General features: G+C 42.2%; 4 protein-coding genes across 4 annotated transcripts; all 4 read left to right on the forward strand.

Moving 5' to 3' along the window:
• The first annotated feature begins 4160 nt into the window (after positions 1-4160).
• Positions 4161-349477, forward strand: DLGAP2 (DLG associated protein 2). The gene is made up of 13 exons (XM_056856455.1): positions 4161-4240; positions 79344-79376; positions 230889-230954; positions 257351-258420; positions 272858-273069; positions 285181-285328; positions 290376-290595; positions 313070-313419; positions 330634-330719; positions 331249-331664; positions 338679-338770; positions 346968-347120; positions 349244-349477. Exons 4-13 carry the CDS (start codon positions 257419-257421, stop codon positions 349460-349462), a joined length of 2898 nt encoding a protein of 965 aa, XP_056712433.1. The 5' UTR covers positions 4161-4240; positions 79344-79376; positions 230889-230954; positions 257351-257418; the 3' UTR covers positions 349463-349477.
• Positions 349478-388789: 39312 nt separating this feature from the next.
• On the forward strand, positions 388790-392885 carry CLN8 (CLN8 transmembrane ER and ERGIC protein). The gene is made up of 2 exons (XM_056856665.1): positions 388790-389391; positions 392562-392885. The coding sequence occupies exons 1-2, from the start codon at positions 388849-388851 to the stop codon at positions 392883-392885; spliced, it is 867 nt and encodes a 288-aa protein (XP_056712643.1). The 5' UTR covers positions 388790-388848.
• A 26943-nt stretch (positions 392886-419828) lies between these two features.
• ARHGEF10 (Rho guanine nucleotide exchange factor 10) lies at positions 419829-517219 on the forward strand. Its single transcript, XM_056856664.1, has 28 exons — positions 419829-419880; positions 428414-428581; positions 429798-430091; positions 431005-431071; positions 435192-435271; positions 436506-436562; positions 437930-438093; positions 440187-440303; positions 441693-441807; positions 445198-445304; positions 448037-448114; positions 448317-448496; positions 448818-448934; positions 450675-450767; positions 451382-451552; positions 453240-453385; positions 458609-458781; positions 476494-476609; positions 478337-478464; positions 479263-479363; positions 480624-480745; positions 482543-482629; positions 483147-483370; positions 486075-486232; positions 489131-489273; positions 502268-502442; positions 515759-515881; positions 516690-517219. The coding sequence occupies exons 1-28, from the start codon at positions 419841-419843 to the stop codon at positions 517202-517204; spliced, it is 4059 nt and encodes a 1352-aa protein (XP_056712642.1). The 5' UTR covers positions 419829-419840; the 3' UTR covers positions 517205-517219.
• A 25502-nt stretch (positions 517220-542721) lies between these two features.
• Positions 542722-548171, forward strand: KBTBD11 (kelch repeat and BTB domain containing 11). Its single transcript, XM_056856765.1, has 2 exons — positions 542722-542924; positions 546187-548171. The coding sequence occupies exons 1-2, from the start codon at positions 542900-542902 to the stop codon at positions 548154-548156; spliced, it is 1995 nt and encodes a 664-aa protein (XP_056712743.1). The 5' UTR covers positions 542722-542899; the 3' UTR covers positions 548157-548171.
• Positions 548172-576716: the final 28545 nt, after the last annotated feature.

The following is a 576716-nucleotide window of genomic DNA, read 5'->3' on the forward strand; positions in this document are numbered from 1 at the left end:
AAATTAGCTAAAAGGATTGCAGAAAGGGGTGTCTCAATGGAGGAGAGGACAGGAGCCTTACAAAAGCAGAGGAGGAACCGGCACTCTTACTGGAGGGACCCAGGAGGCGGCAGGGGGGCTGCCAGCGCCATGGCTGTAGCACTGTGCCAGCACGCAGCTACTTGCTGAGTATCAGAACCCTGCGTGAGAGTGGAAGGAGGGTGTCGACTGCTAGTTGCTGCTTCACTTCGTCCCTCTCCAACAAAAATCGACACAAATATGCCGTTCCCTTCCCACTCAGAAAAACCACACCACACTAACAAAGGGCAGCACCCCCTCTCTCTGCATACATATGAGCACACACAAAATACCTCTCCTTCCACCCCCCAATGAACCCCTGCTTCTTTCCCCAAGTTTTTGTTTCCACTTTAATTTTGGGATGAGACTAGAGCTGCCAACCGCCAGGTAGTACCTGGAGATCTCCTGCTATTACAACTGATCTCCAGCCGGTAGAGATCAGTTCACCTGGAGAAAATGGCCGCTTTGGCAATTGGACTCTATGGCATTGAAGCCCCTCCCCTCCCCAACCCCCCTCCTCTGGCTCCGCCCCAAAAACCTCCCGCTGGTGGCGAAGAGGGACCTGGCAACTCTAGATGAGACTGCCTTAGAAAGTTTAATCTGCCAAGCAAATGCAGCACTTGCTCCTGCCTATAAAAACCCAGGAAGCCCCTGGGAAAGAACAACTTTCAAGTGTTTGGATTTTCACTTATTCAAATGAGCATGTTGAATCCGTTCACTTTAGAAATACCCATTGCAGGCAGATGGGCAGAGATTAACAGCAGCTGACATCATTAGCTAGAGTAATAAAAGGGCCAGATTTATTTATTGTATAGCTTTACAAGGTTGCACAGTGGCCAAAAGGGCAACACTCATGACTTGGCAGGGTGGATTTTGTGGATAACAAAAACACTCTTTGAAAACATCACCCTAATTGCATAGAGAACAAAGAAGTATTCATACACCTAAGCCATTGGGACTTGATATTCCATTAGTCCTGTGTTCCATGTGGTACTGGAAAATTACAAACATTTACTGCGTCTACACTGATTTTTCCAAAATCTTTGGCACTGAGACTGGGGTGGATCCAACCATCCTCCGAGGAGCCTTCCTCCCGCCTAAGGAGCCTTCCTGCAACTTAAGGGGCTTTTCTTCCATCACAAGAACCACTTAAGGTGGAGGAATGTGTTGGCAGAGTATGCTAAGTATGCAGAGAAGAGTCAGACTCACTGATTAAAGATAAAGTTGCCTTTATTGGGGGAGCTACATTTTAGGACAGGAAAGCTGAGAGACACAGAACCTCTAGCTGTCTATCTAGCTAAGGAAGGGGAGAGAGAGTAGAATGACTTCCGAGAAGAAGGAGGAGATTGTCCCCTAAGAATATCAGTCTAAGGACAGACAAGAGGTGTGAAAAAAGGGTAGCAAGGTCTCTAACTTCACAGCCGTAACTAGCTAACCCCCTGCCCGCCCCCTGCTGGGTCTTCTTCTCAGTTCCTTTGCGTGCTAGACGCTGCAACTCTTCCAACAGAATGTTCAGATTGGAAGAAGGCTTCAAACTTTCCTCGGGTGGTGCAGTCAGTGCAGTCCTATGCAAAGTTACTCCAATGCCCACAGAAATCTATGGACTTACACTGGTGTAACTGCACAGGATTGCGCTGTATACTGGTTAGCGGTGAGCATATATAATTTCTGACTGCCCAATGTGCCTTGGTGAAAAGAGAAGACAAGACAGATCCCCTTTGCATGGATAAGTAGATGCACAGAAGTAGAGGCTGCTCTCTCCCAAACTCCACGGTGCTGCATGCTAATTTGTAATTCTGTATCGTACTGGCGAGGCGAGAGAACTGACTGAGAACTGAGTGCTCCTGCCCTTGTATATGTTAACTGTGACTGAAAGATCCAATTTCCAAGAGCTGCCATCTCAGCATCTATTGGTAGTAGCCACCGCCCCTGCAGTTAAGAGGAATGGTAGTGTGGAAGTCTGAACAAGCTTGTGAGTCACTCTCTCAGCTGGGGGTGTGAACGGCCAGGTAGTGTCGTTATCAATGGATCCAGTGAACAGGAATATAATACACTGATATAAGGAGATAGATGTGAAGTGCTTCAAACCCTGAAAGAACTATGTAAATGCCAACGATTAGCCTTCACTTCATTCTTTTTTCTAGGACAGCTCTGCAACAGATAAAGGGATTGTCTAGAGGCTGGGGTTGTCGTTTTAGTTTTTTTGTAAATGGACACAACTCATAGAAAAACCTTCCCACGAGAGCTCATTAGTGGAGTGATTCTCCCCATATACATACATGCTCTTTTGCTGCATTTGTGAAAAGTACTTTACGTGTGTGTGTGCGTATGCGTGTGGACACACATGTGTGCACAAAGGATTGATTCTTGCTGGTTCTCCCTGCTTCTTACAACCCCCAAAGCAGCATCTCAGTTCCAGAGGGTCCTCTGACCGTTAGGAGTTGCTTTTCATGAATGCAAGGGTCTGCACTAGAAGAGGAAAGACAGCACAATTCTTTTTTTGTAAAGTTACTCATTTTGTGAAATGGTTGGATCCAACCCATTATTTACTTTTCACAGCAACCTTGGCAGATTAACTGTTCCATCCTAAGCGGAATTACACCCTTCTTCATCAGCTGAAGCCAATGGGCCTGGAGTGGTATCATTCTCCTTAAGACTGCACTGTTAATTACTCGTATTCTCTTTTTATGGGTATGAAATAGGGACTTAAAATGAGTGGCCCCTACATATTCTTTTGCTGTGTAGGTTGGCCCATCCATGACTGAGTTAAGACTGAACCTAAGGTTGTGCCAAAAGTATGCATGAACAGTGTGTGAACGGTTGTCCCGCACACCATTCACTGGACTATACTGCTTTAAAATATAGAAGGCACATGCAAGCAGATATATCAATACCAGAATTGACCCCTTTTAATGGCATGTACTATTCAGTCATGTTTGCAATACTATGAGAAGACCAGAAACGTCCATTTCTCCCAGCCTTCGCCATTAACTCAGCCCCCAGTGAAGGGAACGTTTGGCCTAGCTGAAACTGCAATCCATCCAAGCATAAATAGGCACCAAATAGGTTTTAGCATTTTAAAAGATTTGCATAAATGCCCACACAGCTAATAGTTCCACGGGTGGAAGTGGCAATGGGCTGCCAAGATCTTTTCATGACAAGACATAAGAAATGCAGCATTGATTCTTTGCCGAGAAGATCCTGACAGCTGCACATCCCATTTGTGGATGGATCTTATTTAATATACCTAATGGCCAGAGCTTTCCAAAATATTTCATGATGGGAGGGTTCTTCCGTTTTAGGGTAGTTACCTTGAAGGTGCCTTCCTATCCTTTTGAGCAGGACTATGACCGCTCCTCCCTCTCCATTCTTCTTTTGTTAAAAGTTGCTCTTCAGGGCAGTTTTCTGCCTGAGGTCTCCATTTACTGCTCGAGTCAGGTTCCTGGTATCCCAGCAGTAGTAAAACAAGCTGCTCTGGAGGGATGGGACCCCATCCACTACTCGGCCCACTCACATATTATTTAAAAAAATGTGTGTCGTCAGGGACTGTGACGTTTGGCTAGGAAGTTGCCCATTTAAGGAGACTAGAGCAAATGATATCATCACAATAGGTGGCTCCTCTCTACACAGGGATCATTTGTGAAATGAGATTACAGGCATTTATCTGGAAAACAGGAGGCAGAGGCACCTGCTTTATGTAACTGATATCCTGGGGGAAAGCACTGTACAGTAATCAAGATAGAGCATCTTCTTCTTCCCCCCGCCCTCCGGTCTGATTTGATTAGAGGGGGAAAATAGCTCTCCTTTTCCTGCCTGAGCAATAAAGCCCCTCATCCACATGGAAGAAGCTCCAGACCGTGTTTTCTGTTATGCTTGAATATATGGGACATGCATTGCAATCCTATGCTTGCCACACTGCTGCAGTGTAGTTGTTTTGCAGAGCCCGGCAGAGCAGGTTGGTCGAAGCTGTAACTAATCAGTTCCTTCCTTGAATACCTACTTCAGTCCCTGGCCTTCGTTCTTTTCTTTTTTTTCCCTCCCTCCCTCTCTCTCCCTTTTTAAAAATGACGTTTTTAACAATGAGTTTGAATTGCTCATTGACGGCATCTTTCCCCTGATCCGTGTGAGGCTTCATGCTCTGAGTCTGGATGCTGCCTGCAGTACAGCGAGAGCCTTGAATACGGTAAGTCGAAGATGACTCAATTCTTACTCTTTCACCTTCCATGTAGACTTTTCATTCCATACCGTGCGGTGGTGCAAGGAAGAGTATGACGCCGGAGCCATTCTGTCTTAATTAGCCCTCCAGCTCATTAATTTTCAACAGAGGCTTTTCCCTCTCTCTCCCCCTACTCTCCCCCTCCCCCGGTACTTTGCACCATGTTTTTTCTCCCCCTTCTTTAGTGCCAAGCGACGAGCTGTACTGTCTTCAAGTAAAATGCTCTAGTTTCCTGCTTTTTCAAATTCCACTCTTGCTGCATTGCCTGGTATGTTCCTAACTGCAGGAAACAGGTTTGTGTGTGTGTATGAATGTGTGTTGGGGGGGGATGCATATTAAGGAGAAGTATTGAACTTAACAGGTGACGGGGGGGGGGGGGGAAACAAAAAACGATAAGTTCAGCCAACACTTAACCTTTGTTACATGTAATTTGCGACTCCTTTTTGGATTTCTGTTTCTGGGGTAGAAAGCATGTGCCTTTCCTATCGTTACTTTCAGTATTGCATTGGTAAACTGAAGGACCTTTAGCTGCTCCAGCTTCCATTTCGAGTGAAGGTAGTATGAAAAGCTGTACAAAAGGCTGCTGTCTTTGTAATGCAGGGTGCTGAAGATGATTCAGGAGTGCCTCTTAACTGCATTAAATGTGATAAATGGAGGAGGGGATATCGGATGTGAATTGCTGTTATTGTACTGACATGATGCTGTTCCTGAAAATATTGTTTCATATTACCACTAGGCTTTTTTAAAAAAAAGAAAGAAATTCCAGTAATAGCAAGGTTTGCTAGGGGGGGAAATGACTTTATGGATTGTGCAGGGGTATCTTAATTCCATGTAATGGAATTACAGGATTGCTTTGGAAGAAATGCATGGAAAGGGTCCGTTGTATGAGTAGGTTACTAGGTCTCCTTTACCAAGGTTCACCTATGATGGTTTTATTGGAATGGGTAACTTTGTCACTGGTCTGTAATGCTGTCGGAAGGCTAGAAATGCATGCATTTAGGCATGCTTAGATGCCTGCCTTTTCCGCGCTATGTGGTTTTCAAGGGTAAGCGATTCTCAGCAATGACACACAAATGTATATAAGCAAGTGATGTGTGTCAAACGCGGCTCATGCTCTCTTCGAGAACTATTAATTATCTGTGTAAATAAGAAAAGCCATTCCAGGTTTTCACCTCTTTTCAAATGGTACCTTCATTGAATATACATTATTTGCACTTTTATTTTATTTTTAAAAGCACTGTTTTTGGTGTCTGTATATTAAGCTCTCAGGACAGTCAAGGATCTGCATTATCGGCATGATTATTTTGTAAACATGAATGAATCAACACATCATTTGTTCACAAGTAGCTCATTGGGTCCAGAGCAAGCATGTTTCCTGGCCATATGGTGCAGCCTCTACATTTTCCCCCCATTAGCAACAAGTGATCAGATCACATTCCCTAGGAGACATCTCAAATGGGCTAATCTGTGTATGCCTGATCGAAAAGTAGCTTCCCGGAATGCTTGCCTGGGCAAAGTTCGTTGCTTTCAGGACCCAATTTTGCATTGCGTTATGCTGCTTCTTGGAAGGCTGGAAGGCAAAAGGCATCCCTTTCGTTCATCAGTACATTAAACAGACATGTGTGCTATGAGGCATTAAGTCTTTCCAAGTAAAACCAATGGGATTTTTTTTTTTAAACAACCACCCTTGCTGTATGCGGCCTTTTTATTACTCGGAGAAGTGATTTTAATCTAGTGGAAGCAAAAGTTGTTATCTGTAGGATGAGTATCTATCTTTCATAGGTAAGATCCCATTGAACTTCCGAGGACCTTATATGTTATTACATTTTAATTGTGGAGATCCAATTTTTATATAGCTGGTTGATTGAATTTTAAGTATAATTTGATTTGCGTAAATTAACTTTTCAAGGAAATGTTCAGGTTTTAATCCCCCCCCCCCACTCAGACAATGGGCAACAATGCTTAAATTATTCCTACCAATGAAAATCGAACAGTTTAAAGGCTGGTGCTGTTGATTTGATATTATGGGAAGAAAATAACATAGTCCGTACATATTAGAATACAGGAAAGCTAACTCTACTCTTAGAAATCATGTAAAACGTTGACTATTCTGTTACCGGGCTATTTAATTTAAGATATAAAGTTAAACATTTCCTGAAACCTGGGTCTATTTTAAGACTGAAAAGTAAAGATGCTTGGATGTTTGATCTTCTCGTAGTAGTTTGGGCCCAATGCCATTTTCAATTGAAACATCATTTGTTTCTGAATTGGGATTTTTTTCCATCTTGCAAAATCAGGTTTGACTTTAAGTCCATGCAGCTGGAGCTAAATTAGGATAGTGTCAGTTCTGGTCATAGCATTCTGCCTTGGCATTTTATGCAAAAAGTCGACATGTAATCCCTGTTGCAGGTAAGATCTTGTGCAATAATCAGAACTATGTACAACATGATCCTAGATTCACTTAAAGGCATTTATTTCAATAGGATCAAATGCACCAATTTTGCATAGGATGTTATTTTTCTATGATAAGATTAAACAAAGTTACAATTTAAAAGGAGAGTAAATTTATATTTTATCTCTCAATGGCAACTACAATGCTATAGTGCAGAATTGGAAATAAAACACTTTCCCTTGAGGTGGACAGTGGTGAGACAAATGCTGGCTTATAGTAAAAGTTTATATTTTACCTGATTTACAACACAAACCGAAGCATGTCTACTCAGAAGTAAGTCCCACTATATTCAGTGGGGCTTACTCCCAAGTAAGTGTGCCCAGAATTGCACCCTAGAGAGGAAAGTAGAACCTACTCAAACTGTTTATTCAATATTGAAAAAGTTATTGTGGGAAGTCTGCATTTCATAGGATAAGTAATATTTTAAAAAGAAACAGACTATTTTTGGGAGTATCATGCATTTTTATTTTGATTATTAATAATGTTTATTGCTTGGTTTTTGAAATCTATAGGTAATTTTTATTTTGTCTTTCTTATTTAGTAAAAATTATGACAAAGGTAACAATGCAATATAATCACCAGTCTCCTGGAAATGATTAGTGAAATATAGGCAATAGGCTTGCATGCAATATCCATCTATTGTACAAAATGGTTGAAATTTCTATTTTATTATGCTAGAGAGCTCCAAGCAAAAATGAAGTCATAGAGAGATTTATATCCTTGTGAGGAACATAGTTCTGAAGAAGTGAGCTGTGGCTCACGAAAGCTCATACCCTACCAGAAAATATTTTTGTTAGTCTTTAAGGTGCTACTGGACTCTTGCCCTTTTCTACTACTGCAGACAGACTAACACGGCTACCCACTGTGAATAGTTCCACAATGCACAGGCAATGCATGCCCACTCAGAATTATGTCCCATGGGATTCATCACCTTCAATTCATGCCCAACTTTGAATAGGACTATAGACTTAAGGAAATAGTCTTACTTCATCACTTGTGTACCATGAAACTTGCAAAAAGAGGATAGTTGTATATCTTTAACAGTGACTCGTAAATACAATATACTACTAATTCTGTACAGCAGGCCTTGACGATTTTTTTCCTGGCTCTGGGAGCAAGCCCCAAAATTTGAAAGCATAATTCATTTTTTCCAGCCTTTGGGTTTCTGTATTTTAATGAAGGAATTTTCTTTAGTAAAAGCTGAAAGATTATGGCTACCACAAGACCTAATTCTAATCTTCAAACTTTCTCATAATCTTAGGTGTTGTAGTATATCATCATATCTAACTGTGAATGATGCCCTAGATATGGATCAAAAAATCCACACCATCAGGCCAGGGCCAGTCATGGAGGGTTTTCCACCTGCCTGGGGAAAGCCCCAGGCCTGCAGAAAAATACAAAATGTTTTTTAAAAAATTATTGGGGGGTTATTCTTCCCAAAATCATACAAGCAATGTCTACTTCTTCATGAAATATATGCCACTGAAGATCTCACAAGACTGTTGTGAGATCTCAGCAGCCATTTGGGGGGATGCTAGGCAAACACCAGTTAACATTGCTGAGGATTCCAATGTTGGCTAATATCAGTGTAACACAGGGAGAGAAATATGTGGACTGAAGCATTAAAAAAATAAGAACTGGGAAAGTAAAGCAGGATGAGGGGAGGAACATAAAGGGTAATTAGAGAAAGACAAGAAGAGAGCAAGCATGGTGTAGTGGTTAAGAACGGTGGAATTTAATCTGGAGATCCAGGTGCATTTCCCCACTCCTCCCCATGAAGCCTGCTGGGTGACTTTGGGCCAGTCACAGATCTGTCAGAACTTTCTCAACCCACATGTAGCCAGGCAGTGTCAAACCATCTCCAAACCTCTCTTGCCTTGAAAACACTACAAGATCACCTTAAGTCAGCTGTAACTTGACAGCATTTTCCATCACCAAGAAGGAACAGGGGAAAAAGTGTGTAAGAGGGATCAGAGGCTGCCAGGGAGAGAAACAGAAAAATATAGGTGGCTGGGTCAGAGGGAAGGAAAATGAAGTGGGTCTGCAGGCCCTGCCAGGCAAACAAAGACAAGAACTTCAAGCACATTTATTTTTATGCCATAAAGAAATATTCTAATGCAAAATGATAAAGAAAATTTAAGTTGGGATCCAGCTAGCTTTTTCACTTGGCTGATTCTCCTCCTTGTTACAGCCCCCATTCCACATTCCTTTTATCCACGTAGGTTCCGTGATTCCCAGCATAACCTTTTTGGTGATCCTTCCTTTTTTGGTGATCCTTCCTTTTTCACTAGTGGAAAGGCTGACTGGATCCAACCCTTTTTTTACTAATGCTAAAAATTTCTGACAGACACTAAATAAATTAAGTCATTTCTGAAAATAATAGGCACCACAAAAATATTTCTGGGCATCTTGACAACCTGGCAACCTGGGATTTGTTGAGCCTGAGATACAAAACCTTAATACAGACTCCTGTAAGGCTGGACAGTTGTTGTAAATTGATGGGTGGTCTGATCCTAAACCTGTGTACTGAGAAGTAACACGGAGTTCAATGAAACTTACTCCTACACAAGTTTGCACAGGATTGCTTAGCATATCAGTATACTTACTGTTTGTGTTAAGTGCCATCACATCAGTTCTGACTTAGGCGACCCTATGAATTAATGTACTCCAAAATGTCCTGTCAACTTTCTTCCTGTCAGTGAGGTGTGGTGGTTGAGAGCAGTGGTTTGGAGCGGTGGACTCTGATCTGGAGAACCAGGTTTGATTCCCCACTCCTCCACATGAGTGGCGGAGGCTAATCTGGCGAACTGGATTTGTTTCCCCACTCCTACACACGAAGCCAGCTGGGTGACCTTGGGCTAGTCACACTCTTTCAGCCTCACCTACCTCACAGGGTGTCTGTTGTGGGGAGGGGTTGGGAAGGTGATTGTAAGCCGGTTTGAGTCTCCCTTAAATGGTAGAGAAAGTCGGCATATAAAAACCAACTCTTCTTCTTTCTTCATTGTCCAACTTTCACACCAGGGATATGCAGCTCAAAAAAAAAATATTTTTCAGATCTGGATATCAGGGAGCCAAAAATATTGGTATTCCCAGTTTCCAAATACTGGTTCAGTATTTGGATCTGGGTTGTTTTCAGGATTCAAATATTTTTTGGCTTTTTTTGCCTATGGGAAATTTTTACAGGGGGCTAGAGGGATTGTTTTAAAGCTACTGGAACCAAAATGGCAGTGGAGCTTCTGGTGCCTATCCTTTAAATAGCCCCTAAATTTCAAATGAATTTAATTAAGAGGTCCAATTGAATGGGCCTTTGAACAAGGAGCCCTCTGCCACTATTGATTCCTATAGGAAAAAATGTTTTTAAAAATTGCATCCTGAGAATCCATGCCAATATATAGCCCGAGAATTGCCCAATCCAAACAAAATAGGAATGCTGTTGCAACTTGCAAGCCTAGCAAATGTAAAATCAGAGAATCCAACCAATGTACAACCAGTCATTCCATTGCAATGTCAAACCCAAGAATCCACAACAAAAAGCAAACCTGACATTAAGCAAGTTGAGAACAGAACACAACTTTGCAAAGACATCAAAAACAATTTAAAAGGGCATAATCTAAGACAGATCAACCACGAAAGCCAATAGCAAGCCTGGGAATACACAGATGAAGGAAGGAAGGAAGGAAGGAAGGAAGGAAGGAAGGAAGGAAGGAAGGAAGGAAGGAAGGAAGGAAGGAAGGAAGGAAGGAAGGAAGGAAATCCTGGGAGCCTTCAAATGCTGGTTCCTAATACTCCCAATTAATCTTGAATATTTCCCAGATTTTTCATTTACTGGTATCTTGGAAAATCCCAGATGCCATTCAGAGACCCAAATATATCTGAAAAATACCAATAAGTTATTATCCGGATATATATTCGATTTGGATATATCCGAACACACATCCCTATTTCACACCCATACATAGTAATGGGGAATACTATTATATGAATTATTTTGATCTTGGTCAACAGTGACACATCCTTACATATAAGAATTTTATACTTCTTAAGGATATGCTAATACAATTTGAATGAAAACCTGCAGAGTAGTCTGGTAATGAGTCTCATCTATATTGAGTGGTCCCAATATGAACCAGAGGTTGTTTGAGGTTGTTTTTGGTAAGCAAATAATGCTACTTTCATGTTCTAGGAACCCCAGGATACTGATTTTAGTTCATAGTAAATTTTTTCATAAATAGCCCAGTAAAAGGTCATATTTTTAATGTATTCACAAATTACTAGGTAACTTTTTTTCATGAATGAAACAGCCAGTAACAATTAGCAATGCTGCTTATTGTTTCTCTGGCTTGCTGACTTTAATGTTTATGAATCCTCGTCTTTGTGTGTTTTATAAAACACATAGGTTATAAGAATCCCCATGATGATTCCTAACCAGAAAAAAAAGCCCCTCCCCATTTTTTAACCTCTGGTTTCTTTTCTTTTGTGTATATGTGTGTTTGCAAAACCCAGATTTTGGGGTGGTGGTGGCAGCGGATTGTGATTCTTTATTTTAAATGAAGTGGATTTTTAAAAGTTAAAAGTCAGCACAATCATTATCCCATTACTGTTCACGCTTGGTCTGTAATCCATACTGCCTCTCAACAAGGTTGCAGAGGGAGAGAACAGATAAACACATCTCAAAACAATACCTTCTTTCAATCCCACCCATGCAACATTAAACTTAGAACCTCAATGTAAAACAGAAGACTAAAACTAGTTGAAAATCAGCATAGGCTGAAGAGCAGCGCAAGCACCACAGACCAATTTTAATATCAGAGAGATTGCCAAGTTTGGCCTCAGCAATGTTAGGAGGCAGGGGAGACTCTGTGTGTGCTCTCTCTATAAGAAGATTTTTTTTTTCATTTTCTGTACCTTTTAAGAAGAATCAAACTGGCTTACAATCACCTTCCCTTCCTCTCCCCACAACAGATGCCTTGTGAGGTAGGTGGGGTGAGAGAGTTTGGAGAGAACTGTGACTAGCCCAAGGTCACCCAGCTGGCTTCATGTGTAGGAGTGGGGAAACCAACCTGGTTCAGCAGATTAGAGTCCGTCACTCATGTGGAGGAGTGGGGAATCAAACCCGGTTGTCCAGATTACAGGCCACCACCCCTAACCACTACAGCACACTGGCTCTAGTTGTCCCCCATACGCTCTACTGAGCAACAGACCGGGTGAGTGGTGGCACGGTCAGCTGCGAGGATTGTTCTCACATCTTCCTGTCTTTGCAGCTCCTTTATTCCTCTCTAGAGCAAGCATGGGTTGTGCGCCAACCCATGGAAGCAACCAAAAAGCTTTTGATATTAGCTTCACCAGACCACTCCCTGACCTCACCCAGGTACCCAACTTTTCCAGTGTATTTTATTTCAGTATTCTTCTGCCATGGAACTCCAGGTGACATACATAAGGTTCCCAGGAGATTTACCCGGCAAACACTGACCTGACCCTGAGGTTCCCACCAATCATACGCTAGTGCCAAATCAAACAACAACTGGCAACCCTATTTCCTGATAGCAATAATAGCCATAGTTGTGTTAATTGAATAGGAACAGGCCCTGAGCAAGATATTTCTAGCACACTTGGCTTGTGAAAGCACAACACCCTATAAATTCATGAGGACTCAATATGCACAATATTAGAAATGATCATTCACAATATTAGATACGGCCACCATCAGTGAAGCATTCTTGTACGTTTTTTAAAAAAACATATCCTCTCCTCTCCTTTTCTGGAGAAACAAAACTTTCAAGATGGTGTCTCATTATATTCTTTTTGTTTTTTTACAGTGCCACAGAATAGCTTGCCTGTCCAAAATGAACTGTCTCTAGCATGAATAGGCAGTATGATGGATGTTCATGTGAGGGAAAACAAAGGGCTGGATCATACTCTTCCACTGTGGCAGTGCAGTGATAATATCCAGCAGATCTCAGTGTCATCGATAACAGAGAAATGCAGATGTTTAGGATCATTACCCATTTTATTTTTTTAAGGCTGGCTGTGGCTTAGTACGTTTAGGATTCTAGTATATTGTGGGATGATGGATCAGGGGAAGAGTTATCTTCTCATATTAGCCCTTTTGCTGATTCAGTGCGTTTGGTAGCGTCAACCAAATCAGATGCTAATGCTGCATGAAACAGCATCATGTCCCACTGAGTCTCCAGTGTAGATGCTGTTGTACAACTGCAGGGGAGCTGAAGCAAAACCTTTGGTTCTAAAAGGAACTATACTGCATGTAGGGAATTAATGCAACCTAGCAGAGAGTTGCCTTTAAGGAAGTATATTAAGATACCTTGAGAAAGGAGGCATAGTTGTGTGGCAGAGCACAGTAGTTGCTTCCATAAGATGCCTTGTACAAACTGTAGCACATCTAGTTAGAGGAATTTAATTGCCAGGACTGGAACAGATCTCTTCCCACAGTCCTGGTGAGTTGCTTCCAGTCAGAAGCCGACTAGTTGATTCAAGGATCTGATTCAGCTTCATATGCTGAGTCCCTTTGCGATGGGGGAATTCAGACCACTTGCCCATTCGTGCTTGTAGTTTTTTGTTTTAACACTGAAGTTACTTGCTTGGAAATTTTGGAGGATTGGTCATCTTTGCAAATGTGACAGATTCGCTCTTTATATTTCCATGGGATTATCCACAGGAGCAAAGATAAGCAAATGTAGTAGAAAAGCACTAAAGCTGGTCATGTACGGCCACTTACAAAGAACAGGATTGAATAGAGCGACATTCCTTTGAGCACTTTTGAGTACATTCCATTTTTTAAAAAATGCATCTTTCAGGAGGCTCTGTGACATTAAGCACATTTCTGCCTGATTTATTTTGCTCACTGATGACAGAAATGGCACCTAAGACGATAATGAGAATATTAAGGAATTTATTTTCCTCTATCATCCCCCATTTATTTTGTGCCTTTGACAGCTGTTTATATCCTTTACGGTCAATTTTGCCTTTTCCTCTTAAGTTCTTTCCCATTTATGCAGAACTTCCCCTCAGCAGCTCAAACTGAACATAGTGAGGCAGAAATGCTGTTAAAATATGACTGAGCGAATTCAAATAGTTGCAAAACACTTTTAAAGATGGCTTTCAAATAGTCTGGGTTAATTGGACAATACCCCCACTGAATTACTGCAACTCAGGTATTTTACAAGGTTATCCCATGCAAAAGGTCATCCATCTACACATCTTGCTTTGAACAGATAGTTTTTAACATTGATGGTTACAGTCTCAGGCATTGACATTGTCTCACCTTCTACCGGAAAAAGATGTATTGGAGTCCAAGAGCTGTAAAAGGAGATTTGCTGAAGGATTTGCGGATTCCAGTGGAATGTTTGGCTTTCTTTTTCCGGGAGCAACAAGCCACCAGTCCATATTACAAAGAGGTTTTGAAACCTCTCTCATAAGAACATAAGAAAGGCCATGCTGAATCAGAGCAAGGTCCATCAAGTCCAGCAGTGTGTTCACACAGTGGCCAACCAGGTGCCTCTAGGAAGCCCACAAATAAGACAACTTCATCAGCATTGTCCTGCCTGTGTTCCAAAGCACCGTATATAATAGGCATGGTCCTCTGATCCTGGAGAGAATAGGTATGACTAGTATCCATTTTTACTAATAGCCATGAATAGCCTTCTCCTCCATGAACATGTGCACTCCCCTCTTGAAGCCTTCCAAGTTGGCAGCTATCACCACATCCTGGGGCAGGGAGTTCCACAATTTGCCACAATAGCAAGAAGAGGGGAATGATGTTTAAGGAACACAAACCCAGTATGTATATGTGTGTGTGTGTGTGTGTGTGGGGGGGGAATGACAAGTTGCAACCAACTTATGGTGACCCCAGCAAGGGGCTTTCAAGGCAAGTGAGAAGTGGAGGTGATTTGCCATTGCCTTCCTTTTCAGAGCCTTCCTTGGTAGTATCCCATCCAAGTACTGACCCCGCTTAGTTTCCGAGATCTGCTGAGATCTGGCTGTACCAGTACCCTCATGCAAAAGTAGTTGTCGGGATCCCGGCCATTGCCAGGCATTGCAAAGCAAATACCTGCTGTTGGTTGAATCCTGACATAGTTCAGTAATTCAGTTTTAACTATTTGCTTCTGCTGTGTGTAGTAATGAGATGAAATGTAAGAGGAGGAATGCATCTATTTTAAAGAGGAAGAATGTGTTCACTAATCAGGAATTCAGAAACAGATGTTATGAGCAGCTATATATGCAGAGATTGCCAGGTTGGTTGAACATCTAGCGTGCGGTTCTGTGCAAATGGGAAGTGCGTCGGCTGTGTGTGAACATAGGAATGAAGGCACCAGACACAAAGTCATGAATGAAACAACGGCCACAACTTTATTAATTGCTAAAGGATTGATTGCTAGCAGCCCTGAGCAGGTTCCAAAGGGTTTCATTCTGGTCACAGTTCCCACAAACTGAGTAGCCGGAGAGATAGATTGAGAAAAAGCCCCATTCACTATCCACACAATGCCTTTTATTTCATATTTGTACACTGAGAGTTGGGATTTACATGTTTCTAAGCACAAAATAAAACATCTGCTGTTGTGCTGGTGAGCATTTTTGCTGGGCTATGCCCAGACAGGAACTTCCTACACTTTGAACTGGGCCAGGGAAGTTTGGGGCTCTATAACATCCTGGTCAGCAGTGTAAATGCCCTTGTCCAAGAGAGAGGTGATTTCAACACCTTTCCTCCTCACCACAACCCTGAGGCTGACATGGCTATTTGTCTACATGGGTCCTATGATCCCTGAAGTCATTTTACCAGCGATCAGAAGGAACTGCTGTGGAGGAGGGGTCAGCCTTAAAGATCAGCTTCCCTTAGGACTTTCCCTGACAATCAGGGACATCTAAGAAGGTTGACAGGAGCAGTACATTTTAGGAAGAACCTGCAGTAGGGTTGCCAACCTCCAGGTGGTGGCAGAAGATCTTCCGCTATTACAGCTGATCTCCAGCCGATAGAGATCAGTTCCCCTGGAGAAAATGGCCACTTTGGCAATTGGACTCTATGGCTTTGAAGTCCCTCCCCAAACCCTGCCCTCCTCAGGCTCCGCCCACAAAATCTCCAGGTATTTCCCAACCCAGAGCTGGCAACCCTAACCTGCAGGTTTCTCAAACACGATCTACATACAAGACAGCTAATCACATTGTCCACTCTAGTGGCCTCACTTGGCACATTGTGAAATCAACCTGAAAGTTACGCTTAATGGATTTGTGAGGCCTGGGTGTGCAGGCTAATTAAAATTGTGCAGAGTGCTTTCCTCCCCCCTCCCCCATTTCATTGTAATGATTTTAGCTCTATGGTAGAGAGTAGTAATCACTGACCCAGAAGGAACACAGAAAAGAGCAATCCGCTTTGATCTTTGTGAGAATGCTTCTGCAAATAGGACCCATCTGTCTAACAGGTACAAAACAAGGCCTTATAAATGGGATGCTGGTGCACCCAAATGGAAGCAATGCATTGGGAAACCTATTCAAAAACATTAAAAGGGGGCAGGACACCAGATTCTATCAGTTTTGCTCTTACTGCCACACATTAGTACATAATCACTTTTAGCTGGCATCGTAGTCTATCAAAACATTATCAGCTGCTTCTCCAGTGAAGGATATTCTTCTTTATTGTTCCTCATCTGGTGCAGAAGTGTAGCAGAAGTTCTCAGCATGCCCGCAAAGCAGAAAGGGACCCTGGAAAGCATCTCAGGGCATTAAAATGATCACAGGGGGCTTTATTACAAATAATAAATTATTACGATTACCAATCAATAAGAAAACTTTCCAGATTTGTGAGATCGTTATTTATGTTTTGTGTGTGTGTGTGTTCCCAGTATTTATATTTCACTGTTTCAATATTTATTTATTTATTTATTAACATTGATATCTCGCCTTTTTGCCCAGTCAGGGCCACCAACGCGCTAACGATTTAAACCAGCAAATTAAAACATAAGGCGGGAAGAGGGGTCACTGAGGGAATGACAGGCAAAACACAAAAAGCCTTCACCTGCTGGCTTGGTGCCATCCATATACAGAGTGAGGTGTCATCAGCATATTGTTCCAGAACCACCATTGATTTACGCTAAGGGTTTTACATTGAGATTGAATAGCATGGAGTATGAGTCAGCCCCATTGGGTCCACCAGACCATTGCCCTGGCCTTCCTGCACAGAGTAAAGCATGATATACCAGGTTGGTGCAACCACCATTTCACTGTGCAAGGTTAGTCTCAGTAAGATTTCTTTTGAGTTTCTGCAATTTTGATTGCTTTTTGGTTTAATATGACAATTCTGCCAAGAGTTCTCTCCTCCTCCTTCTTCTTCTCATCCTCCTCCTCCTCCGCCTTATGTTGAAGCAATCCCAGTCCTCAAGCTGTTCACAACAGGAAGGCCCTTCCTGTAAATTCGACATACCTTCATTTTGTATTCATACCAGTTGGCAGAGTGATAGAATTAACAAAACTTGCATGTATCGGTGCATGGTGCTTGCTGCACAAGCAACTCCATGTTGTGCCAACGAAACCCTCATCTGTGGATCAGCCTGAACTGGTTATAGATGACAACTTATCATACGGTAACTTTACATGTAACCACTTGGTAACAAATTTTCTGCTCCAGTTGGCACATTTCTCCAGCAGTGTGGAAATAGTGGGGCACAGAGCAAAATCCTAGAGCACTGCAAGAAGGATGTCAATGGGGGAAGTGTGAGCCACCTTTATCCCATAGATTCTTCCACAGTAATTGCTCTTCATTTTTTCTAGGCAAGGGTAGCGGAGACGGACGGACCTAAGTGACTGACCCTAAACATGCATAGTCATTCTGTATACACTCAGAGGGCACTTTCACACAACCCAAATAATGCACTTTCAATCCACTTACAGTGCACCTAAACGATGGTTTGCAAGTGGATTTTGCCAGTTCACACAGTAAAATCCACATTCAAAGTGCATTGAAAGTGCATTATTTGGGCTGTGTGAAAGTGCCCTTAATGATAAGGAGAAGGCGATTCTACCTTGCACAGACCTCTGCGTCTGTCAAGGTGAGTAGTATTGGCTCTTATCTTGCCATGCATGTTGTGGGGGTTTTGAAGGGTCTGCATATAACTCCCTGTTCTCTGCCTCAGCCAGTGAATAATGTGTTCAGATTTGGCACTGCTGATCTTCTTCACTTATGGCTAGGTCCATGCAGCCACACCCATAGCCGATTGAGATTATTACATGGCGGCCTTTCATTTCAATAGACTTTGTCTGCAAGGGTTTAGGATGACAGTTTAGAATCTATGTTAGCATGAGCAGGTGAATCATTCTTGCACTTGGTTTTATATTTTATTTTAGGCCAATTCCATACAGTTAATAGTAGGTTTGTTGTGACATATATTCCATCCAAGCATTGTTAATATTCCTTTTATGGGAAAACTCTTAAAGAAATGTATGGCTTTGGTAGAAAAACTTCTTTAGTGGCAGAACAATGTCACTCCTGTTTGTGAAGAGGGCAACTTTAGTATAAAATCATAGAGATGCTATTGTGATGGATTGTTGTTAAGGCTAGGAAACATGTAGTACAACATAATTCAGAAGGATGAATTTTGTGTATCTGAGGAAACAGACTAATGAGTATTATCATGAAAAACTGTTTTACATATAGACTATGTGCCTGCCCTTAAACTGAGCAGAAAATACAAACATGTATTGTGAAATTATACATACCCCAGTAATAGGCATATGAGGCAACTAGTCCTTTGGCTACATAGAAGATACATCATCCAGTTGCAGTTGTCTTGTGTTCAAATGTGGGAGTACAAATGGGAAGCATGAAGTGTACAGTGGGAGGTATTTCTATAATTTGAGCTTGTTTACTCATAGGAAGAAAAGACCCATCAAGACAATTAAGCACCTGGTTGCCATTAACTCTGTATGAGTTCTGCTTAGAGAAATGTGAAAAAGATATAATACTTCTTCACATTCTAGAATTCAATGACTGCAATCCTTAGAACATTTCTGGGAGCAGGCCCCACAGAATAAAATGGGATTTACTTCTGACTAGAGCTGCTCAGTATTGCTCCCTGTGTGTTTTAGTCCAGGTAGCCCCACTACATTTTCTCCAATATTCGCCCTAGTTGTCGTTCTGCGCTGCGCCTGTTTCATAGCTCTGGACATTGAACTTGTTTGGGAATGGGTCAGAAGAAATGTTCCTTCTTTCTTACGGCTGTACTTGGGGGATGTGGTGACTGCCATGGAATGGAGAATGCATGAGAAAAATGTGAATTATGGAAAACTGATCCCAGCAGGACCATTGAGGCAGAAGGCCTGGGCCTCAAGCTCAAAGGGAACTTCTAATTTAGACACCTGTTAATTGGTTGGCATTTGATAATGTTGCAGATTGTTTTTATTTGCATCCCTTTAGGAGCAAAATCTCTAACTTTTTTTTTTTAATGGCTAGAGTCCTCAAAAGCTGAAAATGGCCCAGGCCTTCCTGTACCTCTGAAAGGGCCTGGGTACCAGCAGTTCAGCTGGTATATAAAATGTGAAATAACAACCAAAGTAATATTCTTGTAGGGGGCCAAATCCTGGAAACAACAGCTAATGAAGCGGCGACAGCTAGCTACATTCTGGGAAGTTTCTCTAGAAGGAGATTTTGGTCAGAGAAACAGAGAACGTATCTGTTGTCGAAAGAACTGCAACACCACATTAGGTAGCAGACTGCGATCAAAGAACAGTGGCATCCCTATTGATGGGGGGGAACATAACATTTTTTGCCAGCTAGTTTATTTCTTGTGATTGTGATTGCCTTTTGGAATGTGTATACGTGAGGGCCATCCCTGATCACTTTCTAGAAACGAAACACAACACCTCCCACACATCTATTACATGGGAAGGGGGGTTATATAAGTGGAACAGCTGAAGTATTGTACTATTGACAGCACATTGGGTGATAGTGCAAGTATAGCATTAGGTATAAAATGTTACAATTTTCAAAATCATCTGCAAAAGTCTTCCATTCTTGACCTGCCTTTTCTCAGCTACAAATGCCTCCCATCCCCTCTGCTGCTATTGGCCCAAATATTGGGCTACTGGGGGGGCACCACATTGCCTGTCTTTTTTCTCCTTGTTGAGGTCAACAGCAATTTAGGGGAACCGATTAAGGATCTCCAAGTGTAATCCTATACAGAGTTCCTCTAGCACAAGGCCGTTAAAATCAGCGTGTTTAGACTAGAGAAACTTGCCTGTGGCAAGCTACTAAATTTCATGTGTCTGGTATGTGACAACAGGAAACAACATTAAATTCAATTAGATTACCATGGAGGAGAGGGTCTTATTTTTTTGGCTGGTTGTAGGTATTGGTTTCATGAAGACATGCCATGCTAGACAACCAACAATACAGTACAAAGGCCAATCTCAAAGGTGGGCTGATAGGAAGCATACAGACCATTATGTTTAAGAGGGAACATATGGCCGTGGTTTGTACTGGCAAGATTTGACTAGCAAGAATTACCAGAATGTGGACGCAATGGTGATACCAAGCTGTGTCAATCTGTTCCTATCTCCCGGCTGACTGGCTCTCTGATTCATGTAGACTAATCCTATTGTTTTAAAAAATCAAGCACTTTTCTATTGTTTCTATTATCTAGTATAAAATTATTTTCAGTGACCAATGACACCAACATTCACATTTCATCCTTAATCCTTGCTGTACCAAACTGACCATCTTGATGCATTTATTTCTTGTTTATAACTGGAATTGAGAAGCCTTAATTGGTGTCAAAACGTTTGTTTCCAGAAAGATTTTGGTGCCCCAGAAGGCTGGGGGAAAGCACTAATCAGTATTTGAGCTAATCCAAATTTATTGGGTATAGATTGTTTCTGAAGAGCAATGGGACTGTTTTTTCCTCTTCCTGCTGCTGTTGGTATCTTGATAACTGTACAAATCTAATCGGTAAGCCTGGCTGCACAGGTAGGGGTAGCCTGTTAATGGCTATATGAATTGCTCATTGCAACTGCTTCCCCAGTCAATGGCGTGAGTAAATTCACTAGACCACATTGCAAGATGCTTAAGGTCTAGTCAATTTCACTGCTATGGAGAACTTAAAAAAAACATGAAGGAAAAGAAATGTACTTGAATGGCAGGCCATCTCTGAGAAGAAAAGTTAGTCTTTGCTATCATGTCATACATCCTTCCATGGGCCTGATCTGCATTGAACAATGCTTAGATTTGGAATGGCAGCATGTAAATAGCCAAAACAAATAAATAAAAAAATTACTAAACCTGTTCAGTAAGAATAGACTGAAAAATGGATGATGGGTAAGAAAGAATCAGCTCTTGCTCAAGCAAGCCAGAGCTTCAGCAACTTTCAAGCGACCCCTCACTGCTTCTTAAACATCTGGCTGCAGCATGAATGTAGGTTCCACAAGGACATATGTTCCTTACAGTGAGTTCCCCTTGTATCTTTGCCAGTCAGGGTCTGATGATGCATGTTGCTGATCCTTGGGATGATTGTAAAATATGATTGGACTGAGTTTTGTTATTGAACCAGCATCCCTGCTCCCTTAGACTGCTCACTGGATTGAATCTCATTCCAAGGGATTTGTGATGAGCATTCGGACTAAGTTGGACTTTTAGGGAGCTTTCACATATGCTTCATAATGCACTGTCAATCCACTTTCTATGCACTTTAGTGATTGTGCGTGGATTTTGTCATTTCACAAAGTAAAATCCAATTGCAAAGTGGATTGAAAGTGCATTATTTAGCATGTTTAATAGTGTTGTTAGACTGGATTCTGAAATTCAGGGATGTTTCTGTAAGCACGTTGGTTGTTGTTCCATGATCAGAACTACACACTTCTGGCTTTAGGGGAGAGACCTCGGCATTCTCCAAGACCGAAAGAGCACACTGCTGAGCTCTGAGATCATCCAGGCACTTAGGAATTATTGTCTAAATGCCTAGATTATTTCTTTGAGCCCAAAAGTGAACAATTCTGGGCTCAGAGAAATGATCCAGGCACTAACATTACTAAATGGCTGGACTGGAATATTTTTTCCTCAGTCTTCAAAGTCTCCACAATCACCTGGAGGGGGGGGGGATGATGGGAGGGGAAGGGGGGCAAGAGATGGAACATTCTCTCTCCAGTCCTACAGTTCTGCATCTGTGGAATTCCCAAGAGTGGAGTGGGATCAAATCCTAAATGGAATGGAGCTGCAGGAATCTGCTCATCCCATATATAGATCTAAGCTGTGGCCTAGATAGGAGTTATAGCAATTCTGTCTAACTGTTCTGACCTTTCAAAAGAGGTAACAAATAAGGTATAATATGCATTTCTTTGAAAAACATGCACACAACATAAGGACAAGTGCATTTCTCCATTCTGTTCCCATATTGTTCCAGAAGTTCACACCATTACTTAATTTTGTTTTAAACAGAAACATCTCTACAATCTGTTCTGGAATGGGATTATGAGGAATAGAGTTCAGCTTTCCATTTATTGCATTTCCCCCTTTCTTTGACACAGATACACAAGTATACATTGATAAGAAATAACAAACACACATGTGTACATAGGAAATTTAAATATGTGGATCAACTGCAGATTACTGAAAGCAAATTGCATATGGGCATTCTGTACAAAATTCAGTAATAATTCATTGCTAATCATCTGGTGCATGCTGAAAACAAGGCAGGGTGATTTGGAATTCCCAAAACCCAGAGCTGCATTTTGTAGGATAATTTTGCAAATATCCCATTTTATAAATCTGAGGGAGGGTATGTGTGTTGAGGTAGAGGTATGTAGACAAGTGTGACTCATTATTTCCCTTGGTATCCCCATTTGTGACTCTCATTATTTCATTTAAGTTCAGTACAGCTTGTCTAATGCAAGTATTGGTCTTTCTCCCCTCTCAGTACCAAATTACACATTACATGGAAAAATCTGTCATTGCGTCTGCCAGCATTTCATTTTTTAACAAAACACAGTCATAGGAGGGCTGCCAATTTGATTAGATTTGTGGTGTTGATGAGAAAGGGCTTAACTCTTTTCTTCATGCTATTTCCCAAATCAAAATTGCCTCATTAGGCTGCCATTATTTTTACCCCAGAGCAGGCTTTGGAATGATTTTAGCTGGGAACTCAGCACAGGAAAAAAGAGTTAAACACACCTTTTCCCAGTACCACAACTCCAGTCAAACAGGCATCCCTCCAATTATTGCATTCAATTAAAAATGAAATTTTAGGTGATCCATTCATGGCTATCCTGTGTGATGTGTCATTTGGCCCTTAAGCAATTTATTACATAAACTAACATAAAAATGGCAACAATTCAGAATTCTTCACTTTCCCTCAAGTTGAGTAGAGATGGGGAGAATAAAGAACATTTCCCACCACAACCTTTGAAATTATTTGGAATTTATAATGTTATTTAGATTTTTATGGCTCTGTATCACAATACTAGAAAAATGAGCAAATGCTTAAAGAATATGTCTATTATATTAAGGACTGATTGAAATCCCAAAATTATGGAGTTGTAAAACAGTGCTGAACATTTGTTCCATCCCTGCCTTTCCTCAGTCTGTATGCCTCAGTAGTCAATATCGCAGCCAGATATATATCCCTTACCATGCAGAAGAGCGACAGAAGTCCCAGCAAGGTAGAATTGCCAACTCCCTCCCTACAAGTTAATATGCTACTTGATCAGGAAAACTGAATTCTGTCATCTTACTTCTACAGCGAGAGCCCCATGGCACAGAATGGTAAGCTGCAGTACTGCAGCACGAGCTCTGCTCACGACCTGAGTTCGATCCCAATGGAAGTTGGTTTCAGGTAGCCGGCTCAAGGTTAACTCAGCCTTCCATCTTTCCGAGGTCGGTAAAATGAGGACCCAGCTTGCTGGGGGTAAAGGGAAGATGACTGGGGAAGGCACTGGCAAACCACCCCCTAAACAAAGTCTACCTAGTAAATGTCGGGATGTGACGTCTCCCCATGGGTCAGGAATGACCCGGTGCTTGCACAGGGGACCTTTACCTTTTTATTTTTATTTTTTTACTTCTACAGCAGTATATTCAATCTTACATATGCACAGGAATCCCAGTACTTGATATGGAACTCTGCAGGGGGTGTGCTTCCATAGCCAACAGTGGGAAAGCCTCAGTTCTGTATACATGGCTGACTTGCTAAATTGTGCCAGAAGTTACAATGTGCCCATTCAAGTGCTCACCACACTAACAATGCCATTGATCCTATTGACCTGTGAGTCAGCAACTTTCAATGTCAATGAACAGTCTAATAGCCCTGCTTTCATTTAATCTGCTAAGAGAGAATCATGAGTTGCATCCTGTCCCTGTGGGAATGCGCACACTTGCAAATGTTTAGCGTTACATGCTGCCCCATCAGACTTCCTTTGATTTTGGAAAAGAACTGTTTATTATTATTATTATTATTATTTTTGTAACATCCACCAAGTTTGACATTGTGAGATGCCCTTAGGGTGGTCAGCATTGCGTTCAGCTTTTATGAAGAAAACTGGAATCTAATACGTGTGTCCTGCAGTCATAACACAACTTCTTCGCGTTTGGAAGCAAAATAAGTAGAGCTGCTTAGGGTCGCTCTCAGAGTCTCGCAACTCTCTGCACAGTGCTTTCTGTCTCTAAAACATTAGAGAGAAGGGAAGCACAAAAGTAACTGAATGTTTTTCAGTGTCATTGCCTCTCACTGAAAACTGAAAATATATTATATCCTCCTCTTGTTCTGAGAAGCTCAGAGCCACTAACCTGCTAGGTCCTGGCAGTTTCTCATCCAGGAACTAATGCAGTTCAGCTATGTATAACAGCTGTGTGAGCTGCACGTCGAAGAAGGCAAAGCACATCCAGTCATCCCTTTAGTAATATGAAGACACTTGTTTAGGGCCTTTTCATTTTGTGTAGATGACTAAGAACTCCAGTATTTGTTCTGCTGATAGAAAACCATCTAGCAATCATATTGCTTTATTTAGAATTGCAGCTCTGAAGCAGTATGTATGTCAAAATATAAATACAATACTACAGATAGCAGAGATTGTTCTGGTGAAATAATACTATCATGGCCACATGGTCAGTGAATGGAATATCCTATTGAGATATTGTCATGCCATAATATCAAACATGTGGCTTTATTCATACGATAGCATGGTTCTAGGGATATAAATGACACCCCGTTGGAATAAAAGGCTATTCACATGTACTTTAAAAAGCTATTTTAGTTTGTACCTTGTATTTTAAGTGTAATAACTGGAGTCATGCACAAATTGCTCTGTAATTTTGTGCTTCAGTTGACGCATGCTAAGGAGTAATCAATTTCTTTTCAGTGTCCTACATTTGTGTGTGGGGTGGTGGGCAGGTATTATTTGAGGAAAAAAGAGAAGGGGAATGAGACCCAACCTGAAAAACAGAAGCTGGTTACCCAAGGTTGGGTGGGATAAATAAAATAAATAAAGAAAATATAATTTATTTAATGTGCTATGTCAGGATAAACATTATTTAAAAATATTGTTAAAACAGCACAATGGCATATCCTAGGTTGATATACTGCAACCACATGCCAGATGCATTTCAGCCTGTTTGGTCTTCCTAAGTGGTCAATTGATACCCATGTAAAACATACACACTTATTTATTTATTTATTTATTTACATTTCTACTCTGCTCTCCCCAACCCGAAGGTCGGGCTCAGAGCGGCTTACACAATCTAAAACATAATAAAACAATAACACATTTAAAAATATAATTTAAAATACAATTTAAAATAGCCCAATAATGCCCCTCAATGGCGCTAAAACCCCAAAAATAGCAATCTGCAGGCGGCAGATGAATCTAACCACCCCCTAAGGTGGTATAGAAGGGGTGGTGCTCAGCAGCAGGGAAGGGGAAGATATACAAACATATACAGACAATTATATATCAGACCAGGCATGTATGTAGGTTGTATAGTATATTTCCCATTATATAAACATCTGGTTAGATTGTCTACAAGTTGTTATACTGTGCTGTATATGTCTCCCCAATAAAATGTATGTGCAATTATCAACTAGGTAAAACAGTGTTTTAATGATATTTCCTAACACTAAAGTCTATGGGGATTGTACATCATGATGAAGAAAGAAAAGGAAAAAATGGCAATTAAAAAAAATCAAGAGAGTTTTTAAATGTGGAAAGTAGCAATTGTTTAAAGTTATAAAGAAAAAATGTAGAAGAAAACATGAAGAGAAAAATGCACAGGGCACAATAGAAAGTCTGCAAACACACACTATTTACAGCAGTGCTACACTGAAGAAAAAATAGGTGGCAATTTATAAAGTTAATAGAATAAATTCAGAGAAAAAGAAACCATACAAAACCACAACCCTACTGTCAATAAGAGAGCAAAGGCAGTGAGAAGTGGCAAAAAAAAAAAAAAACCAGTGATCAAGTTCTATTATTGGGCGCAAGAAATAATCCAATAAAGACCGACAAAGGGTGTAGGTGGATGAGAAGTGTATGGGGGAAACCTAGGGTTGCCAAGTGCCAGGTGGTGGTGGGTAAACTACTGCCAATCCACTGGGCTGCCTGCCGACCAGCTGAGGGCCGGCGAGCACCCCGTGCACACGCGCATGTGTGACGCGCCTATGTCAATTCAGGGTCAATATGAATCACATATATGTGATTGGGTGTATTACCCATGGTTAGGTAAGGAAATGATTCCAACAGGCAAGTGTTGGGGGAAAACAAAGTACACAGTTTTATTAAACAAAAAATGCACCCCTTTACCCAGGCTAAGTAATCTTTTAACAAAAAATACCCTTTATCCAGGCTGAATCCGAAATAAGGATGGGAAGTTGTCTCCTGGGAGGCAAGCAAGCCGCTTCTTCTCTGGCAGCCATCCAGACGCCCTCCTCCTGGCTGGCTGGCTTATCTGAAGCCCTCCCCTTCTTTTAACAGAGAGTGAAAACTAACCTTTCCCCCCATCACCAGGTGCTCATCATTTACAGTGCTGTGTGAAAGTTAACTCCCTAATGACCTGAGATTGCTCTCACATGGGGAAGGGCTGCATTGACCACCATCTACCTCCTCGTAGTACAATGGTCTTCCGCAGTTTCCACTACAATTGGGGGATTAGAGATGGGCACAAATGGAATATTTCTAGGGTTGCCAACTCTGAGTCAAGAAAACTATAGTTCCCTGGAACAAAAAAATGGCTGGAGAAGATGGAAACTGTGCAGCTGCAAAAACCACACTCCACAGAGGCATATACTGCGTTAAACAAACCTCTTTTTTCTCTCCCACCCCCAAAAGTCAAACTTCTATTCAGAACTGATGAAGGAGGGGCATGCATTTGTTTGAATTTCTGAGTTAAGCGCTTCAGAATTTTTCAAGCACTCAATTGGATCACTTGGGTGTGTGTGTGTGCAATGTTCCACCAGTCAAGTTCAGGAGAGTTCGTCTATCCATAAACTGAGTAGAAAAAGGTAAACCCTGTAAAATAAATCAGATTTATTCTAACAGAGTACAACAAAGAGAAATATGTGTTCCTTGAGCAGAAACAAGACACTAAATATGTAGAAAAGTGTGACAGAATATTTAGAATGTTGCTGGAGTAAACAATATGCCTTTACATATTAAATAATCCAGAGCTATTTAGATTCCCAAATGCATCAGCAGTTTGAAATAGTATTGTTTACATGTCAGTTTAGCTCAGCCAAACACTTCAGGTGTGGGAAAAGTAGAGATCCTTACATAACACACTGTCATTTTGGAAAGGTCACTGTCCCTTTGGCAGAGTTTTCCACAGAATCTCTTGTCTGCTAAGAATCCTTTTGCACAGCATTTCCCAGATAGTTTTTACCAGGCCACTTCTTTTCAATTGTGTAGGAGTCAACTTAAATGTTTACCTGGCTATGGAATTTACTAGCTCTCTACATATGGCAAAAGTGTATACACAGAAAACATGGCTGGCAAAACAGTGGAAGACTTTGGGAGGGTGAGGAATGATTGGGGCTTGATGTCGTGACATCACTTCTGGTTAGCACTTTACATCATGATGCTCTAGGAATTCGCTCTTCTCTGTGGTTCTTATCACAGTCATTGTATGATGTTGCTCCCCATCCCTGGCCCTTGGTCCCACTGGAGTGAAGAGGTCTGGCATGCCCTGTAGCCTGGTAGCAGGAGCTTGCCCGCTGCCCCTAGGACAGGGGTCTCAAAACTGCAGCTCTAGAGCCGCATGCGGCTCTTTGGCCCATTGAGTGCGGCTCTTCGAACTTAGTTCAGAGCCTCTGCTCTTGCGACCGCTCACGCCGGCAGCCGGGCTGCGGAGCCGGCGAGCCTGAGAGAGAGAGAGAGCGGGTGCGCTGTCTCCCCGCCCCTGCCGTGGAGAATGGCCAGGTCCCCCTTTCCCTTGCCCTCAATGGTTGGGAGGCTAAAGCCTCCCCTCCCCTCTAGCCACGTGATGGCTGGGTGGGCGGCTCGGCGGTTCCTGGCCCCCCCCACCTATCAGCTGTTGGGCAGGGCGGGCTTCCTTTGGTAGACCTGGCCTCCGGCTGAGTCCCATTGGGAGGCCATGTCTACCCACTGGCTTTCTTGGCGGTAGACCTGGACTCCGAGGAGGGGGGGAAAGTCCCCCTTCAGAGGCCAGGTCTACCAATTGGCTTCTATGGGCCTCCGGAGACAAGGTCTACTGTCAAGAAAGCCAATGGGTAGACCTGGCCTCCCAATGGGACTCAGCCGGAGGCCGGGTCCACCAATAAGCTTTTATGGCGGTAGATCACGCCTCTAGATGAGGACTCCGGACGGGGAGGGGGAAATGGCAGGGACTTACAATTTAATTTTTATCAATAAATAAGATCACTATTAAGTATGATGCCCTGACCTGGATGGCCCAGGCTAGCCTGATCTCGTCAGATCTCAGAAGCTAAGCAGGGTCAGCCCTGGTTAGTATTTGGATGGGAGACCACCAAGGAATACCAGGGTTGCTGTGCAGAGGAAGGCACTGGCAAACCACCTGTTAGTCTGTTGCCATGAAAACCCCAAAAAGGGGTCGCCATAAGTCGGCTGCGACTTGACGGCACTTTACACACACACACACACACACACACACATTAAGTATGATATCAAGTTTTATTCAGTGTACCTATAGTTTAATTAAGACTTAAAACTTTAATTAAAGTTTATTAAGTTAATAAACAGTGTACCTACCTATATAGTTTAAGATATTTGGCTCTCAAAAGAAATCTCAATCGTTGTACTGTTGATATTTGGCTCTTTTGACTAATGAGTTTGCTGACCCCTGCCCTAGGAGAAGGGTAGCCTTAAGAGAGAGGGAGCTGGCTGGCATAGTTTGGCCTTGTTCTCTATCTATTGTGTGTTCAGCCTTATATAAGCACAGTATTTACACACATATAAACAAGCTGGATCAAACCAGGTTTTCCACTAGTGAAAGCGGGAGGAAAAGGGTGCATTGTGATAACAAAAAAGATGGTGCTGGGGGATTATGGGACCTGTACGAGTAAAAGCCACATAGGATGGGTACTGTAATAGCAATGGAGATAGTGTAAGATGGAGCAAAACTGCTGGCTGGATCCAACTCTAGATGCATGTAGAATCCATCCTTATAACCAGGAAACCTGCTGTTCTACAGTTTCCCATTACGGGGTCAAAGCCTATGCACATTCACACTGAATCTGCTTGGCTCAGTGCTGTGGCAAGCATACATAGGTGTGTGTGTGTGTGGGGGGTTGTTCCTCTATTTTCTTTAGACATGTTGCCTGTACCCACTTTGTGGTGTGTACATTTATGTATATAGAACTAAATCTTGCCTCAGTGATCTCCTTAAACTAGTTGCGCTCTACATATACTTAACTCACAGCAGTGATCCCTAAAGCCTATACTCGCGTTACGTTTAGAACACCTGGCGACTAAGGGGTGGATTTCTAGGTTAAAACAACCCTAGATCCCATAAAATCTTAGGAGGCTGTGTGTGTTCTTTCAGCAGGAAAGATAGGCTTGTCACAATCTCCCCTTGTAATGTTATATAAATATGGGTACAGCTTGTCCCCCCACCCCCTGCCCTCGGCAGGGTGAAATATCTATATTCTGGATTGCTGGAGTGTTCACTTGAAACACATTGAGGAGGCAACATGGCTGATAGCCTTGCTCACACACTTCTGATTAACCTCCCCAGCACATGGAATCAGGATTTTTGTGGCTGATCCAAACCACAGACAGCTTTCCAGTTCATTGATGCTAAGATGAGAAGAATAGCATGGGTATATTCCCATTGATCTAGCATCTTTAGCTCTTCCTTTCTATCATTCTTAGAAGATTGTTATTGACCGAATTTGCTTGATAGGACTTCCTTTCCCTAGAGAGAGTACCAGTATTGTGAGAAATAACAGCAGCACGGTTAAAGCAGTAGTGGGAAACTTTCATATCAGAAAACAATATTTGCTGGTGACTTACCCTTGAAGCTTTCCCAGCATATCTATTAATATGGATACTTTGTTGATATCAGATAAGGAAATTTGAAATATTGCAAAGCAGGATCCTTTATGGAACCCTAACAAGGGTGATTTAAGTTTGAATGTGGTAATTCATTGGATCTGTGTACTGCTTGTTTGGTGTTTTGACAGGGAAGAAAAGGTACTGGTAAAGGCTGAGGAAGTTTATTGGTTAGAAATATTTTATTTGCTTTATAGGTTTTATTTGCTTAGTAAAGTTTTTTTAATTTTTTTTTTAGAAATAATAAGAATATGCATGTGTTTTAGGAGATGCCATAAAGTATTTTTAGGGACTGTTTGGACGAGAAGAGGATCAGAGAGTGAATCCAAATAGATAATCAGAACAGCATTTTTTTTTTGGTCCTAATTGTTTGTCCTTGTCTGATTCAAATAGGAAGGAAGTGACATTCCTATGAAACTGACATTTATTGATTTTTACTATATTGCAAGTGAGTTTTAATTGCATTTTACAGGACTTTATTGATTTTTTTGTGTTATAAACCACCTTAGGGATTTTTTTTTAATTTGAATGGTTGTCTATAAATAAACTACACTAAACTAATATTTTCAGGTAAATTTTTGAGAGTGAATTTCAGAGAATAAGGGCTGGATTCTGAAAGCTGAATTTAGATTGTTTTGTTAATCACTCAGACATGGTTCTAAGGCATATTAAAGGATGTGGCAATGATTTACAGTCCTGATTCCAGTGCTTTAACCATAATTTTGGCCTGTATTTATATACATTCTGCACTGACCATAATTAAAATAATGTTTGTTTTAGTAGAAACCTAGACATTAGAACTTTTAACGGGAAAAATTACAAGAATGTTTTAAACAAATCTCATATTAAAAGCCAAATGCAAACAGTGGGCGAAAACGCATGGTTGCTTTATCCTCCTTTAATCCCTGTTTCAGCCAGGATTCAGCCAGGATCGAACACATGCGTTTTCCCTAATGTGCGTTCGATCCTGGCTAAAACAAGGATTAAAGGAGGATAAAGCAACCATGCGTTTTCGCCCAGTGTGAGCCTTTTTAAAGTCAATTATTCTAATAAATTTGATAATAGCTTTGCAAACAAAACCTCAATCAATACTGCAATAGTGTGGTTGAAGTAAGTGATCTTTATATATATATATATATATATATATATATATATATATATATATATATATATATATATATATATATATATATATATATATATCATGATTTATTTGGCTTTTACAAGGAAACATGAGAGTCAATTTCCACATACTTTGAGGGTTCCATAAAATCAATAATTTATGAAAAATGAATATTGTTCATTTTCAAAATTAATTATCAATGTCCTGGCTACAAATTTTATAGTGCAGCCTTGACCACTAAATTGAAAGTTTATGTGCAAAAGGTGATGATTAAATGTCAACTGCCAAGTGAACATTGACAGTGATGGGTTATAGCTTCATCATCAATTAATAATCTCATCAGGGAAATTACTGAAAGAAGACTTAGGAAGACATTTAATTAAGCTTTTGGATGTTATAATTGACTGACAGATAGATATGTTTATTATTCAAGCCCAGTGGTAATAACAATATTTGTTACTTTATTTATGTCTTATTTTTATACCCACCAAGGCTATAAAAGCAGCTCACCTCTGTATTTAGTCACAGATTGTAAACCAAAATCATAGCAATACATTTCAATTGCATACACCAACATTATTAATTTTAATAGAAAAACAAGAAAAGAATCACCTATAAATGCATCTGCCAGTCTGGTTATTATGCCAATAAAGGTTCATGTATGTGTGTGTGTGTGTGAAAAGAATCACCACATCCATATAATCTGGGATGAACTAAATCTAAAAAATGGAACCAGGATTATGTGAACAGGATATTGTTTTGGTATCTCTGGTGCCAAGGGCATTAAATTAGATTGTCCTTAATGTGCATATATAGGATTGAGTAAAGCTGTCAGTAGACACAGTGGCAGTCTACAGTCTAGGAGATTTACTCCAGCTGAGAGAAAGCCCTGAGAGGTTCTTAAACACACACACACACACACACACACACACACACACACACACACACACATTTAAATTAAGAAAGTTCAAAGATCAATGCAGTCTTAAAATGACAGTGCTTTGCAGGGATTAATACCCTCTCTCCTCCATTTTATTCTCACAATAGCCCTGTGAGGTAGGCTAGGCTGAGAGTGTGTGATTGGCCCAGGGTCACCCAGCAAGCTTCCATGGGAGAGTGGGGATTCAAATCTGGTTATCCCAGATCCTAGTCCAACAGTTCAATCACTATACCATACCGGCTTTCAACATACTTCTGTCAGCTGTAATTGTTGTTTTCCTTTTGTCTTTTATTTTCTACAACATATACCGGTGCATGTAGTGCATTATTTCCAGAATCGTTGGTAGGGGCAAACTGAGGGTTGATATGAGGATAAAACAGAGGAAGGGTGAACTATGTATGCTCTCCCAAGCAAGGGAGAACAGGATCAAAATGTGACTGGGGCAAATCTTGTCATAACAAGTCAATGTGAGAATCCACCTTCAATTTTCAGGAGTTCTCTGGTAAGTCATAGCAGAAATACAAAGCATTAAAGCAGATATTGCAAAGATGCAGGCTGTGTGTTTGTGTGTGTGAAAAATGCCATCAAGTCGCAGCCCAGTTACAGCAAGGGGTTTTCGAGGTAAATGAGGTTGTTTGCCGTCCTCTGCAGAGTCTTCCTTGGTGGCCTCCCTTCCTGATCCTGCTTAGCTTCCAAGACCTGATGAAATCAGGGTATATCATGATGTCTTCCCTCCAAGATGCAGGCTATGCATCTTAAAATAACTGCAGGCCAATACACCAACAATTTTTTTTATCCCTAGGCAGAATCTGCTGCTTGTCCCTGCTTTTCAGCTGCATTGAAAGATAAAATGCAGGAAAATATCTTCCCTGTTCAGCTTGCACAGTTCCTCTCTTCCTTTCCACTTGTGGCGTAATTGAAGAATCATAGTATAAAGTCACTTAGCCTTTTCCTGACTACAGTGACAAAACAGGCTGCTGTTAAGGGATTTTGAGGACTCCAGAACTGACATAGTAAGCATACATTCAACCATGAAAAAAGCACTGCATCAAACACCTATTGAAATGCCCGTTAAGCAGGGCTGCAATCTTCTCACCAGGGACAGGGGATGCCAGGGGCAGGGGATGCCTGCCCCTGGCTCTCATAAAAAAAAAAATTAAAATGCCATTGGGCCAACACAGTATGTCACTTCTTGGAAAAACCTAGACGTGACATCACACCTCTCTAAGAATGTCAGAAACTCTGACGGCACTCCCCCTATGTTCCTGCCTCTCCTGACTCCTGCCAGCTTCCAGGCCGTGCCTGGCAACCCTTTCCTTAGGCCTGGTATAGATGTGCAGCAGCAGAATAAGGTGGTAGAATTCAGAGGGGATAGAATGGCCTGTAGCACTTCAGACTATAGCTGAATTACATTTTAATACTCTCCGGTATAACAACTCCTTGCCAATAAACAATTAGAACATCTGAATGAAAGTTTCTGTCCTAGGTTATTGCATGCTGTTTTCCACAACTATAGAATTATTAATCAAATGGAACTTTGATGAATGTGATCCTTGAAGTCTAAAGGTGGTATGGGCCGTTCTACTACTTCAGCCCTCTGCCACCTCCTCACTGCTTCATTCTGCTGCATCGTCTTGGCCGGCTCTTAGTGCAATGGATTTCCCATCATCTTTAAGATCTGTGAAGTTCTGAGCCAGCTTTGACATTTAGTTTCCAAGCCTACCTCTTGAACTTTTTATTGATTTATTTAAAATATTTATATACCAGCCTTTCTCATGAACAACTCAAGATCCAAGGCAAGTAACAATAGTCACATAAAAGTACAAGAAAACTGAATAAAATTACATAATTAAAATAATTAAAACCATAAATTAAAACATTCAGTGTTACATTTAATGAGCCAAAAGGAAAGGTGGGGTGTAATTGTTATATTAAACAAAATAAATAATAAAATAAATACCTTAAAACCACCTCTCTAAAAACCACTCCCTGTGCCCAGCTGGAAAATATTCCCTTTGGTCAAATCTCAGACTGCCCCCAAAGCTCTGCAGAATAGTTCTGGTTTGCAGCCTTGCTGAAAGGCCAGGGATGTAAAAGCCCCCTGACTTTTTTGTGGGAGGCTGTTCCACGGGCATGGGGCAGTCACCTAAAAGGCCAAACCCAGGCATTTGCTCAACTCTCTCTATTTTTTTTTCTGTGCTGAACTTCAATCACATATTGGTTTCCCCACTGTGAAGGCCCATTTGGATTCATTCTGCATTATCACAAAGTGGTAGAGTTGACTTGAATATCACCAAGCTGAAATAAACACTGAAGTAGGACTCCCGTCTTACACCCAATCAATATCTTTTGAATAGGTCAGCCCCCATCAACCAGACTATAATGTGTGCAATGAGCAGTGACTTGACACTACTAACGGCAGAATTACTTTGGAGAATTCCGTGGCTAAGGCAATGATATGCTACGTGATACATAAATGAAAAACGTCAATCAAGTACTGTTCTTTGCAAAATATGTGTTTTAGGGGTGACATGGTTTTCTAAACCTTTAGCATCTATTTCACCTCTAGTTGAACTAGTCTGAGATACAATACCAAGTCTGAAATCCTTCGCACATTCCCCTTGGCTTTTCCCTTTGAAGTCAATTAGATCCCAGCATCCTAACCGTACATGGGATTGGAGCCAAAGGTTTTAATTATGTTGTCAGTATCTTTTAAGTTAAATATTTGTGGTCTGCTCTCTCCACAGAAGTGGATGCGAAGGTCAGGATGGCAATTTTCGGTTAAGATTGTGAGGCAATCCAGATAAGCTATATGCCTGGATGAGAATAATGGTAAAGCATAATAGAGATGATTTTGTATTCAAAGTAATTTACCTTGGGGATTCAGATGTCCCAAAGCCCATTCCTGAAGATTGGGCTGAAAGGGTAGTGGAGGCGGCATGACCCAGCTGCCAGCATAAATGCCCTGTTATCACTGAATAAAAGGCATTTCTGCTGGTGGCGGGGGCAGTTTCCATTGGCACCTGGGCATTGCAGAGCTGCATGGTGCTCTTTCAATGCCACAGACTCTCTGGGACCTAAATCCCAGAAACGAAATGTGGAGCCAGTGTGTGTGTGTGTGTGTGTGTGTGTGTGTGTTCCCTGGGGCGGAGCTGACTGTAGTCAGCTTCCAAAACCGCTCCAGCCCGGGAACGCCCCCTCTAGCAACAGTGTTGCTGCACCAGGTTTTTCTTGGTGCAGTATCGCTGTTTTCAATTGGACTCCCCTCTCCATTTTTGTTCTTGTTAAGAGCTTCTTTAAGCCTTGCAGCAGCTGGGAAACCTCTTTGGAGCACCCCGTCCACGGCTGCTGCAAGGCTCAGGAATGGGCTGTCAGGCAATTTTTGGTGTCGCTAAGAGAGGTCCTTGGTATGCTCTGCCATAGGTTAGTTATAGGTAACTCTAACAACAGAACTACCTAACCAGATGTGAAATTGCATCAGAGCCAAGCATAATTTCTCTAGGCTCATTGCACACTTATAACATGAACACCCATATATCTTCCTATATACTAGTGTGGCCATTTGCCCTGTTTTAAACAGGACATTCCTCTTTTGAGTATTTTTCTCCTGCCAAGTACAAAATGACACCAGACACTATAAATCTGACCATATGGTGAGTCAATGAACACAGGCATAAACCTGTCTAACAGATTGAGTTTTCTTTCTTGTTAGAGTTGCCAATTCTGGTTTGGGAAATTCCTGGAGAGTGCTTGGTAAGGACAGAGTTTGGGGAGGGGAGAGAGCTCAGTGGGAAATGAGGGCACACCCTATGATGGTCACATCCAGGTTGGCCTTAGGGTCAACTCTTCCCCTTTCTGTAAGGTTTCTTCCTTCCATCAAAATTCCAGTTTTAAATTTCCCACCTCATATAATTTCTTCTGTTTTCTCCTGTATTACTTCACTCATAGGCTTCTTTATGAATGTTACATATGTAATATTATCCTTTACATAGCTGTATTAACATAGAAGCCATTCCCCCCACAGCTTCATCTCACACTGCTGCAGGCTATGGACAACCACAATTGTTTGGGCCTTTCCATGCAATTCAAATGGTCCTATCAGACTGAGTGATAATCAAGTGGGAACGACCAACACATTTGGCCAAACACATGTTGCAGAATCATTCATACACAGACCATGGTTGCATGGAATCACTTCACTTAGAAGCAGAGCCCACAAGTTAAAGAGACCTTAGTTCCAAGGGAAAATGTGCTTCATGAAGTTTCTGCATACTTAATAAATAATCATGTGGTCCACCAGGGCCTTTGATGAAAGATGTTTCTCAGGATGTTGAAAGTAGGGTTTCTGACTTCATTACTTGCCCTGTGCCTATGTTCGACACCGGCTCCATGTCCACAGGTTAAGCAGATGAAGTTATTCTTGAAATGTGAAAGGTTTCATCTAGTTAATAACTTCAATAATAGTCTGTTGATACAGACATAAACAGGGCCAATTTGAAAACAAACAAGGAAACAACAACCTGTTAACATGGGCAGCCCAATCCTGAAGGGGGGCAGAGACAATCAAAAATAAAAGAGACAATCAAACATTTTTAAAAAAAAAAATTAAAAGGGGGGAATCTTCCATTGCCTACCACGGGGCTGTTCCCATGGCAAAAGGGCTGTGGAAGCTGCCTAAAGGCAGCTCCACCCCCAGGAACACCCCCCATGCCGGTGTCGGCTTTCCCTTCCAAGAAAGCCCTGCCACCATGGCTGCACTGGTGGTGGGGGCCAGCGGCATCCAGACACCAGCATGTTTGCCCCTGTGCCGGTGTAGGTGCTACCTTATTCCATGATAAGGTGGCACCTACACCAGCATGGGGTCATGCCAGCTCCAAAAGACCTTTGCCCCCCTTCAGGAATGGGGTCTTAGTGTCAAAGTGTAGCATAGTAGTTCCTGTTGGGGTGGTAGTGAATAATGTGTCCTTGTAGTATAAATTTTGGGGACTGTTGTTTGTTAATACCTTATAATGAGGGGGTATTTGGTATCCACCATGATTACAAACTGTGGGATGTCACAGTGAGCTTTAGAAGAGATGTAGGACAATGTAATAATTCTCTAAGCTATTTATAAAAAAATACTGAAGATAAAACACATTGAAGATAAAATAAAAGCAATTCTCATCAGTTGGTGAATTTTACCTTACTCTTGTTAATTGTATTGCACATGAAAGTTGTTCACTTTGGGACACTGAAAGCACTTAGCAACATATATATGCCCCACAAAAATCACTTCTGGAAGTGATGATCAGGGGTATAAGACATTCTATGATAATTAAACGGTAAATGAAGAGAACAGCAACATAAAAGCTGGTTTTCACCCCCAGTTTATATCTAAGTAAATTACTGTAAATCCAGCAGAATTGTGTTAAATATTGTAATTTTCAACATGACGGTTTTGGTGGGCTAAGCACAATCAGATTATGAAGTAGTTCATATTAAAGGTACATAAAATATGAATTAAGCAGTAATAGTCACTGTTTCCCATTTTGATTGCAACCTTTGTAGATGGTGGCTTTGGCCACACACAGCCTTTTATTTATTCATTTAAAATTATTTCTGGTTTTTCTCTTGTGGCCAGTGGTGGACCTACATTTTTGGGGCCCTGAAGCTTGAACTGTTATGGGGACCCCTTCACAACCAGCAACAATAGGGCAACATCCAGCAAGGCTTAAAGGCCTAAATGCTGGAGAACAGGGGAGTGGGGTGGAGTTCTTGAAAATGGGCCATACAGTGACGAAATAAAACTACAGAACTATTAAGCCGTGCACCAACGAAGGATTTGAGGATCCAGATGCCAAATTGTAGGCTGTGAATAGATTCTGGTTGAGCTCAATGAGACCTTACAGCTGGGGGTTCAAGCACTGCAAGCCCCCAATAAATTTTTAAAATTTGACCAATTACAGGGACGTTTTCAGGCCATGTGAAATGGGTATTAGAGCATATTCTAAAGTCAATTTTAAGTACTTCAACCCATTGGCTTATGATTCTATCACTAAAAAACTTGATCGATTTTGTTGAGAAATTCACTCATTAAAAAAAGTTGCTTCAGGGGGCCCCTCTGGGATTAGGGGCCCTGAAGCTTAAGCTTCATTAGTTTCACAGTAGATCCACCTCTGCTTGTGGCACATAGATCTGGACATGATTATAGTTTTTAACGCCTCTGCATCACAGATTCCCCATGTATTTTTTTGTTTGCTTGGCTAATAAAAAAAGAATACATAACGTCTCTATAGTGCTTCTACAAAATGCTCCATGTATACTGGGTTTGAGGCTACAGACCATAAACACAAGGAGCTTGTGGAGGTGGATCTTCCCCACGTCCCCTAGAATCCTCCCGTACCCCCCAAACAGCCTCTGCTGAGGGCCAAATGTCTCTCGTGAACAAAATATCATGTGATATGGAACAGCCCGCTTTCGTCAGATCCCAGAAGTTAAGCAGGGTCGGTGCTTGGATGGGAGACCACCAAGAAAGGCCGTGTAGAGGACGACAATGGCAAACCACCTCTGCTTCTCACTTGCCTTGAAAGCCCCTTGCTGAGGTCACCATGAGTCAGCTGAGACTTGACAGCACTTATGTATGTACACATTAACGAGCAGGGGGGATTCATCTGCCCTTTTGCTAGCAGATGAAAGCAAGCTATCTGCCCGTGCAAATGAATTACGGCAGTTCATAGTATTCAACCCATTATTTCCTTTAAATAACTCTATATGTTAGGACAGTATTATTGTTTCCATATTACAGCTTGGGTAGCTGAGTCATATTGAATTACCTGAGGTTATATAATGGCTTGAGTAAGATTCGAACCCAGACTTTCTAGATCAGAGTTTATACTCTTCACCGCCATACTATATCTGCATTCAGAATCTATTTGTGTTCTTTAGATCATAGACAAGCTTATTCATTTATATTTATCGATGTTATTTGTAGTCTGTCTTTCTCATTGAGACTCAAAGCAGATGACATCCTTTAAATCAATGCAATCAATAGGATGAGACATCTAACAAGCACTGTCACAGGACTAGGAATTGTAGAAATTTGAAACAGAGCTTTCTTCTGAGCAAAGCATAAATATTAAACAAGACATATTAAAGACTCCAGAATATGGTATTATGTCCAGTAGAAACAGAGTGCATTTTCCTGGACCAAACTGCTGTGATGTAGTCCTACTGTATTTCCTTTCCCAAAAAAAATTGCCCTCCTGAACAATTATTTTACATAGTTTGTGAAATGTCAGGAGTGTGGGAGCCTTCCTGATCTCATCAGGCAGGACATTCCATAGAGTGGGGGCCACTACAGAGAAGGCATGTGTATGGGCAGTTGTTGGTCTTGCCCATCTGTAGGGTGGTCCTGGCAGAAAGCCCCGCTCAGATGAGACAAGGACCTTAAAGTTGTATGTGTTAGAATTGGTAAATAATTATGCTTGATTCAATGACAAACACAGAGGCCTCTGGGTGGGCACTGCTTTTCTGTGGAGAGCTGTCATATGGTTAAGCGACCTATGTGGGCTGTAATCATACCAGCTCCATTTGAAGGATCAACATTTTGCAAGAAAGACTCACACAACTGCCCCCAGCCCATGTTGTCTGGCCATTTAAATGTTCATCTTCCACTGCATCACAGCTGTTCATAAGAAAGTGCCTTCTCTGTCTCAGGTAATATGTAAAATGTTTTATCTGCTTAATAATAATGGCCAGTTCTATTTCCCTCTCTGCTCAAGTTCTTGAGATTTGTGTCCTCTAGAAATAAAAACATACATTATTTAAATGGAGTGTGAACTATATGACATTTAGAGACGAGTGAAATGCTTGACTGTGTACTTCCACACTCTGGGTTGGATCCAGCTAGCTTTTCTGCTGGTGAAAAAGGGAGGAAGGTTCCCCTTTGACCACTTAGAAAGTCTATGGGGATCTTGAGACCTGCATGTACAAAAGCTATATTGGACGAGGGCTGTTCTACAGAGGAAAATTGGATTGAATGAAAAAGCTGGCTGGATCTAACCCACTCTCACCTAGGTGCAATGGAACCACAAAATACGATTAAATGAAAGAATGAGACTTTGAAACACCAAAAGCTGCTGAAGTAAATAACTTTTTCACGAAGTAAAAAAAATACCCTGAAAGAGCCCAGTGGAAAATCTTTTTGAAACAATAATCTAGCCTTTTTCTTTCCCCTGAGCCCTCAGAAAAGTATGAAGGGATATTGTTCATTTTTATTGGTATCTGTATAGAGGTGAGAGGCAAAGTGAGCAGGGAAAGCAAAGGAGTAAGATCAGTTTTCTGAGCCATTTTGGACCTTTTAATAGATACTGCAGAGTTGTCAGAAAGCTAATTGAATTATATAATGAAGTGAACACACACACACTATTTCTCCTTCATGAGGAAATAGGGGAAGTTTTAGGCATGCAAATAGCAAGGGTATTCATAGCAAATGAAGAAAGCTGTTTATGTACCCTTGATTAGATTGGAGGGAAGGAACAGCTGCACCAGAAAAACCTTTCAGGTATGTAGATTTTGAGGAAGGAGTTTCACAAGTAAATCAGCCTCCAGAAGTTTCTTTACATGCTGAAAAAGCACTTCTAGTTACCGCTAAAATGTAAATATCTGCCAGGACATACTAAGAATAGGCAATAGCTTGTCATAGTTAATCTATGGCACAAATATCAGATGCATTGGTTTGAACTGTTGAAAAAACAGTCGTCATGAGAGAAATCAGACAATGTTTTCTGACTAGCAAAATAGTTGTATTTCTTTATGTGCTATATTGTTGATTACGCATCTTAATTAATCTGATTTTGGTGTGTTACTTAAAATGTTGTGTTTGAGAACAATGAATCATAAAAGATTTCCCATTCGGTATCCCTTACTCATTTGACAGTGCAAGCCCAAGCAGAGATACACTCTTCTAAGCCCATGGATTTAAAATAGTAACTTTGCTTAGGATTGCACTATTAAGGGCCTTCTTCTTAACAGAGGAAGAAAAGGGAGTGATTCCACCCTGCAGCCCCTGATGCCAAGTATAGTTTTGTCAGCAGGGGTCTTCTATCCTCAGCAGTACCTTTCAGGGCATTGCTGACAGCTGATGTCGGAAAGGGAAGGCAGGGAAATTCCACTTCCACCAGTGGAAACCCCAATTTATATTTCTTGATTTTTAGATACTGAGAAGTGATTTTATGATCGTGTAAAATTAGTATGCATTACTTTGACATGGGGTGCTGTTAAAGAAAGGGTGTTAGATCACAGTAAAGATCCAATATAATGGAAAGCAGTTTCTGCGTCCTGAGGAGATGATATACCTCAAACTAGCATTTCTTGGGATAGGAGTACGTTGAGGAAATGGAAAATTAAATCAGTTGTTTAGGTGTTGTTAAGGAATCACAGCCCATTCCTGAGAAATGGGCTGAAAGTCCATAGGAGGTGGCGTGATCTCGCCGCCAGCGTAAGTGCGTGTAATCACACGATTACACTCACACTGGGGTGAGGCCAGGCCTGCTGGCGGCAGAGTGCCACAGGAACGCGCCTCCCCCCTCCACTGGCGCGGCCTCTCCATGGCACCAGCCACGGCATAGAGAGGCTGCGCTGGCGCAGGGTGGCGTTCCGGGGGCGGCTTCCTATCCCGTCTCGGCCGGATAGCCCGGCGCCGGGAACAGCAGTGCTGTGCCTGCTTTTGAGCAAGTACAGCCTCGCTATTTTCAATGGGGCTTTTAGCCCCGGTAAAACAAAAAAAGCCGCTAAATGGCTTTTTGTTTTGTTTTACGGCGTGTTCGAATCGGCTTAGGAGCAGGCGCCGCTGCGCCTCTTGCCTGCCGACTCCGCACACCGTTGTTTCAGGAATGGGCTATCAGTCTTCTAATGTAAATCTTAGAGATATAAATCTTACTGTATTTTATCTGGGTGTCAGCTGGTTGAAGGCTTAGAGAATATATTCTGCATTCTGTTTACCCTAGTTATTGTGGGAGGAAAAGAACCAGCACTTAATAAGAATATAATAGATAATACATTGGGGAAATGATTATGATTTTGAACAATCACAACTGCTATTGCTTCTGCCTAGTGTTGTGTCAAATTTTTGTGGGGTGTGATTTCTGATGGAAAAGTTGCCATTTGGGGAATGGTGAGGATGGTTTATTAAATAAAACTCTGCTTTCTATTTATTAACTTGTTTCTTCCCATCTGATTGCATCCATTGTTCCCTTGATTGGTTGCTTTTTTTTTTTTTGCACCAGTTCTTAATCTGAAAAAGGTTCATTATGGAATGATTCCACCTTATCAGGGATCAGACTCCGGACATAATGATATCATAGTACTACACAGGCACTGAGAGCTGGCTATGTGATGACAGTGCAGAGAGCCAAATGAAGCTTTTCCATTGCCCTCACTTGGAATCATGAGGCAAGAGGGAATTATTTCCCTTTATCCATGCAACTCTCTGTGTTGCCAAAATGCACTGGCACCTTCACTATCTGCCAGTGTTTCAGGGCAAGACTTTCACTTTGGTACAGATTGAGTCTTGCACAATTAAGCATGGCTCGCCAGGGTAGGTGGTAGATGGAGGTGGGCACATCCAGAAGCAGATTACTCTTGACATTGTACTCCAACTAATCAACCATACATAATTGTCTCACAAAGTCGGAACAGCCTGGTTTCCTTGGTAGCTGGGATGCGTTCCTTTTCACTCGTGACCCCTGCACCTTGCAGACAGATCTGCCTTCTTGCATCAAAAAGTACCAAAAAGGATTAGGTGAATTTTGTATTGGCCAGTTTTGCGGCACAGTCTATTTCCATTCAGTACTAGTTTGATCCAACAAATGGTTTCTTTCTTTGTAAGATAAACAGAATCTTAGAATCTTAGGGTTGGAAGGATGCCTTATAGCCTGTCTAGTCCAACCCCCTGCCCAACGCAGTGTGAGAGCTAGTGTGGTGTAGTGGTTAAGAGTGTTGGGACTAGTATTTGGGAGATCCAGGTTCAAATCCCCACTTGTACCATGGAAGCGTGCTGTGTGACCTTGGGCTAGTCATACTTTCTCAGCCCAACCTACCTCACAGGGTTGTTTTGAGGATAAATGGAGGAGATGAGAACAATGTAAGCTTCTTTGGGTCCCCATTGAGGAAAAAGGCAGGGTACAAATGAATTAAATAAATAAATAAAATGCAAGAAATTACAAAGATAGTGTGTTCCCAATAAATCGCTTGTTTGCTTTCTTCTCAAAAACTTCCCGAGAGCCCCACATGGGTTATTGGTTCTGTTTTCAAACTTCTCTTATCATTAGGAAGTCCCTCCTAATGTTTAACCAGCTCATTAACTCTAGTCTTGCTCTCTGAAGCAACAGAGAAGTCTTTGTCTTCCACTAAGTAACACCTCTTCAAGTATTCGGAGAGTGTAGTCATGACTCCCATTGGTCTTCTCTTTTTCAGGGTGAATGTGCCCAGTTCCTTCAATCTTTCCTTGTAGGACATGTCTTCCAGATCCTGCTAATCTTTGCTGCCCCAGATGAAGTCTGACTAGCATCTGACTAGATTCAATACCCTATTATAAATGGCTATTTTGCATGGTTGACAGCAGAGGCTAATAACTTCAGATGTTGTCAATTAACACTGATGAAGGCAGCTTGAAAAAGTCACACCTTGTAAGGAATCATTATTTCTTAGTCTATATAAAAGTAGACAATTTAAATAATCTGAACTTCTGAAAACATCAACCCCAGAAAGGTTAGAAAACTAATTGTTTTATAATGAAAAACCTCTATTCTATCCTGTCCTGAAGTTATGCCTCAGGCAAAAAACCCTTTGCTGTAGAATTCATCAAATGTTAATGGTAGTGGGGAAGGTAAGTAATTCTGCTTTGAGATCCTGCAACTCAACATAGTTGATTTGCATGAGGCCATGCTCAGGAAAAGTCTTAAGCACATGGTTAGCACTTGAGCTAAATTATTTGCAATTTGCAAAATTACGCATATATGCTTGAACGCTATAAGTAATCCCTAATGTGTTTAAAATAATATGTAGAGGTTTCCTCCCAATACTTTACTATTTCATGTCCATGTAAATCTCTAAAGTAAGATTTCTCTGTGGTGTATCAGCTTCTCTCAACTCTTTTTTTATAGTGAGATTATCAATAAAAGAGTACTGGCATAGGGTTGCCAATCTCCAGGTACTAGCTGGAGTTCTCCTGCTATTACAACTGATCTCCAGCAGATAGAGATCAGTTCACCCGGAGAAAAATGGCTGCTTTGGCAATTGGACTCTATGGCATTGAAGTCCCTCCCCTCCCCAAACCCTGCCCTCCTCAGGCTCCGCCCCAAAAATCTCCAGGAATTTCCCAACCTGGAGCTGGCAACCCTAATAATAACACTGACTTAAGGCTTTAAAATTTACCGAGAAATGTTTGTGAAACACTTTGAACACTTAAGAGAAGCGCCTCATAAATGCTAATAGTGGTTTATTATTTACACTGCTCTGGGCCAGCAGCTGCGTTTCCCCTGTGAAATTGGCAACTGAGGACAAATTGACTTTTAAAAAGAAATTAGGAAAAGGATCGACTCCCAGCATTGAGCAGTAAATTTAGTTTAATTAGTTGAAAATAAACAGAGGAAAAGATTAGTATGCAGCAAAGATATCCTCTTCAAGACAAATGCACATATAGCGTAATTTGTCACGAACATTAGTTGTAGCACCAGGATCAAAATTTGAACTTTTGATATTGCCATTTGTATGTTTATTGAAATGGAGTTGTTCTTATTTCATACCATGTTTTTTTTTTTTAAAAAAAAATTCTATCTAAGGGAGATAAGGCTGCCAATTCCATCTTGGGAAATTCCTGGAGATTTTTCGGGGAGGGGGGGTAGTCCACTGGTAGAGCCAGCATGGTGTAGTGGATAAGAGTGGTAGACTCTAATCTGGAGAATCAGGTTTGATTCCCCACTCCTCCACATGAGCAGCAGACGCTAATCTGGTGAACCGGTGGTTTTCCCTCTTCTACACATGAAGCCAGCTGGGTGACCTTGGGCTAGTCACAGCTCTCTTAGAGCTCTCTCAGTCCCACCTACCTCACAGGGTGTCTGTGTGGGGAGGGGAGGGGAGGGGAAGGTGATTGTAAGCCAGTTTGATTCTTCCTTAAGTGGTAGAGAAAGTCAGCATATAAAAACCAACTCTTTTTCTTCTTCTTCTTCAACAACAGCAACAACAACTACTTTCTCCAGGGGAACTGATCTTAGTAGTATGGAGATCAATTGTAATTCCAAGACAACTCCAGGTCCTACCTGGAGGTTGGCAACTCTAGTAGACTTAGTTTGAATGTAGTATATTGACTAAGAAAAGGCAGATGTTGAAGCAGAGTAAACTTAATGGTATGATCCTCAGGAGAAAACACATTAATAGAGATTCCAATAAGAGAAGAAAGCTGGCCAGCCATGAAGGCCATAAATAACAAAATATTTCTTTTCTGTCTTCCATGCAACCTTCTAGTAAATTACTTCAATATCTTCTGCACAAATCCAGAACATATTTTCCCTGTTGGTTGTTCATGATCAGCTAATGGAAGTTAACATTGTGAGAGAACATAAATATTCCAAGAATATCAAGGTTCAGTTGGAAGGGAAAGTGTTTTATGATTTCATGGAACGGATGAGACTGCATTTTTTTGCAAGCGTTGTCAATGCAAAGGAAACATTTATTTGCTTAATAGTTCTGCTGCTCTGGATTAAGCGCTTCTCTCCAATCTCTCCAACAGTTCTGTATTTATATTTTCTGCCCCCGAACAGAAGTTGTTTTGGAAAGGAAATTTAAAAGCCTCAGAACCAGCAAAATAGTTCAAACTGAAGACGCTGTGTGCCTGCCAGGGAAATGTCATTGTCCGGGCACTCATAACAGCTTTGTTCTAATAATTAACAAGAGGGAAAAGGTGGTTTCTGAAGGTGTGTGAAGTAATGTGTCTCTTGTGATGAGTTACTACAATAGAGTCACAGGGGGGGCATGTTCTGCATGCAAAGAGTGGTATTTTCACCTACTGAAATATTTAGCAATTAACATGCAGGTTAAAACGTATCTCTTCAATGCAGATATGGGGGGAGGGCTTAGATCTGAAGAACAGCTCTTAAACATATTTTTGTTTTTTAAAAAGGAACCACAGCAAACGATCTTTCTTCACACTGATGTGTAGACAAGCAAGAATTCCCAAAAGTGACTTTTGATGGGCAGTAGGGTCTCCTGTATGCTCAACCTGTGGGGGGGGGCAGGGGGACAAAATTTTGGGGGAGAGCAAGTCAGCTGGAAGTCCCCTGAAGCTAGCGCCATGCTCTATTCATGGAATGCGGTTTTTAAAAATTCTAATACAGTTCTGATTGCAGACACTAGGGGCGCAGGAAGGCAGAGCACAGTAAAAGAAACTCTATTGCCTAGACTCACCTTTCTGCAAGACCGAAGCAAACCCTGTCTAACAGATCATGCTAAGCCCATAACTAAGCCAGCACTGGAGCAAGAAGAGCCAGCATGGCTAATGTCTGCGACACTAATTTCTAGCCTACAGACTGCTAACAAGGTCTTTCTCAGCCAAGGTTGTGAAGAAAAAATGGAGGACAAGAGAACAATGCAGCTTCAGGTCCCCATTGGCAGAAAGACCGGGTTAATATTTTTTAAAAAAATACTAGTCAAACGTAAATCTTTTTTCTCTAGATAGATGTCCTTGCATTTTCCCAAATTGCACTGCAAGCAAACAGTGTCATCTTCTTAATTAAATTTATCTAAACAACTTTCTGCAGTTAGCGTCTGAGCTGGGACTAAACCAGCTAATTAAAAATATGGCTAAACCAAAATTGGAACTCAAACCAATTTTTTTTCTTTTGAGTCACTACTTCTAAATAATTGTTCTTAGGGGTACTCTCTTGTAGTTCCCATTTGAACAGAAAAGGAAAATTTCCCTCACTTCCTAAATATTATGACCAGCCCAGCTTTAAGATAAAATTTAAAATGGTTCCTCGTCACCTTTTTCAGTCACCTGAGACAAAGCCAAGCAGGAAGCCTGCGCATGCTTCAATTGAAAGCAACCAAATTACTTCTTGTGAATAATCCTGTCAGAACAGGGCTGGCAGAGTGTATCATTCATGTACTCACTTTCTCTTCCCCTCTCATCTTGTATGACTTCTATGCCAGAGGGTCCAGGAGAGACTGACTTGTAGTTCATATCCCTGGGAATCATCTGTCCATTTCAGATGGATTCAGGGTTACGCTACTGCACTTTCTCACATTTAGTAACACTATAATTCTGTCCATACTCAGCGCAAATTGGCTTTATTTTTTTTTAAAGGATTTTATTGTATAGATGAGGGGGTACAGGAAAAAAGGGAAGGATAAGTCATTATAAGTATAAAAACAATACAATATCAAAAAATAAGCTCAATTATATACAGCAATTTCTATACGGCAATAAAAGAGGGAAAAAAAGTTAATACAAAGTGTCATTCAATTATTCTACTTGTGTTGGTATTCTGTTGTATAAAGGTCTGAAATTTACTCAACAATTATTTAAAACTAATTAGATAATACACAACCAACGTATTTCATACAATTAACTAGAATTCATATAAGTATAGAATGACTCCCACTTGACATCAAATTGCTCTGTAAATTCACTAAATTTTAAGTTTAACTCGAAAGTCATCTTAGCCATACTGGCATACTCTGGTAGCTTTTCTTTCCAGTCTTCTATTTCAGGTATGTGAGTTTGTTTCCAAGTTCTAGCAAGGACCGTCCTAGCTGCAGTAGTAGCATATTTAAAAACATCGTGAAATTTCAAAGGCAAGTTTGGTGGCACTATACTGAGTAGATAGAATTTGGGATCAAATGTTATCTTGGTATCTAACATCAACTGAAGTTCTTGATGAATTCTTTTCCAATATGTTTGTAACTTTGGACATGTCCACCGGACATGAAAATAGGAACCATCCGTGTCTTGACATTTCCAACAGGCACCTCTTTTTCCGGGAGTGGTCATCTGGGAAAGCATATTGGGAGTCAAATACCATCTATAAAATGTTTTGTACCAATTTTCTTTGACTTCTTGGGAGACGGTATATTTCAATTCGGAAGTACAGAGTTTTTCCCATGAATCCATATTAATCATTTGTCCAAAGTTCTGCATCCATTTTATCATGTTGGTTTTCACTTGTTCTTCTTCTGTTTCGTATTTCAAAAGAAGCTTGTAGATTTTTCCTAATAAATGTGAGTCATTTTTAGATGTTATCTGCTCAAATTCTGTTAGTTCACAAAATGGCTGAGGGTAGGAACAGTCTTTTTGTAGGTTAGACCTCAGTTGTAAATAAGTCAGCCAGTTCAGTTTTTGAAATTTTTCTTGAAGATTGATCAAAGTTTTAATTTCTCCTGTAGACTCTATCATTTGATTATAAGTAAAATGGATGCCCGGTTTTAGTTTAACGTTGTCGTGATAAGCTTCAACTGGCGACATTATGGATGGTGGAGAAGGGCTTATTCTCTTTTTATATTTTTTCCATACTTTCAATAGCGCTATTTTAACGTCGCAATCTTCTGGTGGTTTATCTTTTTGAATTTTTGTTGTAGGGTCCCACAGAACTTTGTGAAAACCTTATCCAAGGTCCGCTCGTTCTAGAATAACATGTCTGGTTTTGGGGTATTTTATCCATTCTGTAATCTAAGTTAGACAAGCAGCATGATAATATAATTTAAGATTAGGTAATGCTAATCCTCCTCTTTTCCTTTCATCTTGTAACACTTTGAATCTGATTCTCGGTTTTTTTCCATTCCAAACAAATCGGTTGATTTGTTTTTGCCAACTTTCTATTATTCTGTCTGGAATATCAATCGGCAGAAATTGGAATAAGAAATTCAGTCTAGGAAGTACGTTCATCTTTATCACCGATATTCTTCCCAACCATGAAATGTTCATTTTTGACCATAAACTCAAGTCCCTTTCTATTTTTCCCCAGATTTTCAGATAATTTGACCTTAAAAGTGTCTTATTTTGTGAGGATATATTAACACCCTGATATTTAACTGGTTCCTTGGCAATGTGACAACCAGTAACTTCTTTAATGTACTTGTCTTCATCTGTTGTAGTATTAAAGGTCATGATTTTCGTCTTTGTTTTGTTCAATTTGTAGCCAGAATGCTTTGCATATTCCATAATATGATTATAAACCTGTGGAAGTGTTTGCCAGGGTTCTGACAGATTAAGACAACGTCATCTGCATAACTTTTAATTTTATGTTCTTCGTTTCCTACTGTGAGACCTTTAATCTTTGGATCTTTTCTTATGTAATTCGAGAGAACTTCCATTGATAAATCAAAAAGAAGAGGCAAAAGTGGACAGCCTTGCCTTTCGTAATGGCAAATTCTGTTGACAATGAACCATTAATCAAAAGACGTGCTCTCTGAACGGAATATATTGCGTTAAAAATCGTTAGAAAAGTATCTCCGCAGTCCATTTGTTGTAGAATCTTAGAGATGAAGTGCCAAGAAACGTTGTCAAAAGCTTTCTCTGCATCTAGAAAAATCATTGCAGTTTTTAGTGATTTAGATTTTGTATATTTAATTGCACTGAGGATCAATCGTACGTTATCTCTCATAAGTCTCTTTGGAATAAAACCAGTTTGATCTGGATGTACCAGCTTGCCAACATATTTTTGAAATCTTTTGGTGATTATAGAAACAAAGATTTTATAGTCGATATTCAGCAATGAAATTGGTCTATAAGCTTGAGGAAGATATTGATCTGTGCCTTCTTTTGGAATCAAGAAGATATGTGCTTCCTGCCAGGACGGAGGGATCTTGCCATGTTCAATTACCTCATTGTAGAGAGAGAGTAAAACCGGAGTCAGTTGCTGTTCGAACAACTTGTAAAATTGAGGTGTTATACCGTCCGGACCGGGTGCCTTATCTGATTTCAGATTATTTATGGCATCTACAATTTCCTGAGTCGTTATCTTCTGATTGAGACTCTCTTGGTCTTCTTTTAGTAGTTTAGGTAATTGTGCATCAGATAAGTAACTTCTTAATCCTTCTTCTTGCAGGTTATCTTTCGCATATAATTGCTTGTAATAATCAACAAATATTCTTTCGATTAAATTGGCTTTATTTTTAATGCATCCATTATATCCTAGGCTTGCCGTTATTAAGGTCGTGGGTTCTTAGGAGAAAGAGTAAAACCATTTTCAAAACAGGTCTTTAAACATATTATTTCACCCCATGTGAAACATTCTTTAAAAACTTGGAAAAACCCACAATCCTGCGTCTAGTCACTTGAAAGCTTTCTGACGTTTTCAAGTGTGATATGTAAATAATCTCAGAGGCTTTTTCTCACTGCTGATGTAATGAGACATGGACTGCAGGTGCTGGTCATTCAGTTGTGCTCTCTGAGCAATGTAGGCTTTAGCATACCATTATACAATGACTGGAACAAAAACTTGCTAATCAACCCAGTAACGGAGAGTTGTATGCAGGGTTGCGTGCTCTGGATTGGGAAATACCTGAATATTTTGGGGGGTGGAGCCTGGGGAGGGCAGGGTTTGGGGAGGGGTGTGACCTCAGTAGGGCATAATGCCACCCTCCAAAGCAGCCGTTTTCTCCAGGGGAACTGATCTTGGTTGTCTGGAAATCCGTTGTAATAGCGGGAGATCTCAAGGTGCCACTTGGAGGTTGGCAACCCTAGTGTTATCCTACCATGCCACTCAGCTAAATATGGAAGATACTCTTTTGCCAAAGAAAAGCTCTTTGCACTAGAGGAAGACCCCACATGTAGCTCAGTGGTAAGTTATGACCTATAAACACAGGGTTCAGAATTGCAGAATAGTTTTTTTTAAAAGCTGGATGTAGACCAGAAATTCCCAACAGTTTTGGAATACCATGAAATTGTAAATGCAGAGCCTACTTACTTCATGAGAGAGAAATATATATATTTAAGGACAGAAGCTTAGTTTGTGGGATACTGTTCCCAGGAGTCTGTAAACTGGTTTTCCATGGCTGCTTTCCGCACTGTACCAATATTTGGAACATTCCTAGGCGATGATGGGGAGATAAGATGTGTTGGCCTGAATGTGCTTGTAATCCATTAAATTGCCAGCTGGCAACATGTCGGATGCACTTGCTGCCAGCACAGCAGAATACCTCTTTGCTGGCTGGAAGTTGATAGAGGTCGGAAAGACCTGTCAGTCTCTCAGATGTGCTTCTGTAAAAGAGTTCTGTTCACTCCTAAGCTTTTATACGAGAATGGTTGGCTACTGCCAGACACATATGAAAGAGACAGAAGGGAAAACTGTCTTTCATTCTCCTAAAAAAAATACGTTTTCACCTTTAATGTTTTTCCTATGCAAAATGCAAGAACAAGGTTAAAGGGGCTTGTGTCTCAGTAATATTTTTAAGCTTAATTATTTAATGATTTTCAAAGTGCTTCAAAGTGCTTTTCTAGCTAAAGACTCCTTATATTGCAAGTATAAAAAGCCTTATTTATTATTCATATGTTATTGGCTGCCATAAGGTTGACACAGTTTTTTAATTCAAAAACAATAAATTGTAATGTTGCTGCCAAAATTAGGCTTTGGCTAGATTGCTCACTTGAATGCATACAACTTGAAATACTGATAACTCTAAAAGCTGTTGGTATAATGGGCAAAGGTGACTTCATACTTCAATGTATGCTTATGCAGTTTCAGAGCCAGTATGCTTCCTTTCTTTGAATACAAAAGAGTCAGACTGTGAGCTTATATGTGCTCACCTGAGAGCAAGCTCCATTGAAGTCAATGGGACATAACTTCTGAATAAGCATCTGTAGGATTGGGCAACATGTCTGAAATCCTTCCTTCCTTCTTCCTTCCGAACAGCTTTGTTTGATAGGTTAGGCTGAGAGAGAATGACTGGCCCAAGATCACCCAGAGACCTTTGTGGCATGGGATTTGATTCCTGGTCTCCTAGGTTGACACACTCACCACTATACCACACTGGGCTTACAACTGTTGTATTGTGAATAAACAGACAGCACACAAACTGATAGTACAAACTAACAATACTACTCCTACTACTATCTATGTATATATTTTTTCTATCATACCTTGCCTCCAAAAGGCTCAGGGTGGCCCTGAGCCTGGCATTTGGGTTGGCGAGGGCGGGCTAAAAAGTGGAATAAAATAAATACATAGCTTTCCTTTCCATCATTTTATCTTTTTCAACCACCTTGTTAGTCTGAGAGCTAGTGACTGACTCAAAGTTATCTGAATAGTTTCATGGCTCAGTAAGGATTTGAACTCAGGATTCTTTTACATTATTCTTATTATGCAATAACAACAATAGAAAAATAACTGTGTTGCACAATATACTGTGACCTCTTTGGAACCTTTGAGAGACAGTAGGTAAATAGAGACGATTATTTCAGGCAGCATATTTTAAAGTTTATTTTATACTTCCAGTTTATAGTTTTTGTACTTTAACGCTTTATTACTGAAAAGCTCATATCTACTAGCGTTGTTCACTATTCCTGATACTAAACAAACATATTCAGAAATACATGTCACTTAAATCAGTGGGTCTTGCATCCAAGTAAACTTAGGATCAAGGTGTTATGGTCATCCTATATTATATCTTCCCAGCTCTGGCGAGAGTCATCAATGTATGACTCATCTCATAAATTCCATACACTCCAGTTGTCCTTACCTTTTATGCCTGTTCCTAATAAATTATATCTGAATTGTATCGGTATTTTGTTGCTGCCCTTCTAACTTCTCACCCCATAACTGCCTAAGCAGATAGCAAACGTTTCTGTATGCGCTTCAGTGGAAGCCAGTTTGGCAGGCTTATTAACACAGCATGCAACATGATGGGTAGCCGTGTTAGTCTGTCACTAGCAGTAGAAGAGAGCAAGAGTCCAGCAGCACCTTAAAGAGTAACAAAATTTCTGGCAGGGTATGAGCTTTCGTCAGCCACAGCTTCAGATACAACTAAAATGTGATTCCATCTATCCTTAAGTGTGTGTGTTAAGTGGCGTCAAGTCGCTTCCGACTCATGGTGACACTATGAATGAAAGTCCTCCAAAATATCCTATCTTTGACAGCCTTGCTCAGATCTTGCAAACTGAAGGCTGTGGCTTCCTTTATTGAGTCAATCCATCTCTTGTTGGGTCTTCCTCTTTTCCTGCTGCCCTCAACTTTTCCTAGCATGACTGTCTTTTCCAGTGACTCTTGTCATCTCATGATGTGACCAAAATACAACAACCTCAGTTTAGTCATTTTAGCTTCTAGGGTCAGTTCAGGCTTGATTTGATCTATAAGCCACTGATTTGTTTTTTGGGCGGTCCACGGAATCTGTAACACTCTCCTCCAACACCCCATTTCAAAGGAATCTATTTTCTTCCTGTCAGCTTTCTTCACTGTCCAGCTTTCACACCCATACATAGTAATAGGGAATACGATAGCATGAATTAATCTAGTCTTGGTTGCCAGTGACACATCCTTACACTTCCATATCTTTTCTAGCTCCTTCATGGCTGCCCTTCCCAGTCTCAATCTCCTTCTGATTTCTTGGCTGCAGTCTCCCTTTTGGTTGATGGTGGAGCCAAGGAATAGAAAGTCTTGAACAATTTCAATTTCCTCATTGTCAACCTTAAAGTTGTGTAATTCTCCTGTTGTCATTACTTTTGTTTTCTTGATGGGCAAATTAATTTCTTGATGGGCAAATTAATTAAAGTTACCAAATTTCAATGTACATCTTTTTATCCTGTTCAGGAGATTGACATCCTTAAGTAGAGATGAGTGGATGGCAGCCCATTCCTGAACACCAAGGTCGAAAGTCCTCAGGAGGCCAGGAAGGGGCTGTGCCGGCATTGGGGGCCCCTGTGCCTGCGCCTGGGCTACTTACACTGCCATGAGTGGCCCCAATGCCAGTGGGGAGGCCCGGACGCTGGTCTCCTGGTGTTGTAGCAGCAGCACCTCTCAGGGATGCTGGCTGGGCCTTCCGTCGGTGTCCCACCAGCACATCACATCAGCGCATCACATCATATCACCCTCCCCCAAATTTGATCTTTACTAGGCAGATGAAGAAACCAAATATCGACCAAGAAGATATTAATTAGTGACTAATCAGCAAATGAGTAATAAACATAGTCATCCTTTCTCAAATCTAAAAGCTTACCTCTAGGTGGTTGAATAAGAGATGGGCAAATTAATTAAAGTTACCAAATTTCAGTGTACATCTTTTGGTCCTGATCAGGAGATTGACACTTTCTGAAGCCATGTTTTCTTCTAAAAGGTCCATGTATCCTCCCTCTTCTATTTTTTGAGAAGAAGAAAAAACACATCAAGTTCTGCTCCCTCAGAACCTGTAGGATTGTTCCCAGAAAAAAGAGTTACTCTTTTATGTTGTTCACTACCTTTTTTTCCCTGGTTCAGAAAGAGAACATGGCTTATGTGAATTTAGACTTTGCAAAGCTGTAATTCTACTCAGGTGAGATGTGGGAGTGTCAGATTAGAATTTGGGAGACCCAGGCTCGAATCCTTACTCTGCCATGGAAGTAGGGTTGCCAACCTCCAGATGCTAGCTGGAATTCTCCTGGTAGTACAACTGATCTCCAGTCAATAGAGATCAGTTCACCTGGAGAAAGTGGCCACTTTGGCAATTGGACTCTATGGCATTGAAGTCTCTCCCTTCCCCAAAACCCACCCTCCTCAGGCTCCGCCCCCAAAATCTCCAGGTATTTCCCAGCCCGGAGCTGACAACCCTACATGGAAGCTCACTGGGTGACCTTGGGTTGGCCACATGGTCTTGGCCTAACCTACCTCACAGGGTTGTTTTAAGGATAACATGGAAGAGAGGAGAATGAGGTAAGCTGCTTTGAGTCCCACTGGGTGGAAAAGCAGATTATAAATGAATAAATGTCACCGCAGTTTGTTCTTGTACAATGAATGAAATGAGGAAATAAAACCCTGAATGAACCATGTGACTTCAGGTTGAAGGGAGTGGCACATCAGAGGGAGAGATAGGATTACCAGGAGAGTGCCTGGCAATCCTGACAGCTTTGGGGAGCAGGGCATGGGGAGAGGGAGCATCACACAACATCATCGTGTCATGCAACACAACTCCTCCCACTGTTTTCCTGCTACTCCTTTGAGTGTGGAGACAAACAGTCAAGCTAGAGAGAGAGCTTCTAATCCTGTTACTTTTCTGCTCTGTTACTTTTCTATTTTCAGGAAGCTTATACACAGTCCGTTTAAAAGCTCTCCCAGATGCTGTGATGTGGCTCATTCTATTTTATTCTGCTGCATGTAAACTAGGTCCATGACTAATGGGTCTTTACAAAGGAGGATGAAAAACAATTTTTAATTGCAAAATCTAAATTGAACTGCAATACCATTTGATGAGAATTAATCAGATCAGTCTGTAAAAAGATTACTATGATGAATAATACCAGGGCATCACACATCCTTCTGTTCTAGCCATAGAGTCACTATCATTAGGAACCATCTTTGGGTATGCCTTTGCAGAAGTAGACATTTCCATGCATAATCCTAGCTGAAAAGGAACTGTGTACCAAAATGGGTGCAATATCTAGATTGTTCTAGGAGTATCTGGGGCTGTGCATCTTTAGCTTTTAGAAGATTGTGAGTCAGCAATTTGGAACAGAGGAAAACTGGAGTCTGGATTTAGGTGCTGGATTGGGGTGCTTATTTTTATAAAACAATGTGACAGACAGACAGACAGACAGACAGACAGACAGAAAGATAGATAGTTAGATAGATAGATAGATAGATAGATAGATAGATAGATAGATAGATAGATAGATAATTTATTTGCAGCACTTAGCCAGTCAAAACATGATAAAACGGAAAACATGGACTAATAGATTCTTACAATCAAAGAATTTCAGTCCATGTCTTAAAACATTTTTAAAACATTTAAAACACATCTGTCAATTGCGCTGTTCTAAGGCAACAAATTTTCATTGCTGCTAAACAAAATTTCGCAACCTGAAGAGTGGTTGAAGGATTACCCCCTTGTAGGAGCATCTCAAACCTTTCATCTGCCCTGTCAGATCTCAATCTCGATAAGAGGGGCTCAATAAACTTTGAAAGGGGTAATGTATAGAAATTGCAGTTCAGGAGGGCATGCTCAACAGTTTCTAAGTCCCCTGATTTGCAGGGGCAGAAACAATGTGACATATAATTATATAAAATGACCTTAGACCTGGCAAGCTGTGTTTCTAACATTAGTGTCAGGATGTATTCTTTGTTAGGGGTGTGCCGAATCGGAAAAAAACCCGACCCAGAAAACCCCAGAGAAAATACCTTATCAGTATTTTGTTTTTGTTTTTAATACTGGAGAAGAAATTGTAGCAATATAAGGGAGCCAAAAATCAGATCCTGAATAATGCCATTTTGGGGGGCATTATTCGGGACCACTTTGGGCTCACCACCATTTTTTAAAATCCACTCCCTCCCCCCCTCTCTCCCCCTCACTTACCTGCTGGCTGGGTCTCTGGCACCACTGCTGAGCACAGCGTTCAGCTGTGTCATGTATTTGTTGGGTTCGGATTTAATAAACTCCCAAATTTTCAAATATGTTTAGAAAAGCCAATATTGCAATTTGTCTTTAAAAAAAATAAAAAAAATTCCAGGTCTATTAAAACCGTACCCGAAAAATACCAGAAAAAGTGATGCAAAGCCCTATTCCATGTTACGTGTAATCTTGTAAAGGGTTTGCAGAAAGGTGTTTGCAGTTTATGAAGTTCACAACAGTGTGGCATAGTGGATAGAAAATTAGAATACGGGAAATGTCCCTTTAGAACAGCCTTTATAATCCTGTTTTAGCTGCTAGTAGTTAGCAGATTTTTTGTGTTATTTCAGACACAACTGATTTGGCTCCCAGCTGCAAACAGATTTTTTTTTTAGCCTTTTCATACAAAGCTGCTTGTGTCCCAGTTGCAAAGTGGGGCTGAGCCATTTTTTGTGAAAACTCCTTTGTCCACGGATGCGTAATAACGAGAGCTGACACCAGAGCTGGGATAATCAAAAGGGGCCAACTTTATTTTTATTGTTCAAGAGGGATCTGCAGCGCACACAACCAAAACATCCCCAATAACTGACTGCAGTGCGGGACATTGCGGGGATGCTGAAGAGTCAGGCCTCCTCTTGTTTTTTGCATCCCCGTTCTTAGGGCGAGACCCACCCTGGCTCTGAGCCGTCACGTGTGGTACGGCTCTTGCTCTTCCTTGCCAAGCCTTTTTAGTGCTCGAGGGAGGTGTGCCACGTCCAATCCACCCTAGCCGCAAAGTCTATAGGTAAAGGATAGCGGCACCCCTCAAGGAGTTCCTGTCCCAGGTCCCTGCCAGGCACCGAGGCCCCAGTCCTGGTCTGAGGGTTACTCCTTCATCTTCCAAACTGAGGCCTCAGGGTGCTCACCGGAGTTGTACCATAATCATGAAACTACCTTTTCCCGCACTGCTCCCACCATAGGGGGCGGATCAGCTTAATGCTTGGTCCGCCCCACGGCCCCACTTGCCCTTAAAGGCCGCCATAGGGCCACGCTGCAGATCCCCCAAGAAGATGTCATAGCCGACATCTGAAAGGTGGACACCATCAGGCCTGTACAGGTGTGGAAAGCAATGCTTGATTTCCGGATGAGCAATTTGCAAACCACCCATGCAAACTACCCCATACGCCTGGCTCCAGTGTCCTCAGGTGTTCAAAATCTGTCAGGGCTTGCCAAACAATGGACTTCCCAGCCCGTTTTCCCATGTCATTCTCGCCCAAGTGGACGACGATTACATGAGGTGGGGGAGACGCCGTCAGGTGGTCGTGGAGGGTTGGCAACTAGGGCTGTCAACAAAAAAAATTCGGTACAGTTCGGATTCGGCCGAATTTGGCCCTTGTGGGTTCGGTACATGCCGAAGTCCGAACTCCCCCACTTCGGATCCGTTCAATTCGGCCGGAATTCAAAGTTCGGAAAAAAATTCGGCCGAATAAAGCCATTAAAAACACAACCGCGCCTTTCCACGGCTCGGGGGGGGCATTTTTGGGGTTAGAGGTCCCAAACTTTTGGCAGAGCTTCAAAGGACGTTTATTGAAAGACTCCCCAAGTTTTGTAAAGATTGGGTCAGGGGGGGCTGAGATATGGGCCCTGAAAGGGGTCCCCCCACCCTTAATGTGCATCTCTCAGCAGAGCTTGCCGCCCACGCACAAAGCTCCCAGCCCCGACAACAACTGAGAAATTAGCAAAACAACTGCAAACACAACCTTGTTAAACAACACCTTTGCAACACACAACTGAAACCTCCCCCCTCAAACCAGGGAGTGAGAGACTCGAGGGGGAACACACACCCCAGGCAGAACCGACGAAAGCCCCCTTTGGCTTCCCCCCCACCCACAGAAACTGCTCCCTCCCCACACACACACAGACTCTGCTTTCCCCCCCACACACACACATACACAGGAGAAAAATTATAGATTAAAGCCCCCAAAGGGGTCTTACTGTGGCTGTCTTCTGTTCCATCAAGAGGGGCTGAAGAGAGGACTTGTAAATAATCCAAGATGATTCCAATTAGGCACGGAACGTTTTGCTCTGGAGAAGATGCACAGGATCGGATCCATTCATCCCAATAGGGAAAAGGGGAAAGGGGAAAGCCCATATCTCGGGACCCCCTGACCCAATGTTCACAAAACTTGGGGGGTATCTTAAGAACACTGGTCTGAAACTCCGCTCAAAGTTTGGGATCTGCACCCCCAAAAATGCGCCCCCTGCAGCCATGGAAAGAGAAAAGGGGGGAAGGTGATATTTCTGCCCCCACTGAACCCATCTTTACAAAACTTGGGTAGTATCTTAAGAATAATTCACTGAAGCTATGCTAAAAGTTTGGGGGCTATATCCCTAAAAAAGCGCCCCCTGCAGCCACATAAATGGAAAAAGAGGGGGAGGGAAAAGGGGGAGAGCCCCTATCTCGAGACCCTCTGACCCAATTTTCACCAAACTTGGGGGGTATCTTAAGAACACTGGTCTGAAACTCCGCTCAAAGTTTGGGATCTGTACCCCCAAAAATGCGCCCCCTGCAGCCATGGAAAGAAAAAGGGGGAGCCCATATCTCGGGACCCCCTGACCCAATGTTTACAAAACTTGGGGGGTACCTTAAGAAGCTTCATCTGAAGCTCCAGTGAAAATTTTGTGTCTGTACCCCAAAAAATACGCCCCCTGCAGCCACAGAAAGGAGCGAATGTGCACAAGCACCCCCCCCCCACACACACACGAGGATTTCGCTCTCTCTCTCTCTCTCCCTGGCCGGGCCGCACATCAGCTGATTCCTCCAGTACTCAATCCTGACTGATTGGCCAGAAGAAGACCCAGCTTTCCCACCGATTGGCCGGGGGAGGAGAATGCTGCTTACTGACGGTTATGCTGCTTACTGACGGCCGAATTTGCCGAATTTATTCGCGAACTCCCGAACACGCATAATTCGGCCCCCCGGGTTGCCCGTCAGTTTTGAGTTCGGTTCCTCCCGAACTAAAAACCACCGAATCAGGGGAAATTCGGCTGATTTTCAGTTCGGGCCGAACCGAATCAACAGCCCTACACAGGACATCATTTCCAGTTGCCATGTATGTGATACTCTAGGAATTCCCCCAATCTCTATGGTCTTTACAACAGAGATTGGGAGAATTCCTAGAGCATCATATGTTGTGGTGATGTCACTTCCGGGTCTTCACTTAGAAGTGACATCACCGTGTGGTGCATTGCTCCCCTTCCTTCTCATAGCCCCTGCAGTTTTTCCTCATCTTTATTTCCTTCCTTTACTTCCTCATGCCTTTCTCAGTTTCCTCTCTTCTCAGCCACTTTTTCTCCGCTCCTTCTTCCCTCCAGCACTTTCTTCCTCAATTTTTTGCTCCATTTTTCTTTTCTCCCTTCCTCTGCTCTGGCTTTGCTCCCCCTTCCCCATCTTCCTTTTCCACCAAGTCATCTGTGTAGCAGCAATTGTGGATTACCTTGGCAACCACAGAATGCTGTCTGCTATTGCTTAGGCAATCCAAAATGGTGACTGAGATCTCATGAAGCAGTCTGTGTCTGTCTGTCTATCTATTTATTTTAAGCAAGATTTTTCTGCATGGGGTTTCCTCCCAGATTTGTAGAAACATTGCTCCCTTCTGTACCTGGCCCATTGTGCAGATATGTATATATTTTGATCTACACTCTGGTGCCAGGTTTAGAATTACATGTATAGCTATTTACATAAACCTTTGAGGCTACTTTCCTTCAACTTGTGTATTAATGTGCTATTGCTGTTGAATTACCACTTCCTTTGTATACCTTTTTAAACTCTCGTAAAATTCGTTAGTTGTTTGCTTTATTTTGGGAACAGACTGCCATCAGTTTTACAGTGATCCATGGATGCTACATTTAAAACATTATGCCTATTCATGATAAAATTATCCATCTGGACTTCTGTTTCACAGAGTGAACATCCGGTGCTATGGACAGATATCAGCACAAGCCAACAAGATGTGGTGCAAAAACCTCATCACAAATGCTCTGGGTTTTTAAAAATTCCCTCATGTAAAACTTGGCTGCCTGTTTACAACATATCTTACCAGTATAGTTCTGAAAACTCCTAAGTGGGCTTTTCGTCTGTATGAGCAACATGGCTTGAAAATGTCAACATACTTGGAAATGGCATCAGAGATTGGATCTAAGTAGCTTTTGCCTGCTGTGAAACTCAAAATGTTTGGGGATCCCTAGTTTAGACCAATTTTACCATGTCACTAAGACCTTCACCGAAACAAATCCCCCCTCCACTGGTTAAAACTTCTTGTACCTCACGAGAATGGTTGAAATTTACCTTGGTAATACTTTTGGTTTCAAGGTTTGATTCTTCAGCTGTGGCATCATACATCCTATCCAATGACAGTGGCAAGGAATAGCAAAACTAGTTTCTTCCTTATGGAAATAAACACACATCCCCATGACAATAGTGAGCCAGCAAAGTGCAATGGTTAGAATCTCTGGCAAGGATCTGGGAGACCCAGGTTTCAAACCCCCAATTTGCCATGGGTTCTCTCTCAGCATCAGCTACCTTCACAGGGTTATTGTTGTATAAGGATAAAGTTGAAGAGTGGAGAATGATGTTGCAAGTCACTTTGGTTCCCCGTTAGAGAGAAAAGTGGGATATAAGTATCTAAAGCAACAAATAAAATAAATTTCCTACAGTTATAGTTTAATCCTAAACAGTGTTACAGCCTTCTAAGTCCATTGATGTCAATGGGCTTAGAAGTGTGTAACTCTGCTTAGGATATCACAGGTACTGTCCTTGAACAGCTGAGCAAGTTGGTGATTAATTTCATTTTATCCTACACACCAAACCTGGCTCCTTTGTTGGATGCATGGGATGCTTGTCCCTGGTGCCAGTCAGGCATGGGGTGTCCAACCTCCTGCAGCCTTTGCCCTGGTTTGATTTTTCAAATGGGAAGGAACTTGAAACACTCCATGCCTCTTTCTCCTCTAGCTTGTAATATCTAATTTAAGTTGTGGCCATCTAGGCTGTTTACGACCAATGATGTCAGGTGACAATGGGGCAACACACTGTGTGATAATACGTTGCACATAGTGTTAAATTAGATATTATACATTCACATGCTCTTCCTGTGGCCTGTGCACACTCATGGGAACAAATGGATAGAACCTGTGTATGTACAAGTCAAATTAGATATTATGAAGAAAGGGAAAGAAACATGAAGCAGTAGTAGATCTGTGTTGCTCTCAACATCTAGTTTTGATCTCAGACTAACCAAAATCACTACGTAGGATTTAACACAATTGCGGTAAATAAAAGTACATCACAACAATAGGAGAACAACAATAATAGCAGAGGAAGGTAGGAAACAAAGGCAGGGTCTCTCTAGGAAAGTATTGTTTACCTGAGGTAGGAATGATCTTCCTAGATAAATCTCAGGAAAGTGTGCAGCATGAGTAGAAATGGGGGTTCATAGGGTGAACACAAGGAAATCTGTGCAGTTCTGTAGGAGTCATGGGAACTGAGACAGTGGGGAAGTATTTTCTGTCAGTGCGTATTTTATCTTTGTTCTCGGAAGCTTCCAGATTTTGAAGTGAGAAACATAAATGCCTACAATTTGGAGCAATGTGGAAAACAACGGCATGCATCTAACCATGGAATGATATTTTAATTTGTGAAAGAGGCGGTAGCCATTTCCTCAGATTCCTCCTTCCTACTGCAGATGCCCACTTTGCCTCATATGCTGTTCCTGTCGGTTTTCTTAACCTCCGGGAACAAAAATTCAAGGGGCCTAGTGGGCTGCAGGAGGAGGAGGAATTGGCAATCACACACTTCAGTGGAGTCCATGAGTGGACGCCAATATAGTCATCTGCAGTTAATGCAACCACAATACAAGAGTATATTCTTTGTATAGCATTGTCTGGAAACTTGGTAATCTTTCTGAATAGGCTTGCCAGTTACCTTAGCTCCACCTGCAGGAGCTTTCTGGGGCCGTGGCTGTAGCCATAGAGTTTTCTCCGAGATTCCCAGAGCATCCACGTCACTTTCGGGTTTACCCAAAAGTGACACGTGCGTGCCCACCGGACATCAGCTAGTCGGCAGGCAGCCCGGTGGATTGGCGGGGTTTTACCTGCCACCACCGGGCACTTGGCAACCCTATTTCTGAATGAATAACAAAAACTCAGCCAGCCAAAGGACCTCTGTACAGATTTTACTTTACGCTAGTTGGTATTGGATTGGACCCCATGAACTGCAACTGGCAAAGCAGAACTCCCCCTTCCCAGAGCAGCTGATTGCAGTACCCAAAAAAGTATTGCTGGGCAAAAGCTACTGGGTATAAGTGCTGCAGTGAAGAGGAGGAACTAGGCTAAATCAACAGGTGATTCTCTTATACTGGTGGAAGTCCTGAAGGTAGAAGCAGGGCCATTTGGTCAAATTTCTCCTCCTCACTGCAGACCTCCTGTGCCCAGTGCCTTGTAGTCTGCAGGGGTCCTTTGAACTGCTGCAATGCCACAGGGCTTCTGTGGAAAGAGAGTTGGTTCCACGAAGAATGCCTTGCGCTTACTATTTGAAGAATCCAGGCTGTTATATTGTGACTCATTAGGGAACCCTCATCCTATTAACAATAAACTGAGAGCAGGTACTGTTTTTGTTGCTTTTATTTTGCTTTTCAAGAAGGGAAGTTAAGTACAGCTGGCATCTGAAATGACCTGTTAAACAGTTGTTTCTCAAGTCTCTTAAATGATTTCTCACTTAAGCTACAAGAACTGTGCGACTGACTTCATTATAGCTCCCAGGAAAAAAAACCAGGGTCAATAGTTTCCCCACCAAGTTAAATACAGGTCTGCTTCAGAGCAGTAATCTTGCCAGCAGAGGGGAAGATTCCTAAAATCAATCTGGTATCCTGGAAAGCTTGGTTCTAAGTGACCTTGTGTTTGGGTTTGTTTATAATGCAAGCTACCTAGGGTTGCCAAGTGCCCTAGGTAGCGGGCAAAACTCTGCCAATCCACCCAGCTGCCTGCTGACCAGTCTGAGTGGTAAAAGGCCCCATGCGATGTGGCACTTCCGGGTGTAAACCGGAAGTGATGCGATTGCGTTGGCGCAGCCACACGCACACAATTGATGCCTCAGCTCCACCCCAAAAACCTCCCGCCGGAGGAGAGGGGGGACCTGGCAACCCTAAAGCTACCTGTGTATTGTAGCTCCTTCCTAAAAGGGTGAAAGTCTGATCAAAGTGATGAGAGTGTCTAATGAAAAGTGTGAATCAAATCAAGAAATATTTATTTAGGTATAAACTATATTGCCATGCTATATACAACATAATGGTGAACTATAACACTCAGATGGCAAAGGTTAAGGTAGATAAGTCGTAAAAAGCTAATAACTAGCATGTAGTTAAATGCATAACTTCATCTAGGCTTTCTTGTATTCCTCTAATAAAATTCCTCCAAAAGTATTGTAGTGTGACAGGCCAAACTGAGCTGTGCCTCTAGGGCAAAATAGCACCTGAACGCTGACTCTGTTCAATGCCACTTTAAAGCTGCGTACAGTTTCTTTTGGCTTTCCAGCTCTTGTATCAAGTTGCTGTATGTCCATTTGGCCAGGCTGAGGTTTTTGCAAGAGGTCTCTGTGGCTTCATTGTTGATGTAGTGGCATAAAACTGGATGAGGTTGGCGGTGGTAGAAAGTGGATGAGGTTACTCCGCAATTTTTGTTCTGCTTGAAAAGCTAAATAAATGATTGAGAAGACGTTGGCCTTTTTCAGATATCTGAAGTCAACAGAATTAATGTAAGAGGAGGGGTGCAGGATCGTGAAAGCATGCTCTTCCTCTAGCCTGTGCACAGGAACATATGGATTGAACCTGTGTATGTACATGTGTATATCTGTAGGGCTGGCTCCATACATTCAAGGTTCCTGGTAAAAATAAGATTCCTGATTGCAAGGAAAGTGTTGGATATGCATAGATTCCATGCATAAGTTACACTGAAGGTAGATGGATTGGGAAGTTAAGATCACCAGCGTACTTCTGTTGCCTTTCCTTCATGCATTCATTCCGCCCACTGTCTGAAAAGGACATTTGTACTTGTCCATTCCCTATAAAGTGAAAATGAGACTTGAGTCCTACATGGCCAAGTAAGTGACAAATACTTTATATTACTTTGTGCACAACTACAAGGATATGAGGATGTCAGACTCTGACTCTGCAGTATCTATAAGGCTGCAATCCTGTCAGTCTCCCAGTAACACCTGGGGAATTCTCAGCGGTAGCTCCTTAGCTGTGGCACTCCCTTCCACAAATTTTTACTAGAGGTGATAAAATACTGACTTGATTGGGGAAGTATTTAATGGACAGGAATAAGCAAGAGGTTTTTTTTATGGCAGCTTATGTTTAAAAGTGTGTTTTATAGATGCAGATTATCTTTTACATCGGCTTGGCTCTTTTTGTTGTAATAATGGTATGATAATGCTTTATATGGTAATGTTATTGGTTCACAAAGGTTAATAACCAAACTGAGTCCTTGTAAACAGTATGTGTAATAAAACTAAGTTATCAGAAAGGCATACTCTTTCTGAACTAAAAAGTCTTTTTCTGCCCTTCCTCTGGAGCTCAGGAATGTGTACATGACACAATTTCATTTCAACCTTGTAGCTCTTCTACTAGCTGGGGAAGTAATGGCTTACCCAAGACCACCCAGTGGGCTTCATGGGTTAAATAAGTTGAGATTTCATGATAACTTGGCAACATCCAAACCCAATATGCCAGCCATTGCATCACAGTGGTTGTGGAAATCCTTGTGGGAACAACTGTACAACTTTGATCCATCTGTCAGCCCACCAAGTATGCATCATGGCTTGTTTGACTCTTCGTTTCTGTAGCTCCAGGTGAACTGCAGGGAAACCAACTTACCGAGCTCTCAGTAGACCAAGATACATAGCTGCTGGTTGGATTTGGCTTCATTGGTGGTTGGTCACAAGTGGTGCAGGCCTGTGACAATATTTGGCTGCATCTGAGTATATATTGCCACCTGTATTTCACTGATTTGCTTATTTTCAACAGAAGTTCATTTCATATTTTCTTTGATGGCACATTGTGGGCCAAGGTAGGAATAGTTAAAACACACTGGTAATTGAAGGTACTTCTGTACACACTAAAGTACCTTTAATTTTAATGTTCTGTTGCTGTTCATTTCCAAGGTAAAGGCCCTAATATTAAGAGTCTGCTAACAGATTGGAGCTCTGTAGAATGGATGCTGCACTGCTATGGATTTTTCAAGTTTGGAGAATAAAATTTATAAAAGAGTATTTGCCTGGGGAAATTAGTTGGAATTATTATGGCAGAACAATATTTTAAATTTCCCAGAATAGATTGTGCAGGGTAGGACTCATACGTTTCAGGAACTTGTTAATAGTTGCTTATCTCATCAGATTGTGTCTTGAATCTGTGCCATCATACATTGTTCTGATGGCATACTTGCTTGTGAATTAAGGAAATGCACTTCAGTAATCCGCTGATCACATCTGAAACAATTATTCTTTGTGAGGTAAAGTTGGAAGAGTCACCCACTTTGGATATTCTAGACATAATTTCAAAGACAGCCTACACTTTTAGTATAATTGATATTAAGCCAAGCGCGCGCTCTCTCTCTCTCTCTCTCTCTCTCTCTCTCTCTCTCTCTCTCTCTCACACACACACACACACACACACACACACACACACACACACACAAAGGCAGTTCCCAGAATAGCAAAGTGGGACTTATTTCTGAGTAAACGTGTGTAACTTGCACTGCAAAAATCATAACCTACAATGGTATTTGACTAAGATGCATTTTGTTCCTGAATTAAAATTGGGCATGCTTCCTTTTTATACCTGAAAAGTTTTGTTTTTATAGTGTGTTACAATAAAAATTGCCTAACCTCAGAGGAGCTCCTGTGTTGTGGCATGAGTCTCTGATTTGAATGAGCCTCCAGACAGAAGAGAAGGTTGAGCAAAGATAAAGCAAACCGCCTCCTTTACCTGAGAGAAATTCTGTTGTAACTTTGACTGACTGATCCAGTAATACTGATGATGCAAAGACCCATCAGGCTCCCATGAGCCCAAAGTATCGTTCCATAGTAGAAAAAAATTGGATGAGGAAAGGCCAGAGCAGTGAATCATGCAGCCATATATCTAAAAGACCATCTCCTCCCATATGTTCCAGTGTGCTAGTTGTGGCTCTAGGGTTGCCAGCCTCCAGGTACTAGCTGTCCTGCTATCACAACTGATCTCCTTTTCATGGTAACTTCTGCCTTGTGGAGGTGTGTGTGTGCATGGGGGGGGTGTCTCCAGACAATTTTAGGAGGTGCTACAAGGCCATTCTACTTGCCAGGCCTTTTACTGGGTTATAGTCTGCAAGTCTGGATTTTAGCTTTAAGGAAACTGAGACTTCGAGGGGAGGCCGGAGGAGGGGAAGGTGAAATGAGGGAGGGGGAGGTGAAATGGGTCTTGGGGGAAGGAGGGGGAGGTGAAATGGGGCTATCGAAGGAGGGAGTGAATTGGGGCCGGCAGGGGGACAGTGGGCGGTCTAGCTGGGGGGGGGGTTGGAGGTGACATTGACCACGTGGAGTTCATCCCCAAAGTATGTCTTTTCTTTATTATTTTAATTATCATTATTATTACTCTGTGTGTGTGTGTGTGTGTGTGTGTGTGTGTGTGGTTGGGTGGAGGGAGAACGCAGAAGCACCCTTTGTTTGTGAAGTGTGTAGAAATGGGGTGGGGGGTTGCCCTGCTGTTGGTTCTGTAGGGCAGGGCAATATGTTTTTTTTTAAAGGGAAGTCATCCCTTCCACAATAAGGGGAGGGGTCGTGGCTCAGTTTGTAGAGCATCTGTTTGGCACGCAGAAGGTCCCAGGTTCAATCCCTGGCATCTCCAGGACTAGGCAGGTAGGTGATGTGAAGGACCTCTGCCTGAGACCCTGGAGAGCCGCTGCCGGTCCGAGTAGACAATACTGACTTTGATGGATCTTGATGGTCTGATTCAGTATGAGGCGGCTTCATGTGTTCAAGTACCTTTTATGGGGAAGGGGATTTTTTGTGTTTTTTTAATTTATTATGTATGCTTTTTGTTAGTGAATTTGTCAGCTGCCATAAGAAAAGGCAGTATATAAATATTTTAACGCCAAAACCTGGAGATCTTCCTGAAGTCAAATAGGCAATTCCCAAAAAAAGCCAAATAATTATTCGGCTTTTTTGGGTTTGGCTATTCACCTTTGTTCACATGCATGGCTCTGTGCTTTCTCCCATTTTTCTACCTTTTTTACTGGTTTTGTTGAGGCCCCATAGTTGGGGCCCTTTTGAGGTCAGGGTCTTGTAATCAGAGCCAACTTGGTCTGACCAACTATCATCTTTCAGTGGGTTGATCTGGATAAAGCATAAGGGTTTTTTAAAAGACGGGGCTCACCAAGTCCTGTCCAGAGGGATATACCCTCCAACTAAAAAGAACCAGCTTCAACAGCTGCACACACCAACAGGCTTCTTAAGGACACTCCCTCACCCACGTGGATGAGCAATCTCCTTCAGACAGCCCCCATGGTCGAGACTTCGGCTAGCTCCGATATCACCCCCCAAAAAAAACCCGCTGTCAAACTGAAGGTTGCCCCGAGTAGAGGCTTTGTTTCCCTGCACCATCACCGTCCCTTGAAATCAGACTTTTGATGACCACAATAAAGGACTATTCACAGGATGTCATTTACCACCAAAAGAAAATGTTTTCCATGCTTTATTTTTCTTGCATTTAAGCCTTTTCCTTCAGTTTGGAAGCTAATGTGCTATGCACCCCAGATACAAAGGCAGCCCCCAGACTTTGAGGCACCAGCCTGTCAGTTGGCACTTTTCACCAGTCCTCAGCATCGCTGAACATCTGAATCTGGAAACCAATGGACCGCTCGGCTTGCAAATGCCTGGAGGATTGGGGAGACCCCTTTTCAGACCCATAAAATTCGACCCCCTGTCCTAAAGTTCACCAAACTTTGGTGACTGTCTAAGAGAGTCCCTTGCAGCCACTTTGCAAAATTTGGTGACTCTGCCTCCAAAAATGCCCCCACAGGAGCTTCGAAAATATCTCCATAGACTATAATGGGCCTGAATTTTTTGGTAAACCTGGAAATAAAGCCGAATACCGTTATTTACTGGTATGGGTATTTGGCTTGTTTTGGATTTACCAAAAAAAAAAAAAAAAATCGGGCCCAATAAACCCAAACCTGAAATTTACAGAATTTTTTTTTGCATGACCCTAGGGAGGATTAAGTACCTTCTTTCTCCCCTCTGCACCTACTAGAAAAAACCTATTTCTGAGACATTGAACAGGTCATTGTGCTAGCGTTGCTTGTGATTGCATTGTGATATGTCTCAGTTTTTACCTCAGAAGAAGTGCAAAAAGGGTCATTTGCAGCAGTGTGACTGAAGCTCATAGTTCCCTGGTTCGGAATACAAATTTACAGAGGTTGTATTTCTTGGATGTATTATGAATGGAATATGAGACAAGATTCCTATTCCAAAGATGTTTTGTAAGCATGTACAAAAAGTGTGTTGGCTGATGGAAAGCTTTCATTAGAAGAGTGAAAGAAATCACAGAAAACCTGAAAATATTGCTGCTTTTAGTTTAAATCTGTTTTTGTTCAAGCTAATCACTACTTCCAGTTCAGAGGGAATAGTGAAAATCCCATGAAAAGGTTGTTGTTGTTGTTATCATCATAATCATCATCTATCATTATTGTTATTGCCTCCAGGGAACTGTGGACAACAAGAGGGATACATTGGAAGGTTGGTCGTCGTCTTCTTTAAAGGTTAACTCATTTGACCTAAGGTCTAAAGTCTGGCCACATAAAATTATTATTATTAGTAGCAGTAGTCATTTATATTTCTATGTATTTTTAATTCTACTTTACTTCTAAATTTGGAATTCATCCCCTTGAAAACAATGTCACTTTTTGTGATCTCTTTGAACTTTTATTCTAAAAGAATCATTATTAAGGTTCACACTCTCAACAAAGTATAATCAACCTGCAAAGGTCCTTAGGATAATTAGAGGTGAGAAATACAATCTTCCATTATTGTAGATGGCAAAAGAAAATGTGTGTTAGGAGTTCCACTGTCTATGGTTTTATCTTCTATAACTGTTTCTTTAAATTTATTTTATCAGTGAAAAGTTACAGAAATGAATTCCACATGCCTCTGCAAAATGAGGACAGAGACAAACAATTTCTTATATATTTGAAAGGGAAAGATAACAACAAAACAAGAACTTGCTGAAGTGTTGCCAAAGGACAACTGCCAAAAAACAAAATAAAACCCTGATGCGAGAAGACATGCTGTAAGGTTTATCTAAATTAATAGTATTTTGAAGCTACTGTTTTCATTCTGGCATAGAATGACCCATAGAGTTACTGTCCAGGATTTAAAATTTCATCAATGTGTTTCTGGACAACAGCAACATATTCTTATTAAATACATATAGCTTTTAGATGCAGTTGGGGTCTATGTGTGTGTTGAATGTACAAAGCTCTTGAACAATAGAGAAAACATGATGCCTGAGACCTTCCTTGTGGCTAATCCATGGGTTAGAGCTCTGAGGGAGATGATGCAAAGCCTAGCCGAGATTGCTTGTTTTTTCATCACCCTTTATAAATAGTAGTATCATCTGTGCCGCCCAGGTTTTGTGGAGCTAGGGGGCCACTGATGGAAATCAAGAATACCAAACACCGCCAATTCATTCTCGCAGTGGCAACTCCTCTGTGTGTTCAGGCACCCCCTCTGCCTTCCTGTAGGTCTAATTCTGTGTTGAACAACCCAGTTTTAAGCCCAGTTTGACCTGTCCTGTCTGGGGCATTATTGTCTCCATTGTATAGTCTTCCTCTTCTGGTGAGGGGGAAGTAGCTCATCGTTAGAAATAGCACAAGTCAAACGTGCCTAATAGGGATTTTTGAACCCTAAAATGATTGCTGACTCTCACAAGAATTTGGTCCCCATTTTAGATACCCATACAACCACCATAATCAGCCAGTGCAATGATAACTGTGTTCACAAGTCTCCCAAGAGGACAGAATCATCAGAAGAGTTTGGGAAGTCCCAGAGAGCATGTGTGGTTTGCTGTGGTATAAAGAACATTAGCTGCTCCAGATCCTGCATGTAGGTGAGGTGATAAGTGACAGTGATGGGCAGAAGTGGCAGATGGGATGCTGGATGCCACCCTCCAAAAACAAAAAGCAAAAAAACACCACTGCCACCTGAGGCTATTGCCCCGATACAACCCATTCTGGCTCAGTTTGTGATATCTGGTGCTATATCGGTATCAGTGCACCTTAAAATAAGATTTTCCATGCATTCCTGAGATGCATGCATTCGGCGTACGGGAACGGCGGGGAGAAGGCGCAGGCGAGCCGCCTCCTAAAGCCATTCGCTGTATGCCAAAAAACACAAAAAAGCCTTTTTGCGGCTTTTTGTTTGTTTGTTAAACAGGGCCTTTCGCCCCATAGAGAACAGCGAGGCACAGCAACGCTGTTCCCGGCACCGGCGTAATGGGGCTAAAGGGGAGAGGAAGCTGTCTACCAGCGGCTCCTCCTCCTGGCCCACCCCAGGAACGCCCCGGGAATGCTCCCCCATGCCAGCTCCGCAAGTCTCCACCGTGGCCTGTGCCATGGGGACATTTCGCCGGCGGAGGGGCGAGTCACAGCTCTGTGGTTCTCGGGCGCCAACAGAACTGCCCTCGTCGCCAGCGTAAATGCATCTTGTTCTTGTAAATGCATCTTCTTCTGTGATTAGACGCACTTACGCTGGCGGCGAGGTGACGCCTCCTCCTAAGAGGACTCGCCCCCCCTCAGGAATGCGTGGTTTGTATGATACATGATGAATGGCTACTGTTTAAGGAGGATGGATTGGCAAAGCTTTTCCCCCACTATGCTTTTTTTAGACCATTGCCTGTTGTCTTCTGTTTCCTTGTCAGCTCCAGCCTGTGCATTTTTACTTGAAAGGTAATACCGTTGCTTGATAGATCTTACTCTCAGGATTGCACAAAGGGTTGCAGCCTTAGTCTTTCTGATTCTCAGCCAGCCTCTACAGCTGCCTGACTTTTCCCCTGTGCCCTTTCTGTCGACAGTATACCAGCCTCCCTTTTTCTGTGTGAGTGTTTACTGTTGTCTGTCCTTTTGTTGGCCTCTCCTTCCCTCAACACTCTGTCAATCTCTGTCCTTAGTTTCCTCCAGCCTCAATCTCTTCCACCTACCCTTCCTTCAAGGTCCAAGTTTCTCATTCCTCTCCTTGTTGAACTGGAAGCTTGTCAAACAGACTTGCTGTGTACTAAAACTGAATCAAAGATGATGGTTTGGTATGATGAACAGAGCCTTGAGGGATCCTAGTAAACCTTGCATTTTTCCAATAGATCTGCCACATTTATTTTTCGGATGAAGGTGCCATGTGTCAGATTTAACAAAAATATAGGCATTTAGAGCTGGGGAGGAGACAAGACATGAGAAAGAAAAAATGGAAATTAAGCATAATTCATAATGCAGTCAGGTTTTATGGCCATGAGATATAGTTGTATGTAGATACAAATATTTTCAGGCAAAATCCTGAAAATGATTAATAGCCTCTGAGCATTGCTCTAAATTATACCTTAGCTCCCAGCTGTATTCAATCCCATGATAATATATACATACTTTATTTCTCTTTAAATGGCACAAAATGGACTGTAAATTCCATTTCCCTGACATCGCTAAAGCATTATACAGACATACAATGACAGAGAAATATTCAGTAGTAACCTTTCATTGACATAAACGAAAGGAAAATGTGAAGCAGTAAATGCTTTATTTAGAATAGATTTTCAAAGTTCACTCCATCAGTGACTAGATTTGCTAATTTCATTGTCAGTTTTCATTTCTCTTTTGAATTCATAAAGGCTTATCCAGTGGTATGGCCCATTAATACCAAGATGGTCTTCTACATTATGAAATACAGAGGTGTTATGGGAGATGGAGAACAATAACCTTGCTGTGGGGGAAGAAGCCTTGCTTCAGAAAAATACTCAAAGCAGCATCGACCTCTCCCCATTCCTTATTAACAAAGAATTAGAACTCCAGGGCAGGAGAAAGGAAGCCACTGGAGAAAGCCAAAGAAATGTTACCACATAAAGCTGTCCCAGGAACAAGCATGGTAGCTGTGAAACCGAGGGGGGACTTATCTAGCCAAAGGATTTTTAAAGGAAGAGAAACTATTAAGGACACAAAATAGCACGGGCAGAGGGAATTTTGTCACTGGTTTTTATTAATGATGTTGGTACTACACATACAGTATTTTGTTACAACTACCTTCCTAGCAGTGGCAGTACATTCTAAAAGGGAAAAAATGTCGATGTAGTACCCATATATTGCAGAATGTTTGGAATCCTATAGCTAATTTGTTGATGGAAAAACCTTGTGAGTTTACCTGCCATCAGAAAGACAGTGGCAACTCACTTTTGTTATCAACAGTCTTTCTGCCTTTACATATTTTACACTTTGTACAACGGGCAACTTTCCCCCTGTGGAGTAAATTATAAGAAAAGAGTTGTATCCTACACATTCAACCAGTGGAGGAATTTTATTATATCATTGAAATATTTACATCCTTGCTTTCAATTTTGCTAGCCAGTGTGATGTAGGGGTTAGAGTGCTAGAGTAGGACCTGGACGAGCCAGGCACTTTCACAAACGCTGAATAATATGCTTTTAATGAACTTTCAGTGCAATTTAGTGATCGTTTGCAATTGGATTGTGCTGTTTCACACAGTAAAATCCAATTGCAAAGTGCATCAAAAGTGAACCGAAAGTGCATTGTTCAGTGTATGTGAAAACAGATGGAATCTGTTCTGCCATGGAAGCTTGCTGGGTGATCTTGAGCCAGTTATTCTCTTTTAGCCTAATCTACCTCACAGGGTTATCATGTGGATAAAAATGTAAAGGGGAGAATGATGGTGTAAGCTGCTTTGGGTCCTTGTGAGGAGAATAGTAAATTATAAATATCTACATAAATAAAATTTGTATAAAACCTCTAAGGCTAGTATACTTCCCTCATGAAAGTAGAACAGCACTGACTTGGGACTTACTCATTATAAGGAACAGAGTTGCCAGCTCTGGGTTGGGAAATACCTGGAGATTTTGGGGGTGGAGCCTGAGCAAGGCTGGGTTTGGAGAGGGGAGAGACTTCAATGCCATAGAGTCCAATTGCCATTTTCTCCAGGTAGACTGATCTCTGTCGCCTGGAGATCAATTGTAATAGTGGGAGATCTCCAGCTACCTCCTGGAGGTTGGCAACCCTAATAAGGAAGCTTATTACAATGAAACAAGTTTTCTGTAAGGCAGAGGGTTTTAGTACCATTAAAGACATTACGAAACAGCAATGTAATGTTTGACAGTAATACTCTAATAGTGGCTGTCAATTCACACAAGAAATCATTTTCAGAAAACATAATTGGAGTCACCAGAACTTTGAAGACAAAGAAAGTTTCAGGCATTTGAGCAGACAGTGGGTTGAAGACTAAATACCTTTTGAGTATGAATAGCATTAATTTAAAGCTGTTAGTGCAGCTGTTATTGACACAGACGACCATTTAGGTCAAAATGTATCTACATTGTCTCTATAACCGTTCAGTTAGGCTGTCATATTTTACCTCATGCAATGTATTTTCAGAGACAGGAAAGCAAAGCAACTTAATTAAAAGGTTAAATGGACTGGCTTATTAGAAGTGCTGAACTTCACTGCATAGATGACCAATTTAGCTAATCAACTATGGCAGCACTAGAAATCTGGGACCAAGAATTATATATGTGTGTGTGTGTGTGTGTATGTGTGTGTGTGTGTATATATATGGGATCCTACACTATTTGAAGTGTTTATGCAAATTTTATAGTTCTTGGTCAGGGAAATCCCACATTAAAATAATCTAAATTACCTTCTAATCCCAATGCCTGGTCCCTTCACTCCAGGTTAAATCTTGGAGTTTAGTAATGGCTGAAACAGTCCTGAGAATAGCAGTTGGCTTTTGGAAAAGTGCATCTGTAAATTAGGATTTTAGATGTCTTTCACTGTGCCTGAGACATGAATCCACTACAGGTGGAGCCTTGGGAGAGCAAGGTTTCAGGAGGGAAGCTACCTCAGCAGGTAGCCACACAGTCCACCTTTCAAAGCAGCCATTTTCTCCAGGGACATCTGGACAGCAGTTGCAATTCCAGGTGATCTCCAGTCCCCACCTAGAGGTTGGCAACCTTAGTTCACCTGAAGGAAATGGATACTTTGGAGAGTGAAGTCTATAGCATTATACCCTTCTGAGATCATAAGAACATAAGGAAGACCCTGCTGGATCAGACCAAGGTCCATCAAGTCCAGTTCACACAGTGGCCAGCCAGGTGCCTCTAGGAAGCCCACAAATGACTGCAGCTGCATTGTCCTGCCTGTGTTCCAAAGCACCTAAGATAATAGGCATGCTCCTTTGATCCTGGAGGGAATAGGTATGCATCATGACTAGTAACCACGAATAGCCCTCTCCTCCATGAACATGTCCACTCCCCTCTTCAAGCCTTCCAAATCCCTTCCCTCCTCAAACCCCACCCTCCCAATGCTCTGCCCCCCAAATCTCCAGGTATTTCCTAACCTCCAGTTGGTAACCCTGTCTCATTCCCACCCAACTGCCCCTCTGTCTTAAGCTTTTCATCTTCCCCTGCCCCCCAGAAGCCTCTACCTAGAAAAACTGTGGTTCCGTGTTGTGGTGCCAGCCACTAGGCCAGACCCACTTGCATGTTAGGGGACCCTCAAGGACTTGTGGGGTGGCACCTTACTTTGCCCTATATCCCCCTCCCCACACTATTTCCTCTTTCCCTCCCCTTGGTAACCTCCATATCCTCTACCCGTTCCCTGCCTCATTCTCTCCTTCTCAGTCATTCACCAACCTACCTTTTATTTGCCTCCCATCTTCAGCTATATTTATTATCTGCTTACTTACCCCACCTTTCTCCACAGTTGGGCCAAAGCAGCTTACACATCCACAGTAGGATGATTGGGGGTGTGTGTGTAATTTCTTTTCACCATGGCCGCTTAGCCTTCCTCTGGGCAAATTGGCAATCTCACTCACTCTAGCCTGAGCAGCTGTGCCTCATGCTAAGGAGAGCATAAGAAGGCCGAGAGGGAAGCCTTTTACCTCATTCCAGATGCACATGGGCTGGCTAACGTTCTGCCATTAAGCCATGGTGGAGAGAGACAACCCTACACGCACAGAGGTGTTCTGGTAATTAAAAAGGCTACAATTGCATATTTAATATTAATAATAGTATTGAAGAGCCCCATGGCGCAGAGTGGTAACGTGCAGTACTGTAGTCAAAATTTCTGCTCACGACTTGAGTTCGATCCCAACGGAAGTTGGTTTTAGGTAGCGTGCTCAAGGTTGACTCAGCCTTCCATCCCTCCGAGGTCCATCCTGCCGGGGCCACACAGAAGCCTCAGCTCTGTTCGAGAGACCTCAGCAGCATCTCCATGAGGCTTCCCCACCAGGACAACTGCCTTTCCTCCTGCATGCTCCGGCCCCACCGTTGCTTGCTCGCCCACTGGCTGCTCCAACTTCTTGACACTTCCTTCTTCTCTCGCCCTTTATGCGCAGAATGGCATAGTTACTTCATTGTAACTTCATTACTTCATTGGCCAGACAGGGAAAGGCGGGGGTAGGGTTGCCAACCTCCAGGTACTGCAAACAAAAATTAGCGTGCTGTAAGTTAAGCTAGTAAACAACAAACCAGCAGTATACTGCAAATAATGTAATTTATCCACAACAAAGAGAATATAAAATCCGTTGTACATATAGTGCAAAAAACGGTCCAAATAAAAAACATTCACAATCGCCATGAAAAGGAATCATTGTCAGTCCTAGGAAATTTCACTATGCATGGAATACCTATCAGCCTCACATCATATATACTGACATTGGCATTTGGTGCAGCATTTACCCGGTTGCCTGCAACCACCACGCGTGGTGCATATACTGAAAGCTAAGTTTCTCTGAGAACTAACAGGGGCTATACATGCCTTTTTGTAGGACCTAAACATTTGTAGTGCCTACAATTTATTTAAAAACTGCTGCTTACAAAATGAAATTTCATAATATCTTTTAATTACTGTGAAAGATGAGTGCTGCTGTTTTACTCTGCTGAAAGATGGCACTTTACAACAGCCTCTGACAGCATGCTGAGCCAGTGCTGACTCAAAAGAAACAATGCCACATTTTGAATTACCAATCTAGAGCCATTTTTCTTTTTTTAAAAATTCTCTCTTGCTCATGAGATTTATACGTTTATTCCCCAGTGATGTGATTAAGCTAAACTCTTCTTCCCCTTGTGATCTTCCTCTTCTTTACCACAGCTATGTCCTTTTCTCTTTGCAAAGTAACTCCATCCCATATCTCTATTTTGTGGCTTCTTAAAATGATGTGATACAAGCTACAAGCAACAGATGCAGAAATTTAAATCAAGTGTTAATTTCAGCCTTTTAAGATAAATTTAAAATAAGACTCCTTTCCGTTCTATGTATTTTAGTTATGATTGTACCCCTCTTCGGTTGTGTTTTACCACATGCCTGCACCACACATATATGCTCCTTTCAGCCAAAATTGTGATTGCTCATATTGGGAGGATTGTAGGTAGTATCCTGTCCCGATACCTGTGGTAAAAACACAATGACTGAAAAGCGATCTTAACTAGAGATGATCTGTAGTTTTTGCAATTAACTTCTTTAAACTTTTTTTTTTGCCATCAAGTTGCAGCAACCCCGTAGGGTTTTCAAAGCAAGAGACATTCAGAGGTAGTTTGCCATTGTCTTCTTCTGCATAGCTACCCTGGTATTCCCTGGTGGTCTCCCACCCAAATACTGACCAGGACTGACCCTGCATAGCTTCCATGATCTGATGAGATTGAACTAGCCTGGGCTATTGTCAGACTGCAGTACTTCATTGCGTTTCTTTCATAAGGAACTTCACTCCAGACGTAGTCGCGAGTTTTAAAGTTTTATTAAGAAAGCCAGCGAGTTCAGTAGGTCCATAGAAACATAAGGCTAGAATACAGACATGGGAAAACACCGGTACATTTATAGGGTACATACAATAGGGTATAACACAAAAGGACGAGGTGCGGCAGAGCTGTCTTGATAGTTCAGATACAAGGAAACAATACGGAAGTAACTGCCGGTAACTACTCATTGAAGACGCATACAAGAAATTAACGCGTGAAATATCTAAACGATTGCCAAGGCTCCCAGGCATTGTTTCGCGGGACCTGGTATCATACTAGCGATTACCCGGGCGGGTCTCCATTGAGGTGCAGATGCCGGGCAGGGGACAAAATGCAAACGGGGGAGAACGGAGCGTACTTAAACTCCATTTTGTTCAGGCGAGGAACCATCTTGTTTTATCCGGGGTCGACAGAAAGCCCTAGCTGACAGCTATCCAGGTCAGGGCAAATATTACCTGTATGTATGATACAAACCTTACAGTCCTGAAGAATCTTTTGTGGCTATTTAGCAAGCCCCATGGCGCAGAGTGGTAAGCTGCAGTACTGTAGTCCAAGCTCTGCTCACGACCTGAGTTTGATCCCAACGGAAGTTGGTTTCAGGTAGCCGGCTCAAGGTTGACTCAGCCTTCCATCCTTCCGAGGTCAGTCAAATGAGTACCCAGCTTGCTGGGGGTAAAGGGAAGAGGACTGGGGAAGGCACTGGCAAACCACCCCCAAACAAAGTCTGCCTAGTAAAGATCGGGATGTGATGTCACCCCATGGGTCAGGAATGACCTGGTGCTTTGCACAGGGGACCTTTACCTTACCTTAGTGGAGCAAAACGTCTTGGTTTAAGGATGTGCGAATACCCTTGGTGATTAGATGCCAATTGCTAAATAACTGGCTAAGCACCAGTGCTATGTATGAACAAACAGAAAGTTTAGTGTGGTTAGTAAAAATCATTTCAGCACCAGAAGTTACTTCACACAAGTGACTTGCTACATGGACCATGTTCCATGCAATTAACTATATGCACCTCCACACGGTTACACCAGAGTTAAATCATGGTATGGATGCTAGGGTTGCAAACTCCTGTCTGGGAAATTCCTAGAAATTTGATGGCAGAGCCTGGGGAGGACGGAGTTTGGGGAGGGGCAGGATGCAGGGATGTGATGCGACAGAGTCTATACTTCATGTCTAGACTCTATATTTCCATGTATAAAGTCTCCCCCACCCCTCTCTCTTTTTCTCACCTTCTTGGCCATTCACTGACGGGGACTCTGTCTAACTCGGTACTGTACACACACAGAAGAAAAAAGATCTGCCCCCTGGTGCTGATTATCTGGGACACAATACATCAAACAAACACAAGAGTGAGGCAAGCAAACCCCAAGGAAACAATGAGGCATTCCCGGCTTTAAAATGATGATCTCTGTATTGACTTCTTTCTCTTTTTTTGTTTTGTTTTGCAGAGTCACAGTGTACACTCTGTGGTGAGCCTGAAGGTGAGTTGTACATCAGTATCCCTGATAATTTTCTAAGCTGAGAGAGGTGACACTTGATTTGTATGACTTTTTAAATCTGTAACCCCCCCTTTTTTTTTTTTACTGGTGATAGTAAATTGACTGTGGTAATAGAAGAGATGCAAATAAAAGGGAGGGGAAAAACCCACTGCTATCTTAGCGGCCAAAAATGAATTGAATTAGGCTGAGTAAAGCACAGTACATGCTTCAGGCAGCAAGAGGCCGGTATTCTCTTGCAGTAAGAGAATGGAAATGTTTGCTCTTTTATTCAAGTCTTGTGTGTTGGTCAGTATAATTAGAAGTATGAAAGCTCATGAACATTCATTTGAGGTTGTATAAAACAGTAGCAAAATTAGGTTTTATCTTAAGCAGTTGACATTCTATGCCTGAGTTCGTTACACTTTAAGAAACAAGAACAGCTAAGCATTGCACCAAGAGAATGTTTTTTTTTTTTTTTTAAGATTTATGCCCAAGGGATATAATTTGTGCTTGACCAAGATCCTTCACCAAAACAAACATGTAGCCAGTGTCTGGACTTTGGGTGCAAAAGAAAATGCAGGAAGGGATCACCTTGATTCAAAGCACATGGTTTGCTTTCCTGTTGAAATCAGTTTGGAACTTTGAGTAGGTGATGTCCTCAGTGTTTAACATGTACAGTTTTTAAAATGCTCTGTCTTGGATCCTAAAACCAGGATCCTTTATTCACAAAGAGAGTTTCCTCCTGCAGGATTCCAAAATAAGGAGTGCATTGTAAGATTGTAAGAAAATATGGGTCAGGAGATTAACTGCATGGTATTAAAGTATCTTATCCTTGTAGTATAATAAATTTAAGTTGCTTTGGGAAGTGATGGGCATCTGTTCTTTGTTATGAGTATTTCTGAAATAAATCAGGAACAGTTCCTTAAACCAAAACTGTCTATAATGGGAGTTCAGCTTTTGTTCAGTTCATCTTGCAGAAATCCATGAGACTTAAAAGTTCTTAACGTATAAATCTGAAATTCTGATTTTAATGTTCAAAGTACGCCTATGATCGTCCTCGGTATATGACAGGAAACTTGATATTCAGCATAAAATTCAGTGGCTACAATCATGAGAATATTCAGTGCATGTGTAGGGTTGCCAGCTCCAGGTTAGGAAATACCTGGAGATTTTGGGGCGGAGCCTGAGGAGGGTGGGGTTTGGGGAAGGGAGGGACTTCAATGCCATAGAGTCCAATGGCCAAAGTGGCCATTTTCTCCAGGTGAACTGATCTCTATTGGCTGGAGATCAGTTGTAATAGCGGGAGATCTCCAGCTACTACCTGGAGGTGAGCAACCCTATGCATGTGTAGCCCTGCAGTGGGCAAACAGTGCCCTCCCTTTGAGGATGTTTCTGCTAGGGAAAATGGTGCAGAGGTTCCTCCTCCCTCGCTGCTGCAGTCCCAGTCTAAACTGAGCCATGCAGACTTGGAGAAGTTCAATTCCCTACTTTGGCCCTTAGGTCCCTGAAGATTTTTTTAAAGGTTTCACACAGCTAAAGAATAAAGTGCAACAACAACAATCACCAAAAAAAGAAAAGAAAAAAAAACTTTGATCAAAACAGGGTTTGGAAAACTGGAATTAAGACTTCATTAATGGCAGGAAGACAGTGTTGTAAACTTAAGGTTTGTGATACCTTAAAAAAAAAAAAACTATTTGCCTTCAGAAGCCAAAGTGCGTCAAAGAGCCCTACGGAAGGGACCTTAGAAACCTCCCTGCAGCAATTAAGAAGAGGTGAGAGGTGAAGCAGGCCCTGCCAAAATGAGGTGTGCATCCCATCTGCCCACTGAAGACTGTGATCCCTCTGCTGCCATTCCTGTGCTTGCATATGAAATACTAGACAAGGGAGAGTTGCAGTTTGCAAATGCGACCTGAAAATCTTCTATATTTTTTTTAATGAGGCAGCAGACCGTAGAGTAGAATCCCCAAACAATGCAAAATCAAAATCCCCACTCCCGGGTCCACATATACTTAGACACACAGCTGCAATCTGCTCATGAGGTGGATAGATGATATGAAATAGTTCCTGATGCCAATCTGCAATGTCTTCAAACTCTAATACTGAGACAGAGGGTTTCAGAACATTTTATAAAGGCTTGGTGAAGATGAAAATGTCCAATGGTTTGTAAAACGTTGTGTTGGTAATGTTGGCGAGCATAGGCTTACCAGATTGCCCACCATGGCAGTCTCCTTGTCCCAGCTCTTGCCCCCTGCTGCCACCCTGCACTCCAGCTGGAGCAAAAATAGGGGGCAAGAAGCATTGATGCATTGTCACTTCCACTTGTACCCAGAAGTGATGTCATGATGCTCTAGGAATTCCCCAGATCTCTCTGATTTTTACTGAAGCAAAGAGAGTAGCTGGCAACCCTACAAACACACTTCCATTGTCTTCTTTCATTATTGGTGTTTCTACTGGCACAAGACAGTCTGTTCACACAAGGGAGAGGTGTGGGTTCTTATGCCAACTTCTCCTCCTTATTGTACTCCCCAGGTCATGTGACTTCTTGTCCATACTCCCATGACTGTCAGCATAAGCTTTTGTAGGTCTCATGAGGCTGATGAGGGGTATGGAAAGTGGGAAAAGTCTCCATCTATGAATACGCATGGTTAAATTGTGGAACTCCCTGCCCCAGGATGGGGTGATGGCTGCCAACTTGGAAGGCTTTAAGAGGGGAGTGGAGACATTCATGGAGGAGCGGGCTATTCATGGCTACTAGTAAAAATTGATAATAGTCATGATGCATACCTATTCTCTCCAGGATCAGAGGAGTATGCCTATTATAATAGGTACTTTAGAACACAGGCAGGACAATGCTGCTGCAGTTGTCTTTTTTATGGGCTTCCTAGAGGCACCTGGTTGGCCACTGTGTGAACAGACTGCTGGACTTGATGGACCTTGGTCTGATCCAGCATGGCCTTTCATATGTTCTTACGTTCTTACCTTTCTGCTTGCACTTCATGGGATCTAGTACATATTGGAAAATCAGTCACAAAGCACAGATTCTAATAAAAACAACAACACAGAAGCCTAAAATGTTCATATTGTATTGTTATGCTAGTCTTAAAATGTTTGGATAGAAATAAGAACTTGCTCAGAGCTACATTATTTCAGGTAATATCAACTTTCAAGCCATCTGTGCCTAGTGTTAGACCGATGTTTATGATCTAGGTTTTTTTAAAAAAAAACTAGGAATCTGGGCAGTACTTCAGAAATAATATCTTAAACATGCAATAGATTGTTCTCAGTAGGTTTGAATTTCTGTCTCAGTAGTTCAGTGTTGGTTCCGTGGTGTTAACTCCAAGTCTAGAAGAAGTCAAGCAGAGATTTATAAGTGGCCCTAGAGTACCCTTAGAAACACTGCTGGAGCATGAATCAATGCTTCATAATCCTTTGCAACTTGTGAGCTTTCTCAGCAATTTATTAATAATTTGCTTCACTGCTGTAGTGGAATGTAGTTCTACTAACTTGATTTTTAAAAAACCTGCTTAATGCTTAATTTAAAAAAAAATGCCCAAACAGAATTCTGAAATAATTTACCCTGGCATTAAGAGAACAAGGTGGATTTTAAGGTAGAGCACAGACATTTTGCCCAGTTGAGTTCATTTTGTTTATTAAGAATTTTATACATGTTAATTATAGTAGCTAGAGTTTGGATTCTTTATTCTTGTCTTTATTACTTTCCATTAGTTTCAGTGGGAAATGCATATTGTTTTCTAGTCAATCTAGAGTAAATGTTCGGGTGTTGTACCCTTTATTCATAGACTCTCTGATGCTAAATCCAAGTACCGGTATACAAAAGAAAGGAACCTTGTTTTAGAGACAGTTAAAAGTTTTGTGTGTAAAATGCCGTCAAGTCGCAGCCGACTTATGGTGACCCCTTTTGGGGGTTTTCATGGCAAGAGACTAACAGAGGTGGTTTGCCAGTGCCTTCCTTTGCACAGCAACCCTAGTATTCCTTGGTGGTCTCCCATCCAAATACTAACCAGGGCTGACCCTGCTTAGCTACTGAGATCTGACGAGATTAGGCTAGCCTGGGCCATCCAGGTTTTACAGACAGTTAAAAGTACATCTTTCTTTCTCTAAACTGAAATCCACACTAGATTGGGTTCTGAGGTGCTCAGAAGACAGGCCGGTATGTAAACAAATAAGTAAAGATGAAAAAAGGCAGAGGTGCTATTGATTGGATGTTTAACTGATATGGATTACTGTTCATCCCAAATCTGCTGAACATCCAACCAGTCATTGCTTCACTGGATAATGTTGGCCAACTGAACCCAAGTTATTCAGTGTGTTTTGTGTAAGGCTTTTATTTGTGCTGAAGACACAGGTTCACAGTTCTTCTGGATCCAGTCTAGCTTGCAAATGATTAGGTGGTGACTGTAGCTAAGTATTCCTGTTATCAATTTGTTTGAATACCAATTACAACGCATCTTGCAGAAGTGGATCTGGCTACAGTTACATACACGTTCATAAATGCCAGATTGTTTTAACTTGGTGTATGTGGGGGCTGACTTTGAAACGTTCTTTGAAACAACTTTTCAAAATTCAGCAGCCTAGCTGTACCTGGGGTCAATCAATTGAATCATATAAGACTAATTTTTTCTACAGCTACATTGGTTTCCAGTTTGTTTCCATCAAAGTCCATCAAAGTTTTGATGGTCAAAGTCCTAAATGCCCTGAAGGACTGCTTTCTCCCTCATGAAACTGTTTAGACGCAGAGGTCACCGATGAGGCCCAGCGTTGTGTGCAACTGCCATCAGAGGTTCAGCACATGGACTCATTTAACAGGACACTCTTTTGGTCCAGGTGGCGAGACTCCGGAATTCCCTCCCCTAAGAGTCATATCTGGCTCTTTCTTTCAGGATTTTTAGGAGGATTTGTTCAAACTTTTATAGCAGAGCTTTGGTTTAGGTAGTTCATCTGTGTGACTTTTATATCTGGGGGATTGGCTTTATTTATATGGACTGCTCTGGCATTTCGTTTGTGGCTCTGATTCCCCCCCCCCCCAAGATTGCTGGGTATGGATGTTATTTTGGCTGTAGTGATGCATTATTTTATATTTTAAGTTATACATATTACTGATATTTTAAGCTGTGTTGAGGATACTTTTATACCAAAACATGGGTTATAAATATATTATTTAATTAATTAATAATGAAATGTCGGGATCCATTTCCATTCTAAATCTAGTCTGATTTTAACAATTAAATGGTCCTGGTGGTAGGGTTTCCAGCTGTGGCTCAGGAAATTCCTGGAGATTGGTGGGTGAAGCATGAGGAGGATGGGGTTTGGGGAGGGTAGGGCTCTCAGTGGGGTATAATCCCATCAAGCCCACCCTCTACAGCAGTCTTCCCCCTCCCCCGGGGAAAGCATTTCTGTAGTCTGCAGATCAGCTATAATTCCAGGAGATCTCCAGGGCTCACCTGGGAGAATAACCACGTTTATCCTCCTGTAATTTTAGTGGCTTTCAGTGCCATCAATGATGGTATATTTCTGAATCTTCTGGTGGAGCCCAGAAGCATGCTGTGGTTTGTGATAGTTCTGTTTCTGTCCAAATGAAACACAGCAGATGCTTGGCGTTAGTAGCAGAATGGAAGACTGCTAATATATTGAGACTCATTTCAGAAAAGAGAGTGATTTTGATTTGTAGAAGGGGAGTCAGACAGATGAGAGGATGGTGTTCATCTTAACGTTGTTTTGCTTTTAGTTCAGTGAATATGCATTCCATGCCACTTTTATTAAATTATGTGTGGAAGATGGAGCTGTTGTGCCTCCAAGATGTACCCAGCAGATCTGCCTGTCCATTTCTCAGCCCACAACAGAAATTAAAATACTGGCACACTCCATTCCCATATTTGTGTGCACATCAAAATACATGTGTTACTGTGTTATGGGGTCCAGCTACAATAAGACTGATGGGAGATCCCCAGCTCCTGTTTCCCGCTGCTTCTCTGAAGGACAGCAGGAGAAAAAAAAATGCCATTTGCCCAACTGAAAGACATCACTTCCAAGGAAAACCCAACAGAGACATCAGTTCACTCTAAGAATTGCCCGAAACTGTATGGTAAAACTATAGAGTTTCTGGCAACTCCTAGAGAGGACTGGTGTCACTTCCATGTTTCCCCCAGAAATGACATCACAATGGCATCCCCACCATGCCTCTCCCTGGTCTCCCACTGGTTGCCAAGTCATGCCTGACTGCCCTAAGTAAGACAAATATCTTGGCTTAGATGCATGCTTTCATTGTTTGTTATAGATTATTGATTATGATATGCAGTATATATATATATATGCTGCATATATATATGTTATAAAAATGTGTCATTCTTTATCCAGAATGACTTTGATTTCTCTTAGTGATGCAGCTTAAAAATTGTTTCTAATTTTTTCTTCTTCACCAAGTTCAATATACTTGTTAGGAAGTCAGGCTCAACAATACATAAACCCCCTCATTTATTGTTTTACCATTGACATAAAAGATGTCTTGCAGGGATTATGGTGTTTGGCAATTAATCATTCTCCACAGCCCCCTTTATTGTGCTTTGGGGAAACAACTCAGATCCACAGCGTCCAAATCACCATTTTATGACAAACTCTTAATTGGGTGTTCAATCCAGGCTTCAGAGTTGTCTTAATCCATCATTTCACCAGAATTCAAGTACTATGGCACTTTCTTTTCCTTTTTCCTTTTCAGAAATATTCAGTTCATCATATCTGTCACAAAAATGCTGAATAAAATTGTTTGTGACAACTGTGTATAAATTGCTCACCAAATATATATATATGCTAGGGCTGGGCTTGCCAGTGCACAATACTATTTTGTTCTTTTCCTGACTTCTCAGAGCAGCTGTGAGTGGACAAAACTGCTGCTATAAAGCAAGTTAGTGGTCACACTGTGTCACTGGAGAAGCACAGAGCAGCTGGAGGGCAATAGTCAGTAAAAGGCCAAAAGAGCTTGTTGCACCTGTACAAGGGTATTTGACATTTGTTGAGTAGAAAGAATCCTTCCAGTTAAACCCATTGCCATCTTTAAAAACAAACAAACCAGAATTGTGTTCTCACCAACATTCACTTTGTATTTATAAATGTGGGGAAAGAGCATGACCACCAAGAAATAGCTTTTGCTCATTTATCTTATCATGGTATGTTTACTAGGAGAGTCCAGCCAGGACATTTTCAGGTTGGTAAGAGTTTCAGCATCAAACCTAATTCTAAAAAGGTTAGGAGCAATGTTTGTGGTTGGTCACTGAGTATCATTTTTTTCCTAATATATACTTTGGTGACATTGGTTATGTCATTTGTGGGCAGGAGTTCAACCTCAAAAACCTGCTGTGATTTCACAAAAAATTCCCTCTTCAACTTGTCAAAGACATGCTGTACAACAGTGGTCGTTTATGCATAAGAATTTTACCTGATGTTTGTTGCTGGCTGGACCCACACTTTCCTGGTAGGAATCTCTGCATCAGCAGTCTCCAAGCTCAAATCAAGTCCTGCCCCTTTAAATGCTGTTTTGTAATTGGCTTACTTGTAGTGCTTACTGTGAGAAAAATTTCCCTCCCAAACCCAATTGCCACATAAAAAAGCATTTTAAGAACAACAACATAATAGAGGAGCAATCTGAATGGGGAGGGAGAAATCCAAGCCAAGGTTTTAAAAAGCCTTTCTTCTGCTCGGAATGAGGTCTGAGGAAGCAGGAAGTCTTTCAATCTCCGCCTCTGGACATGCTGCTTTGTAATTGGCTGTGAGCGAAACCAAGCGTGCACGCCCCGCACTTTGCCTAATGCATGGAGATTTCACCCAGGCTGAGATCAAGGGAGAGGGAGGAATCAGGTTAACAGAGGAATGGGAAGACTTGGACATTGCGAGGGCTGGCAGTGAGGTCATCTCTAATGGAGAGAAAACTCATGCAGAACTCCAAGGAACAACCAGGGGCGAACGAAAGTGAAAGTACCCATGCATAAACGACCAATGATGCTTCCTTTTCCAGAGAGGGAATAATTTCCAGCCACTATAGCAAAGCATTGTAAGCAGATATAATCTAAGAAGATACAAAGAGCTTGAGTATCTTTTATTTGGCTGACCTCTCTCTGTTGGACTTGCCAAAGGCACTGGAATAATAAAGCATCAGCTTCAGTGACCAAGATATATAGGATTTGCCATCAAAGCAAATGTTATTTAGTTGGGAAGACCAAGTGGCATTTTTCTTAGCCTTTAAAATTTCAAACTAACCTTCAGCAACTAATTGAAAGAGACATGCTTGTTCTATTGCTGCCAGTCAGTACTTAGTTCATATAGTGATGACAAACTGCAAGTCCTTATTCAATAGGGTTGCCAACCTCCAGGTAGTGTCTGGAGATCTCCTGCTATTATAACTGATCTCCAGGCGACAGAGATCAGTTCACTTGGAGACAATGTCTGCTTTGGAAGGTGGACTGTATGGCATTCTACCTTGCTGAGGTCCCTCCCCAAACTCCACCCTCTCCAGGCTCTACCCCCAAAATCTCCAGGTATTTTCCAACCCAGAGATAGCAACCCTCTTATTCAGTAATGGAGAATCTCAACCAAGATCTGCTTATATGAACTGTTCTTTTTAGAAAGCAACAGCAAAAACAAAAAGAAGCCTTGTAAGATCTTAAAGACAAACAGGCTTATTGAAAAAGACTTCCATGGCCTAGTGCCCACTTTATCAGATGTCCTTCAGTTACTGCTTTTCAATAACAGCAATGGAAATTGATGAGAACTAAAGATTCCTTGGTTGTTGTTATCTTGAGCTAGCATCATTATGAACTCTTCCTTAAAAGTCTCATAAATTTTCATTCTGGTACAAAGGATTTTTTTATAAGTACAGGCTCACCAAAGGGCCTGATTTGGTGGCCCAGGTGGCCCAGCCATGGCTGGCCCCTTTCCTTTCCCTGGCTGCCGCATAATGACAGCATGCACATGGGAATCAGGGAGCCGGGGAATCTGCAGCTCATGCACCTGCCGCCCGGCACTGCCCTCAGCCCGCCCTGAATTCAAAATGGCCAAAGGGGGCCTGGGCAGCTGAGGGGCGGTCTTGTCGGCACGCCAGACCTGTGGTTTTCACTCAGGTCCGGTAGCGCTGTATATAAGAAGGGCCTGGATGGCCCCAATGGCATTCAGCTTCTGGTTGTCCTGGCCACCCTCCCTTTGTTCAGTGTTTGGATTTATTGTTAGTCACAACTTTGTGTTGGTGATTTGGCATGGGGCCAGATCCAGTTTGAGGGAAAGCTGGCTGCGTGCCCCCCCCCCCCCGAGGATCCCAATAAGGGATTTTGGGGGAGGCCTATATATGTATCGGAGCAAGCCCAACTCTGGGGGCTGCCAGGTACAAGCCCAGCTAGGGGGCTGTCAAGGGGCTTGCCCAAAGGGGGCAAGCATGTTGGTTTCCTTCCTTCCAAGTTGCAGGGAACCACACAGCTTGCTTCCATCCATGTGGGTTCAGATACTGCCATCTCATTTGCTCCCAGCAACCGGGCTGGGAGGTCTGCCACATTGGCCTGCACCATGTGGGCCAATGTTAAGTATCACGCCCCAATGCCATGTCAATGCATGACCCTGGTGGTCCCTTCCAGCTCTATGATTCTATGAAAGCTGTGGCCATTTTCATCCAGCTAGTGTCTGTGTGCCTTTATGTAAACAGGGGTCCTGGGAGCGATGGGGTGAGGCTGGGACATGGGTGGGTGGCTGGTATGTGGAGACAGAGGCAGGCTTGGCCCTGCTGCTCATAAGCACTGGGTCAGCAAATATATTCCTTCCTTGGAGCAATTCCAAAAATGATCCCATGAACAAAATGGAGAAGAAATTTCTTAGATTACCTGAAATAGAGGTCTTGGGAAAAGCTAGATCAAGTAGTGTAAATATTACCATCAATATAAAATTATTGATTGGCATTGTATATAAAAATATATTATATCAGCATATGTCCAGCTAAGTTCCCCTTTGGGGTAAAAAAGAACTACTGCCTGCTGTTTTTGTTAATTTGTCTTTTGTAAGCTTCTTTGTAATGACTTAAAGATTTTCTGTATTCCCAGAACAAGCTTAGAAAAAATATTCTGAAGAAGATCAAGGGAAAGTTTGTTTGAAAACCAGTCTAAAAAGTGCAATAAGACATCTCACCAAATGGTATTAACTTACCTTGACTTGTCAAATATTGAAGAAAGCCATTAGGAGAGATTGCAGATAGTGCAAAGAAAACACATTCATAAAGCCATGAATAAAAACGGTGGATCTTAACAGTCATCTTCATCCACATTCCGAAACGATAATTGACTCAAACAAAAGGAACCAGTTACTTTCTAGGAAAGTTTCAGAAGGACAATAATAATATTTGCATGCTGGGCCCACAGAAATGAAGAAACAGAATCTTAGTGTTTTAACAGACTAACCAGTTTCAAACTATGAATTTTGCTTGGCTATGGAAGCTATTATATTTTCTTGTTTGAGTGTTAAGTGCCGTCAAGTCGCTTCTGACTCATGGCGACCCTTTGAATCAATGTCCTCCAAAACGTCCTATCCTTAACAGCCTTACTCAGATCTTGCAAACTGAGGGCCATGGTTTTCTTTATAGACTCAATCCATCTCTTGTTGGGTCTTCCTCTTTTCCTGCTGCCTTCAACTTTTCCTAGCATAATTGTCTTTTTCAGTGACTCTTGTCTTCTCATAATGTGACCAAAGTACGACAGCCTCAGTTTAGTCATTCTAGCTTCTAGGGTCAGTTCAGGCTTGAATTAATCTATAATCCACTGATTTTTGGCAGTCCACGGTATCCATAACACTCTCCTCCAACACCACATTTCAAAGGAATCTAATTTATTTTTATCAGCTTTCTTCATTGTCCTGCTTCCACACCCATACATAGTAATAGGGAATACTTTGGCATGAATTAACTTGATCTTGGTTGCCAGTGACACATCCTTACACTTAAGAATCTTTTCAAGCTCCTTCATGGCTGCCCTCAGTATTATATTTTCCTACCAAATGAGAATTTTAAAACAGCATGGTAAAGAAATGAAGGGGGTGGGGAGTCTAAGCCCTATGCTACCAAAAGAAATGATGTTACCCCTCTGTTCAAATCATATATGGGCTGTGAATTATGAGCTTCCTCCAAGAATGATTTTTAGAAAGACTGTTTTCTTCAAGAGTTCTAAATCGGCACATAAAGTTTTAGTGCACCAGTACACTCCCAGTGCTGCTTGGGTACTGCATGAAGATGGACAAGCAGCAGCACATTGCCTGTGCATGTGTAGGCTACTACACAATGCTTTGTGATCATGATTAGATTGCTAGAGTGCAGACAGAACCAGGCCCTTGTTCTGTAAATTACAGTGCCATTTAACAAAACTCGTGATGATTTCAGCTTTCAGAAAGGAAGGGCAGTTTCTCATCAAAACCCAGTAAATGATTCAAGTAATCAGATTCTGAAAATGCAGCTATAGCCACCAATGGCCTTCAGTTGCCTGGACTGATGAATGCAAATCACGCAGGTGCAACCAGGGGCTATCAGCTTAAAGTGTATTTATTTATTTGCAGTATCCATTCCCTGCCTCTCCAGGGTCAGGCAAAACCAGGAAAAGCCTATTCAAAGTACTGTGGGGTAGAAGACAGACAATATGATAAAACTATTTATCGGATGGTTTTCATCACTGTTTCATCAGCACTTGAGAAGGTGTGTGGGAGGGAACAAGAGCACCTCAGCCCAGGATCGGGCCCTTGCAGCATTTTTAAATCTCTTTTAAATGGCAGTAGCACCTCCATGGCAGACACAAGGACATAGGGATGCCAACCTCCAGGTACTAGCTGGAGATCTCCTGCTATTACAACTTGATCTCCAGCCGATAGAGATCAGTTCACCTGGAGAAAATGGCCGCTTTGGCAATTGGACTCTATGGCATTGAAGTCCCTCTCCTCCCCAAACCCCTCCCTCCTCAGGCTCCGCCCCAAAAGCCTCCCGCCGATGGCAAAGAGGGACCTGGCAACCCTAAAAGGACACCATCACATCTAATTTGGCCCCCAGGCTTGGGGGCCAAAAACTCTACCTCCACCCACCTAGCCTGTGAAACTGGAGCACACACACCGCAGGGCCTCCTCAAATAAAGCTCTTAATTGGTGCACAAACCCAGGTGGAATGAATTGCTCCTTCAGATACTCTGGTTCTAGACCCGTGAAGAGCTTTATTGATACTTACGTCAACTATGCTAGCAGTGAACCAGCAACCAGGGTTGGGCTTTTCAATTCAGTGAGGCTATCCTTCATTCCTATCTAGCCTAGCTACCTTACTCTGAACCCACTGAGCCTTTTGAGCAGTCAACCCCACAGAGCATGCATTGAAGTAGTCCAACCTGGATGTAATTAGAATGTGGATAACTATAGCCAAATTACACCCCCTAGGAAGGGCCACAGCTGATAAACCAGTCAAAGCTAGTTAAAGGTGCTATGTGTCACAGAGCTGCGTCTCAGTCTGCGGCTTTGGATGGAAAAGCACCAACAGTCTGCATATTTTACCTTATACATTAAACGGGAGGGGAAATGCAAGCCCATCCAGAACAGGCAGAATCCTCAGTCCTCAATTGTGTGTGTGTGTAAAGTGCCTTCAAGTTCCCCCACTTGTTTTGGGTCCTTCTGAAGTTATATTATCTCATATCTTCTCTTTTCTGTCTTGAGAACCAACAAGCGAAATTGCAGCTTCTGCCATTAGTACGGCAGGAACGTATTATTTGTTTTGATTTATTTGTTAGAATTATACATTCTAGTTATTCAAGAGCTTTCCCCCAAAAACCCTAAGGGTTATAAGAACATATTGCCCTTTTACTCTTTACTTTTACATTGACCTTTATGCTCATGCCAGTCCTGGGGATAGGAGAAATTCCCAGAAGAAATTTTGCTAGAAATCCATTTTTTTCTGGACCATTAGTTAAATTTCTGCAGAAAATCTGTCCACCTTTTGGACTTTCAAATGGTAAGTGCTGCCATTTGACAGCTGCATTCTTCAATTACAGGCACACTAGATAGATAGATAGATAGATAGATAGATAGATAGATAGATAGATAGATAGACAGACAGACAGACAGACAGACAGACAGACAGACAGACAGACAGACAGACAGATAGATAGATAGATAGATCTGGTTATATTTGCCACCTCTTCTGGAATAGGCTTTCATATTAGTGAAACTTCAAATGTTGCCCCCATTCTGTATTGGTCTCCACTTGGGCAGAAGACCTAATCTAAATAAACAATTAAGAAGGCCTTCAAAATATTGTCGAAGGCTTTCACGGTCAGAGTTCATTGGTTCTTGTAGGTTATCCGGGCTGTGTAACCGTGGTCTTGGAATTTTCTTTCCTGACGTTTCGCCAGCAGCTGTGGCAGGCATCTTCAGAGGAGTAACACTGAAGGACAGTGTCTCTCAGTGTCAAGGGTGTAGGAAGAGTAATATATAGTCAGAAAGGGGTTGGGTTTGAGCTGAGTATTGTCCTGCAAAAGTAATGTGCTAATCATTGTCCTGTAAGTATCAAGATAATGTGCTAATGATGGTATGGTATGTTAATATGGAACCATTCTACCAACTATTTTGTCAGATTGCACAGAGAAGCCATTGAAATTCATAAACATCAGCACAACTTTAACAGAAAAGAGGAGAGTTTAAGAATGAATAAGGCTTGGCTTCCTGTCCTAAAAACCTCCAGACTAAAAAGGACAACATTCAACAATAGCCATGCAGATTAGCTTTGGATTACACACATTAACAGATCACTTCAGGATACAATGGTTCCATATTAACATACCATACCATCATTAGCACATTATCTTGATACTTACAGGACAATGATTAGCACATTACTTTTGCAGGACAATACTTAGCTCAAACCCAACCCCTTTCTGACTATATATTACTCTTCCTACACCCTTGACACTGAGAGACACTGTCCTTCAGTGTTACTCCTCTGAAGATGCCTGCCACAGTTGCTGGCGAAACGTCAGGAAAGAAAATTCCAAGACCACGGTTACACAGCCCGGATAACCTACAAGAACCAATTAAGAAGGCCGTTGCTAACTTTGGATCCCGGTTGCATCATATATGGATGCTTATTGCTTAATCAGCAACTCCTAACATGGCGTAGGCTAGTTTTTAGATTTCAACAGATTACTGCAGTTGTTCATCTTGGACACACTTTAAATCATACGAATTAGTAATACTTAGGGGTTTTTTTCCCCTTGCAGCCTTTGCATCATATATGGATGCTTATTGCTTAATCAGCAACTCCTAACATAGCGTAGGCTAGTTTTTAGATTTCAACATAGATTACTGCAGTTGTTCATCTTGGACACACTTTAAATCATACGAATTAGTAATACTTAGGGGGTTTTTTCCCCTTGCAGCCTTCTTCAGCTAATCCAGCTGTAATCTTTCTATAGCATCAGGAATCCTTCTCCCAGCTCCTTCTTTTGTGGTATAACCAATGTCCCCTTCTGCTTCTTTGTGATAGTTTCCTCTTTTGCATCACTGAAATATCTATCGATACTTCCAGCATTCAGTGCAAACTGCAACTATCTTTGTCTAAGTCATCATCTTTGTCTTCGTCTTCTTCTTTTTCTTTTTCCATATTGTTGTGTATTGAAATAGAAAATTAATGTAATATTGCCCCTAAAATGTGTCAGAAAATGCTTCTAAGATTTTTCAGGGATTCTGGGCCCATCCCCTATCCCTCCCAATAGCTTGGAAGAAGAGTTAGAATGGATGATTCTAAATGGAATGGAAGAAGAGTTAGTTTTTATACCTCAATTTTCTCTACGTTTAACAAGTCTCAAACTGGCTTACAATCACCTTCTCTTCCTCTCCCCACCTTGTGAGGTAGGTGGGGTTGAGAGAATTTGGAGAGAACTGTGACTAGCCCAAGGTCACCCAGCAGGCTTCTTGTGTAGGAGTGGGGAAACCAACCCGGTTCATCAGATTAGAGTCCGCCATTCATGTGGAGGAGTGGGGATTCAAACCCAGTTCTCCATATTAGAGTCCACAGCTGTTAACCACTACACCACACTGGTGCAGAGATCAAGCTAGTGCAAGGAACATTAAGAAAGATGTTCTCCTCACCTCCTCATTCTCTGCTATCTGTTTCCAGTTTCTTGCCTCTGCCTACAAGAGCAGTTCCTAATTTCTTTATGATACCAGAGCAGGATCAATAATATCCTTTGCTTGCCAGTACCCTGTCTTTAAAGACCACTTTATTCCTTTCACTGTGCAGTTGGGATGAAACTCCCTTTGACTGCATCCTTCAACTAAGGGAATCATCCCTGCCAATTGTTAGAGAGATGAAGACAATTGAACTCAGCACAACATATATTAGAAAGGATCTGTATGGTTGATTTATTGAATGCTTCCTGTATATCAGTTTCCTATCTAATGGTCATTTCTGACTGACTCTCTCCTGCCCCTAAGAATAAGATACTTGTTTTACTTTATTGACTGATTCAGTGCTTGGTTGCTGATGAAGCAAATGTCTCTCTATAGTTAGAAGTAACTTATAAGTAACTTTCCAAATGCTACAGCATCTTTCTTTTTTTTTTAAAAAAAAACTTGCCTTTATTTAAATGGCCTATACAACTGGTATTCTTTGTCCCATGTCTCTAAAATTTGGAAACCACAATCCCTTGGAGGAGTACAGTTACTGGGAATGTCATACCAAAAGAAGTTACATGTAGAAATATGTTTCCCATTGAAACCAGTGGAACCAATTGTTTTGATTCTCATTGGTTTTCATTTTAAAACAAATGAAAACCAAACAAATTGGGTGCATTTTCATTCATTTTGAAATCAGCAAACATCCTTCCTACATTTGACTTGAAAATGCCTTTTTCTCAGTGCAGGCAATTGGTGAACCTGAAGTGTCCAGGTTCAGTTGGAAAACCACTGGAGCAAAGGAGGTTGAGTCAGAGGTTTACTTCTTTATTATCTCATCTTGTTCATCAGCACACATATTCACAGATGCACTACATATACACACATATCTGACTGATGTTTGAATAATGAGAATGTTCTTTGTAAGCTGATAATGCAATCAGAATTAATTCATTTATTTGGAAAATGTCTATGTCAGAGACCTGCTCAAGGCACTCACAAACCACACACAAAACCGTCATAAAAATACCCACCTTAAAAATATCAAAGGCAACAACACGCTGTCAAACAGCATTAAACAGCCTGAAATGTATATGCTTTATAAACTTCCCTCAGGCTAGAAGTGAACTATAAAAACAGCTTTGAAAAGATGGAACACTTAAATCAAAATCCTGGGTAAAAAGAAAAGTTTTGGCCTGGTGCCTAAAGAATAGTAAAGCAGGCATCGGGTGAGCCTTAAAGGGAAGAGCGTTCCAAAGGTGTGAAAAATCCCTGTCCCTGGTTGCCGCTGGAAAAGAAGTTGGCTGCTTCTACCTCTGTCATACCTAGTACATTGACAGCACCAACCTAAAAAGGTCTACCCTTAGAAAGGGATCAACTCTATTTTGGATAGCACTGGAACACAGCTTGAAAATAGTTTTTTTTTTAAATGGTGCCCTGAGTTAGGAGTAGGGTTGCCAGGCCCCTCTTCGCCACCAGTGGGAGATTTTGGGGGTGGAGCCTGAGGAGGGCAGGGTTTGGGGAGAGACTTCAATGCCATAGAGCCCAGTTACCCAAGCGGCCATTTTCTCCAGGTGAACTGATCTCTATCGGCTGGAGATCAGTTGTAATAGCAGAAAATCTCCAGCCAGGACCTGGAGGTTGGCAACCCTAGTTAGGAATCCTATGTATGTTGTATGAAAAGTGACCATTGATGGACCTGGAGGAACAGCTGTTCTTCCTGTGACTGATTAGCCCCTTGTTTAAAAGTGAAGATGTGAAGGATAATGAGCCGTGATTTAGAACTGATGTCTTTATAGAGAAGATAACTGATTTGGCAAACAGCTCTGTTTTGCTGTGACTGCTTAACCCCAGGTTGGTTATTTTCTTCATATTTGCTGCCTATGAATAATAAACCGAGATACATGTTTTGGTATAAATACCAGCGTTATGGCGCTATATACACAAATGTCACAGAATTTGGACAATGCACATTAAATGAAAAGTGCAAATGAGTCAATGTTAGTGGAATGTCACTGTTTGTTTGAAATGGATATTGAAAATATTGTTGTTCCGGCTGTCTGGTTTCTGGGCAAAAATTCTAGCATTCTTGCTTTTCTATAAATCCCTTTGATAGGTAGGGTTTATGTAGCTCTTAAATAGAGTCTTGCTTTAGAGAGCAGCAGTCATTGAGGTGTGTAAACAGCCTTATTGTGTGCGGCAATCAAAACAATACAGTCTTGTGACATTTTTAAGAATAACAAATTTATTGTGTCATAATTAGGGTTGTCAACCTCCAGGTAGTTGCTGGAGATCTGCTATTACAATTAATCTCCAGGCGATAGAGATCAGTTCACCTGGAGAAAATGGCCACTTTGGCAATTGGACTCTATGGCATTGAAGTCCCTCCCCTCCCCAAACTTCGCCCTCCACAGGCTCTGCCCCTAAAACCTCCCACCAGTGCCAAAGAGAGACCTGGCAACACTAGTCATAATAGATTCATGGGTGGACTGGGAAGAAAAAACAGTCTGGGAAAAGGGCTTGCCCCCAGCCTGCCCTGGTCCTATCCTTCACCAGCTCTGGGTCCACCTTCCCCAAGGGATACAAAAATGACTCCAAATCCAACAAGGATATTTATCTGGGGTTCCAACTCCTGTAGCTGCCATCTTGGCCCTGCTTTCACGTGAAGAAATGTCGGGTGAACTGGGCTATGCAGCCAGAGGATTCTTAGGGTTGCCAGCTCTGGGTTGGGAAATACTTGGAGATTTTGGTGGTGGAGGGCGGGGTTTGGGGAGGAGAGGGACCTCAATGCCATAGAGTCCGATTGCCAAAGTGGCCATTTTCTCCAAGTGAACTGATCTCTGTCGCTTGGGATGCAGTTGTAATAGCGGGAGATCTCCAGCCACCACGTGGAGGTTTGCAACCATAAGGATGCTGCTTGCAATTTCTGTCATTGCAGAAGACATTTTTCCAGTAACCATGATCATAGGAATTGCTGTGGGCTGCTGCTATACTTCCAGATAACATGCTGCTGCTATACTTCCAGATAACATACTTCTTGTAAGATTGCCCTCAAAGGGTGTGTGTGAGACCAAGCACCAAGTCTGAATAGTTTATGGAAGTTCTAATCTAAACTCTGCCAAAGATTTTCCCAGTTAGGCCTCTGGATAAAGTATCTGGAAAATGAGTGAAAACGTTAAAACCATTTAAGTAAAGCAGATAGCAAAGATATGTAGTCTTCAATCATTTAAAATTTACTGTGTAGTTATTTTTATGGGATTTAATTAATGAAATAAATATCCCCCCCCCCTGCCTGCAACAACTGCCTAGGTACTGAGCATCATGGTCAAAAACCTACTATAATTAATGTTTCGGAGAAATGCATACTCCTTTCTGTAGAGAATGTGTTCTAAGTACAATAACCTTCATCTACCTTCCAGCTAATCTACCTTGCATCTATAGCATTGTAGTCATGGCTACGCCACACATCTCCTGTTCCTTCAAGTATGACAGTTGACAGTGTTGCCCTTGAGCGCCTAATGGCTTGGGCATCGTGGTGATGAATGAAACCCGCAACACAGCTCTGGGGAAATCAGCAGTTGTTTGATCAACTGTGTCATCCCTATTAAGGAATGGGTGCTGCGCTCTGGGACTTGTCTGTCCTCAAAGTTCCATATTATCGTGGAGCCTGAATTTAAAAACAAAAACAGGGGTTGCCACCTACTTCTACGTGATGTTCAGTGTTGCATGCACTAAATGTGGAAAGAGCTATGGGTGTGATGCATCTACAGCTGACGACTCAGAGAGCCAGCATAGTGTAATAGTTAAAGTGTAGGACTAGAATTTGTGAGATCCAGGTTCAGATTCTTGCTCTGCCATGAATGCTTGCTGGGTGACCGTGGACCTGTCACATACTCTTAGCCTAACAGCCTAACAACGTTGTGAGGATAAAAGGGAAAAGGGGAGACTATTGTAAGCCGCTCTGTGTCCCCATTGTGGAAAACAGTGGGGTATAATGAAGTAAAATAAAAATAAATTTTAAAATGCCTCCCCAAATTGCACCCTCCTCAGGCACTGCCTCTAAGTCTTCAGGAATTTCCCAAGCTGGAACTGGAAACCCTACCCGCAGGTGTGGCTCTCACTGTTCATCTCACATTACCTGAGTGACAGAAGCTGAGCCAAGCTGAGCCAAGCCTGTTCCGTATCAATGTCACTCACTCACTTAGAGAGCCCTGATTCTTAGCTTCTGATCTCTGCTTGAGACAATGAGCAACCCAAAGCCTCATGGTGGTTTCTTCTCTTTCTAATAAGTCATAGCTTTTCTACACATTATGCAACATACTACATGTCTCAGTGGGAGGAATGGAGGGTGCCATTTTGTACCCTTGTACATTTATGTGCAAGGACCTTTTGCCATGTTTGCCAGCCATAGCCGGCACTCTGACAGGAAAATTTTGGGTGCAGGGATAATCTCTTCGATGTTGTGCTAATACACAACATCACTTCCGGTGCAAAACCAGAAGTGACATCAACACAGTCGAGGGATTCACTCAAAATTCTATGAGTTTGGGGTAAATCCTAGAGTGTTGCATTGCCTGATGACATCACTTTTGTGCTAGAAATGATGTTGTGCATCGGCATGCCGATACTGAGCCCCCCATTAACCCCCCGGCCTATCAAGCAGCAGCAAGGAATGGGGGTCCTAGGCTGGGAGGTGTTCCGCTAAAGTAGGAGACCTGGCACCCTGTATACAGAGAGCAGGACTTCCACTGAATGTTTTATTATGTCTCAATAGCCAATAATTTTTATATATAATATGGTTATGATGAAGTCTGCCTGACCATTCACCAGTGCTTTGTGTAGAAGTTTATTGGCTCAATGATAATTTCTTTTTAAAAGAAACATTTTTGAAGATACAGTTTTGGGGGGGGAAGAGGAGCAAAAATTATGTTTCATGGGAAGTAAGCAGTGTCATTGCAAAGAAAACATTCTGGATGCAATATTTTAAAGCAGGTTGGCCTGTGAGTTGCTCAGGGGATCGATATCATAAAACACTTTAACAGTATACTGCTGACTGACAGGTCCATGAGGAGAATGAAAGAGAAAATGAAAGGAATATTTCAACAAGACCTCAGGAGACATTCTGGAGTACCTGGCTGTCAGCATTTTGAATCAAAAGGGGTAGCTGCACTGTTAATAGTATATATATATATATATATATATATATATATATATATATATATATATATATATATATATATATATACATACTATGGCAAACTTAAATTGCTATTGTTTAAAGGAGATTAACAGATTTTTTAGCAACCCGGTCTAATGAACTTTAAGGGTTTTCCTGAATAGAGCTATTTTTAAGCAAGACTATACAATGGGCATTTACATGTGTTTTAGTCCCAGATTGAATTGCCAGTCCCATAGAGTGTCCAGAGCCCTCCTCTAGACATGTTCTGGATTGTCTGTGTCTTTTTTAAACTGCAGCACCCCAAACTGAACACATTACTCTAAGTGAGGTCTAACCAGAGCAGATTAAAGTTGATACTATCACTTCACATGATCTAGAACCACATCTGCCACTTCGTTGCCCTTTTACCCAGTGTGAAGAGACACTATACTTCTCTTGATACAGCCCAACATCACATTTGCCTTTTTAGCTACTGGATCACATTGCTGACTAATATTCAGTCTACTAACACTCCTAAATCCTTTTCACATATACTTCTGCCAAGAGAAGTCTCCTCCATCCTATAATTATGCATTTGATTTTTTTCTATCTAAATACAGAACTTTAAATTTATCTCTGTTGAAATTCATTTTGTTAGGTTTAACCCAGTTTTCCAGCCTGTCAAGATCATCCTGTAACTTGACTCTGTCTTCTACTATATTTGTTGTTCTTCCCAATTAAGTATCATCTGCAAATTTAATGAGCATCCCCTTTATTCCTTCATCCAAATAATTTATAAAGATGTTGAACAACGCAGGTCCCAGGTCAGCTCCCTGAGGGACACAATTTGTCACTCCTCTGCAACAGGATGAGGAATCATTCTTTGGGTGTGATCTGTCAACCAGTTACAAATCCACCTAACAGTAATCGGATCCAAACCACATTTTACCAACTTGTCAACAAGAATATCAGGTGGAACCTTATCAAAAGTCTTAGGGTAGTCAAGATAAATTATGTCCACACCATTCCCCTGATCCAACACAGTAGTAACTCTCTCTCAGAAAAGGAGATAACGTTAGTCTGACTTGACTTGTTCTGGAGGAACCTGTACATAATAAGACCCTAGTTACTTAAACTTAACACAATATAATACACTACTGTCCCTAATAATTTATCTAAGTAACTTTGTGAATCATTTAGTACAGCACAATTTGATTGCCTGTGTAGGAAAGCTCTTTTGAATAATTCAGTCTTGCATAGTTTGCAGAAAGCCAGGAGAGCCGGAGCCTTCCTGAACTCCTCAGGCAGACCTTCCATAAGGTGGGGCCACAACAGAGAAAGCACGTGCATGGGCAGTTGCTGATTTTGCCGATTTGCAGGTTGAAATTTTCAAGGAGCTGTCCATGTCAATGAAAGGATCTCCCCCCCCCACACACACACCCAGGGCTATCACAGCCAGTTGCAGTCTGTGTGTTTCTGTTACACACCTACACACACATAAAAATTGCATCATGTTGAACTTACTAGAACCACATCTGCCACTTCGTTGCCCTTTTACCCAGTGTGAAGAGATCTTCTGAAGCTCTTTACAGGCTTCTTTGAATGCCTCCATCCTAAAAAATATAGTGTCGTCCACACACTTACCTCACCGGTTCCCCCCCCCCACATTTATTAATGTTATAGCACTGATCCCAATACAGATCCAGAACTTGTTGCTATGCCTTCACCAATTTGTTCCTGACATTTTTTTTTCTTGTTTGCCTTATCAAGTTACATTTGTTTTGCCAGAGCAGTGGCTCATTTTTATTTTCTTCATTTAAGCAAATGTTTACCCTTTACAGAAAGTTGCCCTCTATGTCTTCCTTGACACAGTTACAGTGCAATCCTGTGGAGAACTACTCCAATCTAAGCCCATTAATGTAAGTGTGCTTAGAGTGGAGTAATTCTGCATAAGATCACACTGTCACAATAACACTCTGCTACATCCATTGAAGTTTGGGATTGCACTGCAGTACATGGGAATTCTCTTGGATTCGTTCATACCCATTCTAATCTGGAGCACATATTTAATCTAAATTCATGTTATAGCGGTTTTAAATAACCACCAAGCCTCCTGAAAAAGATTATACTTTCTTTTCTTTTTTTAATTTCAACTTGTTTTAAACTAAACCCTTAATTAAAATGCACACACACGTACACATTAAGCTAACTTGGCAACCCATTCCTGAAGGGGGGGTAGATAGTCGATGGCTGGAGATGGAACCGCCACGCCGCCTCCTGAGAAACGTCCTGGCCAGAAAAAAAATAATTTAAATGCTTTTGTACAACTCCCCGCCCCCCCCCCCACAAAACTCTCTCATTGAGTTTCATGGGCTACGCCAACTATTTTGCTGGCATAGCAACGCTGCAGCATGGAGGGGTGTTCCCAGGCCAAAAGGGATTTGGAAGCTGACTCATGTTGGCTCTGCCCCTGGGAACACCCTGGGGACGCCCCCGGACGCCAGTGCAGGCACTTGCTTCTGGGGTTTTGCTGCCCATGGGGCAGTGCCGGTGGCCGAGACCCATACCGCTGAGTCACTCCCCGGCGCCTGCATAAGTGCCCCCCTCACTGGCGCCCATGCCACTTATCATGGCACAAAGTGGCATAGATGCTGGTGTGGGGTTATTCCGACTCCTATGTCACTTTGGCCTCCCCCTTCAGGATTGTACAGTAAATGTTATTGTATAGGTCTTCTTGTCATTATTCACTCACATATATGATCAGTTTGATACCATATAGGCAATGGATGTTTGGTCTCCCAAGTTAATAAATAGGGAGTATAGGAATAAGCATTTGTCTTCCCTAGAACTTTACTATCATACAGGAGGAAAAACAATGTAGCCATTTAATTTCATAGGTGCTGTTTTCCATTTGAGATTGGTCATAGGGTGATGCAATAGGAGTCCTAGTCGATGAGGCACGGGGAACTTCTTAATGATATATGTAAGAAACATAGTCACATGAAGGAAACATTTTAAAGTATATATATTTATTTTATTCAGAAAATTTGTGTACTGTCTCGGCAGACCTGCTTGAGGTGACTTACAGCTAAAATACTAAAACCAAGCAAAGAAGACAATAAAACCAAGTTAATAAAAGAAATCATGCCAATAAAAACAAAGCAATAAAACAAGACAAGTGAATAAAATAATTCAAACCAAATCAATAAAAATGTGCCCCCCCCCCAAACAAGAGCCAATAAAAGCAAGCCAGGCATAAAAACATATAAAACAGGTAAAAAAGATGAAACCCCTTAGAGCCCATTCCTGAAGGGGGGGCGAAGCTCCTTAGGAGCTGGCATGACCCCGCACTGCACCTAAGTCGGTGCAGGGGAAACACACCATCATCTGGGTACCGCCAACCCCCACCTCTAGCGCAGCCACACCAGCAGGGCTTTCCTGGAAGGAGCTGCCGCCATTAGGCAGCTTCCTCACCCCTTTCACCCTGGGAACCCCCCCCCCTCATGCTGCTGTGCCACCTTTTTTGGTGGTGCAGCCCCATTGGAGGCAATGGGTACTTTCACTCACTTTCGCTACTGGTCTGTCTCGGTTGTTTCTTGGAGTTATGCATGAGTCTTCCATCCATTAGAGATGATATCGCTGCCAGCTCTTGCAGTGTCCAGGTCTTCCCATTCCTCTGTTAATCTGACTCTTCCATCTTTCCTGAGCAAAGCCTGGGTGAAATCCCCATGTTTAAGGCAAAGTGCAGGGACGCAAGCTTGGTTTCTCTCACAGCCAATTACAAAGCAGTATGTCTAGAGGCAGGGATTCAAATACTTCCTGCTTCCTGGGAGCTCTTTCTGAGCAGAAGAAAATCTTTTTAAAACGAGGCTTGGATTTCTCCCCCCTCCCTTTCGGGTTGCTCTGTTTTTTTATGTTGTTGTTCTTAAAATGCTTTTTTATGTGGCAATTGGGTTTGGGGGGGATTTTCTCTCATTGGTAAGCACTACAAGTAAGCCAATTACAAAGCAGCATTTAAAGGGGCGGGGTTTGATTTGAGCTTGGAGACTGCTGGTGCAGAGATTCCCAACAGGAAAGTGTGGGTCCAGCCAGCAACAAACCTCAGGTAAAACTTCCATACATAAATTACCCATGAAAGGACTCCATGAAAGGATGCACCTTAGGATTCAAGAAGAATTACTCTGAGTGTCTCTAGAATCCAAAATATCCAAGTATGAATGGCTCCACTGGTAGGGTTGCCAGCTCCAGGTTGGGAAATACTTGGAGATTTTGGAGGTGGAGCCTGAGGAGGGCAGGTAGGGTTGCCAAGTGCCAGGTAGTAGCAGGAGATCTCCTGCTAATTCAACTGATCTTCAGCCGATAGAGATCAGATCTCATGGAGAAAAATGGCCGCTTTGGCAATTGAACTCCATTGCATTGAAGTCCTTCCCCTCCCCAAACCCCGCCCTCTTCAGGCTCCGCCCCCAAAATCTCCCGCCGGTTGTGAAGAGGAACCTGGCAACCCAAAGGGCAGGGTTTGAAGAGGAGAGAGGCTTCAATACCATAGAGTCCAATTGCTGAAGCAGCCATTTTCTCCAGGGGAACTGATTTCTATTGCCTGGAGATCAGTTGTAATAGAGGTTTGCAACCCTAAGCAGGCTACATGTGTAAGAGTCGGGAGACCAACCCAGTTCACCAGATTAGAGTCTGCCGTTCATGTGGAGGAGTGGGAAATCTGCTGGAGAATGGTCCTCATCAGGCCATTTTTGAGGTGTTTTCTTTCTCCCCCCCCCCACTTCTGGTTAATTTAGAGTCATATTTTTTCTCTCCACATGAAGACAGAGCCCCCCAATTAGTCATAGAGGCCTACATAATTTGGGCCAGGCTGGCCAGGTCTCCTGCTTTGTCGGGAGAGCTCCTATCCCCTTGTCAGCCCTTTCTGCTGCTGCTAAAAGGGTGGTGGAGGGGAAATGGTCGGGAAAATTGGGGGAGGGGAGAATCAGTGTTGTCCTGAAACCATTACATCACTTTTGGTGTGAACCGGAAGTGATGTCATCGTGTTAGGCTGTGTTCTAGCTAGGGTTGCCAGGTCCCTCTTCGCCACTGGTGGGAGATTTTTGGGGCGGAGCCTGAGGAGGGCGGGGTTTGGGGAGGGGAGGGACTTCAATGCCATAGGGTTCAATGGGCAAAGCGGCCATTTTTCTCCAGGTGGTCTGATCTCTATCGCCTGGAGATCAGTTGAATTAGCAGGAGATCTCCTGCTACTACCTGGCAGTTGGCAACCCTAGCTCTAGCATTTGCCTAAAACTCTGTGGTTAACCCTCCTCCCAGAACACAAGTCTCCAACCTGCTGGCAAGCATAATCTGGGCACAGCCCACTTGTACATTTCTCAATTTCCACACAGGGATCGGCCACTTTAATGTATGAGATACCACAAAAATCACACTTTCTCAGCTATATCTTGCCAATTGCCTCAGAGATGGGAAGACATCTGCTGTAAACATAAGACCATTGTTTTAGTTATAACTAACTGATATGAGTTCAAATTGACATGCAGTTCTAAACTCTAAAGTTACTTGGCTTGTTCTCCTTTTCAACATATGCCACCTTGTAACTATCTCTTTCTTCTGTCTTCGCTGACAAAATCAAACGCCTAATTATCACCTTCTTGAGTGTAGTGGTACTTTTGCCTACACTTTGGCTCTCCTCTCCCACGTTGTCTTCTGAAGCTGTTTGTTGTCACTTGATTTTGCTACCCACAAGAGCTTGGGGGTACCATCTTCTTACTTTTCAGACTTGTATCTGCTGTATTTCCACAGTTTGCTTGACATCCAGCCTCGTGATTCTTCAGTTTAAACTTCTGTTCTTAGACTTACTCAAACTCTGCTCTTTATTAATCATATAATGCTTATTCAGGGAAATGTTAGAACAAAATATGCATCCATCTCCTTTCTACATTTTGTCTTCTTGTAGCATTCTCTCCTAGGGTTCTCAGGCATGGCCTGTGGGAGATGGGGGAGGTGGAAACTTACAGTTAGGCAGGGGGAGCAATGGGCATCCCCGGAGCAATAATGTCATTTCCTGTGCAACCCAAAGTGACATCATCATGCTGGGGACAATGCTCTAGCATTTGCCCCTAACTCTATGATTTGACCATAAAAATACAGAAACATAGAGCTGGAAGTGACACCAAAGGTCATCTAGACCAACCCCTGCATAATGCAGGAAATTCACAGCTTCCTTCCCCCCCCCACTTCCCCAGTGACCCCTGCTCTATGCCCAGGTAGCCAAAAAACCTCCAGGATCCCTGGCCTGGAGGAAAATTCCTTCCTGACCCCGAAGTGGCAATCGGCTTATAAGAAAGAGCTACAAGAACCGAGCACTGGCTCATCTCCCCCTTCACAATCTGCCTAAATTCATAGTGAGTTATATAATCAGCATTGCTGTTAGATGGCCATCTAGCCTCTGCTTAAAAATCTCCAAAGGAGGCAAGCCTACCACCTGCTGAGGGACCATTCTAATGGTCAGGAGGTTCTTCCTAATGTTTAGCCAAAAACTCTTTTGATTTAATTTCAGCCCGTTGGTTTTGGTCTGACCTTATGGGGCAACAGAGTACACCTCCGCTCCATCCTTTGTATGACTGCCCTTCAAATACTTGAAGGTACTTGATACTTGAAGATACTTGATACATGAAGATGGCAGTCATATCACCTCTCAATCGTCTCCTCTCCAGGCTAAACATACCCAGCTCCTTCAGCCTTTCCTCATAGGACTTGGTCTCTACACCCCTCCTCTGGACACGTTTCAGCTTGTCAACCTCCTTCTTAAACTGTGGTGCCCAAAACTGAACACAGTACTCCAAGTGAGGTCTAACCAGAGCAGATTAAAGTGATACCATCTCTTCACATGATCTAGACACTATACTTCTGTTGATGCAGCCCAAAATTGCATTTGCCTTTTTAGCTGCCACATCACACTGCTGACTCATGTTCAGTATATGATCTACTATGACCCATAGATCCTTTTCGCATGTACTACTGCCAAGACAGGCCTCAGTCCTGTAATTAAGCATTTGATTTTTCCTATCTAAATACAGAATTTTACATTTATCTCTGTTGAAATTCATTTTCTTAGCTTTAGCCTAGTTTCCCAGCCTTTCGGGATCATCCTGTATCTTGACTACCCCTGTCTTGTACTGTATTTGCAAATTTAATGAGCATCCTGTCTTTTCCTTCATCCAAGTCATTCATAAAAAAGTAGAGTTTTGGGGGAATACTAGACATCACTTTCGGATTGTGCCAGGCCTAGGTCCGGCTGTGGGGGGTACCTCACGTTCCCTGCTTCCTTATCTCTTTCCTACTCACCAACTAACTTACCTTTTATCTGCCCTCCATCTTCAGCTATATTTATTATTTTACTTCATTTATACCCCACCATTCTCCACGATGGGGTCCCAAAGGAGCTGACATAGTTCCCTCTTTCATTTTATCCTTCCAACAACCCTATGAGGTAGGTTAGGCAGAGAGTATGGCCCTGTGAGGTAGATTAGGCTGAGAATCACTTTTGTGGATCACATTTTTGTGCAGTGGCTGCTGTTGAACAGTAGTGAGCAGCCAGGGATGATATTTCAGCAGTAGCCACATAGATCCACACTTCATAATATCTGATTGCAGCATCAACTGCGCATTGTAAATTAAAGAAATTATTGGCTGTCCACTTTTCTGCCTGTTATTGCTTTGCTTAAATTTCTATAATTAGTTGACATTTCTGGATAATGTCAGTTTCTACCAACAATTTTCGTTCTCAAACCTTATCTCATTATGCTGAGACCTCTTGTCCGGAGAGGCATGATACAGCCCCGCTGTTGGTAGAAATCAGTGTTCAACTGTAGCCGCCCGTGAGTACTGGGATGAGATGGCGTTGAGGATTATATAGCTACATGAGGTTTGTAAATTAAAGTTGATTCCCTGGTTGACAAGTAGCACCAAGCAAAGGCATAGAAATCTGGTGGCATTCAAGCAATACCTCTGAAACAGTTTGGAAATCACAGGGCAGATCAGGGATTTAGGCTGAATGCTGAAATGCAACTAGCACGTAATCCTCAGTTCAGAATATTGTTATTTCACTTGAGGAGTAAAATACTTGAGTTGGTGGGTGGGTTGAGCTAAGAATTTGGCACCAGGAAAAAGTAGGATGCAGGTAATCTTTCTGTGGTAATCCAAAGCAGCTAACAGAGCCCTCTTTTCGGTACATTTTGGTACATGGGCAGGAAGGTGATGCTCTTTAAAGGAAGGGACCACTGTGGATTCTCATACTTGCAGAGACACAGTTCTCTCAGCTATCCTGTAGTGACATCACTCCCACCTCCAGATAATTCTGTCATGTTCTGTTGGTAGGTTTTCATTTTGCAGATCCCTTTTATCCTCTGAACGTGGGTGTGAAACGCTTTGTTTTGCTTGTATACTACATGGCAACATCAACTTCCGCTCTCTCTCTCTTTTTTTAGATTGTCATAATTATTTTTGGTACTCACGTAATACAGTTCTGCTCAAACAGTTCTAGACAAGGAAATGGATGGCAGAAGTGTTCTATTTTAGAAGCAGGCAGACTCCTATTAACACACTCTCCCCTGTGATTCACTCCTTGACTCAGAGAGCCCACTCACCATTGTGGAAAACCAACAGCTCAGAATTACACGGCACTCGCAGAGTTCAGCAGGAAAAGGTGCAGAGACAAATCTTAAATTCTGTTTAGAGCTGAAATTTATTTTTTATTTCAATTAATTGTTTTGGATGGCATTTGAACCCAGGTAGAATTTTTACCCAGTTTCCATGATGGATATGAACAAGATCCTGGGATCTCTAAAGGCCACTACTTGCACCCTGGATTCTTGCGCATCCTTGCTGATAAAATCATGTAAGGACTACATCAACAAACCCTTAGCATCTGTTATAAATCACTCACTAATTTAGGGCACCATTCCCTCGGCATTTCCCCGCGTTTTGCCCGCATTTTCGTGGACCTGTTTTATCTCGAATTTGAAAATGTAGGCAAAACGCAGGGGAATGCAGGGAGAGAGCCAGCGTGATGTACTGGTAGTGCGCTGGCCCAAGCAACATGTCTCTCGGGGATCTCCCCAAGGGAATCCAATAAACGTTCAAATTGGGGTGCAATAAGGCACTCCATCCCAGTCCTAAATAATGGACTGGGATGCAGGATCACCCCTGCATGCCGCGAAGAGCTGTTTGACTCCCATATTCTCTGAGAGAGTTTCAAGCCTCTCGGAGGAGTGGATGCTGTCCCGCCGGCAACCGGGGGGATTTCCATCTCCATGAACATCTCTTTGGCTTCAAGCTTCGGCCTCCTCTGTCTATCAACACTTAAATAATATTTTTTTTGGAATGGAAACCGCATCTTCCGAAATCTGAGTAAGTTACAAGAACTCTCTTGTTTTTTACCTTGAATTTGAAGTTTTGAAAGACCGGGAAAATCACCTATGCAACCCACACTTCTCCGCCCAAAAAATAAGTGACTTTGGAATTAAAAAGATACTAGATAAACTGGCAGGAGCCCTATTTGATCTGTACTCAGACACAACAAACTGGACTTTTGAAAGACATTACAACTACCAATCAGATTCCGAGACGTCGAAAGGGGTGGGAGTAAACAGGAAAAATACCTTTGGGTCTTTCTGGCTTGAGAAGGTCCTCCAGCCACGTTTTCACTAGAATGATCTATCTCGGAGCACACTGCAAGGAAATATATTCGCTGCTTTTCAAAGTACCCTATAACTAAGACCCAGCACCACCGAGATCGGAGAGGACAGACTAAATCGTTGGACCGGAAGTGCGTTTCCCTTGTCAACTACAAAATATCTCCTACAACCCAGGATCATAGAGAAGAGACGACGGAAGGTCCGCTAACCAACAACATCCTGTCTACTTCCTACTCCACTGCTGAACTAGAGCATCACTAAAACTTGATGGTTTGTTGAAACTTTAAGTTTCATTCTCATTATAAATGGAAAAATTTAAACTGATTAAAGTTGGCGGAAATACAAAGTAAACAGAACTAGGCCCTGCCATTTCATTCAAAAGACAAACGTTAAGGATATAAGTTTTGACTTTGTTAAAGATTGGATTTTTAAGCATCACTTCTCTTGTAACATCAAAATTTCTGGAACCCTTTTTAAAAATAAATATGGATGAGATGGGAAAAAATACAGGGAATGCTAGCAAAACAACAGGATCTGATAAGTAAACAACATGAAAAAATGTCACATCAGTTGACTCAATTAACTGGCATGCTAACCATGTTAACCAGCTCCAACCAATCTATTAACCAAAAACTAGATATTCTGACAAGTGACATGAAAAACATAAAATCACAAGTGACTATAATGAAAACGGATATGGGACAAATGAATTTATGAATAAAAAAGACAGTTTAAGAACAGAAAGAAATAAGGAAAAAACTGGAAACTCAAGATCAACAAATTAAAGCTATGCATTCCCAAGAAGAGATTATTGAAGACCAACTTGCTATGATGGAGATGAAAGTAAGAGAATCTAATATTCGCCTTCACAATTTGGTGGAAGAACTAGGTGATACCAGAGAATCAATTATAAAATTATTGGCTGATTTAACTCAGATAAGTGAACAAGATTTGAACTACGCAATAAATAGAATATACAGAATCCCTTTACCATCCAGATTGGAAAAATCGAAGACCAGAGATGTTAAGATCTCCTTCTATGACAATAGGATGAAAGACATGATCATGCAAATCTTTTACAACAATCCTTTGTCAATGAAGGGAAATCCATTGACAATACTCAAGGATATCCCTCAACATTTGATGATGAAGAGAAACATGTATAAAGAGTTCACTGTGATACTGAAGAGGAATGGAATAAGATTTTCCTGGATATTTCCACAGGGAGTTATTCTTACCTACAAAGGGGTCAGAATTACCATCATTTCACTGGAAGACACTGAAAAATTTCTGAAATATTATGAACAAGATCTAATCAGTATTCTTCCAGAGCAGAAGCAAGAACAAGAAGAAGGGAAGGAAGCTCCATCTTTGAAACTTGGACAAAAAGGAACAGATATAAGAAACTCTAGAAGTGGTGGAAAAACTAAAATCCATGGCAAGAACAAATCCAAAAGACATCGTACAACCTATGGGTGAAAGAGAGACTCGGAGAGCTTGCTATGGAATTTAATAATAACCAACAAATTTTAGTTAATATTGATCTAATCCTTTTACTTTAATTATAATTTTTGAAAATAACCTTTCTACTATTATTTTAAGTTAAAAGATAATATGTAACTATTATGTCTATTATAGTAATAGAAAAAAGAATTGATATTGCAGTTTGGAATATCCTAGTAGGATTAGAATTTTAAATACAAAAGAGTGTACAAATTTATAGCAAGACAGATGAAGGGGAAGTCTTTTTATTACATTTATTTTCTTAATGATGAAAGAGCTTTTCGACAGTATTGTTAAATTTCTCCTTATGCTACCTATTCATAAAATGTATATGTTGTTGAAAAGTAGTTCCTTACAGTATAATATTTTGAAAAATAAAAAAACATTATCTATTAAAAAAAAAGAGTGGTGGTTTGGAGCAGTGGATTCTGATCTGGAGAACCGGGCTTGATTCCCCACTCCTCCACATGAGCAGCGGAGGCTAATCTGGTGAACTGGATTTGTTTCTCCACTCCTACACACGAAGCCAGCTGGGTGACCTTGGGCAAACTACATTCTCTCAGCTCCACCCACCTCACAGGGTGTCTGTTGGGTAAGGTGATTGTAAGCCGGTTTAAGTCTCCTTTAAGTGGTAGAGAATGTCGGCATATAAAAGCCAACTCTTCTTCTTCTTCTGATGGTTGGAAAGGAATGCATAATCAAAACAAAGATCTGAAGACATTGGAGGAGTGACCGCAAGGGAAGCAGCCATGCATAAAAGGTCTATGACAGTAAATATATTGCAAAGAAGGCCAAGACTATCTTCCTATATAGTATAAAACAGCCCCTTAATGGTGGCTTGAATCTCTGACCTTTGTTACTGAAGAAGGTAGGAAAACTGACCTGTGAATCATATTTAATGCCATGGTGAACTCTGCAAAGCAAGCTGTTTTTTTATATGATAAAATTATGCAGTATTATTACAGTGTGTTGTCAAATTGCACATATACTGTGATCATTTTTTTTTTAGTACTTGAATTAGAGTTAGCAGATGGAGATTTGAGTTCTCTTTTGGATGCTCCAGTGATGGGGGTCACCTCCACTAGTACCAACTCCAGCAAAGTCTGAAAATCCATCTCTGTCCTGACTGTGTCAGCTAATATGTAGAGCTCCCCCACACCACAAGTCATTCTTTACACTTCATCCTCCATGTAGGATCTATTTTATGTCACCATCAACCTAATGAGCAATGAAATTAGAAACTATAAAGATACAAAATCCATTTTACATTGAGAAAATAACCACTTCATTTATGTCCAGCTCCATTCTTGTGCTTTTTATCTTTTTAAAGCAGCAACCTTCTTTTAAAAAGAACCTGAGATACTTAACAGTGAACCCTGGAAAATGTGAGCTTTGAAGGTGATTGGATGAATTATTTACCATTAAGTAAGACTTAATGTAAGACATTTAAGTAAGGCCTCTTAGTAAGACTTGTAAGACTAGAAAGTCATTTGTTTTAATGTAAGAAAAATGTGTTTATACATAATCATCAATCTAACTGGTTTTAATGACTGTAATATCTACTAAATCGCTGTGTCTGTTTTTTTAAATGTACAGATGATAAACCTACCATCTGGGTTATTTAAAAAGCTGTGTAAACTGGTAAAAGTATGCCAGATAATTCAACACGGCATTACATGTGAAGTTTTACACCATGTGTTTTCAAATGTATGCTGTGTTGACTCTTATTTATTTATTTATTTATTGGTTTTCTGTCCCACCCTCTATCCCAGCCAAGGCTGAGGTCAGGTGATCTCAGGCAAGGCTGGGCTTTTGCAATCAATACATATCATTTAAGCTTTCCTCTGTAAATTACAAGGACCCCCAATGTACCCCCCCGGGTACCATGATGCAATCCGGTACTTCCCTTCACTTTCTCTGAGCTTTTCATAAAGTGAGTGGGGTCATTGTAAGGCATGGCTTATTAGCTGCCCGCATTCAAAGGAAAGAGTTTTCTACTGCAGGATCAGGTGGACAGGTAAGCACCTGGGCTTTCCTTAGTCAATATGTGATGCCATTACCCCTTCAGGCTTCCTTTCATCCCAGTTAGGGTTGCCAACCTCCAGGTACTAGCTGGAGATCTCTTGCTATTACAACTGATCTCCAGCCGATAGAGATCAGTTCACCTGGTGAAAATGGCCACTTTGCCAATTGGACTGTATGGCACTGAAGTCCCTCCCCTCCCCAAACTCCGCCTTCCTCTGTCTCCAGCCCAATAACGTCCCATTGGTGGCAAAGAGGGACCGGGCAACCCTAATCCCAGGCGACGGGAGGAGGGAGGCGCTGCCTTTGGCTCTACCTTCTGTGACAACCATTTTACTAACCACTCCATGTCAAAATTCCAAAGGTGCCAGAAGTCTCAAAAAGGTTGGAGACCTCTGACCTATACAAATCAAAAGTGAAAGAATACAGATGTGCCTGACTGGAGTTACAGACTGATTTCTGCTGCATTTTTGGCCTGCCAATTTCCTCACTTAGCTTTTGCATAGCCTGCAAGCAGACCAAACTGCCATATCATATTAATCTCTCCCATGGATAACATTAATGTCTGTTGCTTTGTTCCACTATTTTGAAATACTTTACACATTCCCAGCTCTTTTAATATAACTGTTTTATAATGTTACCTTATTTGACCTAGGAGGTAAGATTAGTCATTCATTCATTAGGGAGAACAGAACAGATGAATAGTTCTTCCTAGGGTGTGTGTTTTTATGTTACCGTACCTGTTAATTTAATTAAACAGAGCTAGCATGTGTGGTTAAGAGAAATGCCCATTTGGCTGCTAGTAATGGTTTAACTGCTTTCTTTCCCTCAAGACTTCGGGGAGATTATATACTAGCAGTCACTGAAATATATATGTTTCTTTTTATTGCATTGATCTTATTTGGATGCATTGTCCACAGAAGCCGTATTTCAGTTGCCTAGGAGATAGAATCCGTTCTCTATGATGTTTTTGGGCTACTGTATCTTAAATATTTTTAGTCTCTTTCTTTAATAAAAAAGCAAACAAAACTAAAGCATCTGTTAATTAAACACTGTCTTTGACATAAAAAGCTAAATGCATATGATTGAACAACAGCCTATAAATCTCTGCTAAGGTGCTTATTTCTCTGGGGCAGTTACAGCAACACACAACAGTGTGTAGTCTTAAGAGTTTGTTTGGGGATTTATATTCTCTCTACTTCATGGTTTGTTAATCATCCTCTGCCAGTGTGGTGTAGCAAGAGCCAGCATGGTGTAGTGGTTAGGAGCGGTGGACTCTAATCTGGAGAACTGGGTTCAATTCCCCACTCCTACACATGAAGCCAGCTGGGTGACCTTGGGCTAATCACAATTCTCTGAACTTTCTCAGCCCCACCTACCTCAGAAGATGTCCTTTGTAGGGAGGGGAAGGGAAGGAGACTGTAAGCCAGTTTAATTCTCCTTAAAAGGTAGAGAAAGTCAGCATATAAAAACCAACTCTTCTTCTTTGAAGTCCAGGGTTAGAAGGTGGACATCCATCCTTTGGTTTTCTGAAAGATTAGGGGACTGACTTGCTGAACATAACCCCTCTCCTGGAGTGGAAGAGCAGTAGGAGTACCAGTGTACCAAATCATTCTACAGCTCTTCAGCAGACCTCCCCATTTGCCCTGCATGCTGGTCCTTTGGATTCTTTGTTCTCCCAGGAGCAGAATTTTGGGTCACAGTGGTAGAGGAAGGTGAAAAAGTTTCTTTTGGCTGACAGAAATTCTTTCCATCGGTGGAAACCACTACTGGATCTAACCCATTAGTATCAAAATCCCCCCCCCCCCAAAAAAATCCTATCTAGAACCCTGTCGTGCGGTCAGGGCATGTTGGGTTTCTTCAAAGTAGTACCAGGCCCCATGATGCTAGAGCACAAGGCTTGAGCCTAGTGAACCAGTTGATCCAGCAAGGCAGTTGTCCCAGGTTTCAACTTATGGATAGGATACAACAGTGTAATCTAAGTCCTCCATAAAGCAGATTTAAGATATAGCATCCTGCTGAGTTTGAAAACATCCTGAGCACATAGTGGTCCGTTCTCATTTATGCTACTCTGTAAAGCATCATATACCTTGGATGGTGCCAAATGAATAATGCATTCAAAATAATATTTTGTTTCATTTTGTTTGTCCTTCCAGTGTCCATTCAAGTGTTAAAACGAACTCAAGCAGATCTAGCAAGAGTGCCTCAATTTATGGCTCCTCCCCAATCTAAATTTATCCTCGCACCAGCAGCCTATCTCCGTTATTTAGATATAAACAGATATAGAAGGGTTTATACCCTGGTTCGGTGCACAGCCCTTCCCTCTGCTATGCTAGAGGGGAAATTTAAGAGGATACCTAGAGCGGAGAGATTCTGCCCCTGTAAATCTGGGGATTTAGAAACTATTGAGCATGTCCTTCTATACTGTAATTTTTATGCAATACCTCGCTCTAAGTTTATTGAGCCCCATATACTGAGAATGGGACCCGACTGGAAAAGAGAAAAGATCGAAAAGCTCCTACAAGGTGATAACCCTTTTATTACCTCTCAGATCGCAAAGTTTTGTACGGCAGCAATGAAAATACGTTGCCATAGAGTATTCTCTTAGCCCAAATGGTAGAGGTAATCTGGTTGATATTTTAAGTGAATTAAGACTTGGACTGTAAACTGTTGTCTGTATTTTTTATCTAGTAAAGGAGAAACAAACAGCACTAGCTCACAAACTAACAAAATGCAAGAGTATATTCACAACGAGATGTAGACAGCATACTACTGCGAAAATATATACATACACGCAGTACCGAGGGAATACAGACAAGCAATGAACGGCAACTAATTGTAACAAGATGGTAAAATAACCGCGTCTCAAGGAGTAATCCCAAAGTTGGTAAGCGCGGCGAGAAAAACTCGCAGTGGACATGCGCAGAGACGAATCAAAAGCCAGTTATGCGCAATGGCTCTTCTGAAGGCAGAACGAAGCTGGAAGAAAAATAAGCATGCGCAATGGTGGAATGCTGGAAAAAGGTAATGCGGTTCTTTTAAACAAATAAAGAATACTGAAAAAGACTTGATAGTTGTCTAGGAGTCTATAAATGTCCTCAATGCCAAAAAGAATATATATGGACATGTTTTCTAGATAAAATCACATTTCACTGTGAGGCTTTGTCAAACAATGGTAGCAATACTCATACAGACAATGCAGCATTGAAGAGACCAAAAGGTTCAAGTTTCAATTCATTCCTTGAGACGCGATTATTTTACCATCTTGTTACAATTAGTTGCCGTTCATTGCTTGTCTGTATTCCCTTGGTACCAAGTGTATGTATATATTTTCGCAGTAGTATGCTGTCTACATCTCGTTGTGAATATACTCTTGCATTTTGTTAATTTGTGAGCTAGTGCTGTTTGTTTCTCCTTTACTAGTCATCTTTACAGCACTGTTCGTTTATTGTAATTTTTATCTGGCTAAGGGCCATAAATAAACAATCTAATCTAATCTAATCTAAAAAGAACACAGTGACTTTATAATGTGTGTGTAGTATATTCAATAGTGGCTCTTTAAGAATGAACAGACTTTATTCCTGCATAAACCTTCATGAGTCAGAGTTCACTTCATCAGATGCATGAACTCTTAACTCATTAGGCAGCTTCCTTTATACTAAAAGCTGCAAATAACGAAATGGTAGGGTTAGGGTTTACAAAGACAGGTCAATTGTTATTAGTCTTTAAGGTGCCACTGCACTCCTGTTTAGTTTTCCTGCTACAGACTAACATGACTACCCATTTGGAATTATAATTTAACTATTGGGTTGGACCCAGGGTATAATTTCCTCCTGCTCTAGTACTCTAGCACCTAATAAGTGCTTGCACTAAGTCATCATATCTTCACTTATGTTTCTGTTTGTGCAAGATATTATGCAACACATTTCTAGGCACTATAATATAAAGGGATGGAAATGCTAGATGTTGCACAAGATCTTGCAAAAGAGGAATTGCACTAAGTGTGTTTATGTTGTTGCTTGTGCGCTGCTGTATCCAAACCACAGTACGTACATTGTGTTGTGTATGTTCAGGTCTTGTACTTGACCCAGGATTCAATTCCAGTTTATCCATGTATGCAATTCATTTGGCAGATTACTATTTTATTTATTATGTATTTAAAACATTTCTATCCCATCTTATCTCCTTGAAATCAAGGACTACCATTCATCCCTTTGATCTCTACTTGGGAAATAGCCTACTCTTGGCAAGCAAAAAAAAAGTGCATGTGAAATAATAATAATAATAAACATAAAGAGACATATTCATGAAGGTATCCATGCTGTGCAGCTCATGGTCATTCAAAACTGGTAGCCAAAGTCAGCATTTCAAAGATTGTGCAGTTATTTATATTCTAAAAGAAGTTAAAAGAGAGTTCTCATTTTTCAAATATGTACTTTCCTGTTTTTCCTTCCTATTCCTTCCTATTATAATTTTTCTCTCACACAGATGTGTGACCATACTGGCTTTACAATAGACAATTAAACAATTGGGCACAATCAATGAGCCCAGATGCTGAAAACAGTTGAATTGCATTTTTTATAGGGGTAGTTATTTTTCTAGTCCAAAGGATTCAAAACATTTGCCAATTTTCATACTAAAAACCAATAAGTGTTGGGAAATATTCACATATTATCTGTATTTTTGAAAAGAAATGTTCATTAATTATTCCACTGAGAAGGCTGCTTAAGGACAGAAATAGACTGTTGGGAGTTGGTTGGCAAATTGGATCAAGATTCTTGAGAAGAATTGGCCTGAAGTTTGGCCTTACTCCTTGTCCAGCTATGAAGTAATTGTCTTAATGGCTGTTATCTATTCTTGGACTGAATACTTCTACCATAAGCCAGAAGAAGCAGAAAGCATAGGAATTACATCAGACAAATCAGGCAGCAGAAGCTTCCAGAGCATCTAAATAGCTTTGTTGGTTGCTTGGAGCTATGGTGTAAAATTCCGGTGACTGGTGAGAAGTTAGAAGGGCTGAAGGCACAGTCTAATGGAATTGCTGGGATGGGCCTTTGTATTTTGAAGATCCTCTCCCTGCACACTTAAAATCAAGGCCTATAGTGTTATTATTATCATTATTAACCAGTGTGCTGTAGTGGCTAAGAAGGTCGGACTATTATCTGGGAGACCTAGGTTTGAATCCCCACTCATGCCATGGAGGTTTTCTGGGTGACCTTGGGCCAGTCACACACTCTCAACCTAACTTACCTCACAGGGTTGTTGTAAGGATCGAATGGAGGAAAGGAGAACAATGTAAACTGCTTTGGGTCTCCATTAGGCAGAATGACAGGGCCCAAATAAAATAAATAAATAAATGTTTATTTACAACATTTATATACTGCCTTTCTGGAAAAATCTCACCCAGTAGGACTAACAGCCCATTCCGGAGCTGGCGGTGGCTAGGGATGGTGGGGAGGAGGTGCGACCGTGCCTCCTCCTAAGACATTCCATGGCTGCCAAAAGACAAATAGGACAAATAGGGTCAAGTAGGGTCTTTTTGCCCCATTGAGAAAAGCAAGGCTGTGCAAGCAAAATGCTGGCACAGCCTCACGCCTCTCGCCACCAGCATACCTAGGGCAAACGTGGACAGGAGGCTCCTCCCCCTGGAATGCCCTGGGAAGACTTCCTGGGATGCTGGGACGCCCCCTGGGATGCCAGCATGGGCCTTTACCCCGGTTGGAGCCACTTACAGTGGCATAAGTAGCCCAGACGCTGGCGAGGCCCCAACGCCAGAGCAGCGCCTTCCTGGCCTCCTAAGGACTTTCGCCCTTAAAGGTCAGGAATGCGCTGTAAGTGCCCACTCTCTGCTTTTCCCACCACCAAAGTGTCTCACCGCTTGCTGTAAATCAGAGGTCATTTTTTCACGGAGGTTTGGCACGGTTTTGCCTTTGTTTTGCCCCACGGCAAATTTTTGATTTTTCATGAAGGCTTGGAGTTTTAGCAGACAAACCGCGTCAACTCAGCGTCTTCTCAAAACTGTGTTGGTCCGTTCTTTGTGGTTGCTACTCATTTTTTTTCACTTCATGAAAAACGTTCCTGGGTTCGGACCAATTGTCCCCGCCCATGTCGGCTAATTTCTCCTCCCCTGTGAACGGTGATAGGCTGGGAGAGTTTCAAGCCCGGGGTACAACCTCCCTCCAAGGCAGGACAGACCTTGTGAGCATGGCCACAGTAGTGTGTGTGTGTGGGGGGGGGGGTACTTTATTTTTCACTTTAATGGCCGCCTATGGGCTGTGCCACCATTTTCTTTGGCATAACTTTGCTCCTCTCTCAAGGGTTGTTCCTGTGGTGAAAGGGCTCAGGAAGCCAAGTAACTCTGGCCATGCCCCCTGAACTACCCACTACCATGCTGGTGCAGAGCCTTGTGCCTGAGTTGCACCTGTGCACAGCTGCCGTGGAGCTGTGCCAGCAGGCGATTTACCCCCTGGGGGTGGTATTTTTAGAGCAATCCACTTCCCACACTGAAAAGAATCAAGGGGGATTCAGGAGGGGCATATTAGCATGAGGTAACTGCATGCTGTTCCAGTCCACCCTTGCCTTCATGTGCCACAACTCTGATGCTGCTCAATGGATCAAGTCCCTTCAGAATGGCACAGAAGGGAGTTCCCTGAAGGCGCCTTCAATTGTTGGTGATTTGTCTCCATTGCGAAGCTGAACTTAAGCCAGTTTTGCAACACTCAGAGCACAATCCCCCCCCCCATCAAGTCACAGCTGACTTACGGCGACTCAGTTGGGTTTTCAAAACAAGAGACATTCAGAGGTGGTTTGCCATTGCCTGCCTCTATATCACACTCCTGGTATTCCTTGGAGGTCACTCGTCCAAATACTATCCAGGGTCAGGGCTGAGAGTATGTGACTGGCCCAAGGTCACCCAGTATTGAACCATGGCGCGAGAGGCGATTTGAACCTGGGTTTCCCAGGTCCTAGTCTTACATCTTAAGCACTACACCATGCTGGCTCTCTACAGAGCACAATAAGGAATCCTGAAAGAAAGAGGGCTTCTGAGCATGTACAGAGTGCCTTTGGCACACTTTGGTGCCTTTGACTCTCACCATGCCTCTGAATTCATTAAAATCTGTCTTTCTAACATATAATATACATGTCTGGCTATGAACTCCCTTGGCTCCCAACTACAAAAGGAATTCTAGGAGGAATTCACAGATAATAGATGGTAAAGATAATGTAAAACGTAATTATTTATTAATAATTCATAGAAGTCAACACAATTTATTCTATCTTTTAAAAGAGTTGTTGATTATATGTGTATATTATAAACGTTGATTATATACGTATATATAAAGAAAAAATGTATGCAGTATAAGGAGGGCATCATTTTGTCCTCTTGCCCCCCCCCCTTCAACAAAAATGTAGATCTGGCAATGCCTAGTTGCTTTCCTGTATGCCTTTAACCAATATGCATTCCCACAGAGCTATTGAGACTGCCTGTTAATGATAATAACTAATAAAAATGAGAAGCATTGTGCTAATTGAAATGTTTAGGATTGAAAGAAAAAAGATATGAGTTTCGATGTGTGTATAACACAAGCACCTACACATACAGACTTTCTATTGGAAGAAAACCTTACTTAAAGCATGAGGATAAATTCTGCAATGATCTTTATTCCAGTAATGAAAGAGCAGTGCCCAGTTTTCTAGAAATGTATCTGTGACTTGATGCCCAGAAATGGCTTGGATGCAGTTTGTAAATGTGTGATTTCTGCAACTTGCCAAATTCTAGAAAGACTGCCCTAGGCTTTTGGAATTTGCAGTACGGCTCCAGTTGGCTGCTACGTTTATCCTTGCAGCACATAACAAATTCATTACAAATTCCATGGCACAGAAGAACCATTGGGTCAGTTATACCAAATATTTCATCTTTTGAACCAGGACTAGGACGTTTGAGGATGGGAAAGAGATGGAAACAATATGGCAGGCTCTTCCTGGAGCTGGCATTAATATATCCAGTTGTGTGAATGTAGTAAAATGGTAAGAAATGGAAGAAGTTTAAGCTTATTCAGACCCAGGTGCTACCCAAACAGGTATACGTCAGATATACAAAATGGATAGACTGATGCTGGCATCTTCACCTATAGACAACCTTAATAATTGAATTATTGATTCCCCACTCCTTCACATGAGCAGCAGACTCTAATCTGGTGAACTGGATTTATTTCCCCGTTCTTACACATAAAGCCAGCTGGGTGACCTTGGGCTAGTCACAGCTCTCTTAGAGCTCTCTCAGCCCCACCTACCTCACAGGGTGTCTGTTGTGGGGAGGGGAAAGGAAGGTGATTGTAAGATGGTTTGAGTCTCCCTTAAGTGGTACAGAAAGTCAGCATATAAAAACCAACTCATCTTCTTCCCATATTAATACAAATTTTGCAATAGGGATACATTTCCCTCAAAACCTGAGCCTTGATATGCTTTCCCATAAACCCTCATTCTTACACTGCAGTCTTCTTCTCAAGAGATTTAATAAGAAGATAGTTTTTCCCAGCTTTTCCCAGTCATCACTAGTGCTATACTTGTGAGGGCAGTGGGAACTATTATGACAAGTAAAACTATAATTACAGCCTGCCAAGTTTTAGCCTGGCTATCTGCTGACAACCCATGAAATATATCTTTTGATGCTCAGATACTCAAGCTTTGTTAAAATTCCTAAGGATTCAGTGGCAGCTTCAGGCTTCTTCAAATATCTGTCAGTGCGAATCAGGTTCAGAAACCAGGGAGATTTTTCAAGCACAGAAACCAATGCCAGGTGGTATGGAAGCATCAGACAACAAAACTCAAGGCTACAAAACTCAAGTAGAGAGCAGGAAGGAGAGGCGTGGAATCAGGAAGTAAGTAGAATATTAGAGACAGAAAAAGAGGTTGGGCATAGGGATGTTTGCCAAAAAAAAATTCCCTCTCTGAATTTCTCACTTGGTCTGGGGGTCCAAATTACTGGATAGTCTCTCCAGAGTGGCACCAATCAATCAGCAACTTCTTCTTCTTCTTCTTCTTCTTCTTCTTCTTCTTCTTCTTCTTCTTCTTCTTCTTCTTCTTCTTATTATTATTATTATTATTATTATTATTATTATTATTATTTGTTTTTAAGCTGGACTTATGTCAGCCTGCTGCACATGTGCAGTTTTCCACATGTGCAGTTTACAATTTGCAAAAAAAAAAAAAAAAAACACCATAGGCTATGGAGGCACTTCGTTGTATCAGTTAAAGTGTGGTACAAAAGGGAATTTTGATGTGCTTGCCTCAGGTTTTTTGGGGAGCCAGCATGGTGTAGTGGTTAAGAGCAGTGGTTTGGAGCAGTGGAGTCTGATCTGGAGAAACAGGTTTGATTCCCCACTCCACATGAGTGGCAGAGGCTAATCTGGCGAACTGCATTTGTTTCCCCACTCCTACACATGAAGCCAGCTGGGTGACCTTGGGCAAGTTACAGCTCTGTTAGAGCTCTCTGAGCCTCACCTACCTCACAGGGTGTCTGTTGTGGGGAGGGGAAAGGAAGGTGATTTGAGTAAGCTGGTTTGAGTCTCCCTTAAGTGGTAGAGAAAGTCGGCATATAAAAACCAACTCTTCTTCTTCTTCTTCTTCTTCTTCTTCTTCTTCTTCTTCTTCTTCTTCTTCTTCTTCTTCTTTGTGTGTGGTGTGATTTCATCAGTGTACTTATGTGACATACGCATCAATTCAGTCCCAGTACAAAAGAGGGCCATATGTGAAGGTAGCAAGATTCCTTTTTTTTCTGATTTAATGGTGTGTGACACCCTGGGGGATCATGGACCACCCCACCGGGCTGTGGAGGAAACTACCCTGGATGAGGGGTTGGCACCGGGAGGCAAGGCAGGGAGCTGACCTGGGGAAGACTGACTAGATAGCTAGGTGTAGCCAGGCATACTGACAGGAGGAGGGGGATGGTTAGACAAAAGCTGTGCTGATAGAAGCCAAAGATTGGTGAGGAAGATTATCCTGCCATCACAGACCCACCAGCAAATCGCTGCAGGGCTTTTCTCGTAACCAGACGCCACAATGTAGGCCAGGATAGCACCCATCTCTTAGGGGCAGGAGCATTGGAAAGCACACACACTGAATCCCAAATTTGTGGAGACAAACTAAGACTGAGGATAATACTGCTGCAGTTGTCTTGTTTGTGGGCTTCCTAGAGGCACCTGGTTGGCCACTGTGTGAACAGGCTGCTGGATTTGATGGGCCTTTGTCAGATCCAGCAAGGGTTTTCTTATGTTCTTATCTGTCGGTGAATCTGTTAAACAGACGAACTGAAGTTAAAACAAGCCATGGTGGCTCCGCAGTACACCTGAACTCTTTCTTTCCTTACCATGCAGCATTGGTGGTATTAAGAATATATAATGGCTGGAAAATGTCACAGTGAGACGCAGGGAAGGGTGGGTTCTGAAGCAGTTGTTGAGCTGTATGTTTTCTAAGTCTAAACAAACATTTAGGCAACAAATCAGAGTTTAATACACAATGATGTTCTAAATGTTATTCCCAATCCCCTTGAAGTGTCACCTTAGCTATAAAGCCAAGATATTGTTAACTGGTGCTTACTATCTTACAGTTCTTCCTTGTCAGCTGTTATGGTTTGCTGTGTATTAGCAACTGTCAAGGGGGTATTATTGATCTGTTGAGACATCTGTTCTGCTTACATTCATTTGCCTAGTCTCTCCTGATGGATAGGTTGCTTATCCCATAGCCCAGTATTACTGACCAGCTCTTTGCAGATGGGAAATAAATGCTGTTACGAAAGGAAAGCCTAAATTTCATAGCTTTTATTTAGGCAGGAATAAGCTTCAGTTCAACGGATGATGGTACCTCTGTGTAAATGCTTTGGAAAATTAAAAGTCAAGTAATACATTAAAATAACTAAGGCACTACTTTACTTGAAGTAAAAAATCACTGTCACGGCTTGTGGCGTTAAGGGGTCTACACTCCTAGAATGTACCATTTACTAAGAAATGGAGTTATCTATTCAGCGAGACCTCACAGCCAGAAGTCAATGATAATTCCTACAAGGACTGTAGGCTTTCTATTGAGAAGTGCCAGAAAAATTATGAACAAGGGACTTCCTTTAAATAACATTTATTTCACATAAAATATATATGCATGTGAATACATATTCTCAAAACATGTCATAAAGTACAAACATTATGTTTCTTTAACATGTTCAGTTTATGTTAACATATGCAAGCAGTTTCATACAATCTTTATAAGCAATTTATCTATGTAAGGTTTCCTAACCTTAAACCTTTAATACATTTCTCTTTATGAGATTCTAACTAGTATCTCTAGATTCATTCAGAATACTACAGTTACAGAATCTTGTAAAAACCTGATTAGTTTCACAGAGAGACGATATGGTTAAATATAATGGGAAAAAGATCTGTTATAGCTAAAAGCTTCTTTATCCAAAGTACCTGAAATATAAACTATAAGTTATAGTAAATTGAGTACAACCTTATATTATTTCTAAAACCTCTCCAGCTCATATGCATAGCTGATATTTAGGATATTGCAAATCTTTTCTGTAAGGACATAGACTTTTCCCATGCTTCTATGTCTTTACCATATCTTTGATTCTCTGGTTCTTAGTTTATTTAAGAATTATAGTCCAAAGCTTATTGAGTATTTCATGCCAGTTTAGGTTCATTGAAATACTATTCTGAAGTCTATTTATCAGGGAAAGCTGAAATTAGAGCTATTTGAGCTATAGTCAATTATTACAGCTAAGTGTAGTATCTTTACCCAATGCAGTGTGCAGAGGATAAGATACTATGATCTTTTATATTTAAACCATTCTATGTTTATAGATGTCTGATCACTTTTAAGATCAGGAATGCTTCATACATGCTGATGGTATGTGTATCTCTTAACAGTCAGCAATGCAGAGCTTATATATTATTTATTATGTGCAAGCTTAAGGCTGTATTAGTGTTTGTATGGAAGACTCAGCTATTCTCTAGCTTTGTCAATTTCAGTGAATATGTTTCCTGAACTAAGAGTCTCCATGAATAGGCTTAATAGATTTTGTATATGTTTTATGTAAGCATTTTATATGTGCCTTAAGCTTTGTTACAGAGAAAAGAGATTCTCCTTTTTCCCCCAGGAACATCTCTTGCCTCTTATTCTGAGTACAGAAGCCTCCCCTATTATGTTGGGGGAGCCTCTGACTCCTTTCTTCCCTGTTTCTGGTTCTAAGAACTGTATGGACCAGTTCTGTAATTTGGGTTTCACAACTTCCATGTTTCTCAAGGAAAGTCAGACTATTTAGATCATTCAGTGAAAACTCATCAACTCCTTACTAGAATTAATGAGATGTCAGTGTTTCCAAATATGGAACTGATCCAATACTCTTAGACCCCACAGTAAGGTTTAGTAGGAATGCTAAGAACCTCCATTATATGGAATAGTCTATCAGCAATCATTTCAGATATCCAGCCTTAGCAGGTCATCTTGAAATGAATCCCTCTCAAAGAGAGTCTTTCCCATTCTCACAAAGAACTTGTGAAATGGTATAGTTTCATATCACGCAAGACATGAAATGATAGAATATAATGGAAATGAGTTATGGCCAGACAGACTTGCTGCCCTCTCTGTAACTCACTTCATGTGTCTCACGCAAGAGACAAGTATAGGGAGTGAGGTCAGTCAGCGTCAGCCAACTTCCATCAACTCTCTGCTTTCCAAGTTTTACATCTTTAGAGGATGTCAGGAGATCCAGCAGCCAGACAGCATTCAGCTGTCCTCTACCAGTCCTCCTGCCTTTTGGCCGTTTGAGGCTTCCTTATATCCTCTCAGATCAGTGGTTATCTGAGCTGAGTCAGGAAGCTTCAGGCTTCTGTCATGGATCCAAGTTAGGTCTTTCTGGAGAGTGACTGGCAGTGTCATTTTTACCTCATCTATGGAGAAAGTCACCAGGTTTACAAGTGCAAGATCACCAGTACAAGGTCTATTGTACTGCTGTACTGTCTTATCGGACAGTGGCATAATTCCGTCCTTTACACTGTATCTCAGAGCAGAGACCAAAAACCCCAAAACAGAGATGACCTTCCATTCTATGCCTGGAAAAGCACCTCAGATAAGCAAGTGCCGACTTTTCAGACCCAACTATCAAGCAGGCAGCATGAAGTGCCTTTAACCTTGTAGCCGTGTAGTTATTTCAAAACAGCTGTAAGTGGCATGACGTTTACCACATTACTGCATTAGGTCTTAAGGAATGCTTTTTATTTATTTAGATCCAGAGGAAAACCATATGCTCAAGCCAATTATTGCCACGGACTGTGACATCACTGTGTCCTTTCTGGGAGAAAAGCAGACTATAAATATTTTAAATAAATAAAAATGAAAATTCTTCTTTCCAAACTGAGAAAATTCTTTAATATATAATGATGAATGAAGATTGCTTGGGTAGGATGCTGGAATCTTTTATAGAAAAAGCAGAGTTAACAAAATGCCTATATACTTCTTAGAGACTTCTGTGCTGATATGATTATTATTTTACTTATGCCTATGTTTGTTCTTTACTTATTGTATTGTTATATTAGTGGTTGTGATTTTTTTTTAAAGAAAAAACTGAGCTAAATGAGGAAAATAATTTAGGCCATTGATGTGTGGCTGTTTCCTTGTGGTTACCCCACCGACTATTTCGGGGCTTTGGTTTGATTATGCTTGCATTTCCTGACCATCAGAGGTTGCCTTGCTCTCCCCGTGCATTTCCATGTGTCTTGTCCATGTTTTCTGGATTTATGTTTAGCCAGCATCCAGAAAACACAGGGGAAACATGCAGAAACATGCGGGGAAAGCGAGGCGACCTCTGACGTTCGGAAAATGCAAGCACAATCAAAGCAAAGTCCCAAAGTAGTTGGCGGGGTGACCACAAGGATAAATGCATAAATGGACATAAAAAGACCACAGTGCATAAATGGCCTTCAACTTCTTTCTGCACAAGTATGACCTTCACTAGATCATGGTAAATGACTAGTTAGTGACTGCCCTTGGTGGCACATGGGATGTTCCTGCCTGCTCTGCAACGTAGCAGAAGCTGGTTGAAAGACCTGCCAAGACTGTTGATGGAAAATGATAGGGAGGCTGTACCTTAAAAATGTTTAAGGTGAGGCTGTGGCTCAGTGGTAGGACATATGCTTTGCAAGCAGAAGGCTTCAGGTTCAGTCTCTGGCCTCTCCAGTTAAAAAGGATCAAGAAGTGGGTGATGCGTGAAACCTTGGAGAGCTCCTTGCCAGTCTGAGCAGACAGTACTGACTTTGATAGACCAATGGTCTGACTGCATATAACCCAGCTTCATTGCATTGCTTTAAATGATGTATGTTTGTTTTTCAAAGACTATTTTTTGCCTATTAATATGAAAGCATCTTATGGAAAGTAAAGAATAATTTTCAGGTTTTCCATTTGCACATTGATATGGATGGAATGAACCAGTTCAAAGGAAAATGTGTACAGAATTGGAAAGTATGTAAAATATGCACTGAGACAATTATATTACAAGACCTAAAAATGAGAGGGATCCTATCGTTCTTCCCACTCCATTGAGCAAAATAGGGAGACTTCTTTCAGCCTAATAAGCCTCCCTCCAACTTAAGCTGCTCTTCCACTAGAGAAGGAAGTTGGGAAAAGGCTCCTTATGTTGGAGGAAAGCTCCTTAGAGGATTGTTGGACCCACCCCATTATCAACTACACATCATCTTTGACTCATCCACTTGCATATCTTCCAGTGTGAAATATGCTGTCATAAACCAACAATGCTCATCTGTACTTTACATAGGACAAATGGGTCAGCCTTTGTATAAACAAATGAATGGACAAAAATCTTATGTTAAAGACGGCAGTATTCAGAAACAAGTTGGAGAACGTCTCATCTCTGAAGACATACTACTTGCACCTCAACAAGAGGAGGTTTACACTAGAATAAAAACGTGTTAGCCTTTAAGGTGCTACAACATTCCTGTTTGTTGTTGCTCCTCTGGAATTATTAAATGTAGCAGAAAAATTGCCTTGCTGGATCAAACAATAATCCATTAGTCCAGCTTTCTGTTTACAAATGAAGCCAGCAAAATGCCTCTGGAAGCTTCAGAGATGAAAACAATGGCCTTTGCATTGTGTTTTCTCCCAGCATATGCTAGTCAGAATTACCCTGCCTCTGAACAGTGGATTTTCCATTTAGCTGGCATGGGTATTAGATATTGATCAACAAATTCATGGAGAAGAGCTCTAAGAAGATTTCTCACATTAGCAAACAAAGTGTGTAAAAACACAGCTGATATTTGGGTCAGGTCATTCACAGGATCTACAAAGGCTTTTAAATCGGAATCTAAGAAATGTGTTTTTTTTAATACAGCTCTGTTTTGATTTCTGGGGGTAAACAGTTAAAGCCGAAATGGCCCCAGTAATTTTTCTGCCACAGCTTGGTGCTGTGACATTTTCACATTAATTAGTAATACATTCCGTTGGCCACGGTTGATATGGACTGAACAAATGTGATAAAAAATTGATGCAATAATAGTTGGCCATTTTTCAATCCTTCAGATCAAATGCTTGCAAGTAATGTAGTGCATAATATTCTCTGTTAGCAAATTGCCTCTTGATAGTAATAAACTAGCCTTGTATAACAATGAAGTGTTTTCAAAGGTTCTTTCCAATAATCTCCAAAACGGGTCTCATGGAAATGATGTTAGAATGCCATTTAACTCTCAGTGTAAATTTTGTGTATGATTTGGTGATGACTGGTATTACAGGAAGAACTGGTGAGACCATCAATACTTTTAAATGGAGAAGGGGAGACTGAGACTTTGCAAGGATGTTAGGGTGTGGGGGCAGCACTCTATAGATTTTCATAGCATTAGCTACTGTTTCCCATAGCAAATACTATAAGAATACAATGGACTTAGAAAAGTGTAACTTTGCCTAGGATTGCACTGCAATGGTGCAGTCCTAAGTAAGGTTGCCAGACCCCCGCTGGGGGTGGGAGATCCCCTGCTTTGGGGGCCCTCCCCCAGTGCTGTTCAGCCAGCCGGTGGGGGTCTTACCAGGTGCAAATTGAGGGCTAGGCCTGGATTTCCTGAAGTGACTTCATCACGTTGCCAATGACGTGGGAAATGTTCAGGCAAAAATCTATGATTAAAACAGCTTCTACCATAGAGTTTTTGCCCAAACACCAGAGCGTCTCACGTCGTCAGCAATGTGATGACATCATTTCCGGAAGTGACATCAACATGCTGACAGAATTGAGGCCTAGACTTCAATTTGTGCCTGGTAAGATCCACCCCTCAACTCCCCTCTCCTGCCAGTTGCTAGGGGATACCTGGCAACCCTACTCCTAAGCATGTTTACTTAGAAGCAAGTCTCATGAAACTTAACCAATGGGGCTTACTTTCTAAGAAGTGTACTCAGTTTTCAGCTTTAGTGAGTTTGAATTTGAGCCAGAATTTGCACTCAAAAAGCTACACTAACAGTCCGTTCCTAAATAGTTCTACTCTGGAAGCCACTAAGGTCTATTCAGTGGGTCTTACTCCCTGGAAAGTGTTCTGAGGATTGCATCGTAGAGCTGCTGCAGAGCTAACTGGCTATGATCCTTGCGATAGTAATGCCCGGAATCAAGGCAATGTGTTGTAACTAAAGCAACTTTACTACTACAGTATACAACTTTAGAGTGAATGCAGTTCCAGGACCAGAATGCAGACTGGGGGGAAAAGAAAGGTAGAAAGTATTGTCGAAGGCTTTCACGGTCGGAGTTCATCGGTTCTTGTAGGTTATCCGGGCTGTGTGACCGTGGTCTTGGTATTCTCTTTCCTGATGTTTCGCCAGCAGTGGTGGCAGGCATCTTCAGAGGAGTAACACTCTCAGTGTCAAGTGTGTTGGAAGAGTAATATATATAGTCAGAAGGGGGTTGGGTTTGAGCTGAGTCATTGTCCTGCAAAAGTATAAAAGGTAATGTGTTAATCATTGTCCTGTAAGCATCAAGATAATGTGCTAATGAGGGTGTGGTATGTTAATGTGGAACCATTATATCCTGAAGTGATCTGTTAACATGTGGAATCCAAAGCTAATCTGCATGGCTATTGTGGACTGTAGTCTTTGTTAGTCTGAAGTTTTTCAGGACAGGAAGCCAAGCCTTATTCATTCTTAAACTCTCTACTTTTCTGTTAAATTTGTGCTGATGTTTATGAATTTCAATGGCTTCTCTGTGCAATCTGACAAAATAGTTGGTAGAATTGTCCAGTATTTCAGTGTCTTGGAATAAGAACCTGTGTCCTGTTTGGGTCAGTCCATGTTCAGCCACTGCTGATTTCTCAGGCTGGCCAAGTCTGCAGTATCTTTCATGTTCTTTTATTCTTGTTTGTATGCTGCGTTGTGTGGTCCCGATGTAAACTTGTCCACAACTGTAAGATATACGATATACACCTGCAGAGGTGAGGGGGTCTCTTTTGTCTTTTGCTGATCGTAGCATCTGTTGTATTTTCTTGGTGGGTTTAAACACTGTTTGTAGGTTATGTTTTTTCAAAAGTTTCTCCATCCTATCAGTGACTCCTTTAATAAATGGCAAGAACACCTTTCCTATGGGAGACTGGGAGTCAAACAATGGTGAAATAAGGCTGTTATATCTTCTGGAAAAATCTGGTTAATCAATGAAATTGTGTCTTTTACTGGAACCTTGGTAAAGAGGGATACAACATCAAAACTGACTAATATATCCTGTGGATTGAGTCTCAACGGACTGATTTTGTTGATGAAATGAGTTGAATCTTTGATAAGAGGAGAAACAGCAAGAATTCTATGAAAAGCAAAGCCCCCTGCTAGCAGTACAACACGCAAGGAGAGAAATACCATCAAGACCCTCAATGCAGATCCAGAAATGATTATTCTACCAGTTGACAAAGGCAATGCCACGGTGATCATGAAAACAGAAGAATACAAAAAGAAGATTGAGGAAATTCTGGACCCTGCCACATACAAAAAACTAAAACGAGATCCAACCTGCAAAATTACCAGGAAAACTAACATACTGATCAAGAATTCCACTCTTCATCCGGACACACACAGAAAACTATGCAAGACAGAAGCACAACCACCACGATTATATGGACTACCTAAAATTCATAAGGATTCCATCCCACTCTGACCCATTGTGAGCGCCATTGGCTCCCCAACATATGAATTAGCTAGATATTTGACCACCTTCCTACAGTACCACATCGGAAAAACCACTTCTTACATCAAAGATTCAGCTCATTTCATCAACAAAAGAGTTGCAAATAGGTGTCTACACAGAGTGGATTCTGTCCTTCTGCATGGCATCACTCCCTGCCACACATAGTTCCACACATGGTCACACACACACAGAAGGGACAGCTCCTTTTGAGATCTCCCCCCACATGTGTCAAAAAGGGCTTTAACCAATCTGGGCCTTAGGTTCTGGAGACCAAAAGCCTGCCAGGCCCTGCTTGGTCAAATGAGGTTGTAACATATCAAAGAGATGCCGTGTTTTCACTCCTAAAGTAATGACTGTAAGTAATCACCGTGTAGTGAAGTGCATGGACCAACTGTCCTTTCCAATTATTATTACTATGAGTGTATCATGCATAACCAAGTTTATATCAAATTTCTAAATAACAGTAGCATTTTGTGTCAAATTTCAAAATAATTATAGCAAAATCCATATGCCATATGAATCTTCGCAAAACAAATCACTTAATACATGTTGTAAATAAATACAGTCTTGATTTTCACTCCTGGCTGTAAAATCAAGCCTGTCTGGCCAGGTAGGGTTTTTCCCAGCCTGGCTGACTGCTCAGAGATGGTCAATCACCACAACTGTCATGCTCCATCTGCCCCTCATCGACCACAATCCTGTTTGTCCTGGTTTGTGATTTGCCCTCTTCTTTTCTATGGCTGTCGTAGCCGGCACTGAGGAAAAGGCGTTTTCTGATGTGGCTCAGGTATGCCTGAGGAGTGTTTTCAAAACAGTTGATGTGGGTCAGAATGAAATAACTTGCCAAATAACCTTGTACGGCATCCTGAAAGCCACAGAAGAAGTCTCAGTTAATCCCAGCAGAAACTTGCCTCAGAGAATAAGTCAGGCTGTGATATTGGAGATATGAAGCTTGACTGTGTGATGATGGATGTCACATGCTAGCTAGAAACCTTGCTTCTCAATTTTTGAGGGTCAGTGGGTTAAATTGTATGGGAAAATTCCACTAACAGAAGGGAAGAGATGGTTTTCCCTGATTCCCACCCCTCACTGATTCCTGCCTCTTTCTTGGCAGGCAGTCTCCTGTCCCCCAAGTGTGCCAGTTCAGTGGGCATATTGGGTTGAAGCAGAAGGAGGAAGGGGTGAAGTCCTGCTCTGCTGATGAAAATCCCTTCTGTCAACAGAGATCTACTGTCCAACCCAATGCACGTAAATGTGTATTTCAGTGTATGGAAGTCCAGTAGAAGCTGTGGGGTATCTCATAATACTTGAATTAAATTTAAAGATCAGACTTTGGTAGGTGGGATGTGTTTTTAAAAAATAACTTTGCAAAACGATCACAGCCAAACCGTAGCTATTCTTTTCAGGTTCAAATGGTTTTTATGTATTGAATTTTGATGATGAGAAAGGAAATATGCTAGCTCTATTAGTGCGCCGTGTTTCAAACAATATTTTAATGACCTCATTGCATTGTAATTTGTATCACAACACCAATTTCTTCTGGAAAGATTGTGGGAGATGTAATTATTGTCTCATTAAGCTTGCTCTTCATGTTCTTTCAGGCAATAAAGTCACATTTTCAGAGAGAACAAAACGCAGAAATGAATTTCTGGGAATTCTACAAAGTCATTTCTCAACACAGATCACTAATGAATGGAATAAGTAGCAACTGTGTATCCAATTCTCTGGGCTTTAATCTGATGCTATAGCTTCAGTAATTTGTATCTTGACCCCTGATTGTGGCTGATTACCATGACCTTCAAGTGGCTATGTGACATTCATTTTGTGGGTTATTCTATCTGGATAAAATAAATTCTGACACCCATTAATAAGTGGCAAGGTGTTCCTCTTTCCCAGCACCTTATTTGGTATATAACATTTCCTAGCCCACCTGAATGACTTTTGGCATCCTTTTTATGGACCGTACAGTGAAGTGTATATAAGAACCCTTCCACAGAATTGCCAGAAAAACAAGTATTCACAACTAGTTTAACAAGGGTTAATTAGCATCCCATTCAGAAGGTTCTAATTGCTAGCAATTAAGTGTCAGTTACACCTCAGCAGCTGTTTTCACACTTCAGATGAAACCAAGTGATGGAATCAAGGATAAAACAGAAGCATAGATTATTGCTCTCCAGTTCTCATTTTATCTTTCCTTGCTCTTTCCTACTATCAGCCAGCCATTCTTGGCAAGGGGGAACAGTGAGGATGATCTTGGTGGAAGCAAGTTAGCAGTAGTGGAATTACTTATGGGCTAAATTTGTTCTCCCCTTGCAGGTATTAAAGCCAGGGCAAGACCAGAGTCATCAGCCCTTGGATGTAAGTTTTTTCTAGAAAGATAATGGGGCTATATACCAGAAGAGAATAGTTCAGGAAGGTGCTTTATATAAGGAAAGGGACTGAATCATAGAATCATAGAGTTGGAAGGGACCACCAGGGTAATCTAGTTCACCCCCTGTGTATAGGATGTATTGTCGTTTCATTGTTTTCTACTGATGTAATACAATTTTTCATTGTTATATCCACACTCTGTATCATGCCTAATATGCTACGCTTATTCAGATGTCAGTAATCCTAGTCCTAGTAGATTGTTCATTTGAAGTTTCCTCATTTTGATTGTATTGATTTACACAGTGATTATTAGATCTCTCTTTGTATTCACTGTAATCAATTTACACTGTGTAATCTGCTTTGATTCTCAGTGAAAAAGGAGGACTGTAAATACAGTAAATAAAGAAATAAAAGAAATTATCTGTTTAAATAATGTTTTTAAATACTTGTTTTTCACTGTTTTTTCTCTGAGCTGCTTTTGGTCCCTTCAGGGGAAAACAACATACAAATGTGATAAGTACATCTAGGCTGTGTGGTGTCCAATCTGTCCACCTGGAATCAGATTTTGAAAAGATTATATATTTAATAATGGTTGTAATCTATTAATACTTGGTGCATATTTTCTAGGAGCATTTGGCTATTTTCTATAAACTAGGGGCTGAATCACAATACTTTTTGCTTATTGGTTGCTTTCCCCCTTGTTAGTTTGGGTTAAAAAAGCTCAATTAAATAGATTCTCATGAATCATCTTAATAAGTCTCCAGGAGTGTGTGGTGCCATTTCACCTGCAATAACAAACTTTCCAAAAGGGAATTCAGATGATATTGAAAAGGGTGGGATGTGCTGATTTTAGACTTTATTAGGTGTCCTATATAATATGAGCAGGAAAAAGGAACTCTTGTTGATCACACACTAAATAGTTACATGAAACTGCTCTAAGTCTAATGGCTATGCTATTTTTTAACCTATAGATACAAAGGAGTACAAGTCTACCATTGATATTGATAGCAATACAAACAATATAAATGTAACTTCAGATTTACAGTTCAAAAGAAAACTCAGAACGGAAAAGAACAAATGAGCTATTTACTGTCGAAGGCTTTCACTGTCAGAGTTCATCGGTTCTTGCAGGTTATCCAGGCTGTGTGACTGTGGTCTTGGTATTTTCTTTCCTGACGTTTCCTGACATTTCCTGACGTTTCGCCAGCAGCTGTGGCAGTGAGAGACACTGTCCTTCAGTGTTACTCCTCTGAAGATGCCTGCCACAGTTGCTGGCGAAACGTCAGGAAAGAAAATACCAAGATCACCGTCACACAGCCTGGATAACCTACAAGAACCGATGAGCTATTTACTCTTCATTTAAAGTTTGCTTTCCATTCTCTCTGACTTCTAACCTAAGCCAACAGGTTTTAGAAGAACTAACTCATTATCTTACGATTCTGAAAGTAAATGGATCATAGAGATTTTTCTGACAATCTCCAAATCTCTTTAGATTTTGGCTGTGAAAAGTGGCATTTAACCAACCTGACATCCGTTGCTTATTCTCTGACTCCAGTGTGTTACTTTTGATCACTTGAACCTTCAGTGTTCTACTGTTGAAATTTACATATTCTTAGTGTTGTCTGTGATAGGGATAGAAGGCATAGTGTACGTTTTGATCATTAGAATTCTACTGCTTCTACCAGAATAGTCACAAACTCCTTGAGTTAAGACAGCTGGCTCTTGAACCATTCTAGTGGTCCTATATTTCCAACTTTCACTTGTGACAACGTGAAATATATCCTCCTAGTTAAAGTGTGTGTGTATTAAATCTGTTTCGAGTATGTCTTCTATATAGAATCTGGTAGTGTTCATAGGATTCTGATTTGGCTTGTGTATTTTTGTTTGTTTGTTTCAAAATCCCTAGCTCTTATAGTTCAGGAAAAATATTAGCAATATATATTGCAGTGTGGTTACTGTCTGAGGATGGATGGATGGATGGATGGTGATAGTGTATTCAAATAGTCAATCCCTGAAGTCCCATGGAGGGTTAATGATCACATATGGAAGATGGAAGTCATTGCATGATTAACCAGATACTATAGGCAGGGCTACCTTCTGAATGCACATCTTGTGCTTCTGGCTTCCTGTGGGCTCTTTGCTGGATGCCTTTGTTGGAAATAGGTTGGAATCTTTTCTTCCCTCTGTCTCCTGATTGGCTTTTGTGACCTTAGCGCTGTTTTCTTCTCATTTAACAATGTATTTTTGGCACTTGCTGAGTACATATGAAGCTGTGAGCAGGGAGTGCTGCAGCAAATTCAGTTTGTTGTCACTGCTGGGGAACAAAACTGAAGAGACAAGAGTGAACTAGTTGATGATGTAAACAGACTGAATCAGCAGAATGTGGCTTTTGTTTGGGGGCAAATGTAGAACACTTGTTCGCTGTGGGTTTATACCTGAACAGCCTAGAGATGATAGTCATCTGAAAGAGTCTTCTTATTGGGATGGGATAGAACCACTCATTCACAGAATCTCTGTGTGGTTGTGGGCAGTCTATGTGCATGACAGTAGGACAACCGGTAGATGGGAGTCGTTGGTGGAGGATCATACTGACCACCAGCTTTCAGCTTGAGATTTGATTGCAGTTTTATACATAACACCTTTCAGCTTTTTTTTTTTTTTTAACTGCCCTTGCTTAGACCATCTCTGCTCTTCTGTGTTCTCCTTCTGCAGCTTAACGGGCAAAGTATTTTGGAGAGCTTACTCTGTCAGTAGCTGGACTCACCATACTTCTTCTTAAAGTCCCCCAAGTTTAAAAAGCTCTTTGGGGCTTTGGTACAACTCCAAGAAAAAACCACACTACTACAGGTATCCTATGGTATTCACTTTTTAAACACAAGATATCCCCCAGTCCAGAGGAAGTAACATCCAGTTGAAAGTAGGGATGTTGCAAATTTTGCTGTGAACACACTTGATGGTCAAATTAACCATGTTTGTAGATAGCAATCAAATGTAAGCCAATGACTTGGTCTGTTGCATTTGTGCTGAGCAGCTGCAAATGCCTGCCAAATGGTTTTCATTTGGTATCCCCAAACCTGTGCATGTGCAAGGATGCTGCTGATGCAAACTGATCAGCAGCCATTAGTAACACTAAGGACAAAAATTCTTTGCATGGCTATCCAATCATTATGGCAAAACATGCAAGTCCCTCATGGATTTCCCCTAACCAAAGTCTCATCAGTGTTTGATCATGTCACTCATCAGTGTTTGATCATGTCACCCTGGCAGTTTAACTGATCTAAGGTTATCTCTGAATTTGATTCCGCTCCTGAATGGCCTGTTTGCTAACATGTTAAAAACTCTCTTCAGTGCAAATTATTTCTTTATGTATCCACAGTTTCCCCAAAGGTATCCCCCTTAGGGGTTCTTGACTACTAGCAAGGAGATTCACTAGATATGCACGTGTATAGATGGGTAGCACAGCATGACTGTATAGTAAAGGGATTTCAAATACATGAAGTCCCTCCCCTTTCCAAACTCTTCCTTCCTCAGGCTTAGGGTTGCCAGGTCCCTCTTCGCCACCAGTGGGAGATTTTTGGGGCAGAGCCTGAGTAGGGTTGGGTTTGGGGAGGGGAGGGACTTCAATGCTATAGAGTCCAATTGCCAAAGCGGCCATATTCTCCAGGTCTGATCTCAATCAGTTGGAGGTCAGTTGTAATAGCAGGAGATCTCCAACTAGTACCTGGAGGTTAGCAACCCTACGCTGACCCTACCTTCCACAGATTATCCAACTGTGACCTTTTGACATTATTTAATTGTTTTGCTTCATTTATAACCCACCTTTCTCCCCAGTGGGGACCCAAAGTAGCTTGTCCGTTGGCCTCCTTTCTTACATTTTACCCACACATGACCCTTTTAGGCTGAAAGCATGTGACTGGCCTAAGGTCACCCAGCAAGTTTCCATGGCAGACTGGGGAGTTGAACCAGGGTCTTCCAGATCCTAGTGTGACACCACTCCCACCACACCGGCATGCTAGTAATACAAACAGAATACCTATAAACATAGTAAATGTCCTTCTTGGGAAAAGGGGAATTTTTGTTTCTGTCACGGTGGGACCCAATTACTTTGATAGAGTGACTGATGTGATGTAAGATACAAAAGGCTGAGAAGCAGCGGATCCCCCATAGGGTTTACAGACCCGCGGGGGGGCGGGGGGGAGGATGCTGGGTTGCGTCTTACCGGTGGCCGCGGGGATCATCGGGCGGCAGCTCGGGCATTTTCAGGGCTTGGGCAGGGCCCCTGGGGGTTGGGGAGCAGAGGCCGGGGCCAGGGCGCTGCGTGGAGCGGCCCGGGCCCCAGGAATGGCGGCTGCCGGCTCCCGTCTGCCCCTGCGGCCGTTGACCCGCACCGGCCGAGTCATCCGGGCTCAGCTGACCCGTCACGTGGTTGGCCTGGGCCAATGGGGCCGGCACTGGCCTGCTGGCTGGGGGGGCTTTCGGCCACTCTCCACACAGTTTGTCCCACCCACCCTCCCTCTGTTTACGGGGTTGTGGGATTTAGTTAGATGTCACAACTGACGGTTGGCGGTTTGGGCATGAGGCCGGATCCAGTTTTTTGGGGAAAAGATGGCTTGTGTGCCCCTTTCCACTCTGGGGACCCCAATAAGGGGTTTTGGGGGGAGGCCATGATTGGTTAAGCCCATCTCCGGGGCTGCGGTGGGGCCTCCCTCCAAGTGGCAGTGGACCACACAGTTGGCTTCCGTCCAGGTGGGGCCTGGCATACTGCCATCTCAGGCTGCGCCCAGCAGGTGGGTTGGGCGCAGGGTGCTACCAGCTGGCAGACAGGCCAGCTGATTCCTGGATCCCCAACATCGCCCAACATGCTTGCCAATGCCTAATGCTGTAATAATAAAGTTGTGGCCTTTTCACTCCAGCTACGGTGTATTAGTCATTCTTGGATGGTTGGTGCAGGCATATGCCAGGGATGGGGGATTCCTTCAGTATACATGGCGGGCAGCCCCCCTGCCCCCCTTTAGGCTGGGGCTGCAACCACCGCTCTATTTTTTTTAATACTTTTTTTATTTTCTACTTAAATCCCATTCAGTTCCATCATTCAATTTAACATAATTGTACAACATAAACAATATTCATCTAAACAATATAAATTCTAACTTGTTGACTTCCCCTCTCCTTTCTTCTATCTATTTGATATCTCTGTTCTCCCCTTTGTATTTAAATTCTAATTCATTATAGCATTTCATTTATAAATTTAATTACATATCTTTTCGACTTAAAATCTGAATATTAACATTAATATTATTTCTAGTTTAATCAGTTGAATTAGATCAAAACATAACCTTTTATATTTCCCAAGTTAAATTCATTTACACAGTATGTTGTCCATGCCTCCCATTCTCCCACAAATTCCATATTCTCCTTTTGATTTACTAATGCGGTAAGTTTAGCCATTTCTGCGAGTTCCAACATTTTATTAATCCAGTCCATCTTATCCGGTGTCTCAGACATTTTCCATTTTGCTGCAAAAACCAATCTTGCAGCTGTAGTGGCATATATCAAAAAAGATCTCTGGGTCAGTATAGATTCCGATATGATACTTAACAACATCATTTCCAGAGTTTTAGGGATGTTTTGTTGTATTATCAGTCTTAATTCATCATAAATCATATTCCAAAAGTTCTTGGCTTTTTCACATAGCCACCATACATGATTAAAAGAACCAACCTCATCTTGACATTTCCAACAATTTGGTGACATTGTTCTATACATTTTAGCTAATTTTTTTGGTGTCAAATACCACCTGTAGATCATCTTGTAAATATTCTCTCAACGATTGTGAAAGTATATATTTCATATCTCTTGACCAAAGTCTTTCCCATCTATTCAAAGGAATGTTATAACCCAGTTATCATTGTAGGTTTGATTTGATCTTGTTCTGTATATATTATCAACAACATCTTATACATCTTCGAAATTAGATGATATTTGTTATCCAATAACATTTGTTGTAAAGTTGATTTATCTTTAGTAAAACCTATTTTCATATCCTGTATATATACAGATTTTATCTGATGATATTGAAACCAAGTCAGATGATCCTTTAGGGCACATTTATTGCCCTCCCATAACAATAGGTCCTGGTATGTTACAAATTGAGATGGTCTCAGTGGTCGTAATGTTAACATTTCTTGTGTAGAGATCCATAGAGGTGTTCTGGTTTCTAAAAGATGTTTATATCTTAACCAAGTTTTTATTAAGGAAGATTTTACAATATGATGTTGAAAAGCCGTATGGTTTTTAAGTTTATCATACCATAAGTAACCATGCCACCCAAATCTGTTGTCAAAACCTTCTAAATCCAATAACCGTGTATTTTTTTAATTGTATCCAGTCCTTTAGCCATACCAAAGCCGATGCTTCTGCATATAATTTTAAATTTGGAAGAGCAAATCCTCCTCTTTCTTTGGAGTCGACCAAGTATTTATAGGCAATTCTAGATTAACAAAATTCAGCAAGTCCTTCCTCCACACATCAAAGTATTTTGTTTGTGTAATTATTGGCAAATTGTGAAACAAAAAAACCAGTCTTGGTAAAATATTCATTTGTATTACTGAAATACGACCCAAAAAAGAAAAAATTTTTATTGGACCACGATATCATGTCTTTTTTAACTAATTCCTATAGTTTAACATAGTTGTTAACTATTAAGTCTTTACTTTTGTTTGTAATCCAAATGCCTAAATACTTTACTTTGTTTGTTTTCTTCCATCTTGAAGTATTTATAAAGTCTTTTTGTTCTTCTTTTGAGAGATTCTTAAACAATATCTGACTCTTATCTTGGTTGATCCTAAATCCAGAGACTTCACCATATTGCTTCAGTACATCAAACAAATTGTTTATAGATTGGTTCTTGTAGGTTATCCGGGCTGTGTAACCGTGGTCTTGGTATTTTCTTTCCTGACATTTTGCCAGCAGCTGTGGCAGGCATCTTCAGAGGAGTAACACTGAAGTACAGTATCTCTCAGTGTCAAGTGTGTAGGAAGAGTAATATATAGTCAGAAAGGGGTTGGGTTTGAGCTGAATCATTGTCCTGCAAAAAGTAACAAAGGTAATGTGCTAACCATTGTCCTGTAAGTATCAAGATAATGTGCTAATGAGGGTGTGGTATGTTAATATGGAACCATTGTATCCTGAAGCGATCTGTTAATGTGTCAGATTGCACAGAGAAGCCATTGAAATTTATAAACGTCAGCACAACTTTAACAGAAAAGAAGAGAGTTTAAGAATGAATAAGGCTTGGCTTCCTGTCTTGAAAACCTCCAGACTAACAAAGACTGCAGTCAACAATAGCCATGCAGATTATCTTTGGATTTCACACATTATCAGATCACTTCGTAGAAGGTTATCATAACATCTCTTGCCTTTGCTCTCTTCAATTTAGGGGGCAAAGGCATCCTGTAGATTTTATTTATTGCATGGTCTAATTCTTGTTCTTCTATGTGGAATAAGGCAGCCAATGTTTTCACCAGTGATTCTCTTGAAGCACCACAGTCTTCGGGTAGATTTCTCAGGCGTAGATTAGATTCTCTGACTTTCAAGTCCATCATAGCAAGTTGATCTTTCGTGGTTTCCTCTTGTGTTTGTAGTTTTTCCAGTTGTTTTTCATGGCCTTCCACTTTCTTCCTCACTTCTTTGTGTTCTTCAGTCATTTTCTTGACAGAGGCATCCATTGTCTTCATATCAGATTGCAGTGAAGTAACCTGAGTCTTCTTTTGTTACAGTGTCCAGTTTTTCAGCTAACATCTCAGTTAGCTGGCTCATTTGCTTTTCTTGCTGTTTGGACATTTGTTCCATTTGTTTGGTAAAAATATCAGTTTGTTTGGCTAAAAGGTCTTGCATCTTTTTATCTTGTTTCTCCATTGTTATATCTGTAGGAGGTTTAGCTATTGCAGGGCTATGCAGTGATCCAAAACGTTGCCGTGGAGCAGACATATAATCTAGCAGTAATCTCAATATAAAGGCAGGTCTCCAATCTTTTAGTCCTGAGGTATACTGATTTTAGTATAGCATCCCAGCTAATTCGTCGTAATTTGGCCTCCAAATCAAAGTAAAAATCAAATTTAAAATATCAAGGCACCATAGAGTATGAGGACACTCTAGGTTGGCTTCTTGGACAGGAAATAGGAAGTACCGCGGACCTTCTGTTGTTTCCTTTCTATGATCAGAGAGGTAGGATGAGTTTACCTGTTGCACACAGGAAACGCACTTCCGGTCCTATGATGTCGCTTTGCATCCAGTTTTCTCTGCCCGCACCGAATACAAGGTGCCTCTATCTTGCAACATGGCTGAGGATCTCTACCGTGGAGCCAGTAACTGGAGGAGGGACTTCTTAAACTTCCTCCTTCTCTCCCAGATATCCCAGCATTGTTACTGGAGTTTAGTATGTCATTTCAAAGTCTCGTTTGTTTAGTCTATCCCCAGATGGCGTTGATAAGCTTCCTGCCATTTTATTCCATTGTTTTAACAGAGTCCGATAGAATTATTTTTTAGGGTGGGAGGCTAGGATTCCATCACTATTTGTTGCTTCAGTTTCATTTATTTATTTTCAAAGAAAAACAAAGGGGTTCTTGGCACTCACTCAGATTTCGGAGGGTGAGGCTTTCATTCCTTAAAGTAGTTGCATAGATGGTATTGGATAGGGGAGAGCAAAGCCTTAATCCAAAGAGACGTCTGCAGTGATGTAAATCCCCTCAAGCCAGCGGGACAAGCATCTGAATCTCCGGGAGTCTTAAAAAAGCACTCTCGAAGAGTTCAGGAGTCAAACCGCTCTTCTTTGGCAGCAGGAGCATTCCTGTCACCCGTTCCACTGTTTAGGAATCGGTGGGGGTGCAGGGGTGCCCCGATTGTAGACGTTTCTTGGTTCTCCGCCGGGAGCTCCCAGGAAGACACAGTGCTTCGGTCAGCAACCCTACCGGAAGTCTGCAACCACCGTTCTAGATCACTTCCCATGTCATGCATTTATTCTGCACTCCATTCTTTACATCAGGGTGTTTGGCTGTTTTTTGTTTGTTTAAGCTCAGCAGCCAGCATGACAAATCAGGTTCTGTAGCTTCAGAAGTGACAGGCAGAAGGAATGCTTGCTTTAGAGGAGGCAGCAGCTGTAACCTTAAGGCAAAATGGATGCTGTATGATGGGTGAGCAGGCTACTTCACTGCACCATGTCAAACAACTGAAGAAGAGGACAGATGTCTCTGATTTCTGAACAGGCACGGTAGCAAATTCCTACAACCTAAAATATGGTCGCTTTGCATATTATTAAAATATCAGCAGTATTTATATTTCAGCCTTGCATTAGGGAGTGACTCTTAGAGGCTTTGGGTGGGGGGAGGAATAGCATGTTCTGTGTTCAGCAGTAGAATTTAAGATATAAATAGATGTGTATTACTGTCCCATTCTTTAAAAACAAACATATAGTTATGTTTCTGGGAGGGAAAAAAATCCCATCCTTTATGGTAATCTTGTCTGCTGCAGAGAATGATTCACATGCAAGCTCTGCTTTTTGTGTGGGTGGTTTGATCTGACAGTCTGCATACATAACATCTCTGAGCCATAAAACACATCTGTAAGAGTGTACAAAAGGCAACTGCTGTGGCCTTTTGAATCTTACCTTTCACTGCAGGAAAGGGAAGGGGGAAAAAACACATAAAGGGGAATGTACTTAAAATAGCACGTCAATTTTACAAATACAGTTTTTAGACTTTAATTGCAATAGGGGCCAAAGATCACACACATTTGTAATTTAGTTCAGTTATGCAATAATTTATAGGACACAATGTTGCCATTTTTTGCATTCAGAGCAAGTCTTTAAATCTCTTTAAGTAGTTGAGGAATATCAGTGGCAGAGTAGGGTTGGATCCTTTCAGCTTTTCCACAGGTGCAAGCAAGAGAAGGAGCAATCTCAGCCTATTCCCCTCTTTACTCCAGAATTTATCCTGCAAAGTTTTTGTCCACATGGCTCCAAAGAATCCCAGCTTAGCTTTTGCAGGAGGTCAGAGGAGTTCATCTTCCTGTTGGTGTCAGCAGAACAATCAGATCCAGGCTGGGAAACTTCTGAAGACGTGAGGATGGTGCCTGAGGATGACAGGGACCTCCGTGGGGTACAACGCCGTACTGTCCACTCTCCAAAGCATCCATTTTCTCCAGGGCAACTGATCTCTGTAGCCTGAGGATGAGCTGTAATTCTGGGGGATCATCGGGTGTCACCTGGAGGCTGGCATCCCTAACCCACGATGTCAAGGGTCAGGGGTCAGGGGAGGCCCATGAATAAAATGTCAAATGGCATGGGGAAATAAAATAAGGAGTGGAGTCAGGTAAAATCACCCCTACCTTTCTTATGTTGGCAGAAGACGTGCCACAGAACAAGATTTCCATTTGCACAAGAGTAAAGAGGGGAGGTTTAGCACAATTCTTCCTCTTTACAGTATCCTCTCCCCATGCCTCATGGCCCTTTGTCCACAAAGCTCTACTGATCCCCAGCATCAGCACTTCAGGGGACCGCTGGGGCAACATGCAGGCAGGAAATATTTGTCACCTTTATGTCTTAGGATCCATACCACATTCATTCACACATAGGCTCTCATTCTTGAATTCAATTTTTTGTAAGAAGAATAAGAATTGGTTTTTATATGCTGACTTTCTCTACCACTTAAGGAAGAATCCAACCAGCTTACAACCACCTTCCCTTCTTCTCCTCACAACAGACATCCTGTGAGGTAGGTGAGGCTGAGAGAACTGTGACTAGCCCAAGGTAACCCAGCTGGCTTCGTGTGTAGGAGTGGGGAAACAAATCCAGTTCTCCAGATTAGCCTCCGCCGCTCATGTGGAGGAGTGGGGAATCAAACCCGGTTCACCAGATCAGAGTCCACCCCTCTTAGCTACTACACCACACGGGCTTTGTCCACATTAATGCATTTTGCACACATTATAGATAAAGAAAACAGCACACACACACCCCAAAAAAAGACAGAGAAAAATATCCTCTCAAATATATCTAAAACATAAAATGTAGGGTGCTCATAATTCAGCACTTTAAAACTCAGTGGTGGTGCTGGCAAGACTGAACAGTGTCATGAGTTTGTTCCTGCTACTAAGACTTTTCCATTTCTAGGGTTGCCAGCTTCCAGGTGGTAGCTGGAGATCCCCCGCTATTACAGCTGATCTCCAGGCAACAGAGATCAGTCCACCTGAAGAAAATGGCCACTTTAGAAGGGGAACTCTATGGCATTATACCCATTGAAGTCCCTCCTCTCCCCAAACCCCATCCTCCTCAGGCTTCACCCCCAAAATCTCCAGGTATTTTAAGCCTTAGAGCCTGTTAGCCACATGCTGGCAAGAGTTTAGGAAATGAATTGTAGATATGAGTTATTAATTTATGTTCCAAGTTTATCTTTTTTGATATAGTAAACCTGTATATTTACTGAAAGAAAGCAATGTGTCTTGAACTTTGTGTGTCTAATTTATAATCCACAAGATCACGATTTATCACAATCTCAACAAGTCTGAATAATAGAACATTATTGGCATCTCGCTAAAAGTTCATATTTGCATACTTAAATAAAGAAGCGTTATCTCAAAAAGTGGCTTCCCCTGAAGTATTGGCGCTGATATAGGAGAAATAGGCATCTATTGAGGTGCACAGAATTAATTGTGCACTTATTTGGATCCCAGTCATTCTCCATTTATTTTGCAATAAAAAGATGTAAAGGTTGCCTTTGTTTGTAAAATACTTTTTTTTTTACACTCAACGTTATGTCCACTGAAGCTTACCAAGAAGGCCCTGACTTTCCTACATGGAAACACAGCAACTATTAGGCAACACCACATATTTCTTACCAGCGCTTGAAAACTGCCCTGTTTTGTGTACTCGGCTGGTGGGACTCTAAGCAGGCTAGACAGAATGGATGCAAAGTCTTTGAGTAGCAAAATAATACATTTTTGCAAGGTCTGAACTCCTCCTTTTGCCTAGGTGAGCTGTTAATATCAGATGCCCCCAGTGTAAATTTCTCCGTAGAAAAGGGGAAGGGTATCATAAGCTTTTGCATTCCATTAATAGGACTGTTTTAGAATTCCACTAAGTGATTTGGTATGTATTTGCTATTGCCACCTGCACTTAAATAATAATTGATGCCATACAGACCACTGGCATATTCAGAGGAGAGGCATGCTGAAGATGCTCTTGAATCTCAGAGAATGAACCCAATTACAGTCTCAATATCTGTCTGGCCTACTCTTAACAGAGACGTCACTGTAGTCCCCCCAAACCATTGCCATTTGCATTGATCTTTCTTGTGCAAAAATACCCTTTTCTACAGATTGACATATGCATAAATGTGGATTTTACAAGATGAAAGGGTACTGACAATGAAAGCTAATTGTGACAGTTCTTCAGTGATATTGCAAAAACTGTTTTTCACCAAATTTATTTTTAGTTACTTGACTGAGGATGCCCATTGAAAGATTATGAGTTATCACGTAGATAGCACTGCAGCATTGTAATTGTGTTCAAGTAAGCATGGATTAAAAAATATATATATGCATTTTTGCCCTCAAATGCTTTCAGAACTGCTATGAAAACATACCAATATTGTATGGATTAATGTTTTGGGAATGAGACTTGTTTTAGGTTTGCCAACATTCAGGTACTAGCTGGAGATCTCCTGCTATTACAACTGATCTTCAGCCGATAGAGATCAGTTCACCTGGAGAAAATGGCCACTTTGGCAATTGGGCTCTACGGCATTGATGTTCCTCCCCAAACCCCACCCTCCTCAGGCTCCACCCCAAAAACCTCCTACCAGTTGCGAAGAAGGACCTGGCAACTTTATATTTGTTTAGACTGTCTTGCAAATATAAAGAGGTCACAGTGGCTTCCATGGAGTTCCCAGAGAGGGTCTCAATCCATGGGCAGGTGAAAGTTTGCTTAGCCAAGTTTATAGTGTATAGAGTTAGAGTTGAAAAACTAAGCTGACATTAGGAAGAAGGCAACTGTCAGGGTCAGGATATCACACCCTGGAATAAGAGGAAGGTGTGTCTGCAGTGTGTATTTTTCATGTAATGTATACCTAAATACCCCATTAAACTCTTGCTTAATATGTCTTGCCCCAGTGGTGTTCATACTACCTCATTAAACAAGCACAAATTTTACCTTTTTTCTGACATTGCACAGCCCTTCCAGAGCCTAGGGTGAGATATCCGTTCTCTCTTTTTTGAAGGCTAGGAAAATTATTGGCACAAGTGTGCACATTCAGTATTGTTTTTAATTATGCAAAAAGACAATCCTGGGGCTCAAGAAGCAAATGAATTCCCTGCTCTGCAATGTAAATTAAGCATCCTTTGGATATCTCTAAGGGTATTTCTGAACAAGTGCCCCTGTGTTGTGCATTTTTTAGAACAATGGCTCTTGATACTTACACTGATGTCTGTGTACGATCACATATATGTAACTGACTATGGAGATTAACTATGGCCCATAGTTCAGCAATGGAGTGACGGGGAATTATTAAAAGCTCGAGCTGAGAAGTTCACCTAGTCTAAGTCACTTTAAAATATGGAAGTTCTAATGAGCTCATTACGCATACAACCTTCATAGTATTAACGACATCACAGCATTACTAGGGAAGAACTGGAAAAGAAAAATTATCCCATCTAATTAGACATAAGCAAGTATTGACATATTCATGCAGCTTAAAAATTGTATGTAGCTTCTTGTAGCTACAGAGAGAGTGAGTTCAAAATTCTACTCTGCACCATCTTATTAGCCCTCAAGGACAGAAGCCTTGTATTTGATAATTAGTCTTTTCAGAATTATAAAGCCAGCAGAAAAACCTGACAGGGTACGAAGGTTCATTTTTTAGGTAGAGAGGAACCTAGCAGAAAATAAAGATGGCTCCACTTATGCCAAGTTAAAATAGGAGCATGTTTACAATGCTGGATTCAACTGGTGTTAAGATAAATTCTTGAATTCCTGTTTACCCAGTTTGTCCCTGAAATCCAACAATTTGTACATTTCCCTCTTTGGGGGAATTTGTTTTGATCAAAGATAAATTTGAAGAGAGCGGCAGATGGTGTCTTCCTCAACTTTCCTGTTCTCTTGCTTGAGTACCACCTTGTGGTGTTTAACATAAAAAACTGCACGGGCTGAAGTTACAAAAGGGTGCACTGATTTCTCTTCAAAGAGAAATCCAAGTGAAATGGAAGAGAAATACCTCTTTTGAAAGCAAAAAAAGAGAATAAAAGGAATTAATGGCCACATTTTTTTAAAAAGAACTTCAGAAAAAGAAATTCCTCTCCTCATAACAATGCTTAGTTCAACCCCTGCATATCCATTTACAGGATATTTTAGTTGTTGGGGCTGGGAAGGACATTTTACAATTGTTTTGGCTGAGAGATTTGAAGTGCTTTGAAGCTCATTAAAGGATCCCCAAAGTTCTGGGTAACAACACTCTTTCCCTGGGGCCACAAAATGTTCATATTTCCATCACATGCAGATGAGTTTCTGAACAGAGATAACAACTTACCCAAAGAGCCAGGAAGGGGCAAGATGGATGGCAATTGCCTAAATATGAACTGGGCAATAAAATGTGTGAGACATGTGCTCCATGGTGATTGGGGATGGAGCGTAGGATCCCAAGAGGGGAAAGGCTCCCAAACTCAGGATTGGGGAGGGGACTTCCAGATAACTAGGGCAGGAAGGGTTAAAAGATCTGAGCAGTCCACTGATGTTGCATGATTAATTGAAAGGAACCCTCAATGGTCCAGTGTCCTTTGGTTCTGTGAGGTGTTTTCACCCATGATATTTGTGTTACATTGGGGCAATACGCCAAAAAAAAAGTATTTTCAGAGACCAACCAGCTGACGAAGCTGGCGAAACGCACACTGATCTAGAGGTGGTGTCCAGGTTGGGCTCCGCTTTCGCATTTTTGTTACACCATCTTCTCTCACTAGGAGACTTGATGAGCTCCAAACAAGCTTCGACTTGGCTTACCATAAGAAGTGAACTTTCCCATCTCCAGCGCCACTTTTGTTGTCAATTGATGGTGAAATATATTTTTTTTGAGAGACTCTATCTTTTATTTATCAGTGTGTTATCAATGTATATCTCTGTACTGCACAGGTACAGTGGGGATTTGTTTAGGATTTAGTAGATATGTGTAGATAGGTACAGGTGAATTTATTATTAGCAATATTGTATGTGTTAATTTCAATACTTTAGAATGTGCTAATAAAAGTGTTGGATTAAGTTGAGCCTGTGTGCTGTTGTTTGGTTTGACCACCTGGAGGTTGGCAACTCTAATTATAGTAGCGTACCAAACACAGCATTTTCTCAGCATTCCAGTTTTCAGTTTGTTTCCTCGCTCACTGCTCTTGTAACAGGAGTTGCCAGGCATATGAAGAACAGAAAAAGATCATTTTCTTACCCAAAGAAACAGTGAATTTAATTTGCAACTAGGTGCCCAGTGGCTGACAAGCATTTTCCATCTGAGTAAGCTAATAAACCTATTTACTCTTTCTAGATGATCAGGTATAGACCCATTAGCTTCAGATGTCTTCAGCAATTTTCTTTGACATATTGAAGGTCATCCTTTTATTGTCTTGGTCTATCTGTACGTGAACAGTTAGCGGGTATATCAGTTGCATTTGCCCATGTTGCAACAAGGAACTAATGACTAATAAAAGACCAGAGTGGCAGCTTCTGAAACCTCGCCATCACCCTTTTGATGGTATTCTGATGGATTGCTGCTTTGCATTCCATCTATGTTGGAAATGTTTAAATTAAAAGTGAACCGCCTGAAGTAATTTAAATTACAAGATGAAATATTGCAGCAAAGTATCCTACACATACAAAAAAAATATATCTTTCTTCAAGCCTCATTTTCTATTTAATGCTGGCTTGCAAGAACTCTTCCAAGTAATTCATTAGGCATGTAGCAATGGATGATTTATCGCCATCGAATCAGGGTTTCCAATCTCTGATACTCAAAATGCAATATGCTGGCTTCAAAAACCATAAGGGTAGCTCCCAGGGGGAAAAAATGACCTTATAAAATAATAAGGCTTCCAGTGGATTAAAGATTTTTAGTTGATTTAACATCTGGTTTTTTAATCAATAGATCCAACTTAAATAAAAATGCAGATTAATATAGATGCCTTTTAAGAATATTATAAATAAAGTAATGAGAAGTACTTACTTAAGGAAATTCTATTATAGATCTAAATATTCATGAAACATAGTTTGAAGGGCAATCATTTTACTCTTCTACTTATGTTTAGGTTTGTTTATAATCAATGCTATCGATAGTTCATTGTAAGTATCAATTTACCGTTTCATCAACAAAGCCTCCCTCTCATTTTTCTGGCAGAAAAGCCGTACTTTAATGTAGAATCTTCTGTATTCCAGAGAGATGAGAAAGACGTATTACATGTCTTAGGCTGCCCTTCTAAAAACACTTTCCTGGGAATAAGCATCACTGACTAAAATGAGGCTTGCTTCTGAGCAGACCTGCTTCAAATTGCTCTCACAGTTTTGTGGCACCAACATAACAAAGCCAAAGAAATATTTTGCAGTGTAAATGCTACCAATAGGTTTGCTTTAATTTTAATGTATTTTGTTTTCTTTGCTGTCCTGTGGTTTGCTGAGAACAGGCTCATAGCCCCCGGGGGGGGGCAAATAGGGGCAGTGCCCCGTCAAACATTTTTCATCAGTGTTCCTCTTTGTGCTTTCTGTTCGGGAAAGCAAGTGAGAAAATTCCGGACATATAAATAGATATCAACTTCCAGTGTTTTCTAATTGAGCAGCTGAGCGATGTAACGAAGCATGAATAGGACAGCTGGCCAGACAGCCCTCCTTGCCCAATCAGAGCTCTGGCTTTCTCCAGCCATCTAATCCTCGACATCAGGAGGCAGGAATGCAGGAAAGGTTGGCTTCGCATTCCGTCCCCTCTCCCCACAATCCAGCAGTATGTCTTTTTGGCGGTCCACAGTATGGGTAAAACGCTCCTCCAACACCACATTTCAAAGTAATCAACATTCTTCCTGTCAACTTTCTTAACTGTTCAACTTTCACATTCATACATAGTAATGGGGAATACTATGGCATGAATTAATTGGACTTTGGTCACCAGCAACACATACTTACACTGAAGAATCTTTTCTAGCTCCTTCATGGATGCACCCAGTCTCAGCCTCCTTCTGTTTTTCTTTTTTTCTTTTTTCTTTTTTATTGCAGTCTCCCTTTTGGTTGATGATGGAGCCAAGGAACAGAAAATCTTGAACAATTTCAATTTCTTCATCGTCAGCCTTAAAGTTGTGTAATTCCCAGTCAGCAACAAATTTTATTACTCAATGTACGTTTAGATATACTTTTCAGTCACCTGACAGTTGGAGAACTCTCTAATTGCCTGTCTTCTCATTTTCGTACGCCTCTTGCACCGTAGACACCCTTACGTGGGAGCACATCCCAAGTCTTGAAATCTCATATTTACTAAGCAGTATTTGCTAAAAGTTGAGGTGCCGACACTCCTTTGTTTCCAGTTATGAGTGAAGGCTAACGTCCCTACAACAACGTGATTTGTTTCAGAAGCACCAGCTTTTACTTTACGGTGAACTTTTGCACATTGTGTTTCTATTACAGTGAACACTGCAATCATAATCTTAACTGGGAAGCAAAGCCATGGTATTTAAGCAGAGGTGCAGTGTGTACTTGTCTTTGATTTTGATTAATTAGGCTAACCAATTAAAAGCTTGTAGGTCAATTAAAAGATGCCCGTGATTTATTTGGTAGCAGATTTTAAAAATGTGTGTGAGTGTGTGTGTGCAGTGCTAATGCTACGACATATGGAGAAATGTTTCACATACATGTGACAAGAGCAAACACAGTTGTATTAAACCTTCTGTCAGCTATAACTGGTGCTGCATGCTTCAACTGTTCTCCATGCTCCATGGTTAAGGTGAGATAGGAGACATGCCCTCTCTGGTGCTGAAATGGCTCAGGGAGGGGAGGAGCCTCTCCCAAACTGCCTTAATGCAAATTTGTCAGCAGACATTTCAAACGTGTAATCCCTGATTTAATTTCTTTTCAGCGTTTTCAGGTCAGGACGTTGTTACATTGATAAAGGTGTGTTTTTAAAAACCAAAAAGGCCTGGAAATAATGAATTTAGAAAGCTGATACTTCTCATTATTGCCATAATATTTGTTGGCATTAATAAGACTTATTTTTTAAAAAAACACCTCAAAGGGTTTTGTTTTTTTAAACCAAATCATTCAGATATTTAAAATGCAAATCCCAAACCTGGATTCTGATTTTTTTTTATCAAACTCCAACATTTGTTTGAGATTATGTTTCAGTTCTAGTGCCTGCATGAGCCAGTGTAGTATAGTGGTTAACTGCGTTGGACTAGTATCTGGGTGTCTTGGGCTGGAATCCCTATTCGTGCTATGGAAGCTTGCTAGGTAAGCTTCCAGTCATACTCTCTCAGCCTAACCTACCTCACAGGGTTGTTGTGAGGATAAAATGGAGGAGAGGAAAACAGTGTAAGCCACTTTGGGTCCCCATTGGGGAGAAAGATAGGGTACAAATGAAGTAAATAAATAAAAACATTGAAATGTAGGCAGTAGCAGCCTCAGGCATTTTGATAAGTCTGATCCAGTGGGGCTCTCTTTATGTTCTTACATACAGTGAGACAAAGGTCCCAGGTTCAATCCCCGGCATCTCCAGTTAAAGGAACCAGGCAAGTAGGTGATGTGAAAGACCTCTACCTGAGACCCTGGAGAGTCGCTGCCGGTCTGAGTAGACAATACTGGCTTCGATGGACCAAGGGTCTGATTCAGCTTATATGTGTTCATGTGTTAAAGCTTGTTGTGCTCTAAGTGCTTTGTGAAAACACCATTTTCTCTTTTTACATGACTTGGTTTAATTTACATTGGCCATATATAGAATTTCCAGTGACTGGATTCAGGAACATATTTTATTCATAGTTTTCTCCTCTTCCAGAATATTATACATTTAATGAACTCATTTTCTCTGTTTCTTTGCTGGGCATTGGAGCAGACAGCACAGATGGCTCAAAGCCTCCTTGTACTTCCCCCAGATGTCAGGAAAAGTCACTGATCTGGATTGCCTTTCCACCTCTTGCTTTAGAATGAGAGAGATAAATTAACCTAAGGCACAGTCCATTGCAAGAAAGCCGGGACTGGAGAGTGCCCTATAAAGGATGTCACATATTAATAGGATGGAATAGCAAGAGAGTGACAGAGGATATAAAAAAGGGTCAGGATTAAAGCCAGGAAATGTATGGCAACACGCAGAGGGGGCTAAAAGGAATTTAAAAGTGCCACACAGGCATATGCTCTTGAAACACAACTTGTTTTCACGTAAGTAAAGGTGAAAGCTGTGCATTTTCTACAACCAACACTGACTTCTTATTGGCAGAATAGGAAATGTGAATATGCTAGAAGTCTAACTTGTAACACTTCTATCCTAAACAGCTCTGATGCAGTTCTTAGGTTTTTTAGAACCCAAGGGGAAGGTTTTATCCCATCATCAGCTATTAAGTTACATTTGGCTAAAACCTTACCCAAACTTATGTATGGAGCGCAATTAGGACCATACAGTAACTTCACAATATTAGAAAGAGTTCAATCAAAAATTTTAAGGGCCCTGTTTAATGCACCCAAATGTACTCACAATGTGGTGCTGAGATGTGAGGCCCGTCTGCATAGGGTTGAAACTAAAGTTTGGATAAACGTTATCAACTATTAGTTAAAAATCCATTTAAATCCAATTGGGCTAATAATGCAGCTCCTATCTGCAGTTCCATATCTATCATGGTCTGATAGGATCATCAAAAAATTATTAACAATTGGTTTTGACCCACAACATCTGATAGAGCTGGGACTAAAGAAAGCCAAGTCTGTGGTCCATCAACGTCTTATTGACATTGAGCTATAAAATGATAATGCTCTTCTTCCTGATTCTTTTAAAAACCGTAGTGTTCATTAGCTGCCCTGACCCCGACCTGGCCAGGGGAGGGTGGGGTATAAATAAAAGATTGTTGTTGCTGTTTTTGTCATTTTTGTTGTAGTAGTATTTAGAAAATTTCTATGTTGCCTCCTCGAGGAGGCTTACCAAGTAAAACATAAAATACTGTAAAGGTTGCTAACAATAAGCTATTAAAAACTTAGCCAGAGCGCAAAAAACAGCACATAACATTGGGCATCTTAAAATAAGCATCACAAAACAGTTCTCAGGGTAGAAGCAGACTATAAAAATGATGTTAAAAGATCAACCCCTTCTATAAAAACCTGGGCAAAAAGAACGGTTTTTGGCCTGGTGCCTAAAAGATAATAGGGTAGGTGCTCTGAGCTCCTCAAGGGCATTCCACAGGCAAGGGGCCATAGTAGAAAAAGCTCCGTCTCTGGTTGCCACCTTCCTCATCTCTGCAGGCAGGAACTGGTATCAGAAATAGGAAACATAAACACATATCTTTTGAAACATAAAAGACGAACTACTTTCTTCAAATCCAGCATAGCTTTCATTCATTAGATTCCACTTCTAGAATTAATATTCTTTAAAGGAAAAAAGGGTTAATTTTAAGATGCTACAAGATTTTTTGCTTATTTTGCAGAATAGACTAATGTGGTTATTCCTCTTGAAAATAAGAACTGCCCTTGGTACACTGGATCAGTTGGAGAGTATCTACAGGGTGTGAAGTTGCTTCTAAACTGCCTGCAGTGCTCTGATATTTTATATTTTATTTTTGTTTTACAGCCATGACACTTGTTATTGTTAGTAGTATTAATAGTCTTAGTATTGTTGTAGCTGCTGTTATTGTATTCAAGGAAAGGCTCTGATAGAGACATTGGAGTTGCATATGTTCCACATGTCTGCTCCAAAGAGGTTTGAGTGCAGAAAAGAGCAACCAAAATGATTACGGTGTGGAGGGGAAAGAATGGCCGCGGCCAGGGGCGGGGCCGTGTTTTATCCCCCCCCCACAGCATGCCGGCCAGCACATACCCCATTGGACCAGGGAGGGTCCCGTGACCCCCGGCAGAGCCCGCCGACCACGCCGCTTGTCCCGCCCACCCTCCCTTGTTTATGGGGTTTGGTTGGGTTATCTGTCACAACTAATGGTTGGCGGTTTGGGCATGGGGCCGGATCCAGTTTGGGGGAAAGACGGCCTGCGTGCCCCGCTTCCCATTCTGGGGACCCTAATAAGGGCTTTTGGGGGGAGGCCAGGAATGGTTAAGCCTGTCTCGGGGGCTGCGGTTTGGCCTTCTCCCAAGTGGCAGTGGCCCACGTGGGTCCCGGCATACTGCCATCTCAGGCTGCGCCCAGCAGGCGGGTTGGGCGCAGGGTGTGATCAGCTGACAGACGGGTCAGCTGATCCCTGGATCCCGCCCCTTCATGCTTGCCAATGCCTAACGCTGTAATCAATAAAGTTGTGGCCTGTTTACTCCAGTTATTGTGTACTTGTCATTCTTGGGTAAGATCACGCCTTTCGGTCACCAGGGTATGGGTAGCCCCTGGGGTAGCCACCACCCCCTTTCCCCCAGTTCCATCCCCCCCCATAGGGCTGGGGCTGCAAGAGCAACCAAAATGATTAGGGGACTAGAGCAACTGTCCTATGGGGAGCAGTTAAGACGCTTAGGGCTGTTTAGCTTGGAAAGAAGGCGGCTGAGGGGAGACATGATAGAGGTCTATAAAATTATGCATGGTTTGGAGAGAGTGGACAGGGAGAGGTTTTTCTCCCTCTCCCATAATACTAGAACACAGGGTCATCTGCTAAAGCTGGAGGGTAAGAGATTCAAAACAGATATAAGGAAATATTTTTTCACACAACGCAGAGTTAAATTGTGGAACTCCCTGCCCCAGGATGCGGTGATGGCTGCCAGCTTGGAGAGCTTTAAGAGGGGAGTGGACATATTCATGGAGGAGAGGGGTATTCATGGCTGTTAGTTAGAATGGATATTAGTCATGCTGCATACCTATTCTCTCTAGTATCAGAGGAGCATGCCTATTATTTTGGGTGCGGTGGAACACAGGCAGGATGGTGCTGCTGCACTCGTCTTGTTAGTGGCTTCCTAGAGGCACCTGGTTGGCCACTGTGTGAACAGACTGCTGGACTTGATGGGCCTTGGTCTGATCCAGCAGGGCCGTTCTTATGTTCTTATGGAGTTATGTATGATCCAACTAGGGTTGCCAACCTCCAAGTATTAGCTGGAGATCTACTGCTGTTACAACTGATCTGCAGCCGATAGAGATCAGTTCACCAGGAGAAAATTGGCACTTTGGCAATTGGACTCTATGGCATTGAAGTCCCTCCCCAAACCCTAACCTCCTCAGGCTCCACCCCAAAAACCTCCCGCTGATGATGAAGAAGGACATGGCAACCCTAGTTCCAACCAAGGACAATCCTTATTTTGTGGTCGTTGTCTCTAGAACAGGGGTGGGGAACCTAGTGATCAGCAGTGCAATCTTATGCAGGTCTACTCTAAAGCCTACTCAAGTCCAGTCAGCGGGGCTTACTCATTGGAAAGTGTCAGTAAGTTTGTCCTGCCGATGTCTAGGATCTTAACCTATTGGCAGCCTACCCATTTTGGCCCAGAGAAACTATGAAGTACACTTTTTTTAATTGAGAAATTTTACATGCTGCCTGGAACTTGACTTGGATGGCCCAGCTTAGCCTGATCTCATCAGATCTCAAAAGCTAAGCAAGGTCGGCCCTGGTTAGTACTTGGATAGGAGACCACCAAGGAACACCAGAGTCGTTATGCAGAGAAAGGCAATGGTAACTCACCTCTGTTCATTTCTTGCCTGAGCCAGCAATGCCATGGATTGGACTTGGAAGGGTCCATATTGGGGAGGGGCACAGAGTACACAGAGAGAGATGTTGCACATTTGGTAGTCCATCCTGTACCTGGGACCTTCGGCATGCCAAGCTACCCATGAGCCACAGCCCCTCTCAAGCAGATGCTCTACCCCAGAGCCACAGCCCATCTCAAGCAGATGCTCTAACTCTGATCCACAGCCCCTCTCAAGCAGATGCTGTACCCCTGAGCCACAGCCCCTCAAGCAGATGTTCTAACTCTGATCCTCAGCCCCTCTCAAGCAGATGCTCTACCCCAGAGCCACAGCCCCTCTCAAGCAGATGCTCTAAATCTGATCCTCAGCCCCTCTCAAGCAGATGCTCTAACTCTGATCCACAGCCCCTCAAGCAGATGGTCTACCCCTGATTCACAGCCCCTCTCAAGCAGATGCTCTAACTCTGATCCACAGCCCCTCTCAAGCAGATGCTCTAACTCTGATCCACAGCCCCTCTCAAGCAGATGCTCTAACTCTGATCCACAGCCCCTCTCAAGCAGATGCTCTAACTCTGATCCACAGCCCCTCTCAAGCAGATGCTCTACCCCAGAGCCATAGCCCCTCTCAAGCAGATGCTCTAACTCTGATCCACAGCCCCTCTCAAGCAGATGCTCTAACTCTGATCCACAGCCGCTCTCAAGTAGATGTTCTACCCAGAGCCACAGCCCCTCTCAAGCAGATGCTCTAACTCTGATCCACAGCCCCTCTCAAGCAGATGCTCTGCCACTGAGCCAGAAACTCTGAAAAGCAGATGCTCTGCCACTGACCCCCAGTTCGGGCACACCAGCCAGGGGATCAAGCGGGGAGGGGCTGTGCAGGGGGCTCTTGGCGGCCGGACAGGAAGCGTGCTCGCCAGCCAACCGGGGATTCAAGCGGGGAGGGGCCGTGCAGAAGGCTCTTGGCCTCCCCGTGGGACGCGCGCGCCAGCTGTGGGTTCAAGCGGGAGGGGCTGTACAGGGAGCCCTTGGCAGCCACGTGGGAAGCGTGCGTGCCAGCCAGCCAGGGCTTCAAGCGAGGAGGGGCCATGCAGGAAGCTCTTGGCGGCTGTGCAGGAAGAGCGTGCCGGCCGGGGGTTCAAGCAGGGAGGGGCCGTGCAGGGGGCTCTCACTGGCTGCGCGGGAAGCATGTGCACCAGCCAGCTGGGGGTTCAAGCGGGGAGGGGCTGTGCAGGGGGCTCTTGGCCGCCACGCGGGGAGCGCTCACTGGCTGGGGGTTCAAGCGGGGAGGGTCCGTGCATTGGGCTTTTGGCAGCCGTGTGGGAAGCGCGCACCAGCTGGGGGTTCAAGTGGGGTGGGGCTGTGCAGGGGGCCCTTGGCGGCTGCGCGGGAAGCGCATGCCTTCTAGGGGTTGAAGCAGGGAGGGGCTGGGCAGGGGGCCCTCTGCAGGCGGGCCGTGGGCCGGATAAAATTATCCCGCGGGCTGTAAACAGCCAGCGGGCCAGAGGATCCCCACTCCTGCTCTAGAACATCACATACTGAGTTGTTTTGAGGGGACAATTTGGGGATTTTGTAAAAATAGAATGTTGTTAGTGCTCTCAGATGTACAATAGATTCTTCAGTTTTCAGACCCCTCCTCAGGCTCTCTAGAAGGACACATCCTGCCTATCATCCTTGCACACTGAACACAGAGACTCAGTATAGTGTGATGATTACCATTATTCATGTCATAGCTGTGAGTTTCATTTTGAATATAAAAACATACTGTAGGGCAAGCTATTTCACAGTGCACTGATATAGTGGTAGCCATAAACCCACGTCATGAGACGACAAGAGTCACTGGAAAAGACAGTCATGCTAGGAAAAGTTGAGGACAGCAGGAAAAGAGGAAGACTCAACAAGAGATGGATTGACTCAATAAAGGAAGCCACAGCCTTCAATTTGCAAGATCTGAGCAAGGCTGTCAAAGATAGGACATTTTGGAGTACTTTCATTCATAGGGTCACCATGAGTCGGAAGCGACTTGACGGCACTTAGCACACACACATAAACCCATATTCAGCAGTATAGAATAGTTCACACAAGGCAAGCCTGAGAATTGTTGGAGGGTAGGGAGTTGTTTATTTCAGAGTTCTTCAACATACCACCTTCACAATTATGAACTGTGGGACGCAGACACCTGAAGCCCTTTTATTTTTATTTACAATGCACATATTTGTAGAACTGAGTACATTTGTAGTGGTTTGTACACTCTAAATCCACAGCAAAATGAAAGCTTCCTCTTCAGAAACTGGTTAGTTGCTAGGTAACCAGGGTGGCCAAGATCACATACCAGCTGATGAAATGGGTTTGGAAATTAGTACTTTAAAAGAGTCATAAGTTCCATTTTGCTCATACATTAAAAAGTTATTTTAGTCAAATAAAGAAAGTGAACCACCTACATTGGAAGCCACACTGACACATTTCTCAAAATTGTTCAAGGGGTAGGGGGGATTGGTTCACTTTAAATGCTAATATATTTTCCTTTCAAGTTTAAAGAACCTTATTTAAACCTATGTAGAGTAAGGCAACCAAGGTTTTTCACGCAGACTTTCAGCCATGCTGTCAAACAAATGAACAAATGAAAAATCATACAATGGTTGCTGCCTGCTGTAGGCTGAACATGGCATTGATTGCTTTGAGCATCGGATTGGCACTGGATTCTGGTACAACTGCTCGAAAAGTAGAAAATGTTGCTGAGTTGATCTGGAAGAGCTATAGTGTAGATCGTAAGAGAACGGTCTTGGAAGTCACTGGATCAAATCATTTCTTGGCCACAAGGTCACTAAGGAGTCTTAGGTAAATGGCTTCCTTCAGCCGTATAGTTAGGGTTGCCAGCCTCCAGGTGGTAGCTGGAGATCTCCCACTATTACAACTGATCTCCAGGTGACAGAGATCGGTTCATCTGGAGAAAATTGCCACTTTGGAAGGTGGATTCTATGGCATTATACCGCAGTGAAGTCCCTCCCATCCCTAAACCCCACCATCAGGCTCTTCTCCAAAATCTCCTGGTATTTCCCGACCTGGAGCTGGCAACCCTACTTATAGTGCAGTCCTTAGCAGAGTTACTAGGCCCATTGATTTCAAAGGATTGCAATGTCTGTACCTCTTATGCAACAGGGGGGCAAAGTATACCAGCCTACCTTAAAGAGTTAGTGCACTGTTGTTGATTACTGTGATTCATATATGGCATATTTTGAAAACAGCAAGTGCTAAATACACAGAGATGATGTCATTAATAGTGGAGATACAGAGAAATCCTGTGCAGAGTTACTCCAGTCTAAGTCCTCTGAAATGAATGGGTTAGACCATGGTAACTCTCCTTAGGATTGCACTGTTAGGGTGCAACCCAGTTACCTGGGAGTAACCCCATTTAACAAAGTGGGACTTACTTGAGTAATATCAGAGTGCAAAGCCTCTAACGGCACAGCTGAACAGAGAGGGACCAAAAGTATGTGTGGGGGGAACCCATAACTCCCCTGGCACCAGCTTGTGGAATCTGAAGCAAACAGCCATAAACCAATACAAGTATGATTCACTGCAGTGAAAACAACATCTGGTCTTAAGAACTGTGCTCTGCTTAGCCTTACAAGATGCCTGCTAACCCACCTATCATACTTGCTGTTAGACTTACTCAATGTTACATTTATTCTATACTTATATTATTTTTAAGCTCAACAGGTTGCTTTGCCCCAAAATATGCCCAGACAAAATACTAACAATATATTTTTTCCATTTTTTCCTTTACCACCCTGGTGCCCTTCCTTCAACAAAAATCACTGACTAATGTTCATATTATATAGCTTAGTTCAAATTATGCAGATCAATGTGTATTTTTATCTCATCTGACTTGCTATTTCAATCACAGAATTAATTAACCCGAGCAATGGGTACACTACTTTTTTTTAAATAATTCATAACTTTCCCATGTAATTAAGTTTAATTTTGACAGCATCTGTTTAGATCCTGAGCAATTATCTTTTCCCACTGTTTGAAGCATGTTATCAGAAGACACTGTTGTAACTGTAGCAGTCTGTTCTCTTGCTAAAACTTATATTTTGGAGATTAATTGATCCCCCTTCCTTTGGTCCTTTTGGCAGGGTTAGAGCAATGTAGCCAGCCTTCAGGCTGTGTAGCCAATCCTTGCCTGGCCCCATATTTCATCTTATCAGGTCTTTCATGATTCAAATGGACAGAACTGTGCCAAGAGCCATTCAGTGCAGACTTAACCTGTTTTTCTTACCAACTCTATTGCATTGGCACAAATTATGGATTTCAATAGGATTGAAAAGAAACAGGCTCTTGGGGTGTCTGAAAAGGGTTATCCACTGTGTTCAGAGAAGAAAGACGTATGGAAATAAGAGGCAATCCTTATTTCCAAGAGCTCACAACTTTGGTCTTGATAGTAGCCAGTAAGTAAGGCTCTGCTTTCTTGTTTCCTGTTTCACAGATGCAAAGTAAACCTCGATTTAAACATGATATTGGCAAAGCAACAGAACTTTAAATTCACACAGTCTTGTTAAAACTGGACTTCTACCTGTGCAAAGCAGCTATGCGTGTGTAGTTAGAGTATCATGCTTTAGTTCTCCCTGTATGGTCAGGGTAAGAGCAGCAACAGTGTGGATGTGATTAGTGCTCCCTTACTAGGATGCATCTTGTTATAAATTGAATCCTGGCACCATTTTGAAAGCAGTACTTTCACTGGGCATTGTCAGTAGGGTTGCCAACCTCCAGGTGGTGGCTGGAGATCTCCTGCTATTACAACTGATCTCCAGGTGACAGAGATCAGTTCCCCTGGAGAAAATGGCCACTTTGGCAATTGGACTCCATGGCATTGAAGTCCCTCCCCTCTCCAAACCCCGCCCTCCTTAGGCTCCGCCCCCAAAATATCCAGGTATTTCCCAACCTGGAGCTGGTGACCCTAATTGTCAGTAGCTTTTTGAAAGACCTGTTACTCCTATGGCTGAACATTCTGAAGACTTTCCCTACTGGTTGTTAGAATTGTGTTTCTTGTTGCCTTTGGTGACCATACTGGTGGATTCCTTATTTCCATGGCAGTTTGTATGTCATAAGAGATACCCTTTCATGAAGGTTATCTGGCAATCCTAGTACACATACTTCCTCTGCAACCTACTTGAATGCACATGACACTGCTGACTTCTTTCTTGCTTCCATCATTTGATTGCCTTGGCTCTGGTCTCCTATCTGATGACCTTGGAGGAGGTGCTGATGCATTATTTTCAGCTTTTCAGCCTTCAAGGCAGCACTTCCCTTTTGGCTAATGTATGATTCTCATGCACATGGAAGGCCGGCAATGCAAGCATATATGGAAATGATAGGGAGATATATAATTGCAGGCGAGATGAGAGCCTGCCTGAAAAGAGCTTCTGCTCACAATCAGTTGCCAGAGTAACTGTCTTATCTTGGCCGTTTTAGATAAACTGCTTACCCCCACCCTGGTCCATGACTTCTCAGATCATCTTGTCAACTAATGAGGAAGCTCAGCTTCCCAGTCCCTGCCCATTTGGTGGTGTGTTCTCTGTTCTATAGAATTTACAATTGAATCTGAGACCTGACTGACAGATGAAGGGGGATGCAAAAAAGTCCCTGTAAGTGGTAGAATGAACTAGAGGATCATATTCTGGAATACTCCCCATGTTAAAAATCCCATTCAAATAGAAAAAGTAGTGGCTAGCATGTTGGACTGGGGAGACCCAGGTTCGAATCCCCACTGTGCTATGGAAGCTTGGTGGATGATGTTGGACCTGTGACACACACTCTGCCTAATCTTCCTCACAGGGTTGTTGTAAAGGTAAAATGGAACAGAGGGAAACAGTGTAAGACACTTTGGATCCCCAGTGGAAAGAAGGGCAGGGTATAAATTAAGTAATCAAAGCAACAAATGAACAGCAAAGGTTCAGGACCTTCTTCCCTGTGATGCTAGTTTTCTATTGGGGGGGGGGTTATGTGATGGGATATTAAAAACTATAATTCACCATCTTGCTGTCTGAAGTGGTGCAGTCCATTCTACCAGCTCAGGCTTTTCCATTTCATTACTGCCTCATTCTTCTTCCACAGAAGTATAGTGTCCAGATCATACAAAGTGATGGTATCACTATGCTCTGGTTAGACCTCCCTTGGATTACTGTGTTTAGTTTTGGACACCACAGTTTAAGAAGGATGTTGACAAGCTGGAACGTGACCAGATGAGGACAACAAAGGTGGTGATGGGTCTGGACGGAGACCAAGTCCTATGATGAAAGGTTGAAGGAGCTGGTTATGTTTAGCCTGGAGAGGAGATGACTGAGAGGTGATATGATAGCCATCTTCAAGTATTTGAAAGGCTGTCATTATAGAGGGTTGAGCGGTGCTGTTTTCTGTTGCCCCAGAAGGTCGGACCAGAACCAACAGGTTGAAATTAAATCAAAAGTGTTTTCAAATAAACATCAGGAAGAACTTCCTGACAGAGTTGTTCCCTAGTGGAGCAGGCTTCCTCGGGAAGTGGTGGGCTCTCCTTCTTAGGAGGTTTTTAAGCAGAGGCTAGATGGCCATCTGACAGCAATGCTGATTCTGTTAAATTAGGCAGATTGTGAGAAGGAGCTGGAAGGGATGAGCCAGTGCTCAGCTCTTGTGGCCCTTTCTTATATCCCCAGGATAATGCTGATTGCCACTTTGCAGTGAGGAAGGAATTTTCCTCCAAGCCAGATTGGCCAGGGTTCATGGAGGGTTTTTTGCCTTTCTCTGGGCATAGACTAGGGTCACTGGGGGAGTAAGTGCAGGGGGAAATGGCTGTGAATTTCCTGCGTTGTGCAGGGGGTTGGACTAGATGACCCTTGGGGGTACGTTCCAGCTCTATGCTTCTATGGGTGCACAGCTAGCAAGGAGCTCTGCCTGTGGCCCAAGTGTGGAACCAGTGATGGTCTGGTCTTAATAGCACTTCTAATCAGATTGCAGCATTCACTGTAGTTTACTTCCCACCACCTGTGTGTGTGTGTGTCTGTGAAGTGCTGTCAAGTCACAGTCGACTTACGGCAACCCAGTAGAGTTTTCAAGGCAAGAGACATTCGGAGGTGATTTGCCATTGCCTGTCTCTGTGTAGGCTGAGCGAGTTCTGAGAGAACTGACTGGCCCAAGGTCACCCCCTACCCCCGACTAATAGTGATTTCTGTATATTGACATAATTTAAAGTTTGGCTTGAAACAATTGATTGAAGACAGAAACGGGCTGTTGAGCATGTCAGATTCTTCATCTCTTGTTTGTATTTCTGGTTTGAATCTCCTACTAAGACATTAGGAACCATCGTCTTTGACGATGGACTTTCTTTCTGTGGAAGAAAGTGTCCCAGAAGATGGTGAATGTCCTTTAAAGTGAAATAGTATTCCCAAACCTTATTTGAACAAAAGAAGACCTTACTACAAGGGGTTCTAGTTTCTGGTTGTGGTGAATCCAAAAGAAATAATGTCTTCTTCTGTGAAAAAAGCTTCACACATGTTTTTGTGATATAACTTAATTCAAATGTTATCATTTTGGTGCAGGACTTGCCTCCCTGAAGTCTGGTCCTATTCCATACTACCACGCAGGTAACAACAGTAAACAGGAAATATGTGGGTAGGACAATCGGTATGGTTCATTCTCACATCAGCATCCTTTGTTCAGCATCGCTGGTTGGGGAAGTAACCTTGCCAGTAATTAGGCAAAGTGAAGTGGTGCTGGCATTTTGAAAGGCTCCGGTGTCTGATACCTACACTGTTTGAGAAAATGAAAGATTTTTTTTTCCATTATAGCTCTCAAAAGCTAGTTAATGATTATCTTACCTCCAAGAATTATGAGCAAACTTTTTGGGAAAAAATCCAAAATATATTACATTTTTAGCTTGAAGTCAAGATGGAAAGATTTAGGTAAAACACAAGGATGATGTTTCCAAGAACAGTTAGGCAGTGGAACAAATTATCAAGGAAAGCTGTAGGTTCCCCATCATTAGACTCTTTAAAAATCGGATAGAATGACTTAAATCAGGAATAGAACAGATTTAATTAGCCATGCTTAAATAAAGCAAGGTCCATTAGCTGACTGCTTGAGGTGACAATTCTAAATTGCTCAATGTAACATATTGTCAAAATCCTTGCTATCCTTTAGATTTCAGTTTTGTTGTGCTTTTGTAATAATTTACCTAGATATGCTACCATGGTTCCCCTAGGGTTGCCAACCTCCAGGTGGTGGCTGGAGATCTCCCACTATTACAACAGATCTCCAGGCAATAGAAGTCAGTTTCCATGGAGAAAACAGCCTCTTTGGCAATTGGACTCTATGGCATTGGTCCCTCCCCTCTCCAAACCCCACTCTCCTAAGGCTCCGCCCCCAAAATCTCCAGGTATTTCCCAGCCTGGAACTGGCAAGCCTATTTTCCCCAGAGGCTTGTTCCCTGCACAAGACTTGCTTTTTATTTTTAAAGGATTATCAAATACTTATTTTAATTTTTAAAAATTCCACACACTTATCGGCTGCATCCAGACGTCACAAAGAGGCCTCCATTTGTTTGTTACATGCAAGAACTTGGTTATCTGTCATTCTTACATGCTCTCTCCCTCCTCCCTTGAGCATGGAGTATGAGAACACATCCTGCTTTCAGCACTCTTCCATTTATTGTGAAGTTCGAGTGTGAGTGCCTTGACAAATATAAGTTTCTTTCTTCCCTAAGAATTGGGATTTGAAACTGCAAGTTTAATCTTGTTTAGAGTCCTGTTTTGTGGAAACCAACAAGTCCCTTCCCACCCCCCCACCCCCCAGCCCCATCACAGAAACTGGAGTTAAAAGAACTGAAAAACCAGGAGTTCTTCAATTGTGTTCTGCGCTCAGGAGGACGGGGAGCACACAAGCATGACCATTAACCAGGTACGAGCAAAGGTATGAATTGGATCAAGCTCTTATTAACATTGCAAAATCCTGTTTATGTGTCTCAATATTCTTTCAGTAGGGAGCTTAGCTGAATAAAATGTGGGTTGAACAACAGAGTAAAATGCATTTTACTGGCGTTTGTAGATTAGGTTGCACTCTAGTGAACCAAAGATATGAAATGAACCTTTACATTTCATAATGCAAGGACAGATATGGCTATCATCACCTCTTACCCAGTCCTAGCTTTATTCCTGTTACACACTTCCTGCCTGCAGTAATGAAAAGATTCCAGAGCTGTCACACAGTGAGGATGATGAGGTAGCAGTAAAAAGGACCAGGTTTGGAACATGCAGCAGAAGATGCATCTCTCTTATCTCTCACTAAATTTGGGAGTATAAAGTTTCCTGGATTACAATCTGTCAACTGTATATATTGTTTTTGGCACAATAGTTGCTTTATTTGATTCTTATTTGCCAGCTTTCTCTGTTTTAAATAATTCTTCATATCTTCAATAGCCCAAGACTAAATGAGAGAGAAACTAGATGTATGCATCATCTATATATCTAATCGCGATGTGTAGCCCCCATCTGTGGATACCTAAATCTGCAGATCGGGGGCTCACCAACACTAAACAGATTTTTCTGCAAACTTGAGGGACTGCCTAGGTTTGTGGAAAAATCTGAATTTTAAAAAATAATGCATTGGGTGGGGGGTTAAATTCCCCCAAAATAAAAATGTGTTGTCTGCACATGTGCAGACAACACAACTACCTACCTCCTCCTCAGTGGCAGTGATGGCAGCCAGGATCTAATGCTGACCTGGCAATGGCAGTGGCAAAGCACACCAGACCCAGCGGCAGCAGTGCTGATGGGGAGAAGAAGCTGGGCTCAGAGGCTGCAAGCCATGCTGGGCCCAGCAGCAAGAGCAGTGGTGCTGATGGGGAGGGAAGCCTCAGTGGGCATGGCAGCAGCAGCAGCTACAATGACTGTGGGGGGTAGGAAACTGCACCAACCTGCAGCAGAGGCTACGAGCTATGATGGGGGAGTGGTGATGGGGAAATGAAGCTGCAGCAGGCCAAAGACAGGAGCTGCACTGGGGCTGCCAAAGTAGTTGGCAATGGGGGGAGCCTTGGCAGCCCTGGGACCAACAGCAGGCCTGGTAGTGAGAGGCTGGGCCGAGTGAAGGTTGTGGCAATGGGTGAGAAGGGGGCCACAGTAGCCCCAGGGTCAGCAGTTTTGGTGGGGGGATAGGGTTGCCAGGTTCCTCTTCGCCATCGGTGGGAGGTTTTTGAGGTGGAGCTAGAAGAGGGCAATGTTTGGGGAGGAACTTCAATGCCATAGAGTCCAATTGCCAAAGCGGCCATTTTCTCCAGGTGAACTGATCTCTATCGGCTGGAGATCACTTGTAATAGCAGCTAATACCTGGAGCTAGTACCTGGAGGATGGCAACCCTATGGGGGCAGAAGCTGCAGCAGGCCAAAGCTGGGAGCAGTTCTGGGCCTGCTGGAGTTGTTGCTGACGGGGGAGCAAGAGCCACGGTGGCCCCAATAGGGGCAGCCGTGATGGGGATAATTAAGACAGGGAAAGAGATCCCCTCACAAGTATCATGGAAGCCAGGGTGCAGGGAGCTGCCAGTGGTGGTGAGCAGCGGTGGCCTGTAGGGTTGCCATGTCCCTCTTTACCACCAGCGGGAGGTCTTTGGGGTGGAGCCTGATGATGGCGGGTTTGGGGAGGGGAGGGACTTCAATGCCATAGAGCCCAATTGCCGAAGCGGCCATTTTCTCCAGGTGAACTGATCTTTATTGGCTGGAGATCAGTTATTATAGCAGGAGATCTCCAGCTATTACCTGGAGGCTGCAATACAAAAAACAAGAAGCACTGTAATGTAACTAGTTAACAAGCAAAGTACAGGCCTAGCTCAAAGAATAGGAAGTTACAAATTTGTATTCAAAACCAAGTGTATGTACAGCACTAAAACAGTAGTACAATACGACACATTACCATGAAAATATACATACTCAGTGCCGAGGGGGTACAGGCAAGCAAAGTTAACAACGACAACTAAATGAAAAGTAACGAAATGCACAGATAGCAAGTTGTAATCCCAAAGTTGGCAAACGCAGACGGTGGAACGAAGAGCGGACACGTGTGGGACGACACAATCGGCGGCAAGTTGAGTCATGCGCAATAGTCTAGTAGTTGAAGGCAAGTCAGAGCTGGAGAAGATCAGACATGTGCAGTAGAGGAAGCTCCAAAGATGAAAATACCGCGGTTCTTTTGAAAAATAGATCTAAATAATGTCTAAATAGTTGTCTGTAAGTCTGTACAATGGCCTCGGTACCGGGAAGAGCAATATAGGAACATGTTTTCTAGATAATATCCACGTTTTGCTTGGAGGCTTCATCAGCTTGGGAAAGGGAGTGTTGGAAAAGCGTAAGAAAGTGCTAGCTAAAGTTTAAGACGATACAGATACAAAAGTTGAAAGGACAATGTCTCATGCCAACTATGATGGAGAAAAAGGCTTAGATTTACCAATGGAGAAAGTTACAAAACAGACAATGCTGTGTTGAAAAGACCAAAAGGTTCAAGCTTCAGTGGTGACGTTTCTAAGTCAAACTGGCTAAGGTTGCTTATATAGTAATTTTCTTAAAGGGGAACAGACTGAAATTTAAGGAAGGAATTTAAAGGAAACAAGACAGGTCAAATTCTGTGTTCAAACCAAATGGATGCATTGTCCTGAACATGTGTATAAACCGACTTTCATATTGTAAAAGTATTTTTCTCATGTTAGCCTGATTGTAAGGATGAGGTTTATATTGCCAGAGGACAAAAAAACTGAAATCACTCTCTGAGCTCAAATGAAAAGCCAGTATGGGTGGCACTCAAGGTTTTTATAGGTAAGCTCAAAGGGCAGACTGAACAGGACTAATGATGATGGCCTAAAGGAAGGGAGGTGTTTATGGAATGGAATTAAAGCATATCAGAATGTGTGAGAATGTTATGAAAGGTTCTAGATTTTCGTAAACCACAAGTGGGAGGAATCTCACAGCCCGGAATCGAAGTCAGCAGGTGCCAGTGTTTGTGGATTATGTTGTTAACCTTCCATATAGTAACTTCTTAAGGTTAAAACGCAATGCTACAAACAGTCATGATTTTTCTAATGCAGCTGATGTTTGTGAAGCTACTCTAACACAAAGAGGCTACCCTAAGAACATTTTAACATCAGCAAGGAATAAAGCATAAGCGTTCCACACTCTTTGCCCCTTCAGATACACCACGTAACCAACCTCAATTATGTTGGTCCCTAGACTACAGTCCTAGGTCCAATAAAATTAACAACATAATCCACAAACACCTGGCACCTGCTGACTTCAATTCCAGGCTGTGAGATTCCTCCCTTTTGAGTGCCACCCATACTGGCTTTTCATTTGAGCTCAGACAATTTTCTAACTGCTCCTCTAAAGGAGTCGTTTATGCCATCTTATGTAGTTGTCGTCTTTTATATGTCGGGTCCACAATACGCACCATCTGCACCCGCATTTCTGGACATCTCTCACACATTTGTGCTAGAGTGAAAGATGCCCCACTCGTCTCCCACTTCCTTGAAAAAGGACATGGAGACAGTGATTTCAGTTTTTTTGTCCTCTGGCAATATAAACCTCATCCTTATAATCAGGCTAACATGAGAAAAATACTTTTACAATATGAATCTCGGTTTATACACGTGTTCAGGACAATGCATCCATTTGGTTTGAACACAGAATTTGACCTGTCTTGTTTCCTTTAAATTCCTTCCTTAAATTTCAGTCTGTTCCCCTTTAAGAAAATTACTATATAAGCAACCTTAGCCATTTTGACTTAGAAACGTCACCTCTGAAGCTTGAACCTTTTGGTCTTTTCAACACAGCATTGTCTGTTTTGTAACTTTCTTCATTGGTAAGTCTAAGCCTTTTTCTCCACCATAGTTGGCATGAGACATTGTCCTTTCAACTTTTGTATCTGTATCGTCTTAAACTTTAGCTAGCACTTTCTTACACTTTTCCAACACTCCCTTTCCCAGGCTGACGAAGCCTCCAAGCGAAACGTGGATATTATCTGAAAACGCGTCCCTATATTGCTCTTCCCGGTACCGAGGCCGTTGTGCAGACCTACAGACAACTATGTAGATATTATTTAGATTTATTTTTCAAAAGAACCGTGGTATTTCCATCTTCGGAGCTTCCTCTACTGCGCATGTCTGATCTTCTCCAGCTCCAATTTGCCTTCAACTAGACTATTGAGCATGACTCAACTTGCCGCCGATTTTGTTGTCCCGCGCATGTCCGCTCTTCATTCCACCGTCTGAGCTTGCCAACTTTGGGATTACAACTTGCTATCTGTGCATTTCGTTACTTTTCATTTAGTTGTCGTTGTTAACTTCGCTTGCCTGTACCCCCTCAGCACTGAGTATGTATATTTTCATGGTAGTGTCTCGTATTGTCGTTGTTAACTTCGCTTGCCTGTACCCCCTCAGCACTGAGTATGTATATTTTCATGGTAGTGTCTCGTATTGTACTACTGTTTTAGTGCTGTACATACAGTTGTTTTTTAATACAAATTTGTAACTTCCTATTCTTTGAGCTAGTGCTGTACTTTGCTTATTACCTGGAGGCTGGCAACCCAAGTAGCCTGGGTGTAGGATAAGTGGCCAGGTAGCAGTAAGAAAGGGTGTACAAGCAATGTGGGGGAGACGAGGAATGAAAATGGCAGCCACCATTGTGGGGAAAGTGAATGCAGCCGTGGTACAGGGAGGGGGGAAGGCTGCTGCTTTCTCCTTCCTTCTCCGGCCAGGAGAAAAGGCAGGAATCCAGCAGAGGGTCGTTGCCAGGAGGAGGAGGAGGAAGTGGTGGTAATTCCTTCCCCAGCATGAGTTGCTTGCAGGTCTCCACTTGTTAATTTCATAAATCCCTCCAAAGGCTTTGATTGCCCAGATGCTTAATTTATAAACTTCTTCCTGAAGAATGTGGCCTGAAATTTGGGGTGGGTAGGGGACTGCCAGTACTCACCCTTCTGTAAATGGCCTCTTAGATATGGGTTTTAATCATTCTTAGCTACAGTTCTAGCTGTAGAAATGACTTGTAGCATTGCAGTGGTTTAAAATCAATACATGGGAATAGGCTTTTAGCCTGTGTTTGACTTGTAATAGCTAAAATGGTTTTCGGAGGTGTATAGTATATCCAATAGTTGTAATTCCTTTAATGGTTAGCATTGACCAAAATATATTTCTAAGCAATGCCAGCTCTTTTCCTTTGTTACCATGTGCTCCAATAGCAGGTAAAATTTCCAGAAGCCTGATGTTTTCTGAAGAAAATTGGAACACAGGAAAACATCAAAGGTTTTCTAATTCGATGCGTTTTTCCTCCTGTTATCCAAGGGCATGTTGATGAAATAATTTCTTTGATGTAGATAAAAACACAGCCTTTTAAATCAAAAGAACGCAATAGCACATAATGTTCAATAAATACTCTGGAATTAGTATTCTTGCAATATTATTCTGCTCGAAAAGGTGCCGCTTGGAGACTAAACATGTAACTGTTAATATTAGTCATCACAGCAAACTGGAAGGGACCTGAAGGCTTGTTTCAGATGAAATACCAAACTATCATTTGATGCTACATGAATGGGCCTTGAGGACAGTCAAACTCCCATGAGCCCTACTCCATCCTCTCCTAGAACAACATGTGCTAATTTGTTGTTTCCAGGTTTTTGGCAAGCAGGAATGTGCCATTACATTTGAAATAGAAAACTATGGCGTGTGCTTGCCCTGCAAAGCGGGATTTCAAACCATGGTTTTCAGACAAGCACAAACCATAGTTTGTTAGAATAGCAGCCCAAACTCCAGAAATATCTCATTCACGCATGGTACGTAAGACTCAACCAACCATAAAGTAATTTAATCCATGCTCTGCAATAGCACGTCTTTCTAAACTGAAGTCATTTTGCAAATACTGTTTGTTCATAATTCACAGTGGGTAGCCGTGTTAGTCTGTCTGCAGTAGTAGAAAAGAGCAAGAGTCAAGTAGCACCTTAAAGACTAACAAAAATATTCTAGCTGTATCTGAAGAAGTGAGCTATAGCTCACGAAAGCTCATACCCTACCAGAAAATATTTTTGTTAGTCTTTAAGGTGCTACTGGACTCTTGCCCTTTTCTACTACTGTTTGTTCAGTATTCTTCCTGAAAAAGAAATCCATGAGCTTTTGCGTATATTTATTTATCGAGTCCACTATTCGTTGTATGGTAGAGTCGGGAGGGGGAATGCCCTTGGTGCGAGCAGCATTAACCAAATCCTTAGGTGTCTGCGCAGCATGCTGGCACGGGCAGATGAGGTTTGGCTTCTCTTGGCACAGTTCATGCGCAGACAAGATAACAAAGGCAGCAAAAAATGCTGTTCAAGTTTGGAACCAGGACAGAGTTCCTCAAATAATGGTAGCTTCAGGCTTCTTAGTGAACACATGAATATGCAGGAGTGCAGTAGTGAACACATGAAGCTGCCTTACCGCTTGGTCCATCAAAGTCAGTATTGTCCACTCAGACCAGCAGCGGCTCTCCAGGGTCTCAGGCTGTGGTCTTTCACATCACCTATTCGCCTAATTCCTTTAACTGGAGATGCCAAGGATTGAACCTGGGACCTTGTGCATGCCAAGGAGATGCTCTACCACTGAGCCACAGCCCCTCCCCATCTGAAGGGGGCCCATGCTGCAGCTTAATAAGCCAGTGGGGGGAAATGAAGGGTTGCTGCAATGTGAAGCATCACTTCTGGTGAAAATCCGGAAATAGTGCCGTTGTGCTAGGGTGACAATCTAGGATTCACGCAGAACTCTGTGGTTTAATCATAGTGTTTTGGGTGAATTGTAGAGTGTTAGCCCGGTATGATGATTCACTTCCCATTTTTTTGCTGGAAGTGACATCGTGCATCAGCGCAATGTGAAGAAGGTGTCCCTGCCCCCAAATTCTCCCTGCCCTGGCAACTCAACACATCCTGCACTTTAAAAGAAATTTTTTTAAAAGAAGTAAATTATGTTCAAGAAGATAATATACAACTAGGCTAGCCTTGGCAAGAGAAATGCCACCAATTGAGCAATATCGACTGCTGAATGAATTTGATGGCATCGTTCAAAACATTCTTGAAGTCAGACAGAGCACTAGATCAGCTGCTTCAGAGAATGGACTGTGATCTGGGAAGTCCCTGGTTCAAATCTCACCTCAGCTATGAACTTGGGAGGCAGCTTTCGACAAACACTCCTGCTGCCGACTAAAATGTTCCCTGAAATCCTGCTCCCGAGGAATCTCCTGTCCATATCATACTATGTCGAAGCCTCTTGTTTTTTCAGTGACCCGTCATTAGCGGAACTTTTAAAAGAAAATAAATCCACATTCAAATTGAAAATGCTGCAATAAAAAAAAATAGACAAGCGAATGGGTTAATGCGGTAAAAGTCCTTAAAATTGCTATGCGGGGCAAGTGCCTTTGGGAAGCAAGAGTGGAATTGTGATGAATAGGAGCAACTCTACCTCTGATTAGAACTTGGTGTGGGAATTGCCTTGACAGCAAGAACTGCTGTTGCTGCTGCTTCAGGAACGTTCTTTTAATGAATAATGCACAGGCACTTCTGCAAGCTGCAGCAAACTAGCGCAAACATACAGAAACTTGTGTTTCCACGTAGCGGATGTGAGGTTATTTTGCTTAATGGTGGATTCAGAGGGAGGGGGGAGCAGACAAAATATGTGCTACTATCTTTCAGAATTTATGGTCAGACTTTGCACGGTTGCATATTCCCCACTCCTATGTAATATAGAAAAGTGTCATTCTTTTCAGAGCATCTTGCTTTCCTATGTAACAGTGATTCATAACCTGTGGTCTGGAGGCCATCAGTGTTCCCTAGTGCTTTTTCGGGTAGTTCCCAAACACATGTTGAAAATAATAGAGGAAAATGCTGAAGGAGCAACTGCTCGGTTGAAAACTGCCTCTTCAGCAATGCAAGCAGTATAAGAAATCCCTGGCTATGTGCGCTGTTTATCCTGTGTGTACGTATAGCTTTGTTAGAGCGGGAGTACTGAGGACAAATGCAGCTGTTACGCTTTAATTTGGGAACCATTCAACTTGTTGTCACTTGAGTAAGGTTCACAAAGAACAAGGAAATGTGGGTAATGGTCTTCAGCGCAACAAAAGTTGAGAATCACCACTCTATAATATATGAAAGGAATGCAAATACTCTGTAATTTATTGTGATCCATTCATACAGCCGAGAATATGCCGTAGCATCACAATGGTGACTCATAGTGTGTCAGTTCAAAGGTCAAACAATTCAAAGGTCCTTTTCCAGCATCTTGACTGCCTACCTTGTTGCCCCCACGACCTCATGCTTTCTACAGTTAACTCTTACCACATTTGTAGGCTCTCAAGACTTATTAAGGGGCAAGGTTGGAATTATTCAAATTATGTCAGATTATCTCTGTTCTGGTAAACAACTCTGTTGACATTTCTGAGAGCCAGAAAATTGCTTATCACATTGAATATGCTGACTCTAGTAACCCTTTGAAGTCAGTGGCCTTAGAAAGGTATAACTTTGCTTAGGATTTTACAGTTACGTTGAAATATTTTAGTGCTTCATTTCCAGAGAGCGAAAAAGAACTGGTTTTTATACCCCGATTTTCTCTACATTTAAGGAGTCTCAAACCGGCTTACAATTGCCTTCCCTTCCTCTTCCCACAACAGACACCTTGTGAGGTAGGTGAAGTTAAGAGAGTTCGGAGAGAACAGCCCAAGGTCACCCAACAGGCTTTATGTGTAGGAGTGGGGAAGCCAACCCGGTTCACCAGATTAGAGTTCTCCACTCATGTGGAGGAGTGGAGAATCAAACCACGTGTATTTATTTAAAAATAAATAAGTAGCAAGAATACATTATAGATTTACTCACAGGTGTAATATAGACATCATAAACAGATGGCAAAATAATTGCATCATCCAGTGATAGAAACGATGTAGAAGTTACACCACCTTTGTCCTCCAAAAGGCAATATAGAATGGCATCTATGGGCGACTGACACAGTTATGTGCGGGGACTGGAGCACACCTTCTGAAGAGGACAGAGTTCTGAAACAAGTTTTTTCAGATGCTGTACTAGCTCTTCTCTGTTGCTGTATGAAATGTTACAACTACAGCTAATAGCAATCATGATCCTCATATATGTCCTGAAATGGGATGCCCAGATTAGTGTTTCATAAAATTGTGGCCCTGACGAACAGAGTGAACAATACTGAAATGCCGTGCTGTGTTAGTCCAACAAAATGCGGGGGTTTGTATTCCATCTGATCAAGTTTACTTAATTGAAAATCAGTCCAATGAATGCAGAGTTTGTGGTTAATAACTAAGAATACTACTCTTCTCCTGGCCTTCAGCTCCCAGAGGAGGCTGCTAGGATCCCCAAAGCAAGCACTTTAATATATAGGCACAGCAGAGATTTCATTTCGTTGTTAGCTGTGGTAATTGCATATATTAAAGTCTAGCTGGAAACCGCAGTAGGCTGAATTTATCTTTATTTAAAGGGAAAAAAACTTTCCATTGCCCTCCTCATGTGTGGCGTCTAACAGCTCCCTTTTTGTATACGAAAGCAATAAGGAGGGTTGCATGATTTGTGGTTCCAATATGTTGGGCTGACTGTGTGGGTTTGAACTTACCAAACAGGCCATTTAATGCTCCACTAGGGAGAGGAGCAGCAGAGGCAACCAACCACCTTATTTTCGTCTAACCTTAGATCTCTTGATTGCGAGGATACAAACACATCCTTTGCATTGAGTACCCATAGTATAACAACCTGCACAACTTTATTTTGACATCACCCTTATTAGTATACATTAAATTAGGTGCTTTAGCTGTTCAGCTTTCATATGTTTATCTCGTTTTGAAATCTTTTTTTTCCTGCAAAGATATTGTTTTCATTTTACAGCTGTTTCAGTTTAAACATGACACCAGTTGTAAAAAGGAGGGGAGGGACACAACCTTACCCAAGTAGGGTTCCAGGTAGCTGGGGCCACATTTAAACCAACTCACTGGTCCCAATCCAAGTGTTCCCAGGGAACCAAGAAGGGCAGCTGCAGCCAGGGTTGCCAGCAGTGCTACTTTTTCGCACTGGCAGAAAGAGTGACAGCATACAGGCAGTGCCCTTGGCTCCTTTTCCTTGGTGCTCCAAGCACTAGGGTTGCCAGGTCCCTCTTCGCCATCTGCGGGAGATTTTTGGGGCGGAGCCTGAGGAGGGCGGGGTTTGGAAAGGGGCGGGACTTCAATGCCATAGAGTTCAATTGCCAAAGCGGCCATTTTTCTCCAGGCAATCTGATCTCTGTCGGCTGGAGATCAGTTGAATTAGCAGGAGATCTCCTGCTACTACCTGGCAGTTGGCAACCCTACCATAGAAGCTTGCTGGGTGATCATAGACCAGTCACTCTCTCTTGCAGCCTAACCTAGAAGAAGAGTTGGTTTTTATATGCCGACTTTCTCTACCACTTAAGGGAGACTCAAACCGGCTTATAGTCACCTTCTCTTCCCCTCCCCACAACACACACCCTGTGAGGTAGGTGGGGGGGGGTTGAGAGAGCTCTTAATAGAACTGTAACTTGCCCAAGGTCACCCAGCTGGCTTCATGTGGAGGAGTGGGGAAACAAATCCAGTTCACCAGATTAGCCTCCTCCACTCATGTGGAAGAGTGGGGAATCAAACCCAGTTCTCCAGATCAGAGTCCACTACACCACCCAGGCTCTCAGGGTAACCTACCTCCCAGGGTAGTTGTTGTGAAGATAAAATGGATATAATAGTGTTTGCATGTGTTTTACCAGTGAAGTGGAATACATGTGCACATTAAGAAAACACCATCCAAAAATATTGTGATACATTCATATGCACCATCACAGCAAGGTTGTTATTTTGCAGTATTTCAATTCCTGAATTAATCCTTAAGAGTCTCCTAGATAAAAAAGAATTCATAGGAATGTAGTAGTAAATTCCAGAGCAATAAAGGTACAGAATGGGAGGAAATGTGCTTTTCTCTTTTATGACCCTTCCTTGGGGTCAGTAAGCAGGCTACTATAATGTGCTTCTTCTTTTGTCTGCAAAGAAGTTGCTATGACCGCCAATCTTGCTTGGCATATGCAGTTTGAGCATAACTTCTCCACTTCTATTTCCTGAGGCTTGCCCTGTTGATAGAGGTGTACTTCCTGATTCATGCTAAATTCCTTGCAATCCCTCTTTCCAGCTTTCATAGCATACTGCACCTTGAATTCCCTTGAGATGGTTAGTGTTGAGAAAGCAAGTAACCTTTTCCTCACATCTAATCATTGCACAAACTAACAGGCTGGCCTCTCAAGGTATCATTTAACACTTGCCTGAATTGTCAGTGCTCTGAAATTTTTCTTAGTGTCACAAACTGTACAACCAGTTCTCTGCTTCCCAGATAGAACCAGTAATATTCTGCAGTCATTAATGGGGTGGGAGAAAAATGAATATTGCATTGTTGCCTTGATGTCTGATAATGTAGCATTTCCAGGCTACAAAGAAGTCAGTACGATTTGTACTACATGAGGGACTTAGACCCCATCGCCGCCAGCAGTGTTGGATTCATTCATCTGAAACAGTATTGTAACATACACATTGTTTAAAATGTTTCATGGGCCACCCACATGGTCCCAAAATGTTGTGATTCGTGTGGACTGAACCTTGGACTAAAGGAAGTTCCTCCAGCCTAAGGAGCCTTCTCCCAACTTTAATGGCTCTTCCATTGGACAAAGATTCCCTAAGTTGGAGAAAAGTTCGACTATTTTTAAGTGAAAGGGTAGGATCCCATCCACTTAAAAAAAAACCAAAACCCTCTCTTTAATTTACCTGGGAGAACCAGCATGGTGTAGTCGTTAAGAGTGGTGGTTTGGAGTGGTGAACTCTAATCTGGAGAACCGGGTTTGATTCCCCACTCCTCCACATGAGTGGCGGAGGCTAATCTGGTGAACGAGTTGGTTTCCCAACGCCTCCCCATGAAGACATCTGGGTGACCTTGGGCAAGTCACAGTTCTCTTAGAGCTCACTCATCCCCACCTACTTCACAGGGTGTCTTTTGTGGGGAGGGGAAAGAAAGGTGATTGTAAGCCAGTTTGATTATTCCTTAAGTGGTAGGGAAAGTTGGCATATAAAAACCAATTCTTCTTCTAACCGTTATGGATACTTCTGGCAGGCTGTTGTTTTAGATTTTCATGACAATATTTGCATGCTATTGTAAGCCTTGTAAAAATATTTGTTTTTCTATTGAAGGGTGAGTTGCATGGTTTCACCTGTGTAATTGTCCCTAGCCTGGGAACACTGCTGTCATGTTGCAGGTAAGGAGTGAAAGAGGGAAGCTAGAAGTGTAGTCTGGGAAGCAGTCCAAGGTCATTCACAGTTCAGGCAGAGTCTGAGATATCAATACAGGCAAGGACAGTCCAAGGAATTAGTCAGTCAGTCCAAGAAGTCAAGATACCAGGAATCCAAAGTATAGCAGGGAGACAAAGCCGATACACACAGAGGTTGGTGACAAGTTGCTTGCACAACAGCCAAGCCTACTTGATAACTTAAGTAAACTTGGGGGGAACCAGCTGTTGTTGGTTATCTCATCTCAGTACTCCCTGCCTGGTCAAGCTCATTAATCTTCATCACTGTCAGCAGGGAGTGTTCCTTGCTGGGCCTGCAATCTAGCACTTCTTCTTTTCTCACGTATCTGTGCCCTGAGTCTCTTGCACCTCTGTTCCAGCAGCTTTGGGGGGGTTCTCTGGTGGCACTACTTGTGGCTGAACCTCTGACACAGATGAGTATTCAGTGCTGGGTGGCTGCAGACATAGGGAGGGCTTTGGTTCTTGTAGGTTATCCAGGCTGTGTGACCGTGGTCTTGGTATTTTCTTTCCTGACGTTTCACCAGCAGCTGTGGCTGGCATCTTCAGAGGAGTAACACACTGTCCTTCAATGTTACTCCTCTGAAGATGCCTGCCACAGCTGCTGGCGAAACGTCAGGAAAGAAAATACCAAGACCACAGTCACACAGCCCGGATAACCTACAAGAACCAATGAACTCTGACCTTGAAAGCCTTCGACAATATATAGGGGTGGCTCATCTCCCTGAGGCTTCTCTGCCTGCGGCTGCTCAGCCTGCTGCTGCTCCTCTCTTTCATAGTCTTCAGTTTCAAGGTCTTCCTCATCTGAGGAAGCCCCAGCAGGCTGACCCATCACTTACTGAAGCTACAAATTTGTTGTAATAACCCTCTGTGGTCATATGGAGCGTTTGTAGGCTGAAGAAGCCTTATGGCAAAAACTGGTTATTTATCTAAGATACACGTTCCTTCTTTGTTTTTCTACTACCCCAGTGGGACTGGTCGGTATTTTCCATTGGACTTTTCAGCAAATTGAAAAACTTATATGCCTCTCAAGCCGGATTCTTCTACCCGGCATGGTGATAATTGAAAAGTCTTCTTGCGTGTCACAGAGTACTCTGCTCTTTCAAATAGTTACAGCTCGTTTGTGAGCTTTGATTTACGGACATTCCAAGGGGTGTGATTGATTGTATTGTTTATTGTATCGTGTACTGGGATATTTAGAGTTAGAATTTGATATTGCTGTAGTTTTTGTTTAGGAAATATATCTATAGTCTTTGAGCTTTGTGCTGTATTTTTTTTTTTTGAGTAATTCTCTTTACAGCATAGGGTGTGTGTTTTTGATCACCTGGAGGTTGGCAACCCTAACTAAGTTGGATCCTGTCACTTCCTCCCACCGAGGTTTTCTCCATCAGAGAAACACTTCCTTTAACAAAGGAAGAGTTTTCTACATCAGAGTATTTGAAGAATATGTTTGTTCTGCTTTGTAGCAGATGTTCTCCATCAGTATGTGCGGCAGTAAATATTTATGATTTCAGTATATTCAATTAACTTTTACCAGTGACTTCCATATTATATTATGGAAGGTACCAACTTTTTATTTCTGATTATTTAGTTAAAAGACTTCTATTTCATTAACTAGGCTGTCAAGATGGTTGTTATAATTCATCAAGAAACAGTAAGGTTGCTTCAGGGTTTGTTTGTTTTTTAAAGATGAACGTAAAAGGAAAATGTGTATCTGCTGCTTTAAAATAACATTTTAAAACTTACTTTACATTGTTAAAAAATTGGTCTCCTATGTGAACTCTCCTAACTGAAACACAATTGGGAGATCAGGCTCTCAGCCATATCTTTCTCAGTAGGCACACATGCAGACAAAAGGATGGGAACATGTGCAATGAGTTATGAGTGATCTAGCATCTTCTTTGTAAGATTGGGAGTGGGCAGTTTCTTTGTTTTAAACCCCTATTCTCCTTTATATTTATGTTTGGCCACTGAGTAAGATCTCCAAAACTCTGCAGTTGGGTGTCTCAAATGCCGATAACACCTAGCTTTAACTATTTCTTTAACGAGCCTCCAGAAACCACAGCCTCTCTTTTATGCCAGTGCCTGGATGCTGAGGTCAAGTAGACGAGGTTAAGTAGATGGGCAACCTGGAGCTGAGTCCAGACAAGTCAGAGGTGATGCTGGTAGGGGAGTCAAAGGTCCTGGAGAAAGCTGATTAACGTTTGCTTGACATTGTGAAGTTATTGTTAGTAAATTGTGTTAAGAGGGAAGGTTTGCCTTGTTGCTAGAAAAACAAGTTGAAAAGGTGGCTAAATGTTTTCCCCATCTACACTATATTCATAGGTTATCAACCGTTCTTGTGCTGATCAGTTCTTCTAAAAAAAAGTCAACTAAAGTATCTTCTGAAACTATAGCTAGAGATGTATTCATCCAGAACATTGCAATTACCAATACTTACCCATTTCATATCCTAATTACTATTTATGGCAGTTTTGATTGGATTCCAACTATTATTTTTTATTATTTAATTTTTTTTACTGTTTTAATTTCAGGTTTGGATTCTCTAACAGGGCATGCATTTTCAGGTAAAGTTGTGGTTAGACTGGAAATTATGTTTTTTTTGTGTGTGTTATACTGTGATCATGAGTTTACTGTGAACATGTGTGCACATAGTTGTGGGTTAACATTTTTCATTGTACAAAAATTACAATACAACATCAAACAAATTTTAACTTCTTTAAATTTTAAATATTAACATCCTGTACAGTGGCTGAAAAAGACAAATTTCATCTGGAATTATAGCCTACAGATCTGAATATGAATATTCATGTAACTGCTGTCTACTAAGAGATACATATGTATGTATTTGTATTCTTCAAGCCCTATAGATTCAAATACAGTAAAAGCTTTGTTATCTGGCACTCATGGGGAATTAGAGTTGCCATTTAATCAAATGTGTTAGATACTCAAGCTTAGTTTGGTGCCCTGCGCCATGCCCAGAGGAATCCACAGCAACCATATCCCATCCTATTGGGAATACCATCTTGACTGTCCCCCTGTCTGGCAGGACTTTTCTCCTTCCCCTTGAGCCACAGAACTGTCTAGACAGCAGGCAGAGAAGTGGGCCAGATGCCTGGGAACCACCCAGAAGCGCTGGTTTCTGACAGGTCAAGAAGTCTGAAGGGAAAGGAGGCACCATAGGATTATGACAGCGGGCAGCACCAACTGTTGGAAGCCCAGCAACTGATGTAGGTGTCTTCTCTGGGCAATGCATAGGTAATACTAGAAGCCATGGTTGCAAATGAAAGTATCCAAAGAGCTAGGGAGTGAAGAATGGGGCAGTTCATCAACGCAAAAGATGAAGCAGGAAAGCCCTCAAACAGTTGGAGGAGTGAAAAGTGACATGGAATCCCAGGAGGTAAATGAAGATTTGCCTAAAATAAAATCTGTTCAGGCTTTGTATGCTAATTTCATGTCATACAATAACTCCACGAGATTGGATTTTATAGCCAAGAGCATCTCCTTCAAGAAAGTAATTTAAACTGAGGCTTGTAGAAGCGGTCAACTACTTCGGCTAAGGGCAGAATGTTGTCATTAATCAGTAGGTGTAAGGTTTGGGGGGAAATGCCATCTGATATCTTCATACATTTGAATTGTAATGAATGTATGGCCCAGGTTGGCCTTGTCAGATCTCAGAAGCTAAGCAGGGTCAGCCCTGGATAGTAATTGGATGGGAGACCACCAAGAAATACCAGGGTCATAATGCAGAGGAAGGCAAAAGCAAAACATCTCTTTAAGTCTCTTGCCTTGAAAACCCTACAGGGCCACCATAGGTCAGATGTGACTTGAAGACACTTCACACACACACATTTTCTATATTGTAATTCTCCCATTTCTCATTGTAATGACTAAATTGAAAGGGGTTGAGCTAAACACTATTTAATGTAACAACAAATAAATATACTTGTATTGTATAGTGTGTGCAATTGTATTGAAAAACACAGGCCTAAAATACAGGCTTCCTAAAAAGCACAAAGAATACATTGTTACAAACACATACACAGATGATGCTAATACATAAAATGACCAAAATCTGACCAGACACGTTTCGGCCTTTTAGAGGCCTTCCTCAGTGGTCATACAAACACAATTTCACAATACACATCCTGACATATACACAAACATTGTCCAAGATAAGAAAAAATAAAGGCCTCTTATTCTGGGTAGCTTTGTGTAAAATAGTGTTTGTCCATGTGTCTTATAACATGGCTTTCGGCTCACACCTTGTATATGATGACCAGCGTATCAGGATGTGTATTACATCAACTAATGTGAAGATAAGAATGGCCATTGGTCATTGTATGTATTAGTATTAGGGCTGCCAGGTCCGTCTTCGCCACCGGCGAGACGTTTTTGGGGTAGAGCCTGAGGAGGGTAGCATTGAAGGACTTCAGTGCCATAGAGTCCAATTGTCAAAGCAGCCGTCTTCTCCGGGCGAACTGATCTCTATCAGCTGGAGATCAGTTGTAATAACAGGAGATCTCCAGATACTACTTGGAGGTTGGCAACCCTAATTACCATTTAATTTTTGTAATATTTGTAACCATTTCTACAATTGTGTACACTATACAATAAATGTTTATTTGCTGTTTCATCAGATAGTGTTTAGCTCAGCCCCTTTGGTTTCCCCTCACTTTTAGGTTGAGTTTCTCCCCCCACTTTTTCTTTAGTTAAAAGAAACATAAGAAAGGCCCTGCTAGATCAGACCAAGGCCCAGCAAGTCCAGCAGTCTGTTCACACAGTGGCCAACCAGGTGCCTCTAGGAAGCCACTAACAAGACGAGTGCAGCAGCGCCATCCTGCCTGTGTTCCACCGCACCCAAAATAATAGGCATGCTCCTCTGATACTAGAGAGAATAGGTATGCAGCATGACTAATATCCATTCTAACTAACAGCCATGAATACCCCCTCTCCTCCATGAATATGTCCACTCCCCTCTTAAAGCTCTCCAAGCTGGCAGCCATCACCGCATCCTGGGGCAGGGAGTTCCACAATTTAACTCTGCGTTGTGTGAAAAAATATTTCCTTATATCTGTTTTGAATCTCTTACCCTCCAGCTTTAGCAGATGACCCTGTGTTCTAGTATTATGGGAGAGGGAGAAAAACCTCTCCCTGTCCACTCTCTCCAAACCATGCATAATTTTATAGACCTCTATCATGTCTCCCCTCAGCCGCCTTCTTTCCAAGCTAAACAGCCCTAAGCGTCTTAACCACTCCCCATAGGACAGTTGCTCTAGTCCCCTAATCATTTTGGTTGCTCTTTTCTGCACCTTCTCAAGCTCTGTAATATCCTTTTTTAGGTGTGGTGACCAGAACTGTACACAGTATTCCAAGTGTGGTCTCACCATAGATTTGAATAAGGGCAGAATGATATCAGCAGTTTTATTCTCTATTCCTCGTCTAATCACGGCCAGCATGGAATTTGCCTTTTTTACAGCAGCTGCACACTGGGTTGACATCTTCATTGAGCTATCCACTACCACCCCAAGATCCCTTTCTTGGTCTGTTGCTGCCAGCACAGATCCCATCAGTGTATATGTGAAGTTGGGATTTTTTGTCCCAATATGCATCACTTTACACTTACATTGAATCTAATTTGCCATTTTAATGCCCATTCTTCCAGTATGCAGAGATCCTTCTGGAGCTCTTCACAGTCCGATTTTGTTTTAACCACCCTAAATAATTTGGTGTCATCTGCAAAATAAAATCTGCAAAATAAAATTAAAAGTTGTTTTTAATGACTAAATTCAGTCAAATAGGCCCTTCCTGTCTTGTACTGTCAATGCACAAAAATGCACTTTCTATGGAAAAGGTCAGCTACAAGGGATTGACAGTAAGTAAATGGTGCTGATGTTCGCCCGTCTCCCCATCCAGAGGGCTTGCCAACTAGGGTTGCCAACCCCCAGGTACTAGCTGGAGATCTCCTGCTATTACAACTAATCTCCAGCTGACAGAGATCAGTTCACCTGGACAAAATGGCCGCTTTGGCAATTGGACTCTATGGCATTGAAGTCCCTCCCCTCTCCAAACCCCACCCTCCTCAGGTTTCTCCCCAAAAACCTCCTGCTGGTGGTGAAGAGGGACCTGGCAACCCTAGGCATAATTCTGCTTAGGATTGCACTATAAATCAGAAGCATTATTTTAGCTGCACGGAGAGTGATAAAACCGAACCAAATTCAATCATACTTAGAGGTTAAAAGCCCCCTTAAAGAGGGGGGAAAGTCTTCATAGATGATAGAAAAACAGGCCAAGGTTTTAAATCTGGCAAGCCTCAAGCAGTAATGAATCCCATAAAGGTTGGACAGCCTCTCTAGCTGCTGAAGACAAAAGTGCTTGCTGCAGCAGAGATTCATTATTTTTCTCTGCAATCAGGAAAGTATAAATGAAAGCAGGCCCTTCTTCAGGTAAATCTGACTCCAGAGAGGACTTTAGAGTTTTTTTTTTTAAGTTACTTTGAAATAAGCCCAGAAACAGTGAATGTGCTGTGGAACTTTTCCTGGCAGATAATGCCAGTAGCTGTGCACATAGAAGACTTCTCAGTACTCCCATCAAGATATTACTGATTTTGTACAATCTCAGGGTCTCTGATTTCCACAGTATATTACCCTAAACGGTTGAAACTTGCTCTTGGTTACAGTTTTCACATGAGAATTCGGGTTTACGCCATCTGCAAGCTATGAAGCTATTCTTTCAGGGAGAATGTGAATGAAACAAGTCAGGCAGTTAGCATAATTGAACTATAAGGGAAGCCCTTTCCAGTTCCATTTGTTTCAGTGAGAGATTTAAGTGTGATTTTCATCCTCTGAAATCATAACATACTGTTTTTAGCATTGGTTTCATCACACCCAGTTTCTCTTGTAACATAATTCAGTGTCATATTAAAGATAAGTTGTGTGTGTGTTAAGTGCCATCATGTCGCTTCCAACTCATGGCGATCCTATGAATCAATGTCCTCCAAAATGTCCTATCTTTTACAGCCTTGCTCAGATCTTGCATATTGAGGGCTGTGGCTTTCTTTTATTGAGTCAATCCGTCTCTTGTTGGGTCTTCCTCTTTTCCTGCTGCCTTCAACTTTTTCTATCATGATTGTCTTCTCCAGTGACTCTTGTCTTCTCATAATGTGACCAACGGTCAGGTCTACAATCAGTTCAGGCTTGATTTGATCTATAACCCACTGATTTGGGGTTTTTTGGCAGTGTACAGTATCCATAACACTCTCCTCCAACACCACATTTCAAAAGAATCTACTTTCTTCCTATCAGCTTTCTTCAATGTCCAGCTTTCACACCCATACATAGTAATAGGGAATACGATGGGATGAATTAACTTGATCTTGGTGGCCAATGACACGTACTTACACTTAAGAATCTTTTCTAGCTCTATCATGGCTGCCCTTCCCAATCTCAATCTCCTTCTGATTTCTTGGCTGCAGTCTCCCTTTTGGTTATTGATGGAACCAAGGAATAGAAAGTCTTCAACAATTTCAATTTCCTCATTATCAATCTTAAAGTTGTGTAAGTCTCCTGTAGTCATTACTTTTGTCTTCTTCATGTTCAGCTGTAGTCCTGCTTTGGCACTTTCTCTTTTAACTTTCAGCAGTAGTTGTTATAAACCTTCGCTATTTTCTGCCAGTAATGTAGTATCATCGGCATATCTCAAATTGTTAATGTTCCTCCCTCCAATTTTCCCTCCACCTTCATCTAAATCTAATCCAGCTTTCCTAATTATATGTTCTGCATATAGATTGAAGAGATAGGGAAATAAAATACATCCTTGTCTAACTCCTTTGCCATAGCTTTTCGTGATCCACACAGTCAAAAGCTCTGCTGTAATCTATTAAACACACGCTGATTTTCTTCTGAAATTCTCTTGTATGCTCCAGTAACCAATGTAGATTTGCAATATGATCTCTAGTGCCTCTTCCTTTTCGAAATCCAGCTTGAACATCAGGCATTTCTCATTCCATATATGGTAACAGCCTTTGCTTTAAGATTTTGAGCATCACTTTACTTGCGTGAGAAATTAATGTGATTGTCCGATAGTTGCTGCAGTCTTTGACGTCTCCTTTCTTGGGAATTGGAATGTAAATGGATCGTTTCCAGTCTGTGGGGCATTGTTTTGTTTTCCATATCTGTTGGCATATTCTTGTCAAGATTTTGATGGACTCTGTTTTTGTAGCTTGGAATAGATAAGTTACCTGTCTGAATTTGGCAGAATGAAAAATGCCCTGCATCTGTAAATATGGTAAAACATTTACAGCATGGTCCTAAGCAAAATTACACCCTTACTAAGTTAATTGTCTTCAAATGACTCTGAAGCAGGTAACCCTGCTCAGAATTAGAGTATTATATATCTTTTTTTCAAGAGTTCCAATTTTTTCATATTTCACAGCACAGCATGGCTTTTGGTTATGATTTTAAGAACGGGGTTGTTCCCCCCCCCCAATAGTCCTTGCATTAATCAACAATGTTCACAATTCCCAGTTTTAAGAGAAACTTTTGAACATAGGGTTGTCAGGTCCTCCCTCTCCTCTGGCGGGAGGTTTTTGGGGCAGAAGTAGGGAAAGATTGCATGGGCGTGCGGTCGTGCCAATGCGATCGTGTCACTTCCGGTTTACAGATGGAAGTGCTGCACTGCAAATGGGCCTTTACCACTCAAACTGAGAGTTTGAATGGTAAAAGGCCTGTTGCAATGCAGCACTTCCAGGTGTAAACGCATCGCAATGGGCCGTTTACCACTCAAACTGGGAGTTTAAGTGGTAAATGCCCCCTTGCGATGCATTTACACCCGGAAGTGCGGCATCGCAACTGGCCTTTTACCACTCAAACTGGGAGTGGTAAATGGCCCTTGCGATGTGGCTCTTGTGGTTTATAACTGGAAGTGACATGGCGGGGTGGGTAGGCGCGTGTGCCTGCGTTGCCCACCAACTCTCAGCTGGTTGGTGGGCAGCCAGGTGGATTAGCGGGGGTTTGCCCGCCACCACCTGGCACTTGGCAACCCTATTTGAACATGATGTGGATGGTCGCTAAACCTGCCCTCTACAACAAAACGGAGGGAATCATGAGCCCCTTGTGTTTATGGGGTAGAATTCATTGGTGAGCTCTTCTTTTTCTTTCTACAAGACTGCACCATTCTAGACACTTATCTCTGTATGGAACATTTAGAATGCTGGTTTCGGTACAAATCCCAAACTATAAAATGAGGAGAAATTACTAACACAGAATTATAAAGACACTGATGTTGCACAGCTCATAATTGCTATACTGCTTGTTATAAAGATTTAAAGCCATATGTCATTATTTCATTTTTATTATAATGAGGCTTATTTAAACTATGAATGTGTTCCATTTGTTTAAACTGCCATGGAATTAGCTTGACAGATAGAAAGCTCTAAGTATAATTTTTGACAGCTGGCTTTTGCTATTCTTTTTTTTTTTTTTTTTTTTTTTTTAGTTAGCACAATAAAATACTGCCATTGGCTCGTCTACCAGTTGCCCCTGCACTGTTACGCTTAAAGCCAGTGTAGAGGAAGGACAAAATACAGCTACTATAAAACATGGGAATGTAGTGCCTATAACAATCCAGCCTGATTGTCATATATTGGTGATCACTTGCACCATTAGGTTCCAAAAATCTCAGCTTTGTGAACATAAGGCAAAGTAAAATGGCAAAACCTCTTCCTTAACAGTCACTACTTTATGTTGATGAGGCAGTTGAAGCATTGCTGTCTATTTGTCTTCAGCTGATTAATAAAGTGCTTTCTACACTTACAGGAGATTTTAGAAAATTCAGGAGCTTCTGATCCAAGAGTCTTGAGCAATGTTATGAATATGATGCCATGTCCCCCCCCCACAATTAATACATTGAGTATTCTCCTGCTGCAGGGGGCCTCAACCTTTCTGAGCTTGCAGGCACCTTTGTAATGCTGACCCAGGGTGGTGGACACCACCAAATAATGGCTGCTAAAGAAGGTGGAGGAGTTCCGTGGCCCAGAGTAGTAAGCTGCAGTACTGCAGTCCAAGCTCTGCTCACGACCTGAGTTCGATCCCAACAGAAGTCGGTTTCAGGTAGCCTGCTCAAGGTTATCTCAGCCTTCCATCCTTCTGAGGTCGGTCAAATGAATACCCAGCTTGCTGGGGGTAAAGGGAAGATGACTGGGGAAGGCACTGGCAAACCACCCCACAAACAAAGTCTACCTAGAAAACATCGGGATGTGACGTCACCCCATGGGTCAGGAATGAGCCGGTGCTTGCACAGGAGACCTTTACCTTTTTACAGAAGGTGGAGCCAACCAAAAAATGTCAGGGAGTGAGGTTACACATAACACTAATAGGAACTGTTCAACATTTCAGGCAGAAGCTCTGTTAGCAGACTGCTTTTCTAAATGAACATACTCTTTTCAAATATGTTCTTGCACGCACACACCTTTAGACATGCAACGAAGAGCCTTGTGCTGCGATGGTAGCTGCTGCCAAAACAGTGCTTTAAAAAAAAATCTGCACAACCAATTATGTCTCAATGGCCAATCAGAAGCCCTGCTGAGCAAAAGTCCTACCTGACCACACCCACTTTCTAAAAACACCTGGCAGGCATCCAGGCCCGGATTAAGACCTTCAGAGGCCCTAAGCACTTAAAAGATGTTGGTGCCCCCATATATATGTAATTCAAAATGTAAACAAGAATAAACCATAAAAAATAATATATCGAGCCTAGTGTGATTATTCTCAGTTCCCACTTTTTCTTCATCCTTATGTTTTTTTAAAAGGATAAGAGTAAAAATTGTGATGTTCAGGGTTTTTTTGAGTCACTTTAAGTATGTAACTTTTTCCATTTATTGTGGGAGGCCCTTTTCATGGACCCTGGTTCAGCTGCGCCATTTGTGGTTTTGCACCATACAGTCCATGGTAAATCTGGCAGTGGAAAATTTCTGTGGTGCTCCCCAGGGCTGTTGAAAAAAAAATTCGGTAAAGTTCGGATTCGGCAAAATTCAGCCTGTTTTGATTTGAGAAATGCCGAAGTCCAAACTCCCCCGATTCAGATCCATGGAATTCGGCGCCAAGTTCTAAGTTTGGGGAAAAATTCGGCCTAATAAAGCCATTAAAAACACATTCACGCCTTTCTGCGGCTCCGGGGGGGGCATTTTTGGACGTAGTGGTCCCAAAATTTCAGTGTAGCTTGAGGGGACCCTTCTTGCAAGAACCCCCAAGTTTGGTGACGATTGGGGCAGGGGGCCCCAGGTTATGGGGCCTGGAAGGGGTCCCCCCACAAATCACCCACAGGAATAAAGGCATTAAAACACATTCGTACCTTTCCACGGCTCCCGGGGGGGCATTTTTGGAGGTAGAGGCCCCAAACTTTCAGCATAGCTTGAGGATACCCTTCTTGCAAGAGCCCCCAAGTTTGGCGACAATTGGGGCCGGGGCCCAAAAGTTATGGGGCCTGGAAGGGGTCCCCCCACCCATCTGCCCATTACAGCCTTTAAAAACACATTCAATTTGGGCCGTACCATTACATATTTGGGCCGTACCATGAAATAGTGGAAGCTTTTAAAAAACTGAAGTTAAACAAAGCTCCAGGCCCAGATGGTTTGACAGCAAAATATTACAGAGCATGCCAAGATATCTTGATTCCACATCTCAAAAGAGTCTACAATGACATAATCTCAAAAGGTCCAATACCGAGTTTCTGGGAAGAAGCTCATATTACGCTCATCTCCAAAGATGAATGAGAGAAACAATCACCAAAGGCATACAGACCCATATCTTTATTAAATGTGGATTATAAAATTCTAACATCTATTCTAACTGAGAGACTTTAAAAATGTGTTCACAAAATAATACACCCAGACCAAACAGGATTTATCCCAAAAAGACAATTGAGAGATAATGTAAGAGTGATACTAGCGGCTATGAACTACACTAAAGTCAATAAGAAAAAGATGGCTATGATATTCTTGGATGCAGAAAAAGCATTTGATAACGTGTCATGGAACTTTTTAATAGTGGTACTACATCAAATAGACTGTGGGACGGAATTTCTGACGGTGATCAAGGCAATATATAAATTACAGAACGTAAGACTGTTAATCAATCAACTGTTAACTAACAAATTTGAAATCCAAAAAGGAACAAGACAAGGCTGTCCTCTATCACCTCTACTATTGAACTTAGCCATGGAAGTCTTGACCAACAAAATAAGATCAAGTGACAAAATTAAAGGACTTACATTTGAGTCTGCTGCTCTTAACCACTACACTACGCTGACATGGTGTTGGCAGGCACCATTGCGTCTGCAGTCATCACATCAGGGACTCCTGTCCTGTATTGCAATTGAAATTGATCAAGTCTTTCTAAATTGCTAAAAGTGGAGCCACCACTGACTATATTCGTTTGCAGGGGAGTGCAGGCAACCACTAACGTTACTGAAATGAAATTGACCAAGGCTTACAACAGCTATAAACGTCATGGAAAATGAAATCCACCAAATACAGAAACTGCATACTTCATAGAATGGCATTCACCAAAGCTTTGGACTGCTAAGAAAGTCCTGGTTACCATCAGTTTTCTTCCAGGGTGATTAAAATGAACTTGACAATACCTGAAGCCTCTCTGAAAGACATAGTCAATTCCATTTCCCTGAGAGAGAATTCATTTATTGTATTAGCGTACATTAGGATGCAGCTCCAAGACTTGTGAACTCTTGAGATGAGGGTTCCTTTGCGAAAAGACCAAAGGAATATAACAGAAGAAAAGAAAGAAAAGATTCTTGGCAGTTTAGAGCTAGTTCTAGGGGCTCCTTTCAAAGTTCAGGAATTCAGGAATTCTGATGGAGCATCTTTTGAATGATAGAAGAAAAAAGAGGGGAATAAAACCCAACCTAGAAAACAGCATCTTTTGAATGAATCATTCATAGCAGGAATGGATCAAATTGTTAACAAGACAGACCTTTAGGAATCTGATTTTGTCTGCTATTTGATTTATAGTAGGATCTTACTGGTCTTTGCTTTTTATTTTTAAAAAAGCAACATCACTTAATTTTATTTCACCGAAAATACCTCGCAAATTTAAGATGAGCCTAATAGCGTTGTTTAAAATAATATCTATTTAGCGCAGTGGCTCAAACACAATATACAAATATTTTATAAACTCTTGAATGGAAGAGCAACTATTGTGCACATTCTACAGGCAAAACAAAAAAACAATCAAGCAGGACATCCTAGGCTTGTAGAGCTTGACTTAGTGCTGTACAAAGCCATCAGGGAAGAACAGTTGTAAAAGTCAAATAACTCTACTCCATTATATAACATCCAGAATAACATTAAATAACATCCAGAATAACATCCAGAGTCATTTATTTACAGAGATTTTCACTTAAGACACATTGGGATTGGGATTTCTTCATTGTTTTGTTTTTTTGTCCTCGTGTTGGCCAGATTCATTGCTTCATGATTGATTGATTCCACTACCACTTTAGCAAAATCCTCTACCTAACATACACCCAAACAAAAACAAAATCCCATTTTCTTTGCCATTTGTTGAAGGGAAAGACTTGGAGTATGAAGCTGCACAATTTTACAAGCTCTTCTGAATCTCTGGTCAAATATAGGAAAATTTAAAAATGTAAGTTACTACTTGTCTTCTTTCTCTTGCCTCAGCTTAGCCTGGCTTCCCCCTCTCCCATCAGTCATTCCTCCTCACCTCTCTGGCTTCTCCTTCTTTCTGTCCTGTGACCATGTCATGTGACTTCTTATGCTATGTATCTCCATGGCTTCCATGCTGCCATCTGAGAAGTGAAGATCAGTTCCAGTTCAGGAAAGACTACTGTGTCAGCAGATTAGTGTGTGTGTGTGTGTGTGTGTGTGTGTGTGTGTGTGTGTGTGTGTGTGTATATATATCATGTCTGGCAGCTCCGTGTTTATCAACACAAAACATTTTCATCAGCAAACAGGTGCCAGAGTGCCATAATGTGTGACACAAATGGAGGGGAAAGAGCCCAGTATAGCCCAGCAGCCTTAGGTTGTGGCCTGCCAGATGTTTGATAACCACCCACATCCTCCTCTTTGTTATCTTTGACAGGTAGCAAAAACCAGGAGATTGATCAAACCTCTGTTTGGTTGCCATGCATGGTTGGTGGGCTGCATTCCGCCTGGTGGGCCACAAGCTATTCACAAATTACCGCTTGAAAGGAGAGTAAGACAATGTGGCTGTACAGCAGGAGAGCACCTCCAAATAATTAACATCATGGAAACGATCACCATTGTTTACAAAATGGCGTGAGAACGGGGCAATGGTCTCTCTCTCTCTAATTGTTCACCATGACACTTGCACCCCCAAACTTCACACAGCTATCCCAACAGCAAAGAACAAATTATTTATATGTGGCTGGTGGGGTAGGTAGTTTTTCATGTTCACATTGTGCTTTAGGTGCTGGCAAGAGGTAATATTCTCGTGACAAAAGCACTATTGTAAGGGAAGACTTAGGCATCTATTACACACAATGCCCCCAAAAGTTGTTCGTGTTAAACAACCATGAGCTTGTGACACATTTCTTAAGATACTAAAATGGAAGTAACGTCCTAGTGTATACACTCTTAGCATTGGTAGGTTGTGTTTAGTATCCTAAATTCACATATTCCTGACCGTTTCTGTGTATTCTGATATATTTTGCTGGTGATTCCATTTAACACGAGTCCGATGGCCATTCTGAACAAGGATTTGTTGTCATGGCCTGTTGGCTATGGAATCAGTTGCCTGCTAGGATTTGTTAAATCGTACTACTTTTTTATGAGGACTGTGAAAACCTTTCCATTTATTAAGGTCTTTGATGTCTGGATAGGCACTTTCGGCTAATGATGGTGTGCAATCTACAGATTTCTTTCACAGTACAAATGTACATTTTATAATTAATTTCCTTGTCTTACTGTTATGTAACTTGCCTTGGAGACTTTTTGAGCGCATTCCTGTGGGGGGGGGATGACCCCGCGACAGTGTAAGTACCCACTTATCACTTATACACTGGCGAGGGGGCATACCCATCGGCACATGGGTGCTGCAGAGCTGCATGGGGCTCCCCCGCCAGCACATCCTCGCTGAGAACTAAATCCTTTGACGAGAACGGCAGCATCAGTGTCTGTGTGTGGGGGGCGGTCCCAGGGCATTCCCAGGAGTGGAACTGACTTCAGTCAGCCTCCTAACCCCTTCCAGGCCAAGAATGCCTCTCACTACTGTGGTGGGGCTATGACACCTTTTTTGGTGTTGCAGCCCTGCTGTTTTCAATGGGGGCATTTCCCCCATTTTTACCTTTTTATTTTAAGAACAGGGCTTTTTTATTCTCCATGGCGTCCGGGAAGCCTCCTTTTTATTTTAAAGTGTTTTTTAATATATATATTTATTAAAATACATAGAAAGAAATTATATGAACAGAAAATACAAAAACTCCCACCCAGGCCACATGGCCAGTCCCCAAAAGAAACAAAATGGACAACAAAAAACAAAAAAACAATCTACCATTAACAGTGTGTTCCTAAGGAAAGTTACTCCAGTCTTAGCCCACTGAAATGAATAGAGTAAGAAAGACTCACTAGAACTGTAAAGTTGGCTAGCAATAAAGAACAGCAATGGGCTCGATATGAATATGCTATTCAATGAACAATATGTGGAAAAGATAACAATTCAAAAGCAATATATTCACACTTAGTAGGAAGGGAATAAATGTGCTAAGCAAAAATTGTACACAAACATGACCATGAACAAGGTGTCATGTAACAAAGGTGTAGCATACAATAATAATACAAAAAGCAAGCGTAAATAAAGCTGACAGCCAACTAATGCTAAACAACAGTGGTATTTTGGAGCGGAAAATCTCACTCCAAAACTAAACAGCTTGGCTTGTCGCAGAATGCTGGATTGCATCAGGCACAGGTGGTAAGGGAACGCCTTTCTGGATATTTTCAGCGCTTTCGCCACTAAAAAGTGGCTTCTTCAGCCAAACAGGGTAGAATTTTCAAAGCGAAATTCTATGATTCTCTAATGTGCTCCCAAATCAGGCTGCTTCTCTCTCAGAGTCTTTCACAGATGAAGGGATTTCCCCAGAACAAAATTTCAAGGACTTTTGGTGACTGCTGCAGTAGTGGGAAAGTCCCACTCCATCTTAAATAAATGATTATTAATAAATAACCCTCTATAGGATTAGCTTGCAAGTTCCTAGGAGTCTGATTTCAGAGGCAAAGTATAAGCAAGAAAACATTTGTTTCCTGTGGTGGGGTAACAGCAGCTTTCAATACAGTGTTTGAAGACTGAAGTGAGTGTTGCTGAAAAGGAATGCAAATCACCTTCCATATCTTCCCGCCTCTCAAGTTTCGCAAGGTTTTTTAATACTGTTATTGCAACTCTGCTGCTTTTGACAGGAAATTTTTTATGCTGATGGCAAAAATGACCAGGCATTTTCATTTAGCATTTGTTACTTGATACCCCCAGGCCAGTATTATACATTTGGTTCTAGTTTGTTCTTATGTGGGGCACTCAAATTCTGGGAATTCAGCCCAGAAATACAAGAAGCCTGACTTTTTTTTTTGTGGGTTGTTGGGTGGGTGGTGGCAAAAGTTTTAGTATTAAAAATGGCATCAAGTGTTCCTGCTTCCGTACATTCCAAAAATATAAATGAAGGCTCTAAATATGGTGCGTAGTTGGCATAAAAGAATGTGAATCACCTGTCATTCACTTATTCTTATGTAACCAGAACGGCAATCCTAAGCATACTTATTAGAACATAAGTTGCCTTGAAAGCTAGACTGCTGTTAGTTCTTGTGTTTAGGATCTCTTTGTAGAAAAGAGACTTCCATATTAAAGATGCACTCTAGACGAATAACTATCCCGAGGCATTAAGAAGTACACTTAATAATCTCAAAGACATCAGGCTGAAGTAAAAAAAAAAAAACACCTCACATTAGACTGTTCACTTTTATTTCAGTCACCATAGAAACTGCCTGTTCAGATGTTAAGTTATTTTTGCATTCAGAGCCTATGTGTTTCAGAATTTGGACATGTGTTCCGAGAAAGAAAGTCTGTGAAATCCCAATTAAACGATGCTGCCATATGTACAGCTGGCAGGACGCAGGGATGTTTGGGAATAACCTGGATGACAAAAAAAGAACTTTGCGAAAGGAGGAAGCGTTGCCTTGGCCTTGGTGTTTTTGCACCCCATAAATGCTGCCCATTCTCTGCTCGGCGGAACCATGCAGAACGACTCTGCCGTTATTTCAGTGGACTTGGACTGGCGTGACTCTGCTTAGGATTGTGTTGTCGCTAACCTATATAGACTTGCCTGCTAGGGTAGCCAGCTCCGGGTTGGGAAATACCTGGAGATTTGGGGGCGGAGCCTGAGGAGAGCAGGGTTTGGGGAGGGGAGGGACTTCAATGCAATAGAGTCCAATGGCCAAAGTGGCCATTTTCTCCAGGTGAACTGATCTCTATCGGCTGGAGATCAGTTGTAATAGCAGGAGACCTCCGTCTAGTACCTGGAGGTTGGCAACCCTACTGTCTGACCAGTTTAGGTCAGCCAGAACCTTCTTTTAAAAGTATCTACTTTTGGACCTGCAGATTAGAGCTTTATGGAGCCTTCTGCTTTCTGAGTGGTGGTATCCACTTGTGGATTCTCTGCCAGAGGAGGTGTGATCAGTGTCTTTGTTATTAAGATTGTTGTTCAAGGCTTATACATGAGGACCAAGCAGGTTTTATACCAGGAAGGCAAATAAAAGACAATGTAAGAATTTTACTAGATTCACTGGAATATTATGACCAGAATATTCAACAAACTGCGGCTTTTGTATTTTTGGATGCAGAAAAAGCCTTTGATATGGTCTCTTGGAACTTCTTGAAACGGATTTTGGATAAATTGAATTTTGGAGATCGTTTTCAGAAAGGCATATCGGCTATTTATACCTCCCAACAAGCTAAAATTTTGGTTAATGAATCAATGTCAGATAACTGCCAAATCACGAAAGGGACTAGACAGGGATGTCCCTTGTCTCCACTTTTATTTTTGTTGGTGTTGGAACCGCTATGTGTGAAAATAAGAAGTATGAAGGACATCCGCGGGCTAAGAATTAAAAAACATGAATTTAAGTTGAGAGCATTCGCGGATGACCTACTGCTAATTTTGGAAAACCCAACACAGTCAATGAATACACTTCAGGAGACTTTGGATGATTTTGGAAAAGTATCAGGCTTTAAAGTGAATCAAGAAAAAACAAAGATAATATTTAAAAACTTATCGGAAATACAACAACAGGAATTTATATCATATACTGGTTGGGAGAAAGCTAACAAAGTTAAATACCTGGGAATTTGGATCACTGCAAAGAATAAAGATCTGTTAACCAACAATTACCTCAAGTTATGGGGTAAGATTAAAACTGATATGATTATATGGTCAAATAAAAAATTGTCATTAATGGGACGTATCTCAACGATCCAAATGAATGTCTTACCGAGGATGCTCTTCTTATTCCAAAATTTACCAATAATATCACAAACAAAATATTTTGAAACTTGGAGGAAAGACATTTCAAACTTCATCTGGCAAGGAAAAAAACCAAGGACTGCTTATAAATACTTGGTGGATCTAAAAACTAGAGGAGGTTTAGCACTGCCTAATTTTCAACTCTATGCTGAAGCGGTAGCTTTAGTATGGCTAAAAGACTGGATGAATTTGTCAAATGTACGTTTGTTAGACTTGGAAGGTTATAATAACTTAAGTGGATGACATGGTTATTTGTGGTATGATAAAATTAAATTACAAGCAACATTCCGTAATCATATAATCAGGTCCTCTCTACTTCGTATCTGGATGAGATATAAACACATTTTGGAACCAGAAACACCGATGTGGATATCGCCCCAAGAAATGCTAACTTTGCGCCCACTTAGACCAGACAAATTTATTACTTATCAAGATCTAATTAATTGGGAAGGAAAGAAATGCTCACTAAAAGACTTTCAACTTCTTAAGGATGATTTACAATGGCTTCAATATTACCAAATCAAATCAGTTTTTGTACAAGATGCAAAAAAAGGTTTCTCTAAAGAAAAATCTCCTTTTCAAAGGATTCTACTAGACAATAATACAAAGCTGATTTCTAAAATGTATAATCTCCTTTTAACAATATACTGTGAGCAGGACACGATTAAACCAACTATGATCGATTGGGCTCAAAATGTGGGACATGATATTGTTTTAAATAAATGGGAAAGATTATGGTCTAAAGATTTAAAAGGAATAAAAGCACAGTCAGTGCGAGAAAACATCTATAAAATGATGTATAGATGGTATCTAACACCCAAGAAAATTGCAAAGATTTATAAAACCATGTCCCCTACTTGTTGGAAATGTAACAAAGAAATTGGTTCCTTTTACCACATGTGGTGGACCTGTGACAAAGCCAAAGACTTCTGGGACATGATCTATAATGAATTGAGATTAATACTACAAAAGAATATACCCAAAACACCAGAAATGATGTTACTGAGTATGATTCCAGACGACTTAGCAACACAAAGAACCTTTTTGATTTATGCCACAACAGCTGCGAGACTGCTTTATGCAGCGAAATGGAAAGGGCTAGAAACTCCCGAGAAAAAAGACTGGTTTGTTAAAATGTTTGAAGTGGCAGAAATGGCAAAACTCACAGCTATTCTAAATGAAGAAAATGACGTTCGGTTTTTGGGGGAATGGGGGGCGTGGATGCATTATTGTGAATAAAAATTGGGAAGAATGGAAGAATATTTTCTAATCTGATCCAGAGGATTATTTTTGATCTTTTTTTTATATTGAATAAGCATAATTATATTTACTAACAGATTATGGTTTTTTATATATGGTATTGATATTTTATCAAGATTAGATTACCTATGACGGGATGAACTTTTTATTAAGAGGCAGATAGAGGTGATGGGGAAGTCAAAAAATTTTCCATTTCTTTTTTTTCTTTTTTCTTTTCTCTTTTTTATTATATGATATGGAATTATAACAACTTTAGGTTAGAATTGAAATTCGATATTGTTATAGATGTTGTTAAATGCAATGGAAAATTTCTATCATAAAACCCAATAAAATTTTATTTAAAAAAAAAAAAGATTGTTGTTCAAGGCCACGTCTTTCCAGAGAGGCCATGGCTAAGTTCCCAAACTGTTGTCTTTGGTTAATGGTATGAGACTCCTGTCTTAATTGTGGTGCATCTGAGTTGTATGTTTGCACTTCTTGTTAGATAAGGCTTTGTTTTGTCACTTATAAACACTGTAATAATTAAATGATTATTTGATCTTCTTATAGGGTTGCCAACCTCCAGGTACTAGGTGGAGATCTCCCTCTATTACAACTGATCTCCGGCCAATAGAGATCAGTTCACCTGGAGAAAATGGCCACTTTGGCAATTGGACTCTATGGCATTGAAGTACCTCTCCTCCCCAAAACCTGTCCTCCTCAGGGTCCGCCCCAAAACCTCCCACTGGTAGCAAAGAGGGACCTGGAAACCCTGTCTTCCCGGCATAAAATGTACTGGGTAAAGTTAGAGACAGCATATACTTTTTTTAATAAATAGAAAGCCAAGGCTCCATGGCATGCAGAAGGTTCCAGGTCCAGTCCTCAGCACTTCCAGTTCATGAAGGATCAAGTGATGTGAAAGTTGCCCTCGAGAGTCACTAGCAATCAGACTGAGCAATACTGACTTTGATAGATCAGTCCTCTGACTCAGTTTACAACAGACTTATGTGTTGAGTTGTACATTTTCCAAACCAAATCCCTGGCATTTAAGAAAGGTTTTAAAATGAATATGAAACTTAGAGTAAGACCTAGTTTCTGTCCTCAGGACATCAGCTTAATTAGAGGCAGTGACTTTTCACCATGGCCTTCCTAAGCACACAATATATGCACAAGTCTATTTTTTGTTCTGCATGACACAAACTAAACTAATTACGATAAAATAAGAAAATGTTTAACTATAAAAGTGAGTAAAATATACACCGTATATAGACCAAGCAGTTCCTAGCTTTTGTAACCCCTTGATAGAATTAAGGAGTGGATAATACTCGCTCAGTGCTCTGCTGAGATACAAAATAGTTCCTGTGCTTGATCCTTCAGAGTGGCACTCCAGCAAGAGCATGTGTGATATCTTTAAAGCAGAGAAGAAGGAGGAGGAGGAGAAGGAGAAGGAGAAGAGATGGTTTTTATATGCCGACTTTCTCTGCCACTTAAGGGAGAATCAAACCGGCTTATAATCACTTTGCCTTCCCCTCCCCACAACAGACACCCTGTGAGGTAGGTGGGGCTGAGAGAGCTGTGACTAACCCAAGGTCACCAAGCTGGCTTCATGTGTAGGAGTGGGGAAACAAATCCTGTTCACCAGATTAGCCTCCGCCGCTCATGTGGAGGAGTGGGGAATCAAACCTGGTTCTCCAGATCAGAGTTCACCGCTCCAAACCACCGCTCTTAACCACTACAACATGCTGACTTTGCTGCCTGTGAAGTACTGTATGCAGGAGCAACTAATTTCTCTTTAAACCTAACTTTGCTGTTAAATAAAGCCCAGGAACATGTTAGTCTGCTGGTAATGAAAATCCATAAAGTTCTTTTGCCCATTTCAAGGAAAGCAAGTTAAATAAGGTTTAATAGAGGAGAACAATAGCATAAGAGAATAGGTTGGTTTTCAAAACATTAGTTGGTGCTTCAGCAATCTGTCCAATGGCACATTTCTGGCTATAGCTAAAGATGTCAGGCTATCACTGATATATCATTCTTGGTCAACTAGGGACAAATCAGATTTTAAAAGACCTCTGTATTCCAGTATGCTTCATATTATTAAATCACCCTTTCTGGTGATTTTGTTTGTTTGTTTGTTTGCTAGCTAGCTTAATCGAAAGAAGAAAGCCACCTCACATTAAATTTATCAGGCAAAACGTACATGCTATACATGCCTTGTAGAGTGAACTCATTAAGCTGAATGCAATAGATTTTACCAAACGTTGTGTTAGACAGAAAATGGATGGCTTGTAAGTAGGATGTACTTGGGTTCCTTTCAGTCTTTGATTTGTAAAACGCCACCTTGTTTTGCTAACCTAAACATTATAGCCAATGTGCTACTAAAGGAAAGCACTGATTTGATAGTGCCCTGGAGATATGTATAATTTCTGCACTGTAGATGTAACTTATACATATACATACATTTGGGTCAGTAATTTATATCTACCACCATAGGAACACTATTTTAACATAACATTATTATTTGCATGTGATAAAATATATATGGATGACTTTATTTCAAGATAGTAAACATGATAATAGAACTGAGAAATATGACTGATATTTTGTTATATCCTTAGCAATTAGCTTCCTTCCATACTTATTTATTTTAAATCATCTTTAAACATGGATATACCCACTCCGTAAGACCTAAGGGAACTGACCAAAATAACTGAACAGTTCTGTAAAGACAATCAGAACAGCTGTATAAAATAGATTTATTTATTTAAACCTCTTTTATACGCAATGGGGATCGAACATAGCTTACACTATCATTCTCCCTTTGTCCATTTTATCTTTGCCACATCAACCGTGAAGTGGACTAGACTATAACATCGTGACTGGCAGAAGGTCACCCAGCAAGCTTCCATAGCAGAGTAGGAATTTGAACCTGGGACTCCCTTATCCTAGTTCAGCACTCTGACCAGTACATCACATTGGCCAGTCTATCCAACTCCATAACTAAACTCCCCAAAAGCAATAATCTGTGTGTGTGTGTGTGTATGTGTGTGTGTGTGTTAAGTGCAGTCAAGTCGCTTCCGACTCATGGCGACCCTATGAATGAAAGTCCTTCAAAAGGTCCTGTCTTTGACAGCCTTGCTCAGATCTTGCAAATTGAAGGCTGTGGCTTCCTTTATTGAGTCAATCCTCCTCTTGTTGGGTCTTCCTCTTTTCTTGCTGCCCTCAACTTTTCCTAGCATGACTGTCTTTTCCAGTGACTCTTGTCGTCTCATGACATGACCAAAATATGATAGCCTCAGTTTAGTCATTTTAGCTTCTAGGGTCAGTTCAGGCTTGATTTGATCTATAACCCACTGATTTGTTTTTTTGGCAGTCCACGGAATCCGTAACATTCTCCTCCAACACCACATTTCAAAGGAATCTATTTTCTTCCTGTCAGCTTTCTTCACTGTCCAGCTTTCACACCCATACATAGCAATAGGGAATACGATGGCATGAATTAATCTAGTCTTGGTGGCCAGTGACACATCCTTCAAAATCTTCTAGCTCCTTCATGGCTGCCCTTCCCAGTCTCAATCTCCTTCTGATTTCTTGGCTGCAGTCTCCCTTTTGGTTGATGGTGGAGCCAAGGAATAGAAAGTCTTGAACAATTTCAATTTCCTCATTGTCAACCTTAAAGTTGTGTAAGTCTCCTGTAGTCATTACTTTTGTTTTCTTGATGTTCAGCTGTAGTCCTGCTTTGGCACGTTCTCTTTTAACTTTCAGCAGTAGTCATTTCAAATCTTCACTATTTTCTGCCAATAATGTAGTGTCATCAGCGTATCTCAAATTATTAATGTTCCTCCCTCCAATTTTCACTCCACTTCCATCTAAATCTAATCCAGCTTTCCTAATTATATGTTCTGCATATAGATTGAAGAGATAGGGAGATAAAATACATCCTTGTCTGACACCTTTGCCAATTGGAAACCATACCGTTTCTCCAATAGTCTATACTCTACTATAATATAATAACCAGCTCCAGTTAAACACCAAGAAACCTACAATTCATCATTGTGGCTTCTGTGCAGGAACACGTGGGACTGCACAGGTCAGCCACAGAGAGGACTAATGGGCTTTTCAGAAGAACTGAAGCATTTACATAAGAACATAAGAAAAGCCCTGCTGGAACAGACCAAGGCCCATCAAGTCCAGCAGTCTGTTCACACAGTGGCCAACCAGGTGCCATCTACTTTCCATCTCATGCTGATGTTTCCTGCCCAAACAGGCACATGACAGGGGTGGGGAGAGCGCTCCTCCCTCAGATCTCTCTTTGCCACTATAGAGAGAGGGTACTTAGTGAAGTTTTCCTTTGTTCTCTTCAGGAGTTTTCTAAGTAAACATCTTTGTTATTTCTGATAGCACTCTTTAAAAAATGCAAAGAGTGTAGGACCAAAATGGCCCCAAATGATGAACATGAGGCCAGTTTATTTTGCCTGGAAGAAGGGCATAATTTAGGTATTTTCTCATTGATAAGAACTCTGGGGGGGAAATGCCCCATTTGAACCTCAGAAATCTCAATAAAATTTGAAAGGTCACAAAGTTCAAAATGTTGTTACCTGAGGTTATTTCTCTCCTTAAGAAAGGGATGTGGTTCATTGTCGTGGACCCTAAGACTGCATATTTTCACATCTCTTTTCAGGACTCCTGCAGGAAATATTTATGTTTCCATAGTGGTGGGTTGTCGTATGAATACACAGTGTTGCCTTTTGGCCTGGCGATGGCACCTACTTGGCTAAGTGGAGCCAATTTGTTTATTTGTTTTTCTGACCCTAAAAAAGGCAGAGCAGCTTCTTCTCGGGCTATTTCTAGAGTGGTGGTGTCTGCCACAAGACTGACTTATTCCTTGGCTGGTGTACCCTGACCACTACAGCCAAAAGCTCACTCAACCAGGGCCCAGGCATCATCTGCTGCATTTTAATCTAGACAAGGTTTCAATGTCTGATGTCTGCAGAGCAGCAACCTGGTGAATTCCATCCATGTACCTGAAGCACTATTCCATCAATGTGGGTTCAAGAAACAAGGCAGCTGTGGGAAGAGCGGTTCTACTGTTATTTTTTCGCTGACCAGCCCACACCTACCACCTTGGTAACTGCTCTTGCTACTCTCCCTTGTAGGACTGCGTAGAAGCTATGACAATGAAAACAGGTTGCACTGACCTGTAACTGTTGTTCATCGAGAGGTTTTCTGTGCAGGCTCACATCCGTCCCTTCTTTCTCAGATGTGGGCTGTTTGCGCAAAGGGGCTGGCATGCTCCATGGTGGCGAAGGGAGCTATGAGGGAGGAGAACTCATAAAATTACACCTTGAACACATTTTGTTCAAAATGCATTATACTAAAAACCCCGTCATTTAAAAATTCTACAATTTAACAATTCTAAAAAAATTCAGATTACAGATGGTGTCTGTCAAATCAGTAGCACTAACCGGATAAGCCAGTTAATTAATGTGTATGTTTATGTATTCATTTATGTATTAATTATGTATTAATGTGTATGTTTTTTTGTCTGCATTGTTTTCTAATTTTGTAATTGTAGTTTTATGCTTTCTGACTGCATTATTTTTGCATTTTTGCATTATTTTGCACTTTCCACCTTGTCCCAGAGAGACAAGCAGGCTATTAATGAAGTCAGTTAGTAAGTTAATAAATACTTTTTATTCAGCATGCATTTGTGGTTCACATATTCTCTTAAATTATTGCTTATCACAGTTCTGTCCTCTCCTCTTGTTTATATCAGCCCTGTGTCTGTTAGCAGACTAAGCACTAGAATGTTATGCCCTGGTTGCCATGGATTCAGCTACAGCTAAGGCCACGCTTTCTTCTTTCTGTTCCTCATCTAGGACCTCCTCATTCAAGTTCAAGACTATTTTCAAATGTCAAGCTAGACAACATATTCATGGCTGACAATGTAACATATAATAGAATGTGGAAATAAAAAATATTGGAGAAAATTTAAATGTGGGTTTATTGGACCCAAAAACTTTTCAGGATTCCTGAATATTTCCAAATTCCCAAACCACTATGTATTTTTTTCTGGGAATCAAAAAAAATAATTGACTCCATTATGGTCTGATGCTCCGAGGGGGCTTGTTTTTTAAGGTAGAGGCACCAAATTTTCAGCATAGCTGCTGGGGACTCTTCTTACAACAACCTCCAAGTTTGGTAAAGATTGGGTCAGGGGGTCCAATATTATGGGCCCCCATTTTTCCTCCATTGGAAACAGTGAAGGATGGATCGGGGCATCCTCTTTGGGGGCCCATAAAATTGGATCCCCTGACCCAATCTTTACCAAACTTGGGAGTTCTTGTAAGGAGAGTCACAGACCCCTAGAGCCCCAGAAAGATTCCCCATAGGGTATAATGGAGCAGAAGGGAGGGGGAATTTAAACGTTAAAGAGCTGCAGAGTTTGGCGCAAATGGGCCGAAGTGTTTTTCCTTCTTTTAAAAAGAGTTTCTTCATTTTCTACTGTGTAGCCAGTGAACCCAAAATGATCCTGGGAAAAAAGATGATTTGTTTCAGCTTTTTCAGGATCGGGATTACCAGCTACAGTTTAAAAAGCCATCCCCCCCTCCCAAAAAAAGCGCCAAAAACTACTGGTAAGGTATTTCCCAGCTTTTTTATGTTCAGCTTTACCAAATGTGCACTCCTAGTTAATATAAGGTTTATGTTTATATTTTTCTTAGAATGCAATCCTTAGAAGGATGCAACTCATGTGAGAATCCCTTTCTTTATGCATATATGCCTTACTCCTTGTATTGTGTCATATTCTATGTTAAAGGGACAGGACATTTTTCTTCTCCACCCACGTTGGCAACCCTATACTGTTCTTGGAGTGGGGAAATCTCAGGGTGAACATTGCATATTTAACGTATTTAATTGTGTCATAGAACACTTGAACCTTTGCAAGGCAAGATTTTGGGGACATTGTCTCTTTAAGTGGCAACAGCACTCCACCATGCCTGTAGCAAAGAGCTGCCTCACAGCTGCTGATGATTAAAAAGAGAATTCTGGCCAAGGAGAAATGCAGCATTAGATGGCTGAGCCAGCAGCTCCCTTGGGTGCTGACTGCTGAAAAAGGGAGGCAGCATATAAATGCGAAAGAAATAGGAGTGGGGTGAAGAGAACATGTGCCTTGAGAAAGAGGGTGGTTTCTGTGGAGTCTGTAAGCCTGAGCCAATGACTGCTTCCTGGAAAGAACCAGATAGGCAAAGCATTCTGGGCAGAGAAAAATCACAGAGCAGTGGATTCAAATATAGGCTTGCCAGACGGCAGCCTGTGAACCTGCCAATCGCACAGCTTCCAAAAAGAATTCGGTCACATTCTTTTTTTACGCCCTTTTCCGGTCCTGTTATCAGCTCTTCACTTCACCTTTAGTTTTGCTCACAGGTGCCTGGTGAGTGACAAGGCCAGGGAAACACAATTAGCAACAGTTTCTGTTTCACTGCTAAAGAGTTGTTAAAGAGACAGTCGGGATCTCTGGGTTATAGTCTGGCAATTCTATTCAAACAGGCTGTTTGACTGTCTTTATACCAGGAATAGATAGGGTTTCCAAGGTGCTCTTCGCTACCGGCGGGAGATTTTTGGGGTAGAGCCCGAGGAAGGCGGGGTTTGGGGAGGGGAGAGACTTCAATGCCATAGAGTCTAATTGCCAAAGTGGCCATTTTCTCCAGTTGAACTGATCTCTATTGGCTGGAGATCAGTTGTAATAGCAGGAGATCTCCAGCTAGTACCTGGAGGTTGGCAACCCTAGGAATAGACCCATTATTGTACTTACACAATACTTATATATTTATGCCCTACCTTTCCCTTGTGGCTCAAGATGGCTCACAACGATAAGCTTAAAAACATATACTGTAAAACCCTATTCATCCCCCCCACAAAGAAATATTGCATTTTGCTCCATTAAAAGCCTTCATATGTACCACATAGGGTTGCCAGGTACCCGGTGGTGGTGGACAAACCCCCGGTAATTTACCCCTCTGCCTGCCGACCACCTGAGGGTCGGTGGGCAAACGTGCATGCGCGCGTACACACCGCACGCATGGCATTTCCGGTTTACAACCGGAAGTGCCGCCTCGCAAGGGGCCTTTTCCTCTTAGTTTGAGGAAGTGATGCACAATCGCACAATCCCAACCTCAGCCCCATAGCCTCCCACCAGAGGAGAGGGGGGACCTGGCAGCCCTAGTACCGCATGAACACAAAAGGCCTTACAGTGCCTACTGAAGGTGGCAAGGCCCTATCCCCTTCAGGAAGCCGTTTCACAAGGTGAGAGCCGATGAAGAAAAGGAAATTTCAGCCCTAGAATAATTTTAACAAAGTTAGGAATTGGCTCCAAGCTAAATTTCAGTGGGGGAACTGATAAAGACATGCTGCTATTTGCAGTTCAGCCGAAAGGCATGGAGTACTCATAAATAAATATGCCTGGGAATATTTTATTTCCCCCCCAAGTGTGTAGACATTAGTATATTTTATATCACGGTTTCTTCCCCAGCTACTGTTCTACCTTGGAAATGTCCTCGTTATCTTAACATAAAAGTTAGTAACATGGGTGCATAAAGGCTGCATCCACACATTGTGCATACTGCCCTATTGTTGCACCATAGTGATCATCCATAATAAGATTTTTCTGGTGTGGACCAGACAAGTCAGCCAAATTTAATGTCCTAGGTCCTCCGAAAAGGGGTTCTTTACTAAATCTTACCTACTGTTAATAGCTATGTTGGCGGTGTTACTACTGCTTCTTGTCTGCTGTACATCTGGAACTTTTACTAAGCCTGTGCCACCATAAACCCACAGCTGTACTTTTAACCTGTCACTTTGTGGTAAAAGTTTATGTTCCACAATCAATCCTCTTAAAAGAGGTTTCGGTAGCAATGGTTGTACTGAAGGTGCTATTTTGTTGCCTTCTGGAACCCATAATAAAACAATGAAACATTGTGCTTTGTACTGAGAAAGCATGAGGTAAAAAGACCATCCCTGCCTCAGAGACCTTGTTACTGAGATTTAGAAAACCTCACAGCTATTATAGGAAATCAACAAAATAAAAGAGGACAAAGTAATGAGGGAAACCTTTTTTAAAAAGACTTTTGCATAAGCTAACTGAATGTGTTGTAATATTTCTATATATCATTAACAAAGCTGAAGGGCCAAGCCATTTCCCACTTGAATGCATTTATTTTGTGGATCATGCACATCTCTTCAACTTTTAGAAATTCCAGTTTAACATTTTAGAATATGTGGGTTGATGTAACTTACTCCTCAGAAAAATCAAGGCTTCTGGAATAGCCAAGAGTGCATAGCATGAATTTTGCTGAGTTTGTGAGAATTCATTTTGCATGCTGCTTTTGAAGTATTATGTTGATTTTGTCACAGTTATTTCAAATGGACTGTTATTGCCATTTGATGTGATGTTTAGATGGAAGCTGAAAGAAAAGGCAGGGCTATTCTTTAACACATGTAAGCCTGTGATCTGATAAATAGCTCTTATGGAGGCTGTATTATGAAAGACCTACTGTGCTCTTTAAGAGGTAAAGTCTGGATTTGGCTGTGAAATTTACTCACAGTCCTTGGCAAGTTTTGATCTAAATTGATTACCAGCTGCAGACCAAATATTTCCTGGTTTCTAAAAGTAGAGCTAGAGGCACATCCAGAAATGCGCATCATGCCCAAATAGGGTTGCCAGCTCTGGGTTGAGAAATACTTCAAGAGTTTGGGGGTGGAGCCTGAGGAGGGTGGGGTTTGGAGAGGGGAGGGACTTCAATGCCATAGAGTCCAATTGCCAAAGAGGCTGTTTTCTCCAGGAGAACTGATCTCTGTCACTTGGAGATCAGTTGTAATGGAAGGAGATCTCCAACCACCACCTGGAGGTTGGCAACCCTAGGCTCATAAGGTAAAGGTAAAGGTCCCCTGTGCAAGCACCGGGTCATTCTTGACCCATGGGGTGATGTCACATCCCAACATTTCCTAGGAAGACTTTGTTTACGGGTGGTTTGCCAGTGCCTTCCCCAGTCATCTTCCCTTTACCCCCAGCGAGCTGGGTACTTATTTCACCGACCTCGGAAGGATGGAAGTCTGAGTCGACCTTGAGCCGGCTACCTGAAACCAACTTCCATTGGGATCAAACTCCGGTCGTGAGCAAAGCTTTGGACTGCAATACTGCAGTTTACCACTCTGCGCCACGGGGCTCCTCCTAGGCTCATACATCACTGTTAATCCTGTCTAAGAAGGACGGAGAAGATTTCGAAGCTGGGTTTTAGGGCTATGTGAGGCTGTTCTTCCTTTCTTCACCAGTTTAGCACAGCTGTGACTTTCTTAATATCCTGAGATCAGGCAGCCAGGGTTTCAGGTTTTTGTGAAATTCTAATGTTTGTGGTATGCTTTGTTTAAAATAATAAGGATCCTGGCAGACCTCTGCCAGATTAATATGAATTATTTTTAAAATTCCAGTGCATTGTGGGGGTTTGGTAATATGTGGCTTGAGTAAAGGCTAGAGTTTTACCATTCTTGGTTTATGAAGTTTAGGGCATTGTTCTGTAAAAAAAAAATTTGGGGGGGGTTACAGGCAAAGCTTCCATAACAGTCACAGGAGCACTGGAATGGCTACACTACTTTATTCCCATGCATTTAGTGATATATACTGATGGATTTTGTCTTGCATGTTCCTGTTTGGTGCTACTACACTGGAAAGAGCCATTACCAACAGATGAATCATTACAGAGTTTTATAAAACTGTTTGTAGACAGAAATGGCTGAAGGCACACAGGAAGAGGAAATGGAGGATAATTTAGTGCTACATCTTCATAGCCAATTCAGAAAGAGCTACAATGGCAGTGGGGGAAACCCTAAGGGTTGAATAGCACAGTATTACAATGGCATGCCAAGGCCAAGCACTATCATGGGATGAAGTTGCCCCCTACAGAATGATATGACAGCTACTGGTACATTATTCTGTTCACCACTGTAGCTAATACAGGCTTATAGAACTGGTGCCACTGGCCTTTTATGCATGGCTGTTTCCCTCGCTGTCACCCCTCCAACAACTTTAGGTTTTTATTGTGATTATGCATGCCGTTTCCAACTTTGGCAATTGGACTCTATGGCATTGGAGTCCCTCCCCTGTCCAAACCCCGCCCTCCTCAGGCTCCTCCCCCCAAAAAATCTCCAGGTATTTCCCAACCCAGAGCTGGCAACCCTACCCAGAAAACGTGGGCAAAATGTGGGAACATGCAGGGGGAGAGCAAGGTGACCTCTGACGATCGGAAACGGCATGCATAATCACAACAAAGTCCCCAAATTGTCGGAGGGGTGACCACGAGGGCAACAGCCATGCATAAAAGGCCACTGTAACAACTATGGTGATACTAATTTTGCTTCCCAAATGTGTCTGAAGCCTGTTTGTAGTAGTCTTTGGGCCAAAGATGGTTATTCAAACTGGCATTTACACACCTGAGATCTTACTTTGGAGAGTGAAAAATAATTGTTGTGTTGGATTTTCAGAACACAGCATCAGCCAACAGTATGGTCACATGTCATAGAGGATATTGCAAGTTCTCAAACTGTTTTTTTAAAAGGCTATCAGTCAGATAGATCATTCCTGCCTTCTATTCCACCAGCAGTGTTCTGTTACCTCACCCAAAGTGATATCGGGTAAATGTAGATGCAATGCCACATAACATAGGGAACTATGGTAGGGAGGGGAAATTTCCCAATTTCCTCCTTCCTCTTCCACCACCAGAAGAAGTCCATGGAGAAGGCCCTCTTCAGAGGGAAAGAGGAGGGGACAGTTTCATCAAATTTCCCTCCATACTATTATCTCCTGCATCATGGGGCGTTGTGTCTGGTGGGGTCACCTGCATCAATATTTTGGCAATCACAGAGGGCTGCTGGGAGATGGGAAACATTTACCTCAGCCCACTCACTTGGAAGGGGTTTGTGTATGGCTTGGGGAAAAGAGTCATATTCAAAACTGTGATTGATAAAATGAACACCTAAATAATATGCAATTGTAGCGTATAAGCTTTTCTGCTAAAGAAGATGAACCCTTTGCTCCCTAATTTCTGAGATAAGATATCTGCATATTAAAAAGGTCAGTGTGGGTAAAGCATATTTTCTCACTGTGAAATCACTGACTAAAGAAAGAATATATTTCTAATAACTCACAAAGCCCTAATTCAGTACAAAGAAGTCACTTCTAAATGTTCTGTCAGACATATTCTGCAGTTTAGGCTCCAAAACTCAGTGCAGTTAATAATCTCTAGGTATTCAGAACAAATAATATATACAAGAGGGAACCCCTAAGGACTTATGGGGGGCATCTCATTTTTTTCCTCCCCACTATTTCCTCTTTCCCTTCCCAGAAAGCCCCCATATTAGAGTTGCCAACCTCCAGGTAGCAGCTGGAGAGCTCCTGCTATTACAACTGATCTCCAGCTGATACAGATCAGTTCACCTGGAGAAAGTGGCTGCTTTGGCAATTGGACTCTTATGACACTGAAGTCCCTCCCCTCCCCAAACCCCACCTTTCTCAGGTTCTGCCCCCAAAACCTCCCAACAGTAGCGAAGAGGGATCTGGCAACAAATGTACCTTTATCTGCTCTACTGTCTTCAGTTCCCCTCCCTGGCAGCCTCTACCTAGGAAAACTATGGACCAGTTGTGCGGTGCCAGGCCCACTAACATGGTAGAGAACCCTCAAGGTTTTTCCTGCATCATTCTGTCCTTCTCAGCCATTCATCAACCTATCTTTGATCTGCCTCCCATCTTCAGTTACATTTATTATTTATTTACCTCATTTATACCTCACCTTTCTCCGCAGTGGGGATCAAAGCAGCTCATATCATTCTCCTCCACTCCTTTTGATCCTCACAAAATCCTGTGAGGTAGGTTAGGCTGAAAGTATGTGACTTGTCCAACATCACTTAGTGAATTTTCATGGCATAATGGTGATTTGAACCTGGGTCTCCCAGATTGTACTCTGAAGATCTGACTGCTGCGCCACAATGGCTTTCATAGGGTGGCTGCTGTTGAAGAGTAGCAAGCAGCCAAGCCTAGGTGAGTCATGTAAGACTGGTGGTATCAAGTCACCCAGTGGTTGCTGCCAGGCCTATGCCCGATGAGTCCTCCCTCAAAGGCCAAAACAGGCCTGGAAAGGGCCCTGCCCCCTCCACCTTTTGCTGACAGAAACCAAGCCTAGAATGCAGTGTTTGCCTATTAACAGCCACTGAGGGCTTCTATTTGTTAAAGCTATAGGGACTCCTTTATCATTTCAGATTTTACTGCAAACCAGGACATTTTTCAGGTTTGTAGAAAGATCTGACTCATCCATTTGTGGCTCAGATCACCAGATTTAAGTATTCTCAGATATTGCTGACTTTGCTATTAAAATATACAAATGGGGGGCTATGAGATTTGCAGGGCGGGGATCCCATTTGCACACACACCTATTGCCGAGTCTGGCATGACTTCAGGCCCCACAACCTACGCTGGAGCCCGGTTGCAGTGATGGCAGTGTCTGGGAGCCACTCTGAGCCCAGAGCATCTCCTAGCATCTGCTGCCACTGCAGCAGAGCCCAGAGCAACTCCTGGTGTTCGTTGCCGCAGCGGCCAGGCCAGCTCCCAACATGTTCTCCAGGATCCACTGCAGCCAGGCCTGGAGCAGCTTCTGGCATCCACTGGCGCCGTGGTCAAACCCAGAGTTCCTGACATGGTTCCCGGCATCCACTACTGAGCCCAAAGCATCTCCCTACACCCACCACCTCCAGCTCTCCTAAACTATGGTATTTTATTTGAGGAGTATTTAAACCCCCAAATATAACTTATTAATATTTCAGATTTTCTGCAGACCTGGTTGGGAGGGTACTCCAATTTGCAGGAAAATCTGTTTAGTGTCTGGGTGGCCCTGATCCACAGATTTAGATATCCACAGATGGGGGGCCCATATGTCACTATAAGATATATAAATGATGCTGTGTGTGTGTGTAATGTGCCGTCAAGTCACAGCCGACTTATGGCGACCCCTTTTGGGGGTTTTCATGGCAAAAGACTAACAGAGGTGGTTTGCCAGTGCCTTCTGCACAGCAACCCTGGTATTCCTTGGTGGTCTCCCATCCAAATATTAACCAGGGCTGACCCTGCTTAGCTTCTGAGATCTGATGAGATCAGGCTAGCCTGGGCCATCCAGGTCAGGGCATAAATGATGTTACAGCATGGTAAATGTCAGAAACTTGGACTAATAATATTGGTAAATATCAGAATTTTCTGATATTTCCTTCGGGCATGTCAAAAATATAAGACACTGGTAAATATCAACATTCACCACACTGCTGATCATTAATCATGAGATATATAAAACAGAATCGTTCCTGGGGAGCTGAGAATAATATTCTATGAACTGGAAATCTAATGGCAGATTTCACAAGCAATGCATGAATTCTTCTCTCCATAAGTTATTTTTATTGGCAACAGAGCAAGTATTGGGATGGTCTTACATATAATATTGGATAGATTAATGTAGGCAGATCTTTCAATTATGCTCAAGGCAGCAAATTATTCTCAAATGAATTGGAAGGGGTAGAACTGAAGGGGGAAAAACATACAGTGAGATACAGTTTCATACCCTGATCTAAAAGAAAAAGTTACCAACTATTGTCGCTGCTGATTGGCAGTTGCTTATTTCCTAGCAAGTTATGCAGCTGCTGTGTTTTGCACTCCTCTGCCATTCAACTCAAAATAAAGAAAACTTCACAGCTTCTCCATGGCAACCGTTGCATCACTTGATACTTGTTCTATTTCCAAGGTGCCTGAAAGGCTTCACACTAGAAAAAAATAGGTATAAGCAGGCCGAGAGATATTGAGGGTGGTGAAGGTAGGATGGTATTTATAAAATATTTTCTGTCTTCCACTTCAGCTAGTCTTCACCTTTCCCCCTCTGAAAGTGCTGGAGCACGACATTCCTTCCAGGGCTGCCATTTAAACTGGCTGATTCAGTACAGCTGTCCCGGCAGTATGCATACTGCTGCTTGCACAAGCCAATTTATAAAGAGAGGCCTGGGGAGTTTCCTGACAGTCCTCTTCAGTCTCAGCGTCAGTCCGCTTTATGTTACAGTTTTGCTGTCCAGTAGACAATACCTGAACGCAACCCTCAAGCCCACCCAATCAGTTTTGAAAGGTGCGTACATGTACAGAATCCTCAATTCTTTCTTTGAACCAAACATAAACTGGGCCTATCTATAAATATAGAAGCGCTGTTCACATATTACAGTAAACACATGTAGATCCTGCTTGTACACGTGTACATCTGTTTGTAAGAAAGAGCCAACGTGTGTTCGCTTTAGAAATGAAACCGGGCACCAGTATGGGGTTTAAACCACCCATTCAGCTATACACACTTTGAATATAACATGAGCATTATTCAATGAGTATATAAAGAAAACTCAAATGTATACAGTAAATGAATTGTACGTAGAATCATAGAGTTGGAAGGGACCATACAGGGCATCTAGTCCAACCCCCTGCAGGATCACCTAGAGTATCCCTGACAAGTGCTTGTCCAGCCTCTGCTTAAAGACTGCCAGTGAGGGCTCCCTCGGTAGCTGATTCCACCATAGAACAACACTTACTGTAAAAATATTTTTTCCTAATATGCACCCGGTACCTTTCTGCCCGCAATTTAAACCCATTATTGCGAGTCCTATCCTCTGCTGCCAATAGGAACAGCTCCCTGCCCTCCTCTAAGTGAATGAACATTCACTGTAACTTTATTGGGCTTTATTTCTGGGTTTACCGAAAAATTCAGGTCCATTTTAGTCTATGGGGATTTTTTTCAAAGTTCCTGTGAGAGCATTTTTTGAAGTAGAGTCACCAAATTTGCAGCATGGCTGCAAGAGACTCTCCTTAGATGGACACCAAAGTTTGGTGGACTTTGGGACAGGGGGTCCAATTTGATGGGCCCACAAAGGGGTCACAGCCATCCTCCCAGCATTTGCGAGTTGAGCTGTTCATCGGTTTTTAGGTTCAGAAGTTCAGCGTTGCCGAGGACTGGCAGAAAGAGTCGATTGACAGGCTGGCACCTCAAAGTCTGGGGGCTCTCTTCATATCTGGGACACATAGCATGATGTCCATCCAAATTATCTTCCACACTGAGGAAAACAGCTTAAATGCAGGAAAAATAAGGCACGGAAAACATTTCTTTTGGTGGCAAATGACATCCAGTGAACAATCCTTTATTATAGTCATCAAGAATCTGATTTCAAGAGATGGTCATGGTATGGGGAAACAAAGCCTCTACTCAGGGCGACCTTCAGAGCAGGTTTTCGGGGGGGGGGGTTGCATTGGAGCTAGCCGAAGTCATGACCAAGGCAGCTCTTGTGAAGCTCATCCACATGGGAGGGGAGTCTTCTTCAAAAGCCCAATAAATAGCTGTAGAAGTAGTCGTTTTTTAGTTGGAAGGTGTATTCCTATGGACGGGACTAGATGAGCCCCATCTTTTAAAGTGCAGATCAGGTCACTGTCAGTTGATCAGACCAAGTTGGCTCTGATTACACAACCCCTACCTCAAAAGGGCCACAACTATGGGACCCTAACAAAAACGGTTTAAAAAAAAAAGACTAAAAAATGGGGAAAAGCACAGAGCCATGCATCTGAGCAAAGGCAAAAAACCAAACCCAGAAAAGCCAAATATTCATTTGGCTTTTTCAGGAATCACCTATTTGGCTTCAGGAAGAAGCCCGGTTTTTGGAAGTCGGTAAAATCGAAACCCGAATATTGCCGAAATGGCTAATTTTGGGTTTATTTTCAGCTTAGGTATATCAATATGCACAACCCTATTAGCCATCGTTGGGCGTTAAATGTGAGAAACCCAACTGAGATTTAATCCAGACAAAATGGAAACAATGACTGTACAAAGGCTGACAAGAATCTCAGAACTGCATGAATCTTCTCATTCCCTTACTCTTTCCTTAATAGTTATTTCTCACTGTACAATGACTGTGATATGGCAGGAGAGAAGTTAGGTGAGTGAATTCTAGTAATGGGTAGGAATCAGCTATTATTGTGACGTTCACCATCTTGCACTGGTCCCGAATCTCTTTCTGAAATAGGAGGTAACTACAGATTGCAATTAACAGTAAATCGTTGACCACCTCCAGAATGAAAATAAGATCCTCACTAGAGGTTCTAAACAGCAAACAGATGCTCTTGCCTGGAAAGAATGTGATGGAGGAACATTTTTCCATGTCATGATTTCTACTTCAAAGTTCTTAACAAAAAAAATTCAGGTCTCGGGAAAGAAAGAGGTCAGTTCATAACTACTTCACTCTTATAGTAGGTGAATCTGTACGCTCACAAATTGACATAGCCATTTCTCTTTCCCCTCCTCCTGTGACCTGTTTCAACCTTAATATGAAAATTCACCTCTCACTTTCCCTCTAATTTCAATGTAAGGCCAAACTTCTACTTTCTTCTGTATTGCTGAGTGATTATTGGTATGAAATATTGGAATCTGTTTGCTTTATACGATTGCTACGATCAGCTGCACTGTTTAGTGAGGTTGCAGGGGGACTGTACATTTTACTGCTCCCATCGTTCTGAACATGAGTATTCATCAGAAAAAGCTCCCTTTCTGGCGAGATCACTCATTGTGCCATACTAATGGGTAACTGTCAGAAACAATTACAAATGCAGTCATATTTGAATACAACACCATGATTCTGACTTCTGTATTGCTAAGTGACTATTCTTATAAAATACTGAATAACTTCCTATAGTTACTATGAGGTTTTAAAAAATGCCAACCAATGCTTTTTTGCAGCCTCCTTTTGAACATATCTAAGAGTGAGCTTTGAACTTTTGTGTAAAGGCTCTAAAACTTTCTTGAACCTTTATGTGAACCTTTAACCCCTCCTGTTAAAATTTGCAAGTGCTTTTCAGATCAGGCCAATATATGCTCCTGAAGTAAGGGGCTATGGCACCTGATCTGAGTTGCGCAATTCAGAATTCCCTGAAATGTGGCCAAGGTGGGGTGTAGCCCTTTCCCTGTGCATGCATAAACGTTACCCCAAAGTTTCCCTTCCACTGGGATCTTGCAATATAGAGCATGCCTATTAGGGTTGCCAACCACCAGGTACTAGCTGGAGATCTCTTGCTATTACAATTGATCTCCAGCCGATAGAGATCAGTTCACCTGGAGAAAATGGCCGCTTTGGCAATTGGACTCTATGGCACTGAAGACCCTCTCCTCCCCAAACCTGCCTTTCTCAGGCTCCAACAACCTCCCGCCAGACCTGGCAAACCTAATGCCTACATTGACATCCTTACAATATAAATTCCTAGGGTTGCCAGGCCACAACTGGCAACCTCCTGAAGGAATGGGGTGGAGTTGAGCGCACAAGTGGTGTACCGGCATGCTGACTTCCCTTCCAGCCAGCGTGGTGTAGTGGTTAAGAGTGGTGGACTCTGATCTGGAAAACCGGGTTTGATTCCCCACTCCTCCACATGAGTGGCGGAGGATAATCTGGTGAACTGGATTTGTTTCCCCACTCCTACACACGAAGCCAGCTGGGTGGCCTTGGGAAAGTTACAGCTCTGTTAGAGCTCTCTCAGCCCCACCTACCTCACAGGGTATCTGTTGTGGGGAGGGGAAGGGAAGGTGATTGTAAGCCAGTTTGAGTCTCCCTTAAGAGGCAGAGAAAGTCGGCATATAAAAACCAACTCTTTTTCTTCCTCCAGTAAAAACAGAACTGACCACCTTAGATGCTCCTGTATTTATGAAAACTCTGTGATGTTATTACGGAACTTTTGTAAAATGCTAGAGCATCCACATGGTTTTTGTTTTTTTAAACCAGAAACGACATAAGCATGCTGGAGCAATGCTGCCACATACTACCCCCACCCTGTTCTTCTTTCCAGCACCTAGGGTGCTGGCAGGTAACAAACCAGAATGCTGGAAGGCCTCCTGCTGTAGATAGACGATTGCTCAAGTGGTTGCTTAGATTGACTGAGCAGGCAGGCCAGCATAGATACTTTTACACAGTTGGCAGGTATATAATAGAGCCTGTATCTCTATTGTTTTAAGTTTGTTCCATTGCAGTGTGGTTGAAATGAAAAAGGCTTAAAGGATTATCTTGTCCAATTGCCTGTCCTAAGCTCCCACACCTAATTCTCCTCATTTCTCATAACTTTCAGTTGAAAACTAAACAAAAAGATGGCTAATAGCGTTTGAAGAATGATGAGTGGCTGGCACTTCCCTCAGTTCTGCGGTCTCAGTTTCTGGTTACCTACAGGCTTGCCAGATCAAAATCTGACATGCAGAATGTGCTTATATTAAGAAAAGCTGATGTTCCAGTGGAGACCTATTAAACTGAAGCCTTCTGATATAAAGGACTTCCATTATGTTTCATGCCCTTATGAATTCTGAATTAAGGTATCATTTCACAAGAGACATCTACCAGTTTGAGCTCATAAATAATTAAATTATGAAGTTTCAAGTCAGGCTGAAGAAGGAGTTTCTGTGTTTTATTGAGCAGATTGACTATGAAGAGGTTTAAGTTTGCAGTTAATATCTCAATCTAATGTACACGGCAAACAGGACACAATTCATCAGGCACACATAATAGGACTGGTTTTTTTTTTTATTTGTCCCTTTTTCCTCCCCTCCCAACTTAAAATTCAAAATAAAATTGTTGTGATAGTCTAATCCAAGACACCCACGGGATGGGGCAGTTAAACTAAACAAATTACAAAAAACTGAAGTGTGACTTCTCACACACCATTTGGTAGCCTGTCACCAGTCCCTTTCACTACCCAGTCAGCCAAACACCAAGGCACAAGCCTCTTACCCTCCTGGGATTAAGATTTAAAAAATCCCCCTTCCAAGGTAGAATGCTTACAAGGTGAGTTTCAGAAAACAATTAATTTGGCTAATATTAAACCTTAGATAACTAATAAATAAAGCTACCGTTACAGTTATAAGCGTTGGTTTAAATATCAATATGTTACCCAATGGCTGAGTTCTTTCAGGAATCACAGTCCAAAGTCTAAGGTACGGTTTCCAGTCAGTAAGACCCACCATTAAGTAGGGTTGCCAACCTCCAGGTACTAGAACAAATATGAAGTTAGCCTGCTATATAAGTAGTTAGTAAACCATGAAATAGCAGAAAATATGCAAAGTTTTATACTGCAATCTTTTTAGTTAGATATATGTTTCACAAATATTCACATTATATTAAAGCTCATATATGAATTTGTATAATCACAATATATCAATTGACAATCACAAATTGTGCAAATATCTCGCTTTGACTTGCATCTTGGAGATGTGAAGGTAGTCCCAGTGGCAAGGGTTTCTGGCAATAAGGTAGTCTTTTCTTCTTGCCACAGTCTTTTAAGTATAAGGTCTAACAGGTGGCAATTTTCAATTTGTAGCCAAGTGGCAATTTTCAGATTATAGGACAGGGTTCCGGATATTCCCTATTTCGACCATTCAGGTCTTCTTCAGCTGCCAACCAGGGCTGTATAGTAACACGCTCCTTGTGGAAGGGATCAATTGATTGCAGTATAAAACTTTGCATATTTTCTGCTATTTCATGGTTTACTAACCCCCAGGTACTAGCTGAAGATCTCCTGCTATTACAACTGATCTCCAGCCAATAGAGATCATCTCCCCAAACCCCGCCATCCTCAAGCTCCACCCCAAAAACCTCCCACCAGTGGTGAAGAGGGACCTGGCAACCCTACCAGTAAGACAAGGCACAGAGTATGCACCTGAGCCAAAGCTCAGGACAGGGAGGGAGCAAAAACAAGACTAGAATGATGGATCTAAACTATATTCTCACAGACCTGCATTGCCCTGATCCTGGTTAGCCAATCAATTTTCAATACCTTTATTGGCATGCCATCAAGCAATCAATCAAGTCAAAGGTTAACCAATCAATTGTGGGGTCAATAATGTCACTTGACCAACTCAACTGTTGCTGACCATGTGACTTTAATGGCTAAAGGAATGTGCCAATGAGACTGTACACTCTGCAGCTGTGCTAGGCCCACCTAGCAAACCCCTTTCCCACCTAGGATCTCAGGCATTAACAAGATGAAGCGTTCACTCCCAGCCCCAGTGTCCGTGGAGCTTATTATACTCAGTGGTGTGAATTGCACCTGGGTTCTCATCTCCCTTATCTAAGTGTCCTCAATTACCAACAACTTGCTGAGTTTCAGTAAACAAAGCTTCCGTCTTTCCCCGGCCTCAGCCTGAACCATTGTTTGAATAAAGCAAGAAACTGCATAAAGAGACCAGTTTCATGACAAAAATAAATAGACAATTCTAAAAATATTCCCACTTCAAAATTGAGACTTTTTTTTTTAAAGTGCTGGATAGAATAAACTGAAAATACAGAGGGTTCCTGCCTTGGTACAAAAGGAAGAGGGAAATCTCAGTCAAAGAAAGTCTGCAAGTTCCACTTAATTATAGTGTTGTGGTTTTCAAATATATAAGTAAGGCTACTAAGAGAAACAACTAAGAGAAAAATCTGTGTTGGGTAAAGAAAAAAAGGGCATGTTGGATGACTTGTTTCTATGGGGTCCAACCACCCTATGAGATGCTCAATAAAATCCCCATTAAATCACCATTCCATAAAGCATTCTAGTAGACTCGGTCCTCTATGCAAGCAACTTAATTCCACATTGTCTGATTTTTTTTCTTAGTAACAGTTTAGCATCAACTGTACCACAGCTGAGAGCTTGTAAACATAGTGGGAAGAAGCGGCATCATTAGTGGTGGAATATTTATCTTCTTGTTGCTTTTCCAGGCTGTGAATAATATCTGAGTTCATTGTGCCAAGTGGAATGAATCTCAAGGGTTCTAATTCGCTACAACATAAATTGCTGAAGGCAACTACATTGTTAGGGCACCTGTTGATGTGCTAATTATGCTCTTGTGTCTTCCGTATTAAATAAAAATGAACATATCTCTGCCATTGGTGACCTTGTGAAATATTAACAGATGAAAAAATCATGTAAAAACAAACCTGTGAAAGTTTTGGAGCCTTTATTTTCCTCCTATTTCATGGCTGTTGTTCAATAGCCCATGGAGACCAACAAACACTTTACATTTGAAGAAATTCAGCTGCAAGTCAGAATTTCACAGTTTAGTTAAATTTGACTTAAAAAGGTAAAGGTCCCCTGTGCAAGCACCAGGTCATTCCTGACCCATGGGGTGATGTCCCATCCCGACGTTTACTAGGCAGACTTTGTTTACGGGGTGGTTTGCCAGTACCTTCCCCAGTCCTCTTCCCTTTACCCCCAGCAAGCTGGGTACTCATTTTACCGACCTCGGAAGGATGGAAGGCTGAGTCAACCTTGAGCCAGCTACCTGAAACCGACTTCCGTTGGGATCGAACTCAGGTCGTGAGCAGAGCGTGTACTGCAGTACTTCAGCTTAGCACTCTGCACCACGGGGCTCTTCAAATTTGACTTACAGTATCATTAATGAATGACAAAATTAATTAGAAAAAAATGACATTCCCACCCAGATCATCTGATTCATTACAAATGGCATACTAATATTTTTACACTCCAAAATGGTAATACATGAGAGTATTCACATGCATAGGATATCTGAAGAGACATCTTGGAATGTCCTCTGAATAGCATTCTTGTGTGTATAAAGTGCCTTCAAGTCGCAGCCAACTTATGGCGACCCCTTTTGGGGGGTTTTCGAGATGCACACAGGATCGGCTGATCCCATTCATCCCAGTAGGGAAAAGGGGGGACCCCATATTTGGCCCCCCCTGATCCCATCTTTACAAAACTTGGGGGTTCTTTCAAGAAAGCTCCTCTGAAGATATGCTGAAAGTTTGGGGGCTGTACCCCCAAAAATGCACCCTCTGCAGCCACGGAATGGCTCGATTGTGTGCTGTAAATGGAATAAAAATACACATTAGGGGGGGACCCCTTTCGGGGCCCATATCTCAGGATCCCCTGACCCAATCTTTACAAAACTTGAGGGTTCTTGCAAGAAGCATTCCCTCAAGCTACCCTGAAAGTTTGAGATCTTTAACCCCAAAAATGCGCACCCTGCAGCCACGGAAAGGAGCGAATGTGCACACGCACCCCCCCACACACGGGGATTTCTCTCTACACAAACAGATACTCTCTTTCTCTTTCCGGGCTGCACAGCAGCTGGGCTCACCTGCTTAATCGCAACTGATTGGCCAGAAGAAGACCCTGCTTGGCCACCGATTGGCAGTGGGAGAATGCTGCTTACTAACTGACAGTTATGCTGCTGCGCCGAACCCCAAATTTGCCTAATTTATTCGCCGAACACACCGAACTCGCTGAATTCGGCTCCCCGTTTTCCCGCCTTTTTTGAGTTCTGTTCCATCTGAACTAAAAACCGCCGAATCGGGGGAAATTCGGCTGTTTTTCAGTTCTGGACGAACCGAATCGACAGCCCTATTTAGATCTGATCAGCGAGGGCAAACTTTGCTTTTAGTATTGGGTGCCCTTCCTTCCTGCCAGCCACCCTATCTGGCTTTCATTTCAACGTTTTGCTTTAAAGTAAAGGACCTAATATTTCACTTGGACATTTTTATACTATTTGAACAGAAGCTGCCCTGATGGATTTTCTAAATCCCAGTTGGATCTTCTTTATATATTTTTTTCTTTTACATTGCACATCTGTTGGAAATTTAGTTTATTTTAACTTATACCCATGGTTGACTTCTTCAAGAAAATGATTTCATAGACTAATACAGCCATGCAATTCTTTTAACCAGACTCAAGTCCTTTTTTAAAAAAAAATAATTTTATTTATTTTCAAGGATACAGAAAGGAAAAAGGAAAAAGAAATGGGGGAATTCCATCTGATGAAAACAAATACGGTTTTGTTTAAAAACAGTTTTAAAAACAGTCAACATATAAACAAATACGGTTTAGTTTAAAAATAATCAACATATTCAACCTTTAGTTATCAAGCATTTTGATTGAGTTGATATAGCTACGTCTATCTGAATATATATTCTAATAATGTAATTAACTATCCGCTGAAATGTAAAAATAAAATGATTGCCATTTTTCAGTAAACTGTTCTACTGACTCATTTGTAACAGGGTTAATCATAAATGTCATCCCTTAAAGTACAGACTCAGGTCCTTGAGCCTAGAATATGAACCTAGAACCTGATTGTGCATGATTTCTTCAGCACATTCACTTTCCTTAATCCTGACGGTTGTCCAGTTTGATGCAGAGATGTTCTTTCTTAGAATATGGTAGTCCACAACATTTTGATTTATTTATTTATTATTTGTCCTTAGTTCTTTTTTGTGAGCAGCTAATCCATGTATCTGAGCCCTGACCTGGATGGCCCCGGCTAGCCTGATCTCGTCAGGTCTCAGAAGCTAAGCAGGGTCAGCCCTGGTTAGTATTTGGATGGGAGACCACCAAGGAATACCAGGGTTGCTGTGCAGAGGAAGGCACTGGCAAACCACCTCTGTTAGTCTCTTGCCATGAAAACCCCCAAAAGGGGTCGCCATAAGTCGGCTGCGACTTGACGGCACTTTACACACATACAATCCATGTATCCATTGTCTGTGTCTGCCCCTTTCATCCTGTTATTCAGAAACTAGCATGAATCTATGGAAGTTTTATTGCTGAACGAATCTCATTTTCAGTCATTAGAGTAAAAGCAGAGTGGAGGCTTGGGTGTACAGCTGTGTTCCAAGCGGAACTGGAAATTGGAGATTAAAGCTAATCATTGCCATTGTCCTGACAGAGCAGAAATGACTCATTAATTGAACATATATCTTGTCCTGTCATGGAGAGGGGAAGATGATACCACATTTTAAAACCATGTGATGCTTTCATTTAAGATTTGATGGTAAAGAAGGGTGGGGGGAACCCAAGACTTTATTTGATTTCCCCCCTGTAAAGGTGGCACCATACAGCTCCACAATAACTGCAGTAATGTTCTAAGAATGTTTCTGAAAACCCACGCATCACGTTTTGTACCAAAACTTCTTATATCATCTGTAATATACTATTGACTTCTCCTATTTGAAGAATATTTTGCTGAACAGACATGAGTATGTTTTGATAACTGCATCCACCCATTTTGGTATACAATGTCCCATCAATCCAAGTGCTTAAAGTATATAATTTTTTAAAAAATCATGTGAGACTGACTTTGTTTGAAAATACACAAGGGGTTCAAAAGTATAGAATGTAGTGCTGTTTTGTAACAATGTTGTGTATAGGTACTAGCTGGAGATCTCTTGCTATTACAACTGATCTCCAGCCAATAGAGATCAGTTCACCTGGAGAAAATGGCTGCTTTGGCAATTGGACCTATGGCATTGAACTCCCTCCCCAAACCCCGCCCTCCTCAGGCTCTACCCCAAAAACCTCCCACCAGTGGCAAAGAGGGACCTGGAAACCATAGTTGAGTAACAGTTACCCATCTATGAACACCTTGCTCAGCTGACAGAGGTTCTGGTAAATACATAATTTCACAGGTTGTGCAGATTATTATCTGGACTTAATAAATAATATTGATGGTAACTTTAATTGTGTTTAAAGGTGGAAAGCTATTGCAGGTTGTACTTTTTTTTTACCCTACTTCCAAGGATCTCAGAATAGTGAATATTGTTTTCTTTGTGGTCTCTGCATCACGACAGTGGAGGGAGGGAAGATTCAGAATGGATCCTCATTTCACAGTGTTCTACAGTTAGGCTTTTATGTATGAAACCTTCCTCCCTACTGAACTTGTTGCATGTGTCCAAGGGGGAGGAGGTATGATTTCCTACTTAATTCCCTCATGGCTCCCACAGCCACAGCACTGATGAGAACATCCTCCTCAAAGAACTCTCTTGTGAGCAACAGGTTCACAGTTTTTCTTCTTTTCAAATTTCTCTCCTCAGTATTTTCCCTTTTTATCCATCCTTGACCCTTTTCACCACTGGCTAATGTTTTTGAGGAATCCCGCCCCACCCACACTGCATATGGCTGGACATACTGTGTTCAGAAGGTGCCAAAATGTGGGAGCAAGTCATGCCCATCTGTGGAGGGTAATAAAAATCTGTTTTGCTTGCGAGAAGAGTTCAGCATCAGAATTCATGCCCATTTCCAAAAGGCACCCATTAGAACCATTATCCCTTCTTTCAGCTGTGCACTAGGAATGAGCCTCATACAGCATCGTCATGTGCATAATTTCTCTAGTCTAAACCTATCAATGTACCCTGGAGTAACTCTATATAGGATTGCACTGTTAGCGTTGGATGTGATTATGGACCTCACAGAAACTCTAGCTTTGTTGACTCCAGGTAAGTAAGATGATATAAAATAAATTAGCCTACGTTTCAGCCCCTATGCCATCAGGGTCAGCGAAACTGGCTAGATCCAGGCCACTAAAACAAAACCATAGGCCTCTTTCTTTTTCCACGGCTAAACATAACTAGGGTTGACAGGTCCCTCTCCACCACTAGCAGGACGTTTTCGGGGCGGAGCCTGAGGAGGACAGGATTTTGGGAGGGGAGGGACTTCAATGCCATAGATGCCAATTGCCAAGATGGTCATTTTCTCCAGGTGAACTGATCTCTATCGACTGGAGATCAGTTGTAATAGCAGGAGATCTCCAGCTAGTACCTGGAGGTTGGCAACCCTAAACATAACAGATGGAAGGAAAAGCATCATCTGAAATCTGAAGATCAGAGATCAGCCCCTCCAGTTCAATCCCCCCGGGAATAAGCACCTTGCTGCACACCTCCCCTATTCCAGTGCCTGAACTACTGGATCTGGCTCAGAGAAACACAAACCAAAATGTAGTAGCAGACATCATGGCACTGACAAACATAACTTTTAAGTTTGGCCTGTCCTGTCCTTTATTAAAAGTAAAAGTTTGATTACTTTCCAAAGATACACATCAAGGAATATTGACATTAGACTTCATTTATACTCCAAAGACATATCCCTACTTCCTGGCCCATAACAACACTTTTACCTCAAAGGAAGATGTCCTTTGAGCTGAAACTAAAACATAGCTTTTCTTTCACAATAAGCAAGGGTGACAAGCAAGGATGAATATGTAGTGGCTAACACAGGATTGTTGCTATGGTAGAATATGCCACCATTGCTAGCAATCTACTTATTCTCTTTGAGTTTCTACTAAAGACCAGTTTATATCAGAAAGGAGAAGAAATATATGTGGGTGTGTTTACTTCAGAGACTGATACTCGTACCTTTTTCATCAGCAATAACTTGGCAAAGAATGTTCAGTCCAATCTTAGAGTTTATTAAATACAGAAGAGATATGTGGGGAAGATGGAGAGATACAGCAGTTCCAAAAGAAAGTAGGAGTTTCTAGTTAAGCTGTACACCTAACAATAAAAAATCATTTACCAGACAGATGGGACAAAAAGTAGATTCACAATAGACAGCTGGCAACTGTCCATAACTTTCATGATATTTTTTGAGGTGTTCCAAGAAAGAGAGGCAAGGAGTATCTAGATTAATCTGAAAGGAGATGGAAGCAACTTTTTCCTGTTTTGGAGGGTCAAAGCCAATAGCCCAGGATCAGGTGTGTTTTGCAGTCTGCACTGTGGGGTAATGAGCAGAGCCTGGATCTCATTGAGAGTTGTACAAAGGTGCCGGATGAGCCAGATGCGTCTGGTTTGGGCAATCCATTAGCGAGGTTGTTCCCATTGTCTCTAGAAGTCTGCTTCTGTTAAGGGTGTTTGTCTCAAAGATAACTGAGAGCATAAACAATAGGCGGGACAGACCTGTTTTCTTTTTAATCTTTTAAATTTTTATTTATTTATTTATTCATTCATGTATTAATTTTTCGATTGTAGCCCACCCTCCCCAGCAAGCCAGCTCAGGGTGGGTAACATCAGTTAAAACCATGCAATAATAATTGGTAACAAAAAAGTCAACAATAAAATACCTAAACCCCCAAAACAACAAGGTGGTGCTCAAAATCCCACATATTTGCTTGCAAAAACAGCCTCCTTACATGCAGATGAGAAATCCATTGGTCAGTTTATGCATAGTGAAACTTTATATATGTGCACAATTCATGTGTTACTCCTATTCACACAACATGGCAGCTGAGCATATTGGGTTTGATCACATGGGTTCTTGATACATGTGGATGTAATGTCTGAAAAGGACTTATATCAGCAAGACATCTATGCAGGAGGGCCTTGCATTTCTTACAGCAGAAAAAGTACTATATAAATTATCCCAGCATTTTTCTTTTTAAAATTAATCCATATTTCTTACGTGGAAAGAATATTTCCAAATGTTGATTGTGAGGAGCTGATGCTTTCAAAAGCTCTACCATTATTGCCAGAGCAGTAATGGCACACATCCATCTACCTACCGACACCTGGCAAGTCACAGAATTTAAGTGAATGGAAGTACATTTTTAATATACATAAGAAAAGCTCTCTGGATTGATTGTGGAGCCAATGCTCAGCTACTGTTGCGTCAGCACTGTGTGACATGAAGGAGAGTGTTCGGCTCATAAAATTAAATAGACAACTTTTCATTTTATTTGGCCAGTAATGAAAATGACTTATGACATGGAGAAAAGTTACATTAGCCAAGCAAAAAGCATGCATGTCAGATGGGGGAGGAGTGAAATACTCTGGATCGAGTGCTAGTCAACTTCCGACCAAAGTGATCTGCTTTAAAAAGCTGGGAAAGCAACCCATAATTTTAGCTCCTTAAGTATAAAATTTACAAAATGAATCTATTCACAATTTGGCTCCCCTGGCAGTTGGTTTTAAAGGGCAAAAAAAAAAGTATCATATTTTACTCCATACAAAGTGTTTGCAGCAAACTTGGCAATAACTTAGTTTGCACTTTGGGGTTAAATACAGGGCCTCAGCATAAAAATGATTTGGAGAAGCACTTGTGTGCATGAGACATCAATGCACAAGAAGCCTATATATAGTTGTTCACCCTCAAATAACCTTTTCATGGTTTATTCCTATTTGTTTTATATTATTCTCCCAATAACCATGTGAGGTAGGACACTATTATTCTCATTTTATTGAGACTGGAAATAGTGACTTGTCCTTGCTTGTGAAATAGTGAATTCTTTGCTTATCTCCATTTTTGAGAACAAAATTACCTTTCTGTTTAAATTCCTTGTCATACTTTTTAGTTTGCTACCATTTCAATATCTTTTAAAAGACTTCAGTCTCGTCTTTGTCTAAAGCCAAATTAGAGGCTCCACTTCTCAATTTTGAAATGTAGACAATGAGCCATCTCCATGGCAACTGCCTGATTTATGTTTGTATTTAATTAGAGTTGTCCATTACTTCTCCAAATAGAATTTAATTTCAATACATGTGCCTGTCACGTTTTAAAAGATTCATTATATCTAATCTGCAAGCGGAGTCACTGGATTTCTAGGAGGCTGCATATTATATGCAAAGTATATTTAACTGTTTCAAATAGAAATGGCAACTGTTCTCCTTTTTTCCAAAAGATTTGTGAAATGTGCCAGTTCTGTCTTCCACAAAGTCTGCGCAACATTTCTAATTGTTATGATCTAAATCATGTTAGCTGACCTTCAGGGTATATCAGAACCAGAAGGGGAAATTTGCATTTTGTTTAAAATTGGTTAACTTCTACTAAATCAGAAGCAGAAGTTGTAATTTAAACAGATGCACTATGGCATATTGATTATTGATGAATTAATATGTATTTTGACATAAATCTTTAGGAAGTTCTCTTGTACAAGCTCAAAGTTGACTCAGTCTTCCATCCTTCCAAGGTGGGTAAAATGAGTACCCAGCTTGCTGGGGGTAAAGGGAAGATGACTGGGGAAGGCACTGGCAAACTAACCCGTAAACATAGTCTGCCTAATAAACATTGAGATGTGACGTCACCCCATGGGTCAGGAATGACTCGGTGCTTACACAGGGGACTACCTTTACCTTTAGCTACAAGAAATTAGGCAATGTAAATGGAGGGCTAGAATAGAATCTTAAGCAGCTGAAGTCAGTGGGGCTTAGGGTTGCCAGCTCTGGGTTGGGAAATACCTGGAAATTTTGGGGGTGGAGCCTGAGGAGGGTGAGGTATGGAGGGGAGTGAGACATCAATGCCATAGAGTCCAGTTGCCAAAATGGCCATTTTCTCCAGGGGAACTGATCTCTATCTCTATTGTAAAAGTGGGTGTTTGTGGATTGGATCCTATTGAAGTAAAGAGGGAGGATATTTCCTTTTTGACCACTGAAAAGGTTGTACCAGGGATTGTGGATCTACATGAACAAAAGCTATGTTGGGCAGGAGCTGCAGTAAGGAGGGGAGATGGGCAAGAGTGAAGAGAAAAGCTGATGGGATTGAAGCCAATGAGTGCATGTATGGTAAATGGAGAGATTGTTACCACATGTACTCCCTTTCATGTGTATTCTTAGACATGTGTGGATTCTCTAACTTTGGTTTAGGACATTCACCCAGAACTGCAACCACTTTGGAGGAATTAAGCTCATAGTCGGTGAGAAACCTCTTCCCACTTCCACAGCCTGGCTAGCATGGAAAACTGACACATTCACCAATAAGGTGAAGCAGAACATGATTTAGGGATCTTTTCCTGGATAGTGAGAAGAGCCCCATGGTGCAAAGTGGTAAGCTGCAGTAATGCAGTCAAAGCTCTGATTACAACCTGAGTTTGATCCTGACGGAAGTCAGTTTTAGATAGCCAGCTCAAGGTTGACTCTGCCTTCCATCCTTCCAAGGTTGGAATGAGTACCCAGCTCGCTGGGGGTAAAGGGAAGATGACTGGGGAAGGCACTGGCAAACCAACCCGTAAAAACAAATCCTGCCTAGTAAACATCGGGATGTGACATCACCCCATGGGTCAGTAATGACCCGGTGCTTGCACAGGGAACCACCTTTACCTTTTTACCTACCTGGATAGTGTGTAAGCAAGCTCAAAGAGCCTCTTATAGGCTACCAGTGACCACAAAACAACCAGATCTTTTCCAGAGAAAGTTTTCAAATTTATTAAGGGAAATATAGGCGTACAGGAATTGAAAAGGTACTTGTGACAGACAGGAGGCTGTCCTGCCCCTGAAGGGAAAATCAGCCACTACTGTAGATGAGCCCATAAAATACATTGGGGGTTAAACCCCCCCCCATGTTAGAAGGAGTGCCTGAAGGCTTAAGAAACTGATATCTCAAGTTGCCATTGCTAGGCAATCACAACGGTATTGTCAGACTTCAAGATTTGGTTTCTGTCAAGAAAAGGCAGGCGGAGGGATCATGGCCCTTTTGGGAACAGTTTTGGCCTGTGAGGGAGGACTTACTGGGGCCTGGCCAAGCAGAAATCACTAGGTGACTTGCTACCATGCGACTTGCATGTTCCACCCAGGCCCAGTTGCTTGCTACTTTTCAACAGCAGCCACCCCACAAAAGTCAGTGTAGTGTAGTGGCTAAAATTTCAGATTAGGATCTGGGAGACCCAGGTTGGAATCCCCACTCTGCTGTGGAAGCTCACTGGGTGACTTTGTGCCAGTCACAGACTCTCTGTCTATCCTACCTCACAGGGTTGTTGTGAAGATAAAATGGAGGACAGGAGAACAATATCAGCTGTTTTGTGTCCCATTAGGGAGAAATGTGGGGTATAAATGAGGTAATTAAATAATATAACTGAAGATGGGGGGCAGATTAAAAGTAGGCTGGCTGATGGATCAGAAGGAAAAATGGAAGCAGGGAAGGGGTATGGGGGCTACCTGGAGGAAAGAAGGAGGAAATAGTGGGGGAGGAGATACAGAGGGGAAAAGTCATTTGTGGGTTCCCAACTTGTATTAAATAATATTAAATAAGGCAGTCATGCTGGGTATTAAGGGGGGAAATCCTAGAATTTTAATAGCTGCTTTCTCCTATGTCTGATTCCTCTGATGAGAGTTACAGTTCTTTAGAATTCTATTCCAGTGTGTTGGGAGTTTTATCCCAGTGTGTTTCCAGTTGACAGCAATAACTTATTTAATGTACATTAATTCTGAATATGTTTTAATAATATTAAACAATCTGAACAATTTTTTTAAACAAATAAAGCAAGACAAACCCCAGTAAAATAAATGGGGTGAGCCATTTCTTAGTGGTAGAGTATCTGTTTTGTATGCAGAAAATCCCAGGAGTCAATTCCCAGTATCTCCAGTTAAAAGGATCAGGTAGTAGGTGATGTGAAAGACTCTAATCTGACCCTCTGCTGCCATTCAGAGTAGACAATCAATTGTCTGACTTGGAATAAGGCAGCTTCATGTGTTTGTATTCAAAATGGAATAATGAGCAATTGTTTGAATGTTTCTTGAATGCTGATCAGAATGTATGTATCCCCTGTAAAGCAAAAGTAAAGAAAACTCTTTTTTGCCATCAAGTCACATCTGACTTATGGTGACCTCTGGTACAGTTGTCAAGGCAAGAGACATTCAGAGGTGGTTTGCCAGTAGTAGCCCCCATATTAGCAAACATGGAGATTAATTTTAATGGTATACTAAGTACAGAGAAAATAGAAATCAAATTGGGTAATTTCATCTAGTGGTTGAAAACTCAGTTTGACAAAAGCCTATTAAGTAGCATATCATCTTCCTTGCTGGAAAACAATTCCAAGCTTGACTGAGCCTGAATTCAGTGGAATCAAATTTGCTAATTCTAGTCCCAGAGAATGCTGGAGTCTCTTATGTTGCAGTAGGGCCGTAAGGAAGTCAGAGGCAGAGTGTGCTTTGAAACTGAAGAGGTTTCCCACTGATTTTTTAATGTTGATGTGTTTGGCAGATTTTGTATCCATTCTTTCTTTTGTGTGGAGACTGGCTTGTTTGTCCTATATGAACAGACAAAGGACATTATTAGCAAGAAGTAGCATATATCACATTGGAGAATGTGAAGGTTATGAAATTCCTAATCTTACTGGGTCCTATAATAAAGTTGGCTGCTTGGATTTGGGGCAGAAATGCATTAGGCAGCTATAATTGATATTGGGACTGTTTACTATTTCCCCCCAGAATAAATAAATGAAGAAAGTCTAACTAAATCTATGGGAGTCGGACTACTGAGCAAGAAGAACTGTAATGCTATATACGACTTTTCTAATTCAATGAATAGAAATTGGCAAGATAAGCTAATACTTGAAAAGAGTGTTAAGAAAACAGCTGAAGGGCATTGGGGTAGAAAAACTATGAAGGTCAAAGTGTACAAAATATTCAGATATATTAAAAGGTTTTGTCCTGCACTGTTCTTGTAGGGGACCTTGAGTTTTGTTGTCAAAACGTATCCAGGATCCTGATAACATTTATGCTGTTTACTTTGTTTCTGTCTTTTCAGAGGAAGAAGGCGGCGATCTCCTCAAATCGGGGATCAGTTTTCCAGGGACGCCAGAGGAGGAGCTAGGTACAGATGTTATTTTTAATATTTTAAAAAATCCGGTTCTAAGTAACCATTAGATGCCACCCAGTTCTTATTTTAAGTTTCTCCAACTGAAGAACCAAGTATGCACTTCCATGTAAATTTGTGTTTAAATCCAGAATTAGCTGAAGAGGAATTTAATTGTGTACTGATTTAAAACTAACTAGTTAACTTCTGTACTCCTTACATACTACAGAGGTTTATACCTTTTTTAACTCTCTCTGCTTTTCTCTTCATTCATACAGGACACAAAAAGCCATTAGTTCCATGTAAATACATGTACAAACACAGAGAACAGACTAGGAGGGCTGTGTGTGCTCAAGCCATGATTCTCCCCTCACCCACAAGTAAATAAAGCCATTCTGCATGGGATAGACTCACCAATTTGTTCACAGAGTCACTAACTAGGATTATATAACAGTACAAGTTTAGAATTCAATGACTACTTTTTAATACATCAAGGCCTTTCATATATGATGACTTTAGAAGAAGAAGAGTTGGTTTTTATATGCTGACTTTCTCTACCACTTAAAGAAGAATTAAACCCGCTTACAATCACCTTCCCCTCCCCTCCCCACAACAGACACCCTATGAGGTAGGTGGGGCTGAGAGAGCTCTAACTGTGACTAGCCCAAGGTCACCCAGCTGGCTTCATGTGTTCAAGTGGGGAAAACAACCCGGTTCGCCAGTTTAGCGTCTTTTTATATGCTGACTTTCTCTACCACTTAAAGAAGAATTAAACCCGCTTACAATCACCTTCCCCTCCCCTCCCCACAACAGACACCCTATGAGGTAGGTGGGGCTGAGAGAGCTCTAACTGTGACTAGCCCAAGGTCACCCAGCTGGCTTCATGTGTTCAAGTGGGGAAAACAACCCGGTTCGCCAGTTTAGCGTCTGTCACTCATGTGGAGGAGTGGGGAATCAAACCTGGTTCTCCAGATTACAGTCCACCGCTCCAAACCACTGCTCTTAACCACCACACCACTACAACCTCTACACCACGCTGGTTCTCCTGAGATGTATTCCCAAGTGTCCATTTTAGCACATGTGCATAACATGGAATCCTGCCGTCAGGATTTACATGTGTGTCTTTATGCATGGTGCCCACATGCATGGTGCCCATAACATCTTTCACAGTCATTTGTTGTTGGTAAAGTGGTCCTTATACTACTGAGTGATGCATTTCTACTGAGTTCACTTAAGTCATTGTTGATAATTTGGAGCATAATAGACAGATTAAATGTGTGTAGTATCCATAGGGTTGCTAGTCTAGGTGGGGCCTTGAAATCTCCCAGAATTACAGCTGATCTCCGGGTTACAGAGATCATTTCTCCTGGAGAAAATGGATGTTTTCAAGTGTGAACTTTTTGGCACTATACACTGCTGAGGTTGCTCCCCATCCTAAACTTTGCCCTTTCCAGGGTCCAGCCCCAAATCTCTAGGAATTTCCCAATGCAGCACAGGCAGCCCTAAATATCCACTGCAATATTATAAAAATAGTTACTGTTTGTCAGTCTCATGCATGTGTGTGATGTTACATAGTATTTTTGTGAGTTAGTCGCTTTCACTTTATAATGGGAAGGAAGTAATGTGGCAAGTAAAAGGAAGTAATGTGGCAAAATGTCTATGGGTTCCTAGTACGCAACCATTTTCATTCCAGTCACAAAACTTTCTTCATGAAAATGTTATAATAATCAATACATTTTTTGTGTGTAGCAGAGGTGGTAGATACAATTTTTGCCTTTCTTCAACAGCACATCATAACAACATTAAAGCTCGCTTTACTTTCTCATGCCTCGTGGTATACTGGCCAAAATATTCTTGGGTGGACATCACTGCCATGGCAATGAATACCTCTGGCAGTTATTGTTTCAGTTGCTTGGTTACCAGTCACCGACAGGCAGAAGAGCCTCTGACTTGATCAGACCCTAAGAGTCACTGGCTGTCATTAAGTGACCCATTCTGATCCTAAGAATTTCTTCTTGCTATTGGCTAACCTGCTCTGATCTGGAAAAGGTCCTAGAAAATAAGGATTGGGGGGAAACCACAGGAAAAGAGGGCTGGAACAGAGGCAGGGGTCTGAGATGGAAAATCTGCAAGAATAGGATTGGTCAGGAGCTGGAGAGGAGAGCAATCATATATTGTTGGTTCTTGTAGGTTATCCGGGCTGTGTAACTGGTCTTGGTATTTTCTTTCCTGATGTTTCGCCAGCAGCTGTGGCAGGCATCTTCAGAGGAGTAACACTGAAGGACAGTGTCTCTCAGTGTCAAGTGGGTAGGAAGAGTAATATATAGTCAGAAAGGGGTTGGGTTGAGCTGAATCATTGTCCTGCAAAAAGTATCAAAGGTAATGTGCTAATCATTGAACTGTAAGTATCAAGATAATGTGCTAATGAGGGTGTGGTATGTTAATATGGAACCATTGTATCCTGAAGTGATCTGTTAATGTGTGAAATCCAAAGCTAATCTGCATGGCTATTGTTGACTGTAGTCTTTGTTAGTCTGGAGGTTTTCAGGACTGGAAGCCAAGCCTTATTCATTCAGGTTTCCTGTCCTGAAAACCTCCGGACTAACAAAGACTACAGTCAACAATAGTGTTACTCCTCTGAAGATGCCTGCCACAGCTGCTGACGAAACGTCAGGAAAGAAAATACCAAGACCACGGTTACACAGCCCGGATAACCTACAAGAACCAATGAACTCTGACCGTGAAAGCCTTCGACGATATTTTAATCATATATTGATTTGAAATGGCCAGTCAGATTTTTGTCTGCAATGCTAGCAGTGAATCCTATACAGAATTACACACTTCTAAGGCATAAGAACATAAGAAAAGTCATGCGGGATCAGACCAAGGTCCATCAAGTCCAAAAGCTGTGCGGGGTGGGTGGAGAGCGAGACCAGATCCCGCCGCCGGGACGATCCGCCGGGCCCTCCCTCCTTCCCTTCCGCTCATCGTGTAATGCAGTGAGGAAGGGAAAGGGTTGGGTGGAATCGCCACATTCTTTCTCTTGCTTTGCGGGGGAGGTGAAAAACAGGAAGACAGAAAAGATCCACCTCTGTAAACTGCTTGAATTGACAGTACATAGGATCCAGCTTGTGGCTTGTCAGCTCTGGTAACATTGAGCCTCTAGAGAAGGCAGGCTGAACCTTTATCTGTGATATTGCTTAATGATTGAGCTTCCGCTGTTCAACTCACAGATAGGGAGATTTATGTTAGAAAATAAAACGATAGCCTGTGTTTATGACCAAAAACTGCTAGGGTTAACTATTTTGCTATGTGGTTGGTAGAATCTTTGTTAAACAAATGTGGCTGGTCATTCATGCAGTGGATCTGTAAATTTGGCCTTACTGAACAATGGCTAACAAATTAGCTAGAAGATGAAACAAGCAAGAAGAGAGCAAATATTGATACAATGGGCATCTATGCGTAGCTATGTACGTAATAACTTAATATTAATAACTGGAATTAATAACAATATATTAAGCAAACATCCGCCCTTATACTTATTAGGGTGCCAAGAGGGAAGGCATGCAGTAGCTTTATCATTACGCAGATGTATGTGTGTTAAGTACAGACAAGTCACTTCCGACTTACAGCAACCCTATGAATTAATGACCTCCAAAACATCCTATCATTAACAGCCTTGTTCAGGTCTTGCAAACTGAGGGCCTGGCTTCCTTTGTAGAGTCAATCCATCTCATGTTAGGTCTTCCCCTTTTCCTGCTGCCTTCAACTTTATCTGGCATTATTGTATTTTCCAGTGATTCTTGTCTTATCATAATGTGAGATAAAAATAAAGTCAAGGCCAAAAGTACCAAATAGGTTAAAATATTTTTAAGGGCTTCTTCAGGGGAATCTGTAGTTATTGCAGTAGACTTTCAAATGAGCATACATTTCTGTTCTGGGTAATATTTTTTAACCTATTTTGCACCATTAGCCTTTGTGTTATTTTTCTCTCGTGTTACTGGTGTGGCCCTTTTATTTATCTTTGCTTATCATACAGCCCATTCCTGAGCTGACGGCATGCGGAGTTGGCGGGGAAAAGGCGCAGCAGTGCCTCCTCCTAAGCCGATTCACGCAGGCCGGGGAAACAAAAAAAGCCGTTGATTAAAGATTCATTGATTACATGGACATAAATCTGCCATCAGAAACCACAACATTCAAAAACTAGTGGAGGGACATTTTAACCTTTCAGGACATTCAGTTGCTGACTTAAGAGTAGCAATTCTTTTACAAAGGGATTTCAGAGGGAGATTAGAGAGACTGCTGAATAACAACAACAACAAATTGTATTTATTTATACTCTGTCCTCTCCTGGCGAGCCAGGTTCAGGGTGGCTAACGTGTGTGTGTGTGTGTGATACAAAATTTAAAAATACAATTAAAATCATAATTATATATAGACGGCACCCTAAACACTATTCTGGCTGGGTAGGATGGTCCAAGAAGGCTGCCGTGCACCGAGAATAACAGTCAGGAGGGCCAACAGCCAAGATCAATGCCATTCTTCAGGGGTGATGGAGACAGAAGGACACAAGGATGGGAAAACACAAAGGGAAGAGGGAAGGTACAGGAAGGGAAGGAAGGTATGGGTGAAGGGAAGGAAAGGGAAAGCACAGGGGAAAGGGAAGGGAAGCTGAGCTCAAGATGTATTTCTGGCACTATGCTCAACCAGACGTTTAGTGGAACATCTCTGTCTTGCAGGACAACTAATAATGAAGCCCAAGACATTGGGCACAAGCTATCAGGAGCTTCCTCAGTCAAGTCTTGAGAAATTAATAGAAAATATGCAAGAGTACTGTTGGACAAAGCCATTTGTTGTATTGGAACCTACGTAGAAAATGTTCCTGTTATTGGTGACCATTTGATTTGAACCAGCAGTTTGTCAGTTTGTACGTGTATCTTTACATAATCTGTACCTCATATACGAGAGCATCACATGATCTGGTGCTATATGTATGTCCTGTATAAGAATGCTGATTGAAATCTGTTCAAATGTTATGGTGTACTCTTCACTAGTGATTTAGTCTTTCTGCTGTTGTTTTTCACTCAGGTATATAATAATTGAAGAGGTTTGGTTAGTTGTCTTCGTTGTCTGCTGGCTACTTTAAAAAAAACACTTTAAATATGGATGACACCCCCCCCCCATACATATAGGATAGTATCAGTTCATTATTTCAGGGCATGGTGATCAAGAAGGTGATAACTGGACAACAAGGACAACTTGGATAAAGTTCATTATTCATTCCAGTCAGAGTTTTATGTCCCGTTTTCGGATGGAGGCATCATTGGCTGTCCTGATTGATGACTTACAATGGTATAGAGATTGGGGAAGTATGATATCGCTGGTTCTCCTACGGTTCCTGATAACGTTTGGTACAATAAACCTTGGTACCCTTCTGGAACATCTTGTAGAGTTAGAGAATGCAAGCATTGATTTGGGAGGAAGACTTCAAATGGTAGTTTGGCGAGTGTATAGTTTTGCCTCTCAGGAATAGCCCGGTCAGTTTCCTTCTTTTGTTTAACATCCATGTGATGCGGTTGAGCAAGGTAATCCTGAGTATGTTATTGACAAGATGCAGGTGCATCCCCATGCGTGTAAGTGTAGTTTTACAAAACAGGTTGGTTTTTTTGCAATAGGGGAAGGTACCTTTATATGTAACTAAAGTTGATGGATTTTTATGCACAGTTTTTAATATTTACAAATTGATTAAAGATTCATTGATTTAATATAATTTTAGTGTTTTTTTTAATTGGCCTTGATATTTCTACATACAAAAAATCAAGGGCAGACTATTTTTTTATTATACCCCAAGTAACTTCATGAAATTTGCTGAAGTGATACGAATCTCGAAATTCTTTCATGGGAGAATGCATCCCTTGAGTTAGAAGTGGGTGAATTAAGAGCATGAAAATGCTATTTGATCATCATTTATAATGTAGTTGGGCCCACTGACAACCAGGAAGACATTCCAGGTACAGCAGCCACACAAAAGAAGTCATGGCAGCCACAGTGGACATACGTTTGCACCTACTGCTTCACAACCACAGTGGCTGAAATAAAAGTTTGACATTCCCCCTATGAGCTGTCACTAGGAAGGGATACCTTTAACCATGGATATGGTGTGTCAGATCTTCTTCCATTGCTCTCTGAAAAGATTTTCCAGCATCTGAACCAGCTTTTTGTAGCGATTATTGAAATTGAAAAGGCAATTTAAACGTATCCTGGCGCAGGGTAGCTAAGTTCATATAAAGATTATTTGCTGTCATATTGAGGTCAGGTGGGGATCAAAAGAAAAGAACAAAAGGCAGCTTGCTTTAAGATTTCCGAAAGAGAACCGCAGGAGTCAGTCTTGCAGAAAATGGGTATATTGGTCTATTGGTTCTGAACACCATCAATCCGTGCCACAAATGGAGAAATATCCAGCAGCTGTACCTGTGTAACATGGACTGAAGAATTTGGAAGGCGTTAAGCCCATGTTCTGCCTGCTAGCCAACCACAACAAAAGCAGGGAAAGAAATACTGTTCACAAGGACTGCCACAAAATGTGTTCTGTTTTGATTAATTTTAGTTTTTAAATGGCTATGTTTTTGTCTTTTTAACACCCATCATACAAGTTCTTTTTCTTCTGTTTTATTTTTTCTGCTCTTCTTCATTAATTGCCATGTTTTCAGCTTTAACTTTTGTATGTTTTCTACCCATTTTGGGATGAACATAGCTGGATTTGTACCTAAGGAATCATTCATGCCCACTTCCAGGCAGGAAAGAGAAAAGGCCTTTGTTTTATTGGCAAGAATAGTTCTCACTCACACAGTGGGCAGTGCAATCCTAAGCAGTTACACCCTTCCAAGCCCACTGTCTTCAGCTCTGTTTAGGATGGCACTGTTGGCAATCTAAGAAAACAGACAAAATAATATATATTAGCAGGACCTTGTGTGTGTTGTATTTTAAATGGGGAGTGAGGGTCTGTTTTAAAAAGCCCCTCTGCCCCTTCCCACTGTCTTCTCCCTCAAAAATGGATGCCCCAGTGGATGCATTTCGGAATGAAGCATTACTGTTCAGAATCATTATAGAACTATGTATGTGTTGTTCCATGCTTAAGCCATAAATAGGGAAACTCTAGAAATAGTGGGGTGGACTCAGCAATCCAAAGTGACATTGACAGCATTTCCCTGGCTTGTACAAGAAGCGGGTTCGACAGCTGCAGTTCCATCTCTGTTTTCATTGTTATCATGACTTTTCAACAGGGGCTCAAAGGACCACAGGCTTTTGATCTTTGTTCTTGTTTGGTTCTCCTGCTGGAATGAAAAAGCGTCAGCACGGCCCATGCTTATCTCCTGAACTAAATGAGCTGCCTTGCTCCAAATACCTTTTAATTACAAAGAAAAATATCACAAAATCTCTTAAAGGATACTATGTGTATCCTTTAAGGATACTTAAAGGATACTATGTGTATAAAACAGTGCTTCTTTGAAATTTCATTGAGGATAGTTTTAGCCCTTATATTCCCTGAGACATCTTGATTACGTTCCGGTCCTGGTGACAAAGGAAAAGTTTTCTTGATCTGTTGGCTACCATAATAATGTATGACTTGGCATTTTGCTAGCTAGGCAAACTGAAGGCTAGATGGGGGTGGGGGGAAACCTTTTGTCTAACCTGGAAAGGTAGTTTTACTATCAGGAATTGTAATTTTTCTCTCTAGGTGAAGTGGCATTTTACCATATCACCAACCTTGGGAGTGATAATGGCAGATGCAGTATGGAGGGAGAAAGGTTTGGTTCTGTCCTCAGTTCTTTGAACCCTGGATTTGAAAAAAAGCTCCCTCAAAACTAAGGCCCACCAAGTACAGGCTTTGGAAGTGATCTTTATGAAGCTGTCACTCATCTAATTGTGGTATGAATAAGGTTTCAGTTATAAATCCCCCTTTCACATTGTCATTTTAAACTGGTTGTTATGTTGCCAGCTGGATTCCTTGAAAAGGCAGGGGGACAGAGGTTTCAGGCAGCATATTTAAAATCTGTTTATGAGCCATATCTGAAGCTCTCTGCTCATTTCCAACTACCAGTTTCCTCCCACCCATTCTATTTTGGCTTCTTTTTTTTAACAATCTAACTTCTGCCTTATAGCACTAGACCGATGTAGCAGTTCAATGCTTGCAGCTGTCATCTGAATGCTGGCAATATAGCACTGAATTGTTATATTGGTCTAGTGCTATAGCTAGAAGAAGAAAGAAGAAGAGTTGGTTTTTATATGCCAACTTTCTCTACCACTTAAGGGAGACTCAAACCAGCTTACAATCACTTTCCGTTCCCCTCCCCACAACAGACACCATGTGAGGTAGGTGGAGCTGAGAGAGCTCTAACAGAGCTGTAACTTGCCCAAGGTCACCCAGCTGGCTTTGTGTGTAGGAGTGGGGAAACAAATCCATTTCACCAGATTAGCCTCTGCCGCTCATGTGGAGGAGTGGGGAATCAAACACAGTCCACCGCAGTCCAGAGTCCACCGCTAGGGTTGCCAACCACCAGGTAGTAGCTGGCGATCTCCTGCTATTACAACTGATCTCCAGTTGATAGATATCAGTTCACCTGGAGAAAATGATTGCTTTGGCAATTGGACTCTATGGCATTGAAGTCCTTCCCCTCCTCAAACCCTGCCCTCCTTAGGCTCTGCCCCTAAAACCTCCCGCGGGTTGCAATGAGGGACCTGGCAACCCTTTCCACTGCTCCAAACCACCGCTCTTAACCACTATACCTCTCATTTTTTAAAAAGGTGAAATACACACTACCAAAAAGGGCGGGGGGAAAGTGCTGTAGACATTCCAAATGACATTCCAAATGACACCGCAATTCTGAAGCTCAAAGAACATCTGAACATGGAAGAAGGGAGGTTTTTTTGTTTGTTTGTTTTTTAAAAAACCAAGTCAGCCTCGCTTTGCAAATGGGACACAAGGGGCTTTGTTTGAATAGGTAAATAAAGTCCATTAGCAGCTGGGAGCCAAATGGTTGTGTCTGAAATGACACAAAAAATCTGTTAGCAACCAGCAGCTAAAATGGATTACAAAGGCTGTTTGAAAGGGGACATATTGCTTTGTATCCTTCTTGTCATGGCAAGCTTCATTTGCAGCATTATCAATACTGGATGAGCTTGGACATGTTCTAATTCAGTCCTTTAAATGCTAAAGAAATGAAACGAAGTATATTTGACTGTTTACCATTTCATTTTAATACTGCTTAAAGGTTTCTTGTGCCACCCAGAAAAGAAACCCTGGCTTTCTTAAGATGTGCTGACTTAAGAAGCTGTTGAGAATAAGTTTACGTTTTTTAAAACTTTTTATTTATTTTACCTTTATCCGAATCTAATTTGGTTCATTATTTCCATAAGTGTTAATCCACTTACACCACTACCTCGTTTATCCATGTGAAATGCTCCTTTGGCCTCAGCTACAGGTAGCTTCCTGAGGGTGATTTTGAAAGGGTGGGGGGATGACAGGCTTCTAAACAAAAAGGCAAGCAAAATTATATGAATATGTATATAATTGAAAAATATATGTATTTGTAAAAACTGTATAACATCAGTATCACAGTGGTGAGTGTGTGCATAGCAATATAAATAATAGAATTAATACCACATAAACAATGAATGAGGAAAAAATAGATATCATCACTTGTACATAGAAAATAACAATAGAAGGTAACAAAAGGAACATAAATATCAACATTTGTACAAAAAAGATGAGATCCCGGATATTACTTGTTTCCATACCAACTGGTATATCTTCTTTACAATATAATGATTTCATATGTCCAAATTGTGAAGGAGAAAATTGCTGACACAGTCGTAGCTGTTACAGATCTTAAAGCAGCAGAGGTAAAAAAATCAATGATTAAATAATTAAAATAGAGTCAACAGAATTGTGACATCAGTGACTCCTTCCAGTAATAATATGGCATCTATATAGCAACCACTTTGGGAAAAACATTTATTCCGACCTCTCAGTTAAGGTTAAATAAATCTACAGATCTTGGTGTCGATTTGTTTAACCTCAACTGAAAGGTCAAACTGAGAAATCCCTTTTCAATGTGAATATGGCCTGCCATTTCAAGTTTGAACTCAGATTCTAAGAAGAGTTACTCCAGTCTTGATTTCAATGGGCATAGACTGGAGTAACTGCATAGGATTGCCCTGTGAGTAGGGCTGTTGAATTAAAAAAAATTCGGTATAGTTCGGATTCGGTGAATTCGGCCCGTTTAGATTCGGGATATGCCGAAGTCCGAACTCCCCCACTTCGGGTCCATGCAATTCGGCGGGAATTCAAAGTTCGGGGAAAAAATTCGGCCGAATAAAGCCATTAAAAACACAACCGCGCCTTTCCGCGGCTCTGGGGGGCATTTTTGGGGGTAGAGGTCCCAAACTTTCAGCGGAGCTTCAAAGGACGTTTCTTGAAAGACCCCCCAAGTTTTTTAAAGATTGAGTCGGGGGGGCTGAGATATGGGCCCCGAAAGGGGTCCCCCCACCCTTAATGTGCATCTCTGAGCAGAGCTTGCCGCCCACGCACAAAGCTCCCAGCCCCGACAAACAGCTGAGAAGTTTGCAAAGCATTGCAACACGACTGCAGAGCAACACAACCTTGTAAGCAACACCTTTGCAACTGTGCAAAGCAACACCTGACACCTGGGAGTTTGCAAACCATGGAAAAGGACAGAGGCAGCTAGCTATGCATAATGAGCAGGAGGGGTGGAATTTCCCCTTTTGCATGGGACTCCAAATGCATTCTTTAAGTCACCATTTGAAAACCAGTTTTGAGCAAGCATCCAAATAGACCTAACCGCTCTTATGAATGAGGGAAAACCTGAAGACACACAACTGAAACCCCCCCCCCTCAAACCAGGGAGAGAGAGACTCGAGGGGGAACACACCCCCAGGCAGAACCGGCAAAAGCCCCCTTTGGCTTCCCCCCCCACAGAAACTGCTCCCTCCCCACACACACACAGACTCTGCTTCCCCCCCACACACACACAGGAGAAAAATTCTAGATTAAAGCCCCCAAAGGGGTCTTACTGTAGCTGTCTTCTGTTCCATCAGGAGGGGCTGGGGAGGACTTGTAATCCAAGACGATTCCATTTAGGCACGGGACGTTTTGCTCTGGAGATGCACACAGGATCAGCTGATCCATTCATCCCAATAGGGAAAAGGGGAAAGGGGAAAGCCCATATCTCGGGACCCCCTGACCCAATGTTTACAAAACTTGGGTGGTCTCTTAAGAAGGCTTGTCTGAAGCTCCGCTCAAAGTTTGGGATCTGCACCCCCAAAAATGCGCCCCCTGCAGCCACGGAAAGCGAAAAGGGGGGAGCCAATATTTCTGCCCCCACTGAACCCATCTTTACAAAACTTGGGTGGTATCTTAAGAAGGATTGTCTGAAGCTATGCTGAAAGTTTGGGGGCTGTATCCCCAAAAAAGCGCCCCCTGCAGCCACATAAATGGAAAAGGGGGGAGGGAAAAGGGGTGGAGCCCATATCTCGAGTCCCCCTGACCCAATGTTTACAAAACTTGGGGGGTATCTTAAGAAGGCTCATCTGAAGCTCCACTGAAAGTTTGGGGTCTGTACCCCCAAAAATGCGCCCCCTGCAGCCATGGAAAGAAAAAAGGGGGGAGCCCATATCTCAGGACCCCCTGACCCAATGTTTACAAAACTTGGGTGGTCTCTTAAGAAGGCTTTTCTGAATCACTGCTGAAAGTTTTGGGTCTGTACCCCAAAAATACGCCCCCTGCAGCCACATAAAGGAGCCAATGTGCACAAGCACCCCCCCCACACACACACGGGGATTTCCCTCTCTCTCTCCCTGGCCGGGCCGCACATCAGCTGATTCCTCCAGTACTCAATCCTGACTGATTGGCCAGAAGAAGACCCAGCTTGGCCACCGATTGGCCGGGGAAGGAGAATGCTGCTTACAGGCGGTTATGCTGTTTACTGCCGCCCGAATTGGCCGGATTTATTCGTGAATTCCCGAACTCGCTGAATTCAGCTCCCCGGTTTCCCGCCATTTTTGAGTTCGGTTCGTCCCGAACTAAAAACCACCGAATCAGGGGAAATTCGGCTGTTTTTCAGTTCGGGCCGAACCGAATCAACAGCCCTACCTGTGAGTAGCTTTGTGTGAGGAAGAAAATGCTCCTTCCACCACCCCTCTCTCTTCTATGCTAAAGGAGCTGGTGGCTTCATTTCTGCATGTTACTTAAGGAATGTGCTGAGTTTGGACAGTGACCCAGACAGCTAGCCAGAAGCGAACCTTTACAGGTATCTCTGGAAGCTTGAAAGGAATGATGAGAATCAGGGTAGGGTGAAAATAGAAATTACAATTTCTGTGCTGAAGAGCCAGCAAAACTAAGAACTCAAAATAATATTGAGTCCTCAAATGTTAATACTCTATACTAAAAGCCCATATTGGAAGCCAATCACTTCCAAGAATTCAAAAATTGTTCAAGTTGTACTACTCAAGAGGAGAGGTGAGAAATCAAGACGTAGAAAGAGAGAGGGAATATGTTCAGGAGTCGCAGTCGCAGCGTGAGAAGTGTACCACCTCATAGCCCTCTCATTTTAATCAGATCTTAATTTCTGCATGTCAGTGTCTGGATTGTCGCATTTTGTGTTATCTGCATTGTCTGATGTGTCCTGCTCTCTAAACATATTTCCTTCGATAAAGTGCACATTGTAGTACATTTGAGTCTAACCCTTAGCTTAAATACATTCTGTGGTTATTCAATGTTTCAAGTCAGGCAGTTGAAATTTTTCTTGGGAAACACTTGCGTAAAGAGTAGGGTTCATGTAGGGTTGCCAACCTCCAGGTAGTTAGTAGTAGTAGCTGGAGATCTCCTGCTATTACAGCTGATCTCCAGCCCATAGAGATCAGTTCACCTAGAGAAAGTGGCTGCTTTGGCAATTGGACTCTATGGCATCGAAGTCCCTCCCCAAACCCTCCCAAACTTCTCCAGGTATTTCCCAACCCGGAGCTGGCAACCCTAGATGCATGTTACAGTGGTGTCATTATTTTGGAGCAACTGATCTGTGCTTTTTTCCCCTTTTTCTTTTTTGCAGAGATTCACGGTGAAATGTATGAAATTGCTCAATTAAGTTGAACTTGGTATCAGTGGGTATTTTATTCCAGATTCCACTTGGTCATGTAACTAAACTGCTGAAAAAGATTAATAGAATGGATATGTCTATATCCATTCTATATATCCATGTCCAGTGGAATGCATCGCAACTATTCAATATCAGGACAATACATTTTTTTGTTAGGGATGCTAGTAAAAGTCCCCTCAATTGAATTTCTCTCAAGTTTGGAGAGTTCCAGATTACCTGGTCTTGTTTCCAAACTGGAAGTGGTTAGTTAGGAAATTTCCTTTAAATGTAAATTTCCTTTAAAAAAAAAATCCAAATAGTGTCCATGTAAATTCAGTTTTCCATTCATTCCCTTCAGTTGTGTTATCCTCCGACATTATTAATGCAAATATGTGCATTGATAAAAAGATGCAAAAAGCAAACCTGGTATGATTGTACGCATGACGACATCAAGTTTCCCAGTGTATACGCTGCACATTGGTCAAATACCTATGAGATTCAAAATACATACAATCTCCCTGAAACTATGTTTTGCAGGGGATTTTTTAATCCATCAGTATATGTGTACTGATAATATAGAGCAGGAGAATATGCAAATGAGTTGCAGGAATTTAAATATGTGGCCCATTACACCTGTGGTGGTTCTGTAATTCTTCACTTCTGGAATTAATTTTAGAAATTCTCTTAGTATAAATGGGAGTTCAGTTCAGATGGAATGGAATGCAGAACAAAGCAAACCTACAGGTCTGTAAAGGAAGTGACTGCTGGGAAATTCTCTTATCCCGAATTTTTGCGGGTATTGTAACCACAGCAGAGGCATGAAATAAGAACATGCACTTTGCAAAACTCTCTGTTCTAGATGATGCAGGGACCCTAATGTGGAAACTTAACTCTTGCCAGTATGTCACAATCCTTTCCCCCTTTTTCCCCTTGAGAAAATATATCCTAAAAAAAAAGCATAACATTTTGTTTCTTGTACTTAGAAGCATCATATGTTGCATTCTTTTTCAGTAATGCTGTTATTAGGGCAACCGGCTCTCTCTTCAGATAAGTTAACATTGCTGGAACCTTTGGACACATACTAGTAATAGGAAAAACAAATTACAGTAAAAGCTTTGTTACCCGGCACTTGGTTATCTAGAAGGCTCAGTTAACCAGCATCTCCCAGAGATGAAACTCATCCCCCTTAGCCAATACCCCTGCATATTTAGATGCATACGCTCCCCACTCCCACCATACATCCAGCTTGATGCCAGCATCCTTGCTGGGATGCTGGTAGCCAGTGGTGCCAGTTGATGCTATCCTCAGATACTGCCTTTCCCTTCAGCTTGCCTCAAGCTGCCAGGAGTCAGGTCTGCTGGTAGGGTTGCCAGGTCCCTCTTTGCAACTGGCGGGAGGTTTTTGGGGTGGAGCCTGAGGAGGGCGGGGTTTGGTGAGAGGGGGGACTTCAATGCCATAGAGTCCAATAGCCAAAGTGGCCATTTTCTCCAGGTGAACTGATCTCTATCGGCTGGAGTTCAGTTGTAATAGCAGGAGATCTTCAGCTAGTATCTGGAGGTTGGCAACCCTATCTGTTGGAGGGCTCCCAAGCAGCTGGCCCACTCATCTGCTTGCTGAACAAGATGGTTCCCTGGTTCATGGGTAAGAACCCTGCCAGGTCAGGAGGCTGTTCCCATGGCATTCCCCCTGGAGGGGTGTGGCAGATTCCTCTCAGTAGGGAGTGGGTCAGAGCAACAAGCTTGAGTCTTCAGCACATTTGATTAACTGGCCACCCTCATGGCCCACGAGTGCCAGATAATAAAGCTTTTACTGCTTTTGTTAAAGATATAGTTCAAAGTCTTTTGTAATGCTGCTATCAAAACCAAGTTCCTGCTTTTTACTTAACATCCTACATGTGGAAAATCAGTAGCATCTCCTGGTTTGCTTTTCTGCTTCCTTCACAGTGTTGAACTATAGTTTGATGAAATGTTTACATGTAGCGTGTTGAAATTGTAAGCCACTATCCAAAGCACTAAGCATTAAGTATTATTATTACTTTCACAGATTTTGTTGTATTTTATGGAATCCAATTTTTCATATAAAAATGGAGTTTTGGGGCCTCCTCTTTGAAAAGGTAACATTTCGTCTGTAGTTCAATGTACCATAGCCTTGACTGCCATGAGCTGTGCAGACAAATGTTTTTAACTTCACAAATGGCAAGCAGTGTCTTGTGTTCTTCCACATGCTGAGCTACTGCAATAGACTGTTCAGATTCAAAGTTATTAACATGAGATTCTTCCTGACTGTTTGGGTGTGCAAAGAGGCTCTTTGCAGTGATAGAACAGATAACATGTTCCCCCAAGGATGCTTCATTCTGGTTGTCAAAATCTACTGGAAGTCTCTGGACCGAGAGCAGTCTGCTTGTCCTTGACCAGGGCTAGAGCCTTTTCAGCTGTGGCTCCTGTCTGGTGAAACTCTGTCTGAGGAGACAAGGGCCAGGGTTGCCAGGTGCCTGGTGGTGGCGGGCAAACCCCCGGCAATTTGCCCCTTTGCCCGCCGACCAGCTGACGGTCGGCGGGCAAATGTGCACGTGCGTACACGCCGCTGCAGGTCACTTCCGGTTTACATAAGTGGCATAAGGCCTCTCACGAGGCGGGACTTCTGGTTGTAAACCGCGTCCACGCATTGCCAAGCGATCCCAAGATGTGCCTTAAAAGTCTGCCGCCGGAGGAGAGGTAGGACCTGGCAACCCTAGCCCTGCAGGATCTGGCCCAGTTCCGCAGGGTCTGCAAGATGGAGATGTTCCACTAGGCACATGTTTGCCTATTATATCCACCGGTCACTAGCAGAGCCCCCCCCTCTTCTATATGCTCCCTTCAGTCCTCCTCCCCCCTTACTTTGCAGAGGGTCTGTTAGTGTCAGGAGTCAGCTGTGCTGGGATCTTAGGGTGCCATCTTTATTATTTGTATTCTTTTATGGAGTTTAATCTATTTTAACTGTTTCTGTTTTCAAATGTATATTTGCCATGTTGTTACCCGCCCTGAGCTCCACTGTAGTGGGGGGATATAAATCTAAAATATAAAGAAATAAAGAAAATATCTGTGGAGCCTGGACCAACGAGACTGCTCATTCATTTGTCTTTCTCTGAGTCAAACACTGACTCTTGAGTGCCCATATCATAATCTCTGAAAACTAGTCATTTGAGCAGTGATGATGACCCCTTCACATAGTGCTTCCCACATCACTTTGGTAATTTATGTAATAAGGGGATTATGTGGGAGGGGATTATGACATAGGTATTGTCTACACTTATGCCACTGGCTCCAGAGGAAAAAGAATGCTTGTACGTCTAGGGGTGTGCATTCAGCTGAAGCCGAACCAACCCCCTCCCCCAAATAACCTTTCTGTATTTTTCAGGAGGTTTTTACCGGTAAAAAAAGGGTGGTAATTAAAGGGAGATGAAAAAGTGGATCCTAAATAATGCTGAATTTTTTCAGCATTATTCGGGGCAGCTTTAGCCCCACATCCATTTTTCCTCTCCCTTCCCCCCTCTCCTTCTCCCTCCTTACTTACCTGAGTTAGATCCACGGTGTCCTCTGGCATCGACCTCCATGTGGAGGTCAAAGCAGGCAAACAGCACTGATCTGAACCCCTGGGCTCCACCTGCCGAGGGTGGCATTCAGATCCACCTGCCTGCTAGCTCCGAATTCCACAGAGAGTGTTTGGCGCCGGCAAGCAATGGGGATTGGAATGCCCCAACGGTGCAGAACTGAATGCTGGGCTGTGCAGAGCCCAGCGCTTAGCTCTGCACCACGTACTTTTGGGTTTGAGCTTAATAAACCCGAAAGTTTTTGAATTTTTCAACAACAAAAAAAGCCACATCCATTATATTCAGCTTTTTGGATTTTTTGAAAATTTCCACATTTTATAAACCCAAACCTGAAGAATACCAAAAAAAAAAAGCTGCACCGTCCTATGTGTATCACCCAACCCTTCCACACAATGTCCCCATTGCAAAAGTTATCAGATGGGAATGAGAAGTAGCCATGTGAAACAAACCACCACAGAAACAAGCTACGTTGTGAAACAAGCTACCACGATGTCTGCAGTCTTCTCAAAATCTTGTCTTCTGCATATTTCCAATGAAGCTGTCTCATTGATTTTGGAATCTTTTAAGACTTGGAGAAAACAGATTCAGGGTTTTTTTTTCCTTTGGAAAGATGACTAGAGAGTAGTTTTATTTATCCAAGATTTGTCTGACTAGTCTAACTTTGTGAGAAGTGCTACAACATGGGATAATAGCTTCTTCTTAAACACCTTTTACGAAGACACTAGCCCATAAAATGTTACATGAAATTTCAGTTCATAATAACGTGAGGATATTATTTTATATCTATAGAACTTTTCATGCGTCACCATAGATTCCAACAGAAGATTCCAACATACAGTTCAAGAAAAGAGTGTCCTTTTTCATATAGCAAAAACTAGACTGTGCATTGTTTCTACAGTTAATATTGCCAGAGTTGTTATGCTGCTGACCAGAGTGAGATACCAGAAAAGGCTTGGATCCAACAATATGCTTCCAGGGGTAAAATACGTTCTGCCGATGGAGTGCAACTTTCTTGCCTCACCCCTCTCTCTGCAGCCCCAAACTTTCCCCAAAATTACACTCCTGAGAGAAAGCATTCCAGGGGGTATTTTGCGATGCAGTGGAATGGGGAAGGCGTGTTTCAATCAAAGTTAGAATACTGTAATACACCTTTGAAAATGGTCTCAAAACTTCAGTTTGTCCAAAATGCAGCAGCGAGGCTATTGTCAGGGGTTTGTTACGGGGATTGTATCTTTTAGCAGAGGTCTAAAGAACACTACCGGTCACTCCTCTGTTTCCAGGAGTAATCCAAAGTACCAGATCTTGCCTCTAAGGCCCTAAAATGCTTGGGGCTATCTCCTCTCATACTATCCAGCCCACCAGTTATTGTGTCTCTCAAGCCCAGCTCTCTGTGCCCCACCTTCAGAGGTGAAGGGTGTGACAACTAGAGACAGGACATTTTCTGTTGTGGCATCTTGCCTTTGGAACACCCTCCCCCTTAAGACTTGCCTGACGCCTATTTACTGTGTTTCAGGTAGTAGGCATGCAGCCCATTCCTGAGCTGAGACGTACGGGGATGGGGGGGAAGAGGCGCAGTGGCACCTCTTCCTAAGCCATTTCCCCTACGCCGTTAAACAAAACAAAAAAGCCGTTTTGAGGCTTTTTTTTTTTGACTGGGTTTTTTTTGCCCCATTGAAAACAGCGAGGCTGTGCCTGCAAAATAGCAGGCGCAGCAACGCCGTTCCAGCCGCCGGCGCAAGTGGCCAAAAGGGGGTAGGAAGCTGCCTAACCGGCAGCTCCTCCCCCCGGCCTGCCCCAGAACACCTCCCCTGCACCAGCACAGCCTCTCTATGCCGGTGCCGGTGTCACGGAGAGGCTGCAGCAGTGGAGGGGCAAGGCACAGTGCCACAGCGCTCGGCCACCGGCAGGACTGGCATAACCGCCAGCGTAACTACGTGTAATCACGTGATTACATGCATTTATGCTGGCGGCGGGGTCACGCCGCCTCCTATTTAGTTTTGGCCACTTTCTCAGGAATGGGCTGCCAAACATATATTTTAACCGAACCTTTTAATTAGAAGTTTTACCTTTCCAGCTTTTCAATAGGCTGCTTTTGGTTTGAGGTCTATTTTTTGGATAGTTTTATGCTGCTTATGCCCCTGGTCTTGTTTTAATGGCTTGTTGTGTTCATATTGATAATTTGTTATTTTAATTGTAAGCTGCCTCGAGCATAGAAATCTTATAAAGGAATAAATAAAAGAAAGCTGTGTTCCTCAGGTGGAAATTGTTCTGTCTGCGGAAATTGTTCTGTCTGGATCCAAGCAATTGCTTCTCTGTGTGCAGGTTTTACCTTGCGCTCTGTTCAAAATGTACCTGGAGCCACCCCCATTCCCAATAAGAGTCAACTGGAGAAACCTTTACATACAGAAATGAACGAGGCCCCCTTTGTGCGTGCTAGAGCTAGTATTGGGTTGGTGTGTTTTGAGTATAATCAGTATAGAAATGAGGCTTGCAAAGTGTATGTTTTCAATGCAAATAAGTTACTTCCTTGTCTTCACCTGAGCTCAAAAAGGTGTATCACTCATTAGTTCATCATCTGGCTGTCCTCAGCTCAGTCAGCAGGGCGGGGTTGAGTTGGGGCCAGGTACCAACTCCCGACAGCAGTCAACAAATCAGTGGTACTATGATGTTTGTTGAGATGCATCTCCCAGTTTTTAAATCATACATTCAGGTGTTAAAACCTCATCTTAAAACACCACTCTTTCCCACTATAAGTATATGGCAAATATTCTCCAAAGGCAGTCAACCAAAGAAAAAACAATGAACTTTATCAGCTGCTCGGAGTTGTAAATTGACATTTGAAAGATTAGTAAGGAGGGTGAGTGCAGGATAGTGTGGCTGGGCAGCGAGGAGGAAACAAGCAAAGCAATGAGGATGATTTAATGTGTGGAAGAAATGGAATTTGAACCACTCATGTGAGAAACAAGGAGAGAAAGCGAGCAGCTACATAAAACTTGTGACTTAGCTCTTAGGGCAGAATAGTCAGCTAAAAATTTGATGGCTTGAAATAAGTGATCTAATATATTTTAGCCTTCTCTTTTGTAGAGCACAATGGGGAAAGAAATACTGTCTAAATTAATATTGGAGCAATAAGGACAGAATATTTCCAGAAATATCTCCCACTCCCATACAATCTGCCAACCCACAATCTGACCCAAAACATAGCATATCTTCATGAAAGAAATTGTCAGCAGACATAGTAGAGTTTGAATTTAAGAGCCTGTGGGTGGTTTTAAATTATAAAAGACCCTCCTAATCCTTCTCCCTGATTGAACAGCTTCCAAAGTAGAAAACAGGCACCAGTGAAAAAATCTGGGAGGGAGGCAGTCAGTAGACCTGATGGCCAGTTGAATTTAAGGTGCCAGTTCTTAGTTTAGAAGTATTTAATTACCCATATTTACCCTATGAACATATCTAACAACTGTGCTGCCCATGTCATTTTCCGCTCATGGTGCTGTCTCATATATATTGGTTATTCCTCCTTCATTCAGTCCAGGTATTTGTTGGTTATGAGGCCTACTCAAGAAAGTTCAGAGGTAGGATTGCCAGCTCCAGGTTAGGAAATACCTGGAGAGTTTTGTGAAGTGGAGTCTGAGATGGGTGGGGTTTTGGGAGGGGAGGGACCGCAATGGGGCATAATGCCATAGAATCCGCCTTCCAAAGTGACCATTTTCTCCAGGTGAAATTATCTCTGTCATCTGGGAATCAGATGCAATAGCGAGAGATCTCCAGCTACCACCTGGAGGTTGGAAACCCTATTCAAGGGAGTGCCTTCACCATCTGTTTTTACAATGTCATGGAAGACCATTCTCCCTGAGGACTTTTTGTTTAGGTGATTTGATGCTGAAGATTGCATTGCAATTGTAAACGAATTTACTAATTTATTTACTTCATCTGTAGTCCACCTTTCTTGTTGAGACTCCAGACAGATTATAGAGTTTGATGTTAGTAACCAACCTTTTAAAATATTTTAATTATATGCTTTCTGGCATATCAGCATTTTGTTAGCCATCTTGAATAATTAGAGAAAGGAAGTGTAACGTTTCTGGGTTCCAAAACAGACCGGAAGAATGAGGAGTAGTTCAAACAGTTTTAATCTAGGGAAAAACTCCAACAGGTTTATGCAAGCACTCTAAACTAGCTGAGCTGCCTACTTAGACAGGTGAACTTAGGGATGGTCTTCAAATTAACACACTGGACTAACATAAGTGAATATCTTGACATTATAAATTCCATTGCTACAGAAAGGCTAGTGTTTAAATAATTTTTAATAATAATAAATGTATTTATTATTATTGATTGTAAGATTGTTTATGGAATTGTATTTTACTTCTGTGTAAGCTACCCTGGGCCTTGCTTGTCGATGGAGTGGTGATAAATAACTCTCAAAATACAGAGAGTCACAGTACAGCTACAGTGATGTTTCCCAGTCAATCTGCCCTTCAGGCTTTATGCCCCTGGTCCAAGGGACCACATCCCCTCTAGGATGTGGCATCATCAACCCACATTACCAAGAACAAGCCAACACCCGAGAGATGTAGAGGCTTCACTTTAATTTGGCTCAGATCACTTACAAGAATCAGTTCCGTAGGTTAACAGTCACCCAATGCTCGTGCCAGTTCCTTACTTAGTATCTCCACCTACTTCCAGCTGAATTCCATGACTGCTTTTTCCACCTGGGTCCTTCTGCCTTAGCTGCTGCATCCTTCCTGCAAGGCTAAACCATGAGCTAGCTAGATTACCCAGGTCTGGGTAAGGTACTCCCTCTTGCCCCGGAATGTCATCTTCCTAGTGCCCAAGAAGCCCTGAATGGAGAGACCAAAAGCCTGACTGTTTTTCTCTTTTCTGCTGACACCAACCAGCTGCTCCCTCCCCCCTCCTTCAGGTGGGGTCTTTTATCCCCTTTTATGGCCACTCCCACTTCATGACTCTTCATGCTTACCCCAAGCAGACCCTTCCTTCCAAGGAGACCTTTACCCCAGAGGAGACCTGTAGTCAAGAGGGAGCTAGCCCTGTTGGTCTTTCTCCTATCTGCTCCTGCAGACACAGAATGGCTCTTCACTTGGTTCTAACTGGGCAGCTCCCTTCCTTTGGGCTGTGCCCTTACTCCACCCCTTCACCCCCAGGGGTAGGGTGCTCAGGGGTGTGACAACCCCTTTCACTATTTTGCTGAGTAGATTTGATCAAGATTAGGAATTTAGGGGACCTGGAACCTCTGATCGATGGATGTGATGTAAACAAGTGTTGAAACTGAAGTAAACCTTTTAACAAAAGTAACAGTGCATCAGCTAAATAAATATATTTATTTAACAGAAAATAGGAAGACCCAACAAGAGATGGATTGACTCTATAAAGGAAGCCACAGCCCTCAGTTTGCAAGACCTGAGCAAGGCTGCTAAGGATAGGACGTTTAAGAGGATATTAATTCATAGGGTCGCCATGAGTCGGCAGCGACTTGAAGGCACATTAACACACACACAACACAATCCCTGCTATAAAATTTATATCTTTATTTCCTTCATTTATACCCCTCCTTTCTCCCCAATGGAGACTCAATGTGTCTTAGATAATTATCTCTTCCTCCATTTTATTCTCATGGCAACCCTGTGAGGTAGGTTAGTCTGAAAGAGTGTGACTGGCCCAAGGTCACCCAGCAAGCTTCCATGGCGAAGTGGGGATTTGAACCAGGTTCCTCAGATCCTAGTCCAACACTGTAACCACTACACCCTGCTGACTCTCTCTAAAGTTATATATAAATCCCTTTGTTTCACTTTCCCAAATGACTAATTCTAGACTGAGTAACCCTCCTGCTGCTGTGGGACAGTGGAAGCCTCCTGTGAATGTACAGTATACTAGGTAAGCAGTGGCCAAGCTTGTCTCTAAAGTCAGACACGGTCACTGTTTGCTATGTTCTTGCTAGGCACAAAAATGCTGATCATAGAGAAATAGTCGTAATGGTGAATATTAGAATTATTTCACAACAAAACTATAGGCATTATCCGGGTTTCTCCCACATTAACACAAACAACAAAGAGAGAAAGAAAACACCAGGAGTGAAGGTGCATATATATATCAGGAGCCAAAGGGAACTGTGTGAATGTCAGCAGTGAATGGAATAGAGGTGAGAATTTCCTGTCCTGAAAGTGGTTTTCTTTCTGACATTTTCCTTCTTTCCCTTGAATCCACGGTTCCTGTCCTTCACACTCTATGGGGAAGGTTAGACTCAGACCAAGCATCCAACTTTTACTACCCTCTAATAAGCATATACTCAGTTACACATTGTAACACACTGGGTTCAATCAGTTTTGTGTTTTAACTGAAATACATTTTGATGGATGAAACTGCCTTGTGTGTCTCTGAGTTAGATAGCTATGGAAGTTGCCATTCTGGAATTTTAATTTGCATTGATGCTCTACTTTCATTATATCAAAGTGAAGATGGTGATTATCATTTGCTGGAAAATTGGCTCTTATAGATAGCAATAACCGTATAGAGTGTGTTAACGGCCATTGAAATCATATAATACATAATCTTGAAAAGGGTACTTTTACATTTTACCCAGTACTTTCCTCCATTTATCTTTATATGAATTTTCAGTTGTGAGTGTAAGAGCTTCTTTACAGATGCAAAAGCTGAATGCAACGTATCTTGCAGGACATTTGTTCTATTTTCATCAATAGCCAAGCTGTCCTCCACACAACTTCTTTTTCTATGTGCATCATAGACTTGCTTCGAGGTCAAATTGTAAAGGGGTGTCATTTTTCTACTGCAGATCAGCTGTTGGGCAGAGAGGGGTTTTGGTGTCCTTTTGTTGTGGCAAGGGCAAGGTTGGAGAATCCAAGATAGTCTCCTGCCTAAATCCACAAAATCTAGTTTAGATGGCTTGAAAGGGGATTAGACAGATTCACAGATTTATCTGTGTCTGGTCCTGATAGCATGCTTCTGATGTATATTCCTCAGAAGAACAGTATGGTACTGTAGGAAACAGACTGCTGGACTACAGTAATAGTCCATTGATCTGATCTTGGTCATAACCTAAAGCCTGCCCTGAAGCATAGAAAGAGAGAGAGAAGGCAGAGCAGTATGTGGAGTGGGGGCAACATTATATCTTCCCTTCTTCCCCAAGCAGCTTTCTCTCCCCTCCTGTTCCCAGGCTATCAAAGAGAGGCAAGCTTGGAGACAGCAGGTGCACAAAATGCATTACAAGCCAAGTCAAAAGTCAGAAAGGAGTTCTGCTTAACTCATAATTGGGGCAGTTTTTCCAGCGCTAACCACTTCCAAAAGTCTGTTCATTTGTTCTCGCTCTTTCTCTCTCATGCACCCACTTTTTCCTAGTTGCTTCAAGATTATGTAAAAAATTTTTTAATTAAAGCACATTTAATATTCTATATTTCATGGTTGCAATTTTGTTTGGGGCAGAAAGGAGAGATGGTAGGCATCCTGCTCAGTCTCCCACTATGCAATGTTTGTTTTCACTTAATTCTTGTGGAACAGACAGTACTGTCCCAAACAGAATTACTTCCTTGTAAACTCATTGACTTCAGTGGATTTAGAAGTGTGGGACTCTGCTTAGGATGGTGCTGCAGATCTTATGAAAAGGGTCTTTTTGTGCATTCAGCTCTCGAACCGCTGCCTGATAGGCAACTTGGATTTTTGAAGGTTGCCATTTCCACTGTAGCCAAAGAGCTAATGGGCAACTGAAAATCAATCCACTGAAGCAGGGCTGCATTTTCGAGCTTCAAGTTTCTCCTAAAATGGGCTACTTGTTTGTAATAGCTTCCCATAGTGATGCTTTCTGGAGGAAATACATCAAAAAGACTGTGAAAGAAGGACACTTAAAATATAATTATGGAAATGTTTGGCTGCTCCTGAGAAGGACTGCTTTTACAGCTCAGATGTTCATTTCTTTTTCAAAAGTTTAATAAACTGAAATTTGAGGAGGACTTTGAATACTTAAATCAAACTGAAGCATTCCCTGTTCTCTTTGAGCTCTCTGCACAATTTCCCAGCTGCAAGATTTTGTATAACAGTGAGCAAAATAATTCATCAAACTGTGAGCATAGTGTAGCTTTCTATAGAAGATGCCTTTAATTAGAAGGCATTTGTGTGTGTTTTTTTATTAGGCATAACTTTAGCTTGGAAGGGAGAGATATTATATAGATTTAGACAAATCTGCAAGTTTCAGTAGTATGTGTCTTCATTAGCTAGTGAGAAGGAAAAGTGGTTAAAGCATTTAATGCATTGCATTTCATGCATCCTGTTGCATTAGGACCTATGTAGGTAAAAGCAGTCCAGGTATGAGCTGGTTCCAAAGTGTGATTGGAAAGCCTAAAACTACACTGAACGTAAGCTGCTCTAGGTCTGGTCAATGCCTGGATGGGAGACCATCTGAGAAGCCTTGGTAGGCTGTCTTGTTCCATAATAAAAGAAAGCTGTGATTTAAATGTAGAAAATAAATAGAAGCTGCAATTTTATAGCACAGTGAAATATAGGTATATGGACTGGGACTTGACACGTAAAAAACAAGTTTTAAAAACTTGTTATGGGTGCTTTACAGAAGAAGAACCCAGACTCATGTGCAGAAATGATCAATTTAGCACCGTTAAAAATGGATACAGTCTACCCCAAACAAAACACCATTAAGCCTCGGTAATTTCTGTGAAAAAATTAAGTACCTGCTCAACACAATGATACTTTAACAGGCAAATCCTAAATACATTTGCACAGAATTAAGTAAGACTTTGTTCAATGGGATTTACTTCCTAGTAACTGCTCTTAAGATTGTCATCTGAAGAAGTGTTAAATTGTGGTTAGACTTGGCCCTATCAAGCACAGTTTTTAAGTGTCTGTGTTTATGGAGAAGTAATGGTGAATTAGGAGCCCCGTGGCGCAGAGTGTTAAGCTGCAGTACTGCAGTCAAAAGCTCTGCTCACGACCTGAGTTCGATCCCGACAGAAGTTGGTTTCAGGTAGCCGGCTCAAGGTTGACTCAGCCTTCCATCCTTCCAAGGTCGGTGAAATGAGTACCCAGCTTGCTGGGGGTAAAGGGAAGATGACTGGGGAAGGCACTGGCAAACCACCCCGTAAAACAAAAAGTCTGCCTTGGAAACGTCGGGATGTGATGTCACCCCATGGGTCAGGAATGACCCGGTGCTTGCCTTTTAATGGTGAATTACTAGGGATAAAAATAAGGCCAAGGCCATTGGTGCAAAATAGGTAAAAAGATTTTTTATTGCTCAGAATAGAAATTTCATATGGGATTTGCCCAAGTGGTTTCTTCAGAAGAATCTGTAGTTATTGCAGTAGTCCTTCAAAAGAGCATAAATTATGTAGCCGGGATCATTCCAGTAGTACGCAACAATAGTGTGTAAAGACCGCTCTGTCGATTAAGTAGTCAGCTCAGCATTTGGATAATTCCATTGATCAAAATACAAAATAAAAAGAATCACATTCCATGTTCTCCATCTGAAAAGAAGTAAAACAAATTAACCATCATTTTTACCTGACAAATAATTTAACCTGTAGTAATGCCAGAAATAAAGTATAAATGTGTTGTTGCTCTATGTTTTACTTGTTAACCATGTTGTTAGATTTCCTCTGGCTCACTGCTGTGTCTCTGTGCTTTGTTCACAGACCAGCCGTACTCATGGTCTCCTACTCAGCCCTTCAATGAGGAAAGTTTCTCTCCTGTTTCAAGGAACATGAAAGGATTATCTGGCAGTCACAATCAACCACAATTATGTTCTGCTCATACCTGTGGCTTAGCATCCAATGAAGAATGTGAACACACCCTCGATCATATTCATCATGGCCAGGATTCAAGGCAATCATATCTTCTCAGCCCAACGGAGAGCTGCCCGATGGACCACCATCGCTGCTCACCGCGAAGCTCCATCCATTCAGAATGCATGATGATGCCCATGGTTATGGGTGATCATATGTCCAGTAGCACGTTTCCCAGAATGCACTACACCCCACATTACGATACTAGAGACGATTGCACCATGTCCCACCCTAACCCTAAGATCAACCGGATCCCTGCAAATCTGCTGGATCAGTTTGAAAAACAACTTCCTCTCCACAGGGATGGCTTTCATACTTTACAGTACCAGAGGACCTCAACAGCTGCTGAACAACGTAGCGAAAGTCCAGGGAGAATACGTCATCTTGTTCATTCAGTACAAAAACTTTTCACAAAATCTCATTCTTTGGAAGGATCTTCCAAGAGCAATGTGAATGGGACAAAGGGAGATGGCCGAGGTGAAGACCATCATCACGGACATCATTCTAAACATAGCAAAAGAAGTAAAAGTAAAGAGCGGAAACCTGAGAGTAAGCATAAAACTGGAATGAGCAGTTGGTGGAGTTCTGATGATAACTTGGATAGCGATAGCACTTACCGAACACCTAGCGTCGTAAACAGGCATCACGTGGACCATATCTCTCATTGCTACCCCGAGGCTCTTCAGGGACACTTTGGGGATCTCTCACTAAAGACTTCAAAAAGTAACAATGATGTGAAATGTTCTGCTTGTGAAGGGCTTGCGATGGCCCCTGATGGGAAATACATGAAAAGGAGTTCTTGGTCGACGCTTACCGTAAGCCAGGCTAAAGAAGCTTATCGCAAGTCATCCCTTAACCTAGATAAGCCTCTAGTTCATCAGGAAATCAAACCTTCCCTGAGGCCATGCCATTACCTTCAGGTAAGAGCTAAATGTAGTTAATATTATTAATCGAAATGGAACATGCTATTATAAAAATTTTGCCAGAGGGCTTTCTGTGTGCATGCTTTACATATTTTATTTTTTAAAGTTCCCTAGTTTTGCATAGTTCATCTGCATCTGGGAATAAAACATAAAATAGACGAAATGAAACTAGCCTTTAGAAATTAATTAATTAATTAATTAACTGTAGTACTCTCTAGTGCCCTGACCTGGATGGGCCAGACGAGGCTGATCTCATCGGATCTCAGAAGCTAAACAAGGACGGGCCTGGTTACTACTTGGATGGGAAACCACCAAGGAATTCCAGGGTTGCTATGCAGAGGAAGGCAATGGCAAACCACCTCTATTAGCCTCTTGCCTTGAAAACCTTACATGATGCTTGCAAGCATCATGGGTTGGCTGCTACTTGACGGCACTTTACACACACACACACACATAGAGTATTCTCTAGTAGACTCAACATATAAATGGTAATCACATTGGTCATGTATATTAGTCTTACAATAAGACTTCATTAAAAATTAGAAGAACTAATGAAAAAAACTAAGACTTTAACAAACATTGGGCAGTATCCTACTTGAGGCTGGAGGAAGTTCCTAAGTGAGCTTAAGTGGCTGGAAGAGCCACTAAGTTGGGGGGAAGGCTGTTTAGACTAGAGGAAACCTTAAAATTTTGCTTATTGGAATGGTAGGATACAAGCCATTTTATCCCATTGCTAGTATAACTTCAGAAAAAGCTCTTCATTACTATTTTATTTTAGTACCTAAATAGACTAAAATAGGCTAAAATAGACTAGCATGGATAAGCCCCTCAGTGAGCAATCCTAAGCAGGTCTACTCAGAAGTAAGTCCCATATTATTCCAACTGCTGATAGTTTTCTTGTTTGGAGGATTCTGCTGGATTTTAAGTTTTAGTTGGGTTCCCTGAATGGATACTTTCTAGATCATTTGTTGCTACCATCTTACACATTACCTGCCTTTGTTTTCTGACATGTTCTAGCAGTGCATCACCACTCCATCACCACTCTGTTCCATTAGGCAGCCATCTTTGTGGTTATGCTTTTGGAAGCATTTCGTACAGCCTTCAGAATCATGGATCAAGCGGCTTTTGTGCAAATGATTTCACTGTAGGGCTGGATCATCCCAGGCAGTCCCTATAAATCCACCACACAATGTAGACTCTTGAATCAGACCATGGATGCTAAGTAACAAGAAGAAGAGTTGGTTTTTGTATGCCGACTTTCTCCACCACTGAAGGAAGAATCAAACAGGCTTACAATCACTTTCCCTCCCCCTCCCCACAACAGACATCTTGTGAAGTAGGTGGGGCTGAGAGAGCTCTTAGAGAGCTGTGACTAGCCCAAGGTCAACCAGCTGGCTTCATGTGTAGGAGTGGGGAAACCAACCCGGTTCACCAGATTAGCGTCTGCCACTCATGTGGAGGAGTGGGGAATCAAACTCAGTTCTCCAGATTAGAGTCCACTGCTCCAAACCACCACTCTTAAACACTACACCACACTGGCTCTCAAGTAACTACAAAGACAGTCCCCACATTACAGAAAGAGTAATAACGAAACAATTTGGATCTGGGCTAGCAAAAGTTAAGACCAACTGCTTATAAACAGAAGATGCCCATAGTGAGCAAGTTTATATATTTAGATATTTATATCCCACTTTTCTCCCCATTGGGGACCCAAAGTGACTGTGAGGTAGGTTAGGCTGAGAGGGAGAAGCTGGCCGAAGTTCACCCAGTGAACTTTATTGAGCAGAGTGGGAATTCAAACTTGGGTCTTCCAGATCCTAATCTGACACTAAGTATTGCACCACACTGGCACTTTTGCCAGGCATTTGCCATTTCAGACTGCAGGAGTGGGTTTACAGTGTCAAAGGGAGGTGCCGTGGCTCAGTGGTAGAGCATCTGCTTGGCATGCAGAAGGTCCCAGGTTCATTCCCCGTCATCTCCAGTTAAATGGACTAGGCAAGTAGGTAATGTGAAAGACCTCTACCTGAGACCCTGGAGAGCTGCTGCCAGTCTTAGACAATACTGACTCTGATGGACCAAGGGTCTGATTCAGTATAAGGCAGCTTCATGTGTTCATGTGAATGCACCTCCATCTCACCATCATACCACATGTAAACAGAAAACTAGCACATCATGGTCTACAGCAGCATGAGTATATTCATTCTGTTGAAAGGGACATCAGCTACAATTCCATTCGTTTCAATTGGACAGCTGCTAACTTCACATGATGTAGAAGAATTGGCAAGAAATCCTTGACACCATTTTTAGAGCAAAAATCATCTTCAGTAAAGTGAAATTTGGAACGGAGAAGTAAAAAGGTGGGAGGAGGTGATTAATCTTTCCCTACTGACTCTTCCTCCACTTCTGGTGTCCCTTAACCATTTTTTCCCTGCAAGGCTCCAAATGCTACCATCCCCTTGCTAGTTCTCCACTCAGATCTCCTGTCTCTTGAAATGGCTCCCCCCCCTTTTTGTTACAAAACAGCATTGGTATTTTGTTGCACACACATCTATAGCACAGCCCCTTAGTTGCCAGTACATTTTGCTGTATTATGCTCATTGCAGAGAGACTATTCCAGCCCCCCCCCCCCCAAGTCATATTTTTTAATTGGGAAAGAAAACGTAGGCAGCAATTCTGTGCACACTTAATTGGCTGTAAGTCTCATTGACCTCAGTGGGGCTTCCTTCTGAGTAAGCAGATGACTGGGCTGTTTGTTCTCACATTAGAAAAGACATCATCATTCCCTATCACTGTGTTCAAACCGTTTACATTAACCTATCTGAGATTCAGTCATTGGGTACGCAATGATATTCGCCAACAATGTTTGCCTAATTTATGGAGGAAATAAGTAGCACTTGAATAAATGATAAGGCATAGTACATTGCTGTGGTTGGTAAGTGAATGATGGAGGAACAGATCTCAACAGTCTGAGATAATAGCATCATTCATCAGCACACTTACTAGAAAGGGTTAGAAATGGATCTGAGAAAAAGGTAGAAGTCGATAATCCATAGAATTTAGAATATACATTTTAGGTTTAATTGGATAAATGTTTGTTTTCCAAAAATACTAGTTCATACCAATAAAATGAAACAAACTACTTTTTCCTCTCATTGTTGAAAAGCCAAAAAATGAGCCAAATGATGTTACTGTCCAAGGCCTTGTGCCAAATTCGGGATTACAAAATGACTGCTGAATTGCTGAATCTTCTTAAAGATAGTAATAATAAGGTACATGTATATTATTTTTTCCCATTCTGCATTAGTCTGACTGCTGTCAAAATTTCTTTGGGATAAACTGAAAGCAAGGTAAAAACTGGAAAAGAAGGGGGAAAGGTCTTTTAACAGCAGATGTCAGTGTTCTAGCTGTCGGTATTTTCTTTAAGGCAATGTGTCTTCTCTCCCATGGAAATCAGGAAGCGCCTGCATTAAAGGGAAATGTCTACATATCTACCTGACAGATGTCATGCTTATGGAAAGCACAACTTAAAACATTCCCAGAGCTTTCCCCTTTAAATAAGAGTAGCCGTGGGGGGGGGGGAATGAGTTCTGCTTATTTACTCCCCTTTTTAGCCCTTTGAAAGGTTTCTGTGCCCTTCCCTGCTGAGCTGTGCTGTAGCACCAGAAAAAGTTAAATAGGGGGATGTTAAGGATTTGACTGGTCCCAGCAAAATCACCACCCCATCTGTGGCTTTATGCAAGTGTGATAGAGAAAGGAGGGAAGAGTAGTCAGCTGTAGTGAGAGCACTGGCATGCTAGAATAATCTAATATGCAGGGTTTTGAGAACAAAAGTTGTGAGAAGGCCAGCTGGAAATACATTAGCTAGCAGATAATTGGAAACAGTTGAATATAATCAATATATCTAATTCTCAACATGGCCAAATCGGTGAATAATTAAATCCAGAGAGTAGAGCCAGGGCAGACAAAGCAAATCTTTCTACCAACCTGAGTGGAAAAAAATCTCACATTTGCAGAAAAATCTGAAATCTTAACATAAAAATTGGGAAGTTAACTCTCTCTCCAATAATAGAAACAGCTCCAGTAGTTTTAATAAATTAATGCTCTCAGTGGCCATTGCTAAAATACCATGAGGTATTGCCAACCTTCCAGACTTGGTTATTGTAAATAAATGGTAGGGGGAGGGGCGGAGCCCTTTCCAGACCTCTTTTGGCCTTTGAGGGAGGATTCATCAGGACCAGGCTTGGCAGCAACCACCAGGTGACTTGCGACCACTCAACTTGCATGACTCATCCAGGCTGGCTGCTTGCTACAAGTTGAATATTCCTTATCCAGAAATCCAAAATGCATAGTGCTCCAAAAACTGAAAGTTTCCACTTCTGGCCTCACCCTAATGGAGAGCTCTCCTGGGCCCAAGAGGACTTACTGCTCCTCCATCTCCAGCCACACCCCTCCCAAGCCTATCCAGCATGTTATGTCCCTCACCCTAGCTCTCCTCGTCCACTTGCTCCCAGGCATGGATGCTGCTGAAGGGGTAGGCCTCTGCCCTATCTCCATTTCTGGGCCGTCTGGTGCCTCGCTCAACATGGGAGGTGGGCCCCGCCTCCATGTCTCTGCATCTGCCGCCTCCTGTGTCCAGCCATCCTCCGGCATTCTGGCTGGCTCCTCGGCTGCTTTTGGCCAGGTACAGCCAGTTGCTCCTCCTCCCAGCTCCGGGGTCTGTGGCCCAGCTGACACTTCACGTAGCCTCTCTTTGGTCGGGAAAGGATGAAGCTATCCTGAAAATTTGGGAACTCTACCTCCAAAAATGGCCCCACAGGAGCTTTGGAAAAAAAAACCCCATTGACTATAATGGACCCGATTTTTTTCAGTAAACCCGTAAATAAAGCCGAAATACCCCTTTACCGGTATGGGCATTCAGCTTATTCCGGGTTTACCGAAAAAAATCAGGCATGATCAACCTGAACCCAAAATTTACCGATTGTTTTTTTTTTTTTTTGCACAACCCTAATATTTACATTGTGATTTTCCGAAGTGTACAAAAAGTGCCTGTTATCTTAGCAATCCTTACAACTGCTTAGAAAAGTAGGTCGCTGATTCTATTATACTTCCTGGGTTGGGGAAAATGGCTCTGAAAGATGTAGCGGATTACTTTAGTCCTCACAATGGGGTTTACTTCATTGGGCACGTTTAGCCCAATACAGAACATCTTCCAAGTACAAAGCGCCATCCAATGTGAATAGTGAAATGCACATAGAAATTGCAACTTGATCGCTATGGAATGCAACTGGTGATTGGAACAAAAGGTCACTCTGGTTCTAGCAAGTAATTTTGGAGCAAGTTTCCCCCCATTTTGTTGCAAGGCATTTCTTCTGTCGTGACACAGCTGCTGAACCTTGAACAGCATAACGCCACGTGAATTCCTTTCCTTTGTGTATTAAAAACTGCAAATACAAGGATTTACCGTCTTGGAACAGGAAGAAGGCTTTTGAGAAATTATAGATATCAGCAATCGTTGCTAAATGCAAATAGGTAATTAGGGTAATTATTCCCAATTAGCAGATGCAAACCCTGCAGATGGGAATTTCAGGCACCAATAACGATTCTCACAAGCCATAAAGGCACTTCGATAGTTTCCATCCCATGTATACAGATTTTTGCAAGTGTTTTGGATGAATAAAAGACAGAGGGAGAACTCCTTCCTTGTGTCATATAATAGCCCCTAAGGGTATTTTGAGAAGAATTGGCATATCAGAGATGCTAAATTTTTCAGTAACAGTTCATAGATATAAAAGATAGTGATTAAGCAGTGGCAATGTAAATGAGATGAAGTGAAATGCTGAATATATGTATCACAGTGCAAATATTTCCCTTTTGTTCATGGTGCCAAGTGAATACATTTATACCAGGCATCTCCAACAGGTAGCACGTGAGAAACCTGTAGCTCACCAGCTGCTGCAGAGTAGCTTCTGCATCACCTAGAAGATCAATGAAAAGGTCATCAAAAGATCCACTCTAGTTTTATTTTTAAAGTTTTTGTTCAATAGGATTTTTCTCTGTGCTGATTAGCTGATAGTGTTATTCTGGCGCTCTTGTTCGTTAGGGTTATCAGATGACCTATGCTGGTGGAGGAACCCCTGCCAGTACTTCTCTACCAATGCTCAGTGGAGCAGCATGATAGGGGGGAGTGGCATTATGATGTCACTTCGAGCTAGGAACCCAGACGTGATGTTGCCACAAATGTGCAGCTTTAGAAAATTTACCAATTTTTATAATTTTTACCATTTCGTTTTGGGGAAACTCTAGACCATCACTTGATGCAGTGAAATCATTTCCAGAAGTGACATCATGTGCCTAGAACTGGAGTCATGTGATCCCATTCCTGCCTGTCTCTGCCCCAAAGCCTCCCACCAGTTGCAATCCAAGGGTTAGCAACCCTATTCCTAGGCCATGTTCTGTTTCTAGTGCTCAGAACATTTTTCATTGCTCAGAAGCAGTTCTCATAAAAAAAGTTGGCAACTCCCGACTTATTATTACTTGTTATTTAGTTAGAATATTTATTAGGCTTTTTTCTCTCTCCTGGGGGACTCACAGGAGCTTACAACAATAAAAAGACAATCAAAATATAAAACAAAAATAATATTAAATATACAAACAATATTCGACTAAACTTTAGGCTAGTCCTGAGTCCAAATGACCAACTTGTCTAAGGCCACTGGGCAGGAGGAGGTTATTTAGTGTTTTATTTTGTTGGTTTTTAACTATTATGATTTGTGAGCCACCTTGAGCAACGAGGCAACATGGGATATAAATATATTAATCAATTTAATAAAAAGGAAAGGCATAAACCACCAGCTAAGAGACAAGATCTCTTCAGGTCATCTTCATGGCTTCTGTGCAGTTCCACATGGGGACCGTGCTTGTGCAGGCCAGCTGCACAGAATGATTGTAAAAGCTTCGTAGCTTTTCCTAGGAGAGTTGGAGCCCTCCATCTCCCCTCTGATATGCGCCGGAGTTTTCTCAAATCAGCACATGATTGAGGCAGGGAAAGTGTTCCCTCAGTTCTATCTTTGCAGCTGTGAAAACAGGATGTTTTCCTTCTAGATGGCTTCATTCAAGAAATGTTCCAAGTGCAGAACAAAAATGGTGCAGTTTGATAACCATGACTGCTGCCTCACTTGTCTCAGCAAATTGCACAGTGTTGGTACTTGCTCCATATGCAAGCTATTTACTCCAAAAGCCTGACAAAAGAGGGATTCCAATCTAAAGGCCTTTCTTTGGGATAAGGCTTTAAGGACTCCAGACAAGCACCAACCCTATCTCAAGGAATCAGAGCAGAGGGCCTGCATTCCCTCAGGTTCAGTGCCCTTGGGCTCAACATCATAATCAGGAGTATTCTCAGCACCAAGGCTACCCTCGGTTCCACACAGCTCTTCAGAATCACCCCACAGAAAAAGACATCTGAGTGAAAACATAAGACTTCTCATTCTTCAGTTCACCCATTGACTTTGAGGCTGGACACGTTGCTGCCTCCAGGTCATCAGACCCCGCCCCCACACTCCAAGACCATCTGTGACGTCTCCATCTTAAGATGATGAAGTGGTTGAGGTGCCTCCACCTTCACCAGGCATCGAGCATCCTCCCTCTAAGCGGGTTCCATACTACTGGGGTCCACCTCAGAACCAGTGGTTCCCCTATCCACCAGGGGCACCAATAGTGTCAGAAGTTATTCCTGCTAAGCAATGCTCTGGGAAGGCAGCGTGGTGAACATGCCCCCTCTTCCCTGAGGGAAGGCCCTGGCAGGGGTAAAAATCAACAATGACTAGACCAGACGCTGCCATTTATAACATCCCAATGGGGTATTCTTCACGGAGATTTGCTGCTATTTCGACGCTGATTTGTGTCGGAGTCAAATTTTGGTTATTCACTGCAGATCTGTCTTTTCCCCCACTGAGCAAAATAAGCGCGTTAAAAGAGAGGCAATCCAAACCACTTTTGAGATGATCTTTCCTGTGGACAGGTGTTTTGTTGCACGGATGCCCATGAAAAAATGTTTGCTTCACTCCCCGGGACGTCTCCTTTCTCCTCCCCCAAGAACGGGGATTGGCTGGGGGAGTTTCACGCTCGGACAAGAATACCACCCCTTTTGCTGCCTGCCTGCCTGCCTAGAACCCTGGCACTTCTCTCCCTCCATCCCCGCATGCCTTCCCCACCCCTCGCCTGGGATGGGCCTTGGAGCTGGGCCCACACCTCCAAGCCCAGGGGGACGTCGGACGGACGGCTCCAGGGGGAGACCGGCGAGGCCACGCCATGTGCTCCTCGTGCGCTGGGGGTGGTGGTGGTGGCAGCTCAGTCTAGGGCAGCTGGACCCATGGGGGCGTTGTTCAAGGGAAGGGAATGTTGGCCCCTCTGCCCCAGAGGGGAGTTTTTTTTTTTTGAGAAATCGGATGAGAAAAATGTGCATCCTGAGAGCGGAAAACCCAAGACAAAACTCCCTCCCATCACTCTTCTGAAGAGGGGTGGCCAGCCTGCTCTTATCTCCCTCCTCTCTCTCGATGCACTGTGGCCGGATCATGGCCGGCGCGCAATCCAGGGGCCTTCTTTCCTCTCCCCCCCCCCCGCCATGCACACTGGCTGGATCGGGGCTGGCGCGCAAGCTAGGAGCCCTGTCTCTCACGATGCAATGTGGCCGGATCATGGCCGGCACGCAAGCCAGGGGCCTTCTTTCCTCTCCCTCCCCCGCCATGCACACTGGCTGGATCGGGGCTGGTGTGCAAGCTAGGAGCCCTCCTGTCTCTCACGATGCAATGTGGCCGGATCATGGCCGGCGCGCAAGCCAGGGGCCTTCTTTCCTCTCCCCCCTCCCCCGCCATGCACACTGGCTGAATCGGGGCTGGCACGCAAGCTAGGAGCCCTCCTGTCTCTCACGATGCAATGTGGCCGGATCATGGCTGGCGTGCAATCCAGGGGGCTTCTTTCCTCTCCCCCCCCCTGCCATGCACACTGGCTGGATTGGGGCTGGTGCGCAAGCTAGGAGCCCTCCCGTCTCTCACGATGCAATGTGGCCGGATCATGGCTAGCGCGCAAGCCAGGGGCCTTCTTTCCTCTCCCCCCACCCCGCCATTCCCACTTTCAGCTAAACACTTCTCTGGGCACATGGATTCCCTGCCCCCCCTCAATCCTGTCTATCATTAAAGGGCAATGGGTTCCACACCTATAGAAAATAGAGGGAAGCATTGAGGAAAGCGCTGCCTTGCCCCCCTCCCCCCCCAATTTGGAATCTGACTGTTCCAAAAGCAGAACAGAGCGAGGCTGGAAGAAAAATGGAGGAGACCAGAGGGACTGGTGTTTGTTTTTTGCGCTGGGGCTTGTGAACCGCACGAGGTAATCTGCTGGGCGGAGTTGGGGAGGAACTGGGAGCAGGCATAAACAATGAGCCTGTTGGAAGGGGAGGCCTCCTGCAAAAGGGACAGACCAAACCGTTGTCAAATACAGCATACTTTGTTCCCATGAAAAACCAAAACTACAGATAATTGACGGGGATAAATCGCGGCCATGAAAAAAACATTTAAATCGTGGGGGTTTTTTTAGTCTGTGGCAAAACAGAAGCAAAATCTACCGTGAAAAATGCCCCACTGTGTCTGTGTTTTTTGCGCCTGGCAGAGCATTACTAATGATGCTTGGGTGCTCACCATAGTTCGACACAGTCACTTTTTAAATGTTTGTGGTCCACCTGTTTCTTGTTCATCTGTTAATCCACCACCTGTTCTTCTTTTTGAATTGCAACTCTGGCTCCTAAATAAAGGGGCCATTGAGTTTGTTCCAGCTGTTGATGTTATGAAAAAAAGTCCCATTCTAGATCTAAGATGACTCAACAGGTTCCTAAACATCCCTAAATTCCACATGACCACTCTCTCTGAGGTTAGGTCTTCAGATTAACTGGGATAAATCTATTTATGTCCTATCTATTTCAGATTAACTGGAATAAATCTGTTTTATGCACATCCTATTTATGGGGGCCCGGCTAGACTTGTTACAGGGTCATGCCTTCCTGACACAAGATAGGGCAGCTGCCTTAAGGGCCATGGTTCTCATGTTAACCACTAACAGTTTCAATCAACCAAAGCAATTCAGATGCTGTTGGGCCTTATGTCCTCCACAACTAGTGTAGCACCATTTGCCCATCCTTTTATGACACAAAATTGGCTCTTGCAGTCCGTCAGTCTTCAGAGGGATCCACAATGGAAGAAACTCTCCACATGCAGGAACATAGTGCTCTCTGTGTTGTAGTGGTCCTAATGGGGAAATTTGTTACAAGGTTGTGAGTTTGGCATCCCTCTTCACAACCTCCTAATTTTTACTGATACCGCTTTTAGGTTGGGAGGGGGCATTGTGCCCCACATTGTGTCAGAGGGCACTGGTCTAAGTCTGAATTAAAATTGCATATCAACCATCTAGAACTCAGGGCAGTTAGGTATGCTTTGATCTCTCTTAAAGCCCTAGTCAGCAACAAATGGGTTCTAGTAGCAACAGACAGTATTACAACAAAATTTTACATAAACAAGCAAGGGAGATACAGGTTCTGTCACCCTGTCTACGGAAACATATCGGTTACGGCAACGGGCTATGCAGCACCATCTCTCAAGGCCATACACATCACCGGAATTGTAAACTCTACGGCAGACTACTTCAGCAGGGACATTACCTCGACTCACGAATGGTGCATTACAGACCATTATTTATCCTGTTTTTCCAGTGATGGGGCCTTCCCCAAGTGGACCTCTTCGCCTCCTATCTCAATGTGAAATATCCCCCCTTCTGCTCACTAGCTGTGACTGATGTGGAATTGTTGACGGATGCTTTTCAACTGGAGTGGCATGGGACCCTATTGTTTTTTTCTCCTTTGAAAGGTTGATTCAGTTTGTATTCCCCCCCATTCCTGTTCCTGTCCCTCAATGGAGTCTGTCATTGGTTTTATCTGCCCCCATGTACTTCAATCAATCTTTATGAATACAGTCATAGACCAGCACAAATCACAGCAAAATTCAAAACGGGGAAAACCCCCCGGGGAAAACCAGATCTGTGGTGTTCAGGAAAGGCCATAGCTGACTAACCAATTGAAGCTGGTTAAAGGCACTCCTGGCCACTTCTGCCACCTGCTTATCCAGCAGTATGCCTGGGTCCAAGAACACCTCCAAATTATGGACTTGTTCCTTCAAGGGGAATGCAGCTCCATCCAGAATGTGTGATGCTTTCAGTCCTGGGTCAGAACTTCCACTCACCAGTAACGCTTCTGTCTTGTCAGGATTAGTCTCTTAAGTCCTAGTCCAAAACTCTAATCACTGCGTCATACCACTGAGTTGTATCTTTCAGATAGTCTGTATTCTCAGAACTGTGAGGATATGAAATTAACTTGCTGATTTTTAATTTATGTATTTATTTTTGCATTGGAACAGACTAGGATGTGTGAGAAGCTGAAAGCAAGAGATTTGATTGAGAGCATTGCACAATTAAGAGCCAAATGTCAAAAAATTAGGATAAATGCCAAATGCACAACACCTGTAAGCTAGTTTCTGAAATTATGGGGAAATCCTGTGAGTTATGTGATATCCTTGTAATTAGACAGAGTTATTACTATTAGTTATCACACTCATTTTCATTTGAATATTAATTTAGAAATTGTGCTGACATCCACTGATTCCAAAAATAATGAAAAGGTATTAATTGTGATTCTGCTAAACACACAGGTATTTATAAAATGACATGTATGAGAATTAAACTCCCTGTGTTTATAAAGTACATTTTATAAGATGATGTCATTTCAAATGACAACTTGCTTAGTTTTTGAAGCAAAATGCATTACTTTGGAAATTGAACATAATTCCTCCTGCTATGAAGTGAGTGTGTGAATGCTAAATGAGCCTAGAAAAGTGGCAGGAATGGGTTCCTGTCTATGAAGGATTATATCAGTGTGTGCAGGAAAATCAGTATGTGTCTCAGTACACATTCAAATGTATATTCCAGTGAAAATAATGCAGTATATATACAGAGCACCTACACAATTAATTGGATGACTATATGCTGACAATTCTTTCTTAATCTGGCAAGCGATTTCACATGTGGAAAATTGCTTCTGTGCATGGGGATCTCCTTAGGTGGACTAAGGCAAGGCAGTATGTGGAAGGTCGAAGAATAGAAGGTATTAAAATTATCTTCCTTGTTACTTTGCCCCTCCCCCCCCACAAATGTCACAGGTTCCACATGCACACATGACAAAAAAGAGTAAGACAAATCGAGAGTTTGTTTCATGGGGCCACATTTGATTTATGTATAGTGATGCTTGGCCACTAATCAATAACATCACTCCAACTATGCGAACTGCATTATGGAATGTAGTTATAGATTGTGATATGCTTATCTTTAAACGCCCGTCTCCTGGGTCTTAATGTTTGTTGGCTTCTCTGAAAGGCTGCCAAAGTGTGAATAAAGATATTCATTTAATAAGTGGTAACTTATCATGGACCGTATGTAGCCCATTGTATGCCACTGGCTACACAGTAGATATCTACTTCCTCATGTTGTTATATAACCAATGGGCTGTGTTCCCACTATGTAAATGGTCGTTTTTATTCACCCTGAGTCAAATTCAAGAGCTTTATGTCTACAAGGCCAGGCAAAGTTGTCTCCTTATGCAATGGTGAAAGCTTTCTATTATTCATGATGTATGCTTATTGTTAAAGATATATATTACCATTATCACTGTATCTAATGATAAGCTCTGGAAAGCAACAAAATCAGAGCATCCATGTAGAAGGTAGAAGTTGTCACATGCTCAGGGAATTCCACAGGTATCCAGAGAAAAATATGACTTTATAAATTAACTCAAAGGAGAAAACCCCACAATTTCCTGATAAAGGCCTTTTGTGCATGGATTGTTTCCACTGGATATGCTGCTTTCTTGATTTGCAGTGGCATTTTCAAATCATTCTGCACAGTGGCTCCCTGCCCCCACCCCCCGAATCAATTTCCAGAGTACTTGGGAGTAAATTTCTGCATGTGGCCAGGGAAAATACAGAGCTTCTGTATCAATGGGAGTGGTTACCGATGTTGTTATGCAGCCCTTTTTTTAATCACTCGTGCGCTCTAGCGATAGATCACTAGCAAAAAAAGGCATTTATGTTGGCTTACACATGACTCCCTCCCCCCTGCAAATACTGCTTTTCAATTGGCTGTAGCGATTTTTTTTTAACATATCACCAGCCCCATGGTGGTATTCTCTCATTTTCACTTAACCAAGTAACCACTTTTTCATTTAACTGATGGAGGTGTGAATGAAATCGGGAAAAGGGTCCAATTCCACATGCCTACTTTACCATGATTCTACCCAAAATCACCAAAAAGGAGAAATGTACACCAATGCACCATTCAATTAAATATGTTCTCTTTATCTGAACACAGAGGACATAAGAACACTCGCATGGACATTTGTACTATTTCATCGTTCTATCGCTCATCTTGTACTCGCCAACAAAAAAAAATTAAAATAGGAAAGTCGTGGTTGAAGAGGACAAGCTAAATGGAAAGTGGAGAAATAAGCAGCCTCTCCAGATCATTTGTGATTATTCCTGTGTTCTATTGCTAATCCTGCACTCTCAAAAAAAAAAAGCTGGGAGGGGTTAGTTGAAGGGGAAAGACAAGTGGGAGGGAAAAGTAAGAATGTGGGCATGGGGAGAGAAACCCAAATGAACAACTATGTGCACAAATGCCAATCTATTTGGGATCGATGCACACATTTAACTTGGGCTAAAACAGCATCCAGAAAAGGTGGGGAAAATGTGAGGAGAGAGCGAGTTGACTTCTAAAGGTCAGAGAAAACATGCATAGTGAAAACAAAGCCCTGAAGTAGTCTGGGGGTGGCAGCAATGCAAACAACCTATGCATAAAAGTTCAGAGACTGGGTATGCTCCAGGAGAAATAGATTGTTGACGAAAATGGGGCTGGTTAAAAAAGGTGATGAGAAAAATATTGTCGAAGGCTTTCACGGTCAGAGTTCATTGGTTCTTGTAGGTTATCCGGGCTGTGTAACCGTGGTCTTGGAATTTTCTTTCCTGACGTTTCGCCAGCAACTGTGGCAGGCATCTTCAGAGTAGTAACACTGTCCTTCAGTGTTACTACTCTGAAGATGCCTGCCACAGTTGCTGGCGAAACGTCAGGAAAGAAAATTCCAAGACCACGGTTACACAGCCCGGATAACCTACAAGAACCAGTGATGAGAAAAATTGACCTGCTTGAGCCCCTGACAGGATATAGAATTCCGAGGAAGGATATTTGGGTATGGGGGCACAGTTTTAAATCATTCCCCTTCCCCTGCAATTCCTCACAGGCCCCCAGCTTGTAAAATGTATTCCTATTTTGTGCTTGTACTATGCTGTACCAGGTGCCTCAAGATGAATGGGGAGGGTACCCTGCTGGTGGTAAAGATGAGGAGATTCCCTGCAGAAGGATGAGAAGCGGAAGTTATATTAAAGCCATGGGAGATGAGGAAAGCGGAGATTCTGACACTAGCCCCAAAACATCACCAAAGGTAGCAGTCCGACCAGAGTCATTGTTAAAATCCATTGGACAAAGAGTTCTCGGAGATCACCAAAAGTAAGTCCTTAAAAACTTTCTCCTGTGTTTGGTCAGTATGAACTTCACTGATGAGTACATTTCTCTCGTATTTCTTCATATTGTATCAAAACTGGCTCTAGAGAAAAGTTAAGCTCAGTTTTTGTATTACAAGTATAAAATAATGGTTAACTACTAAAAAGTTTTTTTTTAATTGAGGAATCTGAATAAATGTGTTATAGTTCAGTAGAAGCGGTATGAAATGAAACGCTAAAGAATGACAGGGTATTTTGAGTAAAGGAAGACAATTCAGTCGTCCTATACTGAGAAACATATGGCTAGAATCACATATTTTATATTTATTGATAACATTTGACAAAATGAGTACTTTTGTTATCATCTGTGGCATGTGTGTGTCCATCCATGTGTATGCCAGGAAAGATAGGGTATAGGTTTCAGTTGGATTGTCCTGTGCAGATCGATCTCACTTCTTCTATTAGCCATTCTTCTGCAGCTCTCACTGTTCCATTATCTGTAGCAACCTGAATTGGCCATGGCCATGGATTTGGAGGGTTCATGAGCACAAGTATCTTTGACTAGTTCAAAAGAAACCTAGCAAAATAAATTAGACATAAACTTTATGGGGAGAAAAAAGGTATGCTCAGAATATCTACATTTTCAGAATATGTGTTCTGGAACAGATTTTAAAATTAGCAAATGTTTTGGTTCACAATTCATCCTCTACCACCCAATGTCACACAAACATACTTTTGGACCTTTTAGCTGGCTTTTATGGAGTAGTGAAAATAGAATGGCAAGTGAATTTGCTTGGAGAATACATGGTGGCAGTAGTTCCCTCTCTACAAGGAGCATGGAGCAGGACAATGCCCTCAAGCTTTATTTGGCTGTTCCTTGCCTGCCACTAGTGGAAAAAGGGGCTTCCTTCTCCTGCTGAAGGCCAGGAATAAGGCAGTATACCCGTGCTGCTTCATTACAAGGTTGCAGCTACATTTTCTTCTTTCTAGCTAGTGTCAGCTGAGTAACAACTTGCCACAAATGTTAGGTCTACCTTGAGGAGCATAAGTAGATGAGACTGTACATGGTGGTAGTTTGTTCTGCCTATAAGTCTAGCCCTGTAGTTTTTTTAAAAAAAATAGGCACATATGCAGAGGCAAACTAGATCTAGGCCTGGAGTTCCACAGATATCTCTCTGCCTTAGCTATTTACATTTCTTAGATAAGGCTCAACTGGAAGACTGGTGACTGTATCTTCAGACCATTTTTTGGGTTAAATCTTGAATACATTTCCTTTTGGTAACTAGAAATTAAGGGGGGTCCCTGAATTGGGTGTTAATCCTTTCCCCTGTACAATTGTCCTATCCTCAGATGTTCCCTATCCTCGAGCTGCTGGGGTATATGCCTCATTGAGGGAATCATGCAGCTTGGCTGTAAGTTGCCTTTATGTTCCCGGAACAGGGAAGATTACAGCTCACACCATGCTTTGGACACAGCGGCACCCATACTATTCCTACCTGCCCCCAATGCAGATTGCATAGGAGCTCTACAGCAGCAGAGCTGTTGAACTTGACCAGCAGAGGCACAAGTATAGACTGTCCACACCCATTTTACCCCCATCAGCTCCAGAGCCGTGCTCTGTGGCCCACCTTGAACTATGTGACAGTGGCATGAGTTAGTGGGGGGCATCGCTTCCTGTGTTTTCCCTGCAGGATCCAAGGCAGGCTTCAGGAGGTAGCATGTGTCTGGGAAGCAATGACAGGCACGTCTGCTGTCTCCTCCTAGTTGTCTACTCTGCTGATTTGGTGTCCCAAACAGCTGGTGGACTGGCCAATCTCATGGCAGTGGAAGAGATGATCAGTAGATAGTTATAGCTTGGGAAATTTGCTTTGGAAAATTTAAGAATAGCCCTGGTATTACTAGCTTGTAAAAGCAGCCACATTGGGGATTTAGCAAGCAGTCTCTGTATGAAGCAGGAATAAGAAAGACTTTCAGACAGAAATATTGAATAAACTAACAGATATAATTGTATCAATGGCAATCTGTATGCTGCAATATTATACAAATAAAAATATAGATTATGTTGATTGCCTAATGTGTCACTCAACCCAAAACAAAAGATTATTCTCTTTAAATTAATTTTCAACTTATTTATCATAATAGAATCTTCCTTGAGCATTTTGCTTTGGCAAGGGTAGGATTCTTCATCATGAAGTGAGGCATTCTAACATTATTTGGTGAGAAAAAGGCCTAACCCAGTTCAATTATTAAAAAGAGCTTCAGAGAAACACAAAGATGCAAACCCTTGTATTGTCCTAATGAATTTTTATTTTACTGATTGCAACCACCGAACAAATAATTTATTAGAGAAAAGAGAGGCCATTTCCCTAGCTGCAAATAACTTTATTTGATTTGGCAGAAATCTTGACCTCAAAAAGATATGATTTGCCAAATTTTAGACTGAATATAAATTGGTCTGGATTGCAGACACTTTCAATAAATAAAGGAAATTCCACTTGGAGTGCCTTGATTGGTCTTGATTTCTCCTTGCAGTCCACTCTAATCTGGATAATATGGTCTAATATGTCAGGGGAACTGCATGTGGAGATCTGACCTCTGTACGGTGGAGTTCTCTAGAATATATTCAGGTACTTTCAGATTTTATTGATCTTATGAAAGTTATGTTTACTATAAGATTGTGATCATACAGCTCAATATGCACCAGGGGGGTTATTTTTCTTCACAGATTGTGTTCACAAGTGTTCCTTTATTCCTTTATTTCTGTTCTTTATGCTCATGAACCAAGAGGTCATGAGTAAAACAAATTCAATAAATTCAACAAATTCAATACAGAAATAACCAAACATATAGAAATACAAAATCTAAAATATACAATTAAAAAGAAGTGTCATTAAAAACCTTGCCACAACAAGGATTACATTTGGATCAATATCAGCCAATAGCTTTGCAACTATCTCTTGCTTTAGAGCAGGTCTGGATGTATACTGTGATCCCTTTATCTCTGACAAGATCATACTTTTTACAATTAATTAAAGCATGCCAGACGGTGATTTACAATCACAAAATCGTCCAGAAAAAGGGATCCCTGAAAACCTATCTGCTAACTCCCCCAGTGGTAATACGTTTAATCTGGCTTTGGAGAAAAGTATTCTATATTTGGGGACAGTTAAAAATTGACAATTAGCAGGTAGGGTCCGTGGAAGGCCAAGATGGTACAAGGAGCATACCCTACGCACTCTACAGGCAGTGCTCCATTTGTCAAGGTGCAACTCTCTAGATCTGATCAGTTTACATGCAGAGGGATATTCCATTTTCTTCAGAACCCCAATACGCAAACTCAGTCTCTGTAATCTATCATCAACTAATTTGTGCCATGAACTCCGAAAGTCATCTTTTACAAGTGAATGGAAATAGCACCCCCATGGAAAATGGAGAATTTTCAATCTAAAAGTAAATTTTGCAACCCAAGCTTTAGCTTCCAAAGATGGTTCTGCAAATTCCAAACAAATTGCTGGATCGGAGATACATGTTGGCAAGTTGGACATGGAACATAAAAATGAAATTAAGCAGGAATCATATTTCTCAGTAACTTTGGCAATAGCCAATGGTACACCAAATAATAATAACGGGGCTACCTTAGCCTTAAATGCCTGGATGGCAGCAGGTATATAATTGCCTCCTGAGGTCTGAAAGGATCTCAGGAGGGCTGCTGAGTGTACAGATACTAGCTTCATGGCAGCAGTCATATGACCTGTTCAGGACATAAGAGAAGAGAACACCCAGACAGAAAAATGTATTAACCTGCTCAATTAAGTGGCCATCTATATTCCAGGAAAAATGACAAGATAGAACACCTTTACAAAATACTTTTGAAAATTTATATCTAAGGACTCTTGAGAACAATAAAACACAAACACACTTACAGTGCATTCCTGAGCTCTTTCACCGAAAGAGGAGGCGAAAAAGGGCTGCGCCGGCATAAGTGGAATGGCCACTGGTGGCCGTCCCACTTACTCTGTGCAGAGCAGCCTGGACGCCGGTGGGGAGGCCTGGACGCTGTCCTCCCCACACTGCTCCGGCAGCGCGGCCCAGGGACACCGGCACAGCCTCATGATGCTGTCCCCAGGAGAGCATTCCCGGGGCGTTCTGGCACCTGGCTGGGGGAGGAGCCACCTTTAGGTGGCCTCCAAAGTCCTTTCGGGCCAGGAACACCCCTTTTTTATTTTGGCAAGATACCCATGCAACGCTATGAAGGGTTGCATGGATTTTTAAGGCCCAACGAAGTTTCGGACCCAGTGGGGGGGGCAAAAACTCCTTTGGAGGTAGCACAGCTGTGCTGCCTCCTATGACCGGTGCAGCCATTCTGCTCAGGAATGCGCTATAAGTAGACATCTTAAACCCACATAAGACCATGAAATCAACACAGCATCATCTTTACAGAACAAATTTGAAACAGGTGTCCAGACAAATGAGGAGGGTGAAAAAGTTCACTTGAGAGGTGGCTGTCAATGTTGTTTGTGTATAAATTAAAAAGAAAGGGAGCCAGAAGACAGCCTTGAACCTCTGTTCACTTTGACTCCTTTGGTTAATTGGCCACTATTTCCACATCTCACCTATGCTGTATTATTCTGATACAGCTTATGAATTAACCAAAGGAGCTGGCGGTCAATAGAGGAGTTTGCTAATTTCCCCCACAGTCTAGCCTGGGAGAGTTCAGTGTTCAGTGACCAGGCACTGCATATATCTGAAATCTGATATAGTCAAAACTGACATAATGATGGCCATAATAAGTGTGTTGTGGACAAAAATGATGGCAGGAACCAGTGTTGCCCATTAGGGCTGTTGAAAAAAAAATTCGGTACAGTTCGACTTCGGCAAAATTCGGCCCTTTTAAATTCGGGCCGTGCCGAAGTCCGAACTGCCCCGGTTTGGATCCCTGAAATTCGGGCGAGATCCAGAGTTTGGGGGAAAATTCGCCCCCCCCACAGGCCTTCAGGGGGCTTCCCTGAAGGTGCGCGGAGGGCCCTTTAAACAGATCTGTGCCTCCCAGCTGGGCGCAGGGGCCCTTTAAACAGATCTGCGCCTAACAGCTGTTAGGTGCAGATCTGTTCCCCCCCCCACCTGCGCCTGCCTTCAGAGGGCTTCCCTGAAGGCGCGCTGTTAGGCTGTTAGGCGCAGATCTGTTTTCCCGCTCGCGCGCCTTCAGGGGGCCTTCAGGAAGCCCCCTGAAGGCGCGCGGGGGGGTGGGGTGGAACAGATCTGTGCCTCCCAGCCGGGAGGCGCAGATCTGTTTAAAGGGCCCCCCGTGTGTCTTCAGGGAAGCCCCCTGAAGGCACGGGGGGACCCTTTAAACAGATCTGCTCCTGTTAGGCGCAGATCTGTTTGTTCCCCCTCCCAGCCGGGAGGCGCAGATCTGTTTAAAGACCCCCCGCGCGCCTTCAGGGAAGCTCCCTGAAGACGGGCGGGGGGGGAGATCTGCACCTCTTGGCCGGGAGGCACAGATCTATTTAAAGGGCCCCCCGCGCATCTTCAGAGAAGCTCCCTGAAGGCGCGCGGGTGGAAGGCGCAGATATGTTTAAAGGGCCCGAATTCACTGAATTTATTTGGGAATACCCCAAACTCGCTGAATTCGGCTCCCCATTTCCCCCCCTTTTTTGAGTTAGGTTCAATCCGAACCGAAAAACCGCCGAATCGGGGGAAATTCGGCTGTTTTTGGTTCAGGTCGAACCAAATCGACAGCCCTATTGCCCATAGAGATCAGTTGCATTCCAGCAACACCTGGTCAGTTGCATTCCAGCAACACCTGGTCAGTTGCATTCCAGCAACACCTGGTTCAGCCTTGAAGTATTTCAGAATCTGACTCTGGGCATTGTGATGACTAGGAATAGTAATTGATTCTGGAGAGCAGGCTATATCCCTTGCTGTTGGGTTCAAACCTGGCAACTTTCATTCACATTGTCATACCCTTGAGTCTATCCTGTGGCGCTATACCCTATATGAAGTTGCTGATGATGATTTGGAAGCTTCTGCTCATGGAGAATGCAGCAGTTCTCTTTGTTGTAGCTAGTTGGTTTGGGCACACATTACACCAGTGCATCAGTATATGTACCTGCTGTCCAGTCTTCTGGGTGCAAGTCAAGAGTATGACCATAATAACCATCAAATTCCCCAAGCTGCTTAAAAAGATCTCTCTTTCAAAAACTGTCTCAGAATACTCTCATGAGGTCATCATTTTTACATGAGTTAGGGCATGTTGACCAAGAAGTGCATGCATACACTACATTGGATCTTGTAGGGACTGTTTATCAGAAATGCTATAAAGAAATGACACCCCTCATGGTGAATTATTGTTTCCATACATCTATATCTTTAACAGTATTGTGTCTGTGGAACTTCCAGGATGTATTCTAAAATGTAGGGATCTATGATAAAATTCACACAACTATTTTCTGTGCTGGAATTCATAGACATGCATCCTGTTCTTGTGCATGGTAAGATAAGTGATCAGATTGCAAACCATTCAGAAGTGTTCATTTTTAGAGGCATAGGCACACAACATCGGTGTTTGTGATACAAACACATTAAATCATTCAAAACACTAGAAAGCAATTGACTAGCCATCATAATTTATTAAAAATCAAGAAATTTTCTAAGCAGACCAAAAATGTAGGTAGCCATGTTGGTCCATAGCAAAATCCCAAAATAAAATCCATGTAATAGCTTTTGTAAGATCAGCCAAATATCACAACATATCATGCAAGTTATCAGGTTCTCCGAAAATCTTCATCAAGCTGGATTTAAAGGGGGGGGCAGAGAGGGAGAGAAAAGCCCATCATTCAGCCCCTGGTGTAATTGTCTAAGTAGTGATTCTGTGGATTTACCGTACCTTGAATTTTTTTATGTGGAAAGGATGAAGGCAGGAAGAGCTAACTAAAAGCCTTTGGGAAATAATGTTTGTCACATCTCTGTTTACATTTTGCATAGAAGTGTTGATAAAGTGTGCTGGGTAGCTGGGTAGCTCATGAGAGTCTGCTCTGGCTTTCTCTAATCTTGTAAACAATAAGATACAGCATAGGCTCATGATATCAGTTGACCCCCTCATTCCCTCATATCTCATTAAAATTTGTCTTACCTGCCTGTATAGCAGGAAAGCTTCATAGCAGCTCATAGCAGCCTATAGCAGCCTCAGTACATTTTGCACTGCCAGTGAAATACCAAATAGAAATACAACCATCATTCCAGGGCCTTGCAAAATTTGGTTCTAATCCAGATACAAAATTTGGATTTATGCATCTTCCGTTGCAGATAAAGAACCTGTCCTCGCCATAAAAGAAGAGAAAAGCAAGGAAAGATGTTAAGATGAGATATTTCAGAACAAGAGTTGGATAAGTTCCTATTTTCATAAATCTAGCTATCACAATGATAGATTTAGTTGCTATTTTTGAACAATCTGGTATAAAATATGGCTTCCAGCTATAAAACTCTGTTGCTCTGAAGGGCATGATGGAACAGACCTAAAGGCGGCTCATCCCCTGGATGGCCCCAGGAACACCCTTGGGGAAGCCATTAGGGAGGGTGACCTTAGAGGCCCAACGCCAGCAACCATGCCAGTCTTGCCAGTGCAAGGGGTACAGATGCTGGCTCAGGCCCCTGCACTCCTCCTAAGCACTTTCAGCCCTCAAGGTCAGGAATGGGCTGTTAGAGTAAAGACAGGATTCTAATCCAGTCTAACTAGAATGGATGGAGATGCAGGAAGCATGTGCTGCTCTCATGGTAGCAAGATGGAGAAATGAGAGAGAGAAGGTGTGAGGCAGAAGAAAGGAAGATTCCCTGACAGCAGCAATCTACACATCAGAGGGATCGCAGCAGAAAACTAGAAAGGAAGGATTAGGTCCTGACCTATAAGAACATAACATAAGAACATAAGAAAGGCCATGCTGGATCAGACCAAGGTCCATCAAGACCAGCAGTCTGTTCACACAGTAGCCAACCAGGTGCCTCTAGGAAGCCCACGAGCAAGACAACTGCAGCAGCACCATCCTGCCTGTGTTCCAAAGCACCCAATATAACAGGCATGCTCCTCCAATCCTGGTGAGAATCTCTCTCTCTCTCTCTCTCTCTCTCTCTCTCTCTCTCTCTCTCTCTCTCTCTCTCTCTCTCTCTCTCTCTCTCTCTCTCTCTCTCTCTCTCTCTCCAGCTCTCTATAGTCCCCCTCTGAAGTCTTTCAACAATAGTAATCATTGGGGTGTGCATACAGCTGAAGCTGAACCGGAATTTTTCAGGGGGTTCTTTTATCGTTAAAAAAAAAACGGTGGCAATAAAAGGGAGCTAAAAAAGTGAACCCCAAATCATGCTGGCCCCTCTGCCATTTTCCCCCTTCCTCCCCCTCCCCCTTACTTACCAGCTGGCAGAGTCAGATCCCTGCTGCCTTCTGTCTCTGAAGTCTACATGGATTTTGGAGGCGTCAGGGGTGGGGATCTGCATTCAGATTGCCTCTACCTGCCCCCTTCAAAGTCCATGGATTTCAAAGACAGCTGTGGTGGGGGGGAATATGAGTCAGATCCCCGTTGCCTGCATCTCCAAAGTCTGTGGACTTCGAAGGGGGCAGGCAGCATGGAACTGAACACTGGGCTACATGGAGCCCAGCGTTCAGCTCCGCACTGTGTATTTTTCAGGTTCAGGTTTACTAAACCCCAAAAAATTTCAATTATTCAGAAATGCTAAATCTCTTATATTCAGCTTTTTTAGATTTTTTAAAAAGTTCTGCATTTATTAAACCCGAACCCAAAAAATACTGGGATGGGGGGAATTGTGCATAGCCCTAGTAACCATAATAACTTTAATAATAATAACTAGTTCATGGTTAAAGACTGAATTAACTTGATGTCCTTCAGCACTGCCTAGTGATATTTAATTCAACTACATTTGGGTGAAGCTACAAATGGTGCCAAAGGTACAGAAGCATGTTCACTTCTTGTTTTGTGTTCAATATATGCCCATTTTGTTGATTTCAGCAGAAGCAAGTAACTTTGTAGTGTTAAAACTGATTGCAGCCTGACTTGTCCTCAGTGTACAAAATTGTGCGTGTACTACTTTCAACTGGAGGAATGAATTTGCAGTGTGTTTTAATATAGGAGGTTAACAATTACATCAGTAAAGCAGCATTTTCAGAGGCATTCACCATTTTTTGTGATTTATTTCTCTGGGATACTTTGGAAACTTGCCAAACTTTCTGATCAGGGGACATATTGGAATTCACCCACTGATTCTCCAGCTGATCTCCTGGGTCCTCCTGTTAAGTAGAAGAAAGTTGATTGCTGTAATAACATTTGTAGTTACTAGCACTTCCCATTGGAATAAAACTGCAATGATTTATTTGAGATGTGGTCTTAAATGTGGTCTTCATCTGTGTTTAACTTGAGAGCGACTGCTCATATTCTTACAGCAAAACGGGTTCTTTTGAGTTAATTGAACTGAGGAAATCAAGGATTTAATTAAAGACATTTGATATCTTCTTGGCATGTTATGAATTTAAAATAAGACTAAAATTAGCAACAACTTCTAGGCTGAACAAAATAAAATTTGGTCAGTGTACTACTCAGGCTTTTTTATTATTAGTAGTAGTAGTAGTATTAATAGTAGTAGTAGTATTCAGAACCAATCCATCCCAAGCTTGTATGAAGCTCTAATGATGTAAATGGGATGGAAAGGAAGTATGCTTAATTCTCCCTTATATATCAACAAAACATATTGTACATCTCACCCAGTGATGTTAATATGATAGAGAAAGACAAACAAAATAAGAGTTACTAACTCTGCTGATTTAGATTGCTTCAACAGGGGCATTATATAGTTTATTTGTTTGCTTTTGTTATATGGTTTGATGTCTTAAAGTTAGATTGTCTCAGAGTGAAGTACTAAAATTAATTTCTGTTTCTAATTTTGTAAGTCTGTTGAGGCCCTGACCTGGATGGCTTAGGCTAGCCTATTCTTGTCAGATCTCGGAAGCTTAGCAGGGTCAGCCCTGGTTAGTATTTGGATGGGAGACCACCAAGGAATACCAGGGTTGCTGTGGAGAGAAAGGCACTGGCAAACCACCTCTGTAAGTCTCTTGCCATTAAAACCCCAAAAAGGGTCGCCATAAGTCGGCTGCGACTTGACGGCGCTTCACACACACATGTCTGTTGAGGTTGTTTTTTTAAAGAAATAACAAATCAAGTGAAAAGCAATTCCAGGAACTGGTCAGATCTATCTGTATAGTAACATTTGTGCTGTCATCCATAATTACGTTCTGTTTTCCCAGTGAACCATAAACAAAATGATCTCGCCTTCTTGTTCCTTGATAAAGCATTCATTCATTCATTCATTCATTCATTCATTCATTCATTCATTCATTTATTATTTTAGATTTCTATCCCACCCTCCCCAGCCGAAGCCAGACTCAGGGCGGGTAACTATTAACTATGTGGATACCTGTTCCTAGAGTAATTTTTTTTTTACTCTTTGTATAATTTTATTAATCTGCATGGCACTCTTCAGGGTAAGCACAAGACAAGTTTCTCCTCCAAGTTTTTTCTGGAAGAAAGGATTCAGCCCTGTTTGATTGCTTGTCAGAGTTTATGCAGCAGTGTGTTTCTTTCGTAATTTGTCATCTGTCACATTTCTATTGCAGTTCTATTCTGTCTAATTTTTCCATCTCCTATATTTGTCTTCTTGCTTTTTTTTTTACATTCCTTTGTTGTATCGATTTCTTTCTTTTGTGACATGAGATATCTGCTGGGTATGTTCCCTTGGAGGTTCATGCCTAGTGTCCCACTGGGATCTGTATTAGTATTGCTGATAATGTTGACTGGCCATATCCTTGTAAGGCTAGTGTCTGAAAATGGGTGAGTGATGTTTTCTCAATTGATACTATTTTTTGAAGATAGATCCCTGACAGTTCTGCAACTGAAGGGTGGGAAGGCATATCTCAGTGTCTGCAGAAAAAGATTAAAACAAAGTTGTCCTGATTAAAGCAAATTAAGTCACATTGATTAACTGAATCAGGTCACAATTGAATCATATGGTTAGTTCGTTTCTTGAAAAAGAAAAAGAGAAGAATGATATGAAAGCATTCATTCTCAATGAATCAGGAGACTCAATTTGAAATAATATATACTGGAAACTAAAATATAGTAAAGATAGGATTCATTTAAGCCCCCACATTCCTTCTTCTGGTTTGCCACAGAAAGAGAAACCAAAACAATGGAGCTTAATGTCAGCTCATTCACTTTCTGGAATGTGGAAACGTTATTCACATAAACAAATTCATTTTAATGAAGTTTAAAAATCTATCCCAATGGGTAAAATGGATAAAACCAGCATAAAACAATGTAATGTTAGCCTAGAAGAACAATCCAAGTTCAGATTTTATGATAAAAAGCTTGGGAAAGGATTAAGGAGTCCTTGAAAAAACAACAAACAACACTAAGATCTAAAATGTGTATATTCATGAATCCCTAGCAGTTATGCCTGATTATGTTAAGTTATCTGACAAAGTCTTCACAATGTGGGTTTTAATCATTTAAAGAAAGAAACAAAAGATTCATATCTTTGTTTTACTATTCTTTTTACATGCATCAGGGAATATATTGCAACCAGTTACTAAGCTTTGTAGCCCTGGTCCAAATATATTGACATTCTAGAAAGCAGGCTGCTGGTTTGCTAGTGGTTCCCAGCATAGTTCCTAGCTTCTTTAACTTATTGATCTGTACCTGTGGTTTACCACAAATTCACCTTTAGCCAAATGATCAAAGCTGGCAATCCCTGGAAAAACTGAATTTACCCACTTACTCCATTGGTACATGGGATTAGTGCTATCACAGCTAAGAGCAATGTGTGAAGCTAGGGCTCACTCAGCTGAATCGGAGCCCATGTCTATAACATGGGTAATGGAGCAAAAACCATAATATTTAAGTAGAATATGTATTATATTTGGTACAAGTGTATTGTCCTTTAGCGGATCTCCCACTATGGAAAAACTGAGGAGCCACTGCTATTATACTGGGCTGTTTCACTCCTTCATTATTTGAAGCATAGCTGATTTCATACATTATCTCTCTCTACCTTTTCTTACTAGTCAGAGCTATCTGCAAGCTGCAAGTGATGTGCCTGGTGGTCACAACTTGGATCCGTCAGCAAACTACAATTCCCCCAAGTTCCGATCGAGGAATCAGAGCTATATGAGAGCAGTGAGCACGTTGAGTCAGGCCAGCTGCATCAGCCAGGTTAGAATTTTTTGTCCCCTTTTAGCTTGTTTTATTTTCTGAAAATCCCTGTCGTTTATCATATATCCCAGGATTTTAACAGGTTTCATTTCTTAACTGGCACCAGAGAACTGAATCTGTTACACTGGCAGCCCATTCCTGACCTCAAAGGACAAAAGTCCTTTGGAGGCCAAAAAGGGGCTGCACCGGCAGCCCATGCCACTTACACCGTCCAGGTTGGCATAAAGACCAATGGGGAGACCCAAACACCGGCCTCACGGTGCTGCCATGGCAGCGCCACCCACAGACGCTGCCTGGGCTTGCCACCGGCGTCCCACCGGCACAAAGCCCCATGCCGGCATCCCACCGGCACAAAGCCCCATGCTGGCGTCCCAGGGGTGTATTCCCAGGGCGTGCCCGGGGGGGACGGAGTTGCCAGTAGACAGCTTCCTGTCCCCTTTTGGCCCTGTATGCCAACGGAGAGAACAGCGTTGCTGCACCAGCTTTTTTTTTCTGGCGCAGGCTTGCTGTTCTCAATGGGGGGAAATGCCCCATTTTAAAAATAAAAAGCCTCTGAAAGGTTTTTTAAAGCCTTTCGGTGGCCAGGAAACAGCTTTAGAGGTGCCACGGCAGCACCATAGCCACGCTGTCCCCAGCTGCCGAAGGCTCAGGAACGGGCTGTAAATTATATAATTGTATATCAATATACCAATATGAAATTGATTATTTTTCTTTAAAAGCCGCTTGGCAGTGGAGGGAGGAAATGTCCACCTCAGACAAAGGTTCAGCAAAAATGGCTGCCATCTCACCCACCCAACAGCTCTCCTTGCTTTATAGTGATCTTTCCCAAAACATCAGCAAAGCAGGTTTGAGAAAGAGTAGAGAAAATAAATGGAAACCGTGGGAGATGCACAAATGTACAACAGTGCAGGGAGGAAGCTGGGGAAAAAAAACCTGCTTTCCACCAGCATTGAACCTGGGCCAGATATCCTGCTTGAAAATGGCCAAGGTGAAGCAAGATGCAAAGCAGAAGACGTACATCAGCTGTGGACATTTTATCTTTACATATATAGTTGCATAAGTCTGGAGGTTCACTTACACTGAATGGCCAGAGAAAGGGTTGTGCATACATTGTTTTTTTCAATTATGTTCCCTGCCAATAAATTGGGTTTAGAAATTGTAAACAAGACCTTTATCATACTTGTAATTTAATTGTCTCATCTTTCTTTCTTAATATTGTTAGTAAAAGGCTGTTCAGCAGAGGAATGTTTGTCTTTCCAGAGTACATTAGTTTGTTTAATTTGATTAAAATGATACAATAATTAGGAAGGTCAGAAATAATTGTTTTCAAGATAGATTTAATGATGGAAATGGATTTATGGGTAATGACACAAGAAGACTTTCAGTGTGGTTAGAGTTTCTTCACTGAAATTATAATTAACTTATTCAATTTAATAATATATATCCTAGCAACAAGATTACACCCTTTATGCTAGCACAGTTCACACAATGGCCTATAGCCTACCACTGAACAAAATTTAAAGATTTTGTCCAACCAATAAAGCCTTCCTTCAACAGTAAGGCCACACAAGCAGCCGCAACACCCCTTGGCCATGCACGAATGTGGGAGGTTACCACACGGAAGCCAGATAAAACCAGATAATCACAAATGCAATCTACAGCAGGGGTTACCAACCTTTTCTTTAAAAAACGCTACTTCTGAGTAATGGAAAATATCCTACCCCACCCAGCACATTATGAAGTTTGTCCTGCCCGAGGAACAGATTGCAGACGAGGAAGAGCATCAGAAATGAGGTAATCAGCTAAGAAGCACAGAGAGAAATCCTATGAAATCAAAGGCTAGAGCAGATCTTTTTGCAGTCTTTTCCTGAGCCCCCTAGAATAGGGGTGTTAAACTCATTTGTTACAAGGGCCAGATATGGCATAAATGTCACTTGATTGGGCTTCGCCATGCCTCACCAGCCCAGATCAAGAGTGGGGTAGTGGTGGCCGCCTCGGCTGGCTCACAAGCCAGATAAGAACTCTCAAGGGGCCGGATCCGGCCTGCAGGCCGTATGTTTGACACCCATGCTCTAGAGGGTATACATCTACTCTGTGGGCTGCAGCAGCCAATGAGCTACCTGTCATAGACCCCAGATTTATGGCAGTTCTGATAAAAGGTCATCACAATCATAAGAATTTTTGTGGATTATATCTGAGATCACCCAGTTCACACATTACATTTATCTGTATAAGTGAGTGGCACTTGATATTGTTTGTCTGTATGAAAGAAATTAATTGTAAATTACTAATATGTGTAACTTATAGGGTGTAGAACTCTCAGTCTGATGCAGGCCCCATGCTTTTAACAGCTGCTTGATTTCAGATATATTTTGCCCCCACATTGAAACAATAAGGAGAACCAAGGAAGCTTCCTATGCTACTCAGCTGTTAAAGGCATAAACACTTTCCCCTGAACCATGGGTTGGCACACCAAGATGTCATGAATATCAATATTTTTTACTTATACTACTTCTAGTTCCTTCAGCCTGCTATAATAAATGTCAGGATATATTATCAATCACTTACACAGGTACTTCACTAACTTTTGAATTTTCCCCCTTTTCTAGTTACTTATTAGTTTGTTCAATCTCCTTTTGATTGGTATCTCAAAGTAAACATAGAACTAAAATGTCTGAAGTCCTCAAAATCTCACGTTAGGCTCTTGAAAGTATCTTGCTTCTTATTTTATTTCTTGAACAAAGAATAATTTTTGAAATATGACATGGCAAATAGGTTGCTTAGGAAAGACCTAAGCCCTTCAAGGAAAGACTGAGGGAGTTGGGAATGTTCCATCTGGAAAAGGTGAGGTTGAGGGGGACGCTCCTTAAGTATCTGAAATGCTGTCACTTAGAGGAGGACAAGGGGCTGTTCCTCTTGGCAGCAGAGGATAGGACTCACAATAATGGGTATAAATTTCCGGCGGAAAGGTACTAGCTGGATATTAGGGGGAAATTATTACAGTAGGAGTAGTTCAGTGGTGGAATCAGCTACCTAGGGAGGTGGTGAGCTCCCCCTCACTGGCACTCTTTAAGTAGTGGCCGGACGAACACTTGTCAGTGATGCTCTAGGCTGATCCTGCATTGAGCAGACTAGATGGCCTGTATGGCCCCTTCCAACTCTATGATCCTGTGATTCTACAAAAGCAGATGTCTGCTTTAAATTCATTCTACAATGTCCAGCGGTGCTAATCAATATATAATACAGAGGACAGTTTGATGGTTGTTTAACTCATTTTGATAAAGCTGCATCAGTCGATGGTCTTCCTGTAGGCTCCTGAACCAAAAATACTTTCCAAACGAAAGATGTTTCCTGTGAAGACAGAAATGTCATGCTCAACCTATTATCAGCATGCTGCTGGCTAACTTTATCCAGCTTTCTACACAATCACAGTGCCCTTCAGGGCTGGCTTAACTCATTTTGCCATCCAAAGCAGCCCCCCCCCCACAGTGCTGCTTACCAGTTCAAATACTACCAGTGTCTGTGCCACACATGGGGGGCACACCTCCCCCCCATGTGTTCCCTCCAGTTCTGAGCAGCAGCACACACTGGCTCCAAAAGGCTGTAGAAGGTCTCTGCAGTCTGTAGGAGCTGGACAGGTAAGGTTGTCAACCTCCAGGTGGTGGCAGGAGATCTCCTATTACAACTGATCTCCAGCCGAAAGAGATCAGTTCAACTGGAGAAAATGGCCCCTTTGGCAATGGGACTCTATGGAATTGAAGTCCCTCCCCTCCCCAAATCCTGCCCTCCTCAGGCTCTGCCCCAAAAAAACCCCGCTGGTGGCAAAGAGGGACCTGGCAACCCTATGGACAGTGTGAGAGATGATAACCAGCAGGAGCAACTCCTCTGTTATGTCGTCCCTTCGGATTTGCCTCCCCAAGAAGCTGCTTAGATCACTTACGTGGTGAATCAGCTCTGGCCCCCAGCAGGTCTTGAGCATCCATAAAATGCAGTCACATGGCAGATGAACAGCGTTCAAACTAAATTGTAAAAATGTAAATGGGTGTGTGTGTGGGGGGGAGCCTAAAAGATTTTTGGCCAATCCATATCTTCTAGTTTGCTGCTTTGGGGCTACAACACTCAATCTCTTTCTTCTTGCAGCCCCCTCTTTGCACCTCACTTCTAGTGTTGCGACACTCTCCTTCTCCTACAGTGCAACAAAAGCAGAATTCTCAAGGGTGAGCACTTTTGAATACATAGTGTAGAGGAAAAACAACAGCGTGACTGCCTCCAACTTTGGTTAAAGAAGGCAGAAAGCCAATCCTGCTCTTAGATACAGTCCCTTGAGTCCTGGTCCTCTATCAATCCTGGATGCGTTCAGCAAGCAGCGATTGATGAATTAATGCAAAGGAAGCGTAGCTGGGAGAGACATTTACTTAATTTGCTTTGCCACATTTCCAAAAACTGTTTAAAAAATATCTATTAGCGCTCAAGCTGAACTGTAATATTTTAGCCATAGCCCTGCTTGGACTAGGAGATGCTTCCTGGAATTCATTAGAAAAGAAGAAATATATAAGGGGGGGGGGAGTGAAATAGATCAAAATCAAAACTAGCCTCAGCTCTTCAGTTAGTCTAATTTTGCAAATTAATGCTTAGGAGGTTCTATGTTTGTGCCTATGCATTCTACTTATTAAGTACAGTCAAGCTAAAACCAGACTCTAAAACTTAATCTCAAACTAAAATCAAAACTAGCTGTGGGCAGGTGTACTTGGCATTCATCTAATAGCAAAGCAAATGTACATAGTTAAACAATGTTGATGTAGAAAAGAGCAAGAGTCCAGTAGCACCTTAAAGACTAACAAAATTTCTGGCAGGGTTTATGTTTTATGTTGATGTGTTTTACTAAATGTAGAAATACAAAAAAGTTTTGCCTTGTGGAGTGGTGGTGGAGAGGAATACTGTTAGTTTACTATTGGTGCCTGTTTTTGAAGTATTGAACCAAATTGCATTTCAGACAAAGCCAGTAAAAAAAAAAAAAATACCAAGTGCAATATTGTTGTTTATCCAGATGAGTGAAGCAGAGGTCAATGGGCAATTCGAATCTGTTTGTGAATCAGTATTTAGCGAAGTTGAAGCTCAGGCAATGGATGCCCTCGACCTCCCAGGATGTTTCCGAACCAGAAGCCACAGTTACTTGCGTGCCATTCAGGCAGGTTACTCCCAAGATGATGAATGTATCCCTGCAATGGCATCTTCCAATATCACCTCAACAATCAGGTCAACAACAGGTAAGATCATCTATGCAGTGAGCAGTTTTTACTTATGAAAAGTTGCTAATAAGAAACATAGCATGAGAACTGAAGAATTTTATCCACTTGTGTAGCCATTATGACTTCTTATACAGAAAAGTACTGTATTTTTAGGATTGTCAACCTCCAGGTACTAACTGGAGATCTCCTGCTATTACAATGGATCTCCAGCCAATAGAGATCAGTTCACCTGGAGAAAATGGCTGCTTTGACAATTGGACTCTATGGCATTGAAGTTCCTCCCCTCCCCAAACCTCACCCTCCTCAGGCTCTGACCCAAAATTCTCCAGGTATTTCCCAACCCAGAGCTGGCAACCCTATGTATTATGCTTTTAATTTTTATATTTTGTGTAGTTTTAATTATATCTTTAGTCATGTTTTAACTCTAAGTTATTTCCTTACTTCCAGTGTATAACCAGTGCATATGATAGCCAAGTTTTGTTCCTAAAGAACTGCACAAGGAGGAACATCCGGGTTAAAGAGACTAAAGAAATTATTTAGGAAGTTACATCACTGGGGACAGAAGTTTAAGCTTCTAGTTATGTGGCTGATAGGAAGAGGAGAGAGGAGGAGGAAGTCAACTTCAGAACTGCATTCTTGGGATAAACAAGGAGACAACATTTAGCAGGTTAGAAAGAAGGGTAGCACCCATACCTCAGTCTAACTAGCTTCGCTCCTTTGTAACAGTCTAGCAGTGTGTGTATTAGGTTCTCTGAAATTTCAGCTGTTATTTTTTTTAAGTAAGTCTCTGGCTCTTTCTGTGGTGGGGCTCTAAAGGAAATGGCATATCTCCACACTGGAAGAGACCAGGGGCAAAGTTTTATTAAAAGAAAACGAAAGTTAGGAATTCAGAGTACCTGGTACACATATTGCTATACTTTATATCAATATAATGGTATTAAGTTGCTGTTTTGTTTTTTAAAGCCCCATAGTTGCAGGGGAAGAAATGACCACTGTGAACAAATGAAGCTGACTTGAACTGAATCAGACCATTGGTCCATCAATGTCAGTATTGTCTCCTCAGAGTGGCAGCAGCTCTCCAGGGTCTTGGGCTGATGTCTGTGGCAGCCAATAGGAAACCATAGGTTGGATCTTACAAGCTTTTTCACTCAGTCTCTCCTTATTGCATCCCCTGTCACACATGATTATTGTCCATGAAGGTCACACAATCCCCAGTTCCATTCATTATGGGGAGGAGCATTGCACTTCAAAGTTACATCATGTAATGGAAGCAGAAAATACATAAAGATAATCTTTCCACCAATATTTGAAATATAAAAGAGTGATATAGCATACTGTCCTCCAGAATTCTTAATAGGTTGCAGGGCAGGGTATAAACTGAAAATTCACATAGGTCTCCCTCTATTAAAAAGAGAACCACCTTTACAGTTCCGTTTTATTTCTCTATGCTGATGCTTTTATGAAGCATAAGAAATATAGTATACCTTGATTGGCATTCCTCTGGATATGTGAAGTGCCTTTTAAAAATGTGTAACTTATTATACTCAAGTAAGGTATCTTACTTATCTCTGGGGTTTATCAGGTAATTTCTCACTCTAATACGTCTTCTCTTTCTCTTGCCAAGCTAAGTATACTGATGCATGCCAGACATTGCAAAATTCAGAAGACTGAAAATCTGGATATGCCTGTGGGCATTGTAACTTGTAACTACTTAAATTATCCATACGGTTGCATATATCAGCTCTTGCTTCCATGAGAATGTAGAATGAGTAAAATGTTCAAATGGGAATGTGTGTGTGTGTGTGTGTAATCTGCAAAGATTGTAACAATTATATGATTTACAGTGCATTCCTAAAGAGAGTTACTCCAGTCTAAGCCCATTCTTTTCAATGGGTATAGACTGGAGTAACTCTCCTTAGGAATGCACTGATAGTGTGTTAAGTGAAACTTTAATTTTCAAAACAAGTTATTAGCTTCTAAATGATAGAGTAACCATTTAATATTTCTGCATTTGAAATGCCACAGACAGCAATTTCATTTCACATTCTTTTCACACTTCAAATGACCATTTACTTATTAATTTAAAGCAACCCAAATTAAATGTAGTGCAACATGTTAGAAATAATTTTTGTATAGGGTCTTTTACGTAAAATGCAGAAAGGTCATACTTCTGTTGAAAATGGATTGCTTTGAGTATTCAGAGAGATTAATAATGTCTCAGAGTAATGATTTTTTGCTAATATACCAAGCCATAAAGAGGTTTCTTAGAAAGTAATTTTGTTACTGTCTGAAATTGATATTGAGGTTGTAGTCCATAGGCATCACTCATATCCCAATCATACAATCTACATATTAATAACAGCCATTCTAGCAGGACAATCCTAAGGAGAGTTACACCCTTCTAAACCCATTAACTTCAGTGGATTTAGAAAGATATAATTCTGTTTAGGATTGTCCTGTAGGTTTCCTAAAAAAAGGAAGTCACAAGGATTGTGGCTAAAATACACTTTAGGATGTCACTTTAAAAGCCTCAGAAGCTGATGCTGCCAATGATGGGCAGTGTGTTGAGGAGGGGGGACCCTCCTCGACCTAAAGAAACCCCAGTGGGAAGTTATTTGCATAACTTTGGAGCTACTTGTGGAATAGTCCAAGCACTCACAGTTCCAAAGTTATGCAATGATTTTCCACTGGGAATGCCTGAGGTTCAGGCAAAAGGCTGGAGGAGGGAGCAGGAGGCCCTCCCTCTACCCATGCTGCCCATCATCAGAAAAATCAGGTTCTAAAGCTTTTAAAAAGACATTGTTGGAGGTGATGTATGACTCTGAGCGAACCCAGTGGCAACCTATAAACAAATGTACCTTGTTTCTAGCCCTTAGCATTCTGATGGTACCGTTAAAGGCCTAAACCAACTAGGACCACTGTATCTTCAGGACCACCTCTCCCTATATAACCCCAGTGAGCCTTACAATTGGCAAATAATAACCTACTGGAGATCCCTGATGGCCTGATCCTAAGAGCATCCAACTGTCCTCGACCAGGGCAGTGGCCCCAGCCTGGTGGAACTCTCTTTCTATTGAGACCTGGGCCCTGCTGGACTTAGCTGAGTTCCACAGGGCCTGTAAGATGGAGATGTTCCACCAAACCTATGGTTGAGGACAGCAACAGTACCACCAGAATGCTGGCCTCCCCTTCCCCTTTTCCCCTCCCTCCCTTCCTCCCTCCTCCTTCCCCCTTGGCTTCTTTCGGGCCTTGTCAGACCTTATCCTCAATCTTCCTACATGTCCTAATTTGATCACGGCCTCCCCTGAGATATCCGCTTCAGTAACATCTCTCCCTACAGGGCCAAATTGGGTGCCAAAGTTAGTACTAGAGGAACTGTAGCATATTAGAATGTCTTAAAGTTTTAATTTTTGTAATCAAATGTTTACGTATATTAACATATTGGTAGCTTCCCTGAGCCCGGCATGGCCAGGGGAGGGCGGGATACAAATAAAAGTTTATTATTATTATTATCATTATTCATTAGGATCACTATTCAATCCCATGTTTGCATACACAATGGAGACCCTCATCCGCCCAAAAAAGTTGCAAAGGACAGGAAAGTGACCTTTCTTTGTGACTCATGGGCCATGCCAGCACAAATAATGAACCATAGTCATGTTTGGTGTACAAGTTCCTAACAACAGGACTTTCCCCATGCTTCCCAACAGAACATTGGACCTAAAGACCCAAAAGTGCAGGTCTCTTGGGGTTAGATGTGCAAAAGCAAATGAGAGATACAGCTGAATTTCCCAGCTAACTGATGTACGAGAGACTTCTCAGTTCAGAACACTATTTTCACCTACTCTCATGACCTTTTTGATGCTCATATAATTTGATTGTGTGCTCCTGTCATATCCTTATTGATTTCTTACAGTGGTGTTGATTTCTATTTAGCCAAACAGTCAGTGTTTTAGCCTCAAAACGTTTATGAGACGGACATTATCATTTCCAAATAATTTTACCTGGGGTTAAATAGGAGACTGTAAGATTGTAAAGAGGTTTTCGAAGATCTTTGTTAAAAACTCGAATCCATCCAATTTGGACTAAAATCTGAAATGATCATGTGGGGCAGGAGCATTTTGAATTAATTTCCTTCTTTTGCTGAAAATTCCCCATTGTTTGGTGACTTTGTTCAGAGTTATGTCTTTAAAATATTCCATGATGCCTCCCTCCCTTGATAGCAGTCAGGAAGAGGTCATGCATTTTATTGCTTCTCCATAAAACAGTTCGTTATCCTGATCTACCATAGTCTTCTCCCTGGAATGGTAATTTTTTACACAAAAGAAATTTTGACTGCTTCCACAGAGAGGTTTTTCTGTATCTTTGCTTCCAAATTTGAGCAGTTTTTTTTAAAGAGCACCCACATATCATATTCTAATTGTTCTTTAATTGTCCTTTTCTAATCCTCACTATGATGTTTCTCAGTTTTGCTGCTGTCTTTTGGGGAAGAATGCAATCCCAGCATGTTATCACACCATCTGGAGGGGAAGGTGTGCATTTTCAAAAGTTCCAGCCATTTTCTTACTTTCACCCTTTTGGGGCTTCATTTTCCCCTGCCTTGCCTGTGGTGGGGTTTTGAGGGCTTTAAAAATAAGTTGCTTTAATGCTGTAGCAATTACTGATACAAAAAAACCATCAAAAAGCCTTCCAATTATGCAACGCCTTCGGCTGGGATAGAGGGCAGGATACAAATCCAAATAAATTAATAAACCCAGAGAAAATGACAGCTGAGAGAGACTGTTGGAGAAATATGTGCAGAAACTCCTGTGAGGGAGCTCTGTTGCCAATGTACCTGCCCTTGCATTCAAAGAGGCAATGAAAGGAACACAGAGAATATTTGCCATGTGTAATCAGCCTTGGATATCGAACAGCATTCAAGGATGTAACTTCCATTTGCAATCTAAAGCAGCACTGTCCATCAAGTACGGATGTACCACATTATACCTGAATATGTAGTTCATATCTAAGGATTGTATCAAGGCTACACCTCAAGAAATAGAAGAAAACCCTAAATATTGATAAAATGTGAGCTTTATTTCCCAGGCATCATTGTTTCTTTATTTTGTTTTATACCTGTGGGGATGGAAATTGAGCCATTCATTTAGAGTGCGGGGGAAATCCTTCTATCGTTGGTCTGTGACAGTGGTTTGGAACCTGGGCTCATTTCCACTTATGGAATGAGGAGGTAACTTTTTGCCAATTTCCATCCATGTTATACTATTCCTGGGGGTCCACTCTCTCTGTATTAGGAGGGGCATTTGGGGCTGCAACAGGAGGAATGGGATCAGGAAGTCACACTCCACAGATGGAAATCTTTCCCTCTGAACAAATATTTACTTGTGTTTCTAACCAAACACTTCTGTGTTCCAACTTCCCATTATCTCAACCATTTGTTTTATTAAATATTACAACATTTGATCTGAGTGTGCAAAAAGGACACGTTGGATATTAACTTGGAGTTCCAGAGTAATTGGAAGGTCCAGAATTCCCTGTTAAATACTTCCTGAACTTTGCAACATGAATAGATAGAAAGCAGCAACAGATTAATGGAAACATCAAAATCAGTCTTGTTTTGTATAGCTACAGTTTACAATATATCAGCATCAGTGTGAGATATAGGCATGCAATTGGATGCTTATGCTTTGAAATAAAGACTCCCATGGTTTTGTCCATATGTGTGAATCTGTTCTAGGTGTTGCCAATAATAAATTTACTGGAAAAAGTCTCCAATTATTAATATTTGAGTTCATATACAAATTTCCCTGGAATGAATATAGCATCTTTTGATATTACAGTTTTAGATATTGCAGTTTTATATTCCTCCCCTTTTCTAATCATTTTTCCTATAATAAACCCATTAATCTAAATGGTTCATAATTACCAGTCAATTTTCTTAGGGTTGCAGCTAAATCAAAAATAAAATGTACATGCCAGCTCAAAATGAAAACAACAAACTGAAGCCAAAGTTACATCTCAAGCACACTCTTCAGAACTAAATGAAATAAATGAGTCTTGTAGCACATCCTGAAAATTGCCAAAGAGGTCCTGCCAGACCATCAGGAAGAATGACTCCCAAGGGAAAGGCCCAAAATGAAAAAGCTTAGCTTCTGGCCTCTTAAATTTTGATCCTGGGGAACTGATAACAAGAGCTTTGCACTCGATTTCAGCTACATTACTGGGGTAGGACTTGAAAGGCTTTCTTGAAAACAAACATCCTCCACTGTGCTATCTGGAGCTAAAGGTTATGGTTGGGGTGGGGGAAGTTGGGAACTTTTGCTGTTGAGCTTGATGAAGTGAGCAAGAGCAAGACAGCATTCTGGAAGTGGCACAGGGTCATGCTCCATGGAATTATGCAAATCTGTTTCGATCAGTCATCTTACTGACCCCATAAAGCCAGCTATTAGGAGGTCAAAACATTCGGGAGTCAGAATCGTATAACTATACAGATGAACTGCAGGGAGCCAGTTTAAAAGCCAAGCAACCTTGGCTGGTGGACACATCTAGCCAGCACAGACTAATATGAATGGCAATATAGTGGGAAGAAATCAGATGCTGGTAGAATCATACTGTCCTCCAACATTCCTTCAAGGACACTGGAAAAATACATCATTGATGGTTGCTAAATAAATAGTGCCCAGTCTAATTATGCCTAAGGTGTGATTTTATGAGGAGCAAGATTAATGATTAATTTGCTATCGTATTGGTTCCCAACTAATCATTATACACAGTTCGTTGAATTTGCATACGAGCATGCTGACCATTTGGCAAATAAATACTGAATTAGAACGCAGGAAAGCAGCATCTTAAGGTGTACCTAGGGCCGTGCATATCGGGTTTACCAACCAAAAATAAACCCAAAAATAGCAGTTTCTGTGTTTTTTTGGCTCTAATTTTGGCTGAATACCAAAGCCAGGAATCTTGACAAAACTGGATAACTGAATATCTATTTGGCTTTTTTTGGCTTTTGGCTATTCTACCTTGCTCAGATTCCCATCATTTTGTCTTCTCCAATTTTTCGATCTTTTACTGGTTTTGCTTAAGGCCCTTTTGAGGTAGGGGTTGTGCAATCGGAGCCAACTTGGTCAAACCAAACTATCCATCACCTTTCAGTGGAGTAATCTGGATAGCAGAAGGGTCGTTAAAAAGACAGAGCTTACCCAGTGCTGTCAGGAGGTATATACCTTCCAAGTAAAAACACTAGTTTCAACAGCTGCTTATTGGGCTTCTGAAGAAGATTCCCTCACCTGCACAGATGAGCAGTCTCCTTCAGAAGAGCTGCCTCAGTCATGACTTTGGTTGGCTCCAGTATCACCACCCTCCTCCTTATGAAAACCTGCTCTCAAAACTGAGGGTCGCACTGAGTAGCTTCTCCATTTCCTCTTACCATACCCATCTCTTGAAATCAGATTTTTGATGACTATGTTAAAGGACTGTTTATAGGATGTCATTTGTCACCAAAATAAATGTTTTCTGTGCCTTATTTTTCTTGCGTTTTCCTCAGTGTGGAAGCTAATATGCACGGCCTTCTAAACCACAAAACTAATTGACAGTTCAGCTTTCACAAACGCCTCTGGAAGATGGGGGTGACCACTTTGCAGGCCCATAAAGTTGGCATCCCCAAACCAAACTTAATGATTCTAGGTGTCCATCTAAAGAGAGTCCCTGGCAGCTATGCTGCAAATTTGGTGACTCTACGTTGAAAAACGTCCCCCACGCCAGAACCTTGAAAAGAATTCCCATAGACTATAATGGACCCAGTTTTTTTTCCAGGAAACCCAGGGGGAAACTTGAAATATCCATTTACTGGTATGGGTATCTGGCTTATTTCGGTTTATTTAAAAAAATAATCAAGACCAATAAACCCAAACCCAAAATTTACCGGGGGGGGGGGGGGCACAGCTCTAGGTGTACCTAATAATACCACCCTATGAAAAGCTTTCAACCCTTTTCTATGAACTTCCCAGCAATGGGATGCAATAGACAAATTCACATGGTGCCATCATTATCTTTCAGATGATTTTTCCTAGTAATAATATTCATTGACTACTTCTGCTTTTTATTTGCAGTCGTGCCATTGTACACTTCAAAGATTTAGTTCATTTTAGCTTTTATTTGTCATAGGCACTTTATATCACACAAACTAGATGTGTAAGATGCTTTAAAGACTATTATGATAGAAAAGCATGTTTAACATTGTTTAAACAAATTAGTAATCTTTCTCATTTGCAAAACTTTGTACTGTTACTGGCACTGCTGTTTCTGTAGACTGTGATGTAGGCTAGCAAGGGGATCTATGCTGAGAATCTTTAAAATTCCCTGGATCCATACCATCATAGAAATAAGTGTTCTCAGTTATCATGAAAATGTAAAATATTCATTGTGTGTCCAGCCTGAAAAGCAGAAAGACCTGTTATGCTGCACCAGAATACAGTGTGCTTTCTCTTTCGACCAGACTGAGTAGGGTTTCCAGATTTCATAGGAATATTGTACTACTTTGTACAATAAATAATTTTAACAGTCTCAACTTCCCCTAACAGTAGTGAGAGAAGCAGAGGTTGTTGAAGTTTGTTTTGCATTTTTGTTTTGTTTTTGCCACTCAAATCCTACCCTTTGTTAAATCTAATCCACCTAGATATGAAAGTGTGGAAAAGGTCCAGATCCCAAAGATAGTTCATAATGGGAATACAAAATACCATCATTTTACAGTTGCCCTTTGGCCAAAAGCACAGTTGGTAAAAGCACAATAGTTGCTGTAGACTGAATTAAAATACTAAAATGGATGGGGGTGGGGGGAAATGATGCCCTTGAAAAGGTGCATGGCTTTCACATACCTTCATAGAGGCCCACAGTTACCATTATTTGTTTTTTAAAAATGTTCCCTGTTGTCTTCATATATTTAAATACCTCAGTGTTTGAATATTGTAGTTTTCCATGTTACTCTTCATACCGTACCAATTTTAGTATATGTGCTGCCAAAGTCTTCTAGACTTTTTTTTATTGTTTGGAAGTCTTCAAATAGGACCTTACCTAAGCTAACAACTGTCAAACAATCATTACTGTTGCATATTATCTCTCAAACTCTGTCATCAAAAAACAATATTATATGTCACCTATCAAATAGTGCCAAATATGACCTGTAACATATTGAAATTAAATGTCCACACATGTCGAATACAGACATCTAATAACTGGCAAGTGTTCAGTCAATACCTGGAGAGTATTGCACATCAAAATAAGCAGACGATAATTTTGTGAATCAGGAGAGGATGAAATTCATTTCAGTGTTTTCCTTTTTACAAAATCTTTAATAAATTCCCAAACACATAAATACCCCTCTCTCTTCAGTAATTTGGTGACTGCTGTTACAATTGTTGATGTTAAATGTGATCACTGCACGTATGCATTTAAACGTATATACAAAAACTAATAAAATGAATATATACAAGGCTTTCCGCCGTTGCGATTCCCACTGCGACTCTGCTTAATTAGCATTGCCAGAGCTCTAAGGAATGATTTGACACTTCATCCTTTGCAGAAAGTATAAAGAGCATACATGGAACAATCTTTATGGATTCTGAAAGTAAGCCAGCTTTTAGTGTACAGATCAGTAAATTCTATTTCCCATTACAAGGAAATAGGGATTATCTAGAGAGAGAGAGTGGGGGAAAACCACAATGAAGCTGCTATCAAAACTTAGCTGTCTTCAGAATGCTAACTGTTTCCTACACTGTAATTTGTTGCTAATTAACAGCTCCAAAATAGAACCTTTTGTATGCATCTCATCAGCTGTTCTTTGGCTTTGCCTACATCTCTATGACTGCAATTCAGGCATTTAAGTGGGTGACCTTGGTGTTTTGTTTGGTTTATATTTTTTGTAAAGTAAGATTAACTAACTATACTGCAGCCTTTGTAATTTTACTAGCCTGGGTCTCTCCAGCTTGGAGGCAATGGCTTATTTATTTGGTGATGTGACGGACAGCTGCATTCCGGAGAGTTGTCCTGGACATGGGGTCCCATGATTGACAGGTGTGGAATTCTGAGAGTGGCAGTTGGAACTGTGACAGTTAAGAACAGTTAGTGGACTGAGAGAATGGAGGACAGACTGAGCTTGGAAACAGCTGTGAAAGCTGTAAGCTGTCTGGTAGAGGATTCCTCCTCAAGAGTCAAACAGGAACATATTTTGAGTTGTTGGATCAGGATAGGATCAACAACTAGTTATATAAGGAAAATAGCTCTAAAGTTTATAGAGTGATTCCTAAAAGTTTAGTGGGAGATAGCTCTGGTGAAAGGAGTGACCCCAGGCCAGTTTAAAAAAAGAAACTGGGGAAGTGAATTAAGGTTCCTAACTCCTGCAAGTAAAGAAAAACCATGTAAAAAAAAACTTAAAGTGAAAACAAATTAAAAAGCCAAGATGAAACTGCCAAAAAGAAAGCCCTCTCAGTAGGGAAACCAAGTTTCAATCACTTATAGGTGAAACATCTTAGTTACATCTCAAATTACAAAATATCTCTTGTATATATACAGAAGTGCCTACTGTTTGTTTTGCTGTTACCAGACAAATACATTTTATGAAACCTTGTTTACCTGATCAGTTAGTGGACTGTACCCTAAGCTGAGACCAATAAAATTTGTTGGTTAAGTTTTCCTTCAAAAAGCCTCTTGCGTGCCATGTATTTTTTTTCCATCTTATTAGTTTAAATAACCTCCCTCCATTGTTACAGGTGGTTTCAAAATTTCTTTCTAACATGTGATTCTGCATTCCAAAAGGATCTTCACTTACAATAATTTAGATAACGTCATCATGCATCCACAGTAAATGTAACTTTGATTTAAAACTGTCAGGAAATTCTGAGGGACTTCCTTTGGGTCCATCCCTAAGTATAGCTCTATTTGCCTCTCTCATATAGAGATTGCTCAAGGCCAAACTAAACATTCCTGTTTTTGTAGAGTCGGGTCAGGTTTCCCAACACAGCAGCCCCAAATGGCTTCTAAAACAAGGAGAGTCCAAACTGGCTCTGAACAGCACTGTGGTGGAGGCATGACTCCTGCCTCCCCTCAGTCTGTTTTCCTGCATGAAAACCAAGTTGTAGAGTGTTATTTCCCCAATTTGGCTGCTCCACATGGAGTCTAGAAATTGAGGAATAACTACCCCCTGCCAATTTAGTTTGGCCTTCAGTTGCTATTTCTGATTGAAAAATTTTCATCTGCAGGAGCCATCAAAGATGTATGATAAAGGACATGTCCTTTCTAATGTGGTGTTGGTCCTGGGTCAAAGGAATGCTGGCTTGTCTTTCAGCCCTCAGCTGTTGGATTGTCTGTTTTGCAAAGAGTTCATAAAATCAAACTAGTTTATCTATAGGTGGTAAGTTGCAGTACTGCAGTCCAAGCTCTGTTCACGACCTGAGTTTGATCCAAAAGGAAGTCGGGTTCAGGTAGCCGGCTCAAGGTTGACTCAGCCTTCCATCCTTCCAAGGTCGGTAAAATGAGTACCCAGCTTGCTGGGGTAAAGAGAAAATGACTGGGGAAGGCACTGGCAAACCACCCCGTAAACAAAGTCTGCCTAGAAAACTTCAGGATGTGACGTCACCCCATGGGTCATGAATGACCCGGTGCTTGCACAGGGGACCTTTACCTTTAAATACAATCAACTATTCTGCCACTCAGTTGCCATTCTGCAATTCAGCTGCTTCTGGCTTGTAATTCAATTCATTTTTCCAGTTGGCAGGATAATATAGATAAGTCCGGGCCAAACTACATGAGACTAGAATTCAGTTATTGGATTGGAGTTACAGTGTAGGAAGGGGTGCCATAATTCTCCCTGCACACCATTTGCCTGATCAGAAATTCCCTGTAGACTGTTAAACTCCAGAGGTGTGGGGGGGGATCCCATGTTATCTTTTGTTTTCCTATAGGGCTTAGGGCAGCCTGGAAGGGAGATTTCTGATAGGAGCAGTGGAAAGCCAGTGTGAGATGATGGTTAAAGTGTCAGACTAGGATGTGGACAACCAGGTTCAAATCCCCACTCTGCCATGATGCTCACTGGGTCTCCCATGGATAAAAAGGTGCTAGGTTAAAAGTGTTGGGCAGAAAAGAACATCCCCTTTCCTCTGATTCATTTGAAGCCCCTCTGTATTATTTCTTGAGCCAAATAACACATACAATTGTAGAGGTGAAAAGGATATCAAAGGTCATCAAGTATAAGATCCTGCTCGGTCCAGTACATCACTAGTTACAGCATCCCAACCAAATGGAACTCCAGCATCTTGTGCAACTTGGCCACAAGATTTTATGAGTGAAAGCCACCATCCTAAACTAGACTGATAATTTATATGGTCACTAAGGAGCCTTTAAATTTGGAACAATTATCTCACTTCAATAGACACGCTTGATTTTTGTAACCTTTATTTATTGCAACAACAAAATCAAAAGTAAGAGAATGGGCAGTGGACTACAGCTCCAGGAACAGCAAAAATAATCCTATGAGAATCAAGGAACAATTTCAAGGACTAGAGTGAAAGAGACTGGATTATGATGACCTATTCATTCAATTTGTATAATCCTAACCTCAAGGGTAATTTATGAAAACACAATTTAGGGACATTAAATCTCTGTGTATGTTACAGGATTAATTCCAGTAAATCTACAATAAAAAATAAATTATACAAAATTAAATTTGCATGCTATAGATAACGCATTCTGGGATAAATTTTGTTATTTAAGTAATTTTTTTTACTGGCTCTTTCAAGAGGATTCAGGCAAATATAGTTAGCTATAGTTCTGTCCTCAAAGGACTCACAGTCTAAATCAGCATAAGGGGGAAGAAAATAATCAAGATACAAAGAAAGTTTGAGTTATTTTTTTTTCATGAATGTGGGAATGAACTGAAAGTCCCCTGTCCTCCCATTTACCAGCCATATTGCATTATTCCTGTTGCTTCAGTATATCACAGTTTTTGCACGTTCTTATCACATGTCATCGAGCCATTTAATATTCTTAAACCACCACTGTCTACTTGTATGTTCTAATAGCCAAACTGGCCAGAACTCAGGATACTTAAATCTGGAGTTCAGATGAAAAGATAAGACAGATCTTTCTTCAAACATGAAAAACACCCAAGGTTTGCAGAAAAATCTAAAAAGAAATACATTGGAGGGGTTAAAAAACCCAAAATGATAAAAGGAGCACCTGTAGCTTTACGAAATGGATGCCCTTAGTGGCTGTTGCTAGGCAACCATGACAGAGTTGGTTGCTGTCAATAAAAATGGGGCAGGGGGCAGAGCACTTTTCAAAACTGTTTTGGCCTTTGAGGGGTGACTCACTGAAGCCAGGCCCAGCAGCTACCCCCAGGCAACTTGATACCACACAACTTGCATATTCGATAGCAACTAGGGCTGTGCACCGTTTTTTGTTTTTGTTTTTTGGTATTTTTTTCGGTTCAGGTTTAATAAACTTGGATTTTTTTGAAAAATCCCCAAAAAGCCAAATCCTTATATCAGCTTTTTTCAAATAATCAAAATATTTTGGGTTTTACCAGTAACCTCCCCCCGCCCCACACCCAAAAAATACCAAAAAGGCATTTTCCAGGTTTTTTTTCTGTTCGGCTTTAGCAGAATGAACACCCCTAACAGCAACCATCCACAGAAACCAGTGTTGTGTTGTGATTAAAATTTCAGACTAGGACCTCAAATCTTCATTCTGTCCTAGAAGCTCAATGGATGACATTGGGCCAGTTACACATTTTCAGCCTAATTAACCTCACAGGCAGGGGAGGATTGCTCATTAAGACACCACCCAGTGGACTGGTGTCCTCTGCCCCACTCAGGCTGAGCCAGCCCTGTTAAGAAGAGCTGATCCCTATCTGCCTGAGCCTCGTGCAAGCCAAGGGAGGTGGCTCCTGGCCTGCCTAAGGCAGAAGAAGTGGTACCCAGCCCATCCAAGGTGAGGTGAGACAGGGGAAGCAGTTCTGGGCCAGGCCTGGTCAAAGTGAGGTGAGGGAGGTGCATCTGGCCTGGCCCACCTGAGGCAAGATGAGGGAAATACTTTTGACCCATCCCAGTCACCTGATGCAGGAGGCCTGCCTGACCTAGCCTGGCCTGGCCTGCCTGAGGCAAGATGGGGGAGACAAGTTTGGCCTGGCCTGCCTAAGGAGAGACAAGTCAGGGAAGGTGTGCCCAGCTTGGCCTGTCCAAGGTGAGATGGGGGGTGGGGGTGCGCCCAGCCCAGCTTGCCCAAGGTGAAGAAGGAGGCAATGCCCAACCCTCTTGACATGAAGTGAGAGGTTAGGCAATGCCTGGCCTGCACAAATGAGGAGGATGGTGGCACCTGGCTTGGCCAACTCAAGCCCTGTATGAAATTAGCGAAGGAGCACCCAGCCCAGCTGAGGCATGGGAAGTGGTGTTCAGCCCACTTGAGCCCTGTACAAGATGAGGAAAGTGGCACCCAGCCAATTGGTTGGGCAGGCTGCCTCTCCCTTCCTCCCTCATTTGAGAGTTTGAGGCAGAGCCCCCATCCTTCGAGGGGATGAGGTCAGAGTGGACTGGAGGAGGGGCCTATTTTCCAGGATTTTTTACTCTCAGTCTGCACCTTCTCATAGGGTAAAATGAGATGTTTTATTTTATGAGATTTTATTAGAGGATAAAATGGAGGAGCGGAGAATGATGTAAACTGCTTTGGGTCCCCGTTGTGGGGAAAGGTGGGTATATGTGAAGTAAAGTAATAATAAATATAGCTGAAGATGAAGGAGCAGGTAAAAGTTAGTTTGGTGGATGGGAAAAGAGAGAAAGAAACAGAGAAGCATGAGGATATGAGGGTTGCCAGTAGGAAGGAAACAGGAAATAGTATGGAGAAGGTGATACAGAGGGAAACGAGGTCCCAAAGTGAAAGGGTTTCAGGGAAGGGAAAAAGAAAATAGTGAGGAAGGGGAATTGAGATGACCCTGCAAGTCCCTGCAGGTTCCCTCATGCTGGTGCTATTTTGTTACAGACATTTAATAATGGAGGGCACAAATGTCTAAATAAGGCATTTAGGTTCTATGGTTGTAATATAAAATGCTTGCTAAAGAAGATAAGACATACCTCTTTATATACCTCCCTGCCTGTTTTTTTTTTTTTAAATTGTGTGTTTCTGCTGCTTCCTTTCATGCTCTAAAGGAAGATCACTACAGTGCTTCTTAAATTTAAAACTATCTCAGTAGAGCATGAGGGCATGCTACTAAAATGAGACAAGATGTCATAGAAGATTCTTGAAAAGGGCCATTATTTAATTAGAAAATGAAATACTTACAGCTGGAACTGTCATAACTCAAAAATGAATTTGCTTTCTGCAGCATAGCCATAAATCAAAGCAGAGTGAGAGAGAGTCCCTATTCTTGTTGAACATGAAATATTTATAAATCAGTGAAGTACATCCTATTTACCTCAAACACATTGGAAAAAAAATATTGGAATATTTGTTTCTGTTCTTTTCCATGAACGCAATGAATTATGAACTTGGTAATCAAATGATAGCATCAAACATTCAAATAAGACTTTTGCTCAGAGATGAGCCCTTCTCTCTCTCTCCCACGTCTCTGTGTGCATGTGTATAATCCAGGAAATGTTCCATCTTTCTCCTCAAAGAAGCCACTCATAAGATCCAGCAGAGTATTAACCTCTCTGAGGGCCTCATCTCACCTCTTCTTCACACTTGCCAAGAAAAGAGACGTTCCGTCAAAAACCTATTGTTGCCACGTAACCTCAGGTGGAGGGAGGATTTTCTCCAGCTAAAACACGAATCCTCCTGGCACTCTCATAAAGGACACTTGTCTTGTGCAGTGCTGAAGGCAACTGTATTTTGAAAACAAGGCATGACTGAGCCTTTGATGAATGAGTCTTGTTACACAGGAAGTGCAATATGCTCCTGTGCTTTTCCAGCAATGGGTAGTAAGTGAAATCCAAGTTGAATTTTATCTCTGTCAACCTAGATCAGTGATGGCGAACCTTTTAGAGACCGAGTGCCCAAACTGCAACCCAAAACCCACTTATTTATCGCCAAGTGCCAATACGGCAATTTAACCTGAATACTGAGGTTTTAGTTTAGAAAAAACAACTCATACATTCACATATTTTGCATTAAAAGAAAAACACAATAACAGAGCTTTCAATGATACAAACAACTTTTTATTGAAAGGTAAAAGTTTGCATTTGGCATGCATCTCTCCAGGACTCGTCCTCTGCTCAGCCACCGGACATTATTGTACATAAGTAAACAATTATACTGTGCCTGAACCTCCTCAAAAAGTGTTTGGAACTGTCGACAATTCAGAGCACGAGCCATGATGTAATTCACCATTTTTGTGACATCTTTGAGGACATCATCAATTTTTTTGAACAATTAATGTGATTTTTGCTGTTGTGTGCATGCTGATAATTTGGCTCATACTTTGTAAGTTTGAGAGCAACACATGCAGCATTCAGGTCATCTGTTAGCCTGTTTCTGGTGTCAGATTTGATATAATTCAAAGCTGAAAACAGCTGCTCACAAGCATAAGATGATCCAAACAAAGTAAGGAAAGCAATCCCAAGTGCTTTCATTGACTTAAAATTATTTGGCAGAGAATTCCACACTTTAAGGATTTCATTTTCAGAACTAACTGTGCTGTCCTTTGGCATCCCTTCTATCTTCTCAAGTGTTTCACGCATAGAATTTATTTTTCCAGATAGAGCTTTCTTGAAATTCTATTAACTCCATTTCCAGATTTTCTAAATCTAACCAGTGTAGGCAGGAAATATCAAGTTCTTCAAATTTGGCTTTATCTGGAGAAGTAAGAAAACACAGGGTTGTCTCCATTTTGTGTGTGTGTGTAAAGTGCCGTCAAGTCGTAGCCGACTTATGGCGACCCCTTTTGGGGTTTTCTTGGCAAGAGACTAACAGAGGTGGTTTGCCGGTGCCTTCCTCTGCACAGCAACCCTGGTATTCCTTGATGGTCTCCCATCCAAATACTGACCAGGGCTGACCCTGCTTAGCTTCTGAGATCTGACGAGATCAGGCTAGCCTGGGCCATCCAGGTCAGGGCTGTCTCCATTTTATGGAACTGTAAAAATCGGTTACTGAAATTCACCTTTGCAGCTGCTACAATGCTAGAAAATTCCTTGTAGATTTCCTGATGGCTTGTAGGATTGTCTGTAAATGTTGTAGAATTTTCTAAATGTTTTTTTAGACAGGCGGGGCCCCAGACAAACTGAAGACGGGCGGGGGCCCTGCAGCTCAGCTGAGAGGGGGGGCATGGCAAGGTACTCCGCCACAGCCTCCCGGTCCAAACTGAAGAAGGGCAGGGCCCCCAACAGCTGAGCTGCCCCCAGCTCAGCTGAGAGGGGGGGCGTGGCAAGGTTGTCTCCATCTTAAGGAACTGTAAAAATCTGTTACTAAAATTCACCTTTGCAGCTGCTACAATGCTAGAAAATTCCTTGTAGATTTCCTGATGGCTTGTAGGATTGTCTGCAAATGTTGTAGAATTTTCTTTAAAAAATTTAGACGGGCGGGGCCCCAGACAAACTGAAGACGGGCGGGGGCCCCACAGCTCAGGTGAGAGGGGGCGTGGCAAGGTGCTCAGCCACAGCCTCCCCGTCCAAATTGAAGAGGGGCCGGGGCCCCGACAAACAGCTGAGCTGCGGCCGCAGCTCAGCTGAGAGAGAGGGAGGGAGCCAGCGCAGGCTTGGGGTGCATGGGCTTGGGGAGAAGGAGCACTGCCCTCAGCGCCCTCACCACGGCAACACGGCATAGCCCTAGGCAGACGCGACGGGTCCGCACGTGCCCACAGAGAGGGCTCGGCGTGCGGGCTGTGTGCGCATGCCATAGGTTTGCCAACATGGACCTAGATGCTTTCCACTTATGTTAGTGTTTGTATTGATTCATAGCAGGGAATTTGTGGAGGAATTAGCATGCTATATTGCTCTAATGTGACCTTCTCTTGGGTAAAGCATGATGCCAAATCTAAACTGTCACCACAGAGCTTTTGCTACAATTATAATTTCCAGTTTAAAGAGCAGTACGTGCATAACACTGGCTTGTACAGAGTCCTTTCAGAGCCAGTTCAATCAGCTATTGGGTTGGATGCAAGCAGCTTTTCTACTGGTGAAAAGGGGAACAGAGGGTTTCTTTTAACCACCAACAAGGCAATGCTAGTAATTGTGGGGTCTGTATGGACAAACTCCATGTGAGATGGTGGCTGGCTGCTGCAATAAGGAGGGGAATTGGTTGAGATTTAATGGAAAAGCTGGTTTATGGAACCAACCCATAAAATGAACACAGGGGACCACATTCTGGTCAACATTATATGAATCCAAGTTCAAGAGTGACCTTGTATACTCCAGCACAACAACAATCTTTCATTGCATCAGACCAGTGGTCCATCTAGTCCAGAATCCTATCTCATACAGTGGCCAACCAGTTCCTCTGGAGGTCCAACATAGGGATTCCAGCCCCCAGGTGGGACCTAGGGATCCCCCGGAATTACAACTCATCTCCAGACTACAGCGATCAGTTCCCTGAAAGAAAGTAGATGCTTTGGAGGGTAGATTCTATACCATTGTACCTCACTGGGGTCCCTATCCTCCCCAGGCTCCATCCCCAAATCTCCAGACGTTTCCCAACCTGGATCTGGCAACCATACCCCCCTATCCCCCGCCAGTGGCCGGGGGGACCTGGCAACCCTAGTCCAACAGCAGAGCATAGAGGCCAAGGCCTTCCCCAAAAGTCTAAATATAAGCATAGTAAACCCCAACAAATTGCCATTCTCCAAAACACTCTCTATGATTATCAAAGAAAAAAATTGACCCATGGGACTGTCACACAGAAAACTGATCCATGTTGCATTGTTTTGCTACCAATTAGAGCTAAAAGAATTACCGTATTTTTCACTCCATTAGACGCACCGGACCATAACACGCCCCCCCAGCTGGCCGTCGGGGCGGGGAACGCCGGCTCGCGTTGTTCTGGCGTGCCCAGCCGCTCTGTGCGCCCCTCCTGCCTCCCAGCTGGCCGTCGGGGCGGGGAACGCCGGCTCACGTCGTTCTGGCGGGCGCGGCTCACAGAGCTGGGCACGCCAGAACGACGCGAGCCGGCGTTCCCCACCCCGAAGGCCAGCTGGGAGGCGGGTGGGCCCGCTCTGTGCACCCCCTCCCGCCTCCCAGCTGGCCATCGGGGCAGGGAACGCCGACTCACGTCATTCTGGCATGCGTTGCGCACAGAGCTGGGCACGCCAGAATGACGCGAGCCGGCGTTCCCTGCCCCAACGGCCAGCTGGGAGGCGGGGGCGCACAGAGCGGGCCCGCCCGCCTCCCAGCTGGCCATCGGGGCGGGGAACGCCAGCTCGCATCGTTCTGGCGCGCCCAGCCAGCTCTGTGCGCCCCGCCCGCCTTCCTTCCAAGCTAGAATGTGCGTCTTATGGACTGGGCTAGGGTCCATAAGACGCACATTCACTCCATCAGACGCACCCACATTTCCCCTCACTTTTGAGGAGGAAAAAACTGCGTCTTATGGAGCGAAAAACACGGTACTTGAATTCTCACTAACGGAGAATTATTATCGCTAAACTTTACTAATCCAAGCAGAGGTATACCCTTGTAAACTCACTATCCTAAATGGACTTAGAAGTGTATAACTCTGTTTAAGATTGCACTGAAAGAGACTTAAATAAGATCTGTGTAAATTTAAGATAGCATTAATATAAAATGTTAGTGTTTCTGGTGTTTCCCCTTCTAAATCTTGTTTGATTATTATCTAAGGGGTTACCCCAAGAATGGCTTCCTGACAATGAAAACAAAACAAAACACTGAAGATGGGAGATTTATACTCCCCTATGTAAATAGACTCAATACACTTTTTTTTAAAAAATGGCACACCAGGTAACAGATTCTATTCTGGACATTCTTTGCTATACTAGATTTTTACTTGCAGGGAAATTTGTAACCTCATGCCATTCCATGTGTGGACCATGCCTGCGGGTCAGATTTTTAGAGTGTGATTTAAGGTTGTTTACTGTAGCAAAGTCCCACTTTGGTGGGACTACGCCACCTTTGGTGGGACTACGCCATCAGTGGGGCTACACCAAAATGTACTTATTTAGAACTTTATATACTGCTTTTCAGTGGAGACATGCTTTTCACAAGCTGTTTAAAATATTCTCTCCTGCTCCTTTTCATCTGCACAGCAGCCCTGTGAGAGAGTGACTGGCCTAATATCACCCAGAGTGCTTCTATGGCAGAGTGGCGATTCAGACCTGGATCTCCTAGATCTTATTCTGATGCTGTAAACACTACACTACGCTGAACCAGTGGTCATGGTTTTACATGTCTTTTGCACCTGACCACTTCACACAGTGAATGATACAGATGCATGTGTTTGTTTGCTCGGTGCAAAAAGGTAGCCCCCCCTCCACTAATCTTGGCAAGTTTTCAGAGGACAAAACCTTGGAAACAGGCAAAGTATGGCCTTGTCTTCATGTCTCATTGCATCCACAATGTAACAAATAGCTTGTTGCCATGGAGCCCCAAGACATTTTTGTTTTTATTTATTTAAATCTTTATACCCTGCCTTTCCCAACGGCTCATGGTGACTTTATACTGCTATAAAAAAACAGGATGCTTGCCATAAAATAAAATTGGCACCTCTTGTTTTTTCTGCTTTTGCTCATAAACATTTTTTTATTGTATCTGCCACTGATATCTTTGTTCTCCCATAAATTTCATATGTACTTTGGTGCAAGAAGATTATTTCTTGTTTTGATGATTGCTGATAATGGCTTTAACATTGTGCGAGAAACTATTGTTACATGAATGGGGAGCATTAAGGAGCAAAGTGACTGTTTTTTATGAATGACCATTGATATTTATTTACCAAGCTTTACTGAGCAAACTATACATTGTGCTGCAGCTGTGTTTAATAACATCCCCACAGCCCCTTCCCTTGTGCAAAGTATGTACCTAGTGCTTTGTTGTACAACAGAGGAAAGGAATACTGAACACTTCTCCAGTGGCCCATTTTCCCCTCACTTGTGTTTTACTTCATAAAATAGGTCTTCCACCCAGGCCTAAAACAGTCAGGAATGGGGAGAGAGTCAGATAGAAATGGAGAGGAAAAAGAAAGGCCAAGAATTCCTTCCCTCCTTCTTCCTTCACTACAAAATATCCCCCTTGCTGACCTAGTCTGCAAAGGAGAAAAGGCAATGGGGACTTCATTACATGCAATTGCAGTGTAAGGTGTAGTTTGCCCCTGAGAGGCAGTTTGCTTGGAACAGCAGAAGTTTGGGAAATCCTGGTAAATAGTCCTTGAATCAAAGCAGCCTTCAAGAAGCTAAAGTTGCAGTTTTGTACCTGAGTAAGACCTTTCCAATGTGTTGCCTCTGGGCCTGCTATTTTGCACAATGTGTGCATAAGAGAGAGTGCCTTGTCTGGGGTTGCCAGTTCCAGGTTGGGAAATACCTGGAGATTTTGGGGGTGGAGCCTGAGCAAGTTTGGGAAGGGGAGGGACTTCATTGGGGTAAAATTAGGGTTGCCAGGTCCCTCCTTCCAAAGTGGCCATTTTCTCTAGATGAACTGACCTCTGTCACCTGGCGATCAGTTGTAATAGTGGGAGATTGCCAGCCACCACCTGGAGGTTGGCAACCTTAACCTTGTCCCCTTTTCACTAGAAGGCAAACTAATTTTTACTGCAGTTTTTAAAGTAGCACAATTCATCTTTCACCAGTTTTCTTTCCCTTACCCAGATAACATTGGCAAGATTTCCTTAACCATGTTTTCATTCCCCTGACCCACACCTTAATTTCTTCCTTAGCTGTAATTTACGAGATTCCTGTTGTCTTTTGGTCCAGGCCTTAGAAGGCTAGTTTCATATTATAGTGCTTTTACAACCTGTCTGAAATCAGTTTGGTCATTACAGAATCCACATCAGCTTTGACCAGAAGAGAAGAGGACTGTGCTTCTATCCCCGTCAGGGAACACCAGTCAATAATTATCTATGTATACAGTCCAGATTTCTGACCTCCCTCTCTATGATTAAACTTATTCATGTACATTATTTGTCAACTCCTGTTTTTTTTTCCTTCACTGTGGCTAGGGCTTCTCATTGGAGCACAAAAAACGTTCACACGGTCACTGTTTTCTGTTTGAAATAAAATGACCCTGTTGCTATGGCTACTGTGCTCCATATGACAAAGAATTTATGCTGATTGTGAGTTTTATAGATGAGTATATTTTGTAACTCCTTCCTGTTTCTGGTAGCATAATCTGTCTTTGACCATTCACCTCCCATGAATCACAGTGAATCATAGAATCATAGAGTTGGAAGGGACCACCAGGGTCATCAAGTGCAACCCCCTGCACAATGCAGGAAATTCACAACTACCTCCCCCCACACCCCCATGAGGCTTGTTATTAACCATGTTTTCTCTTCTCTTTCTTAATTATCTTCATAGCTGTAACGTATACGAGTTACAAAAAAACGCCACCGCCTGTACCCCCTCGTACCACCTCTAAGCCACTAATCTCAGTTACAGCACAGAGCAGCACAGAATCAACGCAGGATGCCTATCATGACAGCCGGACTCAGAGGATTTCCCCGTGGCCTCAAGATGGGCGAGGGATGTACAACTCTACAGACAGTTTGGATAGTAACAAGGCCATGAACCTCGCCATGGAAACTGCAGCTGCCCAGCGCCATGTGTCTGAGAGTCACAGTACCTCCGTACGAACCAGCGACAAGGCCATCTTAGTGACAAAAGCTGAGGAGTTCCTTAAGAGTCGGCGTTCCTCTATAGGGATTCAGGTAGCCTGTCATTAACATCTGTTCTATGATGAGTTACTTACTTTGGTTCTGTAAATAGCCCTAAATGAGTCATTTGGCTTCAGTGGCTCTTCATAACCTGACAAACCATCACTGGCTGCTTAGCATTAATTTGAATTCTCATCACGGCAACGTAGCCAGGCGGAAAAATGTTCAGCCAATGTGCAGTGCTTGGAAATAAAATGAGTATCTATTTAGGATATCTTTGGGCAGGTTACCTGTCTTTAATGCTCAATATGAAAATTATACTGCATGGCCTCCAGTGAACAGCGTGTTCACCTCTTTCTCTATTTTTCTGTGAATTCAGAGTCCTTCACATAAGATTATGCGGGCAGTAAGATTATTCACTATCACCCAGTGGTTCTCAGACTGTGGGTTGGGGCCCCAAAATGGATTGCTACTTTCTCACCAGATGGGTGGCAAGCAAGGTGGATAAAAATCAATGATTTTTTAATATCAGATTTTTATTTTTATTTAAATCAGATTTTTAAATATAAATTGGATTTTTAAATAAAATTCTTTTTGAGGAAAAATCTATCTAAAGATAGTTTAAATAGTTTTCTGTTTAAGGTATGTTGTAGTCCAAAGATTATTCATCATGAAATAAGGATTAGTTTTTAATTATGTAGCATGATTGTCCTCTCTTCGTTCTCCCATAAAGAAAGACTACAGCACTTGTTAGAGTTATGGCAAACTTATTCTTTATTATAAAAGGTAAAGGTAAAGGTCCCCTATGCAAGTACCGGCTCATTCCTGACCCATGGGGTGACATCACATCCCGATGTTTTCTAGGCAGACTTTGTTTGCGGGGTGGTTTGCCAGTGCCTTCCCAGTCATCTTCCCTTTACCCCCAGCAAACTGCTTACTCATTTTACCGACCTCGGAAGGATGGAAGGCTGAGTCAACCTTGATCCGGCTACCTGAAACCAACTTCCGTTGGGATCGAACTCAGGTCGTGAACAGAATTTGGACTGCAGTACTGCAGCTTACCACTCTGCACCACGGGGCTCTTACTATTCTTTATTATAGGACTTGAGTATTTAGCCTTGTGGGCTGGTGCTTAAGGACCTTTGATGCAGTTCTTATTTTATTATTTATTTTATCCTGCCCTTCCTTCAAGTAACATATACCTGTGTGCATGGTTCTCTTTTTCTCCATTTTCTTCTCCTATCAGCCCTATAGGTAAGGTTGCCAGGTCGCTCTTCGCCACCGGTGGGTTTTTTTTGGGGTGGAGCCTAAGGAGGGCGGGGTTTGGGGAGGGGTGGACTTCAATGCCATAGAGTCCAATTGCCAAAGCTGCCATTTTCTCCAGGTGAACTGATCTCTATCGGCTTGAGATCAGTTGTAATAGCAGGAGATCTCCAGCCACTACCTGGAGGTTGGCAACCCTGCCTATAAGGCTGTTAAATTGAGAGTTACTGCCCCAGAATTACCCTCTGAACTCCATAGCTGAGTGGAAATTTGAGCTCAGTAAGCCTCCTAGCCTGAGGTAAATATTTTGGAGAAAGGAATCAAGAACTAGGTCTCTTCAGTTCTCTTTCAGCACTGTCTCAGTAGTTCTTATTGCCAAGACAAGAAATGTAGTTCACTGTAATATTATGTGTTATTACGATAACATATTACACTATATTGAACAACATTTCTGGTTTACCTAAGAATGTGGGCTTATTCAAGTGATTAATCCACAAAGCTAATTCACTGCGCAGAGTTCAAAACCTTTTTTCCAAGTAGCTGTCAGGTTACTTCATCAAAGGTCACAAAAAGGTGCTAGAAAATAACTGACAGTTAATTAAAGATAGTCTGGGTGACCGGTCTAAAGCTTCAAGGTTCTCTGAAGCAAGAGGAGCATAAAAATGATCCCTAAATATTTTATTAATGTTATTAGGTTCAGCTCACTTATTAGGAAGGCATCTTTGCATTTTTGACCTTGTTCTGTAGTAGCACTGCAGCAGCAATTCACCAAAGAGTGCCACTCTTTTGACCCTATCTCAGACTGAATGGAAGATGGACTCACCCTGTTAAAAACCATCCTCGTTAAGTGGAATTACTGTTCCTTTTAAACAAAAACCATTCCACTGACAATTATTACTGCAAGTTTTAGTAGCTACAATGAAAAGCTTCCCAAGTAGATTTGTCTAATTTTAAAGAGATCTTCTAAAAGCACTTTCCAGCGATTGGCAACATAAAATTTCACATCATGTCCAAGGCCCATAAAATGCAACTGGGATTGGACAGAAACTGGTCTGTGAAGAGTCAGATGCTTTCAAATTGAGCTCTGTGCTGGGGAGTTACATTTTATTTCATTTTATCTTAGTTCACTCCTATGTTATTTTATCTAGGGTTTTTTTTCCTAGGTTTTCTTTTGCTATTTTGTTATTTTAAATTGGGTTTATTCTTTATAGCTGGCTGATATTTTTAATTACAATATACCTAGAAGACAGCTTGCTTTTTCTCTCCCACTCCCTATAGGGGAGTGGCAGCATGTTTAATTAGCTTTGTTGCTCATTTTGTTAGGCTTTTGCTAGGATTGTTAGGACTGATCTCATTCAAACTGGAGATTATGGGGTTTAGTATTGGTCTAGGTAGTATTTTTATTTTGTGTTTTGTGGAGCTTTTGTTATCTAATTAAAGTTAGGAATATCGGCAGGTCGGCATCTGTTTTGCAAGCAGTGGCTTGCCTGCATTTTAATTTAATTTAGCTTATCTTTTCCTTTTCTGTTATTTTATATTTCTGTTTTATTTTTGCTTTATTTTGAACCTTCTTTTGAATTTCCTAATTCACTCTCCCTTTGGGTGGTGAGTCAGCCTATAGTTTGTAGTTAACAGTTAATGGTAGTGTAGAACATAGTGACAGCCAAATTAAGACTTGTGTATATGTTGTATTTTATTGTATTTTAAGTTATTTTATTATTGTAAATAATTAATTGTTTTAAATAGCCACTACCAGCTACTGTTAGCTACTGTTCGCCATACTGATTCTATGACCTCAGGCAGATCATGAGAAGGAAGGCATCTTGGCCATCTTCTGGGCATGGAGTAGGGGTCACTGGGGGTGTGGAGGGAGGTAGTTTGGAATTTCCTGCATTGCGCGGAGGGTTGCACTAGATGACCCTGGTGGTCCCTTCCAACTCTATGATTCTATTTTTTTAATCATTTTATACTCATATACTTAGTTTTAATACTGCATTTTATTATTATAATACAATACACTATTTGCCATCTGGTATGAGTAGGAAAAGAGATTTTCGTTTTGACTCAGGCCTTGGTACCTTCCCTTCTAAACAAAGTAAGCTGGAAGATTTCATTACCTTTGGATTTTGGAATACTGAGATAATATCTTATTTAAGAAGTTAAGGTGTGGTGGATCTTTTGTTAGCATGATATTAAATAATTGACTGCTAAATGATTTTGCTCTAGCTGTTTTGTTTTGTTTTTCATAATTTTAATACCGCTAGGTATACACGTGCCCTGAGCGAGGGAAGACCTGTTTCGGCCCTCATCAGGGCAGCGGGAGTCCCTTTGGGGAGAGCTAAGATACACCTGAGAAAGTAATTTTGGATTGATTCTAAACTGATAAGAATATCATCTTTCCAGCCCCATACTTCTACTCCATAAAGGAGATGTGGTACGACCTTGTTTTGTATAGTTTTAGGGTCTATAAGAAAACCTCCCTTGGTGTAGAAAAAACGTAAAATAGACCCCACTATCCTTAATGCAGAGGCCCTAGATGTTGCTAGGTGCACATTCCAGTTTAGGGTCTCCTTAAATGTGACTCCAAGGTATTTAAAGGAGCTACACTGCTTGACTGGGTTGTCAAGTATACTCCAAGATGATATTTTGGCCTTTTTCCTGAAGACCATGACTTTTGTCTTCTCGTAGTTAATATTAAGGGCCTCTTCCTTACAGTACATCCCCAGTTGTTGCAGCAAACTTCTCAAGCCAACTTTAGTAAGGAAGATTAAGGCCATATTGTCTGCATATAATAGGACTGAGATTTTTTGAAGTCCGAGTGAGGGTGGAACAAAATGTGGACCTGACAGCCTCTCAACGATATCGTTTATAAACAAATTGACTTAGCTGCGAATTTTCATGAGGTTTATCACCCACCAAAGGTAGCAAACCATAGTATTTCAATCTTACTTTATATTGACAATGCAGTTCTTTTGTATCGTACAAGAGTTGGATTGCAAAGATCATTACAATTTTTTTCTAAGTATTGCTTTAGGGAAAGTCTTCCAATAAATCACCACAAATTAAAGATTATGATCTTCTCTAAGAAGAGAAAACCGCCCTCTTTCCATTGGGTACTAGATTGCATTGTTGGTTAAGGAGTGTTTTTATCTTGGTATTCTCTTTTCTTATAATCTAAGCTGGAACTTCCACCAAATAAAATCCAAACTGCTGCTGTTCCAAAATCAAACCTGGTGTTGGGGCACTTGTTAATTATATTTATACCAAAGGTGGAAATATATCCCTGGAGCTATTCAACTGTTTAATCTAAACATTATTCCAGTTAATCTTTTTGGTGCTGCTATTTGGATAACTGCTGTTAATGAGTCTATAGATTGTCCTTTGCTTCAGTTTGTACGAAGGATGTTAAATGACCCTTGGTGTGTCGCTGGTGTTGCCCTTTGTTCCGAATTTGGCCAAATGTCTCTTGAAGCAGGGACATGGTTGCTTGCCTTTAAGCTACAATTTAGACTGTTTTTTTAGCACTGAGAGATATCTACTTTTTAAAAAAGTAGATGACTTGTATAGATCCTCATGGAAAAAAACTTTGATGAAAAAATTGTCACTGATGGGCATATCATGGGATATGATAAGAGATCTTGGGAAATCAGAGTCCTTCTCTGAAATAAAAAAAATGTATTAAAGAGATTGTGTTAGCACATTGTTTTGTGCTTCTCGCATTTGCTCACCTCAGTTTTTTGGAATTCCTCCCCCATGTTGCTTGCCTGCCTATACCTAATTCTTGACAACTCCTCACTTCTTAAGAGCTTTTTTTCTTGCTAGACTAAATGCTAACCCTTCTATGGTTATGCAAAGTTGATTCATGAACCTACCATATTCGGAAAGGATCTGCCCATGTTCTTCTGGTTCTACTGATTCTCTAGCACACGTGCTCTTGGGATGTCATTTTTATGAGGATCTAAGATCAACATATATTTTTCATCTTTTAACAGATCAGACTAATAACTTTGTATCTGAGCTAATACCATATTTATTAAGTGACAGCTATCCTAAGGTTACATTGGCAGTGGCAAAATTCATCTCAGTCCTTATATCCCTTAAACAATAGATTTAGAATTATGCCGCTCAAGATTTATGGATCAAGGAGCTTATAAGGGAGAAAGGAAAGGAAACCTGCCTATCCACCTCTGTCAAATGTATAGAAGTCTAGAATGTAGCTTGGCATCAGCACAAAATGTTCAGGTCAGCTTTTTCCCCACTCCTGAATGCTGAGGCAGTAATTAAAAATTGGACCTGTAATGATTCACACTGCAGTATACTGCAATGAAGGATGGGGTGGGGGTTATAAAAGGAGATAGGGGCTTTGACAGATGATAATGAAAAACTCAGAAAAGTGCCTGATAGAATTGCTAGAGACAAATTTCCTGCTCAAACAGGAAAGATGATGGTGGCTGCTCACATGTGCTTCATACAGAGATTTGGTTCAAAGCTGATACTGTACCATCATGTCCTCCCCATCTCTGTTCCAACACAGTTAATACAGAAATTCTTTATCAGCTAAGGTGATGTCTTTTACAATGGCTGTATCTTGTCTTTATACTCACTGCTTTGGTTTGTATGCTTGCAAAATCTCTTAATACATTTGTTCAGCAGTTTACACCGATACAGCTGAATCTCTGTAGCAACAAGGTATTTGATGTTCAGTCTTTATTGCATGCATTCAAATACAGTAAATGACAAACAATGTTTGTCAAAGATATGGGCTCTAAAAAGTCTGAACTGTACATTTGCAATAGTACAATGACTTCCTTGCCATTTCTTTAGCAAAGAATTCCTTTGAAAAAACTGGTCCCCAAAGGCTAGAAGTATCCTTGAAATAAATACCATAGGAATAAACACTGGAATAAACTAGAGTCAACTTTACTAACAGCTGGCCTACAACAAAAAAACTTATTTTATAAACTTCTTCTCAAATGGCAGTGCAATTAGACTTCAAGTTGCTGCTCTAGAGATAACTTTCTAGTGCCTTTGAATGCAAGTCAATCCTACCTTAGTTCAGATCTCAGCTCAGCTGGTTTCTCTGCCTTTCCTCTTACTGTCTGTACATCAACCAAAGTGGCAAGGAGGACCAGCAGCATGCTTCCCCCCCCCCAGTGAGTCAGCCTCAGTATTCACTGGTGCTGCCCAACCCAAGAAAAAGCTCTCTCATCCACTTCCTTTGGACTGGCCAGCCATAAGTTTCACTCTAAGTGTGCCTCGGGGTATGAATGTTCTTCCCTTCCTCTAACATCCAGATAATCTTGAAGGCCCTGGTAAGTGCAATCAGACCCTCAGTCCTTGAGTTGTATTCAAGGATTGCTAGATAATCTCCCAAAGTAATGGGTGCTAAACTCTTCCCCCTAAGGCTCACATAAATTGCATACGAAGCTTCATTGTTATGGTCCAATCTTTCGCCAGTCATGCATCAGGCCTACATTCCTGGAACTCTCTTAGATTTCTGCAGCTGGCTCTAGAGCCAATGATGCCATGTCTCCACAGGGCCTGAGGCATTGTTCTGCCCTCCCACTTGCCAAAGGTGCTAGCTGTCTGAAGCACTCTTTCTAGAAACAAAATACTGAATCAGCAATTCCATTATCTATATCATGTGAGAAACAAGGTATTCTGCTTAAAGCACTGCACAACAAAAGCCAAAACCACCCTCATAAACCTCAGTGAGCGTTAAGTCTGAGACTAAATTACATGCATGGCTGAGATGTTGTCATTCCAGAATCTCATTGTAGCATCATTCAGCTTGTGAGCCCAAAGATACAGCACTGGCATAATAGGAAAAAAATTACAGGAATGTTAGCTGTCTGATGGTAACTTTCACAACCCACACCACAGACCACTCTTTGGCACCCTATTCCCCTTGAAAGTAAACTCCAAAGTCAAAACCATCTGCAGAATCAGAATGAATCTGGAGTTCAACCTCCAGAAACATTTCTTGTATTCAGAAGGAGACAACTTTCTGGTCTTTGGAGATGGAGACACCATGGTAGTCTCTGAGAAAGCCAACTATATGTCTAAGTCTGCTTTCATGCTCCCAAAAGTTACCCCCTTCATAGCATGGGATTGGCCCTCCTTGCAGATGGGTCTTCCATTCATTGACGCACTGCAGGCAAAATCTAGATGACTAGTCAAGCTTTGCAAATGCCTAGCAGTCAGCTTCTTACCCTATTAGCTTTCTGAATGAGATCTTTCAAGACACCTAGCAGGCAGCCTACCTAACTAACTTGTCCTCCTTGTACCCATTTCCTTTCTCTCTCCTGGTCCTCAGTGCCAGCTTTGGGCACCCGGTTTCTGTTGTATGTGGGTCCAGGGTGAGATGCCAACCTTGTGATTTCTATGGAACATGGCTCAGTGGTAGAGCATCTGGCATCTTCAGTTAAATGGATTAGGTAGGATAATTATGTGAAGGAGGGTGGAAAACCATATCCACCCTTGAGGTCAATATGGCATATGCAACTCTGCTGTAGGTCCCTTGGCATATTTGGTCCCAGGCTCTGAAAGGCTAAGGGGAGAGGAAGCTTCTTGGTTGGGCATCGAGGGGTTTTCTGTAGTCAGTTTCAACAACTTATGTTTGTACTATTTGTAGAAGAAAACCCATTCGTAGAAGTTGCCATATTGCTTGAATTAAAGTAGTGTGGCTTTTTGCATTTTAACTCAACTGTTTTCTAAATCTAAAAAGATGATTTTACCAATTACAGCTGCATTTAGAACATCTGAATTTAACAGTTTTATTTACATATTTATAAGATTAAGTACACTCCTAGCTTTCCCATTAAATAACTGTGCGGTGACACTGAACTGCACCTGTATGCATTTCCATGCATAGCAGGATAGTTAATTACTGAATTTCTTAAATTCGTGCTCCAATTTAACATGGTGTGTAAATGAACCATAGTGGTATGAAAGAAGCAGCTTAAGCTTCAGCTTACTGTAACTCTTACTCTGTTCATTTAAAGCTCGTGGCTCTGCAGGTGGAAATCAGCTGCCAGCTCTAGTTGGAATACCACATCAGTCTGTTATAGAGATCACATATTCAGAGAAATCATAATGCCGTATACTCAAGTCCATAATAAAGTTGCAGAGTCAAGTAGGGAAAACGGGAAGTAAATTTCTATTTTAAAAATCCCACAAAATACTTTGGACATTTTCTGGGATGAATTCTATCTGTATTCTAACCACTCCACTGAGCACCATCTGAAGCCTTGCTTTAGGCTAACAAGCCTTCTTCCAACTTAAGTAGCCCTTCCTCCACGGTAGTAGCTGGAGATTTCCTGCTATTACAACTGATCTCCAGCCAATAGAGATCAGTTCAACTGGAGAAAATGACCGCTTTGGCAATTGGTTTCTATGGCATTGAAGTCCCGCCCCTCTCCAAACCCTGCCCTCAGTCTCCACCCCAAAAACCTCCTGCCGGTGGCGAAGAGGGACCTGGCAACCCTAGCAATGGGGTATTTCCCCTTTTTTCTCTATTTTTGCCTTTCTAAAAGACTTTTTTTGCCTCCGCAGTGGCTGGGTAGCCTCTGAGGAGGCGGCATCACTGTGCTGCTCCCAGCTGCTGCGGATCTACCCCCCTTCAGGATTGGGCTACCCATCAGCTCTTGGAAGCTTAGCAAGGTCAGCCCTGGTTAGTACTTGGATGGGAGACCACCAAGGAAGTCTAGGGCTGCTACGCAGAGGTAGGCAATGGCAAAACTAAGTTGGCTGTGGCTTTACAGCACTTTCTACCACCATGTCTATAACCCAGCTTTCAGGTAGCTAAAATACAAATGTAACAGATAAAAATACAATCATTCTTCCTAGAAATTTCTATCTCATTTTTCATACTATCTGTTAAGATTGCCGGGAACATGCTGGGAGCAGGAGGTCTTCTGATACCAGCTCCTATTGCCTGCTTCAGCTCTAGCATTGCAACCAGCTGGAGAAAAAATAAGTAAAAGAAAAATAGGTGTGATGTCATGCCTCTCTAGGAATAGTCAAAAACTCTATGGTAGTGATGTAATAGAAGTGACGTAATGCTGTCATGCCAACAGCCACTGGCTGGCAATTCTACTAGCTATGAGTAATAAATTTGTCACTGACAATATGTCAGATATTGTCAGGACAGTTTTCTAGGAACCAAGCAGAATTATCATTGATTTTAAATTATATCCTGTCATTTCATAAATTCTTTTAAATAATGTGTCAGTGATCAGATATATATTTTACAAGCCCACCAAGAAAGCATAAAAATTGCTATTATAGTACCATTCTATCTTTCTAAAAAAAGTTTGATAATTCATAGTAAGGTGTTTTTTCTGTATTAATGTCGTTAAATAACAGTTGGTAATCATTCACACTGGTTAAAAATAGAAGATGATTGTAAAGTATGTGTCTATACTTCCTTTCTCATTTCCTTCTAGTGCTGCTTGGGGGGAATCAAACCTGGTTCTCCAGATCAGAGTCCACCGCTCTTAACCACTACACCATGCTGGCCCCATTTAATATAGTGACTCTCACAAAGAGGGGAAGGAAACTAGGTGACATGTCAAAAATCCATCAGAGAGAGAGAGACAGACAGACAGACAGAGACATTATATATATATATGCTGGTAAACTGTACTGAGTTGGCTGTCAGAGGGCCCCATCAGAGGGCTCAGAGGGCTCAAGCTGATTTAGGGCCCGGGGAATTTTGTTCCCTCAGTCCCCCTTAGGGTTCCCTGGTCTTACCAGGTACGAAATGAGGCCTAGGCATTGACATTGTTGGCACAATTATGTTATTTCCAGAAGTGAAATAACATTATGTCACCAATGATGAGGAAGACGCTCTGGTATTTGAACAAAAGCTCTATGCTAGAAGCTGTTTTACCATAGAGTTTTGCCAAAATAACAGAGCATCTCCCTTGTCAACAGCAACATGATGATGTCAGTTCTGGAAGTGGTATCATCGTGCTGGGTGCTGGCGAGCCTGAGCCCTCATTTTATGCCTGGTAAGACCCCTGCTGGCCAGCTGGATGGTGTCGAGGGGGAGGGGGCCCAAAGCAGGTGATCCCCTGCCCCCAGCTGGGATCTGGCAACCCTAATCACCCTCTCTCGGTGGCCCTATGTAGGAGCAATAGAGGAGTAGACAGGAGGGACAACCAGTAGTAGCTCCTTATAGGGCAAAGGTCTCCTTGGGAGAAAGGGCCTACTTTGGAGTAGGAACTGGGAGTGGCCAGGGCAGGGAGATAAAAGGCCCCAGCTGAAGGAGGTGAGGGAGAAAGCAGCTGGTAGGTACCAGCAGAATGAGAATAGTTAGGAAGGAGAATAGTGGCTGTCCCAAAATCATTCGGTGAGCTTCCATGGTAGAGTGGAGATTTGAACCTGGATTTCCCATGTTCTAGCTGCACCTGGCTGTATGATATAGAGAAATAAACCATGTGAAATAGCCATTTGCATTTTTCCCTCTTTTTGCAGTCGTGGTCTTTTGGGGTACCCTTCACCCATTGGAAATTAAAAAGCCTCATCCCCTTTTCTTACACTTTGGAGGCTTGCTTTCCCTCTTCCCTTTCCAGATTTATTTTTGTGCACTTGGCACTAAAATATTTACTTTGCCGAATTGCATAGAAAATCCTCATTTGGCACTGGTTTCTGCTTTTAGGCATGGCAAGCAAATGAAAGGTATTAAAATGTGGAAGCAATCATTGGGGTATTTAGTCAGTGTCAGCACTGGCAAGCTGCACAGAATGATAAGTTGGAACGGTAGAAGCCCTTGTGTTGGTTTTCTGGCACAAAGAATGTAATGATATTCAGAACTATTAAAATATAAATTAAAAGTTCAGTTTTGATCATGTTCTTAAAGACCAGAAACACCTATGGTAATGATGTCTTGAGAAAAACACAATCCAGAACTTTTTCTTTTGGTCAAAAGCCAACGGAGGCTTTCCTTTATCCTCACTTGCCAACTCCATCAATCGTTATCAGTGTGCACAATTAGCAAAGTTTTTAATTTACGTATTTATATGCTGCTTTTCCATTTCAAAACCTCCAAAGTGGCTGAATAAAATGATAAAATTATGATACAGTTGGAAAATGTTGATTATACAATAATGTAACGTTCTTCCCAACTTCACCTTTAGGCGACTGACAGGTCTTTCTGCTACTGTGCCTCCTGGTTCCAGTCTGCTAACTCCTCTCACAGATCTGTCAAGCAAACCGCCCCATCCTTGTAGGTGAAAAGCCCATTCTAGAAATGGCCACACCCATTAGAGAACTTTGTTAGGTTGAAGATTCTGACTCCCATCAGTCTCCCTTCAGGCAGACCAAGAACAATAGACCTATTTGAAGTCACAAGAAAGCAGTCTCAATAGACATCAGCTTTATTTTAAATCTCTCTGGGTTTTGCTTATTCACTTATAATAATCATATATTTAAAAGAAGAAAATTTTAAACTCTTAGCATTAATAGGGTTGCCAACCTCCCGGTAATAGCAGAAGATCTCCTGCTATTACACCTGATCTCTAGCCGACAGAGATCAGTTCACCTGGAGAAAATGGCCGCTTTGGCAACTGGACTCTATGGCATTTAAGTCCCTCCCCTCCCAAACCCCGCCCTACTCAGACTCCGCCCCCAAAATCTCCCGCCGATAGCGAAGAGGGGCCTGGCAACCCTAAGCATTAAAGCTTATCTTTTTAAAGTACAGTTTAAACTGCTGAAGTAACTTCTCTCCATCACCAAAGATTAGAATTTACAGGGATTTCAACAAAGTAACACAGAAACTGCCTTTTGTAGATCTGTTGGTTGAAGCTGTTGCATGCAACTTTTTCATTTTTGTGCTGTTTTAACTTTCACTCCGTTTCCATAAAAAATCACTTATGCTGTCCAGCTACTTATTTTTTGGAGTTGAAATACAGTTCCAAGAGCAATAGGGTTAAAACTGATTTTTAAAATTTTATTTTATTCAATTTGTACCTCGCTCTGTGTTCTGGCCAGGGCCAGGCTCAGAGTGGCTAACAACTTTAAAAAGCAATACATAAATTCCAAGAATAATAAAAAATATAGACATTTAAAACAATTGTTTAAAAAGCCATTAAATCTGGTAATACTAATCAGCACTGGTGGTAAAACCCTAGGCCAGGGGTCGGCAAACTCATTAGTCAAAAGAGCCAAATATCAACAGTACAACGATTGAGATTTCTTTTGAGAGCCAAATTTCTTAAACTTAAACTATATAGGTAGGTACACTGTTTATTAACTTAATAAACTTTAATTAAAGTTTTAAGTCTTAATTAAACTATAGGTACACTGAATAAAACTTGATATCATACTTAATAGTGATATTATTTATTGATAAAAATTAAATTGTAAGTCCTTTCCATTTCCCCCTCCCCGTCTGGAGTCCTCGTCTGGAGGCCTGGTCTACCGCCATAAAAGCCTATTGGTAGACCTGGCCTCCGGCTGAGCCCCATTGGGAGGCTAGGTCTACTCATTGGCTTTCTTGGCAGTAGACCTGGCCTCCGGAGGCCCTTAGAAGCCAATTGGTAGACCTGGCCTCTGAAGGGGGACTTTTCCCCCTCCTCGGAGTCCAGGTCTACCGCCAAGAAAGCCAGTGGGTAGACATGGCCTCCCAATGGGACTCAGCCGGGGGCCAGGTCTACCAAAGGAAGCCCGCCCTGCCCAACAGCTGATAGGCGGGTGGGGGGTCAGGAACTGCTGAGCCGCCCGCCCAGCAATCGCGTGGCTAGAGGGGAGGGGAGGCTTTAGCCTCCCAACCATTGAGGGCAAGGGAAAGAGGGACCCGGCCATTCTCCATGGCGGGCAGGGGGAGAGACAGCGCGCCCGCTCACCCACTCTCTCAGGCACGCCGGCTCCGCAGCCCTGCTGCCGGCGCGAGCAGGCGCAAGAGCAGGGGCTCCGAACCAAGTTCAGAGAGCCGCACTCAACGGGCCAAAGAGCCGCATGTGGCTCAGGAGCCGCAGTTTGCAGACCCCTGCCCTAGGCCACAGAATGTCTGGGGGGGCCATCAGGACCCCCCCCCATCATAATCAATAAGATGGAACAGACAAATAAGGGGGGGGAGAAGGGAGGCCAGCCATAATATAAACCATTGCTGCTCTTAACCAGAACATCTCAGTCTTACAGGCCCTGCAGAACTGCATCAAGTCCCACAGGGCCCTGGTCTCACTAGAGAGAGAGTTTCTTCTGGGTTTTACTATGCACTATATTTGCTGACACAAATTTGGAGTGAAACTATATAATGGAAAGAAAGGATCAAGTCAGGCTTCCCTGGAAGAAAAGCAATGCTCAGACACAAACACAAGACCAGCTGTAGGGACCCAGCATGGACAGACATCTGCTGGGGCACCACAACCACAAAGAGCTCACTTCCAGAAAGTCAGACCAGAACCATTGGGCTGAAATTAAGTCAAGAGTTTTTCGACTAAATATTAGGAAGAACTTCCTGACAGTTACAGCAGTTCCTCAGTGAAACAGAATTCCTTGGGAGGTGGTGGGCTCTCCTTTGGAGGTTTTTTATAGGGTTGCCAAGTACCCGGTGGTGGTGGGTAAAATCCTGCCAATCCACTGGGCTGCCCGCTGACCAGCTGAGGGCCAGCAGGCAACGCATGCACGCACACACACGTGACATGCCTACGTCTCTTCTGGGCTTACCCGGAAGAAACGCGGTCAATCTAGCAACCTCTGCAGAAACTCTATGGAAACCATAGAGTTTCAGCAGAGATTGATAGAGCATCCACATCGCTTCTGAGTGAACCCGGAAGTGACGTAGGAGCGTCGCATGCTGCTGAAGAGCTCCTGCCGATGGAGCAAAGGGATTTGATAAGACTAGTTTTTGAGCAGAGGCTAGATCAGGGGTGGGGAACCTTTTTTCCTCCAGGGGCCATTTGGATATTTGTAACATCATTTGCAGGCCCTACAAAATTATCAACTTAAAAATTAGCCAACCAAGTCCCAAGCAGGCAGCAGCCCCAGATGACACCCCTCCCCCAGTGTGGGCAAGCAGGCAAGAATCCAACCGGGAATACGTTTCTCCATGGCCTGGTGGGAAAGGGTTAACACAGTTTCTTGGGTGCTCCTAGCAGCTCCATAGCTAACAACTCTTCTGCAAGGGGGAAAAAAGGTTCCTTTTCTCAGCAAAACAAACTCACATCTGTGTTGAATAGAGGCTATTCCTGTCCGCGGGAGGGGGCAGATCACCAGTCTTAGATCCTTCTGAGCTAGAGATCTGCCAGGACCCACGAAGGGCCAGACCAAATGATTTTGCAGGCCTTAAATGGCCCCCGGGCCTGACTTTCCCCACCCCTGGGCTAGATGGTCATCTGACAGCATGCTGATTCTGTGAGCTTACGCTGGCAAAAGGTTCTTGTTTACCCAACCTCTTTCTAAGCTTAAGTCTCCACTGCTAATTCCCCCAACCAAAATTCGGGTAACAGGGCCTCCAAAATCCTGGAACGAGCACTATACACACAGTGCCCCCCAGACACACTCATTCATTCACCATGAACAAATGAAAAAACATGCTAATCCCAAAGTTTGATGAACAGGGCTATTAAACAAGGGAAGAATGAAAAGAAGTCAGATAGAAGGGCAGAGAAAGGCAGATTAAGCATTGCATTAACAAATGGGCAGTGAGTCTGGGCATGTGTGTGCCGTCAAGTCACAGCTGACTTATAGCAACCCTGAAGAGTTCTCAAGGCAAGAGACGTTTGGAGATGGCCTGCCTCTGTGTGGGCTGAGAGAGTTCTGAGAGAACTGTGACTGGCCCAAGGTCGCCCAGTTGGCTTCATGTGGAAAAGTGGGGACTTGAACCCGGTTCTCAAGATTAGAATCTGCCTCTCTTAACCACTACACCATGCTGGCTCTCCAACAAAAGGGCAGAGGTAGAGCTATATCAAGGAAGCAACTAGCTAGAATGATTGATCAGGTGTTTGTGCCCTCTGGGTCCAGTTTGTATCAAAGCTAGACAAAACATACAAAACAAATCCAGGGGTCCTGACTCTGCTCAGGAGTCTTTAGATTCTGGCACATGTTACAGCCTGCTTCATGACCCAGAATCATTTGGTAGCTTAGATCCCCTGATCCTGGCATTATTCTCTGTCACAAATCCAAAAAGAGAAACAATATTAATCACACCATTATATAAATATGTTTATATCTAAATTGTCCATAGTGTTTGATTGTGATATTTAATTATATTATTAGCATTTTAATTTACTGCATTTAACAAGTTATATTATTCTGCCTTACATGCTTTGTCAAGTTATATAAAAAAACAATGATACGAAGCTTGACTAAAGTAATGGTGATTTTTTTCTGCACTGAGCTGAACATTATAAAGTATAACAAAAGGGTTTATTTTCTGTTTTGTAAAATGAATTGCCTTACGGCTTTCATCAGACATTGAATGATTTGAATTGTTTTACTTCACAAGATGTTTCTTCGGCTGTGATTCCATCTGTTTGGAAGTTATGTGCACTGAAAAACAACATAACTGATTAATATGTTTTTGCATTTGTGCTGTTTGAAATATAACAAGTGGAGGACCTGCAAGGACTTGCTGGGGGCATCTCATTTCCCCTCTCCCACTATTTCCTTCCCCTGAAAGCTTCCAGAATCTCTTCCCTTTTCCTGCTTCTTTCTCTCCTTCCCATTCAACAGCCAACCAACCTTTATTTATCTCCTGTCTTCCCTCCTTCCCTCCCCCTGGCAGCCTCTCCCTGGAAAATTATGGCCCAGTTGTGTGTTGCTGGATGCTGGTTCAGGCCCAGTTGGGCCGGGCCCAGTTGTACAATGGGGAACCTGCAAGAACTTGTATGGGGCACCTTACTTTCCCTAGTATCTCCTTGCCTAGACTATTTCCCCTATCCCTTCTCCTAGAAACTGTTCCCTGTTTCCTTCTGTCCTTCTTTTATCTGCTCCCATCTTCATCTCTATGTATTATTTATTTATTTATTTCATTTATACCCCACCTTTCTCCACAATGGGGACCCAAAGCAGCTTATATTATTATCCTCTCCTCCATTTTATTCTCACAACAACCCTGTGAGGCGTGTTAGGCTGAGAATGTGAAACCAGCCTAAGGTCACCCAGTGAGTTTTCATGGCAGAGTTGTGATTTGAACCTGGGTCTCCCAGATCCTACTCTGAACCTCTAGCCACTACACCAAACTGGTTTTCATGAGGTGGCTGCTGTTGAACTGTAGCAAGCAGCCAGTTCTGGGTGATTGGTTCTTGTAGGTTATCCGGGCTGTGTAACCGTGTGTAACCGTGGTCTTGGAATTTTCTTTCCTGACGTTTCGCCAGCAACTGTGGCAGGCATCTTCAGAGGATTAACACTGAAGGACAGTGTCCTTCAGCGTTAATCCTCTGAAGATGCCTGCCACAGTTGCTGGCGAAACGTCAGGAAAGAAAATTCCAAGACCACGGTTACACAGCCCAGATAACCTACAAGAACCAATGAACTCTGACCGTGAAAGCCTTCGACAATAGTTCTGGGTGAGTTATGCACACTGCATGGTGTCAATTCACTCAGTGGTTGCTGTCAGACCTACCTCAAACAAGTCTTCTCTCAAAGGTCAAAACAGCCCTGGAAAGGGTACTGCCTTTTAGTGACAGAAACCAAGGCTTGAAGGCTGGTAATACTATTGTGGTTGACTAGCAACCCCTAAAATGGCCATTGTAGAGTGTGTTGGTTTATTAAAAGTACAGGCACTGCTTCTATTATTTGTGGGTTTTAATGCTCACCCCAATGTTTTTGGCTTTTTTAGATTTCAATATTATTATTTTTTGCAAACCTGCAGCTTTTTTTAGGTTTGTAGAAAGATCTGTCTTGCGTGTCCATGGCACCAGTCTCCAGATTTAAGTATCCACAGACTTAGCCACATTGAGAATTCGACATATTGATGTTAGTTTAAGTCATTGAGATAGTAATAGTCTCAGATTTTCAATGTTCACTTCTGCAGATTTATCTTATGTGTTGAACTAGGTGGAAACAGCAACCGATTCAGATACTGAGAGCAGAGGTCTTCGGGAATATCATTCTGTTGGAGTGCAAGTTGAAGATGACAAACGGTATGTCAAACAGAGACACAAAGTATGTGTATGTGTGTAAAAGAGAAGGAAAATGTTATATCTGTGTACATATACACAGACAAATGTATTTGAATGTTTTACCATGTGTTTTATGCATAATGGTACTTTATTCTAACTACAAAACTTTGGATGATAACAGTGAATACCTCCTTGTATTTTAGACCTTCGGATTTACATTTCATTTACTTGCCTTTATTTGGTTTAATGAAAAAGTGAGCCATAAAAGGGTTTGAAATTATTTCTAGATAACTTACATATGTTTTGTTTTCTAAAGTGGGAAAAAATCAATATTTGCTTCCCAGTGTGTTTTAAATTATTTTCATTCATATCTTTATTGCCGATGATAGTAACAATGTATTCTATGCAGACCATGTTTCATTTACCTTTTTTATTCAAATAAGCATAGTCATTTGGGATCAATATTGTTGAAGAATAAGGGGGAAATCCTGATTGGGACCACATTTACTGTATTTGGACAATGTTTGAGTTTGTTTTCATTCTGTTGCAGACACGGACGGTTTAAGCGCTCAAATAGTGTAACAGCAGCTGTTCAGGCTGACCTAGAACTTGAAGGCTTCCCAGGACATATAACAATGGAGGATAAGGGACTTCAGTTTGGTGGCTCTTTCCAGAGGCATTCAGAACCTAGCACCCCTACTCAATATGGTGCAGTAAGAACTGTACGGACACAAGGGTTGTTTAGTTACAGAGAAGATTATAGGACCCAAGTAGACACTTCCAATCTTCCGCCACCTGAACCCTGGTTGGAACCAGCCATTGAAACAGTTGAAACAGGACGGATGTCTCCTTGTCGGAGGGATGGGTCTTGGTTTATGAAGTTATTACATACTGAGACGAAGAGAATGGAAGGATGGTGTAAGGAGATGGAAAGAGAGGCGGAAGAAAATGATCTTTCTGAAGAAAGTAAGAGCCCATCTATGTATCTCATACCTTCCATTTTTAATTTTATTTTAATATATTTATGTGATTCCTGAAAGCGCTCCACTTTAGGGAACATGTTACTAGTTTATGCCCCTCCACTTCTTTCCTTTAAAATCTAAACAGGCAGCAGGCCCCAAAGGGATTCAAATCTCACTGGTTAGTAGAAGCAATAGCTGGCAATAAAATCAGAGCCTCTGAGTTGACAATTCATGGGGCACATTTTCTCACCAATAAAGTTTAATGTAATTCTTGTTTGAAACAGAGGATCAATTTGTTTTGAACTTTGATCATTTACATATTTTATAACTCTCGTCTCCAGTGTTAGATTTTGCCCTCACTTCATTTTTTTGAGGTGTTTATATCTGCCTGTTTTGTGTGTATAGCGCTGTCAGTAGAGAGCCAGTATGGTGTAGTGGTTAAGATGTCAGACTAGGATCTGAGAAACCCAGGTTCAAATCCCCGCTCTGCCATGGAATCTTCCTGGGTGACCTTGGGCCAGTCACACACTCTCAGCCTTGACCCTGGCAAGTATTTGGATGGGAAACCTCCAAGGAATACCTCCAAGGAATGACGTAGAGGCAGGCAATGGCAATCTCTGAACAGCTGTTGCCTTGAAAACCCTATGGGGTCACTATAAGTCAGCTGTGATTTGACGGCAAAAAAAAAATAGCGCTGTCAAGTCGCAGCCAACTTGTGGTGACCCTGGCTGGGGGCTTTCCAGGCAAGTGAGATGCAGAGGTGAATTGCCATAGTCTTTCTCTGCAGAGTCTTCCTTGGAGGTCTCCCTTCCAAGAAACGACCCTGCTTAGCTTCCGAGACCATGCTGCCTTTCCTCCCATCTGCCTGTTTTACCTTCATTTAATTCAATGTGTCTATGAAGCCCACAATTATAGTACAAGCAACCATTATAGAAACAACAGTCCATAGTAACATAATAACATGAGTCCGTTTCTCTTTTAGTATAGGAAAGTATTTACTTCAAATATGAATCTGCTCAAACAAATCTAAAATCTGGGTGGAAATAGAGATTGACACAATGTATGGCTCTTTTTAAGCTTGTTAAATCTTCCAGACAAAACCCCCTAGATTTTCAGCACATATAGTTTATGGATTTTTGTGCACTTACAGGTTGATAAGCATATATTCAGGGTGGCATAGAGATATCATAGCCTGAAATGATATAGATTCTTGTGGTAGCATAAGGCTAACTGATTTATTGTGCCTTCAGCCATAATAAATCTGTATTTAAGATGCATAAGAGTGTATAGTTTACACTGAAACAAACAAACACCACTACTTCTCTGGAATTTGTCACAACCTGAAATATATCTTGATCTACTAACATAATATTTATTTATTAAGACATTTAAGCCGTGTCTTCATTTCACTGAAAACTGCAGAATGGCTTATATGTATGTGGAAATTCCTTGAAGAGAACACGTTATCTTGGCACAAGGCAACTATTCATTCACCACTACTTCCAGCAATGAAATATTGTTTTGAGTAAATTTTATGGGAAAGTCTATATATGCTTGCCTTTCATTGTAGATTTAGCCTGAATATGTTATTCTCTAAGAAAAAACAATGCATCTGCAGTGTCTCATTCTACTTTATTGTGCAATCTTTGTGCTAGTAGATAAAGTGTGAGATGAATTTTATGAAACAATTGTTATCCATATGAAGCCTCCTTTTCTGGAACAGTCAAAGAAATCACTCAAAGGAAAATTGAAACAGATTTTTGTGAATACCTGCAAGAATTAAATATAAACCTTAATTCTCCACACACACACACACACACACACTTCTACCTGCTTCTGAAAGTTAAAGCAAATAAATTACATCACTGTACTATTTAAATAACTTTAAAACAGGTATTTCTTATATGACTTACTGCTCTTGCAGCATTTGTGCTTACCATTTTGCCAGAATCTTGATGTGTTTTTTCTATTGGACAAAAACGAACATGCACCAACTGATCCAACCCATTCAGAATTTATAGAAGAAGAAGAAGAGTTGGTTTTTATATGCTGACTTTCTCTACCACTTAAGGAAGAATCAAACCAGCTTATAGTCTTCTTCCCTTCCCCTCCCCACAACAGACACCCTATGAGGTAGGTGGGGCTGAGAGGGCTTGAAGAGAGCTGTGACTAGCCCAAGGTCACCCAGCTGGCTTCATGTGTAGGAGTGGGGAAACCAACCCAGTTCACCAGATTAGCTTCCATCACTCATGTGGAGTAGTGGGGAATTAAACCCAATACTCCAGATTAGAGTCTACCGCTCCAAACCAGCACTCTTAACTACTACACCACACTGGCTATAGAGGCCCAGTAGAAACTCAGTAGAGGCTCTGCTGTTGTTGATGCTTGCCTAGGATTACAAAAATAAGGAGCTTGCAGATGTCCTTGAAGACCACAATGCATGGCTAGTGGGCTGCATTTGGTTTGGTTCACCGAAATTGTGCAGGGCACATTACTGTGTCAACTGTACATAAAATCCAATAACTAAATTCTGTTTACCATAAACGTTATATCATGTTAAATAAATAAATGACTATATCATTGATATTCGTCCTTTCCGCTAAAAGGTGTTTCAGAGCAGCTTACAATCCAAGTTAAAAAATATATTCATAATATATAAATTTAAAAATACAACAGTTTACAGAACCAGGGACAGTAAAATAAGCAAGCAACCAGTGGCAAAAAAAAATCATGCTATGAGCAGCAAAAACCTTGAGACAATAAAACAGTTTTAACATGGCACACAAGTTACAAGAGTGGGCACCAAAGAGGTGTCTCTGGGGAGGACATTCTACAATCAAAGGGAACAGCTCGTTCTAGTAATCATTCCCCAACCTTTGGGGAGGGCGGCATCCCAAAATGGATTAAATGATGAGTTTGATGGAAAAGGTTCATAGGGATCTCACACAAGGTCCTGCAAGGTCCTTGCCAGGCCTCTGGTTCTTAATGGGCACGGTCTCAAGTTCCCATTCCTCCCTCTCTCTTTAATCTTTTTCTAAAATATGAAAAACGCCATACAATGAAATCTTTCAATCATTTTAAATCAAACATCCCTCAGCGCCTCTACTTGTACTGTGTGCTCTACATTCAGATCTGCAATCCACATTCTAGCCCATTGGCTAGAAGCCAATCCCATTCCACCAAATTAAATGAAAACCTTGTCACTAACACAGGTGACAAGTCTCTCTGAGTGAGAACAGAAAAATACACTTAGGGCTCAGTTCTGAGCTTCAGAGCCAATTGGGCTTAGGAGGCAGCTTGACCCTGCTGCCAACGTAAGTGCCTCTTATTGTGTGATAAGAGGCACTTACACTGGAAGTGGGGGCAGTTCCATCAGCACCTGAGCTGATGGAAGAGACATGCAGTGTTGATGGGGGGGGGGGCATTCCTGAGGACAGAGCTGACGTTAGTCAGCTTCCACAGCCCCTCCAGGAACAGTGTTGCCATGCCAGGTTTTTCCTGGCACAGCCTCGCTGTTCGCAATGGGAGAAAATGCCTCATTTAAAAAAAATTAAATTAAAAGAGGCTTTTTGAAGCCTTTTGGAGTTTGGGGAATCTCTTTGGAGGCATCATGGTAGTGCCTCAGCCATGCCGTCCCCGGCCGCCAAAAGGCTCAGGAATGGGCTGCCTAGGTACAATTTTAGGCCATCAGTTACAAGGGAAACCCAGTGTCAGGATTCAGGCTGCATCAGAGCTAGTTTTTAAGTGCCTAGCTTTTTCAAGCTGGAATCTGAAAGAGCTACTATTCTTGTGCCAGCCAACCACGGCTGTCAACCATGCTATTTTGAGAAAGCGAGAGGGAATCATGGCCAGTTCTCTCCTGCTAGCCACTCTGGTGATTGGCCTTTGCTTACAAAGCTGCTGACTGTGCATACAATTCTCGATAGACCAGGCTGTAGATTTTCCTAATTCTCTGAGGCTGTTCCTAAGAGTCATGCGCATTTCAGTGTGACAGATAGTGATGGGCCATGTAATTCACTAGACATGGCATGGGAATCTCTGACAACAGTATCCTTCTTAGGGTACTTGAAAATGGACTGCACCCATTTTATCACGGCATTTTATAGAAAAAGAAATGCACCTTTCAGTTTACTGAAGCAGCTCCTCTGACAACCCCCTCTAATGCCAGTTTTTATAAACCACTGGGTTTCAGGATGCCAGAAGGATGCATCTTCTACCGAAGGAACACACTGACCCAGGGTGGGGGCAGTGGTAGGATACAAACCATTCATTTAATTGTGCAACTTTACCAGCTTATTCTTAAGAAATCTTTGCTATCTTCAATTTCAGCACCTAATTCCACTTCTTTTAATTTCCCCATCTTTCCTTCAGGTGGGCCAACCATTAACACCTTCTGGCTGCCAATATTTCCAGTTTTTAAAAAAGGTGTTTATGTTGCAGCCCTACATCTTTAAAATAATTGCAATTAAGCAAGGGTAATTGGGTATGCTCATGCAATCTCCCTAAACATAAAGCAGCCTTTTCTTGTGCCAACATCATTGATTAAAAATATCAAATTAACCACTCTAAATTCAGAAGGCATTTATGATCTAATGGGCTAATCTGTCAGCCACACTTTATATCCTGTTTATCTATAGGCTGCAATGTCGTGAGAAACGCATAAACATGATGTGGGCACAATCCTAGAGTGGTTGTGACAACATCCCTGGTCATTACTAACTACAGTCCTACTTATTGCAGTGGCCTTAGTTACAATTAACTTTTGCTAGATTAACATTTGCAAAACCATTAGAATTTCTTTCTCAAAACTCACAGGAGGGTTTAGTCTCGTTGAGGGCAATGGAATATAATGGACGTAAAGACCCCAATTTGGCAGCTCACTTGGTTTGCAGAATAAACTCTTAAGTGCTTGTGGATGGACTATGTTGCAATTTCTTAGCTAACTGCAAAGTCAATTAAATGTGTCTTGGGTCACAGGCAAAGTTAAAGGTCAGATTTTTTTCACACAATCCAAAAAGACTGTGAAGTCAAGGAGTTCTTACTGAATGCTTTCCCCAAGGAGATCCCTGAAATTAACAGTCTGTACTGTCTTGGAAATAGATCTATAATGTATAATACAGAAAAATAGAATAATTAAAATATGACCTCTTTATTTTCCCATCTCCGTTTCTGCTCATAAGGACACAGTCCACACTGTTAATATAAATGCATTGTCTGGCTAAATGTCATGGACGAAATGCATTTAATGTGTTTAAATGGCCAAATTATTCAGGAATCCCGAATTTAAAGCTGAATTCCCACCTATACCAGTATAGGGGAATTCAGCATTCAGGTTGTCCCAAATAAAAAAAGGCCATTTAAACCCAAAACTGAATTAAACCGATTGTTTTTGTTTTCAACAGCCCTACCTTGGCAGCCCTTGTAAGGGCAAAGAGGAGGGATATAAATTGTGTAACTAAATACAATTTTGTAAATAAATAAAAAATAATATTGTACAGTACCCTGCACAAAACTGCACACCTCTATGAGATGTTTCAGAAAGAAGAAATTGACCTGAGTCTATCTACAAAAGCATTTCTGTCCAGGGGTGATTCTTACTCACCATAGGTGGCCAGAAAAATGGGTATACACATTTGGGTTATACAATTTTTGTTGAATTTATAGCATTGAGAAATATGACCATCAATCAAAATAAGTACCAGAATTTGGCCACCTCTTACATAATTTTTCAGGCAATTGAACACTTTAAAATGTGCTGAAAATTGTAGCATGCAATATATAATCCTGTTACAGTAAAGGGCTTTATGGTAGTTATTTCCTTCTGTGAGGTCAGTTTCAGAGGAACAAGTAGAGCAGAATGAAGGCATGTAAATAGAGGCCTCTAACCCCAGATAACTATACACCCTTTGCAATCATTTTGTGATGGCTTCATGCTGTGAAGTGGAATTTAGACAGAAAGATGAATTCTCACTGACTAGCCAGCTCCAAATGAAGGCTTCACATAATGGAGGAAGAACTGGGAAGAGAATTGGGGTGCTCAAGTTTTGTAAATGTTATTTTTATTCTCAGGTTTCGGCTGGAGTTTTTCAGGTAGTCAACAACAGGCATTGGACTTCTTCCAATAAATGGGTGGTGCAATGCAAGAACAGTGGAACTACTTACAAAAATATGAATAAAATATCTCTTAAAATATTATAGCTCCATAAATTACTGCAGCCAAGTTTCTTTAACTTAGCAGCTCTTTGTTATAGACCAGTGGTGGAAGATACAGGAATTTTAGGTATCTGGGCTAGGTTTTATCAAATGTTTCTGCTTAGGCAGGGACTGCATGTTTAAAAGCCATACTGGGTAGGGGCTAGGGTTGCCATCCTCCAGGTGGTAGCTGAATATCTCCTGCTATTACAACTGATCTCCAGCCGACAGAGATCAATTCACCTGGAGAAAATGGCCACTTTGGCGATTGGACTCTATGGCATTGAAGTCCCTCCCCTCCCCAAACCCCTCCCTCCTCAGGCTCCGCCCCAAAATCTCCAGATATTTCCCATCCCAGACCTGGCAACCCTAGTGGAAGCTGTAGTATGGCTTTTGAGCAGTGACAAAGGCTGCAGTTCTAAAAATACTTCCTGGAAGCAAATTCAATGGGACATACTTCTGAGTAGACTAGCTTGAATTGTTCCTAAAGGCTGTTTTTTTTCCCTCCCTTTAAACTAAAACTACACTTCAAAAGTCTTCCTAATGTGCTGGTCAGTCTTTGCTCCTGTTAGAAATCGAGACTTCTTTTCCCCCTCTTTTTAAAATAAAGTTACTTCTGTTTTAATTTTTGACAATTGCTGTAGGATTTGAAAGGCTGACCTGGTTTCTGAGTTTCTTAACCGCATCTTGACTTTCCAAACTTACTCAATAGCTACCAATATATAGAATGGAAAGATTTTGCAGCTTAACATTTCTATTTCATAAATATATCTGTGCATTGTTTTTCTTCAAACCCAAACTGATGGTAATCACCCTGTCTGTTTAGTTCTAGGTAAGATCCGGAGTGCCGTTGGAAGCGCTCAGCTGCTTATGTCTCAGAAGTTCCAGCAGTTCTATTGGCTATGTCAACAGAATCTGGTAAGTCAAGTTCTTCAATACTGATGGACAGGATTTGAGCTATTTCCTGCTCTATCTCAAAAGTTAGTTATCTGGTGGAAACAATATAATACTTGGTGACTGCAGTGACATGGTAAAGGTAAAGGTCCCATGTGCAAGCACCGGGTCATTCCTGACCCATGGGGTGACGTCACATCCTGACGTTTACTAGGCAGACTTTGTTTTTACGGGGTGGTTTGCCAGTGCCTTCCCCAGTCATCTTCCCTTTACCCAAGGCAAGCTGGGTACTCATTTGACCAACCTTGGAAGGATGGGAGGCTGAGTCAATGTTGAACCGGCTACCTGAAACCAACTGCCACCGGGATCAAACTCAGGTCGTGAACAGAGTTTGGACTGCAGTACTGCAGCTTACCATGGGGCAGTGACATGAGTAACTGTATAATAAGTAATAACTGTATAATCTCCTATACCATCTACTCTTGCACAATTTGGGTTGTCACAGAAGGCAGTGTGGTGCAGTAGCTAGAGTGTGTTGGCTGTAGTGACACAAATTTAACTATGAAATTTACTGGGTTTGTGGCTGGCCTCAGGCTTGCTATGAGACACCACTGATATGTGGTAGAGTATGGGAAACATGAGTTACAATGAGTAGAAAGAAACACATATATTTACATATTATTCTATTAATATTTTTCCTTATTAATGAAACGGGAAAATCTGCAGGAGGGAGCTTATTTTGTTTTGAAATGGCACATAAAACCTGAAATATGATGATGTATAATTCATGATATGATTACTTAATACAGTAACATGGAACATAGCCAGGCAGCATGTGACAATATAGCTATATAGGACTACAGGAAGTCTCTTCAGAGCTGCTGTGAGAGCTACCATGACTCTCCACCTAAAGATTCTGTCTCCCTCACACTCAAAGTCCCAGTCCAGACATCAAATGTATGACTTTCCCAGCTCCATAGGCCCCTAAGATTGACCAGGGCTCACAAAACTTTGTTGACTTATCCCACAGCCCTTTCAGCAACCTCTCATATATGCTACTTTGTACAGTTCTTCATACTTTGTACACTCTGTTCTGTGGTGCAGAGTGGTAAGCTGCAGTACTGTAGTCAAAGCTCTGCTAAAGTCCTGAGTTTGATCCTGATGGAAGTCAGTTTTAGGTAGCCAGGTCAAGGTTGACTCAGCCTTCCATCCTTCCAAGGTCAGTAAAATGTGTACACTGCTTGCTGGGGGTAAAGTGTAGATGACTGGAGAAGGCAATGGTAAATCACCTCATAAACATAGTCTGCCTAGTAAACGTCGTGATGTGACATCATCCCACAGGTCAGTATTGATCCAGCGCTCACACAGGGGACTACCTTTATCTTTACCTACAGTTCATAGTTGAGAAAGACACAGATGGCCATTTTAAGTGTAATTCAAATAACTGTGTAGTTGCTTCTCGGGGATGTGAAAGTTGTAAACATTGAATAAAAAACTATGCATTAATGACCTTGAATAGAAAACTATGCATTAATGACCTTGGCTAGGATCCTAAGATTTATTTTAGGCTCATCAAAGTGTTGGGCATGTCCAGTGAAATTTATTTTGTATAGCAAACCATATCACAACCTGCTTTTGAAAGTCCCCTTAGAATTTCCCTGCTCCCTCAGATTTGGGAGGTGGCATATTATCTAACACAAGTCAAAGTATTGTTTAGAGCAGAGGTTCCCAAACTTTTTGAATCATGGGGCACTTTACAGGAGAGAAATTCGTCACGGAGCACTAATTTTGACCTAGGAACCTATATACTAAACCGAATGACAGTAGCATTTTTCTTTCCAATCTCTTCACGGAGTACTAGGAGATGTTTTGCGGAGCACCAAGTGCTCCATAGAGCACAGTTTGGGAACCTCTGGCTTAGAGACATTGGAACTAATTGTATGGCTCTCAGGATCCTACACAGTGATCCACCCCCCACACCACCACCACCATGTTGATTGTTCTGCAAGTTCCAACAAGACTATACCGACTGTTGCACTGAATGCCGACATTTCCTCTTGGTAGAGGCTGGTGGGGTCAGTGTGGTTGATACATTAAAGAAAAAAGTGATTGTGGCACACTATCCCCCGGAACAAAAGAATTTGCAGCTGTTAGTTGTAAGAACCAGAATCAGTTGAGCATATCCTTTTGTGCTGTCCCCTGTATCATAAACAACGTCTAGAATTAATCAATCCTCACATTTCACCCTTAAAAATTTTAGCATATGATGGCATCAAATTTTTATTAGTGGACAAGACACCTGCTGTCACCTAACATGTGGCAGAGTTTCTGACGATTGTCATCAAAAATAAAAATAAGAGGGTAAAGAATAAATAAACAATGTAAAACCAGCGGAGGCGATTTGCAGCCACTGGGCAACATCAACTGGAAGGGTGCCGGTGTTAGCTGCAGTTCTTATCTGCTGGCTGGATGAATGTATTGTTACAGTATTTAAATTGAAATGTTTTAACTTGAGGGACAAGTTTTGGTCATGTTGTTGTATGTGAATCCTTGTGGGTACGTGTATTTATGCTCCCTCATTGCTATTTTACTATGTCAATAAAGGTGTCTGAATCTGAATCTGATTGTGGCACAAAATCCACACAGTAGTTGATTCCTCTTCCTTTGGGGTACCTCCTTCCAACTTCTGTTTTACTGCTATAGCATTAAATCGGCCATGGGGTAAACTTCTGTCAGAATGCAGCACCAGCGAAAGACAACAGTTCCTGTTGGAATGAGAGAACAAAATAAAATTTTGAGTTGGCATCAGAGGATGTGACCTATAAGTCTGTCTTATTTAAAATCAATCATTCTGTAATATTTACAGTTTAACCTTTACTGGCATGACAAGGCATTCATTCTCTGCATGCCCGTTTGGGTCTTGTTATCCAATAAAGTGAAAGCAAACCAGGGTTTTGAAAAAAACACACTTGAAATGCAAGGGAGGGTGCTCTGGGCTGCATTTACTCTGCCATTTGCATCAGTGGTAACTGGTTTAGTTAATGCCACAAGCAGTCAAGTTACTCTTTTCTCACATCTCTGCTACCATTATTTATGTCAGTGCTGGTGAGAGTGCTAAGGGTATGTCCGCACTGAGAGGGCTTTGGGGGGCTTGAATGAGCTGATTTCTTCTGACTGATTCCTTCAGGCCACCGACAGAGTGATGCCGTCAGGACAAACAAGTCAGGCCGCGTACTGAAAAAAAATATCACCAAATGCTCTGCAATGTTTTTGTTTGGTGTGAGCACTCAGGCAGCAGTTAGGAAGTACAGGAACCTCGATTTTAATGTCAAACAACCTCTCTTATTACAGTAAAAGTAGATGAGATTCAAGAGAGCAGTAGCTAGATTGCCTGCCATCTCTAATTTTCTTTTTCTTTTCAAGCTACTGTAGGAAAGAGGGTTTGGATTGAGAATACAGCACTGGGACAGGGAAGGTTTAGTGCCACACCCCTTTCCAGACAGAAATCTCCCTTCCGTTCTGCAGTTAGCCCTATTAGAGCTGATGGTGGCTGATTGTGGACATTTGTCACATGCATATGTCATATCAAGCTGCCTTATACTGAGTCAGACCCTTGGTCCGTCAAGTTCAATATTGTCTGCTCTGATTGGCAGTGACTGTCTAGGGCCTTGGGTCTTTGACATCATTTAAAACCTGATTCTTTTAACCAGAGATGTCGGGGATTGAACCTGAGACCCTCTGCATGCCAAGCACATATGCTACTACTGAGCCTTAATACTGAGCCATACTCTACTACTGAGCCTTTCCCAATTTCTGCCAAATAGAGCATGGACAAAGGGAAAGGATTAAGCCATCATCAAGGGTCTGATCCAAATTGTGGTGGGAGCCAGCACAGCTTCTTCTAAATACAATTATAAATATTGGGAACCTGGTTGACAGATTTCATATAGTCGTGCCCTATGACAGTATGTTGTATACAACACCATGTGTCCCCCATCACCACCTTGTCAGTCATTCAGAAAGTAGGAATAAAAATCAGGGAGAATTGAGGTTACAAAGTTTACTTGTCTACACAGTTACCCATTCAGTAGCTGTTAAAAATCTATCATGTTATAGTTGGATCTGTATCTATCATAGATGGATTTTTTAAAAACAATCACTGGGTTGCTGATGCATTGGAGCCAGAATGTTTGAAATAGTCAAACAGTTGCCAAACTATTCAATTTTTTCCCCAAAAACCAAAGAGAGACACACAGAGAGAGTCTTTGAAGTCAATCTCATTATTTTAACACCTTGATGTGATCTCAGCGGGAACATTCATTATCTTAATCCACTTTACAACAATGTTTAGCCATATTCTTATCCGATAAGATTTATAAAGATTCAACACTAAGCTATTGTGAAGCTGGTCTGCAATTGTACCGACACCATCACATATGTGTACACAAGCCAAGACAGGCAAATGCTCTTTATATTGTACTTCTGAAGAATTACATTAGGTTTTTGCAGAGACCTGACTTTTCTCAAAGCCCACACTACTAAAAACAAGTATTACTTAGCCTTATGAATTCTAATGAAACATTGCAGCTAAAGGCCAGTAAAGGTAAAGGTCCCCTGTGCAAGCACCGGGTCATTCCTGACCCATGGGGTGACATCACATCCTGACGTTTACTAGGCAGACTATGTATACGGGGTGGTTTGCCAGTGCCTTCCCCAGTCATCTTCCCTTTACCCCCAGCAAGCTGGGAACTCATTTTACCCACCTCGGAAGGATGGAAGGCTGAGTCTACCTTGAGCCGGCTACCTGAAACCGACTTCTGTCGGGACTGAACTCAGGTCGTGAGCAGAGCTTTTGACTGCAGTACTGCAGCTTTCCACTCTGCGCCACGGGGCTCTTAAAAGGCCAGTACAGAGGTGCAAACATTATCTAAGCCCTTTTTTACTAGCGACTGTCCTTTGGGGCACAATTCATGTAGTTAGAACAATGTTCCTGATTTTGTTTATCTATATCTATACACATTTTTTAGTAAGATCAGATTTAAGTATGTCTCAAGACGAAGCATCTCTATTTGCAGGATGGCTGTTGAAAGTATGAAGCACTGCTATACATTACTTTTAAAAAGAATTTTATTAAATTTATTGTTAACAAAATTACAGAAAAGCAATAAACAAGACAAAAAAAGAAAAGAAAAAGAAAAGAAAAAAAGTGCTGGTATACATTAGTGATATATACACATTTTAGCGGTACAAGGCAGCCCTCTTGTGGCCCAGAGAAAATAAAGCAAACAGAAGAGCAACACTGGAAGTTATGTAGCATTATTTCTGAGTGGAGCACCTAGGAAAGAAGTATAATCTCCTTAAATAAGGATAGAATGGAAAGCCTCAGTGACCACCACTAGCAGCAGTTACTGCATAGATTCTTTTAAAGCATAAACCTGGAGAAAATCTAGGTTGTCTGGAGGACTTCAAGCGTGCATATGTGTTTTGTTCAGTCCTACCCACTGGATTGCCCCACGAATAGCCAGGCTTCTCATAAATGCTGCAGTAGATTACGTCTCCATTGCAGTACATCAAGCTGCACTAATTTACATCAATTGGAGGCTGGGAGTATAGTGTGCATATTGACGTACCAGCATATGATATAAAACTGATCTACTAGTCGAAGTGAATGCAATTGGGAGTGGATTTATTTGTTTCAATTTTTAAAAATCCTGTCCTTACTCCAAGGAACTGAGGACAAAATACATAGCCCTTCTCTCCTAACTGTGATGTCAGTTAGCGGAGAGAAAGTGACTGACTCAAGGTCGCCTGATAAACTGAATGGTGAGTGGGGTGATCTCACTCTCAACAGTGAGTTTCCCTGACCTTAAATTAACACTCTAACCACTGTAACATGCTACCTCTCATACGTTCTCCTGTTTCTTAAACAATGTTTGAACGTTTTCCCAAAACCCTACTTGCTTTCTAACTAGGACCACTTAAGATATCAGTTCCAAGTTGGTGGCTAAGGAATCATCCATGGATCATCAGAGATTTTTTTGGCATGGAGTGGATAAGATTGTTGTTGTTGGGTTCCACTGAGAGCAATAAAGATTTATTGGTTTGTGGCCATTGGAAGTTTTTCACAAGTCGTCGTTTTTTTTTTAATAAGCAACTGTTTCCCTTTACGAGTTGTTTCCTATAACACTGAGGAATAAAGGCCATTAACACATGGCCATAATCGAATTTGTTTGTCCCTGGTGTATCTCATGTTTTATGTTCCTGCATTCAAAAAATTGAAATCACAGGGACATAAAACAGGGACAAACAAATACTGCTGCTTTCCCCACCAGGTAGAAGTCACTGCCCAGCCCTGGCCAGGAAAGCAGCGGCAGCACCTTTTCCTCCCCCACCCCACCCCACCCCTGCCTCTCTCTCCCCCCTGCCCCCCCCGGCTGGCATTTGAAGCTTACCTCCAAGCAGCCTGCTGCCTGGATCCCCACCGTCAGAGGGGAAGCGGCGGCAGCCCCTTCTGGCACGCCAGGTCCTCGCACTTCCCGCCGCCACAAACCTTCACCGGGCAGGCTGCTCGGAGGTTAGCTTCAAACGCCTGCCTGGGGGGTGGCGCGGGGAGAGGGAGAGAGAGGGGGGTGGGTGGGGTGGGGGAGGAAAAGGTGCCACTGCCGCTGCTCTCCCCACCAGGGCCGGGTAGTGCCTTCCTCCCGGCAGGGAAAGGAGCCGCCGCTGCTGCTGCCGGGGCCCAGAGGTCTCCCGGTGGGGAGTCGATCCAGGTGCCCGGCACACATGGGCGAGCTCCTTCCTCTGTTGCGCGACTTTCATTTAAGTCGCAATAACAGAGGAATTAGTTCTCCTGGGAATGTAGCGAAAGACAGAGAAGTCAACGCACGCTTGTGCAAAGCATGTGTGTGGGGACCTCGCCAATTCGCTGCATTCGCGGGAGAAAAGAGGGAGAAAGCACCCATGCGTTAATGGCCAGAATCTTCCGGTTTGTTTAAAGGAAAGCTCAAACTGCAGAAACAGATGGACTTCTCTGTGCCATTTGGTGGTCCCAAACATAAGCTGCTGTGATATCAGCATTGATTCAATCAAGCTATTGAATTCTTGGAAGTATTATTCATACCTTTAGGGACGTGTAGGTGTGGCAGACAGGTTAGGTTCCGCCTCTCCTTCAGAGTTACCAATGAGAGCTGATGACATGTGAGCAACAGCTGGAAAATAGCAGTCGGGAGTTGGCAGTGAGAGTTAAAGGGGAGAGAGTTGTCTGACTGAGTGAAGCTGTGGCAAAAAAAAAACAACAGTTTAAAGCAGCCTGGGAAAGGTCAATTTGTAACAAAAGATTCCAAATGCTGGAAAGAGGAAACAGTTCGAAAGTTCAGTTGACGCCTTGGTTGTTTAACTCTGTGGCTGAATAGATAGATAGATAGATAGATAGATAGATAGATAGATAGATAGATAGATAGATAGATAGATAGATAGATAGATAGATAGATAGATAGATAGATAGATAGATAGACAGATAGATAGATGTATCAGACAGACAGACATGAATATATGTATATGAATGAATATATATTTTATATATATGGTTATGAATAAATGGTGGCAGTGTGTGAATGTAACAGTGTTTGAGTCCTCAACACCAGTGTTTGAGCCAGCGTGGTTTAGTGGTTAAGAGCGGTGGTTTGGAGCGGTGGACTTGAATCTGGAGAACCGGGTTTGATTCCCCGCTCCTCCACATGAGCGGTGGACTCTAATCTGGTGAACCGGGTTGGTTTCCCCACTCCTCCACATGAAGCCTGCTGGGTGACCTTGGGCTAGTCACAGCTCTCTTAGAGCTCTCTCAGCCCCACCTACCTCACAGAGTGTGTGTTGTGGGGAGTGGGAGGTGATTGTAAGGTTTGATTCTTCCTTAAGTGGTAGAGAAAGTTGGCATATAAAAAACAAATCTTTTTCTTCTTCTAATTCTGAGTGAGGAGTGATTGGGCTACTTTGAAGGGACTGGCTACTTCGTCTGTTGATGTCTCTGTGAGTGAGACAGAAGACCTGGGATGTGAAACGGTCATGGCACTCTCTATATTTTAAAAGAGGCAAGAAGGGCAGCAAAATGTGGCAGCCTGACCAACCTGCAACCATGAACCTGAGTGAGAGAGGTTGTGGAGAATGCTAGGCGATCTAATTGATATTCTTACTATTTACACTGTCTTTGTTTTGTGTGGATTAGGATCCCAGTGCCATGCCCCGGCCAACTTCGCAGGATCTAGCAGGATTCTGGGACTTGTTACAGCTATCTATTGAAGATGTCAGTATGAAGTTTGATGAATTGCACCAGCTGAAACTGAATGAATGGAAGATAATAGAATCACCTGAAAGAAAGGTAAGGATACTGTAGATTGAACAATTCACATTCACTTTGGATTGATGCATACCGCCTCCTTGTGTTGCATTCCATTCTTTTCTGTTCAGTTAGTAACTAACTGATGATCCGATCCAAAAATAAATAATTGTAGTTGTAAGAAGAACAATCTAATGCATGCCTGTTTTCTGTCAACAGTTGAGTACAATTTATTTGGACCAAACAGTCCTTTCAATCTTCACTTCACCAAAACAAAATCCTGTAAATAAAAGTATCATGCACAGGGAGGGATTAAATTCACACAAGTGGCGACCCGCAAGAAACTTGTGGAGATGGGTGGGCAGAGATTCCTCTACACCCTCCCTCCCCCTCAACAGCAACCCAAGGCTCCCCCCACTTCCCCCCTCTCTCAAGGGAGCGGAGGCTTTCTTTCCCCCCCCCCTCTCTAAATGGCACCCCAGGCTTCCCCCTGCTTGTCTCTCTCTCTGTCTCTCTCTCTGTGTCTCTGTGTCTCTGTGTCTGTGTCTGTCTGTCTGTCTCTCTCTCTCTCTTTCTTTCTCTCTCTCTCTCTTTCTCAATGGCTCTCTGATGCTTTCTACCACTCTCTCTCACACTCTCTCACAAAACACTTGCTGACGCTTCCCCCGCATTCACACAATACAAAACTTGCTGTTGAGCAAAATATTGTCGAAGGCTTTCACGGTCAGAGTTCATTGGTTCTTGTGGTTATCCGGGCTGTGTAACCGTGTTACTGTGTAACTGTGTAACTTGTAAATACCAAGACCACGGTTACACAGCCCGGATAACCCACAAGAACCAATTGCTGTTGAGCCCTTGTTGGAAGAGACGGGGATTTGATTTGAAACTCACTAATACCACAACTTTCTTTGGCGAGGCAATGTAAAAAATAACGTGTTCAACATTAAATACAGTGACCATTACCACAAACATTTCTCCTTGTGCTAGTCAGTTGATATGCCGGGCCTTACCTCTGCATAACTAAAGAAAAAAATGTAGTACATAATGGATGGCATGAGTACAGAGAAGAGAGGTTTGCGGCCAGCTGCAATCTCGTATTCAGTGGGGACCAAACACTGCAGAACTGGTCTAATTAAGAGCCTCTCTTTTCGGCAATTTTCCTGCCACTTCTTCCGCATTGAGAGTTCAGTGCAGAGGAGAGAGACAGGGTGCCCTCCAGACACTGTGATGTCCTGTCAATTTAGGCTGGAGAGCTTAAAAATATGCTTAACTCTCTCATCCAAATTAATGGAACATAAAATACTCTTAACTTGGGCTGGATCGTGCCCTCTCTTTCCAAATCTCATCCTTTTGAATGGGGTTCAATTGGAGCTTGTGAAATATATTCCTGCTGTTGTACCGGCCAGGCCTGACTGTAAGGTTGTTCAGCTGATTTATTATTAACTTAGGAAGTTTGATAAGTTTTCACAGTTGAGGAAATCTTTGGATTTGTGTGCAAACATGTTGAGGGAAATAAAAATAATTCGCAGTTGAGATATCTGTCATAGAAAGGGAGCATTTTGAGAGTTTAAGGGCCAATTAAGGTATTTGTGTCAGGACAGCCATGTTTTTTTTTCCAGCACACACATGCAAATCTCCACAGCAGGCAGCAGCAGCTGTAAATCAGTGTTTTCAAGGTCAAATCATACAGCTGGGGATGCTTATGATGTATAATAATTATATATATTTTATTTTGCATTCTTTAGATCTTGGAACAAGCCTATACAGAATAAATGGCTGGACATTGTTCAATAAGATACTATATTTTAATTCTATGTATTGTATTTATCTGCTATAAAGGAATGGTAGTATTCATAAATTTTTGTGAAGGCACAACTGAGAAAGACAGTACATCAAAGCATGTCTAGTCTTTTATGGTTTACAACAGGAATGTTCCACAGATTATAGATACATTGTTCATTTAGTAAAGAATATTTAATTTTTTTACAGACATTGTAGTGGTTTTGAACAATAGATTTTTATCTATACCTTTGCTCCTCAGCATTTTCTGATTTAGCTTGGTGATACTTCATGTGGAAGAACTCTGGCAAATGTTGGAAGGGACTCTCTTAAGACTGGCCTGTATTTTAATTTTTTTTTCTTCTTTTTTTACACACTCTTTGTAGGAAGAAAGAAAAGTTCCTCCTCCTGTACCAAAGAAGCCCCCAAAAGGAAAATTCCCTATTACAAGAGAGAAGTCTCTAGATCTGCCTGACAGACAACGCCAAGAAGCCCGAAGACGGCTAATGGCTGCCAAAAGAGCAGCCTCCTTTCGGCAGAATTCAGCGACGGAGCGCGCAGACAGCATTGAGATATATATCCCAGAGGCCCAAACTAGGCTTTAGAGACCAGAATGCTGCATAGTTTCTTCTTCTTCTTTTTTCAGAGAACAAAATGCTTGTACAGTTTGTCTCCTCCCGGCTAAACTTTGTCACATTCTCTTCCCTTCCCACCGAATGGGCCCTTGGTGTAGTGTCCCTTGTGCCACCTGCACAGTGGAATGCTTTGAGTTCCTCAGAATTGCTGAGCCTGTTGCAAGAACTTTCTTTTCCTTATTTTGTATTTATTATCAGACTAAACAATCAGCTCCAATGGATAGGGCTTCTTGAGACCTTATTTATCCGATACGTTCTCAGAGGACAACGAGAAACACCTCTTGAGATGGAACCCAGCTTACTTTTTTTGTTATTTATATTTTTATAAATGATGTGATAGCTAGGGATAAGAATATAACAAACTTTCAAATGGGTGCATCTCACCATTCACCAGAGGCATTAGCTAATCCAAGTAGAAGGTGCTACAAATGTAAAGTGCAAGAAAGAAAGAACCCATTCCTCTCTCTCTCTCTCTCTCTCTCTCTCTCTCTCTCTCTCTCTCTCTCTCTCTCTCTCTCTCTCTCCGTTCTTCTCTCTGACCTCCAGTTTCCTTACCTTGTACCCGGCTAATGTTTTTGCCCTTGTGCTCTGCTGTTTTGCTCGTTTTCGTTATTGCGAAATAACATGAGGCCTATCCTCTCACATCAAGTTGAGTTTTTGGAGACAAGCAGGGATATCCGGCCATGAAACTCCAAAGTTCATCAGGAACAAAACAAAAAAGAAGAAGCATAGAAATATCTGATTGTGGTGGGAACATCCAGCCCAGTGAGAAACGTGCATCATTTCAAGCATCCAGAAGTCTGATGGGGAAAAAAATGCAAGAGGACTCGAGTAAAAACAAAACAAAAAGGGAAGCCTTAAGAATTTAGATCTTCTGTAGCAAGATATGAAAAGTTCTATTACTCCTTTGGAACATTCATTACATTTTAAACAGTTCTTTTATGCTGTAGTTATTTTGTTTACAAACATGGATTTTTTTTTATTTCAAAAGCTGTGCTACATGTAATATTTGAAAGTCTCAAAATGCTAGATCAATTGAGTTTCCAGGGTATCCTTTAAAACAAAACCAAAAAAAAAAAAAACCACCTTTGCTTGTTTAAAATACCAGTTGTGATGTTGTAACCAGTTTAAGAAATATGAATGTGAGTGGTAAGTATATCTCAGTTTAAATGGTAATCTTAAGGTAAAAAAAAGGTGAACTGTGGTTTACATTTGTAATTTTGTTCAGATTTTTTTCCGATGCAGTATTAGTTAAAGATAAGAGAAAGTCTCTCGACAGTTGTTTCAGATTAATAAGACATGATTTCAAGAGGTGTGTGACTTCTATCTGTGGGATTTAAGGAAAGTGCCCCCCCCCAGTTTTTGTTTAATACCAAGGAAAAGGTAGAAATATTATGCTTTGGTGTGAACTACACTCTTAGTAGTGTTATTCAAATTATTTATCTTTCCAAGATTCTGACTATAATTCTCTGAAGTCTTCAGAAGAAGACACGCACACACACACACAAATCAATGTTTGGAACAAAGCAAAATACAAAAACTGAACTGCATCCTTGAGACAAATTTCTGTTGCCAGTTTTAGTTGAACAATCGGTATTTAGCCATAGGCAGAACAGCTTCTTAAATTATACTACAGCACTTTGGTTCTTCACTTTGATGAGCACTTTAAATATGTACTTTGCAAGCCCTTCCTTCTACCACGTGGCTGAAAAATGCTAGACGTTATAGGAAGTTAGGCAGATTCAACATTGGGTTTCTCCGCTTCTCCCCCACCCCTTTCCTCCAATGTATTTTGTTAAGCATGCATTCTGTTTTAGGGCAAAGCTGATATAAGCATGTTTAGCTTCAAGATATGAATCTTTAGAGTTGAATGTTTGAGAAAGGAGGGGACCCTGTAAATTGAGCCTAACATCTTGTGTAAATTTTACCAAATAGCCTTAAACTGCATTTGGAAGCAAAAAAAACCAAGAGGAATGTATAACATTAAAAATGCAAAATAATAATAATCCTACAATATTCTTCTGCGATGATTAGGATATTCCCCTTCCCCAGTGTGTTTAATAGAAGTTCTCGGAAAGAGCCGACTCCTGGGTAGTGTATAATGTTAATGCTGCTTACTGTTCTGTTTTAAATGCAAGTATTTTTGCAGGTATCTTTAAAGATGAGGTTTTTTTTTCAAGTGGAGCTGCTACATAGAAGTAACTATATGAAAGTAAAAGAGTAGAATATGCATTTCCTAGAGACAGCAGATTTGAAACAGATCTTCCTTTCCCTCCCTTCCCTGTCCCATCATACCTAATGCAGCTGATCTGTTTTTATCTCATTTAGTCAATAGGTAAGGCCAAATCACATGTGCTTTGCTCATTTGTGCAGAGCAGGAACTGATGGTCATAAGGCAATGTGCTGCATTTGACTCTTTCAACATATCCCATGCAAAAAAAAAGCAAACAATTTTCAAGAATCCACACCTATTAAAGTGTAACATCTAGTCTAGCGGATAAAACCATATAAGGATTTGATGCTTTGGTATGTGAAGTTCTTTTGCTGAATGAAAATGGTTCTTCTGCACCACACATTTCTTGAGTGATATCTGATCAGCAGACTGTAAAATGCCAATTGCAACTCAAGTGCCCATGTCAGCAAGGCCTTGTTGTGCACTTTGCCTAGGGTTGCCAGCCTCCTGGTGATGACTAGAGATCTGGGATTACAACTGACCTCCAGGCGACAGAGGTCACTTCACCTGGAGAAAATGGCCACTTTGGAAGGTGGACTCTATGGCATTATAACCCATTGAAGTCCCTCCCCACTCCAAGCCTCACCCTCTTCAGGCTCCACCCCAAAAATCTTCAGGTATTTCCCAACCCAGAGCTGGCAATCCTAACTGTGCCATTCTGAAGGGAACTTCCTTAAACAAAAGTTACTTTCCTTGGCAGACAAGACCTTTGCTTTTATTATTTTGACTTCACTTTACATTTTTAAAATCAATATCACCTCTTACTAATGAGTAAGGCACGAAGTATGAAGGATCGACTAGGCTAATGTGATCAAGCCGAACACTAATTTGCATGTTGTCCATGCAGTGATGGGAAGACATTGAATATGAGCCTTTGCCTCTGTATATCCCACTGTTTGTTCCACCTCTGTTCGTTCCAAAGAAAACTATTTAAAATGTAAACCAGATGCCTTCTGCTAACTCTGATAAAATGTTTCCTGTTCGCAAATCAAGTTTTTAAGTGCAATATATTCTTTCTTCTTCTTCTTCTTTTTTTGTACAGGGAAGGTTTAAACAATAATGGCAGTTAATAAGCCATGCTTCTCATGTATTGTACATTAATTTGTTGAGGAAAAATAAAGTTCATGTTTATAATACTTGTGTTGCAAGTCAGTCGGCCCCAGTTCTAGAGTAAACCCTAAAGTTTATAAAGTTATTGCCAGATGTGGTTCAAAAAATATATATTAAAGTATCATATGATCAAAAGATATAAAATTCTATTTTATACAACCATAGTGGTGAGGTCTAACATGTTCAATTAATCTTGTATCTTGAAATAGGATGCAGTTACCATGTTGGAAATTAGAATCCATAGAGTGACAAATTATATCAGCCAGACAGCAAATTCTTCGTTTGTTGTCTGTAAAAAAATGAGTGTAAAAAGCAGAATTCTCAAAGATGTTGCATTGAACTAGGGCCCTAATTCTGTGTGTGTTTACCTGTGACTAACAATTTAATCCTTAGCAGAATGCACCATTCTAAGTCCACTGATGTCAATGGGCTTTGAAATACGTAACCCGGCTTAGGATAGCACTATAAATCTCATTGACAACTACAGGACAGTTGTAAGTAATGATGCACAGTGCTGGACTGTATGGAACCAGACTGTCTCTGGTTAAAGACAGAAAAGAACCTAGACTTGTTTTCCAGTAACCTCTGTGGTTGTTTGCTTTCATTTCCATCCCACCTTTTGTTGGTTACACACCATGATATGTTTTGTGGGTTGCTATTTGATTGATCAGAATGTCCTTTCTTGTAAGAATGAGAAATGTCACTGACAGTAAGACCAAAAACAGCATTTAATTTTAATTTTATTCATCAAAAACATTTTTATACTGCCTTTCCACCCAATCAGGTTCCACAAGGCAGCAAAGGTAAAAGACATGAAAACATTTGAGCACTTAAAAATACATTTAAAATGATAAAATAATTCAACTAAAGCACATAAACACCAGAAGGAGGGCCAGTAACCATTATTGGGGGTATGCCAGATGAAACAAAAAGTCTGGCAAAAGACAATTAGAGAGGGAGACAGAGGAGTTCATAAAAAACACACAGTAAATGCATATTGTATGTCAAATTCAAAACCACAAGCTCAAGAATACAGAGGTAATATGTGGGATTCGTGCAAAAATGTTTCAGATAGTCACAGCAATTGTTTTTTTATTCAGTCATGGTAAATATGCACTTTGAAAGCTGCTTGAGGTAGCCTGTAATTCAGAGGGTTAAGTGTATGAACTTCCCTGTTCTAGACAGCATTCTGTATCTACAAAGAAAAAGAAACCTTTTCAAAAGGAACTGTCGTTAACAGAAGAGAACAGGATGTAGTATTAAGCAGGTATTACATCTTTTTTCCATGGGTTTTGCACAGACAATCTTCCATCCCTTTTCAAGGAATTTGAAAGAACCCAAAGATTTAAAACAGAGCCCATTTCCCATAGTCGGCAGAAAACCGAATGGGAGCACACTTGCACAACTCTGAGAATTGGGGTCCTGGGGAAAGTAGCAACATAAAAACAGCAGCAACAAAATAACAGAAACCCCTTCAAAACTAGCTCATTCTTTGTGTGCTGAAAACTATTTTTAAAATATATATGTATATGTATTGTTTTGGGTGCCAGCGTGGTACAGTGGTTAGGTGTTGGACTAGGACCTGGGAAACCCAGGTTCAAATCCCCACTCGCACCATAGAAGCTTGCTGAGTGACCTTGGACCAGTCACACACTCTCAGCCATGAACCTGGCTAGTATTTGGATGAGAGGCCTTGAAAAAATACCAGGGTTGTGATGCAGAGGCAGGCAATGGCAATCCACCTCTGAACATCTCCTGCCTTGAAAACCCTATGGGGTCGTCATAAGTCAGCTGTGACTTGATGGTTAAAAAAATGTATTATTTTGGCACACAAATTTTGAGGCGGAATTGTTTGCTTGTTTTATGCATCCCAGGAATGTGTTTTTTCTAAGGTCGCCAAATCTCAGAGTCAGATGAGTGCATTATGGGACTAAAAAACAAACACCTAGTGTTACCATTCTGCATGGACCCTGAAAATACTGGCGGGGCGGGGGGTGGATACAAAATAAGTGTGAACTCCTCTTGGGTTGCTCATCAGAACATCCACAGATCGCATTATGATCTAAAAAAGACAACCCAATGGAGGAGGATCAGTGATTGCAAAACCAGCCCTAATAGGGTTTTGTAATCATTCTTAAAAGCAAGACACAAAAGGCTTGGATCATGCAACTGCTTATCCTACAAATTATATTTTTTTAGCAATATTGGAAGGGGAGATTGTATTTTTAGAGACTTCTTTACTAAATTTGCTGAGCATGTCTGCTATTTCCTTGAAGAGGATGTGCTAAAGAACCTCCCTAAGTATAATCAAGGAAAAGTGCACTGAATTCTTAATTGTAGCTTTACTGTATTCAAAATATAAGGTCTGATCTAGGGTTGTGCATATAGATAAACCCAAACTGAAAATAAACCAGAAAAGTGTCTTTCAGATCTAATTAAAGCTGAATATTAAAACTGGGAATAAAGCCGAAGCTGGATAGCCAATTGCCAAATCAGCCGAATAGGTATTCAGCTTTTTTCGGCTTCGGCTTTCCCTAGGCTTTTTCCTATGGGATTTTTTTTAATGAGCTCTGGGGGAGGCATTTTTGGAGATAAAGTCCCCAAATTTTCAGAGTTGCTTCAAGGGACTTTCCTTGCATGAACCCTGAAGTTTGGTGAAATTCCCCAAGGGGGGGGCATTTTTTAAGGTAGAATCACCAAATTCGCAGCATAGCTGCAAGGGACTCTACTTTGTGACTTTATCATGCATTTCTATGGCGGAGCGGGCGACTTCTTCGGGACACCATACAATTGGACCCCCTGACCCAATCTTCACCAAACTTTGGGGTTCATGCAAAGAGAGTCCCTTGAAGCTACCCTAAAAATTTGGGAACTCTACCTCCAAAAATGCCCCCACAGGAGCTTAGAAATAAATCCCATAGAGTATAACAGACCTGAATTTTTTTTGGGAAACCCAGAAATAAAACTGAATACCCATATTTACTGGTATGGGTATTCGGCTTATTTCAGGTTTACTGGAAAAAATCAGGCTCAATAGACCTGAACCTGCACAACCCTAGTCTGATCTAATGTCTGGCTTCTGCTATGTGAGTCATCTTGCTCTGGTGGAAGGACTCCAGCAGAGCAAGACTCCTTCCTCAAGAGCAAGGCACCTCACGTAACAGAAGAAAGTCACTGGATTCAACCCTGTATGTTAATATGCAGTGCAAAATTCAACTTTAAAAACAGGAATGTTAACTTGAGACTTCAGTTCCTATTTTAACCTTTAAATCTCATTAGGTGTCGTTTCATAGAACTGCAAAGAACATTAACAGTAACATACAACCATTTTACAAAATTGATCACCATGCTTCTTGTGCAGGTGGACCCAATCCTGTCATGTCCAGTTTGAAAAAGAGAGTCAGTGCCAGGTGGAATAGACAAGAGTTGGACTATGGAGACTGACAGACTCACCCAGGATATAGCAGCTTTATGTGTTCAAAGAATTAGAAGCAATTAAGCATTGAACTGTGCACTTTAATTGTATTGCGTTCAATGGGGCGGGGAGTAGGCATTCATAACTTTTGCTGGACTGTGTTCAAAGTGCCTGTGCCTTTTCTGTTCCTGTCCCCTTTTTTTCTTACTCATCCCAATCACACGTGTGTAGAATTTGGCTTCTGTGCATGTACCCAACTACAAAAGGAATGAGATTGGACCATATACACAAGTGTTCAGCAGTCCCAATCCAATGTTTGGAGATTGCACTGGTTCGAAGGGTAGGAGAAAGGGGTAGACGGCTAGCTCAGTGCCTGCTCATACCTCTTCTGGCACTATTGTCAACATAATTTGCAACCAATGGCAGTTGCACCATTCATGTGCCTGGGTTTCTCATGAAGCTATGGATAGGCTGACTGGAAGAAAGCTAGACTGAGACTCCTGTGTGTTTCTTTCATTCTCTCCTCCCTTCTTTCTGTCTTTATTCTTTGTCCCTTTTGTACATTTTGCTAGCATTTGTATCACCTTTGATGCATTCACCTTTTTTCTTTTGGCTGTCATTTCTTCATGACCTCTGTAGCTCATCACTCGAAATATGCTACTTGTTCTCAGAAAGGTCTGTGTGATGGGAAAGATGAAGAAAATAAGGTTGATTCTACCTGAGGAATCAGCAAAGATGCTATGTGAGGAAGCTTGTTTCCATCTGTAGATCTCTGTTGGGGACTTGGGGTGAGAGACGCTCAGTGAGCCATATGTAAATCACTTTAAAGCTGGTCATGTTGCTGACATTCCCCCAGCTTTGAAGGGATGCAGATCAACTCTCTTATAGAAGAATCTGACATTGGGTATCTATTTATAGAGGACACAGAGATCTGACAAAATTGCAGGATCATATGAACAGCAAAGAAAAGTGCATCTCTGGTTGTTTCTACCCACTCAAACTAAGCTAGTGAACAATTTGTGTCTGTAAAGTGCCGTCAAGTCGCAACCAACTTATGGGGCTTTTGAGGCAAGTAAGGAGCAGAGGTGGTTGGGCATTGCCTTCCTCTGCAGAGACTTCCTTGGAGGGCCTCCCTTTCAAGTACCAGCCCTGCTTAGCTTCCAAGATCTGACGAGATCAGGCTACACCGTGCCGCCTTCCATCCCGACGGAACAATTTAATAATGACCAATTCTTAACAAGGGTGGTTTATTCCTTTTTAAATGGCAGCTATAGCAAATGCCTGATTGCCACTTTTGCTTCAGGAATCAACACATGTTTCGCCTTAATTCTAATCCCAGTTACCCCAACGTTGGTCTAAGGAGGCTTCATTGCATTCAAGGCTATCCCACTAGATATGCAATGCAGAATGGAAGCCAGCCAGTGCACGTCATCTGAAGCAGTTACTCTCTCCTTTCAAGCAGGAAATAGTCACAACAGAGAAGGGTTTTTATTTAAAGTAGAGGTCAATCTGTACACACAGCTATTTTCATAAGCACCTATTTCAAGTCATAAAAGTGCAGTACCCAGTTATGTTTGAAGTCCCATCAGGTACTCTGTGCTTAGTGGTGAATGTTTTGCCAATCTTCCATAATATTTTGTTGGTACTCTGTCCACTTTCACCTTGACTTTACGTCATCACTTCCTGTGAAATCTGCGTTCATACTTATGCATTGATTTACTTCTGAGGTTTAATATTGGTCTCCATTTCAATTTTAAAGGGCTCTGCATGTATGTATTATTTCCTCCACACATTGATTTTTTGGGGGGTTGGGGTTTGGAATATTTTTTTAATCCCTTTAAAACAGTGCAAACTAATACTGCTTTAGAAATGTTCTTTCCTGTAAAAACAAAAAACCCAGAAAAAGCCACTATGTCTGCACAGCTTCTTCTGTGCAGAAGGAAATTCATAGGTTCACTTAGTGCATAATGTGCCAAAATCTTCAAATGTGGCCTACGGACTAAATTAAATGCCTCCTACAGAATTTCAAGGAATGTTAGAAACAGGAAACTAGCTCTTTAGTTTAATGTTAAAGAATTATATATATAAATATTATATATATATATATACACACACACACACACACACATAAGAAATCATATCAACAATGAGGATGAACTGAGTGCCAAATATTTGCCATCTGTATAAATCTACACTTCATAGGAGTTAAAGCTATTTTGTGTAATTCTCTTTCTCATGCTTTTATGATTCTTTTGATAAGTTCTGTTTAGTAGCATGCAGGATACCTGAATTTGAATGTATAGTATAATGTTTCATTACTACAATGATTTCTTGCTTCTCAGTAATATCTTATTTACCAAAAAGTGTTTGTTTGTTTGTTTGTTTGTTTTGGAACATCCTTGCCAATTCTTTTATTCTGGAGTTACTTTTTATGATCTTCTATTTGCCTTCAGCTAATTATAAGAACAACAAATGCGCTTCACAATTCTCTCCCCCCCCTCCCATTGGCTCTTTTATGAAGCTGCCTCTCTCCATTGGTTCCTGTATTGTTTATGATCATCTTCTGTAAATAATTCTGCAATTAAATTTTTTGAGAAAAGTGGGCCTGACTCTTTATTAACACCGCAGTGACCCGTTGAAAATATACAGCCAATTGGGAGTTTCTCACACAGTTTATAAACCAGATGTAAAATTTCACATATTAGAGATTATTGAGACTGGTTCTAGGTTGCTTCCCTAGCAAAAGGATGTATCAAAGAATCTGACAACTAGTAGAACCAATTTAGTACCTCTGAGTGAGGTACCATTGTATTAATTTGCTGAGCAGAGTACAGCATGGCACAGTGGAATTTACTTGAGGTTCCTGCTGAGCAAATAGTGCTCACAGAGCCTGCTTCTATCTTCAGTGAAGAAATATGAATCCTTTATTTTACATTTTGTAACTAGTTCGGTAGCTCCAAAATGCAGCAAATAATTCTCCCCAGGGCTATTTTGGCTTGGGAAAAGTGTAGGAGTGAGGCAAGAGCCCTGCCCACCGCCACAAGCCAAATCGGGCCCCTGTGGACCCTTATAATGCTGATCGCTGCAGTTGCTGTGTGGCTAGGGTTGCCAACCTCCAGGTACTGCAATCAAAATATCACCTATACTGTAACATTAGTTAGCAAGCAGAAACCACAGTATAAAGACTCTCATTCAAAATTTGTAATAACCATAGAAAATATAAAACACCATTTAGTGCAAAGTGATACAATTACAACAAATTCTGTTTACAAACCCTCCAACAACATATAACACATACTATATACAGACTGGTTTTTTTCAGCTGAGGCCCGCTATTACAACTGATCTCCAGCCTATAGAGATCAATTCACCCAGAGAAAATGGCCGCTTTGGCCATTGGACGCTATGGCATTGAAGTCCCTCCCCTGCTTAAACTTCCCCGGCTTAAACCCTGCTCTCTTCAGACTCCTCCCCCAAAACCTCCTGCCGGTGGTGAAGAGGGACCTGGCAACCCAATGTGTGGCTTCACAGAAAGTTGGCACTGGGGAAGAAGAGGAGGAGGAGGAGGAGTTGGTTTTGATATGCTATTGCTGACTTTCTCTACCACTTTAGAAAGAATCAAACCGGATTACAATCACCTTCCCTTCCCCTCCCCACAACACAAACCCTGTGAGGTAGGTGAGGCTGAGAGAGCTCTAAGAGAGCTGTGACTAGCCCAAGGTCACCCAGCTGGCTTCATGTTGAGGAGTGGGGAAACCAACACGGTTCACCAGATTACAGTCTGCTGCTCATGTGGAGGAGTAGGGGATCAAACCCAGTTCTCCAGATCAGAGTCCACCGCTCCAAACCACCGCTCTTAACCACTACATCACGCTGGTGGGAAATGAGACCCAACTCGCTATAAAATGTAACATGTAGCTTGGCCTTGAGTGCGAGGTTCTGAACCATCTGTAGTATGCAGCTCTTCGCCTCACCCCATTTATATATATGCTGCTTCCCCCCACCCCCAAAGAAAAGCTGGAGGACTGACTAAAACTGTGCAACCCAAAAGTAGGCTTTTTTTCCAGGATGTATAAGCTTCAAGCAAAATGATCATTTAGGACATAATACTATATCGGGTTAATAGGCTTAATTAGTATGCACAAATATTTTTTCCATTTCCTTTGCTGTTGATACCTGTGTAGTATGGATAACATTCCTCGGTCTTTGAGGTGAGTCTTAAAAGGCAGAGAACTTCTCAAGCCCTTATCAGAATCCAAGCAAACACATTCATGCAACTGTTGGGGCAATTTTGGGTTGAGGTGACCAGCAGAGGGAGCCCCTGAAACACCAGCAGTTAAGGTAGTTTTCACTCTGCTGGTGGAAGGACCCAAAATAACAAAGAAGAATTATTCAAATGAAATCACCATTTCCCCTTTAAAAAATTAGAAGACTTCAGCAATTGAAAACCAGCAAGAAGGAAAAGTGCTCTGCCTTATAATGCAAATTGTCTGGTGAAATTGACAACCATGTAGGGTTGCCAACTTCCAGGTACCAGCTGGAGATCTCCTGCTATTACAACTGATCTCTAGCCAATAGAGATCAGCTCACCCGGAGAAAATTGCCATTTTGGCAATTGGGTTCTATGGCATTGAAGTCCCTCCCCTTCCCAAACCCCGCCCTCCTCAGGCTCTGCCCCAAAAACCTTCCGCCAGTAGTGAAGAAGGACCTGGCAACCCTACAGTCATGAGACTTTGGTTGCACAATCCTTCAGCAGCAAAGGGGCACACAGCTTCAAGATAAACAAAAGGAAGTGCCACAAACTGTTGACAGTGCCCCAAAAGGAGGGCTTATCTTATTCTTCCTACTAAGAGGCTGAATTTTTAGACTACACGGTACGGCTGGAAATGCTCAAAGCAATACACAAAGTAAGTACTTCAGAACATGTATGCTGCAGGGCAGACTCAAAGTGCCTGCACATTTGAGCTTCTCCTTTCGATATGTCAGTGGCCTGACTTATATGTGACACAAAAGAATATACCCATGCAATGTTGTACATACCCATTGTCTTATTCAAACTTGGCCCTCCATAGGGTTGCCAACCTCCAGGTACTAGCTGGAGATCTCCCACTATTACAAGTGATCTTCAGCTTATAGAGATCAATTTGCCTGGAGAAAATGGCCACTTCGGCAATTGGACTCTATGGCATTTAACTCCCTCCCCTCCCCAAACCCCGCCCTCTTCAGGCTCTGCCTCAAAAATCTACAGGTATTTCCCAACCCAGAGCTGGCAACCCTAGCTCTCCTCCACTATCCATGCAACAGTACCAAGCCATAGATAGACAGCCTGACATAGGCTAATACTGACTGTGCAGCAGGATTACACATGCAGCTGCCCAGTTTAAATGAGTCGCTGAGCTTGTGCAATGGCCCGCGGGTATTTTCTTCTGCCCTGCCAGGGACACATTTAAATCCAGCAATATTTATTTAGATAATTCCTCTGCAGGTCGGCCCTGCCTAGGGTGGCCAGCTCTGGGTTGGGAAATACCTAGAGATTTTGGGGGTGGAGGCTGGGGAGGTCGGGGTTTGGGGAGGTGTCAGCCCTTGGCCCACAGAACCAGAAATCACCACAAAGTCATATAGAGTCCAAACAGATGGCTTTTACTGGTCAAATAGGCATACAGTGCAAACGAATAAAATGACAGCTATGAGAGACTCACTAGCTGGGAGATAATATAAGGCAGAAAAGGCGGGAGATTACAAGCATAGGCTGAATACAGTTTCCTAGGAGCTGAGTTCCCAGGCCTAGGTATGCGACCTTGGGGGCCAGACAATACAGCGCAGAGACAGAGGCAATAACGAAACCGAGATAGCAGCCTGACAGGAGGGGAGGGACCTCAAAAGGGTATAATACCATAGAGTACATCCTCCAAAGCAGCCATGTTCTCCACTTGGAGATCAGTTGTAACAGGGGGAGATTTCCAGGTGCCACCTGGAGGTTGGAAACCCTAGCTCTGCCCAGGAGGACCCAGGCTAACCTATCTCGCCAGATCTCAAAAGCTTAAGCAGGGTCAGTCCTGGTTAGACCAAAGAAGTCCGGGGTTGCTATGCAGAGGCAGGCAATGGCAAACCACCTCTGTCTGTCTCTTGCCTTGAAAACCCCGTAAGTCAGGACTTTCCACCACCAGCACGTCTCTAGCATTTACTTGAATTAGCTCAGAATTAAAACGTTAAAAATAAATGAAACAGATCAATAAAAAATATGCCAGGGCACAAAACAAACAGTGCAGTCTAAAATAACATTGATAAAGCAGTCCTCAGCCTTGGAACAGACCATAAAACAGCCCATAAAGATAAAACACTGTACTTTAAGTCCTGGGTAAAGATAAATGTTGTATCCTGGCACCTAATGGAACGTACCTGGTGAGTCTCAAGGAGAAGGACATTCCAAAGATGAGGCACCACCACTGGAAATGCCCTGTTTCCAGTTGTCTCGTGCCTCACCTCTGAAGGTGGAACACAAATAGAAGGACTGGAAGGCAGATCTTAACCGGTGAGGTGGGCAGTACAGCAAAAGACAGTCCGTCAGGTATCCCAGCCCCAAGCTGCTTAGTGCCTTAAAGGTAAAAACCAGCACTTTGAATTGTGCCTGGAAATAGATGGGTAGCCAGTGCATATCTTTTCAGAACATGGGTAATTGGTCCGCTGCAGAAATTAATACTTGGGTACTTTCGTCAGGCAGGTGAAAGTTGCTATGCAGTTCTAAATAGGCATGCTGAGAACTTTGCACTGAAAACGTTTGCCAGGTAAACATATCTTCTTTGACAGCCATGCTTTTCTCGCAAGCTTGGTCTCAGATCAGTTTGTCTTGCTGTACCCTGTCCAATCCTGACCTGGAGGCAGCTTTGCAGCTCTGAGGTTCACAGTACAATCCTAAAGCAGATTTGTACCCTTCTTAGAAGGGCTTAGAAGGGTTTAACTCTGCTTTGGAAAGCAGTGTTAACTTCTTTTTGGCTTGTAGCCCCTTTTGCACCTGTGCAATAGGAAAATCAGTTTCACCCAGGGTCTCGGTTGGGTCAGGTCATTACAACGCCCAGATCACTAAGTTTACCATCACCACCCCTTGCAGTGGCATAGTAGTAAATACTGTCTAAATAATCTGCTAACTAACTGCCTGCCATTGGCAGCTGCTCAGTTAATGGATGTATCATAAGATGTATAACCTAGAAACCATGCCTGGATCATGGCAAATGCAGATGGACAGCAAATGGCAATAGCCCACCATTCCAAATATTTATTTTGAAAATTTCTATTTATACCTAAAGTTACAAATTTATTTCCAACCTGCTCAAGGCAATCTACTCCTCTCAAAGTTTATTTCTATTCCTATCTTATATTCTAATAGCCAAGTCAGCCAAATTGTTGGATACTAAATCCGGTGACTGCACCTGTGAACAGGCAAGGCAGATATTTGTACAAACCTGAAAAGGGCTCCAGGATTGCAGAAAAATGTGAAAACTTAAAATATAAACATTTGGGGGCTTTAAAACTCCACACGCCGCCATTTGAGGAATGCACTGTATATCATTGTAGCAAAGATCCATTTCCAGTATATTTTGTCAAAAGCTTTTCCAGCATCAAGTGAAAGAATGGCAATTTGATCAGATTGCTTACTATTTAAAGCAATCAGATCAGTGGCCAGCCTAAGACAGTCAGATCCTTGCCTACCTCGTATGAATGCTACCTGGTCTACATGTACCAAAGCTGTAAAACTTTTAGAGACTGTTAGCCAGAGTAGCAGTTAATATCTTAATATCCACATTTATCAAATGAATTAACTGGCAGATTTTTGAAAACCCCAGTCAAACAGAGAGTCTGCCCGTGTGGAAAGACAAAGACAGAAACACTTATCCATTTTTTATTCAGTTGTGATTTATATTCTTCTATAACATCTCCTTTGATTATTCCATTGTTTACACACTTTCCTGTATCTTCTCATGACTACCACTTATTTTATCTGCTGTCTGGTAACGATAGTCTATCTGTAGTTTACTACTTAACTACTTAACAGTTGCTTTGAAGCTATGCCAAAAATTACAGTCAATTTACGCCTAAATGCTAATTTGCATACGGGCGCTCATTTTGCACTGGAACTGGAACTATTCACCCATGGGCTTTTTTTAATTAAGAGTCAAATAATAAGCCAGAAAGAAATAAAAGCATTAAAGTACAGAATTTTCAGAAGACAACAAAAATAAGCAATCCTCACAGTGCAATCCCAAGGGGGGGTGCCCGAAGGGTCCCTGGCAGCGACGAAACTACCCCCCTTTGGATTGTGCTGCCTGTTACTCAACAGCTATTGCAATGGTGTAATTTACTAATGACGACTTCTATGTTAGGGAGTCAGAAATTGTAGCATGCATAGTTCATCACAGGTTTCCATTCATTTGTAACTATTCATCCCATTTTCATTTCCAATGTGCTCATTGATTAAAATCATGCAAAAAAACCCCAACCAAATCTTGCTTGTTTATACATACATGATGATTCTTTTTGTGTGGTGTTTTAGTGATGCGCATATGAAATCCTGTACATTGGCAAAGTAGCATGCAAAAAGAATTCTGATACACTCAAGGTTTTTTGAATGCTACCCCTGATCCTCAGTGTGCAGTTTGTGGACACCATAGCAACCGCCAATTGATCTCCTTAAGCAGATGATGAGAGGGAATGCATCTTGGTCATCTTCTGGGCATGTAGTGGGGTCACTGGGGGTGGAGGCAGTTGTGAATTTCCTGCATTGTGCAGGGGGTTGGACTAGATGACTCTGGTGGTCCCTTCAAACTCTATGATTCTATGATTCCTGATGCCTATTTGCTTCATCCCCAAAGCATCTCTTCCCCAATGTAAATAGCTAGTCCTGATTTTCCTCCACCTCATTGTAGCAGGTGGTGCTTGAGAAGAACCCAGGAGGCTTCTGCAGGGAGTGCCCACTTAGAAACAGCTGCCTCCATCATAGGATTCTTAGCCTGCAAAATTTGTGATTGACCACAACCACTCATTGTAGATATTTTATGATTGGCCCTGTCCCCCATGAAAGTCCTTGTGTGGGGGTGCCCACACACTGTATTCAAGGTTCCAAAAGTGCTTAAAGGCTGAGTAACACCTCAGATCCCTGATCCATGTGCATGTCAAGGAGGGAGAAAAGCATGAAACAGTCATAATTTTCATTAAAAGTCTGAGAAAGTTAAATATTTACCAAACATGTATAATCAAAGTTACCCTTGAAGCTTCGGAGAACTCTGATAAATGTTGTGACTGTATACAAAACGCCGAATCAGATGTCGCTTGGAGGGTGACAGATTCAAAACAGATAAAAGGAAGTATTTTTTCACACAATGCATAGTTAAATTGTGGAACTCCCTGCCCCGGGATGTGGTGATGGCTGCCAACTTGGAAGGCTTTAAGAGGGGAGTGGACATATTCATGGAGGAAAGGGGTATTCATGGCTATTAGTTAAAATGGATACTAGTCATGATGCATACCTATTCTCTCTAGTATCAGAGGAGCATGCCTATTATATTAGGTGCTGTGGACCACAGGCAGGATGGTGCTGCTGCAGTCGTATTGCTTGTGGGCTTCCTGGAGGCACCTGGTTGGCCACTGTGTGAACAGACTGCTGGACTTGATGGGCCTTGGTCTGATCCAGTAGGGCCTTTCTTATGTTCTTATGTTCTTATGAGGCAATCTTACCATATTTCTGTGTGGTTCATTAGGAGAGACAGAAAAAATGGGACAAGTATCCCTGGAGCAAACCTATTGCACATAGAAACAGGATCCTGAACACGTTTGTCAAGTTCTCCCTTTATGACTTCAGTTTAAGAGACTCTCTTCCACTGCGGTACTCAGTATCATTACTGTGTTACAAATATATGGAAATTGCCTCACAGTTCCACATGCTAGAACTTGAATGTGTACTTGGAGAGTACTTCTGTGGGGATTTTAAGAGATGTGCTGGCGATCAGTGAGCAAAGCCTGTCAGTTTGATACTGTATCTACGATCAAGGTGTATCCTAGAAAAAAAGAACATAAAGGGTTTGGCCAGATGAATGTACCTAGCCTGGCTCCTTTCTTTGTTGCTAAAGCAGCCTCTCCTCTTCTCCTGTTCTTTTTGAAGTTTTAAAAAATGGCTTGTAGAAAATGTGGGCAGGGTGGGGGCTGATCTATCAAAAAGAGGGGGGAAAGGACAAGAAAATAATTCCCAGTAGTACATTTACAAGGCTGAAAGAGCAGTTATATAACCTAGGCGAAGTTAGTTTATCAGCATTTTTTCCATGGCAATGCTTAAACATTTTATTTCTCATAAAAGCTAGATAACTTGTCCCATTAATCTGAAATTAATGCATAGATCATCCACCCCAAGAGTAGTGCAATCTTGCATATTTCAGGAAATTTGATTATATAATATTAAGTTGTGTGTGTGTGTTATGTGTTGTCAAGTTGCTCCTGACTCATGGCGACCCTATGAATCAATGTCCTCCGAAATGTCCTATCTTTGACAGCCTTGCTCAGATCTTGCAAACTGAGTGCTGTGGCTTCCTTTCTTGAGTCAATCCATCTCTTGTTGGGTCTTCCTCTTTTCCCGCTGCCCTCAACTTTTCCTAGCATGACTGTCTTTTCCAGTGACTCTTGTCGTCTCATCATGTGACCAAAATATGATAGCCTCAGTTTAGTCATTTTAGCTTCTAAAATATCAAGTTAAAATATCAAGTTACAGCTGTTTAAAAAACTGTATGGGTAGCTTGCGGGTATGTAAGTTCCGTAACCAGTCTTTGCAGATGGAAATTGTATCTTTTAGTGTAGTGGTTAAGAGCGGTGGTTAGGAGCGGTGGAATCTAATCTGGAGAACCAGGGTTTGATTCCCCATTCCTCCACATGAGGGGTGGACTCTAATCTGGTGAACTGGGTTGGTTTTTCCACTTCTACACATGAAGCCAGCTGGGTGACCTTGGGCTAGTCACAGCTCTCTTAGAGCTCTCTCAGCCCCACCTAGCTCACAGGGTGTGTGTTTGGGGAGGGGAAGGGAAGGGTAGGTGATTGTAAGCCAGTCTGATTCTTCCTTAAGTGGTAGAGAAAGTTGGCATATAAAAACCAACTCTTCCTTTTTGTGGTTAGTGTGTTCAAATGCTTCACAACTTCTGAAAAAGGGAATTCATTTTTGACATTCCACAAGGGAAGGATGTTAAAGAGGTGACTTAACCAAGATTAGTGAAAATCAGATTAATATGATGGGGGCCATGTGATGCATAATTGTCAATGGTAAATATATATTCCATGAAGGGTAACTTGTACAAAACATACTCACTTGGCACTGGTCATCAAAACTAAGATGGCATTGTGAGCATGCTCAGGAGACATATGTGACAATAGGGTTGCCAGCTCTGCGTTGGGAAATACCTGGAGGTTTTTGAGGCTGAGCCTGAGGGTGGGGTTTGGGAAGGGGAGGGACTTCAGTGCCATAGAGTCCAATTGCCAAAGCGGCCATTTCCTCCAAGTGGACTGATCTCTATCGGCTGGAGATCAGTTGTAAAAGCGGTAGATCTCCAGCTGCTACCTGGAGGTTGGCAACCCTATACCACAATAAACCAAGATGATCACTGGAAAGAAAGATGCAGAAACTCAACTGTTACATAATCCACCGAAGACTTATTTAGCACAGATCTGGAATGTAATACTGACAAATATCCGGAAAATCTACTATAAGATGACCAAGTTACAGCATTTTTCAGACAGGAAATACTATGTTGGCCACGCCAGGCCCTTTTTGGACTGCTGTGACATTCTTCCTCCAGGCAGTCAGCTGCTGAGCTCCTAATCCTAGACTGGGAACACATGTCACCGAGCATTGCACTATCATAATCCCTTATTTCCTGTCCACACTGGAAACCCCAGGAGGTGAATGATTATGATAATACAATATCGAATGACATATAGATCCTCTCCAAGAGACAAATACTGTTGTTTCAGAAGTGCTAGAAAAGTATTGTTTCCCTTGCTTTTGGGCTGCTGGAAAGAAGATGAAGACGAAGAAGACAAAGAAGATGAAGACGAAGAAGAAGAGTTGGTTTTTATATGCCAACTTTCTCTACCACTTAAGGAAGACTCAAACCGGCTCACAGTAACCTTCCCTTCCCCTCCCCACAACAGACACCCTGTGAGGTAGGTGGAGCTGAGAGAGCTCTAACAGAGCTGTAACTTGCCCAAGGTCACCCAGCTGGCTTCGTGTGTAGGAGTGGGGAAACCAACCCAGTTCATCAGATGAGCCTCCGCCGCTCAAGAGTAGGAGCAGGGAATCAAACCCGGTTCTCCAGATCAGAGTCCACCGCTCCAAACCACCGCTCTTAACCACTACACCACCCTGGGGAAAGGAGGAAAGTAGAAATCCCCCCCCCCCGAAAGGGAGCTCTTGTACACTTGGTACTGCAAACAAATGGTCTTGAGCCAAACTTGCAGACAACCTTAGAACAGATATGGCAAGACTTTTTTTGAAATAATGACATTGTTACCCATACCACCGGTGATAGTGTTATTTTGCTAACAATTGCTAGAATTGAGGTTTTATTCAATCTTTTTTCAGATCTGACAAAAATGTGGCAAACCTTTCATCTACCTTTGTTGGGCAACAGTAAATTCTATGGCCAAGCTACCTGGTTTCCATATAGCCTATGGAACAGGGTTAGGATCTTGCCCAAGGCATAGCATTAAGTGACTATTGGAGGCAATAACAAACTTGAATTCTTGTTAATTTTGTTCCCCAACCAGGAAACAAAAATCCATTTAGTTTCTTTGTCTTTTTCTAGAGAGCCACCCTGGTATAGTGGTTAGGAGCAGTGGGCTCTAATCTGGAGAACCGGGTTGGTTTCCCACTCCTACACATGAAGGCAGCTGGGTGACCTTGGGCTAGTCACAGTTCTCTTAGAGTTCTCTCAGCCCCACCTACCTCACAAGGTGTCTGTTGTGGGGAGAGGAAGGGAAGGAAATTGTAAGACAGTTTGATTCTCCTTAAAAGGTAGAGAAAATCAACATATAAAAACTAACTCTTCTTCTTCCCCCAGTAAGAAAACACTATCTCCAAACTTTCGCTGATAATTATTTATTTAATATACTTCTTATCCTTCCCTCCATTCCAGGACCTGAGGATATTTTACATTGGTCCCTCATCCTCCATTTTACTGTGAAAGGCTGACAGGGAGTGACAGGCCCAATATCACCCTGCAAGCTTCATGTCAGAGTGTTATCCTAAGTAGGAAGTCTCCTTGAGAGTTGGGGAAATTAGATTGTACTGATTTATAAGTTTTAAAGGAAATAGTTTGAAATTATAAACTGGTACTTAGAGAGCCAGAGTGGTATAGTGGTTAAGAGCAGTGGTTTGGAGCAATGGACTCCAATCTGGAGAACTGGGCTGGTTTTTCCACTTCTACACATGAAGCCAGCTGTGTGACCTTGGGCTAGTCATAGCTCTCTTAGAGCTCACTCAGCCCCACCTACCTCACAGGGTGTGTGTTGTGGGGAGGGGAAGGGAAGGTGATTGTAAGCTGGTTCGATTCTTCCTTAAGTGGTAGAGAAAGTTGGCGTATAAAGACCAACTCTTCTTTGGCTACCAAAAAAGCTATGCTGGGGATCATGAGACCTGCATGCACAAAAGACATGAGCTACCCCCTCCCACACAGGGGATGGAGTAAGGAGGAGAATTAGGTGGAAAAGCCAGTTGGACCCAACCAGTTGTCTTGTTTGAAGGGAAGTGGGCATCAACCAGCAGGGTTTCTTGCTCCTTTCATTGTTCTCTCTAGTACCTAATCTTCCCTTGCAGTTTGAAAGGAGAACAGCAAAGGAAAGTATAACCATGAAGAAGGGAGGACTCCAGCTGATATGGCCTTCCTGAAAACAAGAAACTCTTGGCCCAGCTGGTATGGCTTCTTCCTTCCCTAAAGTCCAGGGATAGTGAGGGTGAAGCCTGTACTTCGAGCATCTGTAACCATGCCTTGAAGGTGTAACATGTACTACAGAATGAGGTAAAGGACTACTTTAAAGGAAAGGTAACAATGCTGTATTTTTATAAATTGTTTTTTTTAATCATCCCTGCAACTAAAAATCTACCACATAACGGAGAAAGTGAACTAGGTTTCCACTTGCAGGGATTTTAAAATGTGATTCCCACATCCTGTATTTCTCATATGACTCATGACTGTGCCACTTCTCCTCTGTGTGACTGTTCATACTTTGCCTTCTTTTTTAACAGGCTGTCTTGTTGATTCCAAGATTCTGTTCTTTCCATTATTGATTTTTAACTTTCTTTGGCTCTTTTCCCACTTTTCTTCCTTACCTGTCCTATTATTGACTCTTTGACTGAAGTTAAAGATAGATGTAATGTTTAAAGAGTGGGAGGGTATCACTGATGCCCACCAAACAGGGCTCTTTCGCCATGCCAAATAATGCACTTTCAATCCACTTTTAATGTACTTTGCAGCTGGATTTTACTGTGTGAAATGGCAAGATCCATTTGCAAATGATTGTTAAAGTACATTATTTGGTATGTGTGAAAGCGCCCATATACATTTCTTTCTATGCCCTTGCAAACTTTGAACATTGTGTTTAGGTACTTAAGGCTGACTGCTAAAAGCCCTTCTTCCTCTGAGAAGGAAAATTAATGCTAATTCTAGAGTTGTGTTTCTTACTGCTCTGGGATCCTATTAGATTAGTGCTTGTAGTATTCTCATAGCTGTGAAACTCACCAGTGCTGGAGCAATTTTACAACTGTTTTGGAAACTTCTTGAAAAAATAGTGGTAGACGCATATGTGCATAAATATATCTTCTTAGAAAGACAAAAAAAAATGTTCAAGCCTACCAGTTGAGCCCCATGTTTTAAGAGGTATTTTCTTTTAAAATGTTTTAAAACGAGAGAATGTTCCCCCTTACTAGGTTTAGACCCAACATTTGGAAGGTCTTTTATAAAGAAGAAAACAAGTTATTTTGCTTTAACTGCCACTCCCAACCCCCCGCCCTCCAGTAAGGTCTCCTCCACGTTTGTTGATATTTTCTTAGCTCCCAGATTTCAGGGCTGTATTTAAATGGCAACAATTGAATGATGTTTGTGGGGGAATCATTTTACATGTGTTGCGTCTCTCTCCTGCTTCCGGCTAATGAATTTGCCTGATCCTATTGGCGAGTGCACTCAACGTCGCTGAGCTATTTGGCTTGCAGTCACTTGCTGTGGCCTCCAGTCAACTTTGTCACTTAATCTCTCCCAATTACCTTCCCTAATATAGTTCCTGTCCCAAGGGTCATTTGTATACACAGATTCCACGATCCCCAGCATAGTTTTTCTTCTGGGCCAAAAAATATCCTTCTTTCCTTCCTTTGTTTTTAACCAACAGACATTCTGGTTGGAATCTACCCAGCCTCTCTTGTTAAAGGCCTGTGGGTACCATCATATGTATATCATCACAATGACCCTGGGGAGCTGGGTCATGCAAAGCCACCCACTCCAGCTCAGGAAGCAATGTGGGTTTTCCCCTCCCCCATGTTAACCACTGTATTCATGCACCAACCTCGTTTTATCTTTTAGATATTGGATCTATTGTACATTCCCCCTACACAGACCTTCTAGTAAATTAAAGCCTTAAAGTAATCAATGCATCTTCATGAAGATTCAGTCTAATGGCATGCATAAATTACTTCTTGAAAGATAACATTAACCCAAATGAAAGAACTGCCTGTACAATTTATTGTTTATGATGATATCAATGGCCTTCCATAGGTTCAGACTAGCAACACCTACAAACTATGTGGCAGCGGATGCTCGGTCTGACATCACATGAGCCTTAGTGAGTCTTGTCACATTTAGGTCACTATATAATACTGCTGCAAAAATGAATCATAGCAGATGGTCATCCAAAAGAAATGTCGACAAGCAGGATTCTCATTAAGATGCAGCATCTCCAATGACTCACATGTAAGAAGACTTCTACTGTTCAGTATGTATAATGAACTGTAGAGGGATATTATACAATTAAAGGATAATATTAATGTTTTGTGAGGTCAGGGACTGTCAGTTCCATATAATGGAAATTAGAGGGACACCACACATTCCAGCTGCAGCGGGAAACATGTTACCCTGCTGCTTCCAATAATGCATCTGTGTCATGCACATGCATCTTTAAACACCTGCCTATATGTGTCTGGGACCTGTGGCTCAGTCAGAGCTACTACACTAGTGTCTTTAAAGATATGTGAACAAATGTGCATGACACCTACCTTGAATCAAAAGGAAAGGTGGGATATAAATATTTTAATAAAATAACTAAAATAACAAACTATCTAGTTTGTGTGTCTGTTTTTATGGCAATAGATTCTGTGGCCGTTTCCACACAGGTTATTTGCTGTCGGTTTCAGGTAGCTGGTTCAAGACTGACTCAGCCTTCCATCCTTCCAAGGTCGGTAAAATTATTACCCAGCCTGCTGGGGGTAAAGGGTAGATGACTGGGGAAGGCAATGGCAAACCACCCTGTAAAAATAGTCTGCCTAGTAAATGTTGGGATGTGACGTCACCCCATGGGTCAGTAATGACCCGGTGCTTGCACAGGGGACTGCCTTTACCTTTTTAATTTGCTGTTAGGAAATTGGCTGGAGGGGGCTTCCACAAAGCACCAGGGTGTATTTGTGTGCCTCCCAGAGTTTCCCTGGCTTTGCGGCAATCTTTCCCAAACATGCTTTGCTCTGAAGTTTGAGAAAGATCACATCAAAGCCTGTATGGCTGCTGCATGTGGGCAGGAGAGTTTGGATTTTTCCTGGTCCCACTCACTTGGCCACCATTTTTCCCCACAGTGGCCATTTTCTCCCCACTGCCAACAGGAAGCTTTTAAAAAACCCAGCAACTGAATATTTTAGATTGATATAACATTATAATGATATATATATATCAGACTCTCTGAATTCCCATCTTTCTTTCTTTTTTAAAGTAAATCTCCAGTCCCCTTCCATTGCAGAGAAGTAAGGGGAAGACATACCTCCACAACAAATGAGGATAGAGGCTTACTTTTTAAAAGAATGAAAGCTGGGGATAAAGAGAACTTGTTACACTTATTGTTATATAGGGTTGCCAAGCCCCTCTTAGCAACCGGTGGGAGGTTTTTGGGGTGAGGTTTGGGGAGGGACTTCAATGCCAATGCAATTGGCAAAGTGGCCATTTTCTCTAGGTGAAGTGATGTCTATCGGCTGGAGATCAGTTGTAATAGCAGGAGATCTCCAGCTAGTACTTGGAGGTTGGCAACCTTATTGTTATAATGATATTTAATTGCCAATGTGAAAAAGCTTTGGTGGGTTGGGGAAGAATGGCCACTGCCAGGGCATGGGGCAGCAAACCTATGGGGAAACCTGCCATATGAAAGCCCCATTGCCACTGCCCTGTATTTGCAGCTGGAGTAGCAATGGAAAAACTACACCTGCCTGTCCCTATGTAGAAAACCCCTGGGCCAGGGGGTCTCCAACAGGTAGGTCATACTAGCTTGTTCTTCCCTGAGAGATCACAGGAAACATTTAGGAAAACATTTCCTTTATTAGACAATAGCTTCATTTATGGCACTCTTCTTACTCCATGTTCTGTTTCTAGGACAGAACAAGAACATAACTTGGTAAGGTGATGGGGGGTATTCGAGATATTTTCCATTATTCAGAAGTAGATCTCATTAAAGAAAAGGTTGCTGACTCCTAGCCTACATACTATGACTTAGGGTTGCCAGCTCTGGGTTGGGAAAATCCTGGAGTTTTGGGCGGTGGAGCCTGGGGAGGATGGGGGTTTGGGGAAGGGAGGAAACTTAGAGGAAGATAAAGCCATGGAGTCCACCTTCCAAAGCAGCCATTTTCTCCATAGGAATTGATCTCTGTAACTTGGAGACCAACTGTAATTCTGGGAGATCTCCAGCTACCACCTGAAGAATGACAACCTTACTATGATTACACATTTTCAAAGGAGTGTCTCCCGAAATATCTCAGTCGTTGCTACACCAGGCAAAACTGAATTTCAGTGGGAAGCGTGTGGTTGCATAATGAGCACTTATTTCGTTGGGATTCTCACAGGAAGAATTCCCAACAGACTATGCCATTTCTGATTTAGATCCGCCTCTTCTCAGTGCTCAAGGACAAACTCTGGTGAGGCAATAAGCAAATGTTATCATCATGCTACAACACATCATGTTGGAACGGGAGCCTAAAATAAGGATAGGTGGAAGCACTGTAGCTGCCTGACAAGTATGACAGAAAAATGATGTGAGTAACCTTTCGACAAATGAGTAGTCCTGGAAGATTGCCTGGATCAGAATTTACACATTAAAGTAAGGCTTTCATGATTTCTCACTAAGTAACATAGAATCATAGAGATGGAAGGGACCACCAGGGTCATCTAGTCCAACCCCCTGCACAATGCAGGAAACTAACAACTACCTCCCCCCACATCCTGTGACCCCAACCCTCCCCCCGCCATGCAGGATCCCACAATCAAAGCACTCCCGACAGATGGCCATCTAGCCTCTGCTTAAAGACCTCCAAAGACGGGGACTCCACCACCCTCCAAGGCAGCACATGCCACCATCGAACAGCCCTCACCGTCAGAGTTACTAAGTAAAAAGTTACTAAGTAAACAGTTTTGCAGGGCAGGAAGCATCCACTGAAAAGTTCAAAAAAATTAATAACTAAAGATATACACATTAATGTAGGCTATAAATCCACAGACAGCACCTATTTACATATGGCACCATCAGAATTTGAAAATCATAGAAACTGGGGAGGGCAGGAATACAAATGGAAGGCCTTCCTCTGCATATGTTATACTGGAGCAGACTGAACCAAATCCTAACCCATTTATAAGACTGGCATATAATTAATTTTTATTTACTCTATAGCCCACCCTACTCTATAGTCAACAATATGAGTGTGGCTTCGGCCAGGAAAGGGCAGCCTATAAATTAACTAAACTAACATCTAATAAGCAATGTACAGAGACTAGGATTGTTTGCATGTTATGTCCTGTCAAGTCACTTCAGCCTTACGGCAGTCCTCACAATTAACGACCTCCAAATTGTCCTGTCGTTAATTTAAATGAACGTGGCAGATTAGGTGTACAGAGTGTGGATATTATGATGAAAAATGGTATTACCTCAGTAGAAAACAATTAAATGACAAGAGGTAATATGTGCAGCAAACTGATAATGTCCTCTTTTTTGCCATCAAGTTGCAGCCAACTTATGGTGACCTTGTAGGGTTTTCAAGGCCCAGAGATGTTCAGAGGTAGTTTGCCATTGCCTGTTTCTGCAGTGACCCTGACTTTCTTGGTGATCACCCATTCAAATACTGACCAGGGTAGACCCTGCTTAACTTCCCAGATCAGACATCTGGCTACCCTGGGTTATCCAGGTCAGGGCATTTTTCTGTACAGTGGTATAATTCACAGTCCCTTTCCTTCATAAAGTACCTTCGTGAACCATTCTGTTATATTATAGCCCTGTAACCATTATATCACAAGAGCCCCGTGGCGCAGAGTGGTAAGCTGCAGTACTGCAGTCTAAACTCTGCTCATGACCTGAGTTCGATCACAATGAAAGTTGGTTTCAGGGAGCCGGCTCAAGGTTGACTCAGCCTTCCATCCTTCCGAGGTTGGTAAAATGAGTACCCAGCTTGCTGGGGGTAAAGGGAAGATGAGTGGGGAAGGCACTGGCAAACCACCCCGTAAAATAAAGTCTGCCTAGTAAACATCGGGATGTGATGTCACCCCATGGATCAGGAGTGACTCGGTGCTTGCACAGGGGACCTTTACCTTTTTTAACCATTATATAAAAATTCTGCTGAACAACTCCGTTTTACATAGCTTTCCGAATGACAGGAATGTGGGAGTTCTTCTGACCTCTTCAGGTTAGGGTTGCCAGCTTCAGGTTGGGAAATTCCTGGAGATTTGGCGGGGGGGGGGAGCCTGGGGAACGTGGAGTTTGGGGAGCAGCTGGACCTCAGTGGGGTATAATGCTATAGAGTCTACGCTCCAGAGCAGCCATTTTGTCCTGGGGAACTGCTCTCTGTAATTAGGAGATCAGTTATAATTCTGGGAGTTCCAGACCTAGGGTTGCCAGTTCCCTCTTTGCTACCAGCGGGAGGTTTTTGGGGTGGAGCCTGAGGAGGGCGGGGTTTGGGGAGGGGAGGGACTTCAATGCCATACAGTCCAATTGCCAACGCTGCTATTGGCTGGAGATCAGTTGTAATAGCAGGAGATCTCCAGCTAGTACCTGGAGGTTGGCAACCCTATCCAGACCCCATCTGGAGGTTGGCAACCCTACGTCAGACAGGCCATTCCACAAAGTGGGGGCTACAACATAGAAAGCATATGGATGCGCAGTTGTTGATCTTGCCCGTTTGCAGGGTGGCACATGTAGAAGGCCCAGAACAGATGAGCAGAGCAGAACCTAGGAGGAGAAGCAGTCCTGCAGATATGAGGGTCCAAGGCCATACAGGGCTTTGCATACCATATTTCCTCTTTAGACATAGATTGCCTTTTCTACAAATGTTAATGTGTTGATGGTTGACTCAGCAAGTGCACCCAGCCCAAGAACATGTGCATGACAGAAGAAATTAGCAGTGTCCAGATTGTGAAAACTCTAATTTCATTTCATGAGTAAACGCTTAGTGACATCGGCACACCCTTGTTCTTTTATAACTAGATGAGCTTAGGAAATGGAAGGGATGTATTGATTTTTTTTCCTAATAGGAAATGGTTATGTGTATTAGTCTGGAATATAGTAGGAAATGCTTTTTGTTGTGAATACCGGACTCAGCCTTTCAGTAAAAAGTCAAAAAGATCCTCAATAAAATCAAAGTTTAACCAGGCAATCGTAAGCAGACTCATGCCCTTGACCTTAGAAAGGTCAAGCCTTTATTTTATTTATTCAAATTTATAACCCGCCCTCATCCCCAGCGAGCCAGGCTCAGGGCCTTAGAAAGATATAACTCGATTTAGGACTGTGATGTTAGAATAATAAATTACAATGAAAAGCAACAATCCTTTAAAATGTTTATAAATTAAAACAAAAGGCAATTCATCTCCAAGGCCTTCTAGTACAATGATGTCTTCAGCTTAGTTGTGAAGGCCTATAAGGAATGAGTTTGTCTCACCTCCAGGGAGAAGAAGTTTTAGAATTTGGGATAATTGGCTGAAAAGCACCTTCCAGGAGTACCAGTTACATTACTTCAAGTATAATAGGTTGCTGCAAGAAAGAACCATCTTTGAAGCTCACAGCCCATTCCTGAGCCAAAAGGACGAAAGTCCTCAGGAGGCCAGGAAGGGGCTGCGCCGGTGTCCAGGACTCCCTGCACCAGTGTCTGTGCCACTTATGCCATCCGGAGTGGCACAGACGCCAGTAGGGGGTTGCGCACACCATCCTCCTGGCACTGCTGTGGCAGCGCTGTTCAGGGATGCTGGCACAACCTTGAGCTGGCGCCTGGACAGTGCACCTCCGTGCACCGTCCTCCCTGGGGCATTCCAGGGGCGTTCCCGGTCCGGTCCAGGGGAAGAGCCGTGTTTAGGCAGCTTCCTAAGCCCTTTCAGCCTGGAACGCCCCCTTTGCCCTTTCTTGCACTTAAGCCACCTTTTGAGGTGGCGTGGCCCCATGGAACCCTATGGAGCGGTTCCACGAGGCTTTCAAGTAAGGGCAAGGTTTCAGCTTCAGTGTGTGTGGGGAAACCTCCTTTGGAGGCAGCATGGCTACGCTGCCTCCAGTCACCGGCGGAGCCCTCCCCCTCAGGAAAAAAATAATCCTTAAGGGGACCATTTAAAGAATACTGTTCAATTTAATCCCTTATTTTTATCTTTTAATTTTTTGATCAGTACTAATTTAATACCTTTAGATAGGATAAGAATACGTTTATTAAAATACTACTGGGATTAGTTCCGTTAGCAAAAGACTACACAATTTATTTTAAGATGGAAGAGGATGAGGGGGAAGTCATATTATTGTTGAATTGTATTAATATATTTATATTATTATTACTGCTATCAATCTTATGGTACTGTATATTGTCATATATGATGATATAATTGAAAATAATAATTATTATTTTTTTAAAAAGGAATGGGCTGCCCGATATCAAGCACATTGCTATGGGTAGAGGAGGTCAGAAAGCCTTCTCGGGCATTTTTTCTTCCCCATTTATCTTGTTCTTCTCAGGGGAGTAGGAGTTGGAGTTATCTTGCTCTCAAGGACACAGTTAGTCTTGCTGCTCCCATCTGGTCTAACTCCCCTAATCTTTGCAGATAAATTTTCCTCAAAATGGATTAAATCAATTGAGGATAAATTGCAACGTTTAGGTCTATCAAGCACAACCCTAATAAATCTTGGCTATCAAGGAGCAAAAACTTTAGCTAAACAGAGGCTATGGGACACTGCTCTTCAAGCTGACAGATCAAGGGCTCAGTCGGTTCCAGCAGTGGAGAACCATATTAATTTTTCTGGCTCCCACAAATTATCTCTATGCCTTAGATTACCCCAAATATCGGAGAGCCTTTACTTTGGCCCACTTTAATGCCCTCCTATCTGCTCTTCTTGAAGGGAGATATGCCCGTCTCCCTTATGAACTCCACCTCTTTCCTGGCTCCTGGAGAGCCAGCGTGGTGTAGTGGTTAAGAGCGGTGGATTGGAGTGGTGGAGTCTGATCTGGAGAACCGGGTTTGATTCCCCACTCCTCCACATGAGTGGAGGAGGCCAGCTGGGTGACCTTGGGCAAGTCATTCTCTCTCAGCCTCACCCACCTCACAGGGTGTCTGTTGTGGGGAGGGGAAGGGAAGGTGATTGTAAGCCAGTTTGATTCTGCCTTGTGGTAGAGAAAGTCGGCATATAAAAACCAACTCTTCTGCTTGTCAATCTGGAATGGTGGAAACAGTTGAACATGTTCTTTTACACTGCTCATTTTATCAAGAAATTCATAAAATGTTCATCAATCCAATTTTGTCTAGCTTCCCAGAGAGAGATAGAGATAGCCACACTACTTTACTATTAGATGACCGTGTCAAAGATATTACCTATCAGGTTGTGAGATTCTGTGCCAGGGATGTGTAATAAGGCAGAAGAAGCTGTCATAATGTCTTTTATGTTAAACTGACCATTTTATCAAGAGTTGTTGTAACTAAATTTTCATTTTACCTGATCAAATATTAGACATTTTTAAATTATTTATGATATTTCTTTTTGTGTAAGCTGGTCTTTGACCGAAATAAATAAATGATGATGATGAAATAAATGATGATGGGTAGAGGAGGTCATTTGGACTTGCATTTAAGGATGTGCAAATTATATCTTGTGAGTTCTACTTAGAGCAGATCAACATTTCTTTATCTGTTCCATCAAACAATCCTGTATCTCATTTACACTTTTGAAGGCCACAGATACTGTACAGCGGTGTTCTCTCACAAATACTATGGCAGTATGAATGGGATTAATTTCATTCTGTCAATATTCTTCAACTATCCAATTGGGCAATTCACAAGCAAAATGGAAAATAATATTATGAATCAGGCAGAAAAGAATCTCACCTGGGACTGCAGTTTCAAGGACAGTAAATAAAAACCCACCCTAACCTGGATGACTCAGGCTAGCCCACTCTCATTAGATCTTGGAAGCTAAGCAGGGTCAACCCTTGGATGTGAGAAGTCCAAGGAAGTCACCAGGGCCTAACTAGCAGGGCCCAATAAGATGGCATGCCCTAAATTCCTTGGGTGGTTAAAACATATGGCAGATAAACAATGAACCTGGAATCGCATTACAATATCTCTCTTTAAGCCCAGTGCATATTTTTATGTCTCCAAACATCTTATTATAATTACAGAAGTATCATGATCTTAACTGCTGTTTCTCCAGTTTTCCAGATCTAGTTTTCTACTTGGCTTAGCTAGGGAGAAGGAAAAAGAAAGAATATTAACTTAAGCCTATCTATTTTTCATTACAGAACCTATGCAACGGATCACTTGCTCTCTCCCTTTCTTCTTAGATGAAGGGTTCCACATATATTGTTAGTCAGATCTTCAGAGCTGTATAGGCTCACATGCAGAGGTGAGACATACCTATTACTTCTTCTCAGACCCTTTGCAAAGGAAGAAAGCCAAAAGAGAAGAAAAACAGTTGTTAAAAGTTTGCGTACAGCTAACACATTTCAGCAGGACCTTGGATTCTAGAGGGTCATTAGGGTAGTGGTTCCCAATCACAACCATCATTTCACATGCAATATACAAACATGCGCTGTTGTTAGCATTATAATGGGTTAGTGGTTTAATTCTAAGATATTTTATATTTTTATTTCATACACTGGTTTGGAGTCTGGCTAAATATTTTATTTCTTTATTTATTTTGCCATAAAGTTACAGCTGACTTACGGCAACTTCGTGGGGTTTTCAAATAAAGGAAGTGAAAATGAGTGAAAACTGAGTAGCTGTAAATGGTGTATTTGCCTGATGAAGTCAGTATAGGAGACCTCTGGTCATGTGAACTTGATTCAGTATCTGTATAAGAGCCAAAAACCCAGGCAGAGGTTTTTAGGGTTTCACCTCCACAGTAGGAAAATCTCAACCTGCTGTACCTTTCATTTGTTGCTGTTGTTTAGTTGTCAATTTGCAACCGACTTATGGTAGGGCTTTCAAGGCAAGAGGCTTTATTAAGTGGTTTGCCATTGCCTGCCTCTGCATAGCAATGCTGGTATTCCTTGGTGGTCTCCCATCCAAGTACTAACCAGGGACGACCCTGCTTAGCTTCCAAGTTCTGACAAGATTGAGCTCTCCTGGTCTATCCAGGTCAGGACATATATTTCATATTGCTGCGAAAAGTGTAGGAGCCTGTATATAATGAGAGGTGTCAGTAGGGCTGCCAACCTCCAGGTGGTAACTGGAGACATCCCGCTATTACAACTGATCGCCAGGTGACAGAGATCAGTTCACCTGGAGAAGATGGCTGCTATGGAAGGAGGACTCTATGGCATTATACCCCATTGAAGTCCCTGCCCTCCCCAAACCCTGGCCTACTCAGGCTCCACTCCCAAAATCTCCAGGTATTTCACAACTGGAGGTGTCAGCCACCAAGCTAGCTAGCTAATTTATAAGCCTGGCAGTACACTAAGATCAGAACACTAATTTTAAAACTCTGCTGCTGCCCTAAGGCTCACAGAATGCTTTGTTACCATTGCCCTAAGACGTCCAAAGGAAAACTGGCAAATCTATAATTAATTCATTGCAACCAAGAGTTGCATCACAACCCATTTTTGTAATCATAGGCGATTGTGTCACATGCACATTACAGGCCACACAAGAAAACAAGATACACAAGTATGCTATTAGCTCTGGTGATGTCTGAGGCACAGGTTAACACTTTTCACTTTGACTGCGATTTTAATAATTATGGTACAAATGTAGGGTACTAATTTCACTAATTCGTTTTGATGGCCTCTTTTTCAGCTATTGTTAATATACATCCAACACATGCTACCCATCCATTTCCTGCAGCAGTGAGAAGTCCTAGGGGTAGCACTGTGTGTGTGTGTAAAGTGCCATCAAGTCGCAGCCGACTTATGGCGACCCCTTTGGGGGTTTTCATGGCAAGAGACTAACAGAGGAGGTTTACCAGCACCTTCCTCTGCACAGCAACCCTGGACTTCCTTGGTGGTCTCCCATCCAAATACTAACCAGGGCTGACTTGCACAATAGCCCATTGCAAGCATTTGTGGGAAAGGGCGTTTTCCCACAATTCTTTAGTGAGGGGAAGCAGCCATTACAGACTATGAAAGTAAGTATTTTTAAAATTATCCCAGGGTGGTGGTGGTGATTTTTAAAGTTAAAGTCACCAAATTCACAGCGTAACTTCATGAGACTCTCTTTGCATGAACCCCAAAGTTTGGTAAAGTTTGGGACAGGGAGTCCAATTTTATGGGGTCTCGAAGGAGTTGCCCCCTCCTCCATAGAGAAGCATTGCCCCCCTCCTCCATAGAGAAGCATTGTAAACTTTATAATGCTTTTCTATGGAGGAGGAGGCAAACCCTTTGGGACTCCATAAAATTGGACCCTCTGACCCAATCTTCACCAAACATTGAGTTCATGCAAGGAGAGTCCCTTAAAGCTACCTTGAAAATTTGGGGACTCTACCTCCAAACATGCCTCCCCCAGAGCTCATTAAAAAAATTCCCATAGGAAAAAGCTTGGGGAAAGCCAAATGTGAAAAAAGCCGAATACCTATTCAGCGGATTCGGCAATCGGCTATCTGGCTTCAGCTTTATTCCCAAATTTTGCTACTCAGTCTACCCGAAACCTGAATTTTGCCTAAACAGCTAATTTGGGGTTTATTTTTGGTTCGGGTTTATTGATATGCACAACCCCATTTCTGATCATCTCTTACTTCAAAAACCCTGTGATGAGATAATCCATATATGTGTGTGTGTGCTGGAAGATGGTACCCCCCAGGCCAGATGGTACTCAATCAGCTACTGGGGAAGAGTGGAGAAAAACTACGACTAGTGCTATTCTTAACAACACAACTGGGCTAAAGATGAAGAACATTCAGTTGTGGACATGAATGGACGTAGAAGGAAAGTCCAAGCTGTTCACCGCATATAATAGGAACATGGAACATGACAAAGATGCATCAGTGTAAATTGTAAAAATGAGACATGGAACATTTAAACATTGCAGTCCTGGGAGGAGTGAACTAAAGTGGACTGGATTAGAACATTTCCAGTCAGAAAATTACAAAGGGTTTTCCTCTGAAAAACAGAGTTGCTCTAATAGTGAGCTGAGATTCACAAGCACAAGCAGTCAGGGACTATAATGCAAAGTCTGACCAAATAATATCAATCAGACTTCAGGGAAACTATCAACATAACTGTCATTCAAGTTTTCGCCTCAAGTATAGATGTTGAGGAGGAACAAATTGAGAGCTTTTATGCAATTATCCAGGAAGAAACTGATCACACACCTAAACAAGATGTACTTATAATTGTATGTGACTGGAGTGCAAAAGTAGGAAACAAAGCAGAAACAAATATTATTGGAAGATTTGAGCTAGGAACATGAAATGAAGGAGAAGTATTTTATCTCCCTGTCAGGTCAATCTGTATGCAGAACATATAAAGTAAGCTAAATTAGATTTAGATGAAGATGGAGTGAAAACTGGTGGAAAGAACATTAACAATTAAAGATATGCAGATAACACCACTTTACTGGCCGAAAGCAGTGAACACTTGAAATGACTACTGATAGAAGTTAAAGCAGAAAGCGCCAAAGCAGGATTACAGCCAAATATCCAGGATGCCAAAGCAATGATCACTGGGGAATTCACAACTTTAAGGTTGACAATAAAGAAGTTGAAATCCTTAAAGATTTTCTATTCCTTGGCTCTGTCATCAATCAAAAGGGAGACTGCAACCGAGAAATCAGAAGGAGACTGAGACTGGGCAGCCAAGAAAGCACTAGAAAAGATTCTTAAGTGTAAGGATGTGTCACTGGTGACCAAGATCAAGATAATTCATGCCATAGTATTCCCCGTTACTATGTATGAGTGTGAAAGTTGGACAATGAAGAAAGCTGACAGGAAGAAAGTTGATTCCTTTGAAATGTGGTGTTGGAGAAGAGTTTCACCGACATTATGGACCACCAAAAAGACAAATAAGTTGGCTCTAGATCAAATCAAGCCTGAACTCTGCCTAGAAACTGAAATGACTAAACTGAAGCTATAGTACTTTGGTCACATTATGAGAAGCCTACAGTCACTGGAAAAGACAATAATGCTAGGAAAAGTTAAAGGCAGCAGGAAAAGAGGAAGACCCAACATGAGTTGATTGACTCTCTCAAGGAAGCTGCGGCCCTCAGTCTGCAAGACCTGAGCAAGGCTGTTAATGCTAGGACATTTTGGACGTCATTAATTCATAGAGTCGCCATAAGTCAGAAGAGACCTGAAGGCACTTAACACACTTTTATGTACTCAATTTATACCTTGCCTTTCTCCCCTTACATCAAGGATGTCACATATAAGGTCCGCGGACAGGATCTTCCCCCTTGAGATCTCTTATCTAGCCGTGAGCTGGCCAAGGCAGTCACTCCCTCCAGTCCCGATCTGGGCTGGTGAGGCATGGCCTGGCCAAGTGACATTTATGTCCTATCTGGCCCCTGTAACAATTGAGTTTGACACCCCTGCCAGACATCCTTCTCCTCTCCTCCATTTTAGCCTCACAACAACCCTGTCAGTTAGGTAAGGCTGACAGTGTGTGAATGGCCCAAGATCATCCAGTGAGCTTTCATGGCAGAGAGAGGGGATCTGAACTTGGATCATCTTCTTTTTTAAAATACAGCTTACCACAAGATCCAGGTGGTTTACATGTTTCAAATAAATTATTTACCCAGAAGTAAATCCCACTTCATTCAACAGGGCTTACTCAGAAGCCAGACTGCCTATAGATTGGTTGTCGTGGGTTTTAAGGATCTTGTACATTTCCCAAAGAAGTACCTAATAATATGTTTAAAAAATGAAATTAGGTTTGCCCCTGGATCCTATGCATAGTTACTCAGCAGTAAGTTCCACTTCATTAGCAGGACCTGGATAAACGGGCACGAGTCCCTCCTAGTTTCAAAACGGTTTTGTTTTGGAGGGCAGCTAACCTTGTGAGCTGGGTCACACATTGCTTACAAAGCGGTTTCCTAGTTAATCCACCGCGGCTCTGCTGGGTCCTAGTGCCGTGGAAAGCAATTTGGGAGGCGGGCCTTTTCCTCCGAAAAAGCACGCGTCGTGTTTATTGGGCGACGCTGTACGCATTTTTTCCTTAACTCTAAAATGGGGTTTGGAAGGAAGTTTGAAGCCCTGCCGGCACAAACACAAAGTGACCATTGCAGCCTCCTTCGTCCGCCCCTCCCGCCGGTGGAGCGAAATGGTTTGCTCCGAGCGGCTGGCGAGTGCGCGGCGAAAGGAAGCGCGTGCACGCGAGTAGATCCTTGGAGGAGGAAGCCCAGCTGGGGCTGCTTTTGCATCTGGCCCGCGGTCGGCTCCGGGATGGGGAAGAAGTCCCGGTTGGGCCGACGCGAAGGCTGCGCATCAGCAGCTCGGAGCGCATGACGAGGAGCGGAAAGGAGCAGCAACGAAGCGGAGGCCTGTTTCTTTCGGACAGCCTAGCCAGTAAGTAAGCTTGCCTTTGCAAAAAACACACACACACGCAACACTTTGCAAAAACACACACACACACACACAACACTTTGCAAACACACACACACACACCACTTTGCAAAAAAACACACACAAAACACTGCAAAACACACACACACACAAAACACTTTGCAAAAAACACACGCACACAAAACACTGCAAAAAAAACACACACACACGCAAAACACTTTGCGGCGCTAAGCAGGAAAATGACGTCACGCTGCAGGGGGATTCCCTGGTCAATTTCAGCTGTTGCTATTGTTGCGTTTGCAAGATGCTGGGGGTGGCAAGAGAGGCGGCGGCTCGCTTGTGAGTTGGTCCTGGGTTTGGGGAGACGTCCCGGATTCAGGCTTGGAAACTGGAGAAAGGCGTGAGACGATTCCCGTTAATAGTCCTTTCCGAGCACCAGAGCTTTGTTGACGGTTTCCTCCTCTCTGGTACGACCATTAGGCTACGTCTAGAGAAGCCTGGCCCTAAGATGACGGACAAGGCTGGTGGATCAGAAGCAGGCCCTTCCAGGGAAAATTCACCTGCAGCCTGCGATCACGTTAGTGTAATATTGGCAAAGGCTTTCACGGTCAGAGTTCATTGGTTCTTGTAGGTTGTCCGGGCTGTGTGACCGTGGTCTTGTTATTTTCTTTCCTGACGTTTCGCCCACAGCTGTGGCAGAAAGAAAATACCAAGACCACGGTCACACAGCCCGGATAACCTTCAAGAACCAACGTTAGTGTAATGTTTTCTCAAGCTTCTTGAGGTGGCCTCTCCCTTTTAAACTTTCTGCTCCGCCGCCCGCTCACTTCCTCACTTCTCAAAACTCACTGCCTAAGTTAACTGATGGTACACGCCGCTGGACACAATGGTTGACTATCTCCCTCCTACCCCCTAGAACAGGGAACTTGGATTTCTTGTTTACGGTGTCAACAGCCTTAGGAAAACACACGAAACTGCCTTCTACTGAATCGGACCGTTGATCCATCAAGGTCAGTGTGGTCTATTTAGACTGGGAGCAGCTCTCTAGGGTCTCAAGCTGAGGTTTTCCCCATCAGCTCCTCCCTGATCCTTTGATTTGGTGATGCCAGGGATTGAACCTGGGACCTTTTGCGCGGCAAGCAGATGCTCTGGTGTTGAGCCAATGCCCCTCCACTCCAGGTACCGGTGAGCAAAACTAGTGAACTCTGTATTTTTTTCCTTGATTAGATTTGAATTGTGCATCACTACATTTCACTCTGTACTTGAACCTGCTGTTTATTTTTGTACTCCCTCCATAAAAGTTCTACCTACTGAGAATTATTCACTGCGTCAGAAAAGACAAACGCTTGGGCTGGATAATATGTCCTTTTTTTGCTATCAAGTCATAGCAGACTTATTGCGATCCCATGGGATTTTCGAGGCAAGAGCCATTCAGAGATGGTTTGCCATTGCCTGCCTCCATATTGGGACCCTGGTATTCCTTGGTGGTCTCCCCTCAAATACTGACAAGGGCTGTCCCTGTTTAGCTTCCAAAATCTGACCAGATCGGACTTGCCTGAGCTATCTAGGTCAGAATGTTTTTGCCTACTGAAGCTCATTTCTCACTTTGTTAATCTTCAACTCAGATATGATGTTTTTGTTTGTTGGCTTCCAGTTCATTAACTAGGAACATAAGACGGTGATGTCCGATGGTGAAATGAGAACTCTTTACAGAAAAAGAACAGCCTGGTTCAAATGTTTCTGATTTAATTGTTGCTGTAACTGTCCTGTCTACGCACTAGGGCTATCAACCTTGATAACTGTTTTCTGTAGACGTGTACCTAAGTATTGACTGAATATTCACTGATGAGAGTTAAATTGCTGGTGATTAAGGGGAAAAGAGATCTTGGGTTTGCAGTGGATCACTCCATGGTGTCCTCAACTCTGTAAAAAAGGCAACTTCTGTATTTGGGATTATTAAAAAGGCTGAACGTTAAACAGTATCTTAGTGGCATTGTATGTATCTACAAGGAGGTGGCATTTGGAACATAGTATACAATTCTGGTTGCACCATTTCATACAAGGGCATTGTAGAACTGGAAAAGGGCAACTGGAATGATTAAGCATTACCTCACCTTTCTCCACAATGAGAACTCAAAGCAGTTTACATCATTCCCCTTATCCTCCCCAAAACCCTGTAAGGTAAGTTAGGCTGAGAATGTGTAATTGGCTCAGGTTGATCCAGAGAACTTCCATGGCAAAGTGGTGTTTTCAGCTGGGGCTCCCAGATCCTAGGCTGAAACTCTAACTCTAGAGAGCTGGATTTGATTTCTCACTCCTCCCCATGAAGCCTGCTGGGTGACCTTGGGTCAGTCACTGTTCTCTCAGAATGCTCTCAGCCCCACCTACCTCACAAGGTGCCTGTTGTGGGGAGAGGAGGGAGTTGTGATTGTAAGCCACTTTGAGACTCCCTAAAGTAGAGAAAAGCAGGGCATAAGAATCAACTCTTCTTCTAACCACTACACTGGCTTTTGTGGGGTGGCTGCTGTTGAACAGTGGCTTGCAGCCAGTCCTGGGTTAGTCACACAGGTCATGTGGTAGCAAGTTGCCATGTGGTTGCTGCCATGCCTGGCCCTGTTTGGTGGAACGTGGTTTTAGTGTGGTCATCCAACTTTTCTCCAAGTAAAGGACTTGACTCCCAATTACTGAATGTGGTAAGACTCCCACAGAGTTACTTTAAGCCAGACGTTGGGAAGCTGGCATCGCTTCATCAAGCCCATCCATCACATTAAGAATTTACTGAAGGAATTACTAAATAAAGATTCTTGCTAAATGGCAACCAGACTTTGAAAAGCTGGCATCACTGGGTCAAGTTTAACAATCTTGTTGAATAAATTAAATGAAAAAGTTTTAATTGGATTTTGAATAAATGTGCAATTGTTACTGTTTTGAATGTTATTGTCTTCCTTAGTGGGTCGTGCAAACAGCTATTCAGAATAACGCTTTTTTATATGGTTGGGGGCACAGGGGATGAGTTTATGGAACCAAGGGGGTGGTGGCCTGAAAAAGTATGGTGACTATGGTTCAGTTATTTTGGAGGGGTTTAACCCCAGTGGGTTTTTAATAAGGATTTCAGATTTTTCGGCAAACCTGGGGCTTTTCTCAGGATTGCAGAAAGATGTGTCGTCTGTTCATGGCTCTAGCATCTGGTTCCAGCCTCTGGATTTAGGTATCCACAGATTTTGCCACTACATGAAATTATCTGTACATCTTTTTAAATCTTTTTTTTTCCTTTGCAGATGGCAAAGTGGATTCCGTCACTGGTAAGAGCCGAAGTTCAAGATCCTTAAATAGACCCGAAGTGTGGGTTCGTCCCAAGCACCCACAAAGTGGTTTGTGGCATAAACTGAAAACATGGTTCAAGAAGATGGTGATGTGGCATCCAGATCCATTTTTGCCTGGGATTATGTTTTGTGGGAAGTTCGTCTGAAACTAGTGGTCGCAGGCTTTTTCATCTACCTGGGAGTGTTTCTTCTCTCACACTACCTGTCTTCAAGGATATGCATCACTTACCGTGCTTTGCCGGCAAAAGAGAAAGTCTTCTGGAATCTGGCTGCCACACGAGGTGTGTTTGGCATTCAGAGCTGCGTTGCCGGCTTATGGGCCTTGCTTCTAGATCCAGTTTTTCAGGCTGACAAAGTGTATTCCCAGCAGGACTGGAGCTGGTTCAACTGCCTAATAGCCTCTGGGTTCTTTTTGCTTGAAAATGTAGCTGTTCATGTGTCTAATGTTGTTTTCAGGACATTTGATTTATTTTTAGTTGTTCATCATTTGCTGGCCTTTGGTGGCTTTTTTGGTCTGGTGACCAACACACAGTCTGGACATTATATACCCTTGATGGGAATGCTACTTGAGATGAGCACGCCTTTCACCTGTATATCCTGGATGCTTTTAAAGGTGAGATGTTATTGATGCATATTTGGAACAGCCAAGCTAAGCAAAGAACATTTTTTTTTGAGTAATTCAGATCCTTAATTCAAATACAACTTGGGGGGTTCTGTGGGCTGCAGCAAGAAGGGGACATAGGGAAATCCCGCTGCTGGCTTAACAGAAGCAGGGGCTAAATGGATGGTGGGCAGATCCAGCACAGGTCATGTGTCAGGAACTAATCATTAGAATGCTAAGGATGTTTCCTCAACCAAGTGTTCAGTCTGTGGGCCAGTATGATGTAATCATTAAAATGCAGGATTAGGACACAGGCTGCAATCCCTGCTCATCCACAAAGCTCACAGAGTAATGTTGGGGCGGTTATTCCTTTTCAGAAGAAGAAGTTGGTTTTTATATGCCGACTTTCTCTACCACTTAAGGGAGACTCAAACCGGCTTACAATCACCTTCCCTTCCCCTCCCCACAACAGACACCCTGTGGGGTAGGTGGGGCTAAGAGAGTGTGACTAGCCCAAGGTCACCCAGCGGGCTTCGTGTGTAAGAGTGGGGGAACAAATCTAGTTCACCAGGTTAGTCTCTGCTGCTCATGTGGAGGAGCGGGGAATCAAACCCGGTTCTCTAGATCAGAGTCCACCGCTCCAAACCACCGCTCTTAACCACTACACCATGCTGGCTCTCAGCCTGCCTTACCTCACAGAGTTGCTGTAAGACAATATGGAAGAAGAAGAAAAGTTGGTTTTTATATGCTGACTTTCTCTACCTTTTAAGGAGAATCAAACCAGTTTACAATCTCCTTCCCTTCCTCTCCCCACAACCGACACCTTGTGAGGTGGGTGGGGCTGAGAGAGTTCTGAAAGAACTGTGACTAGCCCAAGAGCACCCAGCAGGTTGCATATGGGGGAGTGGGAAAACAAACCCAGCTCACCAGATTAGAGTTAACCGCTCATGTGGAGGAGTGGGGAATCAAACCCAGTTCTCCACATTAGAATCCACTGCTCTTAACCACTACACCATGCTGGGAACGTGGTGGGAACGATATGCACTACCTTGGGCTCCTTGAAAATTATAGAAAGTTTGTATGCTACCTTTCCAGAGACCTGCTTGAGACCGTTTAGAACTAAAACAAGGCCATTAAAAACAAGCAAAGGCATATAAACAGCATGAAAGAAGGAATGAACAGCCTAAATGATATTAATAAAAAGCCTTTAGGCCAGAAGCAGAGCATAAAAGAGGTAAAAAGGAGAATATCCGTCAGTTAGAAGCCTAAGTAAAAAGAAATATTTTGGCCAGGCATCTAAAAGAAAGTGAGGTAGATGCCAGATGAACGTCAAGGGGAAGGGTATTCAAAGGTGAAGTACCACCACTGAAAAAACCTGGATTACCTCTGGAGGGTGGGGCACAGGGACCAGGGCTTGAGAAGGTGGTCTTAACTGGTAGGCTAGACATCGCGGGTCCTTAAAGTCCTTAAAGTACTCCGGGTCCATGCCACTCAAGGCCTTAAAGGTAAGAAGCAGCACTTTGAATTGTGACCTAAAACAGATGGAAAGCCCGTCTTTCAGTACAGGGATGATATAGTTCCTGAACCCAGCTCTTGACAATAACAGGGCTGCTGCATTTTGGACCAGCTGAAGGTTCTGAATAGTTTTCAAAAGCAGCCCCACATAAAACAGGTTATTGTACTCTAAGCTGAAGGTGATCAGAGCATGGATCACTGTGGCCAAATGATACTTTTCGAGGAAGGGTTGTAGTGGTGCATCAGCCAAAACTGACCAAAAGGCACACCATACTACAAAGGAGAGCTGAGCCTTCATAGCCTCAAGCTATGAACCTGCTCCTTTAGGGGGAGTACAGCTTCCTCCAGAAAAGACAGACTGCAGTCCTCAAGTGACTTTGTCATTGACGAACAGTACTTTGCACTTGTCTGGACTGAGCTTCAGTTTATTGGCCCTCATCCATCCCATCACCTTCTCCAGGCAACTCTTAGGGTTAAAAAAATAAATAGAAACATACAATACTTACTTGTCAAATATCTCTGCATGTTTTCTAATTTACAGTTCAAAGCTGTGACTGTTTACTGGAAAGGAAAACCTTCTGAGTTCAGTGAACTTACTTCCTGAAAGTATATGTGGGATTGTGGTCTGTGCTGATTAAATCTGTAGGCTGCATTTTTCAGTTCCGTTAGCTGATGTATTCTAAATGTTTTGGCCTTCAGTGCATGGGTTGAATAATAACCATTATGTTACTTCCTTCCATCCCTGTCTAGTATCTTATGAACATCATGCAGAAGTAATCCCTGATGATTTCAGTGGAACTTGCATGTAACATTCCAATCTAAGGAAGTGTCCACTCTGTGAATCTTCCTTTTCCTGAGTGTTCTTACAGTACAGTTTTTATGCAATAGCTGTTGGCTATAGTAGAATATTACCAGTATGAGAACATAATGAAAATGTTAAAAGCCTTGCATTGGATCCCACCAGCTTTTCTCTGTTTTTACACATGCCTGCATTTTATTGAAGTCTCAGACTAACATAATCCAGTTTATCTAGGATACTTCAATGTTTTTAAGGACTGTAGCATATGACAGGAAGAAAATCGAATATGTTGAATAGAAGTTGATCTTGTTTAGGCCAAGGGATTGTTTGAAGTTATATGTCATTGCTAAGAGTTGGAGATATTGAAGAATGTAGAAGCTTGGCCACGTTGCTGGAACACTGAGAGAAATTCTACATCTTCTCCTGTCCTAGCTCTCTTTTTTAATCTAAATGGTCAGGCTGAAAGTAGCCTTTGGTGTAGTATCCTTAGTCTCCCAGTGCCTTGGTTTTAGAAACCAAGCAAAAGCAATCTCTAAGATATGTGTCCTAGTGTTAACTGATAGTAACTCAATCCGTTTTTTAAATTTTCTGTGAGAAGTGTCTTTATCTGTGTTATTTGACTCAAGGGCCATGGTCCTAGCCCAAACACATTCCTTTCGGGTTGGGTGTATCCCTTTCAGCCTTAAACATGTCAAAAGCCTCCTGACTTAACCCCCAGGAAGTTTAGGACTCAAGGATTCATACTGCCAGAGTCTGACCTGGCAAGTTTTTCCTATGTCATTATAATAACCCAATGTATTTGTATGCTTGAAAATAGTGCATTCTGTTGGTTCTAACTTTTTTTTTTTTTTTTTTTTTTGTTCTCTAGGTTGGCTGGGCTAACACTTTCTTTTGGAAGGCAAACCAGTGGGTAATGATTCACATGTTTCATTGCCGCATGATCCTTACTTACCACATGTGGTGGGTGTGCATTTCCAATTGGAACGCTGTGCAAGAAAACTTGGGACGCCTACATTTTGCAGTTGTATTCACAGGGTTAAGTGCTGTGACAATTGTACTTAACCCTTACTGGACATACAAGAAGACCAAGCAGCTTGTCTGTCCCGTTGACTGGAATTTTACCAATAGAACTATGAAAAATGGTTCCTCCAAAAAACTAAACGGAAAACCACTGCAGACAAAAGAGCTATGATGCTGAATTTGGGTGTCTTTTCTACACAGTAGTGAACCGTGGGCTAGACAGCTAGGACCACGAAGCTTTATTTTTTGGTTTTAAGAGATCTAAAACTTATTTATTTCTGGTTTCTTCTAATCAGTATTCTTAATCAAATTAATGGCATTGCTGCCTGAATTAGGTATCTGTGTTACTGACAAATCCTGAACTTCAGAAATATCTGAGTATGTCTCGGTAAATATAGAAAACTCCAGTGAATGCAGGAGAACAGATTGACCAGCCATTTCTAGAACTGTCCAGTTGAGCACCTTGGCCAGGTGGCCGACCAGGAAACCATTCTGTCTCATTGCCACTTTAAAGGTTTTCCAGTGATGGTGGACGTTTCTGGTTTGTGCCCCATGCATTGAACGTTTGTCCATATTTTCTAGAGTCTTAATTCTTTCATACACTTACAAGCTTTCTAGAAAATAGTCATCATTTGTGACGTGAATTTGAGCATTAATACAATGAGGGCTAAACATTAACTCAGCTTTAACTCAGTATTAAATATAAACTATTTAATATGCCAGTGGTTGTGTGGCCAGAATGCGATTCTTCCTATAAAGCCTTAAAAAGTGCAAGTCTTGCTGTGCTGCTATAAAATATATTCCATTATCACAAGATGAGATTAAATAGTAGTTAAAAATTCAGAACATGGTTTCACTTTATGGGGTAAAATACCAAGAAAAAATGTTTCTCATCCTTTCTGTGGCTTGGGATGGGAGTTCCTAGTATTATGGGCTTCATTCTGTAGAGTGATACAATGGCTGTTGCGACATGATTTATTACTATGTGGTGTCTATACATGCACTAACATGTCCCGCTGCATATTCCAGTAACAGTCTTCCTAGTCTTGAGCATGACTCTTCAAACAGTGTTAGCCTTTCACCTCTCATTGAACTTTCGGGGTCTTGTAGACCGTGGAGGGAAGGAGATTGCGGTCCACCTTCTGGTACATCTCCTTGTACCTACTGGTCACTGGGATTTTTGCAAAGAATACTGGACAAGGTGAAGTTGAATATGCAAGGCACTTCTTAATTTCTAAAAAGCAAGCGAGCAGGATTGCACAACAGATTAATTATGCCGTAACTATTGAGAGAGCCAGCGTGGTGTAGTGGTTAGGAGTGGCAGACTCTAATCTGGAGATCTGGGTTTGATTCCCACTCCTCCACATGAAGCCTGCTGGGTGACCTTGGGCCAGTCTTAGTTCTCTCAGCCCACGCAGAGGCAGGCAATAGCAAACCACCTCTGAACATCTCTTGCCTTGAAAACCCTATGGGGTTGCCCTGAGTGTACATTCTTGCTCTGTTACCTAAACTGGACCCAGAGAAGGGGAAATTAGCTTTAAAAGAGTTCCTGAAAGGAATAATACGAGATCTTATAGCCTTCGTATACCAGGATAGAGAGTAAGAGTAATTGTAAACACAGACAAATAACTTTATTGTATACAAAATGAAATAAAAGAATTAATAAAGAACCTATACTAGGCACCTGAGAACTAATTCCCTGAGTAATCACATACACACACCAACAGGAATGCACACTTATAAAAAGGGAGGAAATTGGGAAGTTTTAGGGAAATGACATACAACCTTAAATCCTGGGCTAGATGCAGTGGAGATCCAAGGATCAGAGAGAGGAACTGGCAAAGCAAGGAGGAAAAGCCTGTAGAGTGCAGCAGGGGTTCTCAGAGTTCTGACCAGCAGAAATTGAGGAAAATGCCTTGATGAGGCTATTGTGAGCCAAATCTGCATGGGAAGGCGGGGGGGGGGGCTACATGATTAACATACTTTGATTAGGTTGAAGAGAGCTAGATCTGCATGGACACAAAAGTCTGAGTTGGGGCAGCATGTCTCCTGAAACAGAATGGAGGGCAAATCAGTGACTTGAGTGCCCTTGAGTGAGTAAAAAGAAAGAAAGAGGAACCAGGAGTTGAATGAAATAGCAACCTCCTTGGGCTGGGCAAATACCTCTGGAGTATGTTAGGTTACTGAGTGATGCCTCCAGTGTAGAAAAGTCTTTTGTTATTGAGAATGATATGCCACTGAGCTGGGGGAGATTGCACTTGTTCAACTTTCCCTGCAGCAACACCCTTCCTCTTTATTCCCGGGGGAGTGCTCAACCCAGTTGCCCTGTGAGATTCCCCAAGTTTCAGTTCCCCTGACACTTAGGCTGTAAAAGGGAGTGCCTATTCAAACAACTAAGTCCAAAAATAAGAGGGGAATCCTACTATCTAAGGGGTCTTGGCTGGAGGAGGGGGCGGGGTCCTCACAGCTCCGTGATTATAACACACACTGGTGGGTCATGGGAGTTCTAGTAAAAAGACTGATGTAAGCCTACCCCTGGTCATTTGGCAGGATGCATCTGACACGGGCTTGCTACCTGTGTTTTTTTTTTACTCTTTCCCTTCAAGACACTATTTCTTATTCACCATGAACAGAAATAGCCATGGCAAAGAAAGATGCTTTAAAACTGCAAAAAGCAATTTTAAGTACATTACAAGGGTAGTATCATCTAAGTACTGTTCTGACTTTTCTCAAGTGTTCCTTACTTTGGGTTTGTCTGTGGCAGTCTAAATGTTCGCATTTCCACTACCACACTTATCTGAGGAAGGGTACTTTCGGATGTGATAATCAAACTGAAGTTCTTTTTGTTCACAGTAGACCTTGAACCTGGGTATAGTTATTGGCTCATAGATAAGGAACAACTACTAGCCCAAATCTGAATTGTGCAATATAAATTTTATGCACAGCAACTATAGACTGTATCTTAGATGTGGCCGATAAATGCTTGTGATAGTGTTAGGTGACATTTCGATTTATCAAAATTATAGATTGCTCCAATCCCAAATTTTTGTGAGGGTCACAACTAAAAGAACCCATAAAATGTAATTATAACAAATGAAATCTGGTGATATTAAAAGACAAAGCTGCTATCCTTCAAGCCTTAAAGTCCAATTGGAGCATTTAAATATTTAGGTAAAATTCACATGGCATTAAGTATTGCACTGCTATAATCATTCACCTCCCAGATTTCCCTTAGACAGGAAAATCCAGGAAGTGAATTATTACATGATATCCAGCAACATGTGTATCCAGCTTTCCTTAAATGCTGCTGAAAGGTACTTTGCACATTCAAAAGCAGTCCCATAACTTCTCTGTACCATTAACTACCATGATACCCTTTAGATGTTGGTGAAAACTTGAAGAATGTTCATTACATTTGTTACATGGTAAAACACTGACACCTAATGGCTGTTGTGAAGTATAGCTTGTCTGTTTTAATCAGAATATAAAATCAGATTTCACATGTGAATGCATTCCATGAAGATTGCTGCGAGTGTTGCCTTTTAAAATAAGCAATGTTGGGTACAGAAGAATATTCTGCTTTCGGTTGTTTTTTATTTATTTACTTTGTTTGTGCCTCGCCTTTCCTCAATGGGGACCCAGAACAGCTTGCATTGTTCTCTTTTTAGCCTCACAACAACCCTTTGAGTTAGGCTAGGCTGTGAGCGTGTGACTGAGCCCAAGATCACCCAGAGAGCTTCCATAGCATAGTGGGGATTCAAGCCGGGGTCTCCCAGATCCTAGTTTGACACCCTAACCACTGTACTACATTGACTAGGCAAGGGGTTTCAGAAGATAACCAGTTATTCAGTTGAACTCAAGACATTATTGGCTGCAAGATTTTGATCCTTGTTGCACTTATGTCTTCCAAAAAGAAAGTTGTATTGCTCTGACTATTGCAAGGTTTTGATTTAAAAGGCAATTTCTTAACTTACACTGCTTTGCAAGTTTAATTCCTACTCAGCCCCATAGAACCCATACGGAAAGAGGTTACACACTCACAGAGGTGACTTGGCTGCTGTTCATCCACATGGCGAACAGTAAAATATTTCACTTAAAGATAGTACTGTTATTAAGGTGAAACCCACATAATCACCCAGATTGTGAGAGACCTAACTTCCATAAATAAGGATCCCATAATGACTGACATCCTACTAATAGATTAACCATGCAATCCAATTCAGAGTTGCACCCTTCTAAACTCACGGATTTAAGTGGATTTAGAGGGTTATAACTCTTACATGATCCCTTGCAAATGTTTTTGGTTTTTAAATGATTAGATCAGATGTTGCTAAAGTAACTAACATAATGGTAATGGAAGGTAAAATGATGGCAGATTCTGTATTCGGGGCCTTCTAATGCCTTCCTAGAGGAAGATATAAGTAAGCACGCAAGTAGGCTGTGTATCAGCTGTCAAGTAAATTAAATGATAGGGGCAGTATATGGCATTTTAAATCATAGTTATACTTTGTCAATGCAGGAGGATGCTTCTGCAGTATACTTGTATTAACTATGTTGCAGTCTAGCAATATATGGTCAATAAATTCCCATATTTTTAGGCAATTTTAATACATACCTTGGGTAAATGTTGTGTTTTCAAATGAATGGACTGTCCAAAATATTTATCCTGTTTCTAGCATGCAGCACTCCCTAATGGTGATGTTCTGACTAGGCCTCAGTATGTAAAATGCTGCTCACTGTACAATCCAATGTGAACATACAATGTCTTCATAAGAATCTTTGCTTTATTATATAAGTCACAGTGACTACTGTTACCTAAATTGCCTTCTTTTCAACTCCAGCAAGGACTAACCATTTTTTTAATCATGGAAATTTCATCATGTCACACTATATTCCCTGTAATGTTTGAATGGCTGAACAGCTGTGGGAAACCAATGGTACCCAATACCATGGAAGTTCCATAATACTTCTAGAAAGTGGTTTGGGAAAATAATTATTATTTATGATGTACCTAAAGGCAATCTCTTCCATCTATGGAGAAAAGGACTTATTAAATCTGGAAGATGGTTATCTGAATAATGAACAAAAATATGAACATAAAGCTAAGGCATAACCCAACTGTATGCTTATTTAACTCTCACAAAAATGGGATACAAAGGCAGTTGCATGAATTGGTGCTACATTGGTTTGTTACAGAGAGAATAACGTTTTCAAAGGACTGGGTGGTACACATTGAGACAACTAAGGAAGAATGATCGCTGAGGATGTGGGGAATAGTCAAATTATCAGCATCTAAGAAACTGAATGATGATATATTTCCTGTAAAACAAATCTGGAGGCCAGTTGTGACATGTAGCCATAGAATATTCACTAGGTCAGGGTGACTTTTTCATAGCCTTGAAATATGCTAATTCATATTGATAGTTAAGATTTAACTTAACTCTGCCAGAGGCAGAGCTGAGGCAGCTGGGCTGAGAGGCAGAGCAGGAGCCAGAACTGCTAGAGAGGGAGTCTTGAGAGGCAGTTGGTCAGGGGAGCTATCAGGGAAATGCAGGAAAGAAACAACCACTTCAGCAAAGGATCATGGCAGTGTGAGGGAGCTGAGGCAGTAACATGCAATGTGTGTGGCATGTTTGTATTCTTACCTGAGGATAACAATAATTACACTTGCAGCAAGTATAAGTTGGTAGCCCTGCTGGAGGAGAAGATACAGGGACCTGAGGCATACTTGTCCACACTCCATTTTTATAACGGAAGGTGAAGAGTTCATGGACAGAATGCATGAACCACTCTTTAGGAGGCAACAGGAGGAGGAGAGAAAGGTATCTCAGCAAATGAAGGCACAACCAACACAGGAGGAGGGTGCATGGACGAATGTGACCCACAGGAGCAGGAAAATCAGGAGTCATTCATTCTCATCCTCTGTTGCTCAGCAATTGGTTCCAGGATCTCCCCATAGATATTAATTCTGGACCACTGGAACAAGGGCTACCCCCCAAAGCTTGAAAGAAATTTCTCAGGCTCCTGTGAATGAGAGGACTTGAGTTTCTTCTCCCCAATTTAGGAAGAGGTGTGTTCTGGCAATTGGGGATTCCCTACTGAGAGGTGTAGCGTCTAAAGTGTGCCGACTGGACTTGTCATCTCAAGAGGTATGCTGTCTACCAGGTGCATGCATCCAGGATGTGACAGAAAGAGTAGGAAGACTCATCAAGCCCACAGATTATTACCCTTTCTTGCTCACTCACGTGGGAACAAATGATATTGCCCGACACAGCGTATTAAAATAGACTATGCGGCTCTGGGTGAGAAGGTGAAGGACCTGGGGGCGCAGGTTGTGTTTTTTGTCAATTCATCCCATCAAAGGTCGTGGCTTAGGAAGGGGAAGAAGAATACTATAAATTAATGACTGGATGCATAGATGGTGTCATCAAGAAAGGTTTGGATTTTTGGACCATGGTTTATGCTTTGGAGATGAAGCTCTTCTATTGAGAGATGGTTTGCACCTCACGAGGGTAGGAAAAAATGTGTTTGGTGAGACCCTTGCAAACCTGATCAGGAGGGCTTTAAACTAAATCCTATGGGGGAGCGAGATAAAAACTTAAACCCTAGTATGACAGTAACACGAGATGAGAACAATAAAGATTTGCGGGTAGTGGAATGTATGTGAGGAAACAAAGTTGCAGTTAAGTTCAGAAACGAAAACCTCGGGGCACACAAACCACGGATTCCGATGTCTGTACACTAATGCAGAGTATGGGAAACAAGCAGGAAGAACTTGAAGCCCTAATACAGGAAGGGGATTTTGATCTAATAGGCATTACTGAAACTTGGTGGGACTGGAATATTGCGATTGGAATATTGTGATTGAGGGGTACAACTTGTTTAGAAGTGATAGATAAGGAAGGGGGAGGAGTAGCATTGTATGTCAAAGATGTGTACACTTGTGAAGAAGTACATGAATCTAAGCATGGAAGTTCAGTCGAGAGTCTATGGGTAAAAATAAAAGGAGTAAGAAATAATAGTGATATTATGGAGGGGGCTGCTATTGACCACCAAACCAGTCAGAGGACTTGGATGAGACACTTCTAGACCAGATTACAAAGTTCTCAAAGAAATGGGACAACAGTGGTCATGGGAGATTTTAATTACCTGGATATCTGTTGGAAGTCCAACTCTGCTAAAAATGCCAGATCCAATAAATTCTTGACTTGTCTTACGACTTGGGGGGTTGGACTAGATGACCCAGGTGGTCCCTTCCAAATCTATTATTCTATTATTCTAAGAATCTGTACAGCCCTTTGTAGAACCATGCTTAGGGCTTCTTTTGTGTATTTATGTTTTTAAAGTTTGTGAAACATTACATATATATTGTGAAACATTACAATATATATATAAATAATAATGCAAATGTGGGTTTGGTGTAGGGTGAGGAGGGCCTGCTTCTGAATTCTTGGGCACCATTCTCAGGTAGAGGATTGGGGCTGGAAGAGTATTTTGCCATGCAAACACATCCCAGAATGGCTTTTAGCTGTGGCTCTACATGAGCAAAGAGGCATAATGTTACATTTCAGTTTTTGAAAGCTACGCATTCACTTATCAGTGAAACTCTGGTCAAAAGTGGTTTGTTTTGTTTTGCTGGCTACTGAGGATAGCCTTCATCTAGGAAGTAGCCTGAAAAGCTGTTTCTCTAGAGTATGAACTTTTCTTCAGATAAAAGCTGAGTTGAACACTTCAGCCATAGCTTACCTCTTGGGGGGAAGGGGATGGTAACTCCAGTGTTGGAACTTTGTACACTCTATTTCTTACTGTCAAAAAATATCATATATAGACAATTGGAAATCCAAATTTAACCCTGTAACCACTGTGATTTACATGTCTGGATAGAGGTGCTTTTGCCCTGTGCCTTGCTGTTTTATTGCCTCTGCCCATTAGGCCTGTCACCAAAGTGGGCTTAATATACCCAGCAATATCTTCCTTGTGCAGCTGTGCACATCTGCAGCTGGCATTTTAGTAGAACTGCATTTTTTCCCTAATAGTTTTAAAATAAATTACTGATAGGGAAAGAATACCACAAGACAACCTGCGTTTTGGTAATAGGGATAATTAACCAATGTGTAAACACGGGTCCATTTTCTGATTCTAAGGCTGCAGACCTGAGGGTGTGTTCCTGGGAGTAAGCTCCATTGAATAACATGAGACTTATGTCTGAGTAGACTTGCTTAGAATTGCTCCCTAAAATACTGAAGTAGATGTTATGAAGAAAATATGAACTCCCCGACTCTGTGTATCTCACATTAATGATATGTGGGACTGGGGAATGCTTGCACTAGTGAATTAGCAAGTGGCAGTGGTAGGGGGTTCTTCTCTCCCTAAATGCCTGGTAATTTTGATCCTTTCATCTTTCTGGGGTCCAGAGCTGGAATTGTACCTGGAGGGAGAAGAAGTTGCCTGGGGTGAGAGGTTAAACGGTAGTTCATCTCAGCCTTAAGGCTGAAGTAGTAAAACTGAATATGAATCTCAGGTCCTTCACTTGTTGAACCAAAACACAGGTCCTTTTGCCTGTACCACTACAACTATCCTGTGGTTCCAAACTGAAAGATTGTGTACTTTTCTTTTTTTCTTCCTGAGTAATTATTTGTTATTTGCAACTTAAGGATGCTCCCTATTGAAGTATATGTAGAAACCACTTTAAGCTGCCTTTAAAAACAAAGAATTTTTTAAAGTATAATTGTATAACAAAGAGTATTTGATAAAACTAGACTGTGATTTCCTTCCCTTTAGACTTTTCCATCAGTGGATTTATTAATAAATGTGTGGTTCTTCAAAATGCACTGGCTTTTTTCCTTGTTTATGAGAGTCATCACACAAGCCTGGCCATAGATTTCCTTTACTTAAAAAACCATTTTGTGTATTTGTGTAGTCAATCTGTAAACTTAAGCAAAGAGAACTTCCTTATTAGCACTGTAAAGCAAAGCTACTGTTTTCTGAAAGCTTGATTAAATTGCTTTAGCAATGTAACTGCACTTCTTATCTCAAAAGCAGGCCACATTAAAGCGCTAGACTAAGTTTTGTTGAAATCTGGCATCACAATTTAGTAAGTCCATTCCACCTCCTACAGTTACGCTTTTCCTATTTGAAGTGGTGACATCCAAAGAGATAAAAGCCCTACTTCAGCAAAGCCCTATTTCAGTAAAGTAGGGATGCAGAAATTGTAGTTATTGAGGGTCTGGGATAGATTAAAAGTACATTTTTTACAGTAACGGTTTGTTTCAATGGTTTACTAAAGACAATCCATGCAGTGTAGTAGTTAATAGGTCTAGAATCTGGGAGCCCTAGGTACAAATTCCCAATCTGTCATGGAAGTTTGCTGGGTTACCTCGGGCCAGTCATGTACTGTACGCCTAACCTACCTCACAAGGTTGTTGTGAGAACAGAATGGAGGAGAGGGAAAAACAAGAGGAAAGAATGATGTAAGCTGCTTTGGGTCCCACTGGGAAGAAAGGCAGGGTATAAATTGAGCAAATATATTACTTTAAGTTTGCCCCCAGCAGGTATATGCTATTTTGAGGCACTGTCTAAACTGTGAAACAACAAAGGCAAAGTATGCGAAAGTGCAAGGTTTTAAGACTTGAGATACATGTGCCCAAACTTTCATCTATATTCAAAACAGACGTTTTCTTTGGTGTAGTGGTTAAGCCCTGACCTGGATGGCCCAGGCTAGCCTGATCTCGTCAGATCTCAGAAGCTAAGCAGGGTCGGTCCTGGTTAGTATTTGGATGGGAGACCACCAAGGAATACCAGGGTTGCTGTGCAGAGAAAGGCACTGGCAAACCACCTCTGTTAGTCTCTTGCCTTGAAAACCCCAAAAGGGGTCGCCATAAGTCGGCTGCGACTTGACAGCCTTACACACACAGTGGTTAAGAGCGGTGGACTCTAATCTGGAAAACCGGGTTTGATTCTTCACTCCTCCACATGAAGCCTGCTGGGTGACCTTGGGCCAGTCACAGTTCTCTCAGAACTCTCTCAGCTCCACCTACCTCACAATGAGCCTGTTATGGGGAGAGAAAGGGAATGCAGTTATAAGCCACTTTGAGACTCCTTATGGTAGAGAAAAGTGGGGTATAAAAAACCCTCTTCTTTCTTTGCCCTCACACCTATGCCCCCTACATTCAAACTGTTAGGCCCTCTTATCTACCTAACATTTGCAGATATTTTTGACAACCCAAAGTTGAATAGAAAGGAAAACGGATGAAGAACTTTTGGATAGGCCTGCTGCAAAGGTGCAGCACAAGTGTTAGAATGAGGCATATTCTAAGAAATGGGGAACTAGTTCAAGGTGTCCTTGAAGGAAGGCATATTCAAGGCAAGGCTATTATCTGTAAAAAATAAAATGACAGCAGAGGGCTGCCCGTGAAAGAAAAGATAAGCAGTTCTGAAGCAAACCTGGTGGGAGGACATATGGGAGTTGGACCCAAGAATTGCCTATAAGCCATTATTTGTCTGGCACCAATGTAATGAGAGTAGTGACCCAAACAGGACACAGGGTCTTATTCCAAGACACTGAAAGACTGGACAATTCTACCAACTATTTTGTCAGATTGCACAGAGAAGCCATTGAAATTCATAAACATCAACACAACAGAAAAGAAGAGAGTTTAAGAATGAATAAGGCTTGGCTTCCTGTCCTGAAAACCTCCAGACTAACAAAGACTACAGTCAACAATAGCCATGCAGATTAGCTTTGGATTTCACTCTTTAACAGATGACTTCAGGATACAATGGTTCCATATTAACATACCACACCCTCATTAGCACATTATCTTGATACTTACAGGACAATGGTTAGCACATTACCTTTGTTACTTTTTGCAGGACAATGATTCAGCTCAAACCCCCCCCCTTTCTGACTATATATTACTCTTCCTACACACTTGACACTGAGAGACACTGTCCTTCAGTGTTACTCCTCTGAAGATGCCTGCCACAGCTGCTGGCGAAATGTCAGGAAAGAAAATACCAAGACCACGGTCACACAGCCTGGATAACCTACAAGAACTAATGAGAGTAGTATTTGTTTATCAATTACACTTCCCCCCCCCCATCCTACCTTTCTTCCATTAAACTCAGGGCAGCATATAGGAGTTCTCTCCTGATTCAGTTTGGTCGCATAATGACTGTGTGAGTTAGGTTATGCTGAAAGTGACTGTTCAGATCACCCCATGAGTTTCATGGCTGACTGAGGCTCTCCCTGGTCTTAATAAGACAGTCTAACTATAGTGTCACACTTAGGGTTGCCAACCCTCAGGTGGTACTGGAGATCTCCCGCTATTACAACTGATCTCCAGGCGAAAGAGATCAGTTCCCCTGGAGAAAATGGCCGCTTTGGCAATTGGACTCTATGGCATTGCAGTCCTTCCCCTCCCCAAACCCCGCCCCAAAAGTCTCCCACTGGTGGCAAAGAGGGACCTGAAACCCTAGTCACACTGGATGTCTCTCTAGTAGGGAATAAGAAGGCATGTGTGTATGTAAAGTGCTATCAAGTTGCACCTAACTTCTGGCAACCCCTGCAAGGGGCTTTCAAGGCAAGTGAGAAGCAGAGGTTGGTTCCCACTGCCTTCCTCTGCAGTCTTCCTTGGAGGTCTCCCAAGTATCTACCCTGCTTAGCTCCCGAGATCTGATGAGAGCAAGCTATACCTATACCATCCCGCCTTCCCTCCCAAGAAGGTGCCGATTAGATGACAGAATAATTTCCAGCACCGTGTGGAAAGATGCTTTCTAAAGAATTGGTGGCTGATGGGTTACTGTTGGTGTTAATTTATTTGCATTGGTCCTCAGCCCCCTTAGAAGCAAGGGTAGGAACCAGCAAAGAAAACTCAGGTCCCTGGCATAATCATACATTAGAACATTGCTACAAAGAAGTCCCTGCTGTGCTGGAAATTGTGAAAAGTGAATTTGGGCTTCAAAGTTTAAGAAATTCTGCATCAGTCTGAAGAGGGTAGGGACTTTGAAGACACTTTACTTTATGGCTTTTGTACATTGAATAGAGAACAAATTCCACATCCTTCAATTGGATGAATGCATGAACTGAATGCATCTTTCCTTTCAACAGTACAGCCTTCAGGGTAAGCGCCTGTCTCCAGTCTGGCAGTTTAAGTGAAGTAAGGAAGCCATTTTTCTTGTCCCCCAAATCACAAAAATATTTCCGGAATGGAAATATTAGGTTTGTTGATTAAACCTAATACTATCTGTTCAGCATGCAATTCAACAGGTGCAGCTTTTTTTTTCAACATACAGAAGCAGCAATAAAGAAAACAACCTGTAGCAGGATGCCTGTTATTTTAAAGGAACAGATATAAGGGGAAAGGAGATGGCAATCCCTTTACCATTTCTGTCTTATGTTTCTAAACACCACCAGAACAACACAGGAAGAAGCCAGGTGTCTGTTGCCTTGTGGGGGCTGTTTGGTACAGCAGTAATTTGTCTGACTGTGTGTTGCAGCAACTTCCTTAGAGGAGTAGCTTTTCAGAGCTAGGACCTGTTTGCTTATGACTGATGTGCACACCCTGCCTTTCCCAGTTCTGTTCTGGCTGTTTGAGTCATGGCCAGACAGCGTCCCATGTAATGAAGAGGCAGTTGGGATGTATACACTACCATGGCGTATCCCTGGAGATGCCTGTGCAGCTGTGATTAGCAATAAATAATAACTAGAGCTGCCCAGTCATAACAACTGGATGAGCAGTTTAAATGGGAGTGTGCTGTTTACATTGGGAAAGAAGGCTTCCATTGGGAATTTCCCCCATCCATCCTAACATACTGATAGGAAATGTATTACATAAGAACATAAAGGCCAGGCGGGAGCAGACCAAGGCCCATCAAGTCCTGCAGTCTTGTTCACCAGGGCCGGATTTAGGTTTGATGAGGCCCTAAGCTATTGAAGGTAGTGGGGCCGTTTATATGTCCAGCTGTCCTTTGTCAACAACAAATTGTTGTTTTTTTGTGTTGAATATATGCTGTATGGTAATTTATGGACCTAATAGGTATCTAAAGCCATTGCTCATGACAAAATATGTATTTTATCAAAGTAATTGCGGGGCCCATTACTTACATCATAGGAGCCTACACAACACAAAACACTGTTGCTGTATGTGGGTTTTATTTTATTTGTTTTTTATCTTATATTTTGGAAATGTACATCTAGTTTTTTTTTTCCTTTAAATTTTTTTGGGGGGCCCAAGAGAGTGGGGCCCTAAACTATAGCTTGTTTAGCTTATACGTAAATCCGGCACTGCTGTTCACACAGTGGCCAACCAGGTGCCTCTAGGAAGCCCCCAAACAAGACGACTGCAGCAGCACCATCCTGCCTGTGTTCCAAAAGCACCTAATATAATAGGCACGCTCCTCTGATCCTGGAGAGAATAGGTATGCATCATGTCTAGTATGCCTTTTGACTAGTAGCCATGAATACCCCCTCTCCTCTGAATATAATAGGCATGCTCCTCTGATCCTGGAGAGAATAGGTATGCATCATGTCTAGTATGCCTTTTGACTAGTAGCCATGAATACCCCCTCTCCTCTGAATATAATAGGCATGCTCCTCTGATCCTGGAGAGAATAGGTATGCATCATGTCTAGTATGCCTTTTGACTAGTAGCCATGAATACCCTCTCCTCCATGAATACCCCCTCTCCTCTGAATATAATAGGCATGCTCCTCTGATCCTGGAGAGAATAGGTATGCATCATGTCTAGTATGCATTTTGACTAGTAGCCATGAATACCCCCTCTCCTCCACTCCCTTCTTAAAGCCTTCCAAGTTGGCTGCCATCACCACATCCTGGGGCAGGGAGTTCCACCATTTAACTATCAAAAACAGACAACTGGTGTTTAAAAAGTAGAAAAGGGCCAGAGTCCAGGAGCACCTTAAAGACTCACAAAAATATTTTCTGGCAGGGTAGGAGCTCCTACCCTTTTCTACTACTGCAGGCAGACTAACACGGCGACCCACTGGGAATTATCTGCATGGTGTTTTTTTTTTTAAAAAAAGTCTACCCCTTCACATAACAACTTCTTCTGCATTAAAAGCATTACTCCATTGCCTGCTTGGCAGGTGACTCTATCCGAGGGAAACCAAGGCGGCGCAGAAAAAGCAACCAGGGCGCTCGAGACACCGACGGCTCCCCCACGCCGCGCTGCACAAAGGCAAGCGCAGTAGGACGAGTCACGTGGGCCTTCAGGAATGCGATGCATGCGTGGAGGGAGAGGGAGGACCCGGAGAGGCTCCTCGCCTCTCTCCGCGCGCCTCTCCAGCGGGGAGACTGGCAGCCCCGGGAGCCAACGGGACGGCGGGATTGTTCTCCGAGCCGTCCAATCGCGCGGCGCTCTGGGGCGCTCGGCCGCGATGCGGTGTGTTGCTGCGTTCCGAGGGGCGGCGGAGCCTCCCGAAGCACCAGCCGCCGCCGCCGCCGAAGAAGAAGCACGAAGGTGAAACCGAACGTTGGCTGCTTCGCCGGGTGCAGCGCGTGCTCGCTTGATGGTGAGGGCGGGCTGCGCGCGCCTCTGGGATGGGAGAGCTTTGAGTGACGTGTCCGGAGGGCTCCGCCTGCGCTGGGTCTGTGCAGGCGCCCAGTTGCATCCTTGGGAGGCAGGCGCCCGAGGAGTTTTGTGGCATCAGCAGGCGCTGCGTGCACGAATGCAGTTTCTCCCCTCCTGCAAAGGGGGAAAAGAAGCGCAGGTTTGTTCCGGATTGGAAACCTCTTCCTTGATCTTTTCCCACTCTCTGGCCATTGATGCATGGGAGGTTTTGCATTGGATTTGCCACTCTATAAATGCGCATTTTCCCCCATCCGAATTCTCAAAACTCTGCATGAGGGCTTATTGTTGAGTTTGGAGAATAGGGCTGGGGGGACCGTGCATCTAGAGTGGCGAAACCTCCCATGTATAAATGGCATCTCTCTCTTCCCCCCCCCCCACTCTGTGGAGCAGTGATTCATAGGCTGGGAGTGGGTGTGTAGGCACTTTGGGATTCGGAAATTGGTGGTGTCATGGTCAAAAAATGCATAGAGGCGCACGGTTGCAGATGTCAGAGCCGGAGAGAGCTTCGTGGTGTTTTGTTTGCTCAGCAGTTCTCTCCAGAAATGGACTTGGAGAAAACCTGTTTTCCTGGCTGTGTGTTGTTTGTTTGACTGTTTAATTAAAATATTTGTTACTGGTCTTTGAAGTGTAGGGTTTTTTAAAAAAAAAATTAGTAAGCAAAATCAAGTCTTTAAGTTTCAGTTCCAAGTGCAGTCCTCTTGGCCACAATCCGATATGAATACCTCTGAATTATGCTACCCTTGTCTGTAAATCCCACTGGATCTAAATGTGGTCACCCTTAGTCTAGGGTTCAGTGGGTTAAGAGTACATAGGGCTTTACATAGCCATAATTTTGCTGAACGCTGCTATGGTCCTCAACCTTTAACCCCGGGTGGCTGTATCGGACCCTAAGTTGCAAGCACGTGAATCAGATCAGCTATGATCTTTCCAGCATCAAGGGCAGGACAGTGGACAGCAGACCAAGAGAGCTAAGGACAGAAGACCCATACTGAGCAATAGGAGGTGGCAGTTCTGACAGGGCTTGCAACCTGGCAGGTGAGGCTGTGACTCACCTGAGGGCCTGACCCCTGGGTTGAAGGGTATTGCTCTAGGATAATTGTATTATTTTTGACAGTAGTCTGCAAGAGACACTTGAAAAAGTGGTATCTAAGATGGTTATCTCTTCACTGAGTAAAGTTTGTTTGTAATTTGTATCATAAATCCCTGAATAAAGGTGTTTTAATTGCTCATACGTTGTTCCCTTTGCATGTCCTCCAGTCATTTGGATCAAGATTTGCAATCTCACACTTGTCTAATTTCAGTTTGACAAGAAGAAAAATTGTTCAAGTGGTTCATAGGTCTTTGGCAAGTTGTTTCTGTCAGCCAAGTATAATGTGACTTGTCCTTTTTCTTCATATACTCTGTTCTTCCCATATGTAGTTAATATTTTTAGACTGTCCAGAGTGTTTCATATACATTAATCTTTACCACAAAGTAGACTAGATATTTAAGGTGGGTATATGGGAGAAACTGGGAAAGAGAGAAGTTTTTTCCCCCTTAAATCGGCCTAATAAATTCACTTCTGCAATAGGGTATGAACTAGGGGTGTTATGATTCACTGCTCAGTCACTTAGCTACACAATTTCTACAGACTATATCAACAGTACTCTACATATAAAACTTGGGAAACTTACATTATGGAGGGTCATACGTATATTTCAGATTCAGATTAGTAGTTTTGAACTAACAAAATGCTTGCTTGTAGCTTGTTGAAGCACACACTTTCCTGGGGAACCGAGTCTCTAGATACATTCGGGTTTTCATGGTTGAAAATAGAAAGGGTGCTAATCCCGTTTGTATAGCTTCTTGATGGAACTGAAGATACTCTGTTATAATACCATCTGACTAGTCACCACTTTATTTCACCATTCAAAATTGTTGAGAAACTGCCAGAATGATAATTATATAATTAAGGCTTGAAGAAAAGAAAAGAAGCCTTTGTACAGATGATATCTATTGAGATAGAATTAGTTACTCAGAGGAATCCAGGGCTTAAAATTCTAGCTGGGCAGAGTTTCAGTGCTTTATCTAATATTTGATGCAAGCAACATACCATCCAAACTGAGGATCAGGCTGGGAAAGATCCTCAGCTTGGTTGGTATGTGCTCCTGCTACTTGGCTAGAACAACTGACATGGACATGTTGTGGAGGTCTTTAGTGCAGTTCGAAATGAATCCTTTCTGAGAAAGGACATAAAGCCTGCAGCATCCAATACATCATATAGAGAATGATTCTCTGGTTTTGGGGTGGGAGGGGCAAAGGAAAGGCAAAGAGGGACAGTGGAGGACTTTTAGTAGTCAATAAAGATAGTTCTGTGGTTAGGAACACAACCCTTTGGGAAGAGCCAGCATGGTGTAGCGGTTATGAACGGTGGACTCTGATCTGGAGAACTGGGTTTGATTTCCCACTCCTCCACATGAGCGGCAGATGCTAATCTTGTAAAACGGGTTGGTTTCCCCACTCCTCCACATGAAGCCAGCTGGGTGACCTTGGGCTAGTCACAGTTCTATTAAGAGCTTTCTCAGCTCCACCTACCTCAGAGGGTGTCTGTTTTGGGGAGGGGAAGGTGAATATAAGCCGGTTTGAGTCTTCCTTAAGTGGTGGAGAAAATTGGCATATAAAAGCCAACTCTTCTTCTACTACTACTAAAGAAAGTGTTTGAGCTTTTAATCATTGGATACAGAAACTTTCCAGGGGAAAATAGCTGGCTAAGGCTGCAAGCCTAGAAATTGGATTTAGAGCATCTTGAAGTTCTATGCATCTCTTGAGAGAGAGTAGATAGTGCTGAAGCTGGAGCTGGACCAACATGTATATAGGTGCTATGGATTTTTGTGTTCAGGAGGCTTGGTTGAGGCTTTTCTGTACAACTAAGAGTTCTGTTTATATCTGTAGGTGTACTGGACTGTATATCTGAAGGTGGTGCACAGGGAACTCTTATGATATAGGAATACATTTTGAATCAAAAGTGTTGATAATATAACACAGAACCACAACAGTATGAGCAAAAGCGAAAATAAAAGTGTTGATAACACAGAACAACAACAGTGACAGGTCTGCCAGCTAGTATCCCGTTTTGATATCCTCCTTCGGACTGTAACTGTAGCTATCATCGGAAATGAAGTAATTGTCCTTCATGACACATAGGTCTATAATGAGTAAAATAAAATACCCAACAATTAGTAAACAAAGGCACATAAAGATAAAATGGAAAGTCTCCTAAACCCAATGTAAAAACTTACAATATGAGACAGTGAAGCCATAAATTCAATTAACGAATGCAGTGGAGACAGCTATGGGTTGAAGTGGAGCACATTGCATCACCCAGGCTTATATGCATGTAGGGAAATACATCCTTAAAGGGACCAAGAGCAAGCTGAGAGAGATAGTCCATGTGTAAACCTCAAACATGAGCAAAGTTTATAAAAAAGGAGATAGGTCCAAGCAATCATTAAGGCCATATGGAGCCAATGTATTTACAGTCCGAAGAAGGATATTGAAACGGGATACTAGCCGGCAGACCTGTCTCTGTTGTGGTTCTGTGTTACATTATCAGCACTTTTGTTTTTGCTTTTGCTCATACTGTTGTGGTTCTGTGTTATATTATCAACACTTTTGCTTTTTGCGTTTGCTCATTATTTGTACACTGTAATAAATTTTGAATCAGGCAAACGCCCACGGATTTGAAAAGGACTAGTCATGCCGTTGAAGAAAATGCTTTTGCAAGATGGGGTTAGAATGTTACTTGATGCCTTTGGAGTTGAACCTTGCAGCTTACAGTTCTGGTATATAGGTAGAGGGGCAATGATATTGGTTTCTATGTTATATTCCTCAATATATTCCAAAAGGGGGAAGAAAATAATTGATATCTTCCAGTGACAGTAACATGACCTAGACTGAGCTAATGACCTGAAGCAAGCACATTCAAAACGTGCTTTCAGTTTTTCATGTATCAGAAACTTAATACACGTGCATTTAAAAGTGCCTTTTTATACATACACTTCAATGTCAGAGAGGGCCTGAGCTGAGTTGTATCCAGGCTAATGTTTTCCATGTGTGCATGGACATCCACCACAGAGTTCAATTTCTCTGCCTCTTCCTTTCTGTGGCAGCCCAAAATCTCTTTTCTGGGGAAACAAGATTTTGGGGGGCATTTGGGCTGATGTGGGAGGGGGAAGTGGAAAAATCATGCTCTGTGGGCAGAAGTCCTTGCACCCCCAGAAACATTAGCCTGGATCTGAGCCATTGAGTGATACTTTTGAATTTGGTCACAGCCATACAACTTTTTAGTATCCAAAATGCTTTATGTACATTCTCGGAAAGTGAGGTCACTGTTATTATAATTCTTGTACATGGGGACTGGAAGACAGGGCCGAGAGGCTGTGAGTTGCCTCATAGTGCTTGGCAGGTTAAGGTTTGAGATTTCAGCTGCTGCCTTGTTGCTGACATCTTAACCTTTTGATATACTTTTAACCACTTTGAGGATTCTTAAATGCTTTGGTGTCAGGGACTGCTGCTTCGTGCGCTGGAACCTTAAGCCCCATCATTCAGCTTCTAGTAATAATAAAGAAATAAAATAGTGTCCCAGAAGGGTCGCTTGCCTGCTGCTGTTTTCACTAGAAACCTTCACATTCAAGGGAAACAAAATTCTCCCTCTGCTTTCTGCTTTAACGCATTCTCTTTGCCACATGTTCCTGCCCTCCACTATGGCCACTATCTTACCGGTACCTTCCGCCGCCTTCTTTTCCCCAGTGCTGCTTTTCCCTTGTCCTGTACCCATGTTGCTCCTGGCTTGATTTCAATTGAGCACCTGAGGCACTGGTAATGGGTCTGGAGATGTCAGGGATTGACGGGTGCTGCCACCCAGCTCCAGATTCAGCCTGGATGCTACTATTCCCAGCTCGCTGATCACCTAGAGCAAAGCTTCTTAAACTGGGGGTTGCGACCCCATATGGGGTTGCGTAACTGAGTGTTGGGGTTGCGAAACATTTGGCAACAGTAAAAGGTTTCTAAATTTCTTTGATTTATTATCAGTAAATGTTTGATTTGTATACCTATTTTATAGACCTACATACCTGGGGTCGCTTAAAAATTTCTCGGCCGAAAAGGGGTTGTGAGTGGAAAAAGTTGAAGAAGCCCTGACCTAGAGGATCCCAGCAGACTGCTTCATTATGCTATAGAAACTCAGAATGATATTGAGTAAATTTTCACTGACCAGATCATTGGAAGAAGACAGTTTCTTATGGTTTTTATCTCTTGTATTACTTGATCCTTTGAACTAGAGGAGCCAGGACTGAACTGGGAACCTTCTGCATGTAAAACAGATGTTCTACCACTGAGCCAAGCCTTTCCCTTCTTCATTTGGTATAAACAGTTTTCCTCAGCCAATGTATCTTTGCCTGAGCTAGGTCTGCTCCCATAGAATCTAAGCAGCTTCAGGTTTTCTCTAATGCTTTGTATGTCACAAGGTCCTTTGTGGCTGACATGTGTGTAAAGAGAGTGATGGATGTATTATTTGTTCTAGTGTGTGAGATTTTACTCTATTCACTTTCCTTTATGTGTTAGTTCTTGTGTAAGTCAGTCAATTAATGCTGTCTCCTGTCTCCAGGTTTGTTAGTAAAACTGTATTTTAGTGTTAACAGTGATTATTTGCAGTATGCTCAATATTGAGTTCTGTTGTCTTACTCATACTGAATATATACACATTAAGATTCAGCTTGTCTGCCTCTACACACACAAGCAGTGTCTTGTTTCTCTGGCAGAGGGAAGGAAAAGTGAATGTGGTTTAGAATAATTATGGATTCATGTAGCTGGAAGGGACGACAAGGTCATCTAGTACAATCCCATGCCCATAGGCAGGGTCTTTCCCTCACTAACCTCCCATAATCAACCTTCACAATCTTGATAACAATGTCCCACAAGCAAAAAAAAACCAGGTGCATTACTCTTCTGAACTCATTAAAACAATAGAGGATGTCTCTTGGCACAGAACTGACAACCTTCATAGAAAAACTGGAACATCACCTTTCTTCATCTTTGTGTGTGAGATGTACTCATGAGAAATCCTATCCAGCAGGCAGTCTGCGACTAAAAGAAAACTGAAATCCAGGACACTTACTTCCTATTTCCCTCACAGTGTGCCCAAGGCATATCTGATTGGTATAAATTGTATTCAAGGCCATTGATATTAGGTGGTCATTTTCTGAGTTGATATCCCTTTATCCCTTGCCTCTTATTCTCCAAATTTTATATTTGCTTTTTACTTTTTGCAACTTTGCTGGTTATGTACCGAATAAAGACTTGAGTATTTGCTTTTTTATTTACATATTTTTAAAAAATATTTGCTTAGTTGACCTTCTCCCCACCACCCAGTGGAAAACTTGCTTGTTCATATTTAACAAACTGGCACAAGTGGCAATGTAGCTTTGGGATTTTGCAGTTGATTACTTTCTCCTAAGCAAGGGAAGAAAATGAGAACAACCGATCTCCAAATAAGGCAGAGGTATGTAGCCCCATAATATTGTTACTGTAAATAAAAATGTCCCAATGTGGTTCCTTTAGAATATTTTGATAAATGACACAAAGAAGCTCATTTGAAACTATTTCACACTTCTGTATCCTATATAAAGTACCATTAATGGGAGAAACTAGTTGGAAGAAAAAATAAAATTACATACCAGTTAATGCTGGTTTTACATTCAGATTAGGATTTAATTTAAAACTAAGCCATTTTAAGTCTGATGTGTAAAGCAGCGACAGGCAATAAGACGTTCATGGGGATCTATAAGAAATGCTTGCCTTGTTGGAAATAACAAATGTGCATTATGATGAACAAAAATGTGCAAACTTTTCTGTGCTTGTGCATAGGAAAATAGATCTATATTTTATCCTGAATTGCTTTCTAAAAAGTACATAGCTTGACATCTATGAGTGATGCCCAGATATTAGCCATCTATCAGAATAGCAGAAGCTTAACGCCATGTGTGGGGAAGCAGTTAACCAGTGCAACACTGTTCTTCTTGTATAGTAGTGAATAGAAGTCCTATGTTTAGAAAATCTGTTTCAGTTATCCGTTGTACTGTTAAAAAGCACACTGTTTTTGAGACAAACCTCAGAATATGCTGTAGCAGCTTTCAGGGTTAAGAATTTGCCCCACATTCTGTTACAGAAATATATTAAAGGGGACTATAAAGAGTGACTTTGAAGAGTGACTTTCCAGAAATGATGAGTGCTTTTCATGTTTTTGGAATGTTTGTAATATATATAAAAAACCAACAAAATACCCACAACAGTATTCTGTTATAGAATCACATATGTTAATTTGTGTATGAAGGAACATGCACCCAAAGACAGTTTTTTAAAATACCCATTTAAATTATTAATTCTGTGTAGAAGTACATATATTTCCTTAGCAAACCGGTTGCTTTGACAAGTAGAGTACGTTTGCAGCCTAAATCTAGGACTATAATCCAGAGTTTTGGCTATCCAAGTGGGCGTACAATGCAAAACTATCTGTTTAGGAACAAGACATCTGTTTTGTGCTCTCACTTCACATGCAAGGACACTAAGCACAATCACACGAAACTCCCTTATGCTGAGTCAGATCACTGCTCCATCTAACAATGTTCTAAGGTTACCAGCCTTCAGGTGGGGCTGAAGATCTCCCAGAATTACAACTGATCTCCAGACTACAGAGATCAATTCCCTTGAAGAAAATGGCTGCTTTGAAGAGTGAACTTTATAGCATTATACCTCACTGAGGTCCTTCCCCTCGTCTAACCCCACCCTTCCCAGGCTCTACCCCAAAATCTCTAGGATTTTCCCAACCTCAACCTAGCATCCCTAGTACTGACTGGCAGTGACTCTCAGGTAGAGATTTTTCACATCAACTACTACCTGATCTCTTTTAAAATTAGAGGTGCTGGTGGTTGAACCTATGATATTCTGCATGCAAAGCAGATGTTCTACCACTGTAGATTAATTGTTTGAAGGCTAGATTAATTGTTTGAAGGCTAAAGCTGCAATATTATTAAACTTATTTGGAAGCAGAAGCTATTGGGCAAACTGAAATTTACTTTTGAGTGCGTCTGGGTCCAGTAGATAGCCCACAGCCAGGGTTGCCTGCAGGCCTGGAGAAAAATGTCCTGCCCCTTTAATAGAGGAATTGGGCAGCTGAAGCTTTTCAAGGCGGGAAGGTAAATAACATTACATTGAGATTTCTTTAAAGGGGCAGGACGTTTTTCTCCAGACGGTTGCCAGCCCTACCCACAGCAGTAAAGTCTATATTTATACTTCTTAATCTTCGGTCAGATGTGTTTGCCCATGGAGCATTTTTACATTGGAAAGCTGCCATTAATTCAGTGTGCTTTTCAGTTGTCTGCGATTCGGATCCAGAAGATTATATGTGTAGACTCTTAACATGTTTGTATTAATATTTAAGATGTCAGCAAGGTTATCTTTAACTCTAGTTTGAAAGTTTATAATATCAAAATCCGGTTGTTTGATGTGACAGGTGTTGGCAAGGTGTGCTAGGAGCAAACTACAAAGAAAAAAAAACAGGGTAAGAGGTTACTGAATTGAATGGATATACTCAATTAATGAACCTTTTTAACATTATGGCAGCCACATGCTTGGCGAAGGGGAATGCAGTAGGAAGGGTGAATTACACAAAAGCAAGTCACAGTGATTCCTCCCCCCAATTGCCCCTTTCCACTGCAGCCCCCACACCATTCTCAAGGGCCCTTTGACCCTCAAAAGAACTGTTGTGGAGTTTCAAATAGCTGCAGTAAGTGGGAGTTGTATGAGATCCATTGCAGTTCTTTGAATCCAAGCCAAGTCCCCACCATTTTACGAGTTTTTTTTAAAAAAAGTTAGGAGGTGGTGGTGTAAGGAAGACATTCTTACACTGGAATACATATTCAGACAAGCAAAAAGAGAAGGAAAGTAACAAGGAGATTGATGTCCTCTGCAGTAATCCCCCCCATTCATATTATAGTGAGATTAGGACTGTGGGAGTAGCACAAGGATTTAAAATGCAGTTTGGATACATTTTGTCTGCTTATTCAGAGAAGACCTTTAAATATCCTCTTTGTAACACTCAAATGTTCCTCTGAACATCCTTGCACACAGCACAAGTGGTTCTTTCTTTTCTCTGCAATGTGTTCGACTTCGGAGATGCTAAATTAAAAAAAAAAACCCCTTTCACCACAAATTTCATCTGTCATGTCTCATAGGAAATAATGTAAGTTGTATATTTACACACACACACACACACAGGCTAAATTTATTTCCGATGCATACACAGTTGCCACAAGGATGGTATTAAAATATTTTTAATTGGGTTAGATCTTGTTTTCTGCCAGTGTAAGAGTTCTTTTGCACTTCAGTCCCCTCATTGCACTCAATTCTGCTATTGGGGGGGGGGTCGTCTGATTTCAGGGGCAGCTTTTCATGGGATGCAATGGGCTGCATCAGGAGGGAGAGGCGGGGATTCTATTGTATTCAATACTTTTAATTCAATTCAAATTGCAATTCAAATACAAAACACACTTGCTCAGGGCGACAGTCTGCATCAAACTCTTATTCTTGTGTGAGGAGCAGGATTGGCTCACATGGGAAGTTTCTCCGCTGTCTCTTCCAAGAAGGAGAAAGCATTTGATACTGAAGAGCACACGTAACATTGTGTTGCTGCTTATAAAAGTGGTGTAATTACTAGCTCTGTTCAGGTGTTCCAAGTTCAAACACTTGACTAGATGCTACTGGTCCCACCCCAGGACTTCCACGCATATAAATGTACATGTGCAGGGAGCTCTTCGCATGCTTATTTGTGATTGGGACTTTATTTTTTTGTCGCGTTCCCAATCACGTACAAAGCATATGTGTATACCACTCACTGCAAACATTAGTCTGTACATGGGAACATATAGACATGGGACCAGCAAACTTAATCCTTGTATGTATATTGAGTGCACACTTTTTTTGAAAGCATACACAAGGCTACTGCGGCTTTCTAAAATGTACATACACCAAAAGGGGTGTATGTTCTACTGTGCTAATTACACTAGTTCAGGGGTCCCCAACCTTTTTGAGCCTGTGGGCACATTTGGAATTCTGACATGGCATGGTGGCCCCGCAGCAACAAAATGGCTGCCTCAGGAGGTGGAGCCAGCCCCAAGATGATTGCCACAGCTTAACTTCAGTAACACAGTGCAGATCCTTGTGTTCTGGTGGCAGCTGCTGCCAAAACAAAAAGAAATAAAAGGGCTGTGCCAGTAACGGGAAATAAAAATAAGGCCAATGGTGCAAAATAGGTAAAACTATTTTTTATTGCTCCGAATAAAAATTCCCCTACGTGGTTCACCTAAGGGGCTTTTTCAGGGGAATCTGTAGTCATTGCAGTAGTCCTTATGAGCATATGCCCCTTGGATGAAACGTATAGGGAATTTTTATTCTGAGTAATAAAAAATCTTTTTACCTGTTTTGCACCTTTGGCCTTATTTTTATTTGCTGCTGCCAAAGCAACATTTTAAAAAATCTGCACAGCCAATCTGAAGCCTTGGTGGGCTAAAGACTTACCTGGCACCGACCACTTCCAAAAAACCCTTGGCAGGCAGCAGAAAATGTGTTGGCGGGTGCCACAGTGCCCACGGGCACCACATTGGGGACCCCTGCACTAGATGTTACACATGCATTGTGTCTACTGTGGTTGTTTTTTACATGAAAATTATAACCATCTAGGAAAAACATTACATGAAATGTCTTATTAATGGTCATAAGAACATAAGAAAGCCGATGCTGGATCAGACCAAGATCCATCAAGTCCAGCAGTCTGTCACACAGTGGCCAACCAAGTGCCTTTAGGAAGCCCACAAACAAGACAACTGCACCAGCATTATCCTGCCTGTGTTCCAAAGCATCTAATATAATAGGCAGGCTCCTCTGATCCTGGAGAGAATAGGTATGCATCATGACTAGCATTCATTTTCACTAGTAGCCATGAATAGCTGTCTCCTCCATGAACATGTCCACTCCCCTCTTAAAGCCTTCCAAGTCGGCAGCCATCACCATTATGTTCCTTTCTTAAAAGTTCCATTTCTTGTGCAGTTCTCACATATGTGATTTCTAGCAAACACAATTCTAAAAAGTCAAGATGTTTTTAGCACAGTAATAACAAGTGTTGCTAATACTGTAGAGGAGAATCTCTCGTGCTCTGCTGTCCTCCCCATAAGGAAGTTTTGAGAGAAATATTGGAGATACGCCCGGTCATCTCCTCTAATTGAAAGCTGTTGGGCAATGATCTGCAATGCGTAAAGGGTTCTACAGCCCAAGAGCATGAAAATATAAGAGAAGCAGGCTGTTAAGAGTTGCAGTAGAACTGTTTTATTGATATGTGAATCATTTCTACCTCAGTTTATTGCCTTACTGAGGTACATACAAGGGAAATCTAGCCATCTTTCAAAATGGATTCATTATGAAACAGAGCCCATTTTCTTGTTTCTAAAACTGATGTTCTGATATTGATCAACAACTCGGGAAACGTGGAAAAACTGACAAAGTAAGAGTTTAATATTTTTCAAGGCAGATGGAAAAGAAGTGGTTTTTGCTACAAAGGTGAGAAAGGAAATGAATGTATTGTGTATTAACAAACACATTTACTTTCCAGGTTATAACTTCTACAATTCCTTTGTTCACCATCAGGATTTAATTTGAAGCTGAACTTGTGAGAGCACATGAAGCTGCTTTATACTGAGCCAAGCTCAGTCTAGTGTGTTCTGAGAGGCAAAGGCTCTCCAAGTTATCAGGTGAAGGTCTTTCATATCACCTACTACCTGATGCTTTTAATCAGAGATGCCTGGATTTGAATCTGGAGTCTTTTGCTTGCAAAGCAGATGCTTTACCACTGAGCCACAACTCTTCCTGGTTCATTTGAGCCTGGATAAAACATGTGAAACAGTTTAAAAATAAATACATATCTGAAATGTTTGGACTAAAACTTAGACTGTTGCAATAACAAAAAGTTATCTGTTTTCTCTTGTGCTTTTTAAATGAAAAAAAGCAGCTACTCCTGGGAAGAGTCCATATTTTGTTGAAAATACTGGTTTGTCTCACTCACACTTGTACAAAACGCTGAGCTCTTTGGAGAAACTACAAACTATGATGCGAGGAATGAAATATTATTGTAAACCTGCCAGTACGCACAATGCCAAAAATGTAGTAAGATCCACAACACACCGTTATATTTCAGGGTGTCACAACAGAAACGTCTGCCTGCTCAAGGATTTTACAATGTAGTTCTTTTTAGCTGTTACAGTGAGGGCTAATTTGATCATATGTTCCCGAAATTCTGTTTCACTAATTTCAGACCTCTCCAGTGCAATCATTTTAATGTTAGGCAGAAAATGTAAGATATTTTGATTACTTCCATCGTGCTTATCTTTTTTTAATGTTTTATTGCAGGGACATTTATTGTGCTTACAAAAATTTGTAAAGGACTTAGTGCTATGGATATGGAAGGATTCCCTCTCCCACCACCCCCTGAAGGTAATCAGAAGGTCAAAGTTACACTTCTTTTCCTTGTCAAAGATAGAAGCATTGTGTTTTGTTTTTAGTTCTTTTCTGATTTCCCCCCCCCTCTCCCTGGGGGGGTGTCAGCTATTTTGTTAACATTTTAAATGATAACAGTTTTTTTGTTTTTTAAAACTTGACTCCTCTGTTTTCTTGTGCTTAGGCATAAGAGATGCTTTGGGGTGTGTCTTTAGTATGATGAGATTCTACCCAGTGATTCATTCATTGGCAGTAGCTTTTATAGATGAAGCATTTCTAATAGTTTTTCCAATTGTTAACTATCATGCTTGGAATATTCTGGGATGCAGTAAATTTAGAAGGATAGTTAATGGGTATGTTTTTCTGGGGAGAGGGGTAGTCATGTGACTACAATAATGTATCTAATATTATTTGTAATGGAATGTATCCTAATTTCCATTGTATGGCTGTAATGGGTGTATGGGATGGGGTAAAATCAGATATAGAAGAAGACTTGGTTTTTATACCCAGCTTTTCTCTACTGTAAGGAATCTCAAAGTGGCTTACAATCGCCTTCCCTTCTCCCCCCACAACAGGCACCTTGTGAGGTAGGTGGGTCTGAGAGAGTTCTAAGAGAACTGTGACTAGCCCAAGGTCACTCACCAGGCTTCATATGGAGGAACAGGGAATCAAACCTGGTTCTCCAGATTAGGGTCTGACTCTCTTAACCACTACACCATGCTGGCTCTAGTACAGGGATATGATATGTGCAGAATTCTCTGGGGAATCTTTTGGGCTATGCTAAATTGGGTATATAGGTGAGCACTAAGGGGTTTCTCAACAGTGGGTACATTCAAGAGATTGAAATGGTTATGTATTGAACTGTATTGCTATGCATTGTGTTTAAATTGATATGCAATAGGATAGACATTTCAGAAATAATGAGCCAGGTCACCTTATGACATGGTTGTGAAAATAAGTGATTGCCTCTTGAATTATGTTGGGGTTCCCTGGAGAAGGAAGAGATACAAATGAGAGAAGTGAGAGTTCTGATTTTTGACTTACTACTCATGGGGGAAACAACATTACAAGTACATCTGCAGTGTGTATCAAAAGACACCTAAACATGAAGGCAAAGGCCACAGTTACAAATATAGTTGTATGGGCAAAGTTCCTCCTATCAAAGAATCAAGCTTCCTTTAAAAATGAACCAGTGTGAACACACAGCTCTGCCCAAAGGGATAAACTGTGGCTCATTTTTAAAAGATAGTATTTTGGCAGTGGGAATTGGTGGCGTTGCAACATTCCGCAAAGATGCATCTGAAGGCGTACATATTGATTGTCAGGATTATAGCCATTGAATGGTATCAGATTTAATAATTGTATTGTGGTATGCTGTCCTGAGTAGCTAGGAGACATTTCCTGCTCCGCTTTCTGACACAGAGCCAGTCAGAATCCCTGTACTGGGCCGGAAGTTGATGTTGCTCCACCAGTGTTGTGAAATCCTTTTAACAGCATAGAACTGCTGCACATGGAACTGTGTCGCTATGGAGAGGGAGGGTCAAACCTATTGTACCCATCTAACTATAAAATATATATTTTACGTTTGTGTTGAATTAATAATAAAATTTGGCACAAACATGGTAGAACTGGAAATGCCTTGTAACCTCCTTACGCACAGAATTTACTTTAAAAATCCTTTTGCAAAATTAATTCCTAGAGACGGTTGTGATTGCGAAGTATTAAATTGTGCATTAAAACTTACATTTTCACTTGATGTTGGTTATACTGGTGAGTTTCAATTTATTTCAATTTTTTTTGGAAGCAGGAATTGAGAACATCTCACTTCTGTATGACTAAGCCTGCTTTGGCACTGTATGTAAGAATATTGCCTAAACTGAACCCCAACTCTAAAAGGAGTTGATCTTTGCTTGTGCCTTATTTGTTTGTCAGAAATGCCCGTTTGAGCTTGCAGACTGTTAAAAAAGGATGGTAAAACTGGAGCCAAGCTCAGAGATGAATGAGAACAACATCCGAATTGTAATTATGAATAGTCTCTTGTTTGGGAAGCTGTTAGTTGCTTGTTTGGTGTCTGAACTTCTGTTTGAAATAGAAAGACAGAGTTCCTGTTACTTCTCATAAATAACAGGGAAAACAAATCTGTTAAAGCAAATCATTGATATTGACTTGAAAACATACTCTATACAAGAGGAAAGAGAAACAGACTGTATGACATGCAAGTACATTGTTTAACTATTTCTAATTTAAAAAAAAAATACCCTGCCTCAAAGGAGCTAAAAATGGTAATTACACAAACAATTCAATGAAATTACAGAAATATTTTTAAAAGGAGTTTTTAAAAAATCCAATCTATCAAGCACACAAAAAACTAAATACCCCACTACACACATAATTTCCCTTCTTTAAAAAAAGAATATTCTCACTAAACAGCAATTACAGACAACCCTCAGGCTGGCTATTCAAGAGGGCTGCACAAAGAAAGGTCTGATTTTTGGTGGAGGCCAGATTGGCAAACTAGGTGGAAGTTGCCAGCTGGACAGGAGAAAGATGTCTTGTCCCTTTCATAGAGGTCTAATGAGTGGCAGTGCGCAGTTGAAGCTTTTCATGGCATGCAATTAAATAACATCGCTTGTTAATTGCTGGCAGATCAAACGTATATTAAAGTTTTAGAAACTGGCAACCCCAGGGAGGAAGAACTGGCAAGCGAACTTACTGGACAGATCTAAAATGATGCACAGTTTCATACTGCGGCCCATCAGCTATGTGGTCCTAGGTTAAAAAGGGCTTTGAAGATGATAATCAGCATCTTGAATTTAACGCTGTTTCTAGGATTTCTACTCAGATATAGAAATACTTATTTTTCCTCCTATTGGAGTTGTAGTAATTTTTGGTTGTAATGTAGTTTCACACGAATCATAAGTTTGTCTTTTCTATGGGCATGTTAAAGTTCAGAAACTGAGAATGGAGTGTAGAAGTTACTGCGGCTCTTAGGGTTGTTCATTCCTTATATCTTTAAATTAGGGCAGGAGTTGAATTACATGGCCTTTACGTTTTTAAGGTTAAAATTTAGAATTAATAAATCAACAGTATAAATTTATACATATAACTTGTGATCTAAAAGGTAGCCAATGAAGATAAGAGGTATAATTTGCCAAGTGAAACATTCACACTGTACCTCTCCAGGAAATTCAAGAAAACAAGCAAGAGGTACTTTGGTGAAAGCAAATGAATGAAATGAGTATTTCTGTCTGTAATGGAAACTGATTTATGTTAAATTAATCATAAACTGTACAGTATAGAGCCAACTACTAAAATCAGCAAGATGAAAATAGAATTAAAACTGAGGAAGTACTGTATATGGATAAACCACATGGATCCAAAGGGCCAAATTCCTTGAAAGCTTTTCCTCTTCAAAAAATAGTCCTTATTACTAGTACTTTGTGTGTGTGTGTGTTAAATGCCATCAAGTCACTTCCGACGTATGGTGACTCTATGAATTAATGACCTCCTAAACACCCTTTCGTTAACAGCCTTGCTCAGGTCTTGCAGACTGAGGGCTGTGGCTTCTTTTATACAGTCAATCCATCGCATGTTGGGCCTTCCTCTTTTCCTGCTGCCTCCAACTTTTCCTAGTGTTATTGTCTTTTCCAGTGAGTCTGCTCTTCTCATAATGTGACCAAAGTACAATAGCCTCAGTTTAGTCGTTTTAGCTTCTAGGGAGAGTTCAAGCTTGATTTGATCTAGCGCCCACTTATTTGTCTTTTTGGCAGTCCATAGTATCTGTAAAACTTTCCTCAACACCAATTCAAATGAATCAACTTTCTTCCAGTCAGCGTTTTTCACTGTCCAACTTTCATTCTTATATATAGTAATGGGAAATACTATGGCATGAATTATTTTGATCTTGGTTTCCCAAAAACATCCTTACAGTTCAGAATCTTTTCTAGCTCCTTCATGGCTGCCCTTCCCAATTTCAATCTCCTTCTTATTTCTTGGTCTCCTTTTGCAGTATCCTTTTTGCTTAATGATGGGGAATAGAAAATTTGAACAATTTCAAATTCATCATTCTCAGCCTTGAAGCTGCTCATGTTACTTCCACCAATGTTCATTCCACCTTAATCTAAATCTAATCTATCTTTCCTTATGATATGCATGGAGATTGAAGAGATACAGAGATAAAATGCATCCTTATCTGACACCTTTGCCAATTGAAAACCATTCTGCTTCTCCATATTCTATCCTAACAGTAGCCTCTTGTCTAGAGTACAGGTTGCCCACCAAAACAATGAGATGTTGTGGAACACTCATTTCTTTTAAAACCAACCATAGCTTTTCATGATCCACACAATCAATAGTTTTGCTGAAATCTATGAAACACAAGCTGATTTTCTTCTGAAATTTTCTCATATGCTTCAGTAACTGATGTAAATTTTCAATATGATCTCTAGTACCTCTTCCTTTTCTGAATACAGCTTGAACATCTGGCATTTCTCATTCCACAATCTTTGTAAGATTTTGAGCATCACTTTATTCGCATGAGAAATTAATGTGATGGTCCAATAGTTGCGGCAGTCTTTGACATCTTTTTTGGAATTGGAATTTAAATGGAGTGTTTCCAGACTTTGGTCCATTGTTTTGTTTTCCACATTTAATGACATATTCTTGTTATGATTTTGATGGACTCCATTTCTGTGGCTTTAATGGCTCTACTAGTAATTTGTTTCTCCCAGTTGCTCTCAGTGCAACTTTCACTTCACATTCTAAAACTGTAGGTGCTTCAAAAGTTTTTTTCATTGAAATAATCCAATAATGGATTTTTGAGGTAAGAGAGGACCATTGCCGCCTTCTAGGTAGTACTAACCAAGGTTAGCTGAAGTGGCACTGCCTATATCGTAGTGTTATTATACCTTAAAAATGAGATAACCCAAAAGATTAAAAAATAAAAGTTGATGTAATTTATATAGCTAATAGCGACGAGTGGCCCTGCGGATATCTAAACCTGCAGATCAGGGCCACATCAACACTGAACAGAAAACTTAGAGGACCCCTCAGTTTGCAGAAAATTTGGAATTTAGAAATCTGAAAACATGCAGAAATCTAAAATAGAGCTGAAACAAACCTGAAACAACATATAGATATTTAAACATGACATGTTAAATGGTGTAGAAGATATGTAGTCAGAGCATACATGCAGTGATAGGCAGCGGTAAAGTGGTATAGGGCACAGTTCCTATCCCTTTACGAAAGCTATTTTCTGAACTAGTACATTACAGTACAGTCCTATTACCTGTGCAAAAAACTCTCTTGAAATTGCATAGTTGGCAGAAAGCCAGGAGAATGGGAGCGTTCCTAACCTCATCAGGCAGGGCATTCCATAATGTAGGGGCCAAAACAGAGAATGCACGAGTATAGGGTGGTTATTGATATTACCCATTAGTAGGGTGGCACCTGCAGAAAGCCTTGCTGAGATAAGCAAAGCCGTTGTGGCAGAGCATAGGGGGAGAGACAGTCTTTGTCAATATCTTGGATAGAGCCCAAATATCTCGAATTGTGTGAAATAAATGCCCCCTCTTTCTTTTCTTCAAACACCAGGAAATAGGTGGGTTGTTATCTTTTCATTCCGGTTGGCAGGGTCTTTTTTGTGTGTCTATATAACTAATCGCTAATAATGTTCTTATGTCTATCTTGTTTTAACTTTTACATTTAAAAAAAAATCAATCTCAAATCAAGTATTGGCTACTTTGTTTTGGCATATGGTGTTTCTGTGCTGTATATGGATAACTCCACACTTCAGGGTATATGCGGTAGTGACAATTTTTCACTATCCTGCTCCTGAAGGCTATTTAAAATGGACTTCTTTTAACAAAGGAATTCCTTCTGCTCCCTCTCTCTCCTGGGAGACCTTTCCTGTTTATGCTTGACTTGGAGATCTTGTACTTCTTATGCAAGGACTTGGGACTCCTCAGGATCTCTGGAGGTTTTGATTCAGCATCGGTGTTGATTCCTCAGCTGGTGATGACAGTAGTTGCCCGGTCTGGGTTGGGAAATATCTAGAGGTTTTAGGGGTGGAGCCTCAGTAGGGGGGTTGGAGAGGGGAGGCATTTCAATGCCATAGAGTCCAATTGCCAAAGTGGCCATTTTCTTTAGGTGATCTGATCGCTGTCATCTGAAGATCAGTTGTAATAGCGGGAGATCTCCAGCCTCCACCTGAAGGTTGGCAACTGTAAGTATAGCCATGTTGCTCTGTTGCCACAAAATTAAAGAGGAGGTATGTGGGCTCATTACTGGATTCCTCAGTATGAACGGTGCAAAGCTTGTGGAGGGGGACTTTTCCACCTCCCCCAACAGTTTCAACCCCCAGGGGCCCCTCCTGGAATTCTGACCGTTGGGAGTCAAAGGAAAGTATCTGCTGTATTTACTGCAGAAACAGGTACACTTTTATTGGTTGTCTTTTGTAGCAGGTTTATTCAACTTTTTAAAAACATATACTAGTGTTTGAATTCCACAACAATGTTTGCTTTTGACCTCTGGTAGATATAGCATTATATACTAGCAAATTACCTTTGTGTTAAGAGAGGCTGATTTCTGAAGTTCTTATATAGTACATAAGATAGTGAAACCCATTGATATTACAATAAATACACTTTTATTTCTTAAGGGTATAAAATATTAAACTTTCTGCATTGCATTAATAATGTTTGAAAGGTGTAACTACTGCGTCAGTAGTGACAGTACTGGCTCAGCTTGCTGAGAAACCGAATGCCTTGCAAGAATTCTTACTGCTATGAAAATGAGAATAGTCAAGAGATGCAAGTTGTGTGACCTTTTGGCATAAGGAATATGCACTGCGTGTCAACTGGTTGAAAAGTCAATAGAAACTTTTACAATTCAGAGAATGCAATAGAATATATATTGTGTTGCCTCTACCTAATTTTACCTGGAGAACATTAAATAATCTTGGTTGAAAATACATGCCTGGATTCCCCTTCCCCAACCCGAGAAAATTTTATTTTAGGCTATTATTGAAAAGAGCCAGCCTGGTGTAGTAGATAAGAGGGGTGGACTCTAATCATGTGGAGGAGTGGGGAATCGAACCCAGTTCTCCAGATTAGAAGAATTCCTACTGCTATGAAAATGAGAATAGTCAAGAGATGCAAGAATTGTGTGAATTATGCCTTTTGGCATAAGGAATATGCACTGCGTGTCAACTGGTTGAAAAGTCAATAGAAACTTTTACAATTCAGAGAATGCAATAGAATATATATTGTGTTGCCTCTACCTAATTTTACCTGGAGAACATTAAATAATCTTGGTTGAAAATACGTGCCTGGATTCCCCTTCCCCAAGCACCCTTGTGGCTTGACCCAACAATTGTGAAACGGCTTTGAAAAGAAAACATTCAAAGTATTATAGTGTTCAAGTTAAGAGACATTTATCATACACCCAACAACTTTACAACTACGGGTAAAACTGAATCATAATGGCTCCGAACATAGCAACGTTTGCAGAAACAGTATCTTCAGTGCCCTTCAGAAAGGGTACTCTGAGCAAAGGCAAGTCCTAAGAAATGGTGCCCAGTAACACAAAGAAATCAGCAAGGCTAGAATGTTCACATAAAGAAGTGTTTTTCAATGGCTTCTGCTGCTGCTGTTCTGGATGCTTTATTTCAATGGCCTGGGCCTGCAAAGGAATTTGCATTTTTAAACTAACAGCTTGACAAACCCTTTCTTTATAATATCTCCTAAAAGGGGAAATTCCAACATGCAGTTTCTTCCTAGTTGGGACCATCACATACCTACAAAGGAATTAGCAGTTTAGGCCCTGACCTGGATGGCCCAGGCTAGCCTGATCTCGTCAGATCTCAGAAGCTAAGCAGGGTCAACCCTGGTTAGTATTGGGATGGGAGACCACCAAGGAAGACCAGGGTTGCTGTGCAGAGGAAGGCACTGGCAAACCACTTCTGTTAGTCTCTTGCCATGAACCCCCCCCCCCAAAAAAAGGGGTCGCCATAAATTGGCTGCGACTTGACGGCACTTTACACACAAGTAAAGCTTTAGGCCCTAAATTCTAAACCTTTCAATAGAAACAAAATAATATGTTAAAGTGAAAATGACATGTTACACATGTTACTCTGTTACACATGTTACACATTCTCCTACTTTGTTATGGTAATCTGTGGTGCTAGTGTTAATATCTGAGTGTTTGCTGTGAAACTGGGCCGTACCTTCATGTAATTGTAGTAGGGTTGCCAGATACCCACAAACTAAAAGGGCTGCCCAGGGGACGAGCCGCACATGCACACGGCGCAATGATGTGACTTTCAGGTTTACCCTGGAATCACTGGCATCGTGATGGGGACACTCTAGCACTCTCCTCCCCAAACTTTGTGGTTTCCATAGAGTTTTGGGAGGAATGTGCTAGAGTGTCCTACCCCCTGCTAGAGTGTCATGCAAGGGGGGACTTGGCAACCCTAAATTGCAGCCTTTTTAATTAGTCAAAAAAAAAAAAACAAATTAAACACTCTGTTCAGTTTTAGAAAACGAATTAGCAGCAAATGCTACCAATGAAGAAGAGGAGGAAGGAGAACAGTTTGATTTTGATAGTGGAGATGAAATACCAGAAGCTGACAGACAAACCGTTTTGCCGCCTGTTTCTAGTTCTAGCAATAATGTGGATCATGAACAGATGAATTCTGCAGGTAGGTTTCTCTGTAGGAGCATTGTTTATTTATGAAAGTCTCTCCTTTATAGAGTTGCCAGCTCTGGGTTGGGAAATACCTGGAGATTTTGGGAGTGGGGTCTGAGGAGGGCGGGGTTTGGGGAGGGGAGAGACTTCAGTGGGGTATAATGTGTAGAGTGGCCATTTTCTCCAGGGGAACAGATCTGTCACCTGGAGATCAGTTGTAATAGTGGGAGATCTCCAGCCACCACCTGGAGGTTGGCAACCCTACTCCTTTAAAATGAATATTCTGGAGGCCTGTGCAAATGTTCGTTTTGGATAGAAGTGTGTGTAGTGGGGTTGCCAACTCTCGGTTAGGAAATTCCTGGAGATTTGGAGGTGAAGCCTGGGGAGGTTTGGGGAGGGGAGGGACCTCATTGGAGTATAATACCATAGAATTCATACTCCAAAGCATCAATTTTCTCCTGGGGAACTGATCTTTGTTGTCTGGAGATCAGTTGTAGGAAGGTTTCAAGGCCTCACCTAAAGTTTGGCAACCCTATAGGCATGAGAGTAGAGAATTGAGATTGTTGTAGCCCGCTGTGACTTTCATGTTTTCAAGGTATAGTTTACATGGGAGCCTATGTATAAAGGGAGCCTGTGAAACTCACAATATAGATTAGAATACCATTGGAAGACACTCTTTCATGTGTACATTTCTCTTGTAATGAGCATGTGTACAGCACACAGCTGATGATAAAAAAAATGAAGAAGGAATTCCCATGTTGTCTTTTAATCCTCCTTTGAATTAAATGCCTTTAAATAGAGGAGTCCACAGCCTTTAGGAGCATATTTTGTATACATTTAATACATATTAAAAATAAGTAAAAAAGATAATGCTTATGGTTTGTTAATTGGAAAGGCAATCCTTTATAAATGGATAGGCTGGAACGAGGAAGCAAATATTCTGATTTGCAGTGTTTCATGCTAGAACACATGATGGAATAGTTTTGCTATGGCTGATATTTCAGTTTAGAATGTCCTACCATCTTCAAAGTAGGAATGTTGCATGTTGTAGACTGCAAATGCTTATGTTGCTGCTGTCAACAGCAGAAACAATATTACATAATTTACAGTGTAATCCTAAGGAAAATCACAGCCTTCTAAACCCCTTGACTTCAATGGACTGCATTTGTCATGTAATTTTAACTACGGTTCTGAAATAAAATTAAAACTTCTGTCTTCAATTTAAAAAGGGACTGCAGAAAATGTAGCTGGAACTGAGATAATGCAGAGAGCTGAAGCCAATTCAGAACGGGCTCTACCAAGGGTAAACCCCTACTCTGTCATAACCATCTCACCAGTGCAAGAAAAGGAGCCATCATTGTCACCAGAGCCAAGTCCACAAGATGGAAGTATAAGCCCTAGTCTGTCAGGAGGATATTCTGTCCCCGTACCCTGTGGCTATGCTGTACCATCAAATATACCACTGATTTTGCCAGCATACTCAAGTCCTGTCATAATACGCAGCATATCTGTGGATGAAGAAGGTAGTATAATTCTGGGATTTACAGTCTATGAAATAGTAATTTAGTGATCCTGCGCAATATTACAATTAAGAACAGAAGAAAGAAATGTGAAACCTTTTTCACTAGTATAATTTCTCTGTGCATTTTGTATGTCAAACTTCGTTTGCAATCCAAATTCTTGAATATTGCTTAATACATTATTCTGTTTGACTAAAATACTTAGTGCAGGTTCTGTGAAGCAGAGATGCATATAGTTGCCAACTTGCCCAAAGGTACTGGATTTCATTGCTTGTTAAAAGGAATTTGTTAGGAAATGAGTGGAATGTGAAAATTATAGCCTTACATTTCGGATTTGAATATGTTTCCAGACACATAACCTTTGCGTCAGTCAGGGTTCAACATGTGGCGTATTCTTTCAGCACTGAGGATCATTTTTTTTATTCACCTCTTTCTGCTAATAGGATTTATTAATAGGCTAACGGTGTAGCCAACCATCTGCAAAAAAAAAAATACCATGCATTTTCCTGCTTCTCTCTATTGCTATAGTCCTCTGTGCCCCCCGCCTCCTGTAGTTCTTAGAGGGAGGGTCAGTGGATCTTCAGGATCAGGTACAAAGTTAAGGGAAGGATTGGTGGAAGGGAAGAATTGGGGGAAATCACTGTTCCCTCTTCTGCAAATGCTACTTTTCTAGAGAAATTGCATGGTTGGATGCACCCCAGTAAAATGAAGTGGTTCAAAAATCATAAGGAGATGTTGGCTGTCCTGGATTTTATTCACAGATCTATATCTGTTTTCCCAGCTGCATTCACAAAACATATTATTGCACTGATGGAGTGTTTTATGTTAAGACAGTTATCACATATTAATATTGGTGTTGAATGAGAAATAATAATTGCATTACTAGTGAGAGGACTTCTACTTCCATTTCTTTTAGCAAATGTTCAGACAGTAGCCGAAGACTGTCATTCAAATTCCCAGAGCTCTGAGGATCCACAGAACAGGTATTTCACAAACTTTACAAGCCTTTATTCATGAAAGAGACTCTCCGTAGAAGGTGAACTGCATCAGAAAGGTCATGTTCCCTTGGGCACTGTCCCACCATACATTTTGCTACTACAGGACCTTTTTGCCTCTTTCCTTATCCCTCTCCCTTTATGATTTCTGCCATTCTGCTGTCTGTAGCTACCCTCTGTTTGTCAAGCCAGTGCCCTCTGCTCCATCAGTGTTTCTTTAATCAGCCTGACTTTGCCTTTGTGGCCGCTTTTCTTCCACTTGACTCTTGCTGTGGGTCATTTTTGAAACCTTCTTTGGACTTCCCCCTTTATGACATGTTACCTTATGTAGGTTGGATGGAGACTCCTCAGTTAGAGTTACTGTCAGTGCTTCCAAATGAACATTTATAGTCGAATAAATTAAAAGTTAACACCTTGTTAAGCGACACAGTCATACCCGGGTTGCTGAATTTAGGCTCTAGGTGGAGAATACTGGCAATATGATTAACAAGAACCCAACGTGATCCCTTGATATCTGTAATGTTATTGTTACATTCCTGAAGTGCACATACATGGAAGAAAGCACTATTGCAATTGGGTAATGACACTGCACAGAAATATAGGGCAGAAATTTTGGATCAAGAGAGACTCTGACACAAGGATTGCAGCTGTTCACCATTTTCTTCTCTACTGCCCCTCCCATCCAACCCCAGGAAGACTCAGTGGTCATGGGAGCCTCATGAAGTAATAGCCAGGCGGGATGGTGGGCTGCAGTGAGTTGGGTGAAGGGAGTGAAATTGCTTCTTCCTCTGTCTTCTGTTAGTAGAGCTGTACTGACAGAGGAGTCTGGAAGGAGGAGCTGTATTGACAGAGGAATTTTCACTGCACTGCACTGATCCATGAGGCTGCTAATCCATATGGGTTCCATGAGTGTTACCCAAATGGCCTACATGTTTATATACTCCAACTGTAGGAGTGTCCCTCTTAACATGTCAGCAGCCCATAAACACGTATGCTCAGGGTAAATATTATTGGGATCAGTGTGCTCAGTGTAGACCAGGGTCCATGATTTGATCTAACACCCCATATGGGTGTGCAGATTCTTAGAAATAGGCATTGGTTTTAAGAATTTATTAAGAAAAGAGTAATAGTAAAGGGAATTAGCAAATTGAATACAGAGTTGGAAACAGACAGACACTAATTGAATGTTCTACAGATCCTAACTTCTACTAAGTCCTAAACTTAGCAAATGTTACTAATCTATAGAGAAAATATGGGGGAAAGAAGAACTGAGGAAGGAAAAACTTAATGGGCCTGTTCTGGAGATTGAGGTCCAGTGAGGTTTGTTGGTGAAAGGAATAAGCAGTGCAGGTGAAAGCGGGGCAGAGGAGCAGAGCGCCATCTTTACAGATACCTGTGTTGGGATGGCAGGGCTGATGCAAAGTCACACACACATTCCCCCAAGATGAAGTTTCATCTGGGGGTTTGGAGCCATTGCTGGAGCTCAGTACTAATGACTGGAACAAAGTGCAGGGGTTCTCAGGGCTAATTTTATACCCCAAAAGTGTGAAGACAGAGGGGGAAATTAAATACCTCTCAAAATGGATTGGCTGGGAGCCAAAAGTATCAAACTTCATTGGTGGATCAGTAAGATAGCTATTGTGCAGGAAGATATATCTCAAGGAGTGGGCGGAAATTGGGGATTCGATACTTTCTTTGGTGAGGTTTATGGCTAAAATGGGGTAACAATCTACACTTATATAGTCACCATTTGGTGAGATTGAGTTCCAGGAAAACATAATGAAGGGAATAAATACATCAAAATTGGAGATGGATGAATCAACAAGTCACTCTTAATCAGGTCCTGCACTGTGGGGTTGTTACCCCTAGCATATAGTCTCCATTCTTAGATGGGGGAATTAGCGTTCTGGAAACTAAGCTTAGCGAGAGGGAGGGGTACAGAATCTTTATACGAGGATAAGCCTTTGAAAACTTTAAATAAGGAAGCGTTGTTTCTAAGTTTTATGGTTTTTATTGAAAATACTTTTAAACACACATTCACACAGAGCAACAAGATCACACACCTGATATACACAAGAGCCCAAGAAATAAAAGGGAAAAGGGGGTGGGCACAAAGATATGAGGATTTAGGGTGATATTTACTAATCCAGAAGAAATGCTACATTAAAATGAGAGCAGCACTGAGCAACGGAGAAATGAACCAGCATCTCCCGGAAGTGAAAGGACCTTACACACAAGTGAGGGTGGGTTTCTCGGATACAAGAAAAACATGCACACGTTTGAATGGTGAAAAGGCTACTAATAGCAAAAATGAGCCCTGAGGGTGCATGAGGTAACTGGCAAAAACAATAGACTTTGCCAGGGACAAATGGTTTAATTACTTCTCCGGTGGCTAAGATATTAAATGATAAAAGAGCATGAGATAATAGCAACATGGGAGAATACCTTAATTTCCCTGATTAAATACTGGCAAATACTTTAGTATAGATTTTCAGATGTGTGAAGATTTTTGGGAAGTTTTCCTAGGAAGGGAGGAGTGGACAGATGATGTCTTGGTTTAATCTGCTCTGCATGCTAGTTGAGGTTGGAGGATGATTCAGACATGCAAAAGGACTAGTCAGAGTTAGCTGACTAGTTCCCAGATTGCTGATGGAATTAAGGTGCTGACTATCAGTTCCAGGTGTCTGCTTGGAGTGCTTCATTAAAGATGCGAGGGAGGCTCATTTACTCCCTGTTGTTTCCAGCTTTTCCACCTCCAGGTCAGAGGAATGCAAACAACTCATCTCTGCCTGACAGCACCCAAGTTTGAACAGGTCACCAAGATGGAGTCCAGAGCCCTGGACTCTGGTTCACCTTGGCACAGCAGTGCCCTGCTTCTCCTGGCAGCTTTGGTCCCATATGCCCTCATAACATACCAGGTTGCTGGGACAGATGGGGGCCAACAGGATTGGGGAATTTTGGGCTGGCCTTGCTTAGTCATTGCATATTTCTGCTATGCAGTTGTAATAAATAGGGCTCCATTCACTTGCTGCTCATTGAGTCTTGCATGCCACACAAAGCATCCCTTACCCTAGGGGCAGGGATAGGCTATGGCCTGTTTTGTCCATACCTCCCCAAAATAACATGGTGGATTTGCAACTCCTGTACAGCTTGATTGTGACCCTCTACATCAACACTACTTTCTGCATGGGACTGACAAGAATTGTGATACTTTTGTTGATCGCACTACAGCCATGTCTGGTTTTTTTAGCTTATTTCTACAGGTGTGTGCTCCAATCCCCCCCCCCCCTTAGAAGGAGCAGAAACAGTAGGGGCAGGGAATGGGATGATAGGTGCTCAGAGTATGGGACCCTCCACCATCTCCTTTCCTTCTAGCCCAGAAGCTGGGCTTTGTAGGTTTTCTAGTCTCAGCTGCTCCCCTCTGGCCCTCCTTTTCTGCCTGTCGTGTCACAGGAGGGAAGGTAGAAACCGGGCTACTGATGGTCTGAAGGATGAGTAGCTGGCTCATGTATGCCAATGGTGGTAGTTCCTTGGACTGGTTAAACTGTGTGCCATTTCTCTACCTTCTTTTCAGCTTCATGGGACACAGATTTGTGTGACTGAAAGGTAAACTAGAGAAATATCAGGTGCCAATTTTGGTCGTCAGATCTAAGAAACTAAGCAGGGTCAGCCCTGGTTAGTATTTGGATGGGAGACCACCAAGGAATACCAGGGTTGCTGTGCAGAGGAAGGCACTGGCAAGCCTCCTCTGTTAGTCTCTTGCCATGAAAATCCCAAAAGGGGTTGCCATAAGTCGGCTGCGACTTGACGGCACTTTACACACACACATACACACAATTTTGGTACTGGAAAGAAGAAACAAGAAAAGAAAATAATCACTTTAATGATGAATTACAGAGCAGAGCAGATTAAACTTGACAGTGGTTGGGTGGAAGAAACAAGCAGGAAGTTTGCCATTCACCATTTTTTACCCCTATAGAATGTGATGTACCTGGGAGAGTCATTTTAATATCTCCTAATTATTATGAGCCAGCATGTGGATATGGTATTTATAGTTACGTTATGGCAAGCGTTCTCAAATAATACTCTTTTACATTTTATTTTCAAGTGAAGATAATCAGGGGAATAAAGATGACAGTGCTTTAGTCAAATGGGCTACCAGTCCTGCCAGCGCCGAGTGGATGGAGAGTAAGTATTGGTAATTCTAAATAAGCTGATGAGTCTGGGTTCATAGCTGAAAATAGATCAGTGGTCTGTTTCTTTTCTAGTTTAATACTGACTGGCTGCAGTTAGAGTAGTATCTCCAGTAACTCAAGAGAGGTTCCCCCCCACCCCCAACAGCTGCTTTCTGGGATGGTAGAATTGGAGATTCAAGGGATTGCACCTTGGAACTATACTGCACCATTGAACCACAACGTTTTGATTTAATCTGGGATGAGTTCGTTCTATTTTATGGATTCTTGGACCCATAATAAACTGATTTCTTCATTCAAGCTGGATTCAGTAGTTCTAAGTAAAACTACCTGCCTGTAAGGATACAGCAGTCACCCACCAGATTAGATTCCGCATGTGGATGTTGTCATTCCTTCATTGTGGGCAAGTAACCCAGATACTCCAGATGTCAGATTCTGTTTGTTTTTTTGTCTTAGGAAACTCAAATGTGAAAGTGTTGACCTGCTAACCAGTATATGCAACTTTTCGCTAAAATCAGCCACTGTACTGAGGACTGGAGAGTAGCAAATGTTATACTGATTTTTTAAAAAGGGTCCAGTGGGGAACCAGGAAATTACAGGCCAGTTAGCCTGATGTCTGTCCCAAGCAAATTAGTAAAAACTGTAACCCAAGACAGAATTGTTGGGCACATAAACAAAGCCTCCTGAGAGAAAATCACCACAGCTTTGCACAGGGAAGTCCTGCCTCACCAACCTTTTGGAGTTCTTTGAGAAATTGAACAAACATGTAGATAATGGTGATCCAGACTACTTGGACTTTTAAAAGGCTTTTATCATGGTACCTCACCAAAGGCTCCTGAGTAAGCTTAGCAGTCATGAGTAAGGGGCTCCTCGAGTGGATTAATAATTGGTTACACTAAAGGAAGCAGAGAAGAGGAATAAATAGACATTTATCTCAATGAAGGGAAGTAGGAATCCCATAAGGTTTGGTATTGGGGCCTGGTGCTATTAATTTGTTCATAAATGATCGGGAATTGGGGATGAACAGTGTAGTGGCCAAGTTAGCAGATGGCACAAAATTATTCAGGATGGTGAAAATCTCTTGCCTTAAAGCCCCTACATGGTTGCCATAAGTCAGCTGCGACTTGATGGCAAAAAAAAAAAGGAATGGATTATATTCCTGCTTTAGTGGAGAAGGCACTAATTTATACGTTGTCAAGCTTCCCCTCACTTTTTTGTTTTGTTTTTAGATGCAGATGAAGTAATATATGATGATGTACCAAGAGAAAATTCAGACTCTGAACCAGGTAGGAGCTTGTTGTGAAGAAGCAAGAGTTGCACTAATTAAAGCATCCACAGGTGGATTAATGTGTACTATAAAAATAATGTGTTCTCTAAAGTTTTCCCATCTGTTGATATTGTTCTTCTGGTTTATAAATTAGTTGAAATTACACCATAGAGTTAGCATTATGAATAAAGTCATAAATATCTCACCATAGATATTAAGGCTGCAATCCTGAAGGGGGGGGGGACAAAGCTCTTTAGGAGCTGGCGTGACCCTGTCCCGGCTTAAATACCCATTTATCATGGGATAACGGGAACATATGCCGACCTGGGGACAAAAACACCGGCCCCGGGAAGCTGTGGAGCTGTGCCAGCCCCCGCCACCAATGCAGCCACACCGGCAGGGACTTTCTGGAAGGGAAAGCCCTTGCCAGCATGGGGGAAAGGTGTTCCCAGGGGCGGAGCTGCCCTTAGACAGCTTCCTAACCCCTTTCATCCCGGGAACACCCCCTTGTGCTGTGACGTTGCTGCACCACCTTTTTTGGTGGCTCAGCCTCGCTGTTTTCAATGGGGCCGTTTCTTTAATTCTATTTTTAAACTTTTTAAATGTCTTTTTGGCGGCTGGGAAGCCTCTGTGGAGGCAGTGTGGTTGCACCACTCCCAGCTGCTGCGGATCTACCCCCCCTTCAGGAATGGGTGGTAAGTATATTTGTTTTTTAAAATTGATATACAGCAATTGCAAGTGGATAATCTTCTGAAATCAAATCAGAAAGTCCTGGGAAATTCAAATTTCTCATTCCTATGCTTTCTTTTAATCAAAACATAAAGTTCACCTAGACCAGTGGTCACTGGGAGGCCACCAGTGCAATCCTAAGCAAAGTTATACCCTTCTAAATCCAGCTGAGTTCAATGGTGCCTCTCTGCTTAGGATTGCACTTCACAAATGTTAAATAATTCAACTGATGGCTTCATTGGTGTTTTTCGCTTTCTCATGTTAGCTTTGGAAATGGTAGGTTTATTCATGGACATCACACCAAAATGCATGCAAATATATTACTGAAATTAAATAGACCTATGATGTCTAAAACTGTTTCCTGATTCTTGCCCTTCATGTGTTCATTCTCTTATACTGGATCCCCAAATAATATTAGTAATCTGGTTGTTGTCCAGAAGACAAACTGTATGGGTACTAAACATGCAGTTTATATCCTGTATGGGGGAAAGCCACTTGGGGGTAATCTGGGATGAAGAAGCTGCAAATGATAAACATGTTAAATATCACTACTACTTAGGCTTTACTAGTAAAAGTCATAATCTCAGTGCTGTATTTGTAATATATCTGAATTTTTCATAGCTTAAAAAATAATATTTTGCAAATTAATGCATGCAGAGGAGATGATTTACGATGATGTTGAGAATGGCGACGAAGGTGGAAATAGTTCTCTAGACTATGGGTGGAGTTCGAGCGAGTTTGAAAGCTACGAAGAACAAAGTGACTCAGAGTGTAAAAATGGAATGCCCAGTTCCTTTCTGCGTGGCAACCACAGAAGACAAGTATGTAAATTCACAGCCCCATTCTTCGAGTGTATCACCGTCTTCCAAGCACTGTAGTTCCCCAGGCTTTATGATGTCCAGTTTTTCTCATGCATCCTATTTTAAACTATCAGCATCATATATCTATTTTTGAAAGGCATAGATTATATGAATACTAAATCTGCAAAACGGAGTGAGGGACAAATGGAAGATTTGTCTACAAACATGAAGGAAGTCTCAGGTTTTCAGAAAAATCTGAAATCTAAAAAAAATACATCAGGGGATTAAAACTTCCCAAATTAATAGAAACAACTCCTGCAGCTTTAAGAAAAGAATTCCCAGCGACTTCTCAGTAGCCATGTTAGGAGTTGCTAGGCAATTACAACAACATTGTAAAACCTTCCAAATCTTGGTTTCTGTAAAGCAAAACATTGGAGGGAGGAGCAGGAGTGGACTGGGAGGCCAAAAAACCCAGGAAAAGCTTCCTGTGTCCAACACAGGAGAAGGACTTTCTGGGTCTGTTGGCTACCATACTTTCTTCTCTCCTTCCCACCCACCAGCCAGTTTACCTTTAGTATCCACTGCATGACCCAGAGCCAGTGACTAAATGTATGTAGGTGGGTGGAAAGAAGAAAAGGAAGCAGGAAAGGGGGAGAGGCTATGGAGGCTGCCAGGGGAGGGAAAGAAGAAATAGTGGAAAAGAGGTATAGAGGGGATAATGAGATGCTGCCACAAGTACTTGCAGGTCCCCCTCTTGTTATACCTAATTCTCAGCATGGCCTCAGCTGTGGATCCTTAAATCCAAGGATTGGGTCCATGTAGAGAGCAATGAGATCTTTGGATAAACTTGGGGGAACCCCTAGGTTTACCGAAAAATTAAAAAAAAAAGTTAAAAAAGAAGAGTTGTTTAAGAGAGGAACGTTTTCCGTGCTTATGCAGGTAATGCACTTCTGTTGGCTTTCCAAGGGAGCTGGAGGGGGCGCTGCTGCCATTTGACTTGGAGGCAGAGGTGGGTGGGGAAAAGGGAGGGCAGGAGCCACTGCCCCCCCACTCCCCTCCACCCGCACATCACTGCTTCTTACAAGGCAGCAGGGGGAATGGGTGGATTAGATTGGTGGGCAGATCAGTGAGGGGCAGGCTGGAAAGCAGGCAAAGCAGCAGGTGGGAAGGCAGAGTATAAGGAGAGGACGGCAAGATTCCCTCTCCCCATGAGTTTTTTGTGGTACCTGTGGCCGGCCGGGGGAGTGGGAGCCTGAGGGCACACAGGTGAGTAGAAATTAAAAAAAAGGGGAGAATGAGAACCCCCACCTGTGAGTCTTCTGGGTCCCTTGCTTGTAATTTAAAGTGAAAGACAAAAAGCAAGTCCAGGAAAAGTGATCAAAACCCCTCAAACCCATAGTAGTTTATAAACACATACAAATGAAATTTTACAACACAGTGATTATCTTCACTTTTTTTCACCTGCTGAAATCCCAGCGATGGCAGCATTGTATGATACATGTGACTTTTCTTCCTAGCCTAGATTTCAAATACCTCAAAACTTGTTTGAATTTGGCATTGTGCTTCCCTTGTAATTAACCTTTTTGGTTAATCTCTTGGACAACCTAATCTGGTTCATTCTCTCTTAAATTACAGCAAGCTAAAACTGGCAGATGATAATGGGTTAGTTTTATTTATGTGTGTGTGTAAAGTGCCGTCAAGTCGCAGCTGGAAATACTTTCAGGGTGGACTTCCATAAGATTGTTTTGCAGAGTCTAAATTGCATATTCAAAATATGATTGGGTGTGGTAGAGAAACCCAAAATCATAAAATATATTCAGAAGTGCAACATTTGCTATATGTTGATCACACAAGTTTTAAAATCATGGTGTATATATAACCTAGCAAAGTTGTATTGGTTCAGATGAACAGAACTTCCTACGTTTTACCCTTTGGGGGTACCGTTGTTGCCTGTGAATGAACCAAATTCTCTTACATAGTTTTCATTAAAACAGCAGATAATTATCTGTTTTACTGGTTGTTGCAAACCCTTTTCTTATCTGGCCACCAGCATGCATGATACAGCTCAAGAGTTTAGCGTGAAGTTTAAGATTGTATCTTTTTGTATGCTATAGCTTTCTCATGACCTAACCCGTTTAAAGGAGCACTATGAAAAAAAGATGAGAGATTTGATGGCAAACACGGTGGGAGCAGTAGAGATTCAGCAACTAAGGCAAAAACATGAGCTGAAGGTAGTGTAGTTGATTTTTGTAACAAGATAAATGTTAAAAATGATTGTTCTTCAAACACAATGAACATGTGTTTCAATAAACAATACCGATGGGGGAAAATTGGACAGTATGTATTCACATTGTGCTTGGCCATCGGCCTGAAAAGAACATTGTCAAGGACTTCTTTGTGAGCCAGCGTCTCTTTTGTCTTTGCATATAGTGCTTTGAAAATTAAATAGAAAAATGATTTCTAACTATGATGTTGCAATGTGATCTGTATAACTGTATCTTCATGGCTAAATTCAGCTGGCAAAACCTCTCTTGAAAGATCAGACTTCACTCTTTTAGATTTTGGTAGGCGATTAAATGAATAAGGTGGCTTTCTCATCTTTCAGCTCAAATGCATTCTGATATCATAATGTGAAATTGACAATACTGTTGTAGTTCTTTTGTAGTGTTATTTTGTTTTGGACTAACAGAATAGAGTCAGGAACAAGGCAGTGAGTGGCAGGAGATGATGAGGGTTTTTAAAACCATGGAAGAATACAAGCAAAAATTAGGAGAGAAAAAGTAGGGGCTGTGGCTAAGTGGTAGATCATCTGCTTGGCATGCAGGGGGTCCCGGGTTCAGTCCCCGGCATCTCCAGTTAAAGGGACTAGGCAAGTAGGTGATGTGAAAGACCTTTGCCTGAGAACCTGGAGAGCCGCTGCCAGTCTGAGTAGACAATACTGACTTCGTTGGGCCAAGGGTCTGATTCAGTATAAGGAAGCTTCATGTGTTCATTCCTTCTTCTCTCCAGACCCATTTTCTCATTTATGTCTGGATGTTCCCATATGGGCAGATTCCCCACTTCTGTTTTGTGCATGAGTGGGCAGGATCATCCCTTTACCTTTATGTTGAGAGTTCATCCCTACAGAACATAAACAGTAGTGCAGCTATGTTGCAAACCAATTAAATACAGTAGTTAAGTCACCTCCCCATGACATGAAATGACTGAAGAGAGACTGGGGTGGGGGGCTCTTAGCAAAAGAGAGGAAGGGATATTGAGAATGTTCTAGCTCATGGAACAGCAGTAACTTCATCGAGACCTAGGGAGGAATTTCTGTGGAAAAGTTCTTGGTTTCCCATGTGAATTATCTTAGGTATGGAAGGAACATTTGAGTCAAGTTGGCCTACTGTGGGGTTACTCACAGTGTGTGCATTTACAGAAGCTTTATTTAAAAAAACAAAGGACAAAAGGAGATGTATCAATACATAACGTGAAATACGGTCTTTGGTCTCTGCAACTTGACAGTGTTCTTTTCAAGAAATCTACTTGCATGCAGTGTCTTCTGTGGCACTTTAAAATCCATTGGATTCTGCTTTTGTTATTCACTAACTTTGTAGAATGTGTTTGTTACTGTTTTGCAGATGCAAAAGCTCATGAGGGCTGCTAGAGAAGGCACCAAAGATGGCCTTGAAAAAACTAAAGCTGCTGTGAAGAAAGGTCGATCGTTCATTAAAACAAAGTCATTCATTGGTCAAGGTATATATTGATCTTTTTTTTTTGTTTTAATGGACACTAGTAATTATATCAGTGGCTCAGGAAATGCTAGCTATATTATAGGGCATGTGTATTGAACATCCGACAGATTCTATATGTTTTAAACGCAATTAAAACATTTATGATGGGAAAATGATCAGTTGTCTAAGCTTTTTAGGTGGCTATTGACTAGGATGAGAAACAACCCTATAATATCCTTAAAATCGTATTTTGCAAAAACATAGTGTTCAAGAATAAAGGGTTGGATCCATTGCAAAATTTCCACTTGTGCTGGAGCTCTTACACAGGTGGAAGTGCAGGACAAAGACCGCGGTACTACCTGCACTAAGTCAAACCTACTGTATCCCCACTTGTGTTTCTGTTTGCACAAGATACTCTGGAACTAATTCATGTACCCTATAACATATAAGGAGGAAAGCACTAGGTGTTGCACAAGATCTTAAAAAAGGTAAAGATCCCCTGTGCAAGCACCGGGTCATTCCTGATCCATGGGGTGACGTCACATCCCTACTTTGTTTATGGGGTGTTTTGCCAGTGCCTTCCCCAGTCATCTTCCCTTTACCCCCAGCAAGCTGGTACTCATTTTACCAACCTCGGAAGGATGGAAGGCTGAGTCAACCTTGAGCCAACTACCTGAAACCAACTTCCGTCAAGATCGAACTCAGGTCATGAGCAGAGCTTGGACTGCAGTACTGCACCTTACCACTCTGCACCACGGGGCTTCTATTTTACACAAGTGGAATTGCGCTAAGCCCATTTATATTTCAGTTTTGCATCACTGGATCTCTGTATCAGGGTTGCCAACTGCCAAGTAGTAGCAGGAGATCTGCTAATTCAACTGATCTCCAGCCGATAGAGATCAGATCACCTGGAGAAAAATGGCCGCTTTGGCAATTGAACTCTATGGCATTGAAGTCCCTCCCCTCCACAAACCCCGCCCTCTTCAGGCTCCACCCCCAAAATCTCCCGCCAGTTGCGAAGAGGGACCTGGCAACCCTAGTATTAGTTGTGTATCAGTCGCTTGTACAGCAGGAAGGTGTTTAAGAAAATGGATTATACATTTTAAACCATATAAAACAGACCATTATTTTTATAATTTCCAGAACAGAAAAATAAAAGTATCAGCTTGACCAAGATTGTGCTGGTCCAGATAACGTCTGTGCTAGTAACAAAAAGTAAAAATGTGTATATTCTGTATATGTTTCAGTCTATCTTTGCTGAAGATAACAGCCATTAAATCCAACAGAAATGTTTCTTGAGTGGATGGAAGATCTCTTGTGATGTAAATTTTATTCGCAAGGCACGTATGCATTTTACTGTCTTCCAAGGTTATCTGAGTATTTCTTGGAAAGGAAATTAAGTTGAAATAATACTAATTCTTCTAATGTGACACAGACAATGATCCTGGGTCAAAGGGCTAAGGCTTATTCCAGTAAAGAATAATGTCCAAAGAGGTTCTTGGGATTGCTTTCCAGACTTGAAGATAGATTAATTTTCAGACACTGATAGGGGTTATTTGACCTTTACCAACTGGATAATGTTTGGCTTGTTTATTACACAGTCACTGACCTTGACGTTTGTTGGTAGAAGGCCATGTATTTTTGCTGGTGAATCATAATTTCAGATATTTAATCAGAATGCAGGCAGCTTTTTAAAAGACATACTTCATTGGGGTCTTCACAAAGAGTACTCAGTGTTAATATGCTTGGCTTGCAACAGATGTACACATGTCCTAGATAATAGTAATTGACTCCCTGATGGGTATCTTTATATACTTAATTATGCTGGTTGGGTTGGCTCCTGTGAAACATGAATGTAAAGGCACTTGGGGATACAGATTTATCTTCCCCAGCAGTCCCCTTTGACTCCTGAAAAGCTGATGCTGGAGATTGGGGGATCCTCTTGAACAAAACGCCATGGGCAATTGCAACTGAGGAGAAGGAATTGCCACTGACTCTTTCTCGTATTAGAAGCACCACTGGCAGAAGAAGGAGTTGGGGCAACTTTTTACTGCATTCCCCTATGACATGGCATTTTGTTCACAAGACTCACCCACTATCAGCTTTTCAGCCATTGAAAGGGGCTGCTGGGAATGAGGAAAGTGGGAAAGATCTTGCCTGCCAACAGTGATGCATTTGGAGTTCATTGGATCCAGCTGCTACATCTCTGCTGCACACTTCCAAGTATTGTTTACTGCAAACCTATATGAAGAAGAAGAGTTGGTTTTTGTATGCCAACTTTCTCTACCACTTAAGGAAGAATCAAACCAGTTTACAACACCTTCCCTTCCCCTCCCCACAACAGACACCCTGTGAGGTAGGTGTAGCTGAGAGAGCTCTAAGAGCTGTGACTCTAGCCCAAGGTCACCCAGTTGGCTTCATGTGTAGGAGTGGGGAAACAAATCCAGTTCACCAAATTAGCGTCCACCGCTCATGTGGAGGAGTGGGGAATCAAACCCGGTTCTCCAAATCAGAGTCCACTGCTCCAAACCACCATTCTTAATCACTGCACCATGCTGCTTCTCTATGCTTCTGTAACTTATAAACTGCCCTAAATCCTAATGTTGGAAGTTGCCACAAATACATCCCTAAGGTAAAGGTAAAGGTCCCCTGTGCAAGCACCAGGTCATTCCTGACCCATGGGGTGACGTCACATCCTGACGTTTCCAAGGCAGACTTTGTTTGTGGGGTGGTTTACCAGTGCCTTCCCCAGTCATTTTCCCTTTACCCCCAGCAAGCTGGGTACTCATTTGACCAACCTCAGAAGGATGGAAGGCTGAGTCAAGCTTGAGCCGGCTACCTGAAACCAACTTCCGTCAGGATCGAACTCAGGTCGTGAGCAGAGCTTTTGACTGCAGTACTGCAGCTTAACACTCTGCGCCACGGGGTTCCTAAGCTGCCAATTTTTTCCTGTTGCAATTGACTTCCCCAGCATGCTCTTCAGGTAACTTAAGAACTTCTTCTCATGCTGGTATAGAAGCATCATGAAGACAGCAGAAGCAACAAACAATAATGTTATATTGGTTCTTGTAGGTTATCCGTGAAAGCCTTCGACAATAATGTTATAGTTTATATGGCACATTCAAAGAAAATCTGTTTTTATGTTATCAGTCTCTCCCTATTTTTGAATATTACATTGACAGTGTAATCCTAAGAGGAGTTACATTCTTCTAAGGTCATTGAAATTAAAAATTATAGATAAACTTTACACCAGACTGCCTTCAGAACAATTAAAAAATGTGGGAATTGGACTTAATGGTGTAATGCTGAAGCAGATACAGTAATGCTGAAGTTAATCTCCTCTGAAGAACAATCGATTCATTTCGTATATGTGAATTAACACTGAAATTCAAGCATTTTAAATTATTTCTAGACCACAGATCATCTTCTCTGGAAGAAGAAGAGCTATTTATTGATGTAGACTGCATGCACACAGAGGCGATCATGACTCCAATGCCTGACGGTTTATCACAACAACAGGTTTGTGCATTAGATAGACACTGTTGAATGCAAAAGCACATTTATCTGACATTATTTGATATTCTATGAGGCATTTGTACTTTCAGTTGTGTATTTATACAGTGTGGTATTTTTAAAAAACCTTATACAAAACTGAAATAAAACCCAACTTTGATTAAAATTTGCTGACCGAAGCAGCGTTTCAAATGCCCGGAGATTTTTTCTCCTACAGAACATTGCATTGCATAAATCTGCATATTAATTGTAGCTCAACTCTAACTCTTTCCAGACAGCATGTTAACTAATGTACTCAGGAAATTTTGATGTGCTCATTTCCCTGTTTAGTTGCTTTTTTGCAAATCAGTGGAAATCTAACTAGCAGCAAATCAGTGGAAATCTAACTAGCAGCAAAAGTAAAATTGGCAGTTAGTAACTTTCACCTGGAGAACTCCTTAGGCTCCAGGAGTATGGCTTTCATTTGCACAATATTTTTGTTAATGTAATTGCCCGTACACACCTGTATTAGACTTTTGTGGCTTCAGGGAGATGAAAATGTATTTTCGTAAAGCTTCCTCCTTTGGTTCTCTGTCATCAGATGCCAAATGAGCAGCTGTTTACATGCCTATACTGAATGAAGTAAGAGTATGCTTAGAAAAGTTTGTTTAAGACCTGCACATATGGCTCCTTACCACATGGGGGCGAAATAAGATGCCTGCTTCTTGCTTATCTCTCCACCTGTGTGCTTAGCTGCTCAAGGGAGACAAGACCTGCTAGGTTAATGACTCGTTCCTTCTCTTGTCATGATTTTAGTTCAGAAAGGCTTGTTTTCTGCATCTAAAAATAAATCTACAATGGTAGCTGGACTGTACTTTTGACTGCTTGCGCTGTTTTATCATTTGTCAGAGATGCATTATCGTATTGTGCCCCCTCTGGAGCATGTCATAGTATGCAGTAAAAATCTGTATTCTAAATTAGAGTCAGCCTTTGCACAAGCTGTAAAAGCGTTCGCTATACTATAGGGAGATGACAAGATAAATTATGGTTGTATCGGTTCCTGCCTCTCAAAAAAATCCCAAGAAATGTGAGAAAATACTTGGGAGGGCTACATAGAATCATAGAGTTGGAAGGGACCACCAGAGTCATCTAGTCCCAACCCCCTGCACAATACAGGAAATTCACAACTACCTCCTCCCCACACCCCCAGTGACCCCTGCTCCACATCCAGAAGATGCCCCCCCAAAAACCCTTCTAGGATCCCTGGCCAATCTGGCCTGGAGGAAAAATTGCTTCCTGACTGCAAAGTGGCGATCGGAACTACTCTGGGCATGCAAAAAAGGGTCACAAGAGCCAAAAACGGATGCAAACCTTCCTGCCCTCCCTCTCATGAACTGCCTAACTTCACAGAATCAGCATCACTGACAGATGGCCATCTATGTTTTGAAATCACTTTTTGTGCGACACAAGACAGGCAATAGAAAGTATTGCTTCACAGTGGACTCATGGCTATGGGATGTTGTAATGGCCACCAGGTTACATTTCTTTAAAAGGGATAGATCACGATGGGTAGCCATGGTAGTCTTTCGATAGCAGTAGAAAAGGACAAGAGTCTTGTAGCACCTTAAAGACTAACACAATTTCTGGCAGGGTGTGAGTTTTCGTGAGCCACGGCTCACTTCTTCATTCCAGCTATATCTGAAGAAGTGAGCGGCGGCTCACAAAAGCTCATACCCTGCTAACAATTTGGTTAGCCTTTAAGGTGCTACTGGACTCTTGCCCTTTAAAAGGGGTATGTCAGGTTCACATAGGAGGAAACCTCCATGAATGGGAGCAATATATGACTGAATGCCATTTATAAGGGATACTAATGAGAAGCTTTGGCCTTTGTGTCTGGGGTATTGGGCCGACACTGTGGAGGATACGTGCTGGAGCAGATGGACTGTCTGTTGGATCTAGCAGGGCTGTTCTTATTTCTAAAACATCTGGCTTTTGTTTTGGGCAGTGAGTGCCTGAGCCACCAGACTGAGTTGTTAAGATATGGCAGAGTGCTCATGAACTTTCTAAATTCTCAGGAATTAAAACTATTAGCCCACATGCCCTTATAGACAGATGGGTCTTTGTTGTTAGTGGATAGGCATGCAAGGAAGGGGACTGAAATTACTATTGAATAATTAGCTGATAGGCTTAGAGAAAGGACCAGCTTATTACCCTTTCTCCAAAAGCATTGAAGTGTTGCGTCTGCTTGATGCAACAGATGTTGCATAACATCTGTTGAATGACTGGTTCCAGATGTCTTCTCCACTCATTGCTGCAATACTGTTGCTTTCAGAGCATGGAAGTGAGCAGCACAAGCTTGCCTTCATGGAGATACAGTTCCACAGTGGTCTCCCCTCTTCTGCAGGGAAAGGCAAAGTGCGGTGAATTCCATTTTTGCATGGGACAGTGCATGAGACAGCAGAAGTTCGTATTCCCATGCAGGATGTAAGATGAATCCCTCAGTCTTCCTTTCCTGCAGTTTATTGGGAGGTATTCATTGGTGCAATAGAAGCAAATTTTTAGAACGACCCAATGACATTCATGTATTCTCTTTTAGGTTATTTATTTATTTATTATTTCCATTTGTTACCCCGCTCTTCCCGGCCAAAGCCAGGCTCAGAGTGGCTTACAGAATATAAATGTCATATTAATCAATAAAAGCATTAAAACATTTGTAACTGTTTTTGTTACATATTTGTAACTGTTTTTTTATGTAACAGGTTGTGAGAAGATATATTTTAGGCGCTGTCGTTGACAGTGAGAAGAATTACGTGGATGCTCTCAAAAGGATTCTAGAGGTAACCAAATACATTTAGCCTTTTTTCTAAACTCAAACGCAGATGGGTTATTATTTCATTGGAGCTGAGGTGAAACTCATTACTTTTCTGATTCATTCTTACCAATTTATTTATTTTGCACTATAAACACGAATTTAAATCATCATTAATAAAATATTATTATTTAAATAATATATATATATATATATATATTTTACTCCAGCAATATGAGAAGCCACTTTCAGAGTTGGAACCCAAACTACTGAGTGAAAGAAAACTAAAGATGGTCTTCTATCGAATTAAAGAAATTCTTCAGTGTCATTCAATGTTCCAGATTGCTCTGGCCAGTCGTGTTTCTGAGTGGGATTCTGTTGAAATGATTGGAGATGTTTTTGTTGCATCAGTAAGTAATCAGTCATTGGGTGGGCAGAGGGAGGAGTAATATCGTGTGAACCCTTAATGCCCTACATATTGTATATCATCATATTTGTGACAAACTGGGGAAAATATTGTCACAAAGAAATACGTGTGCCCAAGTGCAGATTAGGCCTTTTGCAAAAGTTCTAATAGAGCCAGTAATTTGTTGTTATTGTTTTTAGGAAAGGTGTTAATTTTCTTTGCATAGGTGTTAAAATATTCATGCTGCATACTCCATGCTAACTAGTACTAGAACATATGCATAAGGTACATCTCTAATGCTACTATTTTTTTAATGTATTTTCAGTTTTCTAAATCTATGGTACTAGATGCGTATAGTGAATATGTGAACAATTTTAGCACTGCAGTGGGGATTCTTAAGAAAACATGTGCCACAAAGCCTGCCTTCCTAGAGTTTTTAAAGGTGAGTGCATTTAGGTTTTTTTTTTAAGTAGATAAGAAGAAAACGGGGTCTTTAAATTGAGGGAAGAATCTCAATTAGAAGCTTAAATATATTAAAACTGGAAATCCTTGTCTGGGTTTTCAAAACTTTCTCAATTAGGAGCCAGTTGGGGGCTGAAAACATCCATGGTCCTGTCATGAATTTCCTGAGTGTTGTCTTGTTAAGCCCTTGGTTGGATGAGTCTGTTTTGTTAATTGGTACACAGCTCAGTTTTGTGGAATGTCATAGCAACTGAATACGAATGCTTCACCCTTTCAGTGGCCATTGTTTAATCAATTCTGCACTGAACAAGCCAAATATAGTACAGATTTGTTTGTTTGTGTATGTTTGTATATGTTTTTAACATTCATATGCTGTGTGTGTATGTATGCGTGTATATATATATATACTGTCACTATATAGGTCCCTGAAATGCATTCATTACAAGTAAAATGTACACTTTCTGTACTCACTCACTGATTAATAAGAATGGGAGAGATTCTGCTGGTCTGTACTACAACGTCCTTGCCACAATTTCCAGTCATATCTGGGATATCACATGATCTAGGGGTTCTGCAGCTTCCACCAGTTCTTCCTCAGCTGGAACAGTCTCAGTAGATCTTGGACATCCGAGTTGGTAGCTTTTTCTTGCAGTCTGTTGCTGCAGTTCCAACCTATCACTGCAGAGGTTGTACGATGACAGGTCCTTCAGATTCTGGATATTCCTGGGGTCTGACTGCTGGGCAGTCTGGCAGAGTTTGTAGGAGGTAGCTGTAATTAATAGTAATGTACTGGGAGGACCTCCTGCTTTACTTCAGTCTAAGGAATATTGTTCTATTTGGGTTCCACTTTGTTATGCTGTCTTTGGTAACAACAAAAGCAGCACAGCTTGCAGTAATTGACCGTTTTCTTTCATGTACCCTACAACTTCTAGCATTGCAAAATCAGTCAAATCATAGAATCATATCATAGAATCATAGAGTTGGAAGGGACCACCAGGGTCATCTAGTCCAACCCCCCTCCCAATGCAGGAAACTCACAACTGCCTCCCCCACCCCCCCAGTGACCCCTAGAAGATGGCCACGATGCCCTCCCTCCCTTGAACTGCCCAAGGTCATGGAATCAGCATTGGTGACAGAGATAGCCATCTAGCCTCTGCTTAAAAACCTCCAGGGGAGGAGTACTTACCACTTCTCGAGGAAGTCTGTTCCTGTATATTAGTTAAAATTCTATATTCTTTGGGACTCTGCTGATCAAGGTACAAGTTTAAGTAATATTTCACATGTGATAACTGTGAATGCACACACATAGCCAAATTTCCATTTCCAGTTTTATGTATCTAGTTGAAATGCATGGTATACTTCTATATTAGTAATGTTAATGTAGTACTTGTCAGCATGTCACACACGTTGTTTTATTGTAATCCTCACAAAATCGCTCTATTATCACCCTGATATTGCAGACAGGGACCAGAGACTGGTTAGGAAAGTGCTTTTACAAAGGCCACATCATGGCACAGGTAATATTTGAACCAAGAACCTCCTGGAACAGATGCTGTGCTGTTTTAAAGGTGAAGTCTTTACAGACATCTCACCAATGTTGATCCATGAACTATAGATATCTAGTTCAGATCCTGTGTTAAAGCATAATGTTTAGATTTTCTCACAAGCAATACTGACAATATAGCTAACAAAGCAGTAACTGAGACTTTCCTCATTACAGCTATGCCAAGAATCTAGTCCTGATAGAATTACACTCTATGGCTTAATGATGAAACCCATACAACGTTTTCCTCAATTCATCCTCCTGCTACAGGCAAGTCATGGTGTTATCAGGTTGGGGGATTTCTCTCTTGGATCTTCTGCTTTGATAGGTCCCTGTGAGATCTTCGATGTGCTTTGGCAAAGTACTGTAGTAGTACTGAACAGAATAAAATGAGATTGGTTGAAATGTTAATAGAGGGCTATTGGGAACCGAGATAAAGTTAGGATTATTTGTTTGAAACCACTGAATATTTCTTCAGGCAAGGCTGAATAAAGAATAAATAACAGTGTCTCAAAGAAGGTGTACAAAGCTGTTGTTCAAAAACAAATGAAAATGGCTAAAACAGATGCTAAATAATCTGTCTTCTCAGCTGCACCCCCCACCCCTACACAAAGGTGACGATAAAAACCGACCACTTTGGGGGATTTGATCATCTTAACATAAGGATGGAATTCTGTGATGGTGAAGTACTACGAGTGCATGTCGTGTCATGCTTCAAATGCAGATTGTATTGTCAAGCAGATTCCATTGGTAGTCTGTCGATACACCGATGGGGCAGAGTGAGGTTGATCATTATGATGGATTATAGAGGATAAAGCATCCTGAACTGGGCTGCAACAGAAATAATGACGGTTCTGCTTTCTCTTTTTCGTCTTTGTTTTAAGGACATGTTAAAGAACACTACGAAAGGCCACCCTGACAGGCTGCCTCTGCAGATGGCTCTCACGGAGCTTGAGATGCTGGCAGAGAAACTGAATGAGAGGAAAAAGGATGCAGATCAGCGCTGTGAAATAAAACAGATAGCAAAGGCCATGAATGAGCGATATCTAAACAAGGTTGGTACAGCACAGTTTGCTCCCTCCTAATTTCTTCATTGAGAAAATGGATTAAAATGCAGAGGTTTTGACACTCGGATGGTGTGGAATGTTTTGGTTTTTCTGTGCTGTACGTATGTGGGATTATGAGAATGTTATTCCATTGAACTGCATGGAGCTTCATATTAATGACAGATTATTTTTCAAAGATACAGTTGTTCATCATCACAATTGTTCTGGTTATTGACCAGCCCTTCCGATGACTCCTGCACAAACGTATTTCCAGTTTTATAGAAACTGGAAAAGCTTTTTATCTTTTCTTATAATGTTTTAGGAAAGTAGATTTTAACGTTCAGGAACAAAAAAAAATCTGTATGATTTAGAACACCAGCATAAATATCAAATATTAATGAACCAAAGTTAAGGACTTTTACTTCTTATGGATTTCAAGGCTGTGTTGTGCATTGTTGGATATTACACTATCATCATTTGCACCTGGATTTTCCTGTGTGGACAAGTCAATCTGGTTGCAAAGGGTTGCTGTAAACCAATGACAGCACAATATCCACAAAAAGTGTGGATGCAGCCCAAAGTGAAAAAGAGAGCTCATGGCTCATTCTTCAGACACTCTTCACAATAGAATTATCAGATGAATGTATCAATTGGTCAGTTTTTTCCTGTTTGTTCTTGCTGTATCCTCATCATAGCTCCCTCCTCCACATTAGCTATGGGAGGGCATTTTTTCCTGTCCCCTGTTGTAGCAAGAGTAACCAAGAAAGGGAAGCAATGGTACAGAACAGCCAATTATCTCTATCACATTTTTATATCACATCCTTTTTGCAAGTTGCTAAGGGTGGCATATATGTTTGTCATAGCAAACCCAGTAAGGTAGGTTAGGATGGATGACAGTGATTGGGCACTAGGGAGCTTCCTAGTGGAGCGGGGGAATTGAGCTCCCAACTCCCCAGTCCCAGTGCAACACTCTGACCGCTACACTGAGCTGGCTTTCAACACTGGAGCAAGTAGTGAGAGGCAAGACGAAGGGTACTTTCGCACATGCTGAATAATGCACTTTCAGTCCACTTCCGATGCACTTCAACGATTATTTGCAAGTGGATTTTACCGTTTCACACAGTAAAATCCATCTGCAAAGTACATCGAAAATGGATTGAAAGTGCATTATTCAGCATGTGTGAAAGCGCCCCAAGAGTCTTATTATGCTCTTTTGCCACTATGCTCTTATGTCAGTTCCATTCTGAACACAGGCATGGCTGATGAATGTGTCGTGCACCCTTCTTTTTATGATGTAAAACTAAATACCCTTGGGTGGGATGTTGTCCTTGGTGTTACATTCTTAAGAGGGGATAGTGATAGGCCCTTGAGTTGCGAGCCTAGAAGAAAGAAAGACAGATGTGGAAGGAAAAGTCACTATGGCCAATAGTCCTGTTAATAGACCACTCAAGAACCTTTGAGGTTGAAGCCTTGATCTTTTATGTTCAAAACAGCTCTGCAAGAAAGCTAGGTGATGACTGGGGCAGCAAACAGTAAAGAAATGCCCCTAATGGGAATGATGTGATGTCTTCAGCACCACAGAACAAGGTTAAGGAAAGAGTGGCTTACCATTTATATGGATTCATGTATGCTTTAAAGGTATATAGGCACAGCTGTAGCATTGCAAATTGGCTAATATATTCTTTTCATACTTCAGTTACTTAGCAGTGGCAACAGATACCTCATACGAACTGATGATATGCTGGAAACTGTTTACAATGACCGAGGGGAAATAGTCAAGACCAAAGAACGGCGGCTGTTCATGTTAAACGACGTATTAATGTGTGCTACCGTGCATGTCCGGTAAGGTTACCACTCACATAAGTGCCAGAAAGCATGAGACAAAAAGAGATGTACACATTCTGCGCACACATTCTGATGCTGATAGGAAGTTTTCGTCTTGAGCTACAGAAACTGTGTTCTCGATAGCTTAGTGTTAAAATTGTACGATTTTGTTTTATTTAAAGCATGTGTCTGCCACCTTTCTACCAAACTCAGGGTCTTCAAGGCAGCAAACGTTAAAACATGTCAAACATTAGAACAATTAATCAAAACATATTAGCACACAATGAGGAGGAGGACTAATAGGAATGGCATTACATTATTAACAATGTAGGGGTTCCAGTTGCAGTGGCAGAGCACATGTATTGCATGCTGAAGATTCAGTGTTCACTTCCTAAAATATGGGCTGCAAAAAGCCTCTTATCAAGTCTCTGGAAAGCCCCTGCCAGTATACTGATATCTCAGTAGTCTGGCATAGCGTAAACACAGCTCCTCATGCTATATAAGGAGAGCGATTGGGGAGGGGGGAGAAGCCGCAGCAGGACTGGCAGTATGTCCGTTAGTGGTGAGGGGGGTTTGAGATCCACAGTGTGCCCGCCTGTGTCAGATGGGGGGCAGAAGGAGGGGGTGATGGTGGGGCAGAAAGAGAGTGATGGGGTGGGAGGCAAAAAGAGAGAAAGTGTGTGATGGGTGGGGGCAGAAAGAGAGCAAGAGAGAGTGATGGGGCAGAAAGAGGGAATGATGGGGTTGGGTGGGGACAAAAGAGTGAGAAAGAGTGACGGTCTAGGGAGCAGAAAGAGAGAGAAAGAGTGACGAGGTGGGGCAGAAAGGGAGAAGGAGTGACAGGCATGGGGGGAGGAAAGAGTTCTGCAGGGCGTGTAAGACAGAGCTATTCCACCAGGTCTATGATAGAGGACAGCCGAAGGTAATATCAATGCTGGCTTCCCTATTCCCTCCCCCCCTTTATCTACAACTTCTGATTACTGAATTATGGGAGGGGGGGTTCCGACCTGGTTTGAAGGTCTCACCTTGTTGTTGGCATCCTGCTCTAGTAGGCACCATATTATACAGTGCCTGGTGTTACTAATTTTAGAAATAATATTTTATTGGTTTTAATGTATTTTATTGTTTTAATGTTGTTTTAATGTTGTTACACGCCCTGAGCCTGGCCTTGGCCGGGAAGGGCGGGTTATAAATTTAACAAACAAACAAATAAATAAAAGATAGTAAGAGAGGAGATGGGGGAGAGAAAGAGAGACCCTGAGAGAAGTGAGGGGAGAGGGGAGGAAGCAAAGGTGAGGAGGGAATGGGATGGCTGCTCCCGCAGGTTTCTTGCGAGTCCCCACTTTTTACCTCCCAATTGGTTGGATTGGATGTTGGATACAAGGCCAGTGTAGCGAAGCATTCAGGCGGAATCATGACGTCACATGGCTCTTCCCAAATGTGTCATTCTGTCTAGGACTGCCAACTGGCCTGGTGAAAAAATGTCCTGTCCCTTGTTGGAAACAGGCAGCTGAAGCTTTTCGTGGCATGGAGGTAACTAACATCACCTGCTACATAATGTCTCTTTAAACCTCTGCTAAAGGGACAGGACATTTCTCTTAAGCCTTTTGGCAACCCTAATTCTGTCCATTCTCATGGGTGGGCTGTTTAACATCACTCAAAACCTCAGCAACTAGATGCTTGTGTTGGGCCTTGCCCTTTTAATCTAAAAGTGTACACAAGCTTTCTGCTTTTTTTTGTTCTAGTCCAACCACATATTTAGTGTTGCCAGCTCTGGGTTGGGAAATACCTGAAGATTTTGGGGGCGGAGCCTAAGGAGGGCAGAGTTTGGAGAGGGGAGGGCCTTCAATGTCATAGAGTCCAATTACCAAAGCGGCTATTTTCTCCGTGTGAACTGATCTATATCTGCTGGAGATCAGTTGCAATAGCAGGAGGTTGGCAACCCTATACATCTTCCATGGTAGCACATTTACCTTATATCTGAGACCTGGTTGCAAGCTTTCCCTTATCTCAAAATCTGCCACAATAGATCCATACTTAATTTTGCTACAATACAAATAAAAGCAGTGTATTTAAAATTGGGTTATAATTCCTTTAGTTCTCCAAAGTTCAAAGATGTTTGTGTTTTTGGACCAAATATTTTTTGGGATCTAAATCGCTGCCAAAAAGCCTGCCATTTTTGAAATATAGACTACTTTTAGTTGAAGCTTTCTTTAATTCCTTTATAACTTGTAAGTGATCCATGGAAAATTTTCACTAACAGCAGACAGGACAATTTTTGCCATTTCCCCCTCCCACTGCAGACCTCCAACTCCCTCATGATTTTATTGAGGTTTCCCACCCTCCATGACTGGCATTTTAAACTGCAACAGGACGGGGAGGCAGGGAGGCAAGAAAGTCATGTTCTGCCGATGAAAAGTGACTTCCTGCCAGCAGGAAGGATTGGTGTGAGTGTGTGTGTGTAGGCACTCCAGGGTTGTACACTGGTATTGTTCATAGGCATGATGCAGGCATGCCCCCACATTTCCCCCCATTTTTCTCCCATCTGCCTTTGAGCCGCTGGTGGGGAATGGGGAGAGTCTGCTGGGAGGATCCGTGAGCAGAAATGTTCAGCAGGATACAAGCTTGTTTTGCTTTGGGAACTTATTTTCCCAACAAACTTTTTGTGTTTGTATATCACTTCTTCCATTGCAATTACATTAGAAATACATTTCTGTATGTGTATACAAGTTAGTGACACAAAGGGCAAAACCCCCCCAAACTCAACTTTAGCACTTGAATTCCATGCAGAATCATCACCAAGAAAAAGACCATTTAATCCACACTGTTATAAGGGCTCAATAGGTCAGACTCATAAATCGGGTTGCCAGCTCTGGGTTGGGAAATACCTGGAGATTTTTGGGGTTTGGAGATGGGAGGGCCTTCAGTGCCATAGAGTCCAATTGCCAAAGCAGACATTTTCTCCAGGTGAACCGATCTCTGTCGGCTGGAGATCAGTTGTAATAGCAGGAGATCTCCAGCTAGTGCCTGGAGGTTGGCAGCCCTACTAATAAAGCTTAGAACTCTATATCATGGAGTAAAATGTAGTTTATAAGCCCTATAATTGACAGTATTGTATCTAGCGTTCCTCTTACTGTGTGTAGAGTGCTTCTGCCTTGCTTTAGGTTGGCAAGTAGGGTTGCCAGGTCCCTCTTCACCGGCAGGAGGTTTTTGGGATGGAGCCTGAGGAGGGTGGGGTTTGAGAGGGGAGGGCCTTCAATGCCATAGAGTCCAATTGCCAAAGCAGCCATTTTCTCCAGGTGAACTGATCTCTATCGGCTGGAGATCAGTTGTAATAGCAGGAGATCTCCAACTAGTACCTGGAGGTTGGCAACCTTATTGGCAAGGCACGACTGTCTAATAATTGTAGCATATCTTCAATAAAATGCCCAGTAGAGTTACTCTAGGACAATGGAAAGCATAGCGCACATTCATGCCTGTGACAACTGTACATTGAAAAGGGCTTCCTAATAGCAAATGATCCTTGCCTGACACACACTTTGCAAACGTTTGCCTCATCTGGTTATGTGCATTTTCTGCCCTTTCTTGGGGATGTAGGCGAGGGTTGCAAATGCTGTGGGCTGGTTGGGTCGCTCTCTGCAAAGAAATTCTTCTTGGCTGCATCCCCATGGCAACTGTTCTGGCTCTTTTGTTAAATATATAAATATATAAAAATAAATGTATTAGTTAAAAGAAAAAAGATATAAAATAGAAAACGAAAACATTGGTCCTTTTCATACAAAATAAAATTATACATAAAATGTGGTTATCAAGTTTTGTATAGCACAATAGTAAATAGAAAAAGTTAATAGAAAGCTCATACCCTGCCAGAAATTTTGTTCGTCTTTGAGGTGCTCCTGGACTCTTTCTCTTTTCTACCACAATAGTAATGTAGTACAGTATTATAGAATAAATGGTGATAAAATAAAGAACTTAAAGGGATGATGATGATTATAAATCTGAGCATAAATTTCAAAAATTATTTCTCAGATATTGAAAATTAGGTTTGTACATTATTGTCATCTATCCATTATATATTTAAATGTTTTCCCCCTTCTTCCCCCCCTTATCACCTTTTCATACAATATAACAAAAGGATTATTAGTAATTCATATATATTATTTCAACTATGTCCTCCTCTGCTTCCCATTTTTAAAGAACAATATGAGTAGTATGCTTTCTAGTTGTCTTGAAATTCTTTGGTTGGTCTATTATTCACATAGTTTGTTAGTTTTGCCATTACTACATTTTTGGCTACTTTACTTTCCCAGTCCTCCCTCCGTGGACAATCTTCTGCTTTCTATTTTGATGCGAATATAACTCTGGCCGCTATTATCATATATCTAAACTGTTCTTTCAAGATTTTGGAATGTTTTTGGGCAGAAAGCCCAATAGTATACTCTTGGCTTCCATAGCAAATTTAATATTTTAAATTTGCTGGATTTAAACGTGTATTTTTTTCTCTGATATTTTTTTCGTCTTTTTGTACGTCCACCCCATATGGTTGAGGTACCAGCCACCTCTCTGCATTTCCAACATTTCCCATTATAGTTCTTATCCATCGTGTGGTGTTTGATTTGAGAGTAGTTTGCACGACAGCACAAAGACAGCCAGTGATGATCTGGGAATTGCTAGGCAAGGTATTTCCTCAAATTTCAGCATCACACAGGATGGGGGAAAACAAAGGAAAGGTTACAAAACTGTTTTTTCCTTTTGGGTGATAGAATGATGATCGTTCAAGTAGGAAAAAATATTTATTTACTTTGCAGAAACAGCTTAAAACATCTTTTTCCCCAGGAAAGGTTTAAAAAATGGTGAGTACATTCTGTGGTTTTTTTTTGTTATTGTTGTATGCCGAAAACAAGGCTAGAATAATCTCTGCAGTGTGCTGTTATCCCTTATTGGGGAGGGGCCACGGCTCAGAGGTAGAGCATCTGCTTCGCATGCAGAACGTTCCAAGTTCAATCCCCAGCATCTCCAGTTTAAAAAAGGATCAGTTAGTAAGTTAGTAAGTGATGTGAAAGACCTTCAGCTTGGAGAGCTGCTGCCAGCTTTGTCTTAGTAGACAATGATGGGCCAATGACCTGGTTCAGTGTAAGGCACATTCATGTGTGTTCAGTGTAAGGAAAGCATACCCTGCATACAAAGGACAGAATATTTGGCAGTCAGTGCCATTTTATCTATTTTGTATTCTCTTTTTAGTTCTTCTCATGAAAGCAGCAGCATTGTGACTAGCCAAAGGTATTTACTAAAATGGAGCGTGCCCCTTGGACATGTGGAAGTCATAGAGTATGGGAGTAATGATGGTCAAGGCGAGAATTGTAGATTCCCTCCACAACATTCCTCCGAGACTATTGTTGTTAATCCTAAACCAAGTAAGTAATGCCTCATACTTATTTACTATGTAGAAAAAGAGTGTGTAAAGTACTTAACAAAACCTTTACAATACTATGCAATCTCACTCTGGTGTATATTAACTAAAATTTTGATGTTCAGAAAGCATGGTCTTTACCATATAGAAGGTGTGATCTTTTTGGTCTCTTCCTCTGTTTTGCAACATTTATAGCGTGGATTCTATAAATACTTTAAACAGGCTGGGATTGAAAGGCTCCTAGGAGTAAACGTGGAGGGAACTCCTCTCAGAACCCTCACACCCACAATTGATGTGTTTAAAAAGATAGCTTGTCAAAAATATGTTTTCCACCTTCTTAGCCCCCCCCCCAACTTAAAAAGCTGCTCCTGAAAATTAGGTGACCCTCCGAAACAGGATGAAGGATGAGGCTGTGGCAAGAGGGGAGTAATCAGAAATCCCTGCCTGTGCTGTGGTGCTGTGGTGCAAGTAGAGCAAGCTCCAAAACTGGGGCCAAGTCTTTTTCCTATTGTTTGTGTTGCTCTGGGTGGGGCACAGAGGTGTACTAGAAAGGGAACGGTATTAGAAATCTCTTCTGTAAACTTACTCTGTTTCTAAGCCCATGCCTGCATATTTAGCCCATGGATACAGGGGCACTAGACAAAGCAATGAGTATTGGTGTTCCGTTTGTTCTTGCATTTGTTATGGTTATTTTTGCGTTGCTAGGAATTAGACATAGGATGTACATCCTCGAGAAAATACCCTTGGCTCAAAAAAAAGTATTCTTATGTAGAGCAGATTTTGAAACCTTTTTGATATTACTAGTATCTTTTCTTATAAATGGGAAATGTAAATTTTTATGATTAGGGGCCTGATCCTATCTGGATCATAGCTCAGGTATTTTTTTAAAGAAGAAGAGGAGTTGGTTTTTTATATGCCAACTTTCTCTACCACTTAAGGGAGGATTGAACCGGCTTACAATCACCTTCCCTTCCCACGACAGACATCTTGTGAGGTAGATGGGTCTGAGAGAGCTGTGACTAGCCCAAGGTCACCTAGCTGGCTTCATGTGTAGGATTGGGGAAACCAACCTGGTTCACCAGGTTAGCATCTGCCGTTCATGTGGAGGAGTGGGGATTAAAACCCAGTTCTCCAGATTAGAGTCTACCGCTCCAAACCACCTCTCTTTACTACACCATGCTGGCTCCCAAAATAAGTATCCCAAAATATATCTATAATAATGTAATCGGATTCAGTATGCATGATTTTATACGACTTGTATGTCTTCTGTATTCCTTTCTAATATGGCTGGGAGAATCCCACACCCCTTGGGGAATACCCCTTCACAAAACAGCTAACAATATCAGGTGTGGCCCGTGTGGTTTTTATTTTTAAGTGCAAGCATGCCACCTGAATGACATGTGAATTCAGCCTAACAGCATTTGTAGAGCTTCAGAAACACGACCTGTAAAGGGTCTTGCAAATGGTAAAACTCCCTCCGTTGAACAAAGCCTAGAATCTTTGGACCTCTCTAGCCTGTTTTCCTCATTCTGTGTGTTGGAATAGGTCTTCTGGGTTCTCATTGTAAGAACAAAAGGTGGGGAGTAGATACCTCCTCTTAGAACTCCTTCATACAAAGTGAAATATTTTTGTTCTGAAAAAAGAATAAACGTTCCTTTCCAATCCTAACCTCTTCCCCCAGTTTTTAAACTCTAACGCGGTTTATCATTAGTATTTGTTAACTACTGAGGGGGCAGCTTCAGATGTTCTAAGAGACAGTGACTCATGCTTTTCTTTTTCATATTTTTGAGCTGTGTCTTATGGAGCTTCTGTCTGTTTCTAAAGGGAACACATTTTGCACGTTACATTGGAGGAGGAAAAAGAGTAACTGAGAATCATTCAAGTATCCTTTGTGGCACTGCAGACGCTTCTTAGAATATCAGAAGTAACTCTGGAGATCACATAAGAGTGGTTTAAATAATAATTCTGTGTATTCTAGAGGAGCCAGTGTGATGTAGTGGTTAAGAGTGGTGGACTCTAATCTGGGGAACCGGGTTCAATTTCCCACTCTTTCATATGAAGCCTGCTGGGTGATCTTGGGCCAGTCACAGTTCTCTCAGAACTGTCTCAGCCCACGCAGAGGCAGGCAATGGCAAACCACCTCCAAACATCTCTTGCCTTGAAAACTCTACTGGGTCTCCAAAGTCACCTGTGATTTGACAACACACACACATGCAACAGTTTAATATAGGTGTGTGTGTAACAACAACAACACCAGCCTAATAGCACCTTAAAGACTATCACATTTATTGAGACATAAGATTTTTTGTGAACCAGAACCTGCTTGGTCAGATATGCTTTCCTGTAATCAAATGCAAATTTTTACATTCATATGTAATGTATAATTGCAGTAAAATTTGTTCCAGCCAGGCTTGTTGCATGTACCTTGTTCCGCCCCTTTCCTTACTGCACCAAGAAACCAACCAGAATTACCATCTTGTGATGTAATGATACAAGTGTGCAGGTAGGCTGGAGTTAGGGCCAGGTGAGATGTTACAAAATCCTCATACCACCATATGTCATATCAGCAGACCTTTTCTGAGTTCTCTGTAGTAAAATTAATTCTCAGGCACATATAGAAAACAAGAGTTTAAGCTTCCCTCAATACTTTTTTCCTCATCTGAAACTAGCCCAGGAGCTAGTTTTGCCCTGTTGGGGAAATTTATATGTAGGCCATCAGTACATGAGGTTTACCCAGTGGGGTGAACAGTGGCTCCGCAGGGCCATTTCAGGTTAGGAAAATGGCAAGGAGGCGTAAGTCTTCTGTCCCTGCATGTGCCTGGGAATTAATTTCCAAGCATGAAACTTCAAATGCTCATCTGTAACCTGTGAATTGGCACTTAGTTTCCCCGCTCCTACACACGATGCCAGCTGGATGCCCTTGGGCTAACCACAGCTCTGATAGAGTTCTCTCAGCCCCACCTATCTCACAGGGTGTCTGTTGTGGGAGGGGAAGGGAAGGTGATTGTAAACCGGTTTGATTCTGCCTTAAGTGGTAGAGAAAGTCGGCATATAAAAACCAACTCTTCTCCTCCTCCTCCTCCTGACTTAATCCTTGCAGGCTGATCCTTGATATTGTGCGTGTGACGGAGTAACTCTGGTTAACCTGTGTGCCCACATTCGTACAACATTTATAACTAGAGGTAGCATTTAACTGTAATGTTCAGTGCAAGAAAGAAAGAGGGAAGAGCGAGGTGTGATGTCCAGCAGCAAGGTTTATGCACATTTCTTCCTTAACTGTTACATATGAAGTTTGATCACTGAAAGGATAAAAGGACTTGTGGAGGAGGCTGATGCATTTGCTGTTGGTGGCACTGATGGTTGGTTGCTGATTGTCCCTCTGCCCTTCTGAAGCTAGAGCACCTACTTTTAAGAATGTGTTGCGTTTTATAGCATGCCTTTGTTGAAAGCATCAATAAATTGTAGATGTATTGAATAGAGGAGGTGTTGGTTCAGAAGGTAGATGTTCTTGAGGAGCCTGATCTAATTAGGCTAGATAAGGTCAGGTTGACCCCGTTCAATCAAGTGAAGAGCCCTTGAGTGCTTCTGGATTCAGTCTTGCTCCTTGAGAAACTGGTTGGTGGTATTGCCAGAAGTGCTTCCTACACAGTGAATTCCTGAGCTCTGAGGGTGAAAGCCCTTAGGAGGCCAGGAAGGCGCTGCGCTGGCGTTAGGGCCCCCCACGTCGGGGTCCAGGCTACTAACGCCGGCGTTAGTGGCCCGAAAAACCAGCAAGGAGGACCGGATGCCGGTTTCTGGGGGCTGGCACGGCAGCGCCACCCCAGGATGCCTACGAGGCCTTCTGGCAGCATCCCACTGGCGTAAAGGCCTGTGTCATTGTCCCAGGAGGCGTTCCGAAAGGGGTTCCTGGGGTGGGCCAGGTGGAGGAGCTGCCATTAGACAGCTTCCTGTCCCCTTTCACCCCGGGAATGTTGGCGCCGACAAGAGCTTTTCTCTATGGGGCGAAAAGCCCTGTTTAAACTTTGAAAAGCCTCTAAAAGGCTCCCCCCACCCCGTTTTGAGCATCGGAGAAACAGTGTCGTACTCAGGCAGGAGTGTAGCGTGCAGGCAGTAACCAGGCCTGAGGCTTGGCCTCTGGTTTCAACAACAGCAATGGGAGTACTGCGTTGACCAGAGCCTGACGCAGACTTTTCTCTTCCCGTGGACCGGGCTAGACCAAGGTAATTAGCAGGTAAAGGAGTAGAGGCACTTACCAGTCCAATCTCCTTTTTTCTCAGATCAGGCATCAGCTTGCACACCGGGGTTGACTGGGATAGCTTCAGTTGCTGGAGCTTCTGTTTGCTTCTCTCAGTCAGTGGCCTTCAACATGTGTTGAACCCACAAGAACTCTGGCAATCTGCCTGGCCTTTTATCAGCCTTGCGGTTCCAGCATTTTCCACTCCTCCCTGATTAGGCTTGATTGTCTTTGCTCTATCTCTCAAGGCCCACCTGGCCTTTTGCCTTCGTTCCCTTAATTGAAGCCGGGCCCTGATTCTCTGCTTCTCAGCCGGCTTGGGAGAACTTGCAGGCGAGGAGTCCTGCTCTTCTTGCTGTTCTGTTTGCTGCCAGAATGAGCAGCCCTCATCCCCTGCCATGGGTCTTGGTGGCTCTGATGCCTGTTCCTGCTGTTCCAGTGCAGTCCTTGGAGGAACGGGCCCAGGTTCCCACTCCTCCTCTTCCTCAGAGGAGGAGGGCAGCTCAGGTTGGCCTACGACAAACGGGTTAGGAGGCGCCGCTGCTGCGCCTCCTCCCTGCCATTCCCCCACACCGAAACCTCAGGAATGCACTGACAGTGTACATCTGATTTGAAATCTGTTGTCTCTTCTTGATTCTGCTCACCTTGCCACGTTGATACATGTTCATGTAGTTTCGAGGTTGGGTTACTGTAGTGTGCTCTATATGGGGCTACACTTGTAGGAAACATTACATACATTTTGCAGGGATGTTGTTGTTCACTGCTTATTTTTTAATTTACATTTGCTTTTCTCGCTGATCAGGATCCAAAATGTTTTTTCACATCATTCTCCTCTCCTCCACCTTATTCTCTCAACAACCACCTTGAGAGGTAGGTTAGGCTGACAGATTGTGATCGGCCCAGGACGTTGGACTTACTTTGGGGGAGTCCATTTTCCTGAGATGATTTCTTTCCATTTTTTCCTGGAAGGAAAGACCTTCCAACCAGTTGCACATTTTAGTTGACCCCTTTTTATACCTTATCCAGCTCTAAGAGAGAATGGGAGGTATGAAGTTGTTATAATTGCATTTAAGAGAATTAAGTACTTAAGGATTACCTAGACTAGATCAGTCTGGCAGAATGTTTACACTTCTTATGGAACTGACCTTAATACATAACCAAATTCTTGTGCAAACTTTCTCCTTATTTCTGATGATGTCCTTAGTTTCAATTGCTTATATTTACATATTTTCAACTCTAAGAGTTGTTAGCCTAACAAAATCTTATCTGTGAGGAGAGTAAGTGTTGCAATATAGCTGACTTTTACAGCTCAGTATTCTATTTTACTTTTGATAAATTCTGTAAAACAGTGGAATTTCAAAACTCCTGGAGAAATGCTTGTTTGTTACATAATGTTCTCTGAAAAAGGAATAATAACTTGTGACCATTCTCATTGGTTTGCTGGGGGCTTGTAGCAAAGCTTACAAATATAAGATTTTATAACATGCGTGTGTGGGGCAACTTTTGTCACCCAGCACTATTCATGCACTCTGTCAACTTACATCACCTTCGGGAGTCCATCAGCTGCCTGGCAAAGGTATTTAGACACATATCCATTAACCGCAAAACTAGATACTCAAGAAGAAGAGTAGAAATACATAAAATACATATATGTCTGAGAAAGTTGTAGTGTAGTAGAGTTGGTCTGGGCATACCATCGCTTCATTCAATCAAGTGTATCTATTCTTCCTTAGGGTTGAGCTCTTTTGCAGTGAGCACTCTATAGCACTGATTTGGCAGCACCCCCTCCCTTCCTGATCTCCAGAGTAGTTTTGCATTTTTTTTTACAAAGATTTTCTTTTTCTTTTTTAATTAACAGCAATGGATGCACAAATACATAGGGTTGCCTGCTCAGGGTTAGGAAATTCCTGGTGATTTAGGGGTAGAGGTTTGAGTGAATGGGGTTTGGGGACGGGATTATACCTCACCAGGGTATAATGCCATAGAGGGGATTATACCTCACCAGGGTATAATCCCATCTATGGCATTATACACCATACAGAGGATATTGGTCCCATTTCGCTGCAGATGATCACTGAGAAGTAGGTTACTAAGCTAATTGTTCCCTTCTGCACAGTTATCCTTGAACTGTTTTCTTGACATTGTCTACATGCCCCCCACCCCACTTGTTATAGGCAAGTTAGTTTCTTCCTCCCCTGCTGGCCTTCTCACACACTTAAGGTTGGGGTCTCTACTATCGCAAGTTAGCAAAAATTATTCTTTGCTGCTTCCTCTATGTTCTGCTCCATGTGCTCCTGAAAATAAAAGAAACAGAGCACATTGTGCAAGTGATTGCAGCAAAAAGAGGGAATTTATACAGGAGCTATGGTTCAGTGGTAGAGCGATCTGCTTGGTATGCAGAAGGTCTCAGATTCAGTCCCAGGCATCTCCAGCTAAATTAACCTGGTAATAGGTCATGTGACAGAGCTCTGCCTCAGATCCTGGAGAGCCCCTGCCAGTCTCTGTAGACAATACTGACCTTGATGGATCAATGGTCCGGTTCAGTATAAGGCACTTCATGTGTTTGATTCCTCTTCTGCAAGTTTAATTGTGACTCAGGGAAGAGTTGAGAGCCCCTTTCTGCCAGTTCCCTGTTCTGGTTGCAGTCCCTCACACTACATCACATGTTCTGGAGGGTCCACCAACCTCGTTGTTGCTGTCCCAAACTGACAGGGGCGGGGGCTTAGGCTGCAGTGGAGAAAATGAGGTGGCAAAAATTATTTCTCCAAATTCATTCTTTTTTTCTGTAGAATAAGATGCGGCCCTCAAGATTCAATAACAAATTGCCTTTGAACATGGGCCTAGGCAGGATTTTTAGTTAGCACTAAGCCAATGGTCCCTTCTCTCAACACAAAATCCACTCCTAGTTTCTCTGTCCCCACCTGGCTCTCATTGCACCATGAAGCATATTTGTTTTTTTAAAACTTCATTGTTCATTTTTAATGTTTATCGTTGTACTTTAGTAGTCAATTAAGGGCTGTGTGAGGGAGGGTCAAAAAAGCTCTTTCCTTGCCATAAATTTTCTCTGCTCACCATTTCCTAAGATAGGCTAATGAGAGAAGTAAGTAGCTTAAGAGTAAGAGTATCTAATATGCATTCATCATTGTCGCTGAGAGTAAGAACATTGTAAATAATTTATGCCAATTCCTTTGCATGCCTCAGTAAGAACATACATTGTTATTTGGTCAACATTTATAGTCTGTTGACATTGCCATGATATATACTGTAGTTAAATACAAATACATACCCCTACACCAGGGGTGGGGAACCTTTTTTCCACCAAGGGCCATTGGGATATTTATAACGTCATTCGTGGGCCATACAAAATTATCAACTTAAAAATTTGCCGACCAATACGTTTCTCCATGGCCTGGGTGGGAAAGGGTTACCACAGCTAATGACTCTTCTGCAAGGGGGGGGAGGTTCCTTTTCTCAGCAAAACAAACTCGCATCTGCCTTGAATAGAGGCTATTCCTGTCCGTGGGAGGGTGCGGATCACCAGTCTTAGATCCTTCTGAGCTAGAGATCTGCCAGGACCCACGAAGGGCCAGACCAAATGATTTTGTGGGCCTTAAACGGCCCCCGGGCCTGACGTTCCCCACCCCTGCCCTACACACATATCCCTTGGGGAGTAGGGTTCCATTTGATTCTTACTCTGGGATTCAGCTTTAACTTGTTGTGAGCGTATATTATCACAAAAAAAGAAAGAAAAGAAACAAAACTGTAATTTTAAACCAGGATATTGGAAAGGTGGTGGTTTCCCCCAGAAAAGAACTCTAGAAAATAGGGCTGGTCTGGCTGTCATATGCCGTCCAGAGGATGGTATGCATGTGCACAACATGGCACAATCTTTTTTTTTATTTTAAGCAACGCTGTGTTTAGACGTTGGTAATGATAGTACTGTAAGAGCCCCGTGGCACAGAGTGGTAAGCTGCAGTACTGCGGTCCAAGCTCTGCTCATGACCTGAGTTCGATCCCAACTGAAGTCGGTTTCAGGTAGCCGGCTCAAGCCTTCGATCCTTCTGAGGTTGGTCAAATGAGTACCCAGCTTGCTGGGGGTAAAGGGAAAATGACTGGGGAAGGCACTGGCAAACTACCCGATAAATGAAGTCTGCCTAGTAAACGTTGGTATGTGATGGCACCCCATGGGTCAGGAATGACCCGGTGCTTGCACAGGGGACCTTTACCTAATGACAATACTAACAACTAGGACTTTCTTCAGAGTTGTTTCTCAACACTATCAAGCTGACTTGTGAAAAGCACCAAAGGATTTTCCTGCTGGACATATGGAAATTTCTTCCCTGACCTACAATATGGTATTTCTTCCTCTCAATTAATCCAGTACTACTGTTTGAGCTAAGGAAACATCATCTGTGTTCCGTGTGTAAAACTGTAGGCATTTTGCATCCCTGATTCCAGTGCATAAGCTGTTATGCAGCTGAATGATCGATGATGCTAAAAAGCCTGTTGTCTAATATTGGCCAAGAATAGAGGTTAACTTCCCCACCCTACTTGCAAACATCCCTTCCCTGTGACAGTGCTCCGTGAGAAGGTGTTTAATGCTGAAGTGCTCCTTTCCCATGAATCACACAATTGCATGGGGAACCAGCATATCCCTGCCAGTGGCTAGTGTTCATTTGCACAAGGCCCACTGGAGAGCAAACGAGGGCAGCGGACTTTCAACATCATCATGTCTGCAGGCAGTGCAATTTGTTTTCCTGGAAAGTTTGGTTTCGATTCATTGTCATACCTTGCCAATTTTGCTGAATCCCTGAAGAGCTTTAAAGAATGTTTTAATTGCAGATAGCAGGTCAATGCAAGTGCTTCCTTGTCTGCATTTTGATCAGTTTCTAGCACTTTTAATTATGACTCACTGCATTTTTTGTATTCAGTCACACAATTTGCACCATGCTTCCATTTTAAATCTCTCACAATATTGAAAAATTGCTTGTGGGTACTTCTCTCTGTAGATTAAAACTTGGTTCTTTGATTCCAGGCTTGTTTGGGTGTTCGTACATCTCTCTAATTAAGAATCCTGTATTGATTGTAAATACATTTAATGACTTGAATTAGATTTGCCATGGCAAGCCAGCTCCAGAACAGTTCACACTGTCTCATTCTCCTGCATATTAACTCTAAATCTGTGGTTAAAATGCTGTCTGAGGGAGGTAAAGAGGGGGAGCTTTCAGAGGTAGCCATGGAAACAGCAACAGTGCTTCTAACTAAAGCAAAAGACAAATAAAATGACTATTGTTGGGGGGGGGTACAGCTGTGAAGAGCTTCACTTACATAACAAAACGTGCAGGAAGTTTATAGAGCAGCAAGAGCTAAAAATAGACCTCATTTGCTTTATCACTGGCTTTGACATTAATAATGAATCTTTAGAGCTGGAGAGTCAGAGACAGACAGCTCAACCAGTACTGAAACTGTCCCTTCGTGTGACCTAATCCTAGTAAGGATTTCATTTTGCTCTTTATGGACTGGAGCAGGTGCCTTCGTAACAAAAAGGGGCTTTTACCTTTTTGCTTTACATTACACGGCAAATAAAGTAGATTGCAGTGTCTTGGAATCTAAATGCTATTTTTTGATTTAATAGCAAATTAGTTGCTCAGGTCAAGCTTGTTTACTTGACTCTTCCCCGGCTAATTTGAATGACACTCAACTTTTGGTTTCACAGCACAAGTAAAAGAAAGTATGATAAGATGGATGCAAAATCTTGGAGAAAGTATAAATATGAATCAGTGGGAATATCTATGGAGTAAAGATATTAAGTTCACGGAATGCCAAATGTTAAGAGAGAATTGGTATAAAATGTATTTTAGATGGTACATAATGCCTAAAGACATAACAAAGGCTAATGAAGGCTGTAATGGGAAATGCTGGAAATGTCAGACTATGGACACAACATTTTATCACATGTGGTGGACTTGTAGAAAGGCAAGAAAATATTGGATAATGATATATGATGAAATGCAAAGAGTCTTGAAAACTAAGTTTGTGTTGGATCCCAAAAGCATGTTATTAAATATCTTACCAATCAAAATATTGTCGAAGGCTTTCATGGTCAGAGTTCATTGGTTCTCGTAGGTTATCCGGGCTGTGTAACCGTGGTCTTGGTATTTTCTTTCCTGACGTTTCGCCAGCAGCTGTGGCCGGCATCTTCAGAGGAGTAACACTGAAGGACAGTGTCTCTCAGTGTCAAGTGTGTAGGAAGAGTAATATATAGTCAGAAAGGGGTTGGGTTTGAGCTGAATCATTGTCCTGCAAAAAGTAACAAAGGTAATGTGCTAACCATTGTCCTGTAAGTATCAAGATAATGTGCTAATGAGGGTGTGGTATGTTAATATGAAACCATTGTATCCTGAAGTGCTCTGTTAATGTGTGAAATCCAAAGCTAATCTCCATGGCTATTGTTGGCTATAGTCTTTGTTAGTCTGGAGGTTTTTAGGACAGGAAGCCAAGCCTTATTCATTCTTAAACTCTCTTCTGTTAAAGTTGTGCTGATGTTTATGAATTTCAATGGCTTCTCTGTGCAATCTGACAAAATAGTTGGTAGAATTGTCCAGTCTTTCAGTGTCTTGGAATAAGACCCTGTGTCCTGTTTGTGTCAGTCCATGTTCAGCCACTGCTGATTTCTCAGGTTGGCCCAGTCTGCAGTATCTTTCATGTTCTTTTATCCTTGTTTGTATGCTGCATACTAGCATACTGATCAAGAATTCCACTCTTCATCCGGACACACACAGAAAACTATGCAAGACAGAAGCACAACCACCACGATTATATGGACTACCTAAAATTCATAAGGATGCCGTCCCACCCCGAACTCGCTGAATTCGGCTCCCCGTTTTCCCGCCTTTTTTAAGTTTGGTTCCATCCAAACTAAAAACCGCCGAATCAGAGGAAATTCGGCTGTTTTTCAGTTCGGGATGAACCGAATCGACATCCCTAGTCGGGATCGAACTCAGATCGTGAGCAGAGCTTGGACTTCAGTACTGCAGCTTACCACTCTGTGCCACGGGGCTCATAAAACTGAGAGACATATAAATATAGTTCATCTTCGTGGCTTCTGTGCAGTCCCGCATGGGACTGCGCTTGCGCAGGCCAGCCGCGGAGAACTGACTAGAAAGCTTTTAGGAGCTTCAGAACGCCTGGAGCGCTCCCCCTCCCCTCCGTCCCAGGCCGAGAGCGAGCCGGCTTCCCGCCCAACGGTCATGTGACGGAGGGAGGAGGGGCGCTCCCCCCTCAGTTCTCTCTTCGCCGCCGTGGAGAGAGCACTAGCTTTGTTTCAGAGCGTCTTTTCTGTTACCTCAGAGAAAATTTCTCTTCAGGATTTTATTTCTTTTTTGCCAATATAATCTTATTTAACAACTGTGCCAAATGTAGAAATAGTATGGCACAAAATAATGACTGTTGTTACGTTTGAGAGATTTGTGCTTTTTCTTTTACTTCAAAAAAAAAAAATTCTCTTCAGGATTTGATTTCCTTTTTGCCAATATGGTTTGATGTACCAAATGTGCCAAATATGAAAGGATTATAGCACAAAATAACGATGATTATGTTCTGTATAAGAGACTTATGTCTTTTCTTTCACTTAGAAAGGTCTTCTCTTCAGGATTTGATTTCTTTTCTTTTGTCGATGTCGCTTTATTTAACAAATTTGCCAAATGTACAATAGTATGGTACAAATTAATAATGCTTGTTCTATTTGAGAGACTTGTGTCTTTTCTTCTACCTCAGAAATTCTTTTCTTTCAGCATTTGATGTCTGTTTTGCCAATATCACTTTCTTTGACAATTCTGCCAAATGCAGAATAAGTATGCCACTAATTAATGGTCGGTTTTGTTTCAGATACTTGTTTTAATCTTGTCTCTTTTTCATTTTTACAAGTCATTCAGGCTGTGTTTCTCCAGTTCGAATGTCTATGAGGAAATCCGGCTTTACTAATGCTTAGGTTATCTCCACGACGTGTGTGGAAAGAGGTCTCAACCCAAAGGCTGTGATAAGGACTGGATATGCTGCAGCACTAGGGGTTCTGTCCCCTATGAAGTGCATAGATGAGACCTCGAAGTCGACAGGCTCTGAGAAAAGCCACTGTATGGTTGCACTAGGGGCTCGGTGTTCCGTCCCTTACGATGTGCATGGATGAGACCTTGAAGTCGACAGGCTGAGAAAAGCCACTGTATGGTTGCACTAGGGGCTCGGTGTTCCGTCCCTTACGATGTGCATGGATGAGACCTTGAAGTTGACAGGCTGAGAAAAGCCACTGTATGGTTGCACTAGGGGCTCGGTGTTCCGTCCCTTACGATGTGCATGGATGAGACCTTGAAGTCGACAGGCTGAGAAAAGCCACTGTATGGTTGCACTAGGGGCTCGGTGTTCCGTCTCTTACGATGTGCATGGATGAGACCTTGAAGTCGACAGGCTGCGTGGAAAGCCGTTTTACTGTGGTGCTAGGGGCTCTGGACCCCATGACATGCATGGATGATGTCTCGACGTCAACAGGTTCCGTGGAAAGCCTGCTAGTCTACAGCACTAGGGGATCAGTCCCCTAAGGTAAGGTAAGGTAAGGTAAGGTGCATGACGTGCAGAGAGAGGTCTCGAGGTCGAGCAATTCCAAGGAGGTGGGAACACCTACTCCTCAGGGTGTAAAAGCCTCGACGTTGGCTCACCTCTGACGCACCAACACAACAGCCACCTGGCTCTTGTCGATGTCATACACCGATTCCTCCTCGATGCCGAGATGAGCGGGTTCGAGTTTGCCTCCATGCCAGCTGTCTGTTGCTGCGGCATCTGTTCGGAGAAGGGGAGGAATCTCAGCGTTGCAGCTCCCCCCCCCCGCTTCCCTCAACGTCAGGCATCGCCGTCGCTAGTGGGGTAAGCAAGCTTGGGCTGAAGCATTGTCCAGCATGTGGGGAAGGCTTCTCAGCCATGTTCCGTCCCCCCCCCTTATGTTCCCTGAGCCTCTCCGTGGGATGCTCCTGCGGGAATACATATATCCCCATGGGTGTATAGACACTCACCCCCTCTGTGACAAGTGTCTTCCCACCGACCTCGAAGTCAATTTACATGGTCACCTTGGCGTCAAGGAGCGAGGGCTCATAATACGCTTCCTCTCATGTGTAACCCATCTGGGTTCCTGCCTGTCTCACCCATGGGGTCATTCAGCTCTATTTAGAATACTTAATCTGGATGGCATAGGCTTGGAAGATTTTATAATCTCCCTCAGATTCGAAGTCGGATCTGACAAGGAGTTGTGTTATGCGAAACCAATATGGTATACATTTGGCTTCTTTTCCCTAGAAGGTGGGAAATCTATATAAAGCTAAAAGAGGATGCTTGATTCCTCTTACAGTATCCCTCACCCAGTTGCTAGTTGCTGGGACACTTCTATCTTAATATGGGTCAGGTTCCCATTTTTATCCGGGGGTTGCTGGGGCTGCCCACTTTGACTCTGGGCAGGAGCACTGAATCTCCCATTAAGAACACTTTTCAGTGTTAGGGCTGTAATTAGCCTAAGCAAATTATGTACACTGATAAGTCTTGTACATATTGCGTTTATCCAGCATAAGGGGAGACGTCCCCAACTCACAGGGTGTTTGACTTCCCAAGGACTTTTCATACAGGGACAAACAGGCATGACTACAGGATAATAAATGCATAACTCCTGGGTAGATTTGTGCTAAATGCTGAATGGTGCTCTTAACCATCCAAGGCACTGGGTTCCCTCCATATTGAGTTCATTGCAGCTGAGATCTCTATATTGCAATGCAAATAAACCCCTTTATTTAGGAACACGCAAATTTTAATCTATGTATTTTTATCTTGGATAAAGGAAAATGCTGATAAGGGACCCCGACTGGACCTCAGACTCCTTAATATGGATCCACAGGTGCCCACATTTCAGGATACTTCCCTTTTCAGATGTCCTTCCTCAGTTGCCTGGGAGCCTTTTTGGTTGTAGTCCTGAATCTAAGGACAATTATCTTAATTGTATGTTACAGTATGTTACAGGCTTGTTGCACTTGCTTTCCTCCTGTCAGCAGGTGGTGCTGTTGATCCGTAATTGGATTATTGGCTATTGGACAATTCATTTTACCAGTCCTGCAGGTTTGCCTTTCTCTAACCTTGTCAGCCCTATGTGTCGTTGGATTTGCTAGTTGAATTTGTGTAATCCCAATTGCTCCCTACTCAAAGGATAGCATTCTTTTTGCTACTTTGAAAGTTTTTTCTTCGAGCCCTTAACAACTCAAGGGCCCATGGTTTTTCTGTCCCTTTAGCTGCACGATTTATGTGCAAATGTAGATCAGTTCTTAAAAGGAATAATTTTGATCACCATTGTTACTGGTCTATATCCTAGGGTATCTACCGATAGGCTTCAAAATAAAATAAAATAAAAATTAAAAAACAAAAACAAGACCAACAACTAATGGGGTTCAACTTGGTTCTGAGACTAGGGAATACTCCTCTGTGTGTATTGTGGATCATCAGTCTAAGAACATTAGACCTCTGGTACCTGAATTTACAAAACAAGGGTTTTCAAGAGAACATTAAAAAACATACCTTACCAAAGGCAAACAAACAAACAAACAAACAAATATATATGTTTCCATTCATCGTCCCCTACTACGGTTGGTTCTATTGCATATCGCTTTGGTTCCTGCTCCTTCCCAGACTAGTGGTGCAGATCCTGTCTGACAGGGCAACTATGCTAATACCACCTGAAGACATAGTCTTCCTATATCCAGAACTGTGCTGTGTTCTCTCCAGTACTAAGGTTCTCACAAGCACTTGTGCAAGGGTGTTTACCTGAATGTTTTCCTTCATGAAATCACATTATTCTTCTGGAAGTCAGGACAATCCAGTACCATTTTGTACCTTTTTTCAGCCACTGCTATGAGTGTATATAGCATGGCAATGTAAATATCTATAGCATGAGGGAGAGTTCCCTGTCCTGCTGTCCCAGGTTTTTCCGGTTGTGGCAAAGGACCTAACAGCACAACGTTTCCTTCCTGGACGTCCAGGTGGTGAGAGAAGCCTACTCTCTGATTTCCCAAGCTGACAGGTTTCATCAACCCACAAGTAATCCCTCACTCTATGTTCCCTGCTTTCCCTTTTTAAGGGAATGGTTTTTTCCCAGGTAGAGTCCTATTATCTCAAGTGCAGATGCAATATGTCCCTGCTTCCTACAGAACACTGGATGCCATGAGGCCGTCGGAGAGATTCTCCAGTTTCACTGGTCACATTTATTTTAATGCTGCATTTTTGTTCCCTGGCTTCACAGACCCAGGACACCAGTGATGCTCATAGGTCCCTATTGATCACAATGTTTTGTGTTCCCAATCTGTAGATTACTTTTGATGGGGATTTCGGGTACTTTCTCAAGAAGACTAGCTGATCAGGGTATAGCCCCTTCCTTCTCTGCCACAATGTCGCTTCACTACAGTGGGTGGCGTGGTCATCTCAACCATCTAACGGGACCTACCTAGAGTCACAAGGTTGTTAACAGTATTATGCATACCACACAGATAGTCATCTTATGCTGCCAAGTGGGCTCATTTTTTTGAATGATCAGGGTCAGACGGTTTGCAACCTCTTACTTCACCTTTATATGGGGTGTGTCATTACTCATTAAATGATACTAGCCTGGCTGTTATTCCCGTCAAGCACATCTGGTGGTCATCTCAGCCCTCTGTTTCCTGATTAATTCTTATTCAGTATTTGCAACACCAGTTTGCTAATGGTTTGAGGGCCTTGGCTAGTCTAATTTTTTTCCTACGCTAATGCCCTTATTATTCTTTGCATTATGCTTTAAACCTTTTGTATAATGGCACCATCTAACCTGTTTTTCTTTTATCCACTAAGGTGCTGTTTTTGGTTGCTGTCATTTAACCTGTTTAAATTATTGGTCTGTGATCACTTTTCATCAGGTTAAGGTAGTATTACCTAGATTGAAGTTCGACCTTGGGTAAGGTCCCGTTGCCGAACCTGTTTTCTTCTAAATCCTCAGTCGCTAACTGAGCAATCTCTTCATGCAATCAAGTGCCTGAAGACCATGTCCTTCAGGTTCCATGCAGCACCTAAACAACCTATTGGTCTAGTGCATGGAAGGCTGAACCAGCAGCTTCTTTGGAAACTGTTTCCCTATGGTGTTTATAGCAATGCTGAACTATGCTGTCCACTCCATATGGAGGCCTTTTGCAACAGGGCTCATGTCTCTTTCGCTGTTTTCCTTGCCATGACAGATTTCTGAGGCTTCTCTAAAGTGGCAACCTGGTCCTTCGATCCACATACCTCTGGCATTGCCCTGTAGATGTGGTCTCCAGGGAGGAAACAGCTGTTTGTGAGAGTTGTCTTTTAATTAGGTGACAAGCCCACACCCGCCTCCATGGTAGGTGAGCTTGCTATTCTCCCATGCGGGACTGCACAGAAGCCACGAAGATGAAAAACAGAGTTGCACTTACCTGTAACTGTTGTTCATCGAGTGGTCTTCTGTGCAGGCACGCATCCCTCCCTCCTTTCCCCGCTGTGGGCTACTGCTTGGTGGCTATGGTGGTCTTCCACGGCGGCGAAGGGAGAACTGAGGGGGGAGCGCCCCTCCTCCCTCCGTCACATGACCGTTGGGCGGGAAGCCGGCTCGCTCTCGGCCTGGGACGGAGGGGAGGGGGAGCGCTCCAGGCGTTCTGAAGCTCCTAAAAGCTTTCTAGTCAGTTCTCCGCGGCTGGCCTGCGCAAGCGCAGTCCCATGCGTGCCTGCACAGAAGACCACTCGATGAACAACAGTTACAGGTAAGTGCAACTCTGTTTTTCTTCGAAATCCTGCTTGTTCAGCTCCAGTATCCAGTAGCTGTTGCTGTCGTACAGTAAAGGCAGTAAGCTGCATGTGTTCTGGACTTCATTGGTTGAAAGTACTTTCAGAAGCCATAGCTAACGGCTCTGTGTGTGTGTGTGTGTGTGTGTGTGTGTGCTGGAGATTCATGAATACGTCCACAACTGTGACTGCTGTTCCTGCTTCAGAAGGGATTGCTGTGATAAAATAGTGGTTCATGTCAAGTATCCTGCTATAGTGACTGTGTCGCCTTTATTTTGATGGCTTTAATGCTTTGGGCGGATTGTGGCCTATAATTACCAAAGCTGTACTGTTTCTTGTTCTGCATTAATGCATTGGTTACAAATGCATCAGAATGGGAAAGAAAATGGAAACACCAAAAATACCTGGTCTACTTTAAGCCATCTATTTTTTTCCCAGCACCACTTCAGATTTAAAGGCAAATTCTTCAATTTGTGAACCTGAATTTGTAAACTAGATAAGCTCCTTTTGTTGATGTTTTTTTGTTTTGTTTTGGTAGGAGATGCCATTGCTAGCATTTCTCATGTATAGACCTAGATGTATTAACTCATATTGTCCTACTATATGCGTATAATTGCTTATTTTATTTTGTTTCAGATAAGCTTTATATGGGACCAGGGCAACTATACCATGATTTGCAGAATCTCTTACATGATTTGAATGTAGTTGGCCAAATTAGTCAATTGATAGGCAGCCTAAAAGGACACTACCAGGTAACAACTAATGTAACTCTGAGTTGTTTCTCATAACTCTTTCTATATTTAAAGCTTCCTGATAGCTTAGCTATTTAATGTGAGAGAAAGCACACATAATCTGTTGATATTTTAATTAGTTTATTGTTAACGGTTTAACTTCAGAGTTATAAGTAGATTATGAATGTCTTGCTGATCTCTTTTTTTGCCCTGCGGTTTTCATGTATGTATTACTGTAATAATAACAGCATTTTCTCAGTGGCTGCTAATTTCATATGGAAACTTGAAACTGCGTTTCATTTTTTTAAAGAAAATGCTACCATAGAATTACACCATGTATTGGTGGTGATATTACTTTTATCACAGAATGCTGTGCTATTTAGCCTCCATTTTGGCGTCATTTGAGCCTAGTAAACAATTCATGTTTTTCCTTTTGCTATATTCCTTTGTGTATTTCTCAACTACAAGCTACACATGATGACAGCAGACCAGGTCAGTGGACGAGCCTCTGCTTGGCATGCAGAAGTTCCCAGGTTCCATTCTTTGCTTCTCTAGCTAAAATGATCAGGTGATAGGAAAGACCTCAATCTGACACCCTGGAGAGCCGTTGCTAGTCTGAGTAACAACTGAATAAAAAGGGGAAAAAAGAAACTCAACCTAAAAGTTAAAGGAAACCAAAGGGGTTGAGTTAAGCACTACTATAAAAAAATACATATATTCAATTGTATTTAAATTGTATATATATATGTATATATGTGTGTGTGTGTGTGTGTGTATATATATATTGTATATGTATAAATATAGTGTGCAATTGTATTTAAAAACACAGGGCCTAAAATAAGGCTTTCTAAAATGCACAGAAATGTTTACAAATATTACCAACACATACACAGTTTATGTTAGTACAAACAATGACCAAAATAAGTCCAGACACATTTCGGCCCTTTAAAGGCCTTCTTCAGTGGTCTGTGGTCTGAGTAGACCATACTGACATTGCTGGACCAATAGTCTGATTCAGTATAAGGCAGCCTCATATGGCCATGCATCTAATGTGTGTGTGTGTCAGGTATTACATTTCAAAGAGCCAAAATGGTGCATAGCTTTTGAACCTTCTCCAAGCTGTTACTGTGTTCTTTGCAGCATCTTCCCAGTCAGTTACTTTTTCTTCCAGTGGGCTGCCTTATGTACTGGAACTTGCAGAGATAGGACTTCAAATTTGGGAATAAAAACAAGGAATGTGTAGTAAGAACACCTTTGAAGTGACTTCTGATGGTTGTGTGCAACTAAGAGTCTCAGAGTTCAGTCCTTTGAGTTTTACAGCCATGCTATACAATACAAAAATGTTTCCTTTGTGCCTCAGCACCTTTTTGAATTGCACTTCCCTGGAATTGTTGATTTCTCTACAAAGGAAACAGAGATACCTGCAAACATATACCTTGGGATGGGTATGATTCAGATCACAGAAACGGGGCTGGGCTAAGAGCCCTCCCACACCATGACATATGGGGCCCTAAACAACTGCTAGTTAAGGTTTACAAAATAGCAGTGGAACAGTTCCAATGTCAGAGGATCCTCCACATCATCATGTCTAGCTTGACCCTCAAACGATTATGTTTCGCCATAAGTGAATAGTGATTCAAAGAGCTCCTGTCTTCCACATTTTGGAAAGTAGCATTTCTGTAAACATAAGCTGGAAAAGAACCCATGGATTTCACAGCATTTTTTTTTCTTTCTTCCCTTTCTGCTAGAATTTAAATCAGTCCGTGGCACACGATTGGAGTTCAGGTTTACAAAAACTTATATTGAAAAAAGAAGATGAAATCCGAGCTGCAGACCGCTGTAGGATTCAACTTCAGCTTCCAGGGAAACAGGACAAGTAAGTAACAAACCAACACTGCATTTTGGGGCAATGCTCTTCTGAAGTAAAATCTACCTACAACACAGACCGTGGGGGTAGCCCAGCCCCCATCATGGGAATGGGGGAGACAATGTCCCTCATTTCCTTCTGAAAGTTGAGGAGGGAAAAAGAAATGGAGTTAGAATATGAGTGTGGGGGAAGAAACACAGCTTTTGAGGTTTTTTGGGGGGGATGTTTTTCAGCTGCTTCTCAGAACTTTATGAGGGGGACATAGGGCCTAGTTTTGAAACATAGGTCTGATCCTGCTCCTCTTCTTTCCTTCCTTCTCTTCCTATTTAACTTGATTGGCCTTTATCTTTTAATGAATTCTGCTTCTCATCTATAAGTGTGCCATACACCAGCATGGTGTAGCAGTTAAGAGCAGTGGTCTCTAATCTGGAGAACCGGGTTTGATTCTCCACTCCTCCACATGAGCAGCGGACTCTAATCTAGTGTACCAGGTTGATTTCCCCATTCCTACACATGAAGCCAGCTGGGTCGTGACCTTGGACTAGTCACAGCTCTCTTAGAGCTTTCTCAGCCTCACCCACCTCACAAGGTGTCTGTTGTGGGGAGAGAAAGGGAAGGAGATTGTAAGCCAGCTTTATTCTCCTTGAAAAGTAGAGAAAATTGGCATATAAAAACCAACTCCTACTCCTCCTCCTTGAAAAAATAAGACATAACATAAGGTTTCCAGTTATTTTTGTACTACTCTTAAAACATGTGTTTTTTTCTTCTGAAGGAGTCCATTGAATTATTTAATTTCTTTTCTGTCAGATCTGGACGACCTACTTTCTTTACAGCAGTGTTCAATACTTTCACCCCTGCAATCAAACAGTCTTGGATCAACAATTTACAAATGGCTAAGCTTGCTTTAGGTAAGAGTTTGTGTCAGTTAACTTGAAGCAGCTGCAGTTAGTTAATGCTAGAAGCTTGTAAAGTTTATTTTATGAACTAGCTATATAGAATCGATGTAGAATTGGATGTTGCAGAATTTTTTTCATAGACTTAAAAATGACCATTAATGTTCCAGCATCAATGAATTATAGAAAAGTAAACTTTGTTACTTGTTTTACATAGAAAGTAGACAAGGGTCAAAATCCAAAGAACTGCATGCTCAGGGGGACTGTGGGTTTGTATGTATTGAACAACAAGTGTATGTATTGGCATGTTGTGCACCTCTTCTGAAACAGAAGCATTTTGAAATGAATTACTGGCATGATGTGAGAGTGTACTGTTTAAAGCAAAAAAGCAAAAAGAAAATCACTAGTTATTCCAAAGACCCTGTGTGTACTAATTCTTTGTGTTATAGCCATTAGAAATTTACTTTTTTTTTTCTGTGCGTCTTATCTTTTAAAAAACTACCTGAGGCAAATTATCAGACTGCAAACGTCCAAAAATTTAGACTTTCAGTTTTGGCCGAAAATATGTACTTCAGAAGTTAAAACAATTCTGTATTTCTGCTACTTAATTGGGGCAGTTGCTGCAAAGAAACATTCTGAACCGCCTGATCTCTGTAATTTCTCACCATGCAGAGGGGATTCAGTAGTTGGGATATCCGCTTAATCTTTCCCAATAATCAAAGTTAACCATGTATTTGATCATTCTGTGTTGACCAACATTTCTTTTACTGATCAGGCTCCCTGGTCTGTACATTTCAGAAAACATCTCTTGATGCTGTATAAAGACTGCTTACCTTTAAACTAGACATCTTTAAATAGTTGACTAGTATGAATGTGGAGTAGCCGTAGACCACTTCCCCTCTTCCTCTCTTTTCCTTCGTACTCAATTCAATGTGGACTCCTAAAGGAATTTTATTAGATTTTTAATTTAATAAATATTATCCTAGTGGAATCTTACCTGCTTTCTGCCTGAAGAAGTGAATTGTTTCTGGTTTCCATAAAGGCTTTATTAAGAATCAGGGGATCTACATTGACAAAAAGGCATATGGGCTGGCAGTCTGCACAGAGGAGGGAAACTGGGAGAAGTCACTCCTCCTTTGTCTTGCCTAGGTCGGAGGCAGAGGGAATTGAATCTAGTGGTCCTTGTCTTCTTTTTCTAGAGAGATTGATATTTGGAAAGGTTTATGTACTGGAGCTGCTTTATCAAATAAAAACAAATTGCTTCTTTCCACCTAGTTGAAGAGAATATGTTGGGTTGGTTCTGCATAGAAGATGATGGGAATCAGATAAAAAAAGAGAAGCATCCACTCCTTGTTAAACATATGCCTGTGATGATGGCCAAACAACAGGAGTTCAAGGTGAATAGGTTGTTTTGTTTTGTTTTTGGAATGGGATTATGTATGTCGTATAATATGCACTGGGAACATTCACTTTTGTCAAGTACAGGTCAACATGGTTGATCATTAAGAATATAGTAAAAATTGAATTGGTTGAAAGAATCCCCTTTCTCAGTTGTTGGGCTGATCCATACCTTCAGTCCACATATCACTTAAGTCTTATTAATTCCCCTGCATGATTTGTTACTGATTGTCACCACCTAAGAGAAAACCATGACTATTTTATAGTCACTTTAGTTGCAGATATGAAGAACAGAAATGTGGACCAGGTCTAAATTCCTCTGCTGTCCTGCTGGTTTCATATAGTTCAGATAATCTTAGATGCTAAGTGGACTATATGTCAAATATAATTTGGTTTCCTGGACTGTTCCACAAGAATCGCCCCCCCCCCCCCCCCGGTACTTAGGCCCCAAACACTCCTGTTTTAGCTGTAAGAAATATCAGAAACCTTATTAGGGTACTGAAAAGCAAAGAGCAAATAGTCAGAATGTCAACTTGTTTTTCTTCTGTGGTCTCTCACCATAAATCATCATTACCAAAATGTTTGGGTTGGTATGGGGAAAGTTTCTGAAAGTAAAGAATATGCCAATTTTGTCTCGCACGTCTTTTTAAAATTTTTAGTGGTGTGCTGCTTCAGATCTGGCCCAGCCCCAAGTTTTTTGGTGGCCTCTACATTTGGAAAGCTGTTTCTAAAAGTGAACTGGTACTAGTGCAGGTTCCTCATCCTGAAGGAGATCCTTTTGGACTGGACCATTTTTGGAGTGCACCTTTTGTGAGGGCTATGCCTTTTGGAGGGGAGGGGTCTGTGGCTGATGGTGCTCCCCCCCTTTCTTTGTCGCATCTGCTGTTAGTGGGATGTCAGGATCACCCCAAATGTGCACACAGCCACTTCGCAGTTTAACAGGGGGAAAAACATTTCTTGGATGGAGAGAAGTAAAGGATGAATCAGGCAAGTACGGTACAAGCTTTCTGTAAATACTAAGAAGATTATAGCTGGCTCCTATCTCTTCTCTCCTAATCTCTTCTTCTAGACAGCTGTTTTAGAGCTGTTACGTGCTGACTGCAAATTTATTCAGACGGAGTCTGACTTCACAGCCTGTGACAGCTAGCGCTTCCAAGGAAAAGCAGCTTTATATAAGATCAATTTAGAATGTAAAAGTGGGGGCGGGGGGCGGGAAGCATGTTTTGGCACTATAAGAGGGAAAGCTTCTTGACAATAACAAAAAAAAGTTGTGCCCCTTCCTCTGCTGGTCCTCTGATACCAGATACCGCCACCCAGAGCTGCCTTGTCTTTAAAATGTTGTCTGTTGAAAGTTTGTTGCATGCAATAGCATGTAACATATATTTGACAGGGTCAGTAAGAAATCCACAAAACAGACTCAAATAATCATTCCCCCCTAAACTTCCTTGCAGCTGCTGAGGAGTAGAAGAACTATAGAGAAAAGAGTTCGGGTTGCTGGTCAACGGATTGACCTGAGTGATGTCATTCTACCTCTGCTCTTAACTGGAGGGATGTAGAAAGACTAAAAGCAGCAGCTGCAGCAGCCAGGGCAGCTGGGAGGCTTGGGAAAGGGCCTAGAACTGAGTGTGGAACGAGAGTGAAGTTGTCATCCCTTAATCATAGAATTATAGAGAATTATAGAAATCTGCTACGACCAGATTTCAGACTTGGGTTTGTACAGAGGCTAACTAGGGAGATCAGTTTATTTGCACTAACAATTGTATTTTTTTTCTTTGCTTTTTCCTTTTGTGGTAAAGGTTGAATGTGCTGCTTATAATCCTGAACCTTACTCATGTGAAGAAAGTAATCCAGATTCTCTTTCTATAGAACATGGCTTTCTATGGGTAAGTTTTATTTTTTGTAAGGTATTCAAAGGCCATTTGATGTAGACTGAGAGGCATCTAACATTATTCTGGTGGTAATGCTAAGTTGTACAGCTGTGGGAGCTGATTACAACCAGACTTGGTAAGGCTGTTACTAAATAAGGTTAAAGAAAAGTTGGATGTACTGAGTGGGGTTGTTGGTTGGTCCAAAGACCTCTTGGATGGGGCACATATCCTTCAGCTGAGGTACATCTTTCTGCCCCTTCACCACAGCCACCAATTGTTGTGGGTGCCCACTTAATCTTCTTGAAATCCATCCTCTGAAGCATGTTCAAGTGGTTTGGGCATTAGGCTGGGAGGGGAGAGTGGGGAAAACCTGTAGAGCAAATCTGAGACCACCTAGGCTTTGTGTTTTAACTGCAAAAACCTTGCAAAGCTCTCTTTAGTCCTCTTTGCCATACGTATGCAATTGTTTATGAACATCTTGCTACAAAAGGTCTCGCTACAAAAGGTCATTAATCCTTTCTCCCTGATTCAGATTGGCAGTTGTACTAATCAAATGGGCCAAATTGCCATTGTGTCATTTCAAAACTCCAGCCCAAAAGTTATTGAATGCTTCAATGTAGAATCGCGAATTCTTTGCATGGTCTACATTCCAGAAGTGGAGAAATGCAAAGGCTTGGAAGTGCCTTCTGATCTGGAAGACGTGCCTACAAAACCTTCCAATGTGCCAACTATTTGCCTGGGCACAGAAGAAGGAAGGTAGTTCTCTCTCTCTTTTTTATTTCCATGAACAGAATAGTATTTATTACCTGTCATTATCCTGCTGTATAATAATAGATGTATAATAATTGATTCAAGGTGGGGACCAGGTACATCTTGAATATGAAGAGCTACTAGACTGCCTACTAGTTCATCAGTGTATATGGTAGATCTTTTGCTTTTAAAAGACTGTTGTTTCAGCTCTCCTTATGTATCTCCACATAGAATTGCCCCCTAGACTGAAGTAAATGAGGAAGCCTGCTCATTCAGCAGCTGGAGGGGGCATTGGTGCACAGTTGGAGAGATCTTTTGTGTGTGTGTATTGCTCAGAAGTGAGAATGATTCAGATAACATTAAATTAAGGTCGTGTTCCCACAGAGTAAATCGTCCATAAGTAAGCTAATTTTGAGATCGTCATCACTGAAACTATGTACCAGTCACACCCCCATCCCTTTCAGTCTACTCCGCACACAACTGCACAGCTGCTTTGGAGACAGGAAAACCAAGAACAGTTATTTATTCACTAACTCAACCTATACAAAATGCAGATTTAGATTTTGAAGGATCCTGAGTAACAAGCAAGCTGTGATTTTTCAAGCTGAAAGCTTTAATTTACCTGCACAAACTACTATTCATGCCAGATCCCTGTTTATTAAACCCCCTCATTACAACATCTTGCTGTTGTGACAGAGAATGTTTCTACCAGTAGCACACACTTATATCCTTTTCTCATCCATGCAGGGCTTGATACCAAGCCAGTGAAAATGTGCACAATATGTGAACACTGGCACAACTGTTAGGACTTCTGTGCATGGCTGTTTCCCTCGCAGTCACCCCTCCGACAGTTTCGGGTCTTTGTTTTGATTATGCATGCCATTTCTGACCATCAGAGGTCGCCTCGTTCTCCCCCTATATTTCCCTGCATTTCGCTCGTGTTTTCAAATTCAAGATAAAACAGGTCCCGGAAAACTTGAGCAAAACGCAAAGAAACGCAGGGGGATGGCGGGGCGACCTCTGACGGTTGGAAATGGCATTCATAATTGAAACAAAGACCCAAAGTCGTCAGAAGGGTGACGGCGAGTGAAAAAGCCATGCATAAAAGACCTTGGTCTTGCCATTGAAACCATGAATCAATTGCTGGTTCTTGGACACTGTGTTGTTATACCTGATGAACCATTCTGTTCTAAACACCAAGAGGCAAACCAGATTAAGAGTCTAGGAATTCTGTATCTGGAGTGGCATGTTGTTAAAATTCAGCTATAGGGTGTGGGAGGGCGTATTCAGAATGGGAATATGGCGCAAGGAAGGGGTGGCAGTTTAAACCTTTACCCTGCTATTTTCCTGGTCTGAAATGGCCCCAAGGTACCACTAATTGCGTCATTTGGGGTAAACAGTCATTTCTTAAAATAGAACGAGTAGTAGCTCCCCAGGGCTCTTTTAGTTTGGGAAAATGGCACAGGAGGAAACATTTAACACACACTCATCCTGCTCCATGATGCCAATACAAATTAGACCCTCAGGCACCTGATAATTGAATTCCAGCAAGTACCAGGAGCTTCAGTCTTGAGCAACTCATCTGGTTTCATTCTTAGTAGTAAGCAATAGGCTTACCTTTGTTCTAATTAATTGGATTGTGAGTGATAGTATTTCTAGAGAACTTCTGATGCACTCCCATCTGCCTTTGTTGAGGAGACATGTGCACATATCCCATGTGCCCTGTCATTCGGGCAAGATAGAAACTATTGAACATGTCTTACTGTTTTTTTGCTTTGATCAGGAGATTAGATCTAGGTTTATTAGCCCAATATTGGACAAATATCCAGGTAGACCAAACTCCTTTTATGCTGACCTTCTTTTCTGATAGTTTCAATGAAACCACCCTTAAGGTGGCAAAATTTTGTCTACTGGCAGGCTCAATAAGACAGAAGAAGGTAGCTTAAATTTTAAATACTTTTATTAATTATAGTTAATGTATAGAGATTTAGGTGTTTTAAATGTATCCTTTACTAATGATGTTTATTAACAAATTGTGTATCGGTGTGTATGATGAGGATATGTCTTTGTCTGTAAAATGGAGTAGAGTACAACAGCTATGTATTTAGATTAGAGATTTATCCCCTTGGATTAGAGATGTATTGCATTATTGTAATAGTGGTATCCAATAATTTCAGCATGGCTGGTATTATATCAACTGCTGCTGGTCTTTAACTGCAAATAAATTTGAATTTTGATTTAGAGAAATTCTGCAAGACGGGCATGAAAAAATGAGTTGTCCTTGTGAAGCACTGCCAACTGCACAGGACAAAAGCCTGTGTTTGAGAATTTCTGATTCCAAATGCACGTGAAGGTCTAAACTACATGTCACAAGGGTCACGGAGTTGCTCAGTCTCTTCTCTGCTTTGTAATGCCGGATACAAAGTACACACAATGTGATATTAACATGCTGTGCAACCTCCCTGCCCCTCACATTGTGAGCTGGGGGAGGATCATGTACAGTGTGATGGTGTCATGCTGGGCATTGTCTCATGCAAACATTACAAGGAAGGGAAAAGAGGCAGCAGCAACTGCTGTGTCTCATAAGGTTTTGTCCTTCTTCTGTAACACTGGAAAGCACTTCAACCTTTGTTACTGTAAAGGAACTCATGAATTTAAAAAAATGACTTCACATGGACTTATTTTTTCCCCTCCTCTTGCTTTTAAGTAGCATCTCCGTCTACAAAAGTCGTCAAGGCTCAAAGAAAGTCCGTCTTCAGCACTTCTTCACTCCTGAAAAGACCACTGTCATGAGTCTGGCATACAAATCCTGCTTTTTGTTTGCTGGTCTTGTCAATGGCAACATTGTCATCTACACCAAATCGGAAGGTATAACCGTTATTTCTTCTCTTCATTTTTTCCCCTCTGTGTGTATGATGCTAATGTTGGCAGCAAAGTAAAATTAGCACAACCTTTCGATCGCTGTCATGGAGGTCTGCTGTGGACATTGTAAATAGCCTGTGTGGATATCACATCTGTGCAGAGAAACTCTGTACACACATTGTTATGCATGATGGGTGTTGTGACAGGGGGGTGCAGGATGCCTTGAGTGAAACCCAGGAGACCCCAGTCTCAGGGGAAAACATTCTTTCTCAGGGAGTGGAGCACAATTCAAACTTAAAGGTGATGGATTGGAGTTTTTCTAAAAGTTCCACGCACAGAGAGGGACTTGTGTGCACAGCAACACAACACCCTTCCTTAAATGCTGTTCCTGGGGGACGGGGACCCACAAGAGGTGCATGAGGGGCAGTTGGGGGGCTCTGTAGGATGGGGAAATCAACAAAAATTTCCTCCCCTTTTTTTGTGCAGATTTTTTTTGACAAGATCCAATCCTATATCCACAGCACATCCAATTCCAACCACTGCATTCTCTTCCGACTCAATTTGCATTCCTTTGACCTAAAGTTTGCTTTGTAACTGTGATTGTTGTTCCTTGTCATAGAATCAGAAGGGATCACCAGGGTTATCTAGTCCAACCCCCTGCACATAGAGCCAAAGTGCCAAAAATGCTTCCATTTTTAAAGACTGTTCTTCCAATATTCACTAATTCTCCATTGCCACATCAGCCTCTGCTGTGTTCTATTCTGTTGTGGAGGATTCCCCTTAGGAACAGATTTTTGTGGAGTGCAGGGAGCTGAAGTGAGAAAATCAGTTTGTGGTAGTTAAAATCCAAGCCTAAGGCTAACAACAACAACAACAAAAACCATGCCAAATCAATTGGCAATTTTTCCACATTTGCTCTAGTTTTCCTTTCCGTTTTCAGCTATAGTCATTGTAATGCTCAAACTGCTTTTCCAATCCTCACTGAAGGTGCAGTTTTATGAAGCACTGACCTATTTTGCTAGACATAAGAATCAAGGCTGAAGAGCGCAGGAGAGAATTTGGCCTAATAAGGTTTGGCACACATTATTTTCTGGTAGAGAATCAAATCACTTTCTTCTTCAACATGTGCCATTCTTCACCCAACATGCCAGCAGCATAAACATGAAGACAGTAAAATCAAAACATTAGACTTTTAGGGGTGGGGGTAGGTACAGACAATTCTCTAGATTTTTCTAGATATCCTGGATGGTGTTCTCTCCTTGAAACCTGTGGGGAGAGTCCATTCAGATGGGTTTTATGATCATTGACTCCTAAGGTGCAAGGAATTAACCTGGCAGTTCCCAAGCCTCAACTCCTTACATTGCTAACTAGTGCTAGAGCAGGCCATGGATCTGTCAGCCATTGCTGAAAAGCTTATGCTCCTGTCCACTGCTTTCCAAGACCAGAACAAATATTTTAAGTCAATGCAACAGGAGAAATATGTTACATGTAACAGAATTCTTTAGTCTATGTGTATATGTGTCAATTCAGAGTTCTTCAATAGATTGCTGCTATTGAAGAAGGTCATGATCCAAAAAGTGTGTGTGTGTGCGTGTAAGCACACAGGTGAGAACAGTACCCAGAGCTCAAGAGGTTTTTCTCTTCCATAGAGCTGCTATAGTGTAAACATTACAGAAACCTCCAGCTGTGTATTTCACCTGTAAGGGTGCAGAGATCCTTTCGGTGATCAGTGATGACAAGCTGACAAGGGAGGAGCCATTGTCATAATGGACAAGACTAAATATATACAAGAAGCTGAACGACAGCTCTCAAACACCAATTTCTACAGGCTGCTATCCACAGACCCCACTCAGGAATACCAGCGAGAACTCAACAAAATCATGAAGAAATTACCAAAACACATACAGGAACAAATTGATAGTGATGACAATGACAGCCTTAAATAAAATCAGAGAAGTGAAATTTTCTCTTAAATATCTTGAACGCAGGTTGCTTGTAACCAGTGCTGTATATTTTAAATCTCACTACCTTGTCATGGAAAAAAACCCAGTAAACATTGTCCATGATAATGGATGTACAAATGCTTGTGCTCCATTGCACAACTCAGTTAACAGACTATTCTCAAGGCTGTTTTGGCAGCACTGTTGAAATACCAGTAGCGCTTCTGAGACAATAAGAAGCCTGGTAAACAATAAAAACAAGACAAATCTTAGTCCCAGCCGCATCAGAGGAGAGATATGCCTCCCCATATCAAATTAAACATGTGACAAAGATCATGAGGGAATGTCCAAGAGTAGCATATATAATATTTGAGCCCCCTTTTCTTGTACGCTGCCTGAATGGCTCAAAGAGAGCTGCCAAATGTTCAAAGGGAGGCAGGCCAATTAGTGGAGCAGTTCCGGTCTTGGGAAAGCTGAACACTGGGATTAAAGTTTTCGCTTGTGACAACAACTTGGGTCTTTTATGATGCAAAGGCTCCACACGGTTTTCTGTAAATGTTCAGTATACGGTTTCCTTCCTGACATGGGTCTACCTCTTCAGTCACAGGCTGTGGGTAGACAATACCTTTTTAGAGGTTTGAAACCAGGGCGATAAAGCCATTGCTGCCCATGGTTACATGCATCCATTGTTGCTGTTTCCCCCCCACACACACCCCGTTTATCCCGCTATTGTCTATGGTCAAAGAGGTTTTTGAGGCACTACAAAACGTGCGAAACTTGTTTGAACAGAGGCCATAGTGAAGCAGGGGGGAAAATGGTTGAGTGTACACTGGACAAGAGAGGCACTGTCATACTGGCAATGAACAGATATTGGAGCATTCTGTCTCTGTCTCTCTCTTGTGCATGTGAGTGCAAATGATGTCTTTTTGTTCATGTACCACTGCATCTTTCTGTTTTGCTAAAGATGGCTCCTGGAACTCAGAACCTCAGAAAGTAGTGAAGTTGGGTGTTTTGCCAGTGAGAAGTCTTCTTGTCATGGAAGAAACCATTTGGGCTGCTTCTGGTGGACAGATTTTTATAATTAGTACCGAGACGCATGCTGTAGAGGTAAACAGTCTTTTTCACCTTTCATATTGTGTCTTTCAATCGTTTTTTTTCTTCCATGTGGAATATTTGCTTTTTATACTGGTGAACTGTGACACATATAGAGGGAAGGACTTTGTTTTATTTTTTTTTAATGTTGATCTGATTTCTTCATGGTGCATCATAGGTTGGATAGACTAAAGTAAATGAGTAATGATTTAAAGGCCTGACATTATTTTCTCCTCAAAACTGGCAGTTCTAATCATGGGTGACTCACACTGGCTTTCAACTTGCTTGTCTCCAGTTCAAGAAGTGTTTAAAGTGGTGCTCTCAAGGCAGTCCTGCTTTTGTTATTGCGTTTTCACATGGCTCATTGATTATAGGCCTGAGTAGGTAGTAGGGTTGCCAGCCTCCAGGTGGGACCTGGAGATCTCCTGGAATTACAGCTGATCTCCAGATGAGATCAGCTCCCCTGGAGAACATGGCTGCTTTGGAGGATGGACTGTATGTCATTATACCCCACTGAGGTCCCTCCCCTCCTCAAATCCCACCTTTTCCAGGCTCCACCCTCAAATCTTTAGGTATTTCCCAACCTGGAGTTGGCAAGTCTAGTGGGTGGGGGAAACAAAGAGGAAGAATCTTTATTTCCCACCTGCTGAGGTAAATGGAAAAGTCTGAATTACATTATCTTGCTTCTTATTAACATGATTCCTCTGCCATGTGAATCTCCGTTGACATTGTCATGCTCTAAACTTTCTTTTTCAGAACTATTTTTTCATACAGTTGTCATATTACATCAGGCAGTGACAGACCATTTTAAAGAAAGGATTGAACTAAAGATGAGAGAGACCTACTTCTCAACAAGTCTGAGTTGTATAGAAATCTCTGTTACTCATTTACTCTCTGTGTTAGATTTGCCTTTTATTACATGAAGATAATCTTATTCTTTTTAAGTCACAGAGAAGCTGATAAACCAGACAATACATTTTTTGGCATTCAAAGAATACAGTTATTGCACAGTTGTTAGATAAAGTATCAAAATTGAATGGTATTTGCAACTGTGAGCCATGAAGATTGAATAAAGTAATAGCTTGCAGTGTAACCTTATGTTTATATATTATACTTAGGTCCTGGTCCTTTTTTTTTTTTTTTTTTTTTTTTTTACTAAGGGCATGCCTTATTAATGCCTTTTAATCTGATCAATGGCTTTCATGCTTGAAGACAGCGGATGATGTAAAATGCACATTCCATGGAAGTGAGGCTAATTTGCTGGAGAATATAATCTCACAGATAATCCCACCTCCCTTCCTTGCATCGATAACTATTATTTAGTCACGTTATTCTGGTAGTGTGGGACCTATAGCAACCTTGCTGTTGCCTATGCTGTGGGGAAATGTGAGCTGGTCTGGGGAATGAAATAGCTGCTGGGGTAATAGCTGAAGTACTGAGGCTTGTAAGTAATGAGGCTATGTATTGATTGGCAGCAGGGTAAACTCTAATTGCAAGTGTGTCTACGAAGGGTGGGGGGCATGAACAGATGTGGGCAATATGCAAAGCCCAAAGAAACTAGGCCCACAATTTTTATTAATAAATACCCCAAACAGTTTGGCATCTAGAAGGCCATCTTCTTGCTGGATAGGAAATGGAAGAGATCCTTCCCATTCACCAGACCAGTTTAGGTGTCCAACCACTCTTTGCCAGAATCTCTGCCTGATGCAAAAAAAAAAAAAAAATCTATTGCAACAAACAACATAAAAAAGACTAGAAATTGAGATGATCAGATTCCTCTCTGTCCTTCTCTACTCCTGGGGGTTCAATCTGACAAGCTTCTGTTCTTCCAGTAAATTTAGAGGTGTGACCAGGAATGGATAAAGAACAGCTCTCTCTGCTCTTGCATCAACCTTTGGGTGTGTGAAGTGCTGCCAAGTTGCAGCCGACTTACGGCGACCCCAGCAATGGGCTTTCAAGGCAAGTAAGAAGCAGAGGTGGTTTGCCATTGCCTTCCTCTGCAGAGCCTTCTTTGGTGGTCTCCCTTCCAAATACTGACCCTGCTTAGCTTCTAAGATATGACATGATCGGGCTATATACCATACCGCCTTCCGTCCCATCGACCTTTCGGATACCATTTTTCCCCCAGTAGCATCCGCTAGTGTGAACATGGAAACAATAATTTGGGGTTGTCATTATTGCGTATTTAAGCTATTACACAATTTAGGGAACAGGGCAAATGCATGCCTCTAGCTTTCCTAAGCATCCCCAGTGTTTTGCTTTGCCCTGCCCACGAACAGGCATTATTGGGCAAGTGACACAGGAAGGAGAGGCTTTCAGATGCTGCACGTGTCACCCACTGTGGCCACACTTCTCCCCACCAGCTTACGACAGTATCTGTCAGTTGTTATCCGCCCCTTCACAGCACAGGCATAACCATGCCTCCACTTAAGGAGGCTAGCACTCCTCAGTAAACAAAGTCCTTAAGCTTCCTCCCCTTTTTGATCTATTAAATGTTTTCAAGGCTAAAGAACAAATGAGCTGGCACGTTCCTCTGCATTTCTGTTACCTCCTACCCACTGTTCCTTCCTTGCTGTGTGTTTGTCGTTTGAAATCTTTGTCTTGGAATCCCAGTTTCAGCCTGAGGGTAGGCTGATCCTTTAAATATGACTTCCTGGCCAAAGGTCTATTGGAAGCTGCACGCTGACCATGTGACATCTTTGATTCCAATGTCTGTAGGCCTGTGTGTAACTAGGAATGCTTGTATATATTTTTTAAGGAACAAGTGATTTTTTTTTAATATTTAAAGGATTCTGCAACTATTAAAAGAACTGTCCTAGGCAAGAGAGAAAGCCCCAGAAAATTTTCCAGCAAATTGAGGCTGGCACAGGATTGTGCCAGTTGCAGTCATTTCAGTAGGCTCCAAAGGCTGCTCATAAGAGCACTGGGACAAGAATGTACTGGCAGGAGTGGGATTAGTGAGGCCAAATGCTCTTATAGTCACAGCAGCTCTGATTTTCTCGGGCAAGCGAAACTTCCAACCTGCCAAAATCTGTCCTAGTGCAATTCTACAAGTCATTAGGCTGCCCCAGCATATGAATACCAGTGCTTTTTGCTTTTTTCCTAAATTTATGAATTTAGATTACAAAATTAGATTCAAAAAAAGCTAGGCAAAAGCTTAACAAAATATTGTATGAAATTTGTCTGGAATGCTCATACCAGTGATGCCAATGCAGTTGGTACGCCCCGATTAGCCAGTGCTCTTTCCTACAGTTCCTGGGCAGGCATTGTGGCGCATAGTAAGTGTTTTTTTTAATATTGATTAAGATTTCACAATACAAGCTTAGCTCTAGGGACTAGTTCCACTCTCCACCATTACTTTCCTGTCATGTACATTTTAGCATGTGTGTTTTATGTAGCTTTTCCGGCTTTTTTTTTTTTCAGCTGGAAAAAAGGCGCCATTTGACTGTAGTTGAAAAAAGCATTATTAGAAAAAGCCCAATTTTTTTTGGTTTTTCGGGCTTCAGTTAAAGAGCTCCTTAAACCTGCCATTGCCTGATTCGTGCTGTGCAGCAGGTTGGGCAGTTCTTTAAAATTTAGAGCATGGTTCTATTATAATCTGTGGGGAATCTTTGCAGGCTCTGGGGGGGGCAGTTTTTAAGGTAGAGGCACCAAACTTGCAGCAGAGCTGCTGGTGATTCTCCTTACACGAACCCCCAAGTTTGGAAATGATTGGGTCAGGGATTCTAATTTTATTGGCCCCCAAATGGAGGAAAATATGGGGACCAATAAAAGTGGACCCCCTGACCCATTCTTTACCAAACTCAGGGGTTTATGTAAGGAGAGTCACCAGTAGGTATGCTGCAGATTTGGTGCCTCTACTTTAAACCCCCCAGAGACTTGCAAAGATTCCCCATAGACTGCAATGGAACCGGAAAATTTTCCCATACCCTCATCATTTGCAGCTATGGTTGGAAATCTCTCTTGCTAGATTATCTGGTTTGACATAGGTCAATTGCACAGAAGAATCATAGAATCATAGAGTTGGAAGGGGCCATATAGGCCATCTAGTCCAACTTGATGCAGGATCAGCCTAGAGCAGAGTTTCCCAAACTTTTTGAGTCATGGAGCACTTTTCATGAGAGAAATTTGTCACGGAGCACTAATTTTCACCTAGCACCTATATACTAAACTGAATGACAGTAGTATTTTTCTTTCCAATCTCTTCATGGAGCACTCAGAGACGTTTCGCGGCACACCAAGTGCTCTTTGGAGGACAGTTTGGGAACCTTTGGCCTAGAGCATCATTGACAAGTGTTTGTCCAATCTATGGGAATTCTTTGTGGGGCTTTGGGAGTGGTTTTTCAAGGTAGAGGCATCAAATTTGCAGCATGGCTGCTGGTGCCTTTCCTTACATGAACCCCTAGTTTGGTAAAGTTTGGATCAGGGGGTCCAATTTCATGGGGCCCCATTTTCCTCTATTGGAAACAATGGAGGGTGGTTGGGGCACCCTCTTTGGGGGGCCCTAAAACTGCACCTCCTACCCAATCTTTACAAAACTCAGGAGCTCTTCTAAGGAGAATCAGCTGTGCTGCAAATTTGGTGCCTCCAACTTAAAAACGCCCTGACCTGTATGGCCCAGGCTAGCCTGATCTCATCAGATCTCAGAAGCTAAGCAGGGTCAGCCCTGGTTAGTATTTGGATGGGAGACCACAAGGAATACCAGGGTTGCTGTGCAGAGGAAGGCACTGGCAAACCACCTCTGTTAGTCTCTTGCCATGAAAACCCCAAAAGGGGTCGCCATAAGTCAGCTGCGACTTGACGGCACTTCACACGCACACACACAACTTAAAAACAGCCCCCCACATCCCCGCAAAGATTCCTCATAGAGTCTAATAGACCCAAAAATTTTCAGAAATTGGAAAAAGCTGGGGGGAAACCCATATACGTATGGGGATTCGGTTTTTTTTTTTTTTAATTTACCAAAAATTTCTAGGTGTATGATACCCACATCTGAAAAATACCAGAAAAGTTTTGGGTACACACCCCTACTTACAACTATTGTTCTACTCTCTTCCATCTCCAGTTAAAGGGACTAGGCAAGTAGGTGATGTGAAAGACCTCTATCTGAGACCCTGGAGAGCCGCTGCCAGCCTGCTTAGGCAATACTGACTTTGATGGACCAAGGATCTGGTTCAGTATAAGGCAGCTTCACGTGTTCAATTCTGTCCTCACAACAATAACTCTGTGAGGTCGATTCAGCTGAGAGAGAGTGACTAGCCCGAGGATACCAAGTTCAGTTTGCCTGTACAGTCCTGCTTAACAAGTTGCTTTATCGGAAAAGTTGCCGCCTCAGTCTAGTGGGTACCCAATGTACGTAAAAACTCAGCATCCGTCAAGTTTATTACATTGAGCTTTCATCCTGGTATTTTGAAAAAAAATGTGACAAAGTTTGATTTAGAATAATCCTACTCTTCCATATTTTTGTGGATGAAACACATTACGTTGCTATTTTAAAAAGCAAACAAAGGCATCTGAAATGTGCCAGATAAGCAAAAAAATACCCCATGTTCCTTGGTAGTATGACTAAATACCGTTCATTCTTTCTCTGCCAAAGTGGTAAAAAGTCAGTTGCTTCTCCTGAACAATGGGGCCCATTATATGGAGTCCTGCTATGCCTGAGAAAGCCTGTCTCAGTCCTTGGCACCGCTCCTTGGGGCAGGAATCACAAAGGGGTCTGTACTGTGAGTGTAAGTGGGGGGAAGAGAATGATGCAACTGTGCAATGGGCTGCCATAACAATGGTGGGACAACTCAGGCGCCACTGTTTTTAAAAGATTCCTCCGTGGGATTCAAAATATGTGGTGAAACTCTTGCGTTGCCATAGAGCGAGAGCACTTGAGAGAGAAGTAAAGGCCTCGAGGAGAGGGCTGTGTGAGGAAAAATGCAAAGATAGAGCTCTGGAGAGAGTCAACAGAAAGCTTTTGCAGAAACAGCTGCCATAGTACTTCATCAGATTTTCACATTGCCCTAATGGGAAGTCCAAGTGGAGGGCTATGACTAACATGAGTACCTGTTCGCTTTTTCTCTGACAGAGGAAAGAAAGAGCTCCCCAAACTGGCATCAACCGTAGGGCTGTATTCTCTGCCCCTGTTTGGGAAAGCACCATAGTGGCTTCGGGTGTTCATTTTCTCTCGGATTAAAGAACGAAACAGCTCACATGGCACAATTATGGCAAATGAGGGGAGAGTGGGAGGAGGCCTGGTGGCTGCTGCTTCAGTGTTTTAAGAGCCAGCGTGGTGTCATGGTTAAGAGCGGTGGTCTGGAGCGGTGGGCTCTACTCTGGAGAACTGGATTGGTTTCCCTACTCCTACACATGAAGCCAGCCGGGTGACCTTGCAGCACAGTGACCTTTGCAGCACAGTACTGCCATTTTATTTCCATTCTTTTTTTCCTCCTCTAATCGTGGGCTAATTAGATCATAGTAGGACTTTGCAATAGAAATATATATCCATTTATTTATTTATTGGACTTTTATGCCACCCATTCCTGACCAGGTCAGGCTCAGAGCAGCTCACAACATTTCAATTCAATTAAAATAACCATCATTTACAATTAAACACATAATTTAAAAATCCAGGCACCCTCAGCCCATAAACAGCACAAATGCAATGACAGGAAACAATACAGAGGAAATAAGGGAATAAGAAATTCCAACAAAATAAATAATCAGAAGAATCCATCATAATAAAGAAAAAGGAAGGAAGGGAATGGAGGCCAGCAGGGTGGAAACCTTTGCTGCCGTCAACCGTATGCCTGGTGGAACAGCTCAGCTTTACAGACTCTGTGGAACTACTTCAAGTCCTGATCTCACTTGGCATAGCATTCCACTAGGCCGGGGCCAAAGCCAAAAAGTCCCTGGCCCTGGTAGAGGACAGCCAGGAACTTTTTGGGCTAGGGATCATCAGCAACCATGGCCTCCTTCATATCCAAATGTGGCACAAGCCCAATATGGCAAAATGAGAATCTATATAAGATGATGGTAATGTTCCAGTTTTTCAGGCAAATTCTTATTACTTTCAGTCCAGTTGGACTGGCTAGGTGCACATTTATTCTGGGGCAGGTTAGAGTAGAGGAAGGGGGAATATCTTTTACAAAATTTGTATGTTACCCCTCCAGAACAGGAACCTGTTCAACAAGTAAATAAAACAAGTCAAGCAAGGAATGCCAGGTCCCCCCTGGCAAGAGATGGGTGTGTGTGTTGCCAGATCCAGGTTGGAAAACTCCTGGAGATTTGGGAATGGAGCCTGGGGAGGACAAATATTTCAGTAGGGAGGACAAATATTCCAGTAGGGTACAATGCCATAGAGCCATTTTCTCCAGGGGAACTGACCTGTAATTCCAGGAGATCCCCAAGTCCCACCTAAATAAAAAATATGTCAGGTCATAAAAACAGAGCAGTCTAAAACGGTATTGATAAAGCGGTTCTCAAGCTTGTAACAGACCATAAAACAGCAAAATCGATTTATACTATTAGTTAAAAGCCTGGATAATGAGAAATGTTTTTGTCTGCTGCCTAAAGAAAAGTAAGGTAGGTGCCAGGGGAGCCTCAAGGAAGAGGGCATTCCAACGGTGTGGCGCCACCTCCAAAAAAGCCCTCTCTGTAGTCACAACCTACCTCACCTCTGCAGGCCAGGGCACAGAGAAGGGGTTCTTAGCTGACATGCTAGTCAACATGGGAAGAGATGGCCCTTCAATGAAAGTACTACTTTACTACTGTAAGAAAAATCTTTCATGTTTTTAATTTAAGGAATATCACTTAACTTTAATGTTAACTGAAGTTTTTGAAGGCCATTGTGACCCTTGACTCTTCATTGTATTCACATCACCTGCCTCTGCAATAGCTAATGCTAATATGAAGCCAACTCAGGGGGCAGGGAAAATACTGCAGTTGGCTTCCCAAATAGTAGTAGCTTAGTTAGAACTAAGTAAATTGGAAGATTAGAAGCAGCAGGAAATGGAAAGAAAACAGGGGGAGCTCTCACCCCTCTTGCAGTCGGGCTGTCAGCTTCCCGCTGGGCCAGAGAATTTCTCACCTCCATCCACTACCCCCCACTGCCAATCAGTTGGCCAAGGGGGGGGGGAGGGGAGGAATTTGCTGGAAAAACGGGGATATCTGGAAGCTGCAACCTGGCGCGACAAGGTCACTTCTCATAGGCACTGGAAATGACAGTGTTTCTCCAGCGCTGCTGGGGACGCACTGGTATTTGGGCAAAATGCTGTGATAAAAAAGGAGTTTAACTGAACTGCAGCCCTATCTGGCAGCCATTATGAAATAGCAAAGAGTAATATATATTGAGGAGACCTGACCTCCGCTCTCTCAAATTTGAGGTGTGAATGAGAAAGAAAAATGAAATGGGAAATGTTTATCTTCTGCCTGGTCCAAAGAACCCCATGAAGAACTTCCATGTATCTGCTAAGGCTTCTGAAGCCCCCTTTCCTATGATGTATGGCTCAGTATCTCCCAGAAATCAACTGCCCATTCATATACCAAATTAACCCTTTTATGTTCTCATTTATTTTCCAAGTATATAAAATATATGTTGACTGTTTCTAGTGTTTGGATCAGTGTACAATATTTTGAAATAACAAATTAAAATGGAACCACAAAGTGAAACCTATAAAGAATAGTCCTGACCTGAATGGCCCAGGCTAGCTCATTCTTGTCAGATGTTGGCTGCTAAGCAGGATCAGCCCTGGTTAGTATTTGGATGGGAGACCACCAAGAAATTCCAGGGTTGCTATGCAGAGGCAGGCAATAGTAAACCACCTCTGTTTATCTTTTGCCTTGAAAACCCTATGGAATCGATATAAGTTAGCTGTGACTTGACAGCACTTTATACATACACACACACATAAAGAATAACTGTAAAACAATAATTATAAAAAACAATGTGAATGGGACCAACTATCTGCCAAAATAATTTTAACATTTTGTGGCCCTTTAGGAAAACAGCCAGAGACAATTTCTTCCTTTGGTCTACAGGGAGCTCATACTGATCCCTAAGAGCCCTTCTACTGTGAACCCTGCTTGCCTCTGTTACTGTTCTAACCTCCTGGCAATGAGGCATACAAAGTGGGTCGACACCTGACAGGAGCTACTGTAGGAAGAAGCAGTGGCTTAATTGTCAAAGAATACCTTCTAGGTCAAAACCAGAACCTTGAATGGGGACCCAAAAACATGCCAATAATGGGTGCTGTTGGCGTATCGCTGGTTGGATAAGCTCAAATTTTTCAGCGTCTGTTAAAAGATGGGCAACAATATCTTGCACCAGCTGAGCCTTCTAATTCTGTTCAAGGGTATCCATATGTAAAGCACGTTATAGTAGTCTAGCCTGGATTTTTACGGAAGTAGGGATTGACATGGCAGGGTCTTTTTGATCCAGGAAGGGGCAGAACCTACTCAGTAAACGGAAAAGATTAAAAATAATAATAACTCTAGCTACACTCACAATCTGTTTCCAAAAAGCAAAACCATATCCAGTAGCACTCCACGGCTCTGGGGAGTAGGCTTTCTTAAAAATCTTCCTAACCAGGTGGTGTTTTGAAATAACAGTGCAATTTATTTTCTATGTGTTGTTCTGTATTCATCAATATTGAATATGTTAATAAACAGCCTCTGTGGGCTTTTTAGATTGATATGTACCTTTTATCTCTCTGGAGAAGTTCCCTTGTTTTTTTCTTGAGAGACTTTTAAAAGTGACATTGATTTTCATTTGTCTGGAACCCCACTGAGCAGAAGCATATTTGAAAATTGACGTTTACTGCCAGTTCTCGTTGGGTATGAATCAGAAACAGCTCCACTGAATTCCACAGAGCTGTTTGGAATTTAGCCAGTTACGATTTCAAAAAGGAATTATTACAGTAGATAGAGAGAAAAAGAGTGTGTCATTCAGGACATTAATAGAAGGAAATGTCTAGTAGAAAAAGGTTGGGTTGAGCTAAGTATCTCCCTGGATTTTGTTGTGGATTGTCTTGTTGGTTTTATTAATTGCTTTTAAATATGTATTTTAATCTGTGGTATGGTGTTAAGCTGCAGTACTGCAGTCCAAACTCTGCTCACTACCTGAGTTTGATCCCAACGGAAGTTGGTTTCAGGTAGCCGGCTCAAGGTTGACTCAGCCTTCCTTCCGAGGTCGGTAAAATGAGTACCCAGCTTGCTGGGGGTAAAGGGAAGAGGACTGGGGAAGGCACTGGCAAACCACCCCGTAAACAAAGTCTGCCTAGGAAACGTTGGGATGTGACGTCACCCCATGGGTCAGGAATGACCCGGTGCTTGCACATGGGACCTTTACCTTTATGGAAAAGCAGCATATAAGTGCATTAAACAAATAGGTACAAATCCATCTCTCGGGATTACAACTGATCTCCAAACTACAGGGAACATTTCCCCTGGAGACAAGGGCAGCTTCAGAGGGTGGACTCTATGACATCACATCCCTGCTGAGCTCCCTCAGCCTGGAGTTGACAACCCTAATCCAAAGTAGCCATGTGAGCCTATGAAACAGGAGTCCTGATTTCCACCATGCTGGTTCTATAGGATTTCTGAGTGTCGCTAAACCTTAGGAGCAGCTTTCTTGGTGAATCGGTGGACTGTTGAAGATGGGAAGCATCCCCCAGTAGAACTCTGCTCACGGTTTCTTTGCATCCAACCCACTATAAATAAATGAATCAAAAGAAACAACATATTAAGTTAGAAGACAAGGGCGGCACTACATGTTTGGACAGTGTGAATCGCTTCCCTAGAGAAGCGAGTGTTGTGTAGTAGTTAAGAATGTTGGATTCGTATCTGAGAGACCCAGGTTTGAATCCCCACTCGTTCCATGGAAGTTCACTGGGTGACCTTTGGCCAGCCACATACTCTCAGCCTAACCTAATCCTCACAAGGTTGTTGTGAGGATAAAATGAAGGAGAGGAGAATGATGTAAGCTTCTTTGGGTCCCCATTGGGGAGAAAGGTGGGGTACTAATGAATTACATAAATAAATAGAGACATGCTGTACACACTTTCAGTAGTGTATGCTGCACAGTGGCATCACTCAACAGCATCTTACCTGGGAGAAAGCTTATCCCAGAGGTGTTTTGCTTTTTGTGCATGGGGAAAAAAATCTCCTGTATCCTTAATATAGAGGCACACTGAGAAATAGCATTATAGGAACCTGAGCTCTTTGGTTGCTGACACAATCCATGAGAGGAGATGAGTCTATATTGCCTGCACATATTTGTTTACCAGCAGATATAATAGCTATGCAAACAAGTTGTTCTGTGGTACTGATGTTTCCCTGCATCCCAGTATTTCTCACTGGAATACCAATGCATCCAACAGCCCCCTCACCACTTCCAAAGGCCATCTTTTCAATTACTAATAATCATAATACTTGCTAACCTATATTAACCATAAAGAAAGCAATACTACTGCATGGTATCACATGATGATAATGTATCACAGCAACCGATGATCCCCAAATAACCCACTTTGAGAGATTTAATTTATCCCTAATAACAGCATTCTTTTTTTTTCTTGTGTATGCTCAGTCTTGAATGCATCTTCAAATTAAAATCAGTAAAGGATATGGCATTTCAATACTTCAGATTTTTCTCAAAGTGGATTTTAGTTCTTCATTGACCCATATGTCATGATTAACTTTAGTAAAAACTGCTTTGACAAAATTAATGTTACCTTTCTTGGCCATATGATTTTCTTCTTCATTGCTGTGTTCTTTTCTTTGGATCGTGCCATCTGTTCCCATATTTCTGAAAGAGAGAATTCAGAACTGTTTTTCTGCAGGAACCAGCCCATTGTTATCCTCAAGTGAAACTTTTTGACCATATCCTTACCAGAATAAATTCAAGATATAACATAAGTTGCATGGATTTTTGAATCAGTGCCTTGGATGCTAACCTAAGCTGTTTGTATCACATGTTCTACTGTTGCAAAGCTGCTTCTTGGTTATGCAATACTTTCTTCTGGTGCGAGGTGCTTTTTGTCTCACTGCAGAACTCTATTCTTGCATGAATGGAAGCTCCTTGCATCAGGGGAACCTGTCATGCAGTGAAAGACTGTTTCCACAACTTGTTAAATATTCAACTCTTGGAAGTATGCTTTAGGACGAATCACGTATAATGTATTTTTTTTTGTGCCCAGTAAAGTATGCACATAGTACTATCACTTAGGACTGGCCTCTTCTTGGTTCTGTATTGTTGTTTTAATGTTCATGCAATGTTTAAAAAATGGATATTATCACAATTTTTCCACCTATTTTAATTTTTACATTTTTATCCCAGCCTTCTCCTGTGGAGCTCAGAGTGGCATGTATGGTCCTCTCCTATCTTCGTTTTTATTCTCCCAACAATCCTGTGAGGCTGTGACACAGCCGTTAGTTCAAGATTAGGGTGCTTCATGGCTGAGTAGGGATTTGAACCTGGGTCTCTCTATTTAACACTCTTATCTTCTACATTCTGGGTTGGATCCAGACTAAATTTTCCAGTGGCAGAATAGAACTTTCCTGTCTTCTTCTCTCCAACTGCTGCTCACTGATCTCCATGCAGTGCTACTCTGGGGAACAGGGGACCCTGAGGAATCACATGAAGGGATCTGCAGTGAGAAAGGGGAATTGGTATAAATTGCCAGTTTAGTCTGGATCCACTCCACTGTATTGAGGGATACCCAAGCTTAAAAAATGGTCTGTAGAAAACAAAATCTGAGTTCCTCGTGTGAATAAGTGATTTCTAGTAGGCATTTAGCAATAAAAATACTAGTGACTAGAGGCTGCAGTTTCCTAATAATCATCCGAGTTTTCCAGCATTGATAATTCTGCCTTCTTTGCCATGGGAAATAACATAGAAATAGAGAGCGTTCATTGCATGTTATTACTACTACATGCTCTTTCCTACCTGAGAGAACAATGACATGCAGACTATTGAGTTTGGTTCTGCTTCATGACTTTTGACTTCTGTCTCTCTGTAACTCAGTGCCACTTTGAAGCTCATCAAGAAGAAGGGATGGTGATTTCCCATATGGCTGTGGCAGGAGTTGGAATCTGGATCGCCTTCACATCAGGATCCACCCTTCGCCTTTTCCACACCGAAACCCTTAAGCACCTCCAAGATGTGAATGTTGCTACTCTTGTTCACAATATGTTACCAGGTACAGATATGCTTATTTAATGGCACCCATGCTTCCTTTAGCAGTCCTTGGTGTTTTATGAACATGTCTCCTAAACTGTAACTCTTTCTGATCACAGTCATGAGTATAGGTAGTTCGGTCATAATTTTAGCCTACATGGAGATCTCAAGTAGGCTGTGACTTGGATAGGTTTTCCATCAGAGTTTTCACAGACATTCTAAAAAAATGGAAACACATTTATGAATAATGGGGGTGGAGGGACAAGAATTCCAGTAAATCCCAGTATTTGCTTTTATTTATTCTAGTGGGAGTTGGGAAAACTATGTTCGTATAATCAAAAGTGATTTGGGAAGGGGGGAATAAAAAGAAAATTCCAGAATGATGTCTTGTATAATTTAAATTACAGTGTAAATGTGCATGTTCACACACATACAGATTTGATGCTGGCATTTAAAAATGAAAGGCAGTCCATTATAAGCATGCTCTGAAACTAGGGTTGGGAAATACCTAGAGATTTTGGGGGTGGAGCCTGGGGAGGGTGGGGTTTGGGGAAGGGGACAAGAGGGACCTCAGCGGGATACAGTGCCATAGAGTCCATCCTCCAAGCCAGCCATTTTCTCTAGGTGAACTAATCTCTGTTGCCTGGAGATCAGTTGAAATCCCAGGAGATCTCCAGCCACCACCTGAAGGGTGGCAACCCTAACTGAAACCAAGACAGTCCAATTCAAAACTTATATTATTTGACTGGAGATGTGTAATTTTAGTACTCTTCAAGGAGTAAAATAAGGTTCCCCAAGGACTGGCAATGTTCTTTGACCAATATGCAATAGCCCTGATCCCTGTCTTTCCATAATTCCATTCAAGTTCTCCTTTTCCTTCAGCTTTATTTGCAGTGGGTAGCCTGAAAAAACAGGGTGTATCCAGTCATCCTGCAAGTAGCCTTCTACCAACTTAAGTTGGAAAGTGGCTTCAAACTTGAGCCAAAAGCAAAAGTGGGGGTGTACATACTTTAATAAATAAATACATAAATAAACTTTGCTCAGTGGATGGTAGGATAGGGTATAGATCCACCACAATTATCTCTTTTTCCCAATGATTCCCTAACTGAGAAGAGCTTGTTTTGTTTTCTTAATTGCTCATAAATATATAGATACACTGCTATCCATTGCCACCCCTTCTGACCGGCAATATTTCCATTAGCTTCAAAATGTGAACTAATTTAAACAAAATAACATTTGTGTTCTTCTACAGCCCTCTTCCAACCTCTTAGTTTCACTTTAACACATAAACCAGGCAGTCTGTTTCAGTGCATTCAGTCTGTCTTCGTGCAAAAGGAATCCTGTTTTGTACTGTGAGATGTGAACTCTTTGGACTGTAGTTAGAAGTGAATATATCTATGTGTTCATTAGAGAAGGGAAAACCTAATGGGAAGATACTTAGTCTCTGTTGTCATTGCCATGGAGATAAAAGGTGATCTAAACAGTATTTTTCTGTTGAAGAGCTTTTGGTAATCATTTATATATGTTTATATGTTATATATCCATCTCCTCTGATATCAATCCCATCCGGTTGCAGCACCTTCTGTTTTATCTGAAGAATTCTGGTTTGTTCTTATTGTTTAAATAAATTGTTAGAGGGAAATAGTTACAGTGGAGCTGTTTTAACTGTTTTGCTAGTATTCTAATAACTTTTAAATAACTAAAGTCCACTTGACATTAAAGAATATGGTTTGTATGGAGATAAAAACTGAAGAGAATGGGGTGGGGAATCAGTAAAAGATCTGTATGGGATACCCTTGGAAGAAAAAATGAAAGAACTTGGAATGAAAGATGAACAAACAAGTCCCAAAACAAAACGAATGCACTGGAATGAGTATTGCTCTCTTGAGAAATCTGCTGGAACTTCATTTTTGTACTAAACATTTTAGGTGCCAGTCTGGAAGAAAGGACTGCAGGGATTGAAATACTTCCAAAGCTTTGAAGAAACTGTTTTGATGGTGGGGGGAGACCTGGTATCAAGATAAATCAGTCTTGAAGTGCTTTGAATCAAATGAAGCAATACCAAGTTACTGTAATCCCTGATTACCCAGCTTCCTGGAGACTTGTTTTGGTACTCTTTCTACTCAGACCTCTTAGATCAGAAATAATTATCCTCCAATTAATAGGTCTATTCATTGATAACTGGAACAAATTGTTCCTCTCCATCCTCCTGAATTAAAATGGTTTTGATAAATCGCAGTTCGTAAAACTTTGTATTACAGACTATTCTAGTTCATTTGTAAGCCCCTTCTTAAATTATAGTCATCAAATGGCAGCTCCTTAAAAAGCTTCTAAATTAAAACGCAGTCTGTTCTACACCCTAATGTCCCTGTGCTGAACACAGAGGGGAATTGTTGCTAGGTAGCAGGTAGGCATTGCTAGAATTAGATATCTGTAGACAAGAGATACTACTGTATTCGGTACTGATTTGATACAGTTTGTGAACAACTCTGGCTGCTTCCTCACAACAAGGATTCTCTCTGTTCTGCTGTCAATGTGGTGGCATGAGCACTGGCAACAGTTTCCACAAAGGAGCTTTCTCTGCCGTTTCCTCTATCAGCCCCTCGTGGCTACCAGTTTCCCTGCTATGTCACTGGGAGGGTTTTTCCTGGCTTTTAAAAACATTTTTTTTAAAAAAAAATGTTTAAAAAGCATTGTAGGAATTACCCATTTTTAACCCACCCTCCCGGCTCTCCAGTGGTAATGGTAGGGAATTGTTTATTTATTTAAGTATTTATACTCCACTTTTCTCCCTGACGGAACCCAAAGCAGTTTACAGCAATACAGAAAACACACAATATAAATAAACCGATAAACAAAGACAACCACACATTGCATTCCTGGGTTCAGTGGCTGGCTCATTGGAAGGCACGGGCTTCAGCTTGTACCTCTGGCCATGTCCAGCCTTTATATGTGCAGATAGGAAGGAGATTTAAAAAAACTACAGCTTAGATAATGCCTGATGGACCACCTGCTCCCTTATGAATCTACTCATCATCTTCAGATGCCCTGCTTTAGGAGTCTCCATCAGCTGAGGCTAGATAGGTGGCAACCCAAGAAAGAGCATTCTTGGTTGTTGCACCGAAACGTTGGACCCATAGTTTGTATTTTTAATTCTTTTAAAGGTCTCATGTGTTTTGATGTTTTCCGCTTTGGAGATCCATGGTTGGGTGGAAAGTTGGCATAGAAACATTTTACATAAAATAAAATACAGTGCAGCTGATGGCAGGAAAATGGTGCCAGTGGGGGGGGGGGGACCTTTGAAAATGTGCAACTGCCCATCAGACATAGGGATAATGTGCTTGGAGTGTATTCTTTCCACACACAAAAAAAAGTATGGCCAAAGTGTTCAGAAAAGAACATTGTGAAGGTAGGGGAAAGATTATTAGAGCACTACAAAAAAAAATTAGAGTTTGAACGCCAAAGCAAAGAAAAACCTTCATGTGGAGGCAACTTGTAACAATGCTGAGTCTTTCCCAAGGGCGGCTGGTAGGGTTGCCAGCTCCAGGTTGGGAAATACTTAGAGATTTTTGGGGCAGAGCCTGTGGAGGGCAGGGTTTGGGGAGGGGAGGGACTCCAATGCCATAGTCCAATTGCCAAAGCGGCCATTTTCTGCAGGCAAACTGATCTCTATTGGGTGGCGATCAGTTGTAATAGCAGATCTCCAGCTTGTACCTGGAGGTTGGCAACCCTAGCAGCTGGTGAAGCAGTTCTCTGCTGCTGCACATTGATCAAGGGAGGAGGGAATATCCTTACTAGTAAGACAGTTGAGGGGTGGCAATTGAGGCAGAGGATAGTTCAGTGAGCACCTTGCAAGAATGTCCTTCCTCAGTCCTGTGCTGGAGGCTACTAAGCAGTCAGCCGCTGTGTAGCAAGTATGATTCTGCTGGTTGCAATGCCCCTCCCTTTGCTGCTGCTTCTTCCTGCTGATTGCTTTGAATGGTTTGCTTTTCCTTCACCAATCCATGGCAGCCATCAGTGGCTCCTGCTGGTCACAGTACTGCAATACTGAAGTACAGATGGAGCTGAACTGTAATTTGGTGTATATTATTACTTGTTTGGAAAAAGGCCTTCATAATTTTCCTCTATTCTGGTAGACCACCTGAAAGTGCACAGTGTCCATGATACATATTTTGATGGCCTGGACAAGAGCAGAAATTATGCTTGGCACACATGTATTCATAATTTAATTGCAATTAGATCAGTGTCTTTGCTTAATGACAAAGTATTTATTTACGAAAAGCTATTTGGGAGAGCCAAGGCAAATTTTATACAGCTTCAACCAGCAATAAAAGCCTTACTTTTACCTGCTAGATTTTTTGGGCGTATCTCCTCCTATGTCCTTTTAGACAAAAAACAAAAAAACCCCAGCTGGCTGCTCATGAAAGCAATGTGTATCTTGCTGGCCTACAGTGCTGTAAAACCGTTACAAAGCAGTTATAAGCAATCTAGTGAAATTTTACAATATGATCCCCCCCAAAAAGCCAGAGTTTATATATCATTGCTTTGCACTTAAACCACCTGGTTCCACGTGAGGTGCAAAATTGCACCCCCGCTGTGGAAGCACCAGCAAGAGGATTAGAAGGGTGCAGAGACAGCATTCACATGCCGCCGTCCCCACGCTGCTTCCTGCTGGTGCCACCTGCCCTTTTCGCTTGTCATATCGGCATAGAAGCTCCAACTTGCCAAGGTTTTCCCTTGCTCTGGCTTAAAAGGGAAAGCCCCAGGAACCATGCTCAGAAAGAGCACAGTATTGTATTTAAGCTCCTCAGTAAAGCAGGAGCTTAGAGTGTCCCACCCTGGGGAAAAGCATCCTGTGAACAATTAAATTGATTAAATTATTTGAAATTGAGCCAGCAAATATAACTTCTGACACAGTTTGATAATGATGGTTTATGTCTGTATTTTGAAGATACTGTTTAGAGTCTGTGTCCAGATTTGTGTTCTGTATTGATGGGATTTGATTTCTCTTATTATTTGATTAATCTTCTGGGTGTACAGAAGACTCTGAGCCAGGACTAAGTCTTCAGGTTTCCCCTTCAGCTTTTCTTTAAGGAGCACAGTCAGTGTTGTTGTTATGTTCCGTTGGCAGAATATCCATCGGGATTTATTGACAGGCTTAAGCTAAAACGGCTTAGATGCCAAAAACTATTGCTATGAATGTGTCATTAGTGTCTCCTTCTTAAAACTTGGAGGGGCTGTAACGGAAAGCTTTGCATTTGACTTATCCCATCAACCCCAATCTCATCTTCTGAGACTCTTCTTGGGGTACTCCTGCTTTATGAGGCTAGATGGGTGGCAATTTGAGAGGGCCTTTTCAGTCATGGTACCAAAATTGTGGATCTCCCTCCTGAAGGATAATCATGTGTCTCCTAATACTGTCTTCCACCATCAGGTGAAGACTTTTATGTTTTATCTGGCATTACCTCAGCAATCCCAATGACCTTGGTAAAAAAGGTAAAGGTCCCCTGTGCAAGCACCGGGTCATTCCTGACCCATGGGGTGACATCACATCCCGACGTTTACTAGGCAGACTTTGTTTATGGGGTGATTTGCCAGTGCCTTCCCCAGTCATCTTCCCTTTACCCCCAGCAAGCTGGGTACTCATTTTACCAACCTCGGAAGGATGGAAGGCTGAGACAACCTTGAGCCGGTGACCTGAAACCAACTTCCGTTGAGATTGAACTCAGGTCGTGGGCAGAGCTTGGACTGCAGTTCTGCAGCTTACCACTCTGCGCCATGGGGCTCCTTAATGATCTTGGTACCCTATGTTATAATTGCTTTTTTCTGTGTTTTTACATATGTATTGTAGTTTTAATTGGTTTTATAACATGTTTTTATAAAGCTTTGTTGTTAACTGCCTTGGTAGCCCTCATTGAGCAGAAAAGCAGGATATAAATTTTTTATGTAAAAAAAAAAAGAATGAAGTATATACATCTGTATAAAGTCATACATAACTATGGTCCTGGCTTCCAGTAAATCTTGCATTTCCCATCCATGTTTATTGCACTGACCTAGCCAGCCCAAGTTTAGTTGTAAGAGTCTTACATAGTCTATCTGGTCATGAACATCAGAGACTCTTCATAAAGCCATCTAGAGGCTATCTAGATGCAGGATCAGCCTAGAGCATCCCTGACAAGTGCTTGTCCAGCCTCTGCTTAAAGACTGCCAGTGAGGGGGAGCTCGCCACCTCCCTAGGTAGCTGATTCCACTGTCGAACAACCCTTACTTTAATTTTTTTTTTCCTAATCTCCAGCTGGTACCTTTCCTCCCACAATTTAAACCCATTATTACAAGTCCTATCCTCTGCTGCCAACAGGAACAGCTCCCTGCCCTCTTCTAAGTGACAGCCCTTCAGATATTTAAAGAGAGCAATCATGTCCCCCCTCAACCTCCTCTTCTCCAGACTAAACATTCCCAACTCCCTCAGCCTTTCCTCGTAGGGCTTGGTCTCCAGACCCCTGAGGCCTCTAGAAATGCACACAATACTTCAGGTGCGGCCTGACCAATGCAGTGTACAGCGGACCTATGACATCTTGTGATTTGGATTTGTTTTTGTCGCTGCATCACACTGGCTGCTCATATTTAACTTACGGTCCACCCGTACCCCAAGATCCTGTTCACACACACTGCTCCCCAGAATTGTATCCCCCATCCAGTATGCATGTCCCCCATTTCTGTTACCCAGATGTAGAACTCGGCACTTATCCTTGTTGAACTGCATCCTGTTCACATCTGCCCATTTTTCCAGTGTGTTCCGATCTCGTTAAATTCTATCTCTATCTTCTGGTGTGTTCGCTGCTCCTCCCAATTTGGTGGCATCTGCAAATTTAATGAGTAGTCCCTCCACACCCTCATCCAGATCATTTATAAAAATATTGAAAAGTACCGGGCCCAGAACCGAACCCTATGGCGCCCCACTGGACACCTCTCCATTCAGATGAAATGCCATTGACAACTACTCTTTGAGTGCGGTTCTGCAACCAGTTCTCTATCCACCTAACTATCCTAGGGTCCAGTCCAGTCCACAGTCCTCTAGTTTACCCAACAGAACATCATTCCCTAGTATTTTTTTCTGATTTCATAAAGCATCCATTTCTACACAACGATTCTGCTGACTCTGAAGGAATTCTTCATTTGTTCCTTTTACAACTGATGTCATCTTACCTATGTAACAAAGGGCAGTTTCCATTATCTTGTAATGTAACAAATACATTTTCCTGCCTCCCTCAGTTTCCAGGAAACACAGCATTTCCTCACTGGGGAAAAGAATGAGCACAACAAGCTTCCTTTTTGTAACAGGCCTTCACCTCTTCTAAATCTCAAGTGGCCTTCATAATGGAATATCTAAAGAAGAGAATGGATTTTAATAGTTTTATGAAAAGCTTTATAAGCACAATAAAGATAGTTTGGTACTGCCGAGTTGTAAATTCACAACTTTTAATTTTGCAAGTACAACCAGAAAGGGAAAATATGGTTTTGAGCAAGATCTGGCAATGCAGAAGGATCATTTAGTGATCTTCTTTAGATAACCTTTTGGAACTCAGAATAATAATACTGTTCAGTTGTCTCTAGGATTAGTTGCGGAGAAAAGCTTTAATCTGCCACCTCAAGAGATAAGTCCTAGATTAGAGTGTGGTGTGAAAGCTGTAGCCAGGGAGTGAGACTTAGGAGCAAGGACATTGGAATTTAACCTTGACCACAATTCAGTGGATAACATTAGACGATGTATTGTTCCCTCCGCCTCAGCCACAACTTTGTAGTATAATATGGAGATAATAATTATGAGATTCGGTGAGTGGCCGCTCTGTCATGGCACCAAAGCTCTAGAACTCTCTCCCCAGCGAGATTAATCTGTCCCCGTTTTGTTGCTGTCTTCTGCCATTAGGTGAAGACTTTTTTGTTTTGTTTGGCATTCCCTCAATGATTCCTCCTTCCTACCCAATGTTTTAATTGCTGCTTTTATGTTTTTTATATATATATTTTTAACTGTTAACATTAACATGGTGTAGTGGTTAAGAGCAGTGGACTCTAATCTGGTGAACTAGGTTTGGTTCCCTGCTCCTCCACCTGAAGCCAGCTGGGTGACCTTTGGCCAGTCACATTTCTCTCTGAACTCTCTCGGCCTCACCTGCCTCTCAAGGTTTCTGTTGTGAGGCGAGGAAGGGAAGGAGATTGTAAGCCAGTTTGATTCTCCTTAAAAGGTAGAGGAAATTGGCATATAAAAAACAACTCCTTTTGTAATGGCAGAGATACGGAGTACACATTTTGTAAATAAATAAATAATATAGGCTTAATGCCACACAGTTATAGTAAGGAGTGCCAAGAAGATTTACTGTACATGCAGCATCCTGAATATTGTGTCATATACATTCTGTTATTGCACCATAGCATCTATGTTTGGTGTGTCAGTGATTATAGCATTTCAATATATAAAAGTCTGGAAAGTACAAAGCCTGGAAAGTACAATTGTGTCCTTATATGTGCATCACTGTGCCCAGCATAGCTTCACATTGATGTAGTTACTTAGTCAAAGATTACTTTCATTTGCTACTCAGATTAGGGGTGTTAATGGAGACTAGTTAAAATTAAGTTGTTGTAGGATTCTGGCTCTTTCAGAATCTTAGCAGCTCGGATCCTGGTTATGTTATCCATAAAATGCTCCTTAAGAAATGTAAATGATCATGTATTGAACTGAACAGTAATGATTCAGGAGTAGAAATAAAATGTACAAAGCTGCGCACTGTACAATATTTACCCATCTAGAAAAGCACATAGAAATAATTGTGTACATTTTCCACTTTATATTAATGATGTTGGTTTTTTTAGAAGCTCATGTCTCAGTACAGGTGTTTCCTCATTTCCCAACAGTTCCATCATTTTAAGAGCAGGGGATTTCCGTTTGACCTCACTTCCAACCACTGATTCCCAAACTTGCCTTCTGCTTTCAAGATGTTAGATTGCTACATAATCACTTGTGATTTTTACATGTGGAAACAATGTTGTTTTGCTGACACAAATCACCGGTTAGAGATTGCTGTAGTCACGTTGTGCCATGACAGGCCTTGAGTCCTCTGCCCTTTTCCAGATGTTATTGTCATCAAAATATTGTGCATGTTCCAGCAAAGGTAAAAACCGAACCAGGATTAGGTTCACAGTTATAACACAGTTATGTTAAAATGTTGTTGACCTAAAACAAGTGATCAAAAATATTTTTGTGCATAACTGGGGTGTGTATTCATGTGCACATACATATTTGCCAGTGTGGTGTAGTGGTTACGAGTGGTGGACTCTAATCTGGAGAACCAGGTTTGATTCCCCACTCCTCCACATGAGCAGCGGACTCTAATCTAGTGAACCAGGTTGGCCTCCCACTCCTACACATGAAGCCTGCTGGGTGATCTTGAGCTAGATACAGTTCTCTTTGAGTTCTCTCAACCCCGCCTACCTGTCTGTTGTGGGGAGATGAAGGGAAGGAGATTGTAAGCCAGTTTGGTTCTCCTTAAAAAGCAAGAGAAAATTGGCATATAAAAAGCAACTCCTTCTTGTATATTTTGGTTTCTGTTATTTGACAGCTGGAGAAGCACAATCTTTACTGCAATATCACTATTTCAAAAGAGCCACTTTTACTTACAAGGGTTTGCTGTAGCCATCTCATCCATGTCCTCAACTAAGGAAGATATTAAAGGTCAACTGATGATCAGTCTTCCATGTGTCCACATACCCAGGACAAGGAAGTGCAACAGGCAACTCTCAGCTCCAAAACAAACAGGAGTATCAGGGGTGAAAAAAACTGATATAAGCACAGCCAGCTGTTTGGCAGTGGCTCAAGCAAAACAGTGGGTTGGCCAAATCCTTCTGACCATAACTTATATCCTAGTATCAGTCGTGCCTTCAATTATTTTGCTTAAAGCGCGGCTGCCAGTAGGGATTTTATTGTAGCCTTTAATTTTTATACCCAAATAAGAAGGAAGCTACCAGGCCTACTGTGAAAATGAGCTGTTCGACATCCCAACACACAGCTGCCCTCAGCACCTCCAAGGAGCTGATTTTCACAGCTGGGGTGCTGGGATTTCCCCACACTAAAACTGACAACAGTTACTGAGAGGGTGGGCAGTGGCCATGGAAACAGCTGGCAATCTGATTTCTGCCGCTAGCACAGAGCGGCATTCCTGCTCGTTGAAAAATTGATATTGGGTTCTCTGTGCTGGTGCCCTGTCTCATAAAGGCCAAAAACTTCTCTGAGTTATGCTTCCTTCTTTCATGGGTAAGGCCTTGTGCATTTGGAGACTGAGCACTAGATAATCTCTCCGCTAGGGTTGCAAACCTCCTGGTGGGAAGTCTCCCAGACTATAGAGGTCAGTTCCCCTGGAGAAAATGGCTGCTTTGGAAGGGGGTTCAATGGCATTATTCCCTACCCAGGCTCCACCCCCGAAACTCTAGGAATTTCCCAGCTCAGAGTTGGCAACACTATTCGTCACCCATGTAGCATGCTCTGAATTATCCCCGTGTGCAGCAGTTTCCCACACCATATTACAAATGTGTTCTACCCCCAGCAGATCGTGGCATATAGCACAGCTGGTTTGCATGCTTATAAGGTGGTAGAATGTTGCAGGATTGGAAAATGTGTCAGATATGCATAGTTCTTTTTTGACCATGTCCACAGAAGTTAGGACCAAAGTGCACATTTTGTAGCAGATCCACATGGATCATGCACTTAGAAAAACAAACTCAAAAGATATACGTGGAGGACTCTTCATAGCAGTGTGATAAGTATGTTTGTCAATAACTTAAGCCCTAAATTTTAGAACCAAACCATAAAGTGCTTTTAGTAATGTTCACTTTGAACTGTGTATACTTTTACACCAATGCCAGGAATTGGTGTTTTTCTCCTTTCCAATGGACCATTATCCATTTCTGTGGACCATTGATCCACGCAGTTGCTGTCTCTTATGAGCTGGACAGTGTGTGGATTTGCTATGAGAGTACACCTTCCGTTAACATGAATGAGAATCCTGATTTTTCCAGGGTTCTGGTCCAACATGCATGGAAGCTGCATCCACATGAAAAATCCAGATGTTGCTCATTTCACACTATGGCCATTTATGCAGGGGTATTTACTTCACAGTCCCTGCTGGACTGCTTTGAGGCTTCCTTTGCATTATTCATGATTTCACCGACCTTCAGACGTGACCTCGGTCTGGCTTCGTTCTTCCTCCGCAGTACTAGAATGAATTTAGAATGAATTTAAGAATGAATTTAAATACTGCTTCATGGCAAGGAGCCCTGTGACACAGAGTGGTAAGCTGCAGTACTGCAGTCCAAGCTCTGCTCATGACCTGAGTTCAATCCTGACAGAAGTCGGTTTCAGGTAGCCTGCTCAAGGTTGACTCAGCTTTCTACCCTTCCATGGTCGGAAAAATGAGGACCCAGCTTGCTGGGGGTAAAGGGAAGATGACCGGGGAAGGCACTGGCAAACCACCCCGTAAACAAAGTCTGCCTAGTAAACGTCAGGATGTGACGTCACCCCATGGGTCAGGAATGACCCGGTGCTTGCACGGGGGACCTTTACCTTTACCTTTTTGAGGCAAAAGCAATGCAAATTTCCCCAATTTCCATGCATAGCTCTTAACTTCGGGTTTCTCTACCCACGTCCATTTTGGCTTCTCCCTACCATGTATCTGTTCCTCCCATCCAACCCCTTTCCTCAAAGCAAAACACAAAAGAGGGAATTAAACCTTCATGAAATGTGCAGGAAGACACCGAAGAGAGGTTGCAGAGGTTGTAAGGCAGCTCCCAGCAGGAAGCTGTAGAAGAAAGGTGGGGAGGAATAACCATCAAAAGCACACAGTCCCTTTAAGAGTTGACCCGCCCCCTCCAAGTAAAGTGCAACAAGGCTGCGTTTTCAGGGGGAGGAACTCTGAAGCTCTGTGATTCACTGGGGATGCCTAATTAATCACAAGGTACTCCTGGAATTGGGGAGGGGGGACCCTCATGCATATGATGTTTGAGAATTCGGAGCAGAAAACTGTGCAGCAAACCAAGCTCAAATTTCCCCTGCATGAATGACATGTATTTTGCACAAGCTTCTTCAATTGTGTCACAATTGCTTGATGCTTGCATGGGACTCTGAAGTGGAGAAAGATCCCCCTGAAGAAGCTTGTGTGAAACATATAGGGGTTACAGGATTTATTAAAATATAATTCCCTTGCCCCAATAATTGTTTTTTGCCTTCATTGTGTTTTGGTGCGGGCCCCTCGTTTCTTGCTTTCACTTCACAGTAGACAGCGACCGTGTGGGTGGGGAGTTTCGTAGGGACTTACAGTTTATTACTTCTTAAAATTATGATTTTCTTACATCTAATTTAATAATATTATACTTATTAAAAGCAATTTTAATGTATTAAAAATTATGTAAATATTTGCAAATTAGGGGAAACAGATTTCCATAGCTTTCCCCTTCCAGAATTTTCAAGCTGTTGTTATACCTGCCTTCCACATTGCAGTTTTCTTGTTTCCTAAGAGACTGTTTTATTAATGCCTGGTTGTGTACCTTGACTTTTACAAACAACTCTCAGCTGGTGCTTCTGGCATTATTTGGGAGATCTAATGACTTCTCCCTGACAGATGCGCCTTCCACTCTCCTCTTCTATCCAGCTGAGATCAGCTCAGTGTCAGGCACCTTTTGGCTGCAAGGGCAGACTTTTCAGTTTCATTTAAGGCTGCCCCTCTGATCAGTTCTGATGGAGCACTCGGGCATTCAAACGTATAGGCAGACAGCATCTCTCACTCATTAATGGTGATCTTCAATTAAGCCCTCGTCCCTTGAAGATGCACAGTTTTTTAGGAGCAGAATGGGACTGTCCGCATTCTGCCCTAATAGGGAAACGGTAGTGCTCCCATAACAATGTTATACTTACTGTTAAAACAGCAGTCGTTTGCATTCTAATCTAACATGTATTCAGGGTTGCTGTAGAGAAGTCCTTTTGAACCCGCATGCATATTGTAAAATATATCTGTCAGTCCTTGATTGATTTATATTACTATAAAATAAGGTTAGTTGTCCTTTCAAAAGATCTCAAAAACGCCAGGGTTCAATTGCAATGTTTTATACAATTTTGTAGAATGCCATTGCTTCACCGACGGGACATGGAATCACCAACGTTATGATTTGTTCCGCTTTTGCAAAAACAGCTTTACTAAAGCAGGATGTTATATATATATGTTGTCAGTTTGTTTGCAGATTAGTCTTGTAATAGCAAAGATCATAGAGTAATACAGTGCCCTTTAAATCTTGCAGGACAACATCGTGTTTCTGTAACCAGCTTGTTAGCATGCCATGGCCTTTTACTGGTTGGGACAAATCTAGGGATTATAGTAGCACTCCCAGTTCCTCGTTTGCAGGGAATCCCAAAAGTAACTGGTAAGTAGACTATCTGATCTAATCTTCTGTGGCCTAAGAAAGAACTTAACTTCAGTGAGACCAGCACCATTATGTAAAGAGATAAAGGGTGGGGTAAGATTGATTGAAAACAAGGCCTTTGGCTGTGTGGATTGGGAAGAAAGCATGCAATGTTAAGATAGCAGAAAGGCCAAGTAAAACAAGTCAGCTGACCTCTTTACTCATGCTGTTGTGAAAACAGAGAGAACAAAGCATGAACTGTATGTCAACTTTAGCTCTGAGTGTCCTCATTTTTTTCTGACTTGTACTAGGGTCAGAAAGTTACTGGTATATGGTGGGCTCCTTTTTTCAAACTTTTCTAATGCATTTTAATTTTGTTCACATGCTTTACTCTAGAAGTGTGAGCAGGGAGTGGTGGCAGAATCTAGCTCCCTGTTGTGTAAAGAAGGAGTTTACCCAGGAGCCACCAAACACTGTGACTGTCCAATCCTCCTACTGGGGGGGGGGGGTTCCCTTTCCCCATTGGTTGCAGATGGCAGAGACAGGGAAACTCAGTATGATGACACCAGACCATTTGGTGACTTTATCTAAATGTTATGGACAAAGGGCGAATATTATAGGGACAATAGGAATTCAGCAATTCTGCTTTGAAGCCAACTATGTGGTGCCACAGCAAGGATGATGGTCACCAACCCATGTTTGACCTTGGTGTAAAGGCACTGTAACATGGCATAGTTTCATTCATTTCTTGTTCTGAGGATTTAATGGCTAGCCAAATAATGGCCAGGGTAATGAGAATCCTTCTTAATTAAATGTCTTTTGCCTGCAGGGAGGGGAATGGTCTCTTACCACGCACATAATGGCCCAGTTAAATTCCTCATGATGGCCTCTGTGACAAACAAGCGAAGCAAAAGCAAATCAAGGCATAGTATGAGTCGACCTCACTCAACATCGAAAGACGATGACCAAAAGAACGTTGTTCACAGTGAGCAGCCCGGTCCCTCCCTCAGCAACGCAGATGAAAATGCAGTTTGGCTAGGAGATTCAGTAGTCTCTATTGCTCAAAAAAGTGACATGTCTTCCTCTTCAGGGTCTCTAACGTTATCTCATGGATCCTCCACCACCGAACACAGGCCCGAGGAGAGTGCTGTCTATGAGCTTTTGAAAGATGTCGCTCTTAATCAAAGTAAAAAACGTAGATCCAAAGAAGGGAAAGCAATCTCTGTGTTAGTCATCTCTGGAGGCCAAGGGCATAGAAGAGTGAACAGAAAGTGTAAGCCACAGCGACCGGACGAATTGGTTTCATCTGTGATGATTTGGCAGATTCCACTCTTAAATATCTAAAATCATGACACGGTTTGACTCTGTGAAAGACATCTGCTTTAGCTCCAAGTCTAAATTCATCATGATGATCCTTCTTCAAAAGAGAATCGTGGTGGTTTTGTCATTTCAAAAGGAGTTCTAAGCTAAGGCCCATCTTCACAAAGGTCTACTATATGACTAGTTATGTAGATGTCAATAGGACTGATTGATCAAATAAGACCTCTAAAGATATCCCAAGACCTCCCTTTAAGAACTGTGCTGAAAATGCTTAACTCTTAATTCTATCTGTATAACAGAAATATAACTTTATTACTAGTTCATTTTGAGCTATTTTTTTACAATGTTGCCATTATTTATATTCCAATTTTATGGCCTAGAGCACTACATGAGAGACAAGAAACAAATACTATTCCATTGATGTAACCTCTCCTTACTAAGCAATATCAAGCATGTGCTGCATGTTTTACCCAAGGTTTTTGAGCAATAACTATTCCACTACAGTCTCAATTCCAGAGTGCATAGATAATTTGTCATGTATAATCCTCAAGACACACACACACAAATGTAACTTAGAAAAATATTTGTTTTAGATTTATACACCTTTTAAACAAACAATTCTAATTTTAAGGTCCAGTATTTAAATCTATGCAGAAAATAAGTGTAAAAATTCGACATGAAATATATGTTTTACACATGTTCTTTTAGAGCTTTCTTACCAGTTGATCCTCCTACACTGAACACAGATTTTAGTTAAGCAGTAGATATATTTAACAGGTTTTGTTTCAGCCCTTTCATTGTACATTCTGTTGCTGGCAATGGAATGTTCGCCACTGATGTGTAAATTGTATATGTTTTCAATTGTGGTGAGGGGCAGGAGCGCAGAAAAACAAGTGTAAGTCTAACAAAAGAACCATAACATGAAGAGACCATGATGGCCTCATAAGGCGAAATTGAGTTCAGTACTATACAAATATCTCAAATGCCTGCCGAAATTGCACATTATTAATGCAAGCTTTCATCTAAGGTCGACTGATGTTCACTTTAACCATGACTGTAAGTAAAATCCACTGCATAATATGTGAGGGAAAGAAGCCTGCCATTGTGCCATATTGCAAAGAAAGAGAATTTATTTCATTAGAGCATGATGCAGGCTAGCCTAACTCAGTCAACAGGTACATGCCCTGCATGCTCCTGTTTGAAGCTAGGAGCCATTCTGTCTTCTCCAATCAACTGCAAGGTGGAATTGGCAGCCATTTCATGAGGTATGAGCCTTCTTGGAGCCTGGAACTTGCTGGAAAGCAAGAAGCGGGTTCTGCCATAAACTGCACAATGGGTTACTCTTGGACCTGTGAAGATTATTGAACTTAGATGAATAGGACAGTAGAACTGGTGGCGACCTTCAACAATGATTACCCCACTGGCTGTGAGTAGTGGGGTCATGCCTAATTGCATCATTTTGTCCTTGATACAGGAGGCATTTCAGTGGGGAATTCAGCTTGGGAAGATACCTTTCTGATAGTGCTGAAGAAATTCTTTGCATGAAGATCACACATCTGGCATCACACATTTTACTTGGTCAATAAATATTGAAACAATAGAAATCTTGTTAGAACGTCAGTATTTAGATGTGATTCTGCTGTTTCTAGTGTAAGATTGGGCAGATTGTGTGTACAGAAATGGTTAAAGTCTCTTCTTCCCACGTTGTGGCACTAATCTGACACATGCATACCAGCTGCTACTTCCAGGAGATCAGTTCATAGATCCAGTAATGTCACATCTAATTCAGCCTCCAGTATCAGCAAATGATAGACGCTGCCGAATGAAGAAGGTGGGAACATGAGATCAGTATCCTTGGTCCTAGATAGAGAGGGTGTGAGAATTATTCACACTTCTGTATGCTGGCTAGCAATGTGACATTTGTGACTGACACATAGTCACATCTGCATAAACCCTGTGTGCTCCTTAGTTCAGTGGTGTCTGATCTGATCCAGGACCAGATACAAGAGCCAGCAGTTCATGCAAAATGTTATTGAGCAGATATTCAGAAGCAGAAGTGAGCCCGAAGTCCTGTGTTACTGAATCAAAGGACACAGGTCAAAAAGAGAGCTGTTCGATATTTATGAAAGCTAGAAATAACCATAGTAGTTCCAACCCTGGCTTCTTAGATCAATTCCCAGTTATATACAGCTTCTGCCCATTCTTTACGTATGCTTAAATAAATTCTTTTGACTTGAGTACTGTCGCTGCTACACATGCTTTTGAAACAAAAAAGGCTCTGATCTGAATCAAGCAGATGCCTTAGGCACAATCCAGCAAAGATCAATTATTCCTAAAATCAATTAATTCCAATGGAATTTAGGCACTTAATTGTTTGCACATTGTGTGCTCCCATTCCTTTGGAATGTCAGTTCAAATGGGAGTGAGGTTGATCTCCCCCCACCTATTAATAACAACTTTGAGCATGTGAGAGTCAAGGTTACAGCCATAAAAGAATTATGTAGCTGGTTAAGCTTACTCGTTGACTTTTACTGCCATTTGCCAAGATCCCAAGAACTGTGAAGCTGTTGCAAAGGTGTGAACTTGTCCTTGAATAGCAGCTCTCCTGTTCTTTGTGGGAAATTTTGTCATTAAATCTGATGGAGGTTTCAAAAACAATCTGGGGCAGTGCTTGGGGGACAGCTGTCCAAGTGAAAGATTCCACTGGGCTATCTTGGCCCTCGAACGGTTCTTTGGATTCCTGCTGTTGAGTATTGGTAATGAAGTATAGACCTATCTACAAAGTATATGCTGCTAGATATTATGGCAAAGAATAGCTTTAAAGTATTTTACAAAGTTGTACATCAACTAAAATACTAACCAGTAACCAAGTAGGAAAATATAATATTTGCTTTGTATTATATTGCAAAATGGTACCACATTGTTTCAGTGTTGGACGCAAGCCAATGCTGAGCTATTTCTAGTCAACAAATATAGTTGATTGTGTTGCTAGGTGGACCAGATTTGCTTCTGATTCAACTTGGAGAAAACAGAAGACTTTGCAAAACAGGAGGAAGGGGAACTAGTGTATAACCACTACAGTTTATTAAATATTTGCTAACCTTTAATAGTATGAATGTTATAACCTGAGCCATAAAAGTTTGTATTTATGTCCAAAATAAACTCTGAAAAATCTTTTTTTAAAACCCCTGTGAATAAACTAGCTTTCAAAGCTGTATTTGTGGTCTTCTCATTTTATAATTAGAAGTTTACCAAGCACACACACACACTTTGTACTCTGCTGCCTAAAAATGTCTCAGAAAGAACTTGAAGAAGAGTTGGTTTTTATACTCTGCTTTTCTCTACCTTTAAGGAGTCTCAAAGTGGCTTACATTTGCCTTCTCTTCCCCACAACAGGCACCTTGTGAGGTAGGTGAGACTAAGAGATCTGTGACTGGCCCAAGGTCACCCAGCAGAATTCATATGTAGGAGTGAGGAAACAAACCCGGTTCACCAGATTAGTCTGCTGCTCTTAACCGCTATGCCATGCTGGCTCTTTAAAAGCAAATACACAATTAAGATTCCCTGGAGTTTTTAATATACTGATGATTTAAAAGCCTATTGGGAACCATATGTATTATCATAGTTTGGAAAACACAGAGGTGCTCTGATGTTCTGTGTGATGTGGGCCCCTGATAAAGCCAATGTAATAGAATACCTAGTGTCAGATGAAGGAGACCATTTGGCAATCCCCACTTGGCAGTGGGAGCTTGCTGGATGACCTTGAGCCAGTCATGCACACTCAGCCTAATCCTGCTTCACAAGGCTATTATGAGGATAAAACCAATGAAAGGAGAACAATGTAAGCTGTTAAGAACATAACATAAGAAAAGCCCTGCTGTATCAGACCAAGGCCCATCAAGTCCAGCAGTCTGTGGGCGTCCTAGAGGCACCTGGTTCAAACAAGATGACTGCAGCAGCATCCTGCTGGTGTTCCACAACACCTAATATAATAGGCGTGCTCCTCTGGTCCTGGAGAGAATAGGTGTGCATCATGACTAGTATCATTTTTACTAGTAGCCGTGAATACCCCTCTCTTCCATGAATATGTCCACTCCCTTCTTAAAGCCTTCCAAGCTGGCAGCCATCACCACATCCTGGAGCAGGGAGTTCCACAATTTAACTATGCATTGTGTGAAGATATACTTCCTTTCATATTTTGAATCACCCTCCAGCTTCAGTCTCTTTTCACTTGCCTGGCATGTACCCTTGGGCATCCTTAAGTGGCTATCCTGCTTTACCATCCCCTTCCATATCTACCCCATCCCCATGTGTGTCATCAGAAGCATTCTTCCCTTTGCCCATTTGCAATGAGTCTTCCTGATCCGGATGCTTCTCAGATCCCCCCCCCCCCCGGTTCAGTTTAAAAACTGCTCTGCCACCTTTTTATGTTACATGCCAGCAGTCTGGTTCCATCCTGGTTCAAGGGGAGTCCGTCTCTTTTGTACAGGACTGGCTTGTCCCAAAATGTTGCCCAGTTCCTAACAAATCTCCTCATTACACTACCATCTCATCCACACATTGAGAGTCCCCAACTGTGCCTGTCTAGCTGGTCCTGCACTACCTTGGAGGTCCTGACTTTTAGTTTTCCGCCTAGCAACCTAAATTTGGATTCCATTACCTCAGGACTACACTGACCCACATCGTCGGTGCCACGGTACCACTGGCTCCACCCCAGCACTATCTACCAAACTATCTAAATGATGGATTATGTCCACAACCTTTGCACCAGCAAATCACCATGCGGTCCATGCACCCATCAGAAACCCAGCTGTCTACATTTCTAATAATTGAGTCTCCCACTACAAGAAGTCCCCCTCCCCTCAGAGGCATATCCTCAGCACAAGGATCCTTGGTTCATCCACCAAGGAAGGGGTCCCTTCTAAGGTACCACATCCCCTTACCTCGGAGAGATGACCTCCTTCACCAAGGGCTCCATCATCCGTGATTGGCAGGGAGCCGTCACCCTGGGACTGCAACTATTTTCATTCCCAGAGTCCTTATCCACCTCTCTCTCTGCCTGTCTCAGCTCCTCCAGTTGAGCTACCTTGGTCTAAAAAAAAAAAAAAAAATGAATTCGCTGCTTGAGAGCCAGGAGCTCCTTGCACTGAGCACACACCCATGGCTTCTGTCCATCAGTTAGACAGTCATACATGTGACACTCCATGCAGCACACTGGACAGTCCTCCAATCCCTGCTGGCTTTCTATCTTCATAACTGGTATTTTTTATTTGGTGTTTTTACCCTGGGTCTCCATAGGAGAGATAGGCGGAATATAAATGGAGTAATTTTTTTAAATTAAAGCTTAAACAACAGAACATTCATTGGATGTTCTACAAGAACCAATGAACTCTGACCGTGAAAGCCTTCGACAATATTCCCTGGATTGTTAGCAAAGAATGCATCCTAGTTCAAACGGCATCCCTAACCAATTCAGCAAATGTTGAAGAGCTGTTGGAGTTTAATGGGTGTCTATCACAAGGCCCATCAGAATACTGAACCAAAAGCTGCAAAAATGGGATAGATCCATTACCTGACAGGCTTGAACACCTGGTTGATGTGCTGCCTGCAGTTTGATGAGAGGGCTTAGATGGGCTGTCATGGCATAAGCCAAGAGGCAGCACATACAAAGCAGAGCTTATGAGCTGATGGTGGAAACATTTATTAAAAACATGTGGATCCTTCTAGAACAGTATAATTTCAGGATGCAGAAGAGAGCTATCCCATCAAGTAGAAAGCTTGCATAACAGACAAAAAGGATCCTACCTGTAGTTTTTTGCTTAACGCAGATGTGTATAAAAACAGAGTAAATTCTACAGGATGGAGTCAGATTTAACTGCTCTGTAAGAAAGGGAAATATTAATTTCATATGTTCATAAAGGAAAGCTTATCCCCAAGAAAAACTGCTAACAATGTACAAATGCATCATTATTGAAGCAGGGCTGGTGCTTCAAGAGGCTATTCAAGCAAACTTTGAATGCTTTTCTGAGATAAATTGAATTGATTGTTGAAAAAAACTTGAAGTTTCCAAAATTTGCCATACATACAGGTTCGTTGTAATTTTGCTTTATACTTTGTCTTTCACGGTATTGTCCCTGTAAGGCGCACTTTGATCTCTATGCCATTCTGAGAGAGGTCTACTGAACTGCAAGTTTATAAAGGAATAAAGAGTGTGAACCTGGCAGGCAGTGATTGTGGCAGTTTCCAGAGACAATCACAACAGTAAGATTGACAACACATTGACAATCTTTGCTTGATTAATGTGCACCTGTTAGGTCGACGTCAAGGGCACTGGAGCCCTGCCAGAACAGTGTTGGCAATCTTAACTATGTTATAATTGCAAAGTCACTCTGCAGTGGAGGGGAAAAGCTGTGTTGTCTAAACCAACCCTAATAATTCTGAAAGAAACTTTGGTCTACACAGCGTTGATATTAGTGTCAACACAAGCTTGACTGTTTCAGTGATACAGGACTTGATCTAAGATCTGTCCATCTTCCAGCTGCGATCACACAATAAAATTTAATGAAAGGAAAATAGTTGTTTGGCATCATGGTTTGCATTTGCTTTGTGATTGACAGTTTACATGAGCTTGAGAACTGTAGCACTGCAACGAAAGAGGAAGGAAGGTCATTAATGCAAGATGTCAAATGTAATTTTCGTCAGGTTCTTCTGCATCTGGTTGTATTATATGGAGACACCGCTCATCAGGACTGCATTAGTGAAATGGTTTGTTGTATTTTTATGAAATGTATTTTTAAGAACTCATAACTGAATTCATTAAAGAAAATCAGAAAATTCAGAATGAGGCCTACATTATTTTTCATCATGTGGTAGTGAAGTTCCTGAATTAAGATCAGATATTTTTTGTTACAAGATTTATTGTTGTCTGTTACTGTACTCTTTGTTAGGATGTGATATTAATGCAGGTCATCATTCAATTCGTTTTTACTTTGCTTTCAACAGAAGAACTAAACTTAAATCTCTCCTGCTGAAATTAGCGGAATTTAAAAGTACATAATTTTGGTAGGATCCTAGGTTTATTGGGATGTACAACTAATGCTAGCTGTGTTATTGTACTCGTAACACATAAGAATATTCATTAAAAAAAATTAAACCCAAAGCTACGGTCTTGTTTCTTCAGATCTGAAGAAAAGTTCAATCAGAATTTCATGTGGCTAAAAAACAGCACTTTAACTTTGCCCTGGGAATGCCAATATAGAGCATTCAACCAAATTTGAGTGTGGAAAAATCACTGGCCTATAATCCAGTGATCACTTCCCATTATCCAGTTCCAGGGCATAAGATAACTTTACAGTGGGAGGAAAATACTTATACATAAGTCAATGTTTGTATAATAAAGGTGGATTTCTTTTAGTGTGGCATCTAGTCCAGAAGCCATGCATAAAACAGGAATTGCTGGCTAATGTTTTACTTTACAGCTTGTGTTCTACAGAAAGCCAAGCAAGAAGATGGAATGGTCCGATCTTTAAAATGATTCTGGAAGCACGATCCACCCAAACTAGAGATGGATCCAACATCTGGGTTATATAAATGGGTCAATGCTTTCCCACTCTCCTTTTCCATCTTTGTGCTACTTTGTTAGCTGGCTTGTTCCAATCCTATGCTTCACTGACCACGTCCAACCACTGCATGTCAATTGTCACCCTGCATTTGTCAACATTTGTCAATGGCCATCTGACTAACCATCAGCTTTGACTGTTCTTAGGGGAAAAGGAAGGAAGCACCACATCTTGATTTGCTGAAAGAATTATCTGGAAATAAGCAGTCGGGACCAACGGAGGTAGGGGAATTCCAGCAGTGACAAGGAAGAACAGAACAGGGAACAGGGAAACCTGGCTCTTGAGGAGCGAGCGAACGGGGAAAACTGCAAGGGTCAGACCACATGGAGTTAATTCTGGAATTTTCTTCTATGAAAAAGCCATATGCTTCAAACTGCTCCAGCTCACTCCTTGTCTGGAATCAAGCTTAGGGAGCACATACTAGTAACACTCTATTTATTTATGCAGGAAAGTATACCCCACTTTTCTCCCCAGTGGGGATCCAAAATGGCTTACATTATTCTACCTTCCTCCATTCTGTCATCACAACCAGAACTCTGTGAGGCAAATTAGGCTGAGTGAGAGTGGTTGGCCCAAGATCAACCAGTGAACTTCCATGGCTGAGAGAGGATTTGAGCCTGGGCCTCCCTGATCCTGGCACTCTGCCATTATACCACACTGGCTCTGCCAGCTATACTGATTCACCTTATTTTTTGAGCTCACTTCAAGGTACAGGTGTTCATTGTAAGGTCCAAGACATACTAGCAAACACCTGTCCTTGCAGGATTCTCTCAGCCTGACGCCTCAGCATTTTCAAGCTGCCTGTACTCTAGATACCACCCTTTCAAGAATTTTTGTCTGAGAAAGGCTGGAACAGGGCACTCCCTGCATTGGTGATGTGCAAAATCCCCTTCTCAAGGAAGACTTCTCTGCATTTGAATTTAGAAAATGACTTAATTTTTAGAATCGCCTTATTCTGCTAGGAATTTGGGAGCTGCTCATCAAGTTTTAACATGGTATTTTAGCAATTAATAATTTTATAGGTATGTGTCTTTGATGTATTATAGTTAGGAACAATGCTTTGAATGATTGCTCTGAAAATGAACCACTATAATAGTAAGCCAGCCCGGGTGGACTGTGAAAGTCACAAAACCTGGCAAGTACTCTACTTGAACTAGTTGCCTGAGTATGCAGAAAAATATAACTTGGTAAATTAAACAAAAGTGGGGGGGGCTTAAAAACCTGGTCTGATGAGGCCTAAATATTCTTCTGAGGCCCTGGAATGTTGAGAACATCAGTAAAAAGGGAAATCAGCTGCTCAAACCCCTGAGAGTTTAATAGATTCTGGGGCATGGGGGGGGGGATTTCCCAGTGGTTGTAGTCCCCCCTTTGAAATTCGCAGCCCTCCTGGTTATAGATATACAATATGCCCTTGGGATGTGTGTGTCTAGGCACTGAATCCGGCCAGTTGCTTCCTGTTGCCCAGATTCAACCCATTTTCCTAGCCTTTATTCTCAGCTCTGCTTTACTATCAGAAAGGGATGCCACGGTTGGAGCATCACGAGTTTGGTGTTGTGTATGTATGTATGTATTTAGTAGGGTAGTAGTACTAAATACATACACAACATTTGGCCAACCCATTTTTCCTACCGTTGGACACGGCCAAAGGAGACTTGCTTGGCGATTCGCAAGCGCGGAGGAGGCGCCCTTCCCTCCCGCGCCCCCGCACCTATTGTCCTCCCCACGCCGTGCGCGTCCGCGCTTGGCCAAGGATGACCCCCGCTTGCCGTCGGCCTGCGGCTCGAGTCTGTCCCTCCTGCCTTCGCGGGGGGCCCCGCTGCAAACAAAAGCGAGCGCGAGCCGCTTGGATTGGGAGGAAGAGGCCGAGGGGCTGGGCAGGCCCGGCCCTGTTCACCATCCCCATCCCCATCCCGAGGCTTGCCCGGGGCCCCGTTCCCGCGGGGTTCCGCAACGAGCCGGCTGCAGGGGCTCATCTCACCCTTCCGTTTTGGAAGGCTGCCAGCCGCTGCCGAAAGCCGGGGCGTTGCAGCCGCATCGGGGACGGAGCGGCTCGTCCCCGCCCGGCAGGCACACATCGCGCCCTGCGGGCAGCAACAGGTTTGCCCTGTTTGCTGTCCTCGGGGACAAAAGCGAAAGGCGGCCGCGGGGGCCCCGGGAGGCGTCTGGAAGCACGCGGGAGGCTTCGGGCGCAAACGCGCGGGAGGGTTGGCCTCGGACCGGCCGCTCTCTAGATGCGCATTTCCCCCATTCAAATCCCCAGAACTCTGCACGGGGGCTCACGGTTGAGCCTGGAGAATGTGGCCGGGGGAAACGCGCGTGTAGAGAGCGGCCAATCCGAGGCCAACCCTCCCGTGCGTCGTCGCCCTTTGTCTACCCGAGGAGGAGAAAATCCCGTGTTAGAAAGACGTGCGTGTGCGTGTGTTTTCCATCGCCCTCCGCTTCCCGCGCCACAGAACAAAGGGCCGTAAAGGCGCTCCACGAGCCTCGGGCCGGCCTGTCCAGTAAAGGGCTTCCCGCCAAGACCTGGCCGCAAACTGACCCCCGGCAGCCGGGTGGCAGAGCCCAGCCATTCCCAGGCGCTGGAGCGCGCGCGCGCGCACGGTCTTTGGCACGCGCGCCCCCGCCCGACGCGCGCCTCCTCCCCTTCCCCCCCCCGCGCAGCCCTTGCGCAGGACGCGCTGCCTCCCCTGCCCGCAGAGCTGGGAGCCGGTGGCGGGCGGGCGGCGGCTGGAAGGGGAGGGCGCCCGGGAGACCGCGCTCCGACGGAGCCTCGTGCGCGGGGCTGGCTCGCTGCGATGGCGCGGCGGATGGAGCTGCTCCGCGGCCGGGCTGCCTGCCTGACAGGCTGGCTGGAGGGGACGGTATGTGGCTCTCCGCTCTCCCTTTGCGCAAAAGCCGGGGCCGTTTACGCACGGAAGGTTTTGCCTTGGCGCCTCGGATCTGCCGCTCTCTAGATGCGCGTTTCCCCCATACAAATTCTCAAAACTCTGCATGGGGGGGCTTATTGTTGAGTTTTGAGGATTCGGAGGGGGGAAAGGTGCATCTATTGAGTGGCAAATCCAAGGCAAAACCTCCCGGCATCAATGGCCAGATGCATCTCTGACTCGGGGAGGCAGATCGACCCAGGGGTCGCTTGGTTTGCGTTATTACCAGGGCTGCAAACCACCCTTCTCCTTTATTTTTATTGGCATTGCTCGCATTTGGGTGAGCTGCTCCCGGGGGCCCGTAGATACACCCGTTAGAAGAACGCGCGCCAGGAAACCGGCAGGCAATAAGAGGCAGGAATTAACTTTCATTTTCCTCGGGCGCCTTCTTATCATTTGCTTTGTCTTTGCTTTCAGGAGCTCGTTTAACCCGTGTTAGGAGAGGGTGGGCGAGAGGCAGGCAGGCACTCCGCATTTGCTGGATCCTCAGAAAGGATTGTTTAGTCTGTCTAAGCGATCATGGTGCAACAGTTAATTATGTAGCATTGCGAAGGAATCGCGTGCAGAAAGGGTGGGGGGAGAGAGGCAGGCGGCGTGTGTGCGTTAAGGGAGATTTAGAACTGTGTCACTTCTAATCATGTTTTCACCTCCTTCTCTTCCCGCAACCCTGATTAATCCACTTCACTGCCTGGCCAGTTCACTAGGACGGCAAGCTGCCCTGAGCATATTGTCCTCTGCAAAGACATCTTCTCTGGTCTGTTTGCCAAACCTAACTAACACGGAAAGCTTAATTTTATTTTTGTGGGTTTTTCATCCTGTGGCCTGTCAGGATGCTAAGCGATTTGGCCCCATTCTCCCAAAGGCTTTTTATTTTAAAACAAATCATGTTAAATATGAGGCTTGAAAGCCTTTGTTCTGCGATTAATGTTTTATCAGAAAGTGTCTCAGCCTCTGAAAACCACCAAACCATCGAGGTGTTACACAATAAACATTGCCTTACATCATGGTGATTAGCAATCCTTAGGGAATGTGGGCTGGAACAGGGATGAAAATAAGGTTTTATGCAACCTGGTCTAAAATCTACTCGGTGTAATAATAGTTTTATAGGTGTTTTTTTTTAAAAAAAAACTCCAAGGAAGTAAAAATTGATTTTTGTAGAGGTGCATTTACAGATATTTGCAAGAAAACTGATATTCACATCCCCTTGTTTTGATTCAACTGTGTATGCTTTTTAAAAAATAATTTGATTTTTAAAGACTTGTACAAAAATAGTCTTTTTTTTCCTTGTCTCATTATCCATGCAACTCCTCCCCCAGAACATCTATGATTCTGCCCTCCTTCACCTCAACCATTAACTTCTTTCAGCAACCTCCCCATATTCCCTTCTGAATGAATTCTTCACATATTTTCTTGTCCCCCCCCCCAAACTTAGATTGCAAGTTCCTTAGGGCAGGGACCTGTCTTTATGTTGCTTTGTGAAGTGCCATCTGCATGGGTGATGATGTAAAGAATCATGCTGGCTCCTACAAATCTGTAGGTGCCTCTTCTGGCAGCACAGAGCTCTACGGTTTGCAGTTGTAGGAACCAACCCACTACTTCTTTACTTAGATACTTATACCCTGCTTTGCTCCCGCAGTGGGAACCCAAAGCAGCTTACATCATCATTCTCCCATCCTCTGTTTTATCTTCACAGCAACCATGAGTTGGGTTAACCTGAGAGAGGGATTGGCCCAAAATCACCCAGCAAGCTTCCATGGTACAGGGTGGACTTGAACCCAGGTCTCCCTGATCCTACTCCAGCACTCTAACCACAGCACCACACTGACATTTAGGGTTCAACACCCATTACCTTGTAAGATTGTGCTTAACTGTGACTGGATCATGTCCATTAATTATTTAGTATTTATTCCCTGCTGTGCAATCCTATCTGTCCTATTACGCTTCTTAATAGGACTGTTCTACCCCATGAATCAGCTACCTAGGGAGGTGGTTAGCTCCCCCTCACTGGCAGTCTTTAAGCAGAGGCTGGACAAGCACTTGTCAGAGATGCTCTAGGCTGATCCTGCATTAAGTAGGGGGTTGGACTAGATGGCCTGTACAGATCCTTCCAACTCTATGATTCTATGAATGTGTGTGTGGAAGGTCCTTATTTGAAGGCACCCTACTTCACACTCTTCATACCTGTGCAAAGCTTAATAAATCAGGGGGAAGTATTCTAGCCTAGCTTCTTCCCTTACATAATAAATTTGCATGTGCTGGGGGAGCTTGATGTGGCGTGCTCTCGAATGAATGATGCTCTGTCCCCATGTTCATTTCTGAGGTGGTACAGTTCCATGCATGACTATACCCCAGGCAGTTCTGAATGTCTAAATTGTTTGTGGATTCATTGAGTGCAGCATGGTGGGTCACCATGAGGTGACTTCAGCTGTGTGGGGAGCTGATCCTCTTTGACCTCTGGCACTGCTAGTTAGAGGAGGTCTAACGGGATTTTGGGAAAGGCCCTGCTTCTGGAATGGCCTCCCATTTGCTGATGGGGAGGATCTCCTGGGAGAAGGAAGCAGGGAACTCGTGAGAGCTGTGATCTGCTCTCTCTGAATGACTCTCCCACCAGAAAATGAGAATGATGTTGAAGATGCCTCTGGAATAATCTCCCATTTTTTTCCTGATAGAAATCATAGTGCTCTTGCACAAGAGAGCCTTAGCACCCCACCCCGAGTTGCCTCAGAGCCCCTTGGGATTTCACAGTGGCCTGTGAGACAATTTCTCATGGTCCCTTAACCCTAGAGAGATAGTAAGGTAGGAATGGTATGGGGCTCAGTCTACTAGTTTGCTGAATTTGACACACTGCCTGGGTCCAGATTTCAGGTGCTGAATGATAAATTTCTAACACGCTGTGAATGGTTATCTAAATCCACATTTACAGCATAACTACTGGGACTGGCCATAAAATTAAAGAAATCATGGTCAGTTAATCATACTTGTTGATGAATTGATTAATCAATCAGTTAACATTTGCACTGGATAAAACCAGGTGTTCTGAAGCAAAAAGAAAAAGTTGCTCTTTGCTTTTAGATTATACACATGTATGTTGTAGCAGGCATCATCTGGGGGGGGAGGCATCCCCTCGTGTTTCAGAGAAGTTTGTTGGGAGGGATGCCTCTTGTAAGATGGTGCTTTTTTCATAATTACCTGTTTTCAAAATAATTACAAGAAGTGCTTCTTGACTAATCGAGAAACACCTTTATAGTCTATAACAGTTTTGTGATTAAAGAATGGTCACACAATTAAATGGTGTAGCCCCAGTAGCTTAATTGCACATTTTAAGTGGTAGAACAGGGAATCCTGGGAAGTGTAGTTCTATTGGGAGAGAAAGCCTAGCATAGCCAGAGACAACATTTCACCCCAGGGGAAGATGACTGAAGCAATTGAGCATAATTTGCATATATATATATATATATATGTACTTGTTAAATTTATTTATTTAGACTTCTACCCCGACCTCAATCCTCGGCCAAAGCAGAGTATTTGCAAACTAATGCGCCTACACATATGGTAATTTCTAGGTTTCCAGTTACGGGAATCAGCTCTGTGACTGACATTTCATACCTATACTTAGTGAAGGCAATTCAGCCCTACAGGAAAACAGGATTATATAGCATTTGCAAGTGCCCTGCTTTTACCTCAAAAGAAAGTAATCCCATGTAAACAGAGGGCACAGGGTAATGGATGTCTACAGAGCATGCACAGTGGAGTTTGCCAGAATTCTTAAGTCGTCCTGTTATAAGGGAAAATCCAGGGAGGCCTTGGTAGTAGAAGCTAAAAATGGATTTCAGAAAAGCTGTGAGCTTTTCTTTCACTAAGGTTGCAAATCCTGAACCCTTTTATTGAGTTCAGAACAAACTCCAGTGAACTCAGGCTGAAATCATACCTGCATTGAGAAAAAAACAGAAAGGTTTGAAATGTGACTGAAATTAACTTACCTCTGTGGTCAGTTGTAATCAGTTGACTCAGATGCTTGATTACTTTAAGTGGCGTATGCACATTCAGCCTATGATTTACTTTGGCATAAACATGTTTAGGATCCTGCTATAAGATGCAGGATCTATGGAACCATTGCAAAAAAAATAGATCCTGTAACTCTCCTGTTTTTTTGTACTCAGGAAAGTACAATGTTCATTTGCAACAATGCAGTTTCCTTCAGCAATGAAGTTTCGTTAAAGACAACAGAAACATTGACAGTTTTTTAAATCTTTGGTCCTGGTTATACATCTGGTTGTATTATGTGCCGATTGTGGTTTATACAATGTAAAGTTTTCTTTGGCAAGTGAGTGTTTCCCATTTAACTTGTTTAAAATACTCTGAATCACTGTAAAACAGTTTTTGAGGGAGAAAGAGATGTCTTCTGAGTATTAGAAAATGAACTGATTCAGATATTCCAAGTTCACATTTCCAGTGGCAAATTATGTGTGTTTGTTAAGTGCTATCAAGTTGCTTCCAACATGGCAACAGGTTGCACATCAAACCAATCAGATTTTGTGGCACACCCATTTCTGTTTAAACCCACCATAGCTTTTCATAATCCACACAGTCAAAAGCTTTTCTGTCACCTATGAAACATGAGCTGATCTTCTTCTGAAATTTTCTCATGTACTCCGGTAACAAATGTACACTTACAATATGATCTATAGTACCTCTTCATTTTCTGAATCTAGTTGGAACATCTGGTTATTTCTTGTTCCACATGTAGTACCAGTCATTGTTGTAAGATTTTGAGCATCACTTTACTCATGTGAGAAATTAATGCAATGGTCTGACAGTTGCTGCAGTCTTTGATGTCTTCTTTTTTTGGAATTGGAATGTAAATTGAGTTTTTCCTGTCCGTGGGCCATTGTTTTGTTTTCCATATTTGTTGGCATATTGTTAAGATTTTGATGGACTCTATTTCTGTGGGTTGGAATAGCTCTAGTGATATCCCATCTACTCCTAGTGATTTGTTTCTCCCAATTGCTCTCAGTGCAGCTTTCACTTCACTTTCTAAAACTGTAGGTTCTTCTTCAAATGTTTCTTCTTGGAAGGAATCTTGTCATCCTTTCATCTCCTCTGTATAGTTGTTCAGTGTATTGTTCCCATTTTTTCTTTATTTTGTCCTGTGCAGTTAATGTATTTCTGTGTTGATCTTTCAGCATGTCTAACCATGCTTTAAATTTCTCTTTGATTTCTTGGATCTTGTGGAACAGATCTTTTGTTTTTCCTTTTTTGTTGTTCTCTTCTATTGCTTTACACTGGTTATTATAATGATTCTCTTTGTCTATGTGCAAGTCGCTGGAACACTGCATTTAGACTTCTGAATCTATTTCTGTCACGTTTTATTTTTGCCTCTTGTCTGTGTTTAACTATTTTAAGAGTTTCATCAGTCACCCATCAAAGATTTTCATTTCTTTTAGCTACAGAAATAGTCTTTGTGAATTTTTCCTTGATAATATATCTGATTTCACCCCATAGTTCTTATAGTTTATGTTTACTTGAACTTAGTACTGCAAATCTGTTCTTTAAATGGTCTTTAAACTTATCAGGAATGTTGTTTACATTGTATTTTGGCACCGTGAATGTTTTGGTGCTTTTCCTCAGCTTTATTCTGATTTTCATTGTTAACAATTCATGGTCTATACCACAGCCGGCTCTAGGCCTTGTTTTAGCAGAGAGAACAGAGCTTCTCCATCTTCTGCTTCCAATAATGTAATCTATTTGATTTTTGTATTGGCCATCTGGTGATGTCCACACATACAGTCATCTGTTTGGTTGCCTGAAACACGTGTTCACGATGAACAAATTGTTGTCTTCACAGAATTCTACAAGTCGCTCTCCTGCTTAATTTCATGCTCCTAGTACCCAAATCTCCCAGCAATACTTGATTCTGTTTTGGCTCCTACTTTTGCGTTCCAGTCACCTGATTATAAGCATAACTTATTTAAGTGTGTGATCAATTTCTTCCTGGCACTTGCATAAAAGCTTTCAATTTCTTCCTCTTCAGCATCTGTATTTGGGACATAAAGTTGAATGATGGTTATGTTGATAGGCTTTCCATTAAGTCTGATTAATATTATTTGGTCAGACTTTGCATTATAGTCCCTGACTCCCTGTGTGATATCTCACCTTTCTTCTCTGTCATTCACTGAGTAATTTTCTGACTGCAAATGTCCTAATCCAGTCCACTTTTGTTCACTCATCCCCAGGATTGCAATGGATAAATATTCAATTTCTCATTTTACGATTTCGAGCTTATCTTGATTCATACTTCTCACGTTCCATGTTCCTATTATATGTGTCAAAGAGCTTTGGACTTTCCTTTTGCATCCATTCACATCAACAACTGAACATCCTTTCAGCTCAGTGGCCCCACTAAACTTAGCGCTAGTCGTACTTGTCCTTAGCTCTTCCTCAGTATCTGATTGAGTGCCATCCAACCTGGGGTTGTTTTCCAGCACTATATCTTTTTAAATTTTGGATTGTCTCATCATAGGGTTTTCGAGGTAAGAGATGGTCAGACGTGGTTTACCGTTGACTTCTGCGCAGTACTAACCAGGGTTAGCTGAAATGCTGCTGCTGTTGTCCACAACAGTTGCTCCACCCGTGTCACCTTCCACTACTGCTGCTGCCCAGTAGCTACCCTTCAAGGATTCTTCTGCCCTCACCACTATTGGAACTGTCCGTTTTCTTCTGCTGATGTGGCTATTTATCCCTGAAGGGGGTGGGCGCATCTTAGTCTGCTGTCTCAGCTGTGACCACTCTGCCTAGTGACTCTGCTAGAGGTTTAGCCTCTTGACAGAGTATAAACTCCTTATAGAATTGCTCTCAGCTTCACTGACACACACAAACCCTTCACCATGTTAAAGTGTGCATCCAAGAGGGGAGAAAATTATAATATTCAATTATAAATGGAATAATGTATGAATAGAATGAGAATGCTATTTGCTTGGCACAGAACCAGATAGCTGTTCAGGTATGTTTGGTGAAGTGTACTAGAAGATGGGTGCCTGTTGATAATGCTGATAATCTCTTAGGACTCATTTCCTCGGAAGCAAAGGCTGAGAGAAGGGCTGCTGTTGTCTGCCCTGCAGACAAATGTGCAACAGTGAGGACGCCTGTTCAGTCTTCTATGAGTCGGACAGCCTGCTTTTGCTCAATGATGACCTTTGCTTTCCATGTAGATGAGCAATGGGCCAGCATGGGTTCCTTCTTCGTGAAGATGGCTTGCAGAAGGACCCACTGGAGGAGGGTGTGTGTATGTGCATGTGTGTGTGCTGCAAAGGTATTGAGAATTTCCTCCCTCCCTGGGACTGCCTCCTCCATGTACAGCAAATGGATGTGTCTCTCTGCTAGTATGAGCAATTAGTCATTTCCCACCCAGATTTCAAATGGTTCAATCACTGTTTTAGGCCTGCGTGGCATTGGTTTTGGATGAAGTAGTGAACAGAATGGAGCTAACAAGTTTAACCCTTGACTCCACAGTTTCATATTCATTGTTCTGGTTCCTATGAATAAGGATATAATAATGCTTGCTTGGTAATATGTCTTTTGAAAAACTGAACTGATGTGCTCTAAGGTTCCAGATGCAAATCCCACAAGTGCTGTGTGCTAGAGAGAGGTCAGATGACATCTAAGAGAGAGGTCAGATGACATCTAAGAGCTAACTCTCTCCAATTTATTGTGGAATATGGAAACCTGTCTACCTCCAGTTTGTCACAGAACATGCAATTCCCACAACCCAGTTGGGAGAACCGTCCTATTCTAGTCATCCTCTCTCTATTGGTCGCTAATGGCAAATCTTGGCATTCCGTATTTTTTTAGGTGGAGTAGCAAACGTGATCCCAATACTTGTATTGCGATTTTAACTCTTTACTGTAGTTCCCTTTTGCCTGTGCCTTCCAGTTTAAATGAGAATAGTTTTGCTGAGGAATATCATATTTCTTGGTTATTGCCTAGATTTTGTAATTCTTTAATGCTTTGCACAGACCTTTGCTAAGAGTGTTTAAGTTCAACCACAACATTTTAATGTATTACTTACAGAGCTCACGTTTCCTAACAAAATAAAAAATAACAAGATCATTTAGACAAAACAATGGAAAATAAAAAGTAAAAATCCTGGTTCTGACTTGATTTTAAAAAATTTTTTTTTAGAAACCTCTATTTTAGAGGGCAGCTGATGAAATCCTGCTGATATGCACTGTCAGTGTAACTTAATAAAAATCCTGCCGCCTTCTGTTGGCTTGGTTCTGAAGTTAGAGCAGACCACTTTGCAAGAGGATGAACATATGAACACATGAAGCTGCCTTATACTGAATCAGACCCTTGGTCCATCAAAGTCAGTATTGTCTACTCAGACCGGCCACGACTCTCCAGGGTCTCAGGCAGGATGTTTCGCACTGTGAAACAAGACAACCAGTGGCTGTTCAATGCTGTGAGAGTGGTAGCTGTCAGCTAGAATGGTTCCACACTCAAATGCTATGTTTGTTATGATTAAAGCTCAAAGGTGAAAAGTTCAGTCACAGGAAGGAGGAAGGGCATTCATTTCAGCCTTTTGTGTATCCCCAAATGCTGCTCAGCAAAACGGGCACATAGATTTGGGAGGCCATCCAGGCTGACCAATCACAACACTTTGCAAGGTGGCAGTATTCACTGGATCTAAACAATTACTGTAATTCCCCCACCCAGTCTCTTCTAAGAAAACCTCTAGAAAAGGACTGTTCCACAACTACCTAAGATGTGCTAAATTGCATTGATGTTTAGAATATTTTTCCTGCAAGGTTTAACCTAAATGTTAATTTGTAGATTTATCAAGGGGTTTCAGAGCATCCTCTCCTTCATTATTGTGATGCTTAAGAGTAGAGCTCCATTCTAACCTACTTTTTGGTCAAGTTCCGGAGATATTTTTTTGTATAGCCCTCTTCATTATTTATAACATGGGGGAAATGATGATGATGATGATGATGTAGATAGATAGATAGATAGATAGATAGATAGATAGATAGATAGATAGATAGATAGATAGATAGATAGATACGGCCTTAGCCAGCAAAGAGGATAAATGACAAGTCAGTCTATGACCAAGGTGCTGGGTGTGTAACGTTAATGGCATTAATCCATCTTAATAAGCGCCTAAACTGTGGCACAGATTCCATAAGCAGAACAGGTAATAGGGATCTATGGTTTGGTGGAACAGGAGGGCAGTGGCTTACACTGCAGCCCATATACCGTACTTTGGGTGTACTCCTGTCTGCTTCTCCTGTGCTGTGGCCCACTCTGTGGGTGAGAGACAAATGTGATTTGTCACAGTTTTGTTCCATTCCTCCTTCAAGGACAGGGCAGTTTACATAGTTATTCCCTCCATTTCATCCTCACAGCAATCTATGCTGTAAATTAAGAGAGAAGGTGACTAGCCCACGGTTGCCTACAGAAGCCACTGCATATTTCCAGTGACAATCAACTCCCTAACCTCTACACTACACTGATTCTTACCAACAGACCACACTACATGTAGGCACACTAAGGTACCACAAGTGTACTCTAGAGTGACACAACATCATATTTTTGGCTTGAGCTGTGACACAACTGACAAAATGAATGGCCTAGTCGGTTCAGGCATATTCTTGAGATGGGCAGATACATTATGGGATAATTAACTGAACACAGAGTAGCAGATAATATCTATTGTAACAAATATTCCCAAACTCAAGCTATGCAACTGAAATTCTTCAGAAGGAAACATGAGAATATGACATATATTATGAGATGCTGCAAAGTTGTATATGGGAAGAAGGAGCAGCAGCCCAATGAATATATTTCTACCTCACACACCATGAAGGTACATTGGCATCCCCTTTTAGGCCGCCAATCTTCAGGTGGAGTTGGAATTACAACTATCTCCAGACTACAGAGCTCAGTTCCCCTGGAAAAAATGGCTGCTTCAGAGGGTGGATTCTGTGGCATTATACCCCAATGAGGTCCCCTCCCCTTTCCAAACTCTAACCTCCTCAGGATCCACCCCCAAATATCCAGAAATTTCTCTACCTAAAGTTGGTATCTGTGATCACCTTGTATAAAATAACTTGTTGACAAGATGGGCCCTCAGGGACACTTAACCCAAAGTATTTCTTCCTTATATGTTTTGACTGTTAACCAAATGTAAGCTGTTATTAAATGTTAAAATGATCATTCTCTGACTTGAAAAGGATTCTAATGTACAGTTAAGCGTGTGTGGTCTCTAATCAGAAAAACCTATTCTTGGAAGCGTTGGTTGTTGAGCTCATTTGGGAAAAAAACATATACTTGCTTAAATGGAGTAACGTTTACCACTTAAAGCAACCTGGGACTGTCTTTGTGAGAGGTCAGGAAGAAGTTTAATAACCATTTTTACAGAGGATGTAAACTCTTCAAGATACTTCCTCTTCAAGATACATCCTCTAGTTGAGGCAAAATGTCTTAAACTCCATTTTTGACCACACCTTTAACTTACAAAAAAGGTCTCCTCCTTCTTGAACTCTTCCATGTGGAAAATTTCAGTCTTGAAGATATGATTTTTTAAGGTTGAGGTTTTTTGAAAGCTGTTTTTTGTTTTCATGCCCCCTTTGAAATGCTTTCAGAGCACTATCTAGCCAGATGTAGGCACTTGTGCTCTTGATTTCATTGTGGCAGTTCTAAGAGTTTGAAACTTTCCCCCATTTAAATCAAAAGGACTTTAAAGTGTATAATCGGATTGTACCCTTTTTGCTGTAAAGATCTACTGTTTTGATTCCTTCCAATGCTAGTTTGGAGGACAATTTTGCATGTTCAAGGTTTTAAAAATGTTTCAGGAAATTGAAAATACTGGCAGTATTTCCAGTTTTAGAAATCTTTGTTAAATCTTTGCTAAAAGGAATACTTGAGGACTGTATTATTTATTTGATAGATGTTTCTCATGCTCTCCAGAGTCTACTAAAGGTGGATAACAACATAAAATTCAACAGTGAACAACAATAAACAAACAATTCAACAATAAACGAACAATGTTAAATTTAGTAGGCTAAAACAACACCTGCCATTAGCAGTATTTTAAATAGCAAACAATAAAATCAAACATAAAAGCAACAATATAAAAGTGGGGAGACAACAGGACAAAGGGAAGAAGACAAGAAAAGTTGGTTTGTATATGCTGATTTTCTCTACCTTTTAAGGCAGGGGTGGGGAACCTTTTTCCTGCCAAGGGCCATTTGCATATTTATGACATCATTCAGGGGCCATACCAGGTGTAGATCTCCTGGTGGGGGGGAGAGGCTAGGGTTGCCAGGTCTCCAGCCACCACCTGGAGGTTGGCAGCCCCAGGGGAGGCCACACAGAGAAGGCCTGCAGGGTGCCCCCACTCCCCCCCCTCCCAGGCGGGAGGGCAGCCAGTGGTGGGCCCGAGCAAACGAGGCGCCAGGTGGGCACAGCCCACAGTTGATCGGGAAGGGAGGAAGGAAAACAGAGAAAGAGGAAAAGGAAGAGAGGGAGAAAGGGAGAAAGAATGACAGAAGACAGGCAGCGAGAGGGGCTTACAATGTGCCGCGGCATTCCTGCACGCCATGGCTGTAGGGGGCAGCCTTGGGGGAAGCATCCCTCCCCCTCCCCTCTCCTCTTGCCAACCAACAGCCAACAGTCGGCAAGAGGAGGTCCAAAGGGCACCGCAGCGCCCCTTTAAGCCGCAGCCCCAGGAACACCCTCGGGGAGGGCTGCCCTGCACCCCGCCTCCGCGGCAGGGCCCCGGAGCTCCCGAGGGCCACAAAAATGTCCTCGGGGGCCGCATACAGCCCCCGGGCCTGAGGTTCCCCATCCCTGTTTTAAGGAGAATCAAACAGGCTTACAATTGCCTTCCCTTCCTCTTCCTACAACAGACACCTTGTGAGGTAGGTGAGGCTGAGAAAGCTCTAAAAGAACTGTGACTAGCCCAAGGCCACCCAGCTGGCTTCATGTGTAGCAGTGGGGAAACCAACCCGGTTCACCAGATTCGAGTCCACTGCTCATGTGGAGAAGTGGAGAATCAAACTCTGTTCTCCAGATTCGAGTCCACTGCTCTTAACCACTATACTACACTGGCTCTCACTTTGGAACAAAAATTCATCTGAAAACTTGGGAAAATCAAAACTGGCCTGGCACCTCTAGTATGTAATAACATTTCTCTTTCTCAAAAACACCATCTCTGAAAGCTGCCTCTTCCCGACAAAATTTCTTAGCCAAATTGTGTCTTAGTTTGCTAAATCGGGCACATGCCCAGGATATAGCTAGTGTGTCGCTGCCAAAGCTGTCAGTACAATTCATGGTTGCTGGAGGTTCCCATGTCTGTTGCTTTCTTACAATTGCATTAATCCAGCATAAATCAATGGTGGTACCCCCCCAACATTAATATACATTTGTTATGTATTGTTGTTTCAGTAAATCACATGTGTGATAGTTCATTGATTAAGTCCATCTCTGTGTGTGGATATAGAGAGAGAGAATATTGGAAACTTGTTCTACCTAATGAGAGCAGTGGTTCATAACCTTTAATCCACTGCTGCACACTATTACTATTATGCAACATTATCACTGGATGCTCCCCAAGTGAAATAAGGACATAAAAAACCACTCTAGGCAAGGAAACTCTCATATCATATTTATAACATATGCATACAATACACAGATCTCAAGCATTTATTATAATTGTGCCTGATGACCATCAGGTAACTCCCAAATGTTGGGTTTGATTCCTGTGTGTCACTTTTTTAAGGGCCTGGGGGGAGAAACCTCAGACTTTTATCCATAGGATGGGGTGAATAGTATAAAACAGCTTTTCTCCACTGGCTATCAAAAGCCAGATTGTGGGGAGGGGCTGCCCAAAATATGAAATGCTCCCATCTGTCCCTCCCAATTCCTAATGCCCCTCACCTGATTTGTAGACTGCACTGTGGGGGGTGGCTTAGGGACCCCGCCATGAATCCATACTCCCCTCTTTCTGATTTTTGCATGTTTTTTCATGTTTGCTTAAATTGACTGCTAGGTTGACTGAGAAGACTTCCTGTGTACAGAACGTTTCATAACTGCAGCCTCAACAATTAAAAATTATTTTCCTGAATGCAAAGTCTTTGCCAAATTTATACCACAAATGTTCTGAAGTAAATTTCTGGTGAAGGAAGCAAATTGAATAAATCCTCAGAATAAACTGCTGACACAAGCTATGTGACTTAAATGAAACTCATGCTGACAAAGGACAACTGACTTGCCTATTTTGAAATGCAGCAAATTGTTTATGGATTGTAGGCAAAACTGGTTGATATGAATTTTAACATTAGGTATCAGATCTTGTGCACAATTTCCCATTAAAACTGCAAGGAAAGAAGCTTTAAGAAACTGAGGAAAATCATTATAGCATTAACCATTCTCTTTAAACTTATCAGATATGTAAACCAACTGAATAATTTAAAGGATCCTTCAGAGGTGAAGTTGGTAACACAAAACCGCACATCTTTGGAATGCCCTCCCCCTTGAGGCTCACCTGGCACCTACGTTTTAGGAAAGTGTTTTAATTTTAATTTAATTGCAGCCTAAATTATCTGTTTACTGTACTATTGTATCCAGGTGGAAGGGGGACTACACATCAGATGATATTAACTTAATTATCAAATTAAATCTAAAGACTTAGATTTTCAAACCTCTAGTTTATAAGTAAGTTCCAATTATTTTTCTTATGATACTTTCACAAAGTGTTCCTTAGGCCTTCTCCATACAAAGGGGTTTGAAGACTGCAAGCATACTGTCCTGATCCATCAAGGGAGATTGATGCGTCAGTACACAGTCAATGAGAATACAGTGCATCTGTACCCACAGTTTATTTCAGCCATGCAGAATGAATGGGATGTCTCTTTTGATGTAGATAGAAATGCACATCTCCATCCAAATTAGACAAGATTAATTGCATATTGTGCCCTGACCTGGATGGCCTAGGCTAGTCTGATCTCGTCAGATCTCAGAAGCTAAGCAGGGTCGGCCCTGATTAGTAACTGGATGGGAGACCACCAAGGTATACCAACGTCGTTATGCAGAGGAAGGCAATAACAAACCACCTCTCTACGTTTCTTGCCTTGAAAACCCTATGAGGTTGCCCTAAACCAGTGGTTCCCAAAGTGGGCAGTACCACCCCCTGGGGGGCGGTGGCATTACCTAGGGGGGCACTAAGAGGCAAGAGGGCAGCAGGGGGCACTAGAGGTGGGCCCCTTCAACTGTCGTTCACTAATTTACAATAGATCAAACTATGGCACCATGCTGGCAAATTTGGTGAAACTATCCAAACATTTTTCCAGACTTTGAAGAGCTGGTACCACTGGATCAAGTTTATCAGTTTTGTTGAATAAATTTCAACTAAAAAGTTTGATTTTGAATAGATGCGCAATTCATTGTTACTGTTTTGAAATTTTATTGTTATTATCTTCTTTAGTGAGTCATGTAAACCCCTATTTTGAATAATGCTTTTTATAGAATAGGGTAGGGGTGCTGGGGTTGAATGTGTGGAGCCAACGGGGTGGTGGCCCAAAAAGTCTGGGAACCACTGCCATAAGCAATGCATTATATCTATATATCTATATATAATTAGCTTTGCTAATTAGTATATTATAATAAAGCATGATCATCTTTCCTTGTAATAAAAAAGAGGAGGCTTTTTAAAAGGAATTGTGGCCTTGGGTCATAATAGGTTAGAGGAATGCCTGTACAAATGTGTAGTTTATGGGATTAAAGGGAACTCGATTACAGTATTTACAGTAATTACATAAAAGCTCCCTTTAGAGTTGATTCAAACAAATAGCAGGCATGAGGATTGTTTCATTTTAAAACTGACAAAATTCAAAACTCTTTTATTATGCAGGTGGAGGAAAGATGAATGGTGACGCCATAAGAAACAGAAGATCTCATTGAAGCTCATATGCAAGTATATTGATGCCAGCTTGCTGACCAAAAAACCGACTTGATGGGGGATTGCTTTTCAAAATATTCTGAAAATGTACAGTACTGCAGTTCATTTATTCCACTGAAATAACCATAGAAATAAATTTTGGAATGACTATAGCTGAGACTCTCTGACCTTCACAAAAAGGGACTTTTCCCAAGCACTTTGCGTGGAAGGAGTACAAAAGATGCCATCTATCACCAGAACTTCAGGTAGCAGGACCATAAACTAATGTATTATTATGATAATCAAATGGGCTGTCAATTAATACATTTTAAGTGATTAACCATGCAATCCTGAAGGGAGGGCTGAAAGGGGCGAGGAGGCGGCGTAACCCCTGCAGTGGCACAGGGGAGACGTACGGCTGGATCTTGCATGGGCGCCAGCACAGCTGCTGCTGTCACATTTTCCCAGTGTGGGGCCTCGTGCCTGCATCGATGGGGGTCTTCCCAGGGGAGGAGCTGCCTTTAGGCAGCTTCTTATGCACTTTTGGGCCGGGAATACCCCCTCTGCCAGTAATCCAGTTTACACCACCAAAAATGGTGGCATAGCCCCATGGATTGCTATGGAGCAGTTCCATAGGGCTTGGAGGAAAGGGCAGGTTTTTGGTTTCAATGTGGGGCTGGAATCCATTTAGGAGGAGGTGCTGCTTGTGCCATGTAACCCCCCCTCCCCCCCCCCCAAGAATGGGCTGCCTGGCTGCAGTCCTAAGGAAATTTTCCTGGGATTAAGACCCACTGAATAAAATGAGATTTACTTTGGAGTACACCTGCTTAAGATTGCTACCTAAATTCACTCAAGATTGAATATATCTATGTCCCCACCTGATTAAGCCAGCGTGGTGTAGTGGTTAAGAGTGGTAAGACTCTCATCAGGAAAACCAGGTTCGATTCCCCACTCTTCCACATGAAGCCTGCTGGGTGACCTTGGGCCAGTCACAGTTCTCTCAGAACTCTCAGCCTATGCAGAGGCAGGCAGTGGCAAATCCACCTCTGAATGTCTCTTGCCTTGAAAATCCTGCAGGGTTGCCATAAGTCAGTTGCAACTTGATGGTGCACACACAGACACCCCCGCCCCGGTTGAGCACTTCTGATAACAAAGACACAGTGGTTTCTTCCTTTTAAAATAATTGTCAGATTGTGATCCTGCCATTTTTGATGTTTGCATCAGGGAATAGACTTCTTTTCCATACCTGCAAAATTGTTTTTAAAAAGGACCTCAGCCTACTCCTTCAACACAAAAAAGTACTGTATGTGCTTCCTGTACTTCCCTGTCTACCAGTGGGTTATGGAAGGGAACCCCAGAGCATGACTTAAAACTGCCTAGGAAGCGGGAATCCTCTTTACTGTCTCCCGGATTCTTGTGTGCAAGAATCAAAGCCTACTACATTAATCAGAAGGGAACTCCTTATCACAATCACTTTGAGCAATTAATCACACTAACGTAAGAAAGCAACAAGTCTTCCTATTCTTTTTCTGTTATGCCCCAATAGTGGAGGCTTGTTTGCATGGTTTGTACAAAATTACAAACATCACTCAGCCCACTGTCAAATCAGCCTTAGCTTAATGGCAATATATCTCTAGGATGGGCTGGGAAATGCTTAGGCAGACTTCACGGGAAATTTGGACTTCGATGCTCTGCATATGGTGTGCGTTTTCAGGCCTCCCTCCCCATTCATAGATGATCCATAGATGACTATAGCAAGAGGGTGGCACCCGGTGGAGTGTATCAATTGATGGTTCCTAGAATTTGTACCATATTGATTTGCTGCTGGCTTTTTGTCAGAACTGGAAGCCATTGTACAAAATTTGGATCTGTAACTGGCACCAGCTCTTAAACACATTTGGAAGGTATGACATTAACGGGGCTGAGTTTGGGTATTTTAATTGCAATTCCTGACTGAGCTTTTCAGTGTCTGTGAACCGTGACCAGTTCTTGGAAACCCTTACAGTGGCGGTAAAAGATTCACCTATAATGTGGGGGATGGATGGACTTGTGCATGCTCTGAAATATATGCATCAACTGTTTTGTTGTGTGATTAAACTTAGTGCACAAGCCACGAACCAAACTTTGAGGTTAATTCTCAGGAATCATGCATAGGCTGCATAACTGCACTCTTATTTGGTAATAAGGTCCATTAAACTAGGGATGGAACTATTTTACTGTATTAACATGTGCAATTGGCCTTTAGAAATAAGATATAAGCACATCAGCTCCCCATTGAAGAGCATGGTCATTAATTGGAATTCAGCATACAGGCAAGTTTCTATTCTCCAAGGGCTCTGCACATAGGCATTAGAGAGTGAGGGCAATGTATTTGCAATCCCAATGGGGACTCAGTTTTGTTCTCCACTCTTCCTTTTATCCTCAACAACCCTGTGAGGTAGGTTTGGCTGAGAGTCTGTGACTGGCCCAAGGTCATCCAGGGAACTTCCATGGCAGACTGGGAACTTGAACCTGTTTCTCTCAGATCCTAGTATACACATGAACACATGAAGCTGCCTTCTACTGAATGAGACTCTTGGTCCATCAAAGTCAGTATTGTCTACTCTGACCGGCAGCGCCTCTTCAGGGTCTCGGGCAGAGGTCTTTCACATCACCTACTTACCTAGTCCCTTTAACTGGAGATGTCGGGGATTGAACCTGGGCCCTTCTGCATGCCCAGCAGAGGCTCTGCCACTGAGCCATGGCCCCTCTAATACTCTTGACTACTACACCCTGTGAAATCTCAGAAGCTAGATGACTGTGCAAGCTTACCCAGGGTCAGAACACTGGTTTTAAGGGCCTTGCTTTTTCCAAACCAGAAAAAGCAGAATAAATTATACAAGTGTATGCAGGAGTGATTCATGTACAGAATTACATTTTTCTTTGTGTAGACTGTTGGTTATCTTGGCCCCAATTAAATAGTTCTCTGTTAGCATTTAGGGAAGACAAAGGCAGTGTTGGGCATGTGGGAGCTGGATAATTGTTGATCCACTGAGTAATCATGGGTCGCGCTGAGGAAATGAAAATCTGTGTCGCGGTGCTGCAAAATTACGTTGAAAGAGTTAACCAAAAAAAAACCCCATTGCCGGTTTAATCCGGCCTCACCTCGCTATGGAGCCATTTGACTGTACTTTAATCTCCTGCCGCGCCGCCCAGGGAACCTCCGCTCCGATCCAACGGCCGGGTGGCTGCAGATAAACTCTACCCCGGGCACGGTTCAAAAGTTCAGCGGCGAGCGCTGCAGCCGCCCCTGGTGTCGCCGCCACGCCTCGCTCGACGGGCGAGGACCCGTTGCGGAAATTGGCCAAGCGAGCAGCTGAGCAAGCAAAAAAAAGAAGGGGGGGGGGGAGGCCCAGGGTGGCTTGGGGAAGTGCAAAGCCGCCCGGAGGGGGGAGAGGAAGGAGGCCGGGGAGGACCTGGCCGAGCCGTCGTGCAGCCCGAGGCGCGGCCGCAGCACTCAGCGCTGTCTTGTGTCCCTCTTTCCCCCAGGTGAGAACGGGAATGCCAACGAGGCGAAGAAGCGCTGCGCGGAGCCGGAGCCGCCGCTAGCCTCGCCGGGGAAAGGCGCGGAGGGGAGCGGCGTCGAGCCTCCCGCCGCCATGGAAGGGCGCCCCGCCGAGGAGGAGGGGGAGGAGAACGGGGGCGGCGCGGGGGAGACGAGCGCCCCGCAGCGCCCCTCGCCGGCGCCTTGCGGCCCCAGCCCCTCGCCGGCCTTCAGCTCGCCCGCCGGCGCGGACAAAGGGCCGGAGTCCGACGCCGCCGACGCCTCCTCGTCCTCGTCCTCGGGCAGCGGCCGCGTGGTGCAGAGCCAGTGGGAGCTCAACGACGCCGCCTCCGAGTCGGAGGAGGAGGAGGAGAGCAGCGGCGGCAGCAGCAGCAGCAGCAGCAGCCAGGCGGCCCCGCCGGGCGCCGGCAGCCCCCCGCCGCCGCCGCCGGGCCCGTGCGCCGCGCAGGTGTCGGAGGAGCCGGACCTGGTGATCGAGGCGTGCGGGCGGCGGCTGCGGGCCCACAAGGCGGTGCTGGCGGCGCAGAGCGACTTCTTCCGCGCGCGGGCCTCGCGGGACGTGCTGCGCGTGAAGGGGGTGAGCCACGGGGCGCTGCGCCTGCTGCTGGAGTTCGCGTACACGGCGCGCATGGGCCGCCTGCGCCCCGACCAGCTGGCCGAGGTGGTGAGCGGCGCGCGCGTGCTGCAGATGCCCGCCGCCCTGCACTGCGCCGCCGAGGCCGCGCGCGCCCAGCTGCGCCTCGACAACTGCCTGCCGCTGCTGGCGCTGGCCAAGGCGCAGCGGCTGCCCGAGCTGCGCGAGGCCGCCTACCGCTTCATGAGCGACCGCTACCTGCAGGTGCTGCGCGAGCCCGCCGTCTACGGCCGCCTGAGCGGCGCCGAGCGGGACCTGATCCTGCGGCGCCGCCTCGACGCCGGCCGGCCCTGCCTGCTGGCCGCCCAGGTGAGCGACGCCTTCGAGCGGCCCGGCGCGGGGAGCCGCCCGCAGAGCCGCGAGAGCAGCCGCCCGCAGAGCCCCTCCTCGTCCTCCGGGGCGTCGCTGGACGAGGGCGCCTGCCTGCTGTACAGCTACCAGGCGGCGGCCAAGGAGTGGCGGGTGCTGAGCCGCCTGCCCGAGGAGGCCAGCGCCAAGGGCTGCGCCATGTGCGTCCTCTACAACTACCTGTTCCTGGCCGGGGGGCTCTGCGCGGCGCCCGGCGAGCAGCGGGCCCGCCTCTCGGCCAAGGTCTTCTGCTACAACCCCGCCACCGACACCTGGAGCCAGGTGAAGCCCATGGGGCAGCCTCGCTCCCAGCTCAAGCTCCTGGCCCTGGACGGCTGCCTCTACGCCGTGGGGGGCGAGTGCCTCTTCACGGTGGAGAAGTACGACCCCCGGGCCGATCGGTGGACCCCGGTGGCCCCCTTGCCCAAGGGCGCGTTTGCCGTGGCGCACGAGGCCACCACCTGCAGCGGGGAGATCTACGTGTCGGGCGGGTCCCTCTTCTACCGCTTGCTGAAGTATGACCCCAAGCGGGACGAATGGCAGGAGTGCCCTTACAACAGCAGCCGCCGGCGCTCGGCCGACATGGTGGCCTACAAAAACTTCATCTACCGCTTCGATGTCAGCGGCAGCCGTGGGGAGCAGGGGCAGGCTGGGGGGGTGGAAGTCTTCCGCTACAACACGGTGGCCAAGTGCTGGAGCCAGTGCGCGTCCTTGCGCCCCGGCGGCAGCCCGGTCCAGCCCTTTCGCTGCGCTGCCTTGGGCACCACCATCTTCTGCGTCAACCGGACTGGCATGCTGTGCTTCAACCTTTCCCAGAATGGGGAGGTGGAAGCCGACGGTGGATTGAAAGGCACCTTTGACACGGAACTGCTCAAGGCCCCGTTGGATGCTAAAGGGGTCCTCCTCCCATTTGTCCTTACCCTGCCAGAGAGAGAGAAAACAGTGGAATCAGAGAGCCTGCTGGCATTGTGAGAGGCGGCCCTTCCAACACACAGCTCACGCTAGGGCCCAGTCCCATTTATGGATGTCGGTAGTGCAGGAATGCCACCAAGGGAAAGATCAGAGGGGGTGAATGTGGTCTTGTGTTCTCCAAAATTCAGTGGTGGTGGGCTCTGTACAGGCAGCAGAGGCAAATCCAGGGGGTGAAAAGTCATCTGTGCATTCCTTAACACCTTTGTAGCTACAGAAGCTAACTGAAGGCCGTTGTTAGATGTCCTTAATTCGCACAATGCATGCACTGCTGTGGAGGCTTACTGTGGCATCCCACCTAAAGTGTTGACCAGCTGGCTGCAACCCTTCTAAGCTTCCTAGCATACTTTCGGTAGAAAAGAAGTCACCTCTTAACACGTCTAGAACCAGTTGGTGAAAAGCTGCTAAAATAGATTTATTGTTGAGCAACGTCTGTTCCACTTTCAAATCTAGAGGTATTCTGCAGCTGTCTAAAATTCTGGAATGAGAAAGCTTTTTAAAGGAATTTCCATGAAGGGATTCTTTTGTACATATGCATTTGGATCTAGCTGGCCACTTTTGTTCTTGGTTTTCTGCTCCCTTCTGGATCTTAGCAGATGTGGAACAAACCATAGGGTGGGGGGTTCCGGCTACCCTTTTAGGAAAATTAACAGGATAAAACAGTATGTATTCTCTGCTATAAGAAGTAGTGGAGGATCCTCTGGTTTACATTCTTTTTCTGTTGACAAATTTAATAGTCTTTAGCGAAGACATGGCATTGTGCATCCTCAGGAAGTTGCAACTGCAGTGCATGATTTAACAGAAGTCAGACATAAAGAGCTGAAACTAGTCAAATGTTTGCCATACGTACATACTGGGAAGAGAGGAAAACTAAAACAAAAGGGGGTGGTTTATTCAATTTCACTTCGCTTCAGTTTTTAAGATGTACATTTTTTTCAGGCACGGTCTATCAGAAAGATATGCTTCACTTTGTTCTTGACATACGCAGTGTTGTTTCTCAGTCATGGTTTTGCTTTGTAATGCACAAGTTCAGATCTTGACAAATTGGTGAAACTGAACATACCAGAAAATTCATGGTAAAAAAAAAAAAAGGTAAAGGTCCCCTGTGCAAGCACCAGGTCATCCCTGACCCATGGGGAGACGTCACATCCCGACGTTTTCTAGGCAGACTTTGTTTGCGGGGTGGTTTGCCAGTGCCTTCCCCAGAAATTCATGGTAGGGGAGATTTTCTTTTCCTTAAGTTCACCACTGCTAACTGCAAGTCAATGGAAACCAAATGTGGTTTATTTGATGCGCACAAAGAAATGCTCCAGTTTTATCAAGAGATAGCTCTTCCACTGTTCACAGAAAGATCCAGGGGGTATTATTTCCATTCTGTGTTAGCAGCACCCAAAGTTGTAAATGAGAGTAATTAATTGTCATAGATAATTCACTTGTCAAGTTCGTTACATGGGCAGGACATAAGACTTTTGTTTCCAGTCTAAATGTTTTCCTGATTAATTGCTTACCCAGCAGTACATTCATTTATAGGAAGTTAGGGCACCTCGCTTTCCACATTATGTGAAGCTGGGATCAAAATGAATAATTACAGTTCACTTCAAATTTGGAATGTTCACATATGGAAACAAGAATCCAAAGAGCAGCTTAATGGTCCCGCAAGAGAAGTCCATGGCCCACTGTACTGTCCTTTGAATCATTGACCCCCCCCCTGCTCCCAATTCTTTATTCTAAACTGCTCTTGAATGTCCCCTCACTTCCAAAAGTCATTTTCTCTGCAGGAAGCGGCAAAACAAGCCTCTCAGTGTGATCCTAAGAAGACTTTTCTGGGTATAAGCCCCATTGAGTAGACCTGAGTAGATCTGCTAGGAGATAGCACTGTTAAGTTGCACTCCTAAGGGCCCTTTCCTGGGAGTAAGCCCTGTTGAATTAAATGGACTTGCTTCTGAGTAGGCCTGCCTAGGATTCCTCCATAGGCCCCTTCATTTCCCTTCCCCCCTCGGCTTATGGTTCTTTGGACTCTAGATGTGGATTTTTATGTGGCAAACTCTGGTATGAGTTTATATCCAAATGATCTGAACCTATGGCTTGTTACTGGGAAGTCCCACTACAGCAATTATTCCCAAGTTAATAAGTGAATAACAATGACTTTTGAAATACATTCTCATTTCCATCTCTTAAGTGTGGGCTGATAACCTTGTTAGTCTGAAGCAGCAAAATAAAACAGATGTGCAGTGGAATACGTTTTGCCAAAGTCTCTAAAGTGCCACTACAGTTCAACTCCCAAGTGTATGCTTTCAAACAGAAAATATTAAAAAGGGTGTTTACATTTGTTTTATACATATTAACTGAATAGATTAATGTGTCATATTGATTTTTTTAAAAATATTAACACAGATAAACAGGTTTTATTTTTAAAACAAGATTTGAGGGGCATGATCCAGTTATACACCAGGCACTGTGCTCCTGTGAATTCAGTAGAGCTGTTTTCCCACTCCCTCTGTTTGTGCAGAAGTACAAACACATACTGTGCGATGGAAGCTCAAAAGGAATAGGGCTACAGAAGGTGTCTGCTCATGTGTCTGTCCTGCTTCCCCCCTCAGCCTGATACAAGTTATTCCTGCTCATTAGAGGAAAGAGGGTAGTCTGGATTGAGGTGGGGGGGGGGGAGGTACACAGACATCTTGTTTCTTGTGTGGATGCCCGTGTGCAGCTGAAGAGAACAGGAAGGGGAAAAAAAGGATTCTGTTCAATCTGGTGGGCATCCTTCATGCCTGGGAATTACACTCACAGTGCAGTTGGAACATGCCAGTATTTATACTAATGATGATACAGCCAAGATTGGACTTTGGTCCTGCTGCTTATAGTGCATAGCAGTTTTAGTTCAAAGAAGAGCCATAGAAGGCATTTCATTCCATTCAAATATGTCACTTTTTTCCTGCTGTCAAATCACAGCTGACTTATGGCAACCCCATAGGATTTTCAAGACAGGAGACGTTCAGAGGCGGTTTGCCATTGCCTGCCTCCGCGTCATGACCCTGGTATTCCTTGGAGGTCTCCCACCCAAATACGAGCCAGGGTCAGGGCTGAGAGTGTGTGACTGGCCCAAGGTTTCATGGCAAGAGTGGGGATTTGACTAGTCTGATACCTTAACCACTACACAACTCTGTCACCTTAGCACACTGCTTACATTAAATTTGGTTACTTCCAAAGGAAGTAAGCAAATTCGATTACAGAAGACATCATTTTAGTAAAGGAGAAATAACCTAATCTTTATTGTGATGTAAAGGAGAAATAACCTAATCTTTACCCATTTTTTTAAAATACACTAATAAATTATTAGCACAGCAACAAAATGTTTAGGCCTACAGAACTGTTACAAACTGCAGGACCAATATCGGTTGAGTCTGACAAACAGGAAATGAATGGACATTTTGGAATTGGGTATATATTCGGTTTTGCCCTCTCAGTGAAGTTTAAAAACAATGTCAATAACCTCCCCCCCCCAAAAAAAAAGTTGAGGGACAAATAAAATTTATTGCAAGAATATATATAATCCTAGTAAAACAATTCTGCTTTAATAAATATGCAAGATATATATATATAAGTTAAAAAGGATTCAGAAGTAAAATTTACACACCAAAGTGAGACAATAGCTAGATAAAAAAGTGTAGACCAAACGGGTTTCAAGAAAGCAGTCTTTAGTGGCTTCTAAAAATGGTATTCATTCATAAAAGTACACATATAAGAAACTGTCAAGAATATAAATACAATATATAGATGGACGAAGCCCTTTCAGTCCCAGATGCCAGGCCCTACCATCGGCTGTTTTAGAAGGGAAATATAAGAAGATCCCTAGATGAGAGAGGTTTGTTAGCTTCCTTGGTGGCCCCTTGTGAGGACAGAAACATGGGATATAAATTTTGTTAAATAAATAAAGCAGTGGAATTAAGGGTAGAGAAAAAGCCCTGTAGGCACTAAAGTTGCATGCAGATATCCTAAGTGCCACCCATCCCAAAAGGCCTGGACCCAAAATTGTGGTTGCTAGCTTTCAGGTGGGAGAAGAAAATACCTATGCTGGAAATAGTAGAAACTATAATAAATGCCACGTGCTGCCATTTATTATAGTTTTCAGGTGGGGCCTGGAAACGTCGCAGAATTATAACTGATCTCCAGGCAACTGAGATCACTTGGCCTGGAGAAAATGGCTGCTTTGGACGGTAGACTATGTAGCATTATATCCTGTTGAGGTCCCTCCCTTCCCCAAACCCTGTACCCCCCAGGCTGTGTACCCTAATCTCTAGGAATATCCCAACCCAGAGTTTGTAACCCAATCCTAAATAAATGTTGTCAGTTTAATCAAGCATAGCCTCTAAAGCAGGGGTGTCAAACTCAATTGTTACAAGGGCCGGATATGACATAAATGTCATTTGGTCTGGCCGGGCCATGCCTCGCCAGCCCAGATTTAGAATGGGGTTGGGTGGCTGCCTCTGCTGGCTCGTGGACTGGATAAGAACTCTCAAGGGGCTGGATCTGGCCCGTGGGCCTTGTGTTTGACACCCCTGCTCTAAAGGGTCTCAGTGCTAAATGATCCTGTGGAGAGCTAACTCCTGGTACTTGTATGCCAAAGGGCTCAAAAAAACAAAAACAAAAAAAAAACACTTTGAGATTTAAAAAGAAGAAAATGCATATGTTTTTAGAAATTAATTTTAATTAAATGGATACACTGAAATCAGGTGTAATCAAATCCGTCTATTAAATGCAATCATAAGAGTTATAGCCCACTGAATTCAATAGAAGGGTGCATTGTTAGACACCTATAGTTGATCCAGTCCCTATACATGACTCCCCAGCTGTACTGCTGTATGCAAGAGCTTCTTGCTGCCTACTCTTTCCCACTGGCAGCTTTTCCATGGACTGAGTACTACAAAGGGCTGAGTGATTCATAATGTACATAGAAGACCAACTAGATTGTCCTCCAAATGTTGTCATTGAAGGGCCCCAAAGAATCAAATCCACTTATTGAAAGTTACATCCAATCCATTTTTCGGCAGGGTGACAGAAAGTTCTATACCCATCAGCTAAGATTGATCTATGTACTACTGATTGCTCTGCATCACAAGCAAAAAGGAGAAAACAAAATGTTCTGTAGGCCACGGAATGCATTTTAAAAATAAAAAACATGCCCTGCTGTACATGGAAGGGGAGTGAATGACAAAATGTGGTTTCCTGAATATTTCAACATAGTGCCTGATATAGCACTTTGTAAAGTTCTGCTAAGGACATTTTCAGAGAGCCAGCATGATGTAGTGGTTAAGAATGGTGGTTTGGAGCGGTGGACTCTGATCTGGAGAACTGGGTTTGATTCCCCACACCACTCCGCATGAGCGATGAACTGGATTTGTTTCCCTACTCTTACACATGAAGCCAGCTGGGTGACCTTGGGCTAGTCACAGCTCTCTTAGAGCTCTCTCAGCCTCACCTACCTCACAGGGTGTCTGTTGTGGGGAGGGGAAGGGAAGGTGATCATAAGCCGGTTTCATTTTTCCTTAATTGGTAGAGAAAGTCAACATATAAAAAACAACTCTTCTTCAACCCAACTTGGCATTATGTTTTAAACTGTGCTGTGCATCAGGACCAGGAAGTCACTGAAATGATTTCATTTGTTGAACTGGTCCCCCCCCAATTCCCCAAAGCCTTTAAATTATGCCCCTGCCCTGCCAAGTAACAGCCTTCCTCTGTACATTCAGCAGGCATTTGTTCAATGCCCATTCATAAAAAACCATATATTTAAGCAGATTGGATCAAAAGTTTTACAGCTATTGTTTCTATCTCCACGGTTTCATACAGTCCAGAAACAGATGTAAAACTCTAATGCTGCAGCATGGTTAAAGTTGCATTCTCTTTGAAGTCAAAACACATGGAGTAAGTGTTTCCCATAGCATAATCTGGACTTAATTACAAGCCATTAAATGCAGTTTCCCTTATGTGATATCCTCATAATCATACCCAGATGATTGACTTTTCAGACAACATTTGGGGCACCTTTAAACCGATTTCCTGCTTGGTGCCCTCATTTTCTCATACACAGACCCCAAATCAAGCCTGTGGAGTTTTTAATTTCAGTTCCAAGCCTTTCGACCACACATTAACAGTCAATGGAAACCCCAATGGGCGATTAGAGTAAATACACTTATGGCTTCAGCATCATTTCATACAAATCCAGTTAGCCCCATGAAACCTTTCACAGGAAAAGCTGGGAGAGGAATGACGTTATATTGGATCTATCAAAGACTGCTCATGAAATTGAATGGGAATGATGCTAATCATACCTGTTTAATGAATAAAACTACTATGTGGTACCTAATGAATATTCTATGCACATTGAACTCTCTTGTAAATAAACACCTGATACAATTTTAGGTGCTTAAAAAGAATAAAGTATTCCCATTAAAGAAGCATCTCTCCCCCTCTCCCTCTCTCTTCCCCCCTCCTGCTTTTGGTTAGCAATCAGAGGAATTGCTTTCTGTTCCCTTGGGCCTTCAACTCATGACTGGTTTATTATTGCTACGTTTATTTCCCCCCACAGTGACATTTGATTTGAAACAGTGACTGACTGCTCAAGTTAGAGGAATTGTACCCCTGTCTCACCCACATGCATTGGTGTGCCGACGGACTCCCAGAAGTGTGAGACAGGAGGTTATGCTGGCATGGCATAGAAATTATGCTGGTGTCACAGAGAGGTGCACTGGTGCAACTCTTTAGAATTCAGGTGAAAATTAAGAATACTTTGTGTGCTGTAGCTGCATGTTAGGATCTGGCATGAAGCAGACAAGACGTTTTACCTAGATTCTTTCAAAACAACTGTCTCCTGGCTGGAATTGGGGATGGCTACGAGGTAGACAGAATGATTCAACTGATCCTGCTCATGGACTGCTTGATCAGCATTCCCATGGGGTGAAAGCTACTGAACAATGGTTCCTACATACCATTGCAGAAGCATTTGAAGGGCACAGACTTTATTTGGTAGAAGAAAGCAGTCGTCTTTAAGGACAATACCCTGCCTTTACTCCATGTATCAAGCTTGTATTGGGCTGCATTATTTCCAGTGTGTAAGCACAGTTGAATGGTGACACGTATGCATGCCTAGGATAAGCAGAGAGCAGAATAGGGCCCAAGCTGTAGAAGAATGCCTTGTAAAGGTCTATCCGGATCCACTGGAAAACATTACTTATTTCTAATGTGGAAAAGACTGCACTTGTCAGCCATCCCATGAAAAGCAACAGTACAGCAGAGTAAACAGCTTGTGAGTTATTGACCTGCAGGAAATTCAGTCATAAAGGATGTCATTGATTTCAGTAAAATTTCAGTGTGGGTTTTTCTGGAATGAGTTGGTGGTTTCTAAAGCCACAAATGCAGCTGCAGTCAAAAGAACAATAAGGGCTGTCGGTATGTGTGTGTGTGTGTGTGGGAGGAACCTCTTATCCCCTCCTCAACAGTATATCACAACACACTACCAAGGTGCTTTTAAAATTTTGAAGCATTTATAATATAGTGTGCAATGTGTGTGGAAGTCTGTGGGGAGGGGGAAAAGGAGTGCTATAGGGGATATAAAGGAAACCCTCTGGCCCTAGTATAAAGAAGGACGATGTGTTCAGATACTGTGTATTTTACATTTAAAAAGTAAAGTTTCCATTAATATTTTTGGAAATAATTTGTGTTAAATTCACCAAGAACAAAATTCATAGTCTAAAAAGTATGCACGTGGTGTAATCTGCTATCAAGAACTTCCAGAATTTTACCAAAATCAGTACTATATCTTACGATTTATCAAATCTCACACGCTGCATAGACTTCAGCATTTTATCAATCAATAGTGAGAATGAAGTCAGAGTAAAAATGAATAACCTTTCATCCTAGGAGAGATAAATTATAAGTATGATGAATAAGCCTCCTTTCCTGTTCCTATTTTAAATATCAAAATAGTAATGGGTTGACAAGAAGAGGTAAAAATTGGCTGTAAGTATCCAGCAAGAATCTGCAGTGTAAGATACTGAGTTAGAGTCAGCGAGCTTTTTCATTCATTCTTATTTCATTCCCCTACTTACTACAGCCCCTGCCTACTTGGCTTTTGTAGATGTGGGTCCCATGATTCTCAACATAGTCTTTTTAGGGTTTCCTAAAAAGCAGAACTCTGGTTTGATCCAATCCTTTGTTCTCCTTCTTTCTTAATCCATGAATAAGATGGGCTGAAGGTACCCAGTAAGGGTTACCAGCTCAGGGTTGGGAAATACCTGAAGTTTTTTGAGACAGAGCCTGAGAAGGGCAGGGTTTGGGGAGGGGAAGGACTTCAATACCATAGAATCCAATTGCCAAAGCAACCATTTTCTCAAGGAGAAATGATCTCTATCAGCTGGAGATCACTTGTAATAGCAGGAAACCTCCGGTTAGTACCTGGAGTTTGGCAACCATATACTGAGTGCACCATGGCTTTTTTTTCCAGAGTGCGTTGACCATCTAGTCCATTATGTGTTAGACTATTCAGACAATCATACAGTCCCTTTCAACAACTTCTTGAGATAAACATTGCATGCTAGACTGCTTAGGATGCCATTAGCCAATTGTGTAATAATTGAAAAAGTCATTCCATAGGAGTAGAAAAAGAGTACAGCCTCCTCTCCACCATCAGTCCTATGAGACTGTCTTAACAATGAGACTATTAACACATTAATTGGATGCAGGACTGCTGCCAAACCATGCCATCACAAGGCCCGTTCTCTTCCAGGCAGTTCTGAGCACTTGACCTGTTTTCTGGCACAATCCAGCCAGTGTTCAACACATGACCGATACACTTAAAATAATATTTTAATCATTGTTAGCCCTACTTCCCCATCGCCCTCCCTCTCCCTTTGCCTCTCTCTTTATTGTGATAAAATCACATTTTGGATATTATACAATGTTTCGGGAAGCTGGTTTGGTATTTTGTAATCACTGCATTCTTAATGGGAAAGTCTGGATAAATTCTCTCTCTCCCCCCCCCCCCGCCAGTGACCGTGTTGATGCTGCCACTAATCACCAACTCATGCAAATGCTTTGGACTCTGTGCACAAGTCAAGTAAACAACACACAGAACAAATGTAATTTGTTACCAGTCTGTTTTTAAATGCACAAGCAAAACAAATCTCCATAAAGCTTTTTATGTACTTTGGCCTATGCTGTACTGGAATAAATACAAGCAGAAAGCAAATGCTCCTTCATGGAGGTCTGCAATTGTTCTGTGTCCTTTCTTAATGTGCCATACTAACTTCTTTTGCGTTTTCAGGTCATACCTTAGAAAATTGTGCTGTTTCAAATTTTGTTAACTTTATCTCTTTCTTTCCCTTTATTTTTTTAAACTGATCTACTGGGACTAGCATTGGGACATTGGAGCGTTGGACCAACCATCCCTGTTGTCCTGCGCCTAGTCTGTCTATCAATTTTTCATGACTAAAGGAATTTTTACAGGATCATGTGAGTGGTTTTCCAGTGCCAAAAGAGGTGCATGGCCCTTAGTGTTCTCTTTTTCCTGGCCTGAATTATCCTATGGATGGGTTTTCCCTGTATTTCCTGGTGACTGAATGGAGTGGAGCACTCAGAAATGTGATTGGCAGGTTTACCAGAAATCAAATCCCCCATACTCCCCCCTCAATGTGTCTTTTTTTTTTTTTTTGGTGATGCCTTTTGAACTAGCAAAGGGACATTAATACGATGGAATGACGCCCCCCCCCCCCCATTTACAGGTGCACATTTAACTGAACACTGCAATGATTGTATGACTGATTGGGGGTGGGGGGCACAGGGAGGAATGCTAGCAGTTGGTACCATGGCATCCATTTTTATTTCATTAACATATCTCTATTAGGCCTGTGCATATCAATAAACCTGAACTGAAAATAAACCCAAAATTAACAATTTCGGTAAATTTTCAGTTCGGGTTTACCGAATGCACAAACCTGGGGAGAAAGCTAAAGCTGAATAGGCAATTCCAGAAATTGTCCTGGGGTGCATTTTTGAGGTAGAGCCCCCAAATTCACAGCGTAGGTTGAAGGGACTCCCTTTGCATGACCCCCAAAGTTGGGTGAAGATTGGGTCAGGGGGTCTGTTTTTATAGGGTCCAGAATGGGTTGTCCCTCCCTCATCCATAGAGAAATATTGCGAAAAGCGGTCGCCCTCCCTCCTCCATAGAGAAATATTGCGAAGTTTGCAATATTTCTCTATGGAGGAGGAGGGTGACCCCTTCCGGACCCCATAAAATTGGACCCCCTGACCCAATCATCACCAAATATTGGGGGTCGTGCAAAGAGAGTCCCTTCAAACTATGCTGTGAATTAGGGGGCTCTACCTCGAAAAAGCCCCCCAGGAGAATTTTAAAAATACTTACATTTTAGACTTGTAAGTAATGTCCGCCGTCTGCTTCCTCCCTCAAGACACTAATTTTCCCATGATTAATTGCAGTTACAATTGATTATGGGAAACTGAATTTTCCTATGACTCTTAAGAAAGGAAGGAAGTGGCCATTACAAATGTGGGAAAACTCAATTTCCCATGATCAATTGTAACCCTGCAATTAACCATGGGAAAATTAGTGTCTTGAGGGAGGAAGCAGACGGTGGCTATTACTTACAAGTCTAAAATGTAAGTATTTTTTACAATTCTCTCGGGGTGTTTTTTTTTTTTTTTGAGGTAGAGCCCCCTAATTCACAGCATAGCTTGAAGGGACTCTCCTTGCACGACCCTCGAAGTTTGGTGAAGATTGGGTCAGGGAGTCCCATTTTATGGGGTCCAGAATGGGTTACCACCCTCCATAGAGAATCATTGCAAACTTCGCAATATTTCTCTATGGAGGAGGGAGGGCGACCCCTTCCAAACCCCATAAAATCAGACCCCCTGACCCAATCTTCACCAAACTTTGGGGGTCATGCAAGGAGAGTCCCTTCAAGATTTGCTGCAAATTTGGGGGCTCTACCTCAAAAAATGACACCCCTCTCCAGTGCCGAACCTTTTCAGGAAACCTGAAAATAAGCCGAATGCCCATATTTACCAGTATGGGTATTTGGCTTATTTCAGGGTCCTGAAAAAAATCAGGCCCAATAAACCGAAACCCGAAAATTACCGATTTTTTTTTTTTTTTTGCACACCCCAATCTCTATTCAACATGTCGGATTGGATACATGTGTGACAGAGAATCACCATTACCCAAACTTTCCCAGAACTCCCCTTGGGGTCAGCAAGTGACCAGTCGCGGAGGTCAACATAGGCCTTGCCCAACCTGAACAGGTATCAATGAGTTCACAGCCAATCAGTGTTCCTTCACACCAATGCTACTATGCATGCGTAAAAACAAAGGGGGGGGGAAGGCAGAGGAGCATCCGCAATGTAGACATGACACGGTGCCCTCCCCCCACCCCCCGTGGACCTTATTGCACTATTTTGGAAAGTGCAAACTGGTAATGAAACGTCTTGGGAACAATAAATAGTCTGGCAAGAAAGGCAGAGTGCAGTCAGGAATTTTGAACACGAAACCAAAACTCACAGACTGACCACAATGATAATCAGCTGTAATTGCTTGGTGTGGTAATGGCCTAAAGGCTCCTTCCCTTGCTTTCCTACATTCTGTGTATACAGTCCAAGCCATGCATTGCTTGACCTGTGGGTTTTTCTGCTAAGTGAATCGCACTCCCATTTCTTGTGAAATGAAAAAAGGCCCCATTAAAGGCTTCTTGTGATACAATATGTCTGTGGTTCAGATACATGTGCTTTTTAATAGATCCATTTGTTTACTTTGTAGTGTGATGGTTTTGTTTTGTTTTTAGAATGGAGTGAGCCTGATTCTACCATAAAAAAATTGAGCATTTTTGTTCAAAATCTGCAAGAATGGTTAATAAATGTTTTGGAGGTTCAGTGAGTCATTGATGCTACTCGGGTGGGGGAATATCCTCTTCAGAATAGAGACTTGAAAACAGCTTGGCAGTGACGCCCGCTTGGGCAGACTGAAAGAACTCTCGACTAAAGTTCAGCTGGAATAGTTTGAAGTGGAAAGGGGGGAAACAATTGAATGTGTTGTGCTGTCTTCACAAGTACTTATCCGTTGATACCAGAAGTTCTGACTCCCAGTCTTTCTTAGGGCAAGCATATGAGATGTAGTTTTTAGATGATGCCAGCTTTCCCCTTTGCAGTGAGATTGTATTTCCCTGTCCATGCAACTCTTCCAGGAGAGCATAGTGAATGTAAAGTGATTCTGCCAAGCTGGTGAAATCCTTTCAGGGCTTTGAAGTGTAGAACATTCTTTGTTCTTTTCTTACTGTGGTTTCTTTTTGCAGGGCATAAAATAAAGAGGAAAGACTAGAATCCCTTAATAGCCTATAAAATAGCATTTGCCTTTTATAGAGCCAGCGTGGTGTAGTGGTTAAGAGCGGTGGTTTGGAGCAGTGGAGTCTGATCTGGAGAACCGAGTTTGATTCCCCACTCCTAATCTGGTGAACTAGATTTGTTTCCCCACTCCTACACACGAAGCCAGCTGGGTGACCGTGGGCAAGTCCCAGCTCTGTTAGAGCTCTCTCAGCCTCACCTACCTCACAGGGTGTCTGTTGTGGGGAGGGGAAGGGAAGGTGATTGTAAGCCGATTTGATTCTGCCTTAAGTGGTAGAGAAAGTCGGCATATAAAACCAGCTCTTTTTCTTCTTCTTTTAGCCAGAATAAGAAAAAAATGGTGGGCTAGATCTAAAAAAACTGAGTGAAAGGAAAAATATCCACTAGCATTTTGCAAACACCAGTGAAAGAGGTCATACAATGTTGTAGTCTAGAATCTCCAACCTTTATTAGCCTGCAGGCACCTTGTGGGTGCTACCTCAAAATGGCTGCCACTAGAGGTGGAGCCAGCCACAATATGGCTGCTGCAGAAGGTGAAACCAACCAAAATATGTCAGGGGTTAGGCTGTGTCATGACCCTCACTGAGCTGCTCTGGAGCCAGAGACATGGCCGGAGAAGAGCAGAAAACTCTGGAAGACCCCTGCAGGGCAGGTGCCCTGGCACATCTGTTTCAGAACTTGCCCCGAGGAACCTGCAGTGGGAGATCCTCTGCCAGAACTTCCCTCTGGGAAGGTCCTGGGACAATTAAGCACCAGTCCAGGGCTCAGTCCACAAGCCCACCAGAATCCACCTCCACCTGGCAGGAACAGCAAAAGTTGAGGGCTTGTGCCAAAATAGCCCAGCAAAGACACAGTGCCCCGCTGGCAGCCCATGTCCCACCTCCTGGGCCAGATCATGGTGGATGTAATCCATTACAGGATTCTGGCCCCAGTTAAGCCTGGCAAGATGGGTTCCAGGTGTTGCTTCCAGACCAGGTAGAGTTGCTGTCCTCTCAGCCTATTTAAGCTGGGAGGGGAAATTTGCTGGATCAACCATGTCCCTGTTTTAGCTCCTTGTTTTCTGTTCCTGTTGACACTCAAGCCTCACTGTCTAAGCCTGAGAGCACTGCCTCTGAAAGAGACATGACTGGCCCTGCCTGCGGAATACAGGACAGAATCCTAACATTTCAGGCAGAAGCTTTGTTTAGCAGTATTCCTTTTTAAATGAACATATTGTTTTAAAATGTCTTCTTGCAAACACACAGCTTATCAGTCACATGGGTCCTATGATGTGGCGGCAGCTGCTGCCAAAGCAACACTTTTAAAGATCTGTACAGCCAACCAGATCTCTGGTAACCAGTCGGAAGCCCTGTTGGACAGTAGCCTAATCTGATCCTGTCTACTTTCTAAAAACACTTGGTGGGCCCCAGGAAAGGTGCCAGTGGGTGCCATGGTCCCTACAGGCACCACAGTGGGGATCCCCTGCTGTAACTGATAACTTCGACAGCCATTTTTCCACTTCTACAAGCAGAATATGATTTAATTTTGCTTTTCTTGTGCAAGGTTCTAGTGAAGGGTAAACAATGCAATGAACAGGTGACCTTTGGATACAACCTCATATTTCGAGGCTCATCACATTCACTCAAGCAACATGGGTGTATAGATGGAAGCTACTGGTATGCTAACTTAATTGTATATTCACTCTGAAGCTCAAAGTTTATTAGTAGTATGCCAGCTGGGCTTAATATGATCTGCAGAGGGGACATGTATATCACTTGGGTATGGCCATTTATTCTGTATTAGCCAGAATGCAGAGAGGAAGGTTCCTTTCAATTCTAGGCAGTAGAAAGCAAGAAGTTCCTACCCCTGTATTTGGCATTGCATATATGCAATGTTCCTTCTCTTCTCTGATGTAGTGAGACTTGTTTCCCAGCATGAAATGATAGGACAGGGCATATCTAAAAAGCTGAGCACAGGCATGCATTTAGGAGAGTGGTAGGTGTCATGATTTCACTTTCTCCTCCCAGCTCTATCCCTTATTGTAAAGAGGCAAGCAAACAATGCTTGGCTGGGGAACTTCCTCCAAGGCCTGTCCTCAATAGAACGGCTGTCTCCCCCTTGCTCCCAGGAATGGTGTTGCCCCTTATACAGATGGGAGAAAATGATGCAATTCTCATGCACACATACACAAACATAAAATCAAATGGCCACCTGGCCTGTTGAAAAGCTTGAATGCTATACTCCTCCAAGTTAACTGAAAATGTATTTCTGGCAACCAGAATTTAATCCAAAATCTAGCCAGGCCTATAATTTGTGGCAGCTGTATGATCTTCCATACCTTTTCTCAATGGATTGTTGCTATGAAATTGAAATCCTGTTGCAGCCATCATCTAAAGGGCATTCTGCAGGGTTTGGCCAACCCCATAAGGAAAGGGGCCATGACTCTGTGAGGGTGGAGAGAACTTAATCTGCACTCAAAAGGCCACAGCCTTTGCAGAGACCCTGAATCTTGCACTTCCATTTTCTTACAAATAGGAAGCTGCATACCCAGTGTGGAAATATTCGTGGCTTCTCTAAAAGTTCTGCACATCATGATGTGGATTGGTTTCTTCTCTGTCTTTACCATTCTTTAATGTAATTTTAGAGCTAACGGAACAACTGATCAATGGATCCCACAACATCATTAAAACAAAAGGCTTTTCTCTCCAATGTGTGGGTAGCTATTGCTATTAGCCATTTAAATTCTTCAGGCAACCTATATCTACTTAATTCCCACTACCTTGCAACTGCAGAAATCAACAGGGGTGTGTGTGTGAATCTTATTGTCTAAATTCATCCTTAGTTCTGGAATAATAAGTGCCACTTATTTTATAACTGCTGAGGTTAGGATTCCCCAGAGGTTTTTGTTTTAATGTGGCAGAAATGTTTTTTTTTTTTTGTAATTCACCCTTAGTGCTGCAAGGTAGACATGACCAATGCTAAATGGGGCAAAACAAGTGGTAGATGAAATTTCCTATCAAGGTGTAATTTTAGTCTTTAGCAAGAACTTAGACAGCAATTTTATTATAAAAGCAGTACAGGCAATTTAGTTACAGAAATCTAATTAAGAGAAATTTCACATCCTCTCACTGAAATGGAAGTGCAATTCTCCTCTATTTGTCTCTATCACTTAATTAAATGGAAGATCTGAGTCAGTCAGTAAAGCCAATGTCAGATCTGAATTCAGCTATGAATTACTGTCATGAGATTCCCATCTTTCCCCATAGCATTCTAGAGTGGTTATGACATCTTTCCTCTCTATACCAAGCCACTGTGATGAGGAATAGATATTTATTTATTTATTAGACTTATAACCCGCCCTTTCCAGCAAGCTGGCTCAGTGGGGAGGATAGGAACAGTACTTCTTTTGTGGGTTTGAGGTAACAATTTGGCAAAACCAAACAAAAGGGCCAAAGCTTCCCCATGGATTAAGTATTTGTTAAAGCATGTGGTGTAGAGGAAACTAATTATTTTATTCATTTTTTAAAAAGTCTTCCTGAACACCTGAGATCCTAAAGATTAAGCTTCGGACCATCTACATGCTTAACATGTGCTCTGCACTAAGCCACAGTCCCTCCCACATATTTGGGATGATCCCAGATGTGAAAAAAGTTAAAGACTTGTTATTTAATGAAAGTATGCTGACTAACCATACCACACATTTCCATTCTCAACCACTGAAGTAAAACACATACAGTAACAAATGTATTGGAAACAGGCAGGCCTTTTATGCATGGATAGTTTCTGCTGGATATTCTGCTCTCTCGATGCATAGTGTTTGAACTCGAATTCTTAAATCACTATGCACAGGGGCTTCCCACCCTCCCCCCGAAGAAATTCCCAAAGTACTTGGGGTTAAATTTATGCATCACCAGGGAAGTGAGCTTCAGAACTTCTCACTAGCGTTCTTGCTAGTCGCAAATGGAAAAAACCCTGTTCAATCAGTCTGAGGTCTGAAACTGATGACACTCACTATGAAACGGACCAAATAAGCAGTCTCATAGTATCCCAACTTCAAGGGGAGGGGTTGGATGAGGGGAAAGACTAGTGGGAGGGAGAAGCAAGAATGGGCATGGGGAGAAAACCCCAAATTGACGAGTATGTACAGGACCAGCTTTCGATTTGGAATCGAGGGAGACGTTAAACTTGCGATAATACAGCATCCACAAAATGCAAGGAAAATGTGAGGGGAGAGTGAGGCGACTTCTAAGAGTCGGAAAATACATGTATAATTAAAACAAAGCCCTGAAATACTTGGGGCTTGACCACAATGAAAACAACCTGTGCATAAAAGGTCATCGTTGGGTTATGGAGAATGATGTTATAATGTTCAAGAGTGGCAGACTCTAATCTGGAGAACCAGGTTTGATTCCCCGCTCCTCCACATTGCTGGGGGACTTGGGCCAGTCACAGTTGTCTCAGAATTCTCTCGACCCATGCAGAGGCACACAATGGCAAACCACCTCTGAATGTCTCTTGCCTTGAAAACCCTACCGGGTTCCCATAAGTCAGCTGTGAATTGACAGTACTTTCTAGCACCACACAATCAATTTAGCTCAGCTCATTGTTTGTGCTATTTCATGAAGAGGAAATTCTTGGGTGGAAGGATTTCTATTCCCCCTCCACTACCATTGATTTTGCCCAATTCCTTATTCCTTAATTCAACCCTTACCTATGATTCCATCAATCCCCCTTTTACTTACTCCCATTTCCATCACAGAATATCCTGCCTACTCCACCTACATCCCAGATACAATGAGATTGGAATGCTCTGAGGGAATCAGCAGGATGTTGAGGTGGTTCCATGCAGTGTCTTTTCCATTTCTTCTTGGATGTGCTGGAACCAATTGCTAACATAGTTGGGTGTTCAAAAGTAGAAATGTGCGCTTATTTGAATCAACTAGAGAAATCCTATTCTGGAGCTTTTGGACTCTCCTTATGAATATTGCTATGCAGTTTGTATTACTTATCTGTGTGAGGATCAGACTAGCCTCAGTCAGTGGTGGACCTACATTTTTGGGGCCCTGAAGCTTGAACTGTTATGGGGGCCCCTTCGCAACCAGCAACAATAGGATAACATCCAACAAGGCCCTGGCCCCAGCCTGATGGAATGTTCTTCCGAGTAACATCATGGCCCTATGGGACCTTCAGAAGTTTGGCAGGGCCTGTAAAACAGCGCTTTTCCACCAGGCCTACAGTTGAGGGCAACCACAGGTTGTCATTGTTACTGGCCTCCCTCTCGTCTCTTGGGGCTTCTGATATGAGGATTTGGCTGCTTGGCCGGGCCTCCAATGGCCCTGTAATTATACGAGTACCATCTTGTTAACTGTATTGAATGGTTTTATGAATTTTATTGATTACTTATGAATTTTAGATACATATGATTTTATTATGATTGGTGTTACCTGCTGTCAGGTAAGAGAGAGGAATGGGGATCTTCAGTAGCTGCCCCATTCTGGTGTGAGCCTAACTCAAGAAGGCCCAGAGCACCCTGCCTGCCCCTGGCTGCTTCTTCTCCCAACAGGGTATACTTTCTAGGTGACCAAATGAGGCATGAGGACCCAGGGCAGAGTAACAAACAGTTTATTAAAAAGGTCTAATAAGAATGATAACTCAAGCCACAATCGGACGACAAAACCAGTAAAGGCAGGCAGTCAAACAAACAAAACCCCTAACACATCTATCTTTACTGTCCCTAGCCGTCTCCTGGCACTAGGCCTCAGGCTAACTCACCCCTTCCTAGATGAGGTATCCCTCCATCTGCAGCAGACTCTCCCCAGCCCTGCTCCCTAGGAGTGAACCCCTTCCCTTTTCAGGCAAGGCATTTTATTCCTTCTACCCAGGCACCACTCCCTTACCCCTAATTGGCCCTAGCCTTCCGTCTAAATCCTCTTCCACCAATCACAAGGCCTGGAGGGTACCTGGGAGATGAAGGCCTGGTAACTACTTTAATATAGGCCTCCCTAGGGCCTGTGGGCTGCACTTGAGGCCTAGGATCACGACACCTATCCTGAGCCCAGCTTTAACCAGGAATGAGGGTGGGCTACAAATTTAACTAATAAATAATATTAATAGGGAGGGGGTCATCAGAGGGGGGGCATTAGGATAAAGAGGTGAAAATCGGATCTTTTGGTGTTAAAATGCACAAGCAAGATGAATGCAGCCTGAATTGAGAATTCAGATGTCTTTTTATGATTCTAATTGGCTCTAGCCTAAGGGCTGAGCTATAGAATTATTAAGCCGTGCACCAACGAAGGATTTGAGGATCCAGCTGCCAAAATGTAGGCTATGAATAGATTCTGGTGAGCTCAGTGAGCCCTTACAGCTAGGTGTTCAAGCACTGCAAGCCCTCAAGAAAATTTTGAAATTTGACCAATTACAAGGACATTTTGAGGCCATGTGAAATGGGTATTAGAGCATATTCTAAAATCAATATTAAGTACTTCAACCCATTGGCTTATGATTCTATCACTAAAAAACTCCATCGATTTAGTAGAGAAATTCACTCATTTAAAAAAAGTTGCTTCGGGGCCCCCAGGATTGGGGGCCCTGAAGCTTAAGCTTCATTAGTTTCACAGTAGATCCGCCTCTGGCCTCAGCTGCTACACAACAGTCAAAGGATGTCTCATGTATTGCTTTTGTTTTCTTTAAATGTACCATGGCAGGTCACAATTTCCTCAACTCAGTGGGATAGCTTTACTTTGCCTGTAGGCACAAGGGTGGTCCCTTAGCAACCATTTCGCACATCTGACAGCAGCAGCTGTGGGGGAGACAGACTGATAAGGTAAAATGGAGGGAAACGGTGGTTAAGAATGGGCAAACTACAGCTATATATGTGTCCGGTGCTCCCACATGCATCTTAACACTACAGCAGTTAAAAAGAAGCAATGCCAAACATGAAGAAAAAAATGTGGAAATTTTCTAACAGGATGAATCTTGCGCTTTAGTTTAAGAAGTTTGCATACGTGGATTGTATTCCTGTTTATATCAAAGGCTTCCAGTTTAAAGACCTTTCAAGTTATTTTTGCTGATCTATAAGGGAAGGAAAAGGATGCTTGTAAAGAAATTAATCCATCATCTCTTTGAGTATAATTCAAATGTGTTTTGACACTAAGGGTAGATTGGAAACCCATACAACCATGTATGATTGTTTACGTCCTCCACAGGTGGCCTGTGATCAACACCAGATGTGCTTATTCAGTCTACGAGTCTTGTCTCCTTGTTCACTGCTGCCACAACCCCAACTCTTTTTGGTGCACAAGCTGGAGTACCAGGCACTGCCACAAGAATTGGGGAAATGAGGTACATGTAGAGACTGAACACTGGCATGTCAGGATACCCTGCCACACAGCTTAATTGTGTAACAGATCTGATGGAACAAGAGAGGAGACATGAAACGACTGGACCGAAGACAGATGGCTTACCATCATTCTGCATAATATTGTTATATACACTGATTATAATTGTATTTAATCTCATGGCACTTGTAGAACCAACAAAACAGGGGTCCCCATTGTGGTGCCCATTGGTTCCATGACACCTGCTGACAACTTTCCTAGTGCCCACCAAGTGTTTTTAGATAGCAGGTGGGGTCAGGTGGGACTGTTGGCCAGCAGAATTTCTGATTGGCCACTGGAGATCTAATTGGCTGTGCAATTAAAATGACGTTTCAGTGGCAGCTGCATCAGTTGTCTCTCTCCCACTCCTCCTTCCCAGTGTACGTTTGCCCTTCTTCTCCCCTGCACTTTGGCTTTCTCTGTGTGAGTCTCCATGCCTCCTAAAAGGTAAAGGTATTCCCCCGTGCAAGCACCGGGTCATTCCTGACCCATGGGGTGACGTCACATCCCGCCGTTTCCTAGGCAGACTTTGTTTTACGGGGTGGTTTGCCAGTGCCTTCCCCAGTCATCTTCCCTTTACCCCCAGCAAGCTGGGTACTCATTTGACTGACCTTGGAAAGATGGAAGGCTGAGTCAACCTTGAGTCTACCTGAAACCAACTTCCGTCGGGATCAGACTCAGGTCATGAGCAGAGCTTGGACTGCTGTACTGCAGCTTACCACTCTACACCACAGGGCTCCCTATGCCTCCTGGGGGAACCATTTTTAGTTGAATCTACCACCCTGTATCTGAATTCCCACAAGTGCAAATAGGTGGGGGACCCCAGCAACAGCACAAATTAAAATCCAGTTAGAATGGTGCAGGCCATTCGATTCCAGCTGATAGAACCATAGATTTCAGTACATCTAAATGGGCATAAAATTTAATGCTATTTAACTGGTTTCTGGATCTGTTTCTTGGATAGATCCTATGCCTCTTACTTGCATTTTAACTACTTCCTTTTGATTCTCTAATAGTATCATATATAACTATCTGGAATATTTTCTGCAAATGTTGATCTTGCTTGAAAAGAATGTTTTATATATACCATCTGCTCTGGAAAATATGCAATGTATCTATTGCAAAGAGGAATCCTAGAACTGGAGGAAGATGGCTTTCCACAAGCTCAGGATGAGACTTTGAAAAGAATACGCCTCCAACTAGGTAACACTATCCAGTTTGGTTCCTATTATCTCTAGTTCACTACTGAAAATTAATTTCCCTCTTTTAATCTCCATCTTTGCTGTTTTCTTCTGCTCGCTGCCTTGCCAAGGGACTCATGTTCCAATTAGTGTTAGAGAGCCATCCTAAACAGGCCTACTCAGAAGTGTCCCATTTTATTCAATGGAGCTTACTCCCAGGAAAGCGTTCCTAGGATTGCAGCTTTAGAGGCAGATCGGAATAACTACTGGCATTCATATTTTCAAAGGGACAGCAGCCACTGCTCCTTTGCCTTGCTTTATGCTGCACATCTTTTTGCACCAGGCATAGTATAGTCTATTGAAGTCTGCAGAATACTTCCCAGATTCCATGTTATGATTTTAACATACTGCAGACATGGGCATTTTGCTATGCCCAGCAGTGTATCCCACCCCATTTTTGTGTTCTGTTTTGTTGCTTATCATCCATCCTAAAAAAGAGTTATGGTAAACTCAAGAAGCAAATATTGCAGCTCTGCTTCTCTGTGCAGCCTGTCCAGGGATGGCATTGGACTCTCAGCCCCCACCCCCCATCGAGGCTGTCTCCACAGGAATACTGGCTGCGGCTTAGCCTCAAGGCAGCACCAGTGAAGCACCAGTAGCCACAAAGGAGGCTGGGGCAGTGCTGGGAAGAGTCATCCAGGTGCAGCAGCAGCCTATGCGCTGAGACCTGGGAAAGGCAGGACCAGGGGAAATGGGCCTATTCCAGCCAGACCCAGGGCACAGACAATGGGAGGGGTGGCTGGAGAGGAGGAGGGAAAGCCGGCAGCCTTGTAAAGTTGTCAACTCTGGGTTGGCAAATGCCTGAAGATTTGGGGAGGGGGTGGAGCCTAGGGATGGTGGAGTTTTGGGAGGGGTAAGAGCTGAGCAGGTATAATATCATACAGCCCATCTGTTCAAACTGCCATTTTCTCCAGAGGAGCTGATCTCTGTCATCTGAAGATCAGCTGAAATACCAGGTGATCTCCAGGCCCCACCTTAGGGTTGCCAGCTCCGGGTTGGGACATACCTGGATATTTTGTGGGTGGAGTCTGAGGAGGGCAGGGTTTGGGGAGGGGAGGGACTTCAAAGCCATAGAGTCCAATTGCCAAAGGGCCATTCTCTCCAGAGGAACTGATCAGTTGTAATAGCAGGAGATCGCCAGCTACCACCTGGAGGTTGGCAACCATACTTGCAGGGGGAAAAGAAAGAGGAAAGGGCAGTCGCCACATTCCTGGAATAAGCCAGGTAGGGTTGCCAGGTCCCTCTTCACCACCGGCGGGAGGTTTTTGGGGCGGAGCCTGAGGAGGGCAGGGTTTTGGGAGGGGAGGGACTTCAGTTCCATACAGTCCAATTGCCAAAGCAGCCATTTTCTCCAGGTGAACTGATCTCTATCAACTGGAGATCAGTAGTAATTGCAGGAGATCTCCAGCTAGTATCTGGAGGTTGGCAACCCTAATTCCAGGTGTGGCTGGGAGGTGGGATTGGAGGATGGTGGTGAAGGGTGGGGATAGACAGCCTCTTTTAAAAGGGCTGCTGTAAGAGTCTGAGGAAGAAAGGGCACAGCTCCAGGCTTGAGAAGAGCTGCTGCCGTGGATCACAGAAGGAATCAGGTGAAGCAACCCCATTCTCTTCCCATTCTGAGGCCTGGGGAGACCCCCCCAGAGTGATCCAGCAGGATGGCTGAGGGCAAGCCAGCAGAGCTGGAGAAGGAACAGCCTCACACAGCCTATTTTAGTTTTCACATTTATAGTATTGTGATAGAAAACTGTGTGAGCCAAAACCCAGTTTTCTTTAAGGTGGTACTAGATTGTTTGTGATTTTGGCTGCAGCAGACTGTGGAAGAAAGCTTATGAAGGTCTACTCAGAAGTAAGGTCACTTTTATTCAGCAGAACCCAGGAAACAGCACCACAGCTTACTAGGTACTCTATAGGGTTTTTATTTTATTTTCTGTGGCTCTCAGCCATAAAGCAAAACAGCAAAAATAATAATAATAATAATAATAAAAATTCTACACCACCCCCTCTCACCCTTGAGCATCTCCCAGGTAACAGAGGCTTCATTAGGATTCATCTGTTAGTTTCACATTGTGACTGTGAGTTAGCTTACAATAGTACAATGGGGTGGGGGAGTGCAAGCAAATTAAACAATCCGTTTAATTCCAGGTCTTGAAGACATTGGGTATGTTTACACATTATAAGACAAGCATGGACTTGTGTTGACATCAGCTTCCTTTTCCCATTTTGTGAAGAGTACCTAGAAGGCTAGAGGCTAACCATGTGGCTGGTGGATGTGTTTGCTTGAATAGAATGTACCTCATGTAGCTCTACATGAGCGGCGGATGCTAATCTGGTGAACGGGATTTGTTTTCCCACTTCTACACATGAAGCCAGCTGGGTGACCTTGGGCTAGTCACAGCTCTTAGAGCCCTCTCAGCCCCACCTACCTCACAGGGTGTCTGTTGTGGGCAGTGGTGGACTGGCCAGTGGACTGGCCATTGTGTCAGCTTGCCTGATGGCAAGTGGGCCCTGTGGGCCCCTGATGAAGTGGGCCCCCTTAAAAGTTAGACAATATGTTAAAAATAAAAATTAATAAAAATTAAATGATAGCCTTATAGTTGTGGGTGGGCCCCCATTGTCTCCTGGCAACCAATATTTTTAGACCCAATCCGCCACTGGTTGTGGGGAGGGAAGGTGATTTTAAGCTGGTTTGATTCTTAAGTGGTAGGGAAAGGCAGCATATAAAAACCAACTCTTCTTCTTCTTCTTCGTGTTCTTCGTCTTCTTCGTCGTCGTCTTCTTCTTTCTTACAGCTCCACAGTCGTGAGTGCCTGAGTTGGAACAAATTTTAAGGAGTCAGCGAAAACAAGTATTAAATAGCTTGTCTTTGTTCAAAACCCAGACTTTTCCACATTTAATGTTCAGTTTTCTTTTACCAGCATTACTAACTGCTGTGTCAACAGCCCTCCTCTCCCACATATTGTTTGGGAAAGTCGGTCTAAGCAAAGCAATGTGAGCAATTTGGCAGACACGATGGAGGTCAGAGGGCACACTCTGTGCTGTACTTGAAAGCGTCAGCGAGCACTCCACTCACGTTTGAAGACAAAAAAAAGTAGCTTGAGGGTCATATTATTGGGCAGGCATCCTTAGCTGTGTTGTATTCAAAGTGCTTTTCTTTAATTTTATCCTGCGGCTTTCAAATTCTGCTGGAAAACAAAGCATCTTTCAACAGCATTTTTAATCCCTTTGTGATGCACTGAAAACCGCCAAAGCGGGCTGGATGAAACAAAAATAAATCACCAAAGAGGAGAGAAACTCTGTTGCAAGTGGTGGAATTAACACTGGGGATTTCGGCAAGCATTGGCAAGCTCCCCTTTTCTCTTCATTGCAAAGATGTCTCTAAGAGAAACCACAGGTTTTCAGGTCATTAACAATTCACAAATTAAATAAGAGTTATATAAAAACATAAGAGCCCCATGGCACAGAGTGGTAAGCTGCAGTACTGCAGTCAAAAGCTCTGCTCATGACTTGAGTTCGATCCCGACAGAAGTCAGTTTCAGGTAGCCGGCTCAGGATTGACTCAGCCTTCCATCCTTTCGAGGTCGGTAAAATGAGTACCCAGCTTGCTGGGGGTAAAGGGGAGATGACTGGGGAAGGCACTGGCAAACCACCTCGTAAACAAAGTCTGCCTAGAAAACGTCGGGATGTGACGTCACCCCATGGGTCAGGAATGACCCAGTGCTTGCACAGGGGACCTTTACCTTTATATGAAAACATGGGCCTTCGGAAGGCTGGCTTCTGGAATACAGAGAATCATGGTTTCTGAAAATACTTGTAGATCTCTTATGGCTAAACCCTATAGCTCTGATCAGTTGTCTCTGTCCTTGGATGACTGTGTATACTGGCAAGATTTGCAGGGAGCCACAGGTGTATACAAGTCTTAGTATTAGCTGTACGCATGATAGGGTCCCTGTTTCCTGTTGCAATGTTCTCAGGTCTTTATACAAAGCCTACATGTGTAGGTACATAGGGCTCTCTACAGACTTATGCCTGGGTGCAGAGATGCCTGAGGGGCAGGGCTAGTGGGTTAGGGTTGCCAACCTCCAGGTACTAGCTGGAGATCTCCTGCTATTGCAACTGATCTCCAGACGATAGAGATCAGTTCACCTGGAGAAAATGGCCACTTTGGCAATTGGACTCAATGGCATTGAAGTCCCTCCCCTCCCCAAACCCCACCTTCCTCAGGCTCCGCCCCAAACACCTCCCGCTGGTGGCGAAGAGGGACCTGGCAACCCCACTTCTTTCTAAGAGGGCCAAAATACACAATATGCTTGACACTTGCTGGGTCATGGGAGTCTTACCCAACTTGCAGTTAGACATACACTATGGAACTCATCTGTGCTCATTCGCACAGAGGGAGGAGGTCCCGGTTTCCTTTCCCACCCTGCATTTGCCAGCCGAAATGGCACTGGTAGAGGGCTTTTCGCCCCTTTTCTGTGGCTCAATGTGCCCCATGAAGGACATGTAGAGCCAGAGAAATGGGGGGGGGGGGAAGCCTGCCCTGCGGCTGTTTGTGCTGACAAAAGCAGGGCGGGAAGGAAACTAAAACCTTCTCCCTCCATGCAGCACCAGGCGAATCAGTGCTGTTAAAGGCGAGTCCCACCCAATGTCGCCTGATTGCACGATGGGTAACTCACCGTGACCCAACACGTAGCCACTGTATTGTGTCTTTTAGCCCTGAGTGTAGCACGCTGGATGACTGAACCAGACTCCTATTACTTGCAATCAGGGGTAAGAAAAGCCAGAGAAACAGCATCAGGATGAGATAATATTTGAGTGGAGAAATACTGCATGCCTCCCACACTCGAAATCCCAGGGATCAACCAAATTTCTTACCTGGGTCTGTTTTTCTTCTGCTTATGTTGGGTTTGGGTCATGACAGGTACGGAGCAGTTCTTTGTTATGTCAGCACTGCTACCTAAACTGCCTAAGAAAAGAGCCTTCCCCCAAAGCCTGGAACTGCCTGGAACTGTGGAAGGGCTTGCATGCCCAGACTTCAGCAGACACAATCAAGATGAAAATGAAACAAACAGGAAATCAGCAGCAGTAGTTGTGAGGGTCTGTAAGGAAAGACGTAACCGGGATACTGAATGACATGGAGCTGCATTGAGTTAGTGGTTCTGGTCTTGGTTTGACTTTGTGGGACTTTCAAGAATTGAGAGACTGGGTTTTTTTCCTGCCACGTGGAAAACCTAGAAACTGAGCACTTCTGTGTGACACTACTTCTATTCGCTCATTTACATCGAGAGTGGCCTTGTTTGAATTCCTCTCAAGCCCTTCCTTCACAACATATACATAATTATCTAGTGGTTATTACTTTGAATGAATATGTCTGAAAAACCAAGGGAGCAATGTGCTAAAAAGCTATGGTATCTTGAAGAAGAGTTGGTTTTTATATGCCAACAACCGGCGAGATGGGTCCTGGACCAATGGGACTGGGGGAAAAGGTCTGGGGCAAGGTGGGGGAGGGCAGAGGCTGAGTTGTGGGAGTGGGATCTGAAACTTGGGGAGTCTCATAAGGCACCTGGGTTGAGCCATGACATTGGCAATTCCTAGGAATGAAGAGGAAGGGTGTTGCTGCAAGGAAAGCGGAGCAAGTGCAATCTCCCCCAGTTCAGTGGCATATTGTTGTCAATAACAAAAGACTTTCCAACATTGTAGACATCAGCCAAGGATGTTGCTATTTCATTAACCAACTCCCAGTTCCTCTTCTTCCTTTTTTTACTCAATCAAGAAGGGGACTCAAGTTATTAATTTGCCCTCCATCCTGTTTCGGAAGTTACATTGCGTCACCCAGGCTTTTGTGTCCATGGAGATCTTCAACCTCATTAAAGTAGTTCCGTTCAGTTTATTTACTGTCATTTGACCAGCAAGTATCAGTACAAAATTTACAATTTTAAAACCCCAACTGAGGACCTCCGAATCTTACTGGCTACATAATAAAACTTTGCCACTGAGTAAGAGATAAAAGCATCTTTATCTTCTAACCTAATTAAAATACGTTGATCATGTTGCCTCACCCAAGCGTTTTGTGACTGTGCAGATTTGGCACAAAATAGTGTAATCAAGGAATTTCTCCCCAATTTTTACTGCCAAAGTTTTACAGCAGTTAACTTTAAACCAGCCTGGAGTTCTTCTGTCCATAAAAGAAAGATCCTCAGACCCAGCAAATGGTTCCTCAGATCTTCGGTCAAGATCTCTGCTGGTCAGAACTCTGGTTTCTTTCTGAGAACTCCTGCTGCACTCCACGGGTTTTTTTTCCTCCTTGCTTTAGCCGGCTGCAAACTCTGCTCCTTGGATCTCCACTGCATCTACCCCCAGACCTCTCCTGGCCTCAAGCCCCAGGATTAAGGTTGCACGTTCATTCCCTAAAACTTCCTAATTTCCTCTTATCTACCTTTAGTAACTGTGCTCTCTTGTTGGCGTGTGTGTGATTACTTAGGGAATTAGTTCTCAGTTGGCTAGTGTAGATTCTTTACATTTTTATTTCTTTTTATTTTATTTTGTACACAATAAAGTTATTTATTTGTGCTTACAATTTCTCTCTCTCACTGTCTTCATAATTTTATTTTGGGGTCCCCCTACCAAGATCCACCCTGGTATGCAGAGGCCATAAGGTCTTGCATTATTCCTTACTGGAACCCTTCTAAAGCTAATTTTCCCTTCTCTGGGTCCAGTTTGGGTAACAAGGCCTGAGGAAGGTTAAGGGTGAAGAGCCAGGCCTATCCTACACTGTTGCGGGAAAGGTGTCTGGCTGGAGAGAGAGGGCCCAGGAGTTCAGTTAACCCCCCTCCTCTCTACAGTCTGAGACTGACACCAAGGCCTGGCTGACCAAAAGAGGGTCCTGGAGGGAGCGGTGTCCCAGGACCATACCCTGGGGGAAGAAGAGCCAGTCAAATATAAAAAAACCCTACACTAATAGGTTGGCTCTTCATTTGTGGAAAAAAAAATCCTTGAAGAATTGAAAGGATTTTCTTTCCTATTTCTAATGCAAAGTAAGGGAAATTTCAAATTATTTCAACCTTACTGACCAGTAAAGTACAGTAACTGGAATCATAGATTTCTGTGAAGATATTAAAGAGTACCCGATATTAATGCCAAGACAAATCTTACTGAATCCAGCCTAAACCTTTCCTTTGTTACTTTTGTGTCCGTGAAAATCACGCGCGTACACACACACTCACACTTCACTGTCTGGAAACAAACAGTACCCACACACACACATTCCACTGTCTGAAAGCACAAACAGTACATACACTCACACACCCAACCCGATTAGAATGTCTCTGCCCAAGGACAGAGTCCTCCCTCCCTCATTCCTTGTTCCAGCACACAAGGAACTCTCTGGCCTCTATAGATTGCTTTGTTCCTCTATGAGAACGTGAATGGCTAGTTAGGCGCGCTTGCGCATAAGAAATTGCTGACTTTCTATCCTTAATGTGCAATGATGCTGCTAAAGACTGTATGGTTAAATGTATCTTTTACATTTGGAATGTAACCGCCTTCATGGTATAAGAAGTACTGTT

This window comes from Euleptes europaea, chromosome 10 (genome assembly GCF_029931775.1).
Source record: "Euleptes europaea isolate rEulEur1 chromosome 10, rEulEur1.hap1, whole genome shotgun sequence".
NCBI classification, from domain to species: domain Eukaryota; kingdom Metazoa; phylum Chordata; class Lepidosauria; order Squamata; family Sphaerodactylidae; genus Euleptes; species Euleptes europaea.

What these genes read in the sequence shown, in the direction of transcription:
- ARHGEF10 (XM_056856664.1), top strand. Translation starts at nt 419,841, where the DNA reads ATGGATATGGAAGGATTCCCTCTCCCACCACCCCCTGAAG. An exon ending in CATATCTGTGGATGAAGAAG is followed by an intron (nt 430,092 to 431,004) that starts GTAGTATAATTC and finishes CATTTCTTTTAG; the next exon opens with CAAATGTTCAGACAGTAGCC. An exon ending in GCCTAAAAGGACACTACCAG is followed by an intron (nt 476,610 to 478,336) that starts GTAACAACTAAT and finishes CCTTTCTGCTAG; the next exon opens with AATTTAAATCAGTCCGTGGC.
- DLGAP2 (XM_056856455.1), top strand. Translation starts at nt 257,419, where the DNA reads ATGAAAGGATTATCTGGCAGTCACAATCAACCACAATTATGTTCTGCT. An exon ending in GTTCTCGGAGATCACCAAAA is followed by an intron (nt 273,070 to 285,180) that starts GTAAGTCCTTAA and finishes TTTTCTTACTAG; the next exon opens with TCAGAGCTATCTGCAAGCTG. An exon ending in AGGCCAGCTGCATCAGCCAG is followed by an intron (nt 285,329 to 290,375) that starts GTTAGAATTTTT and finishes TTGTTTATCCAG; the next exon opens with ATGAGTGAAGCAGAGGTCAA.
- KBTBD11 (XM_056856765.1), top strand. Translation starts at nt 542,900, where the DNA reads ATGCCATCTATCACCAGAACTTCAG. An exon ending in ATCTATCACCAGAACTTCAG is followed by an intron (nt 542,925 to 546,186) that starts GTAGCAGGACCA and finishes TCTTTCCCCCAG; the next exon opens with GTGAGAACGGGAATGCCAAC.
- CLN8 (XM_056856665.1), top strand. Translation starts at nt 388,849, where the DNA reads ATGGTTCAAGAAGATGGTGATGTGGCATCCAGATCCATTTTTGCCTGG. An exon ending in TATCCTGGATGCTTTTAAAG is followed by an intron (nt 389,392 to 392,561) that starts GTGAGATGTTAT and finishes TTTGTTCTCTAG; the next exon opens with GTTGGCTGGGCTAACACTTT.